Genomic DNA, 574,121 nt, shown 5'->3' with positions numbered 1-574,121 from the left:
ACTGCCGTGTATTACTGGGACACTCTAACAATGAGCCATTGTTAATGAAATTATTTTCATGTGTTTTTCCTACTATGACAAGCCAAAACGTCTCCTGTGAAAAAAGTTGGAGGTAACTTTGGACAACCACTGTTTGATAATACATTTTGGGTGGAGTATCTCTTTAATTACCCAGCAGCTTTGGGTTAATTAGACTGACTAATTGGCCTCGCCACCAGACAAGCTGTGCAGAAAATAAAAAAATAAAAAACGTGATTTCCACAATGTTGATGAAAAATGTGTCAAGAATGGCCTCCTCCACAATCTCAGGTATTCTCCACCTCTAATCTATTTCTGTCCCACGTATACATTATTCAGTGGCAGTGAATCTAATTAAGTATTGAACATGCACAGATGGTGCTCTTGACCTCCTGTGAGTGCAGTGTGTTGTATGTACTGTATATGCAGCAACAACTGACACACGTGTTTCCGATTGCATGTGAGCATACAGTACTCGGTGTGTCTACGTGTGACTGCACAGACTCAAAGAATGGCATTGACTCTGGATGGCAAGGACGTACTGTAATGTATGGTATACGTTTATTTTCTTTGCTGTAAATGTACATTCTTGTGTTTGTGTTTCATGGAATGTAATCATCGTATGATTCATACGCTGAGACATGAAGAGAACCTGTTCATTTGCTGTCCCCCTCGGTTAGATAGACCAAGTTAATAAGCCATCATGCCGGCGACTTTCTGACATTTCCGCTGCCTGCTGTGTGTGTATCACGCACATGATTTTGTGGTTGTGTATGTGTGTGTCTTTCCCACTGTGTTACGGTGCCCACTGAACAGGACAAACAGTACATTGACACAAATAGCATGTGGGGAGAGGGGGAGAAAGAGACCAAACTAATGGATGAAAGAGAACAGATTGATTGAATAGGAGATATATAAAGAGCCCATGTAGTGGAGGCACACAGCGTTCACAGCGAGCTCACGCTCACCAAGGTTGTTTTGATATTTCCAAGCCACTTCCTTCAGCCCGGTCACTCCTGTATAGTAGAGCTATATGGATTTATACACATTTATTTATTGTCTGTGTGCGTGTTTGTATACAGTACAGAGTTTGTGAGTCACTTTTATTTTAAATGGTGCACTGGTCATGTATGTCCCACATCAATGTCCTTGTCTTTCTTTCTGTCTCTCTCTCACTCTCTTGTTGAGCCCTCAGTCAGGTCATAGGTGGGTCTCACCAGCTGTGAGTGAACTGGGTAACAGTGGAGACGCTGGGAAAACTGAGAGCACACGTATCTGCATACTTTATGTTGCAGTGTTAAAGGACGGGCTCATTATTTTTTTGTTTTTTGAGGGTTTTTTTTACCTATACACTTAGTAATTTAGCAGAAGCTTATAGTGACTTACAGACAAAGGGAAACACTTAAGCTATAGTGCGATAAGAGCCTTTAGTGCAGCAATAAATGCTAGTGACGATTCTTTAAGAGAAGAATTGTCGTTTGGTGCTAGGAGAGAAGGTTCTTTTGAATATTGTAGTAATTTTGCTTTGTAAGTACATATATTTTAGGGTCAGAATGCTTTTTCTAGTTGAGCTGGCGAGCTTTTTGCCCTCCAACTTCATTTATTGTCATTGATTGTTAGCAGACAAGCTAGCTAGCAAGCTAGCACAGCAAATTTGTACCATTCTTACCATCACTGGCAACAAATTGCGGCTAATCTGAGTGAGGCTGAGATTCTGTAACATTACCCCATCTCTTCAAGGGTTACTCCAGGTTTTCTTTATGGTATATTAGGTGCTGGTCAGCAGGCTGCCAGTTTGAAGATGCAGGCAAGAGTACTAACACAAATGCTTTAGTGTGGATGCCATTAGCTCAAATCCAAAAGTCACACTGTACCACAAAGAAATTAACTTGTCAAGGTAGCAGCAGAACTTCTGTATTCTGCGGGGTAAAATCCTTTATTTGTCAGAGGAGTCTTGCTTTGAAGAGATCTTAGATAATGGCTTGGCAATTTTCATGACCTTATTGATTATCTTACTGTGTTAACCTTCGTCAATGCTCTTTTCCATTTGAAACCCCCAAAGGCCAATGGAGTTGGCCTTTAAGAAAAAAATCCTTTGAAAATGTATCGTGCTTTAATTTTCCATGCTTAGTTAAACCTTTAAATGTATTCTCTGGTTTTTATACTTGAAAATGTTTGGCCTTGTTCACGTTATACGCACTTGAAGGCAACATTTCCTGCCTGCCGCCAGCTCCTACCTCTTTTATTGCCATCCATCACTCTCTCCATCTCTCTCCCTGTCGGCCTCAGCCTCTACTCTTCTCATTTAATGTCTGCTGTGGGCTGACCAGATCAATAGTCTAAGACAAACATGCACAGACATAAACACATAAACGCATACACACATGCACACTGATGTGCACACAGGGAAAAGAACAAATCGCACACACATTAAAGAAAACTATCTGGGCCCTTCAACTATAATCACAGGCTCTTACTGTAGGGATAAAATGGTTTCTCACCAATGTTTGATACAATTACAGCACCTGAAAAATACACAGAGAGGGGGAAAGTGATCGGAATAGACGGTGAAAAGCAAAAAAAAACCTGGTAGACTAAAAACCATCAATGCAACCAACCAGCTGCACCGATTCACACAGACGGCATAAGCCAGAGAGCGCAGGGCACGATTACCATCCTGTGAATGTGCATGACCGGAGTCGAGCTGAGGTGAAATGACTTGTGTCAGGTCTGCAGGACCACTAGTGGCTGACGGCCTCATCACACACAGCCCCGAGCAGCCCGCGTGCAAACCCAGCTCGCCAGCTTGCATAAAAAACCTGATTATGACTTTTTAGCTTTTCAGATTTCCCCTTCTCCTCGCTCGGCAGCGGATGCACCCAGTCACAGTTACTCAATCCCGGCCTCTGGACGATTAGGCACCATCTCACTCCAAGCATGACCGATTTTTCTGCTCCTCTCTCACACACTCGTCGCTCCCTGGCGAGGTCAGGGGACAGACGAGCCGAGGACTTCATTCCTTACGCTTCTGTCATTTAAATCAGGTCGGATGAGTGTCATCCTCCCCTCCCCTTTAAGAGCATGGTAATCTGATTCTTTCTACTCATGCCTCTATCCGCTCTGCCTCTAACTCTCTCGATTTATCCCTCAACTCTGTGTCCATGCCTTCATCACGGTTGTGTTATTATTGAATTATGGCCTCTGGAGTAGCTCTATAGGCCCCTGTGTGGCTGCTGTGCTGTCACCAACAGACCTACATCTTCCCTCCGTTCTTCCCAGGCTGCTCTCTCTGCCTTTACACTATATGCTTGCTCGCCCTATTCACCCCAGCGCTGCCCTGTCACCTTAGATCACAAGGGAAGAATGAAGAGAAGGACAAGGAAAGAAAACAAACACTGACCTCATGGCAGCTTCTTTGCCCGCAACAGTTTTGTGTGTGTGTGTAGATCTATGGGATGTGGCAGGAATGGAGAAGTGGTCTGGTTGTTGTTATCAGGGATGTAAAACAGTAGAGCAATGTCCTTTGAAGCTTTTACACCAATGCTGACCTTTCCCTCTTACTCTGTGTCATGTTCTTTCTGTGTCTCGTATCGTCTTTCTTGCCCTAAATATCCACAATGCCACCTAGCATGACTTTGGCTCATATTTAAATGATGCGTGGCTTCAACAAGTTCTAAAAATCCTTCTAATTCTTTTATCAGTTAGATGGCAGAAAATAACAAATGGAGTATTTCCTGCCATCTGTTGCCTTTGCTTACTCCAACTCCAAGACTAATTGCATCCCAATGATGGAAAAAGTATTCAGATCTGTTTCTTAAGTAAAATTAATCAACTACAAGTAAAAGTCCTGCATTTAAATCTTTTAGAGTAGTATCAGCGTCAAAATGTACTTAAAGTATCAAAAGTAAAAGTACTCGTTATGCATCGTTATTTCCCACTCAGATTGTTTTATATATTCCAAATATGTTATTGGATTATTAATATTGATGCATTTATGAAAGCAGTATTTTGCTGTCGTCCAGGTAGGGACGACTTAAACTGTTTTGAGGTCTAATATATAAAAATCATTTTAAATTGATTGTGTTTTTCATGTTAAATCTCAATCTGAAAAGTAACTAAAGCTAAATGTAAACGTATGTGGAATAAAAAGATAAAATGCCTCTACTATGTATTGGAGTAGAAGTATAAAGTTACATTAAATGGAAACATCCAAGAAAAGTATGCATACCTCAAAGTTGTACTAAAGTACAGTACTTGAGTAAGTAGTTACATTCCACCACTGCTGCATCCTAATTGGGATAATTTCAAACTTAAACTTAACTTTTAAAGAGAGGGATCAGTCAAGTAGCCAGGAATGATTTGGTGCTTCTTTTTTTATGGGGTTTCACTGTGTTTTATCTTTTCAGGGTTCCCGCACATACCTGAAAAACCTGGAAATTTAGGGACACGTTTTCCAGTCATGGCAACACCTGAAAATTGATTAAAACATCTAGATATCCTGGAAAATAATCTACACGGTCCTTGAAAGTGTGAACTGTATTTTATCCCCATAGTTGCTACCCTTTGTTTGAAACTCGACTGTTGGTAACGACCTGTCGCGTTTTGTGCACTCAATGCATCTACCTTTTCTTGAGTTTGTGTTTTGTATTGTTTCTTGCATATTTGTTGTTTAGTTTATGCATTCTAAAGGTCCATCTAGGGTCTGGAATTGCAAATATCTTATTTAACATGCTGTGGCGTGTGTGTGTGTGTGTGTGTGCATTGGCTCATGCTGCGTACATGTCCCTATACAAATAAACATTAAATCAGATAAATCATACATTGCTTACATCTCTGCATACATATTCTCAGTGAGACATACAAAGCACAGACAAAGAGATTCACATGCACAAATGCACAGACAGACGTACGCAGCATTAAATTGAGGCAGAGATAGTGTGAGGGGGGGGCAGGGAGGCAGAGGCTATCCAAACAGGCTGGTTAGAAGCATGTTGTCTTAATTAGGCCTGACAGCTTCCTCACAGAACATGAATAAAAGGCGTAGAGCCCCAGACCTGGACTCATGCATAATGGTTCGGTGCAAGGGGGGGAAAACTGTGGCTCACACTTCAGACACATGTAATTAATGCACAGATTAAGCACTAATAGTGAAAGGGGCTAAGAGAATGTGTGTATGCAAATGCAGCCAATCACACAGTGCAACATCTTTTGAGTAATTGTACGTAAGAAAAAGAAATCCATCCTCTATTTTCCCTATTGATTCCTTCACTTTATAAGACACGCTCTGAAAGCAACACAATATTTGCACCATTGTCCTCAACTCTTTTCAGAAGCCTTTCAGAAAAGAAGCAACTTATTTTTCTCTCTCTTGAATCACAGGCGCCACAGAGTCATGGCCTTTGATTTTCATCGCACATTATCAGGTTGGCCAGAGGGTCCTTGTGTGACTTACCTTTACTACGCTCGCTTCCTCGCTCCCGTCCTCGCTCTCAGAATAGTCATATGCTCGTTTCCAAGGCAACCAACCAGGACCTGTGTCCAGGGAGGGTTGACAGACGTTGAATGGAAGAACATGAAACAGTGGCTGCTCTCACAAAACACCAGTACCCTTTATTAAAATGTTGCAACATTACCTGTAAGCAGTGGTGAAATGTAACTGAGTACATTTACTCAAGTGCAATTTTGATGTACTTTACCTGAGCATTTCCATTTTATGTAATTATATACTTCTACTCCACTTCCATTTCAGGAAAATATTGTACTTCTTACTACTATTAGCTGCCAGGCTTAGTTACTCTTCAGGTCGAGATTTAACATGAAAACATGATAAATGTAAAGTAATTAGACATTTAAAAAATGTTTTTAACCTCACAACAGTTTATTAAAAAGTTAAACTGAGCCCTATCTTTACACAATTTAAACACTGTGCAAATAAATGCATCATTACAAATAATCTGATATTACATTTAGAATATATAAAACAATTTGAGTGGATCTGTTCTGCATAACGACTACCTATGATACTTAAAATACATTTGGATGCTGATACTTTTGTAGGTTTTGAATGCAGAGCTTTTACTTGTAGTGGAGTACATTCACACTGTGCTATTAGTACTTTTACTTAAGTAAGGGAACTGCAAACTTTTTTCTTTTTTATTCAGGATCTATTTTTAATCATGTCTAACAAAAGTGCCTGGTATAATATTTTCCCTCGCCAAATACATGAAGCAAACTAGATTTTTTCGGGATAAGCAGCAGCACCCCCGGAGGACAAGAGACTTAATTTTCTTTCCCCCTGGGTCACTACACCAAGTAAGGCCCATTATTGTAAAGAGAGAAATTAGAGGCTTACAAGAAGTGAAAAAGAAACAGAAAACTCAGTGGGCCAGCACTAAGAGAGAACACTGCTATCAGTTGTCTAATTAATCTGTTGGCTCGGTGATGTCCAGGGAGTGGAGGGAGGGACGAGGAGCTGCAGCAACAACAAGAGACGAGAAGAACAATAGAAATCTCAGTCTCACACTTCTTCACCGGGGTGTTGTATAATCTGGTTATTTTGAGCAACAGAAGGGGACAATTAATAGCAGGGCTCTCAGTGTGAAGCGCTTCAAGGGTCAGAGATTTCTAAATTATTTTGTGTCTGTTCCCAAAAGGGTGACAGCACACTTGTGACTTAAATCTACAAAGGAAAAATTGCCACTTAATATTACAGGGGCTGATGTAGACTGTCAAACAGGCAGATTAAATCTTTTAAACTGCCCCTCAAAGAAATGCTGTTACTCTCCAACAGGGGGTGCTGTTTCCTGTCTCCTCTCCGGGGTGAACTGTGATCAGGCTGCTCAATTAGTGAGAGAGAGCACCAGAGCTGGCAGCTTTGGCGCAAGTGACCCTCACAAATTTATCCCAGCATCCCAGCTGACACCAGCCCTAAAAAGATAACATGAGTCATGCCTAAATTTCTGTTCTTTTCTTCTACTCATCCCATTAAATTGGACATTATATAGGGAGAATAATGGTGCTGCTATGGTGTCAGTGCAGGTGCAGGGTTTGGTATTCGTCTAATGAGCGAAGCCTCTTTTTAGTTTTCCTAAAATGGCTGCAGACTAGAATGGAAAGCTCAGTGCTCAATTATTTAGACGCATAAAACATAATGTGCTATAAAGACCAAAACTCAAAAAGGAATTTTCTCACACAAGGAAAAGTATCAGAAACAGTGACATTTGGTGCTGTGTTATGAGGGCAGCATTACTCACTTAAATTCAAGTGCTGGCTGAATCTCTTATGTGAAGCATCTTCCTGTTTTAAAGATAATAATCACTTAAAAATAATTCATATGTTTATGTCCCCTCTAATGTCTGACCTTGACTATACTGTCTTGTCACTAGAGATTTTACTATGGTCTAATGAAGGGGAGATGTCTGTGCACTTTCCTAAAATTTGGGATTAGATGTACAGAGCGGGCAAATTATATTAGGTATGTCACAACTTTGAAAAGCCAATTAAAAAGCTGCAGAAGAGACCTGAAACCTCGAGCACAGAGCGGACCTGTCAGTGCAGAGAGCTAAAACACAGTTTAACATCGTAGCAGATATTATTGCATGTTTCACAACCAAAGATGCTTACTACACTTACCATTCTGATAATTGTGCTAGTAGCTGATTTTGGTGCAAAACATCTGAGTCTGGGGGGTCGAGCATGTACGGCTGATTCTCTTTGATGGTTACTCTAATGTACTGTGATCAGACATCGCAGATTCAAACGGGTCTGGATAAATACCTGTAAAACACTTAAATGTAAAAAAATTTAACATTCACTACCTAATTGTACTGATTTTCACCACAATCAAAACAATAATTATAATATAAGACTGGTTTTCGAGGTTACCTTAAAGAATCCACTGCAGGTATGTTGTCAAAGTGGTTGATAGCCTATCATAAGTTGTGTTTCCATCAACACATTTCTATGCACATTTTGAAGATTCAACCATTCAACCAAGATTCAAACCATTAATTCTATAAAACTTTTAAAAAGTTTTTACGCTCGCTTGGGGTAGCTTTTGTCTTTTTCGGAAAGTGGTTAAACGGGACATGGAAACAATTTTTCCACACAAGTTCTGACGTAGCGAACATTTAACAAACATGACTGATCAGCTGTTTCCGTTCTGACGGTCAAGTCAAGCTGCCATGAAAGAACAATTATAAGTTGCCCAATTTAATCTAATTCCTGAAGACTTCTCTCCATTTTCTCTCGTGGGTGACCAAAGTTGTCTGATAAGCTGCCTTTTTTTGTTGTTGTTTTTTTCTCTCGCACAATCTCTTCTTCTTCTACTGCTACTGACAGATTAGCCTACAGTAATAAATTACACTGCCATCATTTGACCAAAGTACGTTTATGCAGTTTTGTTAATTTGCTTTAAACCAGTTGATGGAAATGTCCCTAATTCCCATTTTCTGTATTGTGACATTTCAAAATTTCACATCAGCTTTAATGGAAGCGTGGCTATAGGCTAAGATGTCACACTTAAGAGAAAGTCAGTCATTTCTATAAAACTCCAGGAGGTTTTCCTTCATAAAGTAGCCAGCTAAGAAAATGCTGCGTTCATGGCATCCATGGTGTTGAAAGGAACACTTGGTAGGTGAGTAAGTGCTAAGGTCCTGATTAAAAAACTCCCCTATGGTGCTTGTGCATGTGCATACACATGCAACGCATTTAAGAGTCACAGTTTGGGATTTTGGAAATATGGTCACCCTACTTGGCTTCCGGCTTGCACTGCTTTTTTCGCCTGTCACCTTAACACGAGCAGCGGTGGTGGACAGATTGAACATTTCTCAAAGAGGGAGAAAGAGATGTGCCTCAAGCCTCTTTTCATTTTATGTGGGAAAACCATGTTAAACAAAATATTAATCACAGCAGAGTATTTCAAAAACATGCCTGCAGGGTGACTTTAAGGACAACCAGGGAAGCCCGTCGGATCTACACTTAGTGAGGTCAAACCTGGCGCAGTTCAGTCTGTGATTAATGAGAGAGAGAGAGGGGGAGATGCTGGCGGCTCATTTGCTCTGCCGTTGTTGAACGACGGCTGATAGCTGATATCCAATCAGATTCAATTTGTGGGGGATGTTTTCATTATGCCTGCAACATCAGTCAATATGTCTGGCCCGGCTCCGGGAGGAAAGACGTTTGGTGCAGACTCAGGTTCAGCTTTCACTCTTCCAAACCCAGGAGCGTTTAACGTGAAGACGACCCACAGAACTGACCAGGAGTCAGTGCAAACGCTTGCTGAGACAGAGATCCTCTTACAGATCTCTAAAGAAAACTTTCCCCCGGTTTATGGGTCGTAATAATTACTGAAGCAATTACATTGTCTCACCAATTAATTGGATTCAGATTCATTTGAATGCCAAGTTATATTTACTTCCACTCAAACAAATGATACAATGCAGCCACTGTGAAGTGAGAGGGGCGAAATGATCAAGCACAGATGGACGAACCAAGTCTCGGTCAAGTCTCGGTTCATGGTTTTCTTCTTTTCATCCAAATTAAAACGCAAAAAGTTCTGATTAAGTGATGCTGCACCTTGACTTTGCCATCAATAAATAAAAACCAAATAGGAAAGATCAAAATTGTGAGCGAGAAAAAGAAGCTGCTGTAAAAAGGCGTTGTGTTCTCAAATTCAGGTCTTGTACGGTAGATTAGGAAGTCAGAGTCCTTCAGTTTTCTTAGAGTAACCCTGCATTTCCCTGTGATGAAGTCTTAAAGATCTGAAGAGCATCAAGAGACATATCTAAGAGAAGTGCCTTCAGTTTTTATTCATGTTCCTTCCCCTTTCTTTTTCAAGTGATCTGCAGCTTCAGAGAGAGGAGGGTGAGAGACAGAGAGAGAGAAGGAGGGAGAGGGAGAAAGAGAAGTGTTTTCCAATAGAAATGAGGCGAGTCGAAGTGGAGTCTTCAGTCGGGCTGAGGCTGTCACCGCTCAGTTCAAAACATTCTGCCATGCAAAACAGCCAAAAAAGCCCCCCGAAACCTGTTATATGACTTCTCTTTGAACATCAGGGAAACTCATTCACAAGCAGGTCAGACTGTTTCCAACTTTGAGAAATATTAAAAATTCCTGCTCAAAGAATCAGTTAACGGTTGTTAAATTTCTGCTTTTAAATAATAAAATTACTTTTATTTGCTGGTCCAAGATTTTGTTTGGGGGTTTTATTTCTCTTTGTCAATGAAAATCATTGTCTTGCTTATTGGCAAGCAACGAGGAGTGAATTTGTCATAACCGCAAGCATGCACTGCAAACACACACACACACACACACACACACACACACACACACACACACACACATGGTTCTCATATTCTGGAGGACAGCTGCAGGGGTGTGGAAGCCTTGGGAAAATGGATCATGGAATCGGGCCAATCAACTTCCTCCATAGCCGGCACCTGTTTGTCTGTATCTGCTGCTGACAATTTCACAATAGAAAGTGATTATGAAAATATACAGAGATTAATACAAATTTTCTGTAAGTAAACACAATAGATTACTGTCACAAACATGCCTTTCTTCATGTTTTTTTATTTATTTAAATCACGCCATACAGTAAGTATGTATGATTTTCTGCTTGCATGTTTGTCACTGAGGTTTATTCAACAGAGATTATGCAAATTTGAGTCTATTACACATCCTGCCCTAATTCACTAAACCCTGTTATAATTAAGACACACATCCTCCACGGAGAAAACCACACACACACACACACACACACACACACACACACACACACACACACACACACACACACACACACACACACAAACACACACACACACACACACACATACACACCACAATATAAAGTGTTACCTTGAAATATTCCCTCGACCAAAAAGAGAGACGAAGAGATGCAGAGATGATGACAGTAATACGCCTTGATGTTTTTTGTCACTCACAAAGGCTGAAGAATGTGTGTGTGTGTGAGTGTGTGTGTGCACATGTGTAAGTGTGTGTCATGAGAGAGGCTGTGCACGTGTGTGCATGCGTGTAAGAGCCGAGGGGGGGGTAGACGATCTTCTCTGAAGCGGCCCAGGCAGGCATCAACACTCAATCATCCCAGATCTGCCAGACGACACCAGCAGAGAAAACACATTACCCGTGTCGTGTCGCCTCGTCTTCTTCTGTTGTCTTCTCTTTATTATATTTAGGGCTGCCTTGCCTCAGGGTCAGGTGACAATCTGCATTCTCTTTCTACAAGTTTTCTCAAAACTGTCTGGAGTTTTTTTTTATTTTTATTTTCTTGTATTTCATTTTTCACCGTTCTTTTTTTTTTTTTCTACCTCTCTGTTAAAGGGGATCTGTTGATGGTTTTTAATCCCTACATGAGTCCCTTTGCAGATGACTCTGCTGGCATGGTGTCAGAAAGAAACTAACAGAGAGCAGCGCTATGCATTAGACAAAAGATGAATACCCTCAGAAGGGAGGGAGGGAATAGAGAGAAGAGGCAAAGAGCCCATTTGAAGTGCCTGTCTAAGTTTTAGTAAAAAATGAGTTCTTTTTAACGGCATATAAATATATAAATGAAACACTTAAAGACATTATCAGGCACTTTCATTCCCCCTGCCTTTTGTGTGCTGGTTGACGTGGGAAACAGAAGGGAAGTAAACACATCTGCATATCTGAGTCATTGGTTCCAAGGGAGCTGTTATGGGCTGTCTCTGCAAATCTCTTCTCTGTGTTGCTTACAGCCCACCAGCAACAAAATCAACCCCCTGCACTGCTGATGCCGGGTCAGATACTTCAGCAGCCTTCTTACTGATAAGCATAGATTTGAGTGTGGAAAATCTGATTTCAAATGGCTGTGTGCTCCCTTTCAGTTGATCTTTTCTCAGGTTTGCACACGTGTACCAGCGGTCCACAGCGGAGGAAGGCGTGGCATGTGTCGCTGCTGTTTAGCGTCCAATTGACGGTAACTTGGCACAGTTGGTGTAACAGAGTGGGCCAAGACCGGTCAGGCCCTCTGTCTCCACGGTAGACATCACCTGGACAAGAAAGCATGCCAAGCCTGTGGCCACATCCGAGGGATCAGAGCAACGGCATCAACTGGCAGCAAGTACGAGGCTGGGGACGTTTTTTCTATCCACCTGCTTCATTGCATGCTCTTATAAACAAAAATATATGCTTAAAGGGATAGTTTGTTTGTTTTTTTAAAGTGCGGTTGTATGAGATACTTGTCCATCGTCAGTGTATTACCTACAGCAGATGGCGCTCAGCACATCTCCAGTTTGGAGAAACAGGCAGGAGTATCGGCATGGAAGCAAAACGATGCTGTGCTGTGGATGGGGGCAGCAGCTAAATGTATGTTACGCTCCTAAAAAATGACCCAATAAATGTAATAATCAGTAACAGTTCAAGTGGAAGCAATTTTTTTCTTTTGTGAGTGTGGGTCTTAATATCATACTTGAAAACATATATTTTTTTATTTTACTGAGAAAAAAAATCTATTTAAAAGAACACAAAAATGTTTGTTTACTGGCAGGATTACTCACCAAACTGAATTTGTCAGTTTTATACATACAGCTGAGATATACATATATTCTCTGTTGTAATTCAGTATAATGATAATAATAATTATTATTGTTAATAATAATAATAATAATAATAATAATTTAAACAACCAAAAATTAATACATTTAAAAAGTATATGTTCAATTAATAATTATATTATTTTCACATTATGTTTGGCCTAAGACAGCCCTTTCCAACAGGGAACTGAATCGCTATGCTCTTCAAAGCCACCAGACTTCTTTCACAAATTTGTAGAATTGGTCAACTGCTGCCCCGTTAGTTTGTCTGTGTTATTTTGTGACTTTGGTGAATCAGAACTTAACCTTTATAATATCAGAGTCACATAATAACTCAAACAACCTGACTGACCAGTAGACCAGCAACTCCTGTTCTACGAGGTAAAATAACAATATAATAATACTATACAATCGGCCTAACTCTTTAAGATTACAGCCCACAACGTAGAGCGTCGTTTTTCCCAGTTTACCTCTTTCATCTCTTTCATTCTAATATTGGAATAGGTACCTGTGAATGCGATCCACCAGGGGGCGCCAGGGGAGGAGAGGTTTCAGCCAACTGCAGGGAAGATGATAAGAAGAAGAATGTGCTTTTTAAAAGAAAAAATACAATTATTTTTATTGCGAATATTATTATTGTTGTTGTTATGTGTATTTAAAAAAAAAAATAATGTATAACAATACATATGTTACCTGCTAACCTGGCTCATGGTTAATCCTAATATGCTAAAGCTAGCAAGCCCGTAGCTGAATGCCTCCCCCTTCCTGTTGCATGAAATGTGAATAGGGATACTAACTCCCCTGAAGCCTTACATTTTTGGGTCTCGACTAGCTCTCTCTGCTAAACTCCTCTCAGGCGCAGTCATTTGGGAACCCCTGACCTACAGGTTAATTCCTGTTCCCAGTTCACATCTCGTCCTACATGCATGTATTGTTAAATACCGTACTGTTGCACCATTTAGTGCAAAAATAAACATTCCTCTGTTCAAAAAAATAAAAATACAAACAGAAAAAACCTACCCTCTGATTGATGACTACCAGCGCTGTTCAAAACAAGATGTCAGAGGAAGTGAAAGCACTTTACGTGTTTCTATGTTCATGGCTGAATTTCTTCTAACCTTGAGATCCTTTCTCATATCTCTAGAACACTGTTTTTGTATGTGTGTGTGTGTGTGTGTGTGTGTGTGTGTGTGTGTATTCCTTCTGGTCAGTGAGAGGACTCTTTCAGTATGGCTGTCACCCCCAGGACCAGGCTCATACAACAGGAATAATGAGCAACTATTCTGTTCTGTCGCAGCGAACCAAACAAGGTTTACAAAGGAGAAGGACTCCGGGGGTCAAGGCTCAGCGCTGGCTTTCTCTCTCCCTATCTCACATAAGCCACACACACAGACGCACACTTCTTTATGACTTCCATTTTTTTCCTTATGTCCCCAGTGTGTAGGGGTCACCATGGTAACCTTGTGTTCTGCAGCAAAAGGCTGGGATGTTGTGATGGGGTCTCGACCAAAGTTTATTGATCCACAAGATTTGGTGCCTGTTTCAAAGAAAAATCTTGCTCTGCGTTGTTGAGACTCGCAATCGATAAGAAGAAATCCCTGGAAACAAACTTGATGAATTTATACTCTTGAGATATTTACAGTTTATGGGCTGTGTTTATGTGTTATTTCTAGCCTGTTTTGTGTTCCAGTAGATCATACTGAGTCTTTTTGGTTATGCCTCTGTTTACTGGGTGTGTACATGTGTGTGTGTGTGTGTGTGTGTGTGTGTGTGTGTGTGTGTGTGTGTGTGTGTGTGTTCCATGGGTACTTCCTGTGGTTATGTCTATGCAGCAGAGATGATTCATGACTTTCGATGTTGTTTGAGAGAGAAAATTCACACTATAAATTTGTCTTTTTCCAACACTATGTCACACACACACACACACACACACACACACACACACACTCTGGCGCAGTTACGTTACAGTGTTCCAACTCCCACACAAATAGACAAAAATGAGTGCATCTCCGTTTATGCTTTTTGGGGTAACTGACACAAATGAACCAAATATATCTTTAACATGCACTCGCTTCTCACTTCCTCTGACTAGCAGCTCATGATTGTTGTTATAAATATCATAATCACATAACAGTAGGCAAGATTTACTCAGTGGTGTCTTATAAATTCATTCACATAAATAAGCAGTTTATGTAACAGATTACTTTAAGAAATCTGTCTCTTAATGCGATGCTCTGCTGTGCTTTATCAGGAAACGCTGCAGCACATTTGTGACTACAGTACAAAGGATAAAGTCCTTTTTTCTGTGTTCTGCTGCTCACCGTGTGCTTAGCGGAGGTCACAGTAAACAATAGCCCGCAGGAAATGAGAGCAGCTACAAAAGGACGAGAGCTGGAGGATATAAAAGGATATATGAGTGTGTGCATGCTTGTTGAAATCGATTTGGGTGTCGAACATTTTGTGCAACAAAGCACAGAAATAATTCCCGTTAGTCAAAGACGCAGCAATAATAATAGCAGCAGTATTCAGTCTGTTGCTCACCTTATCACCACAGCCTATGGTGTTATCTGAAAGGGGAAAGTCCGCACAGGAAACTTCACAGTTCACTTACAGTATCCAGTTACAGTTCAGTCAACAATTTTTCCTTTTTCAAATGAAGCCACAACTTCCTCATTGCTGATTTTCCACGCCTCTCTGTTGCTCTCTTTCTCTTTTTTCCGAGTGTCGCGTCACTGGGTTGTGGTTTTCTCACTACTCACAGTGCACAGGAAGTGTGTTGTGGCAAAACAGGTCCCTGTCACTGTTTCCACTCCTCACTGAGGACCACAGAGCTAAAATTAACACCAATAACAAGATCACAGGTGCCCAAAATACTCACTTCCACATACATGGAGGTTTAATTTAACTACACCGAGCTATTTATACTTAACCATGTTAATATACTTATGTCTGGGCTGAGGTTAAGTTTACTGTGTGACGCAGTCTGCCACAAGGGAAACAAACCAATCCACTTAGCAAGCCTTGGGGTTAGAGAGGAGCTAGTCGAGTCAGGACAGTTAGCTGCTAAAGCTTAACTGCCCATGATGATCACATGAAGTCTGGTCAGAAAATAGTTGCATTGGTGTCGACATGCGTGCCAATCTGACACCTGACTGAGTGCGAGTGCATAGTTTTGACGCAGATGTGGTCGTCATCGATTAGTTTATTGGATTAGTCTTTTACTTCAGCGAAGAGTTTCCAACTGATTGTGTTGCACAAAACACTTGTGCATCATTACAGAGGTCACCTCAGTTCTCCGTCAAATTTAAGGAACTGAAACCTCAAAACCTGTAAGAGTGGTGTCACATATCGGTGTAAAAATAGAATCTGATCAGCTATTTCAGTCACATGTAATGGTTCATTGCTTTCATACCACAGAAAAAGGAAAGGGGAAGAAGATATTTGCTTTTGACAGTGAATGGAAAATGCAAAAATGAAAGAGGAATGGAAAAAGAAATATGTGGAAGAAATAATATCCAACACGCTTGGTAGAGTCCACGGATCAATCACATGGAGAGGAGACATGAGTGAAGCTCTGTAACATTGTTCAGATCAAGCCCGGGAATATATCTGTAAAGGACCGGCAGTATCAATATCAGCCCCTTTATCTGTAGCAGCTCCTCTCTCCACTCTGTCTTTGTGTCGAGGGTATTGTGAGGTCTCGGCTGAACCCACCTCTGTGTGCTGCCAACGTATGCTCAATATCAGTGCAGTCGAGATGGGTGTGTGTGTGTGTGTGTGTGTGGGGGGGGGGGGGGGGGGGGGGGGGGGGGTTTGAGAAAGAGGCCGGTGGACTTGGACTGCAGCCAGAGCCCGAGTGGGTTTAACTCTGGCTAAAGTTACGCACTGCTCACTGTGACTGGCTCCACTAACTCAGTCTGGCTGGGAGCAGAAGCCAACAGCGGGACAATTACCCTGCGCACTGCCGAGTCACGTTGGCCAAAGTCTGGTCTGTGGCCATGTGGGTGTAAGTTCAGCCACACACACACACAGACATATACACTCTCCACAGATTCGCTGATTAGTAAAAATCTGAAAATCTGTTTTAACCCCTTAATCTTTTCACACTTTGTTCCCCCTTAGGTTAATTTAAAATGGGAATAATCTTCTTATTCTACACTGTGACAATCAGCCACAGATACAGTGACATGAAACGTTTTTGGCAGTGTTAGCGTCTGTGTGAGCCCAGGTTGTAGAAATGGTATAATGAGTGTCACAGTCTGCAATGAGAGTCTATATATTAACATCCATAGGTTAATATGTCACATTCTATGTCACCTACATAACTACGTCCAGTAGATTGTTATTGTTATTATCCTTATGGAAACTACAGTTATATTCAGAAACAGTTGGGTTTGTTTTTTTAAAACCCTAAGCTTATTTTTTTCCCCTAACCTTAACAAAGTACTTTTGGTGCCTAAACATAACAAAGTAGTTTTCTGTTTGAATTCACAATATGAACCATGTGTTTAAAACTGCAACCCAGTGTGTCACGAGCAGAGGTGGAAGAAGTATTCAGATCCCTAAGTAAAAGTACCAATACCATTCTGTGGAATCCCTACATACAAAACTTTACTTAAGTAAAAGTACAAAGTATCAGCATCAAAATCTACTTAAACTATCAAAAGTAAAAGTACTTGTTATGCAGAATGTGATGAAAGAAATGAAAGAAAGTAGCTAAAGCTGCTAGTGGAGTAAAAAGTACAGTATTTGCATCTAAAAGCAATATAAATGGAAATACGCAAGTACAGTACAAGTACCTCAAAATTGCACTTAAGTACAGTACCTGAGTAAACGTACTTAGTTATATTTTACCTTTTTTTTTTATTGGTTGCGAGAAGGGGGTGAGAACGGGTTGCAGCAGTTCAGAAACCTATGTGGTTTTATCAGGAACCTACAATACCAACATTTATTCTGCCGACTGGGTTGGTGACCTCATGTACATTGTAGATTCATTGAAACTTTACAATGTGAAATATTCCAACATTTCTGTCCTGCATGATTAAATTAATTTAAATATAAATATATTCCCAGAATTCAGCCCGACATACATGATATCTTTGCTTACTTTGGGATCTTCGAGAGAATCTAAAAAAAGTTTTTGGTGTTTGAATAATGTTTGGCTACACAACACACATTTGAAAAAGTTAAGCTTCATTTAAACAGGAAGTTTCATTGAGATCATGATCTCTTTCATATGAGAGACCTGGGAACAAAATAAGAGGCAGCAAAGCGTCCGTCTCTTTTTCTCTCTGTAACTCCCTCCCTCCTACTCATTCCCGCTCATTTATTCCCAGCTCCATCTCTCTCTCCATCCCTAACACATACCATCCCTGTCCTCCTGCTGGTGTGTGTCTTTAGATAGGCTGATGTAAGGTAGATGTTGTGGGGCTTTGGAGAAAGCAGATTAGCTCTTGTTGTCACTGGTAGAAAACGAGCCAAAGGGCCTTCTATAAATAGGCAGATTTAGTCCACCCCACTACTCAGAGCTCGGCAGGAGATCAGACTCAACTTTAAGGCCAGGGTCAGTGTGTTACTATGGCGACACAGCCACAGCAGTGTGTGTGTCAGGGGGTGAGGGTGTACATGAGATCATGTGTGTGTGTGTGTGTGTGTGTGTGTGTGTACGTGCCCCCCTCCCTGTTCTCCGGCAGCAGCGGCGGCAGCAGCAGCAGTCAGTCTCCCAGCCCCTGTTGAGAGAGAGCATGTTGGGTAACAGCAGTCTGGAGTTCCCCTGGACTCACTCCAGACCTCCTCTCCCTTCCCTCCTGCCTCTCTCCCACAGTCTTCCCCTCCTTCCCCCCTCTCACCCACCCGCTTCCCTTCTCCCCGCCGGCTTTTTCACCGAGGAGAGATATGCTTTTATGCATGTGTGTGTGTGTGGACACGCTCGGCCATTCCTAACAGCCCATACAGTACAACCGCTGGTTTATTTGTCCTGTTCACAGCGGGTCGTCTCTTTTTGACATTTTCAGTGTTTTTCACACCGCCCTTCCTCTAAACACTGCTGTTGAACCGTCTTTCCATTAATCCCTGTAGGCTCAATCCCACTATTAATCCATTACGTAGAAGTGATCTGGAGTCAGTGTCAGCTTCTCATCACATCTGCTCTGACTCATTTTCTCTAGTTCCTCATTCTGAAAATGAGAAATGAGCCTGCTTTCAAAACAATTTGTGCCTATTTGTGGCTCTGGCCAAGCCCAGTCAGAACACCATCATCAACATAATCGTCATCATCATAGCAACAAATGTTGTGCAATGTGTGATGAAACACCTCAGCTCAAAGTGTGTATCTCCTGGGGGGATTGTTCAGGTGGGCAGACATTCAAAAAACCTCTTCAAAGAGACTTACAGTAACTAACATGATTCAAGTACTGAGAGGGAAGTTACCTGTTTGTCATCCGAGTTGATTCAAAGTTAAACTCTCAGTATTCAACATATACATTTATGGTCAGATCCAAATTTAGCTCTATTTTTTGCTGATTTTTCTCTCTAAAATGCTGAAGCATGAATCCTCTAACCGCCAGATCCCAAACACAGAACAGTCAGAGATGAGTGTGACGTCAGATGTTGAGAAAAAGTAGGTGTATGAACGTGAAACATGTCAACATGGCAGCACAATTACGGCGAGGGCCTGTTTTAGCATGTTTACCTGCACCCACTCCATTCAGAGTTTGGCCTCGGTGCCAGAGGAACAAGCTGCCGCACGCTTCTGCCACAATAGCACACAACAGTAACTCACCCTGCTCTGCACCCAGAGCTGACAAAGCACAGCGTCACAGTTTCCGAAACCTCTCCTTCCACTTTTGCATCACCTTGCATGCAAAAAAAAACAGAAATGCAAGTGTATCCGTGTGAACTGGCGGTTTATACACATGCCGGATCTCTGAAGGCAGAATGAGTTTTAAAGCTACAGACAGTCAGCGTTTAGAAGGCTACTTTTAAAATGTGATAGATTTAAAATGTGATAGATTACAGATTCCCTGTGTTAATGTATCATGTAACTTTTTAAAAATATTTCATGTAACTTATAACATTTGATTACTTTTCTGTTTAACCTGGGCAAAAAATATCCAAACTCCTCAAAGAAAGTGCCCACTGGTGAACAAGCTTCATGCTGTATAGTAAAGCCATTTTCTCATTTTCAAAAGGAGAATATTATTGAATTTCCAGCACTGAAAGGTGATTTTTTTTTTTTGGACAGCATGGCCACTCATCTAAAAATGGCAGACTCAGGTTGCTTGGAGCAAATGTGATTTGGTTTGATTGGTGGATGAGAATCGGTGCAAAATTCAAAATCGAACAACAATCAAAAAAATGTTCAAAGTATGAGCGCATACCTCAAAATGAATGGAACCATCTGGTACAGACAGATCCTTATAATCTGTCCCTTCCATAATACTGTTGCACTTGAATTTGTCCCAGCTGCCTTGCTGACCCATGTTGTCGACAAATATGCCAAAAATATGCATTCCTACATGGTGATAAGATGCAAAGCAACAAAATGAATGTTGTATTCTATATTGAAGCGTTTCACCAAAAATAATTCTGCTGTAACTATAAAAAAAAAAACATTTTTATGAGTAACTTTAATTATTAGCATTGTTTCTCCAGTAATAAATAGCTAACATTTATTTAGTAATTTAACCATGTAACACTGTTAAATGTAGCTAGTAAAAGTACATTCAAGCACTGTACAGAGTGTATGGTATGGCTAACATGCATATTCTCTTTGAGTTCCTAATTCCACTTACTAAAAATGTACACAAGTGAAACTGAATCAATTGGCAGCTATTTAGAAGAAGTGCAAGAAACAAGAGGCGGATATAAGAATTAACTGAGCAAATGTCTAGCAACTGCTGACGTCAGCAAAGTCTAGCCCAAAAATATTTATATGTCATTATAAAGTTTCCAAAAAAAACCTTTATTTGCGGTTATTTAAGACAGCCAACTAAGAGAAAAGCAGAAGATGAAGACAGTGTGTTTGCAGCCCCTCTGATTAAGTAGATAAGTGACTTAAATTGGATGAGTTTATTTGTCTGGCTGGCCTTAAACAAGACCACAGAGTCTGGGACGTCTGAGCCAAAGCCACTGAATGAGAACGAAACACAGACAGCTTCCTCTTTCCATCCATCAGCCACTCTTTGTCTCTGTGTCTTTTTTCTTCCTTTCACTCTATCGTTTTTCTCCGACTCAGCCTGGTGATATCACGGAGCAACGGATGTGATGTCACTTCCTGTTTGGTTTTCAGTCGTGCTGCCAGCGGCTACAGAAGTAGCAGCTTGCTGACAGCTGTGAGCGGAGCTGGAAACATGCAAATAAACGGGGTCAAAGGTTATAGAGTGTGCTGATTGTAAGTGTTTGTAAGCCCTCACAGCTGCTTTTTAAAGCCACATTAGAGTCGCCGAATATTTTTTCTTTGTTGTTTGGTATGTGGCTCACCTTCGGTTGTGAGTGCACCGCTCTTATACACGTGTCAACTTATCCAACAAGGAGTTTCTGCTTCACACAACAAGCAAGGCCACATAGCTGGAGGACAATACTCTTATTTACTGTATATTTTTATATATATCCTGTATTATCTATTCTGCCAAAGAAGAGCTGCAGCGAAAAAATTGCAACTGCTTTTCCTCATCATGTGTCGCTAGTTGAGAGTCTCCTGGTGACAGACAGGCTGTGACACCCAGCCCTGGTAATAGAAGGCAATTATAAGCCCTGGCGAGAGCTGTGGCAATGGGGAAAACTTTTATACAGCCCCCCTCCTGGGGCGCTGACATGCAGACACACTGAAATTAATTGCTACAAAACATCAGGCGAGCTTGACGCACACATGCGCATAGTCAAACTCCTGGAAAGGAGAAGAATGAAACAATACACATCATGCGATGCTGCATTGATGCTCGTGAGGAGGAAGAAGAAGAAGAAAGAAAAGGCAGCAAAGAGAAGCAGCGAAAAAACAAGTAGATCTCTTCCAACAAATCATGTTTTCATCTAAATAAAGAAGCCAAAGACAATAGACTTGGGTACCTTGGAGACCAGGAGGACTATTTCTCCATGGCAACCAGTGTGGTGTGTGACAATGCCGCAGTGCGAGGGTTTGAACTGCTAAAGCTGTCTGGGAATGCAGAGATAGATGAGGAGAGAGAGAGACCCATGGAGGGCTGTATGTGTGCTCGTAATGAGAACACACACTGTCACAATCCCACTGCGAGAAAAATGGAAGTTCATGACTTTCCAACTCAACGTTATTCTCTTTCTTTGACTCTTTAAGTCAATACAGAGAGAAAACCTGCTCCTAACTAAATTATGACACTAAGCCTGTTTATGTTTCCGACAGTGCATATCCAAATATTCTCACACGTAAACATTTCTCCTGTGTTGCTATGGAGTTGTTCCCCTGTTTGGCTGTTAGAAAAAAGCAGCACCATGTGGCCTTCATAGGAGATTTATTTTAATTGTGTGGTGTATTGCGGCCAAGAGTGTCAGGCTATATGCTGGGTGTGTGCCGTCAGCACACTTGTGGATACATGTACTCGCGTCGGCCCTTGGACATGATCATGTGTGGGAGTTTGTGTTCAATACGCCATGTGCACGCTGTGTTTGGATAGCAAGACAAACACAAATAATGGAGCACGTTGGTGTGTGTTTTTGTATCAACCTGTGGGTGTGTTCTTATTGAAAAGTGGGCGATAAAGATAATATAAAAGCTTTTAACTTCCTGTTTGATCAGTCCTCCTCGCACATGTCCGGGATTTAATTGAGATTCTTCTGTAATCTCGACTTTGGCAGCTTTTTTTAGGCTACTGGATGTCTCTCACAAACTGTAAACTACTGCAAGTCTCAACGCTGTCCTCACCCATTTCTCCTTGTCAGCATCACCCGACAACTATCAACATGCAATCTCCTTTGTGTGTCTTTATTTTTATTTGCAGTGCGCTTTATAGAAATTCATTACGCTGTCTGCCGCCAGCGTAGGCAGAAAAATATTCCCTCGGCTCAGCTGAACTCTCACCCTCCTTTAATGTAAACACTGCTCCTCAGTCACGTTTCTCCCATTAAGGTAAATGCCTGCATTATGTATGAATCTAGTCTCCTTAATCCAGTTGCACAATTAACCTGCACACCCAGTCCTTTCCAAGTCCTGAAGAGAGAGAAAGAGAGACAACTCTCTGACCCTGGTCATTTATAAAATATAATTTAAATTTAAAGCATTAGAGAAAATTAGATTACTCATAATTACTTATCACTTTAGATGCTTTACCGTGTGGCTGCTGCAGAGTTTACAGAATCTGTAGCCGGATCTTCTGTCCAAGTGACCGAAAGTGACATTTGGCCCCCAAGCCTGAACTCTTTAAAAACCCATTGTCCCATAAGGCAAATGCTTCTGACAGTTATTCATTTATTCATTCCTCCCTCCTTCCATTCCTTGTTTTTTTTTGTCTCTTTTCCTCAGAAGCATACAACGGGTGTTACTGTTGTTTGTCGTCTTGTCTGTCTGCCTCGTCAGCCGTCATGCCTGTTGACGTGTGGCACTCGGAGTTAAATGATTATCGTATGATTGTAAAGGGTTGCGGGGCTTTCTGATGGAGACCTGTCTCCTCAGCCCTGTAGGCTATCCCACGTCGGCAGTCTCCAGCTGGGGTGGAGGGGAGGGTTGGAGGGTGGTGGGAGAGGAGGGGGAGTAGGGAGAGGGGCTTACCTGAATCAACCTGTCGTACCTGCCCTGAGGCCCACCTGTCAACAACCCGGCGACAGTCGCTTTCTCTTTCGCTCTCTGTCTCAGTCACTTTCTGGCTCTACCTTTCCATCACTTCCTCTGCCTCTGTATCTCTCCCCACCCATTTATCTCTCTGCCTCTCACCCTCTCTACTCCTTCACTTTACTTCAGCTCAGACACTACAAAACAAATAACTCTCACCTGAGCAGATGTGCCTCTCACCGACTGTCATTTTCACTTCACAGCAAGTTATTGGGAAAAGCTTTGGCCATTGGACCCAAGGAGCCTATTTGTCTTGGCAACTTCGGATCTGACTCAAAACTCAAATAAACTCTGGAGAACAACTTAAAGCTTTGTGTGTGTGTGTGTGTGTGTGTGTGTGTGTATGTGTGTGTGTGTGTGTGTGTGTGTGTGTGTGTGTGTTTGTATAACACCAGGTTTAGACAGGTCATCCTCTGAGAGACAGGGTGATTTCAGGGTAAGTTTACCAAATTTTCAGTAGCTCAGCCTTTGTGTTTATAGCTTTTGGTTCAGAAAGGAAAAGATAAAAACCAAACTATCTCCCCTTTCTTGCCATTCTCTAAGAAAGCGTCAAGGGCCAAGGAGTGATGGCGTGACTGTCTGATGCAATAATAAACCCACGCTGCATAAAGCTCCTCCACATAAACAGATGTGGACTGGCAGAGGTCCACGTGACTGTGGACTAAAGCAAAGTTTAAATTCCCCGACAAAAAAATCTGAAGACCGTATTAGAATAAAAACAGGTCTGTGAGTTTTGGATGTTTTCTGTCTGCTCCGGGTACGTATGCACATGAGTCACACCCAAACGTGTTCGCTAAAGACAACAAACCAGTTGCTGCTCAGTCTGGACGCTGAGGCCACATCTTTCTGCCTCCCTCGCTCCTCGTCTCTTCCTGTCTGTCTCTCGGTCCACATGAAGACGTCAGCAGAGTGGAGAGCAGTTGGTCTTAGTCAGCTCAGTCAATCAGCCAATAAGGAGCTTTGTCCCGGTGCAACAGGGCGCAACAATCAGGCAGCTTTGTAGTAAACTTAGAATGAATCTAGTCAGGTCTGCGGCGAAAAGATTCTTACAGCTGAGGGTTTAAGTAAAAGTACCAACACCACAGTGTCAAATATATACATTATAATTATTCAAAATCTAACTTAAGCAACAGGACAAAAGTTTATCATTTCTCAAAGCATATAAAACAAAAGAAAGGAGAACTATAGCTTCAGTGATTATTGAGTTGATCTGTTAAGCTAACGGGCTGGCTTTGAATTAAATGTAAACTTACTTATTGATTAATTATACATACATAGTATATGCAATATAAAACAAATTACCCCCAATTCCAGTGTGTTGTTATGTAAATAAATAAGTTAATAAAAAAAATAACATTTAATAAAGAATTTAATTTACTGAGACTTTCAAACTTAATAAAACAAAACAAAAAAGTAAAAAAATAAAGAAAAATACTGTTAATACTCTTTGAAGCATAATGGATGTTTTATGTTTGTTTTGTTTTTATAGTTTTATATTGTTTAATTGTATTTGCTCTTATTCTACTTGTTTTAATTAGAATAATTATTTTAAAACTCATATGCCTGTGTTTGTGTAAAATTATGTTGAGTACATGTCTGCAATGTTTGTATATTTGATTGCTTGTTCAAAAAAGACTCATCCACTGGCTCTCATACACCAAACAAAAACTTTAAAATGACTGTAACTGAATATATGATACACACAGCTGACCTACATCAGTTCTGTCAACATGTTGAGGTCGTGCCGACCACAGATGATGGTATACACAGCTCAGACAAACACCGAAAAGTGTTTTATAATAACCTTTAAATGTTACTGTGCCAACTACATGGTGCAGGGAAGCCCCCTCTGTCAGCCTGCTACCGGTGACTCATCGGGAGCTGAAAGGTCAGAGGTCAGATCCTTTGTCACAAGCATCAAACAAACAGGCTGAGGGCACAGTGACTCACACATCCCCTGGGACGTGGCGGGGTGGGCTTTGTGCTGTGTTTGGTAATTGTCTCTCTGTCACCTACCACCTTCGGGAGGCAACAACAGGCAGATAAGCAGATCGAGTGGCTATTCGATGCCGGGGCCTTGCCTCCGTGTGATACGCTAACACCTATCCTGCTTCACAGCCTGGGGGGTAGTACAACACGGAGGGAGCGCCTGCAGTGACTGTGAAGTGCGAGCAGATTGTTTTTCAAACGCCGTCAAAGAGGCCTAAAGGTTTAGTAGGTCAGCTCCCACAGTTTAAAGCAAAGTTACCCTCATAATCATGTGCCACTAACACAGGGCCAGCACTCCTGGCCTCCTGAACAGAGGAAAAACTGTCTGGCTGCTTCAGCGCAGCAACAGGTGGTGTGCTGTAATCTTCTGCATTGTATTGTAATGGGCTGTCTTGGATTTCAACAAGTGAGCCAAGGTTTATGATGACTGGAGCGTTGAGTTGAGGTGTCAAGTATTTAAACAGACGTACAGTAATGGATGTCTTCATCGACGGTGGTTTCCAGAATCCCATTAGATCCATTTGGCTTTTCATGCATGTCAATTAGGCCGGAGACTTTCCGCGACCCCTTAACACCGACAGTTTCCTCGACGTTTTCGACAGATTTTATCCCTCTCACGCCAGTTTGTCTTTTCCCAGGCGTGTCTCACTCTGCGTGTAAAAGGTCAGGCCACACACTCCTGCTGGCGTCACTTTAAAAGCTGGGAGAAAAATGACATTTATCAAATACCCTCCTATCATGTTCTGTGCTCCTCTCCCCATCACTCTAAGGCTATGGGCTAATATCCAGCCTGTCACTCTGCCCGAGACGATCAGGCCTCCGCTCTTCTCCCATTTAATTATCAACTCTCCCTGTGTGTTATAGGCCAACACATCAATGCCACATTTTCATTTTTTATCATCTTAAAATCCACCACTCTCTCCCCAAGTGCAAGCTTGGCAAAATAAAACTGCATTCTGTGCTCCAAAATAACCAGGTCCTCTCTCTTTCTCTCGCTCCGTCATTTCATTATTCCATCCTCCCCATCCTCTCTGCTACATTATGTAACATGCAGGCTTTGGTAACTGTCATCGTCCACCGTCTAATCTTGGTCCGCCCATCATGGGAGCACACAAGGCTGAACACACCTGTATGCTAATGGGGAGGGATTGCACCACTGGTCGGTGTGGGAGGCCCGGGAGGAGAGGAGGTGTGACGGAGAAGCAGGAGTGTCTGTCTGTCTGTCTGTCTGTGCTGTCTCCCTGACTGACTGCCTGGCATTGGCTGCTGACAAATGCCAGCACAAAGCTTGGTATTTGCTCCCACATACAGTATGTGGGTGTGAGGATTCTCTCTCGGTCTCTCGATTTTCTATTTTTCTATCGCCCTCGCCCTTCCTGCCCACCTTCTCCATCTCTTTTTCTCAACCTGCCTCCATCTCTTCTAAATCTATACATCTCTATTTCTTCACTCTCAGTCTCTCCCCTCTTTCTTTTTTTTATGTTCCAACTCCTCTCCTCTCATCCACCTCCACTCTCTTTTTTTTGGCTTCTCTATATCTACTTCCTTGTCTTTTCTCCGTGGCAGATTGGGGCATGATTAAATATCAACCAGTGCTCACGCTGGGTGTGTTTGTGTGTGTGTGTGAACAGGGGTGTGGTGACTGCGTAGGTAAAGGGAGAGCCTCTCTTTCTCACCGGCTGGCAGAGCGTTGGAGTTTCATCAGGCGAGGACTCCTCTGGCTGGTTTGTGTGGGCAGCAATGGGGAACACACTGAGGAGAATGAACCAGCTGACCCAAACACACACACACACACACACACACACACACACACACACACACACACACACACAAACATGCAACACATCATGCACATCCTACATCCACACACACACATACACACACACACACACACACACACAGACTAATTCTCCTTCCCCTGCCCTTACAGCATCTGGCTTCCACCCCCTCCATGCATCAGAGTGAAGGGAGGCCCAAACAGCCACTGTGAACTGTTTATCATCTTTATTACTTTATTACTTTTCCGACAGTTTTCCCTAACCTGATTTTATTACATTGTCATCAGATGATGAGTTCTCTCATCTGCTCTCTCTGCTCTTTCTTCTTTGCTTTGCCACAAATTTATCGACCTTGGTAACTGAAAGCAGCGGCGGAAGCAGACAGGATTTTAGATTTGGTATCATCACCTTGCCACACAGTTAAAGTCTCTTTATGCAACTCACCATCATTCTGTCCTCAGCTTCTGGTCTTTGTCCCCTCAGGTGTGGAGGCACACTGGCATCTCCCTTGCTGAAAAACAAAATGTAAACTCAGGTTTTTGGAGTGTGTGTGTGCACAGGGAGCATCATTTTCCTCCTAAAATACATCACCCCCGTGCACTGCCACATACCTTCAAAAGTGATTAGATTTGAGCGTTTATACTTATCTGACTGTATGAATAAACAGCATTACACATTCTCCAGCTGCGCCCTCTACTTCAGGCTTATTTGGATTTTGTGAAGGAGCCTCTGCTCCAGATCATCCATAATAAATGACAGAATTTTGCTATCAGTCTAATGGGGGTAAACAGAGATATTTGCCAGAGGCTGAATGGGAAACGCCTGGGAGAGAATGCAATCCAGTAAAGACCAAAAACCTACTGTGTGCACCTGAATTGTGTTTTGTTTCCACATCTATTTATCCATCCATCCATCTATCTATCTGGTGCAGTGAAATGTCATTTTATCCTGGATTAAGCTGATTGTGATTATATCATTGTGTCACTAAGATGTAGGGCAGTTGAACATGGTTTAAGAGCTCTGCAATCAGTATTTTGAGTCTAAATCAGATGATATTTGAATCTCACCTGCGCTTCCCTCTCCAACGCATCAGCAGCATCTCTCTCCTTTCTCTCTCTCGGGCCACCTCAAAGTGTCCTGCCCACGATGTTTCCCAATGAGCTTTGCTCGCATATAGATCCAGTCAGCAGCAAGGGAAACACATTGATTTCCCGTCAGCATCCACCGAGGAGTGCTGGCGCGCCAGCCGAAGCTGGAGCAGCCGGGGGGAACATCGGTATCCCGCAGGCGTCCTGGCAGCTGTGCGCAGCGTTGTTAATGCGGCCCATTAGGCCGCTGAGTGGCAGAGAGATTCCCCGAATATTGAGCCGGGGACACCCCTCAATTAGACGGATCGCCCCGCACCTCGTCAGCATCCGCGGCTATCTGTTCTCATTAATCAATGACACAGGCGAGAGAGATGGAAAGTTAATTTGGAGGAAGTTTGCCACCAGGCAGCAGAGTTTGCACAGTCTTAGAAACCGGCCTTCACTCCTATCAAATGCCAAAATCAATCTAACATGTAGGGTAATTATTCATTATCAATAAGCCTATAGATCCATAGTTTACAACCATAACACTGTGCGAAAATTATTCTCCAGCCTAACAAAAGAAGTAAAATCATCTTTCAATCTACAAAGAGGTTATTTTGCGTGTTTTGGTTGAAAATGTATGCGCTTCTTTAAATACACAGACTTGTTTTATTTGTGGTTAAAGCATTTTCCTTCTGAGCGCACAAGCAAACAGCCTTTCACTTTCAGACGTGAACAAATTAAATGTGAAGCGTCTGTTGCACAAAGTCTTTCACTGAAAGTCTCATAGTGGAGCCGGAGCTGTGCTTTAAAAGCGGAGAAGAAGCAGGATTCTGCTGCTGACATTAGTTATTGTGAGCGCTGGACATGATTTGCACTCCAGCCTCTCATTCACTGCCAAGCAGCGATCAGCGCTGCCTCAGGAAGTTCCAAATAAGGACAGGGGAAAAGGAAACCCACCGGAATAGGTCCTTATGTAGTCACGACCTTATAAGGCACGGCGGAGCCGGGCTTTCCGGCAGCAGCGCAGCCTGCTGCACAGATGGGAAATCCAAATCAAATCTATGGGGCGACGGGGAGAGAGCGAGAATTATGCTGCTGTCTCACGGAGCTGTTCTGCTATGAAGACACATTGATTCGGGACAGAGGAAGAGCCGCGTTGTCTTCGCAATTTACTGCGAGAGCTTAATATAAAGTCTCTCCTCTCTGCTTTCCCCCCAGGCCAGCGTCATGTGTCCTCCACTGCAGTGCCTAAATATGGGCTTCCTCCGCTCCATATATGGACATCTACGTCACGGCAAGAGTGTATAAAAGGAGCGGGGAAACCTCTCAGCTCAGAGAGAGCCCTGAGAGTCCACAAGAGCAACTGTTAGAGCAGAGATAGATAGACAAACACATAGAACTCCCTTACTGAGAAATATCACAACAAAAGTACAAAGTCAACTCAAAACAACATCCATCCAAGAGGGTTAAAACCTGATTGGATAAGCAATTTTATACATAGATTCAAATCAAGGTTGATCTGTTGATTCATTTCGATGGATCATAGGGAATGAGTATAAAGGACACTTTTGATTTTTTCTGAAAAGACAAGTGGATCTTTACTCATCTCTGAGAGAAAAAAGGAAAACAACAGGACAGCTGGAGAACACGGAGCAAGACTGAAAACATCGTCTTCCTCGACATCAGCAGAAGTGTGCAGCTCTCAGAGCTGGACTAAGTGATTCCCTCCACCTGCGAGGCACCGCTTTGTCAGCGTGCACCCAGCCTCCTGCACTTCTCACCAGCCACCAGCGCAGCTCCAGCACCAGTAGAGGATGGCTGCAGCCAAGACCGAGATGATCCTCCCAGCCCTGCAGATCTCAGAGCCTCTGAGCTTCCCTCACTCCCCCATGGATAACTACCCCAAGCTGGAGGAGGTGATGATGCTCAGCTCTGCAGGGACCCCCTTCCTCACCGCCTCCGCACCCGAAGGTGCAGGCTTTGGCTCCGGGGAGCCTGGAGAACAGTACGACCACCTTGCTGGAGGTAAGATTTGGAGATTTGCCTCTTTTGCTTCTGGTTCTCTGTGCTGCATTTAAAACTGAACTAAATGTTATAGCACATCTGTTCAGAGTTTAGAGAATTAAACAGCTGCATAACTTAAATGATAATTTATGTTTTGTTGTATATTATTAATGCACATCATTATTTGATCATGTAATTACAGCTGACATAAGATTTTTAGTTACATGTCTATATTAATTTGTTTCATGATGGCTTGTAATGAGAAATTTTATATTTAAAGTAAAATTGCAGGATACAAATAAATAAAAAAATTAGCAAACCAGACATAATATATTTATACAATAAAAATCAACTAATGAACAGAAAAGTAAAAACATCAGACTTTATATCAATTTATTGACAGCTCTGAATCCCTGTCGACTCTCGGAGGACTCACACTCTGCTCAGTCACCGCATGCCTCTAGACACTCCTACAGCTCAATTCAAATTGCATTCCTAAAACCAGCTGAACTGCAGTTTCGGTAATCAATTGCCTCGGGCTCTGTGATGGGCTTCAAGAATGTGCGCGTTTGTGCGTGTGTGTGTGCAAGACAGGAAGAGAGGAAGAATGAAAGAGAGATCGAGAGTGTGAGCAGAGGAAAATGCGAGCATAGAAAGCTTGCATAGCAGCTCTTGTTGAGGCTTGGAAGAGACAGTTTGAGAGTTTAGGGGGAAAGAGTTTAGTAGGAGAGGGTTTCTCTGCGTGAGCACCTAACTGATTTGTCTCGGAAGGAAGGGGTGACACACTGTCCACCGCTCTGGCAGGGTCCTCCGCTCCCTTCCTCTGGATATTGACAGTTTGATTAATGTGTCCTCTCTCTCTGTGCTCCCTGCAGATACGTTACCTGATATCCCCTTCAACTGTGAGAAGTCAGTGGGAGAGCAGACCTACCCCACCCAGAGGCTGCCCCCCATCTCTTACACAGGCCGTTTCACCCTGGAGCCCGCCACCACCTGCAGCAACAGCCTCTGGGCGGAGCCCATCTTGGGCCTGTTCACCGGTCTGATGGGCAACATTGCCCCCAGCTCTTCCTCTGCTGCCTCACAGACCACCTCGTCCTCCTCTTCATCAATCCCATCCTCCACTTCCTCTTCTTCTACCGCCTCCTCATCTCAAAGCCTCAGTTCCTCCATTCACCACAGCGAGCCCAACCCCATCTACTCAGCCGCCCCAACTTACTCCAGCCCCAACTCTGACATCTTCCCGGACCAGGGCCAGGCTTTTCCCAGCTCGGCTGGAGCAGTGCAGTACCCGCCTCCGGCCTACCCGAATGGCAAGACCTGCAACACTAGCTTCCCTGTGCCCATGATCCCTGACTACCTCTTCCCTCAGCAGCAGGGAGAGATCAGTCTGGTGCCCCCAGACCAAAAGCCCTTCCAGAGTCAGTCAAGCCAGCCCTCCCTGACTCCACTGTCCACAATCAAGGCCTTTGCCACCCAGACTGGTTCCCAGGACTTAAAGAGTGTCTACCAGTCCCAGCTGATCAAACCCAGCCGCATGCGCAAGTACCCCACCCGGCCGAGCAAGACGCCTCCTCATGAGAGGCCCTACGCCTGCCCCGTGGAGACCTGCGATCGCCGATTCTCCCGCTCTGATGAGCTGACGCGTCACATCCGCATCCACACGGGCCAGAAACCCTTCCAGTGCCGCATCTGCATGCGCAACTTCAGCCGCAGTGACCACCTGACAACACACATCCGCACTCACACTGGCGAGAAGCCCTTCGCCTGCGAGATCTGCGGACGCAAGTTTGCCCGCAGTGACGAGAGGAAGAGGCACACAAAGATCCACCTACGGCAGAAGGACAAGAAAGCAGAGAAGGCAGGAGCAGTAGTAGTGACAGCAGCGCCGGTTTCAGCTGCCTCACCTGCCTCCAGCTACCCTTCTCCCATCACCTCCTACCCCTCTCCAGTGTCTTCTTACCCCTCTCCCGTCACCTCCTGCTACTCCTCTCCCGTCCACACTTCCTATCCATCTCCTTCCATCGCCACCACCTACCCGTCGGTGTCCATGTCCAGCACCTTTCAGTCCCAGCTCGCCTCCTCCTTTCCCTCCTCAGTCGCCTCCAACATCTACAGCTCCCCTGTCCCCACCCCACTATCAGACATGCAGACCACTCTCTCCCCAAGGACAATCGAGATCTGCTAAGAAAGAGCAAAGAGAAAAAAACTTTTTATAGTCTCTCCGCACCTCTCCTTCCTTAAGGTTCAAGAAATCAGCATCAAAAGACTTTGTTTCCCCCTCCGAAAAGCACTTTTCTGTCTGCTCCCTGTGCAGTGTTAGGTGAATCTTGAGATTTACCTGAAAGAGAGAAAAAGACACATGTCAAGGACTGGGCAAAGACAGTAGAAGATGAAAAGGGATGTCTTTCTGTCTTTGTAAAACAAATGCAGCACTTCAAATGCATAAGGGACTCAACAGAGAGAGCGTAAAAACCGGCACTGACGGCTCTCTACTATTAGGTACACAAAAACAAAGAGACAAGCGGATTGCCAGCAGTTGTGGTGCTAAGGCACGTTCGCCCTTGCAGGCACTCATACAGTACAAAAGACATTGAATGATATACATAAGCTACCATATATGTATATTGTACATGTGCCATGTTTCGTTTTTATCATTCTTTGGTACCATTGATGTGAAAAATTATTTGCATATTTGCATTGTATTATTTGAAGTGAGCAGGGCCATATTTTCTACATACATTCTCTATTATGTAGTGATGATGCTGTGATACGTTTTGACATTGTTTGAAAAAAAGCACTTAAGTATTCAAGCATGAGTAAGAGTGATGTTAGTTTCTGTTTGTAAATATCATCCACTGGTACTATCTCTTTCTCTCTTTCTCACATGTGACATATCGCTCGGTTATATGGAAAAATAGAGAAATGAAAAAGAAAAAACATTTTAAAAAAACAACAACTAAACAAGACAAACGCTCCTGTTATTTGGTGCCTTTTTGTGAAGCCTTGCTGATGTTGTGATTCGGCTGTGCGCGAGAGAGGATGCACTGCATCTCGCCTTAAGGGTTGAGGGAATATTTTTGTTACAGAATGTAAGTCATACTCAGAGGGAGGAAAAAGGGACGAGCTATGAGGGCACCGCTTCATTTCATTAGAATGTAAGCAAAAAAGGAGAAAAACTATAAAGTATATTTTTGTAAAACTTAAGTGTAAATATCCACATCTTCAAGAGCTGGAATGTTGAAGTTACCTACTGAGTAGGCATTGGGATTCTTTTGTATGTTATATACATGCAGTTCATTATTTTGTGGTTATCTTTATTTTGTATTTGTGTTTGTTAAAACAAGTGACTGTTTCTGGCTTCTAAACACATTGAATGCGCTTAACTGCCAATGGGATATTTGGTGTACAAGATATCCTCCCAGAAATGAAATATAAATAAAAATATGAATATATATGTATATTTGCTCTCATACTTTATTGTCCGACTTGCAAAAATTTCCATTGGTGCTTCAAACCAAGTCATTACATTAGATCCCACCTTTCATTTCATCATCCCTCATACATGAACATCACATATTCCATCATCTTAAATGTTAATTTTGTTCAGATTATAAGTGGCTTTGTAACACAACTTCACATCACAGAGAGCCATCCTTTCGTTTGAGGAAAATCGGCACAGCATGATCTTATAGAGGCTCTCCATTTCTATCACTGTTCTCACATTGAACCCTGTATTAATGATAACACTAACGCATGACTCCCATGCCTATAAACACTGAAGATGAGGAATTCTTATCTAGATCCAGCGTGCACTTGAAGATATTAAGCTTATCTAAATTTCCATTTCATTTTAGATTTTATGATACACACTGGCCCTTACTGTTGAGCACACAGACTTCCAGCAATTTGATCTTTAGGCAAAAAAAAAAGAATTTTCCCTCTTCTGTGTGCTGTTAGAAAAATGTTTTTTTTTTTTTGAGAAGGGTATTTTAAACCGACTGTGCTTAGACATGCACGGGGGTTATTTTCACTGTGCAGGTGAAATCCATCACATGATAATTACCTTCTTTTCTGCAAATGTGCTTGGCGAGATGCTGTCACCCTGTAGCGAATGAGCTGTTACACTCAATTGGGCAATATCCGTGTAGGTTAGGCTGAATTGTTGCACGGGTGCAGCTGAACAGACTGGCCCTGAAGGTTTAACCACTGTTTCTTTTGGTTTTTCAAGTAGAATATAATAACAGCCTCCTCACACCGTCATTATTCACCCGCCACTGTTCCCTAGGCAAGAAATTCTTGCTACATGTTTGAGTATGAAAATAAAACAGCTTTGGGTTTTTAAGCTATGTAGAGACAAGAACCCTCCTTAAGTTTTTCTCTCAGAGCTTTGGAGTAATTTAGTGTTGTGAAATGCACTAACCAAAATACTCACAAATGCAAACACAGCTGAAATAGAACACAGGAAAACAAGTGGAAGAAAGTGATGCAGGGAAAAGGAAAATAATTAAGATAATTGGTCTCCTGATCCCAAATTGACTTTCTAAATTGGGTCTGATGAGGTGTGTGTGTGTGTGTGTGTGTGTGTGTGTGTGTGTGTGTGTGTGTGTGTGTGTGTGTGTGCGCGCGCGCACATGTGTACAGGCATTTGTGTGCGTTATACACAGTGACTGTCTATAGACTAATGCATTTGTTTCCTGCTGTGTGTCTGCATGCTGCTGCGGTGATGTGTGTGTAAATGTGTGAAATTCACCGTGTTAGCAGCCGTTGTTCTGCTCTGTGTTTCCTTGGTTAAAACTCAGCGTCCCCATGAAACACATCTACCTGGACACCACCTTCTCATCTGCTGACACAGATTGCAGGTGTGTCACTGTGTGTGTATGTGTGTATGCCACACATTAAAAAAATGCTCTGTTATAAGTAAAAGTCCTGCATTGAAAAAGCTATTTAAGTTCAAGGAAGTCAGTAAAATCATGAAAATGTACTCACAACATTCAGTTAAAAGTACTCAAAGCAGAAAAATGTCCCCAGTGGCTGTTAAACTGTTATGTATTATATCATTACATTTTTATTACACATGCATTAATGTAAACACAGGGTTTTAGTGTTGTTAGCTTTAGTAGGTAGGTAGCTTTAGAGCTCATTTAATGACTATTTTTGTTATGGATTAATGTAATGATTATTTTTTCCATTAAGCAGTTGATGATTAGATTTTTAAAAATAGTGAAAGTAGTGAGAAATGTCTTCACAAAGAGCCAGAAGTGAAACCGTCACCTTCTGTTTGTTTTGCCCAAACAACAGGCCAAATCTCACTATTATCACCTAAATAAATACTTAAATAAATAAATAAAAGCAGCAAATGTTCACATTTGTGAATCTTGAAGCAATACTTTTCTTTTCCTTTTTTTTTCACATTAAACAAAAACTTTCCATTTCTTTTCTGACAATTAATTGTATTTCATTTATATTTTTTTAGGTGCAGCAGTTTAATCGATAACAAAGAATCATATTTTATAAGCTTATCATGTTTGTTTTTTTTTAGCAAAAATCTTCATTTGCAATATAACTAGTGACTAAAGTTGTCAGATCAATGTACAGTAGTGTATGAGTAAAAAGTAAAATATCTGCCTCCAAATTGTAGTGGAGTGGAAGTATAAAGTAATATAAAATGGAAATACAGGACAACAAGACCAGGTACTGCACATGTGGACTTAGGTACAGTAATTGAGTAAATGTACTTAGTTACATTCCACCACTGTGTGCAAGGCAGCAAAGATAACAATGCAAGGTAACAATCTTCTATTTTCTCGGATGAATCCTGTATCACTGCTACAGTTTCATTAATAAATAGATAGATGTAAGAGGATATAGACTACAGAGAAACATCAGTTTCACTGCAGAATATCCTCATCAGAGTAAAATCACGACCTCTTCCAACTTCTGTGAGCAAATCTCAGGCCTCCTTGTGTGGCTTTAAAAATCCAGAAATCTGTCATTTCCTGTCATTGTTTACGACATAATTTTGGTCCCTGGCTGCAAATCAAGTCATTCAGCAGCTTTTGCATCAAAAACTTTCTCATACTGACTGCCATGCTTTTAGGAAACTATTTTACACAATGTGAAAACCACAGTCTGTGCTTTTCTCAGCCCTTTCTCATGTCAAGAGACAATATTTCAAAAATTATTGTCGCAGTCTGTATTCGAAAGGCTAGAAAGGCAGACGGCCGATATCCCTAAAAGTACGAGAGAACTGTGCAGCCCATCACATCGTCTTGCTCTGATTCAAGGCTCTTCCTCGTATATCAAAGCTCACGCGCTGAGCCTGTTCTGTTTAGGGAGGTTGGAGAGGAGCGCGAGAGGAGTTTGGGAGTGCATCGTGGCTTCACTCTGTTGTAACCCACAATGGAGCCACCTCATGCCCCCAACGGGCTTCCACTTCAAGAGCCCTGCCTTTGTTCAAAAATGTATTTGTTCTCTTATTCTTTTTGGGAACTGTGTAAAACAAAAAAAGGACGAATGGCGAAAAAGAACCGTTCTTTCTCCCTCAGCCCTCCAACCCCACCTCTCTCCCTCTCTCTCCCTGTCTGAGTCTACCTTACTCTCCATCTCTGCTAGTGCATATTTTGCTGGAGATGCTAATGATCTCCCCCCTCTGTATTCTGATGCAAGGTCTGTCTACACTTTTCCCTTTCATCCACATACAAATGTGCTCTTATTGCCTCTTCGCCCTCAGGCCTTTTAAGATGCCTTTTTGAAATATGCCGTTTGATAAGCACATCATTGGCCAAGTCCCCGCAGTGATTAGAGATCTCTTTAATGTGAGCAAGTTAGAGAGTGAATGAGGGGCTCCGGGGCCGGCAGCTATCCATTCCCCTCTGCCCTCACCCCTTGACATCTTCCAGTCCGCTGGGGAGAGAGCAGTGTCGGGTAGGACGACCCAGAGCCCGGCTTAGCTCGTAGGCACTGCTGGCCGTCCTCCATGCTTGATCCATGCTTGATTCCTCCGTGCTTCATCTCCATGTGGAGGAAAGACACTGGAGAATCGCCTTCATAGAGACACGGTACTGTATGCTGGAAGGCTAGATTCCTGTACTTTATCACAGGGATATGACAAGAGGACTGCTCTCTAATGTCTTTTAAATATGCTCCATTGATCTAATGTTCAGAGCCTCGCTTTGCCTCGCTGGGATGTCTTTTTTTGCCAATAGGGAACCGTCGTCAGGTGCTTTCTCCTGCTCTGCGTTTTGCACTCGACACCTGTTGAGCCTTTTGGGATAAGTAGGTTATATTTAAACTGCTTGATTTCCAGCCTCCTCACAGTTACATTTCAGGTAAATTGCAACATTTACACAGACGCGGCTTGCAGGAGACGTGCTCGGAATATCACAGTTCGAAACAAACATCAGTCAGAAAGTGTAAGTACGACAAACCTGGACAAAACGTAGCAGTCCATTTGTCTCCTCATGCTGTAAATGAAACAGAGACAGACCAAGCTCAAACAACAGATGATCAGCTTTGCACATGAAGACACACAAGCACATAAAAGATAATAAAGATGTCACAAATTTGCTCTCCATTTCTGGGTTGAATCTTTTGCATGTGTGTCAACTGTGCACCCTGTTCAAAGCACTCCAGATGTAAGAGCAGCACAACTCACAAGCATCTTTGAAATTATTTGTGGCACACAAAAGAGATTTTTGACGTATCACTTCCACAATAATCTACAGGTGTCCTGGCAACTTTAGCTCTACTTAATAAGCCATGCTTGTTTGAAGTACATGGCTTTGAACAGACAACAAAACAGTGCATGCTTAAGTACCTCCAAATATGACACCTCTTCAACTCAGCATCAAGCACACTACAGCTTCACAAAAGGCACCTGGGTGGCTCTGAAATGCAAACAGGCCCTCCTAAGTCTTTATGTGTTAAGGCTAGTAAGTGGGCTTGAGTTGTTTTCTTTTCTGTCTGTGAGTCTGACTATCATATGCAATCCCTGAGCAGGGTCTCTGAGGCTGGGTAAATAAATGCAGTCATGCCTCTCAGTGACTTGTCTGTTTTTATCAAAGGGGATGCATGTTCTGCAGCAGATAGCGTCCTACAGCAAATTAGAGGCTTCCGACGGCGCCGTGGAAGACATCAATTCCTAAATAACAACAATTCAAACTAAAAAATACAAATTTATAAACATATCATAGTAAATGTTTATAAATGATAGGAGATTTGCAGTTATTAGGGCCATTATTAGCGCTTCACTGCCCATCCTGCTTTTTACCTTCCTAAATCTGCCTGTTTTTATGACCCATTTTATTCCACATGAAGCAGCTGAGATGCATTTCAGGTTCACTGGTTTTGCCTGAACTGTAGTTCAAGAGTTCAGAACAACCACCCAGTTGTCACAACAGCCAAGATTAGAGGTGAGAACTACAGTGCTGTGAATATGTGTGTGTGCCTGTGTGAGTGGCTGTCTGCAGGCTTTGTGACTGAAAATAACTCAAACCAAATTCATTATAGATAGACCCTTTTACAGTTCGGAAACAATGATGCAATACCGAACCATGCATACTCTTTTTGGCAACATAAGTATGGCAGAATAGTTTGTCAAGCTATGCAAAGACCAAACCCATGTGCTATTAGTAAGAAGTTAGAATATATCAACAAGGGACTCAATATTTAATCAGCAAACATAACCACATCATATATATATATATATATATATATATATATATATATATATATATATATATATATATATATATATATATATATATATATATATATATATATATAATCTAGCATGTACAGCAGTGAGACATTCCAAGGATAAAAGTCACTAGATGTTGGGTTAAATGAGTGAACATGTTAACTGGTGACTCTCAGTCATAGAGAACATGTAGGTCCTCATAAAGTCATTAAAATTTACTCTATTAAATGTTAAATTAATACCCAACTGGGTTTTTTTTTTTTTTTATCTATGCCAGCCATTTATAGTAGTTAGAGAGATAGTTAAAGAGAGTTTAATCTCAGATACATTCATCTGAAAGCATCAGCTAACATGAGCACTCGTTAAACTGAAACACCTGTTGCACTGAAATGGTAATTTTGTTAAAATTAAATCCACTGTTAGAATACTGATTCTCACAACCAAACACGGAACAAGACAATTTGATGCTGGTTAGAGTTTTAATTGTGAAAAGTGTAAAAGTGTTTAAAAGTTGCTAAATCTTCCAGATGACTGAGGCAAAAAAGGACACTTTCGTTCATGTGCACATACTTTTGATGACACTGTGTGTAAAAAGGCTCTACAGTTTGCACGTTTCTGGCCATTGGTGCATGTGAAAATTTCAGGAAGAGCATTGCTATCACCGCTACAATAAGATTAGAATCTAGGTTGTTCCCGGTGGCACACCTGGTAGAGCGCGTACCACAAAGGCATTGTCCTCGTAACCGGTTCGAATCCGACTCGGAGCCCTTTCCCGCATGTCTTCCCCTCTGTCTCCCCCTTCACTCTGTCCTATCAATAAAGCCCAAAAATGGCCCAAAAAATATATATATTAAAAAAAAAAAAAAAAAAAAGATTAGAATCTAAAAGTTAATACAAATCCAACTAACTGTCTGTTGGGATCAAATCAGGGCGTCCTGTGTCTTACTCTGACACATCAAAAGCTGAGAGAGAGAGAGAGAGAGACACCAGAGACATAATAGAAAATATCGCCCTACACACACACACACACACACACACCCATCCTCCAGATGTGCCCTGCAGTGACTTCACCACCTGTCATTCAAAAGGCGCGGGCCAGGTGTTTGATCCGACACCACAGCCACCTGTTCTGAAACGCACCACACACATTTACACACACATACCATCGTGTAAGTGCACTGCTTTTCCACAGTACATTAGCACTGACCACAGCTTAATCTGCATTTTGTCCGTGTACTGCCAAATATAATCCATAACCCACTTATAAGGTAATACCTGTGGAATGAGTGGATAATAAATAATATAATCTGCCACAGAAATGAAGCTTTAGTCACACAACTGAAAGAGAAAAAAACAATCTCATTGGTTCAAGGCCAAAGATAATAGAATCAGTACTAACAGCGGTGGCAAGAGACATCCTTTGTCTTTGTGTTTCATAGTTTTGACTTACACTGACAATGGTGCTGTGTGCTGTCGCTGCTCTGCTTTCATAATGCAGCACCAGGTATTACAAAAGCAGCGCTTGTCATCCGGCTGCTGCTAAACCTCATTTAAAGGCTGAGCCATAATCACAGAGAAAAAATAGGAATTTCCTGTGTTGTACAGAATGTAGAATTAGGTAAACAGGTGTGTGTGTTTGCCTGTCGATGCCACATGTGCCTATATGGTGCAGCCATAAGGTGTTATCAGTCTCACGGGTGACAGCGTGATTGTGAGGGAGTGGGAGAAGTGAGATTTGAGAGGCGGAGGGATAGGGTGGTGAATGTGTATCATCATCTGGCCAGGTTTCCTTTCCCGCCCCCTCACTACAGCTGTCCTCCACGTCTGATGAAAGCCTTGCATTGCTATATTTGTCCCACAGTGATGAGGTGGAACTAATGGCCACTTTCACACCAGCTGATGTCATCACTGTGCTCCGCCTGGGGAGCAAAAGTGTGGGAGTGGCCGGTATACCTGCTGGGAGCCTCTGATGTCCACCAGCACATGTGCAAACTTGCACATGTATCAGTGGTTTACATCAACTGATGTTTTGTTATCTGATGTTGTCAGGGGAAAAACTTTAGCACTCTCCAAATCACTGTTTGAAGATGAGTTCAACAATTTGGGATTGAGAGGCTGCCTCACATATGCTCCGTCCAAAAACGGCCATCCATCTCATTTATGATGGCGCTGCTGTTACTTTTTCTGTCATGATCTCATAAAGCCAGCAGCCAGTCATGGACGATTCTGAGACAACAGGACCCTGGGAACAAACATGCAAAAGGCCTCATCATATTTGTGTGAATTTTGCGTGTGGTCATTTTGTATCTCTTTATTATGGTTGTTTTGTGGCTGTCTGCAGTTATTTTGTGCATTTTGTCTCTTTGTAGTCATCTTGTGTCTGTGGTTGTTTTATGCCTCTTTTGTAATTGTTTTGCGTCTCTGTGTGATCTCCTTGTTGCCATTTTGTGTCTCTTTTTGGTCAGTATATGACTCTATGAGTAACATTTTGCAAGTGACACTTGCCTTCAACAACCCATCCATGCAGCCGATAAGACTCGCTCATCATAAAGACTGGTATCCTGACTCTGTCAAGAGGTAATGTAATCGACCGTTTCATATTTACCATACAGACATGAGAGTAGTATCAATCTCCTTGAGAGATGAGTGTATTTCCTAAAATATCTACCTAGTCCTTTAATGTAATCTAGTTTACTGCTGATTTATATAGATATAAATCCAAGCAATCCATCCTCTTTTTCTCTTCCTCCCTCTGTCTGTCTCTCCTCGTCTGCCTCCCTAACAGCTAGTTAACAGTAAGCAGTGTGTGCTGTGGCGAGCCGAGCACAGCCATATCTCTGTCACATCCACACCGATAGGTCCTCATTTAGGGCCTGTGACTGCATGCAGGGGCATGTCAGCATCTGTCAGCTCTGTCAAGTGTATATGTAGGCTTTTACGCTTCCTAATGTGGAACAGTTGACAGGTTATTACTGCCAAAGTGAAGTCATGAGCCTTGACCACAGCTATAACCCAACTTTAACCCGGGAAATATTTGGCTCAGCACTGAAATGCTTTGACAAGGTGAGACAAGCAAAGTTTTCCAAATAGTAGACTCAAACATCCAGCCTAGTATACGCTGTGCATTACTGTATCCATCCAGGCTATCCTGTTTCCATTAGGATACATCTGTGATCAGATCATGAACTCGGTACGCTTTCATCGCTTCAATCGTTTGGCTATAAATACCTCAGATGCCCCCTCAGTGAAATTACCCCTTCAGCGGCCCTATCTCCTCCTGCCCTCCATCATGTTCATCCTCTAATGTACGTGAAGCCGCCAGTAATGGTGCTAGATTACAAAGAGTGTGCATAGCTTGTGTGTGTGTGTGTGTGTGTGTGTGTGTGTGTGTTTTTGCAACTCGGAAATATCCCTGCAGTTAAGTATAATTCACACACAGAGGGCCACATATTTGACCCATACACGTGCACGCACACACACACTTCAGTGTGCTCTCTCTGCACCTCAGGGTGTGTGTGTGCTTTCAGCTCTGTACGCTGACGCTTAATAGAGTCCTCCATTGTGAGTAATGACCCCAGCCCTATTCTGTTATTCTATCCAGACCAGCGGGCTAAAAGTTGCTTTGAGGATGAGAATGAGGGTCTTTCTCCTCCTCTAAAGCAGTAAAAATGAGCAGAAATTGCAGTTAAATGAATGGTTGTTTACTCGCTGTGCTGTTTCCAAATACACCCCATCCATCTTCCTGTGTGCACTTTTACATCCCTCTATTAGACTTTTACCTTTAACATACATTATTGGTCTCATTTGTCTGTGCTAACAAACACGTTCAGTGAGGTCCCGGACACATTTCTCTTTATGTGAATGTTTTACGTCTACAGACTCACACACACATTTTTCTCCAGCAGCCACATACACCTCCACCACCACTCACTCACTCACACCATGCCAGTGATGCTATGAAGCAGCAGGGCTCTTCTGCTGCTCAGCCGCTGTGTATTATGAGGTAATCACCCAGAGAGACATGACAGTAGGAAAAACATGAGTGTGTGTGCCTCAGGTTGAGGTGTGGATGTCAGTGTGTATGGACGTGTGTGTGGATCTGTGTTCATTTGTGATTGTTTGTGTCTAGGACTGCTGTATTTCACACCCTGCTGCCTGTCTACTGTCCATCCTCCTCGCTCTCTTTTAATTCCTTTTCCTCAGTCTGCTGCTTTTCCTTAGTGCCTTTGTGTGTGTGTGTGTGTGTGTGTGTGTGTGTGTTTGTTTGTTTGTGTGCGTGTGTAAGAGAGAGAGAGCAGGTGCAGGACTTAACTTGTCACTTTTCAGATTTATGTCTGATTGGAGCACTCAATGTTTACCAGGAAACATCTGTCTGTCTATCTGTCTGTCTGTTTGCCTGTCTGTCTGGGAGCAGTGGAAGTTTATTGTCAACACAAATGCACAGATGGCCGATCAATAAGCAATGAAGCATGAGCCCATAACAAGGTTTCAGCCACTGACGGAAAAGTGTCTGGGTCTGAGTTTTTGGCAGACATTTTCACAGCTTCAGAAAATGGCAAAGTGAGGAGGAGGGCGAACAGGTCACCAGCATCACCAAAGGCAGCTTCACTAAGAAGCTCTCAAACAAAAAGAACAAGCAGATGTCTTTCTGGACTTTGCTGCAAATTAAATGGAAGCAGGATGCACTTTGAATGTCAGGGCTCCAAATATAATACGGGAGCAAGCACTTAACAAGAAAATTTGGGTGATTTTCTGGAACTGTCATGTTTTCTCCATTGAACACATTATAGGAAAATAAGCATGCTTTTCCTATTAACTAATGAGTCAAAAATTTCTTAATGGCATTGCAGTTTTAAGTCAGGCAGCCAGAGTGCTGGTGTAAGCCTATACAGAGGTTCTTTTCCACTATAGTGGAATACCCGGAATGCCCCTAATTTAAATATGAGCCGTCCTAGCGGTCTTTTGACTGGCCGTTTTTTGGCCCTGTCGAAGAGCAGGGCCGTTTTTCTCCCCTGAAAAAGGCCTGGTTGCTGATTGGATAGAACGCTGAGCGGGAAGTGACATACTAAGCGGGATGTGACGTAGTACTCAACACCACAACAACATGCACCGTCGAAGTAGCGAGTAGTCACAAGCGACAATAAACATAAGCCCCTTTCATAATGTGGTCCCGCAAATCGCCGATATATTGCTGGAAAGATCTGTGCCAGCTTCATAGTAATCCCACGAAGGCGTGATTTTCTGCCCTTTCATGTTGCAGTCCTGCGTTGCGAAAGGAGGTGCACAGTAGCCATAGACCAGCACCTAAAGTGTACCTAAAGTGTACCTACCCGGATGTTGCCCTCATAACGGTCAAAACGTTGAGTGTGGAACGATGTACACTATACACACGCAACGGCGGCCATCTTGTCTACGTATCGGAAGAGACGGAGCCAGGCAGAGCCACTCAGCTCGAAAAAAATGTTTGTAATGGCGGCCGAAACAACAGCGGAGCTGTTTCTCCACATTTGCTGCGTTAATGGAGCCATATTGCCAGATTGTAGAAGTCAATATTAAACAACACAAAGGGTAATTTTTTCGCCGTTCAAAGCGGGAAGTTTTTTGCGGGTGACGAGCCGCGGTGGCTGTCGCAAGCGTAATTTCCGGTAAGTGCACCACGGAGTATTAGATTTGGAACAACACTGAAATCTGCGTACTTAGTAAGTGCGGATAGTGTATTGAGTTTAAGTGTAGTCATGGAAGTATGGGTATTGGAACACAGCGACGGGCATTGGGCGGCCCGCGGGCCACATCCGGCCCGTTGGCTGTCCTTGTCTGGCCCGAGTGAGGTTACCCAGAAATTAAAAATAAATACAACCGCAGTGCTTTTATTTTGAAGGCGATTTACGTATAACAGAGTTACCCGAGTTACCGAGATACCTTGTCAAAAACACCTATTGCTTTTTGCATTAAGTTAATAAATTAACAATTAACAAGTTAATAAATTCCTTGGTCACCTTGTGAATCCACCGTAAGAGCTACGAGGTGGAAAACAACAACAAACATGAGCATTCGCACTTGAGCAAACAAGCACTTTTACTATAGTTAAGACAACAAATATAGCCATTAATATGACAGAAGAAATAAACTTTAACAAACCTTGTGTCCCGTCAGCCAGCCACTATAGAAGCCTTTTCATATTTTACATCAACTTCATATGAATTACAACGCACTCGTTATTATTTACCGTTGGTTTTTCATTTTACCGTTCCACCTGTTATTTCCTGTCACTACCTTTCACAATTAAAGCCCCCGTTTCACATTGGACACCACCTTTTCAAAATAAAAGCAGCACAACATTGTAAAACACCTTGAAAATTTACAAACATGAAGAACAAGCTACATAATACAAAAATACTAATAGGAACCTCGCTAAATGTCATTTACAGTTGTGTTTAAAATAAATGGAAAAGTGATGAAGTGATTGGAGTATTTACTACTTTTTACTGCTAAATTTGATTTACTCCACATTAACAGTCTTATGATAACATGTATTGTTATCAGTAGCAGCTCAAAACCAGATAATTTACTGTATTTTATAAAGCGGTTAAATTAATACTGAGCAGATTTTGGTCCGGCCCCCGTAACCTTTGTGGTATTGGTCATGTGGCCCCTTGGGAAAATTAATTGCCCACCCCTGCCATAGACTGTATATAAATAATGTATAAAAAATGTATATATAAATAATGGACGTAGTCACCGTGACGTCACCCATTGGTTTGTGGAGTGCCCGTTGGAAGCGCCGAGTTTATCGTTACACTCTTGTTTCCGATACAAGGAGCAGACCATATTTGGACTGTTGAGGAGTGAGAGGGATCTGATCACTGACTACACGCCTCTCCACAGAGAAGCCGCTGCTAATTCATGTTAGCATTAACTGGAGCAATAACTGTTAGTTTTGGCTCGCAAAAAAAAAAAAAGTATGTTACTTACCTCAGAAAACTGAACATCGACTCTTTGGAGTGCCTGTTAGTCCAACCAAACTCTGAACAAGACATTTCTAATGAACAAAACGTTTAAATAAACTGTTATTAAGTGAAAATTCAGTGAAAGGGTCAAAGTTATGAGACCAAATCGGTAAACGTCCTTTTTTATATCTATATAACGTTATATATAACTTTATTGACACAGTGTCATGGATACGCATTGTTTGCATTGCATTGTTTGTCTCTCCTGATGACGGCTCGCCTTGTCAGTGACCTGTCAATCAAAGGTGGCCACGCCCCAAATCATATCATTCTTTATCTTCTATTTTCTTCTAAATGGGGTCATTATTAGAACTATTAACATCAAATTGTCTTGAAGAAGATTTTTTACTAGCGATTGAGACCATAGTGTTGTCCTAAAAAAATGTTTTTTGGGGTAATAAATCAAGTGAGAAGTTTTCTCATTTTGCACTGAAATGAATTGCCTCCATGCTCAGACATGGAGATTGCCGCCTGACAGTAGCACAGTACTAATAGGCTAACAGTTAGCTCTTTAGCAGTACAGTTTGTATGTGCTGGTGCTGCAGGAGGTGTTCACTTAGAGATCTCCATTTGTTTACAACAAGCACCGGACACTCTGTGCACAGTTAGCGATGCCTGTTAATTCACGATCAGCGGCGGACACTTTGTGTACAGTTAGCATGCCCATTTGTTTATGATGAGCAGCTGACGCTGTGCACAATTAGCCATGCTGGTTTGTTTATGATCAGCGGCAGACGTTTAAGCACAGTTAGCTACGGCGGCTACAGTTGTGTCTCCCATGTCTAATCCATGGCTTATGTGACATCATGGTAGAAACTGTCACTAAGCAATTATGTGATGATCACAAACCATACATCACCTCCGGAGTCTCATAAATCCCTCTGGGGCCTTTTTAGTAATGGAGACATGCAGCTATTTGAGAGGGCATGGCCTGAAACTTTCCCAACGCCCTCTCGGATGGTGGCGACACAGTATGGAGGTCCAGGTCATACACCCAGCTGACTCAACGGCACTTCAGGCTTAGCTGTCAACCATGACAGTGTTTTTGTGATGACTGTCACCAGACCAAAGTTTACATTTAGGCTGCAAACTGACATTTACTTTTGATCTGTTTTGTTTTTTTCTCAAAGATGGTCATTCTGACATTTTATGTAGCTCTAATCACACTGACATATGTTCAAGTGTTTTTCTAATAAGTTTGGTTTTATTAGTCATTTGATGCTGTGAATGGGGTGGTGACCTCTTGATTGACAGCAACATTTGAGTTAGACATCAGGATAAGAAGTAGAGGTGGTTTAAAAAATCGATACAGCATAGTATTGCAATATTTTGCGTGGCAACATTATATCGATTCATGGCCATGAAGTATTGATATTTAGCACTGACAAGCCGTCACTATTTTCACAGTTTTGTTTTTTCCAGAGGCTCATTTTTAGGAATATACTAGAGATACTGAAATCATATAAAAACTAGAATCTAAGAAATCTATAATCTATGTGCATCAGGATATCGTGTCGGGAAGTTGTCAAAATAACGCTGCAAAGTTAGGCTATTTTTAATTCATTCGTTTCATTCAAAAAAATTCAGAACAGTGAAGCTTAAAGTTGAAGAAAGTTTGAGAAAATTCTGCAGTTGTTGTCGTCCATACAAGTTTGATTTCAGTAAAGTTCAGTTTGACTTTGTTGGTCAGTCTGTGGGTTGGACTCTCATTGTGGAGATTAAAAAGACTGAACAAGTGAGATGAATAGACTGAGAGTGTTCTGTTATTTGACAAAACAATTCTGGTTTGAATTTAATTTTGTGGACTCAAAATGCAGTTAAACAGTTAAATCGCAACATATTGTATCGCAATATTCATCATATGGCAAAATGCTTAAAATCACAATAATATTGTATTGTGACTCAAGTATCGTGTATGAATCGTATCGTGAAGCCTCTAGTGATTCCCACATTTCGTAAGAAGTGTCCATATCTGGGATATTTTGGCTTCATTATTGTGCAGTGGTAAGTGGAGATGCGTTGTCCATCTTTATATACAGTTTATGTTACAAAGAGTGATTCTGTGAGTTAAAAGCAATGCCAGGTTGCTAACATTTTCACAGCAGGATGGTAACCATAGAGTAACATGCATAGAGGTAAAAATTAGCTAATTCACACAATACATTCAAGTACAAGTGACTCGGATGGGAATGTTATTAGTTCTGCAGACAGCCAGTTAGGTGATACACCAAAATATGGACATCATTTAAAAAAATATGAACATCTGTTTCAAATTTCAGGGAAATCCATAGTTGTTAAAATATTTCAGTTTGCTCTGACACACTTATCCCCAAAAAGTCTTTATCAGTCAAAGCAGACTAAACCTTGAATTTAAAGTTAAACACATGCATAACTGTGCAGATGCAATCCACATGTCCATCATGCTGTCACAGTGCCCTGATGATTTGTTCAGTAAACCACTCACTGTGCTACTGGAGCAACATGTGCCTTGTTACCTTACAGGCTGCACAGCAGTATGCTGTACGCCACTGGTGCAGAGAATAAATGCTGGCCTGTGAAGTGTCTGCTACAGCAATAAGCCACTAGCTTCAGGCTGTACAGAGAGCGGAGTAGAACAGAGGGAGGGAGCGCTGGAGCTGAAACCAGAGAACGGGCCCAGCCCAGCCCGACCGGCGGCCCACCACCACCTCTGCAGGCTCCCTCAAGCCTTCATGTGATCCCCTCTCCAGAAGCCAACCAGTAGAGGAAATGTCAGTCTTCTAAGCAGCCAGGAAACCTCCATGCCCAAACAAGGAGCTTCCTGCCCTGACACAGCTCTTCCTGTGGGCTATGTAAGGACTTTCCTGCCCTCTCTCCCTCTCTCTCTTCCCCCTTGTTCTCCGTGTGTGTGTTCTCTCTCTCTCTCTCTCTCTCTCTCTCTCTCTCTCTCTCTCTCCACTCTTTTGGCAGGCTGCCCTTCGGCAAGCTGCCTCAGTGCAATCCTTTTTTTCCCTTGCCCTCTTGCTAGGTGTGTATGTGTGTGTATGTGTGTGCAGTGTGTGTGTTTGTATTTATAAATGTTATTATGTTATTATGTTTTGCTGGTCCATCCACTTGCAAAATAATGCAGCATGTTGGAAGACAGTCAAGCAGTTAAACCCACCTCCAGCATATCATATGTAATGCATTAAGTTTCCATTTCTCTGCTTTATGCGTCTTTAGAGAATATCTCAGGAGGGCCTGTTGTGTCGATGGAGCAGTTAACTTCATCCTACTCTTTCCAGTTGTCTGCTGGCCTGTTTTTACAGACTAGTAAATATATTATAACACCACAGTTCAGGGTGGAACATGCATGTAAACTGTCTATAACTTAATCATTATACACAGAGGCACTTGTTTTGGCCAAGCTGCCACCTGTAGAGCTTTCTGACAAGGCTTGCTTCAAGATACACCTCAGTAGTCCATGTGACTATTATACTCTACATTGATTATCCTGAAAAGAAAAAAAGATTTATTTAATGAAATATATAGATGGGTCAGGCTTGAACCACTAACTCTTTCTAGTTTTCATAGGTCATAAAAAGCATTTCAAACTTCTATGTACAGTTAGAGGGCACTCTGTGTGAAATGTCTGTCCAAATATGACATCATGGTGCTCATATTATAGATAATTGCAGGTCCACTGTCGTCTTCCCTTATATACAGCTGATGTCACTTAGCGGCCCACACCAACACACAAGTTTTAGACATACTCCCAGCATGGCACTAGAGATGGCAATGTAATGGTCCCCAGAGGATTAAGCCTAATGACTTTAGTGATCCACTTACATTTCCTCAAGGACTGCCATGAGATCACCTGTTGCAGTTTTGAGTAAAAGGTCTCAACAACTATTGGGCATATTGCCATTGAATTTATTGTTATTCATGTCACCCTCAGAATGAGCTGAAATAACTTTTGTGCTCCTTTGACTTTTCTGCTAGTGCCATCATCAGGTCAACATTTTAAATTAATTCATTGCTTTTGGCTGACCACCAAATAACTGCAAAACCAATCGGTCATTATTTTCATATTTCTGCCTTCACAAGCATCTACAGAGGACTTACATCAATTACCATAGCACCATTATCAAAGAAAATTGACTGATAAAGTGTCTTTGATCATTCAAATAACGTACAGTACAACAGGTCCAAATAGTGTAAACAGGTGACAAGTGTAATGTGTGAACCACAGCGAGCAGCATGAAGATGTAAAACTTGTGTGCACTTGTTTTGGTTTCTCTGTTGAGATCTTAAAAAGGTCTTAAAAATAATTTTATTTGATTCTTAAATAGATAAACTTTTCACTGCGTAACATCAGGTGTGTTCATGTTGGCAACTCCATCCGTTCCATTGCACTTTTTGCATGGGATGTCTTTTTTTTAAAAAGTTCCAAATACAACAGATTGTAGTTTCACAAGCAATCATAGCATGCTAACATGCTAAACCAAAATGTGTTAGCATTTAGCTCAGTACAGTACAGTACAGTCTTACTGAGCAACCAGTATGGCTATAGCCTATTTGTCTTTTTTATTACGTGCAAGATTTCTCTCTTAAGTCCATGCATGCACACATTGTATATATCTCATGTGTTTACTTGTACATAACCGGGGAATGGTGTAGCACTGACCTACAGTACTGTACTGAAATTATTTTATTGCTACAAAGGACAAAAATAATTTTGGTAAAAAAGTTACAGGGTATTCTATCAGTTCCTCTGCCATGCCTAAATATGATGGTCCGCACACAAAGACATGCTGTTGTGTGTGTGTGTGTGTGTGTGTGTGTATGTGTGCATGTTTGTGTCAGTGTGTGTTTGAATGCGTTCACACTTATGTTCTATCACACAGAGACAAATCCCTGTCTGCCGCCACAGCAGTATGTGGCACAGTATTTATCTTACAGCTGTAGTTAGCCCCGAGTGGTACATTTCATCTGTACCACTTTCAATTGTATTCAGACGTGGGAGTGGGAGCACAGGGTTGCCTCGCTGTATCTGTATCTCTCATAAAGCACAGCGGCGTGCTACTGTTACATTATCTGATTTATGGCAAAGGGGGGCGAGTGAGAGGCTTTGCAGCTCGGAGCAGGATGGCAGAATATATCAGCTGGGTCTTTTGTACAGAACAGTGGGCATTTATCTTCTGAAATACATTACTGCAAACAGTATGGATAGATAGATAGATAGATAGATAGATAGATAGATAGATAGATAGATAGATAGATAGATAGATAGATAGATAGATAGATAGATAGATAGATAGATAGATAGATAGATAGATAGATAGATAGATAGATAGATAGATAGGCCACTGATTTAGCTTTCTTATCTGATGAGACACGGGCAGAAGGACAACTTAGAATATGGAAGAATGTTACAAATCCCCGATAAGATAAATTGCTGAAGTCCATGATGGCAGAGGAAAGCATTTTATTTGGTCATGATGTGATTGGGAGAGAGGGGAAGGCAATTCATCCACTTCTCTTCCACTAGTTCACTGTGCTGTATGTTCATGCACAATACTTCTAGCAGGCTGTTTACTGTTAAGCGCTCATACTTCCCTGCTGTATAGAGCGGGTCTGCTTTTAGGGCTGAGATTCTGATCGCAGCTATTACTTGACTTCCTCTCAGTCTCCTCTCCCTGGCCAAGTGATGCCTTGTAAAAGCATCTAAGCAGTGCTGAAAGCATGCAGCCTCTAACTTTGCCTGGATGGTGTGTAGAACAAGTCATGACAAAAAGGAAACTACAGCAAATTTGTTTTAGTTCACAGAGGCAAGGGATGAAGCCAATAAAAAGGGACTTTACGTGGCCTTTGAAGAGACACAACACTACCGCCACAGAGAATCACAAAGCTCCACTGACCTCAAAACATTTATAAGCAGAAGTGGAGGATGTAAACAGGCCATGGACGCCTCCTCTTAAAACCACAGCAATGGTGCTCTGCGAGGATAAACAGATTAATTGAATTCCAAAGGAGAAAATTTTCTTTTGATGCATGCAAATTGATTTGAACAAAGTGGTAAATAGGCATTTTTGCAAAAATGCAGCTGTCTGTAGCATCAAAGCTGTTAAGATTTTGTTCTGAAGGTGTTGTGGTTTGACAGGACGTTACTTGACATGCTGTTACAACACCTTGGAAGGCATCATCAGACTCTTTCTTTCCCTCTCTCTCTTTCACACACACACGGGCATGCATTGTCGACATGTACTCACACACCCCGACACACACATACAGTAACATGAGTTCTCTCATATGGCTGCCTGTCTTGCAGCAATTACATGATGTGCGGTAATTGCCAGTCTCTGAAGCGGGCTCTTCAGACACACTTCAAAGGGAGCGAAGCGCGTCCACGGACGCAATTAACAAGATCAACGGAGCCCAGATGAGCTGGCGGGCCCCGCGCTCCTCTCCCCATTGTTCTCATTTTCACTCTCATTAGCGAGAGCGCGGTGGGTGGGGGGCTGAGGGTCGGGTGGGTTGGACACCTGCGGAAAAGCAGGGTGCACCGTGTACGGCGTGGGGAGAGAGAGTGACACGGAGGAGCTAACACTAGCGCAGCGCAGGGACACTGGTGTTAATGATGGTTGTCTAAGCTACTGGAGGGAAGGGCACAAACAGCCAGCTGTGGGTGTCGAGGCATGTGAGGAAGTGGAGCCGGCTCCTGAGAGACAGAGGTGTGTGTGTGTGTGTGTGTGTGTGTGTGTGTGTGTGTCTGAGAGAAGGAGAGAGACAGTGTGTGTGTGTGTGTGTGTGTGTGTGTGTGAATGTGACTGATGCACCTGGGAGAGGATATCACCACGGCAACTGGATTGAGGCTGTCAGTGCACAGGAGAAGCTGCAGCTTCACTTTTCACACACGCGTGGACGCACACTTTGAACACACACACTCCAAGATAAGTCAGGTCCATGCACATCTCTAGTGACACCTAGAGGACACCAGGCGGAAACAGACAGACAGACAGAGAGACAGACAGACAGACAGGCACGTTGACAGATGGAGAGACATCTCTGGTTACTGTTGATTTACTGTCCAACACTAATGTCATTTCTGCACTGAAACCAGTGAGGAATTTCATATTTTTCCCACATTTCCCTGGTGAAATTTGTCACAGTCCCTGTTTGGGATAACTGGAGTTGATCCTGAGTGTTGGAGACAGTTAAAGTATGTGATGATACATCACCGTTCATCAAAAGCTCCACAAACTCTCCATCCTTCACTCATCTGTCTTTATGGCCAACCAGCCACTCTCCACCAGGCCCCTTAAGATCTCAATATTGCATCTCTGTGGCACCAATTCAATTTCTGCAAGCAATAAACCAAATGAGTATATATATGGTACACTACAATGCATTCACCACCGCCAAAGGGGAAAACATTTAACTTCAGTTGTTGTATTCTTTCAAAGTTGGATTTCCTGCTGTCTAGACCACTTTCGTCTTGGTTTTTTATTCGAATGCAGCCTAGTAGGCTTGTAAAAGCCTATTGGTTAGAGCTTTTAAGAGAGCCTTTCATTTGTTTCTACTGAATGTTTAATGCTACGAGGCCCAGTGGTGCATAGGAAGAAATGTGGGGGGATGAATACTGAAGTGTGGCACATGTAGCAGCAGCCAGTCAACTTTTATCATGTAGCGGTGCATTAAAATACATTACTGCTTCGGCGCACCTCTGAGATAAATGGACCAGAGAGATGAGGGGAAAGTAATCACACTAACGTGACGCTTTTCAGCAATTTCCATCCTTGCCCACTGCGGGGGAAACAATCCAACTCTCAGACGATCAGTGTGCAAGAATCCTGAAGCAAAGACAAACGTGTGAATAGGAGTGTGTGTCATTTTTCGCACAACAGCAAAACTGGACCAAGCATTGTATTCATATTGTACAGTGCAGACAAACAACATTAAAACATCTAACCCTGACCATGCTCTATCTATCCAGTCTTACCCTGCCCAGACCGCACGCTTCCTGTGCCAAACCACAAGAGGACAAAGAGGGTGGGGGAACAGGGACCATTGGCCTGCTGCAATAACACCAGCTTTAAGAAGACTTTAGTTTATACCAAAAAAAAAGGCTGGTTTTCTTGTACATGCTATTGTTATTGTCATTTGGCTTTTATAAGCTGGAGTGAAAAACTGCTTGTGTGAAAACAAGGTATTAAAACTGTTGGATGTGTTTCTTCTCTTGGCAGTTGGCCTGTTGATGGTAATAGACTGAGCTAGCTATAGTTGGCTGCCTGGCTGTGATTTGTACAGCAAGGCAAGTGCTTTGGAACAAATTGTACCATGCGGCTGAGAGTATAGAAATTGTAGCGTTATTCTGGCTGCTTAAAGCAGCTCCACTCCATGTGTAAGAAAGAAAATCTTGGCTGATGTATGAACACGTTCCTGCCCATGTGCACTCACACACATTCACACGCACGCAGGTGCACGTTCACACACGCATACACACACACCATTAAACCACTCTTGGCTGGTACAGATACGCGACATACAGCACAGTTTGGTAAATGTCTGTCTCTGCAGCTTAGCGAGAAAGAGAACACTGTGTGAATGTGTGTTTACATCTCAACTCCAATGCTGTGAACTTCATTTCACAGCGGCCAGATGGAGATTTAGCATGTGAACATGCGCGCCACAGAGATGAAAATACACATAGTGAAAAGGACTAAAAACAGAGAGTCTTGCCACTCTAATCAGGTCTGACTGAGTGCGGCTTTTGTATTGGGGGGAAAATGTAGTTCAATTACAAGGTTTTGGAAACTCTACAGTCATTGAGCAGTTGAGCCAACATGTCCACTCAAGACATAAAAACTAAATTTCTCCAACCAACGGATTACAAGCTAAATCAATAACTTCATGTTATTTAATCAATCAAGTATGACACATGAATTAGAAGTGGCTCTTTTGAGCTGTGCATCTTTAAAGACGAAAAAAATGTTGTTTGTTCAAATACTTAAGTTATGTAATAGACTGTCAGCAGTCACAATGTTTTAAAAGTCCAGACAGATGTAGAAAAACAAAACTTTTGACCCACATCCAATCTGAAAGGGTTTCTGTACTTGTGTAAATGTGTGTGTGTGTGTGTGTGTGTGTGTGTGTATGGGAGTGGCCATGACTGGTTAGGGAAGCAGCAGACAGACAAACAGAGAGCGCGCCTTGGCTTTAACAGGGCCTGTGTAATTATGGTCAACCACAGTCCCCACCGCCACCTTTATTTATAGGGTTGCAAACACACTGGGGCTTCAGAGTGCTTTTCCCTGCGCATTCCAGTACACTGGGACTTTTTGGTGGGGGGTGTAAACAAATGATAATGTTACCCTCATCCTACTGACTGGCGTACCCGCAGACCCCAGAAGTAAACTTTTTGTCATCACCAGTGCTTTATTCTGTCATTACAATTTTTCATGACTTTGTCCCACTTCGTAACATCAATTCCCGCATGGCGTCCTTCATAATAACTTCCACTAGGGGGCACAGCTAACTACAAATGCACATGTGAGTTATTTTAAGCTGCTATGCAAATGACTCATGGGGTCGGGTGGTCGGTTTGGTTAATTTCAAGGAAACAAAACTACATGGTTAGGCTTAGGAAAAGACTGTTGGGTTTAAAATAACAACAGCCAGATGGGAGCAGTGGTGGAATGTCACTCAGAAAATTTACTCAAGTACTGTACTTAAGTATTTTATGGTACTTGTACTTTACTTGAGCATTTCCATTTGATGTAACTTTATACTTCTACTTCATTACATTTTGAGGCAAATATTATACTTTTTACTCCACTACATTTAGCTGCCAGCTTTAGTTACTTTACAGGTTGAGATTTAACATGAAAAAACATGATCAATTTAAAGTGATTAGACTTTATTTTTTAATTAAGCCTCATAACAGAATATTAAGTAGTTAATTGAGCCCTATCTTTATAAGATTAAATGATGCTAACATAAATGCATCAATACAAATAATCTAATATATATAGATCGATATAGATATATACCAATCTGGGTAGATCCATTCTGCATAATGAGTACTAGTACTTTTGATTTGCAGTGTGGTATTAGTACTTTTACTTAAGAAAAGGATATTATTACTTTTTACACCACTGGGTGTGAGGTAGTTACTGTAGTTATGTACGTGACATAAAAGATGACAGGACATGATGTAGTTACACACTGAAGTTAAATTACGTACATAACTTAAAATTTTTGTGTTACTGGGGACACGAAGGCTGGCTCCTGGGTCAAAGTCATGTGTCTGTCGTTCTTTACACTCTGTGTCCATAGGGCTGTTTCCACTACTGCCCAATACCCGAAACGCCCCTAATTTGAATACAAACTTTTTTCGTCGACTTTTTTTCGGGACTTTTTTCGTCCCTGTCAAAGAGCAGGGCCTTTTTTCTCCCCTGAAAAAATCCCGGTTACTGATTGGATGGATCGCTAAGCGGGATGTGACGTACTAAGTGGGATGTGACGTAGTACTCTACACGACAACAACAAACGCTATTTGTAAAAGCCGGCGAAGCAGTGTTGCCAACTTAGCGACTTCTTCTGGTGTTATTGGAGACTCCTTCTTACTCTTCTTAAGAGTAAGAAGGAGTCGAAGCGGCACAGTTCTCCTGCAGCAGTCTCTCCCAGCTGCAGAGCCAGAGGAGATGTTTACCCCTTAGGCTAACAGTTAGCTCTGTAGCAGTAAAGTGTGTATGTGCTGCTGCTACAGGAGGTGTGCATAGTTAGCGATACCGGTTAATTCATGATCACTATGTTTATGATCAGCGGAGACACTGTGCATAATTAGACATGCTGCTTTCTATATGATCAGCTGCTGACGTTGTGCACAGTTAGCCACAGTTGAGTCTCTCGTGTTCGAAACTGTCGCTAAGCAATTATGCAACGGCTCCTCTCTCTCCGTTGCAGGACGGAGAGATTCAAAAGATCCTTCGCTCCTACAGCCATCAGGTTGTCTCATTCTTCAAGAGATTCTACCAGACTACCTGAATTTCCCCTCGGGGATGAATAAAGTAATTTTGATTGATTTTTTGATTGATTTGTTTACCGGTTTTGTCTCATAACTTTGACCCTTTCACACTGTATTTTCACTTAATGACAGTTTATTTGAACATTTTGTTCATTAAAAATGTCTTGTTCAGCGTTTGGTTGGACTAACAGACACTCCAAGGAGTCGCTGTTAATTTTTTTAAGGGAAGTAACGAACATTTTGTTTTTGGTTTTTGCTAGCCAAAATGAACATCCCAGTTAATGCTACAGTTAATGCTAACATGAATTAGCAGCGACTTCGGTCAGTCAGGTTTCCAGTGTAGAGGATGGCGACACACGTAAAGAAAGATGGCAGCTAGTGTAACAGCCAGTCCACAAACCAACGGGTGACGTCACGGTGACTACGTCCATTATATATATATACAGTCTATGGTCATAATTAGCTTCTGTACACACAACATATCTGGTTGTTTAATGGGGGAGGACAGTTTTGTATGTTGGAAGGATGACGGTTAGTAGAATGTAAGGGGAGCGGGATTGTGTGCGTGTTTATGGTTGGTGTTCAAAAATTTGTGACAAAATCTAAATTCATTAGGGTTTTCTAAACTTCCACAATATGTTGAGGAAAAACTTGGATTTCACTAGACGTAACACTTAAAAGTATGTTCAGTGGTAATCACAAGTGTGCCTCTTTATGTACCTCGGCTTTGGGGATAACTGTGATCGAGGCGGCGAGTAACTCACGCTAACTAATGTCGACAGAACTCATCAAAGAAACATGCCGTTGAGCTTTGGTCCAAACCATTGGGGAGGGACGGCCTCTGGCCACAAAGAACAGCAGGCCCATTCGCCCGTTCGCCTTTAGGCATGAGCCAAGGTAGCCCAAGCCAGCCGTCACCTTGGGGATGCAGCAGAGCGGAAGTGAACAGACATTCGAGTTAACATGAAGAGAAAAGAGGAAACACATGGATGTGAACTGGTAGCTGGATATTTTATCATTGGTCGACTGAGAGCGTTTCCAGCTCCCCCTCTCCTTCGCTTTGTGCCAGTCGAGCACATCTGCTGCACAACTGAAGGAAACGTAAAATGTTCAGGATATCCTGTTGTAATGAAACTCCAGGTTGAATGAAAGAAAACAAGGTGGGTGTAGGAGGGGTCGCTCATGTGTAATGCCTGTTGGTGGACACATGACACAGAGTGGTGACGAGGCTGAGGGCTGCACACGAGCAGGTCCTGCAAACTGTGTGTGTGTGTGTGTGTGTGTGTGTGTGTGTGTGTGTGTGTGATGTGGTGGGAAGGGCAGGGGGCTCATATTGAGTGCAGGTGCGCTGTGAGGGACTGAAATGGGGGTGGGGTTATAAGATGTGAACAGGGAAAATTAGGGGCTTTGATGAAAACCAAGGACATCTGTGATTATGGTGTATGTGTGTGATCATGCATGCCTGACATACAGTGTGCTCAGCAGTAGCAACCTCAGATGTTCCATCTATCCACCTATCCATCCCATCCATCTATCTATGATCAACTTGTCTAGGAGCAGTTGGGTTCTTCATAATCAGGAAAGTAGGATTTTTTTTTTATCCCAAAGGCAGCTCATATTCAGAGGGGAGTGAAAGAGATGGAGATGAGGCGTCATGAATAAATCACTTAGTATCAGTTCAGTCTCCTCAGCGAGGCTAAAACCTCGATGCTCAAGCTGGTGGCATCTCACCTCGGCCAATGAGCTGGATAATTGATAGAACTTGAAATGATTTCATGTAATATCAAACTCCTACGCTCACACGCGCAGTCGCCCCTTCCCGAGCCCTCTGAGGACCGGCGCTTTCATTCTTGCAATGGTGTAATTTTCTCTGTAATGCACTGACAGAGCAGCTGACCCAGCTGTAACAAACGCTTCTCTGGATTTAAACCTGTGTCTTGCTTGTCTCTGGGATGTAGGCTGCTGCTGCACAATGCTTACTCTGCTTTGTGCGGTAAAAGCATAAAAAGCATACACGCAGTCTCTATAGAACCCAGATGGCTGACAAATAGGGAATCATACAAGCCACAGATAAACAGAAGAGAGAAAGACAGAGAGGGAAGATACTCACAATAACAAGCGGAGTGTCGTGAGCCTTTTCTCAGCGGTTGTGTTTACCCTCGCTCAGTCCTCCAGGGGTAATTTGGGGAGAGGAAGAGAGACAGAAAGTTAGACAGAGCACAGAGAGACCAAAACTAGCAAATAACTGTCAGGAGGCAGCCTGTCTCCTTCAATGCTAGGTGTTTGTGCTGACAAACACACAAAAGCATGTACACAGCGGCACACTGATACATCACTGCACGCACGTACGTTACTTTTTTACTTTTGCTCTGTCTCTTTCCAGACACGCAAACTCTCAGAACTGAAGCTGAGCTTTAATACAGTACGCGAGCACGAGGATTGGCTTTGTAGTTGTCGTTTGGCAAAGAGGAGTTAACGATGCACCTTCAAACTAAAGCATCAGTGACAATATCTCACTCCCATCCATCACTCACTGCTGGCTCGCACAACTGAGAACAGATTCACACCCTCTGCTAGCCTGTTCTTAACCAGCAGGAGGATGAGAAAATACCCAGACCAGGGTCAGCGGTTGGGTCAAACCTCTGCCGGCAACTTGGGTCCTATCTGTGTGTGAGCGAGTCAAGGTGACATGGAGCGAGGGAGGGGTGGGGCTGGGGTTTATTCTTCGTTTCCACAGAGAGACATGGAGCCCAGGGTCAATATTGACCGTCAACCATCCGTGAGCTTGGCTGGACATCGCTTGACTTTTCAGACTTCAGTTCTCTCTAGTTGAACAGGGGGAGCGAAAGCCAGGGGAGGGGGACTCCAGCAGGGAATAAAACCAGGCTTAACAGCTCATGCGCACGCACTCGCACGAACACTCGTACATGCACATGCACCAGTCTCAATCTGCCATCTGGAGAAGACAGGCAGGTATGAGGAGGCTTCACGGTGAACTGTGTGGGAGTTGCAGCGGTTTGGGCAGAGTGACAGAAAAGGTGACAGAGAGAGGGAGAGAAAGTGAGAGGGAAAAAGAGAGAGTGTTGGAAGGGGAGGGGGGGAGGCAGTGAAATATAAAATGGGATTATAACAGCATCACTGAGGCCTCTTATATTTGTTTTAACTGGACACGGTCAAACCATCTTGGCTGCCCGTTTGTCTTTTAGAGCGCCTTTCAAGCCTGACCTGGCAAGCCCCTCACCCACCTTCCACACACACACACACACACACACACACACACACACACACACACACACACAGTATTGTGATCCCAATCCTCCCAAGCTGAATACTTTCACCACAGTGTTTCAGTCAGAGCGGAAACCTCTGTGATATGGCCCATAATGCTCTCTTCTTACTGGCAAAAAATAACAGAAGAAGCCATTCGGGGCCAACAACAATACTACATGAAAACACTAAAGACACCACCTCAAACCAACGCCACTCAGGGGGAACTATGCTATGGCTGTACCGGGACATAACAGTCCAGATTAAGGCTTTACTTTAAACATGAACAGCGTCTGAGCAGGCTTAGGGATTCAAAATAAAAACGGACACGCTGACTGGACATCCGCAGCTCTGATCTGTGGGCATTTCATAAAAGTTGTTGCAGCTCAGACTAAACAAGTGGTCTGCCTGCAGCCTGGTGGGAAGCCACTCACAATACATGACAGGACACAGATGAAGCACATAAAGATGAAACAGATGCTGCCAGTGTTTGTCATTCAAGAACATTTTGGAGTTGTTAAGAGGGCCACACTATCTAGCGTCGAGCAGGGTTCCCACTGCATGATAACGTCCTGCCAGTGGCCTCATGTCTTCATCGCTTCATGAAAGTTGTGTGTGAAGAAAAACAGGAAAAGAAAGATGGAGAGATGAGAGCAGGCAGAGAAGGAGGGAGAGTAAGTGGATGATGGAGGAAGAGGAGTTGCGATCATCTTGGAGAGACTGCTCCTTTGTTCTGTTGCATTAATCTGCTTTTTTCCCCGTTCCCCTGCTCGTTCTTTTGATCCGCTGTTGGATCATCCCCTTGATGATTCACTAACAGCAAAAGAAATTAAATACATCGGATTGACGACCCACTCCCCCCCACATCCCCTCCCCTCTCTTCGCCACCACTACCTCCCTCCTCATCTCCTTCCTCCCCTCTTCTCCCCGAGGCCCCCATTTCTTCAATAGATAAGCAGCGGATCCGTTCTTTATCGCTTCACTCTCCATCTCTATCCCTTTTCCCTTCTTCCCTCTTTTCTGTTTTTTCCTCTGCGCTGTGTTTAATCCCAGCCTTGCGGTGGATGCATGTCAGAGATGTAATTCCATTGTTTAACATACTCCTCTGAGCCCCCACCCCACCCCAAACTCAGTCACTCCCGGGGCCACATGCATATTCATCAGCTATCAAAAACAAAAGGCAGATCACACTGTTTGTCATGTACCGCAACCAGCACTATTCAGTTCTATCCCTTCTTTGCTGCTTCTGGTGGATTAGTGCATGTTAAACATATCTCAGACACACAAATCCTAAGTACTAACATATAGACATTCAATCAGAGAAAGAGAGTTTTCCTAACATGCAGGCGAAGGCTCTTATGTGGAGAAACTGGGAAGTCTGGGGAGAGTGTGGAGCTCAGTGATAGTTGGAGGCAGCAGATGACAAAAGCAGTAGAAGATTTAAGAGCAAAGGAGGAAAAAGGGGTCAGTTATGCAAAGGGACATGCATGGCTCTGTGAGACTGTGGGCCATTCATCAGGCGGTCCTGCACAGTCTGAGCCACAGTGAGAGTCGGTCCCCCCGGGTCCTGCTACAGTCTTCTGGGTGATGTCCAGGATGCACCGGCGCACAGCTCCAGGTTCCAGGCTCCAGGGCCAGACAGATGTAAACATGGCCTGACCGCACACAGAGGCGCAGTGCCAGCCTGCCCTCACCTCGCACATAAACAGCCAAGGAGGCCACACTGTGGGCCAGGGGACAGACAGCGCTGAACTTGGCTGCAGGGAGGAGAAGAGAGAGGGGGAGGGGGGTGGAGGAGGCAAGGCAAGATGCAATGATTTTCTGCTTGTTAGAGCAGTTCACATTTCTGAAGAAAAAAAACAAAACTGTGGCATCTAGGCTTACTTGCCTTAACATTGTATGTATTCTATTGTTCTTATTATTTGCAGTTCCTAATTGCGGTTCATGCCACCAGCGGTGTGTGCATTCGGGTGGATCTGCTTAGATATTTTTCTCCAACGCCCTGTCGTGACAGATGCGCTGGGCTCCTCAGCGCCTGTTTGATTTATGCGTCAGGACAAATATGGGTCAAAATGAAACATCCAACACGGTGGCTTCTACTTGCTTGTTCTTCTCTCTTCTTTTTCATTCCCTTTGCACTTTCTTCTTTTCAAAGCTCGGCTCAGCGGGACTGTGTGTCTCTGCTGCACCACAACCAGGTTGTGTGTGCCTAAGTGTGTGTGTGTGTGTGTGTGTGTGTGTGTGTGTGTGTGTGTGTGTGCGTTTGTGTGATGAGACGTGACAAGCGCCTTCATCCTCCCCTCAGACGCCGCATTCCACAACGCTGCGCCACTCGCTCCGTGTGGCGCGCTTTTCATCTTTCCCCTACCCGTTCCTTCCTTATTCTTCTTCTCCTCTTCTTCCCTTTCCTTGCTCTTCTTCTCCTCGCTCTCACAGGTGTAAGAAAGGCGCATGGAGGAATGAAAGGGACAAGATTCTAATTAGAGGAGGAGGCTGAGACAAAAGCAGGGGGATAACGAAGGGAAGCAACGATAACACATGTAAAACACAAAGCCTTAATCTTAGAGAGCGTTTGGAGGGATCTCTCATTTCTCTCCCTCTACAGTGAAGCGAGGCAGGGGGGTTGTGTGTACGGGAACACGAGGGGATAGGATGTGATTATGAGCACAGAGCTGACAGACAGAGAGATTGGCATGTGTGTGTCTGAGGATATGCGTGTGTGCGTGTGTGTGCGTGTGCGTGTGTGTATCCCCATAGGGCCTTTGGTTCCCTCTCTTCATAGGGACCAACTTAAAAAACACAGCCATGTAAAAACACGCTGGCAGTTGCACTTTTAGCATTGTTTACTTATTTGGAGAAAAGTGCAACAAAGCACCAATTTATTTAAGTAACTACAACTTAATTCAGCACCTGTGAAGAAGTTTCATGCAAAAGATAAGTTGCTCTGCTTTATCTACTCTAAAGAAAGAAAGAAAAAAGCAAAGACAAAACATCAAGTCCAAAATCCTGGATATATATATTTCAGTGCTGCCTCTCTGCTTGGCCGAAAGGAACGGCTGGCTGCTTCTAAAACTCCCTCCTTCCTTCCCTCCAGTTTTTTCTCACTTTGCATGTGGATTCTGCCTATTTACTTATTTGTGTCGCCTCTGAGCTACTCTGACATGCCGCTGCACCTCCAGGGTCCTCGGGTGATATGATAGGGCTCGGGGACTTTGGTTTCCTTGCCACTGCTGTGAAACTCCATTCAGATGATGAAACTGCGGTGCAGCTGTGTCTGCGGCTCACGGTGGGATGCTGGTGTCTTTGTGGCTTTCTGCGAGGCTGAGGCGAATTCTCACTGATGAAAGAGCCTGCAAATGTGCCTCTTTAGCCCGGGCACATACATCTTCTCACTGAGAAGCCATTGTGACTGTCATCTGTCTAGCCATGTGTGTGTGTGTGTGTTTGGATGTATGTGTGTGGCATTGTACAGACTAAAAAGTCCACATATTCTCTCATAACGCTCTTTAACTGCCTCACACACACAACAATGCGTGTATAAATGTGTACACAGTGATGAGAATGTTACTAAGTTCATTTACTTTAGTAGAAACTTGAGATACTTGTATTTTCTACTTCTACTCCACTACACTTCAGAAAGGAAATATTGTCCTTTTTACTCTGCTACAATTTTTTAATTACTTTAATTACTTTCCAAATTAATATTTTTGCATAAAAAACACATATATGTACAAATGCAGCTAAAATAATGAGTTGAAAATTAATTGGCAACTGTTTTGATAATTGTTAGTCAAGCATGTCATGTTTCTTTTCTATTAAATTATTTTTGACTGATTAAATTGATGTTAATATTTCTGTTTTAGCACTTTTACAAATACATGTTCCCGACTGCACTTACACAAATTTTTCTTAACCAATGTTTTCAATACAGGGCTTTTACTTACAACAGAGTATTCTCAGTGTGTGTGTACATTGTTAATTCATGTGTGTAGGCATTGGAGTGAAGAAACAGGTTCGACAGTTTGTCAAATTATGTTTCAGTGTACGTGGCACAAATGACAGACAGGTGTCGAAAATATCTTTTTCTTTTTTTTTAAACAAATCTTGCCATGAAGTTTGGATCCTGTGAGTCACAGGAAGACTGAAAATAACAGCGAAAGATAACCTGGCAGAGCACATTTCCACAGAGTCCTCCCTGAGGTGATGCAAGACTTTAGACAAATGTCTTGTTTGTTCACCACTGAATGGCCATCTTTCAAGGGGTGGCATGCCAGCACACACACACAGATTTGCACACGGGAGCAGATCATTTTTCTCCCTCATGAAGTAGGTACCGAGAATATTACAAACCAAAATCATAACGCATTGCCGTAGGCCAGAGGTCGGACGAGGAGAGGAGAGGCAGCTGTGTAATTGAATTATGTGACAGACAAGGAGTAGATAGATAGATAGATAGATAGATAGATAGATAGATAGATAGATAGATAGATAGATAGATAGATAGATAGATAGATAGATAGATAGATAGATAGATAGATAGATAGATAGATAGATAGATAGATGTGCATTTGTGAGAGAGTGACAGCAAAGAGCCTTATCCTCCATTAATAACAGCCACTAATCCCCTGATGTGATTACCTCTCCCTCCCTTCCTCCGCCACTTTTCCCCCTCTTCCTCCATCCCTCCACACTCTTTCTCCCATTCAGCAGCGCCAGCCACTTGTCTTCCATGGCAGAGCTCAGCTGGTCCAATCCCCTGAACAGATCCAAGACTTCCACTGTGTTCAGCTGCCAGGACGATGGAGGTCTTCCAATTTGACGCCTCTCCTTACTAGAACTCGCCTCTGGGCAGGTGTATAAAAAAAGCAAAAGTCAGTGGTGTTAGCGCGGAGAAGGAAGCACATTTAAACAGATTAAGACCCATGCCTCTGTTCAAAGCTCTGACACTTAATGCTGCCTGAATGAGAGGTGACGTGTGATATGAATCGTACAAGATATGGTTTTGGATGTTCAAACGTTTATGGAAATATCTGCAAGCATTAAGGATTATGGGTGTGCAAAGGGAGGCAACAAGCATGTCAGTATAGCTATTTCTGTCCTCAATGACTGGCTGCCAAATGCATTTTTTTCAGCATTTGATAAACTCGCTGCATCAATATAAAGTCTAGTGTGTTTCTATGGAAACTTAGACCTCCGAGAAGGTTGAAATTTGCCACTTAGCTCGAGATCCGCTCAATAGTAACATACTATAATAAATCTGCACAATGTGTTCAGTTTGCATCATAGAGACAAATACTATTCAACTGTATGCACACACACCTTGTTGAACATGTGCGTGTGTTAACAAAAACATGCAATTACATTTACAGATGTTTGAATCTGTATCACAAGAAAAAAAAAGTCAGTTGGATTTATTGAAATAACTTTAAAAAGTATTTTGTTCATAGATTTTAAAAATAATTTTCAAAGTTGCTTCATGCCATCATGGGCTAATAAAGCCCCTGGGCACAACATGCAAAAGGGCCCCCATCTCTCTGACATAAGAGCAGCACACAGACTTTGTGGTGGTTTTGCCTCATTTTTGTTGTTGTTCTGCATGTTTTTCGTCGTTATGCCTCCTTTTTTTGTGTCTTTGTGGTACTTTTGTGTGTGATCGCTGTATGTCTGTAGCTATCTAGTGCCTTTTTTGCTTATTCTGTGTCTCTTTTGAATCTGTGTGTGTGTGTGTGTGTGTGTGTGTGTGTGTGGTCGTTTCGTTGGTCTTTAAAGTAATTTTGTGACCTTATGACTGGTCGGTGTTTGTTTTTTGTGTCATTTTGTTGCCTTTTTTGTCATTTTTCACCTTTTGTGCCTCATGAATGTCATTTTGTGTGGTTTTTGCTGCTCTGTGTGTTTTTTTGTCAGTTTTTATGGGGGTTTTTCTGTTTTGAGTCTCTCTGTGGTACTTTTGTGTGTGATCGATTTGTGTCTATAACCATCTGGTGCTTCTTTTGGTTGCTGTGTCTCTCTCTAGTCCTTTTGTGTGTGTTTATTATGTCGTTTTGTGACTCATGGAAGTCATTTTGTGTCTTTTTGGCAATTCTGTGTTTGATTTTTTTTTTTTGGGCCGTTTTCTGGCTTTTTAAGTCATTTTGTGTCTCTGTTGTTTCTTCATGATTGTTACATGGGGCTCCTGATTCCTGGTTCCTGGGCCCAGTAGACCCGCATGCATGCTGTCATTTATTTAATTTAGCTTGTGAATAATTTGTCCATTTATAGGATTGAGGAGCAGTAAGAAATAATCTGAAAATGAATCTTAATGCCTTTTTTGATGCTCAATAGCGTAGCGTAGAGTGATGATTGAAGCCGCCAGACAAATGCTCTTATACTGTACACACATGCACAACCATGCAGGCACACACACACGGGCTGCTGCAGGTCCCTCGGGGGGAGAAGACAGTGCAGTATAACGTTGTACTTGGTTTACTTGGTCTACTTGGTGATGTCTCCATGGTAACTGTTATGTTTGACCTTCAAACATGTGCGCTTCTTTCCATCTGGCTCAGGTTGGCTAATCAGATCACATCAACACACACACAAATGCACTGTCAGATCTCATCATGAGTGAGGAGAATTTCTCTGGTGATTTTTGGATAGTTCTCAACAAGTTTGTTATCACTCACTGGAACATCAGATTTATTCTCCAGTTCACACAAAACTGCTAAAACTTGCTACTTGATTTATTTTGCAGGCTGATACGCATGCTAAAGCTCTAACAAGATGAAAAGTTCCCTTTGAGCGGTCGTAGTGTGCGGGGGGTTTGGATAAAGACTTGATTCAATTAGCGTGTTTTTCATCAGCACACAGGCCAGCGCTCCGCGTGCTTTAACAAAATGCCCCTTTCATTTCTGCTCTGTTCGATACTCTCATCTGCTCTGCTGTTCACCAATTCATAAGGAGCTCCAGAAGGGCCAACATCTGGCAGCTCCTTAGGCCCAGGGCCGTGCATCCGTTCTGGGGCAACGAGGCCTGGAGACCAGCCCCTCCTGTTGAGCTCAGCCTTTGGTGTGTGTGGTACCGTTCAGAGTCTCCACTTCCTGAGTGCTGGTGCCTTGATGTGGCCAGAACCAAAGTGCATGATTTATTACAGTACTAACTCTGTCCCCACTGCTAATACTGCCATTATTATGACCATACACTCCCCCCCCCTCCTCCCTCAATCCCCCACCTGCAGCCTCACACTGAAGCCTTTACCAGATACAGCCGCCACAGCTCCGGCTCATGGCTTACATTAGGAGCGTTGTGTTCTTCATGGATGTTTGGTCTCAGTAGATCGGGGGAGCCATGTTGTGAATGAGGTGACAAAACCGTTGGTGCGATGACACATATTGTTAAGCCAGATCAGCTGTTCCCATTTGTGTCCCAACTTGTCGTACTGACTACTGGCCTTGTGTGTTTAACGGGTGGCAGGCATGGTCCCCGGGGAACCAACAACGGTGGGGGTGGAGGTGACTGGGAGGTAAACTGGTTTTTGGATGTGTGGCCAATCAAAGCGACCTCATCAAAGTCATCCAACCAGTGCGCCCCACAAAACTTCCTTGCCTCTTTTCCTCTGTTTATGTAGCGGTGTAATCAGCAGGACTTGGACAGAGAAGGAGATGGATGAAAGCAGAAGAAGGTGGAGAGGTGTGGAGAGTAGTGTAAGCAAAGCCAGAGTGAGGAGGCAGAGGGTAGAGGGAGAATGTGGCGGAAGTGAGGGGTCTAGAGGAGAGAGGAAGTCCAGAGAGGAGGGATGTGGTGGAGTTGTGTTTACAGGCCATGGTCACACAGCACACTGTGGCTTTGTGTGTCAGCAGCTCTGACTTTATGATTGGTCACCACTGCAAAAGAATAATCAAGGTATATTTATACCACTGTAGACAATTTGTCAATTTCTCAGGAAGTGCCACACAACAAAAACAACGGTTCCTTCATCAGTAGCTTAGTCGTAGGCCTTCTCTAGAAGGAGACATAAACAAGCAGAGAAGGAAGTGGCAGCCTTTTTTAAACATTCATTCACATCAATTCATACACATCCCTATTGTGCCATGTAGTCCCCGCTGAGACTAGAGCTCGGGTATCCCCCCCTGTGATCCCCCATTAGTGAGAGACTCCCTTGCAGGCAGCTGCCTCACTGCTCCGCAGAGGTATCAGATCTCCTCCTCTTCCTCATCTCCTTAATTAGCACAATTAAGAGATTTACAGGACAGATGGATGGAAATCCAGCTGGCTGCGGTGCCTGTCCCCGAGGACTCTGCGGATGAGGAGGTGAGATCTGAGTGAGCGCTGGAGAGCAAGAGACCAACTCAGTGGTGGTACTATGGCTCCCTCTGGTGGTTTTAGTTGGATACTGGTGGTCAGTGGTTGTGAGAGTTGCAGAGGTGAAATGTCTTTTTTTCTTATTTTGTTCTCTTTCTTTTGAAGAAATTGTTTTTGTGAAATAATAAGGCACGTTAATGGTACAGGTTAATTGAAAAAACTGATGGTTAACATCTATTCCCTGGTTTTTATAACTTTGTACACCTATTAAATATTTGGCAATTTCTATTCATTCAAATTCATTCATTCATTTTAGTCAGGTTTTCCATTTGTAAATTTAGCTAAAATGCAATAGTCCCATACTGTGTAAAGTGAGATTTCCATGTCTTTTTGATTGTAAAGCAGGTTTAGGTGCAATATAAATATTGTGAAAGTATCAAAACACTTAATCCACGAAGAAAAGCTCACAGCTCATAATCAGAAATTGACTTTAAAGAAGCCGTCAGGATTTTTGTCGGACTGTGAATTCACAACTTATTATTATTGTTATTTTCCTTGCAGAGATGCTGAGAGTACACACACACACACACACACACACACACACACACACACACACATATATATTCAGTATACACACATGCATGCAGTTGGCCTATATCTAAGTACTTCGTTCATTTCTGTGAAGTAAACTGCATAAAATTAAGTTTAGATTCTTTTTCAGATATAAAAATGTCGACGAAGTGCACAGTGAATAACTGATCAACATTTTTATTCACAAAGCCTTCCGTCTGTTAAACAGCCTCATTCTTCATTAGAAATGTACAGAGTTAAAACAACCAAACAGCCACCAGAATAAGAGCAAAGAGTCAGAGAAAAGAAAATACTGAATTTTAAATTAAAAAAAAAAAAAAGCCTATAAACTCTTTATGATTATTAAAATGTAGCCAAATATATACATGAAACAGGTAATTTTATTAACAGTTTCTAAAAATTAGCAGGAAAACTAATCTCTGATGCAATATTCACAGTATTCTGCTCAAAAGTAATTCAAATCGCTCATTTTATATTGACTTCTTGCTAATACTTTGTTCTCTTTTCTGGTTCATTGAAAGTTTATCGAGCGTTTTGTACTATTTTGTCATTGAAATAAACAATAAAATGTGTCACTCGGTCAGTGGTCATCAGTTTTAATATTATTTCATTACACATAAAGTCACATTAAAATATTACAAGCAATGTATTGACCTGTTTATGGTTATAAAAGAGTAGTCTAATCAACAAATACATTGTTAAAGAGAAATGAACAAATAGAAAACGTGCTGCAGAAATAAAAAAGGAAGTAAAAGCAGATCTCAGCAGCCCTGCTCTGGTGTTGTGATTAGAGTTTATTTAAAGTAGTTACAGATAGAGTTAGTAGTTACACATTTAGCTAGTTTAAATCAGCTCAACACGCAGGAGAAGTTGCAGTAGGCTAGATACGGTTTCTTTCCTCAATAACAAAACAAACAGAATAATATGCACGCTTAATTTGCAAAAGTCTTTAAATGTTTTAGCCTCGTCATAGGCTAAAGTGTAGAGGGACTCAAAAGTTTTACAGCTCTTGTAGCGGCTCAGAGCCATTGTAACGTAGTGCTCCATTGCTCAGCCACCTGCACACAAATAAGTTATTGTTCAGTCAAGCAAATGTAGTTAGTTATTTTTACTGCTTAAATTCTGTATAGAAATGTGACAAATGCTCCAAACCACTCACATGTTCAGGCTGCCTTTTTTCTGTTTTATTCCTATACGAACAGAGAGCATTGGGATCAAATTAAAGAATTAAATCCCATCTGTGTCCTTGTTAGGTTTACACTGTTGGAAATACTCACGTCGAAGTTGCCATGCTGTTACCACGGCAACAGCCAACACCACGAGCACAACTGGCACCACGATGGCTGCTAGGTTACCACTCTGACTATCCTCTGTGCTCGCCTAGCAGACAAGAATCAGGACGCGGTTTACTCAACATCATCAGATTTAATGTAGGAACTATATTCTTTACAGTTCCTACATGAAACTGATCACAACAAGGTCTGAGATACCTCCAACATGAAACAAAACAATCAAGATTCACAAGTAACACATAAAAATAAAGAAGAAAAACATCCATTTTTGTTTATTTCGGGATGTCCCTTTACCCTGAAGTTACGCAGTTGATTCACATTGTACTTACAGCAGCATGAGTGTCAGTAGATACGGTGGTGAGGCGATCATCCCTCTGATGACCTGTCAGACACCAGCAAAGAAGAGTGACTAAGAAGAAGTTTTTTAAAACATGCAAAAACAATGCATCTATCAAAAGAACCAATGTGGGAGGACATCGGGTCATATACGGTGTGTTTCCTGTTCTTTTAGGAACTGTGATTGAGTAATAATAAAAGCGGAGGGCATTTGTATTTTTGGGCTCAGTCACAAGTGTGAATAAAGATCACAAGTTGAACTAATGAACTACATCATCATAGCAACACTAACAGGGAAACATGTCCTGTTCTGCTTTATGAAAGACAGCAACATACAGTGCTTAACAAATTTATTAGACCACCAGTTTTGCCACAGCTGTCCTAAATAAATAGCATTAGTAATTACAAAAATCATTTTTTATGTTTCTGTAATGGTTAATACACCAGTATGTAGCAGCTCTTTAACCAAAATGAATAATTTAATGCTTAAATATAATTATTGTTTTCCATGAACTTTCAATTTTACTGTTTTACAAAAAAAAACGTTATTATTTCTTGATTAAGATGTACATTTTTTTGTTATTAATGCATTCATGAACAGAAAAATGACTTTTAGTGGTTTAATATTAATTTCTGACTTCTCAGAGAAGACCAGTGAGCCGGCTCAAATTTGGGTATAAAAAGGTGAATTTATTTTGTTATTTGCCAAATAAATAACAATAACATTTTAGTTTTAAACAAGCTTTTAAAAGATTTCTAAAATATTTATGTTCTCTGGTTTTAATGATAAGTGGTGTAATGAATTTGTTCAGCACTGTATATTAAATAAAAAAATCAAGAAACACACCTCCTGCTTCTCCAGTGGTGATGGTGAGGACATTGGGTTGTATTATTTATATATTATATAGTTTCCTGTTCTCTGAGGAACTGTGATTGTGTAATAATAAAAGTTTATGGCGTTTATGTTTTTGGGCTCACTTGCGTGTTCACTTGAGTGTGAATAAAGATCATTACTTGAACTAATGAACCGCAGCACTGGAGCAGCACTAACAGTAAAAACGTGTCCTGTTGTGCTTTATGAACCACAGTAAAAAACAATAAAGACAGTAAGAATCAAGAAACACACCTCCTGCTTCTTCAGTGGTGATGGTGAGGACGTTGCTGGCTTTACTGGTGCCCGCGCTGCTCTTGGCAAACATGCGGATGTTGTACGTGGAGGGATTTATCTCTATTATTGTGGCCTCTGTCTGGTTGGGGCTAAAGTCAACAACTGTCTTTCTGTAACTCCACGAGGCTGCGGAGAAAATGAAAGAGAAACAAATTTAATACAATATCACCAAATGGCAGAGGGATTAACTGTGTGAATTTAGCTGTGGAAGTTGAATTACAGTTAAGAGGGAGCAATTTAGCTCCAACATTGAGAGCATTTCATACCATCAACTGCTTTAGACTCCAGGTAATAGCCAGTGATGGGGCTGTCACCTTCGTACCCAGGAGTCCATGAAAGGGAGATTGTACTGTCTTTGACCTCCTTTAACTCAACCACTGGGGGATCCGGGGGCACTAGGAGGCACACAGTGAAGACATTAAGCAAAGAAAGCGGTTTGTTTTAATACAGAGCGGTTTGATTTTGTGAATTTAATGTTTATTCTCTGCAGAAAGACTGTGAGGATCGTACACTTACAGACAAATGAGAATTTTGGATTGACTCCCATAACAGTGATCTAACTTGGATTAGGGCATATAAGACCCACATTTAAATGTACAGTCATGGAAAAAATTATTAGACCACCTTTTTTCTTCAATTTCTTGTTCATCTTAATGCCTGGTACAACTAAAGGTACATTTGGTTGGACAAATATAATGTTAACAACAAAAAGAGTTCAAAAGAGTTTAATTTAATATCTGATATCTAGACATTTTCCATTCTATTTTTGTTGCTATCATTATATTTGTCCAAACAAATGTACCTTTGGTTAGACCAGGCATTAAAATGAACAATACATTGAAGAAAACAAGGGTGGTCTAATATTTTTTTCCATGACTGTATGAATGGAAAGTTGAAAAACTCCTCATGAAATGCATTAAGTACCTGATGTGGGAACTGTGGAGCTTTCTGCCCAAACTGTCGCATCAGTAAAAGTCTCAATCTTTGAAGTTGTGTGAGCTTGGGACAGAGGAGAAAAACAGTAATATCCAGTTCTTGCAATGTAAAGAATAATTTAGGAATATCATCAACTCAATAACACACACCAGAAATGGAGCTTGAAGTGTCTTGTATCCGAATTGTGGAAGCAGTGGAAGTCGACTTAATAGTTGATGCTGTTGAAGTGGAAGTTGATGCTGTTGAAGTTTTAACTGAAAACAAAATAAAATTTGATGTCTGTGAATGACTTGATGTTAAGCTGTCAAAATCAATTAATTACATTTGTTTTGATATGTTTCCCTTCTTACCCTCATCCAGCGTGGAGCAGAGAGGTGCAGTAGAGGCGGGTCCTATTCCTGCATGTGTTTTGGCCTGTATAATCACGCCGTAATTGGCAGAAGGCTTCAGGTTGCTCAGGATGATGCTCTCTACTTCCCGTGTGGCCATCACATTCAAGTGCTGCCACCTTTTGAACTGTCTGCCAGCGGGGTCGTACTCTCTGTAGCTGATGCTGTAACTCCGAAGAACCCCGTTTCTGAGCTCAAGCTTCGGAGGCTGAAAAGCCGACAGAAAACACTCTTAGAGTAGTAATTATTTATTTACTTTTGTTTTTAGAGGTATAATTTATGATAAACTCCAAATACAAAGCCTGGGTAAAAGGTTGCCATGTGGAGTATTTTACATTTTATCAAAATAACATTTTTGAGAATGTTTTTGAATGTTTCTGCAGATAAATTGTGACTTTACCTTCCAAGTGACCTTGATACTGTGAGTAGTGAGAGCCTCCAGCTGCATGTCCAGGGGAGGGCCCTCTGGTGCTGCAGAGAAAACACGTCTTATTTAGTTTTTTATCCTTTTATTCTCACGCACAAGACTGCATAAAAATAAGATAATGAGGAATAAGAAATGTGTCAAGAAGCCACAGGCTTAAACAAAATACCTCTCCTCAAGGGAGAAAAAAAGGAGAAATGATAATAAAAGATACAACAAAAACTAAGGTTATATCATTCAGAAAACTAAATTAAAATCACAACAAAAAGACCAACAAGCCGTTAATCAAAAACTATTAATTAAGTTTTAATTTAAATTGAATTCTAAATATTTCTAAAACAATAACTAATGACACTACCTGCTTCTTTGGTCGTGACTGTCAGCACATTGCTGGTCTCGCTCATGCCCACACTGTTGATGGCAAACATGCGAAGGTTGTAGGTCTTCGCAGGACGCAAATCCACCAAAGTCAGCTGAGTCAGATCAGGATTATAGACTTCAGTCGTCACTGCAGTGTCCCAGGATGCTGTGCAATAAGGATGCATAGATAAGACCCAAACTGCAGCTGCCACATGTCCAAATTCTATTAAGATATTTGAAGATATTGATTGATTTGATTGAGATATTTTCTTAGTTCTTACCTTGTTTGTTTTTGAGATCGATCCTGTAGGCTGTAATGGGCCTGCCGCCATCGAACGCAGCAGCCCAGCGAACAGTGACGGTTCTTTCCTTCACCTCTCTTGTCTCCACCTTTAAGGGATTAGGGCGTACTAAGAAGAAATGAAAACAAAATTAATAGCTTCATATATTATTCTTAAACGCATATCCAAACTTGCAGGGGGGCCACCCTGGGCAGGTCGCCAGACTATCACCAGTCAGACACATAGGGAGACTTAATATTCATGCTCAGGCAACCAATTTAACCTAAGTCATGTTTTTGGACTGTGGGAGAAGCTTATGAATGTAAAAACCATTAGTAGATTAATTAATTAATTGACAGATAAAAAGAGAAAAATTGAAAACTGATATAGGTTTTATGTCATTTATCAGGTATGCGCATATTCCAGCTTCAGGCGTCACCTTCATCTCTGGGAAGATGTGAAAAACATTTTTCCAACAAGTAGGGAGTCACAGGGGAATTCCATTAACTACACTAACTGAATTTTGTCCCAAATAAGGATGCATTGATATTGATACTGATATCTAATATCGGGCCGATACTGACTCAAATAGCTGTTTCGGGTAAATGTGACGATGGGGTCAATCAACTTAATTTAATTATATGTTTATATATTATATACATTATATACTGGAATTCTAATTTCCTGTTTAAGTTTCGACCAATTTGTTGCTGCATTTAAAAGATTCACACTTGAACTTTAATTCCTGTTAATTCTGAAAATGTTTTACCAAGTTGCTGGTGCAAAATGTGTTATTTTAAATAATAAACAAAAATTGAGAAAATCCATATTTATGTATTTATTAGTTATACAGGTGCATCTCAATAAATTAGAATATCATAAAAAGTTTATTTATGTCAGTTATTCAATTCAAAAAGAGGAAATAACACATTATATAGATCCATTAAACACAGAATGAAACATTTCATGTCTTAATTTATTTAATTTCTTCTAATCATAATGATTATGTCTTACATTTAATGAGGACCTAAAATTCAGTGTCTCAAAAAATTGTAATATTACAATAGACCAATTTAACCCTTTACCGGGCGAAGAACTGTATTTGGTAACTTCAGCGGATATCCAAAAAAATAATAATAATATTTCGAGAAAAAAGTTGCAAATTTACTTGATTAAAGTTGCAATCGACAAGAAAAACGTTGCAGATCTAAGAGATTTAAAGTGGCAAATCTGTGTGGAAAAAAGTCACAGATTTACGAGAAAAAAAGCTTTTTTCTTGCAGATTCACCACTTTAAATCTCATAAATCCGCACATTTTTCTCCTCGATTTGCCACTTTAATCTCGTAAATTTATTTCTCAAAATATTATCCCCATCCATTTTTACACATTCTGGCAGTATGTAATATCGTCCAATACTCTCTAGGGTTGAAATTTGGAATTTGCAAGTATTTCAATGAGTGCCCTATGAAGGGTTAAAACGCATGTTTAATCTGGAAAGTATGTCCATCTATATGACTCAATACTTGGTTGGAGCTGTTTGACTTGAACTACTGGAAATGGACTTTTCCATCATATTCTAATGTATTGAGATGTATTTGTATTAGGAAACAAATGTATAGGAAAACAAAGTTTAAGTGTGTTGAGTAATCCCAATCACCTGCACACAGTAGGGCATAAAGTTTGTCACTTAAACACTGGTATCTGATCTGTACTCTGTATCGACCGATACCTGAAGCCCAGGTATTGTCAGATCGATACATTTCTTTTCTCCCCCTCTGACATTATGATTCAGCCCCATGAGTCTCACCTGCCACCACAGTCAGAGTCATCTCGGTCTTGTGATCATTGAACCAGCCCGGTATATCCACGCGGCAGCCGTACGTCCCGGAGTCGCCCTCCTCCACCTGCCTGATGGTCAGCGACACATCGCCCTTGCCAAGATCCCCCTTGAACAGGTAGCGCTCCGACAGCCTGCTGGTCGTCGTCGTCCCGTCTGACTTGATCACCTCGTTGGCACAGCCGCTGTTGGGGATGGCTCCTCGACCCCAGCACACAGAAAGCTTTCCGTAGTACTTAGAGTCATAGTTGCATATCAAAGTAACATCTTCTCCCACTGTGGCGATGATGCTTTCTGCAGACACACGACCTGGAAACACAGAAAGTCCCATTGACAACACGGAATATCAAATAAAAACTGAATTATCTTGAAATAAAAATGCAAATCAGTGTAAAGGCTGTCTTACCCAGGAGGAGACAAACGAGGAGGCTCAAACACGCAGACAGCCGTCTTCTGCCTAAAAAACACATTTTACTCTTTCGTCTCAGTATCAATCGAAGGATTTAGTCCACCTGCTGAGTGACACTGAACCAAACCACAGTGTGGTTTCAGCTTTGAAATCCTTCCAAATCACATGATGCTGTCCTTGATATGCTCACACAAACAACTTCTGCTGGCAGAAGTGGAATGTAGAAAAGCGCCGTTTCCTTTTCTGGGGTTTTGGTTCCTTATCCAAGAAGTGGAACACTGTTTCTTTTTGATGATTAGACAGACACACAATCAATGTTATCAATACGCTTCGGCTGTTTGTTATCGGTCTTTGTAGTGATTGAGACTGAAGGACATTTAGTTTGTTCTAAACATTCAAACTGATAATAAATAATAAAATCAAATAATAGTAAGTAATTTTCCATGCACTGATGAGATAAAATGCAGTTTTCAGACTCTCAAATATGGAGATTTCCTGCATTTCTTTTCTTTTCTTTTCTTTTTTCTTTATATTGAATTAACTGATTATCTGTGGGTTTTTGGAGCAACAAAACAAGATATTTAAAGACATCTCCATGGACTTTGAAAAATTGGAAGGACATTTTTTACTATTTTCTGACATTTTATAGACCGAACAATTAATCAAGAATAATTGGCAGATTAATCAGAAATGAAAACAGTGGTTGGTTGCAGCCCTGTGTGCTACTTTTTTAAACAAACACCTGCTGCCAAAATATGTTTTCTTCGGGGTGGTCCGTAGCGTAGTGGGTTACACAGGCGCACCATGTGCAGAGGCTACAGTCCTCGCTGCGGTGGAGCCGGGTTCGAATCCGGCCTGAGCTCCCTTTGCCGCAAGTCCTCCCCTCTGTCACCCCCTTTCTATCTGTCTCACTATCAATAAAGCCTTGAAAAATGGCCAAAAATATATATATATGTTTTTTTCAGTAAAATAACTTTCTTTAACTCTTAAGTTAACTTTTCCTTTCAGCATGTGAGCACAAACACAAAATGATTGTAGACATGTAATCTCTATCTTCATTTCCAAACACATTAACTCATTATGTCCTAAAATAAAACACTGATAAAAATAGAAAGTCTGGTTAACTAGAGGGCCATGGACTTTTGAGACTGCTGAGTAAACACTTGGGTCATCTGGATGTTTAGAAACTGAGCACACAACTTCCTCTTCAATCACTCCCACAAACATGTCGTTGTACAACTGACTACTACAATATAGAAAAATATAAAGCTGGAGGTATTTCCAGAACCAATCTTAACAGATCACTTTTTTTTTTTTTAAATGCCGCTACATCTGTTGAGTTTACCTCCACATCAAACCCAAAAGGATTTATGGGATATTTTTCCTTATTTGTTTATAATAAATAATAATAATAATAAACTTTATTTGTATAGCACTTTTCTTAACAAAGTTACAAAGTGCTTTACAGGCAAGAAATAAAAACATAGTGGAAGACAGAAAAAAAAATTACAATAAAACAACAAAGCAAAGTAAAGTGCAATGCAGACAAGTTGGAATCACAAATGACAAAACATAGAAAGTGGCACGAGCTGGGTGAGAAAACAACAACCAAGAGATTAAGTAGATAAAAAGGCTTTGCGATAAAAGAAAGTTTTCAGTAGGGATTTAAAAGAGGCTAGTGATGTAGCCTGTCTGACCTCAAGGGGTAGAGAGTTCCAGAGACGTGGGGCCCTAACAGCAAATACCCGGTCACCCTTTGTCACCAGCCGGGATCTAGGGACCACCAGTAGAGCCCCATCCACAGATCTTAATGTACGCATTGGGACATAGGGGACCAGAAGATCAGCGATATAAATAGGGGCAAGGCCATTTAGAGCTTTAAACGTGAGTAAAAGATTTTTAAAATCAATTCTGAATAAAATGGGTAGCCAGTGCAAAGCTGCTAAAACTGGAGTTATGTGGTGGTATTTTTTGGTTCCTGTTTAGCTTGACTGATACAGGAACGCTCTATTAAAGCACAAACTGTGAAAGTGACAGTGAGATAAAACTGCAACAAAAGGAAACATGCAGACTTGCCACAATTTAAATTTTTCTCACGTCAGTAGTGAAGTTCCTGTAAACAGAATCAAAATCACAGCAACATACTGACTAAGAAAAAATATCTTCCCTTTTTGATTTCCTGGATTTTGCTAACATTGCTAAACTAATTCATAGAAAATAATAAACAGCCAAAACAGGAACAAAATCAGTTTTTTTAGAGTGACTCTTATAAAAAAAAAATTAAAAAAAATCACATGAAACCAGAACTGGAACAGAAACAGAAAAAGAGCAACTTTTTTGCTGAAATGTAAGAATATGGAGAGTAATTCTGATTTAAAAGCTCAAAACAAGCTCAAAATGAAAGAAAAAAAACCCCTTTCTTTTTTTGTTTTGGATGTTTGAATTGAAAAATATAAAATTTAAATCAGTTTTGATCAGTGTTTGACTACAACAGCTCATTGTTCTCACAGATATATACACTAAACTGTGAACATTGATCGACTGTTTTGAGTGAATCTTCTTAAATATTTTGACAATAAAGTTTGAAATCCAGTAGGTGGCATTGTGTCCACAAGTATAAACCATCCATAAGCTTTGGTGGTGCTTGCTCATGCTGCAAGATTAAACCTGCCACTGAGAAACAGAAAGAAAAGCAAAAAAAGGGAATTAATTAATCCTCTGAATATTTTTTGCATCTTCTGAGCCTCACATGCCACATTTGCCCTTTCGGAGTAAAAGCAGGAGCAAGCTGCTGCTGAGAATTTGGTTCTTTCTACTTCACACTGATTAAATAATGAGAGTTCAAAAGGTTTCACTTTAAAGCTGAGAACACAAATAAAGTTAAAAAAAAACGTCACCACAGACACAGTTCCGTATTCAAGCTTTCAGACTTTCAGAGCTGTTCTCAGCAGGTTGAGATGAAGCCTTCGGCAGAAATCTTGTCACTGATATGAAAGATCAGACTCTTAAAGAGCAGCTGTGTCACCAGACAAAACATGCATATTGTGCTATTCTGCAAAACTGCGTTACATTCATTCAAGTTTCAATGTTCAATTACAACTGTTTTTTTTAGTCCATGGAGCCAAAGAATTGGCAAAAAAAGCTTGGAGTTCCCTTCTAACTGTTCTTTGTTTGCTTCAGGTGTAACATGTGATTGGGATTTGGAGTTCTGGGTCCAAGGAATGGATGGATATATTTGGGGTTGTGATTTTTAGTTACCATTTTTTTATTTTAGTTGTTTACCCACGTGCGATTTTATATAAGCATTTTTATAGGTATGTGAATGTTTGTTTTGTGATTTATTTTTGTAATCATGTGCACATATCTACCTTTTCTTTACAATAAAATACTTTTTTTATTAGAAAAAAAACAGTTTTTTCCTACAATGTCTTTGCACTGCTGTTAGTAAAAACCTTGAGACACTGTCCCTAAAATCCACAAACCAAGTCTGAAACCTTGGTGTGCTGATGGACTCGGAGCTTACCTTTAACAGACAAATCAAATCAATCACCAAAACAGCTTTCTATCAACTAAAGAACATCCAGAGTTAAGGGCTTCACAAACAGACCAGGAGAAGCTCATACATGCTTTCATCTCCAGTAGACTCGACTACTGTAATGGTGTTCGGGCTGGACTCCCCCAAAAGAGCAATAAAAAGCTCATTCAAAGACTTCAAAAGATCAAAGCACATTACTCCAGTTCTAAAGTCTTTCCACTGGCTCCCTGTCAGCTATAGGTGTGAATCAACAATATATCACAACCCCAAATACACCCTTTTATTTGTCTTTTTTACCTCTAACTCTGTTTTGGATTGAGTTTTTATTACTATTTTATGGTTTTACTGTTTTTAGTATTTTATTGTTTCCATTGTTTTTATTTATACCTATTTGAGTATGATTTTATTCTATTTTAATAACTGTACAGCACTTTGGTCAATTGAGGTTGTTTTTAAATGTGCTCTATAAATAAACTTTGACTTGACTTGACTTGACTCATGTGTGTGTGGATGTGTGTCATATGTGGCTTGAGCATGGCACAAAGGTCGGCATCCTCGATTTTGAAGATTTTTCAAAATATCATTATTTACGTAGGACATGTTGCGGCATTGCACTGTTTCTGATCTGGTCAGTAACCCAATTCGCTCTGGATTTCCACGCCTGACTCATCTCACCTGTAAGTCTATTTAGCAATGCTATCTTTCGGAGTTTTAACATGCGCTACAAGGTTCGATTTTCCAATAATATTCTAATAGTTTCCAATGAATATTAATGTTCAATGTTTATGTGCTGGATGGTGTGCGTACCTTATGAAAAGTAAGTGTTTTATGGAGTTGCAGACATTGTAGTGGTCTGCATGTAATGTGCAAATTCGGTATATTCTTGATTAGCATGCTAAGCGGAGATTTAGCTTTATTCACTTCTTATGTTGCATCTCCCACTACACGAATACATACTTCCTACAGGCACTGCACTAGTTTTAGCAAACACAAGGTTTCCAAAGTGCTGCACAACAATAAATAGATAACACAATAAAAGCACAATAAAAAGAGATGAAGGGGGCGTCCCGGTGGCTCACACTGGTAGAGCGCTTACCACATGGCCATGTGCTTGCTGCAGCGGACCTGGGTTCGAATCTGGCCTGAGGTCCCTTTGCTGCATGTCTTTCCCTCTGTCTCCCCCTTTCTATCTGTCTCTATCTAATAAAGCAATAAAAATGCCAAAAAAATAATCTTTAAAAAAAAAAAAAAAGAGATGAAGTAAACAATAGAACAGTAAAATAGAATAAGATGAAATAAAATAAAATAAGATAAAATAAAAATAAATAAAATGTACTGCCTGCATAAAATAAGATATGCATACACATGAAAAAACATAAAATCATAAATTCAACACTCTACGTTGTGTTAAAAGCCAAAGAGAAGAGGTGGGTTTTAAGAAGAGATTTAAAATGAGACAGTGAGGAGGCCTGTCGAATGTGCAGCGGCAATTCGTTCCAAAGTTTTGGAGCTGCGATGGCAAACGCTCGTTCCCCTCTGAGCTTCAGAACTACTACAACATAGAAATACAAATAGGTGAGTTTTTTGGAGAGAAGGATGAATCTGACTGAGAACGTACCATTAGCAAAGCAAGTTAACAGCTAACCAAGCGTTAGCTAACGAGTTTGGAAAGCAAGGTGCATTCGTACCTCACATGCACTGTGAGGGACACTAATTTTGTCAGGCTAAAGATAAGCTTCAAACTAAACATACTTACCTGAAAATCACTTCCAGCATCTTACAGTACTACCAAATGCTGAGCAAGACAAATTAGGTGACCGATGTTTTACAATTTACTTAAATGACGTGAAAGCACGCTATGGAAAAGCAAAATACCAATTTAACAGCTTTCTAAATGTAGTAAATGAAGTAAACAATAGAACAGTAAAATAGAATAAGATGAAATAAAATAAAATAGAAGAAGATAAAATAAAAATAAATAAAATGTACTGCCTGCATAAAATAAAATATGCATACACATATGTATACACATAAAAAACATAAAATCATGAAATCAACACTCTACGTGGTGTTAAAAGCCAAAGAGAAGAGGTGGGTTTGTCTAATGTGCAGCGGCAATTCCTTCCAAAGTTTTGGAGCTGCGATGGCAAACGCTCGTTCCCCTCTGAGCTTCAGCCGAGCTCTTGACCCTGTCAGGAGCAGCTGGTCAGCTGACCTGAGAGGCCGGTTGGGAGAGTACACTGTAATAAATTATTCTGTAGTCATTTCATTTTACTTAATATATTTGATAAAATGTATTAAATATAAATGCGTCCTTGATTTTGGCAGTTGTTTAAGTAACTTTAAAATAAAAATGTTTGAGAAAGAATGTACTTATTTTGATCACATTAAGTATAATCTTTAATTCTAAATCAAGAGGATTTTGAATGAATCCAACACAATAGAATTAGTCCATTTTTAATTGACAGGCACTTCCTGTTAAGTTGTTATTAACTCAACTTGTAACCTAGTTAGATTTAATAAATAATATTGCGTGCAATCTGTTGCCTCAATTTTATTGAGTAGCTATAGTTCATCTTTTTTACAGTGTAGGGGTGTAGCAGCTCAGAGAGGTATATAAGTAAAGCTGCCTTGCTTGTAGCTACTTTAGTCATGGCAAATAAACTAGTGTTATGTTATGGTTAAAGTTAGGTAACTGAAATGCTTGGTCAAGTTTAGGAAATGATCGTAGTTCTGCTAAAAAAAAAACATATTTAACTGGAATCAGATTGGGTAAAATCCTCCACATCCACTGTACTGAATGTTATTTATACTCTGCAAAATCATCCAGTAAGAACTGTATTCCTAAAATAAACAGAAGAAGGAAGGCCCACTCACTTTAATAATCCCTTGCGCATTTATAGAAAATAAAGTCGAGGATTATGTTTATGGCAAAGAAGAAATAGCTGCCACCCTGCCAATGTTCCCCACTCCCAGGAAGGCTTTGAATTTCTGCTGCAATGAAAATAAACCTTATCTTGATGAACTGGGTCAATTATAGCGCACAATCCTATGCATGGGTTATAAATATGTAGTATAATCAAATATATATTTTATGTTAAAAACTGCAGTACTGCTTTGCACTTTTTCTTTTTCTATTCCAGCTGTAACCCTGTCCCACATACGTGCACAATACACTAAGTTGATCACATATTTAAAAATTTGGGAAGTTAGTTGATTTATTTTATGTTATCAAAGCAAAACTCAGTGTTCTTTAAGAGAAAATGTTACTGAAGGAGGCCAGGAAACATATGTGCCATAAATATACACTATAATCTCCTACAGCCTTATCTTAATCCCAGATGTCTACATCATCAGTCAGTTAGAGAGTTAGAGCAGCTGTATTTCTCCGTCAACCAGCCAAGTCACAGGAGATCTCTGTCAAGACTCATATCTATTCATGACAGTAGAGAATGCTTCACATATGGATGTTGCGACAAAGAAACTTACATTTTTTTTAAATTGTATGTTTCACACACATCTGAAGCATCTCAGTTTTTAGCTGGGCACCCGAGATTAGTGTCACCAATTCAGTATCCAACCAAAAGTGAAATGTGTTTTTCCAATTCCTGAGTTATAGTGTTGAATAACGACCAAAAAAGGGTTTTCACAGAACATTCAGATGTCACAGTGATTTTGACCGTTGACCTTTTGGATATAAAATGACATCACTTCATCATTTTGTCAATGAGATAAATGTGAAATTTTGTCACAGTTGGCTTATGAATTAGAGTTATAGCCAGTAGTGTTTTTTATCGGGTCACAGTGAACTTTTGCCACCCATATCTAATCAGTTCAGCTTTTAGTCTCAGTGGATGTTTGCGCCAAGTTTCTTAAACAAAAACAAAACAAAAATACATATAATGGAATCTGCTTCTTTTTATGCCTTGATATGAAAACACTGCTGATTAAACAATTGACACACGATATTTAGAGTTGCCGAAAATCATTAAAAGCTGCCAGCCAGCCAGCCAGCCAGCAAGCCAGCCAGACAGACAGACAGACAGACAGACAGACAGACAGAGCATAGTGATAACGACACTGAAAGATCAACAGAATTGTGCTCTTACCAGCATTATAATGACATTATTTCATCAGATCAATGTATTTGAAGTCGGAGGTCACTAACATCTAACATCACTAATGTCCAAGACGAGAAGAGAAGAGATGTCAGTATTGTTATAAATATCCTCTGGGTGGGGAAAAATTGCCCTTTAAAGCCATTTGAGCAGGTCACATGCTAAAATCTCCACATAAAACCTATGAAGTACCTGAGGGAAAGCTTGTGGTGGCAGCAGCTGCAGTGAATTGATGGGATTGTTTTCGTTGCTTACCCAGTTTGTGCTCAAGATAAATCATGTTGGCTGTGATGGGCCTGCCACCATCAAACACAGGACTCCCTTCCTTCACCTCAGGTTTCCAGTATAAAGGGGTTTCAAGGTGCTTAAACAGAGAATGGATAAAAAACAATGGTTAAAATAAACAAAGATATCTCCAACAACTCCATCTAACATCAACAAATTCCAGTAAGATTTGCTCAAAGTTGCATTTTGAAGTATTTGCAGAACATACTGTGTCGTACTGTGCTTTTAATTATCATTTCTTCAGAGGTTACAGTTTGTGTGCCTCTCACCTGGCACCGCAGTCAGCTCGTGTGTGATCATTCAATCAGCGGGTATTTCTGCTCAACAGCTGCACATCCCTGAGTTGTTTTCTGTTGAAAAAGCTAATTGACGTAATAGGCTTTCTCATCTACTGATATAATCAGAAGCAGAGTCTCACAGGTGCAATGACTACACTCAGATTTCTTCGGCTTCTCCATACCTGTATTTGGAAATAAGAAGATTTTTTAAAAATACAGTAGCTTTAATTGTCATTGTTTGGTATCAGACACACAATAGGTTTACCAAAAATGTATCCATTATATCTTAATATTTTAATACAAGTTTTAAGCACTTTTAGTCAGATACTAATTGCACCAATGTGCTAATCAGAGAGATACAGGAGGTCTCTTATACTAGCTGCTATAAGGTTTTGTAATTCACAAAAATACCTTTGCACTTACGTCTGTCTTGATTTTTTAAAATTAATTTTCAAAATATCATTATTTACGCAGGACTATTGAGGCATTGCACTGTTTCCAATCGGACGCCTTTTAGGGGAGCTCCGCCCCATTGTGTGATAGGCCTACACCTGGTCAGTAACAAAATTCACTCTGGATTTCCACACCTGACTCATCTCATCTGTCTATTTAGCCTACCTATGTTTCGGAGTTTTAAAGTGCGCTTCAAGGTTCAATTTGGGTTCAAGGTGTGGTACCTTATTAAAAGTAAGTGTTTTATGGAGTTGCAGACGTTGTAGTGTTCTGCATGTAATGTGCAAATTCTGTTATTCGCGATTAGCTTGCTAAGCAGAGATTAAGTTTTATTCACTTATGTTGCATCTCCCACTATACGAATAAATACTTTTTACGGGCACTGCACTGCACTGGACACAACTTCCTCTTTGATCACTCCCACAAATGTGATTGGTACAACAAAGTACTACAACATAGAAATACAAATAGGTGAGTTTTTTGGAGAGAAGGATGAATCTGACTGAGAACGTACCATTAGCAAAGCAAGTTAACAGCTAACACTAGCCTTAGCTAACAAGTTTGGAAAGCAAGGTGCATTCGTACCTCACATGCACTGTGAGGGACACTAATTTTGTCAAGCTAAAGATAAGCTTCAAACTAAATATACTTACCTGAAAATCACTTCCAGCATCTTACAGTACTACCAAATGCTGAGCAAGACAAATTAGGTGACCGATGTTTTACAATTTACTTAAATGACGTGAAAGCACACTATGGAAAGCAAAATACCAATTTAACAGCTTTCTAAATGTAAACAGTGCCAATCATTGCCATGCTTCTATCCTGATTAATAGGTCGCCATAAAGCATACCCTGCTTTATCATCTATTTTACTTTAAATGGGACTGTAATTTAGATAATAAATAGCATGCTCTATTAGAGAAGACTCAAAATTAGCAAATTAGTCCACAAACCCATTGGGAAAATGTCTCAAGTAAATTAATCAAGTGAGGAGTAAGGTCTTTTGTCCGTACAATTTGGAACAGCTGGACTTCTCTTCTTATCAAGTGGAGTTGCCCCCTGCTGGCCATCAGAAAGAATGCAAGGTTAAGGCACTTGCATTTGCTTTACTTTTTTTTTAAACCAACCATGCCACCTTATTTTATACAGCCAATATAGTTCTACACCAGCTGAATGGAAATAAATAATAGAAAAAGAGGGAATAACATGTATTTTTGCTCATACAGTCTAATATTATGAACCTTTTTTTTCCATGCATCATTACAAAAAGTTGCATACAGCATCTGCAACTTAAAAACAAATGCAAAGTTGGCACAAGGTTCATCTCACAAGTCATGAAACAAAGTTGCTGCGAACACAGTCAGACTTTTATTTTGTTTACTTTGCCAATCAAATTCTAAGAAAAACTGTGTTTTAGTGTTTGAGTGACTCCTCATCATAATGTAAAAGAATTTGTATGAGAGATAAAAATAAACTGAAACAAAGACCAGATTTCTTTCACCTCACAGAGAATTTTAATCCAGTGTTTTATGTGATCATGAGCCATTCTTCTTATCCTTTCTGCATTTTCCTTATAGGGGTTGCCACAGGAGATTATCTTCTTCCAATACCCTGTCTCCTGTCTTCCTCACACCAATCACCTGCATGTCCTCCCTCAATGCATCCATAAACCTCCTCCTGATTTATTTAATCATACCATGGACATAAAAGTGCTCAAAATGTAATTTGTGTGGACCTGAGAGTTAAGATTGAGCACAGTGTGGATTGGGAATCAAGCACTTCAATAAAACAAACTTTTTTTTCTTTATTATATTTATTTATTATTGTATTACAGATAATACATCAGACTTTAAATCATATAAAGAAGAAACAAACATTTAAGTGTACAGCAGATTCATGATTGAATATTGAGATTTATTCACTTCTCTAACATTTTGATAGTTATGCATCAAGTCCAATAGGTGGCATTGTGTCCACAACTATAAACCATTCACAATCCTTTAAGGGCTGTGAGATACATTTTGCTATGAAAAACAGACAAATACCAAATTGATTAATCTGCCGGATGTTTTTGCAGCTGCTCAGCGACAGAAGACGCTAATTTGTCTTTTTTCAGAGCACTCTGAGAGTAGTGGGACCCCATAAGCTGCGGAATGGGTTCAAAGGGTTTCCCTGTAAAGCTGAGAAAGAGGAAAGCGCATGGCAAGCAGACACATTCAGCTAGCAGTTCCTTATAGAGTCCTTCATCCTCATAATATTGACCATCACTCTGGCACCAGGGTGCTTCATATCGCTTCATAAATGTTCTCAGCTGCTAAGGTGTTGAGACGTGGAAGTTCTCTCCGTTGAAGAAATCTTCTTCCTGGTTCGAAGACATGCAGACATTACATTCAGTTCTCACTCTATAAAAAGAAGACCTGCTTGGTGACTTCAACATCTCAAAAGACGCCCACATTTAATGTGTAAAATTAGCTTGAATGGCACATGAGTCACAAACTATAATCCATTCCACACTTACGGAAAACAAAGACGAGGATTATGATTATGGTGGAGGAGAAAACAGCCGCCACCCTGCCAACGTTCCCCACTTCCAGAAAGCCTTTGAATTTTTCCTGCAATGAAAATCAACCTTATCTTGAGGGACTGGGTCAATTATAATTGGCACATAGTTTGAAACATGTTCCATAAATAGACAGTATATTAAAAAATATGGTACATTATGCAAAGCGTCACACATGAAGTTAATTCTTTTTCACTAAACATACACTGGGAAAGACACACATTTACAATTTAGAAGTTATAAATAAATAAAAATGTAAGTATAGTGTTGTCTGGTTACATTCTGTATTGGGAATATTTTTTAAAACAATATAAAAAAATAAAAACAGTACCATACCTCGGTTGAAATTCCAATTATTTCCAATATGTCACCAACTGTGTCATTCTCAGACAGAGATGTCGTCAATATCTCTGGGCAAAATAAAGTTTATGCTTAAAATGAACTACATAAATTACATTATATTTTATCCGTGAATTCAAAACACTGTAAATTGTTTAACATTATTCATTTATTCACAGGTGACTGCTCACCTTGTCTGCCATCAGTAGTGAGCGTCCAGTCCGGGGTAACAGTTGGTTCCACAGGGGCTGGCGAAGACAAAATATGTTAAGGCTGCATAACAGAGCTCTCATAATCAACCTGGATGGTTTTCATGAGCATTACCTTCCTCCATGAAAAGACGTGTGTTGACCTTTTTGTCATTGAACCACCCCGGGACCTCGAGCCTGCAGCCGTACACACCGGCATCGCTCAGCTGAGCGTCCCGAATGGTCAGCGACACATCTCCGTCTGTCCCCCGGCCCAGCAGCTGGTACCTGGGGGACTCCTTGAAGAGAACAGCCCCATCCTGTGAGGAGAGGATGGTGTTGGAGCATTTGGATGCGGGAACCATCGCTCGTCCCCAACAGAAGCTGAGGACGCCGTGAGCTTTGGCGTCATACCTGCAGGGCAAAGTGACATTGTGCCCGAAGAAGCCAATGACTTTGAAGGTGCTGGAAGACGCTGTGGAGGACAGGAACTGATTTACAGGTGCATCTCAATGAATTAGAATAACATAGAACAGTTTATGTCAGTAATTCAATAAAAAAAAACAACACACAGAATGAAACATTTCATGTCTTAATTAATATAATTTCTTCTAATTAGAATGATTATGGCTTATATTTAATGAAGACTTAAAATATATTGTCTCAAAAAACTGAAAAGTATGTCCATCTACAGTCATGGAAAAAATTATCAGATCACCCTTTTTCTTCAATTTATTGTTAATTTTAATGTCTGGCACAACTAAAGGTTCATTTGTTTGTACAAATATAATGATAACAAAAACAAGAGCTTGATATCAGCTCTTAAATTAAACTCTTATGAGCTATTTTTGGTGTTATCATTATATTTGTCCAAACAAATGTACCTTTAGTTGTACCAGGCATTACAATGAACAAGAAAGTGAAGAAAACAAGGGTGGTATAATAATTTTTTCCATGACTGTATATGCGCTCAATACTTGGTTGGGCTATTTGACTTCAACGACTGGAAATCGACTTTTCCATGATATTCTAATGTATTGAGATGCACCTGTAAATGGACACAATGGGGACTGCCGCTGAAATAAATGTGAAGCCCACGAATGCTTCCACACATGCTCTAACACCCACAGACACACTACAAATACAAGAAAACAAAAAAGTGCAGAATATCGACTCACCTTGGGTCAGGACTGAGAGGAACAAATAACAAAGACCACGCATGTGTGTAGGCTATAGTACAATAATGTTCCGAAGAGAGGATGAGATGGATTTCTCTCCCCACACACACAAACACTGGGATGGATTTTACCATGCACTGAAGTTTCATCTTCCCGTTTTGAGAATAAGGAAGGAAACAGATACTAGTCACGTCTACATCTGAGCTTGGATCCTTGTGATATGCAAAGAGCTCACATCCTATCTGCTGTAAAACCACGATTGAATCATCGTTGTGCATATGAACTCTCACCTGTAGCAAGAAATGTGAACATATTCTATAAACACAATATGCAACTCTGCATTTTATTCAGTGTGGAAAGTTCGAAAGAAGCCAAAGGAAGATGACACACTTAAACAGGAAATATTGTGGCTGAGTAAGTGTCGTATACTGACACAAGCACTTCTCATAAGCCTACTTTTCTTGTCTGTTTATAGCTTGTGTGGTCTGCGAGCAAGTGGATTATGTCATTCTTTGGTTCTCTAATTCTTTTTGCACAGCTCAGCTTTTGGATTGAAGCCCCCCAATTGTCCTCAGGGGTCATTAAAGTTTCGTCAGCAGTAACTAGTGATAATCGAGGGAGCAAAGTGAAGATTGTTTTCATAATTTAGCTGTGATGAGTTGTTCTACGGATGATTCTCTTAGCTGGATTTGGAAGAGAGTTTATTTTAAGTTCTGTATCTCTGAGGATTTTCAGGTAAAAATTTCTTTAACATTTATTACAGTTCAGGGGTTTCATTGAACTTGTCGTTTAATGAGTGTTCCTTTTGACTACATCAAAATTAACGTCCACTGTAGCTAAGTTGTCTCTCGATTTAGTTTCACGTTCCACAAAAGAATCCAAAAGCAAATTGTTATATTATGACATGGCAGTTTTGGCCTTGCTAATATTAGCTTAGCATAAAAAAGAATAAATCCACTTGGGGCTAACCTTTACATTAAGTTAGTTAGCACTTTGTGATAGGAGCTCAATAATGTTCCCAAAATTTGTAACATTATTAACTGTAACAAGCAGTCCCAGCACGGTAACATCATTAATTCTATACAGGTGGAATTTGGAATGTATGCAAGCTAATGTTAGACTCCATGGAAACAATGCTAACATCTTATGTATTGTCACTTACAATTTTTTTAGCTAGGGCTTGCTAATTTAAAACATAAACACTCCCCAACTTTATATTTTTTCATTAAGGATGTTCTGATCAAGTTTTTTATTTTTATTTTAATCTGTTTATTGCTATTAAATCATAATTAAATCTGTTAATTTTGGGTAGAGACCATTGTAGTAGTGCCGTACCGTTACTGGAGAGTGCACCTCCGGATGATGTCATGAAACCACGCACAACACCGCTTGGTTTACTGATGTATCTGGGACTTCCACAACAAGTACATACAGGTGCATCTCAATAAATTAAATTATCATAGAAAGTTTATTTATGTCAGAAATGCAATTCAAAAAGTGGAAATAACACATTATATAGATACATAACACAGAATGAAACATTTCATGTCTAAATTTATTTAATATCTTCTAATTATAATAATTATGGCTTACATTTAATGAACACCTAAAATTCAGTGTCTCAAAAAAATTGAACATTACAAAAGACCAATTTTAAAAAAGTATGTTTAATCTGGAAATGTTGGCCTCTGAAAAGTATGTCCATCTATATGCACTCAATACTATTTGACTTGAACTACTGGAAATGTACTTTGCTTAACCCAGTATGTCTTAAGCAAGTATAAAGAAAATGTGATCCTGTTGTTTAACACACACGCGTAACGTAAGAAGAAAGTGAGAACACACCATAACTCAGGTGCAGCAGTTTTTTTTTGTTATTAGTTTTCCCTCTAGCTCAACGTCATCCTTCCAAACCCTGCCTGGCTTCTAACCATGCGTGCCTGATTTTCCTTTTAATCCCTTGTTTAAAATAATGGTCTCTACCATCTGCTATCCTTTATGAGTGAAAACAACACCCTTAGCCAAACCCTATTAGGTCTAAGAGACTCCTCAGAGTGACTAATAAACTTGAGGTTATCTAGTTTATTAGTTTAGACCCTTGCAATACTGTAGACCGCCTTGTTTGTTGTTGTTGTTTTTTTTGGTTATATTGTAGAATAAAGGTCTTTACTCGTAACTATCTTTGCAATTGTACCATTAGAATTAACAGGCATAGCTTCCTCCTCAGTTGTTGTGCAAGTTTAATTTCTGTCTTGTGCCATAACACTTTATTGCTGTCTCTAACATCACAAGCAGTCGAGTCACGAATCAGTCAGGTTTTGAAGGTACGGAAAGGTTAAAACACCATTAAGGGCTCCAGTTGTCTGCGAGTGCCTGTATGTAGATGCATGTGCGGACATATGCGTGTATGCTCAAAGGTCATAGTTATATGCCCATCACAAATGGTGCGTGTGTGTGTGTGTGTGTGTGTGTGTGTGTGTGTGTGTGTGTGTGTGAGAGAGCAGCCTAAGGAAAATATTTTGTCTGGGCCAGCCTTTATTTGCCCTCTGCTCACCTCTGACAGGCCCGTCTCCACCTCCACTTGTCAACCCTGTCAGCCACCATTGAGCTGCGACAGTGCTCCATAGATCACTGTCCTCCCACAACCACTTCTCTTTCTCATAGCGGTTTCTCCCTTATTCCCCAATAACAACAAACATAATGAAACACAAACCTTTTAATGGACATAAATGTGATAAGAGACCATTACTTAAAACGAGCTGAATCTTGCTCCAAGGTTTCCTTATACCGTTATGTAGAATTAAACAGTAGATATGAGAGAAAGCAGTGCGCTGACATGTAAATAAACATTATTAAATCAGGTTTTTTTGCTTTGGTAGCATGTTTTTAAGATATAAATCTCAATGTGTGACAGCAAGGACTAAAAGTTCACTGCTTCCTACATACAACTCGTAATTATTTGCTCAGACTTTTCAGGAGGGGTCTTGTTTACTTTTATTTCCTGTTTGGGTTTAAGAAGGAGCCATTGTCAATGTGCTATACAGATAAAAGTTAAAAATGGCCTTTAGAGCTGAATAACTAGTTGGTGCAAAGCCAAAGTGCCATCACTGAGAAATCTATGGCTGGGTTGACTTTTGCTGATGTCTGATAAAACCAGGAGCAAACAGAAAAGGAGAAGTGAGACTACCAAGGTCAGAGTCTGTGTCATTTTTAGAAATCGTGAAGAAGGCTGGTGGTTGCTTCATTTCTAGAGGAACTGAAGCACAAAGAGACTGAACTTGAGTTTAACCCCTTTGAAATGGGAGCAAGTGAAGAATGGATCAGTATATAATAAAATAATAAGATCACAGCTTGATTTTTTGTCAATTTGAGGTTTCCTTAAGTGATCCATCACAGCAAGCAGACAACAAAAAGCATCGATTTGCAATATTGCTGACACTAAAGGATCCATATTTACTTTCAGAGCAAACATGCTGAGCTATCAAACTGATCCTCAGTCCGTCGATGACCTCTACTCCCTAAATGTGTTTGCTTGTTTTGATAAACACCATCTGCTGGACATGATATGAGACAACTAATCTCACATATCTACATATGAAAGTAGAATCTAGAGGCCTGAGGACAAGAGTTCAGCATCAGAAGTGTTCTGGTTTCTGTCCGAGTAGTATTGATGTTTGAGCAAGCTTTGGTTGAATGTAGGTAAACAGTCCGTGTGAAGAGCAAAGGAGGCAGAATGCTTGGCCTGAAATACAATCTTGGGACCCAATAAAAGCAAAAAAAGCAATCTAAGTCAGTGCATCCACTGACTTAGATTTAGCTTTTTCTTGCTTTTCTTTCTTTTTTCTATGTGTATTCATATGCAGATATCTGTTTATTGATATTAGCCGTCTTTTGGCTCCAACTCCATTCTCGCGTCTCAAATTGCTAATTGGCCTGTAGAAGAAGAGGAGCAAATCTGTTATCCGGACATATGCTGGCTACACCGGACCCCTAAAAATATTGGTCTTTACTAGGGGTGCAACGGATCACAAAACTCACGGTTTCGGATCAGTGTCACGGTTTTGATTCACAGATCAGACCATATTTCGAATGAGAAAAAAAAAAAAAGGAAGAAAATAGAATATATATTTGCTTCAGTTTATTTGGTCAAATTAAATAAGCAAAACTCAAAACAAACTCAAGATGTCCATCCAATGTATGAATTAAAGTTTATAAAAATTTGGAAGGAAGGAAGGAAGGAAGGAAATCTTAAGGTATACATGTGTCCATGTGATGTCTGAACCACTTAGTAATGCCCATGAAAACAATAACATTTTTATGGGTATATACATGTGCACTAATGGAACTGAACATACTGTATTATGAGAATAATATTTTGACTTGGAATAATAGCAAGAGACAGGGTGCACTGCAGGATCATTGTGACGTCAGTGTGAAATGTATTTATTCATTTATTCAACATTTGATGCCCTGATGAAGACCTCGTAGCCGCCATGTTGAACAAATATTTTGGTTTTATCCGCCCTCCGCTCACCTCCGATGACAGCTTGTTTTTCTCTCCACTTGTCAACACTATCAGTAAGATAAGATAAAAAGGCCATAGAGACCACCAGCGAGCTGCCGGAGTAAATAATACCTTACTAAATACGGCAGTCACCTTTGGCGATATTGAGCTGAGCTCCTTCAGAACAGAAAGTGAATTTCTAGTTGTGCATTAAGTTACCGCTAATACACAAAGTGCAAAAATGACCCAAAATGTTTCACCTTCAAGTGAGAAAGCCTTTGACTGGGCTTGGTAATTATGACGGGAGCACAGAAGGCAGTCAGCTGACGGCATTATGGAGCAACAAAGTGTGTGCAGTGGTGTGTGGACGGATTCCTGTGGTGAGCCGTTTCATGTCGGAATTATAACTAGAAAGAAAATAATTCCTACATGAGATAATTCCTACTGCTCATAAGAAGGTCTGTCAATTATCCTGAGCAACCATGTCATGATTTCTGGAAAGAGACATTGCTGTAGAGTTTATTTAATACAGTTTTTGGCACTTTGAGAGCCACAAATGAAGTGCCGTATATATTTCCATTATATTTGAGAGAAGGCAGACATCTCTACAGTCGGTCTGTAGACACAACACTAAGAAACTCACACGGAAACAATCTTGATTGAAAAATAGCAATACAGCTTTGAGGAAAAAATATGTTTTGTTGTTTTGTGGGTGTACTGAATCAATCACAGTCATTTTAACCCAAATCGTGATCTTTCCCTTGAATAGCAAAGTCGTTTTTGTTTGCCTCAACATAACCAAACCTCAACCAGTTTCTGATGCTGATGAAGTCGACAATAAGCAAGTTGAAGAAAAGAAAATTCCTGCTGTCATTTGTATCAAAATGTGAGTGAAATTTATTCATTCATTCATTGAAGTGTTTATCTGAACTCAGGTCATTGGGGGCTGGAGCTGATCCCAGCTGACATTGGGTGAGAGGCGGGGTACATGCTGGACAGGTTTCCAGACTAGGGATCGACGATCAATTAATGGTTGTTAAGAATTTGGTCAATCTTGTGGAATTTTTATTGGATCTGTGTATCTTTTAATATTATCTCTGACTGCGTATCAGAACTCACTGAACTGAGACACGGCTGAGCGTTCAGTTCTGCGGCCGTACATCAATAAGCCAATGAGCTGAGAATTAAGTTGAATAAAGCTACAGTTTGCAAACTGAAAGTTGCAAAAACAAAAACACACAGAAATACAAGAGTATTCATTTTAGCAAAACAGGCTCACTGTACTTCTTCGGGGTCTAAAACATAAAACATTGAACTTGTTGACATTTTTTTTTTTACAGTATCACTTCACTTGAGTTAGATTGACGATCGACAATATCAAATCTCTTTTTGTCCTTTCAAAATAAAAGCATCCGTTATCAAAACAGGCTTTTGCATAGTACTGTGTATATATATTAGGGCCGGGACTCGATTAAAAAAATGTATCTAATTAATTAGAGGCTTTGTAATTAATTAATCAAAATTAATCGCATTTTAATAGCATATAAATATTTGACCTGAGAAAAGTGAGAAGTAATTTTTTCCACATGGATTTTTAGTATACCATTGAATAATGACTGAATACATAAGCTTAAGCAACAAAAATATTGTTTATTTCCACGCTAGCTGCTATATGTTTTGCATTGAGGTGATACTTGAGGCTCGATGTGCTGCGGTGATATGCGAATTCCTTGTTGCATAGCAACACAACCATGCTCTTATCGACGCCTCCATCCGTTCGTTTTTTGTAACAAAATTTCCCATCCACGGGGCCAACCAGAGCGGTCTCATCAGCTTCTTCGTTCATGTACACTGTGGTTTGTTATTGATATATATATATATATATATATACATATATATATACATACATACACATATATATATATACACATATATATATACACATATATATACACACACACACACACACATATATATATATATATATATATATACACATATACACAGTACTAAAACTTCCTCTTTAAAAAAAAAACTTTATTCATATGAATAGGGATAGGGTGTGGTTTGAAAATAAATATTATATTTATTTATTTTGCCCATGTATATGTATTTATTAATCGATTAATTGATTATTAATGTTATAGATAATTGAGTTGGCAGGTTTCTTCCAAATGCCCATCCCTACTCCAGACTATCGCAGGACATAGAGACAGACAACCATTCACGCTCTCATACACATCAAATGTATTTCTAAAGCACATTTAAAAACAACTCACGTTGACCAAAGTGCTGTACAAAGCGTATAAAATTGCAGTCAAGATGGTAAAAACACAGGAAATTCACATTGACAGTAGTAACATAAGTAAACAAACATCATTTAAGCAATGAAGTCTCGACAAATATCAGGCCCTGTCAGGAAACTAATGAATAAAAGTGAGTTTTTAGCCTGGACTTGAAAGACTCAATGGAGGGGGCGGATCTGATGGAGAGGGGGATGTTATTCCACAGTCTGAGGACTGCGACTGATAAGGCGCGGTCACCCCTGAGCTTCAGTTTAGATCTGGGAACAGCCAGCAGCCCCAGGTTAGATGACCTGAGAGACATGGAGGTGGAATGGGAGGTCATGAGGTCAGAGATATTCAGGGCTTTATACCTAAAAGCAAGACACTGCTTGATCACATTTAACATATCTGTCTAGTGTTGCAACAGTGCTTCCATCAGGCGAAATCCACAGTTAAACCATAACTCAAAACTTAACCCCATCTTAGGTGGAACTAACCTGCTGCGTTAAGTGTAAATCCAGATCTACAATATCTCTCTCTAAATCCATGAAGAAAATCAGTTTTACATGGTTTCACTTCATCTGTGTGAAAAAGAGTAAGCATATCAGAATATTATAATAATCTTGTCATTTTCTCAGCCATGAATAATACTCAAAGTGAGCATAAACAGTGTTTAGATGGAATATAGAGAAAGTTTCTCAGTAAATCTCTTTCCCATTTATTTCTTATTTCTGCTACAAGGACATACTCTGTGCGCATATGTGTGTGTGTGTGTGTGTGTGTGTGTGTGTGCACGCATAAACCGTGCATGATGGATTTATGGCCGCTGCTCCCGGCAACTGTGGAGCCCCGGCCCTTTCCCCACTTCTTACTTCCCACCCTCAGCCCTCCTGGGAGTGTGTCTCAATGCCCCCCTCCCTCCTCTCTCCTATTAATATCCCACTAGGGAGACCAGAGCTCATGGGGAGGTTGGGAGCGGAAACGCCTCCGAGCACTCCTGGAAGACTCCGAGTTGGGTGAGGGTGAGGAAAACAAAGCAGGACACAGATTAAGGCGAGTGAGGAGAGAATTTCAGTCTGAATGTGTGAAAGAGGATTAGACAGTGTGAGGGAAGAAAAGGAGACAGGATGGAAGTGAAAGAAGAAGAGATGAAGTAAGTGGCACAGGACAGGACGATGGAAATGCACCTTACGCTCCCCAGTAGAGACACCTTTTCAGGAAAATAAATATTATTCACATTGTCTTCTTAAAGAAACAGAGTGTGACTTTACCCTGAACATTCCCAGTGCTCGTTTTCTTCTCTTTTCCCTCCCACCCACAGTTATTTGGGCTGCTGCCATGTATCCCGTCACTGTTACTCATTGCAGCATCGTTATGGGAGATAAGGTTGCAAGCAGTGTTTTCCCACAAACAATCTTTTCTGGATCAATGACTTAGCACTTGACGATGCTTGTAGTCATCTGTGTTGTGTACTTCTCAGCAGATTGTGGCCTAAAAACTGGCATGAGAAAGGTAGGATGTCGTGACCGCGCCCCCGTGCCTACACAGCGTGAGGAAGAGAGCTACTGCAGGATATAGAGATACTTGGCCAACTGCAGTCTCATGAGTTCAGTCTCCTACGGCACAATCGAAGGGGGAAAAATGTGCAAACATAAACATGCCCTTAAAGGAAAGATGATTAGGGATGTACAGAAGAGAAGAAGTTCTCCTGACCCAAGCCTCCAACTCTTTCTCTCCGCTGGGAAACAAAGTCCTCTTTTCATTTATCACATGGCCCGGCCACCCCTGCTACTAACACAGGACAGAGAGATGCTGAGAAAACCATTCGAGGACATGAGCAGGGGACCAGTATGGGAAAGCACAAAGTCCCCTAGTGGCAGTGATCTAAATGTTTGGAATTTTTAGTTTTTACAGGTTTGGGATAGCTGAGCCTACAAAATTAAAGTTTTATAGGTTTTCGTTTATAGTTTTATGCCCACCCGTTCACATCAACTGTAAGCAGAAAAACAGGAAAACAGACTCAAAGAAGCTAAGCAAGTGCAGGTTAGAAGTTTAGGTCTGCGGTTTCTATCAGTGTTTTTTCCTGTCGGTGCGCCGAGCAGACAGAGCCTGACACGGTCACAATACTGTGAATCAACCCAAGGCCACGAGTCCTCGAAGGAAGAGTCAGCAAGAGTCAAGGTTCATGAGAAAATTTGTGTTCTATCTGTGCACAAGTGTTTACAAACCCACACATACAGACATTCTTCCTGCTGTTATAATGCATACGCTGCATATTTTAAAGTCTGCTAAAAAACAAAATATAAACAAGTCAGATGCACTGTACACCAATAAAAAAAAAATACATTTTTCCACCATGTGCAGGTATTAGACATTAGGCATAAGAATATCATGATATTTCAGGGAATTTTTGCAATAACGATATTTTCTTGAAAATAATAAAAAATAATAAAATTACTTTTGAGTCTGTATTAAGATTGTACAAAAAAATAAAAAATCAACCATGAATCTAAAATGTAGTGTAAAGTGTAAATCTCAACAGTTGTATACAAGAAATGTACTCTCAACTCTTTAGTGCAAAATGGAAGTATTAAAAAAAATAAAAATAAATACTGCAAGTGTCAGTGGTGGAAAGTTACTAAGAACATTTACTCAGATATTGTAATTAAGTACAATTTTGAGGTAGGTCTACTTAACTTGCGTTTTTGCATTTATGTAACTTTATACTTCTATTTCACAACATTTAAAAGGCAAATATTTGCTACATTTAGCTGCCAGCTTAAGTAACTTTTTTATTAACCCTTAATAGGGCACTCATTGAAATACTTGCAAATTACAAATTTCAAACCAAGAGAATATTGGAGGATGTTACATACTGCCAGAATGTGTAAAAAAAATTAAAAAAAAAACTAATATAATATTTAGAGAAAAAAGTTTGAGATTAAAGTGGCAAATCTACAAGAAAAAAGTTGTTTTTTACACTTTTTTCTTGTAAATCTGCAAGTTTTTATTCGCGCAGATTTGCCACTTTAAATCTCTTAAATCTACAACTTTTTTTCTTGTAGATTTGCAACTTTAATCTAGTAAATTTGCAACTAAATAAATTTCTCAAAATATTATTTTATTTATTACTCATTTATTACTAATTTTAGATACCCGCTGAAGTTACCAAATATAGTTATTTGCCTGATAAAGGGTTAAGATTTAACATAAAAAAACGTGATTAAGTATTTGTATGGATTAAACGACAAAAAACTATATTAAGTAGTTAAAATTAGCCCTACCTTGGTGACAGTAAAATGCTGCTTACATAAATTAATCAAAAGTAATCATCCAACAATATTTAAGGAATATATAACAATCTAAGTGGGGTCATTCTGCATAACGAGTACTTCTACTTTTGTTACCAAAAGTAAATTTCATTGCTGGTGCTTTGGTAAGTTTTAAATGCAGTGATTTGACCTGACACTACGTCAAGAAGTAGGAATATTTGTCAATATGCATTTCTTTTGTCATATAAAAAATATACCAGTATTATCAAGAACGATACGATAGAGCACAGTCCTAGCAGGTGCCACATAGAACTTGTGAGGGGAGATTCACTTTGTTGTTGTGTGAGTTGTACTATCAGTCACTCGGGAGACATGATAGGATGTGTCCAGGTATAATCACTGTGCCCTTTTCTGCCAAAGGAATAAACTATAAATTCAGTCCAATCAATAGATGCATGACTGAGAAAGATCGCTTCTATTTTTGCTGTTGTCCAGCCAGTTTTCAATCATTCACATCAGAGCAGTGGGTGTATAGGCCATTCTGTGTTTTTTTGACTGCGTCATTGCAAAAGACAAAGGGTGGGCTGATTTACAACTCTTTTCAGACATATGGACGGGAGGTTACTAAAAATACCTGGCTGAAAGATAAATCAGCAGGGTCAACTAACAAGTCCAACACTAAGGTGGGAGGTTTAAAAAGAGCAACAGGACACAATTTACTGCCCCTTCTTGTCAAAGGTTATATCCAGGCTGGTCCGGAAAAGTATATAAACACAAAGTGATGGGTTTCTGCTGGGTTTCAAGAGTAAATATTAGGATATGACACGTCACAGTGATTTAAAATGCCTCTCAAACATTGCCACTGTTTAATATTATGTCAATTCTCACATCACAGCTGGTGTTCCTGCGGAGGAGGAGGAATCGGGGTCACAGATGGAATCTGTGCTCAGACCCATTTACCTACTCGAGGCATTTCAGGAATTTTCACACACGCATTTATCCTTCCTAAAGTCGACTTGTCCATGGAGTAAATCATCCATCTTCTCCAAATGAACCCTGTTTATTGGATTCCAATGTGGAGCCGACACAAAGACGGGAAGGAAACACACACACACGCCTGCTGTCGGACACAATGAGGAGCTGAAGTTGACGGCACCGAGTCTGCTGAAAAAAACTCACCTGAGAGGTCAAAGGTGACATTCCAGACATCAAAGAGAAGAGATGACAAGACATTTATTTTGATTTCTATAAAGTGTTTGAAGTATATTTCGGGGTAAGTTATTATGAGTCTCCGAAAACATTTATTTCGCCCATTCATTTTGAGGAAATTTTGGGTACACAGCTTTACAATGTGGAGTCAGCGAGGCCAAGACAAACAAGCCATCAGATGATCAGACACACTTTAAACAATCCTCAGTTAATGCACTTACATAAGACACTTATTTGCAAGTGAAAACAGATATGAACATGTCAAAAGTGTCCATTAAAATGATGAACTGCTTCATAAAGCTGTGTGCAACAACATAAATGGTGCAGCTTAGCATGAACATTTACAGCTGACTCTATGGACAATTACTTTAACATTTATCTTTTTGACTTTTAAAGTTCATTCTTGACCTTTGAACCAAAGTTATCTTAACTTAAAGTTCAGCCGTTCTGAAGTTTTCAGTCAAAGCACATGATGCTGATCAGCACATGGAGTTTGACCACGGCCCTGTTACATAAAGTGAGTTTATGAAATAAGCCAGACTTTCCTCAGTTAGTCTGACTGCTGAATTTGCTTTATGGAACTGAACTCAACTTAGCCTCCTAGCATGAGTTGCCATCGAGCTTAAACTATGTCGAATTTGCTTTATGGGACCTAATCAACTGAAAATGAGTCAGACTAACTGAAATAAGCCTGACTTATTTGATAAACTCCCTCTATGGGAATCGTCTCGAATGGAAATGTTGATTTTCAAATTTCCATGTTGGCAACACGGACAAGAGAATGGACAAGAAGTCTCAGTATGAATGGAAATGTGCACCTATACTAGGGCTGGGCGATATAGACCAAAAGTCATATCCTGATATATTTAAGCTGAATATTGATATACGATAAATATCCCTGAGGTGAGGTGGTTTGGGCATCTGGTAAGGATGCCTCCCAGGTGGCTCCCGTTAGAGGTGTTCCGGGCACGTCCAACTGGTAGGAGGCCCCGGGGAAGACCCAGAACACGGTGGAGGGATTATATCTCTCTCCTGGCCTGGGAACGCCTCGGGGTCCCCCAGGAGGAGCTGGACGTTGTGGCTGGGGAGAGGGACGTCTGGAATGCCCTGCTTAACCTGCTGCCCCCGCGACCCGGCCCCAGATAAGCGGAGGAAGATGGATTGATATATATCCCGATATTTTTATCGCAAAGTGAGAGCAAATGTTCAGTCAAAGTCAAATATGACATGTCACAAGTAGTTTTATTGAAACCGTTTATTTAAGTACCTTTTTTTTTTTTTTTTTTTTAAATCAAAGCTCCATAAAGTGCACATTTAAATAAAAAATATATCTTGAATAAAAAAAGCCTATGGATCACAGCGCAAATTTGAACTATATCGATATATGCGATATGGTCTAATTCCATATCACATTTGAAAATATATCGATATATATTTTATATTGATATATCACCCAGCCCTAACCTGTATTGTACACCTTCATGTCAAATGGGCAAACTGCTGATTAGTTTGTTGTTTTATATTATTAGATAAGATAGTTAATGCATTGATTTCTTTAAATAAACCCCATCAAGTTTTCTTGTAAACAAATATTCTGTTTACCAACCATTCATAAGAAGAAATGTCTTCTTAAAAACCACTCAAGCTGTTTTTTTTCAAAGATTCACCAATGTTTTCTTTTCCGGATTTGTTCTTGCATCGTAACACAATCTCTGTACACTAGAGAGCACACTAATGCACATTTGAGTGCTGACATGTTCGTGCAGAATAACCGGTGATTACATTTCCTTCAATTATACAGTTGTATAATATTAGGATGTATTAGAACATTATGTCCTAATATCAGTGGGGGACTGTAACTAAGTACATTTAAGTATGGTTTTGAGCTACTTGTACTTTACTTTAGTATTTCCATTTTATGAAACTTTATACTTCTACTCCACTACATTTTGAGGCAAATATTATATTTTTTACTCCATTACATTTAGTGGACAGCTTCAGTTACTTTTCAGGTCGAGATTTAACATGAAAAATATGATAAATTTAAAGTTATTAGACTTTTTTTTTTAATCAAACCTCATAACAGTATATTAAGCATCAATACAAATAATTTTATATTTAGAATATATAAAATAACATGAGAGGGTCCATTCTTTTACTTTTGATATTTTAAGTACATTTTGATGTTGATACTTTCGTACTTTTACTTCAGTAAGTTTTGAATGCAGGACTTTTACTTGTCCTGCATTCAAGGCCTGTTTTTGCTTCCTACCTTGCAAAACTGATTTTTGAAAATCTTGAAACCTACATTATTCACGTTCATCTGTCCGATGCATTTCTCGGTGCATTACGGTATCCTGTAGATCAGTGGGATCATGTGAAACGACTTGCAGGAATGTGTCTCATTCTTGAGAGGAAAACACAAAACCCCAGATTAACTCTTTGCTCCATAGCACTAGTAAACTGTCTGACTGGTTTGTGTTGCTTGTGTCTGAGCCTGAAGTGACCCCCAGATCTCTGCAATGAAGTTTGAGGAATAAAATATAATGGAGATTTGGATTGACTGTCATATACGAATAAAGCATTTTTAGAAAATTACTTTATATGGTTACGTTTTTTGTTGTTTACTATAAAAATAGCATGCAACTACTATTAAAAATCCTGCAGACATGTCTGTATCTCTCTTAAAATAGTCCTTTAATATATTTAGTGATACCAAATGATTTAAAACTTGTCTTTCAGCCAAGAGGAAAGGCTACTTTGATGAGAGTTTCTAACAAACCATCTGTGCATGATGGGTCTCTCTCTCCGTCTCTCTCTCCCCTCTAGCTTTCAGCTCAGTGGGTTCCCAGTAAAGTGTATCAGCCGGGGCCAGGACATGAATGACCAAACTGTGAAATTACTCCGAGGTTATGCAATCGCCCTCACGTCTCTGCTGCATTGTGCTGCACCCTGTAGACAGGGTGAAAACATGGAGGCACTTCTTTATAACCACACTGCAATCTCCTTGGAGACACTGTAGCTGCAACTGTGCAGCTCACTTGGCACCGAGCCTGGAGGGAGGGCCTGAGTTTCTCACAGACGGCTGTGGCATTTCAATTAGCCAAAGAGAAATACTTCCACTTCAGACACACTAGCAACTACTTAAAAAACACAGCAACTGAGGATTTTGTTTGAAACAGGAAATCCAGATATTTTTGAATAGAGAGAGTATCTCCACACAAAGCAAATCTAAATGATGAAACCCCGTCATGAGTAGCATCCAGATTTACTCCAAGTCATTAGAAGGAAAGAGATTTTGACAAATTGCCGGCTGCACCCTCAGCAACTATTTCATTTGTCTTACAGACACAAATTCCCAGGAGACAACTTCTTACATCTGACAAAACTACACTTTGCTATGTTTTTTTCACCTCCTTTCTCATAATAAACACCGCTGCCAATAAGAGCAGAGGGGGAGCGACAGTGAATGAGGAATGATATTGAGCGAGCTTCCATTGTATCGCTGTTTATTCTGGCAGAAATCTGTGGATTTCAAAAGAGCTGTGTTTGTACTGAGAGGCTGCAGTAAGTCTTTCGTCAATAGGGACTATAAACTCGGCTCTTATGGTTACATGGTGTGTTTCTGCTCAGAACATTTAGGACTACAGAGTCCTTCTCATGAATAAAAGATTGTGCAAAATACTCCTTTCACTTAAACCAATGTGTTACCGACACCAAGTACCAGAAAGCCTGATAAAACGAGAAAGAAGAGGTGATGGTTTTTACAATTTAACTTCTCTTATTGTGGTAAGAGATGGTGTGGTGGAAACACTCGACCATAAACATCATGAAGGGAAACAGGAAGAATGCTGCATCATGAATACCATAAATGCAACCTGGAGAGCTACTGGAAGACAAAACATGATAATTATTGTGATAATTATAGTCGTGCTGATCTTGACATTTAAAATGTGTTGATTACCGCCCGATGCAAATTGCTTCATAACTATTACGGATGTTTAATTAATGCACTCATCTGTGCACATATTGAAATGATGTACAATTAAATTATTCATTTGTTCAGGGTTGTATTTGATTGAGTATTTAACATCATACTTCATCTATCATCAACAATAGATTCTATAATGTCTTAATAGTGAAAATAACACAATTCAAAAACAAAAAAAAAGATTTGTAAGCCTCTTTGTTTGCCGCCAAGCTTTAATAAAAGATAAATAATTATCAAACAGTGTCTACATGTTTCTCTAATAATTTGGTGGCACTCAGCACATTTTTTTTGGCTTTGGAATGGAAGTTAGTTTAGCACAAAACCTTATATACAAAATAAAATCACTATTTGGCCTCATCAGAGCTGAAAGTCACATTATCCTGGAGGGAACATCCAGGGTGTTAATGCTGAAAATGTTTTAAATATTTTTAAAGTTTTCTGTCACTCAGTGCTTCAAAGCCTCAAAATCTGCTGAGTTACCAAAGTACACAGCGATCTGAAGCGAGGCTCATAAATCACACTCTGCATGTGACGGACTGCATTTTACAGCTGAATAACTGTTATTTATATAAATATTTAAATCGTCATTTCAGGAGTTTCACAGCATGTAAAAAGAGAGAGACTCTTCATCGATGCTACAGCTACCATCAAGAAACAGGAAGTCAATATCATTTCTGACAATTTGGGATTATTTTAATTACATGTTTAGGAGATTATGTTCTCCAATTACTGACTATTTCCACATGGTGGACTTCCACAGGTTTATTCTGATATTCTTTAAATGGGACTGTTTATAGGAGAAAAATAATTATTATGTATCCACTAGAAATACTTTCCTTGCCTTGTGGAGCTAAAAATAACAGGAAATTGCAGTACAAATGATGTGTTTGAGGTAGGGCTGAATAATATGATGACATACAGTACTGTGCAAAGGTTTTAAGCAGGTGTGAAGAAACGCTCAAAATATAAATGTTTGTTTATTTGTATCAATAAACAAAATACAAAGTGAGTGAACAGGAGAAAAATCTAAATCAATATTTGGTGAGACCACCCTTTGCCTTCGAACCAGCATCAATTCTTCTAGGAATTTTTTCACACCTGCTTAAGACTTTTGCACAGTGCTGTAAGTCATCAAGATTATATAAATGTATATAGATGTATATTGGTTCTATCATAAAGTCAACAAACAGTGCACTGACTGAAGCAAATGAACATTAAATAAAGCTTTACACTGTTTGGATGACGCTTTACGTTCTGCATGTGTGTGAAGCTAGAGCAAAGCTTAGAGGTGCTTTTTTAACATGTGGTTATTTATTTTGGACTATTTATTCATTGAATTACCAGACAACATGCTATATTGTGATATATTTTAATACCGAGATATAAAATTACCTTTATTGGGAAAGAAGACTTGCCCAGCCGTAGTTATGGGTGGTTTAGAAACAGTGTCACCATTACAGAGTTTTTCCATTAGAGAGTACTGCCAAGTTTGTTTGTTTTTCATTGTTAAAATCTCCCACTCAGTACAATGGCTTCCGATACCAAATGGCACAAGCAGCTCGAGCCAAACCACTTTTCCAGACAACAATCAGACTATACGCTGCTGTATGTAAACGGGAATATTAGTGGAATATTAATTTTCATTAGTCATGTAAACAAGCTTAGTTGGAATACTTTTCATTATTTGTAATGAGGGATAAAACTGGAATATTTTGTGCACGTGAGTGTAGTCAGAGTTGTATGTCACACGCTGCTCCCTCCTCCTGTTGTTGAATGTCAAAAATGGCAACAATCTTAAAAGCATATCTTATGGGCAGTCTTAACTGTCCAGTAGATGTGCTTCTTAACAGCAGCTGTCATAATTACTGACGGCCGCACGAACACAAACGTACATGGATGTGAACCAGCTTCACTGCGTGACAAGCCAGTGTGTGGAGGAAACGCAGCTCCTCTGTTCTGAAAGCTCCATTTAATCTTTTTTCTAAGTGCGCTCACGTACACAACATTCTGGGAAATGACACAATGTAAAATGTTAAACATATTTGTCTTGCTGACGAGAGTTCATTTTTTAAAGCAGAAAATAATCTGACTGTGATAAGGTAATGCAGCAAATCTGTGGTCCTCTTGCTGTCAAGGCAACGCTCAACAGAGTTCAATGTGACTGATGATTTAGTGAGGCGCCCGGGCCTGGGAACAGCTCCCCTGAATGCTGTCTGGGTGAAAGAAGTGGGAGAAAACAACACAAACGCTTGTCTGCACTATTTCCTGTAATGACAGTAATTAAAACAGAGAGAAGATAGCAGCTCTGCTCCCAAATGGCATGCTGGCACATTTTAATGTCCATTGTGTGTGTGTGAGGAGTTAACTAATGCAAGGGCGAAAGTAATCGCCCTGAGGTGTTAATGGCTTTGGGATGCAGTGTGAGGACTGTCAGACGGATGGAGAGCAGCAGAAAATCTCAAACACAGAATTCTTTCACACGCACAATATTTAAAAAACATGGCTGCCAAATAAATGGGTTTAGAAATTTAAAATCTAATGAAGAACATGCAGCAGTTCAATGCCCACTAATGTTTTTATGACTACCGTGTATTTTCTTCTAATCTGTTCTACTAAGCACTTTCTTCATCGAGCTCGTCTTCTGCTGTGGACACGGAGATATTTTTATGATTTAAATCTGTTTGGATGCTGCATAAATTAAAACAATAAAAGCAAATGGATTTAATTGGGTCCATTGACTTCCTGCGAGTCTCACTTTTTGTACGGTGAGTGGGCACTTCAGTTATGAGAGATCTGGAAATGGCACAGCTCATAAAATATCAGTCGCTCCCATTGGAAATCTCCCATTTCTTGGCTTCCCACTTCACTATGAGTGTACACATTAGTTTTTTTGATTAAGACAAGAGCCCCTCACTACGCGTTAGAGTAATAAAATGCTGTTTTGTTTGATTTTAGGTTTATATGGGGCAGCGATCAGACACACACTGAGTGCCCTTGATGGCATCCTCCATCACTTTGACACTCATCTTCACAATGTGGAGCACATCATCATCTCAGTGGGATACCAGTCATTGTTATTATCACAGCAGAACTCTAACTCTAACCTTTTGTGTTCAATTGTGGTGCAATGACAATATTAATTCCCTAAAAGTATTACAATTTAAAGCTCAAGAAAACCATGAAACTGTTGCTTACAATGGATCTATGATTCTTTTCTACGTGAAATAGGCCTTAATGCTGAAGTGTTGCGACAGTGGCAACCAGGCATTACCTTCATATGGCTGCAACTTTTAGTCAACTTATATCTTGGGTAATTAAGATACTACGCAGTTGTACGTCAACTCTATAAAGAAAATGTGACATTAAAGACTAAAAGCTTTATTGCAGTAGTTATTACAGAGTGATACCTTGAACTAATGTTCTTTTAAAAACTTCTAAATATTTTCCTTTAACCAAGGAACTAAGGAAGTTTTGAATGGGGATTTGATAGGGATGCATGAATCAACCATGAATTTCACAGTTGTTGTATGCTTACTTGTAGCTGCAATGTTAGCTTCACTCACACTGTAATCAATCTTGTGCTGGTTGTCCTGGGGAGGGAATTTATTGTTCATTTATTGGTGTTGATTTTAGTTCCTGTTCCTTCAATCCTAGAATTATTAAGTCAAAAAGCACCTGATTTGCACAATTAAATGGGTATTTATTAATGCTTATCATTCCATAAGTATGGGCACGTAGGGGCCTTCTCTACACTGCAAAAAAAGAAAAGTTGAGTGAACTCAAAATTTCAAGGCAACAAACTTCGATAAAATTTTAAGTTGGACAATTAAACTAAATATTTTAAGTTTTGTTTTTGAGTTTGCTCAACTCTGAATTCAGATTTTTGTCAACTCAACTGTAAATTGTACAAACTGATAATTTTACATTGTAATAACTTTTAATCCTTACTTCTGCTAACTTCTGCAATGTGCTGAATTGGCACGATTGTAACGCCGCTATGAAATGTCAGCTAATGTTGCGACCACAATTTGGAGTTAGCATTGATACGCTAATGGCTACTCTTGTAGCTGTAACAAGCAGCGCCACTAGCATCAGTTAGCCGCTAGCTTTCGCTAATGACCAAATTTCACCGCTTTCCCGCATTTCACAACAAAGAAATAAGAGTTAGCAGAACTATTGTCCCTTGTTTTGAACCCGTACTTAAAGATATAAGTAACAACAACTCAAACAAGCTCAAACAAACTTGTTTTTGAGCAGACCACTGGCTTCCTTTGTTGTGCTAACTAACATTATTGCCCTAAATGTCAATAATTTATATTTCCAAGTTTTACCAACTTAAATCACTGTTTTAGGCCAAAAAACACAAGTTGGCTTTTTTGCAGTGTAGTAGGTTGTTATCATCCCATTCAATAGCCTGATGCCGTTTCAGTTCTGTCGGTCTAGGCACCGAAAGAGGCTTTTTCATTCAGATTATGCTACAAAACTACTTCTTAGGCAAAAAGTTCCTGGTTAGGAGTTATAAAAGACAGTTTAAAAAGTAATATTAATGCATGTTAATGCCAAAAGTAAAGTAGTTACAAAGAAAACATTAATCCGGAAGTGACATTATTATGGTAGTTATTTAAAAAGGTGCTCCGTTCACTTACTTCCCCCCCTTGGCATTCAGACTCCGTAACGTCACTTTAGCCGTGGCATTGTTCATAAATGCTACAGCCACTAGAGGGCACCGCCAACAATACACAAGCTGATAACAACCTGCTGAACCTACTAGAAGGTAGAGTAGGCCCCTACTTGCCCAAACATGGGATAACAGCTGATCAGCGCCCATTCATGTGTTGACGTGTTAACAACTGAATCGGCTGCAAAAAGGTGAAAGTGGAGAAAGAATCAATGGTGCAACTTATGGGGAGCAACAGCTTAAGTTTGTCCTGCAAAGAAAGCTAAGAAAACAGCAGGAAAATAAGTGCAGCTGCAATATCTCATAAGCAGAAACTGACAGAGTTCAGGCTTATAAAGACATTATCCACATTTGACATAAATACGGCTTTTACACACCACCACCCTTGTGTTATTATTAGTTTTCTAATAATAATATAACTTTCTTGGTCTGCTAATTGCATTTGTGCACCAGATAACTTTTAAAAGAGCTCAGACAATAGTGTTGACAACTGAACATCATTTGTCTATTTTAATTTAATTAGGCACAGCTCTGTGCCATTAGCTTGTACATTAGCATTAGTGTCACTGTAGGGTTTATGTGGGGCCAACCATGGAAATAAGAAAAATTAACTGTCAAACAGCAGCTTGTCATTTTGTTTATAAATGACTAAAGTCTTGTGTGGAATTTCCCTTTAACCGTTTGTCAACACTGTAGTGTATTTTTCAGTAAAGAGTTTATATGGTATATAGACGGCCTACATCTCTGAAGTTACACTGCCTGAACGCCAAATTAAACTTAGCCTCTGGAGACCTTGGACGACCCTCTGCACTTTGTAATCCAAGAAAACTATAAAGCTTCCATCTTTCTAACTTAAGAGCCCCCTTCAGCCCACTGAGTTACTGCTTTAAATGTTACTTCTTTCTCCAATATTGATGGGGTGCCTGTGACACTTGAAATAAAGCCATAATTCATTTTCTTAAGGTTATTTAAATGTCTTTACTGCATATAAAACAGTTATATCAATTGCAAATGTTGAAACCGCATTTAGTTTGCAACAATATCACTTTACATGTAATAAAAATCATAATCAATATATAAAAATCTGCTGGTTTGGAGTCTAGTGTCCTGTATAACTTCAGGCTCATCAGCAAAGAATGTACACATCAGACATGGAGCAATAAAATACGCCCCTACATGACTAACAAGAATTCATAAAAACTAAATATTACATAAGATGTTTGAATTACTGCTTTGAATAATTTTAAGCATATTGTCTAGAATATTTTTAGCACTCTGAAGCTGGTGATTTATTCCTCTCTCGGGACACTTTAACTTCTAAGAAGTATAGATTCAACCAGTCCACCATTTTTATACATAAAACTCAAAAATAATGGATGTTTTATGCAGTTTCTATTAAGTTTGGACTCATATTTATGGAACATTGTGTGGACTCTGGGATTGCTCTAACTTATCATTCCAGAGGAGACTGGGGTTGTTTGTATTATCTGGTCCTTTGAAAGTAACTCTTTTGGTGAGGCTAACATTTCAGTTTGATGGTTTTTTATTCTAAAACCATTTGATGGAGTTATTAAGAAGTGTATAAGAAGGAGAGGTTCCACGGGTCTTTTATCCCTGCAGCTGTCAGACTCTACAACACCTGCACCACCTGATCATGTTGAAGTTTTATATCATTCTTGATCTGTATTATATTTTTAATTTCATTCAAACAAAAGTGAATTTCCCAGTTGTGTCATCAATAAAGTATAATCTAATCAAATTTTATCTAATCTAATCTATTAGAAACGTGAGCAGGGTTAGTTGGCACATGTGCTGTTGTATGTTGACTTGCCAAAAATTAGCTATTTCTATGAAGAAGTGCTTAAAATGTTAGTTGGTTTTAAAAATGTATTAAAATCTATTACATTTTCATGTTATACGGTTCTTGTTTGAATGAAATGCTCAAATTGTTTCTATTGGTTGCTTTGTTTTTTCCCATGAAGGGGCTGGTTCGTGCAAATGCACAACATGACTTTGATCATGAATTGCCTAATTTAAAAGAAAAAACTTCATTAAAACATATGTATTTATTCCTGAGACCTTAACCTTTGTTTTGCTGCTGCTGAGAATATTATAACATCATTTATGCCAGAGATATAAGAGTGAAAAGTGCACCAACCAACCGATTTCCCAATGTTAAAGAATAAGCTTGAATTTGACTTGTACTTCTCGGATCATATTTTTTTAAATGATAAAAATTGATTGAAAGACTATTAACAAAATCCACAGATGAAGACTGTGTGATTGAAAGCTCAGAAAAACTTTATTCAAGGATTCAGTAAGCTACATAAATAGCATAAATAGTTTTTATATTCCTGTAAAAACAAAATGTTGAACTGTATCCACCATGCCAGTGTTGTCTGTTTATATAAATGATTGCTATGGATCATGGCAGCTGTACAAGTTGGTGGAGACAAATTGATTAAGACAGCTGTGGAAAAATACTGTTCACTGATTGCCAAAATCTAGAGGCACATTCTTGCTCAGAATATTTGGGAAGGCAAAGAGCAAATACAAACCTCTCCTGGGGAGGAGGGCAGGCCGTAACATGTTACATATGCATGTACAATCATCATCTCCTCCTTTTGAAGTGCAACATGACGAGCACAGTACAAGATCATACAGGATGAGAAAACACGCGTTTCCATTTCTGTGATTGCAGAAGTTTATTTCCAGGATAACAAGCTGCAGATTTGAAAAATGCATTCCGATGTAGAAAGTAAATATACACCAAATTACACCAAATTGTGTGAGGAATGTGCACTGCTTAGACACTGACTTACTGATCAGAAACATAACCACAACAAAATCTTCTGAAAAATGTTAATCTCTTCTGCACTGTTAGCGAGCAAACAGAACTGAGCGACGAAAGTTCTTAAAGTTTCAACATTTCATACTGACAAAAAAAAAGGGTGAAAGGAATTTATGAGCATCAATACCTGATATACCAAATTACTCTTCCTGCAGATAGAATTAACTTTTAAATTAATCTATTAAAGAATATATATTTATATTTTGGATAATAAATACTAATGCATGAATGTGCAAGTTTCACTTTATTGCTGGTAAAGTTGTCATTGTTATGATACCCAGGATCATACTTAGAAACTTTCGATACGAGAATTAAAAAAAAATAATAAAAAAAAACTTAAGAAAAAAAATCTTTGTTTACGAATGTGAGTATTGTGTTGTTTTAAACAGCTGGTATTGAAAAAAAATGTCTTAGTATCAATCCTTTTGAGGACCTTAGTGGCTGGTTAATGTGGGGATGATTTTAACTACTTTATATACTTCTGGTTGAACCTGCAAAATAAATAGTAACTAAAGCTGTCAAAGAATTCTAGAGGAGTAAAATGTACAATAGTTGTCTCTCACAAATAGTGGAGTACAAATATAAAGTAGCATAAAATGTGCAAGTAACTAAAGCGCAGAACCTGAGCAGTACTTTCAAACACTGTAAGTAAATTTTCACTAGGTAAGTGCAAGTTATCCCAAACACATATGCCACACAAATAGACACAAAAAGACACACAAACTGCGTCAATTCAGAACTTCATAGCTGTGAATCTTGCTGTGACATCTTCCTAGAATAACCCAAACTGGGCCCACAGACAAAAACACAGGGATCTTATATATTCAGAAAAAAAACAGGTATGAGCGGTAGCTATTTCCACGGCTCATTTTCAGACACCTTTCTTTTGTTTCCAGGGACATGATTTCAAGTTCTTAAAAAACTGATCTTAATCTTTAAAAAGTGGTCACTAAGCTCATGTGCTAATTCTTCACAGTGTGTCTGCTGTGTAGATTCCTGTATTTGTTGTTGGCCAGTTTTCAGTGTAAGAACAGGCGGGCTGGCATCTTGTTCCAAAACAAGTGCAACTTCCTTTGTGCCAGTACAAGCTGAAATAGAATTACTTTATTGGCCAAATATATTTTACACACACCAAGGGATTTATTCTCTGCAATCCATTTAGTTAGTGGTTGTCGGCCCTTCTTTCAGATTGAAGCCTTGGCAAATGGTGAGGTCTGTCAACACAGTGTCTGTCAGAGATCCAACTTAAAAGGAGCCTCCAAAATTATTATTAAAACATTTCCACACTTATAGTGGTATTCAACCATGCAGATATTTCTGTTTCTTAGTTGTTTCCACACCTGCACTTTTCAGTCTGGTCAAAGCAAGATTATTTCCTTTTTGTGATAAAGGGTCCCTCCAATTTCAGACTGCAAGTTACTTAAACACAGCTGTCATGAATATGAAGAGCTCTACATAAACATTTGTTATGATGACATTACTCTGATCAAAAACTTGTGAGTCAGTCAACATTTTTTCTAATGCTGCCAGACATCTAGGAAGTGCAACAACACAGGAGACAACAAGGCAGCTAATATTACTAACTAGTAAGGAACAGGAAGGAACAGGAAGAAATCCAGCTTGGTGTCGGTGCAGCCTTTGGTCCAGCCTGTTCTCCCCTCAAAGACGTCAATATAGGTTGTGTGTACAGGCCGGGAAATACAAGCTATATTTACGTATTTCACCGTCCGCCGGTTGGATGATGGGGTGGTGGATGGGGTGCACAAATGACGGACTTTCACCCAGGAGAGCGAGGTTTGAGTCCTGTGTGAAAACAAAAGTAAATTATTTTTGACTTAAGTTACGTTGTTTATGTAAGTTACATGAATCACGGTTTTGAATGTAACTTACAGGGTTTTTTATGTAAATCATGGTAGTCACATGACCCTTGTAACTACCTCACTTATGGCATTTATTTTCTGTTTAAACTGTCTTTTATAACACCTCAGCAGGAAGTTGTTTGCCCTAAACCTAGGTGGTTTTGTAACATAAATCCACAGAAACGGTGAACCATACGTGTATGTATAAAGTTGTGTGTGCCATTTTTCCAACTCGCCACTATACCGCGACCCACGATACATACATACATGTCGTAATGGTACTGACACACCACCTCTTCTGTCGTTTAGATTGGAGAAGCCAGTCTGTTTGTCAGCCACTCTCTTCTTTTCTTATTTATTTTCCTCTTCAGACGCTTGTCTTTCCAGCTCTAGTATCCCTGTTAATTCAACCTCATCGTGAACAGATCACATGTCACTTAGTCCTTATGACAGCTGTTGAGTGTTTAGACTAACTGGGACACTGGTTCTGGTTGCTTGTTATTTTTTTGTAGATGTAATTTGTCAATGCTGTGTATACCACAAATTAAACTTTGCTTACCTCTGTTGAAGTGGAGAAACAAATGGTAAAAATATACATGTAAATATTACCGACAGGTATCCTAAAACCTGGGCAAATAAAACCAACTATAAAACCTTTAATAACCTATAAAAAGTTTCCGCATGGTAGATACCATTAAAGGTAAAATATCCAGTCAGGTCCAAGGCAGCAGGTGATTTATTACTCTCTCTTAAGGTATGTAAATGGGGCTATGGTGCATTTCCTTTGAATAGCTGCATCATGTTGTAAACAGATACATTAAGACAGATAACAACCTCAACAGTGGAGCCATATACAGCACCACCTATATGGCTGTACACATCCTTATAAGGATAGTTTTGTTCAATTTGTACACAAAGTCACTTAAATAGGACAAACATATCGTGGGTTGTTGTTAAACTTTAAGCCAATAATATTATCTTGCTGAGAAATTTATTGTATCCAACAAAAAAATCAACTGCATATCCTGTTTCTTCTGTTTGGCGAATAAGAGGGCTGGCTCTGGATTTACAAAACTCTCCTCCAGGCATCGTTACAATATTTTTGATGATATTTTCTCTACTCCACCACCAGCTTGATGAAATGAAGGCTTGTCTACAAACGATTTATGTAGCAATGATGTGAAAGACTTCCTCTCAGACTCTCAAGAAGTCAGAGTTCGAATTCAAGTGGTAGCAGTTTTAAAGGCAAAGCTGTCAACACATGAGTTATTATCGAAGATTCTTCTCTTTATGGGAGAGTAGGGTCTGATATGAATTCCAGCTCAGATTTATGGATGCACTGGTTGTCTCCTCTGGACAATAAACTGTGAGAATTTAAAAAAATATATATGAATGGAGCTCAAGTGTTTATTATAATGTCACTCACTCAGCCAAACCCCTGAGATTAACTAGATTTTGTTGTATATTAATGCAATTATCATTAAATCATGTTTTACATTTCCTGCTGTCTGTTTCTGAAACATGACAGGCAATTTCTCTGAGGCTTAGCTACTCAACACAAAGCACTTAACTCTCATCTCCATTAGTTAAACAACAACACAGTAAAGTTGTGTACAGCAAGTGGAAGAGATGAGTGATATATGGCTTACTTTATGTTGTGGTCTTCCAAACTGAAACAGTTTTCCTTCCTGACTGCTGCTACAAGGAACTCGAAGAGTCAGTGCTGCATTCACAAGCAGGCTGTTTACACAGGCCTGCATGTTAGTTTGGTTTTATGGCCCACATTCATCACTCCTTATGTATGTCCAGGGCCCACTGTGACCTTACATTGTTGCTCTAAATGAGAAGAGTACAGGCAAGAAAACAATAAAAGGCCTCCTGCTGTACTTTGTCCTGATTTCACACAGCCTGTGTCCTGCTCAAAGGGTAATTCCAGTTGGGAGTCGGTGATGGTCAACTCTGAACGGCCTAGTTCACTTCGGACCGCAAAACAACACTGAAGGGGATTCTGTGGAGAATAAAATCCCTGTTGTTCTGCCACCTTTGCTATGATTAACGGTCAAATGAAGAGTCATGGGTTAACCCTTTTGTTACCATCTTCAAATAAGCCATTTCTCATTAAAAGATTGCTTTATAAATAGTTCATGAGGCAGTTTGTAATGCTTTACATAAATAAGAAAGCAGTTGTGGTTTCTCTCTGAACTATTTGTCAAGCATGATACTTTGTCTTATGATTTGTCTCTTTATTGTAACTAAGAATTTACTATTTCACCATCCAAAAAAGACACCATCCTCCAAACTATTTACATGTTGAATATTGCTCTTACTGCAGCTCCATGCAGACTGTACTTTAAAGACCTGCTAAGCTATGATTGGACAATTGCTGTTCAGGGGTGAGTTTAACAAATGGTCATTTAAAGAGCAAAGACAAATAAAGTGGAATGCAGAAAGACATAAAACAGCCAACGAGATTATTTAATCTGGCAACCCAAAAATTATGAAATTCAACATCTGATATTTCAATATGACTGATATAAAAAGCATGAATAAATATTTATCAAACATTTAAAAAGATTTATAAAGCCTTTATTAAAGTACCAAGTGGCCTGAGCGTGGGAAAACAACAATATGCACGCTCTAAGCATTTGGCAATGAAAGCTCATGGCACAAATTTGATGCCACGTGGGGCCATTGCTTGTTGCTTCGCTGCAATTTGATTGGCTATTTGCCAAGCAATGCTGTCCTCATTGGCTTGTTGTTGGCAGAAGTTAGAGTTTCTTTTAAGTGGACAGTCACTGTGCTCACCATGAATGATGTGGATAATCCGTTAAAGCACACATTTGACCATCTGCATTTCGAAGGAAAACTTCACCTCGGTGCTTACCAGCTGCTGGATTTTGTTCTAAATCAAACCCCTAAAAAAAGCAATCAAATTAGAGTGATTCAGTGGGGAAATTAACTAGTAGAAAAAATTAACTGTTAAAAATGAACTCTTAGCTTGTCAGATAACTTTAATTTGCTTCCTTTGTCTGTTCTCAAGCAACAAGGTACAAGGACTTCCAAGATTGACAGCATACAGACTGGGGGTTTAAGTTAGAATCTGGGATTCTGTTGATATTTAAACTCAACAGCCTAACAAATACGCCGTGCTCCTTCAGAACAATAGCATGTGCCAGATTTAACTTTCGACATATATGATGTATCATACCTTCAAAAGAGAATGCTTTGAACGTTTCATTAACCCCAAAACATGACCATTTTTTGGTGAGCGACAGTTCTTCTATTGCGTTTAACCATAGTTGTTTTCATCTTCTTTGACTGTCAGCAGCAGCATGAGATACATTTTTAAGTTGGAGCTATTACTTCTTTAAATCTGGCACAGAACAACACAGCAAGACGATGTTTTCAGTAAGTTACGTGGCCCTCTGCTGTGAACTGTGTTTGCCTCCACTTTTCTTTTTGTTTTGCCTCCAGCTAACACTGTGACATAATTATGACGTCGGCACTAAAAGGGTCTATAGATCCATGGCCTTTCCCCTGTCCTGTGCACAAGCAGGAATGGAAAAGTGTTTTGTGGCTCAGCCAGGGCTAAAATATTGTTTTTTCAGTGTTCACACAGAACGAACAGCTAGCCGACCATGAGGGGAAAATTGTCAAATTTGACAAAAAGTGTATTGGATTACAATCGCAGATTTAACGCAGTTAAATGTGAAATAGCACATTATTGCAAATTACAAAATGGTGTAATTTTCTGGTTTTGCATCTGTCCAAATCAGTTTTTGCCCCCACTATTTTTTCCACCTAAACCACTGAGTAGAGCCATGGCCTTTTTGGCAAGCCCCGTCAGTTTTCACATGGGAAGCTTTCCACAACAGCCTGAAGTTGGGACTCACAAGGAAGACAGGGAGAGACAGGAAGCCACAAATGAGAACAGAAGCTGTTTATATGGCCTTGTGCATACCAGACTGTCCATGTATGTGCTTGGTTTACCCTCAGGGCAGGCGGTCAGATGCCCCAGGGCCATGGACCACTGTTGTGCATGTAAACACTTATCCAAGTAATGTAATGTGAGTGCCTCTGTGCATACACTCTCTCTGCAGGTGAAATCAAACTTCAGGGCCTCACAGAACAATTTTACCCCAGGGCCTGTGTAGTTGTGAAGAAGTAATTGCTCCAGAGTGACTTAGATGAAATGTTTGTGGGTTCAGGGTCGAACAGGCTCGTGCAGTGGAGAGCTTATCTCCTCAGCATCACGCCCGAGGAAACATTGGAGTGAGGCAGAGAGCATCTGAGGGCAACCGTTTATTCACAGGGTAAGATGGTAATCTTCCCACCCTAAGGCAACATTTTTACATGGACTGATCGATTCTAGAGACAGATCAGTCAGAGTCAAAGAGCATCTTTTTCAGCTTGACATATTATTCCTCTGTGATGTGAAGCTGTGCATGTAGTAGAGCAAAAGGAACACAGTGCTTGTTGTGCTCACTGCAGTTTTTTTTCGACAGAAGGATGCATGTCTTATTTCTCAGCCTTGTCGAGTTGTTAAAAAAGTCACTTTCATAAACATGAACACAGATGCTTAACAAGCTTAAGAATTTCCGTAGTTTGGGGCCGGATGCTATTCCAGTATCTCTTGCTCCTAAGGGGAACCAAGCTAATATATCCCTTGGGGTTGAGGTTTTTTTTTTATCATCTAAGCAGCAGGCAGAGAGGTTTAAAGGGTGTTGTAAAGTAAATCTGTAAACTATACGTCTTGGTGTGAACAGCATCAGATAAAACGAACCAAAAAATGTTTATGATTGTCTTAAATCTGTTGAAATTTGAGGGTGGTAAGATAAGAGCCTCCTCTGGAGGATCGAGGCCAAAGACATGGGCTGAGATTATGATCGAGTTGGCGAATAGTTAGCGGACTTCGCTAACACAAGGAGAGGAGGAGAAACCCAAACAACGAGCCGCAGTGCAGCAGCTGCAATGAGTTCAGTCAACCTCAGTGGCTGTGGTCTGGAAGCAATTACTGTTGGCTCACAATGACACTGAAATTGCAACCGTTACTACACTTTAGTCAGGAATAGGAGATCTCAGTAGATGTTAACGGCATCAATTAAGTTTGCCTGCTCCGATTAATTTTGACCAATTTCAGGAGGGCAAATGAGTTACAATCATACAGTCCTTGTTATTTAGAGTATTTATGTTTTGAATACACTTGTAAGGCCTTGTGTGTTAGAAATCACTCAAAATACCCACTAATGATATTCAGCAATGTGGAAGCCATTAAGGGGCCAACTGTGTTATCCAGTCCCAGTTCATTCACAGTGCAGATGGGTGACAAATTACAAAGAAAGCAAAATTAAGTGTCCACTAACAGCAGCCAGCACAGCTTCAATGCTCCTTGTCATAGACACTGTGACCAATACAGTTTCCATTTTCATGCACAGCGTCCACGTTCTGCAACTAGTAAATCTACTTCTGCCCATGAATGAGGTGTGGTCAAGGTTCATGTCCACAGCACCAGTAGGCCTGTCATGATAATTACTATATCGACTTATCATATATAAAATGGACACAATAGTTTTTTTCTGGACTCGATATATTGTTGTTTACATGCGTGTTTGTTTACATAAACCATCAACATTTTTTGCCAGTCGTGCTGCTTCTTTCCCTCTCATGTGACTCAGCCTGCAGTCTATGGGAGGCGGGGCTCTCACACACACACACACACAGTGTGGACACTAGCCAGCTGAAGGATAGTGAGTGTGTTACTGGAAGTTAGTTGAAGCTATTTGCTGTTCCCCGACGGCTGCACAATTCCAGAAAGTTTGGTGGAATAAATGGAATTGATGCCAAAACCAGTGTGTTGTGGGAACATTTTTCGGATTTCAGCCGAATGAGCGAGGAGTTACGTCACAGTTACGTCAATCTGCCGGTATGAGAACAGTGGCAACGCAAACTGGCAATTCAACAAACCTGGAAGTGCTTTTTAAACATCACCATCCCTCCCAGAAATCACCCGCTCGCTCTTTCACACACACACACACACACACACACACACACGTCTGTAAAGGAGCCATCTCACTTGAAAAGTTGATGCGTTGTGGTTGTAATGCAGACATTTTGTGCTTTTTTTGTGTTGTGTTTAAAGTAATACTGCAAATGTGTGACAGGCAGCAGGAATTGCTGGAAAAAATAACTCTATTTCCCAAGCAGCAAGTCCAGCGGTTTATTGGTTATTGGAGCCTGAGATACTATTTTATTTGGTTTGATTGTAGTTGATTTATTTATTTTTTATCTATCTAGGATGTTTTAATATTTATTTACCACAATTCAATTCCAATGTTAAATATTTTTGAGATTTAAAAATGAATTGCAGTTGAAAAGGTTATACTTGGATTATTATGCTCTTATATCATATCAGTGGCATAAAATGGTCCAAAAACGGCATCAACAGTGCTATCGTTTTATTGTGACAGTTACTGGGATAATATATCGTCTTAAAAAATGTGTTATTGTGAGAGGCCTAAATACCAGCAGGTAATGCCAGTTGTACCTAATCTCTCCTGGCTACTGTCAAAGTCTCTGCTCGCTGCACCTTTACTTTGTGCACAAGCAGATTCGCCATATAGGTACACCTGGATTTTAAAGGGAATGGAGGAAGACACTGATTGGTCTAATTATTTTTACATCCAAAACACACCTATATGATTACTAGAGGTGGGGGGGGAAAATTGATACAGCATATAGTATCACAATATTTTGTGTGCCGATATTATATCGATTCATGGCCACCAAGTTATTTAATGTCAGTATTTTCGCTGTTTTTGTTTTACAGGCTCACTTTTAAGTAGATACTGGAGACACTGGTAACATATGAAACTAGAAGATCTCAGGAATCTATGGGCACCATGTGTGTCCGGCTATCGTGTCGGGTAGTTGTCAAAATAACGCTGCAAAGTTACAATTGTTTTAGCTACATGCTAAAGACACTGCAATTGTTTTCAATTGTTGTCGTCCATACGTGTCAGTAAAAAAAAAATCAGTTAAAATGAGTTTGACTGAATATTTTGTTGGTCAGTCTGTGGGTTCGACTCTCATTGTGGAATTTTCACTTATTTGACAAAACAATTCTTAATTGAATTTAATTTTGTGGACACAAAATCCAGTTAAACAGTTAAATTGCAATACATTGTATTGCAATACCCAGCATATCGCAAAATGCTTAAAATCGCAATAACATCGTATCCTGACTCAACTATCGGGATAAATTCATATCATTGGGCCTCTGGGGATTCTCACCTCTAACAATTACTTAAAATAGTAAATACAACCCCTTCTCCCCTCCAACTTCCTTTGCGTGAGTGGAGTTGGAAATGCCTTAAATGCCACGATAGGCCATGTGCTAAACATTGTTTAAAAAGGGCCTAAACTCTACTGAAAAATGACCGTATTTACCAAAAAAATTCTCTCATTTTGCTGATGGTGGTGGAGAGCACCTTCTAACACCGAACTTCACCAAACAGGTGGTGAGGGAGAACTTGATCACTTCAGCACTTGATTAACATCACTTTAAACCCTCCATTGAGCCCTTGTGTCCAGTATGGAGCCCTCCGCCCTCACTCTGTTGTCATTTTTCCAGGTTTTAATTTGTCACCTGTCTGCAGTAGCAAGTTATTTATGGTGTTGAATAACAGCTAGTCAATACTAGTCCTTGAGAGCAGGTGGTCTCTATTGATAAATTAAAATGAACTAAATGTGAAGCTGGTGTCAAGTGTTCACAGTGAGTGCGAGATTGACAGTGAGTCAACATGCGCAAAACCAGCACCCTGAAACAAGAAGCAGCTAAATGGAATTGTGCTACGATTCATTTTATTATGTGTACACCTGTGTTTTGACATGTCAGATTGTCTTTCATGAAAAACGCCTGTTCTGTCATGCTGTGACCAAATTAAAGGTGTTTTTGGAAATGTGCCAAAGGAAACCAATTACAAAGGAGTGAAGAACACAGGCAAAGAGGCTGATGATGAGGGGACTGGGGGCAGGTAAGCAGGGTGTTGAGGTCAGGTGACTGGGAAAGGTGGGCACACTACTGCTGGGGAGAGAGATACTGTGTAGTTTTGTCGGAGATTAGCGTTACAGTCTATGCATTACTCTAATCTCAGTAAAGGTTTCCATCTGGAAACAAAGTTGTCTTGGTTTCCAACTACAAGACTAAAATGAAGAGAGGTCTTGAGGAATTTGTTTCATTTGACCGATTTCTATCTGTTCCTTCATGTCTGCAAGTATTGGCCATGTTTTTATGCCAGTGATGAAAACGATTCATATATTATGAAGACGCAGAAGCTGTGAAAGCTGATCAGTCATGCGAGTTAAATAGTCAGTAAGTCAGAACTTATTTGGCTTTTTTTATTTTACATCTTGCATATTGACTTTTTTCGACGAAGGCAAAAACCACCTCAAGCGTGTAAGAACCTTTCTGTGCAGTTGTGGAATTGTTATAGAATTTTGCCATTTCCACTCAGCTTTTCCAATCATTGAGAAAAACTATCCAAGTATGCTTTTTCTCCTTGACTTGCATCCAAAAGGAGTTGGTAGGTCAAAGAACAGTAACCTTCTTCAGTGAATCAAATATATTTGTCTTCGTCTCGTGGGTCAACTTGAGACAGCGCCAGTTTTATTTCCTGTAGTATCAATCATTCGGACAGGCTCGCCAGTGAACGTCATTACAATATTTCAAGACTTTTCACAAAGTTTAACGGGAGCAATGTGTGATTAATCCTTTTTTTGGTCAAAAACTCATCACTAACGTGCTGTTAATGAAAATGAATTTTCAGTTATTCAAGCTCACGCTGCCAGCTTTCCAAAAACCATTGTTCCTTGAAATTAGCTGTTTCTCATCGCTATCATCTAGGGCATTGATCCATTACCTGAGCTCAAATTGAACGGCACCTTTTTACTCTAATTAAGAAAATAGCTTCATAAGCACACGTCTGTGGCAGAAACAGAGTATAGGAAAAAGAAGAAGGTGTGATACAACTTATAGAGAGGGAACAGCATGACAAAGATGGAGGAATGGAAATAAAAATGTCTAAAAGCGGTGTTGTACTCCTTGTTACGTGCCAGTCAAGCGTATGGTGTTAATTGTTTTTCTGCATCAGTGCCCCAAAGGTCCTTTAAAAGGTATAACAGACAAGCTGTCAATCAATGTGCCCAATATGAGGACTCAACGGAGGTAAGGGAAAAAAAATTGGTTTGGAAATTGTCATTGAACCAAACCAAATCAATTTCTATGCTGAACATACAGCAGAGAGTAAATTGATTAACGTAGATGCTGGAAGGCATAACAAACTGCTTTACAATATTAATTAAATGATTAAAAGAGTAGTTCCATATTCTATATCCACTTATTTACATGCCAAGGTTTAATAGCCGGTATCACGTGTAGTGATTATGTCGGTCGAGGCATATGCCCAATAAACAAATAAATTATTTAAATGCATAAGGTGTAAAAAATGTCCAACATTTAAAGTTGGTCCCTCCCCCCCGCCGGCTGTGGAGGTAGAGAGAGCAAGCAAGCAGAGCAGGTCGAGAGAGGTAGATGGTGAATGTGGAGAGCAAGCAGCGTTTGTCAGAACAAAGCAGTAGGTCAGAGGAATAAAATGTTATACTTCATAGTTTCACAGCTGCTACGTTCGAAAGCACAAATCCTTTTGCAATCTTTCACAAATTCCTTCATCCCGTGTGTCAGTCGGTCAAACGGACACAAACACATCAGATCAAATCAAATCATCAAATTTTTGCTTTGTATCATAAACCCTGTTCGAACCTGCATTAACATTAGATCCAATCAGAAGTGGAGCTCTAATAACGTCTGTTCACACCTGCATCTCCACCTGCATCTTAAGTGACCACTTGTGGTCAGATCTCCCTTCCCGACTCTATTAACACTGAGGTAACACATGTAACACAAGTGATTGCAGGAATGTCAGTAGTACATAAAACATAAAAATGAATCCTGGTACATTTTATCAACAACACCGACAGTATGATAATAACATCTAAAACACAAGATTAACAGTTCGATAGGGCTGGGCGATATGGCAACAAAAAAAAAGATCACAATATATTTTTTTCATTTTGATTATTATCATGATTTCTCGATAACTTGGGTGGTACTTATTCAAATGATTAAACATATTTTTTGTTGTTCAAAAGCCCATGCTGTTAATGTTTTGTTCCATTCAGTAATAACTTGTTTCTCTGTAGGTTTTCATATGTCCCACGCTGGTGAACACATCATAGCCGTTCCGATGCTATTGAATGCACCATACCCGTGTGTGAATTGCCATGCTGTTAATGTTAGTTTTCTCTGAATACAGCGGCGGATAGATTGTCATTTCCTTTGTTCTTTCCCAACATTCACCTATACCTCCCGGGTTTATTGCTCCAAGTCATGGCTGACATCTATTTCGCTTCCCTCAGCTCCACGTTTAGCTCCATGTTCGGTCTTTCTGTTTACTTTTCTGGCAACTTACAAACAGTAGTGGCGACATGTTTGATCGAGTAAATATGCTCACAGCTGATCATCGTAATCGATCTGAAATTTATCGCAATCATTCATTGAGATCATATAATTGCCCAGGCCTACTTTGCAACATGAAAAATGCAGCAGCACTTACAGATGGTCTTAGTAGGTTTTCAAATATCTCTACATAAGATGCAGACCTTTAAATGTAGACTATGATATGGCTTTATGAAAATAATTTTCCCATTTGGCTGGAATTCTGGTTAATTAATGGCCACATTGGCCGTCAAAAAGAAAGTCTGGCCTAAACTCTGCTTGCACATTTGTACATGCATGTGAAGCCTCCAACAGCCAGTTAGCTTAGCACAAAGATAGGAAACGGGGTGAAACAGCTTCTCAATACTGACCCCATTCACAGACTACAAACATGTAGCAGATGCACTCAGGCTTATAAATGCACACATTTGTCATTGTGCATGCCTGATGTCTCCCCCAGCACTAACTGCAACCATATGTTTCCCAACATGGAAGAATCTGAGTGTTACTAAATATTTATGTTCTACGCTCACAGTTTCACGTCCACAAGCCCAGCTGATGTTTGTTTTCATTGGGTTACACTGCTGATCATGTCCTCAAAGGGAAAACGCATTGATTTATATGAGCAGATATTATTGTCTGAAATTCTCCTGAAGGGGGGATAAAGAATAACTTAATCACGGCCTGAGCACTCCTCCTCACCCCTCACTCCAGGGGATGAGGCATGAATCACCAAAGTGATGAATGACACTAAACAGAAGTGGTTTAGATATCGGAGTTTGATCACTGGCAAGGAGAAGCACCTGAAATTAGTTTCCAGTGGGAGCTGAGTTTGAAAACTTTGCCGCACGTCTTACGATTTGGAATTCAGCAGACGCTGGTCATCCATCTCTCAGCTCTCAGTGGCTTTGAACGAGTCCAGACCTATTTTTCGATCATCAACAGAAATACTCTAAGTCCCTGGTCCTCCTCGCTGCCCGAGGATCTCATGGTCCACAACAATTCTCAGGATGAAAATATCCCCCTCCTCACAGAGGTTTGGCCATGGTCAATGTCAAGAGAGCTATCTGTTAGGCATTATTTTGGGACTTATTTACAAATTTCCACGAAAAGTTTATTTTGACTCGTGTACTTTTTCCCTTTTGGCAAGACCTCCGAAAAGATTCTGACATTATCACAATGCCTCACACAAACTTTTGTGCTGCTCATGTTGCGTGTCCACATGATTCTTTGCATATTATGTAAACTTTGCGAACTGCAACACAGGAGTGAAATTTTCCACAGTTTGTAGGAACGGCTAGAAATAACTCACATCATCATCTCAGCTCATGATTACTCTCAGCAGCAAATCCACATTATCTATTGCCAGTTATCGACTCAGCTGTGAGGATGCACTTGATGCTGGGAGCTGAGATTTATAATAGCTGCAACATATGACCCTATAAATATACTGTCTACCTTTGGGAATGATAACTCTTTCCAGCCAGGAAAGCATCTCTCTTCTTAGATTCGATGAGATGAGTCCTTCCAGCTGGCAGTCCGGGAAGATCACAACACAGCGCAGCCTCTTTGCAGCAATCTGAACCGCAGATAGTACTTCCAAAAGGTGAACCAATGGCAGCATTGTCTGATATAATTTAGTAATCTGACAAACAGAAAAAAACTTTGAAATATACAGGTTGTCTAAGGGTTATTTAATCAACATCTGATCACACTTTACAAACCAGATAATCAATTAAAAGGAGGATTCAAGCTAAAATGTCAATGTATAACGTGAAAAGTTCTGCTTGTAGAGACAAATCCATGGATAATCATGTTTTTAAGGTAGGAGGTTCTATTTCAGGCGTCCTGATCGTGCAGGTAAAAGTGTTTCCCGTAGACAATTGGAGCACCTGTACAGATTGGATGAGCATGAATTTCCAGTTGGCCAAGCCTCATGGATATTGTGGTATCCATGAGGCTTGAGGGGTGCTGTAGAGCCCTGAGTCACTCACCCTGGCCGTGGCCTTTCCAAGCTGGCCCTGCAGAACAATGTCAATGTCATGACTCTCGGACAGAATGTGCAGATTTTCGGTTCATAACGAGGCTGTTGAGGCAGCCACTCTGGATCATAAGAGCACAGCGTGTGGCTGCCAACTTATCAATCAAATCATTTCCATTCCCTAAGGACCCCTTCTTACATAAATAAAAGATAATAAAAATAAACTTTTTATAAAAATAAATAAAAAATAACCGGAACCTGCTCGTAGCATTTTGACTTTCTTACGCTTGAAGCAGTGAAGCCTGCAGCTGAGGGAAAAATTTCCACTGCACACTATGTCCAGAGAGATATAAATATATTGGACATCAACAGATTTTCCCAGACAAAAATTGGGAATCACCGAATAGCAGAAACACATCATTACAAGAAGCTCTGTTCTCCTTCTTTCTGAACTGAAGGCACGCTTTAGACCATTTCTTATTCTTTTGCCATGACTCCTTGATGAAAGTTTCTAGCAGCTTAGAGACACATCAATAAAAATTAATTGATAAGCTTGGAAGTATAGACTTTTGATACATCAGACAATTTGGAAATGGTTCTGAACCAGACCTGGTTCTTGATTCCCATCCCTAGCCACAGACGAAATACTCTAAAAACTCACTGTCCAATACCTGACCAGCGCCAAACAGCAGACGGACACACTTAGAAACTAGCTGGTGAACATAATGGAGCATTTAGTAGATAAATAGTCCGATATTTCCCTCTGGAGCTGATGACCAAAAATTAGTTAAAAATGAATATTGGAATTAAAATCATAGAAGACCTGAATACCGAAGGACAGAACTACTACTCCAGATTAGGGATGGGTACCTTTCACATTTGAACCGATACGGTACCGATACCCGGTACCTGGGAATCAGTATCGGTACTCAACGGTACCAATTTTCGGTACTTTTGCGTTCGTTTCTGTGGTAATACATGTTAATTTGTTTAATAATAAAATCTCAAATTTTTCATTCAACATATTTATTTCTCAAAATATAAACTTATATCAAAATAACTCATAACTTATTTATATCAAAACAATATAACATCCAGGATGAGCAGTGCTTTATTGTTGAGTGAACGTGCATTTTGTAACATGAAGGTTGCAGTGTTATCAAAGGATGCCGGAACAGAGGATGGGAGGTGGCAAGTGCACGGAGAAAAAAAAAAAAAAAAAAAAAGTTGCAAGTGCACGTGTGATTTGTTGTGATGACGTCGTAGGTGTGCGGCGGAGCACCGGTCAGACAGTATTGTGGGCATGGCATGGTTGGAATAAACAAAGTTGAGTCGGGCTGCTCGGTGCACTAGTGAGGGTGACACAGGAGTCCGAGGGATTTAATTTCAGCGAGGCAGTTTGGAGCAAATTGGCAGGTAATATTCCTGAGTTGAAGAGCGGAGTATTAGCGGAGGAACAGAGATGCAGCAGCTAGCTGCTAGCTGTTAATGACTGGTCTACAGAAGAATGGAGAGAGCAAACGGAGTAAGGAAGGTCCAATCTGGAGGCAAACTAAGGCCACGCCCGGATAAAGACATTGGAGAGATAGCAGCTGGTGGCTAGCAGGCCTAGAGCCAGCTGTTCGTCTCTGCGCCGGGGTGGAAGAGGGCAGCAGCTAGTGGCCGCGGTGAGCAGACAGGACCAGACGAGGAGGTAAATAAAAAAATAAAAAATATTGCGATCGTCAGCACGCTTGTTAATCAAAGACGTCAAATGAAAACAGGTTGAAATCAATGATCAGTTTAAAGTTAACGCCGTTTAAGTACCGAAACATGGTACCGTTTGATTTTACATGAATTGGTACTCTGTAGTACCGACGGAATTCGGTCGGTACCTATAAAAGTACCGAATTCGGTACCCATCTCTACTCCAGATTAACTCTCATGTTTGGCATTCCAACTTAAAAGGAAGAATCAATGTCAATGTTGTGTTTGCAGCCAGGAAATAAACATATGAACATATTGCAGTATAAATTGTACATGGATCATTTCAAATGCGTATTCAAATTATAGTGAAAAAAATTTTTTTTTCAAACTGCGTGTTGATTAACTTACACAGGTGAAACAATCTAGTTGTTCATCTGCAGTAGTTAACATTTATTACTCACTTCTTGGAGTAAAGAGAATTTACAGTATGGCTTGTGCATTGCATTATTCCGGACCGTCACAAATGCTGGCCCATTCAAAAGGGCGGCCAGGAGGCAACATGTGGCCCAGGAGCAACCCTCCCAAATGTCCCAGGCTGAGGTCCCTTCAGAGAAAAAAACGAGAAAACCCACATTTCGAGAGCCTTCATAAATTCCTACAGTAGTACAGACCGTGTACTACAACACTCTGTATAGCCTTGCGACATTCAACCATACAGTCTATGCATTCAACCCACAATACAGTGCATAGCTGTGAAACTGTGTTGAACTAGTAGTAACCTAGTCCCATTAACATCCAACCTCCAAAATGTTTATTTTATTTTAGCAGGGAAAAAAATGGTATTGCCACTGTACACCTTTTTGTTTTGAGATGTGCCTAGGTCAGATGTGACCAATATGTTTATTTTTTTTATCTCAAAATATAGTAAAAAGTATTGCTGCTAACTACTAACTAACTGTTCAATTGCATCTCTTTTGTAGTTTCGTTATGCAATTTTAGATGTGCCTGTGTCAAACGTGACCCCATTTAAAAGGGGAACAATGAATAAACATCACTTGTTTTTCATTACATTAATTGGTGTAAGTTTAAAATTTGTCATTGCCTGCTGCTTACTGGCTGCTGTAAATGTCTGGCCCAGCTAAAATTCTCGCTTATAAAATCTGGTCCAATTAAATGTATAATTGAATAGCCCTACACTAATGTAACAGCATGCTGTTAGGCCTGAAGACGTACAGTATATTTATGCTTTGGGGATGTGATGGAAAACTGCTGCTGGGGCAACGACCTTCAACTCAAGCTGAACCACAGCTGTGTTGTACATCTTTTTTTTTAATACAGTGAAAGCAGCAGGGGCTTCGAAGAGAATCATGTTTGATGAGGAAAAGCAACTTTCATATACTGACAGCTTTTCTTTCTATTCAGGGGGCCTGGTGTGACCTCAGAGAGCCCGAGGTCACGGTCGTATCATTAGAAACTTCTTGCTGCTTTCAAAGACCCCTCCGATGTCAGATGTCTAGGCTAACCAAACAAGCCTATACTATGAGAAATAGTCTCTCTTCCCACAGAAGATGTTTCATTATCCACTATAAATATGTTTCCGTGCAGGAAAGGCCTCCTGTAGATTCCAGAGTGTCTTGTTTTGCTTTAATTTAAATGTGTACATTCCTCTTAAATATATATAAAACATTTCTCATAGACCAGGAAGCCTTTGATGGGTTTTCGCAGCCCAAAACGAACCAATTCTCCTGAGAAAAAAAAATGAGTGTGGGATGAGCAGAGTGCACCTGGACCCAGATGAGAACAACATGTTCCTTCTTTTGAGTGAAGAAAATCGATTTGAATAGACAGCTTCAGCAGGTCATTGCTCATCTGCTTTAACCTCTGTGCCTGCTTCTTGAGGAGCAGTTCTTACACTTGTTTGTTTGCCGTTGTATAACACCTCGGGCCCAGGGATGCATTTACTGGATGTTCTTAGAAACTGACCGCCATTGACGCAGGCAGACTCACCATCACTTTACTCAAACTCGATAGGTTTTCATTAAGGTTTCAGAGCTGAGCTCGGGTCGTCTTGGCTCCGTTTTCTTCTGGATCAATGAACAGAAATGAGTCTGCTCACTTCACTCTGCTAAACAAGCAATTATTCACAGCAACTGATGTGCTGTGTACAGATCGTCTATACTGACAATTAAGATGCCGTTTCCCACTTTTGTTTGTGTAAATAAACAAACCTTCCTGAAGAGATTAAGGAGTAGCCTGTGTCATTCTGGGGAAAACAAATGATGAAGGAAGTTCAAGGGTCATCATACTATACACCTATTACCTTTTTTTGCAGCAAGATATGATAAACTTTGCTGATCACACATTGGCAGGATTCACAAAGACCATCCCCATTCATCATCAGTCATTTGAAACAGTAGAACAGATAAGAAAATGAATTTATTGGAAAGTATGACAGCGGTCTGTTGCAAAATTGTCACCAAATCCAGCAAAGTCTGCCAAATTCTATAAATATTCATGGCATACACTCAAAGCAGATTACTCTGAAAATGTTGGCAAACTAATCAACCACAGTCCAAAGCAAAACAATTATCCTGAAACGAAAACGGATAGTCAGATGAAGACCTACTGCAATCCTGATCTTTAGTCAAAAGTCCTTTTTATCAGTGCAGTTATATTAACCCTGAGTGTTTTTTTTTTTTTATTATAAAGAGAGAAATGGACGTCCTCCTGTCCATGTAAGCCTCTAAAGCAATCAAAGGACAAGACTACATGACGGTTTGTCCATTCCACCGTTGCTAACGCTTTCAGTAAGTAGTAGCTGGGCGGGAGTACTTGACAAACAAACTCATTCAGCCAGTCAGCATACCAAAACATGACGCCATCAGGGTGCACTGTTCAGTGGATACACAAGATAACATCAGCATAGTTGATAGATCAGACTTTTGCCAATTCTAGCCGGTAGAACTGTGAAATCTGCCTCTGACAAACTCTGTAAGTAGCTTGTTATTGCATTTATTTCAGCAATAACTGCACCAATAGAGCCTCAATTACTGTTTGGAAAGCTGCAGCCGGTATTGTACGTCATAATCTACAACGCAGTCTCTGATTGGCCTGATTGGGAATGGGGGAAAGGCCTGACTATCACGTAGAGCAAACAGAAATGTTGAGCTGTCTCAAAATGGTCTTACCAGGCAAAGTCACAGCTGAAGTCACAGCAGCAAAGAAACCAGAGGACTCCTTTTTAAAAAGACAGGTCAAAATTGGATTCCAATCCTCTTAAGTGGTGCTAGATAACAAATAAAGGATTTGCCAAAGTTATTACAATTCATCCTAAAAACAACATGAATGCATTTACTAAATGTCTGACAATTCATCCAAAAGTTCTGGCGAAATATTACTCAAAACCACAAATTTCAACCTCATGGTTGCGCTAAAGGTCAGGTCAGTAGGATTCATCTGAACGCCATGAATCTTTACACACTTTGTAACTGATCTAACAGTTGTTAAAATATTTCAGTCTTTGGTGGAAAGATCAACCAACCAACTGACATTGCTATCCCTAAAGCCATGTTGGTAGTGTGGCTAAAAATGCTAAAGAAGCATATTGTTTCAAGATAAGCAATCCATGATGCAGTACGATTATTCATCACCAAGACTCTTCTACTTATACTTAGTCTTTCTTCCTACCTCAACCTCGAGCCTTTTCTTGCTTCTTTGTCCAAACAAAACCAGCAGGACAACACAAACGTTTCCTTGAAATATTGTGAGTGCATAATTTAAATGAGTGGCTTTTACTGACAGCAATTCATTTAACCCGGAAAGGCCCAGCGCCAAGTTTAAATTTAGTTTGTGGGACAATATTGATTAACATACAGAAACGTCCTTATCGTTTGCCCGTTGATACAAAAGCTCCTTTCCCCGATTCTCCATTCTCGGTTTGCCCCTTTTAGTTCCCTTGATGGGCTGAGACACAGGCTGAAGCCAAATATAGGCAGCAGAAAAGAATGTAATAATGATGAACTGTTAGTCATAGACAAGATCTAAATTTGTGATTGTCATAACTTTGATTTTCAATTGCATCCACTAAAGGTTTGGTGTCAAAGAAAGCTGAACAAAGAAAGCTGGAACACTATAATTTATCTGATCTGTTCTTATTGTCAAATCAAGATTAGTTTGTCAGCTCCGTTTGTTCCATCAAGTACCTCTGACAAAAAGTACACACACACACACACACACACACACTTGGTGCCAAAGTGACAATCAATCTGAAGTAATTATGACACATGGAGGTGCACACAAACACAAACACAAATACACACACACACACACACACACACACACACACACACATTCCTTTGAATATGGCAAAACATTTCCCCGGGCACAAATTGCTAGTTACCTCCAGGTAGAATATGATGACATTCAAACAAATTGCTGGTATTCAAATGAAATGATGATGTGCAGCTCAGTGGTTTATCAGTGCAGCGAAATCACTACGATATACATCGTTTTGATGATGGAGCGCCTGAGGTCGCTAATAACATGCTCTGTAATAGAGCCAATCATTACATCTCTGCAGAGCTAATGTCCTGTCACTGGAGGTATTTTTTCAGACTGGAAATGCTTTTCTCCGATGTCATAGGGAAATAATGTGTCAATTTCGTCTACGTGCCATAAACCAAACAATAACCTGAAGGCTTCCTCCATCTGAGACGGCAGCATAATATCTTGGTATTTTGTCCTCATTGGTCAGAAAACGTGTCGAGGACAGTTTTATGAAGTTCCAAGGTTGTTGGTGCATCAAAAACCTCATCATCATAATCCTGCAGGGGAAACATTTAACATAACAAGTCTCACTCTGCTCACAAAACCTCAGAGGCAATCATCTAATGGTTGGGCCTCACCGCAGTGCTAAAGTGTCCACTCAGCAGCACTCTGGACTTCTGCCAGGCCATTTCCAGTCTCAGGCATCATCGGCCAAGAATCCCTTCTGATGAACGCACCTTCCTACCCTACTACGATACGGCCCATCAGCCTTGCGCACACACCCCTGACCTCGTCCTGCTTTTGTCTTTGTCAAACAACCAGCGTTAACACACAGATTTTAGCAGGCAGGAGCACTTCCGTTTGGGTCAGCCAAGAATCATACCAGAGCTTTATCAAATTTAAGTGATGCGGCCATACCTTGGCTGCTTCCGATTCCCTTTTGTCGAATATAAATAGTGCTTAAGAAAGTGCTGGACTTGCAGGTTTCCCTCTGAGGGAGGAAATCACCTCTTTGCCAGCTGTGCAGTTTCAGCAGAGCAGGTACCATATCGGTGTGCAGCGGTAAATGTCACATTGCATGGTGTATATAACTGTACGAGCAGCCATTGTGACTGTGTGGGCAGGTGTGATAACTTATCCTGGATGGCAAGTAATGTCGACAGAAAGATGGCGGGAGGGAGGGAGAGCGGACAGAGTGAAGCTGAGCTAAAAGATAGTGTTTTAAGGCATCTTCCAACAGATAAGCTCAATCACGCCCTGGGCTCTTTGCAAGTAGGAGAAAGGCTATTCATCTGCTCTTTTGTGCAGCCAAAACTGTTTGGTCTCATCTGGCACGCTCGCAGCTGAGCAGCATTGATGAAATCCATTTTGTTCTCTTTTCATTACTCTTTACTGACTGATGCCTGCTGCTGAGCTGCCCTGAAGCTGTGATGTAACCACCAGGATCTGGTTGTCCTTAAATTATAGTACTGCTCTGGTCCAAGATCCACAAGTACCAGTTTCAAATTGTTTTAACTACTCCAGTTAACATTAGACAGAAACAAATGAACAGATTTGATCAGAGCGATAACAGTCATTGTGTAAACAATACTGTTGCTGGGGATCTCAAGGTTCTAGCTTATTGCCAAGCATAGGCAAGGCATTTGCAGAGGAAGTTTACATTACAATGTAATCAACACATAACAATAAACAGCAACGGCCAGAAATAACAGCACAATCTGCGCTGACAGAACTACAAGACAGATTTTTTTTTTTTTAAATGGTAGAAAAATGGAAAATAAGAGAAGCATATGTAGGATACATGTCCTACTGAGGTTTAGAGCAGTTAATGTAAAAAACACTTGGCTCTGATGTGAATATAGTTCATTTGCCAGCTCACTAAAAGACAGCTGACACTATTCAAGTCATTATTATGACAAGAAAACTGACCTCCATCCCACTCTCACGTTTTAAATCAAATCCATTCTTATCCTCACCATTACCTTTGTCAGAGACTTTAACTCCGCTGTGATGCGGCTGATGAAACCCAGAAACTGGATAAGGAGTGTGAAATGTAAGAAGATTGTCTGGGTGCTGCTTACACACAAATTCCAATATGACACGGGATAAAGTGAGCTGGGGAGGTAATGTGCAATGCACGCATTAAGTATATTAAATGATCGCTAGTCACGGCTGTGTAGACAGTATCCACCGTCTCTGCAGGTATTTCCATTTGCTCTTTTGCAGAAGCACATCTGCATTCGTAAAACATTAGCAAACCACTGAAATCAGCAGTTTGACTTATGAGGAGGAGAGGGAAATGGTTTCTATTCATCTCCTCGACATTTGAGCTGGAAAGCTTTAGGCTTCTTCCACAGCAATTTAGCACTGCAATAATGAGTCCAATGCTACATTGCTCTGGACAGTCAGGAAGAATCTCTTTAGCAGCTGTTAGATTAAAACAAGTATGTCTGCAAGAATCAAAATAATAGGGTCAATAAAGCAATGTGTAAGACATTGCCAGATTTTAGTTTATTAAAATTCTATAAATAAACAAACATAGGAATGTGAAGCAGCAACATATTGATAATTTGTCAAAGAAGTCCCTGCGTTAGCATTTTAGCGCCATGGGCTCCAACCTCTCAAACTTGTATATAACTTGGGTTTTGGATTAGTTGCCTGAAATAAGGACTGCTACACAAGCTACAACATAAAATACGTAAGTAAATAGTCCCACTTTTGAATGTTTAAGTTTTTACGTGTCCTTAAAAAGACAGTTGCTAACAAGTGACTAAATGAGACTACAGTAGTTGTCAGGGACATTAAACGTCATCACGCCGGACACAGACAGGAACTCTCTCCCTAGTCCGCCTCAGAGCCTCTAGTCATGTTTTTCAGTGCTCTTGCAAACTCTAATAAACATTAATTAATAAACAATTTATTAGGCTAAAGTTTCACTGGCTTGTCAAAACTGCTGGTTAGCTTGTCAGAGATTGTCTGAAGCATAACGTGAAGTAGTTCACTATAGCATAACATTAGCTTTTTACTTCTGTCAGCTGCATTAACACTTCAAACTTAATAAAAGCGGTGGTCAGTTGTGAAGATTGCCCTAAAGAACAAAATGTGTAAGCATCAAATATGTGTTTGCCACAGAGTTTATTTTCTGCAATGATCCAAATCCAATGCAAAAATCCCATTGGATCATTCTCAGTAGACCCCATGGCTCTGCTACTTCAGAGTTAGCCTTCAAAAATACTACATTTCGTTTCTACTGTATTACACATTATTACACACTGCCCCTTTAAAGTTTTCATTTAGTACAAAAAGTTGGGGTTTTTCAATTCAGTAACTGCTGAGTTTTTCTCAATAGTTTCCTGAGATGTTGCCATTATTATCCTTCACTGCCTTTCAAAAAAAATTCCCAGCAAAGTCCCAAAGGACAGTTTAACTTCACTTCCCATTTCAAGTGACAATCTTTGGAGACTTGGACAGATATGTGGATTTCTTATCCAAAATATTTCATGTTGTTCCAAAAAAGAAACATTGAGCACCAGCTCCAGATGTCTGTTGTCAGGGAAACAGAAATATGAACTCAGCTTCTGCTGACCCGGCTCTGGTTTCCGTGTTGTGGTTGAAATGTGCTACCAGGTGGTTATGCCTGTCACATTGCTGAGCTGAGGTGTGAATCCTCTGCCGCTTTGATGAGAACCAGATGGGACCACTCTTGTTTTTCCGAAGGAGGATAAGATGTTGAAAGACAGCAGAGAATCGCATCTATTTTTTTTACATTTTTATCTCTGGTTTGGCCACCTCTAAATGCTGCACTATGACCACCAGCTAACTATGGTCACTGTGTTTGTCTGCCTTTTGGTGTTGGGCAGGTTGTGTACAGTGGGTCTATCAGAGCTTTTATGATCATTACTAAGTGATACTAACTACAACAAAGCTATTTATTAGCTCCAGCACAGCCCTCACCTTGTCATGCTTCAGAGATAGCACTCCCTTTTTTATTTGCTCTCCGTCCAGAGAGTCGACCAGATGAAAGATAAAAGAGAGCGCTTTAACCATGGTCTTCATGGTGGGGTGAGATGTTCTTTATGCTTCTTTAGTGAGTGACTTATTTTAATGTTTTCATCTAATGGGGTCTTCTTTGAAACCAAGTCTTAGCCCTGTCTTCTGCTTTTCTGTTCTTTTCTCTATGCTCAGTGTCAGGCCCAATTCAGCCCTAACATTAACGTGCATCCTGGGTAATCCAATCACAGTGGACTTCTCTACTGCTAAACTACCCTGAGTACGCTCCCCCCCCCCATATGCAAATAAACACTTCATTTCTGTTACCGACCAGACTTGGTGCCCAGTCTGCCAGAGGATATTAGTAATAATCATGTCTTTTGTTAAGAAATTTGTTTTGAAGATGATGGTCACCAAAACGTATGTGATGTTACAAAACCCTTCCGGTTCAGTTAATAATTGACTGCAGTGTTTTAAGGAATGGGTGAAAGGAACTGCAGCAAGAAGGTATTAATGTTGCTGATAAAAGATTTGCTCTTACATAATTGCAGGTACACGCATAAAGATTATTTTTTACAGACATTACTCTAAACTTGCTGTAATAAAACTTGAGTGATGGATACAGAATTTACAACAAAAGCCTCAGTCTTTTCATGATAGAACATGACTCAGTGTTTCCTGTTATTTATGACTTTGAAGCGCCAAAATTTCACTCCGAGACTAGTCCTTGAAAAAAAAAAAAAGAGGAAGAGGAAGAGCTAATCGTGTTCTCTCTCTTTGTAGCTTGGCTCCTTGAGACTATTTATGGGCCTTCCAAAATCACATTACTAATACCAAAAAACAGTTATACAACAAAAAGTAGTTTCTAGGTCTCGGCATATTACACAACATCATCCATATATGGTGTGGGACTACACGAGCAGGCAGCAGGAGCCCACTCATTCAGGTGGGCCGCTATAGATTCGGACTGCGTGTGGGCTTCACTACCAGCTGGCATCTATCTGCCTATTGATGGGATAAAAACATCAGAACAACTATAGGAGGAGTTTTGCCCTAAAATGAGAAACTTTGTGTTATATAAATGCTGATGGTGAACCACTTCTAGACTTATTCGCCTCCAGCATTTGCTGTCAGTTAATGTCCTCCAGTCAGGTCAAAAGCCAAAAAAAGTGACTATACGTATTATTTACTGTCATTTATTGCAAATAAAGTCTCCATACCTCCTTTGGGTCTGTCACAGTGTTACTTAAGCAATATTGAGGTATTCCATTTTATGCAAACAAAGGGTCTTTTAACCTTTTTGAACATTTTCACTTAAATCACTTTTTTTCTGTCCAAAAAGTGAATTATACAATATTTCCCAAAAAGGCAATGTCTAAAATATGAATATAAACTTACTAGCAGAAGTTTCCTTTTATTCTTTCCTTCACCATTTTCACCAATTAACTAATTAATTAAGAAGCTCCATAATTCACAAAGATGTAATAAAAATGTCAGATAAAAATCATTTCTATCGCAATGTCAAATAAAACATCAGGTGACCTGTATTATGGCAATATTTACGTAATTTGGATGATGCTTGATGTTCTGACCCTTGCACTAGCACAGCTGGTGTGATCCATAGAGTATGGACTATACAAAAAATATATAACATAAATATAATATGAACAGCTCCACACATCCATATGCATACTAGTGAGTCAAAAACTTCATCAGCCTAGCATTGCCTAGACCAGACTGGTTTGAACTAAACAAAGTGACTTTTGTGACCTTCAACCTTTTAATTATTTACAGAAGGAAAAACATCCAACAATGACCATACAATCAACATAGCTTAATGCAGAAGATGTGGACATTATCCAGGAATGAAAGGAACTATTGTTTTATACTAAAATGAGCCATGCCAAACCTTCTTTAGCCGCCCAACTTTGACAGAAACACTTAAAATATAATAAGCCAGCAGAATAAATAAATCTCTGACATAGCAAAACAAACTATTTTAACCGTGGAAATGTCTTTATCTGCAGTCTAGAAAAAACATCTCCTTTCTTAATCTTTTTTGATTAATGTTAAAAAGATTGAAATAATGACAAATTACTGCATATTACTAGGAGCCATGTCTTTAAAAAGAAATCAAATTGCCCTATGTCCTATGTAATTCAAGATTTATATCGTTTGCACTGCCAACAAGAAAAGTTGATCCTCTCCTACTTAAAGGCAAATCCTCATCACTAAGGCACACAGAGAGATGGAGGACGCTCCTGTTGCAGTCCAGTGAAAGATGTGAAACTTTTCTCCCACCCGCAGCATTTGGCAGCACGCTAAGCAGCAGAAGCCTTTATGTTATGTGAAAGCTCAGAGTACTCAATCAAGTGAAATGGGCAGTGAAATCCACTTCATTCCAGTACTAAAATCTGGTCTTAAATATGAAATGATATAATTTGAGGCGACTTATCTTTTAAGAAAGATGCTCATAATACCCAACTCCTCTGGTGTCTGTGAAAGGGTTGAAAGACTGTAAGTGCATCTAATGCCTGATCCTCTCAAAAGGAATGCTGACCCACTATAAAATGTTGGGATCTCTTAAGGACAGGGTCATATGTATAATAGACGACCATGTTTGTATTATCAACTCATAACCACCTTCACCTTGAGCTGAGACCAGGAAGAACTACTAAAAGTGAACTGACATTACTTCATGTTTTGACTAAGTAAAAGATTCTTTCATTGCAGATAGGATTCCTTATGGTGTAATTAGGGTCAAGGGGCAATTACACAGAGCACTGTAGGGACAGTATTGTTATACTGTGGATTTTTTCTTTTTCCTCTTCCGGACACAATTTCGTCCCACTACTAGGCGATCAAACCGCACTAGCCGATCAAAACGTGCGGTTTGATCGGGATTGGTGTGCTATTACTTTTCTCTACGTAATATGAATTTTTCGCAATTTTTCGCATAAGTTGCGAAAAACTGCGCAAAATTTTGCATTGAAGTGAATGGGACGGCCAAAAAAAAGAGCGAAAAAGAACAATAATTGGAGATTTTCAAACATCTACTTCTCCGGCATGATTTCACCTAGAGACTCCATTTAAACTTTAAACAGTAGACACAAGTCTTGTGTATTGGTGTATTAATCCACGTTTTGATAGGTAATATAGTTTTTTATCAATCCCTGTTCAATGACCATGATCATTTTTGGAGAAATTCTGAAATTATAATGGGTGTGTATTGCACGGAATGTTCCTGTCACAGTGTGTGACATCATCGCGCAGAGTGTAGAGGGAGAGAAAAAAATAAATTTGAAAACTGCGCTCCAGGCCGCAAATTCCACTCTACAGAAATAATTTATACATAGAAACGTAGGAAAATTTGTCTTCTTACTACTAATCCTCTGGTAAAGCTGTCAGTTATAGTTTGGGTGTAGGATGCACAGATGCGCCACCAACATGCACCAACAGTCTCATTGACTCCCATATTAAAAACGCAGGAAGATTTCTGTAGAAAAGCATATTTAACAGTTTTTCAGATTGTTCTTACAAAGCTTTTTCTTCATTTTTCTTCACAAAAAACATATGTAGCTGTTCAGGAAGAACTCAGGACGCTCAAAGTGAAGTCGGATCAATGATAGGTATTATGGTTTTGCCAAAAATGCTTTCTATTTGAGGCCAGAAATTCCAGTCTGTCCACCTCTGGCTGCTGTCACTGTGCCGGAACATTCAGGTGGCAGTTAATTCTGTTGATTGCTCTGCTCTGATTGCCTTTGATGTGCTTACAGTTACAGATACACGCATGCACGCACACACACACATATGCGCACACAAGCGCACACACTCCTCCAGATACACATGCTTCACACACACGTGTAACTTACTCCTCCAGATACACATGTTTCACACACACACACACATTTTGAGGTTAAAGGGCATAGGTTGCTGTACAAATAAATACTTGAAAAGGAATGCTTATTGTAGGTGTGCTCCTTGTATATAATATAGTATCATAACATTACTAGTATTGATTGTTTGAAATCTCTGAAGAATGTCATCATAGTGTACACACACCGGCAGTAGCCCCCGTGGCCCTTTCAGAATTTCCCCAGAGTTAATTTTCTAGTTATTATTCTTATACTGAAAATACAGCTGATAAATAGAAACAATACCGTTGGTAGCATTATGCACCTTTAAAGTGGGTTTGCAACCTGTCATAAAATCCTGAGAAGAAGAAGAAGAAGAAGAAGACCTGAAAAATTGCCATCACAATGAAGATGTATATATGAAGCCACAGCAGCTATTGTTAGTGACAAAATCACAGAATAAATAGTCAGCCTTTTTTCATGGTCAAAGACATAGGATTTCACCAGCTAAGGTCAGCATCTGGAACACCAGTATGCTCTCCCAAGCTGACACACATTTATAACAAGTATGAATGATTCTAACATAAGCCAATAAAGCCACTACCTACTATCTGCCTTTTGCCATTGAGTTTTATCTACAGACTAAGCAGCCATGGACTTTGGATTTTATCAAAGCCTTTATTTTTTTTCTTGAGTACTTACATTAACATGTCTGACTTGTAAGATTATGTCAAAGCATCAAAATTAGGTAAAAATTAAAGAATATTAAATTACCCATCTGAGCCTTTCTTACCCACAAACTACAGATTATGAACTTCAATTTAAGAAAAAGAAAAAAAGGAAAATTATATCATTATATTTCATGTCAATGGCCTTCAGACACAGGTAATTATCAGTTCAGTATTAGCCGAAAAAAAAAATCAATATTGTGCATCCCTATCAACAGCCAACTCAGACAATACTTTCATTGCTACCTCTCTCGCCTTGGGAGTATCTTGTGAAAATACTCAAACACTTATATTTCCTTGCTTTTCAAATGTACAATGTCCATGCACACGATTATGACATTATATTTGGACTATAACTCAATTTAAAGTTTAAAAGTATTTATTTGTTACTGTGCATTTTATATCTAATCAGCGAAATGCAGCTGTGGTTTAGCATTCTACATTCTAGGATTAAAAGGGTATAATTTTGACTCCAAAGATAAATCTGGACTTTTTAATGAAAAGCTAAACAGAGAGGGCAGCTACCAAAACTAAATCTCTTCCCTTTTTTCATCAGCTGTGAACAATCACAGGCCCATTCGGCTAAAAGTCACCAGTTAACAGGGTAGCTTGCTGATCCATAAAATCTTAAGCTTTTCCTGCCAGTATGGCGTTGTTTTTATTTCGATTGCTTGCGTGACGTTAACACCCGGAGCTCTCCGTGAAACGGTAAAACGCTGCAAGCCTGATTAACACTGAATAAAACATCACCAAAAGCAAACAACACTGAGTAAAACACTACAAACCAGCAGCTACAGCAACAAACACACATTTAAGAGCATCTGCGTTAAATGCGTTTCTACGTAGCGCAGTGATTATTTAGATTATTTTAGTTACAAGAAGTGATAGTTTGCTTTTGCACTCACCTCTTGACGGCCAATCTTCGCCTCTTGTGCACGGCGAAGTCCTCCGCAATTTGCTCCTGGTTCAAACTCTTAGTTCATTAATTCCCGGTGTAAAATAACCAGTCCTCTCGGTCTGTAGCTCTGCAGGTTATTGTCACAGACAGCAGAAAAAACCTGCACCTCACTGAAGGTAAAAGTCACAGGGTAAATGTAGAAATCTCCTAGCCTGGGTATACCCATACTGCCTTGCGCGCTCTAATTTCATTTCGAACCTCCAGACGGTCTGGCAACCAAGCCAGTTTCTTAGCCCTGTTTTAGGGATCCAATCACAGAGCGGGGAGGAACGGCAAGACGATGACGCGTACTACTCGGCACTTGGAAGCTTGTAGTTTTCCGGATCCAACATGGCTGCTGCAGATGCGAAACTCTCTTTAGCTGTAGATGGTGTTTTAAATAGTTTAGAGCGAAAGTTGAAAAGCAAAAGGTCTCTCAGCAGCTCCACTGTCCCCCGGCTCGTAGCCAGATCACCGGTAGCGCCTGCGGTCTCGCCGGCTCGTAGCGCCGACACACACAACAACCACCCATTTCTGTTGCTCTACTACGTCATCTGGTATAACTGATACGATTGGCTAAGAGCTACCTACAGATGCTTTTGATGGACATTCTAAGCGCCCAATAAACGGCTCTGGAGGATCGTAAACCACACCTCTTCTACGGAGAAATGAACGGCAGGTGTCCAGACCAAATCTCATTTGAGATTTGGTCTGGTGTTAGCCAGGCTAGAAATCTCCACCGGAGGATCCACTGATGAGCATGTTAGCATCTAGCTAGTGTTTTTAGAGACATACAGCATGCACCTGTGGGACGCGATATCCTGGGTGTGTCTGATTTGTGTCACATGCTCGCTGTGCAGGTGCATTAGCCCAAATCAGTGGACTGCCCGTTTTTTGGTCTGAAAAGGGCACTTATCAGAGCCCAGTGCTTAACTCATGCATGACTCATGATGATTTCATGAGTGACTTAATACAGGATGTACTTGACTTCATGATGCCATAGATTATCGAAAATTGAAATAAAAATATCACAATGTAGTAATACTATGTTACAGATGAAAGCAATGTATTTAAAATGCTTCTAAAATAGTACAAAAGTATTAGCTTCAAAATATACTTAACTACCTAAATTAAAAGTAGTCATTATGCAGAATGGCACATTTTAGAATAATTTATTGGATTATATTTATTAATGTTGCAGCTGGAAAAGGTGGAGTTTACAAAAATATGCATAATTCATTTGTATATAGGCTGGTATTGTACTATTTTGGATTACTAGTATTGATCTGCAAAGTAACTAATGTTTTCAAGTAAATTAGTCACACAAAAGTACAATATTTGTATTAAAGTAGGCTACACTAGTTGAGTAAATGTAGCCTACTTAGTTACTTTCCACAATTACCTGTGGTTTTCAATCTTCATATTTATTTGAGACAACAGTACAGAATAGTGAACTAAAACTAAAATCATCTAGCAGGTGCCAATTGACAAATTAGAGGAAAATGGGCTTGAGTGGAGTGGGAAAGATAGCTTCATATTCCTATGAGAGTAGGGACTGAAGGATGCTGTTAAGTCTTCTGAATATGCATGAGCTTGAAGCTGTCAATTTACAGTTTAGCTGTGAAGACGCTGTTTATGATATTTCAACTTTTATTAGGCAAGTCGTCAATCATCAGCCGCAATCTCAGAGAACAGAAGTCTTCGTATTTACATGTTTTTTGTTTCACCATAATTTATGGTACACCTACAGGTATAAGCATTAAACTGAGAAACATGTGAACACTTAAAGGGATTATGTTTTTCTGAAAGAATAGAAAAGTAAAGAAAATAGAGAGAAAGAATTAGAGAGTAAAGACCAATTTTTTCATTGGATAAAAAGAAAAATCTTCCACCTAACAAGAGTGCCTTTTATAGCCTAATATTATAACAATTGAACAATGAGAATAAACATGGTGAACATGCTGATTCCTAATAAATTCATTCAAATGCTAACAACATCCCAGACAGCTTGGATAACCTGGTTCAAAAGAAAACCTGAAATTCCTGGAAAAAAGACATTAAAGTCCATTTCAATAAGGCAATAAAGTGCAATCTGTTGAGTGAATAAAAAACACCTGCACAGAGCTTTAAACATTTTATAAAAGAGGGATTTTTTTTACATTCAATGATAAAAGTTGCAATAACAGTCAAATAGACTGTTTTTCAGAAGAAACTTTTTGTCCTCCACGAGTGTTTCATCATGAGTAGTGAAAAAGCTCTTAGACAGGAGGAAGCTCAGTTTTAGGAATGTGCTTGTCTCTGAACTCAGCCCATTAAATCAGTCTCTCCTTACTAACTGAAGTCAGCTCCAGAGTGAGGTTACTTTGAGGGACTCCTGCATTTGACCAAAATAGGAAACTATTTCAAGAGAAATACCTGTTTTAAGCAGAGCGGATATGTGATTTTATTATCTACTTTTGAGCTTAATTATTTTGACCTTTTAGGCTTAACTTTTAAATGTGCCTGTCTGTACATATAATTAATTCAAGGACCACACATGGAAACTAAACAGATCTTATTTCAGTGGTTATTTATACTGAGCTATAAGCCACACACCTGAGCCACGTTTTTGGTTTATGAATGATCTTATTGTCTATCTCCATGAAAGCACAGTGCCCTTTTTAGGGACTTCAAATTTAAAGCTGACAGAACATTTAAGGTGGTTTGTCACCAAATTATTTCCTTTACAATTGTCCAGTTAAGCACCCTCCCACTGTGAGGAAAACAAATACAAGGAACCAAAGAGGTGCATTTCATCCCCCACAGTTGCGTAAAATTATGCAAATTTCAAGTGTTTTGGGCTCGTGTTTATGTATGTTTGGTCAGTATGGGAGAGCTGTGTGTGGTGCAGAGGAGGCAGGAGAGGACTGCTGCCCCCCTCACTTCTCCACTGAGCCCTCAGGAGAGTGGAGGGAGGACTGCATGGGGACTGGCAGGCTGCACAGTGATCGGTCTTCTCTGAGGAAGCATCTCAGCAGTGATTTGGTGACGAAACTGCAAACACGCAGTTAAACCATGCAGACTTGGGACATATAGATCGATATTTATGTTTAGTTAAGCTCTTTCGTGAGTTGCAGTTACAAGTGATCTGAAGCTTGCTATGGAGGACCTCTTGAGTCAAAATGAGTCTGAGCACTGACAATGTCACAAACTTGTGGAAAAATGGTTCCTCGGAACTCGGCGGGACTCCGGGCGCGTCCTCCCCGGTCAACTTCGCCAACAGCTCCGGGGGGAACCACACGGAGGTGGACCTCACCCGAGCCATCCCGCTCGGCTTGGTGCTGGGGGCTTTCATCGTGTTCGCCATCGCGGGCAACATCCTCGTCATCCTCTCGGTGGTGTGCAACAGGCACCTGCGGACACCGACAAACTACTTCATCATCAACCTGGCCATCGCCGACCTGCTGCTGGGCACCACGGTGCTGCCGGTGTCCGCCACTCTGGAGATCTTAGACTACTGGGTGTTCGGCAGGATCTTCTGTGACATCTGGGCGGCCGTGGATGTGCTGTGCTGCACCGCGTCCATCATGAGCCTGTGCGTAATATCCATCGACCGCTACATCGGGGTGAGCCACCCGCTTCAGTACCCGGGCATCGTGACAGAGAAGCGGGCTCTGCTGGCCATGCTCGGGGTGTGGGTGCTGTCGGTGGTCATCTCCATCGGTCCTTTGTTCGGGTGGAAGCAGCCGCCGTCGCCGGACGACACGGAGTGCCCCATCACCGAGGAGCCGTTTTACGCGCTCTTCTCCTCCCTCGGCTCCTTCTATATCCCTCTCATCGTCATCCTGGCCATGTACTGCCGGGTCTATATCGTCGCCAAACGGACCACTAAGAACCTGGAAGCCGGTGTGATGCGCGAGAGGATGAACTCCGGTGAGCTGACCCTCAGGATCCACAAGGGATCTCAGGTGAACGAGGAGCCCGGCAGTTCAGGCACGGGCAAGGGCCGCGCGCACCAGTCCAGAAGTTCCCTCACGGTGAAACTTCTGAAATTTTCCCGGGAGAAGAAAGCGGCAAAAACTTTGGGAGTTGTGGTCGGCATGTTTACGCTTTGTTGGCTGCCCTTCTTCCTTGCCTTGCCCATCGGTAGGTTCATACTCTCATAAATTAAACATTTACAAAAAATACACTTAACCTTTTTCAATTCAAAAACTTATTTCAATTAGCTAATGAGGCCTGCAGAAAATATGTTCCAGTCATCTAAGTGTCTGTAGGAAGTTAAACTGAGGCGGTTAAAGCTGCAGGCCTTGTAAATCACATCTATAGCTGGCACTGGAAAAGTCCCCTGGGTACCATTTGCTGTTCTGAATTGCCACCAAACTTATGAGTGGGCTTTAATATACTGGAGTGGTCATTTTATACTGCAGGAGTAAAAAATAACATCTCCAATATATTATTGTAGCATTTAATGTATAGAGCGCAGTAAGACCGGTTCTACATGTATATCATTTGGGACTTCACAGACTGTGTAATTAAGTTAGATGGCACCTTATTTTATGATACAGACTTTGGCTCTGTAGAGTTGGAAATTTTTAAAGTTGGTACAAAATCAAAACCAACGCTAACATTGTGATCCCCAAACTCAGGGCCTGTAATATGGGATATTAAACATGTTTTTCGGAGACTGAGAAGAAATTCTTCACAAGCTTATCCAAACATTATTAGTGTTGTCTTTGCATTAGTCCCTGAGTCTCAGTTAAGCCTTTGGTTCAACAAATAGTCCTCCTCCGAGTGTGCCAAGTGGAGAGTAGGTGGCCTCCATCTGCTCTTGTCGGTTTATAGGGAGGCCTGTGGGGCCTGCCGGGGCTCCCTGATGCCACTGTGACTGGCCAGCATTCAACACCCTGCTGTCATGACTGTTTGAAAATCTGCAGAGGAAATTAAACAATGTATTCTGCAGTGAAATGCTCGTGCCGCAAGCTGTGTTGTAGTGAAGTGGTTAAGAAAACATTAAAGGTATGAAGTCCAGACAAAAAGGGCTCACTGAACTACAAGCATGGCCGCTGATTGTCAGGATGTTGATTCTTCATGGCGCTGTAGGCTATGGCTGTTTGTGAGTATGTGTTTGTGCGTGTGCCTGCATGTGTAGACATTTGCTGTGGTCATGGGGACGTGTTTATGCCACTGGCCTCTTGCTGCAGCTCATCACATGGACACACACATCATTACCTAGGGCGGGATCTCCACGCAGTGTCACATAGCAGGGATTATTTTGACTCAAGGCAAAGTGAGATGACAAAATCACATAGCAAATACAATTTTCCTAAAGTTCTCATTTTCAGATCCGAGAGGCTTCAGTGATTCAGGGGGTGAGGTTCATGAGGGGCCTGTTTATGTAACACTAACCAACAAACTGCCAGGAAATCCCCCGGGTTTCTCTGCACAATCTCTGGTGCAGCACACTGATACATTGTGACACCACACAACCTTATTTCATGCTAACATGTAACTGACCTCAAAGATACATAAAAGACAGGCATAAAAACAAGTCCCCCAATCTTGAAGTAGGGAATTCCACAAAATGCAGCCAGCGGACTGATATATAGATCCACTATGTCAAAGCAGGACACTGAAACTGCCTTTAACACAGGAGTCACCTCTTAAAAGGGGCTTTCTAGCTCAGTTTCAGTTTGTTCTCCTGCTGCCTTCTGCATTGGAACAATTAGTCAACAAACCAATACGTTGATAAATAGAAAATATCCAACTTTTTGATAATCAATTAAGTTAAATTAATCAGTTAAGGTAATTTATCATGTAAAAAAAACCCTGAAAATACAGTTTTCATTCGCTTAAACAGGGAGATTTCCTTCTTATCCTTCGTATCATATTAAAATGAATATATTTGTATCTTTGGCAAAAAAAAATACATTTAAGGACATCATCTTACACTTTGAGAAATTGGCCTGGACATTTTTCTCTATTTTCTGACATTTGATTGGCCAAAGTGTTCATCAAGAAAAATAATTGTTAGTTGCAGCCCTGTTGTGTGGCTCTCGCCTCGACTTATACTCCTTAAATACCAAAAGTGTGATAGGGCAGCGGCTCTCTTCATTCTGCTCACTGAGTATTCATTAGCCTCCACCCACAGAGTGGGATTTCCTGTCTCACACTTGTTATTACCCTGCTCTTTCCTCTGCATACTGTCACTGATATGTAACATAGCTGGGGATTTTCTACACGTGTAGAGTGTGTGTGTGTGTGTGTGTGTGTGTGTGTGTGTGTGTGTGTGTGTGTGCTGCTGGCAGCGGATGTCGTGTTTTATTTTTGTGTGTGGTTGACATGTATGTTTATGTTCATGTGTGCAAGTATGTTTATGTATTTTTTATTCATATTGTGTCAATGTGGCTTCAGATTTTTTAAAGAATTTAAAGGCCAGCAAAGGTGAAACTGAGGCTGAATGCTGCCAGCAAGAGCCACTGCTACCTCTGACCCCTGAAGTGTCAACCTCAGAACAACAGCTTAAAGAAATATGTGAACTCTGCCCTTCACAACTGATCTGACCCATCTGATCCAACACCTTGTTTTTGTTTTTGCACATAAATGGCAAGCAAGCAGCCACCATTCCCAGAGTCCCTGTGTCCTTTTACGCCTTAAACTTGGAGCAAAGTAAGGTATACAGACTTCAAGATTATAAACATAACATCAGAGTTTTTAAGTTAGTGTTACTCCAGGCAAGCTTCCTTGGACAAAAAGCAGCCCAAGACTTCACACTCACTCACTGAGTGCTGTCTAACTTCGCTTGTTTGTCAGTGAGGGTGACAAATCTATTTCAGAACACATTCACATTATGAAAAATTACACCGTAGTATTTTAATTTCAGAGCAATAATCAGAGACTTGTGCAGAAAGTGACCTAAAAAGGCTTTCGGAGGGGCCAGATGTAATGGAAGCTGCCAACAAAAATACTTATAGAGTTTCTATTTAAAGGCTCAATGAGCAGGATTTGTCCCCCGTGGTTTGGAAGCATGATCGTCAAAGTCGGTCCCTCCTCACCAGCTTAACGACATCTAATTAGTTTAGTGATCTTTAGTCTAGCTAGCTAATGGGCATAATATTTATGTCCAGACGAGATCATTTAGCAGAGCTTCCAACTCACACAACTATGATTACATTGTCAGAAAGGACACATCAAGAAACACAGCAAAATTAACATGAAGAGAGAAAATACAGGCAGAGTGCAAGGTCTCCCTGGACACTTCTCGTGGGTCCATGAAATGCATTTAATGCTGTTTGTGTATGGGAGTTATGCACAACTAATTTAACTAATTTAACTATTTGTTACAGAGCCATGAAAAAAAAATATGTAGAAATTCAACTTTTTTAAGTACAAGCAAAACAAAAATAATTATTTGATAAATAAAAAGTAGATTTGTTTAAGTAAGTAATGATAAGTAAATAAAAACAGATTCAACTTGACGCACTGAGCTGAAAAAAAATGTACAGACAGTTGCATGAATAAGGTAAACATACAGCTGCAGCTGCAATTAACTCGCTTTCATTATTGATCAGTCTGCCAGTTGTTTACTCTAATAAGTATTTCCGCCAAGGAGGTTATGTTTGCAGTTCAGTTCGTTTGTCTGTTTGTTAACAGGATTAGAGAAAAACCACTGACCCGTTATCATGAAAGTTGTTTGAAGGGTGTAGCATGGGCCAAGGAAGAACTCATTAAATTTTGGAGCGGATCCGAATCACGGGCAGATGCACAAATTATATTTCACTTTATTGCATGATGGGGCGTGGCCATGGCGAAGGTCTGCACTCTTCAAGTGCCCTTCTAGTTAATTAAAGATTTGATGTATAAATGTGAGGAAATGTTGTAAACCATCCAAGGTGATGTCTTCATGATGCTTCTTTTAGTCTCATGTAAGAAAAGGAACAGCAGCAAACTCTCACATTTAAGAAAATGAAACCAGTACAATATATTCCCAATTAGTTTCCTTTCTGTTGACTAATCAGTTGACTGCATACAAGCAAACAAAGACAACACTAAACCAACATAAGAGAAAACACAACTACTATAAGCATCAAGTGTAGAAAAATGTTATGTTTTTGCTTCTAAAACATGAAGACTCTGTGGAAGGAAAAGTCTAGATTAACGGTTGCTGTCATCTCCTAACTCAGATGAGAAAAAAAAATCACCATTCCTCAGCGGATACGCGTCTTATTTCATTGCACACATTGTCCCGCGGCTCTTTAACACCCGGCACAGGCACTAATGTCCTGTGAAGGCCTCGCATTTAGCAACATGGTGCACGCAGTGTGCCCATGTGTGAGAGAAACCAACACTTTGAGGTGTTAACCAATTGTTTCCATGTAGACGTGTTTCTGAGAGAGATACTGTGCATGTGTGCATCTCTTTTTTTTGGTGCATGAGTTGGCCAGCCCCAGGGGGTTGTGGGGGTAATTGAAATGGTTTGTGAAGGGGAAAAATAATGAGAGTGCTAAGTGTCAAAGCAATGGAGAAGAAAGGAGGTGGCAGATATGAGCTGAAGGGGCCACAGGGCAGTGGGGGTGAAAGTGAGGGTCCCTGGGATGTCAACACAATTTTCCAAAAATAGCCTCATGATGGCTTTCATTGAAAGCAATCTGCGAGGGCAATAACTTTTGTCCTTTCAGATCAAGACAAATTAATCATATTTATGGGCGTGTTATGAAACAGGATGTGTGAGTTTTGGGAGAGCAGATTGTGTGTGTGTGTGTGTGTGTGTGTGTGTGTGTGTGTGCGTGTGCGCATGTTTTACATGGCACAGAATAGGCATCGCCGCTTCAAATTAGCGAGAATAACAGGATGCCTTGTTTTGTTAAGATGTTCCTGTGTTTCATAGTGAGATGTGTGTGCGTGTGCCTCTTCTCAGGAAGGAGGTGCAAACATTTCTCTTAACAGAAGGGCCAAGACCACCAACAAAAACCCTCCCATGGTTATCTGTATACCATTGTCTCGCATCCTCTGCTGTTTATGCTATAGCCTTTCAACATAAACACTCTTCAAGGGACAAAAATGGACCACGTTCACACAAAACTTAAACATATAAACATGATCCACCTCTGGCTTCAGGAAAGTCTCTTGACAGCTAGATTTATTTCAGTGTTTCCTACACTTTAATTCTGCGCTTGCGTAGAAAGGAGGCGCGGTGTCCAACCTGTTGGTCTCTGTTGGGCCTCTAGGTGTTTTGAGGGTCCTTCCTGGGAGGCAGGCAGAGCCACACAGCTGTGTTCGCCTGTTGAAGCCTGAGAGGCTTAGAAATTAATTGGAGATTTGCAGGACATATAATATATTTTAGTTAACAATACTCTATTAATGGTTAAATCAAGAGAGAACTAATGCTACAGTTCTGCCATTGGATAGACCTTACCCAACATGTTCACTAGGTTGTTATGAAAAAAGAAAAGAAATAATTAGATCTGCAAATTGGAATTGGAATAAAGCTGAAATAATTATTCATGTGTATCAATTCGACAGAAACTTAATCCACTATGTTGATAACTGATTCATCATTAAAGTTAAAAGGCTAAATCATTTTCTGGTTCTGACTCTTAACAAACTTGTTTTAACAATTAAAAAAACTAATTTAAGAAAAATATTTGAAATGTATATTATTTCTCAGATTAAAATGGCATTACATTTGGTGAAGAGCACATAATGATTTGTTTGGGACTCAACGTTTAGGACTTGGGACTTGAGTGCAAAGACTAACTTGTGGCAAAACAATGACTTGGTCCCACCTCTGAGTCATACAATTAGTTTGAGGGAAAAATAGTTCCATTAGATGTTCAGTCTGCAAAGAAAATGTAATAATTCACTGATTAATATCATTTAAGACATTTATCTTGTAAAAACACTTAATCATCCATCATGTAAAAATGTGATGGTTGGAGCCTTGCTGGGTTTTCTGGATTCGTGATCTGCTAGCACGAATAATCTACTAATAAAATAAAACTTGCCAGTTTGAATTCCGCCCCGCCTTACTCTGAATCCCTATCACAGGCTTAACTCACAGTTATGTAATCACATTTAAGAGGCCGTCCAGACAAGAAAATAACATGTGAAAATACCAGCCACTAAGAAGAGACTCATTCATCTAAAGTACAGGAGGCCAAGACACATTCAGACAGCCCTCTCTAGTTTCATCTCACAGTCTGGCAACTGAGACAGACACACACACACACACACACACACACACGCACACACATTGTAGTGCTGTCATTTCGGACCCACAAAATGAAATTTGGAAGTGGCATTTCCTCATGTTGTTGCACAGTTTCCTCCAGATTAGAAAAGATGACTGCCACAGTGTGTGTGCGTGTGCGCATGTGTGTGTGTGTGTGTGTGTGTGTGTGTGTGTGTGTGTGTGTGTGTGTGTGTGTGTGCGTGTGTGTGTGTGTGTCTGGATAGTTGCAGATTTATGTGCAGGTTTTTGAGGCATCAAACCAAAACAACATGGAACATTTCTTACTCATAAAGTGGACACAATTCTCTTCAGGCTGATATTACTCCGACAGTATATTTAACCCTCTAGCTATATGTTATGTTGTGTAATGCATGTTGTACCACTTAAAGTAATTGTTAAAGCTATTGATGTGATATTTGTGAAAAAGCAGGCTGAGGTGTTCTTTCTTACCCGAGGTAATTTCACAGTTGAAAGCCACAGATTATAGTGCATCCTCAGTCTCTCCAGGAATGTGATATTAATTTAAGAATGTGGGTTGGTGTAAAGAAACAGTTTTACTCACGTCTCCCCCCACACAGACACAAACACACAAAGTCTTTCTTTCTTTCATTTTGTTCTCGCACTTGCTGTGTTTTTTTTTTTATCTCCAGGCTTCCCCCTCTCACCTCATTAGCTTGCAAGCTTTTCTTTCTCTGTGTAAGCTTGGCCACAGGAGGAGGAAAGGCACCACAAGGCTGGATTAATGCAGTTTAACACAGGCCCAACTCATTAGCATACTGCTTCAGAATCGCCCGAATGTTGTCGCTTCTGTTATTAGGATCGCCTCTAATTGCGGAACAAAGTCTTGTCAAGTTTTACTGACGGTGTTAGTTCCCCTAATGCACGTACAACTTCAGCTCTACAAATACTTATATACTGCACTTAAATATACTTATATATACTTAAATACTGCACTGACTACACCACAGGTGTGAGTAATAGAAAGTAGTGGCAGTGAGACCTCTGTAAACTCTCAGAGAAAAACTGTTATTTCATTTCAACGGTCACCCTTTCCTCTAAATAAAGCCTGTCTCTCACTATTGATCTTAAAAGGAATTCAGGGTCATCCCACTCTCTCTCTATTCCTATGAAAGTACTACACATGAACTGTGACAGAGGGGCAGCACTGGTTTTTGAAAAGGGAGCACTTTACTTCTCCTGGCCTTCCTGTATACAAGGTCTTTCTTTAATGATAAATAACGTGTCGAATTGGCTGTCTAATCTTTTGTGCTTCACATCCTGTCTGCTCACAGTCTGACTGTACTGTTATTCTTAATCAACGCTGCCACCTACTGGGCCAAACATAAACTGCAATTCAATGTTTCCAGAATAGGTTACATTCATTCTGTCACAAAAGGCAGATAACTCAGTTTTTACTGCAATTCTTCACCATGTTATCTCATATACAACTTTTCAATAACTTGTAAGGGATACAAAGTTAAGCGCTAGTATTGCATCGATACTCAGATATTGTGATAAAGAAAGTTGGATCCCAGCTGGCATTGGGCGAGAGGCGGGGTACACCTTGGACAGGTCGCCAGACTATCACGGGGCAGACACATAGAGACAGACATTCACACTCTCACTCACCCAGTGACGACCCACGCTGACACAGGGAGAACATGCAAACTCCACACAGAAGAGCCGCAGATGAACCAGCGACCCTCTTGCTGTGAGGCAAGAGTGCTAACCACTGTAATGACTACAGTGGTCTACCAACAGATTCGGGGTTGATCAATATTAGATGGACTTTTTAGGAAATATTCACTTTCTTACCAAGAGATGGATGAGGTAGAGGTGATTAGCTTGGCTTATCATAGGCTAAGAGCAGGGAAGGAGAGTCTGCTGTTCACAGCCATAGGCCTTTTTATGACATTATCTCCATTTCCTCTCTCTATTCTATTTTTTCCAGGGTCTTTTAATGTGAACTTGCGGGTCCCTGATGTGCTCTTCAAAGTGATCTTCTGGCTGGGCTACTTCAACAGCTGCCTGAACCCCATCATCTACCCCTGCTACAACCGTGAGTTCAAGATTGCCTTCATCCGCATCCTACGATGCCAGTGTCACCAGCGTAAACGTCCCGGCTGGAGGGCCTACAACTACCGCTCCTCCAACTTCAGCTCCTCTGGAAACTCACGCAAAGGCTCAACGGATCACAACTCCAGTTGCCTGAACGGCAGCCAGCGTACCCTGCCCTCCTCAGCCAGCCCGAGCCCCAGCTACCTGAGCAAGGGTCTCCCACCCTGCCCTGAAGGGGAAACGTTATACATCTGGGGGGGCTCCACACCAACTCCCTCCACACCCAGCCTGCTGCCTGGCAGCCCTGCAGACTGCCAGCAGGGAGCTCTGAGAGGGGAGGGAAGAGGGGGGAAACCAGCTGAGGAGACTACTGGTGGTATTTTCTCTTTCTCCTTTGGGAAAAATAGAGACAAGGGAGGGACCAACAAAGACAGCATGGTGCCTGATGACAAAGTGTGACTGCTGAGAGAAGTGACTTGTTCATTCCATACAGGGATTCAAGTCAGAGAGTGGATGTAGGATTTCACAGGTTTGCTGCGATCACTGTACATGGTCCCATGATCATTCATCAGTCAGTGGATTGTAGTTGTCATTCGTGCTCATGTAAGGTGAAGGTAACTGAGTATTGACTATGCTGCTGTATCAGAGGTATTTTGTCCCATGTTACTGTATCTGTGGTTCACTTAGATAGGAAGGGGTTTTTCAATGAACAGTAAGGGGCTCAAGCCAATTAATCAAAATGACTCTTCACGCTCTCTTTGGGATCGGACAGACGCGAGTGCATGCATTTTGATTAAACAAAAAAGACAAGATTGAAGGATAAAAGGACACATTTTCAGGCCTTTTTTTCTTTAAAACAAAAAAATCCATGTCTGCCCTGTAAAAAGACTTACAAAGACTTGTGTAAAATGTGTGATAAAACAAATGATCACCTTTCTGTTGCAGTCACTTGATATCTTCATGGTATGCTGTGGAAATAAAGTATAACCTGGTTTATCTGCTGTGCGCACAATCATCAGATATCATCTTGTTTGTATGTTTGATGTTCAAAAGGTTTGGAATATCAATATTAGAAATGTGATCGATACGTGAATAAACATAGAACGTTGCTGAAATGCTGCTTGGAGGCAAAGTCTCTCTCTGTAACTCTGCTTTCTCGATCACCATCATGTATTTGATCTTAAGACGACATTAACGGACGAGCCCCTAATAACCAGCTTGTGGGATACAACAAAGGTTAGAAATGCACGCCAAGTTCAGCAATTAAAGTGAAATTTAATAAATTACATTTTTGTGTTGTAAGTATGATAGAGTAATCCCTTCAAGTAATCTAGTTTTAAGACGACTGCATTCAGATTAGCACTTTAAACTGTAGCTCTCCTTGAATAGTTTGTCATATTTTGTATTTCAAATACCTAAGTTACTTCCTTTACTCCCTAACCATGTGACACGCTGGCATCTGCCAAAGATCTGCAAACACTCACACACAATACACAGACTCTTGGGCCATAATGATGTTATATCAATCTGATGATAAAAGAGCAGCAATGGATGTTTGTTTTAAACGGTGATGTGTCCTGAGTGAAGGGAAGGGCACAGTTTGAATGACTGAGGTAAAGAGCAAACATCAGGCAGTTATTTAGAGGAACAGAGATAAATAGGAAGGTTTATTGCTAGACAGAGACCTTAAATCACAGCTCAGCTATAGGGCATCTAACTGTATATACCTGCCTGTTCACTCTCCTAATGGCCCATTGACTCCTGGTACAGTACATGCCAGTTAATCATTTACCCCTGATGGGCTTTGTTTTGACAATGGATCAATACTGGACATATGCACACACACATACGAATGAAAGAGTCGGTTAGACACGACAGGACACGCATCTCTTTTTGCTGAAGGTTTATATGAACCAGTGAGACATCAGGTGCGTTCATAATAGTAAGTTGGAATGGACTCTTCAGATATTCAGAGCTTCAGGACCCCCGTGGATTGATACTGAGTGGCTGATGTTCTCGCTGCATCATGATTTCCATTCCCGGGACTAACACCTCAGATAACCACAGCCTGACTACTGACGGAAGTGATTCTGCTTTATTTCACAGCACCACTGTTAAAGTCTCTGTCCTGTTCCTGCTCCTACCCATCCCCATCTTTGCCATCATGGGAAATCTTGTCATCATGGCTGCAGTGGCTCGTTTCCAAAGCCTCCAGACGCGCACCAATGCTTTTGTTGTTTCCCTGGCTGTGGCGGACCTCCTGGTTGCCGTGCTGGTGATGCCTTTCAGTCTGGTGCGTTCCATCGACAGCTGGCACTTCGGCCGCTGCTTCTGCCGAGCACACTTCCTGCTGGACGTCACCTTCTGTACCTGCTCCATCTTCAATCTCAGCTGCGTGGCGTTGGACCGATACATAGCAGTGTGCGATCCACTGCATTACCCTGCCCGAATGTCTCCCAGACGTGTGGCCGGGCTGCTGCTGCTCTGCTGGGTTCTGCCTCTGGTCTTCTCCTCCTTTTGTGTCTCACTTGGCATGTACACGCAGTCGCCTCCTGCTGTAGTAAGCAGCAGCACACAGGATGCTCAGACCTGTCTGGCCATGTTTCATGTCCCCTATGCCTTTGCTTCCTCAGCTATCTCCTTCTTCATTCCCATGGGTTTCATGCTGTTTGCCTACTGGAAAATCTTTAAGGCTGCACAGAGACAAGCGAGGTGGATCCATGCAAGCGATCACCAAACTGGCCCCACCAGACGAGTCCAGGCTTATACAGAAACATATTCTCTGAAGAAGGAGAGGAAGGCTGCTAAAACTCTGGGTCTGATTATCGGGGTCTTCCTGATCTGTTGGCTTCCTTTCTTCTGTGTGAATGTGGTCCATCCTCTGAAGGGCTTCAGCGTCAGCCCCCTGGTGCTGGAGGCCTCCATGTGGCTCGGATACGCCAACTCTTCTCTCAACCCTTTCCTCTATGCCTTATTCAACAAGAACTACCGCCATGTGTTTGTAGCCATGTTAGACTGTGGGATTTTTGGCAGGCAGTTAAGAGCACGTTTGGATTCCTCAGTCTTTGGTAGGCAAGCACACACCGTCGTTAGCTTGGAGACAATTTCAAGGTGATCATTGCGTATTAGCTTGATAAAGTTTGCCAATTTCTTGTTGGGGAAGAGTTTAATCTTATGTTTTGCCATAACCAATCTGTCCCACTAAGGAGCAGTGGTGCAGCAGATACAGATATCTCTAGACTTTTAGTCTCGATTGTGGGTTAAACTAAAAAAAAAAAACTATATTTCCTACAATGCAATTTGAAAGTAGCTTTCAGAAGATGTTTCCATCCTGGTAAATTCACGTCTTTGAAACTCAACACCACGTTTGTCATGTGGGTTTTATGTTATAAGTGTGTATTTAAAAGAGCACAGATAATCCTTGTGACATTGCCAGGGTACTTTTTTCAGTCTTTGGAAAGCTCCCGCCAGAATCACAGATGATTTTAAACAGCTGTTTCACAGGCTGAGTAGTGCTATTATAGGATATAGTGCTATTCGATCAATCAAGCTGCCTAGTGATACAGGAAGATGGTCTTATTCTTCAATTTGAAGTGTGGAAAATGTTGTCCCTCAGACGCTTAGCGAGAGGAATTTATTTCAGGTATGGCACATAGAAAGTCAATGGAAAAATTCAAAGACTGGAAACCTGCCGACAAGCTTGAATTGATGCAAAGAAGCATAGAAGCTCACTCTTTAAACATGAACAATAACCCCTTCTTTTTCTCTTTAGCTTGTAAGTAGGGATCACATTAATATGAGAAACAACATGGATCACCTTCTCCTTCATATTTTTCCACAGGTTATAAAGACTGTCCCATTAGTGGCTTTTTTTCCCTTCTTTTTTTAAATCTGTTTTTTCACCCTCATTTTAAAAAAATTTCAAATTTCGACCCCTTTCTTGAATGAGTTGAGGAATTTCATTTAACTTTCTGTCTGTGTTTAGTTTTTTTTGCAAATCAAACAGAAACTCAATATATTTGTGTTCATTCTGTAGCATTAACCTGTGTACTGTTTTATGAGATAATGTAACAACATTAAGTTAAAATGTCTGGAATATCAGGGTTCTACCAGAGGATATTAAAAGATATTATCAAGCACAACAATTTAATAAAAAATAATTTATTTAAATCTGATTACAAAATCATGTTTATGCAAACAAAGGTAATTAAAGCAAGCAATAGTGCAGATATGTAAGGGGTGGAAATAATGATATTTGAAGAAATCTTGCAGATTTTATAAACAAAAACAAACAAAATAAATACATTCATTAGATTCCTATTGGAAGGTTTTTTTTGTGGTATCGTCTACATTTAGACATCCAGTTCTTCATATTCTCCTGATTTGTAGCTCTTTAGCTGCTTAATACTCCATGCTGATGACATCATGATGGAGTCTCCTTTTTCATGTATGTGGTCCTGGAGACTCCCACTGCAGCAGCAACTAAACCAGATGGGCTTTTTAACACTTTTCCAGGTTTTTATATGTTTTATTCTATTAGAAGTAGGTGAGGGAAGGGGCCACCGGCCTGATTTGGCGTTGTGGTTGGTGACGGCGTCTAGTCTTTATTGTGCCAGTTAATAATTTTTCACGGTAGAGCTGTTGTGTTTTGCAAACAGGAGCAGCTGCAAACTGTGGGTAAGTCAAGTGACCTCTTTCACATTGTTTTATGGATTAATAATAAAAATAAAAAAATAAAAAATAAATAAAATAAATGAGACAACAAATTCATTAGACCACCTGTCATAAAAACAAGAAAACAAATATTTTAGAAATCTTTCAAACGCTTGTTTAAAACTAAAATGTTATTGTTATTTATCTGGCAACAAACTGAATGCACCTTTTTATAGCAAGATTTAAGCTGGCACATTGAAGAAGTCAGAAATTAATCAAGCAGAACATTCAACCACTAAAACTAATTTTTCTGTTCAGGAATTCAAGTAAATAACTATAATTTGACATCTTAAACAAGAAATAATAATGTGCTTGACTATATTTACAGATTTTTTAGTAAAACAGTAAATTTGAAGGTTCATGGATAACAATAATTATATTTTAGCATTAAAAATATAATTTCTGTTAAAGAGCTTCTACATACTGCTGTATTAACCATTACAGAAACATTAAAAAAAACGGTAACTACTAATGATGTTGATAAAGGACAGCTGTGGCATAAACTAGGGGCAACTTCTTTGTTCATTTCCTCTCCTGCTCTGCTTGAACACTGCAGGAACAACAAAATACAAATAACAGATTACTATTCAAAATTATATTTAACTTTTCACTTAACCTCAAACATTTGACGTCAAACAAAAAGGTAGTAAAGATCCCTCTAGCTTGGGCACTTTTCAGGGACTAATAGACTGAGATCTAGATAAGATGAAGGTCTCCCTAGTTCATTAATGTTGGTTAACTCTGCGGAGACAGACCTTACCTGGCTAAACAGGGAGGCCACAGGACAGCCCCAGCTCAGCACAGAGTGTAGGGTCTCTGCTCTGAAGGTGAGTAAAAAGCTTCCTGCTGGCTTCGCGTCCTTTCTTCTTCACCACGTCGACGACGCAGCGCACCCTGTCTGCACAGGTGTTGTTCTCGTCAAGTATCGAGTCTTTCTCCTCGTCATTTAAGACTTGATCCTTTAAAAGGTCATCCAGCAGCTGATTAATCACTTCTCTTGAAACTCTCTTCACAAGTTGAGATCTCACTTTGGTAAGCTCCTCTTCTAGAAGTATTAAGCAGGAAAAAATTCATGATCTGCTGTATTATGACATTTCATGTTTGTTTTATTTAAATCGTCATCGTTTAGTGTCTTACCATACTTCCCCTGAAAATCTCCAGTGTATTTATAATCATCTGAAATAAAATGAGAAAACAAAATAAGTATATTTGATTGATTAACTGGTTTATGTATTGCATGACAGTATTTCTATATAACGTAAATACACTATCATAATACCTGACCTTGTCGAATTACAGAGGTCCATACTGGTACAGATCCGTGTCCGAGTGTGAGCAAGAACTGCTTGTCTGGATTTTCAATGAACACTTCGAAGAAGTTTGGGTCACAGCCGTCATATCTGAGCTTTAAATTCTGAGAGGGAAATACATAAAAAGCAAAAAGGAGTTAAGACTTTACACTGAGTTTAAGATGTTTAAATTCTTTCAAATGATCATTACATACCACACAATATTTCAAATAATATAAAACAATATTTCAGGTAAGAAATGTGTTAATATTGTAAATTTTAAATCAACTATATTTGAAGCCCAAGGGATATACAGGAGCTGTAAGACAAAATGCAATTACTGGACATGGCATTTCAAAGGACTAGTTAGATATTTTGCAGATCTGTCCAGTAAGTCAGAAGACAGCTAGCTTAGCTTAGCATGAACACTGGAAGCAGGGGGAAACAGCTAGCATAGCTCTGTTGATCCTTATTTTCATCAATATGTGCAAGCAAGTTGTAGTTTTACACAAGGTTATATGGTGGACTATTAGTCAGAGAGAGCCAGGCAAATTGTTTCCCAGTTTATGTTCAGCTGAGATAACATTATCCTGGCGGTAGCTTTGATTTACTCTATATAACTTTTTTTTAGACCACAGTTCACTCATACCCCTTTTTGACCAAAGCAGTTTCAGGGCCGGTTCGGAGCCGGAGCTAGAACTGGTTTGCAGTTGGTTCAACTCGCGAACCAGCTCTGAACCTGTTTGCTTTTCCACAGAGGGGTACATCATTACATCACACTGCTAAGGTCTGTGTAAGTCTCCGCCTTCTCTGCAAGTATAAACAACGGCAGACTACATGTCTCTACAACACATCAGTGCTGTTCATTCTGATCACTACAGATGCCGAATACATTGTTATTAACACTGAATGTAAGATGTTAATGTTGGGCTTTGTTGTATGCTAATGCTAGCCCACTAACATTAGCACGCTAGCAATCACCGGTTAACATTAGCTAGTGATCGCCCGCTAACATTAGCAAGCTAGCTCACCCCTATCAATCACATTGCAGTTAACAAAATGAATGATACACATTTTAGTTTGTCTCTTTTAAGTTGGCCTTGTTGGTCAGATAGCCCCGCCCCCAGCCCCTGAAGTAAGCAGTTCAAGACCAGCACAGACATGGAGCCACTGTGGAACCAGTTTTACTGGCCAGAAGCCAGCTCTTTAGGGGGGAAAACCAAAGAAAAGTTTGCAATTGGGCACCAGCCAGGAACCGGCTCTGGTCAAAAAGCCCCATCAGTAGCTGAATGACAGTTGAAACATACTTCAGGGTAAATTTCTGCGGCGTCCACGTCGGCTGAGAGGACGAAGCGATCACGCATCTTCAGGGACTTCTGTGGGTATGGCTTTGGGATCATTTTGCTTCCACTGGGTAACTCAATATTTTTTATTGTCTGTGGGGGGAAAAGACATTGTTGGAACAAAGATGCTTAAATGTTACAGTAGCCAACATTGTTCTGAAGTATAAATCAACATGATGACAGCAATAACCTGTTGTAGAGCAGGATCTCGAGGGATCAGGTAGACGTGTAGAGTGAGGAACGATTTGTTGGTCTTGTATATTAACACTTTACAGTTAATTTTCACTGGAAAGCCGGCTCTCATCAAGACTCCTCTGGGAGAGAAAATTGGCTGAGACAGCTTGACATGTGATGGAGTGACCTCAGACACTTGTTCCACATAGTCACCACAGGTATCTATGTGTAGGACTCTAATCTGGTCTAAAATCCCAGGGCTGTCTTCTGCACAAAAGACAAAAGTGCATCAAGGTTTTTACAGACAAACTATCAAACAACACAGCTTTTGTTATATGGTGTTTGCTTACCTGTGCAGATCCAGTGTGGCAGATAAGCTTCATCAAACTTTCCACTATCGACTGTGATGTTTATTAGGGGACCTCCGGGGTTGTACTGCATGGTTTCCATTCTTCCTATGTGCTCCTCCCAGGAGCCAAAGTGGTACCTGAAGCTCACCTTCTTCTTACAAACCCAGCGAAAGCCAGAGACACTGCATTCAAAGTGACCTGCTTCGGACTGGAGGCTAATTTGTAAAAGGGAAAACAAATTCTTGTAAGTTTGTTAGTAAAAATGAATTTCAGACCAACAGAAACATTGCTAAATTTGCTGTAAAATGTAACATTACCACAATAAATGTATTGGTATTATTAAAACACAGAAAAACATCTTAATTTTCCTTGATTTTTTACCTGTAAATTGGAGCATCCTCCACATCCACATTCACTTCAGGCTCCACTTTAATCCAGTAAGCCTCAGGGGATCTTTGACTACTTTTAAAAGGCCACTTGGTAACAGAATCAACAAGATTAATTTACAATAGATTCAGTGTGTATCTTTAACAGGAGTAAAGTTAGTGTTTTTGTAGCCAGAGATGAAAGAGTATTTAAGGATTTTACATATTTCTTCAAAAAACAAGCTGGATTTTGTCAGATTACCTGTTGGAATATTAAAGCTTGAGCTGTAAACTTTTTTTAATAATCATGTTTTAAATATTGTCTCTGTGTAATCATGAAACCACAAGTCTCAAGAATAAAAGAGGATCAGATGAGAGGCACCGAATACCCAATAATCAATGAGGATCCTTCAGACAACTAATGATTTACTCACAGCCATTAATTCATCATCAAAATGCATCAAAAACATGCTCTGGTATCCATGTCTGCTAGCACTCCCCTGACGTTCAATTCTGAAAAGGTAAAATAACAACTGTTTACTCATTGTCTTTCCAGTCTGTTTTGTTTGTCAAGTTTTGTTGATTAATTTACTAATTTTTAGTATTTAAATAAGTATCAAGGTAGACATGGCAGTGCAACACATTTTTACACATCGGCGTGAGTGCAATCCTGTATATATATTGACAACAAAGCTGAACAAACCTTGGACCTTGCTCATGTTCCGCCACCGCCGGCAACATATCTTTTTCCTCAAGGATGCTGCAGAAGATGTCTTTGTCTTCATCACATTTCAGAAAACCAAGGAGCTGCCTCATCTTGTCCTTCGAGGTCAGGAGAGCGCTGATCTCATCATAATTGTCCTGGTCAATAACCCCTCTGGAAAGGAGCTCGTCCAAAATTGGTTCAACATGTCTCACTCTGTAGATCAGCACTTTTCTGTAATCATCCACATAGTGACCTAAAGAAAAAACACTCTTTGGTGATAAACTGGATCATTAAAAAAACAAAAAACAAAAAACAAAAAAATATTCCTTTCCATATTCAAATTGTATCTGATGGACATTGGTCACATATTACACTAGGTCATTTTGTCTGTTAAATGTTTTATCATGTTCGAGCACTTTACAAAGCACAGGGACACAAGAAGAGACACTGAAAATAAACAACACCAATATGTCTCTGACACAGTGATTTGAGGGGTCCAGAGGCCCTTCAAGTGCTGATTTTGATACCAGTAATACTTTGAACAATAAGTTCTACTTTTAAGTTTTACTTTCAAACTGTGGATTTCTAATGTTGGAATGATAAAACAGCATCTATAAACATACGCCTAATGTAAAATTTAAAAATAGTGCAAGTCATTTTCCACAATTGTTCATCAATACAATGGAGTCTAAAAAAACAAAGAACTTACTCATGGTGCATATGGTCATATCCATGGACAACTCTACATGTCTTACCCAGATACAGTTACTTCTGAGTCCTGACTTTCTAAAGTTGTACTTTAATTTGAGACAGTTAGTACTCACACTAACTCTGGTATAACATGTCAGTAAGAGAGTCAACAGAAATCAGGAGCCCTGAAAAATCAATGGGTGCCTTCATTTCTAGGCTATTGACATTGATAAAAAAAATATTGTATTTTTTTTTTTTTATTTAATTATTGTTATTCTGTCTCTTTGTCTGTCTCTTTGTCTGTCTCTGTGCGTGACGCAGGTCACTATCGGGTCACTATCAAATACACGTGTAATTCACTGTGTGTGCCCTCTCTCTATGCATTAATATATTAATCATGTAAGATGCTTGTGATACAATGATAATGTGCTAATATTGTTTTAAAACTATGATTACTTTAAATACATGTATCCCAACTGTTTAAACTTAGTAAGATTCTATAATCCCAAAAATATATTGTGTTTCATATTTTATAGTTTGTGTGGACATTGCAACATCTGTGTCTCCAAGGCATATCTCTGTAAGACATAACAAGGCAGGAGGTTTTGTTGAATGTTTTGGGGAACAGGCCAGGTCAAGGACACAGTGTGCTGAGGAGAGGAGGTAACTATCTTCTCTGCCCGGTGACCTGACGTGTCCCGATATTGATTAAAACTGACAAATCAGCGGATCAAGAAGGCGGCACTTCCTGGAAGAAATCTACCTTCATGTCTTAGTAAACCATTGTCAGGATAAAAAAAGGGTTCGAGGGACAGAAGGGGGGTCAGACCTCATGAACTGATCCGCCTTAATCATGTAAATCAGGGAAGTGAGTTTTGAACCCAGGGATCTCTGTAAAATGCACATTTCTTGACGTATTGTGATAAAATACTGAGAACTTGTACGTCTCCTGCTCATCATTCCCCATCAAACGATCTGCACAGAGAAATAGGTGAGGATTTTCTGTTGGTGTCAGATAATTCAATTTTAAGGGTTTCCTCAATGCATTTCTCTAACAACATATATCTAGTGTTTTTGTTTATGATGGCCACATACAGTAGCCATCATAGGCTAACTGTTGTCATACTGCCTCAGAGGGTAAGTGTGAACACTTTACTTTTTGTTTTGCGTGCCTTGTAGTCGGATTCAGTCTGCTTCAGCATTTCTTCAGTCATTTTCAGAGCACCATCCTCGGTGAAGGTTGTAACCAGGATGTCTGCCAACTTTCTGCGGTCGCTTATCCCAGATCTCAAAACATCCCGCGACACTTTTCGGTCCAGCAGCAGCCTCAGGTAGAAACTTCTGAACTCTCTCTCACTCAGCTTCGACAGCCGGTCTGCTAAATAGTCTTTTGCGAGTGTGGAGGCCATTTATCACAAATATAAACGTCTCGGGCTACAGTTGTACTTGTCGAAAGCTATTTTCCACCCACACAGACTTGAATAACGAAACCGGAAGACACTCATGGTGCCTTCAAATGCTGTAGGAAATATCATAACGATTTTCCCGTCATGTTTATTTGTTTTAGTTAGCCAGGCTATTATACGGTATGTGTTCATGACTGAGGTGTTTGGAACATCATTCATCAAGCACTAAGAGGACAGACTGTTCATTGCACTCTGTGTTAGAGAAACTTAGGCTAATAAACTGAGGAAGATAAAGGGGGTCAGAAGGTGAATGCAGGAGCTGATAAGCACAGCAGCTCATACTTGAATAAGAGAGAAATAGAGAGCTGGCTCTCCTGAAAAAGTCCAAATCTTAATTTAGCTGCACTATGTCGTTTCATCCTGAGAGCCCTTTCAGGCACATGGTCTTCCTAGGTATTTGTCCCTTCCACTTGAACATTTTATTTTACATTAATGGATCAGCCACGGCCCAGTGCAAGGTGAAAGACCTAGGAGCACCCGATAATGTAATAACTTCTGAAAAAATTAACAGTGACTTTAAATGTAATAAAATCTGCACTTCACCTGATCGCAAATGTAAAACCCAATAATGTGATCAAAAGCCCTGAGGAAATAAATCACCAGAGGTGTACAAAGTACCAAGAAATAATACTTAACTTAAACAGTGGTTTAACCATCATTCATGGAGGTGCAACTGAGTAAAAGCCCAAAATGTTCTACTTTCAAATCCACTCTGGTTTAATAGATCCTAGCACAACGACCAATCAGCATGGCTATGGGCAGGTTAATTTCCCCCTGATAGGGATTTAATTTAAATAGATCATAATAATGAACCACTTGCCATCTGTTGTAAATTTCAAATTCTACATAAAGCCTATTAACACACATGAAATCAGTGTCAAATGTTTCTGTTTTTCAGTAGACTAACATGACAATAAAAGTTAAATCTACTTTTTCAAGAAAAAAGCATTATTTTTTGTATTAACACATTAGTCTTGGTTGGTTAAAAAAAAAAAAAAAGACCCACCTGAAAGGTAAAACATTATCTGTAAAAATGTTCTTACAATATAAGTCAGAACATTTTATTATATTAATAATCTAGTTTTTAGGTTATTAATTTGTTTCACGTTTCCGATCAGGTTGTTAAGTGCTATTTTTTTCCCATTTTTGAGAAAATTGTAAAATTATCAGGTGCTACAGACCTTCCAGTCTACAAGTGTAAGGAAATACATTTTTGAATAAAAAATTACGTTTCTACGTCTTCTATGTATATAATTATTCAACTGAATAAATATTATATGATTTATTTTTTTTAATTACAGCAGCCTTAACAGCCCTGTGAAATTGTAGTTTTTCCTTTTTCCCTCTGACATTTCACAGATTTAGCAACTAAACAATTAATTAAGAAGAAGAATAACCAACAATAAAATGTAATCAGTTGCAACACTGACAGCTCATTATTCAACCACATACCAATATTTTATCTCATTGTTCTGTTCACTGTGAGCAAGGTGGTGGAGGTTTATTTGTTATTTGAGTTGTTTTTGGTCTTGTTCTTGAATCCTCAAATGCCTTAACTAAGTGCTAACTTCGTCTCCCTCTAAGCTGAAATCACGTGTGACCTCTATTTAAAGGTTGTTGATAGCACGTACAAAGTCATACTGTATTTTATGTTGTAAGCCTTTTACTTGCTACATGCTCAAACTTGCAGAGTGCTGGAAAAACCGGGGGCACAGGCAGGAAACCGTTTGCATTCTTGCAAAGTTACAACATCGTAGTATTGAACAGTCAAAATGTCTTTGATAAACACAGCTGACATTTATCACACAAGTGTGGGGCTGACACATGCTGAGGTAGATATGAGAGGAGAGGAAGGGGCAGGTATAGCAGCAGTTCAAAAAGAACAGAAAGAATCTGTAGCAAGCCACTCCTTTTTTTTTATTTGTCTCATAAACTCCTTCCTCACCTCGTCTCCTCTCTTTCATCGTCATGGCTTTCGCTGGGAAGTATGAGCTGGAGAGTCAAGACAACTATGAGGAGTTTCTGGAAGTAATAGGTATTGGGATTTTTTTTTATAAACACATAAGTCATAAATGGGTATATGTGAATCTTTGTTCATTCAAACGTCTGTATTTCAGGGCTTCTCAATGCCAAGACGGACCACAAAGTGGTAACTGAGGTGGTTCAGGATGGGAACGACTTCACCTGGACACAAACCATTCCCAACTGGAAATGGTCCAATAAGTTCACTGTTGGTCAGGAATGTGAGCTGGTGACGATGACGGGCGCCACATTCACGGTGAGTTTATAAATGAGCATAAAGATTTATCATTTAGGTGCAAGTCTACCACATATTCACAACTTTCATGTAATTGAGCTCACTGGATTTTGCCCTTTGTGACCTTTTGTGACCTTTAGGCTCCTGTCACTATGGAAGGCGGGAAGATTTTGATACAGTTTCCTCAGTACCGCCTCGTAGCAGAGATCATTGACGATAAGCTAGTGATGGTAAGAGAAGTCCCCTTCACATGTGCTACAGCATGAAGCTGCATGACCCCGTAATACTCACTGAGACAAATTCTCTCAGATCGTTTCAAAAATCTGAATAGAGGTTTCATCGTCTCCTAATCGTTTCTGTGTTCTCTGTCCTCTAGAATTGCACAACTACAGGAGAGAAGGGTGTGACTTTCAAAAGGATCAGCAAGAGGATCTAAATCTGCGAGACTCAACATGCTCCAATGGAAACAAGCCTGCACGCTGGAGGTAAAACATCCTGAAAACGCTCCGATTACTGAAGCAAGAGGAATAAAGTAGTGAGACGAAAGTGGAACATCTCTGGACTTCACAGCACTGTATGTTGTTGTTTTACCTTCAGATAAAACTGAATAGAAGCAATGAAACTATGTACTGTATTTCTCCAAGGATTAATGATTTACTTGTACTGGTGTCCATGTCTGACACAATATAAATTGATGATTAAATATAGCATGTTTTGCCAAGCAATAATGATTTTTGTTTTCTCACACTTTTTTAACACCACTGATGTTAATGGTCTCTGACATTCTGAAAACATATAGTACACATATTGTATTCAGTGTGAGCTTCCTGTGTGTGAGGAGCTTCCCAAACCCTGCAGCACTGTGGTCCCAGGAGGCCATCATTATATCATCAACAGAGCGACAATAAAGATACATAAAGCTTGTGTCTTGTGTCATTATCATTATGATACTTGTTTTTCTTTTTCCTTATTGTATTTAATCGTCACTTGAACTCAACCAAGCTCTCTTTAAGTTTGTATCTGGTCATACTCAGAATCTTCCTCTGTTTCCTTCTTCTTGTTGCTGCCACGTCTTGTTCTTTCAGATGCAAATTAACTAAATTAAAGTGAATCACTCAGTACAAATGAGAACGCTTCAGGCTCAGGAGCCGAGCAGGGTCGGGCCTCGACTCGGCTCAGGTGGTAGAATACAGTTTCATAAATATTTGGTTAATGTGACCTGTGCCTCAGGAGGTGTCTGGAGTCATGAATGCTCACTGGTGCAGTGCTGCACCTCAAGATGCAGGAAAAGTTTACTCAACTTCTTGGAGTATTTGTTGAGGTTTGTTGTGTTGTTGTACTGAACTGCCTGGCTCCAGACCACTGAATCGGCAAAAATAGTTCTGTGCGATTTGAAGACACAAAATTATATGAAGTGAAATAAAATGACAGTTCAGAAACCCACATAGGACCAAAGTACTTAGTAGATAAAAATGTTGATTTAAGCTTAATTAATATCTATATTTCTCAATTGTTTGAAATCAGAGATGAAACAGAAATGATACAAAGAAAAACATCAAATATTTTTAGTTCACACTAGATACCTTTCACAACTGTTTTTCTTCTTTTAGAAATAAAGTTTTGAATTCTACAGTTTGCATAAGTCTACATCCACAAAAACTTCATCATTAAAATCTTTCTGTCAAATAGAAAATCCTAAACACCGATTGTATCTCTTCTCCTCTGACCCAACAAAGAGGAAATCCTCTGTTCTGTTGTCACAAATATATACAGCTGCCAATACTGACACAAAAGAGTGTCCCAATCAACTATATTCACAAATGTTACAAGTAAATTTAAGTTTGAGCATGTTAAAACTCAAAGCAAATGTAAGATTAAAAATGATTAAGGATTAAGTGCACTCAAAGAGTTTGGAACATTGTTAAGAAAAGGATTGGAGCCCCCCTGGAGATTTCAAGAGCAATGAAAATGTCAAAGGTCTAGTGAACTTTGAACCAAACAAACTGGACGTTGGGTTTAAAGAATGGGGGGAAAGGGGCTTACAATGATACACCAGATCTTTGAAGGGGAAATCCTGCGGTCTTTTAAACAACTGCAAGATAGATTTGATCTGAAAAGTACTTACCCACTCCTTTGTTCATAAATATTATAAAATAAAAGAAAGGTACTAAGATTGTTTCACAAATTTACAAATGTTTAAATTTGTGGATGTCGGGGAGCACTCTTGATATAAAAGGGAAATGGGAGTTAGAAATGAATGTTGTTATTGAAGATATATGCTGGGAAGATGTATGTGAAGAGGGACATAAAATAACCAGTAGCCCAATGTGGAAAGAATTTGATTGGAAATTAAAGGATAAAACAAATTTGTGCTGGAGGGACTGTCAACAGATAGATGACCACACACACATATTTTGGGACTGTCCAAAGTTAAAAAGAATTATTGGGAAGGGATTCAGAAATAATTATTTTCTATATTAAACATTGATTTACCTCTGACCCCACAATTTTATATCATAGGGGAAAAAGGAAGCTGTATCTATTACATGTCCTATTATTAATAGCTAGGAAGATGATAACTGTCTTGTGGTTAAAACCACTCCCTCCTACTATACCCCAGTGGCAGGAGAGTGAAAAAGGTATATGTGATGGAGAAGAAGATAACGGCTCACCTTCATCTTAGGATGGACATTTTCACAACAAGATGGGGCCCTGTAAGCAAATACTTAAATCTACCAATGTGAAACGTTGTCAAACTATGCTACCACAGAACTGTCCAAGTGTATGTGTGATGTAGAAGTAAATCAGAAACAGACCATTGAGCCTAAGTTGTTTGCCAAACTGTAATTTGGCAAAGACATAATGGGTGGGCCATGGGTATTTGTAATGCCATTATTAACACTTATATAAGCTTATAATCACACAATAATGTTAACAAGCATCTTGTAAAGACTTATAAGGGCCTTATTACTTGTTAATTAATGGTTATTACAAGGACCTTAATATAAAGCGTTACCGAAAAATCTGATGTAAACTAAAAGATGTGTAAATACATATGAACACCAATAAATACTTGGTTCAAAAGAGAAGTTTGAGCATGTTTGACGTAGATTCTGCTCCTGTGGAGAACGCCACACAAAAAAACTGCACTTCTCCATTATTGCCACTAAGAGGCGCCCTCGTTCCTCAATAAAACACCAGAGGCCTCAATACAGCAACCTCTATTAATCTTCTTCAAGGCATTAAGACAATGAGGTTGTACTTTTTTGCAAAAGTAATATAAAATGTTCTTGGAGTATATCTAGATTCAGAAAGCTGTCATTTATATTGACTGTGGTAATAATAATATCAAATTATTCTGTTTATTCATCTATTATGGCAGAATTGTCAACATTGTAAAAGGAATACCTCCAGGGCCAATGCTCACTCTGTGGTCATTTGATTAATCACTTTTTTTTAATGAATTTACAGCATATGAGGACAACAAAAAGACAGAGGAGAAGACTGCAGACTAACTCTAGTAGAACAAAGAACTCTTACACACTGTCTTCTACACTTGCATTAGATTGCATATAGATAACTATTCAAAGTTATAATTTGATCAAGGTATCTATATTAAAATGTTGTCCCCAATTTCTCTATATGAAGACAAAATAATAATAATTAAAGTCCCCTCAGACCAATTTTAAGGTATTTAAAGTCTATAACAATTCATAATTTATTTAAAATTGTTTTACCACATAAAAAAATGTGTTTTGTTTTTTTAATCTGGATCAGGTTGACTAGTGAAGGCTCCACAGATCAAAGTTTCAAGTTTCTTTTTACGACTTTTGATCATATCTAATGTAACTTTGAATCTCAGCTTGTACGGAAGTGCACAGTAGAGGAATGTGAAAACATCTCTCTAGTGACAAGCCTTGCACAGATACAAGTAAGTATTGTCAAGGTCAGACATTTGAGGAGCTATAAACATAAGAAAAACACATTTTTGAGCGGAGGGGGATTTTAAATTAGCACAAACCAGCTGACAAACTGTGTTAAACTAATTATTAAGTATGCGTGACAGCTTGCTTCTTGCACTGACAAACTGCCCAAGTGTTGGTAATGCTGATTAAATGTTGTAAGTTTGAAGCAGATGTAGTGAGACCTCCACCACAAACATCAGCCCTCTCTGCACCCCCAACCAGCCCTTTTCCAAATTCTTCCTGAAGGACACATAAAAGGAGGCTGGCAGCTTTTTCCGCCCCCCGAAAGCTTACAGGAGACTGTGAGAATGATCCATTATCACACTGACGGCCACGAGCAGTGCACTGCTGGCCCGTCTCCACCCCCACCCTTTCCTCTTAACACTGGAGATCTTCCCTTTAATCTAAACATAAACACACTTTTTACCAACTGTTGTTAAAAATACACACATGATGTAAACAGTGTGAAAAATACTGATTGGCATTTAATCTGTATGCCAAGTTAATTACATTTTGATCAGGCTTACGTGAAGGAACATTGTGCTTTATTTTTTTAAATCTTTGTTATTTAACTTATCGGTAATGCTAATTAAAGATCTGAGAGCTGATATGATTAAGCATTTGCACATGTTCCAGATTTGTGACTCTGGGGGGAAAAATACCAAACAACTCATCAGTTTCTTGTTAAAATAAATATTCGGCTGTGTTTGAGAGCACAGAAATGTTCACAGTCCACTGTAATGTGTCCAAATCGAGAGGGGCAGTCAATTTGCAAGCATTATGTTGGAGTATAATGTCTGGTGTGTGAGAGGACGTGCCATCACTGAATAGATTTCTATATATCAAAATGCCATAAAACATAGAAAGCTCTGACTGAGCTGTGGAGGCGGAGTGAAGAAGCAGAAGAGAGACTCAACTTGTTTCTCATAGACTGAATAATAACTTTGTCTGCAGTTGGAAAAGTAGTAGAACTGCTCATGTAAATACTATTCAACACATGGCTACCAGTGTGGGAGTGAGGAATTAAATTATTTGCTTTTGATTTGACTGCAGTAAAAGTCGCACCACCACACAACAACACTATGGTATGTAAATGCATTCAAAACCTAAATAAAAGCAGTCAAGTATTGTTGGAAAAATACTCAAGTATAAAAAGTAAAAGAAGTTATTAAGAATATACTTATGTATAAATTCTTAACGGAACCATTACACTTCATATGTTAAAGCTAAAGAAGAGAAGGAAGCAAACATCACCCGAACACAGTGGTTTACTTTGTAAATTACAATCCAACTCCACTTCTGGCCAATGGAGAGACTTTTCATGGAAGAATATTATTAGGTTTTTTATTATTTCAAGAAGAAAATATTTATAGAATCGTAGAGCAGAAACTGGCCACTTCTAAAAATGATTTGTCAATCAAACCAATCCTTTTGGCTGGAGATAGAATGGGGAAATTAAATCAATACTGGCACTTTTTCTAAGGCTTGCGGGATTAGTGACATATTTTAAATCATTTCTCAAAACCTGTCTTTTCTAATATATATATGCAAAAATATATAATTAAAAAATACACTTATTTTTGTTTTTATCTCATATAATTTGGCATTTTATTATTATAGCTTTGTACTATTTAACTGATTTTATCTGCCTCTGTACAGTTGTTGTTTAAATATATGTATTTATTTGTTATGGGTTGTTGCTGTGTTTAAAGTAAAAGTACTCACTATACAGCAGAATGGGGCATATTTATTTATTTGTTAGAAATATTTTTGGAAGGTGCAGGTTACAACCTTAGTTTAAACAGCATTTTAACCTCCGATCACATTTTATAAGCTCCGCAGATGATTAGCATGTCAAATTTAATCTGCAAAGTGACATTTAACTAGAGTAAATGTAGGGGAATAAAAGGTATATTGATATCTCTGAAATGTAGCATGTAGAGAATAGGTATAAGGCAGGAGAAAAGGGAAATACTCATGTTATTGTAGAAAATATATTTAAGTGCGGAGTTTTAATGTGACACTGTTTAAATGAATGATGTTTTGCATTGACAGCATGTGGTCACAACTGGATGACTGTGTGTAAAGCCTGCTGGGCTCATCAATGGAGCTGCTGCATTGTCTTCTCTTTGAACCAATCGGAGCAACGCAGTGGAAACAGTCATTTCCCTAAAAGCTGCAGGCACTTCAGGCATGCTTTCTCAGAAGAAACACAGCTCTCAGAAACTCAGTTCACTTGTGTGTTTATTTTCTGTGGCACATTATGATAAAAAGAACTCCTTCCATCATTCAGCATCACATAAACCAAGACTACAAATTGGTACAAAATAATACAAAAATATAAATTGGAAGTTTGTGGTGTTTGTGGTTTCATCACTATCACATTAGACACGTGTTGTTTGGTGTGAGTGACAGCAGCACCTTTCACAGGAGGGAAAAATGCATCTCTAGCTAACAGACAGAAGCATTCAGTAACATCTATCACTCAAAAGAAGGGGGCTGCAATATGCAACATATTCATTGTGTTCAGAGCCCACTGCCCTCTACAGGAGGAGATCAAGCTACAGCAAGTCAAGTCACACAATTATCAAAAATAAGTTACAAAAGATGAACCAGTGGTGTACACGAGACAGTGATGGCTGTGGTCAGTTTTAACAGAAAAACAACATATTGCACCTTTGACACCTCAGTGAGAAGTTGCTCATGAATTATGAGAAAAACAGCAAGCTGAACTCTAAAAAAAAATCTAGTTCATCAGGAGAATCACAAAAAGCTTTAACTAAAATACACTGAAAAGGAATGTAAAAAAAATAAAACTGTACATAAAATGGTCAAACAAAAGGCATAGTATCATAGATCATATCACAGAAAAGCACATCAACATGCCCTTTTCACTGGTGAGGAAACAAATAGATGTCTAGTTGTAAAGGACGATGAGTCGTGATTATGACAGTTTCAGAAGACTTCATGTAGTGAAATGCACGTCTCACTGTGAATTTAAGGTTCACAGCTCAAGCATGCAGCTGCTGAGGACAAGGCACGACAGGGTAAGATGTCAAATGTCCACAGAAAAACAGTTTGAATTTGATGACGTTTGTGTCCAAAACAGAGCTGCATGGATTAGTGGATTAACTGATTAGTAGATTGACAAAGATTTTCTCAGTTCTCTTTTTTTTTTTCCCCAAGCGAAATTGCCCCAAATTGTCTGGTCTCAGCTTCTCAGATGAAAGTCTGATAATTTTCTTTTTAAGTGATACTGAAATGAATATTTTTAGATTTGGATGCTGGTGGATTAAAACGAGACATTTGAATATCTCACATTAAGCTTTGGGAAATTATTTCTGTCATTTTTTAGACAGAACGATTAATCAAGGAAACAATCAACAGACTAAAGTTGGAGGCTGTGATTCTGGAGAAAGATAGTATTTTTTGGTTGTTTTATTAAAACGTAAGACCCAAACAAAGACAACCCTCCTGTCAGTGCTCATTAGAACGTTACCATGTTCCAGGGTTACGCTCCCTCTCGCTGACTTTCTCTTAATACATCCATGGCCATTTCCCCCTCCTGTGCACGAGCACAAACAGAATAGTGTTGTGTGGTCTGACCCGCTCTGTTTGTTTTCAGTTCACGAAGCCAGGACTCTGTATGAACACAAAGTTTTTTTAGCTCACACACAGGACCAACAGCTAGCGGACCGTGAGGAGATTTATACTGAATTTGACAAAAAGTGTAATAAATTACAACCCCAGCCTCCACCTTTAACCATTTATGAAAATAATCATCCGTGTTACCTCTAATTCATACAGTCACAGTCCAGTCAACAACATCCCAGAACTTGGGGTCCGCAGACATTTAAGGTATCACCATGGTAACCAGTGGGCAACCCTTGTGACCGACGCTGGGAATCTGGATGTGTTTATACGTTAACAGGAAGTGGAAGATTGGGGATTGCAGCTTTAGAAGTCTGGGAAGCAATTACCGTCGACTGCCCACAGATGTTATGTGAAACCAGTGACCACGAGGTTGTTCCAGTACCAGGACTGTTTCATGCATTCAGTTACTGACTTGTCAGCAGAGTATGGTCCAGTGATGAAGGAGGGGAATATTCCAGCCCCCACAGATGCTGCAATAGCATCCACTTTAAAGCATAATAGCACAGAGTAATGGGAAGGCTGCTCGATTCAGCCTTGAAACCTGAGCCTGAATAAACAGTTTCTATGAACAGGTACAAAGAAAACTATAATTGTGACTTAGAAAAGTTGGTATAAAAAGCTATACTATATCAAACAAAAAATGAAATAAATGAGTCATAAATAAAAGCTATGGCATGTTTCAATGGCATCATATTCAAGTAATCTTGTTCAAGTCCCTGATAATTAGTGGTTCATGTAAACATTGGAGTCATTAACACAGACACAGAACCGACAGTTCATTAGAAGGCAGCAGCAATTCATATGTACAATACACTAAAAACATCCACGTCTCCTTCACCATGCTGGTCCAGTCACATCAGTTTGTGTTAAATTCTTTGAGTGGTGCCGGAGACACTGAAATTAAAACTTTAGTACGACAAAGCCACCAGAGAGACACATTTTCACCCGAGTGTGTAACGGCTCTGCCACGAGGCTCGACTTTGGAGATGGGAGGGAAGAGATGACAAGGACAGAGAGAGGAGGAAAGAAAAAAAAAATCACTGCTGGCGTGTTCCAGCTGCGGACTTAACCTGCTGTGCTCAAAACAGTGAATTCTTCGTCCCCTCGGAGAGCTTGTGTGATGAGGAATTCCCAGAGGGGCCCTTTAGCTTCAACAGAGACTACAGGAGTTAGATCAATGTCCGCTGACAGTCAGAAGATACAAACGCAGTCAGCAACAAGCCTCCATTTTTTTCTTTGTCTCTCAAATGGTGGCTCAAGAAAAAGACACCTGACAATTTGTGTTCAATATTTGGGATTAGAAATTAGAAAAAAAAAATTATGTCAAGCAGCGAGATATCCTTGTTACAGATATTTTATGTTCTGTGCACTTCTAAAATTGGCTCAGCTATCACACGACTGAGAACAGGCACTGAATGAGGTGGGTGTTAGATCACACTGCTGCTTTCATCTCATTCACAGTGATGACAGTCTCATAATAACGCAGATTTATAAAAACCAGTTCAGAATATGGCATTAACATTTTTGCTATGCCTCAGTATTTCAAGGTGGTGGAGCATTTGTCACGTCAGTGTGATGACTTCCACCGGGTCCGTCTTGCCTTTGGCCCTCTGCTTGCGTTTGAGGCGTCTTTGTGTGAAGGACGGGGGAGTCGGACAAGCTGAAGGTGTTGCAGAGCTGACGGAGAGAGAGAGGAGGTCTGTGAAAGGATATTTTGGGGTAGGGAATTGGGTCGGAAGCATAGTAGTGCACTCCCGCAGGGGTTTGTGCTCCCTCTCCGTCTCCTGGCGTCACCTATCAAAGCAGCCCGCTGTAAAAGTGTGATGAGCCCCCAGGTAGCCCCCGCTGTAGGCCATACTCAGACAGTGGCGAGGCTCTCCAGCGAGGGCCATCTGCACAGAAATTGGGCCCTGCAGCGGCAGTGCGCGTGCCCCAGGCTGGAGACCAGAGGTCAGGCTTGGATATGAGGGGAACCCACCCCCAGCAGTCATGGAAGAAGCCCCAGTAAGGAGACCCATCCTGTGGCTCTGAAGGAAGTCCTGAGACATGTTCACCACAGGCCCCAAAGCCTGGGAGTCAGCTAGCGCCTGCAGCTGGGAGAGGGACGGGGAATGCTGAGAAAGGTGTGGGAAGCTGTCCGCCTGAAAGAGCAGCTGTGGTGTGGAGGAAGTGGAGGAGGAGGAGGAGGCTGGTCTCTGGATGGCTGACACTGGAGAGAGGTGGGAGGTCTGGGGCTGGGACTGCAAAGAGGAGGGCCGGTGAGGCGGAGTGGATTTGGTCTTGTTGGCCTCCTTAACATCATTGTCATGAGCACTGTGGAAAGGAGACGTACACAATGAGAAATCAATCAACAAACAGGTAGGCCAATTAATTAGAACCAAGCAGCAACCTCAGCTAATCAAGTTAAGGTACTGCTATAATGACGACAGCCACCACACAGAGCTGCACAATGTCTCTTTCGAAACCTATCGCTGACATTAAGGAGACTACGTCCATGTCTATACAGTCTATACTTAGAACTAAAACCAACTGGTTAAAGCAACGTGCCTCTTATAATCCAGAACCATGGCAACCAAAAATACAGAGCTACAGCAGCCTTGATGTCTTCTATCTTGAGTTGCCCACTACACTTCAAGAGGCTCATCTGCCAGCCCGGCTTTCTGTTAGACCTTTTTTTCTATTCAACTGTGCGTGTGTGTGTGTGTGTGTGTGTGTCTCTTACAGCAGCATGAGCTCAATGCACTGGGTGAGGTGGTCCCAGGTGTAGCCTGTAAGTAGATGCAGAGCGGTCGTCCAGCTTGGAGAAATCTGAAGGCAAATACGAGACGCTGCCACACATGCAGCAGCAACCTGGGATGGTCGGAAACTCAGGAAGGCGTGGTCTAGAAGAACCCAAAGACAACAGATTCATTAAATATTGGATCAGCCTTACACCACAAGCTATTACATTTACATCCAACACCTCTGTACCAAACAAAGAAGCAAAGACCAGTTCACCGTCTTCCTTTAAACCCACCTTGCAGTGAGACTTCCAGAAAGTAGTGAGTGTATTTGTCCATGAAAGCCTTGGTCTTGGAGAGGGAGGAGAGGGGCCAGCCATTGTATAGGTCGCCCTCCTGCACTGAGGCATGGAGGTAGTAGTCAATAAAGTGGGCGGGTGTGGGCATGCACAGATTCCAGCCAAAGGTCTCAAGCAGCAAAAGCTCCATTTTGATCAGATCCTTCTTGTTGAGAACCAGGTTCAAGCTGCACATAAAGCCCAGAGAGTTCAGCTGCTCTAGTTTGGGCACACGGTCCTCCTTTTCCTCAAATTTACCTGGAAAGAAAGGAAGAGGCTGTATTTAGAACGAGTCTCTACAGTTAAACTGACAGTATCAGGTGGAAAGATATGTCCCCTGTTTAAAAAAATATTTTTTGCAGCGCTCTGCTCAAATGTGAAAACAGAAAGAAGGGGGGGGGAAAGGGAAACTGTGACAGGCATTTTTTTTTTATGATTTGATGTTGTATAGACAATTAATGGATTAACCAAAAAATAAATAGATAGTTAAGTGATAATAAAAATATTTGTTGCAATTACTGGAAAGACGCTTGATGCCTGATGATGCCACTAGAATTTAATCTTTTTCAAAGGTCATGGAAAAAATTATTAGACCTTTTTTTTTTCAATTTCTTGGTCATTTTAATGCCTGGTACAACTAAAGATACATTTATTTGGAAAAGTATAGTAATTACAAAAATAGCTCATAAGAGTTTAATTTAAGAGCTAATATCTAGCCATTTTCCATGGATTTCTTGATAACCAAAATCATTCTCAAGAAAACTGGCTAGATATCAGCTATTAAATTAAAATCTTATGAGCTATTTTTGTAATTACTATATTTTTCCAATTAAATGTATCTTTAGTTGTAGCAGGCATTAAATGAACAAGAAAGCAAGGAGAAAAAAGGGTGGTCTAATAATTTTTAATATGACTATCTTCATCAAAAAATTTTTTTTTAAAGCACAAGGACCATTTAAACAAAAACGTGGTGTTCCGAGCAAAAGTTAAAACTGGCCTTCTTGATATGCGGTGATGATGATAGATATTTGCTTTCTTTCAGTATTGCAATGACTAATAACCTCATCTGACGCCATGTGAAGCAGGTTTATGGTTAGTCCTAAAGAGCCTTACTCCATCTTCCACAAAAATCTAACAAGTGCCTGCTAAGCATCAGCAATTAAGCTGACTATTACTGAACATCTGGTTGTAAAGCTAAGCTGTGACACTAACAGCCCAACATCACTATAGGCTTAAAGAGTGTGGGGCATTTACTGTGGATTAAACAAGCTCAACACTTTCTATGAAAAACACAATCAGCTCGAGTCATGATATTTCTGTCCCTCTCACTCACTCCATGCCCTTGAAAACATTACAGTGGTGCTGTTACATTGAGCCTCCTCCCAATCCCAAGACATTCTCATTTCCATGGCAACAGCCTGAGCCTCAGGGGTCCATGTGGCCAATGAAGAGGGGTGACTGCCTTTAATCCAAGGGTCCAACAGTCTCTGCTTAAACTTAAAAGAATGAGGCCGAGGAGGTGTCAGGTTACTCTGCAACAGTCTTCCCTCTGATGCATGTAGCTTAGCTGCACACAGTTTTAGGTAGGACAACGTCAGGACTATCTATAGACTTGTAATGAACTACAGTGTGGTTGTTTCAGGATTTTTGACGCCAATATCAATATTTGAGACCACAATAATGATATAAAGACAGATGGTGTTTGTTTATTTGTTTCTTGTTGTTGTTGATAAAACACTAGACAACTAGAGCTAATCCTATGGGCACCCATAAGTGGAGTCTAGCCTATAAACTGATGATGTAGTAAAATAACAGTATAACAAAATTCAATTTCTGATAATAAAAAAATAGGATAGGACAAATAAATTATTGCAAACAAATAATGTACATTAATAAACCCTAATTAATGTCTGCTTACAACTACATTGTTGTGTGTTAGAAAACATTTATTAAAATGTTTATATACGGTTTGCTAATTGGGGAACATAAAGTAAAGTGTTACCTTTGATAAAGATCCATGTTTTATTGATATGTATTGAGGTGAACTTTATGCCTGATGGACAATCTTTGTAATGGCAGCATATTTTGAATTATATATTATAATATATATTATTAAAAATCTTGTAATTTTTAACATATATGCTTATACTGATACATCTAGAATAAGATAATATTGATCCATATATTGGATCAACTGATTTATCCAACTCTAGCTGTACGATTTGTCTAGCTCTACAGAGAATCATTTGTGGAAAGTGTGGAAAGCATGAGTCCAAGTACAAAATACTAAAACAATTACTTCTGAAAGAATGTAATCCTGATAACAAAAATACATTTGTAACAGCAAAGTAAGGTCTTCACAATTCATGCAAACACACCAACAATCACACGCATATATGAACTACTGCGTGCTGACAAAGTGTTGCAGAATTACTTGCCATTATACCTACTGGGTATGATTATGTATGTAAGTTATGTATCAGTTTTGTCAAAAGATACATCCAGTTTGGTTTTACAACAACCCTTCTGTAAATATTGGCCTCTAATCTGAAACTATAGCAACCAAACATTAAAAATAGGGGCATTATTGGCTTTTTCTGAGTGGTAGCTAGAAGTGGTTCTCCAGGCAACAATGTCTGCAGTGTCTTCATGGACCTCGTTTACCTCTTCATGCGCACGTCTCAATGAGTTGGGCGTCCTCCTACCAAGTGCGAGTTTTACCACTGATGTTGCGACTCATCATTAAGCAGGACAGGAGAGAGGAAGAGAGAGAATGGTTGAGAGAGCATGAGGGGAGGGGTGTGAGGGGTCTGCATTACAACAGGCCAGAGGGGTAATTAGCAGAGAGGCAATAATGTGATCCCTCCACCAGAACAGGAAGCAGTGTGAAACAGGTCTGATTCCACAGCCCAGTCCACACTTGCCCCCATTCTCTCACCCTCCTATCCCCTGGATCAGTCCGTCTGCTGCTAGACTGTTATGTCCACACAGACGCTGCCATAAAACGCCATCAATGCCCCCAATCGCCACACAATCTCAGCCTCTTTGATCTTAAGAGAGACACCGTGCAAGTCAATCTCTTTATTGTGCTCTGTGATTACTCCTCTAGTTTACTACTGTGGGTGACTGGGCACATGAGAGACATGCAATGCCCAAAAGCTTTGAAAACAACAAAACAAAGCAACTTCAGAGGGACCTAAAGAAGTAGAGTATGATTAGGACCGCAAACCGGTTTGACTTACTGTAAAAAGAACTGACTCCAGTGTGTATCACAGCCTGTATGACAAAACAGTGCCTCATTCATTTCAATGGGCTAGCACAGCAGGGGTGCAGCCTCAGAGGGCTCCAGCTAAAAAACACAGGGGAGTCGTGCAGAAAAGTTAATTCTGGTTCCACTTCATCACAGCAGCACAACCAAACGTTAAATTAAAGTGCTAATTAGGGCTGAAACTAACTATTATACTACATTATTATGCCTTGATCTGTCATTTATTGGCCTCCGCCATCAAGGTCATGCCACTCTGGTGCCGTCTGTCAGCAGGATTCTGGAAGGTCTACCGGCCAGATTTTCATGAAACTTGTTGGAAAGGTGTAGCATTGAGTTTGGAGTGGATACAAGTCAAAAGGCAGGATCAGCATGTATTTTTCAATTTCAATAGCATAAAGCATAGAGCATGGCCTTGGTGGAGGTCTGTTCTTCAGTGCACTTCTAGTTATTTTATCGTTTCATTGTTTGATCTCAATTGTACAGAAATTGTGAAAATTACTCATCACATTGTCAAAGGCGACGTCTTCAAATTGCTTGTTTTGTCAGACAAACACTTCTAAACACCAGCACATTAAATTGACGGTCGTAGAGGACCAAGAAAACAAAAAAATATTCACATCTGAGACGCTGAAAGACTATATTTTTGCACAAATTATAAAACTGTATGCCAATTAGTTGTCTGTAGATAAAGTAGTATTTTTCTTTGCCAAAAAGCAAAGCGCTCCAAAATGATCCATTAATTCATAAACAAGATTAAGAATCTAAATTAAAAACAAATTATTTATAATCATTCTTTATATTAATAATAATTTATGTTACAGATATATTTCAGTAGATCCAGTCCAACCCACCAATCAAAAACATGAATACTGACATATAATTTTGGAATGTAGTATGCTGCTATTTCACTGTAAGCCTACCAACTTGTACAATCCTATCTCAAACCAAATTTAAACTTGTTGAAGCATTTAACTAGACTTCCTGATTGCAGGCCATCTTCCCACTGACACCTTGTAGCAACAACATCAATGCAGCCCCTTGTACTTCATTACTGTTGTCAGTGTGAATGTGGCCTCAGTGAGAGACCTGGTGCATTCCTCTCCTGTGAGTTAGCCTACCTGGAATGCAGGCGGCTAGATGATCCTATCTTAAGTCTGTGAGCAGGGAAGAGGCAGTGATGAAGAAGGAAAAAAAACAACAGATTTCCTTTTCATCTACACCCACTACCTTTCTATACACTGCAACTACAGGACACCGATCCTTTCTCATAGCACCCGCAGGTGATGGTGATGATGAGAAAAGGTGAACAGAGAGAAGTTAAAGGTCAGGGGTTAGGCAGAGGTAAGGCCAGGATGCAGGTCCTCCTCCCAGGTGTGCTGTTTGGAGAGAGGTGGGGGTGGTGGGAAGGGCTTAAGAGTGATAGGGGCCGTTAGGAAACCTGAGAGCTGTATTCTGACACAGACAAAGGCCTCTGTTTCTGTTGCTCTTTATTTAGCAGACATCATGTAATTCTAGTCCATTCCAATCAGTCCTCAAAATACTTTGGTTCAAAAAGAAATGTAAGGGGACAACAATCAATTTAATGCCTTCATAACGTTTGATAAGCATCCCCAGCACAGGACCATTGGCCAGAAATTGTTGAAGAAATCTTATTGGAAAAATTGGCATCATACAAGACTCAAAATATGGATATTGTTGTTAAACAATACGTCCATAATCCAATATGTGAAAATAAAACATGTGAATGCATGTTTCAATCGGTTTTATCTGAACTCGTGTTATTATTTAATACAGATAACATTTTACTTATAAAGAGTTAAGTGGGGGGAAAAAAACACTTCAATTTCAATCTTCATTTTCTCCCTTATTTTCAACTTCTTTTTGTGATCGACTTGACAGCCATGGAGGAATTTCCTCTGCCATTGAAAATTCTTTTATTTGCTGGTTCATCTTTCATTGGGAGTGTGAAATTGGTCACAGCTCCATCATAGAATCTCCGTGTTGCCACCCCTAATCCCAGCAACTCTCACAATGTCAGCCCGGACTGACCCTTGACCCCTGATGCTAATGCCTCGGTGACCAAGGAGAATCTTAGAACCCTGGCCCTGTGTATTTGTGAGTGTGCATGTGTGTGTGTGAGTATGTGTGGTGCGTTTGGGGGTACGCACCGAGGGGTGTAATGTGCCTTGCCGTGTGGGTGATGAGGACTGACACAGGGAGTGTGTGGGCAAACAGAGCCTCAGGCATTACAAAACAAAACACGAAATATGACTTCATTCTAACATTTGTGTTGTTCGAATGCATTATAGTTTTATGGATTACAATTAAACATGAGCTCTCATGTGAAAGAAAGGTGATCTGGTGGTTCGGTAGCATCTGATGGTAATGAATAATATTAACTTTTTCAAACCCATCTGTACATCTTTACATAATTTCTTTAATTATAAGAGCCCCACATGACAACAGTTCAATCAGAATTATTGTCAAACGTCTGAGAAGGGGATAAAGGGGGAAGTGGGTTCCCTATTAATCTACATTTCAGGGCACCCTGCTGGGTGGTTCAGTTCTAACATGTCCCATTTTGCAGGCCACCACCTCTCCCTCCCTTTCTACCCTGTTTAACATCAGGAGCCGACCTGCCTTTGAAGTACCGCTCCACTCATTTCCCAACCCCCCAGGGATGTGGTGCTGCTTTTACTGGCCGCCCTGTCCCAGGACTGGCTGTCCCTGACAAGGTGAGAGAACGTAGAGGAAACAGAGCCAGCAGCGAAAGGTAAAAGGACACCACGAGAGCCCAGCCTGAAATGGTTTTGTGGCAGTAAAGCAGTGTCCTTTCAATGGGAAATGTTCTAATGTGAATCTTAATTAGCTGACAAAAAACCACATAGGTCTATCACAAGGTTGCCACGGCGACCATCTCCTCATTTAACAGTTTTAGCTTACAGCAAATTTCTACAACACACACACACACAAGGCTGCACGCACACACAACAACCTCCACCCCTCAGCCTCTGCTCCCCTCCCCCTCTCTGGGAAGGGTCTGGCTGCCTGTCCTGCTTGCATGACGGGCTTTTGTTTGAGGCCTGACTCGGAGAGCATATGGCAGGTGCCCCTCAGCACACAGTTCCTCCCCACCCCCGAGCTCCGAGGCCTATGTAAGTGCAGTGTGTAGTCAATATGACTGAGCTTCTTGTGCGTTTCACAGGATGCTCTTTTTTTGTGTCGAAACCGTTCACTGAATCAGGTTCACTGAACAAAATAGATTAAATGCCGTTTCAGCATTAACTTGCTGCAGAAATGCACCTAGCATCCTATGACTATAATGAGCCAAACTTAACAAAATATATAAATAGAGATTAAAACATTGTGACAACATAATAGCTGGCAGCAGAGGCATGTCCATGATGTCATTTACCATAACAAATAGCTGCAGTATGCAGAGCTCTGACTTCAGGGACCAAGACCTGCCAGGAAGACTGATGTGATCACTGCAGGACTTCATGGAATTTAACACAATAGAAACTTTTGGTGATGTGGGCTGGTTTTTAAATGGAAATACGCATTGTATACACAAATAGTCTTTACTGAAATTTACAATAAATTATCCAGGATTTGGGTTTCTTGGTAATTGGATTCTCTGGAATGAGGTGAGGTCTCTAAATAAGCTCCCAACAGTCTATAACACTGAAAAACTGACCATAATCTCACTCCTGCAAATGAAGAAGAGCTCATCCATGAACAAACACATGCACACACAAGTACCCACAAAACACACACACAATAGAATAACAGGATTAAGCATTGACTGCTGAGAGGCACAAAGGAGGTAGCGATTAATTAACCGAGTGCGGAAGCCAGAAAAATTTAAAGAAAGACAATGTATGTGTCTGTCAAAGGCAGGCAGTGGGACTTTGGGAGGCTGTTCAATAACTAGGCCAGATTCCAAAGCACCTCAGGACAGATAAAAACCCAAGACAACTTTGAATCAAACGCCCTTTCAAGCCTTCATCAATCATGGCTGGGGCTCCCTAGAGTCCTGGAGGAGTCACAGGCAGGAGAGCAGAAAGAAGAGAGCCTGACTAACTGAGAGTTAGTCAAAAGATTCAATAGCAAACCAGATTAATCTATTATAGAAGAAGAACCTCTGTCCAGGTTGGCTTGATAATATTTATATCATTCCATGAGCAAACTCTCAAAGCTATTCTTGGATTCTCTTGAGATTGCTTTTAAATAAAACCTCTTTCAAGTCTCATATTCAAATTTATCCCACCACAGAGACTACTCTGATTGCAAAGATGGCCTGTGCGCGACAACACGCACGCACACACTCATACACAGAACCCTCCCAAGTGAGCAAGCCCTGTTCCAGACTCCCACTTTGACGGCATCATTAGTCTAATTACCCATGATGCCAAGGGCTGCACTAATGTACAGAAAACCTCACAGTCTGTTAATCACAAGACAGACACAGAGACACTAATAACTACCACACAACCTGCACCCAGCATCAGCAGGGGAAGAATAATGATTAACATACCTGCTTTACAGAAAACACACAGACACAATTTTATATTTCACTACAGAGAAGCATGCATACTAGCTATCATCACTTCTGCAGAAACACTGACTGCTTGAGACAGCAACTACAAGCAAAAAACAACCAGTCATCAGTCTGAATAAGAAATATTAAGAAAATTTCAAGCTTTAACTTGGTTGTTTTAAATCTGCACAATGCAATCACATAGTAAGTTTTAAGTCACAATTTAAAGGATGAGGCTGGTGTTATTTAGATTGTTGTTTATCAATATTTTATGTAAAAATGTTTTTAAAAATTATAACAGATTCATAGTTGTTTTTCTATTCAAAAGGGTCAGTAATTTCCTGAAACAGTCAGCCACTGTAGTTTTTAATAAGCATCACTTAAACAGGAGGAAATGTTGCATGTGTCTGGGACTATTTTCAGACAAAGACTAATATGCAATTGATCCTCTCAGTTCAGTATTTATGGCAACAAGACAAGACAGTGTATTTGCGATTGAGTAATAATAAACCACAGAGCCCATGTTCATCATATTGATCAAACATGTCATCCAGTAACACATTCATGTGTTTTCATAGTTTTTGGACAACACTGCTACAGGATTTGGCTACACAGGGAATAGTTGTTTGGATCCATTAATTATTGGCAAGAAAGATCTGAAAAACTATAAATATATTTTTCTTATGGCAAACAATGTGTGAATACATAGGTTGATCGCAAATAAAAGTGCCATTAAAGAATAAGCCTGATGACAAAATGGATTTCTATGGGCTGTGGGTAAGCTGTCCTCTGCAATAAATCATGTTCAAAAAAGAAAAAACAAATCACACCTTTGATTAGAGGGCATTTTGACCTTAGCAGGTGTGATACTAATTCATCTCAAACTCAAACTGACTGCATGGGACTAAAGAAACAGCAGCCCCAGACATGTTATTGCAGCTAGGATCAAAGACAAGAAGTTCTGCACACACGAGCATAACCCCCAACCGTTCCTCCTAAAACAATGGCACACTCATCCTACCACAATGGAAACCTTGTTTTTTTCTTTCAAACCAACATTCAGCTACAGTAAATTGTAGATAGGCTATCAGATCAGTCTGAAAAGTGGAGCTGGAAGGAAAAAAAAATATCATGGTCTCCTGAGCGCAACTTAAATTAGCCTTGTTGCAGGAAGTGTTTCACCTTGGGCCATCTGTGCATTAACCACAGTCAATCTCTCAACATAGAAGATTTACAATGTAACTCTTCTGCCTTTACAGAAAAGGTCAAAATACAATACTTTAAGATGAAACACAGCTTTCTCTGGTTAACTTCGTAGTAAGTTTACTTGAAAGCAATAAAGTCTGAAAGATATCAATTAAAACAACTCTGATTTTTAGGAGCATGTATGTAACGACAAACTTGTTTTACTCATTATCAAGCTAAAAAAAACGATGTAAATAGATTCATAGATTGAGGAGGAAAGTTGAAAATGGACTTACTAGCTAGGAGCAGACAGGAGAGGGCGATGACATAGAGCTGCTTGACTGCAACATCGTAGTGGTCCATGAACAAGTCCAGCAGGTAGACGGCGAGGTGACGGGCTGTAGGACATAGCTGGTAGCGATTACTCAGGATGGCCAACAAGTCTGCAAAGTACCTCCTCATGCCAATCTGTGGAGAGTGGGCTCGGTAGACCGGTAGCTTCAGCTCCTGGAGAGGGAGAAGAAAAAAGGGATGAAGGATAGGCAAACGACGGGGTGTGAGAGGAGTAGGGTGGGCAGGAAGAAGCAGTGGAGAGACACAGAGGTTGTAAAAAAATAAAAAAAGAAGCATAATAGTGAGCCATGCATGTCTCCTGCTGCCTGGGTTAAACTGCTGTCAGGAGAACGGCTGCGTCGAAAATACTCAAAGAATAAAACTCCATTTACTGTCAGAAATTCTTGATTATGCTTCAGCCTCATTTCAATTTCATTTAATTCACCATTGCTGCAGAGAAGAGAAACTAATTTGGGTCATTGCAGGGGTCTACGAGGCGAGCAATGGGCTATGGGTTTTTTTTGGGGGGGGGGGGCCTGGATCCTCCAGTAGAGGTTGAGTAGTAGATAGGATTAGGTTTCACCCCTAGCACATCTCCTATTCATGTTCAATTAGCTGCATGTGTTTCAGAGTGGAAGGAAGATACTCGGGGGCATTAGCATTGAATCAGCCTCGGGTAACTTTACAATCAGCCACAGATAACAGGAGAGAAAAGGCCTCCGGTTTCAAATTCTAAAAAACAAAAAAAACATTTAAAACTGGATGTACAAACACAGCCCATACTTTCTCTGTTATTTAAGCTGCTTATATCAAAATGTTTTTGTGTTCAAAAATGATTTTTCTCTTTGTGAATCTCAGTAAAAAAACAAGGGCTTTTGATTTGGATTTAATATGAGATTGAGGATTGGTAGATTAATCTCCTTAGGATCACAGTGAGGGGTCCTGACATGAGAGGAGAAATACAGAAAACATCTACATCATGTCAAGACTGTCGTTTAGGAACATTCCTGACTTAAGGTTGGCTTAAACTGTCCCAATGTGGCTTGAAAGCTTCATATTTCAAAAGGAATTCATAGAAACACATGCTACAGTCAATACTTTAAAAATAATATGATTACTTTCAGGTTTACGCACAATGTCAACTATTTATTTTGAGCTGAACTAAAACAACAATGATGCTCTGACTGACACTTCAATGAAATCTAAATATAAACAGTTCCCCCCACTCAAACCCACATATAGCCACTCCACCCCCGGTGCCACAACCAACCATACCACCCAATCCTCCCCAACCTCTCCTCTCCTCCCACTGCTTCAGCCCCTGCCTCTGGTCCATCTGTCTGTCTGGGGGTACAAGGGCAGCAGGAGAATGGGGGTGGATGTGAAGGCTAGTGCAGCAGGGGGGGGACTGCTGGAGTCTGGAGGGGCTCCGGGGGGCTCTGTGTAGGGTGGAGAAGGTGCCTTTGTGGGGGACCCGCACCATAATTAAGGATTCCACAGCTGCCTCCGCCTGATTTGCATGTCTGATAATTTGCCACATGCTACACACCACAGCTATCTCCCACATCAGGGCATTACCGCTGCAGCAAACGTCATTAAGGCTGGATGAGACTGTGGGGGAGCAGGCGCCATGCAGGAAATCTGAACACTGTGTGAAGGCCTTTTTACACACAGCTCTGATACTCATTTCACCATTCCTTTCCATTACAAATTTAACTATGCTTTCAGCTTACCCGCATCTGAAGACATCCAGCCATCAAAGGTATTTGAACACTTTGAGCATTATTATTAAAATGAAAAGCAATTCCAATTTAGATATAGCACAATAGAAAATATTAGGGCTGCATATTTTAAATTAAATCAATTAATCTGCTGACTGTCAAGATTTAGATTAATTGTTCACTCCATTAAATCCAGAGTTAACCCTTAAGAATGCCTTTTTACAACGCTGCAACAACAGTCGATTGAAATAAATTAATTATAAACTATTCTAACACTCAATCATTAAAGTTGTTTTTCAAGCTAAAATAAAATATACACATATGATGATTCCCAGTGTCAGTTTTTTATACTGATTTTCTGATGTTTTATTGACCAAATGATAATCTGAATAATTCAGATAACAATAAGGTGCGTGCCAACTATTGACTGTCATGTACATGAGGGAAATTGAGCAAATTTTACCAATCGAAAAGCAGAAACAAGCAAATGTTGGGTATTTTGTACTCAAAAATGACAAATAATTATCAAAATTGTTTGTGAAATAATAAGGCTATGGTCTAGTCTAGACAGATTTCAAATTTAAAGATCTTAAACAGAAATACTTAAATCTTAAGTGAAACCCTGCCTTATAACTGCCGTTACAATGACAAGTAAATGTAAACTCATAGCAGAGAGAAAATATGCCTTTATTCCTTTGATGAATGAGGAAATAACTGGCAGATTAATTGATAATGAAAATTGTTAGTTGCAGCTCTGATTGTGAGCTATGCAATCAGAAGATATGGAGAGGCTGTAAAAACAAAAAAAACTGTTCTTAAATGGTTTGACAAACCTACTGCGGGGTCAAACACAGACAAATATACAGAATGTAGTCTGCTACAGGTGCAATGAAGGAATCAACTCTAATCTGTTAAAGTCTCAAGAATTTCTTAATTCGGCATACGCAACTTTGCAGCATTTACAATGAGGGCGTTGCATTATACAGTATGTACCGTGTGGGGAGCCTGTTGTTTGGGAATTCACTAAAATGCTGATATAGGGCAATCAAACCTAACATTAGACTGACTATCTCTCTCATTATAGTATATAAGAAGAGTGGGTGTGTTGTTTCGTTTCCAGCTCTTAGAGCACATTTTCAGTCTAATGATGTCTCACTGTGAGTCAGACACTGTCCAGCATGAGTAAACTGTGTGTAAATGGATGAATCACATTTACAGGGCTAGCAAACGTCTGATACACAATCTGACTGCAGTCCTCGCTCTACACACAAATACAATCTCTGGTACATTGAGGCACCTGATATCTAAAACCTGATCTGTATTCATGTCCCTCAGCGTGAAGCTGGCAGCAGAGTCCCAGCCAGAAGATGCCAGTCGAGTGACAGATGTCTCCATTAAAGTGACACATGGGAAGAAATATGATCACGCTTCGAGGTTAATTAAGACATTTTCCATTAATGAGCCTTAACTCCTCCATGTAATCTAATTTAGATCATGTTTAAATAGACAACAGGACCATGTAATTATATTTTGTTCCCAACTTTCAATGCATTGTGTGGTGTGAAATATTCTCAGATGCTGCTGTAGAATATCAATACAGGCCTGCTCGTTCAGGCTGACATATTTGTAGGGCCACAAATAATTTATAATTTGCATTATTGATTATATCCTCAATTAATCTATTCATTACTAAATGTCTGAAAATACACATTCTCTCCGTTTTTCTGTCAATCAATAATAGGGTGCAACTCATTATCTTCATTAATTGAGACATCAACAGATTATACTCTTGATTAATCATTTAGACTTTTAAATGCTAAAATAAATACACAAATGCAAAAGATGCCCATCACAGATTTCATTGTGATTCTTGTTTTGTCTGACCAAAATAAAAAAATAAAAAACCAAAGACATTAGATTTATCGTAATAGGACAAAAAGGGGAAAAATAGGAGTGCACAATTGAGAAGACACACGAAGTGAATGTTTTGCTAAAAATATACGATTCATCTATTCTAATTGCAGATTAATTATCTTTTGGTTGACTAAGTGATTAATCATCTAACCATTTTAGCCTTAATTATTAATCTATTGTTTTACTCATAAAATATAGTGCCACACTGTTATTCTCAGGTCGTTTGAGGATGAATAACCTAGACAGGCTTAATGGTGTTACTGTTTTTCAATTTTAATGCCAGGCTTTAATAAACAGTCACAATCAAAACAGGTTTTGCTCATATTGTCATCAAACCCGTAATTCCCGTAAAAATAAAGGAGTAATCAATTATAAAAGACTCACCTTGATACGGAGCGATTGATGGATATCTGCAGCTAGCTGTCCTTTCCACCATTGCAACTCCCTCTCCATCTTTCCCATCCAGAGGAGACTTCAAGAATCAAGTTTTACCTGCTGAGACACACGTGTCCAAAATAAGCAAATGCTTTGAGAAGTGGCATACTGGAAAATATATAGTCTTCAAACTGGATATTTACCGAGAACCCCATCTGATTCGAGTGGGTAAAGTTTAATTCAAGTTATTCTACTAATTTGCTCATTAAATCGATAGGATTCAATCAATTGGATGCCTGTTTGTACTGACAACTAAAACAACACGATTACAGGAAACAGTCATTTGTAGAGAAATACAGTGGTTTTGATAAAGTTTTTGAACACCTTGCTAATCCTACAGCAGAGGTCTCTTCCCTGCATAGGCCATTTTCTTTGCTCGGGAATTTAAATGGCTCAGTTAAATGCCCGCTCGACCACGCTTTGGGTCAAATGAATCAAGGTAGCCTTTCACAAATGCCATGTCTCACATGGTTGTTGACTTCCGACGATTAAAACAATAACCAACACATCTCACACGATGGTTATCATTCAAAACGCGTCTGTACCACGAGTCAGCGGCCAAACAGTGAGAAGGCTGCACAAGTTAACTACTGGCCACCGAGCATACAGACACTCGCCTCGTTTAAAAAACAAAAACAACACACTGCGATGAAACCAAATATCTCCACACAAACACGGCTCATTCTCCAACACTGCAGCGACCTGGTAAACTTTTAATGTCGGTAGTTATTGTATGTGCCACTCACCGCTCCGACGGGAATGCCCCCCAGACCCCTTTGTCTCAGCCCGACATCCTCAACTCCTCTTCGGCTCAACTTTCAGAAAGACCTCTTTTTTTCGCCGGAAAGACAACGTTCAAATCCGATAGTAAGTTCACACAAGAGCTGCCACCGCCAAATCCCGGCAACAGGCGACTGGTTACGCCGTTTTCTCCGAACTGTTTACACTTTCCGAGAGGTTTTGCTCCTCCGTTTTCTCCCGGTAGCTCCGCTGTAACAAAGTAACGTCCAACGGCTGCACCAGCTGCTGCTGTTGCGGTGCGAGGCTCGTGCGCCCGACGTGAAGGGCCCTCCTCCAGCCTGGGAGTTGTAGTCCTTTAGAGGTCAGTGTCAGAACTACAAACGCCCACACATATTCAAAAAACGTTTGTTTTTATTGTTATACTATATATACAGTCATTTAAAAAATATTAGACCATTGTTTTCTTCAATTTCTTGTTCATTTAAATACCTGGTACAACTAAAGGTGCATTTGTTTGCTCAAATATGATAACAACAAAAATAGCTCATAAGAGTTTATGTAATAGCTGATATCTAGTCATTTTCCATGTTTTTCTTGATAATAATCAAAATGAGTATCAACATAACCATGGAAAATGGCTAGATATCAGCTCTTAAATTAATTACAGTGTTATCTGAATACTGTTGCATTACTTCAAAATCAAATATTAAAAGTATTAAAAGTATACATCTTATAGGTACTAAAAACACATGCAGCCACAAACATTTGAGTGCAACAAATATGCTTTCCCTTAAAACATTTCAATTTGAATAAAAAGCATTTTTATATCATCTTCCATTTCCAATGTATTTTTTTTTAAAGGAACACAAACTTCATTATCCAATAGTCATCAGGCTATATGAGGTAATGGTAACAGCAGACATTAAGGTAACAACAATGCGTAGAAGCAAAAATTATAAACAATTTTTTTTACTAATGATAAAAGAACAAATATTACAATTCTTGTTTCACTTACTTTTTATCAGTCTCATACAATACTTATATAGTCTAGCATCATTTGCAGTAAATAAGACAAGCAAAAATTTGCTCAGTCTAACGAGATTGCTAATTTAAAGTCCCCCTGACTTGACTTTAACTGCGCAGAACGGTGAATCTGCTGGATTTGACACTAGAATGCTGTTTTCACATTAATCTGTTAAAAGAGGAACGTTTCTCTGTGCGCACCTTAAATCAGAGCTTAAAAGGATGACTTTGTGGCATCTCAACTAGTTTGGAAGCTAATCATGGTTCACTATGACAAGTTTCATGTAGAATGTATCCAAAATGAAGAAATAAATCAGGTTACACAAACAGAACAATGATACAAGATACAGCAGGGGAGACCGAGGATGGTTGTAGTAACAGCACCACTTTCACCAAGAAGAGATGAACTGAGAGTCATGAGATCAATTTCATGTATGACCACTTCATTCTTGACCATGCATGTGAAATTTCATAACTGAAGAAGTGTGCAGATGTAGCAGCCTTACACTGATTTTCAGAAGTGACAGAATGTTTTTAGATCAAGTCTATATTTTGATTAGCTCTGATACTGATACTTTTGAAGTTAGATTTATGTAGCTTGTCGTAGAACAGAGACAAGTCTCTTAGGTAAAATGTGAGGCATTTAATCTATGCTCATTTCAAACCACCATGCTGCTACAGCTAAATAAACAATGGCTCACAGAAGAGGGAATGTTTGTAATACCTATCCATAAAGTATTAAAACTAACACGTAATGACATGGTTCAGTGACAAATAAGGATTGGCAAGATGTCAAATGGTGTAACCACAAAAGAATGATAAATATAAAATACTTTATCCACCTACAGTGTGTTTAAGCAGACTTATTCATATAATTACTTCATTTTAAAAAAAACATATTTCTGAGTATTTCTACATTTACACATTTCATTAATATTGAGCAGAACATATTCTTAAAACAACCATTTTTTTCCTAAAGTTTTGACAAATTATGTAATATATTTGTTTTATACCATAATATACCATACACCGTTATATACCATAATGTTGTAATTTAAACATGGATTGTATTTTTTTCTCATTTAAGTTCACATTTATTTTCCTGTATATAATCAGATTTTTATGGAAAAAAATTACTGGTTACACCAACTGACACTGCGTTAGATCACGTCATTGACCCACATACAGTATGCATATACATATAGACAGGCTACACAATATGATTGTGTTCTAGAAGGAAGCTTTTAGCAACAGATAATTGTCATAGATAACAGTCATTCCTAAAGTGATTTAAGTCAGTGGGGAGTTCTTTTTGTTCTGTGAGAACCACTTGATGAAGTGGTGGTGTGGTCTGACCTCATTTTTAATCCTTAGACTTCTTAATTCAAGGTTTGAAACATTTCAATTTGTAGTAGACACACTAGACACAATGAAGACACAATGATTCAGTGAGCTATAGGTGCTGAGTGTTACAACCATCCTGTGTCTCCCACACAGTTATATACAGTCATGGAAAAAAATATTAGACCACCCTTGTTGTCTCCTTGCTTTCTTGTTCATTTTAATGCCTGGTACAACTAAAGGTACATTTGTTAGGACAAATATAAAGATAACAACAAAAATAGCTCATAGGAGTTTAATTTAGGAGCTGATATCGAGACATTTTCCATGGTTTTCTTGATAATGATTTTGGTTATTATCAAGAAAACCATGGAAAATGGCTAGACATCAGCTCTTAAATTAAACTCTTATGAGCTATTTTTGTTATCATTATATTTTTCCAAACAAATGTACTTGTAGTTGTATCAGACATTAAAATGAACAAGAAATTTAAGAAAACAATGGTCTAATATTTTTTTCCATGACTGTATCTCCCTTTTCTGTCTCATCCCCCTATCCTTCCCTCTTTGTCTCCTAGCCATTTAAATAAAAAAAAAAAAAATGAAATTAATCTTTTTTTAAATTTGCCGGAAATCAAGGAAACCCTCTCAAACGTGTGTTATCCAGACCACACTTTGGGAATATTATATGTGGTAATGCATTATCACATACAATACTAGGTGTGTCAAGCCAAGTTATAATATGTCACTGTATGTTAAACATGTAGAAAAAATAGTATTCAGAATGCTACTGTACCACAATACTTTGATTTTCGGTTGTCAAAGACCCAAATTCTTTTTTTTTTTTACTGAATTTAGGGCATCAAATGGCACACACACACACACACACACACACACACACACACACACACACAAACACACACACACACACACACACACAGATAAGATACATCTAAACAAGCCAAAGGAATGTAAAATGTAAAAAATGTAAAAATGAATGTAAAAATATTTTGTCAGAATCATAGCACCATGAAGGATACTGCAGGATAATGCAGCTAAAACTCAAGGCTGTTTAATAACAGTTACCTAACTGTGGTTGACTTTTCTGTCCTCATGTGCCCCCTGGTGTCAGAACTTGTTAATTAACCGACGGATATTCACAGAGGCCTGCTGTTGTGGAGCTATATTTTTCAAATGTTCAGAACATTGTGATATGAAATTAAGCTAAATATTAAAATACAACAAAGACATCTCATCATTGACTGTCATCCTGACCATTAGCTTTTCTATCAGCCTCGTTGAGATAGTCCTGGTCAGCATAGATAAGGAAGCCAGTGAAGGTGCTGTCTGTCCAGAAAGGGTCAAAGAAGAGTCCGTTCTGCTCAGAGTAGAAGATCTGCAGCCACACCTGGTCCGCCTGCTGCAGACGGAGAACAGTGGACCCAGACGCCACATCATGGTTTCCTGTGTTTGCATCAAATGTCTTGATCTTGTACTGTCCGTTGTGGACCAGCCCGATGGCCAGGTGCTTGTTTGCCAGAGTTATATCATAAGTGAAATAATAGACCCCGGGGACAGCACACACAAACTTCCCACTGCTGGCGTTGTAGTGATCCCCCTCGTTCAGCAGGATCCGGCTGAAGCGGATGGGCAGTCGTTCCTTAGGGTAGCTCTTTGTCACCGCCACAGAGAAGGCTGATCGGGCCGCACTGCCACAGTTACATTTCCCTGGAGCTCCCTGCTCGCCCACATCCCCGTGCTCCCCTTTAACTCCTCTTTTTCCAGCCACCCCTGGTATTCCTCGTAGCCCCTTCAGTCCTCGAGGTCCAGCTTTGCCGATGATACCTTCACGTCCCTGCACACCTGGCTTGCCTTGGTTCCCTGTCCTTCCTGGATCACCTGAACCAGAATGTTTTTGACAACAAAAAACAACAACAAAGCTCAGAAGAGACCAAGAGAGCCCCCCTCTTTGACTTTATACCTCACAATTTATCATATGCCCTGAAGGAACCTGTTCTCTCTAATTATACTAACCTTTGTTTTGGTGACACTGACTGCATTTCCTTAACAATGGGGTCCCAAAAAACTCACTGTTGTATATGAAAAATTATAGTATACAGTATAAGAGGCAAGCCCAATCAGTATATTGAAAATTAATTGACCATTAAGTATTTTTATTATTAATTTGTGGAGTATGTGTATTTATCATACAGTATATTTGTCTTATTCTCCAGTACAGTGCTACACACTGTGTGTGTATAACAGTTATTCAGTGCAACAATCCATCGCAGACATATCTGTATAAGTGAATGGTGTATAAGTGCATTGTAAACAAATGTTTCAATATAGTTTTGCTGTTGTTAATTGAGCCCCCCATTTACTTCAATTCATTCTGTTTTTGGATTCCTGGCTCAACAAGAAAAATGTTTTCTTCACATTAAAGTTAACACAAGTGATTGATTGATCTACAGATGGTCATTTTGAGGGTCAAGTATTCCTTTAGATCTGTTGTTTGAGCTGTTAAAGACCCATCAGAACACCAGTAGAACATTAGGGTTGGCATTACAACAGAAGAGAGTCAATAACTACCTCCATTTCCCTTTTCTCCCTTCTCTCCATCCTTCCCGTCGGGGCCATCCTTCCCCGGGGGCCCCATGGGGCCCATCACCCCTGGTGATCCAGGGGCTCCAGGGGTCCCGGCTAGCCCTGCTGGGCCAGGCAGACTGCAGACCAGCTGGGAGGAGTGGATGGTAATGTTGCGACCTTTCTTGGGCAACAAAGATGTTGCCTGGGAGAAGACAACGGACAGGAAACACAACATCGCACACATCTGGAGCATGATGGTCACTGTGGAGCCACGGGAAGATGAAGGAAAGTCATTGTTTACACCATTAAATGTGTTTTAGTTTTGTGAGTTAGTCGCAATCAGTTGATTCAAATGTCTTTTAACAAGAAAACCTTAAATCTGCCAAAAAGACTGAAATGGAGAGTGCATGCAAACGATTTCCAGCAATAATCTGATGTAAAAGCAGTTATTATCTTAATGGTGTAGTCAGTTTCATGCTATGACTCAGCACTTGATGAGAAATATGATATCTCAATTATGCACGAGTTAAATCAAAGCAGAGAAAGCAGCTTACAGCATGTTCTTGCAAAGGGAGTGTATCCAACGTTTCAAAAGCACAAAGAACTCACCAGTGAAGAAATTATGACCCATGGGCATTTTTCAGCTCTGTCCAAGTCCTTTTTCTGCACGTAAGTTCACTAACTTTCCTACATGATTTTCCAATAATCGAGTGAGATAGCATTCTTCAAGAGAAGAGCTGCAGAGAAATGTGCAGCCCAGTGAATCATAGTCCATAACATCCGCCCTGTTTAGCAAGTACACGGCCAGCAAATACTTTCACTGTGATGTCATTGAATTCAAGTCAGTGCAGAAGCAGTGCACAGCTGAAGTGGTGACGCATCACTTCACAAACTTAAACTGTGGGAAAATAGGATATTATATAACAGACATGATCAAATGCACAGAACATAACCATCTAAAGTTACAACTTTTTAAATAATACTCACAAAATAGATTTTTGAAGCGCAGACAGAAGGTGGTCCGCAGTATAAAAGTGTATAAATTGCACTATGAATATTACCAGATGTGTTTGTATTTATGGTTGTGATGCAGAGCCAAGAGCTGAGAGACCAATAAAAATGTTCCAGCTGCTGCGTGAGGCAGTGCCTTGTGTTTAGAGATCTACTGTATTCACCTTTAACTCAAACCATGTGGGCAGAACTTACATAACTGGATGTTGTGTTGCAGGTTTCTATGAGAAACTATTAGCAACAACAACAAAAAAGACACAATCACACAAAAATCAGTTCATAATAAACCTGCATATACTGTATTGTAGACTTGTGTTTAGCCATAACTGTTAAAGAATGAAAACATGCTGGAATACTTTGTAAAAAGTGAGATTTCCATGTGCTTCTGATTATAAAGCAGATGTAGGTGTTACATAAATACTGTTTAAAAGTAATTCCCTGGCTCAAATGACTGGACAGGGACACAGAGAGTGCAGATGTGAAGATCCAGAAATGATGGTTCAGAACTGCTTTTAGTGAGGCCAGACCTGTTCTATTCAACCTCTGATTGGCTAGCACTTATTAGGCGTGTTTCCATTAAGTACTTTTTGGAAAGCAGTGTTTTGGCTCCGCCCACTAGTTAGTTCCCCTCAGCCTCTGTTCCCATACAGGCACTTTTGTAGCGGCTAACCAACGGAGTTCGAATGTGACGTAAATAGTTCTGCAACACTTACGTGATTATTCAGAGACAACTTTGACCGTGACATCAAGAATTGTATCACCAAGAAAAATGTTTTTCTCAGTGACGTGACGCTGACTACAGACCGACGCGTCAAGTCCAAACAGTTGAGACATCAATATTGTCTTCTCTTCTTCGGTTTCTTGTTCTCGATTCTCTCGTTTCAAGTCTGCTCTGCTTATTTCTTTTTAAAATGAGGCTGGTATGTTATGGTTGTGTCGAGTTCTACTCATGTCCCGCCTCAACTGTATCCAATCAGCATTGACTAGGTAGTAGCCTAGTGCCTGAGCCGCTGACTGGTGAAGTTGGGCGAATCTTGGGCGGATCCTCTCTCCCAAGCCACACCCATAGCGACTCACGAGAGGGAAAAGTACCTAATGAAAAAACAAGCCTATGGTCTTTGTTAATTTGGTTGGTTCGGTTCAGGCATGAGGAGCGAGGTTGGTTAAGGTAAGGGTAAAAATATCAGTGTAGTTAAGGGCAGAAAAGGTGGGATTTGCCTTTATCCTCAGAAAAAAAATCTTTTGGCAGGCACTAAAAAGGCGCGTTTCAGTGTAAACAGAGCCATATACAGACAGTATGAGAAAAATTATGTTTTGAACAGAAAAGAAGGTAAACTTGTTCAAAGAGAATCCCAAAAATAGTATGAATCTGAAAATGAGCACGTCCACTTTAAGTTGGCATGAGAGCCATAACTTGATCTATATCCAATGTAATTTATGCAGCAATAAAGAAAGCACAGAATGCACATTTATCCACTCTAGCTAACAAAATCTACTCTAATTTGTAGTAAAAGACAACTTGTTGGAATTTGTAAGAAAAAAGTTTCATTTGATCAATGTCATACAATACTTGCCCGTCCATCATAAGATGAGCAAAATTTCATAAGGCTGATTTAACACTGACAATGATGAACCTTTAAACTTAAAGTCTTCAGACAAATACATATTTTATTATAAAAATTATGCATTAATCCCACTAAAAGTAGCTGTGTTCCTCAAATTACTGTTGAGACTGAGGGAGGTTCACAAATCTAACTGTAATTTTCACTTTTTTCCATGTGGAACTCTTTAAGTATAAAAACAAGCAATTATTATACTCCTACGTAGCATTCGGAACAAAACTTTTTCAAAATAAAATTAACAAAACATTGCATCATGTCCACCACCATGTTTGTAACAAAACAGAAGCCTCCTGCTGCAAGTTTACAAGATAAAGCTGAGTTTTATGAGTCTGAGCCTTTTTTTCAATCAGCGCACTATGGCTCTGGTTAGAGTCCTCGAGGAGATTCAGGGGGGGTCAGCAGGTCACTGTCCGAGGAAGGAAGCCATGGGATCATCTGGCCGGCAGCGTTTCATGCGGAAGGCCTCCATCTCCTCCTCAGTGGGCGCCTTTATTTCCTGCAAGCTGTTGTACGGCCGCTTCCTCTCATCTATCTGCATTATTGTCTCGAAGTGCTTTGCCCGCTTGTCCTCCGCCTCTAGCGCCTGAGAGGAAGAAACAGGTTGGAGGTCAGTCACAGAGAACTCAGACAAATAAACACAGAAACACTTTTTGCCATCTAAAAACACAAAAATAACTTTACCTTCTTCAGCTTTTCCTTCTTCTTCTCTTCATCCTCTGAATCGCTGCTGTCAGAGCCATGCTTCTTGTTCTTCTTGCTCTTCTTTTTCTTCTTCTTCTCTTTCGTCATCTTATCTCGATGCATCTGTGGATTAAATAAACATAAAATTAGAGCCATGTATACACCAACAATAAAAAACACCCCTACGATCAATGTCCAAAATTAGCAGTCATTGTTAATTAACCTATTCACCTTAACACTTATTCACCTTATGCATTAATAAAGTGCCTTTTTTGCAATCCACAATTGGGGACATATTTTCTGTAATTAAAAAATGTATGCATGAGGTGAATAAGTAATTTAACCACAACATAACAAATGTTAGTAAAAATCTACACTTAAAAAAATGTTTTTAATAAAAATAAATGAGGCCAGCCAGTTAGTGGGTTGCTAAAATAAGCCCACTTCACTACAAACTGTCAGAGCAACAAGACCAGTTAGATCAACGATGTTTTGCTTGCATCAGCTCTACACACTGTGAGCTGCATGCAGTGTATGACCTTCAATAATTGTATTGCACTTTTTTAAAATTAACCTTGCTGTCTGTCACTATAATTTAAGTTGCTTTATTGACAACGTAGCTCACAACTTGGCTCATTTACCAGGAGTATTGTTCCTAACACAGAGGAGAATTTTGCAGTCTGCATGCATGTGGAAGCACATTGCCGGAGTAGATTAGCATGGTGGATGTACTGTAAAAACTGCAGGGCACTCTATAATGGACATAATGATATTGCTCCTTTAAAACTGAAAAAATCCACTAGCAAGCAGAAGGCTCCATGGACAAACAACCCGTCAGTTGCAACTGCAAAAGAAAGAATGCAGGAGAACAGAAAGGATATGACGCAAATCCAAACTTAACTCAGACTATCTGATCCATAAAAAGACACTTTGCAAATACAACTCCATAATTAGTAAAGCCAGACAATCCTATTTCTCCACAATCATCAACAGAAATGCAAATAACACTTGTGCACTTTTCTCTACTATTGAGAAGCTAACAAACCCCTCTCCTCATCTGGCACCTGAGCTACTCTCAGTTGACAAATGCAATGAATTTGCCTCTTTTTTTAAGAACAAAATAGAGAATATTAGACCGCATATAGCATCTACATCGCTTGGCATCCCCCACTGTGAACCACCAACTATTCTGAGAAATGAGCTCAGCACTCTTGAGAAGACTGTACAAAGTCTTAGCTCCTCTACCTCTGAGCTGGACATTTTGCCCACCAGCTTCTTCAAATCTGTGCTCCATCTAATAGCAACTGATGTGCTCTTGATAATTAACACGTCTTTACTGACTGGCACGTTTCCCAAGTCCCTTAAAATGGCTGTTGTAAAGCCTCTGCTTAAAAAGAACTATAGACCCATATCGAATCTACCTTTCATCGGCAAAACGATTGAAAAAATTGTTTTTAATCAAGTGTCTGCTTTCTTGACTTCCACTTCCTGTCTTGATCTTTACCAGTCAGGCTTTAGAAAATACCATAGCACTGAAACAGCCCTGGTAAAAGTAGTCAATGACATTCGGCTAAATAACGACACAGGAAAAACCACTGTTCTTATGCTGCTGGACCTCAGTGCGCTGTTCAACACTGTTGACCACAGCATACTATTAGAAAGGCTTGAATGCTGTGTGGGTCTCTCTGGCTGTCATCTGCTGGCTAAGGTCCTATTTAGAACACAGGAGTTTTTGTGTGTCTATTGGTCATCATACCTCAGCACTTCCCTCACCTGCAGTGTCCCTCAGGGCTCAATTCTTTGCTATCTTTTGTTTACTCTGTACATGCTCCCGCTTGGCCAAATCATAAAGAACCACTCCATCAGTTACCATAGTTACGCAGACGACACACAGTTATACCTAGCCCTGTCTCCAAATGAGTTTGCTCCCCTTGAATCAAGACTGGATGTCTAAAAACCTTCTCCAACTAAACACAGACAAAACTGAAGTTATTATTTTTAGAAAAAGGATCAGAGACTAAAGACTGCCACACTATTGTGAAAGAAAGGTTTTGAGGTGGCAGAAACTGAAGAACCTTGGGGTCATTATTGACAGCGACCTAAGCTTTAATAGCCACATCAAGGCAGTTTCAAAATCGGCCTTTTATCACTTATAAAACATTGAGAAAGTTAAAAACTTCATTTCACCGGTAGACCTGGAAAAACTTATTCACGCTTTCATCACCAGCAGGGTGGATTACTGTAATGGTCTCTTCACTGGTCTCCCTAAAAAAAACTATAAAACCCCTTCAAATGATACAAAATGCAGCAGCAAGGCTCTTGACCAGAACCAAAGGAAAAGACCATATCACACCAATATTAAAATCCCTACACTGGCTACCGGTGACCTACAGAATTGAATTTAAAGTCCTTTTACTTGCTTTTAAATCACTAAATGGCCAAGGCCCTCTATATAACAGAGATGTTTGAAACATATAGCCCCTCAAGATCACTCAGATCAGTAGGAAAACTTCAACTGGTACAACCCAGCGCCCGCACCAAGCAGGGAGAGGCAGCCTTTAGTTGCTATGCGGTCCGTCTCTGGAACAGCCTTCCTATAGACATCAAGACCTCTCCCACCATCCCCATAAATCCAGACTAAAAACCAAACTTTTCCATGATGCCTTCCACTAACCCACTCTGTTAGCCGTTATGTTTTTATCTGTGCTGTTTTTTACCTTTTGCTTTTATTAATTTGTTTTGTAATTATTTATTTCTGTGTAATATGTTCCCTGTGAATTCCCATGTCTTTCCAATGTAATCGATTTGACCTCTTATGACATGACATTTTAGATATTTTTTTATGTGATTGTTTTGATTATGTGAAGCACATTGGGTAACCATTCTGTGTATGAAATGGGCTATATCAATAAACATGACTTGACTTGACTCTCCAGATAAGTGGGTGAGTAAGGACAATATATTTAATGTTCAAACTGTCTCTGATTGGGGATTCCCTTTGTCAAGTCAGCTCACACAAGAAGCACCTTGCTCTGTTGAAAACCTCTGCTCATTTGTTTGGGTTCAAAAAGTAAATTTTGTACCGTGCATATGATTATTAACGGGAACTGTAAGAATTTTAAAACTCTTCAACATCACTTACTTCCAGCAGGGACTTGGGCTGTTCTTCCTCCTGTTGCTCCACGAGTCCCTCTTCAAATGGAACACAGTCTGTGGTGTTCTTTAGGTCATGAGGAGAACGAAAACAGAAAGTTTAAGTTACAAAACTTAAGTGTATCAAACAGAAAACTTTTAGTACATCTACTTACGACTCCAATTCCAGTCTCTCCTGTGCAGTAACTCTGTTTGACCATGGAGTGACAACACTTGTATCCCCAGAAGCCGTCTATCCAGTAGGAGCCCCAAATACACTAAAATCAGGAGAATGTTTTTAGAATACAAACAAATGTAACAATATAAAGAGAGGAGCTTTTTTAAAAGGTGTGTTCTGCCATCCTTACAGTGTGGTTATTGATGAGCACGTCCTCCTCGTACTTGGAGCGAGCCACAGCCTTCTCAAGCCCTTTCAACACAGCACCGTGACGAGAGTACTCCACATAGTCTTCTGTCTGAGCCAACAGCAGTTCCCGCGGCGGTGCATCCAAGTGCTCTTCACCTCCATACTGATTATCACACACAAAAGCACAAACATCATCAATGAAGTATTCAGACAGGATGAATACTCTGCTGCTGCTGCTGCTGCTAAAAAGAAAAGATGTGTACCCTCTCTAGAATGCCGTCCCTCTGTTTCTCTTTAAAGTCCTCCTTCTTGACCTTAAAGGACCGGTGCAGCAGCTCCAGCTTGGTGGGGTCAGCCTGCAGATGCACCTCAGAGCCTCTCTCATAGGCCTCCCAGGCAAACACTGTGACAAGATGAAGCATGGATTTATCATTTGGTGGACAATGTGGAGGGAAGTCAAACACTGTTCATTTGCATATTCTGCAAGCACTGAAATGACATAAACCTGGTTGAAAAGATGTAAAACATCTGTCACTTACACTGCGTTTGAGCCATGGTGATGGTGTCCCCACTATACCGGGCAAAGTTGTCTCCAGCATACCCCACCCTGTCAGACAAAACAGATTAGTATTATCTCATTATGAACCAGTGAGAATTTTTGAACTAACAGGAATAACAACTTACTCGTCGGGGTTCATGCCAGTGTTGGAGTACGGGTTCTCTCTCATAGCTCGAGTTTTTGGATCATAATATGCTGAATTTGGATCCAAATTCCTCAGGTACTGTGAGAAACAGAGACGTTCAGATTATTGGGCGTCTCTGACTCAGTAAGGAGGAACCCAAACATGGTCTGAGTATCATCTCTGTTTGACAGTCACGTTGTAGTTAATCCAATAATAGATCTGTTTTCCTAGATGCATCTCTTACTTTAGCTGTGTCTTCTCTGATACGCAGGTTCCTAACAGTGATTCGTCTCTTGGAGTCAAAGTTCTGACCAGGCATGTCGATGTCATCTGCATATTTATCTTCATCCTCATCCTCACTGTCGTGTTCCCGCTCCTGCAGAGAAACAATTCAAAGAATAAGAGGTTAGTCTTCAACACAAATTGACTGCCTTTTAATCTACTGAATTCAACAACAATGCAATACACTTGTTATGATGACCGAACACTTACGGTTTGGTCCAGTTTTCCAGAGGCCAACTCATCCTGAAGCTTCTGTGCCTTCAGTGTCCTTTTAGCCTGAGAGGCAGAAACAAATATAAAGGCTAATTAATAGAATAAAATATATCTTTATTCTCCACCAGGGGTGCAAATTTGTCTTTGGTTAACTGAACACAAGAAACCTGAACAAAAAAGCATACAAGCAGTAAAAACAGGCAAACAGACAGGGTCATACACATATTGAAAACAGTTGATTTGAATTTTTTTGTTTGTGGCCTGCATCTCATCAATCACCTTGTTGAACTAAGAATATGATTGGCACTTGGGATGAAGGACTGCTTAAATACATTTTATTTGCCAGGGCGACTCTATAGCACCGCCCAGAGCTCAAGACCTCAAACTGGCTGTAATGAGGATGGGAAATATGGATAACTGGAAGTAGACAGCACCCTTGCAGGTTTTTTTAATGGCAGAGGTCATATAGTGTCAACAAAGGTTGTTTTCCTTTTTCTAATGAAGCCAATGAAACACTCCATGTACAGTATATTTCCTATAACAACAAAATTGCCATAGTACACCATTTATCACTATGATCTGACTATCAGAAACTGTAAAAAGATAGATTGTCATCAGATTTTCAAATTCCAAACACTCCTTAAACACACTCACTAACCAGCTCCTCAGTGCAACAGGGAAGCTGTGGATAACTTCAAGAGCCATGTGACAAATAAAGACTGAACCGCAGGATGTTTACACAGAGCAGAGGAGAGAACAAGAGAGGTTAAATGTAAATAGTTCCGTATGTTTAGCACAGGGAGCCCCATTTTTGCCGATATTGGTAACACTTGTGGGAACTTGTAAGTTGTATAGATTTTCTCTTTAAAAAATAAATAAATAAAGATATTTATAAATAAATAATTCAGCCTGCACTTAATTTATTAGATTATTAATGGCATTATAATTGTGTTTGTCATGATTGTGCGGTTTCCATAGAGGTGCAGGACTTCTGTATATATAGTAGTGAAAATGAAGGTGGGTAAAGTCCAGCAGTATAGAAGGTTAAACCAAGCTTACTTTTCCAATGGAGTGCTTACCAGATCTACTTTGGCGTACTCTTCCACAATGCGCTGGTGTTCCTCAGGGTCATACCCGTTCCAACGATCCCGTTTCCCATCGTAGTCCATGAGAAGCTGTATTTGACTGTGTTCATCTGGAGCTATGCCAGTGCCGGTGAATTTAGCCCCAACTTTTCTGGGTCGCTGATTTGACAAAAGTGAAGGTCAGGTTTACATCATGTGTGACACATTTTTTTATGTACAGGATTAGAAACAGTGAACGTTATCCATTTACCTCCAAGCAGTCCTTCTTCTTGTGCGTTAAGGCACCGCAGTTTTCACAAGCTCCCTTACGAAATTTAGTGGCAACAGCAGTCTGTTCGGAGAGGGGGAAAATTTGCTCGTTATTTTTGAAGTTAATTTGTAGTGTCTACATGAAAGTAACTCATTGATCGCCCTCACCTCTTGCACTCCTCTCTTGTACCACTCGCCAACAGCTGAGAACTGTGGCTCAGTTTCAATCTGTGGCCTCTGATGTTTTAGTGTGGGCCTTTTGGATGGGTCGATGTACCATGGCACTGATGAAATATACTGTGGGATGTGAGGGTTTATGTCTCTGGAAAAGAAAAGAAGCAACACATGAAGATCATATTAAAATTTCAACTGTATCTTCATTGTAAATATATCAATAACAGGGGCATGGTTGTTTAATGTCGCAATGGAGGATCATTGGAGTTGAATGATGTTGTTGTATTATCTTAAACTACAAAGACTTTTAATAGTTTTCATTTTTTAAGATCCAAATGGGGGTCTTGTGGCTGTTCACACCAACTCAAGATGGCTGTTTGATGGTTGAGCTTACTGCAAAGGGGGTCAATACAAATTAAAAAAGCATTGAAAGTATTTAAACAACATCCAAAAATAAGTGGGTTTAATTTCCTTTATTAATAGACTTTGGTAGTTTGTTTTGTTTTCAAGCACTTTCATGTTATTAAGGCCAGTCACTCCATTAAGTCACTCCAAATCTGAATTTCTCAGTCATAACTATCACTTGGATGTTGATGTGAACACTTTTAATAGAAGCCGGAGGGTGTAATTATGTTAAATCTAATATAATACAAGTATGTAATTTACAAGGTAGGGGGATCTAATGCAGTAAGATTTCAAATGTCTAGTGTTTTAGGAGTTTGCATAACATAACATAATATATGACTGTATTACCCCGCCATGGGGAAATTTAGTTGTCATATCAGCTCAAGGTGCAGACACATACATATAAAGACAGAATAAAGAATATATAAAAACATAAACATACATTCTATACACATTATATTCAAACATTTATGCTATTTGACATTTACTATTAATATATATTCTTTTTGTGTTTGTTTTCCTGAAAGTACTTTGCATTTTACAGATATTGCACATTGGAGAAAACATCATTAGGTTGTTGCATGTAGTAGTATGAACATCAACAATTAATTAATATAATTAAATACATGGAGAGATATACAAAGTACTGTATAAGTGGTACATATAATAGAGAAATAATACAGAAGGCCTAATATAGGCCTAATGTGGTCGGATGTAAACAGAATCTCTGGATCTGCTATAGTGATTATTGTTTCACTGAGTCACTGTACTGTTTGAAGATTTCAGTTTTTGACCCTCTTCCAGTAGTGAAATCCATGTATCTCCAGATGTATTGGTTTTTTAATCTTTGTTACCTCAAGTGGAGCATTTCTTTAGATACTCTGAGAACATATTCTCTGTGCGGACATAAACTTACTTCCCCTCCTCGTCCACCTCAGCTGGAGCGTTTCCCAGCTTCCGCTGCTCCTCCAGCTCCTTCTTCTTCCTCCAGTCCTCCCTGGTCATCTTCTTGGGCTCATCCAGGCCCACAATGCCCTCCGAGTTCACTTTGGTCTGCTCGGTCATGGCTGGGTCTGCTATCGCACAGTCCGCCATCACGACTAGTGTGACAGAGAGCAGAAACACAACGTTATATATCGTGAATATACTCCGAAATACTTCCCATTGACGTCTTCCTACTACTCAACCAGCTGTAAGTGCTTTTTGTTCAGTTTCAAAAGTTAAATCAGAAGAAACCGTCACTCTTATGTTAGCTACCTGACTATGTTTACCAGCTGAGTGACTTGAACGCAAATTATCTATTTGATCTCTTAGTAAAACATGAAATAACTTGTTTACCTTGATAAGATGCAACAAATGACACAGAGGCTGATATTTCTATAGTTTTCTCTGTATCTTGTTCGGATTTTGAGCTCGTCCGTTATGTTTTGACTAGCACACGATCGTCGCCATTTTAGATCAACTGCGACTACGTCACGTCCTTTCCTTTCTTCGTCTTCTTCTGTGGTGTAGAAATCACCAGCGTTACGTCACTAACGGACAGAGCGACACGTAGTGGATGCTGTTGCCTCATTTGAGTAATAAAGAATAAAAATATAAAGAAAGTACGGCGGGAAATAAATACTTTTATGTTTTTAAAATGAATATATACTTTATAAAAAATATTTTTAAAAATGAATAAATACATTATAAGAGTTTAAAATAAGTGTGAAAAAGCAAAAATAAACCTAAAAATACATATTTAAAAAATGTGTTTCATGATATGAAATAAATGTTTGTTTTAAATTGAATAAATAAATTATAAAAAAAGTTTTAAATAACTTTGAAAAAGCCAAAAGAAACCTAAAAATATTTGTTTCATTATATGAAATGTTTGTTTAAAATTAATAAATACATGTTTAAATAGTTTGAAAAAGATTTAAAAAAACAAAATAAACCTTAAAAATAATTACAAATATTTGTTTATTATATGAAATAAATACTTTTGTTTAAATTGGATAAATACATTATAAAATAGTTTAAATGGTAAATAAATGGTAAAAAGCAAAAAATAAACCTAAAAAATAATTTAAAATATGTTTCATAATATGAAATAAATGTTTGCATTTATAAAATAGTTTTGAAATATTTTTTTGAAAGAATAAATCTAAAAAATAATCTAAAAAAATAAAAAAAATAGGCTAATTAGTACAAAGGCAAATAACTAAAGAAGCACATTTAAGAAAAAATATCAGTTTGTCAAATTTTATAAATGTATTAACACTAAATTTAATGGTATATTAATTCAGTTATCGAGTCATTCGTTTTTTGATTTTGGCAGATTCTGTGTCTATACACTATTGTTTAAATGACTGTGTAATCTAATCAGTGTATGGCACACGGGAGATATTATTATATATATATACACCTGTTCATGCCACCTCTGAAATTATACTCTATTCACACTAGTACGTTTATACTCTTACACACTTTGCCTTACTGGATTATTAACAACATTGCAAAATGGGGAATTACCCAAGGCAAATAAATAAACAAATATATTCAGTTCTTAACTAAATTCTTGCAGTTGTTTTTCTCCCCATCTGCTGGTGCTGCTTGCTTATTATAAAATCACAACTTGTATACTTAAAATCTGTCAGGCTGCAGCAGATAAATTAAATATAGCCTTGAGATTTATTGTCAAGATTTATTACGCCAGATATGACCGTAGGTGAACAAAATACTGGATACCAAGTGAATAAGTACTTTGATTTTATTTTCTAACTTAATGAATGGGACAGAACTGAATGCAAAACACGTGTCAGTTATATCTGTGAGAGAACGTAGAACGTCATGATATTATTTCACTGTGCATCGGATCCTGAGCTCTGAACCACCTGCCAACAGAAACTGTAAATCACAAAGAGAACAGGCTGTTTTGTAGTGAGAAGAACTGATGACTCCAGTGGGTTTATTTTTGCATTCCTCGGAAGCACCAAGCAGGTATTGTCGTGCCTAACGGTAACATGGACCAGTGAGAACACTATTTTGATCACTCTTGTAAATAGAAAGAGAACTTTAAGACAGTAACAACAACATAAGATGCCCTTATGATGACAGTTTGGTCAGGTGAAACTTTTCACCTTTTTCTTATATTCCAAACATTAAAAAAAGGCCAAAAATGTAAACAATGTTGAGAGAACGAACAAAAGAAAATAACAGCACCAGACACAAATAAACATATCGACAGAAGTATAAAGAGACGGACTGAGTCGGTCCTCGAGCCTTAGCACCAGTACACATCCCAATCGTCAGTCCAGCAGTCTGGGGATGAGAAGGCAACGCGGTACCAAAGTGAAGGCAGTGTTGCGTTCAAGTAGGTACCAAAATATCAAACTCTCAGTCTTTTACTAACTCTTTTGTCCTTTCAATGTATGTTGACAGTTTTTGCCGAGTTGTTATGAATGAATGGGAGAGCTGACTCACTTGTCATCGTCCTCCACCCTCCCCCACTCCTCCAAGTCCTCCCCCTCCACCTCTCCATCATCTTCATCAGCATCTTCGTCCACATAACCGCCCCAGCTGTCGTACACATCCCCTCCTTCCTCCTCCTCCTCCTCATCATCGCCTTCCTCCAGCAAATCCTCTCCATACAGAGGCTCATCCTCCTCATCTTCTACTATCTCCATCTCTTCCATGTCATCATCATCGTCCTCCTCCTCATCCTCCTCCTCCGCTTCTTCTTCATCATCATCATCATCATCTTCAACCTCCTCCATCTCTAACCCACACACCTCTCCGTCCTCCACCTCACCGTCCTCTCTCTCGTCCTTGGAGGAGGTCGGAGTGGAAAACCCTTTCCCTTGAGTCCTGTCCGTGCGGTAAGACCTGCTGGAGGGGACAAAGCTCGAGGTAGCAGTCTTTGTGTTGATGTAGAGACGAGGAGGAGGCCCCTGGCCGTCCGACGCGGCTTGGTCGGCAGGGGAAGTGACAGGAGCAGAGCTGGCTCCTATGGAGTCCGAGTCCAGCGAGAGAGCGCCAGGCACAGCCATGACCCCGGACCTCATGGAGGTCATGTTGGGCACGTATTCACGAATCTCCCCTGGCTCAAGTGGGTCAGGCCCACAGGGGTCGTGTTCACTGCAGGACAGCTTGCCGTCCAGTTTGGAAATGAAGAGCATGCCTTCACGATGCTCCTTACAGTAAGAGCTGGGGCACATCTCACAGAACGAAGCTGCCTCTTTACCACAGACGTCACACTGGTGCCACGGACACTCCCACCGCCCTGCAGACAAGATCACATCATTACTTAGTTAAGGAAATATAGCTCGACAGGCTGAAAGTTTCATCAGTTAGACCGAAATTAGGAATAATACATGACTTAGCTAAGTGTTATAAAGCTCATAGAAGTCAAGATCTCCTTAAAACAGAGATGATAAAACCATGAAAATCAAAGGGCAGCCACTAAACGGGCCGTGAGTTTGAAAATGCAGAATAAACATGTTGATAAATCTGAGGCCTGTACCATGAAGTTCCACATACCCAGGGTATCATTTTTGTTTTCTGGCTTCACTAAACCAAACAACCGGAATCAGTGTAAGCAGTCCTATGATGGTGGTTATCAGCGCGGTAAGTTAATGCACAATCAATTTCACAATCAAGCCATGAGGGCATTTACATGAAAGGTACAATGTTCGCAGCATATGACCAAAGCATGAAGAGAAAAATATATTAGTTAAACACATAATCCAGACTAAATGCAACACATTTGCAGCTACTAAAAGCAGGAAGGACAGCCGACGAAACTGTGTGGATGTGTAAATTAATAGGCTTAAATATCACTTCTCCATCAAGGGGAACAAGTAGAAAGGACCAAAATTACATTTGTGTATTCCATTAAATTAATCTGTCGGTTAAATGTATCCAAATTTAGCCTGATATTCTTTCAGGTGCAACCTCAGCAGTGTCAGGGAACACCGGAAAAGACTTTCTGATCTCTGAAATAAAAGGTTTAATACCTTTTGTTAAGAGAACTGACTGGTCAGTTGACTGTGCTTTTATTCTTGTATCTTGAACATAAGATAAGACTCAGTAACTTCTTTTAAATTACTTCTTAAAACTCACTTTTATGGATTTGCTTTTATGTAAGGTTTCCACATTATTCTTTCTTTATTTCTTTATATAGTCATCCTTTTACCTTTTATTCTGCTGTTCATACTTAATTACTTTTCCTTGGTATCTGAGATTGTCTTGTAATTGATCCTATGCTGCCTTTTATCATTTTTTATGTAAGAAATTTACAATTTACAAAAAATAAGACATTTTTTATTATCTCTGCTCTGTTGGCCTTATGGCATCATTATCCTTTGTGATTAACTGCTCTCTATCAAAGCACTTTGTAAGCTGTTGGTTTTAAAAAAGTGCTATAGAAATAAAGTTTTTTTATAACCTGGTCCAGAGTAATAGTTATCATGGCTTTGGACCCCTGGAGGAACTTAACCACCATCAAAATACTGAAAACTCTTTGTAAGGAAACGCGCCAACATCAAATCCTGCTTCCTAGTACTAACCTCTGGTCTATCTGTGATCATTTACCCAAAACATAATCACTAAAACGTTGCCGTTTAGTACTAAAACTGTTAATAATTCCTTTAGAATATTAGTTTATTTCCAAACTAAAAGGACATTTTTGTATTTTTAGTCTGGTTACACAAGGACACAGTGTCCCTGTAGTAGTAATATGAGCTCATTCCTTATAAACAGTAATAGCCCTCTCTCTGTACTTGCCTGCAGGCCTCTTGGCCAGGTTGAGACAGTCAGCGTGATAGACCTTTGGACAACCCGGCTTCTTACAGGACACTATCTGCCCCCCGTCACCACAGCTGAAGCACTCGTCTTCCCTCTCCTTTGTCACTTCTTGCTTGGTCTTCTTCTTCATGGGCACCCTCCTCTTACCTTCCTTCAGTTTCAGTTTCTCAGCCGATGGCTGATTCTTAACAAGGGAAAGAGAGGCAAAGTCAGCTCTTCTTTGAAGTCATAAATCAGGGTCTCTGCAGTGTTCAATATGTCAAATTTTAGACGTTTGTAAGACAATAATGAATACAATTTAAGACCCATTTCACATCCATACTGGCAAAATAGTACAAAAGACATGAAGGAAAATCTGCTTTATTCACAGCTCAAATTCTGACCGGGCTGCACAGGTACTTAGTTCTGTTGTTATAGCATCCTCAAAAATAAAAACATCTAAAAGAGAGCCCGGTGGCACACCTGGTAGAGCGCATACCATAGAGGCACCGTCCTTGTGAGCGGGCGGCCCAGGTTCGAATCCGTTTCGGAGCCCTTTCCCGCATGTCTTCCCCTCTGTCTCCCCCCTTCACTATGTCTCTCACTATCAATAAAGCCTTGAAAACGGCCAAAAAATATCTTTAAAAAAAAAAGAGAGCCTGAAGTTTATGCATTTGTTTGAAAAAAATAATAATGTTAATACATTTTTAAGACCTTACAAAATTTGAATTAAAGACATTTTATGGGAATTTTCGACATTTTAAAGCCTTAAATACAAATTATTGGATTTTAGATGTTTTAAGACTTTTTAGAACCCTGAGGATACCCTGTAAATGGGGGCAGGAGTGGTGAAAGTGTTCTCTAGAGCTTTTACCTTTGGCCGGACACCCAGGAAACCACTGCAGTTGGGCGCTCCACATTTACAGACAGTTTTCCCGTTGCCAAGACACTCCAGGTTGTAGTTGAAATTCAGCTCCACACCTAAAATACATGTTGAGTTAGAACTGTGAACAATAAAGAAATTATCTGCATTCCTAATCCTACACAACACCAACATGAGAAGTGTGCTGCCATTCAAACCTTTTGGGATGTCTTGCAGAGCAAAAAGTCCCACCCTAGTGTCCCCATTCACAGTCCACTTCTGAGTCTCACAGTTTGGCTGGCAGCAGTGATTCATGAAGCGAGCATGGTTCCCTTTGGGTCCGGCATCAATGATCCGGTCCTGGAATAACAAAATGCAAACTAGTTTGCACCAAGCATCTGTCCTACATTATGAATCAAGTGTGTAGCTGAGCTGCATCCTGTTTAGAGTGTGGTTGTTTTAGGAATCAGCGGGCTCAGAATCACCTTGTCCAGTGTAAGCATGTAGAAGTTAGAGATGTCGTTCTCCTGGGCGTGTTTGATCCGGGCTCGGCATTCTTCCTCATCGATCACCTCTCCTACATATTCACACACAAAGGCTCCCTGAGAAGCAACAGGAAAACAACGAGAGAGAGCGAGAGAATTAATTTTGGAGGGAGATAAATGTATCACAGTCGTCTGATTTCTTCTAACTTACCTTCTTGATGTCCGACAAACCGACCAAACCCCATCCGCAGGACAGCGACCTCAAAATCTCCACAGGTGTGTACTGTCGCTTTGTGAAAGCCTGGTTCTGACATCGCTCTCCTGCCGCGCACACCTGAGGGTGGCACTCGTACATCAGCATGCGGTTAATGCACTCTGAGTCGACGCCGCACGGGTTCTCGTCGGACGCCTTACAGTTGCATCGTGGGATCTCTGATAGGTCGGCAGTAATGATCTGCACCTTCCCAATGGGCCGGTTCACCTAAGACACAGACACAGGGGTGTGATTTATTTTTTACCGTACATCTCAATGAGCTGCTCTTTAGTCACAGTAGAAAAGTACAGATGAGAGTGTGGTGACATGCAGTACCCTAATGTGCCTGTAGGGAGGAGGCTTCTTGTCGTTCTTTCTTTCCTCCTGAAGCTGCTTCATCTCTTTTTCTGCCTGCAGCTCTCTGAACCGCTCTGCTGCTTCAGTCAAGGCTATAAGGACAAAACATGATCTTTATTATAACAATTAAAACCCAATTTCATGAGGAAACACAACAGGCAATAGATGTTATATAAAATACAACACTGGACACAGGTACTTACCCTTTTTGTAGACTGCATCTGCACCCTTTCCCATTTTCTCTATGTTGTGTGTGTCGCCCTCCATGTAGGGGAAGACTCTGGCTTGGTACGTCCACACAAAATCTTTGGAGCCAAAGAATTGCACTGGAAACTCTCCCACCTCATGTTTCATCCTCAGAATGTTGTTTGGGACATCTTTGGCCAGACAGACTTCAGCAGGCCACCACCTGAAGAGTCAGAAATACAAATTCGGGTTAATTTAGCTGTTGCTTTGAGCCCCTGTGTGTACGGTGAAGACAGTGTTGTGAACTTACCTGTAACGTCCCCATTTGACCCAAAGTATGTCCTTAATACGAGGCCTCTTTCCAGCTTTGCAGTCATTGCAGAACCAGCTGCCCTGAGGCATCTCCATATTCAAACATTCCCGATGGAAAGCAGCAGGACAGGCCTCACAGCACAGCAGACTGCCCCCTACAAAAGAGATTAATTAGGTTATTAGTAGTTAATTCCTGTTTTTTGTATCATATACCAGTCTATAGTCCACTCTAACATGTAGCTCAAACCAATGCCAAAAACTCTACAGTCATGGAAAAAAATGATTAGACCACCCTTGTTTTCTTCAATTTATTGTTAATTTTAATCCCTGATACAACTAAAATTACATTTGTTTGGACAAATATAATGATAACAACAAAAATAGCTCATAAGAGTTTAATTTAAGAGCTGATATCTAGACATTTTCCATGGTTTTCTAGATACAATTGTGGTTATTATCAAGAAAACCATGGAAAATGGCTAGATATCAGCTCTTAAATTAAACTCTTATGAGCTATTTTTGTTGTTATCATTATATTTGTCCAAACAAATGAACCTTTAGTTGTACCAGGCATTAAAATAAAGAAATTGAAGAAACCAATGGTCTAATAATTTTGTCCATGGCTCTATATCAATGGGAAGACAGGTTAATAAAAATCAGTAAAATTTCATATATAGGCATGTATTTAAACCAATGGACTCATGTAATTACTTATTTCAGATTAGTAGTGTAATAAGGTGCTCTGATTTTATTGATTTTAAATTTGCCCAAACCAAAATCTGTTTCTTTTAAGGTATTTTATTAATTATGTATTTATTTGAGACTCCTCTCTATGTGGATTCACATGATGGCATGATTTATATTGGGTTGATGGTTTGATGAACACTGAATAGTTTATTTCGGATTGCATTTTTAGCATTTTGTTTAAAACCCAAATGCATTAAACTCGCAAAAATATGAAATAAACATCAAAATCAAGCAACTGTATGCATTTGTGAGGCGTAACCACTAAATAAATACCACACAATATATCTATTATGATAAGTGATAAGGCAGTGAAATCAAATGGACTAAACTGTGACTGTGCCAATTTCCATTAATCTGTGTTAGTTTAGTTGGTGCTAAACTCAAAATGTGTGGAAATGCAAAGACGTGTTCCTTTAGGCCTGCATGGCTCTTTAAGTTTCAGAGGCAGATCTGAAAGCAGCACTTTGCCAAGAGGGAGCATTTAATTGGAAAATTGGATGGGGCATAAAAATTAATTTACAACACATTATGCTCTCCTCAAGAATAAATCACCTCACATTTTCAAAATCAGCCACTTTTATGGTTTTTATTAACATTCGAAACCTGGAGACAGTTTAGAAAAAGTGCATCCAGATCCAAGTTAACAACAGTTTCACATCAGAACGCACATCATAATTTATTCATCAAAGTGGTAAAGCTGTTCTGATGAGAGGTTGGTAAAATAAGAACAGACTTACCCTCAGAGCACACAAAGCACCAGCTAACGTTGATGTGTTCGTGGTTCTTGCATCCCTTGCGGGGAGTAAAGTGGTTTGGACAGAGGAAACTGTTGTTTGCCAGCACCAAGCTGCCTGCTGCCATGCAGTTGTCATTGGCGTGATAGGCCACAGGGCAGCGAACACATCGAGCCAACCGACCTATGATAATAACAGAAGAGCAAAGACAGCTTAATCCATGCACTACTGGATATTTAATGGAAGTTTTGTGACAGTAACAGAGCTTTCAGTCTACTGAAGTGAGCCAATGATGCAGTGCCAAAATCCTGCGCAGCAAGTGTTTTAAAGAGCCAAAATCCTGGACGACGCACACTGTTTGTACCGCAGTATCGATGCTTTTTCAAGGCTGTGTATGAGCAAACTGTCTCAGGCTACTGGCACCTTTTCTAATGACACATGAGCAAATATGCCAAAGAGTTTCACTTGCAGACACTGTATTAGCGCTCCAACAGCTCACTCATGAGGAAAAAAAATGAATTCTCAAAACAAGTCCTGGTATCATCGGTCACAAAGCTGAAAGCGCTTTAATAATGAGTTTAGAAGAGATGCTTATCCAAACTAACAGGTGACATGGAGGTAAGTCAAGATTTTGTGCCGATATCAGAAAATTAAACTCTTACAACATCAAGCAACAAAAGTTATCAATAAGCTCCAGGTATTTCAGCGAGAACAAAGAGACGAAAATAACAGGCACATAACCAAAAACTGTTGTGTGTTTGCAGATTTGTCTGTATAATTAAGCAAAGGAAGTCATGTTATCGGCTGTTTGTCAATTTGTCTTTGTTTATCTGTCAGCAGGATTACAGAAAAAAAACTCCTGGCCCAATTTTCGTTAAACTTGGTGAAAGGGTAAAGCATCGTCCAAGGAAAAACAACAACATTTTGGAGTGGATCCAAGTAAATTTTCACTTTCATTAACATTGCAAGATAGGGCATTTGTGCTGCATTCACGTGGTGTCAGAATTACCAGGAAAATTCATGTGAACGCTCCCTCAGGTCTGAAAGGTCTGAAACACTGCGTACAGCCTTCTAGTTTTCGGAGGGAGACTGTTGTGATGTTGTATATAAATAGATGTTTTTGGTACCTGTGATGTTTTGATAACAGGTCAAACAGAATGCTCATGGACTTATTACCCTCTAAAATATAAAAATCAGTATATATATACACATATGATGCTGTGAAAATAAGATATCATGAGGTTCGTAAACAGACACCTTATATGCAAAGCTCTCTTTTTCAGAGGGTGTCGAGCTGTGGTCCTGCTCGGCACTCACTCCTGCTGGTGTCACTGCCGGGGATCTTGGTCGGCCCCAGATGGGAATGCTCCTCTCTTGCGGCCCACTCTACACTAACTGCATCACTGCTGGCCAATGGTGGCACTTCATCACCTGCTGCTGTGCCTTTCCCAGAACTCCTGCTCTTCTCTGTCTCTCCCCCTTCAACCTCTATCTACTCTGTTGATCTGCGATGTACAACGACATCTATTGCATGTTTGTCCGTCCTGGGAGGGGGATCCCTTCTCTGTCGCTCTTCCTGAGGTTTCTTCTTCTTTTTCCCCTGTTAACCCATTAAAGCCAGGAAAGCGGATACGTAGTTTCATAGTATTTGTAGTTTTTTCCACCTTTTTTCGGTCTCTTGGCCAATGAAATGCATCAGAATACATGTGGGAGTGTTGCAATGCAACATGGGACTTTTCCAGAACTTTGAAATTATCACCAAAAAAAGACACAAAATTACCAAAAAGGACACAGAATTACCAAAAAAGACACTTTTTTTCTTTTAAAAGACACAATATTACCCGAAAAAGACAGAATTGCCAAAAAAACACACAAAATTACCCCAAAAAAGACACAAAATTACCCCAAAAAAAGACACATAATTACAGAAAAAGAGACATAAAATTACTTAAAGGGGGTTATTTTAAAATTGCCCATAGATTTTCCAGGCATTTTTCCCAGGCATTTTAGGCCTACATGGGTTAAAAGGGTTTTTTGAGGAGTTTTTCCCTGGCCGATGTGAGGGTCTAAGGACAGAGGGTGTCGTGCCATGTACAGTCTGTAAAGCCCTTTGAGGCAAATCTGTGATTTGTGATTTTGGGCTACATAAATGAAATTGACTTGACCTTACCTTTAGAGCTACAGATGTTGAGAGGGTTAGTGATGTGGCAGGACAGACACACGTGGAGAGGGCAGCGGACGCCTTTGTTATGTGGCTGGGTGGCGGAGTACGCCAGAATGCAGTCGCTGTGGTAGAACTTCCCACACAATGGTATAATGCAGCGCTTTACCCCATTACCAGACTTCTTACACACATAGCACATGTGGACACCTGGAAGCAACAGAGAAATAATACATGTAGGGACATATTTTTGTGATTTTGAGATTCAGGCCCATCTCAAAAGGTGTACCCACCAGCTTTGCATTCACGACAGAGGAATTTCCCCTTGGGAGCCACTGACAGGCCGATACACTGCAGGTGAAAGGCCCCATAACAGTGGCCGTCACACACCAGCAGGTCTCCTGTCCTCTCACACACCTGCATAAACATACACACAGATACACAATAAGAAACATGTCAAGACATACAAAGCAATAAATATACTTTATGGGGGTTGTCTCACCTGACAGACGTTCTCCTTTAGGGATGTAGCTCCTATTTTCCCTTTTACATCCACTGGAGAAGACAGACTGTCATTTAAACTTAAAGACTGCACCTACAGGGATTAAAAAGAGATACTGTTACAGTCACGGATGCAAGGCTACAGGTTATTATCCTCTCTGATGGAGGACCAATGTGTGGAAGCCTTTTTCTACCAAACCTTGATTTGTGATGAAAAAAAAAAAAAAAAAATGTGGTAAGTCATTAGAATGACTTGGTATAGTAAAATAGTGAGACGATTTACCACAATTAATGACTTCATAACCTATAATAATGAGAAAATGTCTCATAAAAATACCATATCTAAAAATAGTGACAATCTTTCTACACATTAATGACTGCAATGCATTTTTAGAATCTCAAAAATAAGACATTTTGTCAAAAGTCTCTCAAAATGATTAAAAAAAAGAGAGAGAAACCACTTCTATACTTAGACTTAAGCCTACGATACTATTTTGAGATACCAAGTCGAAATTTTGAATATTTTTTCGTTAGTTTCGGTTCCTCAATCTCATTTACGATACTAATTAATTTTTTTCATCACACTGGCAGAATCAATGCACTGCTGTCTAATTGGCTGAACAGTACAAAATGCACACCTCGGGTTTGGGAGTTAGTGTTCCAGTGTTTACATGTTGTTTCTCCTCATTGCTGCAGGCCTCCACCTCGGCCTCCTGCTTGGGGGTTTTGGATCCTCGAGGGCTGGGAGGCCTGTTTGGAGTGAGGACCACGGGGAGATCTTTGCTCTCCGAGCGCTGTGGGGCAGCAGCAGACGCAGAAGATGTGCCTGGTAAAGGCTTCTCTTTCCTCACAGATCCAACCTATTCAATGGGAGATTTAACTGTGCTTAGGATGGTTAAATGTATTTATAGCATCATACTGTTAGGTGGTAGATGAGGATAGTGATTGCTTTGAGTTTGTGCTTTTTTTTACCTGAGTTTTCTTGACTAACACTTTCACCTCTGAGGTAACTCCACTGTGTCGCTTTGGCTCCTAGAAAATAAACACATTGTGAAATACAACACTCACAAACAAACTTTCCCACTGCCATCGAAACCCCAACATACCTTCTTCTTTGTATGAGCAACAGACACTTCTTCTATGGTACAATCCAGCACCCTGTGTGACAGCTTCCTTGGCCTCTTTCTCTCTTGGGCCAATAACCCTGTGTCTGAAGTAAAAAAAACAACAACTCAATAATGCAATTATCCAACTGTTAAAATAACCTCCCTGGAACAAAAATATTTATTTACATACATTTTGTCCAGTAATGCCTTTCTATTTCAAATCATACAGTGATACAGAGTACAAACGGAGATAGTTGATAACGGATTAAAAATAATATTGAGTAAAAAAAAGACGCATGTAAATTTATTTACCAGATTCAGGAGGTAGATCAGTTTCTTCTGCTGTCTCTGCATCAAGGGAGGGTTGAGTTGGGGCTGGGGATACTGAGGATGCTACAGGAGAAAGTTCATCCGGAGATGGACTCTGCTCCAGCTCAGTCGTAGCCTCGCCGTGCTCAACAGAAGATGAGGCTGAGGTATTTATTCCCGATGTTGGGCTGAGATCATAGAGTGCCGTCATACCTGATATCTGCTGCGTACAAACATTCAAATGAAGCATCAAGTTTATGATTTTCAGAGAAGAAAAGTGGCTATTAAGTTGATATTTGTTTCTAAAATGATATCTATACATCACTCCATGTATATTTGTACAAATATGTATATATTTTTATCAATTTGGGCCACTAACATAAAATAAAATTCAAATCAAATCAACTTTATTTATAGAGCCCTTTAAGACAGCGTTAGGTGATACAAAGTGCTGTACATGGCAGGACAGACCAACAATAAAAACAGAAGTGGGTTTTAAAATGAATCTCAATTTTAAAATTAGTCTTAATTTTAAAATTAAACTTAAAAATTAATTATTTGTTTCTAAAGAGAGATCCTTTTCTGCTCCTAATTTATTTTGTTCGAACATGAGATGTGATGCTTTCTTATTTATTTTATTTTCAAATGGGTTACTTTTTTACAAACAAAAATGTTTTTCCTTAGTTACCGAGAAAAGTGCAATTAATATGGTGTTTTTGTATCAGTTATTCCGTTAAAAATAAATATTTCAGAGCAATTTACTTCACACACAACTGTATTTATGTAGTAAAAGTACAAGGAGGTTTGTTTTAGGTTTAAAGAGGAAAATGCTGTAACAGCATATTTGGATTTTTATTATTTTTCTTTAACACAGAATCTGAAAAAAATCCATCAGTTGTTGCTTTGTACGTTAATTTGTATTGTAACTAAACTCGATAAAAGGATTATCTTACCATTTTGGAAGATTCTGAGGCGTGTCTCTTTGATTTCTTTTTAGGGGCAAATATTTGTTCATACTCCTCAGTTGACTCCAGGAGCCTTTTAGTTGGTTTCCGGAGACGTTTGTTTTCCGAATTCCCTGTGCAAACACACACAAAATACATTTACATTCACACGTTATTCATTTGGCAGGTGCTTTTGTCCAAAGAGACGTATAAATGAGGTCCAATCCAAGCCACAGTAGATCAAAGAGTCTCCAAATAAAAGTGACTTAGCATGAATAAACAGGTAGAACACTTTCTTACTCATTTTACCATCCAAGTGGTTAAAATTAAACAGCAGCAGTTTGTGTCTTACCGCCCGCGCTGCCGTTCTCTGAGAAGAGGGAGTCATTCTCTGCCTGCTTGTCAACCCCCAGATCAAGATCTGGTGATTCTCTCATGGTGTAGGACCCATTCATCTCAGCAGACGCTTCACTTATAACTTCACTCTTATTCTCAGCAGTCCCCTCAACCATCTGCCAGCGCTTCTTTGGAGCCACTGTTGATCCTGAGTTCTTATCGAGGTAGCTGGCCGAGGGATCTGCAGCGCTGGGAGGACGAGACCCAGGATGAGCCAAGTCAGCGTGGCCACTAACAAACTCCCTGCCGTAAGCCAAGTCAGCCAGGTCCGAAGAAAGGCCAGGTATGCTGAGTTTAAGTTTGGCAGGTAATCTTTGTTTTCTACGCTGCTTGTCTGCGCTCCCGATCTGAGAGCGACCGGGAAAGCCTTCGCAATGGTACGTGTCAGCTGTCATGATAGCTTTAGTCCTATTCTTGTTTTTCACTGATGTGTTTTGAGATGTTGTGGATTTCCCTGACCTCCCATTCTCCGTTTTGATCCCTTGGGTAAAACCATCACAAGAACCCTTCAGCGGGCTCCCTCCTGAAGAAGTAGGGATGACCAGGGGTTCCTCCTTAATCAGGACTGGCGATGGCGGTAGAGCCAGGGGTTTACCTTCTTGTTCCCTGGTATCATGCATGTCTTTCAGGAGCATCAGGAAGGTACTGAATTTATAATTGGAATCAGGCCGGAATGCAGTCAACTCAGAGTCACTGCTGTCCTCCTTCACAAGAGATTTAAACGTTAGTTCCTTGACATCCTGGAAAGCATCCATTGGAGACAAAGATGAGGATGGGGAAGTAGAAGATGATAGATCTGGGTTTTCTGTTTTGACTTTGACCGGTTGCGCAGTGGGTATACTTGAGTCCACACACTTAGACTTTATCAATGAGCCATTACGAATATGTTTCTTATCAGGCTTTCTGGCACGCCTTTTTGGAGAGCTGTGATTTGTAGAGGATGATGCATTGCCTGGTGATTCCCAGTTAGGAGACCTTTCAGTTTTGGGTGCATCAGTAGGTGTATTGCCAAGACAATCATCAGCGTGGGCATCCGATGAGATTTGGCTTGTAGCCAGTGCATCTTTAAGATCTGTCTCTTCTTCTGCTTTCAGAGCCCTCGTTATCAGACGACTGCTGGCAGGAAGATTCATAGAGTGCTTTTCAGTTGAACTGTATTCACTACAGTTCCCCAAACTCCGGTCAGAATTTGTGTCTTTAGATGTCAATGTCTTTGTTAAAATGCTCGAGGAATCATATAGATCTGTAGAATGGCTCACTTTTTCAGTAGACTTTGTTTTAGCTTTTGTTGAACTCTGTGCTTTACTGACCGATCTGTCTCTATCCTGTAATGGAGACACTGCTGTGCGTTTAGGACGATGCAGTATTGGAACCGAATCCAGGTCTGCATAAGGTGAGTCCTTTGGCTCATCTTTCAGTGCACGAGTTGTTGTATGAAACTGATCTGCCATGTTGTTGATGGTTGATGACTCCTTTGATCCACCAACTATATGGCCAAATATGTCTGACAAACATTTCTTTTTCTTCTTACAAGATTTGCTCTTAGTGAACTGGACTGCAGCAGAGTTTTTGATGAGATCGTGCTCATTTCCATTGGGGGCCATATTGGGTGATAGGGGTGGACCAGAATCCACAGAGACAGAAGGGGCCTCCTGTGGCTTTTCAGCGGGTAGTGGGCTGGGCACACGCTCCTCTCCGTTGACAGATATTGAAGGCATACTTTCAGTCTTCCTTTGTCGCCCCGGCAGAAGACCCTCAGCTTCTGCCACACTGACTTTCCATGCAGTCAGTAAACTTTTGGGTATCTGCCAAGAACAGACATTACATTCAAAACAATGTTCACAATCACATAATATGATATTTTTCAAGTAATTTGGTGTTTTTACCGTATACTTGTAGTCTTTCTCCTTTTGCTTTCCTCTCCGCCTCAGTACAGGTAGTTCTCCAAACTGATGGCCTCCTTCAAAAGGAAGAACGACATTCCCGGGAACCCAGGCACTTTCTACGATCTCCCCAATAGTCTCCAGGAAATACATCCGACAAGGGCGAGGACTGGGGACTAAAACAAAATAAAAACTTAAAAATAAAACTCATGTTCAAATCAAATTTCTCCTCATTCACTACTTTTCATGAATGAAAGCTCACCTTTCATCTTAGTGTAGATCCCCTGGTCTGGGTCACAGGTGATGTGGCAGGGCCACCAGGGCCGTCGGTTGAATTTAGCCCACACCAAGTCCCCTTCTATATATTTCACAGCAGGAAGAGGCTTTTTCTTTGGGCTGTTGGACTAACCAGGACAAGAAAAACACTTTAATATCCAATACAAAAACATCCTATCTTTGGTGTCAAATTAAAATTAATTCAGATATTTTTCAGCAATAACAGATTAAGGAATAAGATCATCGTTTGCATTATTTATCTTTGATTCACAATATTTTTAGGAACCTGTATTGTCTATTGCAGTGGTTCCTAACCTTTTTTTTAAGACGTACCACTGTGCTCCTCTCAGATGAACCCATCATCAACACCACCTATCAGGTTCCAATTGCAGATATATGTTCATTTTCAGTTTATAACCAAGCACATTTTACTAACTGTTTAGACTTTAGATTACAGACACTTTCATTGGCAACACCTTGCTTTTTTAGCTTCAGTTGTCTTATTATATGGATTATCTCTCTTTCTCATATATATAAATATTTCCAGATCAAATTGATACACATTATTTCTATCTGCATCACATATCTATTGTTTTTTAACCGATTTTCAACGGTTCTCTGCTGTTTTCTGTTAATATTTTAAATCTGAACACTAAAATTATTTTTTCTGCCTTCAAATTGAACAGTTCATTTCTATAAGATCAATAAAATTATACTCAGCACAGTATTGCTACTGGTAGCGGGTAGGTGGTCCGGCTACAATAAAATTATACATAATAATCACTTCGAGGCGTGTGCCTTCTCATAGCGTATCTCAGTGGAAATATATAATCCAAGATAAACTTAAACAGCATCATGTAGCCTTATTTGAACAGAGACGAAGATAAGGAAAGTATCCCAGGTGTTTCAGACTCACATTAGAGTTGGTGCCAGCTGGTGAAAGAAGTCCAGGGTCAACAGGAGAGGTAAGTTCACCATCACTGTCTGATTCCTCACCCAAGCTCCACCCATCTCTCATAGTGATTTCTGGCAGTGCACTGGGGCTTAGTGTAGGGTTGAGTTCAGATATAGTTTTGGACATCAGGTTAAATACAGTAGGCTTGTATGTTCTTTTATCCACCTCTGAGCTGCTGGTGGTTTTACGGTCCATCACAGTTCTGTCCTGACTCAACTTTTGGGAATGGTGAAATGACACCATGTCCTCACTACAACTGTCCTCCCCCTCCTCATCCTCCTCCTTGATGTCACTGCTGTCAAACAGCGTGGACTCAAAATGCAGGTAACCATTGGGGATGGGAGAGCAGCGCTCCATGCTGTCAGGACTGTGAGGTGAGAAGCCATTTCTGCTCACGTCCTGCAGAGTCTCAAAGGGCTCCATATCATCATTGCCTGGAGAAGGAGGCAGCTGGACTGAAGGTGCTTCAAACTCATCATCATCACTGATTGGGCTTGCACAGCGCAAGTGGTTCCTTGGATGGAGGTCTCTCTCTAGGTCCGGCCTGTTGACCTGAGTGTTCAGGTCCTGCAGCCTCTTCAGTGGGCTGTAGCAGTGAGATCGGTCTGGCTGATTGTACCCCAGTAAAGCTGGCTGTTTGAGGCTGGAGGATGGCAGTTGCACGGCTGACGGTTGGTCTGACCCACGTCTCACAATGCCACATTGGTTTCCATAGGAAGTGCCCACAAGACCATTGCGGGGCCTCAGCTCTGGCTGGCCTGAGCCAAACACTGAGCCTACCCTATGAGCCGGCCTGTATGACTGATTCATGTTGTCATGGCTATATCCTGTCAAATAAAAGAAGAGGCAGGTTAGACGAGGGAAGTGTGTCATTTAAGTTTCTCACCAACTGTAATCCGTGAACGTTAATGGCACTTGAATACTGTAAACACAGTAAAGCATGCTGACAGACCCAAAACATTACGGAAATAAAGCGACAATAATATCGAGTACACAGAAATATTGGAGCATACCAGCCATGAACTGTGCGCGCACACACACACACACTCACACACACACACTAATAAGCCGACATTGCATGGCCTCCATACTGGAGGCCGGTCGGACTGCACAAGACAAAACACAGAATACAACCTGACTCGCTCCTTTCTCGAATTTCATTCACAAACTATCAAAAAAAATCTACCGCTTTGTCTGATGGCTGTGGGTCATGGCGATCGCTGACTAGTACAGTCAATGGAGGAGCGCAGAGGCTGTAGTAGAGGTGGTGACACTGAGCCATCACAGAAACAGTGAGTGGCTCACACAAACAAGCTAGAGCCGCACACCGACATAGGAAGCTACTATTAACTCACAAAAAGGGCTGATCGGCACTAAGTTCACAACACTATCAACTCGTGGAAAAACGAGAAAAACTCACCATTTGGAGATCGGTCAGCGTGAAACAAACAGCGGATGTTTGATAATGTTGCACAAAGCGAGTATTTTTCTCGGTTTGTGAAAGCGGATCTGCACAATCCCAGCTGCAGCAGCACTAGCAGTAGGCCAAGGCACAGCTCTCATTCTCTGCACTTCATCGCCTCATCAGCGGCGGCCCCCTAAAAACTGTCACCTTAAACACTAAATAACAAGTAAATCTCCATTACGCTGCAACAGCACACAGCGGCGAAATTCAGTGTGCCATAACCGGTCCCCTAACAGCCACAGCAGCTTATTTACTACATGATTTTGCCTGCTGTCGAAGTGCCCCCGGTTATGTTAAAACAAGCCCAGACTGACTGTGTTGGTGAGCAGCAACCAATCGGCACTGCTACCCAACCCCCCGTCTGCATAGGGCCGTGACACTCACCCTCCTAACACACACGCGCACACACTTATAGGCACGCACGCACACATACATGCGCGCGTGTGTGCGCGCACATCCAGGTGAAGTTTCTAAAAATCTCTGGTATATATTAAAACGCCTGTATGAAATAATGACCGCAAAATGAATGAATGACCCGTTTTAGAAATTTGCCCCATTTCTGTCTGTCCCATTGTTTCTGAGCTTAACTCTACTGTCAGGCCCGTGTTGTGTTTGTGTGTGTGTCTGTGTGTGTGTGTGTGTCTGTGTGTGGCGCAGGGAGATCGAGGCTGCAAAATGATTGCAATGAGCAAACAGCCACACAGCCTCTCCGCTCAAACCAAACTCCGTGCGCCATGTTGCCTTTCCACAGAGTCATCTGACATGAGGAAACAGGCCGCTAGGCGCTCAGGAAAAGAAAATAAAGAGAGTGAGTGTGTCTCTAAGCGTGCATATAAAACGTGTTTTGCGCCGATTAAAAACTCAATTGATCGTCTTCCAGCTTGCCCTCACATAACACTCATACAGATTTGGTGCGCCTACTGTAGATTACACATCACGCAAAGAGCACAATAGGCTCGCTGCGGTGGGCCAGTCCTTGAAGATCAAACAAAGACCATACAATTACATGTCGACTTGACAGCAGAGGAACTTACCTCTCTGTGCAGATTTTTAAATATACTATCAGTGTTGTCGGGTCAGATGTTTAGGTGGTTTATTTCCCTAACCTTTTAGTTGAATGATCCGGTAGAAACACCAGATATTCGATAAGGAACCTATCCACTCATCTTAATACATCAGCTGGCTGACGTTTACATTAAAATGCGGTCTTTTATAGTCTTTTTAGCCAATTTTGCTATCACACTGTGTAACAACACGTCCAAAAATTAAGATCATGCGTGTCAGCACGTCGCAATTTAATTTAATAGGGGGGAAATAAAGGTATTATTACAAGGTGATTACTATTGTATACACGGGCCCTCTTGTGTCTACAGGGAGAATTACATGCTTGCGATTTGACAGGAAATAGTTTTGTGGAAAACACAATTTATTTTTTTATTTTTGTTTCACATACAGCACATTAGCATTTATTACACATAGCACAAAGCATTTTTCTGTTTTATGAAGTAATTTTCCTAATAAACAGCATAACAACATACATGTAAATCTGAAAGTGCTTATCAAGTGAGTGTTTAGGACAAAAACAGGCTTCTACAATACATAATCAAAATCACAGAGTGAATAATAACAAATACTGTGCTCAAAAGGATATTATGCATTGACTTTTACCAGTTCAAGCTATTTAAAAGTGTATCTCAGTTTTCCTGCTTTAGGTATGATGCAGGTTATCACCAAAATAAAACACATATTGGACAACACAGAAAGGACAACCACATCCACATATTTATGCTAAAGAAATTGGTGATTTAATTTGCTGTTTGTACTAAAATGCAGTTTTTATAAATGTAGAAAATGTCACAAGAACCTGGCCATAGAAATCTTAAAGCAGAGAAACAAAACATGTCACAACTCAAGAGGAAACGAAATCCTTGATGGGGGGAAAAAACTCACTCTAGTGAGGTTTGAGCCACAAACTGATAAATACATTTTTTGCCTACACTGACTGGTGTGATTAATCCATACGCATGCATCTCTGCCAAACTGGAATAACATACTTCTAATTCAGTCATTTATTATGAGAGGATGAAGACAATGTCGAACACTGTACAAACACTCAGTCAGAGCCATGTCTAAATGGCAAAAAGTTCTTTCCTCCAACACTTGAGAAAAATGTTAGCATCTTCTTGTTCATGCATTCAAATGTTTTTTTCAAGCACTGGAGAGAAAGCTGTAGAACTGGTTTTCATTTCACTGGTTTCATCCACTTTTCCACTGGGCTCACAGAGGGGTCTTTTCTCCATCATGGCGTATGGAAAAGGTGGAACATCACAGCTTGTGAAGTCCAGTTTCTTGGGAATACTGCAGTTGCTAAAGTCAAGTTTCTTGAGCCGAGCTAGACTCTTGATGCTGCCGGGGGGCCTGCCGGGGCTGACCTTGTATCCTGCTGCTTTGGTGGTACCAAGAGGCCTCCCTGGGCTGGTTTTGAATCCCGCTGCTCTTGTTGTCCCAAGTGGACGTCCAGTACTTGTACGGTAACCGGCTGACTTTGTGGTCCCTGACGGCCTTCCTCTCCGCCCTGACTTCACTATGCCCTTCTTCTTCTTAGAGCCATCAGACCCTGCAGCCTCACTGCCCCTGATTCTCACTGTCTGAGGCTGGAAGTCGTTCTGGGTGTCTTGCATTTGACATACCATGGCTTTGTGCGCGCCCTGTTGCAAAGGGGCTAGGCTGGCGAGGGACAGCTGCAAGCCAGTGGTTGCTGGAGAGGCGTAGAATTTGTTTGATTGTGTGCTACATAAATCAAAGTGGCTGGCTGGATGACAGTCCTCTGCCAGTCCACTCATACAATAGTCACTGTTGCTGCTGGTCACTTGATGCATCATTTTCTGTTGAAGTGCAGAGAAATATAAACATTAAAAGCTACACATGCACATGTGCACCCAGGAAACCACAACCCCAAAGAAGCATTTCTAGCAGCTTACTTTTAGTGGAGCAAACAGGCCTTAAACGTTGCAACAAAAACATTAGTGATGTCAAGACAAAGCGAGGTAAACTACAGTTACAGTTTGCACACAGAAAAAGCAATAAATGCACAAAAAATGGTAATGTTTTCACACAAAAAAGGTTTATATAGTTTAAAGACGTAAAATAAATAGTTCGTACCTCATTTGTTGGTGGATGCTAGATGGAAAGGGTTAATTTCGGATCGCATACATTTCCCTTCTCTCGCAGCCACATCTTTGTTAAGACGCTCCACAAACTACGCCCTGGCGCCCATGAGCATTGTCTTGAAGCGAGACTGTGATTTATGCTGCCTATTTCATGCTCATTTAATCCTTTAAGCAGAGGTTTAGATGAGAGAGGCAGCCATTTTCGCCTGGAAAAAAAATTAATAAAACAGGATGCGCTGACCACGCATGCGCACAAAGGCTCCCAGGAAACAAGCAGATAATCAGCGTCACCCAATGTGGTCCTGCCAAATTAAACAAAGACTTATTGTCATAGCGTATAGTTACAATATTACCTAAATTAAAGATCGATGCCACTCCAGTAAATATGCAATTGCTACATTGTTCATAATATTATAAACTACGTGTCAATATCATCATCACTGGCTGTTGATAGGACATCTATATTTGGCACAATAAAAAAAAAACAAATACCATTTTCCATTTTTGTATGTTTTATTAACATCCATATGAACTTAAGTATAGACACTGGATTTGTGGAGCAACTGCAGTGCTAGAACAGATAGCAATATACATTTAGCATCATTTTCCTTTCAATGGTCTTCTCCGATCTTTTGCAAAATTAAGTCCATGGGACTTAAGTTTCCCTGATGATCTTGGTCAGCTTCTGAATCTTTGTTTTGGTGGACATGTCCACATACTTGTCTCCAATACTGACAATCATGCCACCCAGGATTGCAGGATCCGACTGTGGAGAGGAGACAACAGTTGAAATTACAGACTCATAAAAGTATGAGCAACAGACTGGTTTTTAATGGCTTTAATGATTTTATGAAAAAGCTGCACTAAGTGCAAAATGGTCTTTTATATGTCTCTGGGATCATGAATTGATACTGCACCTTTGTTTCCAGCTTGATGGTTTCACCCTTCTGAAGGAAGCCATTGAGAGCCACTTTCAGGTTAGCGAGATTAGCTTCATCCAAAGGCTAAAGTGGATACATATAAATGGGTTGGTTTTGATTATACATTTTCAGTATAAAGAATGCAATTAATTTCACATAATAGGGAATGTTGTACTGGAGGTGACCAGTTTAAGTGAAAATTCAATAAGGATGTACAGGAATATACATATGCATTTATTTCATACCTGAGCAGTGGTCACGGAGCAGATGACCTCTCCACGATGTGCGCTCATCATCTTGCCAAAAGCAGTGATGACATCACCAGTTATTGTAAGACGACCATTGTCAGACAAAACATCTGCAAAAGAAAAAGCAGAACATGTCTCAGTGAGGGGTTGTGGAGTACTTCTACTGTGTGGATGTATTGTGGAGCTTAAATTTGGCTCATTGAAAAGCCATTTAAATCTATATTATTCATATTTTACACATTTCTCCTACTTTGTTTGCATTGTTCATATTATGCCCCCAAAAAACCATTAACACACTTCCACAAAGTGTAAGACACTGAGTAAAATGTTTTCCAGCTGTATAATGTTGGTGTAGTCACTACGCCCCTGACCTCCATACAGGTCATGACATTGGAAACACTAAAAAGAGCTGCAGTTGATTTCAATTCGAGAACAGCCCACACATGATCAGCGGTAAAGCTGAGCTGTGGTGGCTGTGTGATTGTTTTCCTGTGGGTAAAGTGGTGGCACCAAAGTGCTATCCTCTGCTCGTTGCACTGCTCATAACTGCAGCTGTGATCAAACTTCAGGTTATTTCAACTTTGACCTTGGTTGCCGCCGACCTTTCAAAGCGCAACCAACGCGACTTGACCCGAAGCTACACATGCATGCAGGGGCAGTAGAGGGACGCAAAAGACACATTAACATTTACCTACACATTAAAAACATTTCTACCTATATATTGCCATGAAAAAAAATTGCATTGTGAAACATAAGCAGCCAGATGGGGCTACTTGGTTTGTGAATAGGCATTTAGTTTATGTGCTTTGCTAAATCCAATGCTAAAGTTAGCTAAGCCTGTTTATGTAGCATCTTTTAGATGATGCAACTGTTATAGGCTTTGCCTTTCTGACCACAGTAAGTGAAAAGAACATTTCTTATCATCTGAAGGCAACCTCAGCGACACTCTACAGTTGTCATAAAATTACACAGTCGGGATTAAAAAAATTCAAAGTCAAAATAGTTTTTTCTAAATAAAACGGTGCAAGACCATGTCAGGAAAGACAACAGAAAAGTGACTGTGTAAACCATTTTACCCAAGTCTGTATTACATTTCAATATGGTACCGACCATAAAATAAAGTCTGTTAGTGACAAAGAAACCAAACTGTTTCCATTTAGACTTTGCAGGGAAGAAAAAATGATGCATGTGTGTGCTTGTGATATTTCGGCACATTACATCGGAAAGTAAACTGAACTGTAAAATTATTGCACGTCAGTTCCTGTGAACAAATGTAATAAAGTAACAAAGTGTAAAACATGCCCTTTTCTTTGGCTTCTGAGTAGTGCAGCAATTAAGTACCCGAGTCCTTTCTGGTGTGTGCTTGGGCTCCTTTAAGTCATTGCTTTCATTCCTTTAACCTCTACTATCCTAACCCAATAGGCTCAACATAATGATACATGATCAACATACGATGTTATGCAAGATAATGCCATGTTACAAGGCATAGCAGCAGTCAGTGATCACTCACTGATGAGGTTGATAGTGATGGGTGAAACCTTGGCCTTTGTAAGACCGTCACTGAAAGTCTTCTGCTTGATGCTGCGTTTAACATGAGGATTCATTACAATGCTGGAAACTTTGGGGTCCTTGATCATGGCCTGAAAAACAAGATGGCACAGAAAAAAATGCATGGATAAGCAAACAGTGTTGATTAGCAAAATTTGACAGTGATCACTATCCCAAAACTTAACTTCTGATACTGACATTAATGAGACTACATAAATGAATAACCAACAAGTATATCTACATCATCTTGCAATACACTTTTGAGAAAAACACTACTTTATTCATCCATTTACCGTTAAACTGCAATTCTGCTCATTTTTACTTACGGACACTTTTCCCAGCTCCTGCTCCACTTGGTCCAGTTTGTTCTGCTTACTGGCAGCTGAGAACAGGGCAGTGGCATAGCGGCCCTCCACCCCATAGACCTGGATGGGAGGCTAGAAGGACATATAAACACACACATTAACCACGTATCTTGGTGAGCGGTTATGCTTCGTGCAGCCTGACGTTATTTACCTTGACCAGTTTTTGCCTGAGCACAGACGTGCTGAACTGGCGGGCCTAGAAAAGAAAAGAATACACAATGTAAACACAGAGAAACCAGAATTTGAGCTACCTGACTCTTGGTACGCTTTGTACCATTTACGTTAAAGACAGCTAGCTGGTAGGCTAACATGTTAGCAGTCATTCAAGTGCAATGCCTCATGTGGATCTTTTGGGACATTTAGCATTAACTGTTGGTCTCACGAGTGAACACAATAGACTAAGAAAATACTTTGGGCTATAAAAAATTCGGTCATAACCACAATAAAATGATCAAAACCATCAAATCATTGAATGTCTTACCTGCTGTCCTAGCATGTGTGCTGCCATTTTCTCCTACAGCTGTCTAGAGTAGAACAAACGACTGCGCATGTACACTTGAGAGAAAGGCGTGGAACTGTGGGTAATGTAGTCTTTTTTTACTGTGGCGTATTCTGACCCCCTATGATTCTGACAGGCGGGGTAAAGGGCTAATTGGACATCCACAAATTTCTAGAAATAAAATGCAATGCAATTTAAGTTTGACTATATTAATGTTTTATTTTTTAAAGCAAATTTTTAGTCCAATTCATTCTGATAGAAAGGATGGATCAATCAAAATCATGGAAATTGTTGTGGATTTGCAATGCAAAGTCAGAAATAAAAGCAAAGGTGCAAAAGCTACCTGTTCACAACTCCAGAGATGTAAACACATGATCAGTACCTGTTAATATAAATTGGTTAAAATCCAAAATCCAGTGTCAAAAACATAAGAGGTTAATGGTAAGAACCATGTATGAGAAGTGACATATGCTTATAACTGTAACAGTTAACACCGTAATTTCCTCAGAAACTGCTTTCTAGTTAGCATTAAAACTGCCGGTTAAAGGCCCCAATGATGACCTAATAATTGTTTCCAAACTACTGTCACAAATGGCAAATAATTTTAAATTATCTGAGCTAGTTAATTCACTCTTGGGATGTCCTGGCCACCTAAGCTAAATAATTAGCTAACGTTAACTAGTTAGTAACTAAGCTATAAAATTAGCTACTTTATTTTTTAGAGACGTTGCTGTGCAACCGTTGGTCCTGGCTGTTCCCGTGTCCGTCCAGCAGATGGCAGATCAATCAGAAATTTCACTTTTAAAATAACCGTCATCCCAAAAAAACACGATATATTTAAATCGGCTCGGAAAAATAACGCACACACACACACACACACACACAGACACACACACACACACACAGTTCCTTTTTTTTTTCTTAACCCTTGTGCCTCCCTCAAATTTACTAACCTCTCGCCACCCTCGTGGCTGCTATAAAATCACCATACATCAATATTTTTTTCAGATTTTTCCCCCCATAAATCTCTTGAACAACTTCAGACTTGTTGAAAACTACTAAACATTAAATAATTTTCAAAATGTTAACCCTTTACATGCCAGTTTATAAATTCAAAGTTTGCCATAATTTCTTCCAAAAAAACAACAACACAAAAAACGATTTTTTCCCCCCCCCCATAAAATAAATAGTAGGGAGCTCGGGTGTTGGTGGTGATTAGAGTCTTGGATATGTCAAAGATTAGAGACAAAATTGATTTGATTGCATTAGTGTTTTTTATTTAGTGCCAGATACTCCCTCTGGTGTCCCTCCTGGCCAAAAAAGGCCACGCACACTAAAACTGCTATTAAATCACCATACATCAATATTTTTTTTCAGATGTTTTTTCATAAATCTCTTGAACAACTTCAGCCTTGTTCAAACTATCAAACATTAAATCATTTTCAGAATTTTAACCCTTTATTTGCCAGGTTATATATTTGAAGTTTTCCATAATTTCTTCCAAAAAAACACAAAAAATTATATATTTTTTTCCCCATAAAATAAATGGTAGGGAGCTGGGGTTTTGGTGGTGATTAGAGTCTTGTATATGTCTCTAAGGTCCCGCTGGGGATGTAATGACGTAAATGTGATTTGTTGCTCAGCCTCGCTCTGGACCAGAGTTGGCAGGGTTGGGTCTACTATTTCTCCCAGCTAGTCTTATAGTCTTATAGCCTACTGAGAGGTGACTGCGTGACCTTCGTCGTTTCTCAAGGAGAAGCACATCATTTTTGTATCATGTGAGTTAAAGACTTTAGTCCCCACCAAACTGCAGGGACGCAGGGCAGTTGACGCATTCGTTTTCGCGGAGCACACACACACACATTCAGACTCACACACACACTGACATACACATACAAACTGCGAATGAGCAGAGAGCCTGCTAGGACGGAGCATAGCCGGGACATCAACACGTAACGAAACAGCGAGCGGTTTTCCTGAGCTATTTTAAAGCTGGTCGGCTCGCTAGCTGACAGCAAACCAGGCATGGACGACAAGTCTTTCACCAAGGAGTTGGACGGATGGATTGAACAACTGAACGAGTGCAAACAGCTGAGTGAGAACCAGGTCAAAGTCCTATGTGAAAAGGTAAGCCAGGCGAGCTATTAACACCTGTCATTAGCTTTCTACAATGCTGGGGGCTCATTAGCTTTTATGTCCTGCATCGTCGTGCTTAGAGGAAGTATTGCCTGGACTAACGTCAGATAATGCATGTGGCCTTGCTTTGGAGCACACCATTTGGCTGCAGCAGCATGCAGTACATTGCTATGGGAAGCAACTCGCCAAGAAGATGGAGGAGGATGCCTGCTCATATGTTTTCCCTAGCTACGCCCACTCCTGGTACCTCTTCCTCACTGGAGTGCACTAGCACTACCACAACAAACCAAAAATAATCTGCTGCATCCTTCACAATCTGAAATATGATACATATTTTGTGTATTAATAAGGCTTAATGTGTAAAACACATGCATGCCTAACCTGCACCACTCTCTGTTACCTGTTAATCAGCATCCTTCTGTGTTTTTTATGTGTTCTCATTTAAGGCCAAGGAGATCCTTACGAAGGAGTCCAACGTGCAGGAGGTGAGATGTCCAGTGACAGTCTGCGGAGATGTCCATGGTCAGTTTCATGACCTAATGGAGCTGTTTAAGATCGGGGGCAAGTCTCCAGACACTAATTATCTCTTCATGGGAGATTATGTTGACAGAGGCTACTATTCTGTGGAGACAGTTACTCTCCTGGTTTCTCTAAAGGTAATACCACTCTGCCACTGATGCTGTGATATATATTATAAGAAAGTCAGCTACAGCTGGGATATAAATTTGGACTTTTCTGCATGAATCATATTTATGGATGATTATTGATATTTATATATACACTTTTCTATGTAGGTAAGGTTCCGTGAACGAATCACAATTCTCAGAGGGAACCATGAGAGCAGACAGATCACACAGGTTTACGGCTTCTACGACGAGTGCTTAAGAAAATATGGGAATGCTAATGTTTGGAAGTACTTCACAGATCTGTTTGACTATCTGCCCCTTACTGCGCTGGTAGATAACCAGGTAAGGTTGTGTATTCAGATGTAGCATGTGCCATCAAGCAAAAACACAGGGACTGATCATTTGTCATTTATTTTCTCTTTCTTCTGTAAGATCTTCTGCCTCCATGGAGGATTGTCCCCTTCAATAGACACACTGGAACACATCAGAGCGCTGGATCGCCTGCAGGAGGTTCCTCATGAGGTAAATTCAGTCCATGTTAATTTTACACATTTGATAAATTTCTCTTGAAGGCCCTTTTAGATTATAGATTACTCTGTAGTTTAGGGTCTTCATTTATTATATATACAACAATGACATGAAGGCAGTTGTTGGCAATTAAAATCTTAATTTTCAGATTCCCTCCAACAATGCCAATACAATGTTTAAGAAAGAAAGGAAGAAGATCACACAAGTAAAAAACAAGAAAATATAGGCATAAAGTAGTGTGAGTTAAAATAAAAGGAATACAATAACAAAACTAAATGAGCTTAGTGCATATAAAATAAAGGAATAAATAATTAGACAAGTAATAGACAAGTATATATTATATACACTACAGTAGTATGCATATATATTATATGTAGTATAAATCTCTCTATATATATGTTTGTGTGGGTTATCATTTAAATTTTTTAGCAAAATGCCCCAAAAGATTGCTGGTTTTTGCTTTTCAACTGTGAATCTTTTTTTTTTTCTTGTTGTTTTTTAGTCCAAATTTGCTGGCTCAAGAAAATAACAGATAAATAACAGATATATTCCAGCAAATTGATCAATAATGAAACTATTTTTTTAGCTGCAGTCCTGATAAAACTCTGTAGTTCAACAGTATTGTATTGTGTGTTTGCATGTACAATAGACTAAACTGCATCAATGTTTCCTCCATGTTTCAGGGTCCAATGTGTGACTTGTTATGGTCAGACCCAGATGACCGTGGTGGCTGGGGCATCTCACCCCGTGGTGCTGGTTACACCTTCGGGCAAGACATTTCCGAGACCTTCAACCATGCAAACGGCCTAACTTTGGTTTCGAGAGCCCACCAGCTGGTGATGGAGGTACTTTGACTTTGTTTATCTGCTGAAAGTAATTCTCTTTTTTAATTGGAGACACTGTAAGATGCGGCTTTGACACGAAATTGTGAATTAAAAATAGCTGACATGTGGGTGATCTCTTGATGCAGGGTTATAATTGGTGCCACGACCGCAATGTAGTGACGATCTTCAGTGCACCAAACTATTGTTACCGCTGTGGAAACCAGGCGGCAATCATGGAACTTGATGACACATTGAAATACTCCTTGTAAGTATTTAAAAATGTATATAAATGTAAATTTTAGTGTGGACTTTTGGCACTTTTTCCCAAAATGAATTGAAAGCAAGTGTCCAAATGTGACCTGATGAGGAGTCTTGTCCTGTTTGCTTCAGCCTACAGTTTGACCCTGCACCACGCAGAGGGGAGCCTCATGTGACGCGGCGTACACCAGACTATTTCCTGTAAAGATCACTGGGGGGGATGGCAAGAGGCTACACACAGCATTCATAACCCTATGGACCAAAACATGTGTGCCATAATCACAATGAAATGGAAACTATCACATCTAGCTAAAGACCACATCCTTTCAACTTTTTCCTCTCTGTGCATGATGTTTTTATTGCTAGAAATGATTGCTACTATGAACAATACCATCACAATACCTGCTGGTTTGTCAGGAAACACGAATGCTGAGAATAACAACTAAATGTAAGTAATATTTGTGTTAGAGTGTTAATGATGAGTGTTTCCATATACAGTATGTAAGCTGCATCTTTCACTTGGCATGGCCTCAAACCAGAGGTTGCAGTAAATATAATGTAAACTCTTTTTCTTTTTGTAACTGAAGCGCAACAGTTTATTTTGTGAAGTGAGATGATAGCGTTAGACGTCGGAAATGAGTATGTTCTCTTTGCACTTTTGTATTTGATTTTTATCACATGGCACTGACAAACTATGTTCTTTTTTATACCCTGTTTAAGTGTAAGTAGCTCTCTTTCTGCTCTGCTGTCTCTTACGGGAGTTAATGTTATTCATTTAAGTAGGCAATATTGGTACAAATGACATCAGTTGTAAAAAAAAAACCCAAAACCTTAACATAATGTTTTGCAGCCACAGGTATACAAAATAAAGACTGAAGTTGCTTCGTCATTTACTTCATTTAGGCAGTTTGTGGCGTTATTCCCTCTCAACAATCACCACTAGATGGAAACAGACATCCAATAACTTCTGATGAGCAACTCTTAATAGGATAATCAGCACAGTGACTATCAGACTGACTATGAATGAATGCAGGAAACTGGATATGTTTATGTATATATTTATCTTAAATTTTATTACAGATATTTGGTATGTCATGATTATAAAACATGAGAAAGGTAAGACTGTTCTTTTGCTTTTTTTATTAAATCTATACATTGATTTCTTTATTTTATTTTCATGTATTTATTTTTCATTTAATTTCAGGAACTTGGTATATCATGATTGTGAAGTAAGACTGCTGGTTTGCCAAAGATGACCCATTTTTCTTTTTTGTTTAATGATTTCTCACTTATTTATTTAAACAATAGTCAAATCATGCTTTGCTTGTTTTAAGGGACATTTATGTTTTCACAAGGCGTTACTATTGCCCATTAATGTCGGGCTTTCGTGTGGAAATCCAAAGTTTTACCAGTTATTAATGATTTACTGCCTGTGAATCAATGTGTCACAAATGTCACAGCATTGCCGGATGTGTTGCTCAACTCGCTGTCAAAAATAAAAGCCTCTTTGAAAATACAAAGTGAAATGTAATTTAATTTGCCAGCTCCGGTGCTAATCCAAGATTTTATTTTCCTACAAAGGAGTAGAAAGTCATCATGCATTTTCCGGTATTTTTTCTATCAGTCATTTATCATTACAACTCCAATCTTTTCCAATGTGAGCTGCTGCTGTGAGGCGGGGCTTTTACTTTGTCAGTGAGGTTCCTGGGGCTGGGGGGATGTGCCTCTGTGTGCTCTGTAGCTGTGCTGACGCTACTGCATGTAAAATTAGCTGGCTGCAGCCTTTCAGGGACACCTCTTGCGGACCGCCGGAGCCCACAGTGCAGTAAGTAACCTGTCCATATCTTTTAAATGGGTCCATAAAGACGTCGACATATGAGAGTGCTGCGTGCACCTTGTGTCTGAGGTCGGGGAAAGTGTCATTAGACGCGAGGGGCTCCTGGAGAAGCCTGCTGGATGTGTGGATGTGGCAGGCTGATACTAGTTGAATCTGGGGCGCACCGCTGGACAATTATCTGGCTGGACAGATGTCGTGCCTAATTGCTCGTTTAAAAATCATAACACTTTTATTTGTATTTTATTTTTTTTAACTGGTGAGTGTCTGATCGCTTTGCTCTGATGCACCATCACCTTCAGTTACAGTCCAGATTTGACTGGTCTACGTCGGGTTGAACAATTAACCGTATCCAGTCACAGAGCTTGTTTACCCTGCGACCACTGACAGAAAGCAGATATTTCCAGTGCAATAGATGCCGGATACACAGGAAATCATTGTTAAAACATCTGGCAGGAAATGCTGTGTGTAGTATTGGGGTGATATATTTGATTGTGAGGAGTTGTTGTGAATTGCAGGTTAATGTGTAGCCACACAGGCCGCCTTTGATTGGTTAAGAGTGAGGGGGCAGAGGCAGCTCAGGGTTTATAGATCAAAGGCCGGTTCAGTCCAAAGTTCAGTCATCTGATTTTATCAATTAACCATCATTATATCAATGCTATTAACTGGAGGAATCAGTCTTTAACCATTATTCAAACCAACTCGTGCACTGATTTAGTGTTTCATTGGACAATCTCAGAGAAGGGGGGTGTTTTGTTGTCATCTCGTGAGAATCCCATGGAGTTTAATTCAATTTAAAGGGACAGCACGCCCCCTACACGCCAGCAAACAAGAGACTTTTCTGTTTTATTGTCAATCCAGCAGCCATCTTTGGTGCAATTTCAGGTAGAGTTTCATCATGCTGATGTAGGTCCTTGTATGGGCTTCCTGCACTTTGGTGTGCCCTTGGTCTGTCAGTAGTTCAGCTGGAGCATGGAACAAATGGTTAATAAAAACCAGATCAGACTGGGTTATCTGTACACATACACACTGGGAACAATGTTCCATGCACATCCACAGAGCTGTTGTTTTTCCTAGTGCAGTCTCTATTCAGTGCAGGCCAATCTTATCAGGTTTTGGATTATGAGATCATAAATGCATAAAACTGTAATGAAATAGTCACTATTAGTGGTGACAATAAATATTGCATAACCCACTGTGCTTTACTCACACAACCCTTATGCAATGTGTAGTTGATCGATAAAAATATGAAAAACTTTGTGCAGGCATTCACAATGCACATGCAGACGGTTTTGTCACTTTCCAAAAGCTGCTTTTCAGCCACAGTTTGGGGGTTGGTGTGCAGTGCGCCAATAATAGGGCTTTGCAATTTAGTGCTTCACAACCCTTGTGTCAGGTCAGCCATCACCATAGCAACATTATGCTGAATAAGCAGCATGGCAATCCAGACAGGAGGAGCATTATTTTCACGAATCCCCCTCACTGACTTGTATCTGCAAAAGAAAACAAGAAGCGAGGGACCGTAGCGGTGGGTGAGTGCTGGAGCAACCCTGGAACAATATCAGTCAGCATCAGCCTAATACATTGCAGTTAGGAAACTTATTCGAGATAACTAATCCTCAGACATTCAAGGCCGCTTTTTTATTCACTATAAAGCAGCTGTAGGTGCTATACAACAAAAAAATCAAACCATAGAGAAAAGCACAGTCTGTATTCAGAAACTGCGCCTTTTATTGAACAGCTGTACAGCTGGACCTCAAGATTGTGAAGTCACACCTCAGGTAAAAATACAGTGCTGTTACAATCATTTCCCAGCTGCCACATGGATGTATTATAGAGCTGGATATGATGCCCTGCTCTGCCTTGCAGCCATTTTTTTTCAGTGGTCACTGATAGCAAAAAGTCACCTGCAACTATGAGGCACGGTTGTGTTAGACCCGTAAACACTGACCAATCAGAGCAGACTCTGCTTTGTTAGAAGTGGGTCTTAAAGACGGACACCATCAGAGTGTTTCAGACAGATAGTGTACACAGGTATATTCAGACGGACAGTATGAGAAAAATAATGTGTGTTTTTAACATTAAAGATTGAAAACGACTAAATGTCCTTGAACCTTGTTGCATCACTCCAGCATACTTTTCTGCACTGACAAATAACTGATAAGAGTTTCCTAACGTTTTTCTCTCCCCAGATAAATATGGCAGCAGAGCTATCCACCTCCATAAACATCAAGGAGCCCCGGTGGGACCAGAGCACATTCGTAGGTCGGGCCAAACATTTCTTCACTGTCACAGACCCCAGGAACATTCTCCTCACCAACGATCAACTAGCACATGCACACAAAGTCATCACTGACTACAGGTAAACCGGTCTGTAACTGTAGCAGCAGCAACACACCACTTACAGGATGTCAGTTCAGTGCTCTTATGAGTGAGTTTAATTTAAATGTTATCTTTGCTGTCCCCTAGAAAGGGTGTAGTCTCCCCAGGACTGACAGAAGATGAACTGTGGAGAGCCAAATATATTTTTGATTCAGCCTTCCATCCTGATACTGGAGAGAAGATGATCCTGATTGGCCGCATGTCAGCTCAGGTGCCAATGAACATGACGATCACTGGATGCATGATGACATTTTACAAGTAAGAACATGAAGGATTTCATTGTAAGACTTGAATTGTTACACCCAAGCCCAAAGGTTTAACCCTATCACTGCCACTATTCCTACTTCTGCTGGTGAAACTGTAACATCCCAGGCTTTTTTCACTTGATCACAGTAAGAAAAGCACAGGAGTGAATTATAGAAGGGGTGATGGCTAAATTCCATTCAGCTGCTTAAGTTTAAGGGTCCTGGTATTGTGCATGCAGGCTCACTTTTATGGTTAACTGGGACAATTTGTCTTCTATCCGACAGAAGTTAGCATGAGCATCACATAATATTTCATAAAACTTGTAAAAACAAAAAATAATGTTATAATTAATGTCAGTAAACAACTGGGGAGGTTTCATGATGATATTTGTTGGTTAAATCTGATTCACCTGTAGTGAATAAGCCTAGTAATGGGTAGTTTGAATCAAACTCTTTCTAGTATAGTCTGTTTATATAATTTGAACAAAAAACAGCATTTTTCTTCTGCGGATTCTTCCGCTCTGTCCTTACTAACAACTCTGCCGTTTTCAATCTTGCAGGACAACTCCAGCTGTGTTGTTCTGGCAGTGGATCAACCAGTCTTTCAATGCAATAGTCAATTACACCAACCGGAGCGGTGATGCTCCCATCACGGTCAGGTAGGAGGCAGACGTTTCGGCACAGACACTGGCTCATATTAACCCTTTAATTTAACAGTTGTTTCTGTGTGTGGACAGTTTTGTGTGATATGACCGGTGACTCTTTTGTTTGCAGTCAGCTTGGCACAGCTTATGTGTCTGCCACCACAGGGGCGGTTGCCACCGCTCTAGGACTAAATGCACTAACAAAGGTATCAGTTCATCTAACCCCATTCTACATCTCATTTTAATGTATCGAACCTCGGCCGCATGGGCGCTCTGACATGAAGTTAGCCATGCACAAATAGTCTCTTTGTCATAGAAGAGCCGTATTATTTACAGGGTCATGCTCTGGTATCAGCATGCTGTCCTGCCAGCTCTTACAGTGACTTTATGTCCAACATCCTGATATATGTAGAAAAGACTACATGTACAACACCTGAAATATAACCTGCAATAACGTCCATTGTTCTGAAAGGTTAAATTGGCTGTGCTATCAGAGTACAGCAGAGCCAAAGGATTAATTTCTTCCCCCTTGTTTTCATGCCTCCTCTCTCCCGCTGCAGCACATCTCACCCCTGATTGGACGGTTTGTTCCATTTGCTGCTGTAGCTGCTGCTAACTGTATCAACATCCCTCTGATGAGACAAAGGTAAGGATGACATGCAACATGCAAAGTAAGTCATTGTTTTCAAGCATGTTGACAATTAAAATATATTACAGCTTTGACCTTGAAACCTTGGACACGACACCAATGGTAGAAATTTACAGAACATTCCTATTAGTAGATGTAATACAAGGTGTTTCTGATGTTTTTTTTATATATATATATTTTAAATGGATTTTTAAATTAAACAAACACAGACACACCCTTCAACATTAACAGAAGCCAAACCAAAAAGAAAGCAACAATACAAAAAATATGACGTCAGACGCTTTTAGTATATTAACATTAAGTTGAAAGAAGGAGATGAAAAAGATATACACATGCACAAACATATACATATACATACACATACACATACATTCAAAAGTAATGTGATCAACAATCAACCAATTTTCTTCCAGAACCAGCAAGAGTCAGAGTCTCTCTAGAGTTGGTTGGTTGGTTGAGATCATAAGTGAGTTTCTCCAGAGGGAAAAGAGTCGATATCTGTGACATACTCATGCTAAATGTGTGGACCTGCGAAGCCAGACGCACTTTTTTAGCCAGAAATAAAATATTTCTTAATAGTAATTTACTGTCTGTACCAAAACTATAGGAGTATGTCTAAGACTGACCTTCTGGATCACAGAAGAAACTCTTTCCAAAATGTCTGGATGCCGTCATGTGACCAAAACAAGTGGATGAATGTACTCTTTTGTGCCTTAGTTGATTTAATTTGCTTCTCGTCTTCAGAGAACTTCAACACGGCATTCCCATCACAGATGAGAATGACAACAGGTTAGGAGAGTCTACAAAAGCTGCACAGCAGGCCATCTCTCAGGTTGTGGTCTCCAGGATCCTCATGGCTTCTCCAGGAATGGGTATTGACATCAAAAGACTTGGTCATGTTTTTACACATGTGGTGAAAGTGCATTGTGCAGTGATATTTTATTTCTGTAATTTCAGCTATCCCTCCGTTTTTAATGAACCATTTGGAAAAGAAGGCCTTTCTGAGGGTAGGCATATTCTTCATAACCTCCTCAACAACACCACGACCATGAAGCTTTACGTTAAACTCTGGGAACCTCATGTTCCACGCTGTGTCTACCACTCAGGTTTTTTGTAATCACACATCAGAGGAATGAAAAGCACTGAGGACATGAGGCCGCTCTAGTATGTAGGAATTCACCACTGCTTTTGTGCCCCTCACTCGTGTTTCTGCCTGCTCTTTTCAGAAGTTCCCATGGATGAGTGCACCTATTCAAGTCGGCCTGGTGGGATTCTGGTGAGTCGTCAGAGATGGTCCACCTGATAAGCAGCCATGTCAGATCCCTTTAATCCACTTATTTTCTTATAGGGATGTGAATTTTATCAATCCTTAGATTTATTGTCACTTTAAATGTTGCTTCTCAGTTGTTCTTTGTAAACACATTAAAAGTTGGCCCCTCCTCCTCGCCTCAGCCACATCAGAAGTGGTCTTCAGTCTAGCTAGCTAACAGGCAAAGTATTTGTCTCCAGACAGGAGAATTTAATGGAGCCTCAGACTCAGAAGACACACATTACAGTGTCAGCCAGGGCAGAACAGAGCCCCGGGTGAGGAGAGGCCAAGGAGTGACAGCTGGAGGCAGAGAAACACATCCCCAACACAGCAAAATGAAAAGAAATGGAAAACAGAGGCAGAAAGCAGGGTATCTGCAGATACAGACACTGCCACACATTTCCAGTGGGTCATCAACTGAAGAATGAGAGGGATTACTTTTGTACATTTAAGGAAAATCATACTTATTCTGCCATTATTTTTTATTGTGAAGAGGAATGAGCTCATACGATTTTTTAGTTCCCTAGAAAAAACCTCTCTCAGCGCTTTTACCACATTTCTGAATTTTCAGTCATTTAAGCAAACGTGCCTCAGAGTCCTGTCCTTCACATATCCTCCCATGTGTTTCACTGGTGTTTTTCTGGCTTCATTTTACCACTCGTGACCTCTGAAGGACCAATTAAAATCATGTGCAAAATTCCTCCAGTTCAGCTCAGATAACGTGACAGTGGCTGTATCCCAAAGTCAAGGATTCTTCCTTGGTGGGATCCTTCCTTCGTAGTGGGGTCCTCCAGAGACGAGGCCAGAGTCCTTCATTTCACTGTAATAACACACAAATGGAGCAGCCTTCAGTGTGCAGCTGTGTGTCATGGCGTAATTGGTCGGTCCTGCTTGAATTCAACGCTGCAATTTTCAAAACCAGCTCACAACATGGATGTGTCTTTGGCATCAGCACTCTTCCACATATTTGTGGAAATCAAAGAAGATGCTTTAAGGTTGAATCTCCACAATTTAGCAAAAAAAAAAAGCCACAAGGTGTTTTAAGCCTGAATATTTCACTGACTCTGGACTGAATTTGGCCGCTACTTAGTTTCATAAAAGCAGCGGCGCATAACTCACCATGGAGATGTGTTCTGTGATTTTTTAAATTTTTTATTTTACAGTGCACTAACAGTGATTTTTAAATAAATAAATACCAATAACGGATAATAGAAGACTGTCGGTCTGTTGACACAATAAACAAATGTATAACATTCTGAATGGCATAGCTGCGTACACTTTGCATAGTCCATCATCATTCTGACGCATATATATGAATTAACAATAACTTTTGCGACTGAGACAGAATCAATTAACTTAACTGGCAATGTGTCAGATGATGTTTATTATCTTTTAGCTAAATACACTGGCATTAGTTTGTGCATTTGTTTTGCTTGACTTCGAACACATTTTTTGTAAGTTACCGGGACAGTCCTTCGACGGGTGTCGGAGCTGTTTGAGGATCTTCCTTGACACAGCCAGTGATTTGAGCAGTACATCCTGCCACTAGCACGCACGCGCGCACGCGCACACACACACACACACACACACACACACACACACACACACACACACCTTTTAGGTGCGTTTTAGGACCTTTTAGGTTCCTCTCGTTTATCGTTTTCATTTTGACAGACAGATGACATCAGAACAGGAAGCTCTTGACTGTACGTTTCACAGATCTGCGTTTCTTTTTCAGCCTGGTGTTTGCCACTCCACTGTGCTGTGCATTGTTCCCTCAGAAGAGGTGAGTGAAAGTTAAAACTTGACCCTGAGATAACAGTAACCAGTGTAGGAACCTTGTCCTCTCTCTGGTTGAATATATGCAGAGTTTGCATAATTCTTGCATAATCCGCCTACAGTGTGTGTTTGACCCATTAACCCCTGCGCTTCTCCCATTCCTCCGCCTGATCCAGTTCTATGTCAGTCAGCCGCCTGGAGCCTGAGCTGCAGGAGAAAATCCGGGCCAGCCACCCCGGGGTGGAGAGGGTCTACTTCAACAAAGGGCTATGAGTGTGTAGCCCCCTCATCCAAACACTGCCATAACACAGCTGCACCGACCGAGCGGTCCTCACCTCTCTGCCAGCCCTCCTCATTCAGTGTGCCAAAGTTAAGTTTGTGTCTCCTCATTTCCACCATTCAGATGGACACCTGAGGACTCTCCCTCTCTCAGTCTCTTTGTAATGAGATGTTCGCTTTTGTCAATGTGATTGTCGATTTTATTGTAACTGCTAGAGAAGTTTTTCTCCGACTGGGCCGGATGAAAAGTATGATGGCAGATACTGTATAGTGGCCAGTGTAAGGTTGTCTAAAGTGGACATTTTTCTGTGAAGTATTTTTTTTAAGTTGGTGACTCTGTCATCACCAAACCATTTTCATATCTGAGGTTGGCAGTCAGTTTATTTCTTACCTGCATTATTATTGATTATAATCAGATTTTAACATTGATTATACAAAGACCTCATGCATTTGCCAAATCTGTACACGTTTTTTAGACCTCATCACCGATTACAACCTCCTACTCTTGACCGTGTCGTTTCAAAGAATGGCATTCACTCTAACTCACTCTAATTCAGTTCATTTTGCCAAATGAGTGATATCCAGCGAGCCTCGAGGCCTCTTGACATCTAATCATGAATCTGAAAAACAACTCTCCAGGGATCCACCCTATAAAATGTGATGCTATGATGGTGGCAGCCATTGATGGGCCAACACGGTGCTATTTGATGTCTTAATAATCAGTGTTTATCATACTATTTATTCTGCTTGCCAAACATGCATGAACAAACCACTCCTCATATGATTTAATCTCTGTGAAAAATATTTTTTCTGTAAATTCAGTCACGCCGAGGCCACACTCAGGCGAGCTGAGCGGCGGAGACAAAACGTGTCATAAATGATCATTTTAGGGAAACACACTGGTTCTCACTTACTAATCCATAATCTGCGATAGTTAATCCAGGATTTTATGATCATAGCATTTATACCACCAGTATTCATTCATGCCTTACACAGACTTGTACGTTCAGCAACCTTAGGGGTCTGAATCATCGCACAAAGTGACATATTTTAGATTTTGTCATAAGAGGTATTATACAGGATTCCCACAGTAATTAACTATTTGTTTTGCCGCATTGTTTTCCAGACATGCATCCACTTGGTAATGTAAAATTTTTATATGAACAGTAACAGAAAAGTTAAACATTTTTCCATGAACTTCTGTGGGAACCATGAATATAATGAGATTATATATACATGCATTAGATATGGATGTCAGTATTGTATTACTGACATAGATATAGTATTTTATAAGGCTAGAAAGATACACAGAAGGATCCATTTAACTAATGTGTGGTTTAAATATGAACCGAACCTGCTCTGTGGACTCATCACAGAGATCTGACCTCCACCTGTGAATTCACAGTTAATATCCTGGATCATTGACAACCCCGCGCTCAGTTTTTCACTGTATGTTGCTGTTAAAGTGAGAATATGCACACATTAGTTATAACATCAGCACACTATCAGAGATAAAGCAGGTGCAGTCTTCAATATTCAGATGATAACGACCTGTCCGGTATATTTGGACGCAGTTGGTTGTGTGAGCCTGCTACTGTTTTTTTTACGGTACAAAGAAGAATAAAGAATTCTTTATTATTCGGCATTTAAATTCAGGGATCGCAGTGAAAAAAGATGGACCTGAAGCCAGAAAACAACAAGCAGTTTTAAGCAAACCTATCTTCATTCTGAAAGTTTAAAAATTATTTTAGTCTCCAGTGTGTGTTAAAGTCATTTGGTCCAAATGCTAATGTTTACATTTAAATTGCATAAAAATGCTTGTGAACAATGATTTGATTGCATCTTTTGCTCATCATGGTGTGTAATTTCTGTAAGGTGTTTAATGTTTAATATAATGTAAATCTACTTACATATATTGCTGTATAAGTAACTTTACTTTAGATCGTCAGTGTTTCATGAGAGATGTGTTGGAGTCGGAGCCGTTCCCTAGCTGGTTTGAAGTGAAGTTTGTTATTATTCTAGTGTTAAAAGGTTAACTGAATGTAGCATTTTGCAATTAACAGCTGTTTACGATGTGTTAGTCCAGAGAAGCACAATGTTGTAACAGATTTAAAATGCTGCACATTTTAAAAACTTGTTAAACCTGTTCAGTTTCCTGACCACAATGTTTTTGAGTACACTGATCTGTGAGGGAGGAAAGAAAGATAAATACGAAACTTTCCCTTTGGTTGACATTATTTCCGAGTGTCCCCTGACCTCTGACTGCATCCCATGAGAACTAACCCCCCCTTTAAAAATATATTGAATTAACTACCTAATAAATGTTAACAAGCTTCAATCTACCAAATGAGATGAAAGTCACTACAGCCAAAGCGATACAAACCGACTCAAGAGAAACAAGTCATTTGCAGGTTGCATTAACTGAAATGAATATTTTTTAAAAATATGACATAAGCCTAGTATTTGTTTTGCAGTACACTGGGGTGATTTGATGTTTAGACTAACTGGATGAAATAAAGTTGATGAAATCTTGTATCTGGTGTTCGTGGATTATGTTCAGCCCCACAGCGCCATCTTCTGGTTTAAACCGTTCACAACCAAGTGACATTACAAAAGCGTTTTATTCCAAGGCACATAATGTTCTGAAGAACTATGAAACGAGGACTTGCTTGACATGACTGCACACAGATCTGAAGCCCCACGGACGTCTTTACAAAGCAATGCACAAAAACAACAGATTGCCATAATTGCACTCAGCGGGCTGCGACAGCTACAGAACATACTGCATCATGGGAAGGTGGCAGGACAAACTGATATTCATTATCAAAAAGAAAAACTAGAGAATGCTCGGACACAGAAAGTCCAGAAAAAGCCAGACTGAAGTGATTATCTCCTGATCTGACACAGCTGAAAGAAATGCAGAAATCTTTGTAATACTTCAACAGGAGAAAAAAATAAAGCACTTAAAAAGCAGCTGTTCACGTTTGCGATCAAGTTGTGATCACAATTTTACAACTCTTACAGTGTGATTTTTAAGAAACAATCTACTTAGTTTATCAACATTTATCTCCTAGTAATTTGTTTGGGAGAACCACTGAGACGCAGCTGTGTTCAGTCCGCTGATCCTGCTGCTTTTTCTGATCCCCTGGGTTTAAAGAAGTTTCTTTGATCAAGTGAGAATGTGTGAATCACAACAAAAGCACAAAGAGTTGCACCACTGAAAGAAATTCCTGGAAACAGTAACGTCTTATCAAGTGTGATGACAGCAAGAACACAAATGCATTTACAATAGGCCTTTTTTTTTTTACAGCAGACATTTTGTCATAGTAGGAAAAGCGTTATGGTTAATGATGTCCTTAATGATGGCGCTGTTGTATTCATGTGTTCCATACAGCAACCTGAAACTAAAACAGCTAAATGACAGTTAACTTCGTTCATGTAATAATTTATATCTGATTTTCCCTACTGTGACAAGTTAAAATGTCTTCTTTGTTAAAGGCCTATTTGGCTTTTTCATTAAAAAAAATGCATCACAATGCAAAACCCCTCACTTTACAAGCAAATAAAGTACTTCAAGCACAAACAAGGTCATACAGGTAACAATTGTTGTTTGACTGGATAGTTTGAATTTTTTGAAGAGGGGTTGTATGAAGTATTTATTCATACTGAGAGTGTTGTCAACAGTAGTTGGCGGTCAGCACACCCCAGTTTGGAGAAATGGGCAGGAGTACAGACATGGAAGCTAAGCTATGTGTACTGTGGACGGAGACAGCAGCAAAATGTATTTTAGCCACCAACAAAAATATATATCATTTTAAGTGCACACTATGTTTTGATTATTCTTACTGATTTGCTTACCCAAATGCAGCCTTTTCTGATGGAGAATCTAAGCTGTTACATCTATTTTGGCTCTCTCCAAAGCCACCAGACTCCTTGGGCAAAACCAATCATTTTAACTTGCAAAAGATAGGAGTTGCTCACCCACCGCTGCCTCAATCAGTTAGTTTGTGTGTGTTATTGTGACGTGATTGTGTGACTTGTGTTTTAAAGGGCAAGTTTAGATTCACCAAAGCCACACGATAACACAAACAAACTAAACAAATGCAGCTGTAGACCAGCAACTCCTGTGTTCTGCAAAGAAAAATGGCTGTTTTTTCAAAGGAGTCTGGTGTCTGATGAGACCATAGAACGGCTTCATTTTCCCATCGGAAAGGGCTGTAGAATTTTCTACATTCAGCTTACGCTTTAACAGATGTATTTTATTTTTTAGGCTAAAATATGTTTTGCTGCTGCTGTCGTCCAGTTGCTTTTTCTTAGCTGCCGTACTGGTATTCCTGCCTGCTTCCACAACTGGGGGCGTGCTGCCCGCCATCTACTGTAGGTAAAACACTGGCTGTGAATAAATATCTCATGCAGCCCCACTTCAAAAAATCTGAACCATGCCTATAAGTTTAACAGTGAATAATGTTCACATTCATTGACAGAAAACTTGTATCATTAACCAAAGATGCAGAGGGTCGTTGCAACAGTAGAGACCTATGACCTATGAGTCTTGTTCAGTTTGAGCATTCACAGTCTCTGCAGTGAGTCGTTGACCTTATCTCTGTTCACACTTTGTGCACATCAAGTAAGTCCAAGGTAACTTCTGTACGGTGCTATCTTTGGAATGTGTTTGACTCTGCCAAGGTGGCACTTTAACTGGCACTTGGGTAACATTTACAACTCAATCCATTAGCACTCTGCACAAAAATCTGTTCTCAGCAAGTTACAAGACTTCTTTGATTGACAGAGTTTCTCCTCACATTACTGAGTTATTACACATTTTGGGAGATTGAAAACTAGAATTGGCATTTGGATTCAACAACTTCATTTTTCACAAAGGATATAATGAAAAAAGATAAATAAGGGTAATATAAATACTCTGGAATATAATTATACACACTGTGTTATTATAATTTTCCATTTATGGAATTGAGTTAAAATATAACTCAGTAGTGTCCACTCTTACATAGGGCACCACTGTTAAAATGTCTTTGGATCGGTGTTAAAGATTGTACTGGCAGATGGCCACAGTGGCAGAGATGCTCGTCACTCTGCTTCCTGGATGTGGACACCTGCTTCAAGACTCCGTAGATGCTCCATGCCCCTGCACACAGGAGTGTCAGAGGGTTGGTCAAAGAGTGTGCCCAGGGGCCGTGACCTCAACAAAAGATAGTCTGCAACTGAGGGAGAGAAACTCAGTCCCTTGTGCTCTGAAGTGCATGTGATCAGCTGGTTGAGCTAGAAAAAACAACAGTGCTGCCCTAAGGCACCTACAGCAGATGGATGGGCCATTATTCAACGTAACCCTTTCAGCTAAGCACTGCCTCGCCTTCAATAAATGCAGTTAGTGTCTACTTCAGCATATAAAAGTCGTTGTTGACCCATGTGAGCCTTCAGCAAAACTCCTCCTCACACAGCGCCTCCCCCACCAGCAGCGAGTGTTTGTCGGGCTCGCTGAGCACCAAGCTGTTGAGGGAGTGCTTGTCTGAGCGCAGGGAGTTGATGGAGGCACGACTGTAGTTGACAATGCGGTCCAGCAGGCTGAGTCTGGGGGAGGGACGACGCATCTCACCCATCCCGATGTGGACGCTGACGTCGGACAGGCTGCCCTGCCGCCTGCTGTTACCCAGTCTGGACTCCAACTTCTCAGCACTGGGTTTAACGTAACTACACACAGGAAGGAAGAGAGAGACACATATGGACAGTGATTAGAATAATCATTCAAATCCAAAGCAGACAGATAAAAAAAGACCTAGACAAAGCATTAAAAATCGAATTACCATTTGAGTAGGAGAGAGGACAAAACCACAGAGACCGATGACAGCGCCATCGCAGCAGAGCCCATCCATGGCTGTAACACAAGACCCACGGGCAGGAACACACCTGTGGACAGGCACGGTTAATATCAGCACTGTGGTGGTGATGATCACAATGATGACATGATTTCAAGAAAATCTTTTGCAGCCACATACCAGCAGCGATAGGAATGCCAACCAGGTTGTAGATGAGAGCAAATACAAAGTTGATCCTGATCCTCTTGACAGTCTTTTTAGAGAGGTCGATGCTGCCCACAACATCCAGGAGGTCATTCTGCAGAGAAGAAAAAAAACAAAAAAATGCTTAGTAATAAATTAAAACCACTTTCAAAGTAATATCACACATTTGCGATAATGATGCAACCTTATATTCATTATATTGTTTGTCTGTTCATCAGCAGCATTTTGTAACATTCATGTGTTCAATGTTTTCAAAATTTTTTTACTTTCGTCAACATTGTGAGATGAAACATGAGATGACATTTGTGCTGCATAAAAAAATATATTGTTTCCCGATCATATTTCATGGCTTACCTGCTCTGTTACCTTTGCTCTTTGTTGCCAAGCAAATACTTGAAACAGCTGTCAGTGTCTTTTAAACACTCACATAATAATGCACAATAAAATATAAAATACAAAACAACTCATTTGTTGTGTCCTTGGTGGAGGTGTGCATTCTCCCAGTGATATTGTTCATTGGTCAACATTAAAATATTTTAAAATTGTGGTACAGACAGGTGAATTTTAGCAGAGCTTCCTGAGCCTCCCACTAATACGACACCGATTTAAGCGTCCGTCAGGGCATGCACAGAAAGGTCTTGGCACAGTGAAAAGGAAAAGAGGAAATTCAGGTAGGGGGCAGGTTCTCTGCAGATAGACAACGCCACACATTTCCAGTAAATCTTAAATCAAGATTAAAAGGGATTATTTTGTTTAAGTCGATACATTGAAAATCACACTGCTTTTGAATTATATATTTTTTTAAAAATCTTATTTTCAATCTAAAAGTTTTATTCTGAAACTCTATATATAGTCATTTGTTGTCATTGCTGATCTTAAGACAAATAAATTCACTAAAATGTAAAGCTCTTTGCTATGCAGTAAATAAATAAATATAATAATTGCATCATAACTGATTTCTGTATCACTGTACTGTAACCTCAGTTCAGTGATAGAACTGTACTGTAACCTCAGTTCAGTGATAGATTACTGTATTAATGTAGTGCTGTCTTGTAAAATCTGCCATATTGCAGAATCACTTGCATGACTCGTTTGGGATCATGATGCAGTGTTGTATACTGTGTGTGTACTGTGACACTGTGTTGTGCCAGATCCTGTGTGTCACACTGCATCTACGCAAAAAGGGGCAGAAGTATCATGTTTGATTCATGTAATGAAACAGCCAATGTGCATGTCAGAGGTGTGAACTCATGACAGACTTAAAAATTGACCAGAGACAAATTCTCACCCTGATCAACACCACGTCTGCTGCTTCTATGGCCACATCTGTCCCAGTTCCTATTGCAATTCCTACGTCGGCCATAGCCAGAGCAGGTGAGTCGTTGACGCCGTCGCCCACCATGGCCACTCTCTTTCCTGCCTGCTGCAGCTGCTCCACTTTAGCCACTTTATGGGACGGCAGCACCTCGGCAAACACCTTCCTGATACCCACCTGTAGAGAGGCAGAGACAAAGACAGGCTCAGAAACACACTACATACAAAATTAAATATTTGTTTTTCTTATGTTTGTATTTTAAATGTAACATTGCAGTTTTATAGAAACATTACTAATGGTTTCTATACACAAATAATGGTCTTTACATTGCCTATCTCAAAATCTGCTCTCTGTCCATACCTGAGCAGCAATGGCTCGTGCCGTCTTGCTGTTGTCTCCGGTCATTAGCACAACTTCCAGGCCCATGCTGGTCAGAGTGTGAACTGCCAGCTCAGCCTCTGGTTTCACTGTGTCGGCTATGGCTATCATCGCACACAGCAGATCTATGCACAAATGAAAATGGAAAAACAATAAGAATCAAAGTTGTTTAAGACAAGTAGTCAGTCAGGAAATGATCGCAAAAAGATAAAATAATATTTATGTTTAAGTCGTTACACACTGGGAATGTGACTAATAAACAATTACACAAGTACTCACCTGCCAATATTTAGCATGAAAACTATTAATACGAAACAGACAGTTGCAAAATTTGTTCAATAAAAGATTTTTAAAAGATTTGCACAGGCACCACTAAAAGAGCAGCAACTTCCCTTATTGACCCAAAGCTGTGTCTGTCTGTCTGTCTGTCTGTCTGTCTGTCTGTCTGAGGTCAGTTGTTGTTAGCCTTAGCTACTGTAAACCATTTTATTGAAGATATTAATCAAAAATAAATTGGTTCAGAAACCAAAAAGTCTGTTCCCAGCTAAAAGCAAAAAATAAATGAACAGATTTTCCTTGACCTGAAGTGCAAACTGTGTTGACATCAGTGGTGTGTTATATTCATATATTTAAGAAACAACAACAGTTAGACAAAATAAATTAAAATGCAAATATCTAATCTGGTGTGTTGGTTGAAAAGGCCTCTAAACGGTGCTACTCACTGTCTACAGCCACTAGAACAGCTGTGCGTCCTCTGCGCTCATGCTCCGTCATGGCCTCATCTATATCTGGTCGCAGCTGCAGGCAGTTCCTCCTCATCCACTCTCTGTTGCCAATCAGGACCACATAGGTGGCTGTCTGGACAACACCTACACAAATTGATCATTCTCGTTAGACAACAGCAAGAAAACAAAGTTCAGCTATTTCAATACCTTAAATAAATGAAAGGACTACATTGAAACTTTTCAGTATTTCTGTTAAAAGCACAACTACAAACATGTGTTTCTCAGCATACTTAGTGGCTGTGGGTCCATGATGAGTGGATGGGAGCTGGTGGACATCCGTGTGTCGCTGATCTGAACGAGGACACTGTTGCGCTGGTTGTTGTCCTCGCTGTCGCTGTCCGCCTGTTTCAGCAAGGTCTCTGTGTTGCTGACCTGACATCGGATGCCACAGCCCGGCACCGCCTGAAAGTCAGAACATGAACCAAGAGACTCTGTGCCGAGCTCCTGCACACAGAGAGTAATGGATGTTTAATAACACATTCCTAGAATAATATAGAGGATCATGCAGAGGACCTGAGACCAGGGATGTAACAATTACAGATTTTGATTGTTCGATTATAGTCTATATTATATAGAGAAGAAATGTATGGTTTCGTGGTTATAACACATTCATTCATTTCACAACAGTATGAATGTTTAAAATCACATGAGCATTTTTAGTTAGTCTAATTTTACATGTGGCCTGAAAGAATCCTGTGCAGGTTTTTTGCCTTTGAGTGTTTTACATGTAGTTTTGGTGAAGATTCATTTATAAATGGTGCAATGCTCCATTTTCTGATTTTTTGCTGTTGAAAGCCCAAATCTTAAAATCACTTCTGCACCATTAATTATCAGTGACTCGTTTATATTTAATTCCCTAACAACTCTGTTTTATTAAATAACTTGCCACCAAGGTATGTTTTTAATTTAGTTATTACATGTGTAACTGGAAGATGATCTTCAAGACGTTGCAGTTGAGCAACTGAGAGTTGCTTGACCCTTTGGAAGAGAATGTTCTCTAGAACCTGTGTTCTTCAACAATTTTCTGCTCACTCTGTGTGGCGTTTTTTGATGGAAAAAACAACGGGTCCCTTTGCCATTGTTCATCTTTGCAGTTACAAGTGTGGTTAATAGTGAAATTGGTTAACTGCTGCATCCCTATCTGAAATTTCCCCAAAATGAAGCATGAGCATTACATTTGAGGTTGAGACCAACCTGTTTGCAGTATTTGGTGATAGCTGCTCCCAGAGGGTGTTCACTGTTGTTCTCAGCTGTGCCCACGATGGCCAGCAGTCGGGAACGAGGCATCTTATTTCCCTCCACAACTATCTTGACTTGGATAACCTTCGGAGCACCATATGTGATGGTCCCAGTCTTATCAAACACCACCGACTGGACCTGCCGAAGAAAGAACAAAAAAAACAAAAAAATTACTATCAAGGTGAATTTTACAGTATTTCAATCAGCAGGTTTTGTAACCCTTCAAAAGCAGAGCCATTTCATAATGTGCTTAAACTGACAGTTGGCTTGTTACATAATTGTCTGACTACACCAGGGTGTCAGAATAGCATCATTAACACACCTTATGTGCCATCTCGAGTGGCTCTCCTCCCTTTATCAGGATGCCATTTTGGGCTCCAACTCCTGTGCCCACCATGACAGCTGTTGGGGTTGCCAAGCCAAGAGAACAGGGACATGCGATGCATAACACCGTTATGGAGGCCTGGAAGGCGAAACGAATCACTGCCTCGGCCCTGGAAATGCTCTTGTCGTAACCCTGCAGGGCAGAAACAAGGCTGTTTGCATTTCCTTTCAAATCTATTTTTACCATCATTGAAGACAATAAAGTTATTAATAATCAGATGTCAAGACTGAAAAGGGGACTAACAGGAAAATACTTCTCCACAAGAGCAAAGTCTAAAAACCCAATGATGATCCAGGCGATCAGCGTGATGACAGATATGCCAACAATGAAGGGGACAAAGTAGCCACTGATCTTATCTGCATACTGCTGGATGGGAGCCTAAAAACAAAATGTCAGGAATGTAAGCATCTGAGTAATCACCATCAAAGCAGGTAGACACAGTGCAGATCTCAAAACACTTCATTCACCTTTGAAGTCTGAGCCTCCTCGACTAGTTTGACAATCTGAGACAGCGTGGTGTCCATGCCAACATGTGTAGCGCTGACGAGCAGAGAGCCATTCTGGTTAATAGAGCCTGCGATCACAGAGCTCCCGAGCTTCTTAGTCACTGGCATGGCCTCACCTGGAGTTACAGAACAGCAGCTGGTCAGAAAACGCAACAGGAGCAGGATGTCTGTAGCAAACACTACAGCTTTGGCAGAAACCACGACTCAAATAATAACCAAAGACTGATTTCTGAATGAATACTGACACTAACAATGTGAAAAATAAAGGCCAAGGATTGTTGTGCTATACTGTGTCAACACTGCAACAGTAGGTTACAAAATAAAGGATTAACAGCTGAGTCACACATTTCTAGGACCAGTTGGGCAGGAGTGTGTGTTCAAGTCAAATGTATTGCATTGGCTCACTTAATACCTCGATCAAATTGACACAACTTCAGCCCTTATTTTCCACTCACTGACAGATTTTGGTTAAAAAGACTTCGGAAGTTGTGTAGTGTGAATCTAGCTTAACCTGAATATTTACTTTTTTACATATTATTACCACCAATACTGGCAGTGAGCCCTCATTCAGAACTAATAGATATATTGTCCTTCAGTCACTGTGACCAACCTGTGATCAGAGACTCATCAGCCATGGAGTGTCCCTCGATGACCCTCCCATCGACTGGAAACTTCCCTCCAGGAACGACTTTCACCACATCGCCCCTCTGCACCAGCTCAACATCCACCTGCTCCTCACTGTAACACACATGAATGTCAAACAATGTAAATGCTGTCAATGATACATTGTTGATATGATGATACTAGTTATAACTTCACTCATTATTTTATTTTACAATAAGCAAATAACTATGCACAATTTAAGTGAGCCAGAATTCTCCTAACAGGATTTCTGAAATCTGTGATCAAAATGTCTTTCCCAGGTTTATTTAGAAATAAAGTTCAACGTGGTGCACATAAAAAAGTGAACTGTTTTATTTTATACATTAGGAATGGAAAATGCAGTAAGGGTTTGGCTACTGGTGTTTACAGACACCAGCAGGCTGCAAAGATTGGCTGACTAATTGATAGTTGATCGAGTTCCAAACATTTTGAGAGTTGATTCATTATTAAAGTCATTTATAAAAAATGTCTGTAATTGCTGTTTACAAACTCTATAATATGATAATTTCCTGCTTTTCGCTGATTTAAACATCATTCTTAAGTGAATATCTTTGGCTTTTCTTGAAATTTGAGAAACTGGGATGGACATTATTCACATTTTATACACTCAACGATTAATCTAGAATGAAAATAATTTGTTGCAAACCTTTTTTAGATCACACAAAAGGGGATTCAATCTGAATCCCAAAAATTGACAAAAGTATCATTGCTATTCCTACTTTGGAAAATGACTTTCAGCTTGTTTATGCAGTCTTTGTTGTGTCACGTTAGACCTTTTACTGACATTTCAACTGCAAACATTTAGATATGTTGTAATCTTGAATCAACTAAAGATATGAAAGGTTCAAGCAAGCACAGAGAATAGCAAGCACCTGAGAATGGACTTGTCGCTGCCGAGAGTGACCACTGTGGCCTCAGTTGCTTGTAGAGACATCAGCTTGGACAAAGCCTCAGATGTCTTGCTCTGGGTGGAAGAAGAAAATTTCCAAGTGACTAATACATTCAATTGGGGTCCTGCATTTCATGTCAGATATTGATATTGCTAATGATAATGAAATAAACCTTGGCTATCTGTTCCAGCCAGCGACCCAGGGAGATGAAGACAAACAGCATGGGTGGCGTGTCGAAGAAGGTGATGGGGTTGACTTTTGCCTTCTCCACCATGGCCACTATGAGGACCACCAGTGAGTAGGTGAAGGCTATGGTGGTAGCCAGGACTATTAGAACATCCATGTTGGCAGATTTGTGTTTGACTGCTTTGTATGCTTGAATGTAGAAGTAACGACCTCCAATAAACTAAAGAAAGGAGAAACAGAAAAAAGCTTGTATTCACTGAACCACAAACATTTTACTCAAGAGTCTCTCCTTTCTCCTGAATGAGTGCCTCTTTCAAAATCTAAATTTCTATATGCTGGTGAAATTTCCCTATCATGTTTCCTGGGAAAGCAATCAATCCCACTTACTTACCTGTACAGGCACACAGAAGAGGAAGGAGAGGAGGTTCATGATGGAGAGGCCTGGGAGCAGCTGTCTCTCCAAAAACATGGTGGCGTGGAAGTGATTGCGGTCCTCCACTGTGGCGTTGTGTTGGTGTGAAACATTCATCTGGTGGTCCATGATTATCATGTACATCATCATGCCCATCACAGGCACGCAGAAAAATAAGCTCACCAGGAAAGATTTCCTCCACCTTAGAGAGCAGAGACAGGTGTGTGATCCAAGTTTTAACTCTCCTTACAAACACTGCTTATACTGTACATAATGCTAAACAAACCCACATCCATACAGTATGCTACAGCCAGCATGCTTGTATAGTAAAAGTAGTATAAACAGTAGATAACAAAAATGAAATTTTAACCATGCCCGTCATGACCTTCTTTCTCATCCTATTCAATCATATATTTGCATAATTATGTTTCAAATCATTTTTCCGCAACTCAACAACTTCTCTAAGTTGACATGAAATTCTTCAAAAAAGGGAAACTTCCCCTTGTTTTTGTTTTCTAAGTGACGAATGTGGGACTTTTTTTTAAAATTTATTTATTTATTTTTTAAATTGGTCCAGTATTGACTGAAAGTGCTGCATCTGCAAAATGGGCTGAAATGTAATCCTTTGGTGTACTTGTGCATCGTCAATGCATGTCAACAAAAAGTGCTTGTTTTTTTTACCACTGACAGGCTCACATTATTATTAAGTGTCTGACAACATTATGGAAAAGAAAAAAGTTTTTCTTTAACCTTCCCTTGACTTATTGCCAGAAGACAACAGTGAGGAGAGAGTTGGAGAGAGAAGTATCTGGAAGAGTTGTGTTGGAGTAGAGAAAGTGTAGCTTAGTTCTATCTAAAAGATTGTAAATGCCATGGCTGAATATTTAGTTGATTTCGACGATTTGGAAGATTACAGAACAAGACTTCTCCGTGATTGGGACTTCATACTCTAGAATTCAAAATTTTTAAAAAACTGTTGCAGTCACTTTGCAGTCGAATTGTTGAAGACATGAAACAATGTAAAATCTGATCCAGCCTTAAAAACACCCAAGTTTCCCTTGAAACAAGGCTAAAGTTATACTCTCCCTGGCACTACTGCTCCCTGCTATATGCAGTTACAGAGAAACTGGGTGTTGTAATAACAGAATTTATTGAGTAATGTTAAGTGGGGGTGTTTCCACCTCTGTGCAGCCACTTTTAGCAGCGGCGTGACCTGAAAACAGAACTGTGGAGAAGAAGTATGATGACTTGTTGAGTCATCACAAAAAGAAATTACAAAATAAAATGTTACTTACTGTCGTATCTCTTTGCTGTGGTCAAGGTGACTGGCTGTGCGGTCTCTCTTCACCAGAGATGCTTCAAATCCCAAATTCTACAAAAAACAATCAAACTACTGATCAAACCTCCTAAAGTTGTGATTTAGCACTTCATATAGAAAAATGATCTGGTTTGCATAGATACAATTTGTTCTTAATATGCAAAACAGAGCAATGCTAAAATAACTGAACAAATGCTTAAATAACAAACAGGAATAATACCTCGATCAGCTTGATGATGTCTCGCGGCCCTATAATTTCCGAGTCGTACTTTATGTGTGCTTTGTTGGTTGCCAAGGCAACAGAGGCATATATAATCCCCTTTTCTCTCATGAGGCTGGATTCGATTTTGTGAACACAAGAGGCACACGTCATTCCTCTGACCTGAGAGAAGGTGAAGAGGAGCAGATAAGTAGAGAGAGGGACAAAAAAATATTAAAGAGGGTATGAAGTGAGGAACAGACATGATTCATTACATCGACTGAAAAGGAGGATTTTGTAGACAGTCTTTTCAACTAGTGATAGAAAAATATATGGAATATACATTGTGGGAATAAATGAATGTATCTGTGTGCTGAATGTATCTTGTTTTCTGAATGCAACACAAACAACATATGAACGCAACCTTACGATTACTCACCACTAATTCTAGGTTTCCATCTGAACCTTCATAGTTCTCCATGACGGAGGCTGTAAAGCCAAGCTCCATCACACACTCAGCGATCTTCACAGGTTCAATGACCTCAGGGTTGTAACGCACCTCAGCTTTACTGGCCATTAGTGCCACCAGAACAGAGTAGATCCCTGCAAAACATTTTCTTTTTAGCTCCTGGTGAGACACAATTAATCCTTGCTGACATTAAAACTTAAATTTGTTTGCCATTTTTACAGACCAGCTTCATTCTTGAGGTTTCTCTCTATGTTTGCCACACAGGAAGCGCAGGTCATCCCTCCGATCTGGATGTAACATTTAGAGTGCTTGTCTCCATTGCGACCCTGCAGGGTTTCTTTGTGTATGTCACTTTCCAGCTCCTTATCTTTCACATATGTTAGACTTGAAGACTTTGGGAGACTTGGATTTGGTGCAGGCAGCAAGGAATTGGTCTCTGTGGACAACAAATTATAGTTTTTAAAAGAAAATTTGTAGTTGGCTAAAACGTCTAAACCTTGCAGTTCAACAAACCCCACTAGATAAGTAGCAATCAGAAGCAACAAAGTTAAAAGGGATAGTTCAGATTTTTTGAAGTTGGGTAGTATGAGATACTTATCTAAATTGAGTGTATTATCTACAGTAGATGACTCCAGGACTACTTTGACAAAAACAGTCATTTTAACTTGCAGAGCATAGGAGTTGCTGGTCTACCACTGCCTCGATATGTTGTCATGTTAATGTTTGACTTTAGTGAATCAGAACTAACTCTTAATTAAAACACCAAAGTCACTCAATAACACAAACTCACCAATTTAGGCAGCGATAAATCAGCAAATACCATGTTCTGAAAAGTAAAATTACTGTTTTTGCCAATGGAGTCTGGTAATTTGGAAGTGAGCGCAAACAATGGCTTCAGTTCCCTGTCAGAAAAGGGCTGTCTGACAGCAAAGTAAAGTGGTAAAAATATTTAAAACGGATATTGTTGGGTTTTTTTTTCGGTAGCTAAAATATGTTTAGTTGCAGCCCCGTCCCCAACAGTACATCAATTGTTTGCTTCCGCCACTGTACTGCCCGATTCTCAATCTGCAATCTACTGTAGGTAATACACCGACTATTGATAAGCACCTTGTGCAACCCCACATCGAAAAGACCTGGACTATCCCTTTAAGATTGTGACTATCTACAGGTAAACACTACAATTAAAACTGCTTTGATCATTTAACTATGTGAGAAGTTAGCTGCCTGAACAATCACACCATCTGTCCTCTCACCAGGCAGGAAGGCATCAAAGCCCATGTCCTCGATGGCCTCCCTGAGCTCTTCAGGTGTGGTCTGGAGGGGATCGTAGTCAAAGGTCCCCTGATGATCGGACAGAGAGACCTGGGCTGACATCACCCCCTTCCTTTGGGAGATCATGCCTTCGATGGACTGGACACAGGAGTTGCATGTCATGCCTTCGATGTGAATTTTAGCTACAGATGCCAGAGGCTGGGAGAAACAAGGCTGTGAGGCAGCAGGTTTGACCTGGGTTGCTCGTGCAGGCCGAGGTGGCGATAAGGCAGGCGTTGGCGATGTGGGAACCGGACTCAGAGGGCCAGTGGAATCCCAGAGTTGAGTCTTGAAGTTTCCTGGAGGCAGCGCCTCAATGGCCTGCTGTAACTGAGTCACAGTGACCTTTAGAGGATCATAGCAGATAGACGTCTTCTCTTTCTCCAGAGAGACCTCCACAGAGGAGACACCATGCAGCTTTGAAATATTGTCTTGGATATTGACCTCGCATGAATGGCAGTGCATTCCTTTAACCCTGAGCGCGATAAGAGTCGTGTCTATGAAGATTTCAGTCTCCTCCGAAGTCTCTGATGGCGAAGAGACTGTTGGTTTTTGAGAATCAACCAAACGTTCCATTTCGCTGGGGGACAGCTGCAGGGGACGGGGCTTGGACTTGATAAATGCCTTGAAACCAGCCACAGCAATCTGGTCGGTGATGGTTTGGACAGTGATGAGGTAAGGCAGGTACAGGATCGTAGCTTCCTGAGTCTCTAAAACAACTGTGGAGAATGAAGGCATGACAAAGTTAAAAATACCAATGTGAAATATAAAAGACTTTCAAATGCATGAAAAAATGATGCATATGTTTGCAACTGATGAGGCAAACAAAATATCACTTAATTTTCAAAATGCATATGAAGCGTTTAATCACCGTCAACAATCAGTCAGTACCATACAAGGCTGCTTGTTTGGGATGCTTGGGCAGAAGACTTTTAAAGCTTAAAACTAGAGAGGACAGAGCAGTCAGGGCTCTATGGCTCTGGAACAACCAGAAGAAATCAGTGTGATTTAGTCGATATTCTCTTTTAAATCTCTTCCTTAAACTTTGTGTTCATTGGAGATAATTCAAGTGTTGATTGTCTTTTCATTTCTACTTTAATAAGGTGATTAACATCAGCAGATTATGTAATTCATTCATATTCATTTGCTGCCTTGTGTGAAGCACTTTGTAACTTGGGCTTTGAAAAGATTATCATCATCATTATAAACTGTCATGAGAATATGGTTTGTCTAATGTATGTAACGTATGTAAGGAAATTGTACATTCTATTCAGGATAACGCATCTGGAATATGCAGCATACAGCTGACAGCATATACAACAAAGTTCATACACCACAACAATTCTGTCGTCAGCTAACATAATCCTGTCTGTCTACATGTCATTCCTCACAACAATACCAGTGGAAAGATTTCATGAGTCAAAGTCAAATCTCACTGAGAAACCTGTCAGTGGTGAACATACAAAGAGCATGCGTTCTTGTGTTGTGCAGCGATTGTGTTCACACAGCCTGTTCAAGGAGGGAACATTATTCTGGTTTTGTATAAAAGGTACGAACACAGAATGGGGGGACAGAATTGTTCCAACATTTAGCCGGCAACAGAGGCAAAAGGAACAGTCGATATGGCAAAACTACACACGCACACACGTTAGATGTTGCTGCTGTTCTGTAATGTGTCCTCTTTTACTCCCAGAATGCTGGAATGCTACATAACAATTACACAATGGAACGTCATTTTGTAACTATTTTAGGGCTGCAACCAACAATTCTTTTCATTTTTCACTGATTGGTCGATTACTTTCTCGATTAATTGTTTGGCTTATAGAATGTAAAATAAGATTGTAAGAAATGTTGATCACATTTTTTCAGAATCTTAAGGGATGTCTTTGAATTTATTGTTTTGTCAGTCCAAAATTCAGAGATATTCAGTTTAATACAAAAACAAACAGAACATCAGGAAATCTCCATATTTGAGAAATTTCAGAATTAATGACGTAATTTTTTAATAATTATTTGATCAAAGAATGGATTTGTTGAATGATCATTGAAGCTCTACACTTTTGTTTGGTTCACTGTAAAAGCAAAGCCAGTGTAATGGTGGCTCTTCTTTACAGCCATATTGTGGAATATCTGTGTGAAAGGGGCAAGTGAGGCAAGACGTGACTACAAGCTTGTGAACAGTTCAAGTGCATCACCTTTGATCTTTTCAATCCCTTTCAGTTTTCCAATCTTCCCTTCAATAGTGGTGGTGCAAGAGTGACATGTCATTCCTTCAATGCTCAACTTAAGCAATGTCACCCCGCCTGCCATGGTGTGAGATGGGGACAAGGTTGGGCCTTTCTGCACTGGGCTGCTGGGTGTGGGGATCTCCAGAGGGGTTATGCTGGCCACCACCTCACTCAGCTGCTGCGCAGACGTCAGGGAAGAAACAAAGGTAACATTCAGACCCGTCTGGGCTGGACCCTCTCTGACATCCAACACTCCCCGAATCTGGGATAGCTTCTCCACAGCTTCCTGTTGTGATGCAGGTGTCAGGCCTGAGGTGGGAATCAGCTGGGTTTCTGTAGAGACGGGTGTGGCTGTGCTAGAGTCTGATAGAGTTGATTCAAAGCCCATGTCCTCGATGGCCTCTGACAGAGACTCTGGGCTCTGTTGGCTGTGGTCAAATATGACAGTGGCATTCTTCTGCTCTAAAGACACCTGAAAAAACAAAAGTCAAGGTATGGGTTAAATAAGTAAATATATATTCATAAAAGTGAAAAAATCTGGCTAAGCCAAATTAGTTTATCCATCACTATCTGCATTTGATTACTTGAATTTTCAGGTTAACAACTCTTTCAATTTTAGGATTAATAACAGCATATGTAGAATTTTCTGACAAAACTGTTGAGGGCACATTAGTAAGCTGATAATACTGTTAAGTGCTTAACCCATGTCTGTTTGCCTTTGACAAAGTGCTAGATTAAGTATGTTAATGTCAGAATACTTATTTCAATAACTTATTATAGAGTCATTAAATTTAACAATTTATGTAAACCATTTTACAGAGAAAATTCTCGCTCAATGCTACTGTACCCACATCCTTCAATTCCTTATATGTTTAGTGAATTGTTACAGCCATGCTGTGAATCTACCTTATCTCAACAATAGAGTCTAAATAAAAATAGAAGTAAAATGAGTCCATGGCCTTGGTAAACTCAGTGTGTTCGGTCAGCATAATAACTCTTCCTCTTAAGCAACAAGGAAACATGTGACACACTGAAGGGATCACTTGACTGAGCCATAAGTTACAAACCACAGTGGGGGTTCAGTTGTAAGTGAATGTGCCTGCCTGTGGGATTAACTTTTTTTTCCTCTGAAAATGAGAGATGGGGGAAGGCAAGGGATAAGACTATGTGCCAAGAAAATCTATTCACTCCTTCCAGATCACGTCTATATAAATTAACTTAAAATGACCCAGGACCTAAATTCTCTTAAGACATAAGTGACATTTCCTGTGGGTACAGGCTGTATATCGACCTGCTGTCACAGTCCTGCAAAGGGCAGAGCTCTATCAGGAACACACTATTACGTTATCTTCTCATTTAGCCCCAGCCTGAGGGGTAAACACACAATAAACAAAACAGCAGACCACAACTATCGCAAATTAGCTTTATCCCATGGCTACATTGATGCTGGTTGTTTGTCTTTCAGACCAGCTTTTCCTGAGGGAGTAAGAGTGCAGGATTAATCTAACTGCATTACACTAAAGGGGCAGGAACCTTTAGTTAACAATATAATGTATACATATCTGCCTTTTTATTAAAGTTCTAAAACTTCAGTTTAAAATACAGATTACATGGTACAACATCCATGGTAGTAATTTCATATTCGGTTTTAAAACTAAAAGTGCCAGCAAGACATTTTAAGAACTGCACCTCAACATGGAATGTTGATTGACACTTAATGTCAAGTGTTATCATATCTTTGCAAAGACTGCTTTTACCTTTATGTGCATCACTCCAGGCAGCAACCCGATGCGCTGCTCTATGGACTGCACACAGGAGCCACAAGTCATACCCTCCACTCTGAGGGAAACTGAACATGGATTGACTTTCTGCGCCATGACTGCTTTGACTAAAAGGACACAAAAATGACAGAATTTATTGTTAAATATGAAACTGCAAGTCATTGGCTTTAAAACAAGAACATAGACTGACTGATCACAAAATCAAGGTAAATGATAAGAGACAGATAAGCTCCTCTGACAAAATGCAAAACAAAACAAACAAATTTTTTTGGAGGTGCTTCAATGCTGCAAAATTAGACCAACTTATATAACATGTGAGCAGTATTTTTCACTTCAGGCACCTTCACTCCACAAAACAAAAAGCAAAACAAATATTCTTTGTAAGATGTAAAATAATTTACATACATGTAAAACCACATTGGAATGTTATCGTTGTCCTATTCCCTGGATGGATGTTATTATTGGGTTATCAAGCAACAGCAGATTAAAGCTTGAGTCACTTTAATGAAAACTACAATCAACTCCATTTCAATGAAGTTCTAACAGACAATGACGGGAAGTGTGACAAGAAGGTAACACTACTGTCCTACGAGAATCCTGGTGCCAACTCAGCATTACTGACAACAAGTCAATGTTTACCTAAAATGTGACAACTTTCATCTTCTCATGAGCTATGAAAGCTGCCTGCCACATCAGTACAAGGCCATGTCAGTTCTTGAGCTTGATCATACCAGATCATATCTAATCACAAACTGATTAGTCTAATAAGCACTTGTCAGATTTGGGACATGTTTAAATCTGACACCCCTGATGAAAACAACGGACGGACTGACAGGACAAAAAGCCAGCAAACTGCTCGGTTTAGATTACTATAAAACCTCTTTCTGAGGATTATATCACTGAGAAGACACTCAATTATTCAAACACTCAAAAACAGGTAAACATAAATGTACTTATGATGCTCCTTAAGAATGGGATAGCTGCCTATCTGATATAACTAGCTACACATTTGTAACTTTTGGTGTCGGGGCGGCTGAGTTAGATGCTCCTAATTAATTCAGCTGCGTTGGAAGCAGCTAACAGCTAACGTTGAATAAGTTACACTAACATTAGCTGTCGCCTACTTGTTTCTAAATCCACAAGACAATGCATAACTTCTGGTATATTTACAGTCAGCTAAGGTCTGAGATCTTTCCTCAGTGCTAAGGACGGAATATTTTCCAAAAAAATAGCTATTTAAGCATTAAAAGACAGAATCAACACTCTTACCTTCACGTTACTCAAAGGGAACTAACTAGTTAGCTACAGGCTAATGACGTCGGCTGTCAGACTGTGTGGCTAAGCTAGCTGGCTAGCTGGTTTCCTCTCGTCGTCCTACGTTACAAGCAACACCGCGGGCACGCCGTGGCATCGTGCTGCCTGTGAGGAATAACAAAGAGAGCTGGAATAATTGTTCTCTTCCCCTGTTACCACAGAAAGCTCTGGGAAGCTGTTTGTCTTTCTTCCTCTCATGCCGACGTAACTCACGTCTCCAACTGCTGCGTCACTGCCAAGGGGCGGGGCTAAAATCATTACAATCAATGGCAACAAGCTCATTAGATGTTGCCCTGTACTTACCCTGACAGGATGCATTTACTCCCATATAGTGCACAGCTGTTACCATTCCAGTAAGAACTAGCTTTTATGTTCACTGTGCTTAGACTTTTTGATTGGACTTCATGATTTCTCGGTGGGTTTACAGCATTGTGTTTGCCAAGAAGAAGCAAACGGCCTACGGTGAAGTGTGAACCTATCAGGCTTGGTTTAGGGCACATGATACATTATTTGTGGGATTTGTTTCTTAAGCGACCTCGTCTCCTTGACTCTTTTCTCCATTATCTAATCAGACCATCCAAATGCTTAGATATTAAAAACAGAAAATACTTTTGCAATTATTGCAATTTTCTGCCGATTTATGCATTCATTCTATACTGCCAAGTAGGTTTTCACATACAACAAATTATCTATGGTATATTGGTGCAACAAACAAAGTATTAAAAATATATATTTTTTTCATTTTCATTTTTTATTGTAATATTTATGTAATGAATCTAATAAAAATTGTCAAACTAAAAACAAAAAAGCAATAAAACTACTTAAGAAGAATATTGTTTGTTTGTTTTTAAATATTTTTGTCTTATACTTGAATATATATTATTTTCTTTTGGAAGTGTATTTATCCCATCCAAATTCTTTATTATTATTTATTTTATTTAAGAAACTCATATTCTTGTTTCTCTATACATCGTTGCGTGCATGTCTGCAATGTTTGGATATTGGAATGTTTTTTTGTTGGTTTTTTAGCAAAAACGTCTGTCCATGGTCAGGAATCTGAAATATAATGCATGCCTTGTCACGGGTCACACTGTAGTTTGAGGTAACCTGGGTACCTTACACTGTGTTGCAGCATTGGAAAATTACACTGGTAGAACTCATGGGGGCGCTTCAAACACAGGACAAACTAAGACTGCAAGCAGTACTGAACGGGCCCTCGCAGTACGGCATGCTGCCGTCGGGGTGTGTGCGTTACAGGGGCCAGTCTATTAAAGTCTATATACTAAAGCCAGTCTATATACTAAAGTTTATTAGGTAGTTAAAATGAGCGGAGTGGAGTCATTTCACAGTGTGGTATTAGTACTTTTACTGAAGTAAAGGATCTGAACACTTCTTCCACCACTTTCTTTTTTACTTCTTTACTTTCTTTACATTTATTTATTTTTACATTTTCTTTACATTTATTTTTTTGAATTTTTGTATTTTTTTTGTATTTTTTTTATTTTATTATTATTATTATTATTTTAAATTAATTATTATTTGTCTCTGCGTTTCTGCGCATGCGCGGCGTTTCCGGCTTCTTTTTCTTTATTTGTATTTTTTTTATGTATTTTTTTTTATTTATTTATTTTTTTAATTATTATTATTATTTCTGCGTTTCTGCGCATGCGCGGCCTTTCCGGCTTCTGCGCATGCGCGTCTTTTTCCGCTTCTGCGCATGCACGGCGTTTCCCGCTTCTGCGCATGCGCGTTTTTCACATGCGCATGCGCTACTTTTCTGGCCAGTGCGCATGCGCAAAACCTGCGCATGCGCAGAAGCGCAGAAAAGACGCGCATGCGCAGAAGCGCAGAAAGCCGCGCATGCGCAGAAGCGAATAAAGACGCGCATGCGCAGAAGCCGGAAAGGCCGCGCATGCGCAGAAACGCAGAAATAATAATAATAATTAAAAAAATAAATAAATAAAAAAAAATACATAAAAAAAATACAAATAAAGAAAAAGTGTACTCTCATAAATACTTTTTGGTTTAAAATGATATGTGCTATATGTGTTCCAACACTAGAAGGTATTGACAGGGTCTAAATATTATATATGTTTGCAAATACATTGTCAGTTCATCTGTATAGTCGATTTAATGGGTTATTATGACTTGTGTGTGTTTAAGTGACTATTGCCCCCACCAAGAGGCCATTAGATGTAATGTAAGGCCGATACCCATATTAGTGGAATATTAAAATTCCATTATGAATTCGTGTATGTATATATTTGTGTTATATCTAAAGATGATGACAAGTGTATTTGAAGTATTCTGAGAGTTGTACATGTAAACAAATGTCTCCCCTATTTGATTCAGGATAATAGGCCTACATTGTGTAACCTTGCACTGCTTCTGCAACTTATAACGTTTTAAACTTTGTAATACTAATTATGCATTGTTTTCATTTGTGATTATTAATGGCCATTTGCACATCTCTCTCTCACACACGCACACACACTTTGACACACTGACCTACTTTTCCAGTACGCGTGCACACAGTATATCTTGTGCTTTGAGCTCATGGTCACTCACGACACACACGTACACACATACGCACGCACACTAGTATACACAAATTAGTCAAAACAAAGGTAAACTGTCTTAGATAAGGAAGCGCAGGAGCACGTCTCCCCCCTGTGGGCGCAGATAGTACCTCTCCCTCTCTGCATGCATGTTGGTGGTTGGAGATGCACCCGAGCCGGTCCATGTTTTCCCCGCTCACGTGTACCGGCTGCTCGGCAGTGCCAGTCAAGCTGTCGCTAAAGCCGAGAGGGGAGCTTATTATGGGAGCTGCTCCTGCTGTCGTATATCAGCAACAGCCAGCATTTCTCCATCTCCGGCCATGGCTCCAAGTGAACGCTGTCTCCTCCGCCTGCAGAGCACCAAACCAGGAGTGAAGTGTTGTTAAAAGCCGTTAATGTAAGTAGCATGATTTACTGGCGTTTGCTCTGTGTTTGACATGATGTGTGTCTTATCGTATGTTCATAAAGAGTACAGGTTTCTGTGAACACGTGGTGTTTTTTTATTCAGTTTGGCATCACAGCTTAATATAAGTTATTATAATATAGTTGTACAGTTAACATTAATCGTGCTTTATATAGAGAGACACCAGTCTACACAAGTCACCAGAGTATCAGGCTTCAAAACATGTTATGAATTGTTATTTATAGGCATGACCAGCATATCTGTAAAAAGCTCAGTGTTTACTGTTGTAACCTGCAACTGGAGCCTCAGGACAGCTCTGCTTAGTAAGAAGTGAGCATGCATATAATGAAGACTTTTAAGCAAGAAGTCAATAATGTTGCTTTAATTAAAAAAACAGCGTCAGCTCACATTCAGATGAAGACTCCAACACTGTGGAAAATATCTGTCCCCTGTTATGAACCTGATGAGTGGGTGCCATTTCACATGTGTGGTTTATGCAAGCGCTTTGATTACATCACTTTATATAATACTGGGACTGAGGGAAAGACTGCTTCACAACACTGCAGGGAAATCTGTGGGAAAAGGCTTCAGCATCCATTTGAATTTGTTTTGAAAAGTTGCTTTAAGGTGAGTTTGCTCTCCTTATACAGCATTTGACTATACATAGATGCTTCAGTGTAGGTTGTGTCAGCAGTGGCAGTTTTTATGTTCCTGCATACAGCTTGTCTGATATGAGTGATAGTTTTTTAATTCAGTAAACGACAGAAGAACACTAGCAGCTTTCTTTGCAATAGTATTATGAAGGATAAGCAGTGTTAGATAGCAGCCAGTGTGTTATAGACATCTATAAAAGTAAAAGATTTAAACATTTTCAGTAATCGTGCTGATTCAAGTGTTTTGTTGTGGTTATGTCTGCTAAAAACAAGGACAAAAGAGAGGTGGAGATGTTTAGTCTGTATTCTGTATTTGTATCTGTTCATGCATTCTTTGTAAAGCAACTTTGCATATTTTTAAAGGTGCTTTATAAATCTGATCAATTATTATTATTATTATTATTATTATTATTATTTATTCTAATAACCACTGTTGAAGAAAGGACAAGCTGTGTTAATAATATGCTTTTTGAAAGTAGGTCTACAACTAATGATTATCTGTCTGTATTAAATGGGAAAAAATGTTGAACTGAAGATGATATCTTGAAATGTCTTGTTTTGACCACAACTTAAAGATATTGAGTTTACTGTCATAGAGGAGCCTGAACATTTTTAACATTTTAGGAGCTGGAATTAACTTTTCCTTAAAAACAATTATCAAACTGATTAATTGGTTATCAAAATAGTTGCAAGTTAAATTTAATAGTTGATTAAAGTGAATTAAAATCTGTGCAGCTCTAATTTCTAACTTACATTGAGATCTAGTCATTAAATAACTACAGTATTTTACTTACTTTTTAATAACTTTGTTTTAGGTGAAATTGTCAATGCAACATTTAGCTGTTTTCAGTCACAACCCGAGTGTAACTACATATAACTGAGGTTGTAAGACACTATTAAAAATCAAAGAAAAGCACAGAAATGAAAGGATTTTTACAGTTTACATTTAAACTCCAAAAAATCTTAATGTCACGATCCCTGTGTGTGCTTATGTTTCAGAATGAAGCGAGGAAGGACGGGTCTCAAATCAAAGTGCCAGCGCCTCCCCTCCCGGGAGGAGAGGGCTAAACGACAGAAGCGGGAGGCGTCCAGCTTCGACCTGTCTCCAGCAGAGGACTGGGGTAATCTGCCCCACCACGTCGTCCTGCAGATCTTCCAGCATCTGTCCCTCGTAGACCGGGCCAGGGCGTCGTCTGTGTGCCGCCACTGGAATGACATCTTTCACACCCCTGACCTGTGGAGGAGGTTTGAGTTTGAGCTCAATCAGCCAGCTACGTCATACCTGCGCTCCACTCATCCTGACCTCATTCAGCAGATCATTAAGAAGCACGCCCAGCACCTACAGTACGTCAGCTTCAAGGTAAGAGCCTCCCCTGCTGTCACCTATTACTCCTCTCATTCACCTCCTCCTTTTTCACAACACAGCTGCCGTCAAAACAATTTGTGGCCTCCGTAATCCAAACCATCTGCTGCAGATTTGATCATGACACAATCAACTGCGTGGGCATTAGTGGTACATTGAGACTGTACACCTCCTTCCACTCCTCATTTTGATGTGTTTTTTTCTTATCTTAATCCAAATGGTGAATCACCGCTGTTAAATCAGGTGGACAGCTGCACAGAATCTGCAGAGGCGGCCTGTGACATTCTCTCCCAGCTGGTGAACTGTACCATTAAGACCCTGGGGCTGATTTCCACAGCACGGCCCAGCTTCATGGATGTGTCTCAGGTAAGAGAGACTCTCACTGCTGCCCTGTTTGTTATACACAAAGATCTGGATTAGTCACATCATGTGTCAGTCTGAAGACAGTCATCATCTCTGCATCATCCTTTATACTTGCTACAGTGATTTGAGTTCGGTAAAATCCCCCAGTTTTTGCACTTTTTGCAAATAAATTCTACACATCTATTTGCTGTAAGACATTCTGGTTTATTCGGCATTGTTTGCTCCTCCTCAGGACCACTTTGTGTCTGCACTGACAGTGGTGTTCGTCAGCTCCAAGTCCCTGTCCTCTATCAAGATCGACGACACGCCAGTGGACGACCCGTCCCTGAAGGTGCTAGTTGCCAACAACAGCGACACCCTGAAGTTGCTGAAGATGAGCAGCTGTCCTCATGTCTCACCAGCAGGTCACTGTACTTCTTTTTCTTCTTGGTTTATTTTTTGTCAGTCTGCATGGTCTGGATAGTAGGCCAGAAATGATCAGAGAGAGAGAAAAGGAGAATAATGCACAACAGATATCACTGGCTGGACTTTAACTAGCTGCAAGTACATGGTCAGTTTATTAAATTTGGGGCAGCAGACTCAATGCTGCTTTACTTTTTGAGTCTCTTACAGATAGAGATAGATAAAAGGCATTTCAGTCTTGATCAAAGTGGTGGACCAACCAACTGAATAATTGCCGTCCCCTCTATGAAATGGAAGAAAAACTATTGGCAGCTAATTACTTGGACATTGTTCTGTTATTAAAAACACAGATTTTTATTTATTTATTTATTTATTTACAGTTATTACAGTTTCTGTTGTTTTTTTACAATGGTGTACAAACAGTAAAAAAAACACTCATTTAGTGGTCTAAATCTTTGGTCAAAAATGAAATAAACAGGAGATGTTATATTATAGTCGTGTATGTGTTTTTAATAGTGGAAAAAATAGAATATTTTCTGTTATTTATTAGTGAAACTACAGTGGAAATAGAGGGATTATTTTATTATTTAATGGTATGCCTACAGTAAAAAAAAATTGCATTTGCATTGCATTGTAAAGTGTGTACTCACAGGTAATTTCGTTATCCTGCAATTAATAAAATTAAAAAACATTCTGTTAATTTATGGTTTACCAACATACAATAATAAAAACTAAAAAAACTAAAACAAACATCCTCTGTGATAAAATCTGAATTTCATTGAATAATATATTGTAATTCAGCTTTTAATGTCTATTTTAATGGCTGTTGTATTTTTCATGTATTTTTATGCCTCTGTAAAGAACTCTGAATGACCTTGTCTATGAATAGTGCCTTGCCTATAAGTGATCCACAATCTCAAGCTGATTATCAGTGTTTTTAAAGGATCTGTTCCCATTAAGATGTTCTGACTCGTCTTTCTGCCCTCAGGTATCCTGTGTGTTGCAGACCAGTGCCATGGCCTCAGGGAGCTGGCGTTGAACTACCACCTCCTGAGTGATGAGCTGCTGCTCGCCCTCTCCACTGAAAAGCACGTCCACCTGGAGCACCTGCGCATTGACGTGGTGAGTGAGAACCCCGGGCAGACAAACTTTCACACCATCAAAAGAAGCAGCTGGGAGGCTTTGGTCCGACACTCGCCCAAGGTCAACATCGTCATGTACTTCTTCCTCTATGAGGAGGAGTTTGAGCCCTTCTTCTGCGAGGAGACTCCCGTCACCCACCTGTACTTTGGCCGGGCAGTCAGCAAAGAGATGCTGGGACGCATCGGCCTGAACTGCCCTCGTCTGGTGGAGCTGGTGGTGTGCGCCAACGGCCTTCAGCCTCTGGATGAGGAGCTGATCCGTATCGCCGAACGCTGCAAAAGCCTGACTGCCATCGGGCTGGGCGAGTGTGAAGTGACCTGCAGTGGCTTCGTGGAGTTTGTAAAGATGTGCGGGGGCAGGCTGACTCAGCTGTCAATCATGGAGGAGGTGTTGATCCCCGACAGCAGCTACAACATGGAGCAGATCCACAGCGAGGTGTCCAAGCACCTTGGCCGCATGTGGTTCCCTGATATGATGCCCACCTGGTAGGTTGACATGACACCAGTGTGGAGGACATGATGCCTACTATAAGGCCTCTACACGACGAGTATCTACAGTTACACATTTGCCTGTTAAAATAACGTAAAGCTTCAGTTTCAGGCTGCAGTGTGATGTGCTCTTTCTGCACAATGTCAGTGGTCGTATGGTGTCAAAAGCATTGATACTGTTTCAATATAACATGTTTAAAACAATCTGTTCATTTTACATTCAATGGTATCATTGGTTGATGAAGTATTCTGGTCCCTTACTTAAGTAAAAGTACTAATACCACACTGTAAAATTACTCCACTACAAGTAAAAGTCCTGCATTCAAAACTTACTTAAGTAAAAGTACAAAAGTATCAGGATTAAAATGTACTTAAAGTATCAAAAGTAAAAGTACTTGTTATGCAGAATGGACCCACTCAGATTGTTTTCTAGATTCTAAATATATTATTAGATTTTTATTATTCATGCTTTTATGTAAGCAGTGTTTTATTTTATCAAGGTAAGGCTCATTATAACGGCTTAATATACTTTAATGAGGTTTAATTTAAAAACATGTCTAATCACTTTAAATTGATCATGTCTTTCATGTTAAATCTCATCCTGAAAAGTAACTAAATCTGGCAGCTAAATGTAGTGGAGTAACATGTAGAATATTTGCTTCTAAAATGTAGTGGAGTAGGAGTATAAAGTTACATAAAATAGAAATACTCAAGTAAAGTGCAAGTACCTCAAATTTGTACTTAAGTGCAGTACTTGAGTAAATGCAGTAAGTTACATTCCACCACTGAATAGTATCAAAAGTGCCCAAGCTAGAAAAAAAAGCAGATCTGCAATTGTATTTTCAATCCAAGGCCACATTGATGAATACAAACAAATACAAATATGTTGGTATGTGTTCCGTGACTTTCAGTGTACCAGCACAAGCTGTTCATTTCATTTTGGTATCTAAAGAGTAATGGAGTATCATTTTTTTATAGTAGCATGCCATCAGCATTTAAAATTCCTTACATCCGTGTTCTTGGGTCATTTCTAAAGCTGTAACTTGTATTTTTAACTGCCATAAATTTGATGTAAATGTTTTCTTACCTTTAAAAAACAACTGTAGTGTGAGCACTAAGCTTTCTCTATGCATAGATATTGAAATGTGAAATCTTGAATGTAGCAGGTTCTTTCAGTCGCTCACTGCAACCTTACAAGCATTGTGCATAAAGGATGTGGATCTGTCTTCTGCTGGCTACTTATATTAAATGCATCACACGTATCACTTATCCTGAACAGCATCTCCTGCACTATCATCAGTGTATGCTGTTCAGTGATTTACAGGCCTCGTCTACTCCTCCTTAAGTAAGTTTAAAAAAGTAAGTAAAGACTAATGCGAATGCAGAGAGAACAAGAGTTTCCAGTTGAGCCTGAGCAGGAGTCACACCTTCATGTAAAACACAATGGTTCTTTTATTTTCTTGTCTATTTCATTTTTTGTCAGTGGAGACCTTATAATCCCCCTTTTATTGCTGTTTTGAGGATCCTGGTTTCACACGAAACTAGATCTTGGTAATCCAGTAGCACCAACCATTTTGTTGGGAAGGAGGCTAAATAATGTTACATAGTTAGGCTGAAACTGACATGACCATTTTCAAAGAGGTACCATTTGAACCCTAGATATCTGAATGAAATTGGTTTGTATTTGTACCCACAAGTCTCTCCATTACAGACATGCCCACTTTATGCCAATACCATGCAGTTTGAGGCAAAAAAAATCATGTTTTTCCTCATGCACAAATCATTAATCAAATCATTAAATTGCATACATTTGGTATCACTGGAAAGATGAGACTTGTGTGGAGAAAAATAGGAGGCGTTAATATTTCATCCCTGGCAGTTAAAAATCATCAAGAATAAGATAAAACACACGCACACACCCCAAAATGTGCCCTTTAATATAAGGAACATCACCTATAGTGAGTCATATTAAAAGCAGTGTTGCAGGATTTTTTTCTTTTGAAGTTATGTTTTTGCATTTTTATCTGTGTTTGTGTTGGAGCACTTGCTAAAACAGATGAAGTTTTCCACACTGGATGTCTTTACAGTGTTAAAAATAGTTTTATTTTTTACCATGCTATTTTTTTTTTACCACGTTATAAATGTATTTTGTGCAAAAAGTTCTGGTGCATTAGAACAATAGTATGCAGGGCAACACTGTAACACGTGACACATTGAAGCAGTGGTGAAGATTTGCCTTGTATTTGTTAATTTGTCACTTCATATGTTTCAATGCTTTTTATGCGTGAAGTCTGCATCATTGTTATTGCTTCTTTGCTGTATTTAATTCTCAATAAACATTATGTTAAAAACATTATGTATTAAATTCAATGTTGCATGTTGTCGTGGCTATAACGTCAAGCCTCATCTTGAATGATTGGATGTGTTTTTCTGACTTTGTCCCGTTTGACCTTTCGGCAGCTTTTCATTTTCAACACTAGAGAGCAGCAATGATCTAACTGGAGGCAGTGGGACCTTATATAAGCAGAGCTGCTACTGTATAATGAAGCATGCCAATGATAACTCAGCCCTTTTTACAAGTGGATTCGGCTTGTGCACACTCCATTTCCATTAAAAAAAATAAAAAAAAGACTTTGTAGTTTAGAATCGTCTGATTTTTTCAGATTTTACGTTTTGGCTTGTTTGATCAAGATTTTGCATCTGAAATAGGATGACACGCACAAACACACTTGAGATGAACAAAATTTGATTGTTCTTATATTTATTTTCACAGCGAATGTGTAAAGACATACAAAAAAATACACACAGGCCCAGCCTACAGTACAAACACATTCATTTATAAATGGATAAATTAAATGGAGAATCTGTAAACCGCACACGTGTGTTTGCTTCAGTGATGGGATGCATTGTGACTGTTTAGGGTATCTAGGTGAGAGGAATATATTAAACCAGCTAAGCATTTTGTTCTGGAAAAGTGCCACGTTTTGGAGGGGTGGGTGGCATGACTAATTGGGTTACCACTGTGCTCTGAAAACCCATCAGGAAAGTAACAGGCTTATGTGTTTACTATGGCAGTTTGTTATGAGGAGAGTGTGGACGAGAGGGCCTACGTACTTTTGGTCACTCATCAGCATGATCAATGATTTGTCACAACTCAGAGAGGAAGAGGAAGCCAGTTCATAATAATATTTACAGTTTTCTGAATAAATAATCATGTTTCGCCATTGAGTCTCTGGTCCTCATGTTTGTAAGGGCCTCTGATAGTTTTCACTGATGACATTCAGTGTGAATTCATCACCCATTATATCAGAGATGGTGGGAGACTGCGGATAAATGTCCACAGGGCTCCCCAGGGAGGGAGAGGGTGGGGTGGACAGCCCGGAGCGTTTGACCTGCCCACTGCCCCTGAAACCCCGCCACTCCTTCATCCACTGGTCCCTCTCGGAGGGGTCCAGCCGGTCCAGATGCCTGGCTTGCACGAGCGGGGAGGGGGCGATAGAGTTCCTCAGCACGTGAAAGATGTACCTGGGGGAGAGAGTGTGGTGGTGAGAAAGTAGGCCAGTGAAAAATATGCAGCCCTTTGATGTAAATCAGAGCATTCCCTCTAAATATCAGCACTTTCAGACGCATCAGCAACCAGGAGGAAGACCGAGCCGCGATGCAGATCATTCCTGGACTTCACGATTAAAAACGATTTAATTACAAATCAGCCTCGACTGTCTATGCATCATAACAACCTCACAGTTACACACGATTTCAACTGTGATCCTTCATTACAGGTTATCTATGACTCGAGTGCGGAGCAAGTCTTACACCACATTGTAGACAATGCATACATTACTGTCAGTAAGAGTTAGCCATTCAAAAATGTACTTAAGTACAAAGCATTAAAATATACTTAAATTACAAAGGTAAAAGTACTCACGATTTTAGAAAGATGTGTATTATTATTATTTTTATATTATTATTATTATTGCAAGTTATTTTTTGGATGTATTACTGTGTGAGGATGGGGATAATGTTAAATACTTTATTACTTTTTTAAACGTCTGGGCAGCTTGTGTATTTCCCCAAAGGGATCACATCTTTTCTTATCTTAACCTGACAATTTTACATCATAATTATTTTATCGATTATATTTTGTCTCATTTACCATGAATCTCATGGAGTAAAAACTACATGTCCCTCTGAATTCTAGTGAAGTGTAAAGCAGCAAAAATGGAAATATTAAAGTGAAATACAAGCGCTTCACAAGGTTTTAAAGAGAAATTAGTCATGTAGTCTTGAATGATCTGCTGCCTCTTGTTTTGTGAGGCTTAATTGTTTTACTTAGTGTCTAACGGGGTGAAAGTATCCAGCATTTCACAACAAAAGTTGAAATTAGATAATTAGATTCAAGATTATATTAATGAGTAGCACATAAATAACTAAATTGAATTTTGTCAAATAAATGTTGTTGTTTCTGAATCTTTATTCATTTATTTTGATTATTTTAGATTTCTTTTGCGAAAACACTAAATTAACGTTAAAGAAACTTCCCTACCTTTAGCTAGATATAGAGCTGAATAAAAAAAATACATTTACTTATTAGATGATCAACAGAAAATGAATCTAAGTTTATTGACTGCTTTTTTTTCTATTTTAATCCATAGTACGGTTGTGAAGGAGTTTTGGGTTCTGGACAGCTGGTTGGACAAAATGGGACATTTAAAGACACTTCTTTCTTGGAAACTTTGATTTGACATATATTCTGACATATTAATTTTTAGTTAGCTGCGTGCCCTAGTTACATGAACTTATAAAAATAAAAAGGTGAATGTTTAAGGGTCAGTGAGGTATCCTGTAATAACAATATTTTGTTTATTATATGTTGTGTTTTGATGAAAAACATCTTCTTGACTGTAAATTCCCAGCACAGCTGCGTAGACTTTTCATTCTTGCCTTTCCAAAAGTAAAATGTGTGATTAAAATGTTCCTCAAGTATGTTTTTATTTCTTATTTAGTTCCTGTAGCTGTCAGTGTGAAAACTGTTCACAGCTCCTCCTTTTTCCTTTTAAAAATAATGTAATTGTACACATAAAAGGAGATAAAAGTAGGGATAAAACTAGGAACACGGGAGAAATGGCAACAATCTGCTGCTCACATGCTCTTCAGAGATATGCAACAGAGACAGAAAGTATTACAGGTTCATATAAAAAGCCACTCTGCAACAATGACGAGAGCACTTTAAATGACTCTCCCCCCTCTGAGTGACAGACACAGGGAGGATCACAGTGATGGTACCTGGGCAGCAGAGCCACCACAGTGGTGATGATGCAGATAAGGTAGAACATGGGGTCGGCCATCTGGCTCTGGAGGATCCAGTACGGGTTGGATGGAGGGTTACAGGTGACGCAGATGGCGCTGTAGACAAGCGTCACAACGAAGTACAGCGCCACGCTGCCCAGCATCACCACCCAGTGAACCACCGTCTGCAAGACAGATGCAGAAAGCTGCTATCAGACATAATAATAACAACCCCATTTGTCAAAAACTGCTGTTTAGCTGCATTATTTTTCAAATACAGTGGATTACGGTAAATAATGTGCACATGCATGCTTTTCACATTTGTGACCAGTAAAAATACCCCAAATGGCGTTCTTTTAGCCTGAAATGTGACAACCTTTTCAAAAGTGACCCAAAATATTTAAAAAAGAAAATCATTTTTATATTCTTGTGCAGGTGCTACACATACAGTCATGGAAAAATTATTAGACCACCCTTGTTTTCCCTAATATCTTATTTATTTGAATGCCTGGTACTACTAAAGGTACATTTGATTGGACATATATAATGATGACAACATAGCTCATAAAAGTTTTATTTAGTTGTACCAGGCATTAAAATGAACAAGAAATTGAAGAAAACAACAGTCTAATAATTTTTTCCATGACTGTATTTGACCATTGGTTTTAGATCCACCAGTGTGAATCAAATGTGTTGTTTTCCTGAATCTTGAACGCTGTGTCTGTGTGTACTTTTTATAGGACAGTTGTGGCAGAGATCAAGGGGGGCTTGAAACTGTCACAAGAACTGCGTGCGTTCCCACCACAGTTTCTCAGGTTCCCACAGGGACGGGCACCTGTTCGTCTTTGAAGTGTCATAGGGGAAATCTCAACACCGTGAATGAGTAACAGAGCGCAGGCATGATCATATACGGCGCACATAAGGAACAGAGGTCATAAAGTTTCTTGACAATGATGAAAAATCTGCACTTGCAATGTTATAAAATAAACAAATTAAAGTCCAAGTTCAATTTCAAGCCAACCAACAGATATGAAAAGAGGGGACTGTGGAGGTACCTGAGCTGCAACCTATTTACTTACTTACTGTGTTTGTTGGTTAAATGTTGTTAATGTTTAATGGATAATAAACAATATTAAATAAAGACATCATAAAGTCAAAGTTATGACTATGTTTTTCTTATAATATAGCTGTGAGGACAGTATTTAATGGTTGTAATACGTATTAATGGTTATAACAAACCTATTTTCAATCCATTTTCAGTTTCAATAGAATAAATCATTATGACTGTTGTGTTTTCATATATCAGGTAACATGGGCATGCTTTTGTGTGATAGTAGATTTTTTTTCTCAATAAACTAGTTAGCCCCAAAAACACCAATTTGTCAATGTCAGAAAGGTTATTTATATATTCTAAAAATAATTATTCGATACAAAATTTGGTATTGTCACTTGAGGAGATTTTTGGGCCGTGTCAAAATCCAGCACACTGTAAAGAGTAAGGGTAACATATCATTATTATTATATCAGTTTGTAACGCAGACCTGACTGAAACTATTTAATGATTAGAGTTTTTGGCTTGCTGGAAGTATAGAGGTGCATCTCAATAAATTATAATATCATAGAAAAGTTTATTTATGTCAGTAATTCAATTCAAAAAGAGGGAATAACACATTATATAGATCCATTACACACAGAAGGAAACATTTCATGTCTTTATTTATTCAATTTTTTCTAATCATAATGATTATGGCTTACATTTAATGAAGACCTAAAATTCAGTGTCTCAAAAAAATTGAATATGACAAAAGACCAATTTTAAGTTTAATATGGAAATGTTGGCCTCTGAAAAGTATGTCCATCTACAGTAAATGCACTCAATACTTTGTTGGAGCTGTTTGACTTGAACTACTGGAAATTGACTTTTCCACCTTCCATCCATATTCTAATTTATTGAGAGGCACCTGTATACCATGATTATATTTAGAAATACATGGTCGCCCATGAAGTTGGAATAAAATATTTTTTACCCCTTTCCATGAAATGATTGTGACAATGTGATTTATTATTGACAGTATTGTTTATCTTCTGAAAACTGTGTTAATCAATCTCTGCCAAACATATCACAATGAAAATGAAACCACAATTAACAAAGTTATTCCAACTTTATGGGCGACCCTGTAGATATCAATGGTTCAGCACTCACCCAGGCTTTGATTTCTATGGACAGATGCAGCAGGATGGTAAATAAAGCAATTGTGTTCAAAGGCGTTCCAAAGGTAAAAACATCGATGTCTGAATCCTGGTAAGCCTGGAGGGGAGAAAACACCTGTCGTCAGACTTTAGGCAGAAAGCAGTAAACCAGTAAAATAAATGATAACTCAGAGGACGCACCATGACCGGTGCAGCTTTGCACAATTAAAGACAGAAAAATGAAATGTTTCTCTTACCAAGTATGGCACAAAGAAGCACACCAGACTCTGATAGAAGGCATCGAGTATGGAAATCCAGAAAGTAAAAAAAGTGTATTCCTAAACAGGAAAAAAACAAGTTCAAAAACATATGAATATATAATATAATAAACATTTTCCGTGCATTTCACTCAATTAAAATTCTATCACTGACCCCTGCACCCTGTCCGGTCCTGTACAGTTCAGGAACTCCCAGCAGCATCTCTGCAGACACGTCTTTGTCCATTATCCCAAACATGATGGGTGGCACAGAGGTGAAGAACAGGTTGAAGAAAATCATCAGCCAGTAGTCGATCATGGTGGCGCCAGAGAAGCCGCAGAAGAACTGATACCAGAACAGCAGGTTGACGTAGGCCTGGGAAACACATGAGAGTGTAGACGACTAGAAGAGAAATCCAGGTGAGATGTTGATCCAGACAGCAGAGCGCTGCAATGCAGACACTTACCACATTCTTATAGAAGAAGTAAATGATCATGTTGGCCAGCCGAGTGTAGCACCAGTGTCCGTGAACCAGGAGAAGTTTTTTCAGGTGTTTGAAGCGAGATATGGCGAAATCGCTCGCCATGACCGCCTGCAGATGACAATGAGCTTAGACAGAGAGAGTAGAAGAAGAAACAAACAAGATTTTCAAAGACAGAGTTCAGACCTGCATGCCCTCCTGACCGGATATCCCGATGCCGATATCAGCTGCTTGGATCATGTTGACATCATTTGCACCATCACCTGAAACCAGAGAATACCAGTTTAACAACAGGAAGAAAAAGCAGCTGATTCTCTGGGTCTTAACAAATCACTGACTTAATAATGTGCTTAACCTCCTTCAAGTATTTATCAAATATACTGTACTTATTTCAACCCAAACCATTATAATTTCCTAAATCTAACCAAGTAGTTTTGTTTCTTACCAATAGCGAGTGTCATGACCTTGAGTTTCTCCCTGACCACCTTCACCACTCTGCTCTTCTGTAAGGGCGTGACTCTACAGCAGAGGACGGAGCGGCAGCACTTGGCCAGGGCTATGAAGCGGTCCTGCAGGTCTGGCGATAGAGCCATGGTCAGGGTGCGTCCGTCGATCACCAGGGAGATGTCTTGGGTTGTGTCCACATTACGAGGGTCTGCGTTGTACCTCCTCACCTCCTCCAGTGTGCAGTCCAAGATGGACGTGCATGTGAGCTGGAAAACAGCATTTGCTTTATTTTGTTGATCACAATGATGATTTCATTTTTGTGTAAAAAGATAATAGCAAACACTAAGATAAATTAAGTCATTTTCAATCAAAAATGATAATGTAAGTAAGTTCATTTAGAGAGCACTTTTCACAGATAAAATCACAAAGTGCTTTACAGAGGAAAAAAAGGGGAACATAAGACAATTAAACCACAATGAAACTACAATTAAAATGAAACATGAAATTACAAGTATGTACAATGAAGCTGGTCATCCAAACACCTTTCTAAAAAGATAGGTCCTAAAGTGATTTTGATTAAATCCACAGAAATAGCAGACCATAGGGGTAAGGGCAGAGAATTCCAAAGTTTGGGTGGCACATATTAATATGATCGATCAGCACGTGTTTTCAGACGGGTACATGGAAATGTGCTAGTTTCAGAATCTCAAATTTGAAGGTTTTCTGCCTTGTTTCTCTTTTGTGATAATAAACTGAATTACGTTAGGTGTGGATGGTTGAGTGAAAAAAAAGATTTGGCCAGATACACATTTTATAGACCAGATCATGAATGGATTGTTCAAATAATCATCCAATTAAACAATATTAAAACTAGGAGGGTGCTCAAGAAATCCTCCTTGCCTGCACCTGCAAACATTCTGACCATGCATATATCATATACCAACACAAGAGGGTTTTTATTGAAAATATGATTTTTATATTTTTATATTGGCTTTAGAGGTATTTGTGTTTTGGTAAAACAGCACCCCAACTAACAGCTCAGGCAGAGTGTGGTACTGCGGCTAGGGAGACAGCAAGACACAAAAAACCCACAAAATGATAATAAGTTCAGAGAAAGCTTTGTAAGAAGTTGATGAGGTAAAAACTGCTAAAATCGGAAAGACACCACAGTAAATGTACAAAGCACTGTGTTGTGTCAAAGTGGTGTGTGTTTGGTGGAATATGTGTTGGCCGAATTACAGGAGATGCATGGACGGATTCAGAAATTATGGTAAATCTAATTTTATCAGTAAATTTTATCCACAATTAGAGCTGTGCTGTAATTTTCCTTGTTTTTTTAATGAAGTTCTGCTCAGAGCAGTACTGTGAGCAGTGCATGACCTGCATAACCTTCAGGTAACTTCATTTGTTTACACTGTCCCTCTAGTTAGCACAACATAAATCTCAGTATCGACAGTTCACATTTTCGGCTGCCCCTCCCACCTGCAGCAAATTGTGGTGACTTAAAAAAACCCACAATATAAGGGAGGCTAAATTGTAATTTGGATGACTCTTATAATGCAACATAACATGATAAAGACACAACATTAAAGACAGGACTATTCCTCAGAGCTACAGATTATGGTATGTGCTGGTAAAATAAACATCACTCTGCTGTTGAGTCATGTTAATGTCAATGCAATTACGAGGCTCTGGTCCCATCAGACTCATCATTGTTGTCTGTAAATAACTCCAGCCTCTTAGCCAAAAGGAAAAGCAACATGATGAAAAAAAACAAAACTGGGTCACATCCTGTTTTTATATCATCTATCTAATGCTGGTTAAATTTCATTAGGTGTGGTAGACAGTGGGGATGCTTCCCTCAGGTGGTCATCGAGTTACAGCAGTTTAAAAAAAAGTTCATTACCAATATGAGCAAAGGGGTATTTCCCCTGAGGGCTGGATATTAGACTGGTAATTAGATATGAAAGCAGGAGATATTGTATTGGGGGTATCTCTCTCCATTCATCATCAATGACTAGTCCCGTCTGAGAGCAAGGCGGCAGTCCCTTTGTTCCAGAAAGCTTCCCATGTATCCGTTGGAGCTGACGGGTAATTTCAGTCTATTTGAGGCTGGAGATGATTCAACATGGTCAGGTTGTTATGAAGGGCTCGTTCCTGTGCTACCAGATCTTTAATGACCTCAGAGAAGCAGGGCCCACACCTGACACCTTATCTCCCTCAGATGAAAATGTGAGGGTTTGACCTTTAGTTAAAGTGGTCAAAAAGGTTTGGCTATTTAAATTAGAGAGAAAAGCTCACGGGTAAAACCTCCTGAACTTACTGCTTGAAAAAACACATAACTCGTCCTGAATGGCAGTCTAACGAAGTCACTGCTGCCCTCAGAAACACATATGTGTTATGTGGAATATAAATTACATGAAAGGCTCATACTGAATAGGATTTTGTGGTGCTTTTAAGCCTCTAATGCTCCTTTTCTCTTTCAGTTCATTAATTTGAAAACTTAAATCATCTCCTACCAAGAGGCTAAAATATTCAGACATATATTTGTAAGTGAAAGATAACTGAACATTTACAGTATTAACTCCACAGAAGGTAATTTCAACATAATGTAGCAGTAATATTTTGTCATTGACATCCCTATTGTTGTTAAGGTCAATGAGAGCAATAGTCTCACTGGTATATGGTAAATATGAAGATACTTCCAGCAACCGATTAGCTTAGCTTAGCATAAAGCCTGGAAACAGCTGGCCTCGGTGCCTCCAAAGCTAACAAAATATTACTACAAACACTTCTGAAGCTCAATAATTAATTGAATTGCTATTGTTAAACATAGAAAATGTAAAAATGTATGTTGCCATACCATTAAGCTTAGTTCTTGTATTGAAAAGCAGGTGAAATAGGTTCGAGTCCAGAGCCTTTCCTGCATGCCCCCCTTCACTCTCTGCCACTATCAAATAAAGCTAAAAAATGCCAAGAAAATAACAAAGTTTACAAACAAACAGTGTAGCAATTTTTCTATTCCATTTTATAAGAGATTATGTGGCTGACTGCAGACTAAATTGTGACTTTGCACTATCCCTTTCAGGTAGACAACTGGCAATTTTTTGCTAATGTCGTTGATAAACAAAATATAGTGACAACCAACAGAAACAACTCAATACCTGTTGGACTAACTAGCTAAATTTTGGGTAAACTCAAAATGTCATTTTCTTTAATCTGTGGCTCAACAGGGTCTCTAACCCAACAATAGTGAATGTCATTGTTATTAATTGAGATATGAGAGCTTTAAATTGCATTTTGGATGAATGAAATGTATCCATTTTTACTTATTTACATACTTTAAATACTTAGCACTTTTGAATTGTATGTGTATGATGCAGGGATTTTCTATCTGGAAGTTATTTTAAGCAAACATTGTGATTGGTTCTATATTTCTTCTGTGTCGTCAGATTTTGTTTCGTATGGACGGAGCCATAGATGTTTAGCTGTTTCCCCTCTTTTACAGTCTGTATGCTAACCTATGCTAAGTGGCTTAATAAACATATTTCCCAAGATGTTGCTTTAAGTGCATTAACATTAACATTTGAATTTTCTGTTTCATTTACTGTAAAACTAATTCTAACAGTGGTGTAAGAAATGAATCAGACATGTTCCACCATTTATTATTTCACATAAGCAGTAAAGAAAAGCAGCTCTGAGTCAAACAGCCAACCTTCAGCGAGGCAGACAGCGGCCTCCTCACCTTGTTTTTGCAGCTCATGTTAATCACCAGGTCTTCCTCTTCCAGTAGCCTGCAGGCATAGCCGATGTTGACAGCTGTCTCCGGCTTGTCACCAGTCAGCACCCACACCTGGATCCCTGCCTCCCGCAGTGCCATGATGGTGTCTGGGACATTCTCCTGCAGACGGTCCTCAATGCCTGTCGCCCCTGCAGGAGCATATATATTCAATGTCAGGCACAATTCAAACACGGAGCTCATCAAAGTATGTTTTTCAAGTGTTTATTACGAATGACGTGTGCTGGGCTGATGTATGTTACCTAGCAGGGAGAGGTCCGTCTCCAGCTGCACAGCACTGTCCATAACGAGCTCCTCTCTGTTTTCTATGGCAGCAAGAGCTCTCCGTCTGTTTACTGACCAGCTTTCATACGCCTTGTCACTCACAACCTGCAGCACATGCAGAGAAAAGATGAGACGGCGCTCATCTAGGAGTGTAAATTATTCTGGTGAATGCTTATATATCTGATTTTCACCTTCTTTGTAAAGCAAAGTGTACGCAGCCCCTCTTTAGCATAGCAGTCGAGGTGATGCTGAGTATCTGCTGCTATATTCTTCTGCTTCCCACTGAGATGTTCTGTAATTTGACATGTTTTGAATTATGAGATTACTCAGGTTATTTTAGTGTTGATTGATGAAGAAAAATCAATCAATCAAAATCAATATCCTTTATTTAACCAAGTGAAAAAACTCATTGAGATTTAACACCTCTTTTCCAAGAGTGACCTGGCCAAGACGGCAGCACAAAAGCAAAATGGTTACGCTAAACACACAGGACACAAATAAAATACAGTCACACACTTCAAGAAAAACAAGAGTTGTATTACATGATTACACAGTGCAATCACAAGATCCAATTGAGCTTATTTCTCTGTCTTTTAAAATTGACTTGAATTCCCCCAGAGTTACAAGATGTGTCAATTTCAAGTCCCTCTGCACATTGTTCCAGGTAGACGGGGCAGAAAATTTAAAAGCCTTTTTGCCAAGTTCAGTTCTGACTCTCAAGTCCTGAGAACGCAGGCAATATTGGCTGAGATTTCAACAATTGTGTAAACACAAGCATGTTGGCAGAAGTCCAAGAATGTATTTATAAATAAATGTCATTGTCATTTTAAAAAAGTGCAATAAATGTTACTTTCACATGCACATACCTGCATACGGAGTACCGAGCAGCTCCATGATGGCGTAGTCTGCCCCTTTAGTGTACAACACACACTCTTTGGTGTTTGGGTGTCGCACCAGGACAGACATTCTCTTCCTGTTGGAGTCAAAGGCCAAGGTGTCCAGCACCTCAAACACCAGGTCCTCCCCGGACGGGAGCCTCACTGTCACGCTGTTAGGAGTGCGGGCCAGCAGGATGAAGCCATATGCCTTGGCTGCGTACACCAGGGCTGCCTCATCTGGACTCTCTGCCTCATAGCTCAGATTATCTAAGGTCGTTGCAGGCTTGTCACCCTGGGATGCAGCATGGAGCGAACATGTCTGGAGTCCGTTGGTGTCTCCAGACTCCTCCGTTTTTACAGGGGGGTTAAAGCAGTCTTCCTCTACAACCGAGTCCTCTGAGATGGTACGATTTCTCTTGGGCTTGAGCTGCCAGGAGGAGAAAAGATGGCGAAGAGAGCCTGGCTTTTTCACCAGGCCGGACAGAGTATCCAGTGGGTTGTTTGTCTGATCGCAGCGTGAAAACCCACTCACCTGAAAAAGTGAAGCAAAGAAAACTGTAGTTCACATCGTGTTTCTATATGCCCAAACACCCATATGGTGATAACACAAAAACACTCTGAAACCTTGTCATTCATTTCCACCCTGTTTCTTTTTGTGCTTTCACGTTTAATTACAAACTCAAGGGAAACCCACATATTTTTCCCATCTGCCAGACCTGAGAACTGCACAGTCAAGAGCAGCGAGTACTAAAATTAATAAAGGCAACCCTAATTGCCCCTGCAAATCTCCCTTTACTATGTGGCTAATTTAGTTCAGTTTACAACTGGGGCTTTAAAGATAAAAGAAAATTAGTACTGACCACTGATAAAAGAACAGAAACTTGAAGCTAAACAATTGAAGAGAACTTTCAAAATTAAACCAAATCTTTGAGGTTAATAAGAAGAATTTAAAATTAATTGTTGTGTGCCTTACTGATTAAATTATGGAGATTTTGCTGCAGTACTGCAGCCAAATGCCTGGACGCCAGGTTTGTAATGAGAGAGACATTTAAGTAGATTCTGCACAGTGTCTTCTAGAAGAAAAGTATGGCATTTTTTTAATATAAGTTTGCGTTCCGGAGGATTTCCAGGAGAACAAATCCTTCGTCCATCTTTTCTCCCCTGACTGTGCCCTCCATCTCAACTTCCCATCCACAGTGGCAGTAAACAGAGCGCTCACCCTCTGTCTCTGTGCTGTTGCCATGGAAACCACCACCGTGTTGCAAATGGCGAGACCCAGAAAAAAGTCCAGGTAAGGATCTGTCTTCCGGCTGCTGCTGCTGCTGCTGCTGGTCTCTGCCCTGCTAATCTGCTGAAGCAGCTTCCTGTCTGGAATCACCTCGGTTTCCTGTTGGAGTAAAAGTTAATCAGTTTTTTAATTAAAAGCTCATGTTGATTAACTGTTTCTTGCTTACACTTTTTTGACATGCTGGGATTGGAAAAAGTTTTGAGCTTTTTTGTCCTTTTTTTGTACGGTTTCGTTTGCTCGTGTAGGAGGAAATATTACAGGAAGGACAAAAGGACAGAAGGAAGGGAGGAAGCTTTCATTCATTCTGCTCTGTTAGAGACACGGCATGAGGAAACCCAAAGATGGGCTCAGTGCTGCCTTTCTGGAATAAAGACAAGACTGTTTCTGTCTCAGCCTGTATCTCCAGGCTTCTGCTCTTTGCCCTGTGGACCAAAATAGACACAGAGCTACTGTACTGTATACCAAGACAACGGTGACTAATCTATAGTGCACGTTTACAGTTTACGTGACATCGGTGGTCTGTGCCAAATGGTGCCCAGCATGACCATATGTCCTGTCACAGACACAGGGGCAACTTTGAGCCAAAATGGATGTGCTTATCACTGACACCTAGCAGCTCCGCCATCTGCAGCAGGGACTGGGACCGTGAGGCCCTTTGACACAAGGATGGGTGAAATTAAGGTAAACAAATGACAATCTGAGGTCTTTTGAGGTGTATATTTAACACTGAACAGAATATTAAATAAATTTGTTTTAAGTTCAAATGTCTTACATTTATGCAGATATGCTAATTACCCAATTAGAAAGCAAACACATTGCAAAGAAACACTTTGGTGTTAATGCACAGGGTAAAATTTATTATCCATAACTGTTTATCCTAACTAGTGCATAGGGGGGGCTGGAGATGATCCCATCTGACACTGGGGTACACCTCGGACAGGTCACCAGACTATAACAGGGCTGACACATAGAGACAGACAACTATTCACCCTCTCATTCACTCCTATGGACAATTTAGAGTCACCGATTAAACCTATGCTGCATGTTTTTGGACTCGGAGGACTCGGAGAGAACATGCAAAATCAAGACAAGAGCAAGAGCCTAAAACTTTATATTTGGATTATAAATGTGGCAGAATCTGTTGCTTTTGCTTTGCTACTTTTCCACTGGTCTGAAAGAAGACATGCTATGGAAGCTTAACGGCCCAAAATCTCAAAATTGACCAGTGCGTTTTTGCCTTGTGTCTCGTCTTAATAATAAATAAATGTACACTTAAATAAAAATAACTGAGTCTGCCACATTGCTATTGCTATTTTTTTTATCATAATAATCTGGTGATAAACCGGCATTCTCCCGGATGTATCCTAGCCACACACAGGATAACTAGTTTAAAAAATAGATGGACAGATAAAGTTACATTTTCATACTGATAAATGCATTTTTAATATTGTTTTTTGGCTAAGACATCAGCATAAACTCAATAAGGACATTCTAATTCATTTCCCTTTACATTAGTACAGAGTGGTGAGTCAAGACGTCTCAGCAGCTCTTTGTTGTTGTGGGCCAGTTCATAGATAAATGCACCGTCATGTTTGATTTTGGGCCATTTATTTGTGTGACACAGTCATGATTATGAACTGAAAGGACACTTTTTAATCAAGAAGAATGCGTCTAATTTCTGGGCCCCTCCAGATGGACTCGAGTCAACTACCTGACAGCGACACTTCCTGCACGAGCAAACCAAAATATCATTTTGCCCACAGAGGCTTCCTGTGACCCTGCATAGTAACATCACAACAGAGAAAGAACCCATAACCCGACCCCACTCTGAATTAAATATCTGATTTTTTCTTCACGACTGAGCGATCATCTTACCAGCGGACTGCTGAAGGCCACATTGCTCTGGGCATTTCCCGTGACCGTGCTCTTGAGTCGGTTGTGTTTGTAATGTTGCGTGTCTTCGGGGTTGGTGTCCTCGCTCTGCAGGGACCAACCAGTCTGTGGGGGTCGTGGCCGCTGGTTAAAGATGACCTCCTCCTCTGACTCTGGTTCATCAAGGACAGCGAGACGGATGGCTGCAAATCCCAGAAAAAATGTTATACATACACTATGTACTGTATATAGGTGCATCTCAATACATTAGAATATCAATTAATAGTCAATTTCCAGTCGTATATAGATGGACAGACTTTTCAGAGGCCAACATTTCCATATTAAACATACTTTTTAAAATTGGTCTTTTGTATTATTATTTTTTTGAGACACTGGATTTTAGGTCTTCACTAAATATAAGCCATAAACATTATAATTATAAGAAATTAAATAAATTAAGACATGAAATGTTTCATTCTGTGTGTAATGGATCTATATAATGTGTTATTTCCAATGTTTGAATTGAATTACTGACATAAATAAACTTTTCTATGATATTCTAATTTATTGAGATGCACCTGTATTATATGCATGAATATAATAAGGTCAAGTCATGTTCAAATGCAGAGTCCTTAACCACAATTACAGTGTTTAAGGGCTAAAAAGATCTGGAGACAGCCACACCCAAGTGGACTCCCAAACACAATTCAGTTTGGCAAAATAAATGACCGTTGAGAATAATTATATATAAGGGAACCAAGGTTAAAAGGAGCAGTTATACAATTAGACAGTATAACAAATCAGACTGAAGCTCTGCAGCAGAAATATGGAAGCAAAAAACGTATGTGTGTCTGATCAGGACACAACACGATATACAGGGGGAAAAGGGGATAAAACATAATGATGGGAGTCTCATAGTAGCATATCCAATTAACACCACCCCTTTATATCTTAATACAAATATAAAGTATCTCAGCTGGGGTTCACACATGCAGGACAGAGTAAAAAATGCAAATCAACATCGTAATATCATGACACAGTGTAACTGGAAGAAGAAAAGGCAACTTTAGGTAACTTTTATTTTGTGTTGATTTTGGTGCCCTCTGTGGACAAAACCGGTAGTGTCACCATGACCACATGTAGATGTGCCTTATGTGCAATTATTTAGAACCTTTTCCTTGTTTAAACTCAGCTGTTTGCAGCATGATAAGCTATGAGGTAATGCACATATTTGTGGCTATGTAAGATGAATCACTTTAATATGACGATGGTGAAACAGACTCCCTGACGGTTTTGTTTCCATATGTAGGTCATAGAGAGGATCAATGTTTTATAACCAGTTAAAAACTCCTTGTAGCTGCTTTAAGTTTCACATGCAGTGCCAACCAGGAAGTGCATTCCAACCGAGCAGGTGACAAACAGCTCAGGATCAAAACATATTATGTAAATTCACTAATTCTACAACAAGGTGAGCGGCCCCATAAGACAGATCGGTGAATACACAAGGCAACTATTTTTAGACTCTTAGCTCCAGCGGGACAAGTTTTGTCAGGAGAAATGTAGCGTTGTTGGGAAAATTATACCAGCTTTATTTTGAGCTAGTTCTAAAATTAGCATACTAATGTCAGCCTGTTACGTGCAATGGTGTGCTTATAATGTTATACACAGAGTTGGAGAAAGTAGGTATGTTCATCTGGACTTTCTGTCCAGTAATGAGGGTAAGAATTCATACTGCTGTAGTGACTTCTGGGATTATGCTTTGACTGAAAATTGTCCTATTTTTCATGTTTTAAGCACTCTTTTTAGTCACATTAAATGTCTCAATATGAAGGTTTACCGTTCTCTTTGTGCGGGTACTCGGTGCCCATGATGGAGCATCTGCGAAACACCATCTTGTTCTCAGTGAGGGTGCCAGTCTTGTCTGAGAAGATGTATTCAATCTGTCCCAGGTCCTCTGTGATGTTCAGGGACTTACACTGCATGCGGCTATCCGTCTCCTCATCATACAGGTCGATGTCATTAGTGATTAAGAAGATCTGACCGATCTTCACCAGCTCAATGGACACGTAGAGGGAGATAGGAATCAGGATCTGAGAGAGACAGAGGAGAGGAGAGGAGAGGAGAGGAGAGGAGAGGAGAGGAGAGGAGAGGAGAGGAGAGGAGAGGAGACAGAAGAAGGAAAGTAAATAAAAGGAGACAGAAGAAGGAAGGGAGGTAAGAGGAGAGAAGACAAAAGAAGAAAAAGGAAATAGTGGAGACAGAAGAAGGAGAGGAGGTAAAAGGAGAGGAAACAAAGGAAAGGAAATAGAGGAGATAGAAAAAGGAAAGGAAATAAAAGGAGAGGAAACAAAAGAAGGAAAGGAAATATAGGAGAGGAGACAGAAGAAGGAAAGGAAATAGAGGAGACAGAAGAAAGAAAGGAAATAAGAGGAGAGGAGACAGACAAAGAAAAATGAAGTAACAGGAGACAGAAGAAGGAAAGGAAATCAGAAAGGACAGGAAAGAGAAGGAAATGAGAATAATAGAAAGTAAAGAGAAGGCAAAAGAAGGAAAAGATAGCATGAGAGGAGAGATAGGAAAGAAGAGGAGGGAAGGAAAGGAAAGGAAAGGAAAGGAAACAGAATAGGGTGAGGCGAGGAGAGGAGAAAGGCGGGGTAGGGAGAAGATTGAAATAAAGTGATCAGAGAACGGAAAGAAAAGGAAGTGGTGGGATGACAAGTGATAAGAGGAGTGATTAAAAAATGAAAAGATGAGAGTAAAGTGGACAACAGACGTTCGAAAGAGAAGTATTAAAGGAGAATAAGGAGAAAGGAATAAAAAGGAGGCGATGGGATGATAAGAGGAGTGATGGAAATAGATATAATGGAGAGGAGATGAGAGCAGAGTTAAAGAAAGTTAAGAAAAACACTCAATGTTACACTCAAAAATTCACACAGTTTTTCTCCTCCACCTGCAGCAGGATGATCATGGTGAAGAACATGTAGAAGCTAGACAGACTGGGTCCGTCCAGGTGACCGTTGCTCTGGGGGACCAGGTAAGGGGGCACGCCGGGTAACGCCTGCAGCCATACGTAGTGACCTGCGTGTGTAAGGACAGAGGAATTAATCACAGCCACTGTCGAGAGAGGGGAGCTATTTTTGGCACCACACCTTCCCCTGTCTCCTCCCTCTTCTCCTGGTATGTCTCTTTGGGCCTGTGGCCAAAGTGAGTACGCTTTTTTTTTTTATTGGAAATTAAACGTCTCCTCATAAATGTGAAATCATTAATCATGAACCAGTCTGTGTAGTGATTTTATAGGGGAAGTTATGTAATTCCTTACTGACCTACTGCTCCGACGAGACACATGGCGAAGAGGAGAATGACGCAGAAGATGACGTCTATGTTCAGCTTCCGCTCTAGTTTGCTGCGCTTGTATCTTGGCCCGTTGTTGTTGAGCATGGACTTGGTTTCATGGCCTTAGAGGGGGGGATCACAAGGCGTTAATTTATTTAACAACAGGCACTCCATATGGCTAAAGGAAATTAATTACTTTATCTTAAAGCATGCCCATTCTGGATCAGCTGTTGCAAGGACATAAAAACCAACCAGGGCACTGGGACACTGAGGTTACAGCCTCTGTGATATTTCGGGAAATTTGAAGCTTTATTATTAGACACATCAAACACATGTTTCTAAGACTGATTCTGACATGTTGTAAGCATGCTAGCAGCGTCGATCTAGGCATTCCCATGTCAGCACCATTTTGATCCAGACTGAAATATCCCAACAGTTATAGGATGAATTGCCATAAAACTCTGCTCAGACATCCGTGACGCTCGAGGGTGAATCCTACTGACTTTGATACATTTAAACACCTTCTTATGGATTGACACAAGATTTTCAAAGATGGTGCATTGTTAGTTAAAAGTAATGCACTCTAATTTGTAAATAATTGTGAACCAACATCGATCACTGTAATAACTTTAGTTATCCTTTTCATATAGTGTCATTATCAGATAAAAAACACTGAAAAGTTGTCTTTGCTTTATGCCCAAATATTTGAAAACTAATGACTTTCCCATCAGCCTCAACTGTCATTTGTGTTTATTGCTTGCAAATCGGCAAATGTAAGCATGCTAATATGCTAAATTTTCACAATTTACACAATTAAGTGTGCCTATTTACAGCCTCAAAGATCTTGACAACATTTTACAGACATTTTTTAGATAATTAAATACATTTCAAAAGCTCACTTTAAAATGAAAGGAATTTACTGTTCTGTACCATAATTATACATCGGTAGCAGATTAAATAGAGGGCGACAAAATGAAGGCTACAGTAGAGCTGTACAGAGACGTAATAATCTGTATCTGTTCAACCAATAAAATGATCTGTTTCTGTGTCTGTATAGTCACGTCAAATCTGGCAAATGTTGCATTTTTGTAACCTTATTTATTGGCAATGCAATTTCAGTGACTTCAAGGCATCAAATTGATTAAATATATATTTTAAACTAGCTTGTTGATTGAATATTTCCACATATAGTATATTTTGTTTTTATGTTGCTATTGTCTTTTTTATTTTGTGTGTATAAATACTAAATATTTGTAATAATAATAATAACATATCCACTATTCTCGATATATTAATTATTTTGTTTTTGTTTCTATTTAATGTTGAGTTTTTTTTATTTTTTATATATTTATATTTTTACTTATTTATTTATTTTTTGCTGAGGATGTTGTTTTATTGGGAGGGATTGTTTTTGAATGTTTATAAATGTTTGTTAAAAATGAGCAAAACTTCAATAAATATACCTTTGAAAAGAAATTACAGAATATAGTTCCACATCTTCATTCTATACTGTTCATTATTTCAAGAAACATGATGCATCATTTGCAACTTCTTGTAGAAGAATTATCTTTTTTTCCTCACATTATATGCTGTCGTTTTTGGATTCAGGTAGATCCCTCATGTACAGACAGTAAACATTCATGCGTCTAAATATGCAAAAATACTTTATATTATCATTTGGTTTGTTGTCTAAAATTAAAAGTGGAAATCTGGAGTCATGACCTCAGTACTTCTGAAGCCCTGGCTTCGGCCCTGGACAAAAACACGAAAAGCTCAAGGTCAAAATAGTGCAGCAGCTGAGAAAATGGAGATTATACCTGCATACACCACGAAGCCAACAGCGTGGTCCGTGTTCCTCACTGTGCAGCCTCGCAGCAGCAGACTCTCTATTCCAGCGCCCACCTTCTCCTTATCAGGTTTCTCTCTGCAGCAGGAGAAAGTGAGAAACCTCCTTTATACTGTCAGATCTTGTTAGATATTCATTACTGCTTATATATTCCCCATTAGCAATTCCATAGCTGGACGGCATGGGCAGACCAGCTGTAAGAGCCGCGGTGCCCGAGGAAATCGATTATAGTCTATTACAGCCCCAATAATGCCTCTGGTGGCATCAGAAAGTGCAGCGAGTGGGTTGAAATTAGTTTTGCTCGACTGCTCTGAAATGCTCGAAGGAACTGTTTGGGGAATCCATGTGATCTGTGTATTTGATACTCACACGTAACACTTGAAATGATTCAGATTGTTGTTGGGCTTTTCACACACCACAACGCTGTTGAAGCTCTCAGGATCAAACTGAGGATCCTGGGAAAGGAGAGGAGGTATAAGGTCACCACGGTATGAATGGGACGCGCCTCTGCTGCCAGAGTTACATAATAATTCTTCTGAGAAAAGACAACCAGTCCAAAAATAGGCATTTAAGGTATGTAATCCAACAGGTTAGTCATTGCAGACTTACTATAATGATCTATAGTTACCAGAAGTGTTCAGGAAGTGTTACAGTTTTTCTGTTTATGTACCAGTAAGTTTTAATTACATGTCAATCACAAGGGCATGGGGAAATCTTTATGATATACAGGTGCATCTCAATAAATTAGAATATCATAGAAAAGTTTATTTATGTCAGTAATTCAATTCAAAAAGTGGAAATAACACATTATATAGATCCATTAAACACAGAATGAAACATTTCATGTCTTTATTTATTATTTTTTTTCTAATCATAATGATTATGGCTTACATTTAAGACCTAAAATTCAGTGTCTCAAAAAAAATAATATTACGAAAGTATGTTTAATATGGAAATGTTGGCCTCTGAAAAGTATGTCCATCTATATGCACTCAATACTTGTTGGGGCTGTTTGACTTGAACTACTGGAAATTGACTTTTCCATCATATTATTGTATGTATGTATTGTATTGTATGTATTGAGATGTCTCTATAAGATCTCTATGATGATGTATTTTTAAAACTGATATCTGAGTAATTGCCCTTTTCCTTTTATTTCTATCCATAGTTTCTTGCAGTAATGTCACCATTTAAGATAGTAGCCTGAAATAAATCTCAAATTTCAGAATTTAAATGGCAACAGAACACTGTAAAGAAACAAAGAAACCAAAACTGAAACCCAGCAGTAGTGAATCCTCACCGATATGCCGAGAGACACCGCCCTCCTCTGCTTCAGGTTGGTCTCTCCGTCCAGGTTGGACGTCTCTATGTGACACACGTCGTTGGGGTCTGACGTATGCAGCAGCAGGAGGTCTGCAGGGACGATCTCATTGCAAACCACCCTCACAAAATCTCCCACTCGCACATCCTTCCAACGCCTCTCTGTAAACTGTTTCTCTTTCCTGAAATCAGACATGTCAAGACACCAACATTACAGATTATTTCATAAAGATTCACAAGTCCCTGGGTGGCTTTTGTATTGATTCATGCAACATTTATTAACAATATTGGCGTAGTGGGTGTGATTTCTCTATGTTTATGCAATCAAATGAAATATTGACTCACTCCTTATGGATATAAAATCACAGCAGCTGCTTAAGTAAGGGACTAAACAATACAACTAAATGAAAAATCAATGCTGTTGTTTTTGGAGAGCGGCCCAGATGTGTTTTGTAAAATACTTTTAGAGGAATACACACTGCAGTAGGTTATTAGCTGAGGCTGTTCACAGGGTTGGAGTCTTCCCAGAGAGCCACATGCTTTATGGTTTAAACCTGCACTTCAAGCTGCCTAACCACCAGTGACAGAGAGCTGCAGGCATGCAGCCCTGCATGTAGGACCTGATCGGGTGGCTGCCACATAACGCCACACCTCGCTTCAAACAAAGCCAGGAGGAGGGGGGGTTATGTATTTTTAGTATGTTGTGTTTAGATTATACTTACCAGGTTGCACAAATAATTCCTCTCCTGTCAGAAAGCTTCACATAAGATTTCTGTATGTCAGGCAGCTAATAAACAGATTCCAGGAAGTCCATTTCTTAAAAGTGTAAATTGTGTTCTCATGTTGCACAGAGGACATTTCATCCCAGATGTGATCAGAAAGTATGTAAAATGTAGGTCAGAAATGCTAACTCAATATATTTAGACAATTTGGGAATTGCACTTATTTGCTTTCTTGGGGAGATAGATGAAAAGTTTAATACCACTCTTGGTAAATATACAACTAAAGCCAATGGACGGTTTGCTTAGAAGGGGTCATTCCTTTACTATTTAAATACTTTCTGCAGCTTTATAAAGCACAAAATGGGACCATTAGGAGATGTTCCCCAGCACTGTATTCACCAATTATGATATGGTTCAGGGTTAGGGTGAACTGGATAATATTTCTGAAATATTTTTAGCTTAAGATGGATCAAATTTGACCAGAACACAAGAGGAAGGTTAATGCATGACCTGAGGAACTTAGGACCCTGGAAACATTGATAACAGCCTAACTGTCAAATGGTAACACAATTCCGCTACCAACATTTCAAAAGCTCACTATTGAGCTTGTTATCCCACTAATTAATATAATATTGATTAATAAAAGCAAAAGTGTAACAAGGGTAAGTTTTAAATGAAACTATACGTTGGATTTTTTTTTCTTGCCTCTGAGCCATGAAGTAGTCTAGTACAAAAACCTTTTACACTATATGGATAAAACAAAAAAGTTTGTGGATTTTGTCACCATCTGACAGATTCTAGGTGAGATTCTAGGTGTTTCCAGTCTTTATGCTAAGCTAGGCTAACTTTCTGCTGGCTTCAGTTTTTTATGCAACGTGGCATTCATTTCAACATAGCTCTCTGCTAGTAATAAATACATCTGCATAAAATGTCTCACATGCATGCACTGTTATTGTCTGTCTTATCATCCAATTTTGCTGCTCTTGTAAATTTGGCTACCTGGTGTGATTTTGAGATAAAGCCTCTTGAATATTGGAGAGAAAACAAGATAATATAACCTGTTTGGTTTGATAGTAGGTGTGATATGAGTCACATTCAAACATGTTTTATTATTGAAATGAACAGTCGGGGAGGTGTGGTGACTGGTATAAATGCTCTGCAGACAATAAAATTAGACATGATTAACAACACAATAACATGTGTTAGGAGTAAATCATCATGATTAGCAGCCGGCGTGTTTTGCTGTCAGTGCGTTTGAGTGCAGGCAGATTGACAAGAGTTTGAGATGGAAACAAGATAGATAGGATGACCCTGAAGATAAGTCATGCTCAGACACACGACTTCACGCCTCTGTGAGAATAACATACAGGTGAAAGGTGATGGGAAATAAAGACGTGCATCTGAGAAGGTCTGATGATTTAAAGTTAAGTCCTTCTCATCTGACAGCCTTCAGCGTGGCCATTTAAACACGCTGAAAGGATGTGTGTTCCTCGTGCTGTCAGATGGATAAACTTCAGCTAGATAGAGAGAACTAGGGAGTGTGTGAAAGCCTGAAATTTATTCTCAAGCTTCTTCTGGAAACATTTGTATACTTCAAAGAAATCCCAGCGAATCGATTCTGTTCTAATCTTTACAAGCCCAAAATGGAGCTTTAGCATCCCCACCCAACGAGCAATAAGGGACCCACAAGAGCCTGCTCGCCATAACTCAACTGCTGTTTATCTGATTGTGTGAGGCCGAGACGGCTAGTTTCCGCTAACAGGCCCAGAGGGACAGAAAAGCTCAGTGTCTGAAAAGCTGCATCTGGGGTCTGCACTTAGGCCACCTGGACCCTGCCACCACACACGTACACGGTAGGCTATATATAAATACACACACATAATGCAGGCCTTTCCCTCAGCTGAGGCTGCACTTCTTATCACATCTGCTGTCTCTTCTTTAAAGCAAACTACTGCTGGTTAATGATAAACCCTTCCAGAGGTTGAATGTGAGAGGATTCATCATGGAGTTGCCTCCAGTCTCACATCACATCCTCAGGAAATCCACATCCCCTCCTCCTCCCACTGTACTCCAGAATCACAGCAGCAAAAGGGTGGAAAATGACAGTGTTTATCCTCCTTTGTGAATTATTTATTTTTCACCAGTAATTCAAAAATAGATAACCGCTAACCTTACTGTCTTTGCTGACGCAACACCCAGATGAGGATTTCATCAAATGTGCACAATGCGATGGTGAGAGATATTGTTGTGAGGCTCTTCAAAAGAGGAATAATCTCCCACACATTTTCTATTTCTAAGTCAAAAATTCTCACGGGGTGCTGAAACGCAGAGGAGGTAAAACACACACGCCACACTATCACAATGATCTACACACTCATACAGACATCAACATGCTGATAAGAATCATAAACACAGATGTGGAGGAGGTTGTTAATGCACCAGGAGTGTTTTCCATTAGCCACATCATGCATGAACGGCACAACTGTACTGTTTCTATATTCAGGACGGATGATTGTCTTTGAGTTGGTTACCTGCTGTAGATGAAGCACGGCGTGTTGTTGAGCTTCCGGTCCGACTGGTACCTCCTGAAGTCCTCCCAGGCATCCTTCAGGGCGGTCAGAGCCAGGATGATACAGATGGGGATCACAGCTACCTCTGGCTGGAAGGCGTTCACTACGGGGATAAAGTTCAGGATAGCCAGGCCCACGAAGTAAATGTTTGCCAGACGGTGAAACTGCTCAAAGAGGTTCATGGGGATGAAGAGGAGGAAGGTGTATTTGGTGGTCTTGATGGCATTGCGAGGAAAGTAGCGGTTAGGTTGCTTCAGCTTCTCCAAGCCTTCATAGGGCAGATTGGACGACAAGTTGCGGAGGTCCTTCTCCCGCGCCCTCTGACCTCTCAGAGCATCCCTCACCAGGGCCAGAGGGCTCCTCCATGTCATGGCTACTCCGTCTGTTTTACTTTTCCTCTTCTCACCAACTTTTCCTTCTCATCCTCTCAGTACTTACAGCTCAGATGAGTTAAAGAGACTCTCCTCAGGCTCATCCTCTCTCTGTGAATCTCTTTCTCTGTGTGTGTGAGGCCTAATGCCAGGTTAAAACACATGATAGCACACCTAGTCCTCCTCTGAGTCCGCCCTTTTGGATTGACAGGTGTGTTTGCATTCCTTGCTCTGGAGCACTTCAAGTCTCACAGAGAGGGGAATTAACTCAGACTGCTCCAGTGACTCAGCTGATTTAAAATATTGTTGTCAATAATGTCATTGCAGCAAAATCATTGAACCATTTTTTAAAAACTAAAAGACTGCATGAGTCTCTGCAGAGTAAAGTACAGTGGTTCCCAACATTTTTGGCCTGGTGTGCCCACAGGTAGGAGCCTACACCTTTATTTATTAAACTAAAAATCATACAAGTGAACCGTCAATATTAAGGTTGCTTTCGTTAATAATACTACCAACATCACGACTACCACAAGTGTGGCTGAATGTTTCAACCATCTATCCATTGTACCTCATTTTAGCTATTTCAACCATTTATCCATTAATTCTAGCTATTTAAACTCCTTATCCATTACCTTTAGCCAACTATTTCAATCATTTATTTAAGCTAATAAGTTAAACTAGTCAGGAGGCTAACAAACTTTTGCTAACCAGTTAACCATTACGTTGAGCTAATTATTTCACTTATTTATTTTTGGTAATTATTTGAACTGGTTCGTCATTACTTTAGGTTTATAGCTGTTTGTTCTGTACGATTTCAACCATTTTATCAATTTCTTTAAGCTAACAATAACATTAGCCTACCTGTTTAAAGTTCTGTGCTCACTTGCTAACTAGTTTTCTGCAACATGTCAGCCCCCTAGTGTATCTTCCTGCTACGGATGAGGATTAGGGGCACACAATAAAAAATATTTCGTTTTGACTTAATTCTCAGAATTCTGACTTTAAAGTCACTTTAAAGTCAGAACTATGGGTACCCATGAGGACCAACTTCGGCGGGAGAGTCCCTTTCAATGCAGTTGGGAGGAACACGGAGTGGCCGAAGATGATAAAATGTAATATTTTACTGTACAGTCTTTATCCAAAGGGGTTTTATTTATTTATTTTAAAATCTACAGTGAACAGTTCTGCGAATATCATGCAATTGAATAATCTTATTTCCATATTTATCTGGTATTTGGGCCTGGTTGTTTAACACTTCATTCTGAAAACTGAAAACCGCACATAGACACAACAAATACATTTTCGGCTCGATGCAATTAGATTATTTCACGTGGTGTGTTCATGTAAAGTTAATACTTCATCTTCTCTCTGCGGGTAAGAGTTTTATACTGGAAAAAAGTGAGAAAGAATGACAGTAAAGTGTTTATCCTTCATATCAGCTCGCATGGAGCAGTTTCAATGGCTTTACCATAAATATCACAATACGAATACGGGCGCACTTCATTTTATAGGGACGGCTGGTTTGACTACAGAGATGTCATTAATACTTGACACATAAATTAATCAAGCATTAAAAAACAATGCCAATAAAAGAGAAACACTGATACAGTATGCACAGCTGACAATCGAATATTTACAGAGCAGAAAATTGGTGCAGTGGGTCATAAAGAGATCTGAACTGACAACACAACACCAAGCAGAGCACAACCACTGCTCGGGGCAAACATATATATGAAGCGTCTGCAGAGTGTGAATGAACGCAGCAGAGGGAACTTACATATCCTGCTCAGGAGTATGCACATAGAGACCACAGTGTTTAAAGATACTGAGAACCTCTTTAGAGCTCTCTGAGGAAAATACTTAGCATGATTCTTTATTGGTGCATGTAAGAAAATGTCACAGGTCAGAGGTTAAACACAGAGGATATTTTGCCATTAGAGGACACTTAAGCAACAAAGAAAAAAGCACTAAAAGTTTGATCATGATTACACAGGGTGAAGGAATCTGTTTACATGTATGGGTGTGAGACTCACGTATGATGGACTACAGGAAAGCAGCTTTTTGCACAGATGGCATGCATGTAGGATGCCTTCCACTTCCTCATGTTGACATATGTTGTCTTTTCCAGAGCAGGCTGCAGAACCTGTTTAAACAGGCCAAATTTCCACTGGCTCGCATATTTATAGCACTTAGATTTTAGACACAGTGATGAAACTATATGTACCTGTCTAGTGTTTGATACACAGCATATAGAGGCATTATTGGGAAATTGGCTCCAAATGGAGATATATGGACCCTTATCGGATGCCACGCTCGACCTTGGAGGTGATTTATTATCAATCAAGACATTTAAATGATCTCCCGTTTTGTCCTTGAACAGCTGACACAGGCGGGTTCATCTCTGCTGGGTAGCTCGGCGTGTTTTTCCATGCAGTCCGTGTAAAGCAGGGGAGTGGCGTGACGCGAGTGTGCCAGACTCACCCTCTCACCCATCACAGTCAGCTCTGGCTGGGTTTGGCTTGGCTGGCACGCCGACTGCACAGTGGCGCAGCTGTGAGTCCACAAAGCACACACACACACACACACACACACACACACACACACACATACACAGAAACAAAACACAGTCTTTGAAACAAAAAACACACACACACACAGATCTACAGAGCAGAGGTCTGTGCATTCCTAATTACTCCGGTGACATGGAAACACTACAAAGTAGAAAGCATCTGCCTTTTCCCCCCTCTCTTACATGTCAACACTAATTCCCTTTTTGAAAAGAGGAAAGGAGAGAGAGAGGGAGAGAAAGGGAGAGAGAGAGAGGGCCAATTTAGCACAAACCATCTGTCTACTGTAGTGAGATAATACATCTGTTATAGTGAGGGGGAACAGTAATGTGGAGCTGATTTTTACCGATGCATGGAGAAACCTGGAACAAGTTTACATGTCACGTTACATCAGTTTTTACACCACTTTGCCTTTTTAGGTAGTTTTGCACTTAGAGATTTTACACCCAGCAGCATCAGACACACACACACACACACACACACAAACACAAACACAAACACTTACACATACACACACACACACACACACACACACACACACACACACTCGCTAACCCTGCCAGACAGGTCATGTGCAGTACTATTTGTGTCTCTTCTGTTAACTCAAATAAAGTGGACATGTTATGAAAAACTCACCTTTTCATTGCTTGTGTACATGTATCTGGGTATCTAGAGTATTCCTGACCCACAAACTGGGCTTTTTCAGGGAGGGGGGCTTAAAGAGACAGGCGCTAAAACGGAGCGTTTCAGACAGAGGATGAATACAGGTATATTCAGACAGACATTATGAGACAGTGATGTGTTTGTTTGTTTTTACATTAAAGCAGTAAACTTGTTCTACTAGGAAATGAAAATGAGCATAATATGTCCACTGAAGTGGCATTGAACACTTGAAAAATCTGAATCCTACTGTTGATCAGATATTTCCTCAGTTAAAACATCCTCATATCTCATTGTGTTCTTCTGGTCTTCTATGTTCAAAATCAAACATTAGCTGCACATTAGTCCCTGCTAGAACAAAATCCCTTTTTAAATATTAAATATTCAGTGTTTGGCACCATCAAATATTCAATAGCATCCATTTAAGGGCTGTAACAGTGGTCAGGTCAGGAAGAAAGTGCAGTTCAGTGCAGTGCAGAGTGCAGTCAGTTTGCTGAGGATGCAGCAGGAGGTCGAGGCATGGATGGATGGCTCTCTTTCTTGCCCTTTATTTTCTTTCTCTTCCTGTCTTTTTCTGTAGCAGGCGCTCTGGCCCCTGCAGCCAGCGGGCCACAGTTGAGTCCACAGAGTGCCTCCATATCTATGGCTCTCTGCGTTAATGTCCCCTGAGGCCTGGGGCCGGCGCTCAGCCCCGCTCAGACCCCAGCCGAGCCCATCTCAGCCCAGACCACCGCCGCGGCCTCTCGCTCCGACTCCTCTGCCTCTCCATCCATTATGCAGCCAGTAGTCCCCAGCTGCAGCCCTCACATCTCTCTATTCACCCCCACATTCGCTTCTCTCGCTTGCCCACTCACTCCCTGTGTCGGGTTTAGTTGTTCACTCACTCATTCAGACGCTCCATCAGCCATGAGCTAGTCATCACGAGCAGCCGCACATTCATCCGGGACACATAAAACCGCCAGCCGTGTACTCTGTTATTGAAGTGATAGACTGAATTGAGTTTTAATTGAATTTAGATACATCTTCATAATTGCTGACAATCATTACACAAGATATTTACAGTCATTATGAAATATTACAATTGGAATTTACAGAAACTTTGTACAAAATATGCCTGACTTCAATGCCTGGATAGTGGGGTCCTTGTTTAGTCATTTCTGGAGAACAAAACATTGACCCAAAAGTCACTGGTGTCTGGAAGTGCTTTAGTTTCAGCAAGTAGATGCTTTTAGAGTCCATTAAAAAGAAAGAAAAGAGAGAAAAGTCCCAAAAGTACAGAGTCAGCAAAGTTGTGAATTGTGTTTTTCTTTTTTCCTCAGTTAAATTGCTCTTTTCTCTTTTTTTTTGACTGAATGGAACATTTGATCTGTAATTCAACTGCAAAAACAACAACAGAGACCCATTTAAATAGAATAAATCCATAATATTTACACAATAATGTGAGTATTGATTTATAAAAATGAATCATCTCTTTTTCTTTAAACATGATTTATGTTTATCTACAGTTTTTCAAAACAGAAACCTAATCACAATGAAACGCATCATACTTCTATCATTCAATTCTACTGATAATGATGATTGTGGATTGCCATATTTATGCAGCAACTCTGGTTGCAATGAAACTCAGCTCATCTATCAGCAAAGTTCTTACACCAGCTTAAGTCGTGTTAAAGCCATTCTGAAGCTCCTCACACAATGGCAGAAAGTACGGAGGAGTCAAATGTTCTCTTTAAAAAAATAACACGTGGTGAAATGGACTCTGTCAACACAGCAAAAGCAAAAAAAAAACTTGGCAAAAGCGTCAGTGTCCAACAGTCTCGCTCTTTCACCGGATTGCATGAGACGTTCAACAACCGAGGAAGCTTTTTCTGTTCAGCATTGGCACCATTAAAGCCCCACAGGGATGTCCAGAGAAAAGAGCGCCCCCTGCTGTCCATCTGTTGTCATCCAGCAACGCTCAAACCGTCCGCCCAGGTGGGCCAAGCTAAGCCAAAGCTGCAAAATGGTAACTGACAGACTATCCTCAACTAGTGAAACTAAAATGCTTTGCGCTCCATAATCACCATGACTGAAATGCAAATGAAATCAAACATAAGCATGCTTTTAAAGGATGTTTTTGATATACAGTAATTATAGGAAAATAGACTATCAAGGATGACTCCTTTAAAATCATTTATAAAGCTTTCCTGGATGCAGACAGCTCGGCTACGAAGTAAATAGATACTAAACAAAACAAATCCTTAAAGTATATGCAAACACAAGCATAAATATTTGATCCACAGAGAGTAAGCTACGAATGACAAATATTAGTGATATATTGAAATTCTGGAACAGGCACCGTTTCTGTCTTTTTAAAACTCGCTCTTCATTTTCGAGTGTTTGTCAGTCGTTTTAAGGTGTTTCCCAAAATCCTAAAAGAGTCACTGCTGACTGAAGTGTTGGGTGCTGCTGCAGTCCGTCCAAAAGTCTTTGCAATCTCTTCACTTTTTCTAAAATGAACCAGCTAAAAAAAGTTGGTGCACTGTTTATCTCTCATTCTCTCTCTCTCTCTTTTTATCTCTCTCATGTCATCTCTCTCTCTCTCTCTCTCTCTCTCTCTCATCTTCCCTAAATCCCTCCCTCCCCCCCTCCCTCCTTCTTTGCACGCCCGCCACAAGCCGGCCACCGGGTTTAATGGACATAGTAGAGCCAGTAGACGACGTTGAAGAAGGAGAAGACGGTGGGGAAGATCATCCTGGACCACTTGTCGATAGAGTTCACGTCGGACAGGTCTGGGATATTCACCTTGAGCTGGGAGGCCCGTCTCCGTAGGCGCGACTTCTTCTGGGCGTGGCGCTCCAAGGCGCTATGGCCATAGTTCTGGCGGGCCATGGCTGCCCTGCGGTACTGCAGCGTCGAGCTATCGTAAGCCAGCATGGTGTTGCGGGGGTCTCCGGGCGCTCCCAGGCCCCGGGACAGATCCCCGCCACCACCCATCTCATTCTTCATCTCCAGGGTGCTGAACAGGATGTTGTCGTCAGGAGTCATCTGTGTGAGGGTGTAAAAACAGGTGGAGCCATGAGAAGTTACTGCCACGGGGAAATCTACAAGTGTTTTTAAGTTCAAACCAAGTCCAGTAAAATTACTATGAGCTACAATGATCATTAACTGTGTAAAAATACTGATGAGGTGCTAGAATGGGTAATGCAAATGAGTCAAAACTTGTGTTACTTACAGTGAAGAAAAACTTTAAGCACTTAAAATTATTACTATTGATCATCTGTTAATCAATATCTGAGTGATAATACGACCACAAGACTATGAGATAACATTCCTGGAAGAGCACAACGCACTCCACAAACTAATTCTCATGGAGAAATCTTCATTGTCATCTCAGAATTTCAACCAGAGTGTGGTTAAAATTCTGTCGATTCACAAGACAAACTGAATAAAAAAAGAGAAAAGCAAAGGAAAAAAATGTGACAGGAGAAGGTTGAGAGAAATAGTAAGGACTTTGCAAAGATGAAGGAGAGGCTAAAAAGGTTCGGGGGCAGGTCAGGAAAGACGTTGTGGGAAGTGAATTCGGATCAACATTTTCTTCATCCATAGCCTGACTTCTGAGGAAAAACGTCCCTATAATCCAATCCTGTCCCGCTGTAAATGGAGCTTGTTGTGTTTTGTTGTTTTTGTTTGAAAGCGAAGCCACTTAGTTGGCACTATTCATCAAACTGCAAATGATCTCTTTCTCTTACATGACGATCCATTTTTTTTTCAATTGCTTCACTTAGTCTTAAGAGAGTTATCAATTGCCTTTGAGATTGTACAGTATTAGTATCTGAATGATGTTATCTTAAGAGAAGCTACTGATGTATTCTTCTCTCTTTTCCATCAATTTAGATGTAGAGCCCAAGTTAAAGTTAAATTAATGCCTGCAGAAATCAAACTGCTAAGCCATGTTTGTCAGGAAAATGCATGAAGAGCAAACCAAGAGAGGGAAAAACACAATGGTGGGAGTGATGATCAAAGTTGCCTTAAAAATCTATAGAAATCAAAGAAATGCACAAAAACTACAGCATTTTCCTCTGATCTGGGTTGATTCAGATTGATGACATTGTTAGTTTTGACTTTCAAAACCTCCAGTACCTTATTTCTTTGCTCGCCTAGTCCTAATGCGGCATCGTCCACAAAGATGGGATCCCACATCGAGTCATATGCGTCAATTTCCCTCTGTTTCATTCTGGCATACAGAGCATCATCTCTCTGAACTACATTTCCCACCAGCCACTGCAAGCATACAAAATCAGCACTGTTACTTAGGGGAAATCGTAGCTTGCCACACTGAGAAGGAAAGGGTGTTTTATTTTTTATGTTGCTGTTGTTCCTGCTAACTTTAGCAGCTGAATAAAATTTGAAGGGAAGGCTTTGGCACCACAGCCAGTGATTTTTCCAAGGCGCCTTGCCCTTTGAGAGACACAGAAATATGGAGATAAAGAGTATAAGCCAATCATTGCTTCTGCATTCACTCTTTCAGATCCTAGTCTGAGTCATAAAGTTGATACACAAGGCTAAACCAGTGAGAAACGGAGAGCTAGAGCAGGAGTAAAGAGTGCTGGTAAAGGACATCAAGCATTGATCACAGCATCACATTGACCTTGAGAGGAGAAGAAGTCATTTGCTCCCACAGAAACAAACACACACATTAACTGACAGCACAGAGAGCTCTGGAGGAAGTTTGCCTGCACACGTACCTTGTTGGGGTCTGGTCTCAGCTTCTCGTTATTGGCCGTGGCTGCTTTCTCAGCCGCCTTCTTCTGCCGCTGGGGGCCCTGGCCGAAGAAGATGTAGTTGACGAAGGCGTACTCCAGCAGGGCCAGGAAGACAAACACAAAGCAGCCCATCAGGTACATGTCAATAGCCTTGACGTAGGGGATCTTTGGGAGCGTCTCTCGTAAGTGGGTGTTGATGGTGGTCATGGTCAGCACCGTGGTGATCCCTAGATACCACAGGTCACACGTTTAGAAAGAAAGTGAAGTCTTTGAGACTGTAATACAGTTTTATCATCATCTGCACAATAAAAAAACAAGGATGTCATTTTGACTAAAGGTTAAATTAGATTATTAACCATGCTAGCTGCATAGCTCTAGGCAATGTCAACTTGTTTGTCCAACACTCAGATTTCAACATTCAGACAATCGTTGTTTCAAGAGGATGAATCCTACTGATTTTAGAGATCCCCTGACTTTTCCTCTAGCACCACCAGCAGGTTGACATTTGTGGTTTTGGTTGTTGGTCGTATGGCCATGAAATTTAGTTGAAAAATGTGCACTGCCAGGTACGACTTTTGTCAACTTCTCTCTCTATCAGAGTTTTAACTCTACCTTTATGTATCGGCTCAGCTTCTTTGTACCACCTTGACTAAGGCGGCACAAAAAAAAACCTACCAGATACCAGGTACAATCAACAACTTTTTCCAATGTAAAACCAAACAAAAAACGGCTACAAGCGAGTCAGGTTGTGCCGTATCATGCAGTGGAAACATGTTTTGTCCCTCTCAGGATGAATCATAATCATAATTGTTAATAATCTTTTTTATCAAGTAGCATGCTAACACACTAAACTACAATGGTGAACATGGTAAACATCATACCAGCTGCAGACATCATGTAAGCATTGCCATTTTGAGCATGTTAGCATGCGAACATTAGCATTTCTGATGACACAAAATGTCTGAGATCAGGTGCTCCTCTTCAAAGGATCTGAATATGTGCTTGCGAGCATAAACATTCTTGTTTACCACGTACATTATATAGCATGTATTTATAGCAAACAGACAGGCATGAAATTATGTGAACCCATATGGATAAAAAGGTCCCTGGAAACCTCCTGAGAGTGAAACTGCGTGTTGCATAAGGTTTATATCCAATCATGGATTCAAATGGCCACAGAACAAACTGTAGGCTAAATAAAAGCACACTGTAAACATCTGCTATTAGTCACAGCACAATTCACCTGTTTTTTAGACATACACACACTGTGTTTGATACATTAGTCATCTGCATGCACAATCTGCATTTGGTCAGATTCACACGTATTATAAATAACCCAGCAGCCAGCAGTGTCACTGTAGCATGGAGCCTCATCTCTCATTGGCTGTGCTCGGGCGCTGCACGTTCTCAGGACGCTGAGCGGAGGCAGATCTTTAAATCACGTTACCCTCTGAACGCACCGTCTGGGGCTCCAAACCGTGTGTGTCCCACTCCAGAAAACAAATGGTGTGTGACAAGAACAACACACAGAAAGGCTCAAAGCCATTTCCTCTGCTGCTCTGACCTGTCTCACCCAAGTTTAACACTGAAGGGAGCTTTCGTTTCAGCATTAGAGGTAGATTGGCATTCATGTAAAAACATTAAAATGTGTAAGATGCATTTCGGCAATTGTTGCCACCTTTTGTTCGGCTGTAATTTAGCCATGATCTGGCTGTGATAAGCTGGGATCTCCAGCCAATGAGGGGCTCCGATAGACAGACAGGCAGAGAGAAAGACAGCACGCTTCAAGGTCGAGCTGCAGTGCATCTCGCTCTGCATGAGTCATGCATACAGTCATCTCTGAACAACAGACATTTAGCCAGGCAGCCTATCACACACTGCTATCACTCACATGCTTAAAGCTAATGAGAAACAAAGTAAATGCTTGGAAAATAAAGAGTCAAAACAGAGATCAGGCAATATTGTATAGATCTAAAGGTAAATGTAAAAGGGTCAATGCAGGCTCTGTTTTTGCTCTGTTATCATTTAGCTTTGGGTTATTTCCCAGGGTCATTGTTCAGCGGTGGAGAGGCGATCCTACCCAGGGCCACTCTGGCAGCCGAAGCATCGTAGTTGATCCAGAAGGAGACCCAGGAGAGGATGGTAATCAGGATGGAAGGCATGTATGTCTGCAGGATGAAGTAACCAATGTTCCTCTTCAGTTTGAAGCTGAGGGACAGGCGGGGGTAGGAACCTGAAGGAGGCAAAGGAAGAGAGGAAGTGGGATAGAAATAGATTTTCCTCAATGACGCTCAATAAAAGCTATACTTTCCTCGACACCAGGGAGCGTACCATGTCTGACTTTTTTTGTGCACCTGTGGATTTTAATCTTAAAAATAAAACTAAATGTTTTTCATTTACAGTAAATGTCCTTTTTTCAAGTCAAGGGACCAAAGGCAAAGTTTTGTACCGGTAGAGAAGACCACGTTCTTAGAGATGAGTTTATAGTCGACAATAGAGAACTGTGGCAGCTCTATTCTGTCGACCCCGGACACGGCGCCGTCTCCACCTCGCCAGTAAAACTCAATATCATCTGTGGTGTAGCCATCTGCAGAGGAGAAACCAAAGAGAAACATTATTATTACCCACTAATGGTCTGTAATACATCACAATGTTAAATATCAGTGATTTTTTTTGTGTGTTTGTTCAAACTACAAACGCCACTCGACATTTTCTAGAGCATTAGTTCCCAACCTGAGAGGGTCACAGATAATTAACAAGTCTGGAACAAAGGACAAGGAAAACATTTGCCAAAATGAAAAAAATCCATCCGATCCTTCATCTGGTTAAAAACGACCAAGAATTAAGAAGTGTATCATTAAAATGTGGCTTAAAACTGGATAGAAAGTCAATTTATGACAACTTCTAATAGGGAACCACAACATTAATGTTTAAAGGGAATATGGCGCCATTGACTGGCAACCAAATGACAAGGACTTGATTAAAATTACAGAATTTTTGGGTTTTGGAAATTTTTGGAAACATTTTGGAAAATGTAAGCACACAGCCCAATAAAATATATAACATAGGTCTGAAATGTTAATTATTATACCTTAAAACTAAAAGACAGTGTAAAACAGTGACATTTCTACAGAACTGCATATATATCAGGATCTGCTTTTGGATTAAATGACTGTAATGCATTTTAAAGACTACAGACTAATGTTATGCAAAACACTTTGCAGTAGCAACTGGCTACATAACACAGCAGAGATTTGGACGTGTTTGTTGCACATGGATGCAAACCATTGCAGTAGCAGTCGGGGGACTCCAGTGTAGCAGACTGTCTCTGACAGGAACAGCGAGGCAGGCGAACAGGGAGCAGCCATCTCTATTCTCCCTCACATCCCTCCGAGTTCTACTTTGTCTGCCTCACACTCAAAATAGAGTCAGTGACCTATTCAGATGTGATGAATAATTAAACTGCAAGGCTTTGATTTTTTAAAAATTAACACACAATTCTTTGTTGCTGTGGCCCTGACATTCAAGGTGAAGTTAGTCATGGTGCTTGTGTTGGGTTGTTATTGGTCAGACAGGCAGCTAACTTCACCCACAGGCCTTTTTCACAGCAGACATTTTGACTTGTCATAGTATAAAAAAAAACAGGTGTTACTAACAATATCAACAATGGCTGCGTTTTACATAAACCTGCTTACAAAACACTAGGAGGACCAAACTAAAGACCAAAAACAAATTATAAAAATATATATAAAAAGATAAGATTGGCATCATTCTGTAATTCTAACAAGTCCCAAGAAAAAAGAAATGCTACCTAAATTATGCTAGCCTGTCTCTCAAATGTATCTGCTACTAAAACAGTAGTATATTCTGCATGTGTTGAGAACTTTTTTTCAGGTGTGGATTAATCCACATGTGCTGTAGTGAGTATTTGCAGCATCAGGAGTGTGTGTGTTCATGGTAGTGAAGGAACATGTTAGAGATTGCACTGGTGTGGCTCACTGAATAGTTTTTGCACAATGCAACAATGGAGGTCCACACTACCTTAGCTCAACAAACAGCACTTGTTAGTATAAATTAACTGTAAGTTTTGGTGTTTTCATTTGTTGAAGACAAGAATAAATAATCTGTAAGGTACAGATAATAGCCAACCTCGTTATTTAAGGGGCAATGGGTTGCAGTCCCCCATTAGCAGTATAGTCACATTGATGGCAAGTAGCTGTTTGTTACCATCCCAACCACCCGCCCCGCCATGAAACCACGTTGGGTGGCAAAGAAAAGAAGTGATAAAACAGAAGTACAACGAGAGAGAGAGAGAGAGAGTGAGAGAGAATATTGGTGTGAATTTCCAGAGTGGGAGACAGCTCTTGGTGAGTAAAGAGATGAGTTTTAATGGGAAGAAACATCTTAGATTAGCTATTTAGTGTATTAGCATATATTTAATGTATCTTTAGTGCAACTAATGACAACTCAAACTGTTTTGAAAAAAACCCTCCTTCAATATGGTTTTGACCTGGCTGCTTTCTTGCTAAAGCTGTGCTAAGCAAGCTTTAATGTATGCACACGTTGATGATGATGATGATGATGATGATGATTATTATTATTATTATTATTATTGTCCTGCTGTTAGTTAGTATTACATTTATGTAACTGCTGACTATAAATCAGGCTGTTGTCGTTAACGGTATGTAGATATTTCTAAGGAAAGTAATGCACCAAATTTTATAGCTATCCCACAAAATTTTGTCCATAAATGCTGCATACAAACTGCAGAGGCATTAAGTGTCGGTAGGAGAGTAGGTGGATGGCTCAAAACTGAGGGCTCGGACCCAGGAGATCGGCATTCGTGTCATATTGGAAATTTTTAACTGGTGTTTTAGGTCCAACAGTGATGTGAAGTCTAAGTTTTTATCCAGATCCTAAACAAGTGGATTGGGCCATAAACTTCAATAGTTTGGTATTACAGCATCACCAACGTATTGAAAATACAGATTGTTACATGTTAAGAACACATACCATCAGCTGATTAGCAGCAATTGTTATTTCATAGGCTATTATACCGCGCTGAAAAGGTTTTCTTTGCTGTAAATTTTGATTGCATGAAGACAGTAGTTAATTGACTGAAAAAATGTTATTCACAATATTGTAACCACTTACCATTACTGTTAGAGATGAGGCAAGATTGTATGTTTGGAGAATATGTTATTCGAGGGGAGGTGAAATTCTGCAGCCCATGCTTTGACCCATGTGGCCAGGAATTTCAAATCACACCTTTAATTGTTGCCAGAGTGAAATAAAACAGACAAGAAATACACCCCACCCTTTGGTGCAGCTGTGGAGCATAATGTGGCTGATGCTGGGACTGTACAGCAGCAGATACAGTAAGATTTCCCTCCATGCCTGCATTATCATCATCCCAGCCTTATGCAACCCTGCATCACCCCAATTAGGTCCAAGTCCGCCGTGCTGCTGTTTTGATGTGTAGCTCAGTTCAGTTCTGATCAGCCATGACGGGCTGCGATCAGGAGCGTGCTGAGCAGTTTGGGAATGGGAGGTTTTGGCCAGAAGAGCGTCGTAAGGGAGCATTTTATGGCGTGTACATAACTGGTCAGTCAGTTTGTAGCTCCATTAGTTCTGGACCATTGTCTCTGTTCGGAAAGATGTCAATGCATTACATCACTGTGTTTATGCTGGAATGTCATGTGAGGGACACAATGCAGCATGAGATCTAAGATATGCATACATATGTGGGTGTGTATTTGCATCTGTATGCATGAATTTCTATAGATTTGTATTGTTGGAGGAGTGGAAATCAATTATTGCTCAGTGCAGTCCGGCATGTGAGACCAGTGGTCTGAGCCACAGTTTGAGCTGCTGATGTATATGTGGATCTGGGGTTTTAAGACTTGTGTCTGTTAAAAATGCATCAAGTTTATCAAGGGAAGTGAGGGTTCTCTGGGCTCATTAGTCTGAATAAAATAGCATGCTCTGGCATGAAGCGATTCCAACGTTAAAACCATTGCCAGTTAATCCATATGAGAGCAGATACTGCCTGGTGATCAAAACTGGAGCTGTGTGTGTGAGGGAAGGGAGGGAGTCTGTGTGTGTGCGCGCGTGTGTGTGTGTGTGTGTGTGTGTGTGTGTGTGTGTGTGTGTGTGTGCATTTTGTGTTGGGCTTCCTGAGAGAGAAGGAGGAGGAGAAAAAAGAGAGAGCATGAGTGATGGAGAGAGAGATAAAAAGGCTAGGAGAAAAAAAGACGAGGATGAGACTGTGCAAAGAAAGGAGATGAGAAACGGAAAGAGAGAGTGATGAGGAGAGAGATGGCGAGCATAATGGGAGAGGAGCAGCGAGAGGCGGTTCTGACCCGCGCTGTTTTTGTGCTGCTTAACGCTGTTGGCAATAGCGTGATCAAACCCGGAAAGACTGAGCCCTACACCACATCCCAGCCCCATAATCCTTTTCTCCGGGGACCCAGATAAAACACGCAGAGGACCTCATCTTTCCCTCTCATGTTCCTCCTCGCTCGCTCCCTCCCTCGACTCGAGAACGCCGGATCACGTACAATTACAAACTCCATGTGAAATGAGCTCTTTGTACTGTACAAACATGGAGGCAGTTTCGGGAGGAAGCTACACATAACATCCACTATCAGCACACCCCTGAAACACTGGACCTAATCAGGCTCCTCCACGCCTTGGGAAGCCACTGCAGTTGGAGTTGAATTAATTAAGCTGGATGTTATCAGTCAGTGAGCCATTAGTGATGTTCCTCTTCTTGATGCGTATCTCTTGATATCTCATCAGCCTTTCTCAGCAATTTACATGCAGCCTTATCAACCTTCCTTCTACCTTGCCGCCACCGGGCCCAGCAGACTGTTTTCAAACCAGATTTCAGAGCTGCATGTGTACGTGGGATCTGTTTGATTCTACGTCTACGTGTGGGTGTGAGAGCTGGTTGTCAGGGACAACGGTACTTACAGCTTTCAATCTCCAGGGTGCAGTTTTGCTCATCGAGAGGGTAGCGGCGCAGGTCCATCATGCAGGCTGCAGTTGTGGTGATCCTACACACAGAGTGGGATGGAAATATATAGGTTCATTTGACCTTCAACACAGAGTACGATGTAAGCGTCGGAGCAGGATGATGACAAATCTGTATCACTGATGCAGAAGCTTTCCTCCAAACAACAGTTTCAATGGGAAATGCGAGTCGAGATTAACTCAAAAATCTAATTTGCCAAATCTGAGAAAGGCATCATAGTACAAGGTTTTTGAAAAACGAGCACAAACTGGCAATAACTGCAACCACATACGCTTTTGCAACCAAGCGTTCAATCATTTACACATACAGCCTCACAAACTCCTGACCTCCATGCAAAATATCAGCCTGCAGTTTTTTCTTAAAGCCATTGGATAGTGTCTATGTATTTGACTTGACACCGTACTGACCTAAGCATCTGCACTTTATATGACGTGATAATTGTGCTGTTTCTTTCTCCGTACTGCTGCTATGTCTTGTTATGTGTTGTTTTGTATACAGTTTTAATCCTGTGATTTGTTTTATGACATGCAACTACCTTTCTTGGCCAGGTCACCCTTGTGAAAGAAAGCTCTGATCTCAATGGTTAATACCTGGTTAAATAGAAAAATAAAAAAAAAATAAAAAGAAAGTTGCTTAAGGGTGGGCACAACTTTGTGGACCATTGAACAGATAGATTTTTGCGGAATAAATGAACTGATAGACCAACAGGAACAGATATAGAGCTGTTTGGCGCTAAAGTGTAAAAGTGAAGGGGCGGGACACATTCTTCAAAGCCCAGTGATGCCTCCGACAAGTATCTATGATACTGTGTGTGTGGCTTTCTTCAAAGTTTGGTCAGGTTATGTGAATCCATTTAGAATTTATACGCCTACTCCAATTTTAATGACGTTTACCTGATAAATTCTCAAACTGACCACCATTATATTATGCTGGATATATGTACAACCTAAAAAGTGCTAAAATATGTAAACATTGAGGTGGACTTGATTATGTCCAAGACACAGGGAATTCTGATATCAATGTAAAGTTTGTATCTCCATCAATAGTTGCCCAAACATGCTTTCAAGGCAGACAATCAATTTCCATGTTAAATATTGTGTAATATTATAGTGTAATATTCCGTATGCCTTCATACTTGACATACATCAGATAAACTGATCTCGTAATGTGTGTATGTATTATTCAGTCCTCGTTTGCCCTATTTTACAAGCTGTAAGAATAAAACTTGCCCATACTTTGCCACTTAGTCCAACTTTTTGTTTTTATCAAACCAAAGTAATTCAAATCTTTGTTCTGCACTCTTACTAAGGTGCATGCAGTCAGAACACTGGCCGAGATGTCACGAAGCGCCCCAATGCGTGCACTGCTACTTCCTGCAAAACCAGGTGAAATACACAGTTTTAAGGGGGTTGCTGGCATTTTAAAGCAGAGTTGAGCTATATCCCAAGTCCTCACTACAAACTAATTATAAGTAGGGACTAAGTATACAGAGTGTACAAAAAAAGTGTACAAAAAAGCATGCACAAAATAGGGCTTAATTTTTTCCAGGGTACTGTTGATGCACACCATGCAATGCAAAAAGAAACCAGACTAGGTAATCAGAACTGTTGCTTTTCATTGTTAAATGTTATTAATATCAGTGTACATATTGCATCCTTCCCTGATTCCCCTACAAAAATTACATTTATTTCTTTATACTATTGGCATACAGTATACTATTATAATGAGTACATACTGTAGCACTGTGTGTAGTAGAATTGGGACACAACACTGGTTATACTTTTAAGTAGATGAAACAAGAACAGGGTTCAAACTCTGGTCACACAATCCTGTAATAAAGAGCCACTGAAAGTGAGCCAGCTGCGTCCGACAGGTTCACTCAGAGCGACGTACTTCCTGTTTCACTCACGACAAGTTGGCCGGAGCTCAGACGGGCTGGCACCCGGCCGTGCCAAACCCCCCGAGGCTGTCTGAGAGAGACTGGACACACAAATTAACTACAGGGACTCAATTTAGCATCCCGGACTAGTAAGACAAACCCACAAACCCACAAACACACACACACACACACACACACACACACTGATTGATATAACATGATAGCATCATGGGACCATTAACAATAATAGCAGCCCGTGGGAGAATTCCCAGTATAGGTTGAAGTATTTGTCGTGACCTTGGGTTTCCCTTGTCATAGCTGGTTACATCAACTCATCAATTTATTGCATTAGAGGTCCATTCATTCATAGTTGACAATGGAAACAGTCTGTGAGAGTAGTGAGGAGGTTACACTTAAGAAAATCTCATTTAAATAAGTAACTTTTTTGTATAATTAAACCCTAAAAGTCAAATTTTCTTAGTTTGAGTAAAATAAATCAGCCAGCGTTAGCACAATTCTCATAAAAAACAACTTTAAATAATCTTTATTATGGGAGTCTGTGTTATTCTGTCTCAGGTGTCTGTAATGGTGGTTTGTCATGAGAACAGTTTAAAATGATCACATTGGACTGGTGGATTTTTTTCACTTGTTTTAAGAGGAAACAATACAGGCAAAATTGATTTTTTTTTGCCTATTTTGCTTCCATAACATGTCTTCTTTCAGACCAGTGGAAAGAAACCATCCATATTAGACATTTTCACTACACTTTGTCTATTTGTGTCTGTTGATTTCTCCTAAACTCCAAATGTATTATTATTTTAACGCATATGGGTAAGTTCTATGGTGATATATTTTAGTTAAAATGTTTCAGCACTTACATACACCAACTGTCCATATTTCAATATTCGGAGGGGTTTGTTCATATATCATTTATAGCCTGATTAATATAAAATTCTATTGCTAAAATCATAGCATTTAAATAAATCTATACCACAGTATTTAAAAACAGATATCCAAAATTGTATCTATCCATGCATGTACCTATCTAATATATAATTTTTGACCTGGCGTTATCCAATGTTCAGTTTCTTCTGAAAGTGTATGCAAATGAACACATATTTAATAAGCTAAAGCGTCATATGTATATTTAAACATATTACATTTTTGTAATAAAAAATAATTAAAATTAATCAACTGCTGAGGTTTCATGGTTTCATCTATTAATTGAAATGTTTTACCCTATTCGCAATAAAATACTTCACAGTATATTTATTCAGAATATTTAATTTTTATTAAAAAAAATATGTAAATGGAGTCTTGAATTTGCTTAATTCAGTAAATCAAATATGCCATAGGTGTCATTACTGAACAGAGTTAACAGATGTCTCTAATGGTTTTATCTGAGCTGAAAACATTTAGTTGTTCTATGCATGGGAAATACAATACATAATATTGTTGCAAATCGTATATATAACATCCTATTGCTATAAATCAGTAGGGGGGGGGATCAGTGAGACTAGACTGTATTTATATTGTGTGATCCATATAAATTGTCTGATTCTCTGATCATCCTATTGCCAAACCACACTTAGTACTATTGAGGAGCAGACATTTTATTTCTATGTATGAACAGCAAAAAATACATTAAACAAATAAATAAATAATAATAATAATAATAATAATAATAATAATAATAATGTTTTTGTTTTTATCTTACAGATGAAGTGTTGTGCCTACTTTTGAGCCAGTCTAAGAAACATTATTGGAGCTGCACACATTTTAGAAACATTTCAAAGGTCTACCCTGCTTAGCATCTAGCAAGAATAAACTGTTTTGCCGTGGAGCAGAGGGATACTGTAGCAGTAAAAACTAAATCACAATATCTTCCCTCTCTTAACTTCATCATAACCACAAACTTATCTCGAAGAGTGCTTTGTCTTTAATAATTAAGAGCCAAAGTTTATTTGAAATCCGTCTACATAAGACTTGCAGCTCCCCTGGGCCCAGCCTGGCAAGTTTAGGATTTCATTTTTTGAGATGCAGAGACGCTCAGTCTTTCTCTCTCACACACTTGGGCTCTCTGTCTCGCTCTCTCTGCCTCCGTTTTCTTGCTCTCTGGGCTCTTATGTAAGAGCCAGTTAGCAGGGCCATGGTGCACTGGGGGATTAACACAGGAGTCTTATATCTGTCCTAGTTTACCCCTTTTATGGCCACAACTTACTGGGATGTTGTGCTCACCAGCAAGCCACTCACCATCATCACCATCACCACCACTAAATCATCACGGTGGCAAAGGAAGCACAGGGGAAAAGCGGAAATGAGGCCAAAATGGCAGAGGTAAAAATAACAGCCTATTTATAGCCCACCTACATCATCAGCAGAAGTCTCGAAGCTTTTTTGTCTGAGACTCTGCATCACTGATCAAGAGCTGCTTCTGCATCCTCTGGCCTAGCTAGCACGTCCGATACCCACGCTAACAATGAATAAACAGCTAATAATGAGAGAGGAGGAGAGACGGATGAGGATTTCTCTGCAGGATTTCCTCCCCGTCTTTGCCTCTCCTCCTCCTCCTCCTCCTCCTCCTCCTCCTCGTCATCTCCGCTGCAGCGAGAGTCTGCCGTGGACCTCTGCAGCAGCAGCAGCAGCAATGATCATGAAGCACAGGCTTGTTTGCTCTTCATCAACATCAGGGCCAGTCCCTCTCTATCATTCCAACCTGCCGGAGGAGAGGCCACGCTCTAACAGATCACGCAGATTCAAACACGCTACATTTGCTCTGCGTCGGAGCTAATAGGACATGGAGCGCTAAAAAAAGGCTGTTTTGTTTTTTTCTTTTTTTCTTCTGTGCATGTTCCCTCACAGTTCAGCCTGTGTGTGTGTGTGTGCGTGTGTGTGGACCCCCCCTGAGGCAGCCTGTGCACCTTTATTCCAAATGACCTTGTTTACGGACATAACACAACCACCACGAATTCCCAGACAGAATCTCATTTCGAGGGAGCGTCACAGCAGAGGCCGAGTGCAGAGAGACATTTTTGCAAGCAGGTTACAAACTTGCCTTTAATTAAACCGACATATTATTACATTGGACGTTGTAATGGAGTTAGAAGTTAAATTAAGATGGAGAAGCTTCCTCCATTTTGGATAGAGAGCCCGTGTTGAGCTGAGGAAACATGGCATGCAGGATTGTCTCTCCCTGCTCAGGCACTGTTGCCAAATTTGAAAATAAAATGTCTGCAGTGGCAACAAAAAGAGTCCAGCGTGTGCCAGAGCATGCCAAATCAAAGCAGAGGTTTCTTAATTTCAACATTACAACATGCAGACCACAGTGCCTGATCAATAGTGTGAGAGAGAGATGGATAACTTTGAAGCCGATGAACCCATATTGATGGTATTGACAAAAAAAGGCTTATTTAAATCCCTCTCTTCCACCACTCAGCAGCTTTCTCCTCCTGGCCATGCGATGTCATCTATTGAGCTGCAGAGTGGAACACTCCTCGCCCAGACAAAAGAGGACGTCAGTCTCCATAGCACAAGGATATGTCCTCTCACAAAAGGAGTTACAATATTCACAGAGAGAGAGAGAGAGACAGAGAGAGAGAGGAAAGGGAGGGAGGAGGGAGAATCCTTATAATTTCTCCATTTTGAATGAAGTCTGACCTTCATGTCTCTTTCTTTCTCTCTTTTTCTCAATCCCTCTCGGTGAATTTTGAGCGACATGCATCAGGAGTCATGCACCGAATGCCTCCTTTCCTGCATAAAATGAAAAGCTAATAGGGAGTTTGTGTTTTTTTTCCTGTTTCTGTGTGTGTGTGTGTGTGTGTGTGTGTGTGTGTGTGTGTGTGTGTGTGTGTGTGTGTGTGTTTCCTTTCTCGCAGCCTGGGCGGTATCTGTGTTATTGGCTGAGCCTTTTCAGGGGTTGGGTAATTAGATCAGACCGCCTCTCCCCGAGAGTCAAACCGGGCTCTAAAGTGACAGTTGGGAGCACTGTTGTAATTTTCTGCTCCTCCTGGTAATTGAAGACCAGGATTTGGCAGGATTGGGATGCACTATATATCCAGGGAATAAGGAGTAAACAACACCCTCACCCTTCTTCCTCCGCATGCACCCCAAAAATAACACTCGCCCACTCGCACACACCCACTTACAGACACAGATCCTACACACACACACACACACACACACATACACATTTAATGCCTCCTGCAAACTAAACAACACTCTAATCTATTGGTGTTCCCCAGGTGCAGTGTTTGCTCATTTCAGTTAGTTTAGCACAAATACATGTTCACCTTTGAGGCCGATAATATGTTTACTTCTACCGCTTATTATAAAAGGATTTGTTGAGACAACATTGGATCTTATAGCGTGACATATTTACTAGTGTTTAAAAGAAAGCAAATTAGCCATTAAAAGATGCAGGAGAATTGTTTTTGATTTTGTGTTACCAACCGTTTGTACATTGTTAATAGAGTTTGACAGAATAGATTTTGGGGTGCACATGGCGATTAATTAGTATTTACTGTATTTTTCAGCATGTATGAAAGTCTCTACTCTTTGTAGATTTAAGGTGTACACCAGTTATTTGATATGACACTCCCATAAAGATAAAGGAACTCAAAAGAGCCTCACTTAATGGAAAAAATGTCAAAATCGAAGCAGTGGAGGCTGATATCCTGACATTTAGTCTCTAATATGAAGCCAAGCTCCCAAAACACTGGCTCCTACATTTCCCATGATGCAACTGGATACCATCTTTTCATTAGTCCTACAGAAAACCCTCTATGTTTCCAACGTTAATACTCCAAATTTGTAATGCAGACTTTATTCAAGGTTCAAGGTTTCAAGGTTGACAAATACATCTAGGCTCGATTCACACATAAGTAGGTTTATTTTTATTTTTTTAATTGCTTCTGCTTTTGTTTTTCTTCTTATGACCTTTCGTCCACATGCAAACTGTGTTTGTAAAACTCCTTCCAGAGTGAAGATGGTCAGAAACTCCGGGAAAATTAAATTTTTGGCTTGTAACTATAGAGTGCTCCCTGTTATCTCCACAAATAAGGCTACATTTCATGCAAAGGCAGATGTAGCCCAAATAGTGCTGGTTCTAACCTCACAGGACTTTTTACATGTTTACACATAAATGTACAGCTTCTCTTCCACTTTATGAAAAAACAGAGGTGTCAGGGTGCCATTGCAGCCAGTTAAGCTTGTTTTAGGGTTTCAGACTGGCCAACATCTTCTTCTTCTCCTTCTGTGTGATCGACCAACATGGCTTTAGGGTTTGATCGCCTGCTGCTGGTTTGGCATGCTCTAGACAGCCCTTCTATTGTGTTTGTGTGAGTTTTCATTTGTTCAGAGCAAAAATGAATCGTTTAAATTGAGATATTTTAATACTTCAAATAGTAGTACATGGATAGTGGCAATTTTAATATAAACTGACCTTTAGCAGTGGAAAGTAACATTTACTAAAGTAATATAATTTATTACAATTTTGAGGTACAACTCCACTTATGTACTTGTATTTTGTGATACGTTACACTCCACTACATTTTAGAGTGAACTATGGTGCTTTTTACTCCACAACAACCAACCATCGATGTAAGTTACTACAAGGAACCATGGATCCATTTAGATGAAAGTCATTCATTAAACTGAAACACCAAAAACGCCTTTTGCTTTGTGATTTTGTGAGTATCATTTTTTTCCAAAAAATTGTGAATCACCACAACCACGAGAGGCCTTGAGCTTACAGTCATGAATGTGTATTAGGCTGATTGGTCAAGTAGTGTGTGAGATTAGCTGCAGACAGTCAGATAGACGCACACGATCCTCAAAATGTTTTGCATCTTTATAAGATACAGCATTACATTAGCGGCACAATGACCACACGTTTATGCATCAGTCATGCACAAATTATATAATATACAATAATATATTTCTCACAGAGGTCAGTCTGCAGCATGATGACAACTTTTAAAGAATGTGTTATTGCTGCTTTTACTTAACTAAAGGATCTAAATACTTCTCCCCCCGCTGTTGACCTTTACACTAAAGATAAAGACTAAAATGAACAAAAAGCCAAACAGATAATGACACAGTCATGCCCTCAGACACCCTGGCAGGACGTGTTTTCACATACAACCTGTTTTTACGTCGAGGACTCAGAATCTCCTCTCAGTTAGCCATCCTCTCCACATCCACTAAAGCCCTGCTGTTGCAACCAGCCGGCCCGTCTCTACAGGTATGTGTCAGCGTGCTCACAGCACAAAGGCATCTGGCCGGGCTGACTCTGACAGAAGCTTGTGTCTGGACTTGCTAGCATCAAATAAAACCTGGACCAAACCCACGAACCAAATAATGGAGAAGCCGGGAGGCACCGGCACTGACAAGGACAACGTATCTGAGGTAACAACCACATCTCTCTGCTGCACGCACACCCTCAAATTCACAACAATCCTCTCCTAGCCTCCATTGCTTTTTGACTGTTATGCAAAAATATGTTTGGGCTTATATAATTGAGTCAGAGCGTTATAAATTACATTTCTTGACTGTTGAAACAAAATGTAGCGATGAATAATCTGGTGCAGTGCAGATACTTAAATTTTTTAAGCAGTCTTTGCGCAAGAAGGGCATCTCAGTCTAGAGAGAGAATGACTGAATGCTGCAACATCTTGAATTAGCAACAATAATCTCATTTTTTATACACGGACACTAATCTGAGATCGTCTGCACACACACACACACACACACACATATATGAAGAGGAGGCGACAGATCAGAGGAGGCAGCAGCACAGTGATGGACGGGCTGTGCTAGCCTGTGAAGTCAAATACGCAGCATCAGTACAAATACAGATTCAGTGTTTGTATTGAACTGCTACATTATTGATTATGAGTTATCAATTATGGATGACAGTCTCCTCAGAGGCATCACAGTCCAACACCACAAAGAGACGTCTTGTAGACGGGTTGAACCATCCTGCACAATCAGACTCAGTTCGGCTGTTTGCACCACCCTGCTTTATTATTGATCACAACCGATCAATTATTGATACTGATGATCATCAGGGGACGTAAAAGGCTAAAACTTGAAGGCATGTACCTCCTCCTACACACTGCTGTTAAAAGAGGATTCTGCTTTACTTTAATTTAGGTCTCATTTCCATAGTGGTGGTCATGATTTCTATCAGATATAAAAACATTGCTCAATGCTGAAATCTGGAAACATATTGACAATCAAACAAGATATTATTTAGTTTAACCAGATTATCTAAACTGCTGTTTCCCATGCTTATTTATGGAGGGTCAAAATTATGTTCCCATACAACTAAACTGCATTCTCAATTACATTTTGAGGGAAACATATTTTCTCATATATTTTTGGTTGACATTGTGAATTTCAACGAGTTGGTTAGTTTTAGGGGGAAAACCCTACTTGGTTAAGTATAGTGAAAGGCTTGGATTAAAAAAGAAAAATTTCTAATGTAATGCTCTGTACCAAATGTATTTGTGTTGTGGGAAGGGAACATCATTTTTAGGAGACAGCAAAAAAAGTATCCAGAAGAAAACTAAAAAGTCTAAATATTGACACAGATTTGTTTATTTTCTATTGTGTTTCTTTTATACCTTGTCTTGATGTTGAAAGGTGCTGCACAAATAAACCTGCCTTGACTTGTGGTATCTTCTTTCCAATCTTGTTCATCATGTCACAATGCCATTGGAACCCCCTGGATGTAAAACCCAGATCTTAAACTACTTTTATTTTTGAGCTGAGCTCAGCAACAATGTTTAAATTTGTTTATCATAGTGTGGGAAATCTGTGTGCCCTAATAACAATTGGCCAGTCATTTAAAGGAGCAGTGTGTAGGATTTAGGGGGATCTATTGGCAGACATGGAATATAATATTATTCATTATATTTCTATGAGTATATAATAAGGATTATTGTGTTTTGGTTAGTTTAGAATGAGCCCTTCATATCTACAAGAGGAGCAGGATCTCATCAACAGAGCCTGCTCTACAGTAGCCCAGAACGGACAAACCAAGCACCGACTCTAGAGAGAGCCTTTCATGTTTTTATGTAGAGTATTGCAACCTGTAGCCTCACGTCTAAATGCCACACACAGCTCCTTTACATTAAATGGATATTCATTTCAAGAAAAAAAAATGTTTGGGTGATAATTTAGTGGTTGATTTGTTTTATCTTTATTTGACTGCTTGTGTTTCTTTCCCCCTCTATTTTCACCAATGATGCTGCATTCTCAGCTATTATCTTAGTGAGTAGATATAATAATAATAATAATAATAATAATAAAAATAATAATAATAATAATAATGGCAAAACCACAAAGTAAGACCCAAGTTGTACTGTTTTTTTCTTAAACTGTATGTTTTATATTGCTGAGGAGGAAATAAAAGAACCAAAGAGAACCACAATGGTTTAAATTGAATGTTAGAGTTCATAAAAATGCTCAGTGCATCTGATAAAATCACATTACTTCATTATGCATCATGATCACATGACACAATAGGAAGGGCAGTTTTAAAAGGCTTACCTGAGTCCATAAAGCACCGTGCCGTCAGGGTGCAGACGGATCATCCTGTTCTTGACGGTGACACCGTGAACGAAGGACTTCTTGTCGTTGAGGAAGTAGGTGTCTGGGACCCACAGCTGATCCGCCACTCGGTTATCCAGAGTCAGGTTGTAGGCGATCTCGGAGTAGGACAGACGCTTGTCCCGCCATGCTTGCTGGAAGTACATCGTCAAGGTGTAGTCCTGGACGAGAGAGAGGGGAGTCCATTTAATGAAGCTAGTGCAGCTTTTCAAAGACAAACTCATGGTGAGAATCAATAACACTGACTTAAAGTCCACTATATGGAGCCAAAAAACACATTCCACAAAATCTACTGACTTAATCATTTTGGAATATGTTTCCTTTCCTCTGTCATCTCAGCAAACATGTCAAGCATCGACAGCATGTCACCCAACGCTTACATCTGAATATAGATGTGTCAGAGCACGTTGTATAGACTCTGCATAGTGAGAAGGTCAGCCAAAAGGTCAGTGGTGGTGTGAAAGGCCACGGCCTGTACTAGGGGCCATTGCGGCTGGGGTTGGGGGGTTAATATTCAGCTATCCTAACTTAATTTTGAGACCATGTCCAGAGGGGTAACTTTCTCAGCTGGCTGACTATTGTCTTACCCCAAAAATATCTGCTTCCACACAAAACAAGTGACGCCACTTCCTACTTTGTGGAGACAACACTCAAATGCCCAGAAGGTTTCTGCAGCTGGGGTTTCATCCCTGTCACATTTTTTTGTTTTTTTGTTCTGCTTCTAATGCTTAATAAATGACCAAACTACTGAGATTTAGGTGAGAGTTTTCCAGATTGAAAAAGCTGCATTTATACTGTACAGTTTGTTTTTACACATGCTCAGAGATGTAGCAGTAAACTGTATCTCCTCCTCCTCCTCTCTCTATCTCTTTCTCTCTTCTCTGCTTCTCACTCTTAAAAAAGACTTACACCCACACAGCACACAGTAAAACACAGCACTGCAGTTGGATCTGCTCTGTTGCAGTGTATTGCAGTGCAATCGATGAGTAGGAAAACAAATTAAAAAATACGGTCCGTGAAACGAGGCCCTTGAGCTTTTACTCCAAGCAGCCATCATCATTACTTGTCGCCGTGTTTCTGTGTTTCAGAGCCCTTTTTTTTTTTCTATCACCACACATTGGTGTGACACTGCGAAGCAATTGCCACTTTCGCTCTTAAACTCTTATCATTCATTGCATGCAGTGTGTGCGACCAAAGCACTGCTTAAAAAGGGCATCTAAAAATACATGAGCTGCTGCCATGTTGATTTTTTCAGGAGTGAAAAGTCAAGCGAGGACGACCGCATCCTTATCCTGTTTTACAAGAGTTCCCACTGAACCCTCCTCTCACACTCGCTCCCTCTCTGTCTCATTATCAGCCTGTCGATCGGATATCTCTATCACCTTTGGGATCGTTAGCCGCTGCCTGCAGGCTCAGTGTACATCGCCCACTGAGGCAGCATCTCCTGCAATACGTCCCTGTCTTGACTACCATCCTACCAGCCATATTGATGGAGAAACACAGAAACACAAGCAGCGAGGAGCCTCTGAGAGGAGTTGCTAGCAGAAGCTAAGCCTCTCTGACTAAATTAGAAAACTGAAGCTAATAATATCAACCGGAGCCCCTTGGTAACAATCTGGGCAACATGAATCATTCATCGATAAGGTGTCACAGACTTTCAGCAGCAATCTTTCTGCTCTGTTCTTTTAGGTCAGCACTGCCTATATATATATATATATACATATATATATATATATGGTGAACATGATAACAAGAGAGCACAAGTGTGTCTCACACGTTTGCATTCAAAGCTCAAAATGTACATTAACAGAGGGCTGCGTCTAGTGACAATTATCACTACTAAGTAAATATGTTCATTATTTCCCTTTTTTTTTGTTTTTTGGTTATTTATTGACAAATATTTTAGTCTTAAGATCAAAGCAACATAACAACAATAATTAGTTTGTCAAAATCATGTTTTGTCCAACAAACAATTGAAAATATATCATTTACAATGATATGAAAAAAAGAAAAGTACCAAATCATCATATTTGAGTAGCTGAGAACAGAAAATGTTTCAAATTGATAAATGACTTCTCCTAATGATTAACTGTCAAAATAGTATGATGCTAATTATCTTTCAGTCGACAAATTGATTATTGGACTAATGATTTCACCAACAGCAGGATTTAAAAATAATATTTAAATAATTTCCTTGTTCACTCACACAATACTCAAGTCAGTTTTATATAGCCCAATTTCACAAGCCTAAATATCACAAATTAACCTTAAATTGCTGACAAATCTGTACAGCACAGGACATCTGCTATACTAAAAACCTAAAAAAAACTCCTTAAATGCACAGTATGAAATATCTGTATATACAGCTTGGGATCTCTCAGTCACCTAAATAACCAAAGATAGACTCTGTCACGAAGCAGTGAGGGATCATTCCCACATTTAAGTAGAGAAAAATGTTCACATATTTAAGTTTTATTCACATTTTCGCTTCAACTTAATGAAACTAGTGCAGTGCCCATAGGAAGTATGTATTCGTACATTACATGCCACACTACAATGGCACCAGCACTTACACATTGAACATTGGTATTCGCTGGAAACTATTCAAATATTATTGGAAAATCGAACCTTGTAGCGCACTTTAAAATTTCGATAGATAGGTAGGCTAAATAGACTTACAGATGAGATGAGTCAGGCGTGGAAATCTAGAGTGAATTGTGTTACTGACCAGGTGTAGGCCTATTACACAATGGGGCGGAGCTCCCCTAAAAGGCGTTCGATCAGAAACAGTGCAATGCCGCAACACGTCCTACCTAAATAATGATATTATAAAATATATTTTGAAAAATGGATTAAAAAATCTTCAAAATCGAGGATGCACAAGTTCGTGCCATGCTCAAGCCACATACGAAATATTAGGTCAGACATGCCCTCGACACACACACACGGACGCTTCTTGCTTCATAGATAGATAGCCGAAAGTAGAGTTAACTAATGTAGCATCAGCTTGCTAACTTATGAGCTGACTATCCATAGAACTCCATATATATCAAAAGATATATGGCAGTTTAATTGTGAAACCAATCTGTGGTCTAAACAATTGTACTAAAAATAACTTTGTGAGCGCGTTGAATGTCGTTGTAACATTACTGCAAATATTAGCTTGGTGGCTGCATGAGCCACTTCTCATAGTAGCACATTGTTGTAAGCTGGATCAATATTGAAATATCGAATCAATAAATTAGGGCTCTACTGGATCCCTGTTTTACAAATAACAGCAATTAATAAAAAAAGGATGCTGTGTGGCAGAAAAAATGCTGCATTGCTGTTAATGAGTATAATTCTGTGACGGATGGTTTGATTAACAATTACTGTATTATCTGGTGTTTCCCCAGGAGTTAGTTCAACTAGAGGGGTTAAATTAAATGACACCTTTTATATGCACCCTAGTGGCCGTAACCACTGATAAAATTACAGATTTCTCTCTTAAATATAACTGGAAAGTGCACAACCCAACAAAGTATACATACGTCTTGTTGTATTTAGACATTTTCATGTCCAATTGTTACATATGATATCTTACACAGGGATCAAACAACAGAGACGGAATACATGTGTACTGAATAGATCAACAGAGCAAAATTACAAATTATAGTATGGAAAATCACCCAATATAATAGACATTCAGTGTTTTACACTATAGTGGGAAGTAAAATTAAGATTCCCTTATTATTCTCACGATGGGGAGCTTCAAACTCTGCATTTAACCCATCCTTTTTACACCAGTGAACACACCATGCTTAGGAGCAGCAGGCAGCACATTTCTCCTCGCCCAGGGAGCTGTGTGGGGGGGTTAGGTGCTTTGCTCAAGGGCTCTTCAGTCCTTGACCGGTCAGTCCTGGGATTTAAAGGGACGACCCGCTGGTCACAAGCCCTAATAGCTTTTTGACACTTATGAGTCATTGTCGTTGGTCGGTTTTGCACATTTTTTTTGAGGCCGTTCACATGCACTGTTCGTACTTATACTTATAAAAAGCAATGCACTACAAGTCATATATAGCCGTGAGCCATGGGCCGTGAGCCAGGACAGGCAGGGCTGCGAGATAATGCAGTATAAAGAGCAACAAAGTCTGTATGGCAGGAGGTCGAATGAATGGACGGGTCAAACAATACAGGACTAACAGGAGGCCGCTGTTCATGTCCCATGTAATGTAACTCACATGTTTAACCAGCATAAGTTACATAACAAACATATTTATCTTAACCAAACAACAGTCTTTTCCAAAACCCGACTAAGTAATTTTGCTACCTAAACAGGTGTCGCACTTCAGGGACTTAAGCAGGTACAGTGACATGCTTGTGTTGCTGGAAGATTTGTAGGATAACACCAAAAAAATGGTGAATCGGTTTTCGTAAGACATCACAAAAACCATTATACGAAGCTGGGTTGAGTTTTTTCACTCCGCTGTGGGAATGTTAGAGATCAAGACAAAGTGAATAATATTTAGAGACCTAAATAAAATGGTGGGGAGTAAATATAGTATACTATGCAGTAAAAAAATGAGTAATTTTGGATACAGCCATGGGTCTCTTTCACAACAGACACTTTGACTTGTCATAGTCAGAAAAGGACGTTATTAATAACACTAACAATGGCCCTGTTCTACTCAAGTGTCCCAGCAAGTCATGACAGTGTGACAGTGAGCCAGCATGCACAATACCAGGACCCCGAAACTGAAGCAGTGAAATGAAATTCAGCCATCATTATTTTATTTTATTTTTTTATCAACCTGTGCTTCTCCTACTGTGACATGTCAAAATTCCTGCTGCGGCAAAGGCCTTTTGAATACTAAACCTTTCCAAATGTGTCTCTTGTCAAGATAACTGAGGTTGGATTCAAGGTGCCAAATTTTGAAAATTCTCAATTTTTTTTCATGTGTGCAGCGCCCTGTTGAGTACGTTTGGGGCATTAACAGTATAGAGATGCACAGCTCCAGCACAGAGAACACCTGGGCCTTCACGCTGCCTCCTGGCTGTGCTGTAAAATGGCAGCGTAATTACGTACTCACAGATGGTGCTGTTTACCTTCTTTCGGACATCACATGAGCTCAGAGAGGGACACAAAATAGAGCTGCGTCCCCTTTCCTTCTCTCTCGGTACTGTCAAAGTTATTGTTCAGAGAAAATCTGCAGCATAAACTACTGTACTGCCAGGGAGTACATTTTGTTCTGTGACGGGGAAAAGGGTTGTACTATTCTGGTGCCGCGCAGAAACACAGTGCAGGAAAATCATGCAAACAAACAAATCCTATTTACATGTTAAGGGGAGAGACTACAAATAAATAAGGTAAAATATATAAAAAATAAATAATAGATATATAGAATGAAGCTGGCCCAGTTGATTACTTGCATTAACATAATTATTTATCGTATTATTAGTTTTCTGAAATTGTATATTTAAACACACAAATTAGATATTATATGATTAAAGATTCGCTAATTTGCATACATTTCCAGGACAGAAATTCTCCCACTGGATAACAGCAAAGTAAAAAATCCGTGTTTCATTTTGTTGAAAGATAAGAGTCAAAGGTTATTACAGAGAGCATCTATTTTCATCACTCCATCAGAAAATACTGTCAACAGCCATCAAAAATGTTTAAAATCAGGTTATTAATGATGTATGATCCCCTCTGTAAAAACCTTTAGAATATAGATAAAAATGAAAGTGGAGTGTTGGTGTTACTGAAGCGGAAATTTCTGTCCCAGAGAAAAAATATGAAGAAACAGCCTATAAAGATCTGCATTGTTAAATTACATGCATTTTGCAAGACTGAATAGGGTAAAAAAAAAAAAAAAAGAGGAAAAGAATAGGTACACAGTAGAGACGTCCGCAGACGTGAAACTTCCTTCATTGTTTACTTTCATTGAGAAAAATATTTTTTGTTTTTAGAAATGTTGTGTTTAAATATGCATATGTGGCACAATCTAATGCTACATTTCTGTGAATTTAAGAGGACTCTACAGACTCAATGATTTGATGTTTTCTTTTACCTAGGCTGAAAGAAGACAGCAAAACAGCCCGAAATTGACCAGTAAATGAAAAACAACAACAGGTTCTTCCTCCATTTATCGTTTTGTCTCCTTGACTACAGATTATTTCTGAGTAATAAAGACATTTAATGTGCAAAGAGTCTCTTCACTCCACACACAAAAGACAGAGAAGCAGGTGAGGAGGATTTTGAAGCATGCTGTGTCCAAAAAAAGCCACGGCGAAGTGAGAGACAGACCATCCCATGCTGGAGTGCAGGTCTCCAAAGCGACCTTCAGTCTCCTTGTCACAAGCACTCCTCAGAAACTCCATTAACATCACACAGTGAGCATCAGTGAGGGAGACATCTTGTGGAGAGCATCAACATTAAAAAAAAAATTCACTGACAGCAGTGAATATATAAAGACGATGAAGATACAAACAAGGCCCGGCTAACTTAAAAAACATCAAGGCTGGTTGCACAGTGACAGTGTCTCACTACAGATATGTTTCTGGGCTAACAAACCCCCATTAAGAATCTGACAGAGTGACAACGAGTACATTTGTGTTTCCCCGAGAAAACTGACAGGCTACAGTTGTTACAAGACCTCCATTACAACTACATCAGCTGTCACAACCGACATGGGAGGGAGCTGCCAATAGACAAGCTTCACACAATACATACATACTGCTCCGTTTGTAGATTCAGATTCAAAGAAACAACGTCACATTCTCTCTATAATGAAACCACCTTGCCTGTTTGATTTATGTATGGTAGTCCAAGATCTGTTTGTTTATGAAAGGACGTGTCCAACAATACAGTCACTCTCATGTTCAGTTGTACTCAGTTTTCCTGAACCTGATTTTTTTTGGGATGTGCATGCTTTGTCTTCTCCCGTCACCTGTAACTCTAAAATAGTACTAAATATTGTTTAATCTGTTGTTTGTTGGTCTGTTTAGCAGCCCAATAACAAAAAACTACTGGCTTGCTTTTCATAAAAGTTTTTGGATAGACCCAAGGACAACAAGTGCTCCAACCCATACGACCACATAGGTGGATTGTTCTGACCCTCTACTATGACCCACAGGAGTGTTTCTTAAATTAGAACAATTTTTCAGATATCTGCTGCAGAAAATCAAGCTTCACATCTGTTTTTCATATAAGAAATTGCATCTGTAAAACATCCGTAAATTTATTTTACATGATTTTCATGATCTGTGGTTGATGTTGACAGTATTTTTTACCACTCTTAAATCTCAGAAAGAGATTTCTATAATTGTAGTTTTATAAAACTGTGTTTATAAGAAGAACGGGGATCACATTAACCCCGAACATATGAAGATGTCAACATAGAGTACATTGCCCATACAAATCCTAAGCGGTAACATGTTAAATATGTAGCATTTTAAATGGCTAAAAAAGAACTTCTGTTAAAACATATCCATATATTATATTCATATTATTAAATATATATATTCAAAATAAAATATTTCCTTATTTGGTGTGAGAACAATGCAGCATGACCATTTGTGTCATTAAATAGTTGCAATACTTCAAAGGAAAGAATAATATATTTAATTGAAAAAAATATACCATATACTATATATTTTGTAATTATTATCACAGCCTTGAAGTAATTAAAGCCAAATTAACCAAAAGTTAGGAGTTAAAAAGACACAGTCTACTCGTGAACTGCTGGTATGACAGCTGGCATTTGTGCTCCTCTCTCTCCTTTACGGGACCAGACAGACGTCCACCATATTGCTTAATGCTTTCATCTGCTGCGTCCTGCTGCAGAGCGCTCCGGCAGAAGCAGAGAAGAATCTGCTGATAATAACAATGCCTACTGTGCACAGCTACGATGAGACGATTGGACGTTTGGGCAATAACAAGCTCGTCTGCAGACGTCTTGGCCTCTTGTCTGTTTGCATCTACAAGCTGGAGGAGACGCCACAGCACATCAACTGGTCGAGCCTGTTTTTTTCATTTGTTGTGCTCTCTGTGTCCTGTTAAGTACGGGCTTCAAATTAAATATTAGGGGTCAAGGAGGAAGTTAGTGCATTCTGCCATACACGTCCTGAGGGAAGTGACAACATGGACGCCTTTATGACTCTCTTTCCAATGGGTCATTTTTCAGCTACTTAGCTTCAGTGGAGAAATGGCCTGACAGAATCATTAAGGGAGTCATCAGCACATTAAAGGCTTTTAATGGAGCTGGATAACTTACTCCCTGTTTTAAGACACGCAGCTTTTTTGTTCCCTGTACCGGCTATTATCAAAGAATATCACGACCAATTTCAACTTGACGTTACTTTGCTCTTGCAGTGGGACTCTGCAAGGGTAAATGCTGATGAATGAGAAAACAAACTCTCATTATTTTAAATAATCGGATTGATAAAAGCAATTCAAACCCATGTGTAATATACACAATATACTGCCTTAACTGCAGTCAAACACATACATACAATATGCAGTATACAGTATATAATATCAATATTTAATGTATATATTTTTCAATTTTGTATACATTCATAGTTTCCTCAACATAATTTTGTACTATTTTCATTTCTTTTGTATTTCTTAAATTTCTTATATAGCTCTTATATTTCATTATTATATTGAATTCATCCTTTTTTACATTTAGTATTAACTGCTTTCTCTAATGCAGCATCCTGGCAAAATCATTTAACATGTTTGTACAACTGGAGTGACAATAAAACATCTTATCGTGTTCATTTTTATGTTTAAAATCTACATATTTTACAATAGGCATTGATACATTATATGAATTAAAATCCTTTCTTTTCCAGGTTTTATTTTCATATGCTCATGGTCTCTTGTGATTTCTTTAAATGAACCCAGCCTCCATGGACAAAAAATTAAAGAGAGAACCCAGCATGCACGTAATACAGCTGCAGGATTAAGTGTTGTTCTTGTGCTGTAATTATGCTGCTGACCATATTAATCTGTTACTCTGTGTGTCCACTCAGCATAACTAATGATATTGTTCTGGACAACCTGCATCCTTGTCTTAAGCTTTTTGGAAAGCTCAGTAGAGCAAAGAGAGCAGGCAGAATGAAAGCTGCACGAGACGGACAAAGAGACAGAATCTGTCTAGTATTAAAATGTAAATATATCTATATTATAATGTGCATGTGTCTTAGTTTTGATTAACATATTTTTGCAGCACCGTGACAGAATTAAGTTTCTATAATATTGCTCTACTGGTTAGTTGATCAACAGAGAATTAAGCAGCAGTAATTGTGATAATCGACTATTTCAGCTTAATTCAGCTTCTCAAATCTGAGAAATTTTCTGCTTCACTCTGTTTTATATCTTTGGAAACTGAATATCTTTGGGTTTCAGACGGTCAGTTGAACAAAACAATTAATGTGGCTCCTCTGATATCTCCTTCAGAGTAAAAAATAGGCCTAAATGATTTGGAAACAATAGCAAATTGGGATTATTTTGACTGCTATTGCGATTGCAATATAATTCACAATATTTAAGGAATTGTTGCATTATTCTCATTTTCATTGAAAAATAAGCGTTTCTTAATTTTCTAAAGGTTGTAGAATACGTTTTTTAGGCTGGGACATCTCTGCAGCACCTCAATACTAAATTTAGAAGGTATTCTGATACATATTTTGCTTTCGATCAATATTGCACATTGTTGGATTTGCACTAGTCCCTTAGTCCCTATTGCGATTTCAATAAAATTCAGATTCTGGTTCAGCCCAGTAAAAGATGTTTCAGTTTAAACCTTTAGTTCAAGAAACTGTAACAATGAACATTGTGAGAAATATCCAGTATCATCAGCGTTTATAAAAAAAAAATCAAAATATCAACAAAACACAAAACTAAGAAACATCTGTCATCTTCAAAAAAAGAACAACCTTCACCTGGATTCTAACTGTTAAAAACCTTGCAAAACTCCCTAGAAAAAGAGGCTTTATTTGCTTTTCCTTGACTTCCCTAGATCCACCAACAAAAAAAAGAAAGGAGGCTGCGTTGTCATGGCAACACTGAGTAAAAATAACACAAGCTTATTTTCCACAAGCTGAAAATAAAATGGAACAGGATCAGTTTGGACAAACAAGATCAAAATGGTTGCTAATTCACAGACACAAGAAGCTGCATCCTTGACACGGATGCGGTGCAGCGGCGAGGCCTGCGTCGTGTTCCCTCTGGTCATCGGCTCCCCCGTTATCTGACGGCCAGATCCCCTTACTCATGTAAAGAAACCAGCGCTTGTCAGGATAATGATCGTAATAAAGGGAACGCTCACGCCCCACTAATTCCTCCATCCCAGAAGCCACCACAGCTGGTTTGTTTAAATCTTTTAATTCACAGCCAGCTAATTAACATTCAGAGAACAGTATTATAGTACAGGCAGTGCCTCTTAACAACCACCAACCTCAGGTATTTTACATGTAATTAACAAGCGGGATGGAGAAAAGATGAGGAGTGAAAATACTCATTTACCTCCCTCCTTATTCCAGCCTCGGAGTGCATATTGAAGCTATACTCAACATATGGATGGCATGCTGAAGACGTTATTATGCAGCGCTGATGCATTGCTGAGACAACAGACTCGACTTGTATTTAATCAGCTGCACTGGCTGTGTGCAGAACACTTTTTAATGCACCGTAACCAGGGTTCGGTTCCTGGATCTGTGATTTCAGCAAAAACAAACAGCATTATGCAAATGCAATTTCAGCTGCTAAGTGAGGGAGATGAGTGATGGAGCGGGATGCCAGCGTTGAACAGACAGACAGACAGAGATAAACGGGGGTGGAGGGTGAGGGTGGGGGGGTCTCTGCCATGATATCATATCTGTGCCATATTCTGCACTAACCCCAGTGAGTCAGCACAGCCCACCCAGCAAGGATGTGTGGTCACACCTCGGACTCGGAGGACACTTCCCTCTCAAAATAGCACATTTGTAATGTCATGCAGGCGAGGCTGCTACCACGGCACTGACTGACCTGCACATTTTTATTGCCCGACAACATGGCTGACCTTTGAGCCTCAACGGGCCATCGTTGTGGCTCACAAGAGAATGCACAAAAAAAGTGACTGCACTATGGCACGTACACATGTAAACCAACCTCTTACATGTGCAAAGAGGAGCAGCTAGACTACAAATCCCATCAAAAACTCAAAACACCACCTCAACGACCACCCTGCCCTTCATGTCAGCATAGAAGGAAAATGCCACAATGGCTTCAATCAGCCCCGACCAAAATGCAGAGTTCATTCTCCACCAGAGGCAGTTTTATCTTTAATTAGAGGAGCGAGCAGCTGTCTACAACCTAAACCTGCTCACCACCATGATGGCAGGCCTGCTCACAAACACTGACTTCAAACCCAAACACATTATTTCATTTCTGATGGCAAATTATTGTATTTTCCTTCAGTTTTATATACTGTATGCAAAATTCAGCAGTAAGTGCCACAGTGCAATCATATACAATGCATGTTATTTTAAGAAACCAGTCGACATTTTAAACAATGTGTCAAACTAAATGAAGCCTTTTAATACAACTTTTATTTTCTTGCTCAGCCCGAAGAGTATTTTTATTTATGTGACCAGTTTTTTCTATCTTCAAGAGCACCTTAGGGTTTCCTGGACATATTACATATGAAACTGAGGTAGCTTTATATTCTTCTTTTTCATTCTGAAATAATATTTCAAGAAAAGAAAATTGTCGTTACAGCTTTTTGAGTAGTATTAGTTTTTTCTGGTTTTCTCTGGGGTTTCTTTTATGACAGTACAACATGCCCTCATACCTGAACAACAGAATAGGTAATTTGCCAATGACTTCCAAACAACATAGTATGACCGTTCAATTCAACGTATTGAACATTGAACATGATTGTGAGACTGTTGTAGTTTCAAACAAATGGTTGTGGTTATGAAACAGAACTACCTAATTAGTTAAAAGATCATGGTTTGGACAAGAATAGCTGTCTCCTGGGTCAAAGTCCTCTTTATACTATTTTCATGAAGATATGATATCCTGCAAAATAATGATCGCTTTTAAAAACGCTGGAATTGTTCTCACACAACTACTTGGTTAAACTAAGGCAACAAAACCTATTATTAGAGGTTAGGAAAAAGAACATGGTTAGGCTTAAAATAATTACAAAAGTACGGAAATACTGGAAGCAGTACATCAGTGACTGTAAGTGAACAGGGTGGGACACAAACACTGACACTTTTCACAGGTTGCTATGAAATTTAGTGCCTGCATTTCGTGGGATAGCTATCAGCCATTCATGGGAACAGCTTCTTCCTGACTTCCTCCTTTGGTTCTGCCATGATAAAAACAGCCCCCATAGGACACCACCTAACAACAAACGTAAATATGGGTCATAATAAGCTTCTTAGACGGTCTGAAAAATCAGCGTTCAACATGGGCTCTGGGAACGTATAACGGATAATGCTGACTTTTTGATGATGTGATGTCAAAACAATCAACTCACTAATTCATAGGCTACTTGCATCCATAGATTGTCATTGCCTGTCAATTTAATTTGACCGAAACACTATAGGACCAGTCATTACAAACGCATGCTGTGCAGACAAATACTTCAGGCTAAAATTAGAGGAAAATGTATATAAAATGGAGCATAAAAGATCTAGAACATCCAACACACCCTCCAACCCACACAACCTATAAAAATAAAATTTAACTGAAATGAATACCTAAACGTAATGGTCGCAGTTTTAAACACATGGTTGTAAAATGGCTTCAATTTGGTTAGATTAAGGCAACAAAACGTGTTGTTTAGATTTAGAATCATATCATGGTTTGGCTTGAAATTAATATGTTAGTCACACAACTTATGTATATTAACCAAGGTAATATATATAACATTGCAAGCATACGTTTAAATAACTCAACATTGACTTTTGGTTTCACACACAGTCTCCTTGGGTCAAAGTCCTGTGTTTGTTTGACCCATCCACCCCGACCTCTTCCCTACACATTCTTTCTTTATCTACATCACCTACCTTCTTCCATTATCACAATCATAATTACTGCGGCCACTAGAGGCATGGGAATATCCATATGAAATTGTATAGTAATAAACAATTATTGGGTCTTGGTGTTTGAATACTTCCCCATAGCTTAAGGAGCTAAAACAAGCTGCTAAGGAATCAATCTGCGATGAGTCAGACTGTGTGGAATAAGATGGTTTTTCCACTTAGTAGAAAAGGGAAACTATATGTTGAGGGTTAATGAACCACTGGCTGCAGCTCTCTTGTGGTAACACAGGGTTTGCTTTAACTTTTCCTCCGCCTCCACCAGGATGTAGATATCATTAGAAGAACCGGTGAAACTGATCACAGTAACCTTCACCCCTCTCCCACCCTGTTCTTCGCTGCCTTCACTGGTTTCATCCTCGCCTCTCTGTGTTGTTTTCCCTCTCAGCACTTTAATCTTAAAAGCGGCTGCCCCTGATGAGGAAGATCAAAGCAGCCAAGCGCTGAGTACAGGTCACCAACTCCATCCTCGTGATCAGGGTGATATTATTGATTTCTCTGAGATCAATCTCGTCAGCTGCTGTTATCCTCTATTGTACCAAAGAGAGCTGGACATGAAGAATGGAGGAGGAGAATCCGACTTGTTATGTAAGTCGCAGGGAGGATTTTTCACAAGGTGACAACAACGTGTGGAACACAAGTCTTGGATGTTTTTTATTTGAACTTTTCGTCTAAATTTGTCCGTCGTGTCAGAGGGACGCCTGTTCTGATCTGGCAGGGAGAGCTTTTCTGAGAAATGAGCGAGATGAACGCTCTCTCATAGCCACAGGGAGTTGCATGACGTCAGCCGCCATTCACTGTTTGTGCAGTTTTGTGTTTTGTTACACACTCACACGGATGTATGAAGCAGTGTTTTTTTCCAGATGAACGCTCGCATAGATGCCTAGTTCTTAAAGAAGATAACCCTTTGGAGCAAGGCAGAGGTGGATTACATGGCTGCTGAGCCCAGAGTCACAGCCAGGGATCCAGTCAAAGTGGTGGGAGGGGAAGGATGGAGGAGGGAGAGGGAGAAAGAGGGAGGCCAAACTGAGTGAGGGGTTTCTATTTCAAATCTCCCCGGACCCCCAAGGCACTTCCGTTCTGGCTGCATCTTCCACCAAAATAAATCATTTCCATCAAAGGAAAAGCTCTGTCCTCATCCAAGGCAAACTCACACACGCTGCTGTATTTCTGTGCTAAAAACTCATTCAGTGCAGTTTAAAATGGCCACACACATTTGACAGGCTGCCAAATCAAACTTAAAAATGGCTCAATTAATAATAGAAAACACATCTCTTCCCATTCCTACTGGCAAACTTGTTTTTCATGCTCTTATATAACGTCTCTATTATGTTGCTCCATGGAGAGGCTGCTTTGTAAATGATCTTTTCTTACACTTTGAATTCTCTGCAAAGGCTGCCCTTAATATTTTTCTCAATGCATCAAAAATCCCATGAGCGAATCCAGTTATTTTACACTAGGAATAGAGTATATTTAATGCAGCAGAGCTACACTTTAAAATTGCTGTCAGTTTCCTGTGGGTTGCGGTCTGTCTGTCTGTCTGTCTGTCTGTCACACGGATCAATAGGTGGTGCTCTTGCATGGGCTGCTGAACTTTTCCCCCTGTCCTCTCCCAAGTCACACATGGCGTTCATCTTCATAGCTGTAATTTTTTTTTTTTTTTTGGGGGGGGGGGGGGTGTTGCAATGCTCTGTGACCAGACATTTATTAACAAATTGCTTACGTCATCTGACAAGTAAGGGGGAAGATCATTTACGTAGACTGCCATGATGTGATTGGTCGGCCAAATTAAAAGCATTCAATAACACAAAAAACACCAAAATGATGGCGGTTTGAAGAAGAAAAGGGTGTTTTTATTCATTTTGTAGGTAACTGCACGAAGAAGAAGAGAGAGGAGAGGAGGGGGACTGCGTGTCAACAAAATTACACCACCGAGGCTTGACAACGTGAAGGAGCACACACATACACAAACATACATACATATACACACGCACACGCACACACACACACGCGCGCGCGCGCGCAGAAAGTGAGAGAGCGAGAGAGATAGATAGAGAGGGAGAGAGCTCTCCGCGCGCGCAGCCGGGGCTGTGCGTCCGAGTGCGCCAGTGAGTGTGTGTTTTGAATTCAAATGCAGCAACACACCAGAGCTGCAAATGCGGAGACTGAGAGGAGGATGGCGATGATGTGTTCGGGAACGGAAGCCTTCATACATACATAAATATATATATATATATATTTATACAGGCCTATCGTTTTTCCACCCAAGTCGAAAATGTATTCACAAGATGCCTCCGCCTGGCTCATATTATCCCGACACAATCACACACATTGACCCGTGATAAGCAGCCCACTTCAGGGGTAATCCAGCCGTGCCAGCAGGCACAATTGGCAACAATAAGCGGGGTAATAATCATAAAGATGCACCTACCATATTGACTTCAGAGACCATGTCTATGCTGGCTATGTCTATATTCATTCCCACAGCCACCGGCGCACCTGTGAAGGAAAACAGGCATTAATACGAGATATATGAATAATTCTCTCATCATGTAAATTTAACAAATTCGTGACGCGCGCTCAGGTTCCTCCACCTACAGGAGACTTGTGCATCATCAGCCTGAGCATAGAAAAAAACCCTCATGTTTAACACGCAGATGAGCTTAAATGCGGTTAATTTAATCTTTTTTAGTGGGATAATCAAACATTGATGAGCGGGATCGATCACGTTAAAAAGCCTGTCTTATCTCCTCCATCAAATGAAATATGCACATCATTTCTCATAGCCTAATTGGAAAGGCCTATTTGGGCTGTGAAGGGATGATTACGTAAATTAAAGCAGATTTGTCGATTCATTAAACATGTATTGCACGTCAGGAGGGCGTGAAAACATGGCATTCCGTTTTCAATTTTGCTCGTTACCTCCGAAATCTGGCCTCAATCGAATGTCGTATCCTTTCATCAGTCTGTCCACTGTTTCTTTTACCAGAGGCATATTGCTCGGATCTTTGATATCCTTGACGCTGTGGGAGAAAAATGTGGTGTAATGCAAAACAGCTTATTAATATCACACGCCAGACACGCTTTAAGACTACATGACATGCATGACAGAGGAGCGAAAAATAGACATTACCTTTGAGTCCAGACAAAAGTGACTAGTAAAGAAAAAGTCAAAATCCCAAAGTGGTTTTTCCTGATCCTCCCCATCGCAACAGTTTTTGAGGCGGTTTCGGGATGCGAGTGAGGAGAGCGCACATCCAACTTACTCCACACAGTGCAGAGGAGCCAATGAGAGGCGCATGCGTGCAGCCAGCCCAAGATCAAAGAGTGGAGACTGATGATGGTGGATGAGCAGTTTCCATTGCAGAGAAAAATATTAAAGGGACAAGTGGTTGTGCGTAATGAAGAAACAAGCACTGATGCCAAGAGTGAAATGAACAACAGCGGTGTTAATTTCAAGTTTTATTTGATTTATTCTTATGTTTACTACATGGCAGATGTCTAAATCCTGACAAGGTCAAACAATAGCATGCAGTGAAGGGTTAAAGTGGTCAAAATGTCAACATTTTATTTTTACAGTTTATCCCTACAGTTTTCATGTTACTGGACATGTTAAGTGGCAAAAAAAAACCCAGTCCATCCACTGCAGATAGACACTTTACTTGCGAACATCAGTGCCCAACAATCATGCAGCCTTCGTACAAAAATAGAAAATTAATGTTATCAACACCCATGGGTATTATATCCTACTCTTCACTGCAATGTTTTCAGGGGACCTGCAGTAGATCTGAAAATTCAGAGGGAGCACCAGAGTGCCAGAGCAGAAAGGTGGGATGGAAAACACAATCCCACAATTCATTTTCTCAGGTTTGAGTACATTTTTGAAGCCGCGGGGAGGGATGCGAGCCTCCTCTAAATTGCCTTTGATCTTGCTGTAGTGGGAGCTGTGCTTCTGTAGAGGGCAGGCTTCTGAAAGCATTGGTTCACTGTTGCATCACCACCAGTTACAGCCATCATAGATTATATCATCCACTTCTTTTTGATGTGTTTCTTGGTTTGTGTGTCTAAAGTGTGTGTCGGAGCGTCATGCGTGCTTGTATGTGAGTGGTGTTCGTCTCGGTCCGGGGGCCCCGAGAAGTTGTTGTGTGTACGTGTGGCGGGCTTTAAAGTGATTGAGGCCCGTGAAGGGCAGCTCTTCAGCTACTGATCAGAACACAAGTGGGCAGTGGTCACAGCCTGTGAAATGAATAGATGTGCGGCAGGAAAATAAATGAGTTTCTGATTCATTTCCTCTGTCAGATGAGAGCAGAGTGACTGCTGAGAGCTTGTTCACACACACAGAGAGAGAGAGAGAGAGAGAGAGAGAGAGAGAGAGAGAGAGAGAGAGAGGAGGGTGAGGTGAGACTGGCTGGATGCTGAAGGTCTCTCCAGCTGCACGTGCCCTTTTTCAGGTCCTCCTAGTTTACAACCACGTCCCTGCAAGACCAGAATACAGCAGAGCACAAATGTGAGAGAAGCATACAGAAACCTCTCTCTTCCCACATTCAGAGACACTCTATCTGCAGTATACTGCACAGCCCAAACTGTTACTGTGCTCCCTGTCCTCTCAGTGCCTTCTTCAAAAGTATAGAGTGAGGGACGTGGAGAAAATATGTAAAGGGAATAGATGTGATGCAGCTGTTCTCATGCTCTCCATCTTGTCTCTCTCATTATTCTGCAGAGCGTTATAAACAAAACAACCATAAAAATTCTCTGACAGGAACATGAGAAGCATGATGAGCAGATTTGCACTCCCCAGCGTTGCATAACACTTCTCTCTCTCCCCCGTCTCCCTCTCTCTCGCTCCCTCTCTGTCTTTTTGCACTGTATCTCTCTTTCTTTCTTGGACATGGAGCTTTGTGTTCTATAAGTGGCTCACTTATAAGCGGGAAAGTGAATAGTCGCTTTTTCATGTGCTTAATGTACAAAGTAAGCTCTGGTTTCTCTAGCCTGTGAGACCTGCTCCCCATGGAGAAACAGTGTTGTCATTAAAATGGCTGGGGTTTTGCCAGCCCTCAGGTAAACCTTATATAAAAGAGGAGAGTGCTTGATGCATATTTTTCTTCTCAAATTAACTGAGCGCCCAGCCCTTTTTGTATTGTAAATCTATGATGATGATAAAAGCCTCAGTGCTGGAGTCAATGCAGCAACAACGCCACCTAACATCATTCTCCTCTCTTTTTTCCCCCTCTACAACTCCCGGGGCTGTTTCAGCATTAGAAATTATTGATGTCTTTACTGCCTAGATAAAAGTCTTTGACAAAAACTGTGGGTAGTTTTTGTTCCACTGAAGCTATCATAATTAGAGCAGAGTGAGACAGGTTTGTAGCTCTTTGAGATACAAAGTAAGTATGCATAAATATCCTTTGTCCATTGTCTGATCACCCCCCCCCCCCCCCCCCCCCCCCCCGCCTTTTTTTTTTTTTACCTCATTTGTACAAGAAAGTTGTATATCCTACAAGTATGTATCTGCTATTTTTACTACTTGGCAGGAAAAGCTTTCTGGATTTGCTGCCTTGTCACGCAAGACTCCAAAAGTTTAAAGGTTAAACTCCAAAAGAGAAGTCTTGTTGTAAGATGTAGGCACGGGTAAATGCACTAGTAGTGTGTGTGTGTGTGTGTGTGTGTGTGTGTTTATGTCAGTGGTTTTAAATCGTGGGGCTGGCTTTGCCACGTTTTATCTTCATGTCCAATCAGTGTTGATCATAAAAGTAGTCAATTGAAGCAATAAATACCCCTCTGCGTGCTATAATGACTGAGAAACCTGAGTTTCTGCTGGCTGTGCCTTCATGTATCAGGATGCATTGTGCGTGAGCTACTGACACCCAGCCAAAATATAGTGTAGCTGAAGTATTAAAAAAAATACACAGAGGCTACATAGTCCAAACCAGCATGAATCAAGATGGCAACAACTCTTTTACATTTTTCACATTATAGGTTCACTCCTTCCATTCTACCTTTCAAATAAAAGCAACACTTCAATTCACTTAGAATTTTGCTAAGAGGCAACTCAAAAAAATAGCTTACAATAGCATTATGTAACAAAAATACTCACTTGTCATTTGCCCTCTCTGCCCTAATGCTCTTGGTTGTCTTTTCCAGTTTATCTTTGGGATCCTGAAGAACTTCTCCAGCACACCTCTGTCCAAGTGAGTAAAACATTCATGCCCATAATGCACACAAGGGCTCTCTTGGGGTTGTTGTTGCAAACAGCATCCAATGAAAAAACTGCCCACGCTGTCACTCATTGCAGTTGAATGATTCTGTTTCTGTTTTGAGGCCCTGAACTACAAATTTTGCGGCAGGAGTCAATATAGCATACACTATGGAATTAAAAGTTTCAATCAACTACTTTTCCCATCAACACTGACTGGATCCACAAAGGCTGGGATAATCAACCTTTGGGTTGTCCAATTTTCCTTTTAAGGATTTGCAATAATGTAATGTTTTCTGTTACACAAAGTTAATGGTCTTTTTTTGGTACTTTTTATGTAAATACCAAACATTATTTTCCCTCGTCATTTCTTTAAGTATTATACCTATTCAGTAAAGATAGTCACTATTCCATAACACATTCAGCATATTATATAAGGTTGTAGCAAAATATTGCTTTGTGTTAGTAGATCACAAGCCAAAACAGTTGGGACTAATTTCTTGCAATCTCAACTGCTTATGATATTCTATGATATTTTTATGTTGTTTTGATGTTTTTCAAGTCCAACTAAAATCTTAAAACAGATGGGTAATTCATTTCTCCGTATTATTATTAGTATTAGTATTTCGCCGTTTATTGGGCGCTACATATGTCTATCAAAAGAGTCTGTGCTTAGCTCTTAGCCAATCGTATCAGTTATACCAGATGACGTATGTAGAGCCACAGAAATAGATGTTTACATAGCCAGACTAGCCCATCTCTACTTTGAGACTAAAATGCTCAATTCTGCTTCTGCAACGTTTTTCTGCAACATGTTCTGACTCTGGCTGCTCACAGTCTATGTATGTGTGTGTGTGTGTGTGTGTGTGTGTGTGTGTGTGTGTGTGTGTGTGTGTGTGTGTGAGTGTGTGTGTGAGAGAGAGTGTTGCTTGCTGGCAGTATGGGTATACCCAGGCTACCTAACAGGAGTATTTTGTGCATTTGTTGGGGACTATTTTTTCAGGTGCAGATTTATATGCATTTGGTGCTCAACTGAGTATTTATAGCCCCAGGACAGTGTAGGGTATGTGTGATTGGTTCAAAAGAAATTAAGAAGGTTACTTCAGATCTGTGTGGAGCTATGAGGAAATGTTTTAAACTGTAATTATTTTTTGAGAGACATATGCTGAAATCACATGCTTCATGTATTTGCCTAATCTATTTACATTGCACTTTGTTGCATTTAGCCTTTATCAATACGCCAACTTGTACGTGTAAAAAGAAACGTTTTATTCAGTTTTTTATTAATTAGAATAATCAGCTTTTCCACTCTGGGTTTTTTTAAGGCACAAATTGATGATGTGCATTAAAACAGGTGGATGGAGACCCATTTACTGTTGGATTTAGATTTTTTTCATAATAAAGTAAGATCTAGAAAATCACCAGACCCTTAAAACAGTAACAAGAAAGATGGATCAAGAGAGATTAACCTTATCTGAAGTAAATTTTACTCGTGTACCTGGCTCTCTCCATTGTGTCCTTGGCCAGGTAGATGTACCAGTAGACTAGGTTGAAGAGAGCGAAGGCCAGAGGGAACAAGATGCGGGCGTACTTGTCGATGGGACTGGTGCCGGCCAGCTGTGGGATTTGAGGAAAAGCAGAGCCCTGCTGGAGGAAAATCGGCACTGGTGGAGCATCTCCTAGCTCACTCCGACACACTGAGTGGTTTCTCCTCTTCAGGCCTTCCTGAGGGCTGCTGTCCATCTAGTGAGAATGGGGTGGGGGTGATTTTGAGGAAAAGCAGGAGGAGATGGAGATGAATGTGGGGTTTTGTGGGTAGGAAGTGTAAAAAAAACCCTGAATTTTTAGCCAGCAAGTACATGTGTGGTGATTCTAACATACTGGAGTCATGTATATGAGGCTGGAAGTTATGTTGGTTCCCACAGGAGCTTTCTCTCAATGGCATGCCAACATCCCTATAGAACGCAGCAGGTAGTTTGCTGGATGCCCATAGGATGGTTAGGAGATTATGCAGGGAGGAGTGCTGGAGTTGTTCTCTGTTCTCACACTGAGGCTATTTTTAAAGCATCTAACCATGAGCCCTACACGTGAGACAGATCCCAGGAGGACGCTGTGGTGGCTTACTGTATTAGCATAAAGCATATAGCTAGAGATGAGAGCACTACAACAGCACATATTACTATTTAATGTGTGGTGTGCCCTGAATGAGGAGAATCGAAGAGGCAGGGTGACTACTTGGAAATGCATAGAAAAAGGCCTCCTATCTGTGGCATGATTTCTTTTTCTCCGAGTCTGGAGCTGCTAGCTTTATTATCAACATCACTGCATCAAACTCTGCAACAGTGAGGAGAGACTCTGTACCTCCACTCACCATTATTAGATATGTAAATGCATTTGAGATGCCACGTGATATGAATCACACCCCTTCTTCAAGTGATAACATGAGCTGATGTTGCTGAGCAGGTTGCTTTCATGCCAGGTTCAGGAACAAAACCTACTATCCTGTAATCAGTTCTTGTGGTAGAGAAGCTGGATGTAAAAATGTATATTATCCCAGTTCCAACAGGAACCCACCCAAATCATTTTTTTTACTGAACTTCAGACTCTCACAGAAAAACCTGGACTATATGGATAAGAAATCAATTTCTAACATTTATTTCCTGTATTTTGTAGTTCTAGTTCCACATTTGGGAAATAGGCTTTGCATTCTTGCTAAGTATTGCACAATAAACTTGGTAACACTTGTGTCTGTACACTAAATATCTTATTAAACAGCCAGTTAGCTTAGCTTAGCATTCAAACTGTAAACAGGTCAACAGCTAAAGTAAGCTAACCGTCTGCTGCCTGGTAGTAACTTAATATCTAACAGACATCTCTCAAAAATATTAAAACTATTACTCTAATCCATAACATCTATTTAGTATTTAGTAATAGCTTTTTATGTCTTCGTTTTACTTAAATATCCCAGTCTTACCTGAAAACATGACATTATTTGGACACTATGGACACTGGTATGAAGAGGGTGGGACTTTCTAGGAAAAAAAGGACACCACATATTTCTGTGCCCCAATCAGAGTTTTGCTACATTCAAATGAACAGTTTCTTTCTAATATTGCGAGCAATGTCAGTTAAATGTGATCAAACCACATCCACACAGTCTGAAGAAGGAAAATTGCTGACATTTTGACTGTTTAACTCCAAACTTTTGCTCTAGTTGCTTATTACTTACTTAGTTTTGAATATGCAATGTTATGGAGCCCTACTACAGATTTAAAAGCATGTTTTCAGGTTCTTTGAAATCTAAATGATCCATTTATCCACAGCTATGTTCTCGGTATGATTTGTTTTTTTGTATGTTTGTCAGCAGGATTATGCAAAACCTACTGGCCTGATATACTGGGTGTAGCTTGGGCCAAGGATCCAAATCATGGGGTGGATTCACAAATTGTTAACATTGTAAAATAAGGCATTTGGGCTGCGTTCATGTGATATCGCAATAATTCGTTACTGACTGAAATATCTTTAAGCCAGTACGTTAGGTATGTGCTCTCTGACTAAACTTTTGACATTGTTTAATATGTAATATACGGATTGAAAATTTTAAAAAAGAAATAAAAGTATTTAGTATGTGCAAATAGAACAAGTAAAACTATTTTACTTGTTATTGTGGATCTGGCATTTTTAGTGTTGTGGTAAAGTCAGCTTCTTACCGAAACTGCATCATCTTCGCTGCCAGTAGCCAACACTTCGAGCTTGTCTTGTCTAGCTTTCTTCTTCTTTAGACGGTTGGCCTGAAGGGTGGCGAAGTAGTTCACTGCTGCAAACTCGACAAGAGCCGACGCCACAAAGGCAAAACACACAGCAATGAACCAATCCATGGCAGTGGCATAGGCTACTTTGGGAAGTGACTCGCGAGCGCTGATGCTTAAGGTGGTCATTGTCAGCACTGTGGTAATGCCTGGAGGAAGATAAGCATTTATGAAACACACATGGAGAAGTAATAGAATATTAAATGTGATTAGTACAGATAATTGGTGAGAAGAGGGGAGTACCAGCAACTGTGCGTGCAGGAACAGACTCTTTGTTGATCCAAAAGGAGACTTGTGACAACACAACAACCATTATAAGAGGGATGTAAGTCTGTATGAGGTAGTAGCCCAGCTTCCTCTGGAGGAAGAAATGGACCACCTGCACAGAGTAGTGACCTGCAAGATAAACAGCACGTGTGAAGAGAGCAACCCCCGAGGGACAGAGCAGGGTAACACAGAACGGATGTCCTTGCCTGCCCTTGAAACAGAATAGCTGCTGATAGAAACATATAGATATATTGCTGCTGTTAGGACTGGAATAACTCGCTAACTGTAAGACAGCATGCAAGAGACAATAGGAAGGAATAGTGGAAGGACAAAAAAGAGGAGGGAAGGAGGAGCCAGACATTTGGAAATAGGATAAAGCCAAGAGGAAGGAACGCGTGAGGAGGGGGCAGGAGGAGAGCATGCAGTGTCACTATGCGTAACACTGCCCTGCTCTGTCTGAACACATGCATGCAGACATCCACAGACCAAAAACACGCTGCATCATGCACACATACAGAGGTTTTCTCTCTCTCTCTGTTTTCCAAATGGGTATCATCTCCACGTTTTTGGAGCCTGCCTCATCCTTTTCCTCTCTATTCCAGGAATCTGCTGGGTTCACAGCAGGGGAGCACTTCTCTTTCTTCTGGTGAAAAGAGAAAAGGCACTCTCACTCACACACATGCACAGAAACATACACACACACAAACACACACACTACTCCATCCTTCCTCCTCTCTGTCAGTGCATTCAGTTGGCTTTAAACCCCACAGTTCTTTTTTGAAGGCACACCGTACGCATTAGGCCTGACCACTTAAGCATCTTACACTAGATGGCTGCTCAAGGAAGTCTTTTCTTTCATTTTGGTTCTACTGCGGGGGAGTAATGGACACTAGTGAAGAGTTTGAAGAGACTCATCTGACCTCCTTCTGCTCTCAGATTCATCAGCTCATGAGATTGAAAAAACCCATTAAACTTGTAAGTGCGGGTACAACAGCAACAGTGTACTATGTGATAGCTTACAGTGAGCGTTACCTGTGTTTGATTTGAAAACCTCAGTGGACAATTTCTGTCCCACCAGATCATACTGCAAAAGACTCATGGACTCAGCAGGACAATCGACAGATGCTATTAGCCCCTTCCTCCAAGTGAAAAGGATTTCACTGCTCGTGTAGGCATCTAAAAATGCAATGGAAATATAAACAAATCAAAAGAAAATCTAAGGATTATTAATCTGAACATTCCTTCTGCTTATAAACTCATGAACAACTTACAGCTTCCAAACCTGAGAGGACAGGCGTGGCCATCCATGGGGAAGTCCATCAGGCTCATTGGACACTCTGTGCAGATTGTCAGTCTAACAGCAAGAGAACATAGAGACAGTTGTCTTTTCCTATAAACCTAGTGTCCACAAAAAATCGTATTTACAAAACAATGTGTGTAAAATGTAAGATGACCTCATGGTGTAGAGGACAGTCCCGTTCTGCATGATGCGGAAGAGTTTGTTTGGTGAAGTCGTGTTATGAGAAATGGCCTTCTTGGAGTTTCTGAAGAAAGTGTCTGGCGTCCAGATCTTGTCCACCATACGGTTGTTCAGCCGCAGGATTTCAGTGGGGCCTTCGAATTTTAGCCGCTCATCAACCCACATCTGACGGAAGAACATGTCCACGGTGTACTCCTGATGCATGAACATAGCATGTTAATGGATGCAAAACAAACAACAGTACTCTAAATTGTAGCTTTAAATGTCCCATATTGTAAAAAGTGAGATTTTCGTGTCTTTCTTATTATAAAGCAGGTCTAGGTGCTACATAAATACTGTTAAAGTATCACAATTCTTAATCTACGGAGAAATGGACACAGTAGTAGGTGGATAGAGTATATTCACACAGACAATACAGCCTGCAGTGTGAACGTAGCCGAGGAGAAATGTGTAAACATCTTGCACTTGTTCTAGTTGAATCCTAAAATACAAACATGCACATAAAAATAAGTATAATATGTCCCCTTTAAATTTTAATCATATTCCCCATCATATATCAGTATGCATTATACTGGAGAGTCATTTCAACTTGCAGTGGAAGGTGTGGAGAGATGACGAGGCAATGATGGATGCCACTCATCCCAGATAATCATTAATCAATCCATTCAGCCATTCCCTCTGTCTGACATGTTGTCATATTGATTTAGAGGCCATCAATAATGGAGTTATAGGGCTGGTCAAACAGATTAAAGCTCATTAGATGGTCTCATGGCAGATTGCCCATAAGGCAGGAATTCAGTGGTCACTGAAGCGCTGTTATCTGCCACAGTCAGCACATATACATCTTCTTACAGCAGGAGTATCTTACCATTTCAACATCCGAAACAGGTCCAAAGCTGGTAACAAAGATGTCTGTTTTCACCTCTGTAACACCACCTGAAACAGTAATTAGCATCCATAAAATGCATACAATAATGCAAGCTGCACAAAAAGCTTCAACATAGCACAATCTACTTTATATATCACTGAATATGTAATACTATAGAAAGGTTAAAAGCCTGAATAACCTCCAGATCCAGGTCGCAGTCTGTTGTCATAACCATCCAAAAGTCGATCCAAAATGAGAGTTATGTTGTCAGAGTTAATCTTCTCATTTCCATGTACACTGCCAAAACTGCAGAGAAATAAAACATTACACTCCCAGGTAATGGTACTCTGATGCCTTTCCAAGCAAAGAGGGAAGACTTACCTTATCCAGCAGATAAAAGTAACTAAAGTTAATGTCAGGACAGCCATCCTGGTCAGCATTTATCATGAAATTTGGAGTCAGCTAGAGTTCTTGTTGGTGTTGTTAAAGTGACTGGTATGTATGCATATGGACACCGGAGGCACTAAGTCAAGAGCAGTAATCTAATTAACAGATTAGTAAATCCACTCTACTTTTAGACAAACAGTGCACTCAAATGGTTTAAATTTAAAGCCAGTAAAACATAAAACAAAAATTAACACTGAAGTCATTGCAACTTGCACCCATTTTTAACTTTACACTAAATTAATGACAATAAAGCACTGTCATGCAGGTCATAACAGTAAATCCCAGGCAGGGCAGGGGTACTTGTACCTCAGAGGATATTTCTGCTGATGCCAGAAGATACTTGGAAAGACTGTGGAACAGCTTAAATATACAAAAAAAGAAAAGAAAGTTAAAAACAAGAAAAAGAAAAATGAATAAAAGGATATATCAAAATATCTAGTGCTGTGACTAACAAATGAACCCTACATGTTGCAGTAATGTTATAGTATGAAAACTATGACCAAACGAATCCATAAGCTTAAACAGGTTATGTTATCTAAAAGAAATGAATAAATGCCAGAAATAAATAGGCAAATGTAATGACTTAAGTTAACGTAACTGTTCAAATGATTGGCTAAAAGTAACGTTAATGGATACACGGTTGAAATAACTTACATTAACTTAGCTCAAGGTAATGAGTTGAAATAGTTAAAGTTAGCTTAAAATAATATTAATTAATGGATAAACTGTTGCAATTGTTAGCTAAACGTAACGTTAATGGACTGAAATAGCGTACCTTAGATAAAGATGAACAGTTGTAATAGTTAGCGTTGGCTGAATGTAAAGTTAATAGACACCGTACACGTTGAAATAGTTATATAAAAGTAGTTAATGTTAACGCTAATGGCTAAACAACTGAAATAACATTTGTCAGCAAAAAGTATGTTACCGTTAACGGATAAAGGGTTGAATTTGTTAGCTTAAAGTAACTTTAAAGTTAGTTTAAATGATTAAATAGTTAGCTAAAAGTTAGATAGCATTCGCTAAGAGAAAATTAACTTTAATGTATTAGCGGTTGTTTGCTAAAAGTACTAATTCAACGGTTGAAACATTCAGTTTCACTCTTAACATTAACTATTAGTATTAGTTAACTAGTCTGTATTACCATTGCTGACCAAAGAAATCTAAATATTTACAGTTCAAATGTATAAGTAAAAATATGTATTTTTTAATGATAAAGAAATTGGAACATACATTGGAAATCGACGAAATGGTACTTGACTTCATGTGACAGGGCTTTGGAGAAGAAAACCATAGATATATATAAGAAAGGCTCATGTTAATATATCTATGTTAAACACCACCGGGCTGTGGTTCACTCCATCAGACAGCAGGTGGTGCTGCGGCCGTCATGTTTTCCACAACCGGAACTGACATTTCATTCAGAGAGAAGAAGAAGAAGTTTCGAGAAAGTGAGGGGCAAAACAACATGGTGAGATATAACATAACTACAAAATACTGTAACTAATATAAACTGAGATGTTAACGGCATTGGTCCTGTAAAGCAGTCGTTAAGTATAGAGTGGTGCAGGTTAACCGCGGAGCAAACTTCTCCGTCAGTCAGATAGAGTGTACGCCGACGTTTGCCGAGCTGTGAGCCGGTGTCAAGCCGCAGCATGTCGGTGCACTTCGAGGAGAGGAGCGGCGTCGTCCCCTGCAAAACACCCTGGGGCTCTTGGTACCAGACCATGGAGGAGGTTTTTATTGAAGTCGACGTGCCTCATGGGACGTCCGGTAAAGAGGTCAAGTGCCATTTGGGATCCAGAGACATCGAGCTGCATGTCAAAGGGAAGGAAGTCTTCAAGGTAAACCACCAATCGACATCATTTTAACTTGGAGTAATAGGGGTAACTCACTTTTAATGGAGATGTTATATCCTATAAGTTACTTTACTTTATATTGGTGAATGTCATTTTGTGACCTGTAGTAATCAGTACTGTTTTTACTGCTAAGTACATATTGTATATTAACCTCATACTCTCTCATAATCATCGTGTCAATCTTTAGATCTTCATCCTCCAAGATTTCTTACATGCAGAGGTCAATTTGTTGTTAAATTTAGAGGCACCAAATCATGGAATACCTTTTCCCATCTGGCAAAGAATTCCATCTCTATAAAATGTTTCTAAAGATGTCTAAAAGCCCATTTAACTGCTGTTATAAAATTTAAATTCACACACAAATACACTTTTATATCATGTTCATATTTTTTATACTGTTATTCTTATTGTCATTATAACTTGTTGCTGATGTCATTCATATGTTTTTTCTAGCATCAGTTTGTTATTACTTTCTTATAACTATGAATATTTAGGTGGAGGCTTTAAATAAGCCCATCTGGGTTTTCTGCCTCTCCCTGCACTTTACATTATTTGTTATATTTGTCATTTTATGTAATTCTAACTGTGCAAAATAAATAAACCTAATCTCTTCATTTTACATTCCGTCAGGGAAAGTTATTTGACACAACAGTGTCTGACGAGGCTACATGGACATTGGGTAGGTGGCATACCTTGATGTAACACTCATACTCTTTAACCTGAACTTTAATGCACAAAGCCATCCTTAAAACACTTCTGTTGCCTCTTTTCCTGTGTAGAGGACAAGTGTCTCATCCGGATTATTTTGATGAAGACTAACAGGCAGGCAGGGAACTGCTGGTCCTCCCTGCTGGAGGGGGAGTACTGTGCGAATGCCTGGGTACAGGACCAGATGCAGAGAAAGCTTACCCTGGAGAGGTTCCAGCGGGAGGTGAGTTTAATCAAGCCCCACTTGAAGGGGCAAGGTTTATGATGCTGAGACACTATTACATGTTCTCTGATGTACACCTGCCTCCCTTTATACATGGTCACATAAGTTTAATTTTGTTCGCCAGATGTATACGTCATTCTAATAACTAACTAAAAAATAAACTTACAGAAACCCTGTAAATTTAGTGAGGATTCAAATAAAGTATGATGTATGCTTGTCGTGCTCCTGCTTTTAAATTAATTGCACTCTTTTCTAGAATCCTGGATTTGACTTCAGCGGGGCAGAGATCTCTGGGAACTTTGCTGGTGGTGGTCCAGACTTCTCAAGTTTACAGAAGTGACCAGTGTCATGATGCCAAAAACCTGTTACATGCTGGAGATTTCACCTCTGCCTAATGAACACTACTGAGGACATCCAAGGCATGGAGATAAACAGTGGATTAATCAGTTCCTGTGATAAGTCAAAAATATTTGCCTTTCAGAACTCAAATACTGGACTGTCTGGACAGAGACTTTTAGCAGCAGCACATTCATCTTTTTTGGGCCTAATATAGCAATTTGCAAGGCTCATTATGATGGAAACTGTTCTTTTCATTCTGAGAAGCCTGTGCGATGTCTGTGTTGCTTTTTAATAATGAAAACGATCCACAAGCAATAACTTTTCAATAAAGTTTTATTGAAAGGTACAAGTACATTGGTTAACAAGATGGTGTATTCAATTAGCCATTTTGAATTTGGGAGAACACATTTTATTTCTGCCTCTAAAAGAAACTTCTACTAGACAGGGAAACTGGCAAAGAAAATTCAAAACAAATTCCAATACACATTTCCACTGCAACAACCTTTTTTTTAGTGTTCTCTGTATAATTGACAACTGAAATCAATTCATACATGTAGTACTTCACTCTGTGTACACAAATTAGGAATTGGTGAAAACAACTCATCTGTAACCACTTATGACAATTCAGCTCAAACAGTATGGTCAGCCATACATGACAGGATCGTCAGTAGCCTCACTTCACTGGAGAAAACCAGAGCTCCCTCGTCGTATCAAAATAAAAACAAAAAATCTTCACCTTGGGTAGGAGTGTGCATTCAGGACAGTTTAGCAACCTAGGGTGAGAGTTAAGGATTTTGGGCCCGATTTCTTGGTTCCATTTTTGCTGTTCACAAAATCCTTCTCCCTCCTCTTCCACATGGTGGACTGAGGACCTAGGTGGTTCTATACTTATTTGCTTAAAACCAGCAACCCGTTCCAGGAAATACCAAACATCGTGGTACGGATTTTTTTACAAGAACATACTGTACACTTGTGCAAGCAACTCAACCAGGAAAGTAAAACTTAGCAGGATGGCAGTAGATAAACCTTTCTGACGAAGCATTACTCCTTGTCATTGGGGCTGATAAAAGATAGTGTGCTTGATAAATGTATGATGACAAACAAAGTTGAGGAAAACCATAACATATTTAGCTTTTCCTTAAAGAAATTCATCATCAGCGATGAAGATCTGTAAGGAAAATAACTGGGGTTGTGTGTGGGTGACCATACTGCAAGAAAGTCGCCCAAAAGTTACATCCAATCATAGAACACAAATCAGTTGGGGACAGTTGTAATTTTACTCTGCATGTAAGGTCACCCACTCGCACCCCCAGGTTTTAACAAGCTGACTCAGGTATGGTGGGAAGATGAGTGATCTTGTAGTAGCTGTGCTTCAGCTGACGTGCAGTTCTTCCCGAAATAGTCCAGCGAAGCCTCTGGCTGTTAGGCTTGGAGCACCTGGTGGTGGCATATTCAGCCAGGCATTTTCCAACCAACTCCCGCACACAAACCAGGTCCCCGTCTCTGATCTGCACAATACAAACAGACAGGAAAAGAACAGATTGTTCATCATCCACTTGCTACACCAAGCAATCTTTGGATTCTAATGAAAGCTACTTGAAGCAAAAATTGAATTTCTGAGTTATTTGCAGAAAAGATACTATTTAAGATTATAACAGTTTGTACTTACATTAAGCTGCTGCTGCAGACTTGTCAGGGCCTCAGATAGTTTGTCAATGCACTCAGGGTCATGTTCTTCCTGGGCTTCATAACACAGGAGAGCCATGGCAAGCAGAGATGGCTGCAGAGATATAGAATGTAAAGTATTTATTAGAAAAACAAACAAAACTGAAATCACAGTAAGTTTGTCCAAGAAAACTGGCACAGAAAACAAGAGAAGACATTACATTTTTAAAATGAATGACATACTACCTTATAACTGAACTATCTCTACAAACCTGAAAGCTTTCTGATTTTCAATCATGCTACTCTGACATTATGAAATAATCTTATACAATACAATTCCAATTAGAAATAGATTGCCTTTAAAATGTTGCCAGAGTGGTTATTTTGGCCCTACCTTTATTTTGGAGAAGACAAATGAGCAGTGGCAGGCTTTCAGCTGAGCCTCCAGTCTCTCAAGGCTCAGTATCTTCTTGCTGTAAAAAGAAAATGCTTTTAGTGTCAAGATGGAAACGTATGGATAAGATGGATGTGAAGCAGCGCTCACTAAATTAGACATCAATCTGCCTGTGTCAATTAAGGGACGAAAAATGAGAAAGTGGATACATACAGTCTACCTCAAGTACAACAACATAATATCACTGGAAATGTTTTGAACAGATTTTCATATTTGTTTTCCAACACATCACCTCTAAAAATTTATGATTTCACATTAGGCATAAAAACATTTTTGGCTATTATTCTCTTCAAAGACAAATATGAGAAGACACATTTTAGTAGAGTAAATATAATCTTGTTGAGTCATGGTTCAGCCCTGCAGGTTCATGTGACCGTCTGTCCTTACCTCTCAGCGTCGAGCTGCTCCTGGATGTGGCTGTGTAAGAGGCGGAGAAAGCGGAGAGCTGTGGGGGCCTTCACCTTCCAGAAGAGCTTCTCCATGATGATCTTCTCCATCCTCATCATGTCAGACACTGTAAAGCGATTCTGACTGATGCGGATCAGTTCGTTGGCTAGAGGCACGTTCTTCTCCTCTTCCGCAGACTTCACTGCAATGTAGAAGCAGCACAGGCCCACACAGGACAGGTGCTTTGGTTGAATCTGGAAGACGGGGAAAGGAAATCAGATTACAAAACAACCTAATTAATTCTGGACAGACAATAATATGTACTTTCAGGCATTAATTGATTTACAAACCTTCATTACTGAGAGGAATCGATCCAACAAGCTGATAGCCAGTGAGAAGGTCTCCGAGCTGAAACCAAAAAACCTGGTCAGAGAGAGCAGGTCCTTCACCTCCAGCTCCCGCAGTTTGGTGGTCATTCTGAGGCCATTGTCCTGGGAGCTCTCGATGAGCCTCAAGCCGCTCAGTTTTGGTTGATAGCGGGCCTCCAGATCCATCATGGCCTTCAGCTGAACTGCAAAGGGCTGAGCTCGTGGTGCTGTTACTGTGTCGATCATCTGTGCAGATCGACAAATAGAGCTTAAAATTACTGACTAAGTCAAACTGAATAGTTTTAACTCAGTGCTCTCAGTACTCTTGATTTGACAGGATGGTCTGTATGAATTAGAAATACATGCAATACTTTGAAGCCATTTATATTGCTTTATCTTTTCTATACATATTAGAACGGAAATGACTAGTTGATTATTCGTCTATTAGCCCTTCTTTTTACAGCTATGAGTTTGTCCAATACAAGTCTATGGATGCTTTAATAAGACTTTGTGCTGGGCAGTGCGGTGTTTGGGAGGAAAAATTAAGCATACACTGGCCAAGCAAGAAGACATGAACTGTTTCATTCAGCTGTAAAATTCAAATAAGTTACAAATTTGCATCAGAGAATTAAAAGCGGAAAAAGACAGCAGTTACATCATTTTAAGATAACCAATTTTTTAATGATATATCAATAATTGTCCTTCTACACAAAATGTAAATCATCCAATGTAATTAGTAGAATTGCCCAAATGGTTGAAAGAACATATAAATGAAATATAAATGAAATCTAATGGTTGGTTCAATTTAGGAAAACTGTACTTCAATAAGAAAATAGTTAAACACAGTCCAGCGTATATACTATGAATGTAGTTTACTAACAGATCTGGAGTAGGGTTATGTATTGCTCGGGAGTAACTGAGATATGGGAGTGTTTCCAAATTTGTAAGTTATCCAGTAACATGCCTTCCCCTAACAGCTGTCATTGAACTGGAGTCAACTGGACAAGATATGGGGTGGTGCTAACTTACATGATAAGTGACAGAGGCATGTCAAACAAAGTTTCTCATATTAATAGTACTTTTGCATATTAGGGTTAATACACGTTTCTTAATATATAAATATATATATATAGATGGACTCCGTTAGAAACATGTTTAAGATGAAACCCTAGTCATGTGCCCAGACTGTGGAAGGAGCAGGCCGAGTGTGAAGGACAGGACCGCGTCATGTCGGGACATGTCCCTGCCATACAGGCTAACGGAGGGCTAACACAGCCTGGTGACAATAACAAACCAAACCGAGAAGATGGTATAACTTAACTTGGGCTATATAAGACACATTATTACTCGCATTAAACAATTTGACGTTGTTTCATGACGGTAAAGAGGAAACGACAAACTAATCTGACGTTAACGACGTAACGTTACCCGCTAGCTGACGCTACAGCAGCTAACGCTAACATACATTCCCCATGTTAACAGCGTTAGTTTAGTCTCTTTTCAGCTACAAACAGCCACATAACGACGTCCACTAAGGGTTTAAATCGCCAATCATACTTTAACTTAAACATATAGTCAGTTACATTTACATAGAAGTAGGATTGGTCAACTTACCTTGGTTGAAGTTACGTTTCCTTTAATATAATGAAAAAGAGGCGATATGGGGAAAAAGCCTCCACACGCTTTAAATAAGCGAGTGAAAAGAAGTTTAAAACACAAAAAGGTGTAAGTATGAACTTTGACTAAAGAAAGTTTTAAGCATAGGTTAATTTCTGCCTATGCACACCCCCCTACCCTTGGTGTAAGGCGACGGGGAAAAGGGTAGTCTGGGTATTAATGCAGGCATAAAACCAAGCCCATGCCCAAACACGGTGAGCTCTCATTGGCCAATGATGGGAGACATTCCTCGTTCTTAAATCCAATTGGATATATATCCAGCCATTTACCATTAGATCCCGCCCTATACATGATAAGAGGCCAATCACAGACGAGAAGGCGGGACAGGACCAAAAACTGCGACTCAACGTGGGCTCGTCGACTTTTATTCCGTTCAAAATAAAATATTTCACACATATTACAACCCTTTCCACAATAAAATAGAACAATTGACCCACTACTTACATGAATTAACACAGCTCAATAAAATAGAGGCCAATAAAACATTTCAGTAGGTGGGAATAACAAACAAGCCGTTGGAGAATCTTCTGGAAAACTGAACAGGATTTCTCAAAATGTCTTGTACCGATTGTTTTTATAGGACAGTTGTTATCACACTGTATTGTACGTTATTCGTTTTCATTGGGCGCATACTGAGAAGTTTCTGGAAAAGTCTGGAGGGAACCTGAACCTGCTGAGAGGACAGCTTACTACCACCTGTCGTTTTCTGTCGACTTTACTGTAGAAAAGTGCAATTATGGAGACAAGGCACATTTTCAGTAAAGTAAGTCTTTATTACATGAGGGTATACAAATCTGCAAGCAGGCCCACACAGACCCACTATAGATGTACTGACATAAAGAGATTTCATCCTGAATTTATATAAATCCAGGCTTTTATAACGTAACAACAGTATATATAATGTATATATGTAGGTCTTTGCAGTTTGAAACTATGAAATATTTCTAGATCTAGATCTGTTTAACACAACATACGGGCTGACATGTTAGCATGATAGGACACCTTGGTTAATGATTAAAGATAGTATTTGTACTATGACTGGTTTAAAGTGCTTCTAAATCATAATATAATGTACAATCCTTACAACATTCAACAGCAATATAATATCACTTTATAATATATATTTCACAGTGTAAATCGTCATCAGTCAAAAAGCTACAAGCATAACATGATGGCAGATCGATGAGGGTAGCACATTTAGTACAAAAACTGAGATTTTGGCAATGACCTTTAACACTTTCAGGAATGAAGGTTAGGAGCCATGCAGAGACCATGCTACAGAGCTGCTTAGAAGCTTAAAGGAGAGTTTAGTAGACATGGAGGACTTCAGGCTGAATCACTTCCAGGGATGTTAAGTGCATTTCTATAAAACAGTTATTTCACATTGTAAAAATAATACACTTGATTGTTAGTCTGTGATCTTTTGATGTAGTAGAAAGTCTTCTAATTCAAATTCCTTCCTGAGGTTAAGGAGCACGCAGATGGAAGACTAAAGAAGCTATGAAAAGGAAAGAAAAATCATGTCATTTATCTGATATTCATTAGTCAAACCTTAACAAGTTATGAAATACTGATGTTTAGTGCAAATGATAAGTTTAATGAGCATTTTATTTGTCCTGTTTGCTGCCAAAAATTGAATTAAATGGATAATGAATTGACAGAAACACTGCTCACCAGTCAAAATCAGAAAACCATGTGTTGGTACATCATGATAATGAATCATACAAATGACTGACCTGATGTGATGTGATGTGATGAGAGAGTTTAAGGGGAATGGGTTCAACTGACCAACAGATGAACTGATGCACTGTTTTCTTTTCCATTGACATCATTTATTTGAATAAAAAAATATGGCAACATATTTACTCCTTTTCAGATTTACTGTAAATAAAATTATTTTCTTAATAACTTTGCACAGAATGTTATAGACAATTATTTTTTTCTTACCTTAAACTACAAACAATAAAAAATTATGAATACTTTTATGTACATTATTAGAAATTATTTTTTAAAAACACTATTGGAGACCATTCAATTCATGAATAATTGCATGTATAAAAACACACAAATGCTCCATGTTAATACATAAATCACAGCCATCGGTTCTATTCAGTCAGTAACCACAAGTCTGCTGTTCTACAACAGGACATGAGCACACATTCATGGCAAGAACATAAAACAACACGAGCTACATGTTATGAAAACAGTCCATGGTCTGTGTGTCTAGCAGAGTCAGCATTGGGGACAAATTAAATACACTGAGCAAAGCTACGTTTTTGATCCATAAGTACACAGTGGCTTCTAGCCATCACATTGTTCAGGCTGACATACGTGCACTGTCCACACATACAGTGTCAGTTAGTAATGTCAGATATGACAGGCTCTGTTCCCATGCTGATGGCAGACACATTCCTCGTTTCCGTGGATGTTTGATCCATAAATCAACTGAAAGGGGAACAGAAATAAGACAGAATATGGAAAAAAGGAAAAAAAATGAAAAGCTTGAGGAATGGTAGAAATCAAAGGAATAAATGAATGAAATGGGAATGCAATGCCATGTGTTTGGGTTGGAATCTCTTTTAGCATCCACACCCTTAGTCTTACCTTTCAGGGTATGTTTAAATCAGATTAAAAATAACCTCAAAGAAGCCAATTTTTCAAATTTCACCTGGATTTCGGCCACATTTATAGATGGACTGAAATTAAATTAGATTTAATTTGTAGAGATTTTTCTCTTTAAAAGGAAACTTTGATATTTTTCAACCAGGATCCAATTTTACTATGATTTATTATATTACTAAAATTGGTCTAGAATTGAACAAAAGCCCACCATAAAGGGTGCACTGTCATTGTGCAAGAGTTTTACAACAGTGTGGATAGGATCCAAAAAAAAGGGGTTTAACTGGATGTAGCCTTACATTTATAGTGTGCAATTGCCCTTGCAGCCAATTGGGCAGCTACAGCGATCCCGCTCAATACCACTTTCAAAAATTGTTGTTCCCTTTAGGGTCATATCCAATAAGACACATGACACTAACAGCACGTCGAGAGCACAGCTAACGAGTCATGACTGTACCATCACAAATTGTTGCATATAAAAATCAGCTTTTTCTGCCACTTAGGCTGCCCATTTAAACAGAGAAGAGGACTTCAGCTAACTGTTTTGTTTGCTTCCTGGATAAACATACTACTACTATTTTTAGCCACAGCAACCAAAGCATAACAATTAATCCAAATTAATCCACTTGCAATTTGAGTCTTGCCCTGGCCTAAACGTTTAACTTACCCAGATGTATTTTCAAGACCTGAAAGATTTTTTATCATACATTCCTCATGCTCCCCCTTTGCATGACAAATCTAAAGCAATATCTTATAAATTCTTGTGCATAGGGCGGTACCTAAAAATACGAACATTGACACTCAAATCAACAATCATTAGCATTTGACTACTGCATAGCTATTTTTTTTTGCATGTCAGTACATTTTATTAAAACCTAGTATTTCTTCAAAGTTGCAGATAAAGATTAGGTTACACTAAAAATATTAGTAATATTCTGTTTGTAGCATTATATTCCAGCTGTGTAGGATTGTTTCCCAATCGTGTAATCCAAACATTAAAAAATAATCCAGAGTAGTGAAGTCCAAAACCAAAATGTATTTAAAAAAAGAGAGATGTAATCATTTCTAAAATTGCAATCGCAGTATGTTTTTATCTAATTAAATATTTAGCTTCAATACATATTTATTGGCTTTTAGCCTTTTAATACTGTAATAACAAAGCATTCAAACTTGTTTTTGTGTTGACAGTACTTCTATTAAAGAAAGTTGATTTATAAAAACAGAAAATCTTGAAAACATTTAAAAAATAATAATTTAATGATGATTCAATTTATTCAATCTTTGTTATTTAATTGTTTTATAGGCTGATAAAATATGATGTTTAATACTCCAGTTAGTACAATCTTTGAATAAAAAAAAAGAATTTGGTACAGTCCAACTAGTCCTACAGTAGAAACTAGCTGAAATCACATCTTCATCGTCTTTATGCGTTGGGTGGACACTTAACATTTTCACATTTGTTTTATTTTACTTATCATTAAGGCAGAATGGTGATTGTGGATTTTCAAGGCGATCTTGAGCTTCAAGCTGTGTATGTAACTTTTGAGCGTAAATAATTTATCCTGGCAAGTAACATGTCCACCTGCGGAAATTATTACGGCTCTTTGTGTGATGTCTGAGTATCAACTGCGTTGCACATTGCGTGAGCATCGGTGAGACCAGTCGAATGTAAACAGAAGTGCCCCTGCCTGAGATACAGTCTGGCAGGTCAGCCTGCAGAGACATAAGCATCAGGCTGTGTCATGCAAGCTGTGACCCTTCCCACTATGTCTGGGCACACAGTGTCAGTCTGAATCCGTCCCGGTATCAGTTTCTGAGCCAACATGGCTTCTGGGAAAATAACACTATCTCATTAATCACATTGTACGCCTCCCCCTCTCTCCGATCAACTCTACATAGACTGGCTCAGAGAATATGTGTCCATGGCTTGTGAATATTATGTATGTGTGACATTTAACCAATTACCCTTGAATTGCCTGAAAGATTTTAGAGTTATTACTACTGAGTGGCATTAATTCTTGCTCTGACAACCATGGTGCTAAAGGAACCACTCCAGCAGCAATACAGATCAAATACGCACAGAAAGGCAGACTTACTTCTTCTTGTCCTTGTCCTTCTTGAATGGTTGTGAGCATCCTTGGAGTGCCTGTCCCATCAGTGTCTCAGCTGCAACCTTTCTTCTATTGAAGGCATTCATCTCCTCCTCCAGTTCTCTTCTTTTCTCCTCCAGATTCTTCTTTTCATCCTGGTGCATCCGCTTTAGCTGCTCAAACCTCTCATGAAGCTAGAGATGATGATGGTGATGATGATGATGATGATGGGACAGGGTACAATATGAGACAAAGCAAATACACAATATTACAGTGGAAACTGCTTGTAGTGATCAAGTCTGTCTGGGTCAAATTGATCACTACGTGGATGGTTATTATAAGCATTTTCTTTTTTCTCATGCAGATTACCATGTTGTTGAATTTTGTATGTTTTACAAAGTATATAAAGTAATGAAACAGACACCTTCTCTATTTAGTCTTAGAAAGATTCTGTCCCAAGCTTTTTCATTTATATAAGCAGCTGATCACTGTAGCTGTGCTCCTTGCAATCTCTTTATATTACTTTATTATGTCAATCCTCACCTCTTTTTCCTTTTCTTTCAGCTCTGCCTCCGTCTCCTTCACTTTGTTGACAAACATCTGTCTCATTTCTTCCTCTTTGCGCTGCAGATCCACAAGGAACTCCTTCCTTTTGGCTTCGTAAGTCTCCTGAAGGCTGAAGATCAGAGTAAAAACAACATCAAGATCAGTTATTGGACGGGATTAGTATTCAGGAGCTGGTTGCTGCAGCTGGTTAGAAGTGCAAGGATAGGTAGGTAGGATCTTGTTGTAACTTAAATGTTTACTAGGGGAGATTAATTCATCACAAAACTAAAATGTGTTGTACCACATGTAGCATAATATGCCTCGGGTAGGCTACATTAAATACAACAATTTTGTTTTAATTTATCAGTAATTTGACCTTTATTTGATAGTTGTAAGGTCTACGTGTTATTTTCAAAGAGTAACTTGCGAAGGCACCAAAAGCTTTAGATGAGTCAAAAATAAAACACATACACAATATTTAAATTAGAGTCCAAATAGACACAAGCTCTATTGTTGGGTAAAAAGGAGAACCTCTTATCCACATAGACATAGACTTTAACGCTCTAATAATTACGTCATGAATCAGTACACTTCACTACATCATCGTAAGAGAGCAGGGTTGTTTTTGGCTGTTCCACTGAAGCTGCCCAGATGCATTACATCAGTGCTATCCCTAATTTCACCTGAACGACTGGCTGTCCGGGTCTGTGTCCTTGAAGCCCATCTCTTCTAGCTTGCAGCGACGGTAGAGCTCATAGTGTCGAGCGTGTGTTTGCTCTCTGAGATCCTCCATGTTCACACGCAGTAGCATCTCCCTCAGCTTCACAAAATCACAATGGTTTTCATTTTCCACTGGAAGAAAAGAAGCCCGGTCATTTTGCACTTACTGAAAATCTTCAATGAAAACCCTGTGCTTACTGTGCTCATAAAAAATGAGAGAAATATGATGTCATGTTTATATCTCAGCTGAAAACCTAATAATACTTTGGCAACAGGCATCTGACTTAACAGCTGCTACTGTTTGGAGGACTTATGATGCTTATTAAACCCATTCAGCAGACCTACCCTGTACTGATCCCCAGGGGTACAGTCTTGCTTTCACCATCTTATTTCCGACTTTTACGTCTTCGACACTTCCAACCACAGCGAAGGGAAGATGAGTCTGTAACGAACAGTACACATATTGTTTCACTCTGGTTAAAATAATACTACTGTTGTCATGACAGGCCTCTAAATAGGACCGTAGCATATAGGTTGAAGCTTGGAAGCTACATTTATAATGATGACATTCACATCAACATCAAGATAGATTTTTTTTTTCTTTGAATGTCTAATCATTCTGTTTAAACCCGGTAACTCTGAAAATGCTAAGATGTTCATTCTCTTGATTTATTGAAGTGTCACCGTAGGAAGGAAGGCTGTGTTAAATTGCACTAAATTGCCTTTTCTGTAAGTTTATATTTGGGCCACCAAAAAAGAACTTTGGCTACCAAATTAAGGAGAAAGAGACAATGCATATTATCTTGTAAAATACATACAGTATTGAATCATGTATGTGTTTTTATAACTCACATTCATGGAGGTGTTGATCTCTGCAACGGCTTCATCCTCTGTAGGAAACTGATAGATCTGCACTCCATTACTGACCAGCTCACTCATAATCTTGATCTTCAATTTGTCCAGTTCGCTCTTGGATACGGTGTCTGACTTTGCAATAACAGGGATGATGTTCACCTGCATTGAACAAAAGAAATATGAGTGATGACTGAGGAACACTAACTGCTGAAATACACCGTGCCAGATTCTGTGTTCACCTTGCTGTCCAGCTTCTTCATTGTGACGAGATCCAGGGACTTGAGGGAGTGTCCAGTGGGAGCGATGAAATACAGGCAGATGTGGATTCTTGTGTCATGGCAGTTAAACAAGGAGCGTTTTATTTTTAACTCCTCCTCAAGATACCTTTCAAACTGGGTATCAATATATTCAAGAATGGGTTTATAGCTGCACAGGAAGATAGAACAAACATAAAACAAGAATGTGAGTATTTTATGAACATTAGACTAGTTAGCATCCTAGTTAACAACTCTGTATCTACAGTCTTGCAGCCAAGAATGTCTGCTGCTTTTCTTACTCCCTGTTGTTGGAGCACTCAAATGTCTATTGAGATTGCATTAGTTCTAGCAGTCATTCCCATATTCTTCCCTCCCAGTTCACATGCCAGAAACAGGCCAGACCTCTTTCTCAATTCTATACTGTGTAACTGTGTTGGCTGCAGTACCAGAGTAGGACATGGGCATGATTAATAGCTGGTGCTGATCTAACCAAGAGAAATTACTATGCATTTTTAAAGATAAGGTTGAAAAAAACAGTGAAAGAAGTTTTTGCAGAACATTGCATATTTTCTTCCTTTGTGCAGGACAGTTTGTGAGTACACTTAAACTCAAATAGACATCTACAAGAATTGCTACCTTTCTTCTTTGTTGATCTGGTCTCCAAACCCAACAGTGTGCACAACGGTCAGCTTGAGGTTGACATTGCTCTCCTGCAGATCATAGGTTTGTGGGCGTAGCTGTACCTCACTCTGATAGTGGCTGGCCTCCTCATTTTCAAATGATGTGTTGAAAAGAGTGTTCATTAATGTTGACTTGCCTATCCCGGTCTCACCTTTAAAAGAAAAGAGAATATGACACGTAGTGAACAGAGATGAGGCGAAGACCATGTGATGTATTAGTGCTCCAAATTTAAAATTGATGCATGTTATATTTATAGCACTAGCTCCGGATTATGAACTCCTCCCAGGTTCAGACGTACCTACACAGAGGATGTTGAAGCAGAATCCCTGGGCAACTGATTTGCTGACCAACTGATCTGGAAGACTGTCAAACCCCACGTGACCTCCGAGCTCCAGGTTTCGCTTTTCCTCATTCTGAGGTATGCAGGAAACAGACAGGACATGGAATATATTAAATAAATGACTTGCATTTCAGAAATATTTAATCATATTCACTTCATAACCATGGAAGCAACAACATAAATCTATAAAATGGCGAGGTTAAAGCAGTTCTTCTGTCAGGTCCCATCCCCAAATTCTGCTTTCAAGCTTAAAAGCATTCTTTGCAAATGAGGTCATCTCTCTCTTCCACATAACACACTGAGTAGTCCATCCTATAAAAGGTTCTGTCTCAATATCCCAAAACAAATTCTTCTTTACAGACATGAAAATCTGGAAAGAAAACACAAATATTTGAGTTGTGCATTTGAGCTGTGCAGCACAGATGTCATACTTAACTTTGTGTATCTACTGTCTGTATATAAAGCTTAAGTATAGCCTTAGTTTGTTGCTGTCAACAGTAATGGTTTGCAATCATAAGCATGCCAATATTGAGTGCTGTATGATTTGTTAAAAAAAAGAAATTTAATTGCGATTATTTTGACTGATATTGCAATTGCTATATGATTCACAAAAATGGAGGTAATTATAATTGTTGCATTATTATTCTAATTTTATTGAAATATATATAAAAATGATCATGGTGCGATTCTAATGCAAGAATCTGTACTAAACCAAGTCTGTAGAATATGATTTGTATGCCAGGACATCACTACAGCACCACAATGTGGTATTTTGACACATATTTTGTCTTTAACAAAAAATGTGCTTCCTGTGATTTGGATAATGCACAAACAAACATATATTTCCACCCTTGATTGGTCTGTCAATTACTTTTTCGATTCATAGATTTATCATTTACTCTATTCAATGGCAAAAAACAGCCAAAAAAGCGACCTCTTCATCTTGCTTATTAAAAAAATACTACTACCACTACAAATACTATACTGGCTGTGTAACTATGACACAGTTCATCATCTCTCCTACACCAGAGACACCCTGGGATACTGGCATCTTGCAAAAGGCTCACCATGAGGATCAGGATGTGCTTAATGCAACAATCATCCGTTTCTGTGCCTCACTCTTCTCTCTCTCTCACACACACACAAACTCACAAAGAGCTCTTTATCTTGATGTTGTTTCACAGGGTGGGAGGACATCCAAGCTGCTGGCTGCCCTGGTACCCATAACTCCCCTCCATAGTTAGACAAACACACACACATACACACACACACATACACTGCCTTAACTTCAAGTCCCACATCATTTGCAATACTACCTGTAAACAGGAGACAAGTGCCAGGCAAGCTATGATGGCCTTTTAATGAACACATTTCCTGGAATAACACGTTCGGCTAATACATATTTAATTTTTAGCTGAGCAATCGTAAAGAGCTAGCTTCCCCTTGAGGAGGCTGCTACTTATGTTTATCCTCTTAACTTAGTCTTTGCTGCCTGCTGTCCTGTGCTTCATTCAACCGCTAGGTCTTGTCATTTCAGGACCCGTGTGCACCTGTCACACTGTTGACATGGTAAACAGCAAAGTGTTGTCGTGCGGTTTCATGCTGAGCAGTTGGATGCTGAAGTGCGCTTGTTCTACACGTCTCCATGGATTGCACACATCAAAACGGGGCGACGACGCGTCATTTCTATTGAATCAACCATAGCTGAAAATCCGCCTTTATCCCGTTTCATTAGTGAGAACAGGCTTTTTTTTTTTTAACACCGCAGCGACCCTGCTGCATTTTCTCCATACATCTCATTACCATCACTTTGTTCCTCACATACACCTGAACGCTAGTTTAATTCCTATTTCTACTTTGACGACAACAAATCATGAGTCACTGCAGGCCCGCAGACAGTAGATCATCATACTTACTGCGAAAACATCTACCTCATTGGCCGCCATCGTCAGAAGTGGCTGTGTGCAGGAATTATCCGTCTTCAGCCAGACCTGCTCTGCACATTGAACACGGACAGACTCACACTGCTTTCAATATGGCCACTTGGAGGCAACACCCCCTCGGTGCTGGAGGGCGACACTACAACTGCTCTACAAAGGCTGTTTCAGCCCTAATTCTCACTCTGAATGAGTTTACTGCAAGCCTCTTTTTAATGTTTTAACTCAGGAATGATTCAGATAAGTGCTTCAACAGACTAAAGCTTTTAGATCAGTTTATTTGGCACACTTTTCACCCTGACCTGATTTCTCTGGCACAGTTGATGTTAGAACATTGTTACCAGCAGCAAATTAGGTTAACAAACCAGTTATTAATTTTTATTTTTATTTCATATGCATTGCACTATAGAATTGTACCAACCAGCCCTGCATCAAATGCACAACATGGCTTTAAACAACTAATTTTGGAAAATATTTGTGAATATTAAAACATATGTTTGTAAATAAATATATAAATATTTGTGAATATTAAAACATATGTTTTAATATTCACAAATATTTTCCAAAATTAGTTAATTAAAGCCATGTTGTGCATTTGATGCAGGGCTGGTTGGTACAATTCTATAGTGCAATGCATATGAAACAAAAATAAAAATAAATAACTAATAGAAACAATATCATATTAAAGTTTAATTCAAACAGGAATCAGACAACGTGGTTATTGTGGGAGTGGGGCACTCAGCATTGCCTGAGACTTAAAATTATGACCTGAACTGGGCCATACACTGACAGGACTGGTCATTTACGGTTAGGAGAGGTCAGAGTTCAGGAAAGGTATGTATGGGGGAGCAGAGGATAGGATGTGGAGCTTCAGCAGACAACAACACACACACATAAAGTTTGATCAGTGAGATGTTCAATCCCCAGATGCTTGGTTAATGGGTGGTAACCAGTGCATATCATTTCCAAATTGACCAATTGCGTTAAAGAGCCCACCCATTGTACGGGATTTCGCCAAAATCCAAGAAGCTATATGTAAAATCAGAGTTGCTTGTAAGCACTTTGTCCTGTGATGCCATTGGGGTCACTTGGCAGAGTCCAGCGCTGAGCATTGCATTTGGCTATGATTCTTTCAATAAATGGTTGACTTTATTCATTTGTCCTGAGTGTTTTGTAAACCAAGTTTAGGAAAAAGAACCCGGGTGAGAGGTAGAAGCTGTAAAAGCTTTACGCTCTAACATTATCTATCAATTAAAAAAACAACAAGACAAGAACATCAGCAATTCTTAAATAAGGATGTATAATTACATTTCCATTGGCAATTAAAAATAATAACTAAATACAATTATTAGCACTGTTCATCTGTTTCATCTTTCAAAAGAGTTTTTACTCTCAAAATCCACCAATAAAATTAAACATTAAACCACAAAATCAATGTGCCAACTTTGTGAGACAGCTACCATGTCTCATTACAGACTTTGAAATCTTATATAACAATGTATCATATTCCAATGTGTATTCCAATATATCTAACACTGTTTTTAAATACATTTAGTCCACAGACCACTTATTTACCTTTGAGACCATAAAAGGTAATTGTTACTCCAACCAAAACACTATGTCTTTCGGATGTTTTAACACAGTAGATGAATGCAGGTCAACATTTTGATGTTACGCTTTGGTTTCTGTGACCTCCAAACACCAGAAAATGAAGCCAACCCCTTCTCTTCCTTTTTTCTTTTTTTATCAATTTTGAAACTTAATGTCCGTGTCACACAGTTTTCACATAATAATACTGAAGTGTCTTGTTGTTTTTATATTTAATTCCACATTTTGAACAGAGTCCAAGTTCATTCAACAGTTACACACTTGGCCACCAGCTGTCTCCAAGCAACGCAAAACCAATGACAAAGAACTCAAGTCTGGCTGTGGTGGAATTCTATTTCTATGGTAACTCTACTAAAGTGAATACATCTATTTTACAATATTACTCCCATTAAATGTAAATGAATTGCTACTTTTAATAGTATATCTTCTCCTATAGATTATGGTGGAAATCATACTTCAATACTTGTATATATACTTGTAATACTTTTAATATATATTGTATAATGCATCATTTTAATATTGTAACATTGAGGTTCTATGTAAAAGGTTAAATTTTAAGTAGAAAATCTCATTTATTCTCAATATTTTTGCACAACTTGGGAACCTTATTTTGTCATTTACATCATGTATATAAAGCATTCTGTTACATCAATCTTAATTGCTTTGCATTTGCACTTGGCACCATCATACTACTGTGTTATTGTTTACAATTTGCAGTCTGACTTATAGCCATCGTATGTATAGGTAAACGATTTACTAATAAACAACACTTAACAATTAATAGCCAAATGTTTGCTGATGTTCAGCTTTTTTGCCCTTGTTTTTTTATTTTTTTTGCCTTATATTGCTTCTGTAATATACTGGAGCAACAAAAATTTGAGTCATATTCCCTATTGTGTACACATACTTGATTTTGATTTAATGTCATTTGCTAGGATTTATAGTAAGATAATATACATTTGACACAATATTCATTAAATAATGAAATATGAAAATAAGTGGCTGTATGCCTTATAGAAAAATTAGGTTTTTCAAATTAGGTTATAACAAACAAACAAATATAGTTCTGCTCTTGTAAAATTCTATAATATTGGACTCATATTTTTATATTTAATCTCTATATGTAAAACACACAATAAATTACGTATGTAAATAAACATTTCCTCCTGTATTATAGCAGCTTTGATATTGAGTGTGTATTTATCAGGCAGCTGAGCCTTTAACGGGGAGAGACAAAAGGAAAAAAACGGATGAATTTATTTGGCGAGGCGCCGGAAGCAGCAGGTTGGTGGAGGACAGCAGGGAGGGGAGCACGGACAGCGAAGAGATAATCCCTCAGGCTTTATATCGGCCATACCTTTTTTCAAATCTCTACCCCTTGAGGACAAAATGTCTTTGACGCAAGAATCTCTTTTGTCTTTTTTACTGGAGCACGGAGGCAAAGTGAAGAACTCGGAGCTGCTGAACAACTTCAGGACTCAAATCAACTGCTGCGATCCCGCGGAAAAGCAGCACAATAGGGACCTTTTCAAGAAGCTGGTGAACAGCATCGCTGTGGTCAAACAGCTCGACGGGGCCAAGTTTGTTTGTGTCAAGAAAAGGTACCAGGACTTTGTTAAAGATGTGGCGCATGATGCCACGCAGAAAATACCGATGGATGACAGTTTTTCAAGCCAGAATACGAGCTTTTCGTACACATCTCCTCATCGAGCCGAGCCAGCCAGGATGATTTATTCTGATATCGAGAACAATAATGTTTGCTATCCCTCACACATGAATGGCAACTATTGTAGTGATGCCAAACATGCGTCTGTGGGGCGCATGCAGGAAAAGAGGCCGTTATTAAGAAGCATTAGTAGTACGGACGCAGCCACTGTTAAAGTCCTGAATATCTCAGGAGATCAGGCGATCAGAGCGGGGAAATCTGGAGCTGTGTTTGCTGTCATAGCCGTAAAATCCCCTTCGAGAGCACCAGCAACACAGGATGGATTACATTCTCAAATGCATCCGCATACAAATGCAGACAAACTTATCACGTTGTCAGACAACACGACCAAAGTTTCTACACCGTCCGTGCCAACTCTCAAACCAAACATTCCAGCTTGCAAGAAGGGTGCACTTCATGAATCGCAGTGTTGGAAAAACAAACAGACAGAGGACATGCAACCCCCAAGCTTCCCCCTGGTGAGGCCCCAAAACAAGAGAGATGATGCAAAGGACTCAGAGTCTGTGCCTCTGGAGCCACTAGCTCATGAGTGGTTGGTCAAGTGTGCTGCAGGACTGTGGGGACAAATCCACGGTTTGCTGCTGCAGGACACACGGTTAGCACAGAAGAAAGACTTCATGTCAGGTTTCACAGCACTGCACTGGGCTGCCAAGGACGGCAACAGCGAAATGATACACACACTCGTGGATATCTCCAGGAAAAGAGGCACTTGTGTTAACATCAACAGCAAAGCACACGGAGGATACACACCTTTACACATTGCAGCTATACACGGCCACACCGAAGTGATGGTTTTGCTTGTGCAAACTTATGGAGCTAATGTAAATGAAAGAGATAATGATGGCAAGAAGGCCGTCCACTACCTGGGAAAAGGTGTGTCAGCCGAGGTGAGAGCACTTATGGGAGGACTGCAGCAGAGCAAATACAGGGAGAAGACAGAAGATGAAGAGTACAGGGAGCACCATAAAGGCTTCAACACAATAAGTAAACTGTTCCAGCCTCACATTGGGAAGAAACAAAAGACTGCAACTAAGTTTGCTCATGACTGGTGAGAATGACAGATTCACAAAAGAAGTCATGTTAAAATCACATTAGATAATACAGTAACACTTTATATTAAGGTACACATATTCACCATTAAGTTGGTTATTAGCATGCATATTAGTAACATTTTGGCTCTTTCTTAGTGACTATAAAGCACTTAATAATGCATTATTCTGCAACATCTAAAAGTTTTCCCACAATAAAATTAAGTTGTAAATTAACTATGATCTTAATATGCTTTGTTCAGTATGAGCCTTATCAAGTCTTTCTAACTCAGAATATGTTTCCCATTGTAAAGTGAGGAAGTAATCACTAGTAGTTTGTTTGAAAACCTCTGAAGTGGTCCATTAATAACGGAGATACTTGTGCCGACTCTGTTCTCCTCCCACTGAATGAGAATAGAACCAGTGCATCTCAATAGACCTATATTTTTTTCAAGGTGTAACCCATCAAAAAAAGTGTCAGTTAATTGCAATAGTTGTGTGCTATAATTGATAAACTAAGTGTGAAAAGGAGGACACTTTAGAATAGGGATCCTGTATGAGTTAAGTGCCAATTACTAGTGAATTACTTGTAAGCTCACTTTATAATGGGAAATATATTATTTTATTATTCATATTCTATTCTTCTTAATAAGTGCTTTATTGTGACTAATGAAGAGCTATATGCCCCTGATGTGCATGCAAATATGCAACTATTTAGTGGTTAATAGGCATGCCTTAAAATAAAGGTGTACTCATAATACTTATCTTAGTTTGTATGTTAATATAAAATAACTTAAATCCTTGTCTATCCTTTAGATCACTTAAAGTCTATAACTGAATTACAATGTTTATCTCTCAGTACTTATTGCAGCTCTCTTGTACAGTGTATCACTGCTGGATGTACTATTTATGAATTTTAATTTAATCATCTTTTTTCTTAAGCCGAATTCCATGTTTTTATAATGAACATATAATTTTAAATGCATATAATTTATGTTTTTCTGACTTATTGTGCAAGTATTCACACTTTTTTATAGCCTGATGTGTATCAAATCTTTAGATGTTACTTCTTGATTTGTGACTTCAAAGTATGAGGAAATATTAAAACAGACCACACCTAAGAAACCGTTGCTATCAACACTAGTGTAAAACACGTCACTGTGTTGTTGAAATGCTTATTGCTTTTGTGCACAGCAGCTCATGTATTTATCATCAACATTAAAGTCCTTCAAAGCAAACCGAGTGAAGTGAAAACATTGGTTGTTGTAGAAAGAAAATACTGGTAGGTTTTAAAAGCTTCAGTAAAAGCAAAAGGGACCTTTGTGGGGGCCAGTTATGCAAATCAAGCAACCACACTGGGTGGTGGAATGTCTCCTTTATTAATCTCTTTGTGAACTTGAGCTGAATGGAGGAGAAATGCCTCCCTTTGTGGGCTCCATTTTGCTCAACTGCAATAAAAGAAGCCAAAGATTAAATTGTAGGGTGGTGTCTAACTAAAATGAAGAATAAATACAATTACAGTGAAAAAACTAACAATCTCTACAAAAACATTTTAATGGTCACGTTGTCATTAATGAGTAAATGACCTTTTCCCAGATAAGACATGCTTGGAAACAGTAATTTGCCTTGTTTTGATCCATCATGTGTCCTTAACTGACCCAGAGGAAAAACAATCCCAGATGACATGAAAGAGTTGGAGCTCAGACAATGAAGCCATAAGCAAAACTGTGCCAGAACAATGTCCTTTGTCTTATTATCTGAAAAAAAGAAGTGGCCTGCTGCATAATGATCCCAACAAAGGACAGCTGCACTCACAGCAACTATTCAACATAGTAGACTTCACTATTTTGCAAATCCCACCTCAAAACCACCTTTTGTATGCAACGCTACTGAAAGATCATAAAACTTTAGTCTGCAACAGAGAGGCTTCCTATGTCTGGTCTTCAACACAAACATCAAAGATTGTCTAACAATACCTGGTGTGTTCCAGGCCTTGTGTCATTTCCTGTCGGTACAAAATGGAAAAGTACATCTTATTTTCCAGAATACCAATAGCTAGTACAGTATAATACACAAAGTACCTTTTAGTACTAGTCTATGATGTGGAACCTAACTTTAAAGGCAAGCTAGTGGTCCATAGAGTCAACAATTACCCTTCATAATATGAAAGAGTTGGGTTATATAAAAACATAATTTTTCTATTTCTAAAACCTTGCTAACAGTGGGGCTCAACATTTTTAAACTTGTCCTGTGGATGGTATTACAGGATAAAAACAACAAAGTGGAGCCTCTCCTCAAATCAATGATCATTTTATCCATTATCCATATCCTTTCCTGACAAACACAAAGATATGCTAAAAGCATGATAATGGACATTTACCAGTGGGGTATTTTTAAAACAAAGTATGGCAGCAAAAGTCATAATAGTAAAAACAAACTATTTGTGGGGATACAGTCTAACATTGATTTAACTGACAAGATTTAGTTGTACTTTATTGGTTGTTTTCTATGGTTGACTTCTGCTGCACAGACAACTGGCCACCTTCAATGTGAGTCAGTATCTCTAAATAAATATTGTTGTTTTTTTTAGTTTCTCTTACATGATTTTAACAGATGCTTGGGGTAATGTTGTGTCCTTGTTACTTGCTCTCCTTATTTCAAGCCAGTAGAGGGCAGATCATGCTAACATCAGTTAAAATGGTCACTAAAGTAGTTAGGTGAAAATGTTTATAAATGGTTTAACTCAAACAGGTCCATGTTGATATGTTTAAAGAGTAAAAAGTTGAAGTAACATCATGTGTAATTTGAGTTTATACATGCAGAAAATTACACTTTTCCACACATCTCAATACATTTAGTGAAAACTGCCAAAGATAAGCAAAACCTCCAGTGTACAATAACACTGTTTAGTCAAGCTCAAGTATAAGTCTATTTGTAACTACCTGTACATTTGGCAGGACAATTAGTTCTACAAAGTGCTGTCTGGCATATAATTGCAAACATGCTCAACAGCACACATCAAACCACAATGTTGCTGGTGTTTGCAAAAAGAAATACTGCAGGCACAGTCACTTTGACCTGTTGCCTCTTTAGTGTCAAGCTAACACACTTTATTAACACACAAGGCAAGATGACAGATAACAGCTTCAAAACATTAACTTTAAGCTATTTGATATAGAACAAAGCTCTTGTAATTCTGAAAGTCCCCTTCAGAGGCTCAGTTCTTCTTTCTTAACATTGAACATACAGTAAATTCAACTATAAGTAGAGAAGAGCACAACTGACCTAAATTAGTTGAAACTTAAGTATCATTCGGATCACAGACAAAACAGAAATCACACTTTCAGTTGTCAATGAAAATGTCCAATTTTATCTTTAATAAATATAGACAATACCCCACATCACGTGATGTAATATTCACTTCTAGCTCACAGGGTCACAATCTGATTGTGGCCCTCCAGACATTCCAGAGACACTAAAATAATTAAGAAGGGATGACCATGAAAAGATATCGGCCTTGTTGCTTTCTGTGTTCTGGGTATGCAGCTAAATTCAGCTATAAAGCATAATCATACAAGATAAATTGATACAGTATTTATCTAAACTTTGACATGGTGTGTATTGGTTTTGAAGGTCATTTCTGCCCTCTAGTGGTCAGTAGCCTTTTAAGTAGCTTCACCTTTATTTTGTCATTTTCCAGAAGTTAAAATGGCACATTTATGTGTTGTACTTTTATATTATTTTATATACATTTAGAACTAAAACATTATTGTTTACTTTACCTGTGAACCAGACGTGCACATGTTGTTGGAGATCCTTACCCTAGGACAAACAATAGCACATTTTATAGTACAGTAGATTAAATTAGAGAATTACATAGCAACATCAGTAAATGCTTTTGGCAAAGTCTAGCTAGTCACTCAGACCCATTTTTTTATTAGCTAACGTTGTTTGCATTAGCATAACTAAATGTTGAGTAACTCAAAATAAAATAAAATAACTTGGCTACATTATAGATAGTATATACTTTATATACAACTAATGGTCTGTACCGTTTATATTAGCATTCGTATATAGCATTAACGCTAACAAATATGTATAAAGCTAATTAGCATTAGCATATTATACCACTAACGTAACGTTAACGTTGCGTCGGTAGCTAGCTAATGTACTCCAGCATTCAGCAGTGTTACTTTTCTTTTACAGCATCAAATTGTCAGTTGATATTTGTAAACATTTTCTCAAAAGTAGCCAATAAGGTTAATTTAATAGCAAACAAAATGAGTGAAATTTTGTCTTAAATATAATGGTCCATTTATTGTAATTACTTTACTTAACGTTACTTCTTTAGCGGTGTAAAGTAAAACTGTGATTTCGGGAAAAAAATCACCGGACGTTCGGAGGATACGTCTTCACAATAAAGGCGCAGAACATATCTTCATAAAAGTATTTTTTAAGGACATTATGCAAAATCTTACAATTTGTGCATCTTAGCTAGGGACATTTTTTTGCTAAAGATTAACTTCAATTTTGTGTTTTGCAATTTTTATTTTTAAAGTTTTATTTGAATCTTACTTTGAATATGGCCGGAAATCACGTGTATTATTACAAGTTTTACATTAAAGAGTTGAAAATACTCCCATAACTGATGAGAATAGTCATGGATGCAGGATAAAGCACTGTTTAATTCAACTTAATAATGATATCATATGAAAGACTAGGCTCTTGCTGTGTTGCTGACTGACTGTGATATGCTATCATGACTGAAACTCAACAAGTCATAAGCTCTCTGGTCTCTTTACCTGAGAAAGTAATGAGTGAAATCGTTGATTGCCAACACCTGCGCATGTTGAGCAGCCGCAGCACGTGCTTGGTCCTGTTTACCTTGAGCTCTCAAGGTTTCTCTAAGTTTTTCTGGTTACGTTATTTATAAATGAAAAAACAAATGCTGATGTCAGCAGTCCTTCGTTATTTTCGCATGGTTTTCTTACTGCTGCTGGTCACCTGCGGCTGCCCGCTGGTTGAATCTTCTCTGGCTGCCTCCAATGCGCTGCACAACCCGGTCGACTTCACCTTCCCTTACGGCAGCATCTTCTCCCCGCTGCTCAAAGCCTTGTCAGAGCACGGAGGGTCGAGGTGGAACCCAGGACTGAAGAGAAAGATTAAGCCCGAGCACAGGTACATGAAATATCTGACGGAGGTTTACAAAAAGTCCGCCAGAGTGCAGAGGAGCGTGGACGGGAATAATATCTACAACACGGTCCGACTGATCAAGCCACAAGATGAATGTCTTGAACACAGTAATAAAGGTGAGAAACTGCCCGACCGTACATTGACCCATAAGAATATTTAAGGGAAATTGTCCTTCCTCTAAAAAATGTATCATAATATTAAACCCGGAGACAAAATGTTAGAAATTATTAAAGGTAAAGAATAGATCAAAAAGTCACTTTGTCAAAGCTGTAAAAGCACTATTACTAACTGCTCCAGTTTATTCACTGTGATCTGAGTGGTTTTGGTGATATTAACTGCATATTTGCAGTATTTGCATTTATCCTCTAGGCCTTAACTTGAGTAACAAAAAACTGGGATAGTTATGACTATTTCAGTGTAGGTATATATATACATACATACATACATATGTGTGTGTATATATATATATACATACATATGTATATGTATGTACAGTTGAAACCAGAAGTGTACATACACTATATAAAAAGACACATATGCTTTTTTTCTCACTGTCTGACATGAAATCAGACAATCACTTTTCCTGTTTTAGGTCCGTTAGGATTACCAAAATTATTTCTATTTACTAAATGCCAGAATAATGAGAGAAGGATTTTTTTAGACAAATTTTTATTACTTTCTTCAAAGTCAGAAGACATACACTAACATTATTATGCCTTGAAACAATTTGGGAAAGCCCAGATGATGCTGTCATGTCTTTGGAAGCTTCTAATAGGTTCATTGACAACATTAGAGTTAATTCAAGACACACCTGTGGATGTATTTTAAGCCACACCTGAAACACACTGCTTCTTTGTGTAACATCATGGGAAAGTCAAAATAAATTAACCAAGATGTCAGGAAGAGAATTGTGGACTTGCACTAGTCTGGTTCATCCTTGGGTGCAATTTCCAGATGCCTGAAGGTTCCACATTCATCTGTTCAAATAATTATACCCAAGTATTAACACCATGGGAATGTCCAGCCATCATCGCGCTCAGGAAGGAGACGGGTTCTGTGTCCCAGAGATGAACGTGCTTTGGTCCAAAATGTGCATATCAACCCAAGAACAAAAGCAAAAGACCTTGTGAAGATGCTGGCTGAAGCTGGTAAGAGTGTCATTATCCACAGTGAAACGAGTCCTGAGACATGGGCTGAAAGGCCACTCTGCCAGGAAGAAGCCATTACTCCAAAAGAAACATAAAAATTACAGATTAATGTTTGCAAATGCACACAGGGACAAAGACCTTAATTTTTGGTCTAACAAAACTGTAATCTGTCTTTTTTATGTTTCTTTTGGAGTAATGGCTTCTTCCTGGCAGAGTGGCCTTTCAGCCCATGTCAGTACAGTACTCGTTTCACTCTGGATAATGACACTCTTACCAGCTTCAGCCAGCATCTTCACAAGGTCTTTTGCTTTTATTCTTGGGTTGATATGCACATTTTGGACCAAAGCACATTCATCTCTGGGACACAGAACCCGTCTCCTTCCTGAGCGCGATGATGGCTGGACATTCCTATGGTGTTAATACTTGGGTATAATTTTTTGAACAGATGAATGTGGAACCTTCAGGCATCTGGAAATTGCACCCAAGGATGAACCAGACTTGTGCAAGTCCACAATTCTCTTCCTGATATCTTGGTTGATTTCTTTTGACTTTCCCATGATGTTACACAAAGAAGCAGTGTGTTTCAGGTGTGCCTTAAAATACATCCACAGGTGTGTCTTGAATTAACTCTAATGTTGTCAATGAACCTATCAGAAGCTTCCAAAGACATGACAGCATCATCTGGGCTTTCCCAAATTGTTTCAAGGCATAATAATGTTAGTGTATGTCAACTTCTGACTTTGAAGAAAGTAATAAAAAATTGTCTAAAAAAAATCCTTCTCTCATTATTTTGGCATTTAGCAAATAGAAATAATTTTGGTAATCCTAACGGACCTAAAACAGGAAAAGTGATTGTCTGATTTCACACACACACACACACACACACACACACACACACACACACGTATATGTATTACATCTTACCAGTAGTGCTTCCTGATTAGCTTCAAGTCATTGAAGTTGTCAGCCTTCTCTCAAATGTAATGGAAAAATACAGCACTTGAATTGTGGTGCTGAAAACAGCAGGGGGAAAAAATCCACAGGTCCTTTGGTAAACATTTTCATGTAAATAGTGCCTCACAGTTTTTCCAGATTTTGTTTTTCTAAAATTAGTGTTTAGTGTTCCAGCCAAAAAACTCAAGTTTGTAAAGGCATCAGTGAGGTGCTGCACTTAAATAGGATACAAGATAGACATGTCTATTCTGGCTAATGAAAATGTAGTGTAATCATTGTACAACGTGAGACTAGCATGTAATGGTGACACGGTGCATTATTTTTTGTCATTTTCGCCCTCAGAGAGCTTTATGCAGGATCTTTCCTACAGCCTTGATCAAGTAAGAAGAAAAGAACAGCTTCAGAAGTCGACCCTGCTGTACAATTTTGACCCGGACCATGCTGCACCTGTCAACTCTGTATGCTACCTGCGTCTCAAGGAGCAGGAGCACTCAAACCAGTGTCCGCTGTGTCCCGGGTTCCACCACGCAGTGAACTTCACAGTCAGCAGGGATGGGAGGAGAGGGAGGAATTGGGTGGAGGTTGACATCACGTTGTTTCTCCGGCCTCTCTTAAAGTTTGAGAAGAAGAACATACACCTGCTCATCAACGTCACCTGCCCAGAGGAACAAACGGCACTGAAGTTCCACATGAGGTCCCCTCCTCTGCTTCTTTATCTCAATGATGCAAACAAAATTGCCCATCAGAAGTTCATGAGTCCAGCCACTGCAGCAAACAAATTTCACAAGCAGATGGTTTTCGAACCAGAGCACAGGATTAGGCGAAAGAGGAGACGGAAGAGAGAATCTCCAAAGAGCAAACGGGGCGATAAAAGTCTGGATATCCACCTGCCTGAGCTTCTTCCAAGCTCTGAATTCCAGACAAGCGACTGTGCCTTGTATGATTTCAGGGTGCGATTCAGCCAGCTCAAACTGGATCACTGGATTGTTTTTCCACCAAAGTACAACCCCAGGTACTGCAGAGGCATCTGCCCGAGGACCGTGGGCTTCATCTACGGCTCACCTGTCCACACCATGGTGCAAAACATCATCTATGAGAAGCTTGACTCCTCTGTGCCCAGGCCCTCGTGCGTTCCCTCCCATTACAGCCCCCTGAGTGTCATGATCTTTGAAGAGGACGGCTCCTACGTCTACAAGGAGTTTGAGGACATGGTTGCCACCCGGTGCACGTGTCGCTAAGCCTACTACCAGCACATCTTGTTCTTTTTGTCCCTCCTTTATATAGGCTGAATAAACCATCACCACAAACCTCCTCAACAGTTGTCTCAGGTGGATTCTATCCAAGTATTGGATATTCTGACCAGGCTCAGTGATTTCATTAATTCAGAAAATCGTTGTGCATTAAGTTTGATCTGGAGCAGGTGTGTTTACTAAACAAAAAGTATTTTATCCTTGTGAAAAATGTGGAAAGGTGAAATTGATTTCCTTTTTTGTTGAGGTGTGAAAAAGGGTTTCGATGTATCCTGTTCTTCAACCTTCTATTTGCAACATATTATTGAATCCAACACACTTAAAGAAGAAAATGAGTGTTGTATGATTTTGTATATTCTTTTAAGTTAGTTTTGGTTAACTTATTTTGGGTGGGTGGTCTGTCATTATCCTGTGATGTAACACAATTGCCCTGTTCTGGACAAAATATGAAAAAGCAGTCACAAACTCTTATCAAACCTTTTACATATCGTTTTATTCCTGGGGGTTAGAGACGGCTGTCTGAATAGCAGCAGCCCTCAAAATGTCCAGAATGAAAGCTGTCGAGGTTTCAGTGTGTATTTATTACTTCTGGTCACTGCGTGACTGCTAAGGTATGAATTTGTACTAGTTGAATGTGACTACATGCATGTCATGTCTATTTATGCAAATTGAATGATTTCACTGTGTGTTTGTGTTCAGCTTAGGGATATTCAAAAGAGTGAAAATATGTTGACTGTTTGAGAAGTTGGAAAATATATAACATGAATAAATGTTGTTGGCATACAGCTAGCTGTAAATGTTCATTCAACATAGAGAACTTGTGCAGCAGAGAAACAGGAAAAAGATTTTTAATCTTGCAACCGAGTGATTCCTCTGTCTAAATGTATTACGGTGGACCTGAGAGCTCACAGCGCTGCAACTTAAGAAAACACTTGCAAATACACAACACAAGCAAATTGAAAAACATCAATTTGACAACACAAATGCAGCATTTAGAAAACGGACTGCAAAGACCACAACACAATAAGAAAACGCGCTGCAAATAGACCACAACACAATAAGAAAAAAGATGCAAAGACCACAACACAACAGAAGTGTTTCCAGAGGACATTTGAAAGTGATACACACGTCCGGACACGTTTGTGATATTATCGGGTAATTTCAAGATGTGTATTTTTGCTCTCAGTGCCCCTGCTAAACACATATTAGGCCTTAATGATTAGGGCATGCACTGACCTTTTAATAAGATTGTGTATGAGGGACTCCATTAGAGAAGATAATGCTTAAAGAGTTCTCTGATAACTGGCGATACCTCCCTCTTCACATTCTATAGGGGGAGCAGGTCGAGAGTCCTCCCTTGTTCATTGACTCCAGACCGCCAGGTGGCGCTAGCGCAGTCAGTGTTAACAGCCCACCAAGGCCTGGATCAGTCTATGGCCTGTATAAGAAGGAAGGACACCGGAACATTATTAGGGAAACGGTTGCGAAATAGCACGGTAAGTCTCAATGTCGCGATTTTAACTGTACTTTTGTTTCTGTCAGCTTTTTATCACCGACTTCTGTGAGGTATATTTAATTTATTGTAGCGGGAGAGACCTTTGTGTTGGCCTCTTTCGATTAAACGGCCACATTAACTCTCCAGTTAACGAAACGTTTCAAGGACCTTAGCAGCTAACGTTAGCCTACTGGAGCTAGTCCATCATGCTAGCACTTAGCCATCACGGCTAATTGTTTGCTGGTTTCACAATCATGCAGTTGTGTTTATTCTGGTGTCTGGGTCGTGCTTTTGCCTTACACTTTATGCCTGGAAACTTCCACGAGCAAGGTCATTACGCTTTGAGTAACGTTACACATACTATGGCTACTTTGAAGCTGTACAATGCTACAACTGTAACCGAAGATTTGTTGATTTAAAATGTCTGCCATTAACTACACCTTTTCTGATTGATACAGCAACATATCAATAGTAGATTACCTGATATCCAGAAAGTCATGTAAATAGCAGTACGAACTTCAAGGAATATCTAAATTCAATGTCAAAGGAAGTCGAAATAAGGTGGTAGAGATATTGGCTCATGAGTCAATGTTCTTAAATATTAAAACAACAAATTAATTATACAGTTAATAATAAACTGAGCAACACGTAAAAGCAAAGTCGCTCAAATAAATGTACAATAATAAAATGTATTATCGGGACTTAACAGGGAATCACATATGTTTTGTCTGTACTTGATTATTTGCCCTTATAGTTCAGCTGGAAATTAACACTAAATTCCAAGGTGCTTGAATTGCTTTTTGCTAACATACATTGAAAATAAGTTTGCCTCTTCACCAACATGCACAAAGCTGTGTTGGTGTCACAAGCCATTTTCCATTATTTGGACTACTTGCATTTCGTGCAAACCATGAAAACATTTTCTATGCTAGTGGCTGCCCATTGATTTACCTGCTATAAATGTGTCCTTGTCATTTCAGATCAGCTCTCAAGTGAACATGGGTGGCGGTCACTTTGGAGACTTGGCCAAGATCAGGCATGTGATCACATACAGCCTGTCCCCATTTGAGCAGAGGGCTTTCCCCAACTACTTCTCAAAGGGGATCCCCAATGTGTGGAGACGATTCACAGCCTCTTTCTTCAAAGTTGCTCCACGTGAGTTTCGTATAGCCAGAGCAGATAATTCTCTGAAGGATCATATGTTTATTTATTTTGGCAGTATCTCATGACATCTACATTTAAATAACAAAGAAACCAAAAGTATAAATGACAAAAACATTTATGCTGGAGATATATATAGGTTCAGATACATGGGAAGGGCTACACACAATGTTTGGTCTGTAGATGGCATTGCATGTTTTTTTTAAATGTCTCAATGTTGTTTTTTCACTTCACATATTAAATTGGTAGTTCAGTTTTATCTCAACTCTTGAGTTGTATACCTAGAGGAGCAAAGGTAATTTTTCTCAGGTTGTACAAGTAGTGTGTATAGAATTTATATTGTGATACGTTTATCATGTTCAGAAGAAAAATCATTAAACATGTAGGTTCATCGTTGGAAGTGCCTGGGTGTTGAGTCGGACTTTGACTAGGGACAAGTCATATGATGGGTCTGTTATCTGCTTTGGCCCCTGCCTCTGTTGTAGTTTAGAGGTGCTGTATGTAGGATTTAGTGACATCTAGTGGTGAGGTTTGATATTGCAATCAACTGAATACCCCTTCCCAGTGTATCCAACATTCAGTGGCATTCAAGTAATGTTGAAATGCGAAAAGGCCCTCACCAGAGCCGATGTTTGGTTTGGCTCAATCTACAGCAGCCCTGTCTGAGCTACTGTTGAAAGAGATAGATGGGCTACTGTAGAAACAAGACCCTATCTTATCAGTTTATTTCAAATCAAGATTTTAAACAATTTAGTCACAATACATAATTACATATTGTATTTATTTCTGTGTAAACACTTTTTTTTAATTTACATAAAATGTTTGCTTTGAAAGCAAGATTATGCTAGGAGAGTGGGACTGCTGACTTGATGCAACAAAAAATATATATTTTTACCTGAGACCATTTTTTTGTTTTTTATTTATTTTTTCAAGTAGATAATGTGTTGAGTTGCACTATTTCTGCTTTGCATTGTGTTCGGTATATAAAAGGGTTAGAATTTAGGTGGAAATTTGTGGTTATTTCCTTTTTTTTTCAGGATCTCTGCACTGATAATATAATCAATAATTGGTTTCAGATTCACACAAAGATTCACTCATGGCCTTAATTGCACAGCAATGCATGGCTTAATACAAATGCATAATTGTCATGGTGCTAATCTGTATTCTAATCTTGCTTTTGCAGCAATGGCCCTCATGTACGTGACATACACCTGGGGCAACAGTGTCCACAAGCAGAGCAAGAGGAAGAATCCAGCTGACTTTGAGAATGACGAATAAACAGCTGCCACCTTTCTGAAAGCTGTCCTCTTATTATTAGTTTCAATCTGTATGTTTCACCAATAAAGATGACAAATATTTATGTGAAATCAGTCTGATTCCATATTTTTGTTACTAGGATATCATTTGGTTTTGGGCTGGTGAGGAAGATACCATTCAAGATTTTCTTGATAATGATTTTGGTTATCAAGTTGGTTATTATATTTGTCCAAACAAATGTACATTTAGTTGTACCAGGCATTACAATGAACAAGAAATGGAAGAAAACAAAGGTGGTCTAATATTTTTTTCCATGACTGTACATGTTACAGATCAGGGATGGGCAACTGGAGGCCCGGGGGCCGCATACGACCCGCACCCTCACCTGAAGTGGCCCTCAGTACAACTACATGCATTTGAGCATGAAATCTTAAAAGTGCAGTGTAAAAATGCCCAAAATTACTTCTTGCAATTAATGTTGGTCTGCTGTTCTTGCGCTGAAAAAAAAAAATCACAGTAAGAGGTTATTTTTTATTTGCTTCAAACCTTTATACTGTCGTACATGCATTTGAGCATGAAATATGTTAAGTAACTGCACTGTAAACATTTAAAATCGCAATTTCATCATATCTGATTAAGTCCACGATCCACACTTAAAATAATCGCCTAAGTCATTTTTTTTGTTAAAATTGTTATTTTTGCCTAAATCATCTCATGACACCGGCCACCTATGGTAAAATCGCTTACATCCTCAGTTGATCAGATCATGTGATTTTACCCCTTTAGGATAATGGCCTATGTCAAGTGTGTGACTTAAGCGGATTTATTATGCCTCAGTCAAAATAAAATGTGACTTAGGCAATTTTTTTTAACATGCCTTTGTGACTTAAGCAAGATATAGTAACACTTTATTTTGAAGGTGTCTACATAAGAGTGACATGAGCGTGTCATAAACATAACATGGGATGTGTCATGAACATTAATGACACTTTGAAGTAACATTAATGCTCATGATACTTGTCATGTCATGTTTCTGACAGGCTTGTGTGACTCTTATGTAGACACCTCCAAAATAAAGTGTTACCATATCTTGCTTAAGTCACAGAGGCATGTTCAAAAAATTGCCCAAGTCATTTGTTTGTCTTAAGTTACATAATTTACAAACAGTGTTATTACTATGCCAACAGCCATCCTTTGTTACATCCTTTTTGAGTGAAATGATCAATAAATGTCACATGGTACACTTTTGGTGAAGTTTTTTGTGTTTCCTGCAAAACTTGAAAAAAATGAGTCAGGCGATTATTTTAACAGTGTGCCGATATGTGGCCCTGTGGTAGTGTCGATGAAAAATTGTGGGGCCCTACAGCATTTGAGTTGCCCATCCCTGTTACAGATGAATCGCTGCTGCTGTAGTTACTTCCCCAGCCTGAAGGGGGCGCGTGACATCAGCGTCTCGTGCTCTGCAGTCGGATGTGATTGGTCTGCGGACAGAGAAGATTCCTGAAGGCTTCACGCATCAGCCGGCGCACCGCATGCTGCTACCAGCTTCATGGAACAAGAACAAGGGTGTATCACCGTCCGCTGACTGAAACCCCCTGGAGCTGCTGCTGCTGCTGTCACTTTTAGCACTGAATCATAACTCTGTTCTTCCCTGTAATCACTGTAATCTACACTGTTCAGTTAGCTCGCGAAGATGTCAGTCGTGGGATTTGATGTGGGGTTCATGAGCTGCTATGTAGCGGTAGCCAGAGCCGGAGGGATTGAAACTGTCGCTAATGAATACAGCGATCGAAGTACACCGTAAGTACCACTATTCAGTGTGTTTTGTGTTGTTTCATCTGTCTTGATAGCAGTTACAGAGTGTGAACGAGTCCACTTTTTGGTTCATCATTGTAGTAACTGAAGCTAGCATGGCTGCGTAGCTAGTTAGCATGCTAACGGATTTCACAACAGGAAACTGCATGTGATTGCTAAAGCTAATGCTAGTTGCGGCGGAACCATTATGAGCATAAAGAAACCCCGGTGCCGCTTCACATAGAGAAATTCTTCTTATGGTGACTTACTGTGATAAAATCTTAGAGGTTATCTAAAGATTAATAAATGACCTGCTCAGTCAGGTGATGTTTTTTTTTTTACTGCAGGCATGAATGAGCGCATGATGGGAGGAGGCCGGATCGTGGCTGTCAAACGGCTTGATCAATCCATTGTGCCTCAATTTTAGACCAGTTATCCTAGAAAAAACGGCAAATGCATTTTATGTGCATCTTTATAAGCATTACAAAATACTAATACATGAGATCGCCATGATAGCAATTATTTAACGTATTGTTGCTGGCGGAAACAAGCCCATACGAAGCTTAATCACTGAAAATAAATGTAAAAGAGATGACTGATTTGTGTTTTCTGTTTTTAGAGCATGTGTTTCCTTTGGACCCCGGAATCGATCGATTGGTGCTGCTGCTAAAAGTCAGGTATGTTTACATGAGAGGTGTTGGGACGCTCGATACTTGATCACTGACTGGACAAAAGAGGATCCTCTGTTTCCATATTGTATTCAGTGTGAGCATGAACAGCACTAGGCTTGGGAACAGGATAAGGTTGTCAAAATATCAATACTGCTTCATGTTTAAAAAAATAATTAAATGGTATCAAAAGTAACAAAGTTATAATAAACAGATCTACTTTTAAATGTTCAACCCAAGGCTGCACAAATGAAACAACGGGGTAGAAACTGTGTCTGATGTGTCCAGTGACTTTTCCTGTACCAGCACTATGTGTTGACTGTTTATTAAAAAATAAGGGGGGAAATTATTATATTTTCTTTTGCCATGGTAACGAAAGAGGGATTAAGTATTGTTTTTTTTTTTAAATACTAGTATTGTATTAATGTTTAAAATGATGATATCATGATAACCTAAATGCAGCACACATCAAATTCAGCACCAACATCAAGCAAGTTTTCAAGTCTTGATTGCATAACTTACTTAGGTATGCATATATTTAATAGAAATGTGTTTGTATTTTTTTTTTGCTTTTTACAGGTCGTCACAAACTGCAAGAACACAATCCAAGGGTTCAAGAGGTTTCATGGCAGGGCGTTTTCGGATCCCTATGTGCAACGCCTCAAAAACAGTTTGGTCTATGATATTGCACAAATGCCCACAGGAACAACTGGCATCAAGGTAAGGAAATAACAAGGAACATTCACAGTTAAAGTGATATAATAAATTGTGCAGTAATAGCCCAGACACACTGGTTAAACTTCCTAATTATCCTTGGAAAACTCAATATTTACTCAGAAGACCTGTTATGATACCCATATCTGGTTATTGTTTGGCCAGCCAACCCAGGAAAAATATTGACCTGCTAAATAAATTTGTGGTCGGAGAAAAGACGCACTCTTTAGGCGATCTATATCTGAGTCTATTCAATCAGGGATATTTGTGGTTTAAAACGGTTACTGGTTTCAACTTCACAGTGACTCATCAGGGCAGAGATAATAGAGAGACTGATAACGCCTGGTAATTATTTTTACAGTACACTGGGAGTAGATGCAGGAAGTAGTAGAAAAAAAATATTTTAACAATAAAATCAAAATGTTAAAATAGTATATCTAACAATATACTTTCAAGTCCTATCACACAGCATGATACAGTCCCATAAATAGATGCAATGACAGAAATAGGTTATTAAAGTCTTTTACAGTAAAAAAAAAAGTACATTTTTAATTACATAATTTTTAAGTCTTTTGTGTTTAGAAGACTAAAATTAGTTTCCCTCTGTCTGAAAATTCAATTAATGATCACCAAACGGAGTTTTAATGGTGACAAGCACTAAAAGCTTTTACACAGACAACACTTTATTGCACCCATAACGCATTACATGTGCAGTCTTAAAGTTGTGAAATGTGTGTCTGTGTCATCGCTAGCCTTGCTGATTCAGTGGAAGTATAACGGATACTGTTAGGAGTGACCGAGAGCCGTTACTACATGAAAACATTAGTTACAGCCATCTTAAATGAAGTGTGCATGTTTAAAACTGTGATTTATTTGTCCCAAGGTTGAGGTAGTTATGTTTAATCAATCTATTATTGTTTGAGTTGACATAGCAGGACCAGACCATTTAGATCAGTTAATTAATCTTCTTATGTTGGATTTTAAAGGTGATGTACATGGAGGAAGAGAAGGTGTTCAGCATTGAACAGGTCACCGCCATGCTGCTGACCAAGCTGAAGGAGACTGCTGAGCATGCACTCAAGAAGCCTGTGGCTGACTGTGTTGTGTCTGTAAGTATTGGATAGAACTGCACACTTGATGCCGTCCTGATAAATGGAGAAGCAAAATATGCAGTCCTCGCCACCATAAAAAAGCTTAAATGCTCCACCCACACAGGTGTTTTCACATGTGTTGCCTGGTTACACCTGCTGCCAGTATTATCAGTCCACAGAGTTTAGTGTCTTCATGTCGTTTCAAGCATTGTAACTCCACCAAACTCAAGCCTGACTAATGGTCAAATCATGCATGGAAAGTTTATTTATATAGCACACTCCAGCTTAACTGAAACAGATTATAAAAGGACATTTAATAAGATTCATTAAGTTATTAAAGGGCTAACAGAATACAAGATTAAAATCAAGCTAAAATAGAATTGGAAGTGTAAAATTCAAGAATAAAAGTTACAAGGCAGTGTCAGAAATACATCAGTATTTGGTTTAATAAAAGACGGCTGCAAACAGAATTGAAAAAGAACAGAGAGCTGCAGCGTACCCGCAGTTTTCTGGGAGTTCATTCCAGATAGATGGATAGATCCTTTATTAATCCTTTACAGGTAATTATAGCGTCACATCAGCTTCAAGACGGACATACATGCAAAGTTATTTTTATGCGGTATAAAACATTAAAGCAGTTGGTATAAAATACCTCCTGTATCACTCCGATTTGCACATCGGTGCAATTAGTCTCTGGCTGAAGGTGCTGCTATTGATCACCTTCAGGGCGTGGAGTGGGTGTGCGGTGTTGGTCATGATTGTAGCCGGTTTGTTGAAGGTTCTGGCCTCTGCCACCTGCTGGACCGTCTGTTGTTTAGCCCCGATCGCAGAGCCAGCCTTCCGGATCAGCTTGTCAAGGCTGTTTCTGTCTGTCGGACGCCTTCACCCCAGCAGGTCACAGCAAAAAAGCAGAGCACTGGCCACCATTGTATGGTAGACAGTGCACAGCAAGTGTTGGCAGATGTTGTAAGACCTTGGCCTCCTTTGGAAATACAGTCGGCTTTGTCCCTTTTTGTTAACTGTCTCTATATGGGCACTCCAGTCCAACCTGCTATCAAGCTGCACACCAAGGTACCTGTGGTTGTCCACCACCTCCACCTCAGTGCCCCTGATGGTAGAGTTAGTTGGGTCCTCCTCCTGCCCCTCCTGAAGTCCACAACTATTTCTTTGGTTTTGTTGTGTTGAGATGGAGGTGGTTATGTGCACTCCATGTCACAAAGCTGTTGATTGTCCGTCTGTACTCCACCTCATCTCCCCCTTTGATGAGGCCGACAACAGCAGTGTTGTCAGAGAACTTCGGCAGAAAAGCAGCTCCCTGCATTTTTTGTGCAAAGCAGAACACTGCTGACAACCAGACATCCTGAGAGGTTATCAAAACCAAGCACAAGATCAGAAATGTATTTTGGTCCTGAACTATTCAGTGCTTTATAAACCAACAGTAGTATCTTAGAAACATTTTTTGACAGAAGGGAAGCCGGTCTTAAGACAACAGAACTGGAGTGATGTGATCCACTCTCCTGGTTTATCTCAGGTTGTCTCCCTTTGACTGGAGGCTGGTTATTGAAAACAATAAATAGTGAATCTATTTCCAAATGCTCTTCTTCTGCCACCAGGTCCCCTGCTACTACACTGATGCTGAGAGGAGATCAGTGGTAGATGCTGCTCAGATTGCCGGTCTCAACTGCCTGAGGCTCATGAATGAAACAACTGCAGGTCTGTACTGGAGTGTTTGGTGCAGGGCCTGGGCAAGGATGTGCATGTTACTAATTGTTGACTGCGGCTGCTAAAATGCACACATTGACATTGATTCCAGTAGATGTTTTCTGTCATTAATAATTTAACAATTTTCCTTCCAGTTGCTTTGGCGTATGGAATCTATAAACAGGATCTCCCTGCTCCTGAGGAGAAGGCCAGGAATGTGGTGTTTGTGGATCTGGGCCATTCTGGATACCAGACATCAGTGTGTGCCTTTAATAAGGGCAAAGTCAAGGTGTGTAGCTAAATCAGTATCCTGAACAATCATTATCTATCTACGCTCTGTTTTATACCTTTTAACTCTCTGTTGGCCTTGTGTTTTAGGTTCTTTCCACGGCTTGTGATCCAGAGTTGGGAGGGAAGGACTTTGACGAGGCATTGGTGATGCACTTCTATGAGGAATTTGGCAAGAAGTACAAGCTTGATGTCAAGTCAAAGCCCAGGGCTATGGTCAGGCTTTACCAGGAGTGTGAAAAACTGAAAAAGACCATGAGCGCCAACTCCTCTGACCTGCCGCTGAACATTGAGTGCTTCATGAATGACGTTGATGTCTCTGGAAAACTGAACAGGTAGACCAACAGGAAATGAGTTATCTCTTTAAGTATCCATAATTCTTCACTACTGTCACTTATATTAAATTACGGTTTTAAAGCTGAAATCATGTTCATCTTTTTATTTGCACAAGGGGTCAGTTTGAAGAGATGTGTGCTGACATTCTTGCTCGAGTTGAGGCTCCACTGCAGAGTCTGCTAGATCAAACCAGTGAGTATCATTTCCCCCCCATTGTTTTTTACTGTCTCTCTTATTCATTAAGTTAAAGAAATGTACATATGCACATTTCTCGATTTTGTCTGTTTTTGTTCCATAAGAACTGAAAAAGGAAGACATCTATGCAGTGGAGATTGTGGGGGGAGCTTCCAGGATCCCGGCCGTCAAAGAGAGAATCAGCAAATTCTTTGGGAAGGAGTTGAGCACCACGCTGAATGCTGACGAGGCTGTGGCCAGAGGATGTGCCCTGCAGGTATATGATGACACTTTGGTTTCAAAGCTGGTCCCCACCTCTCACATTGCTCTCCAGAAACTTGTCACATCAGCGCTTGCATAAGCATCTGTTGGTGTGGAAGGGTTGTTTTTAGGTCAAATATTTTTATTATGGCCGCAGCTCTAATTAAATCCATGGTTGTGTCTCCATAGTGCGCAATACTGTCCCCTGCCTTCAAAGTGCGTGAATTCTCCATCACAGACGTTGTTTCCTATCCCATCTCCTTGAAGTGGCATTCTGCTGCAGAGGAAGGTCTAAGGTAAGCAAAAATTAAAATATTTTTTATAATTTCTTGATGTCTTTCTCTTGATTATTGAATAATAATTACAAAAAATTAATTTGTTACAGTGATTGTGAGGTATTTCCTGTGAACCACGCAGCACCTTTCTCCAAAGTGCTGACCTTCTACCGGAAAGAGCCCTTTTCTTTGGAGGCCTACTACAACAGCCCCAATGAGCTTCCCTACCCTGATCCCACTATTGGTAAGCAGCTAAAACCACCTTAGTGATGTCGGACCAGCAGGGGAATGAGACTCCAAAACAAACACTCTGCCATGTTTCTCTCTTAAAATCTTTAATCTTGTTTGGTCCACAAACTCCTGTGAAAAATATCTGGTTTGATAAATGTGACCAAATTGATGAGCCAAAGCAAATTACTGACCTCACCTCCCAAGACTAGCATCAGGAGAGCTGTTTCTCTCTGCTTAACTTTTATTACTCTGTCTTTTTTTCATTCCTTCCAGGTCAATTCGTGATCCAGAAGGTCGTCCCACAGGCGTCCGGGGAGAGCTCCAAGGTGAAAGTCAAGGTGCGGGTGAACATCCATGGCATCTTCAGTGTGTCCAGCGCCTCCCTGGTTGAAGTGCAGAAGTGTGATGAGACAGAGGAACCCATGGAGACAGAGCAGGCCAATGACAAAGATGGAGAGGTACTTCAGCCACACAAGTGTCTTTTTTTTCTTTTTTTCATCATAAACAGCCTCCTGGAATACCTGGACATTTAGGGACTAGTTTTCCAACCATGGAAACACATGGAAATCAGTGAAAATGACTAAATGTCCTGAAAAAAATGTATGTTGTCCTGGAAAACTTTAATTGTATTTTATCCCTGATTCCCCTCATGGGATTAGCTGCTGGGCATAGTAGATCTTAGTACTCTGTAACAAACCTGAGATCTTCAACTTTCACCATGAACCCTGCACCATTTAAAAAGGAGGAATGGAACTGGGGTTGAATGTTGTTCATACTAGACCTAAATTATAAGACTGTTTGTGAGCAAGTGTTGCATTGTCAAGAAACATTCCTGGAACAAAATGTCCTGGAAAGTTCTGGGTAAATGATTTCTTAGAAGAAAAGGATCCCTGGATAAAGTGTCCTTTTAGACAGAGTATAAGATCAGTATGTGTAATACTATTCGTACCTCTGTTTTAAGGTTAATTTTTTTTATTTCTCCTCTGCAGAACAAGATGCAGACCGATCAGGATGAGCAGCAGGGTCAGGGAGATGGTCAGAAAGAAGCAGAAGAGAAGACGCCCCGTGAGAATGAGGAGATGGAGGTAAGATTTTTTTCTGTAGATCGTTTTGTGAGATACAATAGCCCACAATAAATTATGTTTTTGAGAAGTTTATAATGTTCAGTCCTTGTGTATGTAATTGGGATTGGACATTTGAAACATAATATGGAACAACATAACACAGTACCAATAACAACGGCCTAAAAAGATGGAAATTGTAAACAAAAAATGAACTTTAGTTTAATGTAGAGCTAATGCACTGGAATTACCTGCTTGGCCATTCATGTCTTTATTCATTTTGAGTGACATTCCGATGGCTAATCTCTCTTTTTTAGACTACCACAGAGGAGGGCAAAGGCGAGAAGAAGTCCGACCAGCCCCCACAAGCCAAGAAGCCCAAAGTCAAAACAAAAGTGCTTGAGCTTCCGATTGAAAACAGTCCACAGTGGCAGCTAGCTGATGACATGCTCAATCTTTTTGTAGAAAATGAGGTAACTACACTTTCAGCCATCACATACTGTACACACATTACAAAACCAACCCATCCTTAATGACTTGATCTATTTTGAAGTGTTTGGCAGTTACAGTTGCTGTTTGGATTCTCCTCAGGGTAAGATGATCATGCAGGACAAGCTGGAGAAAGAGAGGAATGATGCAAAGAACTTTGTGGAGGAGTACGTGTACGACATGAGGGACAAACTACACGGGCTGCTGGAGAAGTTTGTCAGTGAAACTGTGAGTAAACTGTCACTACAAAGAGATTAAAGCACGGTTCCCTCCAGTCATTGAAAGGTTTTTAAAATATACATGAATAGATATGGTATATTGAAAGTGATTTATTGATATACCATTACTTTGTGAAATAACAGAAATTGAGGTTCTTTTGATATATTTTTTTACATAACTTAAGTAAAAAGGCTGTATTCCCCTTAATGCATCTGTGTCTCTTGCAGTTGCATCATTTTTTGTCTGCCACCTGCCTGAGAAAGTTGTCACACTCAAGTTTGCATGAATGATTGATTGAAGTTGAATGATGTACTTTAACCTTGATCCATGTCTTGAACCATGCCACATTGGGTCCTTGAATTTAATGGTGTTGGGTCTGTAAAAAGGGCCTGAATTTGATTTTTTAAAGGGTGTGGGAACACTGTCAAAGTTTCCATCTTTTTAATCACTGTCCAACAGATTTAGTATTCCTTTTCATATGACATATGACTTACTAATGTGTTTATTTTCAGGACCGAGACGCCCTGTCGTTAAAGTTGGAGGATACTGAAAACTGGCTGTATGAAGATGGAGAGGACCAACCCAAACAGGTGTACATTGACAAACTGGCAGAGTTAAAGGTAACTATTGTTATAGTAAAAGCTTACGCTCCCTGTCACATTTTTGGATATTTGATTGCTCTAACTGATAAATGTACTATTTTGCCGTAGAAACTTGGCCAGCCCATCCAGGAGAGGTATACAGAGGCTGAGGAGAGACCAAAAGCATTTGAGGAGTTGGGAAAACAAATCCAGCAGTACATGAAATTTGTGGACGCATACAAAATGAAGGTAAATTTAAATGCTTTTTTTTTTTTTTTTAAAAAGAAGGAAATTCAGGCATTTAGAAAAAGATGCAAGTAACAATACCTGTGGTAATTATTAACACTAGTTTTGTTATTTCCCTTTGATTTCCAGGAAGAGCAGTATGACCATTTAGATGAGGCTGATGTCAACAAAGTGGACAAAGTGGCCAGTGAGGCAATGATGTGGATGAACAGCGCCATGAACCAGCAAAGCAAACAGAGCTCAACGTTGGATCCTTCCATCAAAGTAAAAGACATTCAAGCAAAAACAAGGGTGAGTGTCCATTAGAACATCATAACACCAAAGTACTGAGGAAAGCCAGTAGAATGCAGAACATTTAAAATGGAAAACCCCCTTCTTATTAAAATTAAATTGCTTATGGCAGCTAGATTTACTCACATAAGAGTTATACCATCATGATCTCATTGCTGCTCATCCTGATCGGTCTGTATCTTGTTCTGCCTATAAATAGTATTCCACTTTTGGGGGACATTTGGATGTCATGTGTACACATTTTAAGCTTTTCTTGCATTGTTCAAGGCCTTGCTCTTAGTCCCAACTCTTCACATTTGGATGCTTGGTCCTGATCCCTTGGCGTCACTTTGTAACACACTCTGTCGCCCTATGAGACTCCACTATGGTCACAGTTTTAAGCACATGGTTACTGCTTGTGAATTTTAACAAAACCACTCAGTTATGTTTAGGAAAAGATCATTGATTGGGTTAACATGAGAATATTTGTTCTGTTAATTAAATTACATTGTATTCAATTAGTCAACATTGACTTTTGGTTTCACATGACCAAAGAGCAGCAGCCTCCTGGGGGAGAGTGGAAAATGTGTAGTTCTAACACTTAAAATTACTGCAGAAATTGGCATGTTAAGTACCGGTACACACCATTAGGTGACACCAGGCTGTTCATGCAGCTGTTATAACTCCTTTTTTTTATAACCACTTTTTCATCACATGTAAGTGATGCAACATGAGACTGAGATCAACTATCAATCTCTGCCTTTATTTATTGGGCCAAGAGGAATTTGTAGATCTTCCACACACTGTATGTCTCTTAACAGAACCATTTTATCGTGTTGTCCTTAATCTTCCAGGAGTTGTTCTCCGCTTGTAACTCTGTTGTGACCAAGCCCAAGCCCAAGGTGGAGCTGCCCAAGGAGGACACTCCTGCAGAACAGAACGGGCCTGTCAACGGACAGGAGAAACCCCAGGAGGAAACTGCAGACAAGGGAACGACCGAGAACCCCACCTCACAAACCACAGAAAATAAGCCTGAAATGGACCTTGATTAAAGCAGTCTAACGTCCCCTCCCCCAAAACAAAGCTGAATGGGAGCTGGTTGTTTCAGATTGAGATGCAGCCTGGGTGTATATCAGAGCAGGTAAAGTGTTTCAGGAACTGCACTACACAGTCAAAGCAGGCAGGGTGATTAGCACACTGAGCCCAGCTCCTGGTGGTATCTCTGTCTGATGACATAGCATGCCCTCTCTCTTTCTGGATGACATAAATCAAAAGCCAGCCGCAATAAGCCTGTTTGACATTGAGCGCTGTACACATAATGGTATTTATTTCTGTTGTGTGCCCTGTAAGTGTTCTGGTCTGTGTCACAATATGGTTTTAATAAAGTTATTGAAAATCATTTGTACTGAATCACTAAAAGATGCCCAAGGCTTCACAAAGGCTTTGCTCCTGTCCAGCTACCATTAAAGATGAAGGTCATGTCCCTGGTCATACCTAACGTCTTGGTTTTTGATGACATGAGCAGGAGTTTACATTCAACATATGGATTGTTTTTTAAAATGAGTTTTTTTTTTTTTAACTCAACATTGTGTAGGCAAACAAATAAGCCCCTTCTAATTTTAATAGGTATTAGTAATTTTGCCCCAACTTACATTATGTGAATGTTTTTTCTGAGTATTAAAATTTAACAGTGAAGTTGAACTTTTTGTAAATCAATATTTATTTAGAGTTAGAGGTAGGGTAAGAGATTTATGAGCTCTGTATTTCTAAAAACCCTGTTATGGAAATGAGAGCTAACTTGTTGGGTTAAACTTGTATGGACCTTGGAATAATTAAATGTAGCAAATAAAATAATTAGCACAAGAAAATGCAATGACTGCAAGTAACACTTCATCACAACATAAAACCAAGAGAAAGGGGCTAGTTTGAAGTTCATTTCAGAACATGCATCAAATATTAATTTATGAATTATTTCGCTTTCATTTAATGTATACATAGGCTAAATAAAATGCTGATTCTGAAAAAACAATAAAATAAAAAATAAAAAAGTGAACTTTTAGAATCCCAGAGAATAAATAATTTCCCTTAATAACTCATGAAATAACTAGCTAGCTTGTACAAATACCATCTGTTTATGATCTAAAAATATATATAAACAGATGGGATTTTTACAATATGTATCTTTATGGGAAAAATATTAACCTGAAAAGGTGAGAAAATTGAGTTAGATTCAATAATTGTTGAAACAGAAACCGAGACATTTTACTAAACATGTAGCTAGCTACTATTTATCTTTTGTTGCGAGGCAGCCACTTTTAAACCTCTGAAGTCCAGGAGATTTTGGTTCAAATTTGTCAACTTCCTATGCATTTATTTCTGTCTCTGTTTAGCATCTTTCAGTCTGTCCTTACATCATATGCATGGCTCCTTTTTCTCGACACAAACTTGGCTATTAGTCAGATTTTTCATTTTATTTTAATTAAAGTATAATCAAAAATCAAGCAATCAAAAGTACTTTATTCATCCCCAAGGAGAAATTCAGTTAGTCTGGTAGAATCTCTTGAAGAATGAGAACTTAGCAAATTTATGCAAAAACAGAGAGCTACCAAACTTTTGCTGCTGCTCCATTAAGCGCATTCTGGAACATAAAGCTGCCAGGAACCGAAAATACAAACAAAAGACACAGGTGTCTTTGAAAATGTACCTTTTTTTAAAAACCATTTATACACACAAAAACAGCAGAAAAAAAATAAAAATAATAATAAAACTACAAAACAGTCTATTTGCATGTAAATTAAAAACAGTAATAGTTTTCATTGTAGAAAGAAAATTCACATTTTAAAAATGGTCTAGAAACATAAATGGCACACTGTGGAAAGCTCCTATGATTGTACTTTCAACTGGCTTTCTCAGCTTGTCTACATATCATATATAAATAAAGTTATTACTGTAAATAAAACGTGTATTTTCAATAAATAGATGGACTCCAGAGGGTTAATGTTCTGCTGATTTCCAGTGAACGGTAATATTAATATCAAATGCTTGCTTTCTTCACATTTAGCTACATAACAGTTACGTAGATTAAACATAGGACTGCAAAAGCTGTAAACCACTCGATAGAGCTCCTTTATTTCATTTAAGGACGCTTACGCTCAGTCGGGCGGTATATTATGATTAGTTCTCTGGCAGCTAGCTCGCTGGCTAACATTAGCTGATGTTCAGTAAACGTCACCTCCGCGCGGAGCGCAGTTTGATCCTACATCAGAAATCACATGATCCATCCAGATCCTGTCTGCTGCGAGTAAAAGCTACAGATACTCCAAGGTAACACTGTGTACAATAACTATTTTCTTTGTGTTTTGTTAGGATACAAACAGCACAGGGAAAGTTTTCCTCACAGTGCGCGGTTGCGTCAAAGTTGATTTTTTTGTGTGGCTTGTTTGTTGAGCAATCCTCATGCATTAACAGTTATCTCATTTTACTGTCGCTGGATGATACAAAGTTAGTTACCCTAATGAGTCTAAAGTCTGATTGAGGTGTGTGTTGCCCTGAATTACTTCGAGTCTGAGCTTTTTTCAGACAAGCAACCCGTTCCTCTTTTCTTGCGTGTTTTCTCCAGGACGATGAAGCTGATCATCCTCAATGACTACGACCAGGCGAGCGAGTGGGCTGCGAAGTACATCAGAAACAAGATTTTACAGTTCAAATCTGGCCCGGACAGATACTTCACCCTGGGGCTTCCCACAGGTGAGTGTGAGCTGACAACTCTGCACAACTGTGTTTAATTGTTTAAAAATGTAGTGCTGGGGATCCTGTAACAGATGCAGTTAACGTGAACAATAGTTTCTCCACGTCTGCTGATTCAGTGTCAGTGGCGGAAATGCCCATCACGCGCTTTACTCAAAACATGAATGGAAAAGTGCTCAAATTATACATAAATATGAACAGGTATTATTATCGTTATCTTATATGACAGTATAAAAGCTCTGATATTCTAAATGTTTTAGCTTGCCCATGTACGTTGTGAGTTTAAAATTAAACACTACTTAAAGTGTTTGTGAAATTATATGTTTTGCATGTAAATTCTGTATTGCAAAGAGCCAGTACAACCATCATATAAATCTAGTGGAGTAAAATATACATAATCTATTCCAAAACAAAGAAGAGTAAGGAAAGGAAATTGAAACAAAATGTCTTGTATTACTGTTCTGTACTGTATGTACAGTACTTTCCCACTGTTACTTTCGCTTTGTAAGTTGTTATCTCTCTTCAGGAAGCACCCCCCTGGGTTGTTACAAGAAACTGATTGAGTTCTACAAGAAGGGACAAATCTCATTCCAGTATGTAAAAACATTCAACATGGATGAATATGTAGGTAAGTCTTTTTTTTATTTTTTAATCTCCCCACATAAAATGCTTACACATTGAGGAAAGCTGTAATCTTGACTAATAAACTGTCATAAAATCCTGTGCAGGTCTGCCCAGAGATCACCCAGAGAGCTACCACTCCTTCATGTGGAATAACTTCTTCAAGCACATAGACATTAAAGCAGAGAACACCCACATCCTCGATGGCAACGCTGCTGACCTGCAAGCAGAGTGTGCAGCCTTTGAGGAAAAGATAACAGCTGCTGGGGGGATCGAGTTATTTGTCGGAGGTCAGGAGGTCACAGTGCTGATATTGAATACTTCATAACCAACCACACATTGCAGTTTTGTCCTCAGTCCCTTTCTGGTATCAGTCAGTGTTATAGTAATATTTAGACTTCTCCTCCCGTCCTGTCAGGTATTGGACCAGATGGACACATCGCCTTCAATGAGCCTGGTTCAAGTCTGGTTTCCAGGACTCGGGTGAAGACCCTGGCAAAGGACACTATCATGGCTAATGCCAGATTCTTTGATGGGGATCTCTCAAAGGTGCCCACCATGGCACTGACTGTGGGAGTGGGAACTGTCATGGATGCAAAAGAGGTTAGAACCTAGATGAATGTTTGCCATTTGTCCTGTTTTGTGGGGTTTTTTTGCTTCTACTTTATGTTTCTTCAAAATTTCAAACATGCCATATGTTAGGAATGATCATTTTTCAGAACTTTTAATTGCAGAAGAGGGTATTGCTAAACTATCTTGTCATCTTCCTGATGCACCAAAAAAAACCCAGATTTCAAGTTGCTCAGCCACACAGGCCAAAGGTCACATTTTCAATTTCTTCACAGGTCATGATTCTCATCACTGGGGCACACAAGGCTTTTGCTTTATACAAAGCTATAGAGGATGGTGTGAATCACATGTGGACAGTGTCTGCGTTCCAGCAGCACCCACAGACTGTTTTTGTATGTGATGAAGACGCCACTCTGGAGCTGCGGGTCAAAACTGTAAAGTACTTCAAGGGTGAGATGAAATCACAAAGCTACAGTGCCTAAACTACTATATTTCACTGATATTGCATTCAAACAAAAACATTTGAATATTTGCAAACCAGGCATGAATCACAAATGCCTGAAAACATGTTGAATCTTGCTGACTCTTGCTTTTTCTTTAGGGATGATGCATGTGCACAACAAGCTGGTGGAGGCACCTCCCTCAATATCAGAGAAGAACTGAAGAGATCTTGTCCAAGCTTTGTGGATTCATGAGGCATTTTTCAAAACTTAACACTCCAATGATTCCCTTTTCTTCTGGTGGAGGTGCATTGTTGAACATCAAGCAGTGCTTGGAGTTAACCTCAACTAATCATAGAAATCAGGTGATGGTATTGTGCAGGCCAATCAGGTTTTCTCACGATTGTTCATACAGCTTTGCTTGTCATTTGTTCTTTTTAAAATAAAGTGCATTTAATTTGTAATATCTGTGTCTCTGCATGTGATTGGGAATAGTTGAGGTTGTGGTAATCAGTTTGTTCCTCCTGTCACATGACAATGCGGAACAACTAGTGTGGCCTTTAAGTGCTCCTTGTAAGTGTCTATTTCAGAGTTGTTTATTCCAGCAGTGGAATATAACTAGGTACATTTAATCAGAGACATGCACTTAATTAGGCTTCAGCACACAGTAACTATATTTATATATAATACATTTCAGAGACAAATGTTACTCAACTACATTTATCTTATTGCTATAGTTAGTGGTTACGTTACTGTTGATGACTATAAACAAACAATATGATCATATCGAAATATGATGCATTGTTAATTAATTAATTAGCCAATGATACAAAGTTATTTTCCACACTTTGATGAAGTACAGTAAGTTCTTGTTATTTTACTGTTCAAACTTTTAAGTACAATAAGTGAATAATAAAGTTTTGATTACAGTGCTTTTATTTGTTTCAGACTATATTTGACATTTTGGTATTTCTGCCTTTGCCTGTTCATACTAGGTGTGTTGAGATATTATGGTATTGACAATAATTGATTTAAAAAAAATAGTTTATATAATTTTAATGAAACATGATAATATTGTGTTAATCATTCAGCAGTTAGGGTTCTATGTTTATCATTAAACTTCACTAGCAATACAGTGTTACTATATATATATATATATATATATATATATATATATATATATATATAGATCCCTTTTGGAGGTTTTTATACAGTTATTTTTGCTGACTCCATCTCCCTAAATTAGTATTTTAGTATTAATATTTCGACAAAACTTACAATAAGCCAAGTTTAAGATTAATTTGACAGTTAGCTTTATCATTATTTTTTTTTTTTTTTTTTTTACATGTTCTACAATCATCAGGATAATATCGTTGTCGTGTATTATTTTGACCAATGTGATCGTGTAGTAAATGTGATACCGTGACAGCCCCTTCAGTATCATACGCGAACCACACGTTGCCGGATTGTCCGACAGCCCCTGAAGGCAGCACGGAGCTGCTGTACGGTCCGGGCGTCAGTGGAAGAAGGAAGGAGATGGCCGACTAGGAGGCAGCGGAACCTTTGCTACTTCACCGGGAGATTCCTTTTACACAACACATCTTCAACGCTGAAGTGGGAAGAGGACGTTTTCAAAACACTTCGCTCCTCTTTCACAATGGCAGAACAAAACAGCAACGTCAGATATCAGGAGGTATGAGCAGTTTGCTGCACGGTAACGTCAGTTAGCTAGCAGCTAGCGTTAGCTGAGAGCTAACAGTCAACATGAGCCTGTCACTGAGGAAAACAACCAGCTCCATTTGGTTACGGACGGGCCTGAGTTGGCGTTAAATATCTTAACCAAATAATCAAACCAAGCATCTCACATTAATATTAAGCGAATTTTTATGATTTCGTCGTCTATGATTCTAAGTCTGTCTGACCTATTTTCATCCAGCAGCTTAGTAAGTTACTCATGGCCTGACCAGGAAAGCTTCTGCTGTCACTTTGTCGATCCCTAAACCCGAGCCGTCACACTACCTGACGGGGCTGGATCAGTAATTGAAATCCCAGCGACAAAACGGGATCAAAACACTAACGCGAAGCCTGCCTATTTATTGACATATATTGACATGCAGTTGATGTGATGTGTCAGATCTTGAGTGCATAGTTCATAGTTTAATTGGGGCTATGTAGTTTTGATGATTTATCAGATGTTATTGTGTAAATACTGATAGGACAGTGCAGCTAATCAATGATATTTAAAGAAAAATAATGGTTGCCAATATATATTTCATAACCACTTGTTGCACTTCACAGTTTATGTCATACAATTGTGACATCAGTAATCCTGTGTACGTTGTTACTCTTTGAGTTGGCAAAATTTTAGGATGTTTTCCCTTAAGCATCTGTGTGAGAAATGCATGTAGATGTGGGGTTTGCACACTCGATCTGCAACAATAAATCGACTAATTGATTAGTCAGAAAACTAATCCCCATCTATTTTAATAATCAGTATATTGTTAAATACATTTTGAATGCAAAATATGCATCAAGTGATTTTTTAAGCCTCTCAGATGTGGAGATTTGTTGATTTTCTGTGTTTCATATAATATTAAACGATGTGGTTGTAATAGATCTGACTTTTTCTCTATTTTCTGACACTCTATAGACTAAACTATTAATCAAGGAAAATAATCTTAGCTTAGATTAATCAATAATAAAAACAATCGTAAGTGGCAGGCCGGGTGCAAACCAAAAGGTAATTTGAGGTAGAGTTTGGCAACATGGATACAATTTTCTTCTTATTTACATTGCAAATTAGAATGTTTATAGATTAAACAACCGATGGTTTTTTATATTTTTTGCAGAATACATTTTTTACAAACTAAGAAACTAAAAATCCAATCCTCTCCTGCTCAATGACAACATTGTCTGTAACACCTAATACAATCAGAAAGCTTGGAGATACCTGCCACCATATGAACAGCATGGCAACAGTTGACACATATTTTTCATCATGATTTATACTGTATATATTAAATATTGTCATATTGCCAAGTTCCATGTACTTTGATAGTTTTATTTCATCGTCATAACCATAATAATCTTAACAACTGCAGTTTTCTTAGATGTTGTAATTTAAGTTTGGCTCAAGTTTTGTTGTCATGTATTGACATTTCCTCAGCTGGTGAATGAGGAGGAACCAGCCCAGCCATCCCAGGAGGGTCCTGCCCAGGACGCACCACCACCCTACAGCAGCGTTGCTGCAGCAAATGCAGGTAAGAAACCTTCACAGCTTCATCACACACAGCCACAATACTCTGAACAAACACAGTTTAGAAGTGTAGGAGTAGTATTGAAATGAATTTATACCAGTGCCACTAGATACCAAGTCCTGTATCCAAAAACAGTGATAGCGTTGAAGTACTCGCAGTGAAATGTGTCTAATCATCATAAGACTAGCTCGTTCAACAGTGCTACATCATTCTTATAAACTGTGAAGCAGAACAAAGTTGTGCCCTGTATGATGTCAGCCTCAACATGTATGGAATATTTTAATGCTGACTGCTTTAAACCGTAACATTCCTTTTCATGTTTATGGGATCGTCATGCTTTTTTCTTCTGCAACCTTATTGTGCAAAGTAAATAAAGCCATCAGATAAACAAGACAAGGAAATAGTGAAATATTTCCTACTGAAACCTTATAAATGAAGCACCGATGACTCATAACCCGCGTGCTGAAGTACAGCATTGTATAAACTTATGGTTATTTCAATTCTCTGCTCTAGCTTGCTCTGCGCTATTAGCTTTGGAATGAATAATGCAGAGGGGAGAAGCTTGTGTGCGAGGCCTTTTAGAGAGGTCTGATGTTTGTCTTCTCACTTCTTAAGAGGGCATAGGTCAACACGTTGCATAAGTGGGAGTATCTTTGAGCTATGCCTGGGTGAGTATATTGATCTGGTCCAGTGCTGTTTGTGTTTGAACAACACAAAGGAGCATTCTGGATATCTGCCAAGTGACCCAGATAGAAGTCTTTGCTGTATGGGATAGGACATAGAAAGTAATGGACACAGATACTACTAATGTCTTTCTTCCTGATGCAACTCGTCCCTCCCTGGTCTGGTTTTATATTTCTCTGCTGCTGCTTTTGTTTTTGAAGGAAGTGGAAGTAGTCCAATACAGTATGATATTATAATAAAAAGAGCAATTTATCTTATTTTCCTTTTTGGAATATTTTTGAGTTTTTATATTATATAAAATAGTTTTATAGTAAAACTTATTCCTAAATTCCTACTAAAATGTAATAATAGGAGACATGGAACAGAAAACAGGGAGGTAACTTACTGCTGCTATTACTACTACTACCACTACTACCGCTACTACTGCTAATAATAATCATAATACAAATAAATAAATAAACAAATATAATGAAAATGATAACAATATTAAACAAACAATACTTATGTCATGACATGGAGAGCAACTTTGTGCTTAACTTGGTGCACAAACTACATAGAAAAGTTCTATTTTCATTCCAGCTTATAATTTCTTGATAAATGCTGCCATATCAGTACATTTTTCACATACTGCTCATGCCCTATCCGTAATATTTGCTTAGGATTTAAAGTGTAGAAAGGTAGTGTCACTTACATATTAGTCCAAACTGCTTATATGATAAATCAACACTAAAGACCCTGAGGAGGATTTTTCTGTTCACTGCCAGCTATGCACATGAGTTTATTTATCATGTTGAAGAGTTTTTTCTGAGACACAACCTCTGTAGCTGGACGAATAATCATTTGCTCTTCACCTCCACAGCTTTCTTTGAATACAAGGAAGATGGAGGAAGATTTCCAAACCCCCCGTCCTACAGTGTTGCCACCACTTTGCCCTCCTATGATGAAGCTGAGAGAAGCAAAGAAGAGGCAGCCATCCCCCTGGTCACTGGAAGAGTCACGGTACATTGATCTTGTTTATATGTAGACATGTTCCTTGTCTTGTAGAAATACAAAACATCAAAATACATTATTGTACTATATCTCCATGTTGGTGCAGGAGGACGACTTTGTGGCCAGGGATGACTTTGAAGACGCCGACCAGCTGCGAATAGGAAACGATGGCATCTTCATGCTCACTTTCTTCAGTAAGAGCTCGTCATTACGCTTCACCTGCATACAGCCAGCTTCTAATTAGATGATTATTAGTTATTTATATATCTGTAGAAATCTTGTCACCAAACATGAAAAAGATGCACTCTCTTTCTATTTAAAATTTGTTTTCTTGTTGCTCTTGAATGAGGACTCCGGTAAAATCTTTACTAAAATCGAATTTTGGCATGTTCACAATCACTGTTATATAACATACTGGGTGCAAATGCCAGAACACTCACTGCACATGTTTCTTTTCCACCAAAAGATTTATGAGGAGGAGAATGTGTACAAGCCAGTTTGATGACATCAAAAGCTGCCAACATCTTTAGGCCTTTACACCCCTGGGGTGTCGTTCCCATCAAAACTGTTCATAACAGCAGCGATGCAAACACTTGTTCAATAAAATATTTGTATAGATTTGTACAGCAAGAGGACCAGGAGAGTCTGGCAGTTGGTCTGAGGTCAGTGGTTGTATAACCTAAGCTACTGTAAGCTGTTATTTAGCGAAATACTGGTATGAGCCGAAGAAGTAGATCTGCGCTGCCTCTGCCTCTGTTGAGGTTGAGAGGAGTAATAAAGTTTGCTGCCTATGTTGCCTTCTTGTTTTATCATCCCCATGAGTTCCTCATCCGTTGCTTTGTCTGGAAGCTCAGAAAAACTTAGCTTCGTTTTGAAAAAAATGCTTCTTTTGCCATGTAACGTTCACATTCTATGTGAAAGTACCCTTGACACAAAAAAAACAAAACATAAATGTGTAAATTGATCGCAAGAAAAAAACCTTCACAATCTTTCACCTTTTGGTCATGCTATAACAAATGTCATTCTCTTCTTGTCACCAGTGGCATTCCTCTTCAACTGGATCGGCTTCTTCTTGTCGTTCTGTTTGACAACATCAGCTGCAGGCCGATACGGCGCCATCTCTGGCTTCGGCCTGTCCCTCATCAAATGGGTTCTTATTGTCAGGGTAAGAGATATTCAGCAAATATTCACATACAAAATTCCTCCTGAATTGTCTCTTGAATGACTCTTGTAAAGGTGCAGGATTACTAGTTCTTATCTGTATTACTATATAGGGAATGGTGGAAAAAGTATTCAGATCCCTTATTTAAGTAAAAGTAGTAATACCACACTGTGAAATGACTCCACGACAAGTAGAAGTCCTGCATTCAAAACTTTGTGAAGTAAAAGTACAAAAGTTCCAGCATCAAAATGTACTTAAACTATCAAAAGTAAAAGTACTCGTTATGCAGAATCAACCCACTCAGATTGTTTTATATATTCCAAATATATTATTAGATTATTAGTTTTGATGTTCTGATACAAGCAGTGATTACTTTTTAACTACTTAATATACTGTTATGAGGTTTAATTTTTAAAAAAATGTCCCATCACTTTAAATTAATCATGTTTTTCATGTTAAATCTGACCTAAAAAAAGTAATTAAAGCTGGCAGCTAAATGTAGTGGAGTGAAAAGTACAATATTTGGCTCAAAATGTAGTGAAGTTGAAGTTTAAAGTTGCATCAAATGGAAATACTCAAGTAAAGTATAAGTACCTAAGAATGGTACTTGAGGAATTGTACTTTCATTCCACCACTGAATACAGGAATACTTTAACTTTCTAAGATCGTGTCTTATGTGTTGATTTAAATCAGTCGTCAGCTCCTCACAGGTCCTTCTTTTATTTCTTTCAGTTTTCAACCTACTTCCCTGGTTACTTTGATGGACAGTACTGGTTGTGGTGGGTGTTCCTGGCCCTGGGTAAGTGCAACATTATTTTCTAAACAAATCCTGTTATTTTTTCATGATTACATTTAGGAAATTGTGCTGCATTATATCTGTTCTCTGCCCTGCAGGCTTCATGCTGTTCATCAGAGGCTTCGTTAACTACTCCAGAGTGCGTAAACTGGCTGATCCCACCTACGCCACTCTCCCCCGAACAAGGGTACTCTTCATCTATTAGAGGTGAGGTTTATTAATCTGGTGACACGCATCGTGGTTTGTCACTGGAGACATTTACATGCACGCAGGACTCCAATTACAGTGAGTGATGAGATAAAGGCAATGATAGGACTGTTAAAACTGTTAAAAAAGAAATATCTGGAATTAATTAGTTGCCTGAAAATTCCTGAATATCTTTAGTAAATAAACCAGTCAGGGAATATCTCTGAACTTTGAGGCAGTTGAATTGCATTGTTGGTAATGTATGTACCATGTACGATTTTTTTTCTTTTTATTCAAATAGAAAATCCCATACCTTTAATACATTTAGCACATCGTTATTTCGTACTCTGGTACAGCAATACAAGTGGTAAATAAAATCTTATGTGTGCATATGTATTAATGCTGCTACCAAATATAGTCTCTCAGCCTCATTTTGTGTAATTTCAGTCAGTTGTAGCTCTATTTCCCTCATTTTCAGGAAATGAGCAAGTTAACTTAACTATGTTCATTCAAAGAGAACAATAACAATAAATAATAATAAAAATATAATTTAAAAAAAAGCAGTAGCAGATTATCGTTACTTAAGCACCTTTAAAAAATGTTATCAAATATTTTTTTTATTGAAGAATAAATACTATTTTTATTAACAAACCTTTTTATGACAAATTACATGTTAAGTGGGTGTACATGTGACATCCTGGTGGTGACAGGAAGTTAACTGTGGCTGATGGTAATTGTCCTTATCTCGTCAGCCCGAGTTATGAATGTGCATGTAAACAAAGCCACTGACAAACCACAGACATCACAACACATGTCCTTGAATATTAAACCATTTCTTGTGCAGTCCATCTCTAGACTTGATTTGTTTATCTTCCTTTGACCTAAATCCAGGATGCTGGATGTGGCAGAACTGTGCGTGTGACCAACACAAGCAGTAACTCTGTGAAGAGTTTCAAATTAAAAGTGAAGACCCTTCACCAAGACAGCCAGAAGAGTTATAGATGAAGACAACTGTCAATAAAATATTCAGGAATTATATCACTGGTTTTATTTTTTGTTTTGAAACTTTATTAATGGATAATGGTTAACAGTAATAGTCCCTCGATGTACTCATTAGTGGCGAATGTTAAGTGCTATTTACATCTCTGTCTGTAATGTATAAGTAATGCCTTATATCATTTGATGGTAGCGTACGAGCATGCATCTGCCCTTGACGTGAATAAATGCGGAGCGTGTCATGTTGGTGACACTTGAAGCCAACAGGTACCGCATGCCACAGCATGTCACACACTTTGTAATCTGCACTAATCATGGTTTTATTGTGACTATTATAGGCTGTTAGATCCCACATACACGTAAAAAGCAAGCTTTCATTAGGCTGTAAATGCTGAGAAACCACATATTCCACTCACCTGTTGGCTTTAAGTAGTGTTGCCCTTTTTTAGCCAGGAGGGGGCAGTGTTGTCCGCTGCTTTTTTTTTTAGAAACTCTTCATTCAGGGCATTGTCATAATAAAAACATACATGCTTGTGGTTCAAACGCAGTGACAGTAGAGCATATTAAAATTACACCCATGTGTCCGAAGTTATGATTCTGCCTGTTAAATATTACGTTAAATCAGGTGAAACATCCGCCCTGGAAATAGAATCGAGTTGATTTTTAGATCCAATTTGAGTTTTCAAACATGAACAAGCCAGAAACCAGATGGTCACAAATGTCAAGTGACGAACCCCGGAGCAGCTCGGGCTGACAGCGGAGGGATGTAGAGTTTTTGGATAGTGACAGCAAACCGAGATGATTTTTTATGGGCGTGCGAGCACATTTTCTGGTTCACGTCCCTAAAAAGCTTGTGTGCATGCAACGGCGTGACCTTTCCGTGACTCGTCAGTGAGTCAGCGGAGTCTGCATCTCCTTCATTGTCGGTGGAAAAGCTGTGTGATTATAGAGAAGAGTCTTGGCTGGCTGGATTTCAGCTGTTAATGATCTCACTCAGACATTTGGATCAAATTATCTAAAAAGCATAAAAATAACTCGAATTCCATTTTCAGCAGGGTTTTTGCCTTAAGATTTAATTGACAGACGGGGAAGGGATATCTTTTGTTTTCTTATTTTCTTTAATGATTAATAAGGTGTATGATGTTAGCTATCTTGTGGGTATCTAAACTATATCAAAGAATGTTGTATGCAGGTGCACTTTTAGACACATAACCAATAAAACCCAGAGGACGTTCCCATCATTATTTTAAGCCACAGACTTATAAAACAAGTAATGACTGACAAGGTGGTTTCTGTTTTATATTCTGGAGGAAACTGTGTGTCAGGATGATGCAGTTTTTTCACGATCTAACTGTTCTCAACACAAGGAAATCATATGGATTTTAGTCTGGTCCCGGAAACTAAAATCAGTTCACTTCAAACTTCTGCCATGGCTTTGATACAGACCCATTACGCTTCTTTCTATGTGATGTAGAGCTGCAGCCTTGGGGTTTTGTTGTTATGAAACTGTACAGAAAAAGTTTAGTGTTAAATAAATGTCACTTTTAATGCATCTTTTTGAGTCGTCTGGATTGTGTTATATACAAGGTTATGTATTATTTACAGGTCAGTGTTATGGTGGTAAAAAAAAAAGGCATGAAAGTTCAAATGTGTTGCAACAGAATGACAGCGTTTATGCCTGTTTAATGGTGCTCTGGGTGATTTCACACATTGATGGCACTAAGTGGCAGAAAACTGTAACTGTTAACTCTTATAACACCTTTTTACACCAGAGATTCCCAACCAGGAGAACTTGTACTCTAGGGTTAACTTCTGCAGTTACCAGGGGGCATGTGGCAATATTGTGGTGCAGCTAAATTAATTTGAAACAACAAAAAAAAACTACTTGATTAAAAGTAGAATAACAAATATATATTGTAAATATATTGAGTCACTTGTAACTTTAATATGTTGCACTTGAGAGTGTGTAAAAAGCAGTGGTGGAAAAGTGTTCAGATCCCTTACTTTAGTAAAAGTACTAATACCACCCAGTGAAATTACTCCTTAAAGTAAAGTAAGTAGTATGTCCTGCATTCAAAACTTTCCTAAATAAAAATACAAAAGTATCAGCATTAAAATGTTCTTAAAGTATCAAAAGTAAAAGTATTTGTTATGCAGAATGATCCCACTTATACATATTATAAAAATATTATTGGATTATTATTTTTGATGCATTTATGTGAGCAGCATTTGACAGTTGTCCGGATAGGGATCATTTTAACTACTTAATACCCTGTTATGAGCTATAACTAAAAAAAATAATTTTAAAAAGTCTTATCACTTTACATTTATCATGTTTTTTTATGATGAATCTTGACCTGAAAAGTAGATAATGCTGGCAGCTAGATATAGTGGATTAAAAGTACAATATTTGCCTCAAAATGTAGTTGAGTAGAAGCATAAAGTTACATGAAATAGAAATATGCAAGTAAAGTACATGTAACAGTAAATTTGTACTTAAGTACTTGAATAAATATACTTTCCATTCCACCACTAGCAAAAAAATAATTCAGCAGATGAGCAGAGAGATCGAAACACAATTAAAAATAATTAAAATACAGTTCAAATGTTGCCTATTTTAATAAAGTGATGAATATTGCAATAGTTAGCTAAAAGTAATGGTTAAATAGTTGAAAGAGCTAAATGTTCAGCTTCTGCCACTGGTAGTACAAATGCAAACTTGACCAAATTACAGTTTTACTGAATTGGATGTATGTAAAACAGTATGAATAAACATTGAGAATAGTGGTAAATAATACCCAGTTAATGATAAATTGAAATGAACACATTATGAACCTGATGTGTGGTGTTGATGAAGGGGTGCTTGAGTTTATCTGATCAGGGAGCGTATTAAGGAAAACCACTGATATACAGAGAAGAACCAGTGGTTCAATGGCTGTTTTAAAGCTGTTAATTGACATTTTCTCTTCTAATCTACCAAATGCAAGATTACATTAAATAAAAGTTCCAAACAAAATGATTCAGAGCACACCAACATTTTCCATCCATGATGTAATTTTTCATTCAAGTAAGTGCAGTGAGGAAATGGGACGTTTTAATGAAACATGAGTTGCCCGTTTCTGCCTCGGGAGACAATTTTTAACATAATTAACAATTTATGTAACTAAAAATGTTCTACCTTATTAGGGCAAGGCAATATAGCTAAAATAATGTATATCATGATCTAGCATGTATTCTGGTTATTCAATAAATATAGAGTACATGAAATAACCATATTAAAGCCTAGTTTTGTATACTCCATAAATGCAACCTCCCAGAAGGATCAAATCATAAAGAGTTATACAAATGATGTTAATATTGCTGTAAAGCAGTTTGGTTACTGACATAGAAGCTATATAGAAAAATAAATATAGACATATAGACATTTTATATATTTTTGATATACTGTGATGTCACCCAGTCTTACAATAATACTATACTATTTTTTTAAATATTAAAATAATATACACTACCTCTCAAAAGTTTGGGGACACTTAAAATGTCCTTATTTTCAACTTTTTAAAATTAAATTAATAGACATACAGTCTGTTAATGTGGTAAATGACTATTAAAGCTGGAAACGGCTTTTCTTATGAAATATCTATCATATTGTCAGCTACCATCACTCCTGTGTTCCAGTGGCACATTTTTTAATCCACATTTATCATGTTGAAAGACTGATTGATCATTAAAACACCTGAGCAAGATGTTAACACAGAAGTTTTGCGCTGATCTGAGAAGCAATAAAATGATCCTTCCTCAGGCTAGTTGAGTATCTAGAGGTAAAGTTGGAGATTTGTAGAGGTTAAAATTATTATTTCTATCCTTATCAATGTCTTTACTATATTTTCGATTCAATTTTAAACTAATTTCATGAATAAAACGTTAGTTTTTTATGGAAAACAACAGACATTGTCTAAGTGACCCCAAACTTTTGAGTGGTCGTGTACATTATAGAATATTTTCTTCTCATCACTCAGTCAGTCTAATATCCACTTATTCAGAGTAAATCAGTAACACAGTGCTGCTTGATCCTCACTTAATGATATTGTTTTGTTGTTTTGCAGTAAGAAGACCTGCGACCAAATAAAACTGGATGTTGTGTTAGTGGACAGAGAGATGATGACATGCACAGTGTTTCAGCTCTGATACAAGCTGGTCTTTGCCCTAATATTTATGCTTTAGATACACATTAAAACACTTTGCACCCCGCCTACTTTTTTATCTTCACCGAGCCAGAACCTCATCCACCAGTTCATAAACTAAACTGGTGTGTTAGAAGAAACAGTGTATCGTGTCTTCATTCCGCGGGGTCGCTCAGCTGTCGGGGCAGAAAGAAGATGGCCTTCTGTCCGATGTGAGTTCTTGGACCCGGTTTAGGTTTTCCGTTCTTTTTCAGTGCTACGTACCAGTTCCTCTCCTGATATTTCTGAGGCATGTACGTGTTGTAGTGATTCTCCTCCAACTTCTCCAGGAAGTTACATTCATCTGTCACTGTAGGCTGAGAGAGCAACACACAAAAGCACCAACAGCTGACAGCACTTCTGGGGGATTTAAGTTTCAGATTAAAAGTTTGAATTGAAATCATTAATTCACAAGAGACATCATGGAATAATACTCTATATATATCATTAAGACTAATGCACTGATCTACTATCATCAGGTGTGCTGCAGGTACTCACTGAACTGTACAATCGCCCCTCGTCGCTCATGGCCAAATATCGCCCTGCTTCTGTTCCCTGGATGACCACGACACCTCTGTCCACAGCTTTGAGCTTCAAAACAGCTGAAAGGACAAGAAGTTTAAAATAATGTGAAATAAATGAAAAGGCAACAACTCAAATCTATACACAAACACACAGGGCACTGTTTTTAATGGCACAGACAAATCAGAGGTTTCAGTTTTAACTTTCTGGTAGTTCCTTCTTAGTTTTAGTCTGCTGAAGATGAGCAAGAAGAACACTTTTAAACTGTAGAAAATCCTTGTTCTGGAGGTGGAAAGCTAAATGAATGGTAGCTGTCATACGTGGTGCAAAAATACATTTTAGAGCATCCTTGTTCCTCTTGTGACTAAATCACTGTTTTCTGGCATTTGAAACGAATAAACTCCAGTATAAAACACAGAGGGGGGAAAAAGGAATACATTATAAATAACAATATTTATACTATTTTATTATCTTATTTGACAAATGATCGACAGAGAAAAGAACTGCAAATGAGCCTAAAAACCTAATTTTCATCTATTGTTCCTGACCAGATGATATAAAATATAAACATAAATGACATATCTCACAGAATTCATATACTCAAAACAAACTAGCAAAGTATATATGATATTTTCTATGGAAGAGGCTTCAGATTTTTCTGAAACCCTTATACATTTTACATGCATACTTTTTACAAAAAAGTCTGTTTTGCATTTAATCCATCATGCAGTTTAGTTAATTTAATACACTTAAAAGACAAATATACCTGTGCATAACAGAAATACTGGGATTCTCTATATTCTCAAAGCCTAAAATGAAAGGCACTCGAAACTCTCACTAAATTGTCCTTAATTGCCTTCCATATTTTCCCATTAAAGTAATGTATGCACGTGTCTTGTCCTGCATCTGTCAGTAAAGGAAGTGGGGGCATCATGTTGCAGGTCTGACCTGGATGAAAAATGCGCAGTTTTGTGCTGCAGTCTTACTGTGAACGTCCTCTTCATCCCTCTGGCCCTGCACCGTCCCATCGGGGAGGATCTGGAGGTGATGTCCGCCATTCATGCAGTACAGCCGAGTCAGTCGCCTGAAGTCCCGCAGCGGGCCGCGCTGCTCCGCCTGCTCCTCTGAGACAAACAGCTCCTCATCCGCCATCCTGCTCAGAGGAAACACAGTTGTACAATCAGCTGCGAGTTTTTTTTTTTTTACGGGAGTTTGGTTTTCTGTGAGGAAAATCAGCGGGATCAGTGCCCTGCAGTGGTCAGGTGTTTACATGCTCATGAACGAGCGCAGAGATCACAGAGGCAGATGGATGCGCGTCCCCGAGTCCTGGCCTCAACCTCCAGCTGGGATGAGACAGTATGAAGTGCGATCACTGACACACTAACTTATAAAAAGTGTAGTAGGGCCTTATGTTGCTTTATTTTGTTTGTTAACTAGCTATTAAATAATTGGATGATTCGTCTTTAAGAAACAGCACAGCGAGAACACCAGCAGGCCTGCACGATCATGTATATTACAACATTATAATTTAGGCAGCAGTGGAACAAGTATTCTGGTCTTTTACTTAAGTAAAGGATACATACACAACAACAAAAAATATTGTAAACAGTCCTATTAAAAGTCCTGTATTCAAATATACTTAAGTAAAAAATATTTATGAATCTAAGCAGGAAATTGTACTTACAATATCAAAAGTAAGAGTAGTCATTATGCAAAATAGCTCCATTCAAACCATTACATTTATTATATGTTAATGATTCACTATCATCTTAGCTATGGGAAGCAAGTCAATATTATCTAAAGATAAAAAGCGTATTAAAATAAGAGAAATAAACAAGATAAATATGTACCATTCAATATAAAAATGGAAATTAAAATAGCTTCGAAATAAATGTGGCATTACGAAATAAAAGTCCCCTGAAATAGTTTTTATTGCCTCATTCATTTATTTCAGGATTTATTTCATTGCTACATTTATTTGTTTCATATATTTTTATGTATTTTTTAAACACTGACTTAAATCATCAGTACATCATACTCATCCAAGTAAAATCTTTCCTTTTTGCCTAAAGATGGCTGAAAAGTGTCAGCAAACAGGCAGTAAGGTGTTGGATGATTTATTGGACAGTATAATACATTGTATGTACAATGCATAATAATGCATTAAATTGGTAAAATATTCTTGGAGAAGGTCCTATCTGAGCAGTCTGTGCACAAGCCACATAGAAGCCATTTCATTTTTTTTAAAAATCACTCTATCGGCCAATATTTTGGTAGTTAAATTTTTCTGCTCTGGTATTAATTTTGTCTCAAAAATCCCTTATCAGTCAATAAACCAGGTGTCTGAATGGAAAAGCAGATTTTATTGAATGAAGTGCTTGCTGCGATACTGAGAAGTGTCTTACAATGAGCTCATCATATCATTTAGTTAATAATCAGCAAAGAGCTCCTCGTTCTGAGAAGAACCACACAAAGACTTACAGTTCGACCTTTAATCAATGGAGGAAAAGATCAACAGGAGTCACACTACAGAGGAGAAATAATACAGAGGGGAGGTATAGAAAAACTATTATTTAGAGACAAATACACCACATTTTCTTTACAATGGATTATATGTACATATTCAAATTTTTAAGCAAAACCAATGTGTTTTTTTTGTTTAGAGAAAGCATATACCAGTGAAACATGATCTGCCCTTGATAATTCTGAAAAGTTAATGTCTGCATATGCATTATACAAAATAGATTTTCAAACAATATTTGGGTAGTGCAAATCTTTTTTTTTTTTTTTTTTAAGATTCAAGCTGGTTGATTACTTTCACAAACAGTTTGTGTGTGAAACAAGACTGACTCCTATCCTATTCACAGTATTACACAATTTGACCAAAGCCGTCACGTTAGAGTAAAAAAATTGTGTTTTTAAAAAAAACAAAGCAAAACAAAGAACTGTACATTTGTCTTCTAGGAGCTACGTAGTTTACACTGACATGTGTTGAATTTGTCTGTGCTTGCTTTGGTCACCTTGTAGTCAAACATCAAATAGGTTTTTTGTGTGTGCAGTCTGTATCGACTGATGACTGACTGAGTGTGTGTGTATGGAAGTCTGGCCTGCAGAGATAATGTTTAATGTTAATCTCCTGTATGCAAATAGCTTATACTGGAAAAAAGACTGAAAACAAAACAACAAAACAAGAAGCGAACCACATCTTGTTGTGTGATGGTGACAGATTACCTGTCGTTTCAATTGCATATTCAGTTGTCCTCAAAAATGTGCAACAATGTAAGCAAGGGTACATTTTTGAGTGAGAAGAGGCAAGTGTGCGGTTTCTTATATATATATCTATATATATACCTGTTAAATGAACAGCAGCAGCAGAGATTTGAATACACTGAATGTGAAAGTAACCCATGAGTAACCCCTATGCAGTTAATGAAGATGGTTATTCTGAATAAAACTCAGCAAGAAAAATCATTTTTTTTCTGAGCCTATGTATGAATGACGGCGGTGGCAGCACATTGCTAACACTTTCCTAATTCTGAAATAAAAGAAAAATACACCATAAATCACAGAAGCAGACACATTTTGGGAATCCAAACTGACTGTTTTTGGTCAGGACATAAAACCACTGAACGTGAACGACCACATACTGTGTGAAACAAACATTGAATTTCAACAACCTGAGCATGGGAAGCAGTTCAAAATGTCTAATGAGTGCTTTTACGTTTGTTGTTAGGATAGTTAAGCAACAGCAAAACAATTTGACATTTTCCATATTCAAATCAGCGCTTTGAAGTCGCTTACTTGACATTTTTATCCAATTATTTTTTTTAACTGACAGGGTATCGTCTTTAATCCTTCAACAGCTCTTTTTTTCTTTTAAATTTAATTCACATTCATGTCAGAACCTGGATTATTTTGTGCTTTAAACGCACACAATATGAAAAACTGAGCCGGCAAATTGATGAAAATGTTGCAGCACATTTCAAATTTCACTTAGTTACACAGTACACAAATAAAAGGGATACTGACAGACCTACATTATTCTGTGAGATTACACAACACGTCTGTGAGTGTTACAAATACAGCTCAGTTATCACTCGTTAATAACGGCCTCGATCCAGTGGACAGAAGCTCAGATAAATCAGGATTCTTCTATTTGTGGACAAATTTAAAAGCTTCAATACTGGGACTAGTTTCCGTCTTCTGATGCAAACACTAACCAACTTTCAGCATCACTGAAAACAGACAAAACAGGAGTTTGGCACTGAAATAGTTCCCAGAGAATAAAGGATCAATTTTGCCTGCCTCCCCGGTCAGTGACGCTACACTTTCACTGTGAATCCATGAGATGACGGGTGCTAAGTGCTCTCAAACATTGGGGCCGGACTACCTAACAGACTGACGAATAAATGTGTAAATGTACTAAAGACGAACATTAAGACAAGGTGCCTACGGGGCATTTAAAGGAGCGGAAGGGTTCAACAGGAAAGGTCAAAGGTTATCAGCAGCTGTGGGAAGTTTACAGGAAGAGGAATCTGCCAACGCCTGATCCATAAAGCTGTCGATCATACAAACCGTTCATTTTATTCGTTCCACATTTTGGGAAATGCAATTATTCACTTTCTTCAAATCAACAAATACCAGCAGTGCTGCCAGATGTACGATAATTATCATACTTGTATAATTAATAATGCCTAAAGAGGCATAATGTACGATTAATTTGACTTTTTTTGTTACACCCTACACAGGGTTCTTATAAAGTCTTGAAAGTTTGAAAAATGCTTAATTTTAACCGTTATATTTTCAAGGTCAGGGATATGCTTGATTTCAAATATATATATTCCTTGAAAAATGATTTATTTTCAATATAATGTGGTGTTCACATTTACACAATCACTATTATTCTTATTATTCTTATCCTTATTAATATTATTATTATTGTTCCCTGTTAAATAATAATCAAAACATACAATTAAAGTTAATCCAAACATCTGGTAAGATAAAGAAAGTGCCATTATATATTGATTAGCTGTTGATATAAATTATTCACATTCTTCTAATGAATTCTATTCTATAAATGAACATTTTTTGGAGATGCATTTATAGTAACAATTTAGATGTGATGATTAAGGCTTTCAGAGTCTGCACATTTTTGTTTTAGAAACCTGGAAAGTGCTTGAAAAGTGCTTGAATTTTACGCTTAAAGAGCTGAATGAACCTTGCTTAAAGTCGTTTCAATACACATTTGTAAAATTACATATTTACTCCCATCTGCTCTCATGGTCAAGACTCCCGAATGGTAGATTTTTTTTTCAAAAGAATATATTTTAAAGCCTTTTCTTATTTGGCAGCTCTGAATAAAGCTGACTCCATATTTACTGTATTAGAGATTGTCATCTTTATCTCTCAGCGAGAAAACCAATAAATGTACTTCCCAGAATGTTGAACTACTCCTTGAACGAAAATAGCAAAGCAACAAAGAAAGAGCTTCCAACAATAAAATATCCAAAGTCAGACACTTTTGGATATACAGTCAAAAACAGATCATCAGTGGCAGAATTATGACGCTGTGTCCGTTTTAACACACAGACTGTAAAAAGAGCTTTAAAAAAATCCAGGACGGTTATTTTCCAAAAGGTTTGAGCAATAATAGAACCCCAGAAATTAGTTTTCCTGATTAATTAAAAATGATATAATCTTGCAAACAAAGAAAAAAAAAACATGCCCTCTCTTCTCTGATTGGTAGACGCAGGTATCTAACACATTCCATGATTAGATGATTGGGACAGGAGTGGGGGCTTAAATTAACATCAAAGCCGGCTATTTCCTATAGAAACTATTTATAACTTCCATCAAAAGTAGCAAGATAAAGACTGGTACAGCATAACAGTCTTTCTTCACAGTCTTTTAAAGCCTTTAGCAGGGTACAAAGTGCTCGAATCGCACTTAAGGAGTTGAGTATGCCGGACATCGCATCTGTGAGAGTTAGCAGGCTTTGAATATTTTCTCTTAAAGAGGAGGATCATTTCTACACACACAAAAGGAGGATGGGCCGAGCTGCCACTTCTAAAGATAAACACAGCCATCGAAAGAAAAGGAAAACTTGCAACTGCATGTAACATAAAAAGTACAATCAACATACGATGAAGGTATACCATGGTGGGTTTAAAGAACACGCCTTGAACAGGAAGGAAGAAATAGCTAAGATGATATCTGAAGCAAAAAAGGCACATATTTTTCCCTTTTATAATAGACGTGTGTAAACCTGGAAGAGGTCGGCTTGTGGGAGAAATCATCATTTTAAACGATGCGCGACGATTAACAATCCGACAGAATTGTTTCTTATGTCCATCAAAGCAATGAAATATGCTTTTTAAATGACTGGAAAACATTTTTTTCCCCATATGACTGATAAACATTTTGTTACAGCCTCCTATAAAAACTAAATGAGGAACCTTACAGTCTAAAAGCCTACTTAAGAGCATGTTATTAATCAAGCTTGGTTACCTTTCCAGGTAACAGCGACCTGGAAAACTGTATAAACTGTTACAATTTGAAAATGTAGAAAATACTATCAGAACCTGTACATAGATATTTGTTTTTATCTATCTTAGATATCGTTCTGTATTTGAAGGTAAGAAACCTGAGACGACATGGATGTTAGCCTATATCTCTTTGTGATTATCTTTTATCTGACAAACATTTCCTACTTGTTATACACAACAACAAATCAAAAACCTGTGTGCTCGCTGTCTGCTCTCTCCACAAACGTCTCCAGTCTCTTCGCTCTCTCCGTCCAGACGCCTGAGTCACCACACAAAGTTGCATACTCGTTCCCACAAACATCATTCACTCCTCGCCTCGGATCCTTTCATCGTCGATCTTCAGGGTGGGGTGGGGGCGGGTTTGGTAGGGGTCGGTGAGGTTATGTGGTGGGATTTTAAGGCATTGTGTCTGTTACGGGGCACAGTCATCTCTGGTGGAAGAGGAGAGGTTTGACGCTCCCGGCCTTGAATTTTGGTAACTGGTTGCTGATGATCTCTGCGAGCATCTCTGGGAACTCCACACTCAGGGATTTATTCACAAAGGTGTAGAAGCAGAAGCTGAGCAGTCCACCGACCATCTGCACACAATCACACGGAGGAGATCGGATTAGTGGATAATTAACACAAAAACACACATTCCTTCAGCATTTGGTTATATGAGAAAAGATGTCTTGATATTGGCATAAAATATATCTGATGCATTGGTGAAAAGGCTCAATAGCTGGCAGCGATCATAAGGTGTGTTTCCATTAGGTACTTTTCCCTCTAGTGAGCAGCTATGGGTGTGGCTTGGGAGAGAGGATCCGCCCAACTTCACCGGTTGGCTTTTGAGGACTAACTAGTCGACACTGATTGGATACGGTTGAGGCGGGATATGACGCGAGTAGAACTCAACACAACCACAACATAACAGCGCCATTTTAAAAGAAATAAGCAGAGCAAACTGAGACGAGAGAATCAGGAGAAAAAAACACTCAGCCGCTTTCCAAAACGTACTCAGTAGAAACACGCCTATAGAACACCTTGGTTCATTCAGGCCCAGCGCACCCAAAGAACATCAACCCTTTTATTTCTCACACCATCCACTGTAACCCTTCACAGCTCCAGTTGCCCATGTGTCATACCCTACAGTTCCCATGGGGTCAGAAACTGTATCTCAGCCTTCATTTAACATGAAATGAAATTAACTTCTACCTTTCCTGTTTGCCTGGGTTTGAACATTGTTGGAAACGTTTGATTTGAGATTTGAAGAAATGTACACAACTCTGCAAAACATATAAATAAGTTAAATCCTATTTTAATGCTAAAATGTTACATAATATGGCTTTAATAAGTATGCAGAAGGCAGAGTTACAATCCAATTTGTTGATTACTTATTAAATACTGCAATTGAAGGATACTTTGATTTATAGGAGAAAATAAACCTTTCCTTTGAACCATGTACATGGTTTAAATTAACAAATTAACAGATTAATCTCAGATGATGAATCACTGTTTGCGGATTAAGAGCGCTGCAGAAGGCAAGGTGGTCAATAACCACCTGCTGATAACATGTACTGCTGATGTCAGAGGACACATTTGGTCTCTGTGTGCTGCGTCTCTCTACCTCATGCATGGAGTCGAGCAGCTTGGTGAGCTGATAGAAACGCTGCCAGTTCTGGCTGGAGTTCTCCTCGCGCTTCACGATGGCTTTCCCCAGCTCCTTAATGTACGACATCCGAATGTCGTCGAACACCGCCTGGCTCTTCAGGCCGTCCTTTGGCACTGTGGGGGAGAGAGAGAGAGGGGGGGAAACTAAAGGTCAACATCTGGAACAGAGATAAGGATAATGTACGGTAAATTGCATGGATGGAGGGACATCCTTTACATTTTTAATTATCACATCGAGGCAGTGAAGGGCGAGAAAAGGGCAACTGATTAATATAACGAGTCGTTTTCAGGGTACACTCCCAGTAATATTTAGCAGCACGGAGCACTTAAAGCAGCACAGCCTCAGGGAGAAGTGTGCAAACTGTAAGCCGTGTTAAAGCTACCTGCAATTATCGCTTTAAATAGGTTTTTAATCTGTTTAATTATTGAGTCTTTGTTTACATCTTTAATTCTCCTGCACTAGATTACCTCAGAGATAACATGAAGCAGAATTTGTGTACTTGTGCTGAAATTGTGAGCATTTCTCTGCACACCCACAGCAGCCCTTTGAAGATCCAGTTCTTATTTACAATAATTGCATATCAGTTAATGAGCAGGTAAAGCGCTGTGATGTTTTGTCCTGTGCATACATCAACATTATCTTTCAGCCACTGTGGACTGTATTGGATTGTAGTAATAGCTTTTGCAATGATTGCATCAGCGCAGCACCACGATCGACACGTGATGGTGGTTCAGCTCCGAGTTAAAAAGACTGACCTGTGCTGAGCAGCAGCAGCACCTTCATGCACAAATACTCGTCGTGGGAAACCTGCAGCCGGACAAACTCGCTGGAGATCTTCAGCATCTGCTCGCACTGGTCGGCCATGTAGGGCAGCTTCATCCGCTCCCTGCAGGAATTAGAGAGAAGCGGTTAAACAGCACAGCTCTTTAAGTCATAGTTGATTTATAATGGCTGCTGGAGCAGGCTCAATCAGGGAGATGAAGCAGCTCCCTGTAATATTTCTGCAGATTCAAGGTCTTGCTGCAAACAATTTGTGGATCCTATTTTAAATCATTCTTCCAGAAGGTTGGGAATGCATATTTTTAGATGAGCGAGTGTCATCTTAGTGATGAAGTAATATTGTGGGGGAAATTGAAAGTGGTAAACTTCAGCAAAAAGTCTTGAAATGTATGCTTAAGGTGGGCATCAAAAACTGGTAGTTAGTCTATATTTAACAAGGGAAATGCAGAAAAATCAATACACACCAGAGCAGGTTCTTGTTAATATTCATGAAACCACTTTTGCTTTTATAAAATTGGCAAAAGGCTTTTTATCAAACTGTGAAAGATTGTTTTAAGGCTGCCATAACCAAAGCCAAAAAAACAAGTCTGACACGCAGAAATAAAAACAGACTTTAGTTGAGTTTTGTTTGGAGGCTGACGGACAAATAGAGAACAAAACATCATCAGATAGTAATTATGATCGTATTAACGTTCAGCTTGTGATTATGGAAAAAAAGGGAAACAAATCAAAAGGCCTATTAGAGCCCTGAGCGTGGTCGCTGTGCAGACTGCTCACTAAGCTCAGAGCGCTGTTTACAAACGGAGTCATCAAGTCTCTAAGAGGGATGAAACACTGATGACTGATGACAGCTGACAGACACGGTTTGATTCTCGGGAGATACGGCACAAACACACACAGACACACACAGACACACACAGACACAGAGCAGAGAGCTGCACTGATACACATAAACAAACAGATGTGTGCATTCGCTCACTGAAATCAAAATCATGGGCTAGAAATAATTACTTCAGAGACTACATTTACCAGAACATGGTATTAAATATTCTAACTTTCACCATTAATTAAAAAAAAATACTGGTTATACTGACAGGTTTAAGGATTTAACACTCATGACTGTGGCACTACGCTTTATATCAAATTAAACAACCAGGGTTAGACTTATAAATAGACTGAAAGCGGGCTGATACGTACTCGTTGATGACGAGGTCTGGAGCGAAGCAGAGCATGTTGCCGTTGCATTGCTGGTAAGATCTCCAGCCCAGACCGAAAGACATGAGGAAGAGCCAGGAGCACTGCAGCAGAGTCATCTGGTCGTCCAGGTGCAGGTTCCTGAAACCTGATAGGGGAGACATGGAAATAATTCAAACGACTCCCAATACAGTCACAGTCTGTGAGAGGGCGAGGTGGTGAAATCATCAAATATGTATATCACATACAGAATCTGGTTGGCACAACTACATTTTAAAAAATTACAAGTGAGCATCTTAATCAGACTTCAGCGTTTACAGAATGTGCCAGCGTGTCAAGTTAGCCCCAGATGAAGCAAATCCAGATGCAGTGCCAGCGTGTTTGTTTACACAAACCGACACAGAGAAAACATCTGTTTTGCGCTGCACCAATACATTACAACATCTCCTGTTTTAAACTAACACTTGTTAAATATTCATTCTCCAACGTGTTGTGCGTTGTTAAAATAAAATGTGTTCACCAGGACTCTTATTTAACTATTCCCATCACAAGCTGTCCTGAATAAATGCTGGCCGTTCCAATTATAAAATAAAAAGTTTATTGTTTTTCTGCAATCCAATTATTTGTATAATTAAAAGTGATGGTGTGGCATAAATGAAAAACCATCACCACATGGAAATGATAAGTTAGCTCACATGTGGTTTATTACATATATTCGTAGAATTCGTCATATCGCATGCATTCAATTAATAAATAAATTGTTTTTTATTTTCATGCCTACAAACTTGGTCTTATTATTTTGTTTTTTACCATTTGTAAACAAAAAGAGACTGATGTAGAGAGAGACTTAAAGCATGGTTGGAGACTTTTTGACTTTTCAGTGGTACGTTTTTTTGATACCAAAACACATAAAATTCCACTGCTTGGGGACCCCATTGTAACTGCCCATCTAACTTTCGTCCCCAATTAAAAAAAATCTTTGCCAAACAGTGCACATCACATGCCTGTCTTTGTGCAAGTCTGATTTTTTCTCTGATACATTGAATGCAACATTTTAATACTGGAGTTCACATGTACATGGATGTCTTTACTAACCTGGCAGAGCCTTGGCCCACTTGACAGCAGAGATGACCTGCCGGCCGCCCAGCCTGTTGAGGGTGGTCATGAGGCGGGTGGAGGTGTCGGGCAGGGTGCTGTCGTATCCGGCGTAGATGGTGTCCGGCTCGATGGCCTTTAGCAAGGACAGCATTGTGGGAATAAGTTGAGGCATGCACTTGGGTAAAAGAGAGCGAGCCTCGACCGGCGGCGGAGTAGTCAGCTCGGGTGGGTTGCTCGGCTGGACGCCCTTTAAGCGGTTCAACTTCTTGGTTTTGCGCGCTGCAGAGGAGAAAACAGCGATGAACAAGCAGGGAAAAGTTAAGTGTAATAAAGAGAAAAGGTGATAAGGAGACAGGAGCAATTTATTCAACTCAATGGCACACAGTTTGGCGTTATCGGTGTGGTTAATATGTACCTTCCAGGTTCATGCCTGCCATCAGACACTTGCGGAATCGGCAGGCCGGGCAGTTCTTCCTCCTGATCTTGTCTATTATGCAGTCGTTCCTCCCAGCACACAGGTAATTATGCTGCCCTGAGGCACACAGAAGAAGAAGATTAATCTGTTATTTACCTTCACTGCCGTGGCAAACACTCCAGGGGGCAAAACTAATTAGCTGTATCACGGTCCTTCAGTTTGTAATGATCATGCCTCCAACTTAAAATCATAATGACTCCTGCATTTGAGCAAACTTATGTGACACAGGTTAGTGATGAATGCGTTTATTACAGCCCATGAATAAATCAGTGAGAAAATAACGATGTCTTATGGCTTTGTACCTTCCACTGCTCTCTTGAAGAAGACCTTGCAGCTGCCACAGGTGAGAACCCCATAGTGGCAGCCCGAAGCCTCGTCAGAGCACACCAGGCAGATTTTATGAGTCCCACTCTTCCCTTGTGTCGTGGTTGGAGCGGCGATCACCTCCTGTCTGTTGATAGAACTGGAGGATGGAGAAAGAGCAGAGAAATGCGAGTGACATATCAGTCAAAGGATGGGAATTAATGAGATTTTTATTGATACCAGTCCCATTATCTATTCCCTTATTGATTCCAGATTAATTGTCTGTGTGGTAAAAAGTAGGCCTACACATCATCTCTGAGTGTGAACATGCTTAGGTTATTACAACAAATTTACCCTGATGTTTCAGTGTATTGGTGGTGTTTCCACCCTAATGTAAAATGATAATTTTACAGTGAACTCAGTCCATCTCAACGGTTCCCTATGGAGTTTTTGACCTCTAGTAGTGCTGTGGAGTTGTTTTCTGTCAGTAGGTCCCCATTTTGTCTTGTGCACAAGGACACTCACATACATGCATGTGTATGTGTTGACACGTACACTGTCCTTCCTATTCTGCTGATCTACAGGTGACGGTAATGCACAGACATGCATCGATGTCCTGCCAAATGCAGGAAAGAAGAAAAAAGATGGACATTGATGAAAACAATGCAAACTTTTTGCATGTTTTATAAGTAGGCAAACACATTCATCGTGTAAATTTTTGGGCAGAAAATAGGTCATGACTTAGTTGACTAACTGTAGCAGTCTACCACTCCAAGGATAAACACAAGTGAGCTTTGATGAGTGCTGCATGTAAACATCACTTTGTTGGCTTAAAGGAAAACTCCACCCTTTAACCATAAGGAATACACTATACATTTTACCCACAAGGACAAACCACTGACTACAATCTTGACTTCTACTGTCTTGAAAAAAGTTTTGCATTAAAGCATTCTTAAGTATCACAAAATAGCTGCACAGACATTATAGTTATATCCATATCTGCCAAATAGTGTATGTCTACAGTGTGCCATTTATTCAGCATGTGCCTTCTCCTGAAAGCATCCTCTCAGTTTTGAGAGTTCAGCTGTAGTTCATATTTACAAGTCTGCACCCAAACTTTAAATAAATAAACTACACAGATATACTACACATTCTAGCATCATGCTCAATGTGCTCCTTGTGGTTGTTTTTCCTCAACTTTGCCTTCGTTCCCAACATCACGAGTAAAGAAAAGTGAGTCTCACTGTGCCCGTTTGGGCCTTTAAAGCCTAAATTATCGGACTATCTGTGGTTACATTCTAAATCCAGTGGTTGTCATGAAACAGCCCTTCCTCCTTTGATGGAACCACAAGCGTTTCCAGACCCAGTCAACAGTGGTTAGAGATGCACTTTTTCAAAGCTACCACTAGAGGACGTCAGGTTTTGCAGCATCCATGCGCCAGAGGTCCACACCCCCCTTTCTAACCTACTGGTACTGGCCACAGCAACAACAACGCCCACACTGACAGGATTTTGAGCCTGAGACGTGTAACTGGGTCTGACTGTCCATGTGTCCACAAGGCTGCCACTGCAATGACAATAAACTGGTTTATTTGATAAGAGCTGCTCTCTGAACACTAACAAATGCAAATTTGAGGCGGGGAGCCAAGTTCACTCTTACTGATACAACTTGAGGGTATTAGTATGAAACCAGGGCAGGCCCCAGCAGTCAGTGGGCGCAGCAGGATGGGAAAACCTGAGTAAAACATCAAAGTATCATGTCCAGAAGCATTCAGCAGCCGGATAAAAAAAAAAAATAGTAGGGAGACCTCAGAGGAGGCTGTCTAGCCATGACGAGCTGAGAGCTTTTTGAGCACCACTGAAAACACACTGTGGTCAATAAGTCTGTCCATTTATCTCTTATGACTTTTATTCAATAAAACTACTTCTATTTCCTGAGTGCCTTTGACTGCACTCTGCATTGTTTCGTACAGCTGAAATTCAACCCCCAAATCTTTGGGTTGGTTTCACAAGGCGTTAATGCCACTAAGTGGGGGTCCAGCTGTGGGAGGTTAAACTTGGGGCAGATTTAATTGAGAACATACAGCAACTAAATCTATGGAAAACCAGCAAACCAGCATTTTCATATACATCCGACAGCCTACTGTTCTCTTCTTTTTTTAAATCACAGTCTGTGAGGACACTTTACAAAAAGTATTAATGAAAAAAAAAGGTGTTATGCAGCAGAACTAAACAAATAACACTCCATATTGTGTGCACAGTTTATCATTGTTTGTGTGGACAACATGAGCAGAAGGAACATTATTATAAATATTTATAGCTACACTGAAAATATTAGAGCCATTTTTTAGACTTGAAAATTGGACTCATCACTCTAACTGTAAAAGAAACCCTAACCTGCGTACAGATAGACAAAGCATTAATCAGACATTCGCAAAAGTAAAAATAGGAAACTAATAAGTCAGTCATAAGATTTTATTTAGTTGAAGGATCTGTAAAAGTTTTTTTCCCAAGAAGAATGATGCACAAGCACAACTTTAAATCTCTGTTAACCAGAGATGCGCCCATAAGTGAAACATTTGGCTCCCTTTAGTGTCTCTGAGAAGCACCACACTTCAGATTCTGCTAATTGACATACATAATTTATTTCATTGTCTGTATGGACATATGATGTTTTCACATCTTAGTAGCTCTGCATGTGCGTTTGTTTGACAGCAAGAGGGCGGAGCCCATAAATAATATATTTCTCATAATTGTAGTTCCTTTGTTCTGTCTTCTTGTGTGGTGTTGTAGTCAAAAATGTGTATGTATAAATTGTATAACAGCATGTGGATGAGAATGTGAAAGTGCCTAGTATTTATATTTCTCCAGTGTGTTTAGTGACTTGACCTGCTGATAATTGGCTTCATGCGTGTCCAATCAAGTCCTAGATGATTGACCAGGTGCACCTGGAGAGTAACCCAACATGTAGGGTGCCTTATCGTGCATGTCTCATCTTGTACAGAGGGAAGTCAAACATGGACCGAAATGTTTGCACTCTATGCACATTTTTTCCACTGTCTGTAAAGCCCTGAATGTTTCAAATAAAAACATTAAAACTAAGACTCTCCTCCCTTTCTGCAATATACTTATTGTATAATTGTAGGTGAAAAATGAGCCTATTTTGCCTAACCTTTGAACTGTGGGAGGAAATGGACCACAGGGAGAACATTGCACTCCACACAGGCCAGATAATATGAATATAAATAATGTTTTCACTGCACAATAAGCAGGCAACTGGCAAGCAGGCTAAAACGTTTGCCAAAACAGCTTTATAAGGTGATAATAATGTCAATGTTGTGTTTACAGCTTCACCCACTGCCCTCAAGTTGCCAAAACAAGACAATTCATGCAATTCAATTCAATCTATTATTAAAACACACCTTAAAATAATGCTTAATTGTAGTCATTTAAGGATGGGCAATAATTAATATCGCCACCAAGGAGGTTATGTTTTCAGTGTGGGTTGTTTGTTTGTTGGTTGGTTTGTGTGCTTGTTTGTCAGCAGGATTGTGGAAAACTACCAGCCTTATTTGATGAAACGTGGTGGAAGGTTGTAGCATGGGCCAATGAAGCACCCAGTAAATTCTGAAGTAGATCTGAATCCAAGGTGGATTTATTTTATTATTTCTCACTCTTGTTAACACTGCAAGATAGGGCTTTAGAAGAGGTGTCCTTCTAGTTCAATATTCATTTTATTATCTTATACTCCATGTATTATGACTATGCATATATTTAACCAGGAAAAGCTCCTAAAATTCACTCAGGTTTTTATCTATTTTATAGACCCTGTTTATGCAACATTTATGAACTTTTCTTAATATGTTTATATATGCTGCTAAAGTTGACTGAATTGCTGCAAAACCAAATTGTTTTTTACATGCAATTCCAATAAAGCATCTTATATGTGTTGTCTATGTATGATCTTGGCAGATGATTGTGGTAAGACAAACCTCTCACATCGAGGCATTGTGGTTCAGTTTTCTTTTATTTCCAGCACTTCTGAAAACTGCTGTTTGGATCGCAGCCAGCAGTTCACCAGAAAGCACAGTCGGGGTATGGGGTCATACGATATATACAATTCAAAGTGAAGCTGTGCTGCTGCGATGATGTAACCAGAGTGCCATCTGTCTCTCACACAGATTTATGTGGGGTTTCCTTAACACACTGCTATGAGAGCACACACATATACAGCATGTGCACACGCGCAAACAAAAGCCCTCCGAGATCTAAAAGTAGGTTGTTGTAATCAACAGGGTGGGTGGAGGAGCCTAATGAGCCCAGAGTGATTATGACGATGATGTCAGAGGGTGTGGACGGGTTACCAGTTTGTCCTTCATTGGCCCACCGGGATTGTGTCAGCAGGACAGCTTTACTAGACAGCTGTAGGCTACTGGTTCAAATCCAATTACTGCGACTGCTATATGTTTCAAACACCAAAGCAAGCCTGAGGTGATGTCACTGCTTTTCAGTGTTTTCTCAATTAAGACTCATGACATGACATTCAACTAAACCATAAAACAAGTTACTAATCTGTGTTGGTTGATCACCAGATACAAACCAATCAAGGCTGCACGGCAGTGTGGGGAGACTGAATTTCCCCTTTCTGAAACCATCTGTTGAAGTGAGTGTTTGCAGTCGACAGGAAGTTCTCGCATTCCCTCAGAGTTAACTATCGGTCAGAGCGCAGCCACAGCACAAAGGCAGAGACACCCAGAGATGGGCCTTGACTTCAACAAAAGCAGAGCTGAGAAATTTAAACATGTACGTCGGCAGGAGTGTGATCAATCAGCCTTGGTCTTAATGAGGCAAGCCACTTCACGCACTTACGATAATGCTGGTGGCCCAGTGCCCTGCTTAACAATTCATAATCCCCTTTTAGCTGTGAGTGTCACGAGTAGCTCAGCAAGCCTCTGCTCTATATACTGCAGCCCTTTCGTCAATGCAGACGAGAAGCCGTTAGACCTATATTATTACCATGCCCACCCATTTCTTTTTAGGTTAGGTAGATCACGTTGTACTTGTGCACATCAGCCTACTTGACCGACTTCAGCCACTTTTAATGAGTCATCTTAAGAGAGAAAACCCCCCCCCAAGGACTATGAATGCTCCTGAATGAGCACACAAAGAAATTTAGCAAGACTATCTATAAACTAAAACATTAAATATAGATATCCTCCCTCCACCAGTTACAAAGAACCTTGAAGTGAAGACGGGAGTCATGATATAGTTTTGTTAATGTTTTCAGCCATTACTAGCAAACATGTAGACGTTAACACCAATCACCTCAGTTAATGCAAAGTCTTGTAAGTTGAACCTTGCGTATCCCTGTCGCCAGATTCCTCTTCATTTTTTTAGCAGCGTCTGAATGTAACTTATGACCTATTGTACGGGGGTGGGGTTAGTAAAATCTTTAATTTTTGCAAATCGAACCCTATTTTTCGGGGCGTGAAACACTCACACTTTAGAGCCCTGATCATTTTGCTGTATTGTTTGTCTCTGGCTCACATGTGGTGAGGTCAAGCTGCTAAGTAAAACTGTAAATAACAGAATAAGGATCTGCACACAAAATCTGGCTGGGCAGCTGTGTTCCTGTGAAGATTTTTATGGTTACTGATATGGATGACCATTGCACAATCATATTATCATCTCCATCAAAACTATGAGCGTGAGGAGTGCAGAAGGAAGTGCTCCTTCCCCGAGGTAAGGGCCACCAAAATAGAAAGGGGAACTGGTCTGCACGCTCTGAATCATTCTTGCATGCACAACAACAAAACCGCTTCTATGAGGGAGTGGAGAGACTGGGTTTGTTTAGCCAAAGACTGGGCGAAACTTCTCTTAAATATCTGTCTCTTGGGCCCTCCAATGAAAACAGACAGTATGTCTTTATAAGTACTTAACATTAGTGCAACATAGTCACTAAACATACACCATGCTGCCTCAGAAAATGAATATAATAGAGATATAGTGCCTTTTGGAGCCATTACACTTTGACATCAAGTGTTTTTATGGTCATAATAGTTCATGAAACAAGCCATTAATGACACACTTGTACATGTGACTCTGCATGATCCCTCAGTGTCACTGCCTGCAAGGAGCCATTGTCTCCTTCTCTATGCTGTATTGACAAACCAGCTTCAATAACACCTACATTTTGTAGCCAAAAGCACCAACTACTATCTGCCTTCAAAACATCACAGGAAAAGACTGAGCACAAGAAATATTACCCCAAAGGATTTGAGTTTCCATATTAGTTTCTATAATAGGAGCCGTTAGTTACCGTTTGTAGGTGGGAGGTGCCTTCCTGGCCTATAAAATGAATTGGAGGCTTGCTCCTGCTACTGTGTGCATAATACCTTTAGTTGGATACCGCTGCATGTGGGAGGAACCCACTCCCAAAGTTTGACTTTGCTGACTTGACAACACTGCACACAAAAGTAAGAAAGAAGGGCACAAACAACTCACAGACTTAGCTACATCCTCTTAACCTCAATATGGGGAATTTCTATAAGCCCTATTCAGTGTCAAACACAACAAAAACTAAATACAGAAACTGTGGTTACAGGAGAATGCGGTAATAACTGAATATGGACTGGAATGGCTGGCATCTGATCTGGTGCGTTAACTCGGCGCCAGCTGTGGGCAGGCGGGAGGGAAAGTAGGTCAGGAGAGTGAGAGCTTCACGGCAGCCCTCTGTGGTCGGCCTGCCTGCCACAGCACTCATGACACACCCACACGCACACACATCTACACACTCATGCATAATACACAAAGCTAGCAGACACGCATGTCACAAACACACAAGCAGAATCATAAAAGGTGATTTACAGCTGCTGAAAGCTTCTGCTGACAGTCAAAGTCTTTGCCCTTGGTTGCAGGAAGCAAAGACGGGGAAGAGAGCGAGAGAGAGAGCGAGAGAGAGAGAAAACAGGCAAGTGAGGCAGAGGTGAGGGGGGTATGTCAGATCAACAGTGCACTAAATAGCGACTCTGACCAAAGATTACTCTCAAAACACAGAGCAAAGACTGAGAGACTATGAGGCTTTGTATAAATACATATAGCTCTCTCTCTCTCTCTATATATATATATATGAACCAAAGACCATATACTACTCATGTATCAAACCAGGCACCAAACTACAGCTGATACAGCTGACAGCTGTGAGCTTCACCAGCTGAATCTATGGTCCGACTTCAGCCAAATCAGGACGGATCACTAAGGTCACTGCCATGGTATATTAATAACTACTACTACGGGATAATTACATGATAAATACCAACCTCTGAGCTTCCCTTGTCATGAAATACTTTAACAAGTTGCTGCAAAGTCCTGCAGGCACCGCAGTTGTCAAACACAGAGGGAAGGATCCATACCTACACTTCATCAATAAGAGGCATTACAAAGAATATTGCCAAAGGTATGGGGCTGTACCAAATAGCTTGAAGCTTCATTCATAAAGTTGACATTCAAATTCTAAATCAACATTGAAATTCTATGCAGCTTTTTTTGTCTTTTCATTGTTTAAACTTCAGCACAGTTGCAGATAAAGATTTGACTAAACTAATAGCACTGTTGTATTAGATGCAGTGGTGGCTGCACAGGATGGGTTCGGACAAACATTTCCAATAACTTTTACAAGTCAAAATTTATTGGAAAAAGATTGATATAGTTTTGCAACATGTTTTTATTTAATGAAATATTTTGCACATATTTAGGTAGTTGTTAGTTGCATCTTAAGTATGTTAGTTGTTTATCGTATGCAGGATGTGAGGAGACCGACGAGGGGAGAGATAGTTGAAGCGTTTGCTTTGATAAAGGAGTCAGAAAACTGCTCCAACACACGTCTATTTTCAAGTGGTTTTCTTCCTGAGCTTTATTCACCAGTGAGTCATACTTATTTTCCAAAGTTGACTCAATATTCCCACATGAGAAATTCTCTTGAGTTTTACCACCTTAGAGAAGACGCTGACGGATGTGCTCTCCAAGTTCCTCAGGCGTTGCTTCATTCAGCCTATACTATAAATCGACCAATGCATTACCATCAACCCTGATTCCAGCAAAGTTGAGACGCTGTGTAAAATGTGTAAAAAAAAACATAATGCATCAAATTCAGAATGTATATTTATATATAAAAACAAACTTTACAAAATGCTTTTTATATACTTCTGTTTATACGCAAAGGATTAGCAGATTACCTTTTTTTGGGACAATGCCCCAACTTTTTCAGGTACAATAAGGGCTTCAATTAAAACTATATTAATATAGTATTAATTTATCTGCTCGGTTATTTTCCAAATAAATCAAGACATTGTTTGGTACCTAAAATGTCAGGAAACAGTAAAAAAACGCACATCACAACTTCTTAAAGCCCCATGTGACATCTTCAAATTGCTTGTTTTGACCTAATAACAGTCTAAAAACCAAAGATATGTTGATTTTTCTATTGGATAAGACAAAGAAAAGCAACGAACTCTCACATTTACAAACCTACAACTATGTAATGCTTAGTCTTAGTTTTACCTGAAAAAACATTTAAATTATTCACAACTTTCTGTTGATCTATTAATCAACTTTTTTCAGTTGTGGTTAATATTCAGCAGACAGAAAATGGTTACATTTGATTAATTAATTAAACAAACCCTGATCCATCACCATGAATTACTTCAGTGAAGGCCTGAATGAATGACCTTTTATATGTGTGAAAACCTCGACCATACATTACTCGAACATGCATATAAAGGACAGGCTGGACGCTGAAGCTACACAACACTGCTTTGTCTACATGTGAGATGGAAAAACAGCTCTATTCAGTGAGCTCGTTTTATTTCTCCTGCAAGCAACGTTCCTCCATTATGAGTCAAAAGCCCTCTAAGAACTTTCAATAACCTACAATGTGCTTTAGAAATAACGTTTTTTTTTCATCATATGGTCCAAAACATTTCTCATTTAGTCAACAAGCCTGTAAAATAAAAATGTGGACCAGGCTAAAGTCAGGAGCAGGACATATATTTAGGACACAAGTCATTACATCTAACCCACAAATCGAACTCCCCTCTGCGAGCTGGGCCAATCACAGGCAGAGGAGGAAATGCCATTCTAAAAACAAAAGTTACATAACACAAGCCCACTAAATTAGCTGTGTGATTATCTGTCAGAGGAGTTATGTTTCAGCATTATGTTCTCCATTCAATGCAGGTATTTCCTTTGAGTGCAGCTCAGTGTTAATCAGGTCATGCCACATCAACACCGGTTAACGTTTGTTGAGGGCGTGTATTTCCCAAAATAGGAACAAAGCAGAGCACTTGTCAAGGTAAAGCATTCTTCATTGTGAATAACCTGTTATTTGTGAGTTGGACTGAGACTCAGAACTGAGTCAGATCATAAAAATGTGATGCATAAAATTAACAGCTGAGGTATGGAATATTGAACCACTGGTAAACTGGTTATGTGGAAGACAACTGGTAGTGCTGCCAGCCAGCTGGACACGTGCAAGAAGACCGGCACAGTGCAAAGCAGCAAACTGAGGGGCTACAGCAGGTCAGGTACCCAGTGCCATGCAAGGTCCTCTGAGCCTCAGCAGCGAGCAGCAGCACCATTGCGTGAGAAGCTGAAAGAGATGGTGACCTGATGCCAACCGCCTGACAACCAAAGTGGCACCGCAGCCCAGTGCTCAGCTAATTTCAAGCCGCTAAATGTCACACAGGTTGAGGTGAACAGGCACCACATAAAAACAAACTCCCACTTACTAGAGACACACACGCACACAGAATTCTAAGCTCACGTACACAGATAAGCCAATACACAAACAGCCACACACCCACGCAAAATTATCTGGGCTCACACTTGCATGCACAGACATAATCCTATGCTTAAATACAGACACTCGCACACACAGTTCACAAAGACGGGGCAATTAAAACCACATGTGAAATGAAGATTATGTGCATCTCGTGTCACTCCCCATCTGCTCCTGGTCACCAGACATGAGGATGACTGTCAGGCAGTCGTGAAGATCTTACCAAATATGATTTCACAAACAATAAAAACAAAACCACATCTGTGCCCTTGTTGATGTGACGCACTTCTGCGTGCCAATCTTAGAGCTGATCACTCCCTGTCAGATACTGTGAATCAGAGAGGCGTGAATGTAGAGGAAGACACAAAGAAAAAAAGATTGTAAGTCGCCTGACTCTGCCACAACACTGTTAGACAGGAATTTCTATTCAGAAGCTTCACAACTGGATCCCAAAGCAACGTTAACAGCTGAACCCATTAAACTTTACAGGGCAGCAGAGTAGTAACTCCACAAAAGACACTTTGTGGGGCCATATGGAGTCCAAATACTGTGGCTCTATACATTTATCTAAATGGGAACTCGCTGGGAAAAAAACGAGAAAAAAAAGCAGAAATTAAGATCAGCAAAATCACATGAGTAAGTCAGTGGAACATGCAGAGCTTTTCACTTTTCTCTAATACAAAGGTCCCTTCTGACTGTACATGCCGGGGCTACATTATTATAAGATCATAGTGTGGATAAGCTCTGACGTTACCAGTTCCTTTATCAGTATTTTTTTTAAAGTTTTGCTGTAATATGTTATCAGGCTGCAGCATCTCCTCTGCTCTATGTGCTGAAATCTGACCAGCCGCTCCTCCCTCTACCAGCGATACCTGCAGGCAGTGATTCACATCAGCAGAGAGAGGACAGCATGAATGACTGATACTGACTGATGTCTGTGTTCTTCATTCTCTCTTAACTTCAGTATTGTGATGTTGGGAATATTATTTTTTTAATTGACATTTTAGGTTTGTCTCTAGTGAGATAATATTGAGTATACATAGTGACTTTGTTGTTGTAAACATTACTGTTGCTGCTGTAGAAAACAACACAAATACATTTGAATCCTGGATTTTTTTAAAAAGTAATAACTTAGATGGTAAGGGCTATTGATAAAAATCCTAAAGATACCCGTCCCTAAAGGCCACAATTCTTTCATTGTTATTGCTGAATGAAGTGCCTGTGCTGCTCCTTGGGGACAGAGCTGCTTCAAGTGAAGACAGTGACTCTCAGATTTATTTTTGGCATATTGTAACTGGACGATCGAAAAGATCTGCCCCGTACAACCCTATGAAGCCCCATTGAGTGGACAGGCAGAGCCAACAGGCTGTTAAACTGAAAAGTAAAAGACTTTCAGGTTAGGTAGGGAAACTCTCGATCCCACATTGCATTTGGGACGTACCATGAACAACATATTGATGTGTAGGCTTGTCCAGTCTGAGAGAAAACAAAAAGTTTGACTTGGATAAAAGTGGAAATCCCCACAGCACATCCTTTCACCACATCTTAGTGCTTATAGCTGCAGCCACATCCTGTAGATCCCACGAGCCTGTCTCACAGAGCAGGACGAGTGGGTTAAATAACTATTACCCAGGCATTTTTGTGTCAGGACGATGTCTTGATTTTAAATCGAGCTCGGTTGCTATGGTAACCAACACCGCAAACCAAACCTGCAAGGAGCAGTATTTGTTCAAGCTTATCAAAACGTATAAAATGTCCACCTCCTCATCCATCAACTGTGAGGGAAAAATACAGTCAGAAAGACAGAAGAAGTCTGTTTCGCTGTGGCTTCAAATCAGGACGTCTAACAGTAATATATTCAATTTGCTGCTAGTGTTATATATTAATTGTGCCAAAATTACTGCATAATGTAACTGACAGTGCAGACACACGAGAGGTTCCTTGATGACATCTATAACTGCATCTGACATTATACTATCCCGGAAATTAGAAGATTTCCCACTGTGCTCTAACAAAGTCCAAAAATCTGCCAAGAATCTGCCATAATGAAGTGAATTTTCACACTGACAAGTAGCTAATTTATGTGCCCTACAGTTGAGTAAGGCATATCCCTTATTTTCTTCAAGACTCCATATTTACACATCTACTGTTTCCTGTACCCTGTTCTAAACCAAATCCTGACTTACCATTAGAAAAATGCCATTATTTTCAACTATTCCTATAATGTTTATCTTCTATTCTATTCTATTAGAATGTATATATTTTACTTTGTTTACTTTATGAATCTGCAAAGTCCTGACTTTTCCACAGGGATCAATATTTTCAACATGTGTTATATACTCTGTTTATCTGATGACGCCGCACGTGGGTGGCTGTTTGTTACAAAGCCTAACTCCTTCATGTGTATAAACTCATAAATTGGAAAATCCTGGAATAACACCAGCAGCTGATAACCACCTTTGTGAAAGCCGTTATCCACAATCACCAATGTTTCATGTGTGAAACAAGATAACGGAGCCTGCCTAAGTTGAATGACAAACAACACAAGTAGAGCTGAGCCAACAATCATTTTCAGCACTGATTAATACTTCTGTCATGTAAAAAATAATGCAGTTACAGAAGTAATGTCTTTAAATTAGAGGCTGACAGAGACACTTTATAAATAGATAAGTTTAGAGTTTTGAAGCCCTCTCTCCTTCTGATCTTTTGTTTACTGCACTCAGGTTACATGAGCTGTCAAAGACTCCTCAATTATAACACTGACACCATTTCCTAACACACACAAGGTTAAAAAACAGGTGAACCGTAAAGTGCTGTAAACAAATAATCAGCAGCCAGCTGTTTTAATTAAAAGATATCCTACCAGTCAGTGAGCCAGAACCCTATTCGAGTTGACATTTAACACTGACATTTCTCAGGTGAGCTTTGGCTCTAAAGGCAGGTGGCTCAAAAACTGCATTTAAACATCAGTATTTTGTTCATGTCGAGGATAAAGTAGGGTTTTCCAAACTTGTTGGCCATACAGTAGCACTCACACTCTTATTACACGAGACCATATAAGAATTATAAAAAAATACACAAAAAAACGAAATACAAATTAAATCAATCAATTATGAAAGGGAAAAGGTGCACATTTTCTTTCCTTTATATGTTGCTTTTTTGCCGTCCATCACATGACAAGCAAATTGGATTTAGTTGTGTCAATTTGCAATATTAGTCAATCAGTTAATTGTCCATTGTGCAGCTGTAACATAAATATCAGAAAACACAAAGATTCCACATCAAAGAACAAAAACATTGCATCAAGGTTGATTAGGGTATGCCCACTTTAAATTGCTTTTGTTGTCTGACCAATACTCCGTTTTTACCTGAATTGAAATGAGTGAACAAATAATTACATTTTAGGAGCAGGAAACAGCAACTATAATATAATATCCTGATAAACAACCTGCTTCCCTACATTTTCAATAATTCATATTCTGCTGATCACCTAATTGATAAAATAATTAAATATTTCAACACAAGGATTTAAGAGGTTAAGGGCGTGAAGTTCATCACCAGTATTATTCCAGATATTTAAGACTACGGCTCTAATGCAAAGATGAACTCCTCTGGTTTAATACATTTGATGTGTGATATGAAGGATAAAATAAGACGAAGAAGTGGGACAACCACATAAATATTTTAGCTGAAGTTAGTCAGACTAACATGCAAGGTCGGGTCAGACCACACACTGTCTACATGTCTTACCTGACAAAACTGTTGGGGTAAGAGGGAGAGCTTGCGAAAGCCTCACTGATCCTGATCACTGCAGAGTTGTCCCCGGTGGCCTGGATTCTGCTCCAGGCCCCACCGATGGTAGACACTGGGAGAAACACTGGCTTCTGATCCTTCTGCTGCTGAGCTTCATTGCTGCTGGTGTTGATTCCAAAGTGGTAGCTCGGTCCTCCTGAAGTGCTGACCCCACAGATGGAGATGGGGTTAGAGCTGGGCATGTCTGCGGAGGACGTGCCGCTCATTTGGCAATAACTCTGGCCTACGGACTTCTTTTCCTGTTTGATTACACCTTGTGTGCAGAGCTGAATGAAGCCAACATCTTTTTCTTTCTTCACCAATGCAGACAAAGAGGTTGTAGGGGATAAGGAGGCAGTTGTGGATATGCTAGGGCTGGACTGATCTGAACTTGTCATAATGCTGCCATTGAGAGCAAGAGAGACTGGCCCGCTGCCGTTAACGCTCTCTACCGCAGCAGTCTTTATGTCCTTATCTGAGCTGACATCCCCGAGCAGAGAATCATCTGCCAGCGTGGACAGGAAGGCATCATCCCCTACATAAAAATCTGAGGGGGACCCAGTGAGCTCAAAGTCTTGGAGCAGGTCCAGAGTGTTGTCACTGAAAAATTTCTGGTTCATGTCCACATCTTTCCCAATGTGATCAAAAGCATGATCAAGGTCAATTGGATCCTGGTCTCCTTTATCCATGGAGAAATCTTCTGTTTTCATGTGGAAGAAATTGGGATCTGACCCCCCAATAAGGGAATCCATGCAGGACTGGGTAATGTCTGTTATACTGGCCTCCAACTGGGGCAAATTGTCTCTCAAGGTTTGACGTCCAGATGTAGTGGAAATCTGTGTCTGCAACTGCTGAAGCTTCTGATCTTTGGTCAGGCCCCTGGGCTCTGGGTCTTCTAACAATGTGCCTACGGTGGCAGTGACAGAGGTATAGGTGAGCTCCTCTGGAAGGGGGCTGTTGCTGAGGCCGTTAGGCACCTGTCCTGGCTGCATCAACGGGCTGGATGGAAGAACGACAGAGGTGGCGGAGGCGATGGACATGGCACTGTGAGGAGCCACTTTCAACAAACCTCCCTCCTCAGGGCTTTCAGTGTAGACCAATTTGCTTAAATGGTCATCTCTTCTATATGTTATCTTCTTCACTCCACCTTTATCCATCTTTTCAATTTGTGGGGGAAACAGACAGTGTGTTAACAGACAGGGCTTAGTAGAGTGCATAGCAACAACATTAAAACACATTAAAAGGGCATAAGACGCTCATTGCGCCACCTCACTGTAATTTAATTAAAAATGGTTTAATATTGTGCGCATGCAGGGAAACTCTACCGGACGTTTAAGACTGGGGAAAGTTGCCAAACATGCCCCCCTGCGCGCCCTTCACTGCCAGCGAGGCTAAAGATAGCTAACTGCGTTAGCTGTTCCCTTTAGCAAAATGTTAACTGACATAAGCGCACAGACAACAGTGTCCAGGTTGAGTAAACTGTACATAAAGTAAAAAGACATAGCACGGATCGAACAACAAGGCATACTCAAAGTTTAGCCAAGTCTAAGATAAGCTAATGTTAGCTTTTTGCTAACTGTTGGCATGCTAGTTAGCAACCAGGCTAACAGTTTACAGCGAGCCTACATTTCAACGTCTTTGACAGCAGCGTTAGCCTGCTAGCCAACACAGCCCTTATTATGGTGTTTTTAGCGATACATTTACGGGCGTTGCTGTATTTGTCTTAGCTAACACATATTTCAACTCAAGTCCGAATAAAAGCTCATATTTACCTTTGAAAGGACTGATTATTGGTACGTGTCCACAGGTCGTCTGTCAACATTGTTTTGGTTGAAAGTGTCAGTCCACAACACGCAACACTGACTCAATGTTTGCTAACGTTACTCCTCACTCGCCGTGTTGTAGCTACATGACTTGATAAAACGACAAAAAAAAACACCCCCAGCCGAGTGTGCTTTGTGAGTTTCCAATCTTCCAGTCCGATCTAGCTGTAAATTGTCATGCAAACTGCGTTAAACTAGCTGAGCTTTGCAGAGTCGCAGCTAGCCATTAGGAAAGTAGGCGCTAACCTCCAGGAAAAACATACAAAATGGAGAAGTGACCGAGCCAGACCTGTTTACAACACGCAGCGCCGCCTGCCGGCCTGCAGCCACACTGCAGCTTGTTGTGTGCTGAGTTCAGGCTCCAACCCCTAGGACCACCGGTTAAGGAATGCCATTTAAATCCATTTTAAATAAATCAATACATAACTATGCATATGAAATAGATAAATATGGCTAATGAATACATCCTGAAATAAATAAAAGAGGCCATTATTTTACAAATGAATGTCTTCTTTCCCCCCCCCTAAAAACTAAATTTATTTATTTTTAGGGACTTTTTTTTTTCATAATGTCAGATTAAATTATTTCAGGGGACTTTTTTATTATTTCAAATGAATTGGGTATAATAAATGTGGAATTATGAAATAAAAGTTATAATAAAGTTAAATAAATACATGTGGAAATAAAGTCCCCTAAAATAAATACAAATAATTATTTAATAAAATACATTTATAAATGTATTGCCACATTTATTAATTTCAGGGTACTTTTTTATTCTTTCAAATGAACTGGACGTAATAAATGTGGAATTATGAAATAAAATTCCCCTGAAATGAATAAATGTGAAAATAACAAAGTCAGTTAAAGTCAATTAAAAATGTATTTTAAAATGTATTGCCTAATTTATTTATTTCAGACTTTATTTTATAGCCATATTGCTTTATTTAATGTTAACTTAAATGGCATTCCATGAAGGATTTAAAATATAAAAGGACAATTCATAAATTAGGCAAATTAACCAACCACTGCAATAACAGGACAATGCATTTGCACATTCATGTGTCAAAAATGAATTCCAGTGCAATTTCACAATGCTATCTTACACAGAGGTGCCTGTAGGACCCAACAGCAGAGTGTGAAGAGCGAAGGCAATCCAAGCCAAGTGTGCATGAGCACTGAACAAATGGTGCTCATCGGAATGGCAGCATTTTCTCCTCTTACATGATTGTTCAAACAGCTGCCCACTGTGGAGGCTCCACTGTCTTGCAGCTGTTAATGGAGCCTGAAGACACAGATAAGCAGACGGACATCTGTGGTAGAGGACAGTGAAAGAAATTATGAATGGACATTGATGCAGTGATTATGATCCGATGATAAACTGAGTGGGGCATTATTATTGTTTCTACCTGTGAAAAGTACCAAAGAAGTAGCCGACAGACTATAGATCCTCATAAATTATGAGGTCTGAGCACACTGCTGGTTTTACTACCATATACACCACATCACTATGAGATGATTAGAATTTCAAATCACAAGATTATTGCTCAAATCGGATAGGTGGATCTTAGAACCTTTAAGCTCACTATTTTTTATCTAGTGTTGTATGCATGTTAGGTTTTTTTTTATCCTGAAGGAAACTGAAAAATCTCACTCCTGTGGCACAGTTGGTGTAGAAGTATAATACAGTAGTATGCAATAATATGATACTGCCCTCTAGGCTGCAGTGCCATGTTTAAAGCTACTCTTGACTACCAATTCCCTGTTTGTCTACTAATTGAGCTGTCTCTCAAGGCTCAAGAGGACACTCAGTGTCACATGAATGATTGCATCAGTATATGACAAAACTATTATTAGGTCATTATTAGTAATGGGTGACTTCTCACCTTCCTTTTAGAAAGGAAACAATCTATATTTGCATTTCCAAAGATAGCATGAAGCAAAAATATTCCAACAGAAGGGAGCTGACTTGTGACTAAACATGCAATTTAAATTATGATTTTGTCCAGATAACAGCAAAATACATTGTGGTTTTTAAGACATGCCAACTCACACTTCTGCTTCTTTCTTTCAGAAATATGAGTGGTTGGAAAGTGCCTGGGAGAAGAGGAAATAGGGTAAGGCAGGCTATTACTGCATGCATAGGGATAATAACTCTGCAAAAAGGTTTGGGCCTGTATTAGTTGCAGCTTTCAAGGCTGCATTGAAAGATTTTCTATGGCAGCAAATTCACTGGCTTGTTTACAAAATTACACACCGCAGGAACAATGGACACCAAAGGTGAAGAACAGTCTGTCTGTCTGAAATTAGAAATTCATTTTTAAACCATTTCTTTCTCAGCAGATGTATTTTGTACACATCCTGACCTGCCCGAAAACTGTTTAAGTTGTTGGTACATTAGCCTGGGCCACACTGTAGAAAACAATGCATGAGCTTGCAAAATCCACAATTTAATGTTACAGCACATACAGATTTTCTTACTTCACGCTCAGCTGGGACCCATATTGTCTTACATTATTCATGCTGAAGTTGCATGAAATTCAACCCTTTCCAAAAGATAGAATCTAACCAGAGAGTAGCGCACGAACAGGAAATAAAGTGAAGACAGGAGGCTGGGAAATTGGCTCTAATAGGAGGATGAGTGAGATGAATAAGAAACAGGGTTTATAGCACATATGGGAAGAGAATCATCCCTAAGCAAGGGAACGCAAATGAGCTCCAAATCTTTTGCTACACAAGTCCAATACCAGAGATACTCACATCTATAAATATGAATTTAAGCAAGCAAAATTTGCACTGAATGATCTATATTGTCACTTTCTAATGATATTAAATAGTTTTTCTCTCTACACTCCACTGTTGGGGTCACGTAATCCACAAAACATTACAAAATTAAGCATAATGTAAGCAGCGAAAGCTCACATCATAGAAAAAGAGATCAGTGGTATGCTCACTGTAGCTCTAAATCCCCACTGTTTGAATCCCACTCAGTCCCCTGTGGCTGCTTAGCAACCCCTCTCCAGCACAATATACTCTGAATTAACAGGGTAAAGCGTGACCGCTGCCTCCTCAAAACCACGAGTCAAGGGTGCGCTCCCATCATCAACGCCTTCTCTCAGCACTGCAGCAATAAAAAGTCTCTGATTTATTACAACATGGCTTCAAAACAGAAAAAAATAAACAAGCTGAAAAGCAAACATGAGACAGTCTCAGATCAGTGAACATGCTGCATGTGATGCCCTGGAGGACATAAGGAACCTTATGCTTCATATATAAAACAAACAGGCCTCCAAGCCTCACAGATCCAGGTGATCATGCACCTTTGAATGCACATTTTCAGGTAAACATCCGCATAAATCCTTTGCTACATAGCTCACATGCCACTCTAGCTTGTGACCTACATATAACTGCGTATATAGATGATGACATGCATTGTCAAGCCTTAAACTCAGCCTTGCATTTCACTTCTTCCAAACTGGATTTTCCGCCCTACAGTACTTGGCGTCACTGTTGAGTATACTGATGGCTCTATGACAAATTCACTGAACAGGCCCTGAGCAATAATACACAGACCCCTGTCCTCCTGCTACTATAATCCAAAAAAAAAAAAATATGACTCAGTAATGAGGGTTGTGAGTTTTTCCCCACAAGCATAGCTGGGAAAACTGCATGGAAGATGCACTTTGTTGGGTAAAATGTGCCTCATATTTAAGCTCATTAAGCACTCATGATTATGTAAAAATAAGATATATTAATGAGTGCACAGTTTTCCTGCAATATCAGTTTATGTGAGAGAAGCATGAAGCAGCTGAGACTTGGAGCAGGCTGAGATCTGTCCGTGGTCCTGAAATAGGAATTCACTCGGTCAAATCGATGAGGAAGAGATCAATTTTCATATTCAGCCACAGTGTTCTGGCTGTGAGAAGTGATACTACTGACTGAAGGTTCAGTCTGATGCAGAACTGCCATTAAGTTTATTTCATTTCATGAAAGAGGAGTTAAAGAAGTGTCCTGTAGATCAGCAGCTCGCGCAGCTGTCACTGCCGATGAGTCTCTGAGCAAGACACTGCATGGGACCTAACCCCTCACCCGTCTCTCTCGGGATAAGCGCGTCAGCTAAAAGCGTTAAATGTAAATGCGAAAGCCTCTGTGAAGACTCAGAAGAAGGGATTAAAATCCGCAACGCTGGATGTTAAAACTGCATTAGACCTGAATCCTCTCCGCCAGCTGCACGCCGCCCGTGGCTACATCACAATTTCATGAAAAACTGCACAGATGCACCCACATCAGCCCGCTTTATGTCGATCGTCTGCAAATGTCATTTTCCTTTAAGATGATGTAAGACATTACTTCATGGGACGATTCTCTCTCTCTCTTTCTCTCTCTCTCTTGCACTGCTTGGAGCAACATTATCTGAAAGCTTCTGCCGGACCAAACGTTTCCGCACTCAGCAGTTTGGAGAGATGGGTGCGCACTGGAGTCCCACTTCCATCCTCCTCTCAGTGAGCAACCTCGGAGCACGTTTCAGCATCCCAGTTGTCAGGAGCGACGCTTAGGAGCAGGATGATGGGACGCACGCATATTCTTCACTTGATATTGCACTGACTGAACCAGAAGCCAAGACGAAGCAGTTTTATCACAGAAAACTTAAATACAAGAGAGAAAAAGGGTTTTACTTTTTAAAATTTTTGATGGTGGGAAATATTAGAGTGAAGATTGTATTTCTTTGAAGTCACAGTGATGAGCCATCGCACTGGATGTGTGTAACATGATGCCCTCACTGGTTAATAATCAATTCTATTCAGAAAAAGGATGCACCGTGGCAGGCACATTTACGCATGGGGTTAAAGGATATACTGTAGGCACACCTTGGGATTGTTTGTCATGAGACACTGGATGCAAGGACTGCAGCTTGATTCAAGACTATGCTTTGGGTCTGAGGGCATCAGCACCATGCAGCTACACCCCACACCCTGAACTTCTGGGACGTTTGCGCTCCGTGATCGAGACTCATTTCGTGCTCTGAAAACAATGGCACTGAGCGAAAACTGCAAAACGCAACCTGCAAAAGAGCAAGGTTCGGTGCAAAATCCTCCATCGGATGTTATTGAGCTGAACGTGGGTGGACAGGTGTATTACACTCGCCACGCCACCTTGACAAGCTTTCCAAATTCCTTACTTGGGAAGCTTTTCTCTAACAAGAAGGGGTCCTCAAATGACTTGTCCCGGGACCTCAGAGGACGTTATTTTATTGACAGAGATGGCTTTCTGTTCCGGTATGTGTTGGATTACCTTAGAGACAAGCAAGTTGTCCTCCCTGACCACTTCCCGGAGAGAGGAAGGTTGAAAAGAGAGGCGGAATACTTCCAGCTGCCAGATTTAGCCAAACTTTTGTCTTCCGAGGATTCCAAACTCTTTCCAGACGACTTGTGTTACAGTGATTTTGATGACGCGTCGCAGGGCAGCGACCAGAGGTTTTACCCCTCTTACTCTCTGGACAGGAGGTACGGCTACATCACGGTCGCTTTCAGAGGCGCTTGCGCTGGGGGAGGCAGGGAAAGTCAAATCGATGTCAAGGCCAAAAAGTTACCGAGGATCTTCATCAGCAGCAGGATCGGCTTGGCGAAAGAGGTGTTTGGAGACGCCCTGAATGAGAACAGGGACTTGGACAGACCACCGGACCGTTACACCTGCAGGTTTTACCTCAAGTTCAGGCACCTGGAGCGAGCTTTTGACATGCTGTCAGAGAGCGGCTTTCACATTGTGGCCTGCAATTCGTCCCTGACTGCGTCCTCCGTCGGTCATTACGCGGATGACAGGGTCTGGTCCAATTACGCACAGTACATCTTCTACCGTGAGTGAAGATTTATTCTTACTCAGTACTTCACAGGTGATGTGACATAAACTGGTGGCTTCGCCCTCCACATAAATCAATAACAAGAGCAACGTTAAGCACAGACAACACCAAAGTACCCCTCCCTCTCCTGTATAACCACATCCATGCTGTTGGTAAATGATGTTGCATGATGTCTAATAGAAAGAGCGTTTTCTCATTAAATTGTGTCAAAAGTTTCCATGCAATGTGTCTCTAATGTTCTAGATTTAGATGCGAGCTGCAGGAACTGGTGTGTGTTAGCTCACACCACCAGGAGGCATGGTCGGGTAACAGCACATCCTTCTTAAATCTTTGCATCCCTTGCAGTGGCTGACTCTTAACTTGAGTTTTGGGGCCGAGATATGAAGCAAACTTGCCCACAGGCCTCAGGGGAGTTGAGTCACAAATGCTGCTACACTTCAAGTACACATGCGTCATGCGTAAACACGAGTTATGGCTCAGATTCAGATGGGTTATGAATAATATAGCACCAGTGGGCAGCAAAAAAAAATTCACATTCACTTTTTCTTGAATCAGCTCTGCTTTTCACTTGAAGACAAAGTTTGTTCATCAGCAAATGCCTTAATTAGCTGCAAATATGGTTCATTCCACTCTCTGCAGTGGGAGGGGTTGGACCATATGGCCAGTTAAAAGGCACTTTGTTCATTATTCTGAATGGCTCCCTTTGGAAGTGCTGAAGAAAACCCAGTTGGTGGGTCGAGGTTGGAGGTGCAGGAGGGTGGGCAGAGGAAGACAAGACATATGGTTTGCTAATGAGTCACCAATATTGTTGATAATACAGGCTAATTATAACAGAGGGGTCTGCCTTGACCCGCACAAACATGCAAGCCAATATGGATTTTCCTGAGTCATTCAACTTTCTGGAGCACAGCAACATCTGGTGTAGGTGTTCACCCCATCCCCATTAACAGACACTGCCCCAGGACAAAGACATGGGACAGTGAGAGGAGGTAAGGAGACAAGGGGAGAAACTGCATGGAAGCAAAGAAGATGCAGAGTAAAAAAGGGACAGACAGGAAGAGAGGGAATAAGTGAAGGAGAGAGAGGCGAGCAGATGGAGGGGAGAGCGGTTGAGCAGGCGGGATGAGGGAGTAAAAGTTGCATGAGACCTGGCCATGGGGAGAAAGAACTGAGGCAGAAAGAAGGGAGAGAGAGGGAGGGAGCGAGGAGCAAAAATAGATTAAAGTAAGTATCAGACAGGAAAGTTCATCGGGTCTGAGGGAGCGGAGAGGAGAAAAAAAGTGTTTGGTGGCAAGACACGGAAGAAGAGGGAGCGAGTGGGTTTTCATTAAAAGAGAGAAGACAAGGTGAGGGTGGAAGGAAATACACACATATAGTTGGGAGACAGAGGCCCAGTCAGGATGATGGATAGACACATCAGAGGCAGACATGCGTGAGAGCCCTTGCTTCACAGCAGCACAGCGGCCCGCACTTTCAGAACTAATACTGTAACCTGATTCTGAATGTGGGACAGTGGCTGGCCTAGGGCAGGTAGTCCTAAACTAAGAATGCATGTAGACAAGTGCACCTTTGGGGTGGGCACGGAACAGATGTGCTTTATTGTTGTTTGCTGTTTTCAGCAGAACGTTTCACTGCTCTCTTTTTACCCCCCCTCCCATCCAATCACAGGCTCATATGGAGTGAAACGGAGAGGCTGAGCGTTTGCTCAGAGTGTAAAAAGAGCAATCCGGCGCAGTAAATAAATTGAGAGACTTTCTTCCAGCCTGTCAGTTCCTTAGCATCATCCATGTTGCTCTTCTTGTTAAATGCGTCAGTTGTTTTCTACAGGCTCCACTGACTCTCGGTAGCCTAATAGTGTGGACTCCAGTTTCCAAACTGCCAACAGTGGATATTCATCATTTTACTCCGTGGTATCATCTGTATAAACAGTCAGAGGACTCGTTCCCTCATGAAGTTAAGACACTCTGCTCTCAATTATTGTCACCCACTCCTGCTCAGTAGGATATATGCTGTTGGTTTCTCCTCAGACTAAAACAAATGATTCTTTCAGGCAAAGGGCACTCTCTGCAGGAGGCCACAGTGTCCGAGCATCCATCACGAACAAGAGTTTTTGCTCCTGATGGCCATGATGAATAATTCACATTTGACCTAGTATGACTTGTTCACCCTTTGAATAAACAACTGAACCGGAGAGAAATATTTCAAAAAATTATAACCAGCAAACAAGAGAGTGAACGGGACAGAGAACTGTTTGTTTGTGAGATAAATAGTAAATGAATTGGGATCTTATATAAACATAAAGAGTCAAAGGTATGAAATAGTATAAAATAATGAGATAAAAACTCAAAATGACAGCGTAAAAAGTCAAAACTATGAGGGAGCAAGTAAAAATGATGAGATAAAATGTCATAATTATGAGTATGAGTAAATTCTTAGTTAAAATATAATAATTTGAGATGTTATAAAAAGATCAAGGGTCAAGGGGATGAGTTCAAAATTATGGAAATAAGTCAAAATTATGATATAAAAAGTCAAAATTATGATATAAAATGTCACAGCGATTATATAAAATGTCAAAATTATGAGATTCATTTAAAAATTATGACATAAAATGTCTAAATTGTAAGTCAAAATATCAAAAATGATTTGTTGTGTTATAAAAAGACAAAAAGGCAAGGGTTTAAGTTCAAAAGTATGACATAAAGGGTCAAAATTCTACTATAAGATGTAAAAATTGTAAGACAAAAAGTCCAAATTTTAAGACAAAAAATACAATTATAATGGAGAAAATAAAATAATGACTTAATAAAAATTGTAACTTTTTTTTTCATCATGACTAAGCAGTATCCTCCAGGGCTGAAAAATGAAGCCAAAAACTGCAGTCCCTCAAACGGCCACTTGAGGCTGGCTCCAAAAGCATGTTTCACGTTCAGGTTTCATTTAGCAGCCTCAGCTCGCCACACTCCACCACTTTGCTTATTTTTTGGATAAACTGGAAGATAAACAATGCTACGACGTTCATATATTTCACAGCCTAAGATAATGACTAACTTTTCATAATTTTTTCTCTTTTATTGGCAGCTTCTGTAGCCACTGATCCTGTTATATTATTTGTCATGTAGGTCGATTAGCATGATAGGAACATTTAGGGTTTTTTTCCGATTGGCAGTGACAACATTATTGCTGTAGTGATTAATAACTCTAACCTCCCAATTGGCGTTTGGGACGAGTCTCCTTATTGCTTATTATCTCAGGGGAAAGAGGGGAGTGTTGGCTAATTAAAAAGCAATCTGTGATCCCAAAATATTTCCAGTGTCTCCAGCCATGCATGAGGGAGATGCAATTTAGAAAGATAAATGCTAACCTATCTTTAAGGCAACTTTAAAGCATAAGTCATGTTTCAAAACAGATGAAAATTAGCCGTTGTCGTTGACACAATAATACCATAACCTGCTTTGACATGGCTGCTTCCACATCACAGAGGCAGAGCAAATCATCATTGAACAGTGGGACCGGTAACATCAGAGGCAGTTTCATCTTTCCACATCTGAGAGGGCTGTGCAGAAATGCCTTGTCAAAATGGGAGACACGTACAGTAAAGATGGAGAATGATTATACTTGCCAGGTGTGCGCTGTTAATATAAGTGTGCAGTCTTCATTTGGGCTGCGAATGAGATGATGTGTGGCCATAATGGCCCCTGAACAATGGCCACAAGGCGGCAGGGAGAGTCGAGGGGGAAAGTAATCAATTGCTCGGGTGTAATAGAGGCAAAGATTGGGCCGTCCCCGAGCTCTCGGAGAGGCTGCATGGAGTCTGGATGGATCGGCAGTGCCTACAAGAGATGGATGGTGCTCCCATGAATAACTCATATACGTCTTAAAGAGCACCTGGGCAGAAAGATGGTCAGAAGTGAGGTGCGGGTGGGAGCTTGTGCCATTATTTCTCACAATAGTTGCTGCACCTTGTGCACTCCATCAGTTCAAGTAGACAATCTCACCTTGGGAGTAAATCTGAGCTTATTGAAAAGCTGCAGATGCAGAAGCAAAATATATTTTTTGAAATCAATCATTCTTTGAGGCCTCATGCACTGAATTCTGAATGACCATGCTGGTGGTTTTTCCATGTTTTAGATCATTGACTACGAATAGTATTCTTCACCTCACTGCTGTATGTTTTCTAAATCTTGCTGCTACATCTTAATACTACAAGCCATTGGCGTAGATTTCAGGGGGGGAATGGGACTCCTAGAAGAAACAACACCTCCTCATCCCGACTCGTCCCATACCGGCATTTTGTCACAGCCCTGCACATCTGATACCTATGCACTACTCTTATTTTGTCATTTATGCTGTGGATGGGTTTACATTACAGTTAATGGAAAGCCTGGTGTGTGTTACACAGGCTAAAGGGTGCCTTGTACATTGTGACACAGTGTTGCTATGTAGTGAGTTAAGAGTGAGACCGCGCTGGCATAATAATGTCTCTGGTAAAACAGAAGTTGTGGTAAAATCTGAAACCTTTAAAGCAAAGATTGTAATCGCTACAAAACAGAAATAAGTAATGTTGAGGCTCTGCTTCAACAGATTTAGAATTTTGTGTTTTCCTTTACATAAATGAATATATTTCTACCATAAATTGCTACATAAAAATTCACCAGAATGCCAAAAATGGGTTAGAAAAAGCATTTGACGCTCCAAAAAATCCCAGGAGAGCATCCACAGATCCCCATCTTATTATATTTCCAAGCAAATGTTAAAGCCCCCTCACTACAAGCTCTTATATTGATTTCTCTGCAGCAGTCAGTTTCCATATCATCTCACGGATATTTAAATGAACTTGCACTGAACTGACTGCTGACTCACAAATCACAGATGTTGGGAATGCCCTTGAACGCACCAACAAGGAGAGTTTTCAAAATAGTCCCTGCTAGTAACTTTATTACCAAGTGATGATAATGTAATTTTGACAAATAAAAAGACTAAATATAGACTTTGATGGATTGCCCACATTAAGCAATTTGCATTTGCCATATTGAAAAGAGTCGAAGCAACGGCTGCATTAACTGTACGCCATCAATCTAAACATAAAACGCTTAAAACCTCCAGTGTGGTCCTTCAAAACAAAGCTTTGCTTCTTTACTCAGTCAATTGAAATAATTTGAGGTAGCTTTTTTTTCATAGTTCTATATTCTAAGTTATGTGGGGGAAAAATGCAAAAAAGTAACATAAATCATTCACTTCTGGTGGTAATGTCACATCTTTGTTCAGGTTTGGTGAATTTTGACTGATGAAGTCGCAACTTCGACCAAGAAGTGTGTGTTTGACCCCATTTGGTGCTGCCCACATTCACCTGAATACTGACTGTGCCCTTGGAAAGATATCAGACATGCATTTAACATATCTGCAGATTCAAAGAGCTATAAAGCTGTTAGACTGGAACATAATCCATGAACTATTATATATTTTAAAATAAAAATATTATTTGTTAAACCATGAAATAAAATTAAATTAATTTGTATCATGATCATTTAAATGATGAATGAATATGAAAGCCTTTCACAGACCCCCTGGGTTTCCCTAGACCTCACTGCTTTAAAAGAACAGATACAGTTAAATTAGTTTCAATATTTCAGACCCAATTTGAATATTATCTTTTTTTCATTCCTGGTTCTGCTACCTCTGCACTCTGTAGCTGTTGGAGAACAGGTATAACAGCTCTTACCGTCTGACATCCAACACCTTAATGATCCCTTCAGAGACCCTTAATGGCTACTTGGATGGTGGAGCTCACATTGTGGGCGGGACCGAGAGTTTTCTGAAGACAGGATATCCCTTGCGTTGGTAAGGTTTTGGCAAACAGGCCAGAGAAAGGCGTGTTTGTGAGTCTACTGTATGTATATGTTAAAGTGTGTCGTCATTAATTTAAGCATTTTGAGTCAGTGATGGAGAAATTAAAAGAGGATCTGACGCTTGCCGCTTTCTTTTTCTGATATGTCACACCTTGAATATCATCCACCTGACAGGACCAGAATCGGCCCATGTCTTTCCTACAGCCTCTCGAGGCTTCATTTTGGTGCATGACAAGAGCTCTGTGAATACTCAGGACACCTTCTTTGCTTTCTCCGGGTCTCATCTTCCTTTGTCAGTGCTTGTGCAGCGGAGGGGTGCAGCTCTAGGTCAGGGGACAGGCCCACAGGGACAGGCTGATATAGACATTTCAATCTGTCTGAGTTACTTGTTCATCTCTCTGTCAGGGAGACACTCAGCGGGGCAGCCACCCTCTGACTCTGGGAGGGGACAGCACCCCCTTGTCATTAACAATCCGCCAACGAAGCTGTCACTCTCCTCGTGGAACGCAGGATCATTTGGGCCAGGGCAGTAATGGGACTATGAGAGCGTAAGAGCGTCCTTGAATTATCATGTAAAGCTTGTTCGGTCACCCCGACTATTCCTTTCCAGCTTTTTCCCATCACTGCTGCTGATGAGGGTTGTCTCAGCAGAGTAGAGCTGGCTGGCTGGAGCTAATTAATATTGACAAATTCAATTCAATGCAGATATCACAGACATTATTATAGAGCATGTCTGTAGCCATCAGTTAGGCTGCACACAAACTGCTGAAGTGATACTTTTGCAGCATATAGGCATACTTGGTGAAATGGATTTCCCTCGCCCTGTAAGGACGGTCACTGCCTTTGCAAGACAAGCCTTTTTTCTGCTGCAAGGACACGCTGGCCTAATTTGTGAGCTAACAAGCATGTAAACTACCCTCCTCCTGAGGCAGTGGCAGAGTAAAAAATATTTGTGTAACTGGATAGGGGAGAAAATGAGAGTGTGTCTAAGATCAGAGCGTCTCTACTCATAGAAGCTTAACTCCCTGGCTGGCTGCATGAATATGCATATTGAACCTGCCAGAGAAACACGGGCGGATTATACGACAACGGGCCCCTGGGCAAAGCCATGCAGAGGCCCCCACAGCCTCTTCTACATACGGAGGAGCAAGACTCACACTTTGTGGTGGTCTTGCCTCTTTATTGTTAACTTCTTGTGTTGCTTTGTAGTCCTTATGCATATTTTTTGTGGTTTTGTGTCTTATTGTGATAATTTTGTGCTTTTTTTGTGGTAATTTCTTTGTTTATTCCGCATCATTTTGTGGTTGGTTTGCATGTCTTTGTATTCACTGAGCATCTTTTTATGGTTTTGTCTCACCTTGTGGTCATACCATGTCTTTAATGCTCATTATTTGGTCATTCTGTCTCTCTTTGTAGTTGTTTTGTCTCTTTTTGTAGTCATTTTGCATCTTTTTTTGGAAATTTTTCCTTGTGTATCATTGTAACCATTTTGTGTATTATTTGGTCCTTTTGTGTCTCTTTGTAGATGGGTTTGTATTGCTTTATTGTCATTGTGTGTCCTTTTAGGTTGCTTTGTGCCTCTTTGTAGCTGTTTTATCTGTTTTATGTTTGTCTCGTTGTGGTCATTTTCCATTTCTTCATCCTTGATACATGCCTCTTTGAGTGACAATTTTCTAGGTGAAGGACAGGGGCCCCTGATTCTTTGGGCCCCTGGACCAAACCGTGTCTGTAATACCTCCAGTATACCTTTTTTCACCAAACTAATCAGGACTGAGTCTCTGAAATATTTTCTCCCTGTTTTGTTTGTGCAACGCCGAAAGTCTTGGCCAGAGAATATTATTGCAAAGCAGCAAGTGAAGCATTTGAAGATGATTCACACCACTCAGCCTCACAGGGTTTTGTTGTGTTTGGTCAAAGAAAGCAAATATGTCTATTCCAGAAATTCTAAAGTTAATTTGTTTTTTGTGTCTGACTCTGACAGCTTGGATGTAAAGTGCCCTGTTGTGTTCAAAACTTATTTTCATTTATTTAGATTGAGGGCACAGTTCACATCACTGCTGAGATTCGAATTTGAAAAGCAGACAGCTTTGGGTCACCCGAGTGCAAATCTGAAATAAATTGCGTTATGGCCTCCTGGTTATGTGCAATAACAACATGAAATTGCTGAGTGATGAGTCTTTCTTGTTCCTCTCTATTTATTTATTTTTGCCTCTCAGATTACATGAGTGAAGCACAGCGCTGCTCTGCCGTTAAAGAAATAATCATCACACACCCTTGATGAGTCAGTTTAGAGGCACAGATCAAAACAAACACACTGTCTGGCAAGAAAGCCACTGACATTTGAATTTGAGTTTGTCAGAGCCCTCTGCCTTCAGCCCCCACCGTGTCCTACTTTTATGCCGTTTAAAACCTCTTAATGGGTAAAAACTTGTAATTTTAATCCAATTTCCAGACAGTTTGAATTTCCATAAACCTCTGACCTCTCTCAGGCACGAGGACAAATATCCCTGCTTTCATTAGAGATGGAGAGGAGTTTGAGGATAGCCTGTGTGACACGCCTGCATGCCTCTGTGCCGAACTCAACTCCCTCTCTCTGTGTTATTTATGAGAAGTGCAGACACAGCCTGACTCTGAGGACCAGCCCCAGTCTTTTAATGTGCTCGGAATATGATCTGTTAGACTGGCTATATAGATCTGAGAAAAAACACAATGCAATCAATGGCTTCCCTGAAAAGATACCGGAGAGTATTACAAACACCCACTTGTTTAAATGTACCCGTGATGTGAATGACTGTGTTTCCTGTCAAGGCTCTTAGTCGTTTCCGGTCTTGGCTCTGAAGGGGGCAACAAGCTTCACCACTTCACCCAAAACACACTTTTGAATAATAGGCATGATGTACACGTTTAGACAAATGATTGTATAAATGCAGGTGCACCTCAGCCTGTCAGTAGCTTGAATACAATTCATTCTCCTGCATGGCTTGAAAATTGTATGATGCTATTATTGGGTGTTGGCTAGTTTCCTAAATGGGTTGCCCCTCTGGACCACAGCATCCATCCATCCATTTAGGAACAATGCTCAGCCTCCCTCCTCTTGATCCTCCTCGCTAAAGCGCCTGCATCCATTTGCCTGGTGCTGCTCGTCTGCTGGATTCAGCTAGATTCATTTTCTGTGGGGGGAAATTGGTGCGCTGATTGGCCCCTTTACTCATGGATTAGCCATTAAAAAGCTGTTAGTGACTCTCTCACTATCAGCTCAATGCAATCATCGCACTAGAGATAAGGTCATTATTACAGTGTGTGCAGAGAGGTTAAAATCCCCCTTGAACTCTGTTCCGTATAAATTGGTGCATGCACTGGAAAGAGGTAATGGACAAATTATTGCTCCCTGTGAGATATCATTGCTATAGAGTCTGTATCATCACATTGGAAAAAGCCATTAAGAGGTTTTTAAGAGTCTGTGTGCATTAGTTTATTCCTCATACACTCTTGTTTATATTACACAGAGCACAGCAGCTTTCAACACTGCACATTTCTACCTGTTAGTACATCTAAATGAGAGCATAGTTCAAGGATATTTTTGGAAAATAAAGGCAGCTACAGTGTTTACTGTCTTTACTTGAACACTTCACAAGCCAGCGGGCAGTACAGCACAGTATTTCTGGCTCATAATTAGCAGTGTAGGAGGCTGTGAGACGATATAAGAAATAGGTACAAGTGGGAGAGTGAAGACTGCTAAAATCCTCCGATAGGAACAGGTTCACTACCTGTCCACACTTCATGACAGGAGGTCAGGACATCTGCAGGCACATCTATTCATTCACTGACCCAGTTCTGTTACCACCCAAGATGAATTATACCTGGTGTTTTCCTGCTTTTTCTACTTTGTTGCCTCCCTCAAGCACCTTGTGGAGTTATTTAACAAAGTGATCTGAAAGCCCAAAAATAATACACCACCTACTTAATACACGGCAGCCAGGTTACAGTTCTAATAAGAAACTGCGACGGCGAAGCAGATTGTGTTGGCTTTGAGACAAGCTTTGCCTTGGGAAATGGGAAAGGTCTTTTAGGGAGCCGTACTGAACCGTGCGAAGCTTTGGGGCCTCTCCTTATCAGAGGAAGCAATATGCACAGCCCACAAGCTCTTTGAAATCCAGCAATTAAATGTCAAAGCCAATAACTTGCATGTTCTCACATCTGTACCCCCTTAAATACCCCCCCACACACTCATCTGATATTCGTTTAAAGATATTTGTATGACATTGAAACTGCTGTGTAGGCATTTGTCAGCATTTGCTTGATCAGTGCAACTGTTTCTTTTGATTACAGCTTGAATCTGTCACCACACAGACAGCTGGGACATAGTTTACATGAGTTTCTGCATGAGAGAGGGTCTCGCCGCAACAGAGAATTGACTGCGAGTTTGCAAAACAAATGACAAATGTGTTTGTGTGTGTGTGTTTTCTAGGTGGACCTTCAAGGTGGATGTCCTCCCACTGTGACTGCTGCTGCAAAAGCCACAAAAGCGAGCGTGAAGGAGAGAGCGGCACCTCCTTCAATGACCTCTCCACCTCCTGTTCCGAGACCCAGTCCGAAGCCAACTCCCCTCAAGAGACCGTGATCCGTGGCCCCGTGAGCCGGCATCCCAACATCCAGACGCTGGACCGTCCTATGCCCAAAGGACCAGTTCACATGCTGCAGCAGGCCGAGATGCGCCGCAAGACGGACATGCTCCGCGTGAGAACCTTCGGCGTCCGAGAACGAGAGGCCGCAAAGAGGAAAGCCAACAAGGAAAAGATGACTCCAGAGCAGGAGCTGGAGAAATGTATCCAGGACTTCCGGCGCATCAGGATTCCCGATCACTTTCCAGAGAGGAAGTACATGTGGCAATCAGAGCTCCTGAGGAAGTACCGTCTCTAAATAAGAGTGTGAAGAAGAGGAAGAGAGAGATGGTAGTATCATGTCACCATCTATGAAGAGTATTAACTGCGTAGGCAATAGACTGCACCCTCTAAGGCACATACTGTATTAGAAAAAAATAAAACTATGGCCACTTTCCCGCCAGCATGACTAGCTGAGCACATAAAGTACAAGGCAGTGTGAGTCGTTGATTTGTAACGTATGCACAGTGTTGTGTATGATATGCACATGTGTAAATCAGGTTTCTCCTGTTGGGGCTTACATCACAAACCCTGTTCTCGCTCCAGAGAGCCGGGAGTGTATGAACAGCTACTATATCACTAGTTGAAGCAACAAAGCAACCTCAGGGGCAACATCATCTCAAGTCATCAACCTATCACATACTGTATGTGCAATTGCCCACATGAGCTGGTTTTTAAAAATGGATGTACCCATATGGTGCTGTGAGTTAGCAATGGAATATCACTATACTCCACTGATAACACATATACTTATAGTAGGCTTTAATATTGGCACTGCATGTCATTTCACCCTTAGCATCAATATGCAATATCAAACAAACTTTAAATTCACTGTTTTGTGTGATGGGTAAAAACGGTGTGTTACGACTGGGGCTATTTTAAATGAGGAAAGCACTGCCTAGATCTGTTTGCCATTGTAAAACTTTATGTCCAATGTTGTCATTATGTGTTGGATAGATGATGTTGTGTAGGTAGAGTATATAATGCCAATGGATATTTGACTAATCCTTGATTGTAAGTGTGCAAAAAAGATAATAAATGGGTTCAAATTGTATTTATTTTTAGTTGACCTTCTTGATCTTCAGTACATTGAGATTTACATGGAAAATCTAATTTCAAATGGAACTTGTGAGCTCGTGGTTATGACAATCTTGGGCATGATATAGGATAGGATATTGGCAACAGTAACATGGAACCACAAAGCTAACAATGACAGCCTACAGTAAAATTTCACCAGGGAGGAACAGGCATGTTGATTTTGAAAGTGGTCCCTTAACCTTATATGATTGGCACCCCATAAATTGCATGTAGCCCCTTCATTTCAATTGGTATACAGAACCTCTACTGGGAGCTGAAGGGATTTTTACCATTCATACAGCATTTAAAAAACGTCAATTTCCCTTCGTTCTTTTGCAAATTGAACTGCAAAGATAGCCTTTACCAATCTCTCTAGACCTCGGAAACCTATAGTTGACCCCATTCAGAGTACCTTCTGTGTTTATTTTCATTTGGATTGTGAGATAAAGCTTTGAAATGGTTTCTGTGAAGTTGAAGCTTATTTGATGCTAGAATAGCCGATATGTTGTTTTCGCTAGAGTTGCATCTTCAAGAATCTCTACAACGGAGGCGGCACGTTCAAAAATAGCACGTCCAATTAGTCATATGGCTACAATTATGAGAGAAGCGAAAAACTTCTATTATAAGTTATAATATATAACTCTATTTTTCTATGTTTCTCTGGTCAGAGGTGACTTTGCATGTTAGTGCAATAACTGGTTTTGAGATTTACTGTATTTTTTCCAGATACAGATTTTGCTTCACTGAAAACAAACGTATCTTTCTTTGTGTTGCACCCACCACCACCACCACCAGCAGCCAACCAACCATCCAACCCCGCACAAATCTGGCTTCAATGAAGAAGTGAAATAGATCCCTCCTTGTTGACATTTCAATGTGTGCCTCATCCTCCTGGGAGGATCTCAAGGAAACAGGAAGAGAACCATAGCCATGCATCACAAGCACCGTTTATAGAGAGCACTATTTTTAGCGAGCAGTTTTCTGCAGTGTCGCCACATTGCATCCACAAGGAGCGCGGCTTTGGGACTGTATCGCTCTAACCCCAAATACAGCCTGTGTGATGATAGATGAAGAACTGCTTCTCTCTTGGGACAGTGAGTGTCCTCTAACTAGAGTTCAAAGGAAAAAAGCTTTGTTAAGGCTCTGTGATACATTTTGCTCCATGTGCAGAAATGCATATGACAATAACCAGATTATAGGTACAATACATGTACCCCCAAAAGCCCTTCTACCTTTGTCAGCGAAGGCATAAATGCAAACTGAAACCTATAATCCTGGTCAGAAAAGACAGCAGCCTACACCCATATGTTACAAGAAAGTATAAAAAGTGTCTCTTTAGCGGCTATTTAACTAAGAGGAGATATGGGTTAGGGTGTGAATAGTCTTCCAGAAACTCATAAAAAAGGGCATTAGATTCTTAATACTCCAGCAGAGAATAAAATAGCAAAAATCCGGAAGGGGACTGTAACATAATGAATTTGTCAGGGATATAGTGGCCTCTCCTCCACTCTGCACCCAGACCCATATCTCCTCCGCTCAGCCTCCATTCAATAGGAACACAGCATGAAATCTCTCAGTTTGAAATCCAATGCCCCTTTCCCCGTCTTTGAAAACCAGATCCGCTTTGGATGGCGTTTCGCCTCGCACTTAGCACGATCTGAATCCTAATACCCCCAATGAAAAATCAATACATCTGTTTTTGCATATCAAATGTACACAGCGTCACGGCTCTGGCCTGGCCCGGCCTGGCCCAGGTGACCTTGCTGGCCTATCCCACAGTAGCACCTAAACGCAGCCGTTGCCATTCTGCTTTCCTGACGGATCAATACATCCTGGCCCTGGCCTTACAGTCTTTATAGACGGTCGATAACCAACATCCTCCTCTAGGATGCAAAGTAACATTAAATCTTCAATCAAAAAACATCACTGCCACCGCTAACCGCCCTCAATTATCCGGCAGGGTTGCCTGCAGGCCTTGCATTTCCCACAACAGCTTTCTTTAGCATGAGACAGGTCTGACAGCATGATTATAGCCCTTGTATTAGAAAATTACTGCAAAGCCTGCGAGTGGGAGAATTACTCTGCTTATCAGATATTAGGCGACCAGAAAAGACTGTTATTCACACATGGAATAATGGAGGCATGATGTAAAACTAAGCAAACAGGATTTAATTTTTCATACAGTGAATATAAGGATTAGACTCTGCATTCTACAAGCTTTGGAAGAGACTGTAATTCACTTTTGTTGTAAGGTTATAAATCCGAGGTGATAACTGGTGTTATTGTAACAATGTGGAAGATGTCAGGAGCTATAGATCAAGCCAGGCATCGGATAATTTCTGCTAAGCTTGACATCTGGAATAGAATGATGAAACATGCAATTTATCTCTTTCCTCTGAAAACATAGTCTTACTGCGAGAGGTCTTGTTGCTTGCAGCACATCTCAATAATATCCAAGACCAACATGTTTTTCTGCCTACTCATCTAATTTTAGATGACTGGCGTCTTAGGAATTGAATGGGAATGTGGCTGACTAACTGGAAGACGTAAGATCTTTCTCCTGAGGTTCACATCTTTGGAATTTACATGTGTTCATCATGAATCATGAACTTTGCTAATATGTTAATGGAAAAGGACAGTACTTTGATTCTAATACCACACAGACTTGTATATGTGACTTGAGTTGCTCCTCCAGCCCCACTGACAGTGCCACTGGATACAGGCCATGTTTTGGCCTTTGTCGTGGCTCAGAATCTGAAAAAAAATTCAAATTACACTTGAGCAACTGCAGATTAATTTCGATACCTGATATGTTAAGATCCACTGTGGCCGGGTGGGATAACGAAGTAAGATTCAACCTGTTTTTTAGTTTGGAACAGGAGAAGGAGACACACCTGGTGGAGATTTGCACTCTGCAATTTTCTTGGTTAATAATGAGAAGATTCCTTAGTCACAGCAACACACTTACATTCTTGCATCACAGCTCCTGGGCTCAGACTTCCCATTAGTGTCACTTCACTTATTTGTTTGTTAAAAACGCATTGCACATACTTTTGTGACCGTTAACAGGGTCGATCTCTCCTTTTTTAAGCCACATTGTGCTCTAAGCTGTGGTTATACTAAACCTACATACTGTGTGCTCTTTCTTGAGTAGCCTGCAGGGACGTAGTTAGAGAAATGGGAGCCAATTTACAGCCTCAGAATACATTTGGGGTCTAACTCTGGCCTGATTCTGCCAAGTCCAATGTGTGGAAATACCAATGGACCACATTACAAATGAGTCCAGGGGAATAGATGACAAAATCATGGTGAATGTCATCACCATCACCCCCTGTAGAAAACCAGCAGTGATATCCTGCAGGGTGCGACTTCCTTGACGCAAATAGAGAGAGAGGAAGATGCAACACAGGCTTACAGGGAGGTTCAAACATGCACCTGAAGTCTGTGACGCCTCATCCTCCATCTTTTTTTCACTTTTTCTGCTGATTTTCATCACAGGCATTTATCTATTGGACATATTGCTTTATGAAATTGTGACTTTTAAACACTTAGTTTGACAGTGTAATAATCACACTGTACCCTACTTTAAAGTCATCACTCGGTAGGAAAAAAAAAAAAAAAACTTAAGGAGACACTTCCTCGAAACCACACACACACTGCTCTGGTGTTTTCTCAATGTGTGAGTTTTAGTTTTATCCTGTCCTGGTTTTGAGATTTTGTTGTTTTGAGATATCTTCTGCTGCCAGCCCAACACAATGGAGGCGAATACACTTTTGTTTGTGTTGCTTAAATCGCTGAAAGAATACGTTTAAAATGCAACAGAAACATCTATTCCCCAAAAAAACAGTGTCCTAGTTACTCTGGAAAATCTGCCGCGAACAGGTTTCTTAAAGACAACTTTCTACTGAAGAAATAGTCTTCGACTTAAAAACTTTTGACAGTCAGGTTGGTGAATTATTCAGGATAATGAGGGACTGACTTCTGAAAAGAGATGCGAGTTATTGATTTATAGTTCTGTGAGCAACACAAACTACACTCGATTCCTCTCCATTGTCGGCAGGTGGGTGCTAAAATCTCAGAGATCTCAAAACCTGCATGTGAAATCGAAATGAAAATAAGTTTACTTGGAATCTGGGTCAACTGACCCCTTAAAAGGAGGTATATTATGAAAAATACACTTAACATCGTTGCTTGTGCACATACATTTTGGTATCTGGAGTGTCTATCAACACAAAAACTGTGAGACAAAATAACCCAGTCCGTTTTTTGTGGGCTGTCTAGACCAGAAAAGATTAAATTTAACAAGCTATTTGGATATCTTTGTCACGAGAAGGCTCATTAGAATATAATGCTCTACATCTGAGTATCTCCACCTGAGGATTGTTTGTTTTGCAAAGGGGCACCATATTTGTCTTCCAGGCCAATAAGAGCAGAATCGGCTTTTTCAGGAGGGGAGCTTAAAGAGACAGGTGCTAAAACAGAGCATTTGAGTCAGAGGGTAAATACAGGTATATTCAGACAGACACAAATTAGGAAGAAGGCCTGCTCTCATCACTAAGGGCACACACACACACACACACCTAGATTTACAACGTATAAATAGTGCAATGACAGCTGTCAGTCAATAGTGCTGACTTCAGCAGGCATCGAGTCCACAGTGAGTCTACTTCTGCGCTCCTTCGGCGCCCTATCTCAGCTATCAGCTCCGTGCTCTGGCGCCAGCGCTGAGGTACAACAACGTACACACAGTCATTCATCTCCTCAGACAAACTCTGTCAGCATTACAGTTAGTTACATGTATTATCTGTCCAGCTCCACACATTCGTGGATCCTCTGGGATCCGTCCACAAATGCGCACTGCACAAAAACAAGGTTCTGGATCCGGGTGCAAAGCTCCTAATTAGGCAAAAAATATCCAGAGGTCCTGAGTGGAGAGGACAGCGAGCCGGGTCTCTACTCACCTGTACTCCCCCTGGGACAGAGTCCACCGGTGGGAGAAAAATTAGGGAGGCCACTCCACTGCCTTGTTATGAGGTCAGTTAAGTGAACTTGAAGCTCCACAGGGTTTGTGCAGGTGTACTTAATGTTTTTTTAAAAAAACGTTTCCTCTTGGCAGCTGTAAAGAGTCTGATTTACAGCCAAAGTGTCTTCCACTCGTCATTTTCCACCTCATTACCTTATCCCTTTCTCAAGGACTGCTCTGGAGAATATACAGGCTCAATTAAGCTGTTCTGACCGGAAATCCCATTGCTCATAAATCACCTCCAAGGGCTACTGATCAGCACAGCTACACCACAGCGTAAAGGAGCTCACAGCGGTGTGTGCTGCTGAGCGGGGCAGAAGCTATTATAAATCAAAGGAAGAGTACAGAGTATATTGCAGAGGATAAAATACTGTGGGACACTGTACCGTAAATCTGTTAAAAAAATCACTGATTGTCTGTGAGCTGTGATATCCGACAATGAATATAGCACGACAGGTAAACAGTTATGATGTTATGGGACAATGGACAAGGACTTACTCACCTTCTTATGTCCGTTAGGAGGCTGGACTTACAGCAAGAAGCTTTTATACTTTAAGCTTTATGACAGAGTTTGTTATACAGGAGGGAAAACGGAAGATTTCACTTTTCTGTTGAGCCAAAATGTGCTGAGCTCAGCTAATGTGTCGGCCTATTAAATAATCAGTAGGGGAACATTGTCTTAATTCCTCCCAACATTTTCCCAGCGCTCTGCAATTAGAATTGCATGCCCGAACCATACCTTGAGGTGTTGTTGCTTTATAAAACATCCTCAAATAGCTCCGGAGCACTTTTCCTTGTATGTGTAACCCTTTTTAGCATATAAGCGAGATAAAGACTCTGTTCGCTGTTAATTTATTTCATGCCTTTTAACGAGGGCCTTGGGAGAAACGCTGCTCTGAATGCATTACTGAGCTATTACTGTATAAGCAAATAATCTCACTATTAAATTTGAGCATTCAATTTGACTCCGAGGAGATAGAGGGGCTTCAGGTTTTAATCAAACAAATCTGAGTTGAAAACTGATAGAACAAAAATCACTGCAGGAGATTCGGTGTAATTGAAATTAGTTTCATATTGGAGCGAATCAGTCATCTCGAATGGGAGGTGACTATCATGTGGCACATGGCGAGGAAGACTCTCTCCCGCTGTCACAATTCTTTGACTGTAATCCAATCTATTTTCAGTGGTAATCTGTTGTTTTTAAAGAGTGGGGGGTACAGCGCTACACAACAGAAGCTGCATATTAATGCCAAGCACATTTATTTCCCAGCTACACTCATTAAACAAACATTCTTTTCTCTGGAGAAGTAATTATCTCATTGACACCTTCCAGTGCAGGAATGCAGGATGTATTTTTAAGGGGTATCGTTGAGGACTTTTACAAAACTGAGTGCATTCTGCATTCAAGAAACCCCCCACATGTTACCCATGGAGTACCAGATTAATCCTCCCAGAGATTAAATGTAGCACACAGATGGTGGGCATGTTGCATCCACATCGGCTGACCTGCTACCATTGCTCTGTGATTATCAACAGTGCACTAAACATATCTGCACGGATTACTTAAAAGCATATCAGGGCTTGAAAACATGAAATTCGGGGAATGAATGCTGCACACAAATATTCTAGTGTTTTCCGTGGAGTGAAAGAACATGGTCAAATAAAAATATGGTGTGTAAACAAAAAACAGCCTGGGGGAACAAAACAATGTAACTCTTCCTCCAGACATATTTTGAAGTTTGCAAAAATACTCTATTATCAATAATTTGTTTGGATATGGGGAAAAACACTCTGGAAAAAGGCCTGAAGGCACATCTACTCTTACTCCCTCAATCCCCCAAATTCTGTCTGTGACCTCTGTGAACTTAGACAAACGAAACTTCAGTTCAGTTCTTTCATCCTCTTTTCACTTGTTGATATATGGTGACTCCTGCAGTCCTCACAGAGAGTAAATAGGTAAGTCCCAGGAATTAGTTTGATGTGATTGGCTGCCAGGGGGAGTGAGGTGATATGAGAGCCTTTTCTACAGTTTCAAAAACTACTTGGTCAGGTAGAGTTTGATGTTCGGTGTTTAACATTTACTTATGTCAGTTAATTTAGAATCAGAATGATCTTAATTGGCCAAGTATGTGAGCAACATACAAGGGATGTGACTCCGGTTTTACATTGCTCTCAGAGGTACTAATATAGAAAAAATACAAGCATTTACAGGTTAACTTTAAAATAGAATTAGTAAAGTAACTTAAAATTTATTTTGGTTTCTCACAGATACACCAGTCTCCTGAGTGAAAGTCTTCTGTCTGTTTAAACCATCCCACCAGCCCAACCATCCGCAGACTGTGACGCTCATCATGTTGAGTCACCAACTCTGTGCTAAAGCTGAAGGGTGCCAAAAATGTTTCACGTCCACACATCTGTGCTTTGCAGAAACGTACAATGCAAAAAAAAATTTCTGCCAACTGGACTTGGCCTGGTCAGCCAGCCAACTCTCTTAGTTTTATTAAGTTGAGGTCAAATTTTGCAATGATTTGCATGAAAGTAAAGATTAGAGGAACACCTAAAACCCTGACCTGTTTGGCGACCCCTCAGTTATCTTATGTTGATGCTAATACAGTGCATTGCAGGGCGGGTAAATGGCTGTTTGTGAATGTAAAAGTGTCAACAACACAGAGCCGAGCAGACGCTGGTTCTCTCGTAGCAGTGAAAGTGTTAAGACCCCGGCGCTCTCATTAATCTCTATTGGCCTATGTCACCGCTCAGAAAGAAAGGCGAGATTACTCCCATCCCCGGCCTCAGACTCTCATTTGGCCACATGCTTGAAGCCATTATTCAGCCATCATAGGAAAGCCACAAAACAAATGGTATTTACCTCAAAGGCCATATTACCTCAGGGGGAGGGAGGGATAGGAAGCGAGGAAGCCAAGAGGCGGGGAAGGAAGTGTGGTTTAAACAAGAGTTTGAAACTCATCATGGAGCTGCAGTTCGCTCACTCCCTCCGCCAGTGTCAGGCTGTCATCTGTCATCTGAGAACATGACAAATGGCTGAAATGAGCTGGAGAAGGATTTGACACAGATGTCTGACATCACCATCTAATCCTTCACTACGCACTGGAAACACCACGATGGGATGGATTTGATCACCATGGCAACAAACTCAAAAATAATCCCGCAGACCCTGAAAGCCTGGGTGATTGGGTTTGATTTTGATTGTGGTATTAAATCACGGCCTGCTTCTGCACCAAAGAATGACTGATTTCCAAATTAGGGCACTGTTAATTAGTCACCCTCACGAAGACGCGGTCTATCATACAATGAAAGAGCTTACTCGTGCGGTTTTAACCTACAAGCTTCTTACAAAGCTGAACCAAAGCCTCAAAAGTAACGCTGATTAAATCTGCACTACAGCTATCGTTTGTTTTAAGGGCTCGAGTCTCATTCTGCTGGGTGAGATATCAACATCTGGACAGTCAGGGTTTTTTTGAAGTTACAAGAGGTCGGGTTCAAGAAAGTGAAGTCAAGGTGAGAGAGGAGGAAAGTCGAGGCCGGGGTGCAGGCGCTGAGTGATACTGTGTGTGCATGTGTTAGTGTGTGTGTGTGTGTGTGTGTGTGTGTGTGTGTGTGTGTGTGTGTGTGTGTGTGTGTGTGTGTGTGAGATAAATCCACAGTTTGGGTGCCAGCCATGAGTCAGGGATAGGTCTGCTGAGTGATTAACTTTAGATAAAGGAGACTACAGACCTGGCCAAGCAGGATCAGAGATCCTCGAGGAAACAGAGACGAGACCTACATACAGGATGAGGAGCACCTCACTCTGCTTCGGAGCCTCTCCAGGAGAATAACATACATAGATAAGACCTCATGCAGGATATATTATTTGGCTTTGGATTAATAATCGCAATTAAACACATTATTCATAGTTAAATGCAAATTAATTTCTTACCCGTTACAAACCGAAACACTTCCTCCTTGCAGCAGATCCACAGACTCCAAAATCACCTCAGTTAAAGACGCACTGGTACAAAGTGAGGAATTCAATTACTGATTTAAATGATATCCTGAACTACCTAACCTGACCTTGGATATAGGAGACTAGATTCTTTTCAGTCAAATCTATTGAAAACAAGCAAAATATTAAAATAAAGTATGACACCAGTGTGGAGAATACCAAAACACTCAACTCAATCTGAACACGTTAAGATGGTTTATTGTCATATGATGCACATGTCACAGACACATAACTTACTTCTTAGCATCTATAATATATACAGTACAAAGCTCAGAGATACAGATCAGGACAGACTACTTCAAAGATTGAAGACAGAAAGCAGATTTAAAGTTACGTCCACATCAACAACGTTCAGCTCATGCATCAAACACATGGTCTTATAACAGCTAATGATGTTGTAGAAAATCACAACTGAAGACCAGGTAGATTCGAATGGTAGCCTTGTGCGGGATTTTATTTAGCAAGTATCAAAAACAGATACAAATGTCAAAGGACAGATTCAAATGGTTGAACAACACTGAGCGAGACAACACTCAGTGTCTCTTTTTTATCTTGCAAGTTCGTATGCAATGTCTCTAGGTAACTAAGGTTTTAATGTCCTATTATTTTCTGTTATGTCCTACTTTTGATATCAGAACACAATTGGGATTTCTTGAATCAGAGCTGCTCTGATCTTAATCAAGCAGAAGTTTCCTGTAAAGAGACTGTGACTGTTGGTCAGATTTCTGTGTGTTTATCAAAACATGTTTGATGCATATTTAAACTGCTATATGTCAGATATTTTAATACATCTTCAAATTAATTCCACGACAATGACAGAACAACTTCACTTTAATTCATGAAGCTACCAGCAGACCTGCACAAACTCATTCAGCTCACACAAATCAACTGGGGACTGAACAAACATGAAATGCAAAAAGGAAGAAAAACAACTTCATTGTTCAGGTAAAAGAAGAGCAGCACATGATAACATCACCCACTGAGTTAACTCTTCACAGGTAGCGTCACTGTTAGCAGAAGCAGCGGCAGTCAGGACCGATATTATGTCGCACAAAATGGGACTTTAAGGTGACACTGCGTAACGTTAAGAGTATAAATGAAACGTGATAATCAGTAACATAACTCACCATCTAAACGTTTCCGCTGTGTCTGCAACGTCACAGGTGCACGTTAGCGAAACGGAGGTCACATCACGTGATGACCTTTCACCTGCCGCAGGTCGTCATGTGACGTCAACAAACTGACGGACAAATTTAAAATAAATAGATGGGTGATTTCAGAATTGCGGGTACATTTCGCGTCTCCCAGAAAAACCTTTGATTATTTCCCCCTAAAACAGTATTTACTGGATCTGTTTTAAATAATATTGCTAATTATATTGAATGATCACCAATAATAATGTTTGGTGTGTATTTTAGGCACAACGTATATGTAAAATATTGATTAAATGATTCCCACCCACCAATTATTGGCTGTCTTCAGCTTGTGATTCACATGTTCATATTGAATTAACATAAAATAATTCATTAAAATTAGCAGTTTTTTGTACAAAATGTTGAGAAAACACCAACAGTAGATTAATTATATGTCAATTCTGTTACTATGATATTCTAGTGAATCTGTCATTTAAAAAAAATTCATAAAAGTATGGTTTTATTCATGACATGTGGTATCTGGTTTTAAGCTAGCACGTGGAGTTAAAGCACAAAATGGTGGAAAATGTCAACTCTGTTATCGTCAACTCTGTTACATGTTTCAAAATTTTAATGATAACAGAGTTACTGTTTTTGGCCTTTTATACATAGTTTGTCAACTCTGTTATTCATGTCAACTCTGTTCACATAGGCGTCAACTCTGTTTCACACAGTTTTGTTAAAAAAAAAAATTAAATTAATTAAATTAATTAAATATGTTTTATTGTTGACAAACTAGCCAGAAGCTGTGTCATAATTAACATTCTCACTATACATGAAATTTCAAAGCGTTTCATTCATTTTTGGAGCAATATTTAGAGAAAATCCAAACTTTCTTGGTAACTTTCCAATTAAATGTGTCAATGTTTTTACTCCTGAAAAAAGAGTCTTTATCTTAGAAAATGTAAAGTTGAATTAGTGGATGTAAAGACAAAAGTTCTCTTAGGAAAGACATGGTTTTAAAATGTATCACATTTGAGTACTATACATATTTACCCTAATTTGTCTGCAACAGAGTTGACTGATTTTACTATTACTAAGATGATTTTCAGATTAAATATTTTAAATCTTACATGCTTAAGCTTGGCAAATGCTGGAAGTGTTAAATTTAAAGTATTCTCTATGTGAATTAAAAAGGTTTTATGGAAAAAAATAAAATGAAATTCTTATTTTGTCTAAACTTCAAATGTACCCGCAATTCTGAAATGGGCCAGATAAAAGAGCAGTTTTGATACATTTTGGGGCAAAAGGACTAGTGTTCAAGCACCTTCAGCCACCCTCTGCACGTGCCTGATGGCGAATGGGAGACTAATTTGGTTTAGGGAACCAAATAAACAGATGAGTCTGACTAACTAATATACAGTCACGGAAAAAATTATTAGACCACCCTTTTTCTTCAATGTCTTGTTCATTTTAATGCCTGGTACAACTAAAGGTATTTGTTTGGACAAATATAATGATAACGACAAAAATAGCTCATAAGAGTTTAATGATATCTAGCCATCATTGATAATACCTAAAACCATTATTAAGAAAACCATGAAAATAGCTAGATATCAGCTCTTAAATAAAACTTTAATGAGCTAAAAAGGTTTTTGTCATTACATTTGTCCAAACAAATGTACCTTTAGTTGTACCAGGAATTAAAATGAACAAGAAATTGAAGACAACATGGGTGGTTTAATATTTTTTTTCCATGACTGTAAGCTAGGCTTAGTTGGTAAACTTGGAGGTGTTTAGCGTTTAGAGTACAGCTGGTAGTTTGAACAGATCAAGGTCAGATAACTTTCTCACCATAATCATACCGTACTCAAGCGTACCAGATTTAATTTGAAACCAGATGTTTTGGTCCACACCAACTGCACCAAGAGGGAAAATAATCCAGGGTTTCATTCAACAGAACTAAAAAAGGCATTTTTGAGTTCTTCTTTTTCTTCTTACAGCCTTTTTTTGTGGCATCTCTCCAGTTCTTGGGCATGTGCCAGCGTCTCTGCACACGGCTCCACACCTGTCCTTGCATTCTGTTTAGGGGGTGTTATAAACAATTATGATCAGGTAGAATTCATCCTTCAGCACAATGGGTAAGAGCAGATTAGGATGGTTAAGAACATTTGGTGCATCTGGAGTTGACTTAAGAGAAAATTAAGAGAAAATATAGAAGAAATTTAAGAGAATGTTGCTGCACGAGATGTTTAAAAATCCACTTTTTAATGTTTTGTTGACTACCTTGCAGAACTTTTGCTAAGACACTCAAACCATGACAGAAAGGGAGTTTGACAAGACAGCATTCAGTTACTGCCGTTGTGTGAATGTGAATGTGTGTGTGCGTTTGTGTGTGTGTGTGTGTGTGTGTGTGTGTGTGTGTGTGTGTGTGTGAGAGAGAGAGAGAGAGAGAGAGCGAGAGGGAGAGAGTGAGAGCCTAGAGCGTGTACGTAAACCCCTCCAAGGGACTGGTGACATTTCTCGGTTTTGTGCACCATACAGATTATATCCACGGTTTAACAGGAGTCGTGATCTGGCGTCTAGATGGCATTCACCTTAATCACTTCTGACACTTTTCATCACTGCCATGACCACATCCACCATCTATCGAAGAATGTCACAGGATAGTGAGGCTTGATTTGGCAGAGGAGCTTTCCTAGTATTTTAATATTATCTCTTGAATTTCCACATTTAAATTTTACAAATTTTTACACAAATTATTATTTTTTTCTTGTATCTTTAACCATGTTTCCAATCATCCACTGCAGGTTGTCCCAACAGGTAATTTCCTGAACAACAATTTAGTTGGAGCCCTGTATGGCAGAGCGTTTTTGTAATGGACGTGCATGAATAACGATGAGGCAGGGAGAGAAAGGAAGAGGTTGCATAACCTATTTTGAAGGCTCCGAGTCTTTCTCCAAAATTGATACCAAGCAAACAGTGTGACACATGTATCTGCCTACTGAATGGGAATTAGACACACACAAAAGCACATCAAAGGGTGATTGAGGGGGTTTGTTCCACAGGAGATGAGTGAAAGAAACTCGGCCAGTCATTTCAGATGTGAATTACTTTCATCATCCGCACACATACGGCAGGCCATAATAATCATGTTACTGCGTTTACTTTGTGAAAGAGAATTTTCCTGTTCGCAGAGTCTGGAGGGACGATAAATAGAGGCCACTTTCTTATTCATAGGCCATGCAGCATACATGAGTACAGGCCTGCTTGGTTTCCGTCCTTCATGGAAAAGAGCCAAATGTCTTTGTCTGCAATGCTGCTTCACCTTTGAATTGATGCTCTGCAGGGTTACAAAAGCCTCTTTATGAGTTGCTAAACTTAGAAGACAAAACCAACAAAAACCAACGCTCCATTAGTCCTCCTTTTAATCATTTCATGACTTCTCTAACATGTCGTTGGTGCTCAGTCCAAAGCCCATTTGTTCCTCCTGATATAAATCTTTAAAAATGGGTCACAAATGGAGAATTAAAAAAAGCAATTTGCTAACAGCTGGGTTTTGTAGGTTTTAGCAAACAAACAAAACCCCCCCCCACAAAGTACAAGTAAGTACAAATAATGCAATTTAAAAAGATATTTCCTCTGCAGAAAGTCGCTCGTTATTATTCCCAGGAAGTAGTGTGGCCTTTATGTAGCGAGGTGGAAGGAAGAGTCTGGACGTCATGAAGGAGAATTTAGAGTTTAATCACAAATTTGATCTTTCTCTCACCTTAAATATATCATCTCTAAGATTTTCATTTAAGTAAATGTCTGTTAAATCACTATTTATCACTAAGGAGGTACACTGATGTAAGCTCCACGTCACCTTCTATGTCACTTATGTAACTGTGTCCAGTTGTTATGTAGGGGAACAGCTATTTTAACCCAAACACTGTTCTTTTCTCTAAAACGTGACCAAATCCATTTCACATCAGTAACTGCATGTTAACAGTGTACATCATGCGTTTAAAACAGCGATGATGCAACTGTGATATTTTATAAATCATATGAACCCGTTCATGATGAAAGGTGGAGTCATTTTAAAAAGGTTTATATTGCACATAATCTTTTGCAGAATTGTATGTACTTTACTTGAGTATTTCCATTTTATGTAACGTTATACTTCTACTCTACTACATTTTGAGGCCAATATTGTCCTATTTTTTTTACTACATTTAGCTGCCAGCTTTAGTTACTTTTCAGGTCAAGATTTAACATGAGAAACATGATGAATTTAAAGTGATTAGACTTTTTTTTTTTTAATCTCATAGTGTATTAAGTAGTTAAAATGATCCCCATTTTTACACAAATAAAAAACTGATTACATTAATATATCAATACAAATAATCAAATAATATATTTGGCAATATATAAAACAATCTGAGTGGGTCGATTCTGCATAACGAGTGCTTCTACTTTTGATACTTTAAGGACATTTTCTTACTGCTCCTTGGTATCTTTATTGGGAACGCAGGACTTTTACTTGTAGTGGAGTAATTTCACAGTGTGGTATTAGTACTTTTACTTAAGTAAGAGATCTGAATACTTCTTCCACCACTGGAAGGGACATGTCTCCAATTCCAGCTGCTGCTTTGGGTCTTTTCATGGGATTGGCTGACAATAGAAATAAAAAAAAGAAGTAGAGTTGCATTTTTCTTTTTCCCTGCAGTGCCAAAACAATATATATGGAGAATGCCAAAGTGACCGCTGTCAGAAGTCAGATGAAAAGTTTGTCTGTTTGATGGATGGAAAGATACCGGAACGAAACTTTTTTTATTGTTCAGCAAGAAAAGAGTACAGAGATGTAGCTCCAACTGCACCAAGGCATGCTTGATGTCCCGCCAACCTTGGAACACGAAAACGTTTGGCATTTTCTAGGATCCTTTTCAAACGCACATTTTTAGATATTAATATCCTTTTTAACCAACATTTTTTTTATATTTGGGATGAATATAAACTTCTGTGTGCTTCTCAAATAATTGGATCCAAGACTCTTGGGACAGCGACCTCACATTTTCAGTACTGCACCACAGTGTTCTAGTTTCCCATCAGGTTGGATAATGGACCATAGTGAGGGGAAGCGGTGTCCCGTTTCAGGTCTTTCATGCCAGCTCAGGACCGGCCAGACACACAAGGCCTGATTCAGGGACGAAGAACAGTAGCAAAATAGAGAGAGTGGGGTAACAACAGCCACTCTGCGAGAAGGAGGAGAGCAAGAGGCCTGAAAGAGGAGAGAGGGGAGACGCAAAGGCAGTCCCAAAGGCAGTGAAGAGGCAGCTGGCTCAGAGGTGTGCACGTCCTATTTTTAGTTTCCCTCATGCACATCTCCAACTCAAACAGCTGCTGGAACATTTGCACACCAAAAGACTTCAGCACCATCGTTCCTGCAGACAAAAAAACCCACGCAGCGAATAAGCTTAAACTTTACTCAGGCTCAGGTGTTTCAGCTCAAAGCTGAGGGCCCGCCCCTCAGCACCACTTCCCTCAGGTTGTGTTTTTATTTAGGTTGAGTTACTCTCACACACAAACACAAAGGTGAGGTCTAGCGTAAAGTCACATGTCCCAGAGTGCTACTGATGCACACTGCCTGCAGTCTGACAAGTAAGACAGCTGTAAATAGCATAGGTCCCATGTGAGTAATGTATGGAGGGACCCAACAGACAGGCATGCATTAATGACATGATGGGCTAAGAAGTCGCTCTCGTGTCTTCTGGAAAAAGCATAAATGCATGTTTCTTTTGTAGGCTGCAGAAAATGAGAGAATCGCATATTTATTATTTTCATGAAGAAACACTGAGGTGCCTTGACACTCTTACGGTGGTGAAATATTTAATTCATGAAATGCTTTAGGAAATCTTAGAATATACCATAATGGCTCCAAACTGAACAGGAACACCTACTATTGAAGAAAGCATTTTGTTGTCACCAGCAGAACGGATGTATTTGATGCCTTCTTGAAGTAATAAGAGGAAATATCCCTGAGCCAAACCTCATTTAGGCAATGACTGAAACAGCGTCAGAACTGCAATAATAAGCTCCAGCATACGTAGGTAGGGGAGCAACTTAGTGCGCTACCCAGAAGTAAGAAAAGAGGTTGTTTCATTTATTTATCAAATATGAAATATTTATAGGTTTCAATCTGCTGGCAGACGAGGCCCAGGCAGAACAAACTGTGGGTGGAAGAATCACAAAGTTGCTTTATGGATGGATGTTAATGTCAGCATCTGGTGGAGGCTGCCTACCGCTCTGCTTATACATTTTAGTCCTAAATTACATTACGAGGCTTTCAGCTCGCCATGAGTGACAACACACTGCAGGCAATTAACATGCCACTCTTTTGTCAGCTGGACTTTCTCTGTCTGACTAGGGAGTGGACACCTTAGCTGCATAAAAGGTAGTATCTGCATACACACACATGCTGACACACGGTTATCCAAAAAACTGCAGATGTTCCGGTTGAGCCAGTTTGACGAGCACTGTGTTTTCCATCCAAACACATCCTGCAGCTCCACCTCACATGTTTGCTTTGTGTGAGAAAGCTGGCTTTTATTGAAGCAAGTCAATACATCTTTCAGAAAAGGAAGAGAAACAACAATAAGGTGCCACCTAATCAACACCTGCTGCCACTATGACGGCGACTAAGTTTTTGGGTTGCGGATTAGTTCCCTCTGAAAGAGAGAAGTTAATTACGCAGCTTTGATGCACCTAAAGTGCTGTTCGATTTGTGGTTAATCCTCACCAAACTGCTGCACAAGGATTATGCATTTTGACTGACACCTTGTTCAAATTAAACTGCTGAAACACATCCTTGTGCACTTTGAAGCACATCTGCACATATAACACAGTCAAATGATCAAACACAGCCGCAAACAGAGGGGGAGAAAGAGACCCAAAAAGAGAGAGGGAATAGCAATGCTGAGACAGATCACATTCAATGAGTTAGCAGCACCCTCTGAGTAAGACAGCATTTTAAATAAAACATGAAAGCTGGAGAAGAAGGCACTCCTCCTCATACAGCAACTTGTGACAAGCCATGATATTCTGAGAGACAGCACACCGAGCTCAGAGCCATCCCTGGGGAGGCCTTTCCCTCTCCATCAGACGGACTATGTATCAGAACCATGAAACGGGCCCTCGTCCCACAACATCCCAGGCTCCTCAGTGGAGCCCAGACTGACCGTCTGGCTGTAAGAAGCTCATAATGCACTGACTTCCTCTGCGCACTCCCTCCTCTGTATCTTTGACTGCATGACAGAAGATCCATCACTCACAGATGGGAGCACTTTAACTTCCAATCCAGAGAAAACATTACCCAGACATAAACTAAAATCAAGTCCTGTTTAGGCTTCCCTTTTCTGTGCCAGGGCCATTCAATTCTGCAAGGCTTGAGAGGAAGGGCCTGTATCCACATTGATATGAACATGTAAATAAGTCATGGCTAATCTCTCTTTTTCTCTCACCCCCCCGCCCCCCCCCTGTAAAAGCCGTATGCACATTTTTAGAATTCCCCGAGTTCTGCTGACGTGAAGAAAGAGATGAAAGATTCATGCTTGTTTAAAAAATTCAAACAGATGTCCTGAACTTTCTGTACATAGCCAATATGGATTAATTATTTAGTCTTGGGATGCCAGAAAGGGAATCTGGGGTTTGGATTGTGCAAATGAAATCCAAACAATAATAGAACAAATAGATAATCAGGACTTGAGTGCATCATCATCATCATCATCACCAGCAATAACTGTGACTGCTTTGCATAATCCAATAAAAGCTTATATGATGGCTGTTTAGAAGAGTTTAGAAGCAGTGGCGGTTCTTCACAGGGGCCTACAGGAGCCACTGCCCCTGTGAAGAAGCCCTTGGCCCCTGCTTAGGCCCCTGTGTCAAATTAATAATAAAATGATCAATTTATAACGATTAACGACGGAACAATTCTTACCTACTTTTTGTTCAAACAATATCTCATTGTACACAAAAGGAAACCATAATGTGTACATTGTATAATAGTTTAATTGTGCAATAAAAGCTAAATATGAAGATCATTCTCACTGTACTGCACTTTCAAAATTTAAAAAATAAGTAATTGTGCACAAAAATGACAAATGTCATTGTCGTACAAAAGTCTCATTGCCTCAATCAATGTAGTTCTTCCAAATATGAGACTTTTAGTTAAAATGAAGGTTTTGAATGCTTAAATATCATTTTTGACGATTTTCAATGTGCCCCTCTGATTAAACACTGGCCCCTCCTTGGGCCCCACAGTAAAATTGGTCTAGAACCGCCACTGTTTAGAAGAGTTTAGAAGTTCAGGCTTATTTAATTTTCTTTTGCTCAGCAGTGGGACTGATGATGCTGAAACTTGCAAGTGAAGCTGCAGAGCTGGTCAGTGAATGCACCAGCAGAGGGAGACCATGTCACATGACAGTGCTGTAAACACAGCTCTGCTTCTATTTCCCCTTTTTCTACATTTAAATCAATAAAAGTGTGGGTACTCAGAGAACTGTTATTGAAAGAGGAATTTGTAAATATCCCTAAACCATTATGAGACTATATTGGGGAGCAGAATGTATTAATTTAAGTTTTTATTTAACGTAAAATAGCCTGTAAAATCGTTTTTAATTAATCCTTATTTAAAAACACAGATTAGCAATTCCCAAAAAGCTGTCTTAACATATATAGCATTTTTATAATTATTTCACGTGTGTGTGTTTTTTTAATTACATTGTCAATATTTGCTGTCATTAAAGTTAATGACGTTGTAAATTTAAGAGGTGATCAGCTGTTAAGGGTTAAACTGAGTCGGACATGACACTGAAATCTGATCCAGTTCCTGATGAATTAGCCTGGTTGTTGTGGTTGAGAGCTCGTTGTTGCCAGTTTGCTTTAAGTCTAGTTTTCACAGGTGGGTTTCGTGTCGTCATAAACGTTGGCAAGAGTTGCTCGGCGAAGCTCACGCGCCTGCTGTCCTGCGTCGCACCGTCCCGTCCTCAGTCGGCGCACTGCGTCATGGCGACAGCGGAGAAAAAGTTACGCATTTACTAACCGGAGAGTGGGGAATATATCACCGTGGCAGCCAGCAGAGACACGTAAGTACTTCATTTATCATCTTATTTTCTGTACTCTGTGTTGTTGAGGCGGCTAAATTGATATTTCCTCTTCGGCGGATATTTCCTGTTGCTGTGTTACCTGTGCAGCCAGGTGAGCTAACACCTGTAAGCAAGCGGCGTTTACTACAAAGCGTCTTATCCGAGTTACTCCACCTTATCAAACTATATGAAGTTATGGTACTATGGTACTACTTCGAGAATTATTGGCCGAATAGTGGAGGACTTTGCTCAGCAATGTTGTAACTGATTCATTGTGTGATATAAACTTCTGCCATTCAAGAAGCTCCTCTTTCTTTTCTTTCTCAGCATGGTGGATTACAGTGTGTCAGATGGAGCTGGAGCCCTTGTTTTAAAGAGAGGCGGCTCTTTTAAAATGGAGGAGCTGGCTCTTAGTGACTTACTGGAATGTCCTCTGTGTTTTGAGCCTCTGGATGCGTCAGCCAAGGTCCTGCCCTGCCAGCACACTTTCTGTATGTCCTGCCTGCAGAGGCAAGGTGCAGCCCACTCCCAGATGCTGCACTGCCCCGAGTGTCGTACTCCCGTCCCGTTCAGGACTGTGGAGGAGCTTCCACAAAATCTCCTGCTAGTGCGGCTGCTGGAGGGGCTCCAGGGTTCACAGGGGCCAAGCAGGGACAGACAGACTGCCCGCTACACAGTGCCCTTGGACAGGGGCGGCTTGACAGCCAGGGAGGGTCAGCAGCAGCCAGAGAGTCAACACAGAGAGAAGCAAGGGCACAATGAGGTCAGTGCACGACCCTGGCCTAATCCTCTGCATATCTATGAGAAATATAACCTACAACAACTTTGTGTCTAATGTCTAATTCTCTTTGTCCTAATTGTTTCACTATTAAAAAAAAAGGCCATACATACATACATAAAACACAATGTATTGCTGCTAAGATTGTTTTCTTTGATACTACATGTTCAAAATTATACAATGCCCATTAATCATAAATTTGATTGTATTGAAAAAAAACAAAATATAAAAAAGACAGATTTTCAACCGATGGATGAAACAAACAGAGATGAAAAAACAGGGAAGAAACTAAGCAATGCATTGCTGAGGACCAGAGCTGCAGCAGATGTTTTTTTAGCCACCTAAAAAAGGCCCTCCTAAAACAAATCTAAATCAGTGTAAGTGTATGCTATATTTAGAATATTTTCACTGCTCTACCTTGCTGTCAGACAGCCCTTTCCAACAAAGAATTGAAGGCGTTCTTTCCATCTGTACTCTCTTCAAAGTCACCAGACTCCTTTGACAAAAACAGTAATTTTACCTCACAGAACACAGGAACTACTGGTCTACTGCTGCCTCCATCAGTTAGTTAGTTTTTGTGTTACTGGGCGACTTTGGTAAATCGAAACTTACAACAAAGTCACAAAATAACACAAACAAACTAACTTGCTTGAGGCAACGGTAGACCAGTAGTTCTTGTGTTCTGTGAGTTGAAATGAGCATTTTTGTCAAAGGAGTCTGGTGGCTTGGAAGAGAGCTTTTCAATGAGAGGAAAGGTCAGTTAACAGTTAACACGATTACCTGTCAGAAAGGGCTGTTTTACGGCAATGTGAAGATGGTGAAAATATCCTAGAAACACTTTAAGTGATATAGAATTGTTTTAGGTGGCTAAAATGCGTTTTGCTGCTGCCCCTGTCCACAGCAGGACTTTGCTTTACTTCCATGCCGGTACTCCTGCCTTTTAACTGGGTGTGTGTCAGTCATGCAATCATCTCCTGTAGGTAAAACAATGACTATGTATAAGGACCTCATACAACTGCACTTAAAAAAAATCCATACTCTCCCTTTAAAAAACTGACAAATCCACCTTTTTTATCACATTGATGCAAAAATGCAACACTGCCTTAAAGGAATCCTGCATATTGATTTGGAACATTGCTCATCATGTCCTAATACGCCCACACATGTTAAAGGTAGAGCTAGCTCAGTATAGACATGGTGAAATCTCTGGATGAGAAATGTTTATGTCCTCATGGTATTTAATGTCTTCTCGCCCAAACCTATGAGCTATTCCTTTGCACTTTGTGGAATCTGACCTTGTGTCTCATCTCTGAACTACTGAATTACTTTCTCACCACTGTGTGTTCACCCAATTTAAATGGGATTTTTCACTGGATGAGATTACGTTGCGCATAAGCGAGTGAGTCACTGTTCCTCCGGGCCTAAAGGTACTAGGTCCCCTCAAACCTGTATGAATGGTATCTGTCATTTCTCTACATCTGCATGTAAGAAAGTAGATCATTTCCTTCTCACACCATAGAGAACATTGGAAACCAAAAGACTCCTGCATCTTTTTCTTGTCCTCAGACACAACCCAAGTGAGGAAAACTCTGGTATAACTCCAAACACCTGTTGCACAGGGAATTATCTGAAAGAAGACCATACAGTAGGAATTTTCCAAACATATTGATTGGAATGGGAGAAACAAGTGTGTTACATAGCATTAAAGATTAAAGTTTGACCAAAGGAAACCAAACTATCACATGCAGGGTCCACTGAATTTTTGCTCAATGCTCACAGGCTCATAGATTTGAACTTTTTCTGATTTGATAACTTAAACTGAATCTTACCGTGCCTTATGCTTATAAGTATTATTGTTTTACAAGTCTATATTTTGTCAGAAAAACAATAGTGAAATGTCTGCATGGCTAATAATAAATTAAGACTATTTGGTGCATGTTTAAAAATAATTTACCGGCATAAAGCAGCTCTGTGCAACACATCTTGCACCGTCACCGGATTTTAACCCAACAGAGATGTGAGAATAATAACTGACTTCAGTCAGTACATCCTTGTGCAGTTTTTCATTTGGTGCTGCTGTTTTATTCTCTGAGGTGATGAGAAACACAGAAACCTGCCGGTGCACAAACTGCTTAGAGCGTTTAACAGTTTTCTTGTAATTTGTAGCTCGAGTTCAGCCAGAGTTCAAAAAGCACAGCCAAGTTCATGAGGGTGAGTTTGAGATCATTCTGTCTGCTGTTCAAACACATACAGAAACCTCTGGTGCAAAACGATGTAATGTACTGTAATTTCCTCCACAATCATCCTAAAGCCAGGTACCACAGCTGTCAAGCAACATTTCAGCATAGTGTAATTCAAGTGGTCTGAAAGAAAACTAGATTCTATACCTCCTCTTTTTTTATGTTTTCAGGCTTTAGAAAATGTAGTCTGTGACAGCAGACTGTGGCCAAACACAGGTCCTTCATTCTGTCAGACTGAGAGTGGAGAGCTGCAGGATGAGGCTTTGAAGCCAGTTTGACGTTGTGGCCAGTCCTTCCAGGTCCATGACACAAAAATACTTTTTCCCCCCCCATACATTTACGTTGTGAAAGACACTTCTGTTAATCAGTGGATACATTTTTAAGCATCACAATCCACATCAGAATTGCATCTGATAACGGTTGGAAAGTCAAGAGGGGCAAGATCCATTTGTTTTATCGCTGTTCAAGTTAGCGGAGGGCTAAGCTAAAGTTTAGCTCGGCCACAGAAGATCCTTGCAATTTCATCTACAGGAGTTAAACATTTTTTGGCTTCATGCGCCACTGAGCAACTTTCATAGAATACACTGGACTTGCCTCTAATGCTGTATCCAGTTCTCCTTAGACATTCATGCAGGAGTCCTGTGTTTTCAAATTCTGCCTACCCCTGCTTTACGAGGAGGAACCTGATAAAAAAAGTAAGCTCGGGCTGCAATAAGAAGAAAAAATAATTTGATGTGGGAGGTTTATAAGAATCTGTATTATTTGCAGATTTATTTAAATTCCTCAAAAATGTCCTGAAATGATTGAAATAAATTATACAGAAAGCTGTTATTTGGGATTCTCTGCATTGTCAGTAAACAATGTTAAGTTAATGTTCTGAAAATCTATATTAAATATATATGATATATAATAAATTTGCAGATAATAATTTAGTGTCTTCGGGCGTTCCTATGCTGTTTTTCCATCCAGTAAAGCTTGAGTCAAAACTTGATATCATCTTAAAAAGACAAAAAGAATGTGTCACATTAAAGACATCTGCATATCTAGTGAAGAACTCACACATCTGTGTCTGCTCAGCACAAGATCTGATAAGAAGATAGAGGTTTGTCCTACTTTCTTGTTAAAACATGTCCTGAAAACTAAAACCAGAGTGTGTTGAGCTGTATGAGACACACTGACTCAGAACCTCTTACATTTAGCAGATATATCAGCCTGTGATCTTTTTAAAATAATGATCCTGGAAAGTCCCGGGTCGCTGTTTGTCACAGTCACGGACAAAATAAAAACTGTCATGACAATGCAGTGGTATTGTGAAGAATTAAATAAATATGTTAAATATGTTTTTATCTTTAATAGAGGGCCTTTACATCCCCAAATCATTAAATATGTTTATTTCGCCTCCTTCAGAAATGTATATCATATTAAATAAATTCACCACTTGATTTGAACATACAGTTGTTGATTTGTGATTTTTTTTCTGTCTGTTTTTCAGCTTGGTCTCAGAGCTTTGATGCGTAACCAACGTGGCGATTCATCTGGAGAGCTGGTCCTCATGCCTGCTAACAGTATCACCCCGAAACACAAAGTGGATGAGAACTGGCACCACGGAAACGCTGGTGACGGTAGCGGTGGCTCTGTCACCGGCAGCGCTCTGCAGGCCGTCAGCCAGATGCCCCAGCTGCAGCCCCTCCAGCAGTCCCAACCTCCGGCACTCTGCAGGGCGCTGCTCGACTTCAACCCTGAAGAGAGGAATCTGGAAGACAGTAAATATTATCTCAGCTTCCTCAAGGTCTGACTCTCAAACTACTGACTTAACACAGCAGGGAACATACTCTCATAACATTCAGTCTTTTATATGTGATCTTTTGAAATACTTTTTATTAAAGCACAATGAAAATTTTTACCTCCAGGTAATAATGAAGCAATAACCCTCAGGAGACAAGAGCAAATGTGCTAGTTCTCCTGTGTATATACAGTATGTGATAGTGTTTTTTTGGTTCAGACATCATCTACTGACTAAACTGACCCTGAGATGAGATGCATCAGTTTTCTGGTAACCACCTCTGAAAATCAATTAGCTGGGGGAAACCCCACTGCTTAAATGTCATTGCATAGATAATTTCAGTCATGTATTGAGTCATATATTTTTTTTATTCTACTGATTATTTTTCTTGATTTATGATTTGATGTATGAGCAATTGTTAATGTTTAGTCATGTTTTCCTCTGACAAACAGTCAAAAACCAAAGAATATATGTTCAATCAATTTACTGTAATGGAAGAGTAAGGAATCTAATGTGCGAAACTGGGACCGGCAAAGTTTTGCCGTTTTCGACAAAAAAATTAAATAAAGAATTAATGAAATAACTATATAACACCATTTCTAAGTCACCTTAATCATTGTTTTCTGCATTATGTATTCTGTAAAATTGGGAAACATATACAGTACCAGTTAAGTAAAGTTTGGACACACCTTCTCATTCAATGGTTTTTCTTAACTATTTTCAATATCAAAATTATGAAAGAACAGACATAGAATTATGTAGTTATGAAAACTGTTAACCAAACCAGAATATGTTATATGGCAAAAGTCGGTTACTTTGAAGAATGTAAAATATGAAACATATTCTGGTTTATTTAACATTTTTCCGGTTACTACATAAGACCACATGTGTTCCATCATAGTTTTGATGTCTTTAATATTAACTTACAATGTAAAACATTTTATAAAAATAAAGAAAAACCGTTGAGTGAGAAGGTGTGTTCAAACTTGACTGGTACTGAAAACGAAAACCGACCGATACTATCAGATATGACTGTGATAGGGCAATATTGATAAATCAGTCAGGCTCTACTTTTTACAGCTTCATGAATTCTAAAATTGACCTGATTTCCCTGGTGAATATCATTGCTTTTTGTTCTTTTCGCTGCTTTGAGAGACGTGTGGAACTGGAGGCTCAGACTTCTGCTGCAGTGGTTGTTACCAGCCCTGGAGGATTTCTGAGGCGGTTATATAAGGGCCTCAGCACTTGTGCGCTCTCCATTAAAGCACACTTGGGCTCTGCTTTTTTTATTCAGTTTTAATGCAGATGGTCAAATGGTTTTCAGAGTGAGGCTGGCCACAGAAAGGACTGGGCCTGCAGACACAAAGGCAGTTGATGTCACATGCTGCAGGAGAGATGTAGAGCTCCGAGAGTTTCTGAGCTGAGTGCTCAGTCTCCAGGGCGAGCACACTCTGTTATAAGCACCTGGCATCCTGTTTTTTTTTCCAGTGCTTTCTCTTCCTCTCACCTTTTCGCCACTTCTTCTAAGTTCAGTTGTCTGCTACTTTTTTTCTGGTTTACAGGGAGACATCCTTACTGTCATCAGACGGGTGGATGAACACTGGATTGAAGCCAAGCTCGGGGAGAAAGTTGGAATTTGCCCTTTGCAGTTTACAGAGGTGAGTTCTTCTCAGTACACTCTCTTTCTTCTTTCGTTGTTTGAATGTGGGTCATGACCTTTTCAGCGTGATCAAGGATGACACCTGCCGTTTGGCACTGTGGTTTGATGGTGCAGCTCTTGTAATGAATTGAACCATAGATGTCGTCGCTGGATGTCATTAATTCCAGGTCACTTGCAGGGCGCTACCTTGATTTTCATTCACATCTTTGATTCATCCGTAAATGTCAGTCCTGTGCTGCAAAGTGCTGAGGCAGAGAGCTAATCTGTGAAGCCATGCTGTGTCTGCAGCTGCTCATTAGCGTGTGACTATGTGGCTTACTCAGGTTGGCAGCGCTTGCTTAGCTACCTGACTGTCATTTGTTTTCCTCTGTACTTTCTGCCTCCAGGAATTAACTTCATCTGTGCCGGGGAAAACTGTATTTGTCCCTGCTGTGGGGTTAATGTGGTACCTCAGTCAGTTCTTGTTTACTTCCCTCACTTGTCATCTGTTTTTCCTAATATTTAGTTTCCCTCAATTTAAGTCTCATTTCATCTCCTGTCCGCCCATGTCTTCTCCCAAAGCCCCGCCTCAGCGATGCTCTTCATCTTTTTTCTACCTCTTATTCTTTCATCCTCCTCTTTTCTCCTCTCTGAGCCTGCCTCTCCTCGTGTCGTGCAGCCAGGCGTGAAGACACAGTAATGCTTTCTCTGCTTGGGTGGCATAACAGCACATCACTGTGGGGAGTGAAAGCATTAACCCTGGCATGCCTGTCTGTCTGTCTGGCTGTCTGTGCAGCGCCTAGCTCAGCACCAGTCAACCCGTCCCGGCTTATTGGCTAGTACTTATTCTCCTGCCTGCCTGCCTGGCTGTCCAACAAGTTGTAGGGGTGAGTGGAGAAGTGATAAGTGGGTGTATTTAGACAGCCGTTTCGCTGATCAGCAGGAGCAGAGGGTGACAGGCGTTAGTAGCAGGTAGGAGCGAGTTGGAGAGAATTCTCTTGAGTGACGATTCTCTGTGTTGGGATTTATCCTGATTTCTCTTTATGTGTTCATCTCTTTCAGCCAAACTCAGTGGCTGCCAAACTGCTAGAGGGAAAGACTCGGAGGGGGAGTGACTCAGCAGAATTTCACCACCGGACTGGGAGTGGGGGAAAAGACAAGGCCACTGACGTATCCGGTAGGACCACCCATTACGGAGTCCCAGCAACGACCATCAATGCTTTTCCCGTCTCCAACCAGCGGAAAGAGCCAGCACCCAGCAGCATCAACTTTTATCCGTCTACAAAAGGAGAAACAACCAACATCAGCACCTCCAACAACTTTAGCCGCCAGGGTCAGCCTCACCACCTCTCTGTGTCTCTTGGTGCCCGGGGCCACTCTCATTCCTCGAGAGTGAACTCTCAGCGAGTAAGACGCCACTCTGACACCACACACAGGCACCTGTTACAGGTGAGTCAACACGTTACAGTGATGTGATTAACTTTCTGTCTCTTTCTCATAATCTTTGAGCTAAACTGTGTTAGTCTTTGTTTTGTTTGGCGTGATTTGTTTTAACAGAAAACATGTGGTTGGCAAAAGGTATGATTTTTCTGTGATATAATGTCTGTTTTTATTTGAGTCACTGAGGGATCAAGTTGTCCTCAGGGATGCAGGGAGGGAACCATGACACTAAGCTTAAGGAATGAATGAGAGAGAGGCGTTGCCCATATGTTGGCGGATGCATGATTAAGTGACTCTCATTAAGACAGCACAGATGTGGAAAAGGGCTAGATATGAAAGGGGTGAGGACTGGAGGTGAGTGGACCGAAACTTTAAAAGGTCTTTAATCAAGAGTCCTGGGACATAAGCCAGGTTTTCTCCTCCTAGATGACTAAGACGTGAGTCCTTTGTCTTTCTTCAGCTCAGGGAGATGTCGTACTCGAGGGAAGTTCTGTTATTGTCTTATTGTATTATTGCATTGTCTTAAAGCTGCTTTGACTTCAACATTTGAAATAATTATGAGTGTTAAAGTGTAAAACATTGAGGCCCAATTCAAGTGCTTCCATTAACTACCAGGAAGCACAATGCCACTGAAAGACTGAATCACCTTTTCTGCTCTCATGTTGTCTAAATTACTCACAATAAGAGTGTGTTTGACAAAGTCTCTGAGGCTTTGAAACTGACACTTAATGCTGATCATTTTATTAAAACTGAGCTAGTGAATTGATGAGTTGATCAACAGGAAAAGAATTACTATTAATTAATTCATAGTTAAAATAATGTCATCATGCAACATAGCAGAAAATGTTTTATTCAGCCTCTAAAACATGGAGATTATCCATCATATCAAATTTAACTGAATATTTTGGGGTTTTGAACTGATAAAACAAGACTCATGAAGAAGGCAAAAATAATTAATCAACATTAGGGATGCCCCGTTTTAGTTAATTAATCAACTAATCAGTCATTTTGGTTTTAGTCAATTAGTCATTTTTTATGTTTTCTTTATGCTGAATGGCTTACTTTTAAGGAACGTATGAGCAAATCTTCCCTGATAATCTGAAGTGGTGGTTTTGCACAATTCTCTGTGGAGAATCTGTCAATTTAATCAAGTAACCTATTAGTCCACAAAATCCTATGAGTGCTAACTCTGCTAATCCAACCAATATTCGACTTATTAAGTTAGTTGCAGCCCTAAATTAAACATCTGATTACAATTTAGGAGCATTTCATTCTCAAGTTATCAGGATGAATTGCTATACCACTCTTTTCATGTGACCAACAAGATACCTGCTGCATATTTTATACAGGCAGTATCACATGGCGGGATAATGGATGGATGAGGATGAACCATGAGATAGTCCTGTTGGAATTGTATTTATTTATTTAGATATATTAAGATGAACTTCAGAGGCGACATGATAAAAACACAGTAAAAGAACATTGTGAAAATGCTTATAAGTTAATTCCATATCAGCAGTGTTATGTATGCAGCCAGACACACTCTCTTTCTGTCACATTAGAAACAATGTAATAAGATCCTGGGAATACTGCATAAAGTCATAGCCAGCCAGTGTCTGAGTGCAGTGCCAGCATAAAAGCCTCTGCAAGGCTTAATAATGTAACCTGCTGCCAAGTGCCCTGCCCCCTGAGATAATGACTTCCTTTGATTCAGTTTAAATTTCACAGCTCTACCCTGCAATTATACATGTCAGAGCATAAAAATGTGAAACCTCATGCAGGTCGGAGAAAAGCTTGAAAGAGGAAGGGAGGTGGAGGAGACTTGAGAACAGGATAAAAAGCAGGAAATTGGAGTGATAAGACAGGAAAAGGAAAAGGTGAGAGGAAATACAGGGGAAAAAAGATGGCATAGAGCCGGGAAGCAAAACAGAAAACAAACTGCAAAAAGGCAAAACATGAGAAGTAGGAAGAAGGAGGAGGAAAAATGAGAGATAGATGTAGAGAGTGGGAGGCTTGGAGAGTCCCTCAGTGTGTCTGCTTATCTCTCTCATGCTGATGATGATGAGTCACTGGTGAAGTTGGTTACATAACAGACCCCTCTCTCCCCTGTCTTCAAACTCCTTCCTCTTCACTAAGCAGGTAACACTCACTCTCACATCAGTGGGCCAGTAATAGCAGACAAGCCACGCACCCTTTTTTTTAAAGGAGTGGAGGGGCTCTGTCCCCAGCGACGAGGCTCAGCTCCCCACTGACCAAGCCAGCATGTGAGCTATTCTTAGCGCTGCATCCCATCAGCTCTCACCTCTGGCTCCACTGTTTCACAGAGAAAAGCTTCTTCCCACCAACTGTGGATGAAAAGATGTGTATTAGTGTGAATATTGGCATGGTTATGTAAGAGCAGAATTTAGGATGGAAATGAGCCAAAAGCAAAAACATCTTCAAATGCAGCACAGAAGTGATCATACTTCACTGGTAGACCAAAACCACCTGATATCTTTGTTTCCACCATGGAGGATGTGTTTTCTGTTTGTTTGTGTTTCTGTTTGTGTCTTAGCTATTATCTTGCTATTCGATTGGTAGGTAAAGTAGGTTTATTTTTAGCCTTTCACAAGTGCAGAATGCCACAAAGTACTTCACAATACAAAAATAAGCTAACAGATGTTCAAAAAGTGACTGAAGAAGAGTTTAAGCAACAGAAATAGAAATAACAAAAAAGCACGTCTAAACGTAGATCTTGAGCAGATTCCTAAAGGTGTCAAAAGATATTAAAGGGATAAGGGTACTGTGGCGTTTTAAAGTGTTAGTTCGGATTCACCAAAGTCAAACAACACCACAATCAAACTAACCAATTAGGGCAGAGAAGACCAGAAACTCCCATGTTCTGCAAGGGAAAAACAAATGTTATGTATCTGTCTTCTGTTCCTTGAACTAGAGGAACAAGGTACAACACAGTATAGTATAGAATGGGATATCATGTGGAGTGTAATCGGAAACAATGAATTGATTATTGAAGAAAAAGTAAATTAATCGATAGTAAATATGAATCCTTAGTTTCAGCCCTACCTTTGTGCAAAAAACCCATGATCAAAGTAGTTAAAGTTTGCAAATCAGACAGTTTCCATTAGACTGCTGAGAATATATTGCAAAATATACATTGGAGAAAATTGTTTATTTGTTTCCAATTAGATCAGATCATGGTCCCAAGTGTATCTCTGATACTGACATGAAATCTCAGTATTTAATAACTTATTTTGACTCTCTCCACCTTACTTCTGCTTCTCTTGGCTCATAAAAGTGATAAGTCATCAATCAAAATATTTAAAATAATTGTGAATAAAGATTTTTTTTTCCTTAAGTGATTAGTAAGGAACCAAGTTATCAGCTGACACACTGAAAGATATTGGCATGATCAGATCTATTGTGTGTTTAAAAGATATATACATAAATTAGACATAACAAACTATGGATTCTTATTAACATTTTGTGCAGTGAAAGGTTGCTTACTGACAGGAGGACACAAAAAAGGTGAATATTAATCTTCAGCTTATGGGTTTATTTATGGCAGCAGCAATACTGGCTGCAGGAGATTTTACACCAAGTAAGACTTTATTCACTGTATGACCAATAGTAGAATTGCTCTCTCCATGTAAATATAGCCACTGCCACTGCTGGGTCACTGCACCTGGCCATTGCGTGACTGCAGCATAACTGAAGCAGCATCTGATGAAACAAAAACCAAGAATAGAAAAAGGACACAGAGTAATGAAAAGAAGTAAATAATTTAATGCAGGAAAAAGGAGTATCGAAAGTAGTATAGCATCAGAAACAGTCTAAGAAGATGCTTTACTGTTAAAATATAGTGATTAGTTGCACATATAGATGTCTGCAGCTTTGTGTCCATCCTGCTGCTTCTTTCCTTTCCCCTTAACGAAAAGTGACAGAAGGACAGAAAGTTGTTGTTTTTTCAAGAAGTTGCTTTTAGTGTTAAAGTCATATAAATTACACACAAGATATAGACTTCAGATGAAAGTGATGCCCATCCCCTCTCCTATATGTTGGAAGGCTGGCATTTCTTTAGCACATTATATCATAACTTTCTCTTGCTTTACTTCTGCCTCGCTGCACTGCCTTTGAGAAGTGACGCTGTGCTGTATTTATAGCAGTGGCTGCCTCTTAATTAGGATTTCTTTTGTGCTTCTTTGAGGTACTGTGTGAATGCATTGCAGCTTAATGGTGGCAAAGCTGCAGGATCCAGGCACATGCTGTACAGAGGAAACCCCGGGCGCACAGGGAATCATGAATGGTTATAAGTGTATAGTTGAGTGGTGGTGCTGTAAATAGTAGCAACACTGTGTAGACGTCACTTTGGAGATGATGGGCACTGGGAAAGTAATTAAATTGTTTGGAGGAGAAAATAAAAAACATATAACTGGAAGAGAGTAGACCTCTGCTGAGGCCATGTCCTATCACAGAGTATTCATTTATCAGCTACATGATTCTGATCCAAAGAATATAATGAGTTCTTCCTTGGCCCATGCTACACCCTTACACCAAGTTTCATAAAATCTGGCAAGTAGTTTTTTTTTCTGTAATCCTGCTCAAAACAAAACAAACAAATCAAACGTACTGAAGCCAAAACTTCCTTGGCGGAGGTCATAGATTTCACTAAAAGGCCCTTTTCAGTTAAGCAATTAAGTAATTAAAGATTAAGTATGATAATGTTTGGTAACGGTTGTGAGACACACCTCAGTGTCACTCCCTTCTCGTCATCGGCTGTGTCAGGCTTGAGTCACAGCCTGCTGACTTTGAGCCTGTCTGAGTTTCTCAGCTTTGCAAAGAGTGGCTCGGATCTATGAGGTTAATATGCAAAAGAAGCCTGCCAAGGCCATCTTACGTATTTTTTAGCAGTTTAGTAGCATTAGTAGCAAAATATCTTGAAACTATTGGAAGGATGACATTTTGAAACATGCATGAATGCCCCACAGGTTAAAGGTATACAATGTATAGATTCATACAGACGTAATGCCTTTCAACCATCTTATGACCCATTAGAAGCGTGTGTTGTTGTCTGTATCTGCAGAGACCCTGACCTCTGCCTGTAATTTCTCTTTTCTTTTCATTTTACTGCGATTATTTTCCAATAACATGAAAGTCAATCAAACAAAAATTACACAATGAATAAAACTTGGCAATCCTAACAATAAATTAATGGATGTACATTAAAGTAAGTGATGGTGTTTGTTGCAGAATGTTTTAAAAGGCAGCATTGTGCTTATTTTCAGGGTTCATTTTTTTCTACTAAAACATGCTTTAATTTTCCAAAAACAATTATTTATCTCATACTGTCCGTCTGAATAAACCTGTATTCACCCTCTCTTTGAAACGCTCTGTCTTTGCGTCTATTACTATTATTCCCCATCCCCTGATTCGTCAGTGCTTTTGTGACATATATTCAGGCAGGTTTCACAGAGAGGAAGCTTTTCTTTTGTAGGAACACCCTGATCACACAGTTACACAAATTCAAACCTTGACACCTAGCCTTGCTCAAAGGCACTTCAGTGGTGGTAATGATGGAGGGGCACTTTCCCCACCCAGATTTATCCTGCTGGTCTGGGGAGTTGACTGAAAACCTCCCGGTCACAATCTTGCTTTCTCCATTAATATCATAACAATATATAAATAGCACCTCAACCTGCTTTATAATAAATTTAATAATTATAAAAGATAATATAAAATATGGGACCTTTTATGGGGCAATTTGAGGAAAGCCACTTTGAAATTTTTAAACACAAGAAGTTCCTTATAATGTGTCATGCATCACCATTTACATTCAAAATGATGCTAAATTTGAATCAATCCCTTTACAGAGTGAGAAGAAGATGAACAGTGAGACTCCACCCACCATCTCTATGGCTCTGGTGAACCCCCAAATGTCCTCTGCCTCTGCAGACAGCAAAAACTCCTCCACACAGCAGCTCTCCATCAGTGTGTGAGTCACTGTTTTAAACATTATATTAATGATATGTTAATGTCAGATCACAGGTGGAAGATATGAATTGTAATGAAAAACTGAAATTGCCATACAGCCTAATATGTACTGTAGAAAGTGTGGCTGTAACATTTTCTTGTAACTCCATGTGTGACTCCTCAGGTGTGCCGTCCTGTACTCCTACAAACCACGGCGGCCTGAGGAGCTGGAGCTGAGGAAAGGAGAGATGGTGGGAGTGTACGGAAAGTTCAAAGAAGGCTGGCTGCGTGGGTTATCGCTCAGAACGGGCAAAGTTGGCATTCTGCCCAGCAACTACATCACGCCTGTGCTCAGGTGAGAGGCTGTGATCCCTGACTGCAGAAAGTGGGAGCTGAATGACTTTTGGATTTAGACAGTAATTTATTGTGGGCAGGATGACATGTCATGCACGCATTCCAATGAATAATGAATCAGAAATAAAACACTGAGGCTGGTGCTTGGCTCAAAGAAGCATTAACTGCAGTATAACAATTCATATTCACTGGGTGCTTATGTGCTAAAGTGTCTCTTTGCCTCACTGCAGAACCTCTGCCAGACTCCTGGAGACAAAAGCAGCTAATACGTCCTCACAGTACAACACAGTAGCTGGAAAGAAGCCCACAGCTGCCAAGAATCCTGCTGTGGTCCTTGCTCTTGATAGGGTAAACTCTGATGGAGGGATTTACTCAACAGGACAGGTCCCATCTGCGCCAAATGGTAAACCGTCCCTCTATGGGGGTTCCCAAGGTTGGGACACTGTGAGGCGCATCTTTAACCCTCATAGAGGTGAGTGATAAACAACCACATTTACCTTCTAATTTCTTGATTAAATTGGAGATCTTGGCTAGATTGTCAATTACTGTCAATGTTTTTTTAATTTCTTTCAGGCTCAAACCATTTCTCCCATACGTCCAATCTGAATGTCCCGTCCAACTCACAGCACTTTGCACAGGTTCAGGCATCTGGTTATTCACCTGCCCTGCAAAGGAAGAAAATCAGCAGCATCCTGCCCAACTCTGGAAGGCCACGAGGCTGGATGACTGAGTCAGCAGCACCCTCTGCTGCTGCAGTTTATAAGGACAGGGACTTCACTGCTTCACATGAGGCAACATTTCAGAATGACAGACATCCTCCCAATGGGCCTCACTCAATTCTTGTCAGACCTGACTCACACAAGAATAATACAGACAAGGTATGAGCATGCATTTGTCTAAAGTTAAACATTTATTTTATCTGGATGTCTAATCAGCTTTGATGGCGATGTAGTCAAATGCAGAAATAAATTCCTTAGTGCAGGCTATATTGAACAAGAAAGTTGATTTCTCCTGCTCGCGGAGCTGTGTCGGAAGTGCCTACATGTACCAGGAGACATTTCACACGGGTTTCTGTCCAGTGTCCAGTTTATCTTTGGGATCTTTGGGGTCGTGCGTCACACCTCTGTCCAAGACAGGAGTAAAAGTTTTTACGTAGTTACACACACATGAGCTTTCTGGGTTTGCCTACATGACATTTATTGCAGCAGCTCAGTTACTGGAGGGTCCATGCCTGCTATATCCTCCCTACTGCAGCTGCGGCCTCGCTATGCTGCATTTCTTTGGCCCTATGACTGAATATCCGAGTCAGTCAACTCACTACATCCATAACATCCATGGCACTCATATTTACAGTACAAGCAAATAGAACAAAAACGTTTTTGAGTGACATCTAGAGCACTTTGTAGTTTTTCCTTGCCTCCAACTATGTCACCGTCACATCCAATGAAGGCTCTGGATACAGGAACAACACATTTTGAATCTGAAAACTCAGCTTTCTATGTCTATATAGCACTCACTGAGGAATGAATGAATGCTTCAAACAACTACATTTACCATCAACACTACTTGGTCATCCACATAAAAGGTGGTGAATTCTCTTTTAAGCACTCTGTTAATTGTTCTTGAACTGTGTCTATGATCGCTGTTTCTACATGTGCCTTACTGTAAATATTTTACTCCAATAGCCAGCCAAGTCAGTGAGGTTCTTTACAGATGAAGACTCCCCTCCTCCAAGACAACGGACCTATTCCTGGTCGTCAGAAAATCATGCCCCCTCAAACTCCCGTCCTGGCCCCCCTCCATTAGAAGTATGGGCCCCATCACTCACGCTGGGAAGAGATGGACCAGGGATCATTCTCAAAGAAGGAAAAGCTCCTATTCTCAGGAAAGGCCTTGAAACTGCCGTCTCAGATCTAAATTCTAACCATCAGAAACCAATACTGTCACAGCCTTCACTATCAGCTGTGTCAGCTCAGTTCAGCCCCAGCAGGTACGTTGGGTTTGTATGTTTGTCCTTGAAAATAAAAAGCACATTGATTATCAGACAGACAAGGTAGACTTGAAAGCATTTCATTGATTTGACAAAAACCTCTGGTATCCTTGTCTTTTTCTTTTTTTTCAGACACAGAGTGAAAACAACACATTTAGCCCAGATGGACTCAGAGCTAAGTCTGCTTCAAGGAGAGCTCGTCCTCGTCCACAGACCTCGACCTGATGGACGAGTCCTGGTTACTCAGGAGAGCAGTGGGCAGACAGGCTTATTCCACAGCAGTGTTCTTCAAGCCCTTGAGAGGCTAAGCTGACTGTGTAGTACTACTCTAGTAGTGTATATTTCTATATTCTATGTGATTAAACTGCCAAATGACTTGACTGACCTGCTGAACAACAAGATGTGTGTTGAGGTCCAAAGGTTGATACTGCCATTGACAATCCTTTGAAGGAAGTGTTTATTTTTTGTCCTGAGTGCATATGAGAGTGTGGTTAAATTCCCCAGAGATATATTATGTGTTCTTCAACCTATGTGCATGTTTGTTACACATGTACTATTATAACATTTTGCACAAAATCCCACCTAATGACTGTTCCTTGTTTCCATGTTACACGCATTGGTCAGTGCCTTTGTCAAAACCCACAAAGAAACAAACTATATTTAAATATATTTAGAGAAATTATGAGGTAAAATATATGTACTGCTTATGTGGTAATAAACTATACTTCCAGAATGTTTGCAGTTTGGTGTCTTACTTAAGGTGTAAATTATAAGTTAATTTACAATGGAGAAATCATTGCTTAAATGCAAAACTTCCTGTTTTTTTAGCATGTTAAAAATACCCATGCAAAATAATAAAAGAAAAAGGATTTTTACTATTGCAACCAACTTAACCACACCATATTGCGTTTTGGGAGTTGCCCTGTGGTCTACAAGTTCAAACTTATTCTGTGGCTAGCAAAACTGGATTACCTGAAACTTGAATGGACACATGTGTCAACTAGTTTGTGGTTATTCAAATACAGTTTACATAAAAGTTGGTTAAAACAGGCTGACACTGATATTAAGTATTTCGTTATTGAAAGAAAATTCAGAATATTGTATTTCAAAATTAAAAATGTTTTCACTAACACATTTTTGATAAGGATCCCCTAAATTTATCAGCAGTTGTATAATTAAAAATGCCAGTTTAGGGTCTAGATGTTGACGTTGTGCTAAATAGGACAGATGAAAAAGAACTTGTAATTTGTCCCCCTTGGGCTATGTAATGACAGTGTTCCTACATTACCCTAAGCATTTATTTTGGGTGTCTTTACTGCAATGTGTCAATACTTGTAGCATCTCCTGACATAAACCAGTATATCTGCAATTAGCTCATATCAGCCTGACCGATTTTATTTGCTTATTTATCAGCCTAGCAGGAGCGTAGAGTGGGAGGAATTTTGGGTTAAAGGGGCCCAGCAGCCAATGTTGAGTTGTTTAAAAAAAAAAACCTTGGTTCTTTTATTGCATTGCACTTAATAACCTACTGTAGGTGATAATTCCAAACTTTGCCAACGCAACCTATATCATATATTTATTAATATTTATAAATATTACTAAACATCATTAGAAGGCCTACACTGCAGCAATTACTGTAACCAGCAGACCATGACTAGCGCATGCGCAGTCTCTCACAGACCTGACAACAAGCTATCGGATGTGAGCCTTCGATGATATGGGCACTGCGCTGGCATTTAAATTCTCCGGATAACCTAGAATTAAACCCTTACAAATATTCCATTGACGTTACTGTAATCATCTTCCAGTAGTGTCACTATGCCGGTAAGTCGGACAAGCCTGTTTGCATTTTTTGTTGTGTTTGCAAAAAGGGTTCCTCCCTTCCTCCGACCTCACTGTGATGCTAACCGGTTAGCATTGTTAGCTTACCAGTTTCCGTTCTTGTAAGATAAGGTTACAAGGAAACGGTGCGCTAACTCAACGTTTGGTATTTTTCCGTCATCAAAAATATATGAGCGTTAAGTGTAAAACACTATGGGAGTCTTACGTAAAGTATTTTTTTTATTTGCTGTTGCCCATTTACTGTGCTATTCAGCTAGTTAGCCAACGTTATCTTCACCGTTACTAACGGTAGCGTTTGCCTGCCTAGCAACCCAAACGGCCAAGCAGAGAGCGTCCACGCGACAAGATTCATTTTGACCGAGTCACTGAAGCGAGCTGCACACTGAGTCCGAAGTGTTATTTACTGTAAAGAGCTCGAAACGTATGCTCTTATTTCCATCTTTGTTTACTGAAATTGGACGTTTACTAGTTAATTATTAAGTAGCTAATACGTTTTCTTCCCGCAGGCCATCACTCTGAACAGTTCACATCAGTGCATAGTGCCAGCAATGATCCTATAACACTAAGCATTCACTTTACCAGTGAATTATATATTTATTAGTTACAATTTGAATTTTACTTTAATATAATAATAATAATAATATAATTATTATCATATAAGCATCGTCTATCGTTGTATTCACCGAATGTTCTGACATATCCACTTACCCCATGCAACGAATAAACTAATTATACCATACTTATGCTAGCACCCTTTGCACTCTGTATATTTTACATACAATATATATATATATATATATATATATATATATATATATATAAAATGCCTGGTAGAACTAAAGGTACATTTGTTTGGACAAATATAATGATAAAAAAAAAAGCATTAAAGTGTGTGTGTGTGTGTGTGTGTCTGTCTGTCTGTCTGTCTGTCTGTCTGTCTGTCTGTTTGTTCATTAGGTCTACTTATATAAACTAATGTGATTTACAGTAATAAGAATGTTCAGTTTTGATCAGCACTGTCAGAAAATTATTAATTTAACTATATCTTCATTATGGAGGTTGTACCTTGCAGTAGTGTTCAACTCGACTTAATTATTTTTAACTCTAACTCTAATTTCTAACCCATAATCACTGCAATACACTACCACCATCCACTGTGACCTGTAGTGGGATAATAAACATACAGTACAATTATTATCTTCCTGACCGTTGAAACAAAACCTGAAAAAAACTGTCATCTTAGTAAAAGAAGAATTCATGGCAGAGGAAGTTGGATTAGATTGTATTACATTGTACTGGTGTACCTAATGAAGTGGCTGGGCGGTATATATATATATATATGTGTGTGTGTGTGTGTGTGTGTGTGTAATATATTTACACACACACAATATATTTACACACACATTTATGTTTGTTAAAGAACATTTTGATACTGTTAGCTTGACTTCAATACCGGTACCTAAACAATCCTTTTTTTACATACCAGTTTTATAATCTTAACAAACATAAATTACAACATTATACATTATAATCCAAATCTTTCTTTTTGTCACTGTAGTCAAGCCCCTCAAAATACAACCACACACATGTGAGCATCATCTCTGTACATAACAAAGGATTTTTTCCTGCACGCCTCTACGACATGTAACGTTAGACAGCTAATGACCAGCATGATTAAATCTTAGTACAAGCATGCTACATGCCTATTGGCTAACTGACACTGATTTAGATTTACGCTGTTAACATTGAAATTTGCTATAGAACGACAAGGCATTTTTCAATGCTTCATGGTAATGAAGTAATTTGGTCGTTCGCTCAAAGTTCGTTACCCCGCACTAGCCATAACTATCTCTCATTACTGTAATTTTTTTTCACAGAGCAATAAACTTGAGAAACCTGACAAGCAGGAGGTCAATGACAATGTCAAGGTGGTGGTGAGATGTCGTCCCTTCAACCAGAAAGAGAAGATGATGAGCCACAAACAGGCTGTCAGTGTGGACGAGATCCGCGGGACCATAACAGTGAACAAACTGGAAACTCCCCATGAGCCTCCTAAGACCTTTACATTTGACACCGTGTTTGGACCAGACAGCAAGCAGCTGGATGTCTACAATCTCACTGCCCGGCCCATCATTGACTCCGTATTAGAGGGATACAATGGTAAAATAAATGTAGCATAGCCTTTCAGTTGTATTAATAAACCAGTGCTGTAAAATGTGCATCATCAGTGTAATGATATATTGTAATGGCATTTTAACATGTTTTTTAGGCACTAAAACATGCACGTTGTTTCCTCTAATACATTTAGTCCTTACATTTGTGTTTGCATTGTGAACTGTAATATAATATAATAAATACTTATTAATTATTATTATTAATTATTAATTTTAACTTCAATTTTAATATTTTTTTCCTGCACTGGCACTGTGATTTTATGTTCTGCTGTCCATTTCAGGAACCATTTTTGCATATGGGCAAACTGGCACGGGAAAAACATTCACCATGGAGGGTGTGAGAGCAGTGCCAGAACTCAGAGGGATAATCCCAAACTCCTTTGCTCATATTTTTGGTCACATTGCCAAGGCAGAGGGTGACACAAGGTAAGAAAGCAGTCAATCAGCAAACATTCAATGAAATCAGCAAAAAACTATTTTGTCTACGAAGTTGGGAAGTTGTCTAAAATCTAAATAAAACAGAATGGAATAATTTCCCAATGCTCTGTGATATATATATTCAGTTTAAAAATGTACAAAGAGAGTGTATTTAATGTTCAAACTGAAGTAAAAGTAAGCCTTTTGTTAACAGGCCGGCAAGTAAAAACATCACCTAATCGAAAGTGGTTTCTTTTTTTTTTAAATATGACAAACTTGTAAATAACAAATAGTGGTGTAGAGGGTTGTGCATTTCAAATTTTACTCAATTGAGGGAGCTCATGCACATTCAAACAAAGTTTTTGTACTGAGCATCTAAACACATTTTATCTGTAAAACTGATATATGATCGTTATAATATCATAGTTTAGCCCACTCCTTTTCAAAGGAACTGAATTTCTTTTTTTTTCTTTCTGACTAGACTGCTGCTTATGAGAGGCTTGTGCCTTCTTAGCAGAATAAAGTAAAACATGTTCTTCTCAAGGGACACAAGTGTTATTTGTAAAAGATGTATTTATGCATCTACTCATTAAACTTAAAGCCCTACATGGCCTTGCATCAACCTACATTTCTGATTCATTATCCTTGTATAGGCTTAGTTGCTGCCTGCACTCCTCAGGTAGAAGCATACTAAATTTTGCCTCAGCCCGTCTCGCCACAAAAGGTGACCAGGCTTTTTCTGTTAAAGCCCCACAGCTGTGGAATTCCCTACCTGACAAAAGTTAGCAAACTCAGTGTACTCCTTTAAATTGCTTCTCAAAACATACTTTTACAGGAAGGCTTTATTATAGAGTCTATGGTCATATTTTAACAATGTCCATGTGATTTTATGCTGACTATTTCCTGCCCTGTCCTGTAAACAGCTCTGTATATGCTAAATGTTTTATCATGTTTGTTGTTTTGTTTTATTTTTGACTGTGTATTTTATCTATTATCTATCTATTTTTATCATTGCCCTTGTTTCTAAATTCTTAATTATTTTTTAATGACATAAAGCACTGTGTTTTGCAAGGTGCTACATAAATAAAATATATTATTATTATTATGATTATTTACAAGACATGTTACCCTTTTGCAGCTTCACATTTCAGAATTTATCGGACTTTAAATAGCCATTAAAATTCCACAGGTTTTTGGTTCGTGTTTCCTACCTGGAGATTTACAATGAAGAAGTGCGAGACTTGTTGGGCAAGGACCAGATGCAGAGGCTAGAGGTAAATTATATATATGAAAAAAACAGTAAAGTTGTTTTGTTTTTTCAAACTTGCCAAAGATGGCTGAAAATATTTGCTGGTATTAACTGTTTGATGAAGATAACATTTTTTCATTTTTCATCACAGGTAAAAGAAAGGCCAGATGTTGGCGTGTACATCAAAGACCTGTCTGGTTACGTTGTGAACAATGCCGATGATATGGACAGGATTATGACGCTGGGCCACAAGAACCGTAAGCAGACTAACTAGCATGAAAACGGAAATAGGTACCCACAAAACCAAATATAATCTCACTGATTAAAAGTAAAACCACATATATCAGACAATAAGGAGCCTTTGCTTCCAAGAATTGTAAGTATAGATAACAATTAAAGATGCTTAAGTAATCTTTCAGTCTCATATACAATATTGTGTATTATTGTATTTAGCAAGTTAAATACAATCTCTAATTATTTATTTATTTAAAAAGCAATGCATTAAATAAATTATTAAGCAACGGGACTGCATAATTCACATCCTGTTAGTCATCAAAATGCTTGAATAAAATTTTAAAGAGATAATTATTTAAAAAAAAAAATCTAATTTCAACTCAACTCATTTTAAAGTTCATAATAATACTAATGAGTCACGTTTTATGATCAAACTATATTTCACTGTGTTCAGGGTCTGTCGGTGCCACTAACATGAATGAGCACAGCTCCCGTTCTCATGCTATCTTCACCATCACCATCGAGTGCAGTGAGAAAGGTGTGGATGGAAACCAGCATGTTCGCATGGGAAAGCTGCATCTGGTGGATCTTGCAGTATGTATCCGTGACCACAAATTTCTCAGTAAAAATAAATTACTCCCAAGAGAATGAGACAATACAGATGTAGCTAGTAACTATCCTCATTGCCTACAATCCATTTGATCACCTTAATCTGCCACCTTACCCCTACAGGGCTCGGAGAGACAGGGAAAAACTGGAGCCACAGGTCAGCGTTTAAAGGAAGCAACAAAGATTAATCTCTCTCTCTCCACACTGGGTAACGTCATCTCTGCCCTGGTGGATGGCAAGAGCACACACGTGCCCTACAGGAACTCTAAACTAACCCGTCTGCTGCAGGATTCACTAGGAGGAAACTCCAAGACTATGATGGTAGAGTGAACGTTTGTAAACCTTGCTAGAAGCATGAGTGTTAGACAAATTCTCTTTTTTAAACTGAAGTATTCCAAGCAACTGCTTCTTTTCAGAGAGCAAAAAATGTGCACGTCGACACATTGTAAGCATTTTGCCATACTTGCCATGTTTCATGTTTCTACCGTATGTTAAGTTCTGCTTGACACGACTAGACTTATTTTTGGTACCAGGTCCTTTTCTCTTTTTTTGTTTTCCACTGTGTACAGTGCCCCCATCTGTGTTGGCAGGATTATGAGCTGATTGCCAAATCAACACCCAGTAAACATTTGCTGAATCCTTTCATTGGCAACCAAACAGACAAATGTCTCCACTTTATCAATTATATAGAATTGTGTTGTGAACAAAGTAGTTTTGAGGGCAGCTATTTCTTTAAATTTGGGTTGAGTGATTAGATTAATTGCTGCTGACAGTAGCTAGCTATTTAAAATCACCCTGTGTCTTGCTAATGAATAACCCAAAAAAAAAGTGATTGGAGACCCCCACTGTACCATGCAGTGGGGGAAAAAAGTATATGATATTACAGTTTTTGCCTCACTTTGACATATCTCTCTTCACCAGTGTGCAAATATAGGCCCTGCAGACTATAACTATGATGAGACCATCAGTACCCTTCGCTACGCTAATAGAGCTAAAAACATCAAGAACAAAGCCAGGATCAATGAGGATCCAAAAGATGCCCTATTGCGCCAATTTCAGAAGGAGATTGAGGAGCTAAAGAAGAAACTGGTGGAAGGTAATGAGCCAGACAATAAAAAAGTAATCATGCTGTTTGGATTAAGTATTTTTCAAGACTGACTTATGTCTTTTTAAAATGCTGTTTTGTCCGATTGAAGGTGAAGAGATTTCTGGCTCAGAGGGCAGTGGATCAGAAGAGATGGATGAAGGAGATGATGAAGGAGGCGAGGCAGGAGAAGGCCGCAGGAGAAGAAGAGGTAAGAATGTGTAATTTATGCTCACATAGTGTGCATTAGAGCGAATGACTGTCTCCAGATACAATCTTCATAACTGTGTGGGGAGTGTTTTTTTTCATACAGTGGTTTTAATAATTGCTTGGGTACACATCTGTTTAATTTGTCTAGTTTACTATCTTGTCAGCATGTTGATTGTATTATGAGTCAGCATTCAGTTACTCAGATAGTTATCAAGCTGAACTTTTTTTTAAATCAGTAGTTAGGCTGTCCTCTAACAGACTTCTATAAACAACACTTTTCTCATGTTGGAGTTTCCCTTGTATTCTCACCTTCTACTCGTCTCTGTTTTTAAGTGGAAATCTTAGTTAAGTACAGATGAACAACCATAATTAGGTCATCACAGAATGTTGCAATGCTGACACTTCAGTTCCGGTGAGGCCATCTACCACAACGTGTTTATACTGATATCCCTTTTCTATCTTCCAGTTGCCATTATTAGTCTTTCCATTGCTGTAGTATTAGGTTACTCTGAATTAATAGTAAGCAAATCATTTTGCTTTTTTGTGTATGTGGCTGTGCTGAATCTGCCATTTGCATGTGTGCACCTGCAGGAGTGATTTGTTGGACCTACATAAAGCAGCTACAATTGGCTTTAAGTTCTGCAAACATATGGCTGTCTACCTCTACATGTTTCTCACTGTGGGCTCTGGTGGGAGGGGTGCTTCTTCTGCTTCTTTTCCAGACAGTGGCAGCAGCAGCAGTATTAACTCAGAATTTGCCTGCTCCTCCTCAGTGCCACCGCCCACTGAGGATAGATCTCGGAATAGTGAGTTAGAGCAGCACTCTGCTCTACCAACCCACCTGCCCACAAACTTAAGCCCTTTTCACACATGGAACCCGTATAATTGCTGGTTTTTGGTGTTCACACTGAGCTTCTCTTTACAGAAAGATTCCATGCTTAGTCTGTCACTTGTGATCAGTCCAGATTTTCTTCAGACCATGTTAGTGTTAAAATCACTGCTGGAGGATATCAAGTTGCAAAAAAAAGGCACTAAGCATTTGGAGTGTATCAGTTTTCAAACCGTACTGGCTGTCTAAATAATTAGGAAGCAGATTTTGCAGCTGATTGGCTGTTTATCTCCATGACTTGATGGCTGACCACAGGCAGTGCTTGCCCCCACTTAAGCATCCTCAGTAGTTGTCAAATCAGCCTAGAGCGCCTTTCGAGTTGTGTTCCTTATCAATTTTACCATCAATTAAATATGACAGAGAATTATGCAGTCTGTCAGCAGCCAGAATGCAATATTTTAAGAAATTGAAAGTTTCTATCTTTTTTTTTTGTCTTCAGTTCCTTACTAGCTGTTTTAAGCTTTAATGCATTTTCTGTTTATATTTTGTAAACAGTTGACATGAGTGAAAGTTCAAAATGGAAAGCAACTTGACTGATGTGTTTGAACTTGGTTAATTTTTTTTAACTGTTTGTGCTGTGTATGCAGGTGGTTTTTAGGGGGGGTTTCCTGATGCCTTGATGTCTGAACTTAAGCTTTAGTCATTGTAGTATTTCTCTTTAAAGTGGTTGGCTCGGTTAATTTGTGCTTCCTTGTGCGTATAATGTAATGTGAAATGTCATAGCTGTCTGTATAATACAAGAGAAATAAAGGCAAAAAGTGAATTTTGTAGTATTTAGAAGAAAATATGACCTGGTGTGACCTCTATGACGTCCACACCCTCATGGAACTTTACAACCACAAACTAGGGCATTCAGAGAATAACAGCTTTTCTAAGGATATTGACAGCATGGTGGTTTCTGAGTTTTCTTGACTCACAGAAAAATGTAATTCTTGCAGAAATTTGCAAAGGTGTGAAGTTTGTATCACAAAATCACACCATGGGGTTTTCTATGGGATTCCTCCAGGTCTTGGTGTCTTAATGTGTGACTTTGGAAGTTTTTTTTTGACAATTTTTTACACTCCCATCATAATGTTCTAAGCCCTTTAACACTTGTAACAATGCATTTTAATTAATTAGTAATAAATACTTTTTATTACAAATTTATGACTAGAATAACTTAATAATAACTTAATAACCTAACACGCATCTCAAATTATTCTTCAGGTTTTCAGCTTTCAGATGATGTACACCACTTCAATGTGGCATCTACTGTTGACATGCTGTATTTCCCTTAAACCCCCTGTCAACTGCAAAAATGGCTCTATTGTGGGTTTCAAGGGTTAATTTGGTTGTTTAATTGACACTTGAGTTAATTAAGGTCCCGCATTTGCAAATTGCAAGAGTGAATTTACCAGAACATTTATGGATTACAGTGCATGTGTGAAAGGGGCTTTAGGCTTTCCCTGTGTCTGTGCCACTCCTGTAGGCTCACAGCCCAAACCCCCACTGCTTCTGACCATGTACCAAATGTGTTTATATGAAATAGACAGCAGAGGTTCCTGCTGTGCATGTGTTGATAATGATGCCTTTGGACAGATTCGTGAATCTAAATGGGACTGTTGCACTGTTTAACCAGTCCTTCCAAAGAATTGAAAGCCAAATAATTTTTACATTAAAACTGGATCTGCACAATGATTTCATATCCTCAGTTACATCTTACACTTACACTCTGAACTCTGCAAGGTTTTAATGTGTAATCTGTAACTCTTGTCCCTCAAAGATGTAGTTCACCCACGTCATGATTCATTATGTGAATAGATTTTTTTTCTCTCTCATGTCTATCCTCTGTCACTTCCGCATTGGCATTATGTTTTTACTATAACTTGTCTGTCCTCCTACTCCTTGCCCCATATTTGTTGTTCCACTCTGTAGAGTCATAAGACCTTTGAGATCACTCTGTAATGTGCTGCTCTTTGTCTCTCTCTCTCTCTTTCTCTCTCTCTCCCTCTCTCCCTCTCTCTCTCTCTCGCTCTCTGTCTCTCCTCTTCCTGGTGCAAATGCCGCCTGTCTGACTTGCTATACCTCTTAATTCAAGAAGAAAGAGGTTGGTGTAAGAATCTCCGTAGACCTAATGTCTCTACTCACACAGCTTATCCAGATGGCTGCCGTGTGTTTCACTTGCTATTTCACTAACTCTGGCTAATCGTATAACCAAGGTTTACTGTGTAATTACTGTTATCATTTCTCATCTGTCCATATATGACTACCACTCATATGTCTCATACTCTCCATGTCCATAGCCACCATATCATAGAGAGTATCTTGCACTTTATATAGTTTCTCTTCATTTTAAATTTGTTCACTCAGTCATGTTTGTTTAACAGTCATTTAATGATTTTCAATTAGCAAGTTATAATTTTGTGCAGATTTATCTCACTGGCACTCCCTCTCAGCACTAAGGTTCCTGAAAAAACAACAAAATAAATTTGACTTCCGTAGTGCAAATTTATGATTTAAAACTGCACATATTAAACAATACTAATGCAGATTAAAAACCACTGTGCAAAATGTTCTGCGTTTATATACACTAGGGCTGCACTATATGAGGAAAAAATGCTATATGCAATGTTGAATATCACGACAACGCTATATTACTTGCAGTAAATAAACAGATATTAAAGTGTACTCAGTACTTGATTCAGACTACTGTCTCTCTTGTTTGACCAAACCCCCACTACCCACAGCGATTTTCCCCGAAAGAGCTTCACTTTTCCTGTAACACGAGTCATCATTCTCAACCCAGTTGTATCTCTGTTTCCAAGATGCAATACTGTCTGATTGGCTAGAGAGTTAACAGCATGCCACATATCAAATTAAAGAAGCTTACAAACAGAATGTAATATAATATGTTGTTCCTATATTCAAAGTGCAACATTGTAGTCTTTCACGTTCGGTTTATCATTCAAGTTCACATTGTGATGACTAAAAATACCTATATATTGTGCAGCCCTACACGATACACTGACAAGTAACTTGGTATAGAAAAAGACATCTAAAACAACCTGTCCCTCAAGGATGCTCTGTTTCCCTGTGTCTCTCACTGAAGGGAGGAAGAAGGTTTCCCCGGACAAGATGGTGGAGATGCAGGCAAAGATTGAAGAGGAAAGAAAAGCCTTGGAGGCCAAGCTGGACATGGAGGAGGAGGAGAGAAACAAGGCAAGAGCAGAGCTGGAGAAGAGGGAGAAGGACCTTCTAAAAGCTCAGTGAGTCCTTATCTTTGTGGGATACAAATCAAATAATCCATAATTCCTGTTTAATTGTTAGTGGATGTTTTTTATTGTGATAACTGCTCATTTGATTCCTGATCCACCTCTAAACCCTCAGGCAGGAGCATCACCTTCTGCTGGATAAATTGTCTGCCTTAGAGAAGAAGGTGATTGTGGGTGGGGTGGATCTACTGGCAAAGGCTGAGGAGCAGGAGAAGCTTTTGCAGGAGTCCAACAATGAACTGGAAGAACGTCGCAGGAGAGCGGAGCAGCTGCGGAAGGAACTAGAGGAAAAAGAGGTAAGGAAAGTTGACTAAAGTACTTCACTAAGAGGATCAGCTGATGACAGTTACTTAGTCATTGATGCTGTTGTCAGCAGAACTCAAATTATTACATGAATGTGTGCATTTGTTTCACCATATTGGAAACTAACAACTTTCATGCTGTAACTGTTTGTTAAAGTTTAATATAAACTAGGACTGCGCGCAGTACTGAACGGGCCCTCGCAGTACACGCGTGTCGGGGCATGCTGCCGTCAGGGTTTGTGCGTTACAGGGGCCAGTCTATACCACCCCTATGAATTTCATTGCCTTAAGTCTTATGGTCTGGGCACAGTGGCACTTATTAAATTAAACTGCCGCCAGAGCGCCACCTAGGGGCCGATCAATAAAATCTTCAAGGGTTATCCTCAGGAGGGCATTGACAATAAGTATACCAAGTTTGGTGTTAATCCGACCAACCGATTCGGAGATATAAAATACTTCATTTTATAGAGCGCCACCTAGTGTTCTTCGGCCAAAATTTTGCACAGAGCCTCAGGGGCTCATGGGGAAGTAGTAACCTGAGTTTCATGTCATTCAGACACACCAATGTGGAGATATGCAACACTTTGTGTTTTGTGTTGAAAATAGCGCCACCTGCAGGAAGTTGTTATTTAATAACTTGAGTATTATTTGGGTAATCAAAATTCTTTTAATAACTTTTTGTCATGAGGGTCCATAGATCCTGTGTGCAAAGTTTGGTGCAAAACGATGAAATTGCCTAGGAGGAGTTCGAAAAAGTAGGTTTGCAACATTTCGCGAATTTGCGAAAAAAAACGGTAGGCGAAAATGGGAGTGGCTTATATCACGAGATTCAGCACAACTCAGTGAACGTGTGGATATAAGTTTTTTGAATGTGTGATAAAGTATGTGGAAGTTATTAGCCTAAACGCACTTTTCTTTATTATAGCGCCACCTAGTGGTGGAAATTCAGGATGACAATAGATTATAAAATTTTTCACCATGTTTGACTTATATTTAAAGTTTCATGAGTTTTGGGGTATGTTCAGGCAGTGAAAAATGCAATCATTTGGGAAGAAGAATAAAAAAAAAATAATAAAATAATCATTCGAAATACAATAGGGACCTCGCAGGTCGTTGCCTGCTCGGGCCCTAATAATATTTCTGCTGGTCCTCCCGGAGTTAAATGCTAGAGTAGTTGTTTGCTAAGATGTCTGTAATATACAACTGAATCAAACAAATTAATATACAGAAGGATGTGGCTTTATGGGCATGAACAGTTTCACTTCCAAAATAAAAGTAGTACTAAACTAAGAACTCACAGACGCAGTGGGTGGCAAGATGTGACGTCAGATACCAGTAATTCTATGTAAAAAGTTCGGTTGACCTAAAGTGAAATGCCTCCATCATTGTGGTTGGAAAATATGAAACGAATTTTCTCACTTTATTTCTGTAGATGTAAAAATCAAGAACAGTTCAGAGGAATGCCCAGGGCCCTTTTAGTTTGAAGTGATGCAAACACCAGGATTTGAAAAAATAATTTCTCACATGCACAAAAACTGTTTTAACACTTCTGCCCTTAATCTAAGTATGTTCTTTGCAGTCATGACAACACTCCAGCTTGCATCTGCATTATCACTGATCCCTCTCCCTCTTAACACAGCAAGAACGTCTGGACATTGAAGAGAAGTACACTAGTCTGCAGGAGGAGGCTCAAGGAAAGACAAAGAAGCTAAAGAAAGTATGGACCATGCTGATGGCTGCCAAATCAGAAGTAAGCATAACATAACATTAAAGCTAGTCTCAACAGGGGCACAAAATGGATTGATCCAGCGGGAATTGTGTTTTGTCTTTCTAGATGGCAGATCTGCAGCAGGAGCATCACAGAGAGATTGAGGGCCTGTTGGAGAACATCCGCCAGCTGAGTCGAGAGCTGCGGCTCCAGATGCTCATCATAGACAACTTTATTCCCCAGGAATATCAGGTGTGTATATGCTTGTGTACTTACATTTGTAGCACTATGACTCTGATTTTCAGTATTTTGCCTTGTTAAATGCCTAGTATTTGTATCACTTCAGTAAACACAAAGAAGAGGCATAAATATATTTTTATCTTTATGCCTCTTCTTTGTGTTTACTTTAATAAAATCACTTTATTTCTGTGGGGTCTGAACAGTTAATTTTTATCCATATAGCTGTTTTTTCTCTTCTGTGTATAATAACCTGACACAATCTCCTGAGGGGTTTGGATATGACCAACTCATTGGTATAAAAACTTTTAAAAATGTAAAAATATCAAACGCTTTATAGACATGTGATTTCCTGGTCACTCCTGAAGTTACTTTCTTCTTTGTTGCAAGTAATAAATATGCAACATTCTTCTTTCCCCGTCACCCTTGCAACCCTTGACTGCTTCAGGTGCAGCCTATTGAGCTCTCATTACGTTACGAGGTGGAAGTCAGGATGGCTGCTGACAAACCTTCCTTGGGCACATTCAAGTCAGCAGTGATGCATTTCGAAAATAAAAAATTCCATTGACGACGACACTTGAATATGTTGATTAGCATAATGAGACAAAACCAGACCGGTAGGGGAGACATTCTCCGTACATGGTACAGACAGATAACAACTGCAGATTGCTAAAGTAATAACTATTTCTGTGGAGTGTTTATGGCCATATATGTTCCACCACACTTGTATAAATTGTAACTTTATGTTGCAGAGAGTACTACATTAAAGTGTTAAAATCCTCTCTATAATGTACCTTAATCCCTGGCGCGTGTCTGCTAAACTGTTGGGGGAGAACGCTATGGATCATGGATCAACTATGGTCCATTACACCACTGGAAGGCACACAATGACACAGAAAATGCTTCAGTTAACAATATTTTTTAGAATTTGCGGGTGTTATAATCAGCAGTTGCATTTATAACACTCATTGCCTGCAGGTGACACTTTGCCTTTTCAATGTGTGTCCTTGGTTCAGGTTTTTATATTTTCTCATGTTTTCCTGTGTAGGAGATGATAGAGAATTACGTGCACTGGAATGAAGACATTGGTGAATGGCAGCTGGTGAGCTCACTTTGCATAACCCATATGCACACAGTTTGATTGCCATCAACTTCAGAGTGCAAAGTCTGACTTAAGGACTACTTCTCAGTAATGTGTGTCTTTGTACCATTATGTCTTTCAGAAATGTGTGGCATACACTGGCAACAACATGAGAAAACAAACCCCTGCTCCGGACAAAAAAGAAAAAGATGTGAGTTCTTTTCAAGGTTTCTTTTACCTTCCTAACATAGACTCTGTGTAATGACTTATTTTTCCTGATATTTTTCTCTTTTCCCACCTTGACAATGTATTTATGACCTCTCTCTTCTGTCCCTGCCTCCTGTAGCCATTTGAGGTGGATCTGTCCCATGTGTATCTGGCCTACACAGAGGAGAGCATGCGGCAGTCACTGATGAAACTAGAGAGACCCAGAACCTCTAAAAGTGGCAAGAGTGGCAGACCCAAGACGGGACGCAGGTAATCTGTCTTCTACACAGACCACAGACATCCTGAAGCACCACATCCTGTCAAGCAATACTAATATACTTTCTCATAGCCTGTATTACAACCGACTCAAAGGCCTTTACAAAGAATGGAGATGCATGCTACATTTAATGAAGTAGATTTACAAAACATACTTACAATGAGGTGTTTCAGTCAGAATCAGTAGTGTATGAAGGTGCATGAATTGTAGCATGTTGTAGGTGTAAAACAAAACGACAACAAAGCAACAAAACAATGGATCCATTTTGGTTTCGCTGGCTACATGCTGGATTGAGGTCTGCCCTTCTCCAGTCCATGTGTGCATGTTTATGCACTAGTAGCTGTTTTGTAACGATGTAAGATCAATAATTTAAACAGTTGCGCAATCTATCTAATAACTATCTGTCCAACTAGCACATACATGAGGGTGACTTGCATGGATTTGCTATTAGCAAGTCTTCACAGGCTCTCGTTTACATCACTCCTTCACCCATATAGATCATTCAGTAGTTGTGCTGCTGAGAAATGCTACAACAGCACTTTAACACCTTCTGTTTGACCATGCTAATAAAGTTGTCAGCCATTTTTTTTATAATTATCATGTGATGGGAAGAGAGATGGTTGATTTCAGTGTAATTTCAGTGTCACTTCAGCTACCATTATCAGATGGGAAATCTTATTAATGTCCTCTTTCGCCGACTGTTGACAGACACAGTAACACTTGGGGGGAGTAAAAAACACTAAGGCTTTACACCTTTTCGACATCTAGCTAGAGTGCGTCACAAACCATCTTCGGATGTGGTTCAGACAATCAGATTCCAGTCCCTCCCAAAAGCTTCATGGGTTGCATTTTCACCCGGCTTTTTTCCGATATTTATCTCATACCCCTTATTCTGTGGTAATTTGTTCACACTCTAAACTGGTTATCTACAACTTAATCTGCTCAAAAACGATTGGCCCCTTTTGCCATTTTAAAACATGGTTTAACAAAATGTTGCATCTTTACTTCGGTTACAATAAAGCAAATATTCCTTTGAGTAAACAAGAGTTATTGGTTGTGGATGTTTGAGCTCTGTATATTTAGTGTATTTATAGGATGTCGTTCTGAAGTGTTAGCATTATGGTATTTGCCGTTATCGTGATCGACTGTTATTCTGAGAAATGAGAACGCTAAAAAGTTGTTGATAACACTTATCATGTGTTATCACTTATCTCCACACAGGAAAAGATCTGCAAAGCCAGACGCAGTGATCGAATCCCTTCTGCAGTGAAGACAGCATAGAAGAGAGTTTGTTTTCACTGCAACTTTCATGTTACTTAAAAAAAAGAAATCATTAGCGTGAAAAATGTGTTGTTGAACATTATTTAAAAGATTATCTGAATACACTGTATAGCTGTATGGTTTTAATGTGAAAGAGCTGCACCTATGATTGGATTAAGACCTCTTGGCCAAGAGGATCTGCTATTTGTATTATAGTGTAATATTTCTTTTGTGGATGTAATGTTGAATCAGCAGCTTCCGTTTTAATTTAGCTCTTTTACTGAAACACCTGTGACATTGAGGAGGAATTTCACTTGCAACATCACTGATTTTGAAAATGACAAACACTCTGAAAGAAGTTGCTGAAAATAGAATTGTGAACATGATCTATAAACTGTATTCATATCCTGTGTAGTTAATTCCAATACAATAACTGTTTAGCGATGAACACCTCACTAATTAAGCTGTAACTTCTGTATTACTGATTTCCTACTATGTGAGAAACCGACTCATTAAATGGCCCGTGTTGATATGAGTACATCATAATTAAAGCAAAGGATTCTACTCTGAGCACAAGCTGTAGCTTTAGCGCTTTTTCACATTGAATACAAAATGAACACTACTGTGGAGGGAACAAGGAGAGGATGGTATGTAATATCAACTATGTAACTGAAAAGTGCATTTTATACTTTTCCCTTTAGGTCAGAGGCATAGGGGCATGCATGCCAGCTCATATGTTAGTGCCATTTGCTTATCTAAGCAAGTCATCTTTTTTTATTGTCAAATGTCAGAACCTTTTGCGTTATATTGAAATACACCACACATACTGTATGCCTTAGTCTAATGCACTAGTTTGAGATTTTGTGGCGATGATTTCATTCGCTGATGTTCTGTAGTGGAGGAAAACTGACTTTTATTTTGTATCATAATGTATGTAAAATGTTTACATCCACCAAACCCCTGGATATTTAATTTATTAAATTATTTTACACGTTTTATCTCCCATTCTTGTTGCTCTTTCTCTGTATTTCATTGTTAAGTTTGCTATTAACCTTATAGTTTATGGGTGCTTTTGAAGAGGGTTGTATTGGCACATAACAGCCATAAATGTATTATTTTCATCTGTATTTTCTACTCAGAAACCCAGGAAATGATTAATGTCTTAAGAACCAGCTTTGTATTTAAAAGTCTTGTTCTTCAGTGTGAAACAGCTTTTACTGGTGACTGCACCGTTTTACTTGAATAAGGAACGCTGATACCTAAAACATTATAAGCAGGCATGCTGTGAAAATATAGACTTCAACCAAGAAAACACTGCCATTATAATTTATTGATGTATACATAAAAATAATACAAAAATAAGATGTGTAGGAAATAAATATTACATTTGCCATAAATAGAAATAACTTACAATATATATTATAATACAACTGAGGAATCCTCATAAGGGATGCAATCGAATCCTTTTCCTTTGCTTTGCACACTCCATGGTGTCATTCAGAAATCGTTGTAGTTCATATTTGGTGGTGGAGTTAAGGGTACAGTGCTGAAAAGAAATCATGACAATTTTAGTTTTAAGTGCACAAACAAGCTGAACACAGAACTAAAGTGATAGACAACATTTGACATTAAAAAGCATATTCATTGCCAGCACAGAGTCATTATGAGCCATTTAAAGTTTCCAATAATAAGCATGTTCAAACACATTTAATTCCTCTTTACCTTTTTCTTGTTGTACGCCTTCAACGCACGTATGAGATTCTCCATATTCGTACTATCAAACGGAAGTGTGACCTTCTCCAGAGCCTTCTCAGCCAAACAGAAGAACTCTGTCTGTGAAGAACAAAGGAACAATTAGTGTTAAACAAGCTGGACTGAATCTGTATAAAGAAACCAGCTAAACTTCTTCTTGAGGAGTTCACAAATTCCATGCAACATGTTTAAAATAAATCTATGTCAGGAACATGTCATGTACAGTCATTTCAATAACTAGAAAAGGTTTCCAACATACCCCACATCTGCCGCGTTCATCCGTTATCTTTGTAACTATTATTGTTTTATTCTCTGGCTGCAATGACATAATAGGACACAAGTCAGTATATTAGTATATATATATATATAAAACAAACAAACAAACAAACCACATGTTGCTTTGTAGTTTTCTTACCAGTTCATTGTACAGTTCTTTTGCATAGTCGTGGATCTGTTTCAGCAGCTCATTTTTCATATTTTCTGTGTAGACCATCACAACCATCGCCATGAGTACGACACTCCGAATGTTCTTCATTTCTTTGAAAGAGATCGTGAGCCAGCACTGTCAGGTTGAGCAGAGAAAGTTGAATATCTCTCATACTCTCACTGTTGCTTCTTATATCTTGTCATCATGCTGACACTCTGACACTCTGAGACCACAGTATACAGACACGTCAGAGGAGGAAAACACCAAATTAGGACCGTGGTTGATGTGTATCTGTTTTACTATCAAATGTTCCACTAGTTGCTTGGAGTTTTCTGACTATTAATAAGCAATTACCTGCTAATCTGTCATCAGCAAAGCTCTCACCAAGACTTGCAGGTCATCACCTTGAGTTAACATCCTATGAAGGTGGTCCTAATGTGTCAGGATAGAAAATGAACAAATACTATTATTTCAACTCAAAGTTTTTCACCCCATACATTCCAACTTGACCAACAGGTGCACTACGTATGGGAGAAATGTGTTATCTGTTAGGGGGGGGGCGACGACATTTGGAACAGTCTTCCCTCCACAATAAGGGAATGTCCCACTTACTCTTCTTTCAACCCTTAATAGGGCACTCATTGAAATACTTGCAAATTCTAAATCCAATCCTAGAGAATATTGGAGGATATTACATACTGCCAGAATGTGTAAAAAAACATATGGACCAGGAGGAGGGGGGTCATATTTTGAGAAAAAGTTTACGAGATTAAAGTGGCAAATCTAGGAGAAAAAAATGTGCAAATTTATGTGATTTAAAGTGGTGAATCTGCAAGAAAAAAGTTGTTCTTTTCCCCAATTTTTTCTCGTAAATATGCAACTTTTTTTTTTGGAGATTTGCCACTTTACATCTCTTAAATCTGCTACTTTTTTCTTGTAGATTTGCCACTTTAATCTAGTAAATTTGCAACTTTTTTCTTGAAATATTAAGTTACCAAATACAGTTATTCGCCCGATAAAGGGTTAAAGGAAATCTAAAACAATGGCTCAAATCACATCAAAAGTGTGACCACTAACTGGTCTTGAGACGACTTGAACATTACTTTTTATTGCATAGTTATATCCTGTCTGGGTCTGGTATGTGTTGTGTTGTGTGTGTGTGTGTGTGTGTGTTGTGTCCTCTATTTGTATCTTACTTACGTACTTGCTGTCTTTTATATTTGTATTTATTTTTATTTTTTTTAGGGACTACGGATGCAAACTAGCAGCTTTGCTATAATCCGGCATATTTACAAAGATGTTTTTCAATGTTCATTAATGTGCACTGTCCCTATCCAAAAATAAAGTATAAAAAAAAAAAAAGTTGAACTGATGAAATAAATGATGACCTGGTTTCATTAAAGTGTGTGACAGTGAGGTACCAGGCAACCATTATCACTTACATTATTACAAATACCTTATTTTCCTTTTGTGTTATATTAAAATACACCACACATATTGTATGCCTAAGTCTAATGCACTAGTTTGATATTTTGTGGCAATAATTTGATTCATCTGATGGTCTGTAGTGGAGGCACACTGACTTTTATTTTACATCATCATTTATGTAAAATGTTTACATCCACCAAAACCCTGGATATTTAATTTATTAAATTATTTTACCTGTTTATCTCACATTGTTGTTGCTCTTTCTCTGTATTTCATTATTAAGTGTGATATTAACCTAATTGTTTTTTTCTTCTTCAAGAGAGTTATAATGGCACATAACAGCCATATATGTACTCTTTTTATTTGCATTTCCTACTGTTGGAGAAACCCAGAAACCCGGTAAATGATTAATGTCTTAAGAACCAGCTTTGTATTTAAAAGTCTTGTTCTTCAGTGTGAAACAGCTTTTACTGGTGACTGCACCGTTTTACTTGAATAAGGAACGCTGATACCTAAAACATTATAAGCAGGCATGTTGTGAAAATATAGACTTCAACCAAGAAAACACTGTGCCATTATAATTTATTGATGTATACATAAAAATAATACAAAAATAAGATGTGTAGGAAATAAATATTACATTTGCAATAAATAGAAATAACTTACAATATATATTATAATACAACTGAGGAATCCTCATAAGTGATGCAATCAAATCCTTTTCCTTTCCTTTGCACACTCCATGGTGTCATTCAGAAATGGTTGTAGTTCATATTTGGTGGTGGAGTTAAGGGTACAGTGCTGAAAAGAAATCATGACAATTTTAGTTTTAAGTGCACAAACATCAAGCTGAACACAGAACTAAAGTGATAGACAACATTTGACATTAAAGAGCATATTCATTGCCAGCACACAGTCATTATGAGCCATTTTAAGTTTCCAATAATAAGCATGTTCAAACACATTTAATTCCTCTTTACCTTTTCCTTGTTGTACGCCGCCAATGAACGTATGAGTTTCTCCATATTCGTACTGTCAAACGGAAGTGTGACATTCTTCAGAGCCTTCTCAGCCAAACAGAAGAACTCTGTCTGTGAAGAACAAAGGAACAATTAGTGTTAAACAAGCTGGACTGAATCTGTATAAAGAAACCAGCTAAACTTCTTCTTGAGGAGTTCACAAATTCCATGCAACATGTTTAAAATAAATCTATGTCAGGAGCATGTCATGTACAGTCATTTCAATAACTAGAAAAGGTTTCCAACATACCCCACGTCTGCCGAGGTCATCCGTTATCTTTGTAACCATTATTGGTTCATTATTTGGCTGCATAATTAGCTGCAATGACATAATAGGACACAAGTCAGTATATTATAAAACAAACAAACAAACAAACCACATGTTGCTTTGTAGTTTTCTTACCAGTTCTTTTAACAGATGTTCTGAATTGTAGTAGATCTGATTCAGCAGCCTATTATTCATATTTTGTGTAGTGTAGACCATCACAACCATCGCCATGAGTACGACACTCTGAATGTTCTTCATTTCTTTGAAAGAGATCGTGAGCCAGCACTGTCAGGTTGAGCAGAGAAAGTTGAATATCTCTCATACTCTCACTGTTGCTTCTTATATCTTGTCATCATGCTGACACTCTGACACTCTGAGTCCACAGTATACAGACACGTCAGAGGAGGAAAACACCAAATTAGGACCGTGGTTGATGTGTATCTGTTTTACTATCAAATGTTCCACTAGTTGCTTGGAGTTTTCTGACTATTAATAAGCAATTACCTGCTAATCTGTCATCAGCAAAGCTCTCACCAAGACTTGCAGGTCATCACCTTGAGTTAACATCCTATGAAGGTGGTCCTAATGTGTCAGGATAGAAAATGAACAAATACTATTATTTCAACTCAAACTTTTTCACCCCAGACATTCCAACTTGACCAACAGGTGCACTACGTATGGGAGAAATGTGTTATCTGTTAGGGGGGGGGGGGGGGGACGACATTGGGAACAGTCTTCCCTCCACAATAAGGGAATGTCCCACTTACTCTTCTTTCAACCCTTAATAGGGCACTCATTGAAATACTTGCAAATTCTAAATCCAATCCTAGAGAATATTGGAGGATATTACATACTGCCAGAATGTGTAAAAGAACATATGGACCAGGAGGAGGGGGGTCATATTTTGAGAAAAAGTTTACGAGATTAAAGTGGCAAATCTAGGAGAAAAAAATGTGCAAATTTATGAGATTTAAAGTGGTGAATCTGCAAGAAAAAAGTTGTTTTCCCCCCAATTTTTTCTCGTAAATATGCAACTTTTTTTTTGCAGATTTGCCACTTTACATCTCTTAAATCTGCTACTTTTTTCTTGTAGATTTGCCACTTTAATCTAGTAAATTTGCAACTTTTTTCTTGAAATATTAAGTTACCAAATACAGTTATTCGCCCGATAAAGGGTTAAAGGAAATCTAAAACAATGGCTCAAATCACATCAAAAGTGTGACCACTAACTGGTCTTGAGACGACTTGAACATTACTTTTTATTGCATAGTTATATCCTGTCTGGGTCTGGTATGTGTTGTGTTGTGTGTGTGTGTGTGTGTGTGTTGTGTCCTCTATTTGTATCTTACCTACGTACTTGCTGTCTTTTATATTTGTATTTATTTTTATTTTTTTAGGGACTACGGATGCAAACTAGCAGCTTTGCTATAATCCGGCATATTTACAAAGATGTTTTTCAATGTTCATTAATGTGCACTGTCCCTATCCAAAAATAAAGTATAAAAAAAAAAAAAAAGTTGAACTGATGAAATAAACGAAGACCTGGTTTCATTAAAGTGTGTGACAGTGAGGTACCAGGCAACCATTATCACTTACATTATTACAAATACCTTATTTTCCTTTTGTGTTATATTAAAATACACCACACATATTGTATGCCTAAGTCTAATGCACTAGTTTGATATTTTGTGGCAATAATTTGATTCATCTGATGGTCTGTAGTGGAGGCACACTGACTTTTATTTTGCATCATCATTTATGTAAAATGTTTACATCCACCAAAACCCTGGATATTTAATTTATTAAATTATTTTACCTGTTTATCTCACATTCTTGTTGCTCTTTCTCTGTATTTCATTATTATGTGTGAGATTAACCTAATTGTTTTTTTTTCTTCAAGAGAGTTATAATGGCACATAACAGCCATATATGTACTCTTTTTATTTGCATTTCCTACTGTTGGAGAAACCCAGAAACCCGGTAAATGATTAATGTCTTAAGAACCAGCTTTGTATTTAAAAGTCTTGTTCTTCAGTGTGAAACAGCTTTTACTGGTGACTGCACCGTTTTACTTGAATAAGGAACGCTGATACCTAAAACATTATAAGCAGGCATGCTGTGAAAATATAGACTTCAACCAAGAAAACACTGTGCCATTATAATTTATTGATGTATACATAAAAATAATACAAAAATAAGATGTGTAGGAAATAAATATTACATCTGCAATAAATAGAAATAACTTACAATATATATTATAATACAACTGAGGAATCCTCATAAGTGATGCAATCAAATCCTTTTCCTTTCCTTTGCACACCTCATGGTGTCATTCAGAAATGGTTGTAGTTCATATTTGGTGGTGGAGTTAAGGGTACAGTGCTGAAAAGAAATCATGACAATTTTAGTTTTAAGTGCACAAACATCAAGCTGAACAGAGAACTAAAGTGATAGACAACATTTGACATTAAAGAGCATATTCATTGCCAGCACAGAGTCATTATGAGCCATTTTAGGTTTCCAATAATAAGCATGTTCAAACACATTTAATTCCTCTTTACCTTTTTCTTGTTGTACGCCTTCAACGAACGTATGAGTATCGTCGTCATATTTTTACTGTAAAACTTAGGTTTGACCTTCTCCAGAGCCTTCTCAGCCAAACAGAAGAACTCTGTCTGTGAAGAACAAAGGAACAATTAGTGTTAAACAAGCTGGACTGAATCTGTATAAAGAAACCAGCTAAACTTCTTCTTGAGGAGTTCACAAATTCTATGCAACATGTTTAAAATAAATCTATGTCAGGAACATGTCGTGTACAGTCATTTCAATAACTAGAAAAGGTTTCCAACATACCCCACATCTGTCGAGGTCATCTGTTATCTTTGTAACCATTATTGTTTTATTCTTTGGCTGCAATGACATAATAGGACACAAGTCAGTATATTAGTATATATATATATATAAAACAAACAAACAAACAAACCACATGTTGCTTTGTAGTTTTCTTACCAGTTTGTTGTACAGTTCATTTGCATCGTCGTGGATCTGTTTCAGCTGCTCATTATTCATATTTTCTGTGTAGACCATCACAACCATCGCCATGAGTACGACACTCCGAATGTTCTTCATTTCTTTGAAAGAGATCGTGAGCCAGCACTGTCAGGTTGAGCAGAGAAAGTTGAATATCTCTCATACTCTCACTGTTGCTTCTTATATCTTGTCATCATGCTGACACTCTGACACTCTGAGACCACAGTATACAGACACGTCAGAGGAGGAAAACACCAAATTAGGACCGTGGTTGATGTGTATCTGTTTTACTATCAAATGTTCCACTAGTTGCTTGGAGTTTTCTGACTATTAATAAGCAATTACCTGCTAATCTGTCATCAGCAAAGCTCTCACCAAGACTTGCAGGTCATCACCTTGAGTTAACATCCTATGAAGGTGGTCCTAATGTGTCAGGATAGAAAATGAACAAATACTATTATTTCAACTCAAATGTTATTAAATGTGTTTTTATAAAGGCTGTGTCCACACAGCTGGATTTAACAGCGAGCTGTGAAACAAAGATGCTCACAGACCCTTTTGACGCCTGACATTTTGACTTGACCAACAAGTGGAACTGATGATCTGGTTTCATTAAAGTGTGTGTCAGTGAGGCACCAGGCAGCCATTATCACTTACATTATTATAAACGCCTTATCTTCCATATCATTTTTGCTATGACATCTCAAAATAATGAGTGATGAGTAGGCACATGGGAATTATTTTGAGTCAAGTGATTAGTGTCCCACACACAAAGAAGAGGAAAATGTGACAGATGGAAAAAAGATCCTATCAGCTTTAGTTTCTTTTTCACAATAGGACGATGAAATAGGACGAAATACAAACGATTAAGTTGTTTTCATTTAATTATAACAAAAAAAATATTACTTTACTCAAAATAATGTCATGAATAAAATAAAATAAATTGTAGTAAAATATTACTGATGATGGCTGCCAGCAATCATTTCTTTTCTTTTTTTAACTTCTTTTTATTTCCTTTTTTCCAGGTGCAGTCATACATTCACAAATTCAAAGAAACAACACAGGTGTACATGGGGTAGAGGTATTCCATGGAGTTTGGCATCCCAACAATATCCAGACAGAGTCCGTATTTGAAAGCGGGCAGTGGTGCTCATTAAGCGAGAAGATTAATATACAGTGTACAGACATTCATTATTCATATTTGAATGGCGAGGGAGGAAAAAATAAAATAGTTAAAGAATAATAAATAAATCAAACAAAAGCAAAATACACACATATAGAACACATCAAGCAGATCAAAAGTCATATCAGTTAATAAAATGTGAAATAATTGGGGACCATTTAGTCAGGAATACATCAGTTTTCAAGTGTAACCTTGCGGTTATATTTTCCATATAGTAAACATCCTTAACTTTCTCTCTCCATTGTGCTACTGTGGGGGGCTGCAGTCTCAGCCAGGAGATTGTAATCATCTTCTTAGCAATTAGAAGAAGGATTCTCAGCAATACCCTCTGATTATTGTTATCTAGATCTTCTGGCAATGTTCCTCCAGCAATCATTTCAATTACAGACCAGATGAATACTTAAGCAGTTGAGGACTTGTAACACATTTACTTAAATTTTCTGATAAAAACCTGCTATTAGACAATTGCCTAAACACATTAAGAATTACATCATTAAGGCTTTAACTCGTATTCATCTCCACATTTTACATCCACTGACAACCTTTGAAGTATAGCCCCATCTTCAGGTGATATTAGTAATTAATAAGCTTCACAATATTCTCACCAATGCAATTTATGTAAAGAATTATGGGAGACCATGGATGTTTGTAATGGCACCAATTTACCAAGAAGGGATATTCATGTGATACATGTCTTGTATGACCTTTTTGACCTTGCATGCGAAATTGTATATCTTTGTGAAAATATGCATGTTTTACAGCCAAAGCACACTAGTTATCAGATTTGAAATTCATTTTTAAGACCAAGTCTATATTTTACTGATACTTTTGAACTATTTTGTAATTATTGCTACAACCTTCCCCAGGTAGTGTTATAACTATAACCCAGTAAGGCAGATTGTAATAATGGAAATACTTGTATTTGACATCAATTAACACATTTTGTGATATAGTTGGAGATGTTGCTATTGGTAGTAGTTCCCAATGTTTTTATGCTTCTGAATTTATTTTCTAAGCAGTCCCAAAATATGATACATTTTACCTCCAAACTTCTCACATGGTTTTGATAAAATTACTGTTTGAGGTACAAAAAAGCCAATTAAACAATGTGAATTAGCAAGAATTAACAATTACATTTTTTTTTTAAATATTAACATATAAAAGCAAAGATTCAATACAAGTTGTACAGCAGAACTTCCCCACTTCCTTACCCCATTAATTATCTCATGCAACATGTTTAAAATAAATCTATGTCAGGAACATGTCATGTACAGTCATTTCAATAACTAGAAAAGGTTTCCAACATACCCCACATCTGCCGCGATCATCCATTATCTTTGTAACCATTATTCTTCTATTTTTTGGCTGCAATGACATAATAGGACACAAGTCAGTATATTATAAAACAAACAAACAAACAAACAAACCACATGTTGTTTTGTAGTTTTCTTACCAGTTCTTTGTACAGATTATTTGCATAGTCGTGGATCTGTTTCAGCAGCGTATTATTCATATTTTCTGTGTAGACCATCTTCTGAATTTATTTTCTAAGCAGTCCCAAAATATGATACATTTTACCTCCAAACTTCTCACATGGTTTTGATAAAATTACTGTTTGAGGTACAAAAAAGCCAATTAAACAATGTAAATTAGCAAGAATTAACAATTAAAAAATTGTTAAATATTAACATATAAAAGCAAAGATTCAATACAATTTGTACAGCAGAACTTTCCCACTTCCTTACCCCATTAATCATCTCATAACATGTCAACCACAATGCAGAAATACCTTAAATACCTTAACCTTAAAATTAATCTTAACAGGTAAATGACAACACGCAATAACATACGAATATACAAAAAGATTACAAGACAACATGATAAAGATGAATATATGAGTAATGGAATTGTATGTTTATTAAGATACATACAGTCATGGGGGAAAAATTAGACCACCCTTTTTCTTTAGTTTATTGTTCATTTTAATGATTGGTACAACTAAAGGTGCATTTGTTTGGACAAATATAATGATAATAACAAAAATAGCTCAATAGAGTTTAATTTAAGAGCTGATATCTAGCCATTTTCCATGGTTTTCTTGATTATGATTTTGGTTATTATCAAGAAACAAGGGTGGTCTAATAATTTTTTCCATGATTGTATAATAAATTTATATTTTCATAAGACTGAGATAAAAGATAGTAACTTTTATTGTTACACAAATTAAGGAAAATTAATTAGTGTCTAAGTTGTTATAAATCACTTAAAAACGGATGGAGAAGGGGTGAGATTTAATACATGTTTACTTCTTATCTTTTCAAACATGTAAACCGAGGTTGGCAATTACGCTTTATACTTTTCATTTTCTGTATTATAGCATTTTAGTAATATTAGCCTACCTGTGTGTGTGTGTGTGTGTGTGAGAGATGATTTCTCTTTTTTTATATGTTATAATAAATTTCCAAACAAACAATCAAGCAAAACATTACATGTCACTGTGCTATAAACAACCAAAAATGATGTTTCACTTCAGCATTTAGGTAACCAGTTACAACACAACAAAGTTTCATGTTTCAAAATGTGTCACCTGTTTGTAGGACATAACATCTTATATAACCTAAATGTTTCAAAATCCAAGCACTTGTGAAATTACACTCATATGAACACTATATATACAGATGCATCTCAACACATTAGAATTTAATGGAAAAGTCCATTTCCAGTATTTCAAGTCAAATTGCCCCGACCAAGTATTGAGTTCATATGGACCTACTTTTCAGAGGCCAACATTTCCAAATTAAACATACTATATATAGATATACATATATATTTTTTCGAGACACTGAATTTTAAGTATTCATTAAATGTAAGCCATAATCATTATAATTAGAAGAAATTGAATAAATTAAGAGATGAAATGTTTCATTCTGTGAGTAATGGCAATGTGTTATTTCCACTTTTTGAATTGAATTACTGACATAATAAACTTTTCTATGACATTCTAATTCTTCTAATTCTATGACATTCTAATTCTTCTAATTCTATGACATTCTAATTCTTCTAATTCTATGACATTCTAATTCTTCTAATTCTATGACATTCTGACATTCTTGAGATGCACCTGTATTCAATATCAGTCATTGAGCATTTTTTTCTGCACAATGAGTCGTCTACTTCTACTTTTGACACTTTGCATTTGTTGGCAATGCTAATGTAGATTTACTCGAGTGTCACTTTGAGTGCAGGCCTTTAAAACAGCGCGCCTTTCACTGGATCAACAAATGAATGGATTGAAGATACAGCCAGCAGCATTTTACTTCCCAGAGAAAATCATTCCCTCGTCGCCTCCTAAACGAATCAATAAGCTGTGGTGAGGCCGGGCCACTCAGAGCCGGGGAGCATTTGAGGCGCTCCGCCAATAGGAAAGCGCACAGGATTTAGGCTAGATGCGCCATTTTGCTGCGTCCACTGCCATCCGGCAAGATGGTCCCCTTGCTTTGTCTCCCCTGACCGGAGTTGTTTCTGTGTTCACTGACTATTCTTGCTTCCGCACCATCAAAAATCTGCGAATTGGATTGAACTGGCTCACCCGAACCAAAAACTACGCGTGTCTCCGTCAACCGAGGAATGACGACGGCGAAAAGCAGGTAGGAACACTGCTTTAGCTTGTTTGTTTAGACAAGTCAATTGTGCATTGATTACAGTGCTACCTCTGCTAACAGCGAGCGCGCGTTAAGTGCATACTGCTAGTTAGCCTGGAAGGCTAGCTTAGCTGCAGCTGCGCAGCCGGCAATGTTTAAATTCACGCACACGCAGATTCAGGCGAGCATATGTGTGTTACATAGTGTTAGCTAAAGTCATTAAAATTTAAAAAACGCGCTTGTTTGTAATAATGCCATTAGTTGGTTTGTAGTGTAGCTCGGGAAACGTAACGGTGCTACTTGGGATGCTACCTGGTAGCACCAGGCTTCATGCCATGGTGCCGTCAGAGGCAGGCAGGGCCCTGCGTGCATTTTTCGGTGCATGCCAATGCATTGGACCTCCATGCACCGCCGAGATTGCAATGTTGCCAGGGCAACGTGGGGCAGTGGAAAGAAGTAGTCCTGCTTTAACGGCGACAGCTCAGCCTGCTGATGTCAGCCAGCACAAACTTAGCATCTCAGGAGTTCCCGTGTTGTCAAAACATGGAAAGGCTGCTTTGAGAGAAGAAAGAAACAGCGCCGAGCTACAAATGCACAAGTAGCGCTGCTTGTAACGGGAGTGGGCTCTGTTTTTTCGACTGGCACGGGATATTTTGGTAGATATTTTAGGCCTGGCATTTGCTGAAAGTACTGAGTGATAGATCAACACAGCTCATAGCGATGTAATCAGCACATTGTGATGACGCAAAACGTCACAATAAACTGCGGAGCCTCTGTGTCAGGAGAGACATGCTCCACTACACATGCACGGTAAATCATAGGTAACAAGTCTACTGGGTACCTGTGGGTGCTGGAATGCTTGGAAAACACTTGAATTTTAATGTGGTGTTTTCAAGGATTGAGAGGTGCTTGAGACTGCTTGCAGGCAGGTAACACATTTTAAAACATGAAACTTTGTCGTGTTTACACGTTTCACCCTTTTGTAGAAGGCTGTCACCAAACTATTTTGGTTGTTTATAGCAAAATAACTAATTTAAGCCGATGAAGTGATCAGTATGTCAACAATTAGTATACCCTATGTGTTGTATAAAATATGTGAAAACACTTGAATTTTATTTTGGTGTTTTCAACGTTTGAATAGTGCTTGAAACATACGTCAGATAAGATGCCAAGTCTACTTCCTAGCAAGCAGGTGACACATTTTAAAACTTTGTTGTGCCGTCATTGTTCACTTTTTTTAGAATGCGGTCACCAAATATAATTTGGGTTGTTTATAGCAAAATAACAAATTTAATATCAGTATACCCTCTGTATTGTATATAAATCTGTCGTTTGCCACAGCTGTAAGTTGCTGGAAAAGCTTGAAAATGCACATTGAAAACACCTGAAAGAGCTTACACTTGAACATAATATATCAATATTATGACCAAGGCTGTGTTTTGCTAATTTAATTGTCAGCTTCTTAATCTATTTGTATGTCCACTGTGAAACAAATCTTCAAATGTCTCTCCAGATAAAATGAGCCTGCCTTCTTCTGAATCAAACTTAGACCAAATGTCAGAAAAAGCAGAGGAAGTAAGTATGCAACCTCTTGGGAAGTCAAATAATGTGTTAATATGATACTCAAAGCAAAAGCAAAAGCAAATGTTCACTTTTTGTTTTAAATTGTCAAGCTATTAATTTAAACCTTGTTTTCTCTGGTAGCCTGGTAGCTCAACAGAAACTATGAAGCCCTCCTCTTCTCGCAACAAGAGGTGAGGAGCAGTTTTCCTTTAATGTGGTTGTTTTTGTTTTGTGTACATTTCCAGCTTGAAATGTTAAAACCATGTGCTTACTCATTTTAGGAAGACCACTGCTGTAGCTAAGCACACTGGACAAAATGAATCTGACGCCTCAGAGAGTGAAAATGAAGGGGCCACCTCTGACAACCCTTCAGACAATAACACAAGCAGTGCAAGTAAAGGTTAGAGCTGAAGAGATACTTGTTGGTCTTGATCAAGAAATTGTTGATGCTGAATATGAAGCTGATGTAAGACTTTCTGCTTTTGGTCTTATTAGGTACTTTAGTGATGAGGCCATCTGGGAATGAAAATAAAGGTGCAATGAAGCTCAGAGTGGATTTCAAACAGAAACATACAGGTAATTGTATTGCATTATTTGGACACGATATATCTTTTATATGGGATTCGAAAGTAAACGGCTGAATAGCCTGGAAGTTATGCTAAATTGAATGTGTAAAGTAAGGGGAAAAATTGACAATGACTGATTTCTTTTCACATGATCACAGATGACACCCTGCAGAAGAAAGTAAACTGTACTGCCTGTGGAAAGCAAGTAAACCAGTTTCAGCGCAACTCTGTTTACGAGCATCCCGCGCTCAAAGTACTTATTTGCAAGGTAGGGGAGTGTGTGAAATGTACATTTCACATATTTCATACCCATTATACATTGTTCCAACGCTTATATTCTTCCTAAATTCCATCATTGATGTATGACCACATTGTTTCCTTTTCCTCAAGTCATGCTACAAGTATTACACAAGTGATGACATCAACAGAGACTCTGATGGAATGGATGAGCAGTGCAGGTAAGGCCAAGAAAACTTGTAAATTGTTTTTTTTTTTTTAAAAAAGTGACAAGAAGATTCACAATAGAAGTAATGGATATAAAGTCTAACATTGTGTGGACGATGGTCCAGAAGATGGCTGCTAATATTGTTAAACACTGGCCACAAAGCCCCTGAAGTTGGTGGCCAAAGTACATTTTTGGTGGCCCAAATGTAAAAGCAAACACAGCCTTCCTCCACTGTGACATTCCTTGACATTTTCTCTCAGTCTTTTAGTTCAGTCTATATTTTTTGTTGTGTTTGTATATTCAAAATGGCTTTTCTTAACATTGTTTTTCATGTCTTTGGTATGTGTTTTAGGTTTTAGACATTTTGACCCTGTCCTTATCCAAGTATAAATAATTTTGGAAACCTCTATAAAGGCCCTTAAACTCAGTTTAATTTTTCCTCCACAGGTGGTGTGCTGAAGGTGGCAAGCTCATCTGCTGTGACTACTGCAACAACGCTTTCTGCAAGAAGTGCATTCTGCGTAACCTGGGCAGGAAGGAGCTGTCAACCATTACTGATGAGAACTCAAAGTGGCACTGCTATGTCTGCAGGTCCGAGCCCCTCCAGGATCTGGTCTCCAAATGCCACCGTATCATGGAAAAACAAGAACACCTGCTACTTAAGCAACGAAAACAAGATAAAAGCGAGGAACGTGAGAGCAGGAGACACAAGAACAAAGACGTTAAAGAGCACAAAGCTGTTGTCAATGGGAAAGAACACTCTGAAGGCTCAGGGACCATGACATTCTCCTACAAAAAACTGCAGGTACCCAAAGAACTTATAAAGAAAACAAAAAAACTTGTTGAAACGACAACCGGTCTCAACAATACCTTCATCCAGTTCATCCAGCAGACAGCAGAGGAACATGGAGATAAGTCTATCAGGTATCGGCATTTGAAAGCCTTTAAGGCCGTGCTTGCTGATTTGAAACAAGCCCACAGTGCTTTGGAGGCAGCGCTGGAGCCTGAATTTAAAAACATGGAGTTGCAGAATGGCAATGAAGGACAACATATTGTGAAAAAAAGCGCTATTGTTACGGCTGCTGTGGAGAACGACCATGTGGATAACGTGGTGAATGCAGTTCAGAAAGCTGACATAGCGGAGGATGATGACGTAGCGGAGGATGATGACGTAGCGGAGGATGATGACGTAGCGGAAGATGATGACGTAGCGGAGGATGATGACGTAGAGGAGGAAGTGGCTGGCGTAGCAGAGGATGAGGCTGACGTAGCAGAGAACGCTAACGTAGAAGAGGACAATGACGTAGCAGAGGAGTCGGAGCTTAACGAGCAGGACAAGGACAACGATCAAGTTTCAAATGATACTGAAATGAAAGACAGCCAAACGGAAACTGATGTGACCAAAAAGACAATTAAAACTGAACCATGCGCTGATGGGCTAATGTCAACTGGTGAAATGTCCCTAGATCACGACATTATGTCCGTGCCGCCTTCAGTTCCCGAAGAGCTTTTTCAGATGGTGGAGAGTCTGGCAGATTCCACAATGCTCGCACAGACTGACACGGATTTGGTCACAGACGTAGATGCAAAGTCAAATGGAAAGTCAACAGACTCTCAACTCTCCCAGCCCAAGGTAAAGAACCTCATAGTCAAATTGACTCCTGTGCCAGTCGTGACGACACGTGGGTCCAGGTCCTCCAGGTCACAAAAAAGAGAAAAAGATGGTGAGACACAAAAAAAGCGTGAGGAAAAATCTGAGGCGGAAGACAATGCTGCTGATGCAGTAGATGGGACAGAGAGTCCACCATCCAGCCGCCGCTCCAGCAGACTGAAGACCACTCCCTTGAGGAAGCAGTCTGAGAATAAGGACAAAGAGTCCTCTGATTCAGAGTCAGAGGGAGATCGCAAGAGCAAGGCTAAATCCTCCAAGAAATCCAGAAACATCAAAAAAGAGGATGGGGAGGACATCAAGGATTCAGAGAAAAAGACGGTGAAAAAAAGCAACAGCGACTCCGACTCAGACGAAATTCCCAACGTACTGCTCGAGAAAGCTGCAGCGGGCCGCAGCACAGATGATGAACAGGGAAGCACAAGTGCAAAAAAGTGTCTATTCAAACTAAACAACACTTCCACAAAGGATACAGACAAAGCGTCCAAACGCAAAAGGAAGTCTGAAAGTTCAGATTCAGACTTAGAGAAAAAAAGTAAAAAGACGTCCAAGAAGAAGAAGCAGAAGGGCTCAGACTCCAGCAACTCCGACTCTGACCAGGAGAAGGAGACAAAGAGTAAAGGCGCCACAGCAAAGAGGAGATCGAGCCGCGTGAAAAAACAAGATGAAGCAAAAGAGGAAGACAGAAACTCACTTGAGAGGAAGGCTGCCAAACGGAAAAGGTCTTACGAAAAGAAACGTAAGGGACTTAGCCCCAAAGCATCCACTAAGCTGCAGTCGTCCTCCAGTGAGGATGAGGTGGAGGAGGAGGAGCAACAAGCTGAAGGTGACTCTGGAGAGGACAGTGATGTGCAGAAAATCAAACCCATTATGGATGATGGCATCGTGGGAGGTGGTGGACCTTTTCATCAGTCCTCAGGTAATTTGGGCGTTCTGGGAAATACACTTATTTGCTTTGTCTGCAGGGGGTTAGTTAAGAAGATTCATAGCACTCATGTCTGTACAGTAAATACATAGCTGGAGTCAGCAGGCAGTTGGCTTAGCTTAAAGCTAAAGCTCACTGACCATCTTATCTTATTTGTTGAAGCTGCAAAAAACTGTAAAAAGTAAGAAGTGAAGTAACAAGTGCTGCCAGTCAATTCTTGGCAAGAAAGCAAATAGTTTGCAAAATATCAAACTATTCCTTCATGGGCTTGAATGCTTTCCATAAACAGTGTGTGCTATTTTATTGTACAGGAGATGAAGAAGACAATAAAGAAAAAGTCTCTCAGGTTTGTGAAGATGATGACGATGATGATCCTGAAAACAGGTAATTACGATCAATCAAAAGTTATGTCTAGATGATTCAAGGTCCATAATGAAAGCGTTTTTTTTTATTGTGTTGTTGCTGTGAGTAGAGTTGTTTAACCTAAAATATTAGCTGGACTCAGGCAGCATACTGCAATACTTGACTCATAAATCCCAGTGTGAAGACTCACTGCCTGTTACTCACTGAAGACTTTTGTGTTTTCATTTAAGTACTTCATAACATGTCCTTAGGGTGGCATTTGTATCTGCTTTATCCCTGTGAGTCTGTATTTTTGCCCATAGCAATGTCATAGTGTCATGATTTTTCTATTGGCTGCCTGTGTTTCCATCAGTTTTCCTAAACAAGCTTCATGGAGCAACTGATTTGTCATTCCTGTAATATTACAGTTAATTATTTTGTTTATAAATGCATTCTTTGTAAGCAGATTTCAAATTGAAGTGGTAATATGACCCATTTGGCCTGTGTCTTGTTTTCCTTTTCTCCTGAAGGATTGCAAAGAAAATGCTTCTCGCCCAAATAAAATCCAACTACTCTTCTGGAGCAGAGAGCTCCTCTGACAATGAAGGAGCTGATAAGGATGAAAAGTCCTCAAAGAAAGCTAAAAAAGAGGATGATGACGACGATGATGATGATGATGAAGAGCAAGGTAGCATGCATGTGCCAAATATATACCTAGTTGCTTTCAAGTAAAAATTGTGTATCTCCTCAAACTTTTCATTTTTCTCTCTTTTGAAGACGAGGATTCAGAAGACTCGAGCTCTGATGTTGAAGTGAAGAAGCGTGGCAGACGCCACAAACTGCTCCGTCATAAACTGTCACTGAGCGAAGGTGAATCAGGAGAGGAGCAAGCTGCCAGTAAAGAGAAGAAGAACAAGGGGGGCAAGAAGAAGAAAGGTTCATTCTGAATTTTTAATTTGCTCTGTGTGTCGTCAAAACAAAATAAATGCAAATATTATGAATTCTGATACCAGTAAGTGATTTTTGTTTCTTTGTCTTTTGTTTGACTGTCAGACGACAGCGATGACTCTTCAGACTCAGACTCAGACTTTGAGAAGTCCGAGTCCAGTCCAGAGTCGGGGATAAGCGAGGAGCTCAGTGAATCAGAGGACGATGGAAAGCGTCGAAAGACCAGGTGAGAAGAGAGAACTTTAACCAATCGATCGTAATTTATCACTGCCACTGGATCTGGATTGATCTCCTGCTGCTCTTGCTTAGATGAATTGTGTTTTGTGTCTCTAGATCCTCAAAGAGGAAGGACGAGGAGAAACAGAGAAGTTACAAGCAGAAGAAGAAGCGTCGCAGGATCAAAGTTCAGGATTCCTCTTCCAGCAATGAGAAGGTGTTTAAAATGCAGAGAACATGGTTGTAGTCTGAAAGTAGTTTTTTCTTCTGTGACAGGATTTGCCAGGTGGAGGAGATGGACCCGCATAACTAGTCAAGTCATGCATGACACATAAAATGTTATTTGAACTTACCCCTGGAGTGTGTTGTGAGGATTATTGAAGGCCCACATTAATCATTGGGTTGCCCGGCGACTGATCATAGGAAGTGAATTTTTTTCCTCAGGGCTGAAGATCAGAGGGCTCAACTTAATGTTCATTTCCACAGAGTGGAGAGGAAGGTGAGGGCGACGCAGATGGAGACGAGGACCGCAAAGGACGCAAAAAGATCCGCAAAATCCTGAAGGACGACAAGCTGCGGATGGAGACGAGAGACGCACTGAAAGAAGAGGAGGACAGGAGGAAGCGTATAGCTGAAAGAGAGGCGCTCAGGAAGAAGCTTCGAGAGGTAAAAATTAGATGTTCTGTTCTGAGACTCGTGTGTCAGGTGAAATGTTCAAGACCTCATTCGATGCTGTGATACAATCTGAGGATTTTCCCCAATTGTTAGAAGAGGTAATAACTCCCCGAGCAGCACAGTATCATGTAGATACTAAAGCAAATAATGGACGAGTCTTAACCGCTGCTAACCACTAAGATGGAGTTAAAGCTTGCATTAATTAAAGAGTTGGACTGCTTGATGTACTGTGTGCAGTCAGACATTTGCAAACAGAAAGTGACCATGTTTACTACAACACAAAGGTCAACACAGTCAGTAGTGGAATGTATGCTTTATGTAACTTCATATTTCTACTCCACTACACTTTGAGGCAAATATTGTACTTTTTTCCCCACTACATTTAGCTGACAGCTTTAGTTACTTTTCAGGTTGAGATTTAACATAAAAAAACTTTAACATTTTTTAAGTGAATAGACATTTTTCTTTTAAATTAAACCTCATGGGGAGTTAAAATAAGCCCCATCTTTACTAAATTAAAAACATTGCTCACATAAATGCATACAAATAATCCAATAAAATATTTAGAATATATACAATTATATATAAAATGGAGTGGGTCCATTCTGCATTACAATGACTTTCTACTTTTGATACTTTAAGTACATTTTGATGCTGATACTTTTGTACTGTTACTTAAATAAGTTTTGAATGCAGGACTTTTACTTATAGTGGAGTAATTTTGCAGGGCCTTCATCGCATGATTGTATGATATTACAATGTTGCATTAGTGGAAAACAGTATGAGAGACAAAAGTTGTGGAAGATATTTCTTGGGTATTATTTGTTTGACTCTTCTTTCTCAATTTGTGATCTTTCTTCAGACGCTTGAGTTGACAGAGACTTCCCTGATGGCCTGTCCCATCACCACCAAGCTGGTGCTGGATGAAGATGAAGAGACCAAGGAGCCGTTGGTGCAGGTGCACAGGAACCTTGTCACAAAGCTCAAACCTCACCAGGTTGACGGTAGGGACAAAGTCAATTCAAATGTCATGGCTGAACTGCAGTTCTGCCAAACAAAAGCCTGCCTGTGAAATAACAAGATACTCTGTACTAATGTTGGCCCCTCTGTTTTCGTGTTTTGTTTCAGGGGTGCAGTTCATGTGGGACTGTACCTGTGAATCTGTGAAGAAGATCGAGAAGTCTTCTGGCTCCGGTTGCATCCTTGCCCATTGTATGGGTCTGGGGAAAACCCTGCAGGTATGGAGGAAACATGTTTAGGGTCATAATTAGACTAAAGCAGTGCAATAATGGGGGAAAAAAGCAAAACACACATTGTTAATGTGGGGGAAAAAGTGACAACACCAGGGATGTGCATCTATCCCTCTGAACAATTTGATACCCTAAAACCCCTTTTCGACCAAGGCAGTTCAGGGGCCGGTTTGGAGCCAGTGCCTAATCAACCAGTTCAACCAGTTCTTCGCTTTTCGACTGCCAAAGAACTGCCTCTTGGCCAGGAAAACTGCTTCCAGAGTGGCACCAACTCTTTGCTGGTCTCAAACCACGAACCACTTATGTCAGGAACTTGGGACGGGATTATCTGACCAACAAGACCAACTAAAACATGGATCATTAATTTTATTTAATTTGTTTAACTGCAATGTGATTGATAGCAGGCTAGTGTTAGCCGGCTACCATTGGCTTACAACAAAGGCTAACACCAACATCTTGCGTTCGGTGTTAATAAGAACTTAATCGCCGTCTATATCGATCAAGATGAGCAGCACAAATGTGTTGTACCTGTCCTGTTTGGATGGTAATGTAGGCTTGTAAAGCCAGGAGCACCATTTGTAAAGAGACAATGTAGTCCAACATTGTTATTATAATTGCTGAGAGAGCGTAGACATATATAGTGATGTAATGACGTGGCTCTCTAACCTGTTGAAAAGCAAACAGGTTCTCAGAAGGTTCCCAAGTTGAACCAACTGCGAACCAGCACCATAACTAGGTTAACTTGGTCGAAAAGGGCTTTAAGAGGGTGTAAACCGGTGTATTCAGACAGACAGCATGAGAAAAAACATGTTTGTTGAACATAAAAGCATGTAAACATGACATGTCTTGTACAACATCTTTTAGGTGTCACAAACCTGCAATAGTGCATGTAAAAGCGGAGCATTTCATATGCAAACTGCCACCTTAAGCCTGTTAAACCCTGGTGAGTTAATAGGTGTCTGCTGACCTGTGTCGTAGTACACTGTCAGCCACATTTTAAATGTACTTCTGTTTTTGCCCTGTAGGTGGTGACATTACTTCACACTTTGCTGCTTTGTGAGAAACTCGACTTCTCCACAGCTCTGGTGGTTTGTCCCCTGAACACTGTCCTTAATTGGCTCAACGAGTTTGAGAAGTGGCAAGAAGGAATGAAGGATGAAGAGAGTTTAGAGGTAAAGAGTTGCTGTTGTAAACTTGACAGTTGTTCTTAATCAACAGTGGTGATTAGTATGTTTATTTTCTATGTATTTATCACACCCCAGAGTTATGGCTTCGGCTTTTGATGGATGTCTGTCATGTGTTTAACAGGTGACTGAGCTGGCCACAGTAAAGAGGCCACAAGAGCGAGCGTACGCCCTTCAGCGATGGCAAGACATGGGTGGTGTAATGATCATAGGCTACGAGATGTACCGAAACCTGACACAGGGCAGGAACATCAAGAGCAAGAAGCTCAAAGAGACCTTTCAGAAGACACTGGTAGATCCAGGTACAGTGCTGTGTAATTCCTCAATGTTTAACCCTCCAAACCCCAGGGACCCACATTTTACTCACTGCGGCCTCGTTTTTTTACTTCAATATATAAGATTTGCACCTCAATGGTATCAGCACAATCATGGCTGGATGTGGGGAGTACTGTCTGTTGTGCCGTATAAGATATAGTGGCATAAATCATGCAAAAAAAAAAGATAAAAACGACATACTTTTTTCAATTACCAGTATTGGAATAACATGATCCAGTAAGTGCAAATGACTTATTCTTACACAAGATTTGTTATGGACCATTGGAGTAAAGCTCTGTTTTTTTGTTTTTTTAACAGTTTCTAACTAAGATAAACAATGTAAATTTAAGCCTTTTTGTGTTTTAAATAAGACATGCCTTAAGCGCCTAACTAAAATGATAGTTTGTAGCCAAGTCTTTCTTTAATTAGTTAATACAAGCTTTAATCATTCCACAGTTACGTTTATTACGGCTCCTTGCTTGTTGGTTAAGCGTATAAATTTTGGTTTTGCTAGTAGACAAGATGAAGGACAGCTGTGAAAGTTTTTCAAGTGATGCTTCATTAAAGCTTGACCAGTCAATGTTCAAAAGCATTTTGTTAGAATTTTATTGTAAATTCACAGCTGGCAGCCATTATGCATTCATGTGGCATTGGTGAAATTAGTCTCCATTTTATGTGTTTGCATCTGCTTGAGCTTGGTAGTAGTAATCACTTTGATATTGGTGTTTGTGTATTCGTGTCAGTTTAGGAGTTTGAGCTGTGATCAGAAATTGGCCACAATATAATTTGCCTAAAGTCTTGGCAATAAAGCTCAGATCATTTAAAGTTTGAAAGAGTGTAAAAGTTCAGATGACATCCCTATGTTGTTTCACCAGTTGCCAGCTCATAATGAGCACTTATCTTTTAAAAGAAAAAACCTCCTCCAGCTGTACTTACACCTGTGATGAGCTTTTTCTGCCTTCTCCTTTACTTTCTCCAGGTCCAGACTTGGTGATCTGTGATGAAGGTCACATCTTGAAGAACGAGCAGTCCGCTGTGTCCAAAGCGATGAATTCTATCAGGTCGAGAAGGAGGATTGTGCTGACTGGAACGCCTCTGCAAAACAACCTTATTGAATGTGAGACTGGCTGGTTTTTATATATATATATATATATATATATATATATATATATATATATATATATATATATATATATATATATATATATATATATATATATATATATATATATATATATATATATATATATATATATATATATATATAAAGATGTGGTGTAGTTGTGGATGTATGTAAAATCTGTGATTCTTGTCTTCCAGACCACTGCATGGTGAACTTCATCAAGGAGAACCTGCTCGGCTCAGTTAAGGAGTTCAGGAACCGCTTCATTAACCCCATTCAGAATGGTCAGTGTGCCGACTCGACACTACATGATGTCCGAATCATGAAGAAGAGGGCTCACATCCTCTATGAGATGCTGGCCGGCTGTGTCCAGGTAAAAACAAAACTGACCTTTGTTGCCTTTCACCTGCTTCTCTCAGCCTCCTGAAAATAATTATTTTCTTCTCCTTCCAACAGAGGAAAGATTACACAGCACTCACTAAGTTCCTGCCTCCTAAACATGAGTATGTGTTGTCTGTCAGAGTGACTCCAATCCAGTGTAAACTCTACAGATACTACCTGGAGAACTTCACAGGTGAGAATCGTGCTCTAATGAACAGGATGTTGAGAGTGGTACCGCCACTTGCTTGCCTGCTTCAAAATTTTCTGATCTTTTTGGGTGTCAGGAGCAGCAGAGCCTCCAGGGGCTGCTAGCAGGACGTTTTACTATGTCAGGTCTTACTGCCCAGACAGGGATTTAGCCTAGTCTTAGACTAAAACAAAATTCAATTGAGAATTCCACTGGAAAACATGCGTAGTCTGGGACTAGGCTAAATCCTTCACCAGGAGTCTTGTTTCTCTTTAAAGTGCTCTTTTGACTGGATGTCTTTGACTCAGACGAGGTTTTAGATAAATGGAAGGCCTTTCTGGTCTCTCACTTTTTTGTGCTGCATTGTTAAGTCGTTTAGTGGACTTTCCCCTCAGAATGTGGCCCAGGACGTGTGTGTGTGTGTGTGTGTGTGTGTGTATAAGAGTGGCAGCTGGCAGAGTGCCGCAGGCAGGGTTTAAGCCCAGTTTCCCACGTCTCCCTAATGAAGAGCTCTGGGAGAGAGGGAACAGAGGGTGGGGGGTAAAAGGGGGAAATGTGGGGGCATAAAGGAAAGGGAAAGAAATTTAGAGTGAGGAGGGGCCAGAGGTTTTACACCAAAAGCGAAAACAAAGAACAGGAGAGCTGGTATGTAAGAAGAGGAGTGATGGGGGGTGGGGGGTGGAGGTTGGTGGTATGTGCTGTGGCTCATTAGGCCAGGTTGTCCACAGGGCACAGTGCCGAAGTTGTGACTGTGGCTCTGGACCTCCAGAGTAGTGTTTTGGACCCAATACCACCAGTCAGATCACAGGAGGGGGCCGACCACGAATTAGGGCTGTAACGGTTTGTGTATTGGTACCGAACTGTCACAGTATGGGTGACTCAGTCCAGAATACATGTTCTGTAGATTGATTCACAAGCACAAGCGCTGCCCAGAAATGTTAAGCTGTATAACAACATTAGCCAACATATGCTAAGGTTGACTCAACAATTGGATTGCCGTGCGAGTTGGTCACACGATGGCGACTGCAATTAAAACGCCAGAGCTGGACGACCCGTCTATGGGTTCTCGGTCAGCTACAACAGCAACAGAGCGAATGAATGAATGTTTAAATTCAGTCAAATAGGGACTATTCATAACAGTCCCCAGAATACACATTATTCTATGTATTTTGGTATTTTCAATTTGAAAGCATAAGAAAAGCGTTTCAGTATAATAGCCTATTGTGACTAAGTGTTCAGTGTTCCTAGAGGTACAGAGCAATACAGAAGTGTTTGAAATGTTCCTTATTGTTATCATGAAAATAGTTTACTATAGTTTCCAGCAGACAAATTGTCACCTCAGTCCTTGGCAACAGGATCAACTTATTGCATTTGTAGGGGTTTTTCCACTGTCCCAAACTTAAACTGAACCTTGCATCCTAAATGTGACTTCTGTTTATCATCATCACGCTTTGTACTGTGATTTGTTTTGTGTATATATTGACTTTACTCCAGTTTGTCCACATTCAGATGGTTAGCCGCAGACAGTGTTGGAGTTTTGTTGCACTACATTTTCCAGATTTATCTGTATGTATGAAGAGATTGAGGGCACGCTGTCAAGTTCATAATGCAAACACACATCCATCTTCCTCCTCACACTTTTTCCCTTGTGTGCAGGTATCGGGAATGCTATGGAGGGGGGCCGAGGCCGCGCAGGGACTAAACTCTTCCAGGATTTCCAGATGCTCAGCAGAATCTGGACCCATCCCTGGTGCCTTCAGCTGGACTACATCAGCAAAGAAAACAGGGTAGGGCTGAGGAAGACGAGACTAAACCGCACTAAACACAAACCCAAACCCAAAAACTGGGAATACATCAGCCCAAATCACACATACTGCAGGAAAACAATAGAAACGTAGTACTGACAGGTCATGCACCAGGAGAGATCAACACACATATTGCCACTGCAGCAAAATGTATTCCCTTATGCATCATTTTTGCTACCCACGATCCAGCTTTCAGTGTTTGGTTGACCTATATCATCTCACAGACTCATGCAAGTGCACTCTCTCACAGGGTTTCTTTGACGAAGACAGCATGGACGAGTTCATCGCTTCGGAAACAGAAGAATCCTCAATGAGTATGACCTCTGAGGATGAGAAAAAGAAAAAGTAAAATAATATTTTACTTCCATTTCCCCTTGTTGTACATTTATGTAGACATGACCTAATTTAACTGCCCCTCACTTGCATCTGTTACTGTCGCTGACCCTGTCTCCTCCACCATTCCTCCTTACTAATAGGAAAAAGAAGCAAGGGAAGGGAAAAAAGAAAGGATCTGATGACTCGGACAGTGATGACGTGGAGGTCATCAAGGAGTGGAACACCAGCTCTCGGGGAAGAAACGGAGAGGGTCGGAACAGAGCGGAGCCTGTAGAAGAACGTAAGTTTGTTTTACATATGGGGCATTATGGGTAGTCAGCTCGGTAATGGAGGTATAGGAATATTTGGGAGGCCAATATTCATTAAAGAAAGTTGATTTAATAAAAAAAAGACTAACTTGTTTAATATGATGAATTGCTTTGAATTGAATTGAGGATGTTCTTTGAATTAAAGTTGATCCAGTCAATTGTGAAGCAACTTATTTGATTGTGACCTGCAGAAAAAGTATGTTAAAACAAAGAAATTAAGCTCAAAATTAAAGGTCACTATAGAATACACATAATTGTATTATTACACCCATAATGTCATTTGTCATGCAGGAATAAGTTAGCCAAAAAATTGACAGCAACCATTAGTGGAATTTTAATTAATTACATCTGCAGCTGTAGCATAGCAAGGGAACATAGTATAGTAAAACTCTGTATGTCTTTTTCTTTTTATGTCTTCTTTACTGCTCGTTGTTGTGAAACTTTACCGACTGCACGAAGACTAATCTGTATCTTTGTGTCTCAAAAAGCTCGGTCCACTAGCTCAGCACCAGGGAGTCCCACAAGGGCTCCTGACTGGCATAAGGAGTTTGTAACTGACCCCGACGCTGAGATCCTGGAGCACTCTGGAAAGATGGTGCTACTCTTTGAGATCCTGCGAATGGCAGAGGAAGTAGAAGACAAAGTGTAAGTGTGCCTCCATTTGCAAATATAATCTGTTTGGCTTTTTCTGTAATGCTGTTGGCTTGCTGTGTTACTGGAGTGTTTGGATTAATCACATGGCAACATGCAGCTGAGGTAAAATGACGCTGGTGTATCTTCTATCCTCATCCGTCCTCAGGTTGGTGTTCAGTCAGTCTCTGATCTCTCTGGATCTGATCGAGGATTTCCTGGAGCTGTCTTGCAGAGCTAAAGATGAAGATAAAGTCTCTCCATACAAAGGTAAATGTAGTCATCTTTATTGTCATCTGACAGGGCCTCAAGAAGTCTCATTTGCACATGCTCACTACTTCCCAAACATGTATTTTTGCTAAATTTATTTAATTCACTTCAGCCACTACCGTCTCACGATTGCACAGACACACTACTCTAATCTGAACACAGAGTTTATGGAAAATGCACGTGTTTGGGAAGTTGGGAGCATACGACTGGATAAACGAGTCTTGGATTTTATGGCACGAGTTGTGTGAGAGTTTGTAAAGTGATATTTGATATTCTTTTGCCTTTGTTAAACCTGGCCCACATTTACTTCAATTCATCAAGGACTTTGTGTTTTTGGATTCTTGGTTCACCATGGAAAAATGCGAGAAAAACAAAGTTTTCGTCAAGAATTCAAGTTGACATGGGGTGATTAAGTGACTTACATATGAGTATTTTAAGGGTGAAGGATTCCTCTAACCTAACTTCACTAAATGATTCTACAGTTGCCTATTAATAGCTTCCTTCTTCATGTTGTGATTTAAAAAGCTGCTTTTGGTTTCATGATGTGCTAAAATCACAGAGTAATGTTTAATATCATAAGCCAGCTACTGGCTTATGGAGCTTGAGGAGCCCAGTTTTTGGTCTCATGGTTCATTTTTGTGGTTTTACACTGTAGTCTGTCGTCTGAAGTGACAAAACTGTCTGTGAGATATAAAAAGTTAGAACTTTAGCTTTGGAGAATGGCTGAACTATTTTCATATGGAGATGCAGGTTTCACACTTGTAAGACAGCCTGCATGCAACATGTATTCTTCTACATGCCGGTGTGCTTATTACCCTTAAACACACACACACACACACACACCCTGCCGCTGGTGTAAGGTCATGTTCCTAATTAAACTTCAGCAGCTGTTTTTACTTTCATTTTGAAAATGATTAGACCTTGACTTTTTATTCCACAAAAAAATGTTTGCTCAAGGGTTTGTAATTTGTAATGAAAAGATCACAGTGCCGTAATTGGAAACATACTGAAATGTTGGTTATGAAGGCTGGTAGGGGGTTGGCCATGTTGAAGGCTAAACACGCCTGGCCTCCAACCAACACAACCATCTATCTGCTGTCTGCTAATACCCAAACTAAGTCCTTCTGTAAAGGAAAAGGCCCATTTGATGGAAGCGTGTGTGTTTTTGTAAGTTTTGTGGAGCATAGATGTTGATTTGGAATAGCCATAGCATATTTCTTAACCTTAACCTGTCTGTGAAGGTGACGGCAAGTGGTTCAGGAACATTGACTACTATCGCCTGGATGGCTCCACCAACGCCACCACCAGGAAGAAGTGGGCTGAAGAGTTTAATGACACCAGTAACACAAGGTAATATATATTTTATTTAACAACAAAGAATAGTAACAATAAAAAGACACATTTTCTAAACTTTTGAAGATTCACTCTAGCTTAAAATGTAAATGACTCCATAGTGCATTTAAAAGCATTAAGTGCCCCCTCTCTTCCCCACTCTCTTTTTCCAGAGGTCGTTTGTTCCTCATTTCCACGCGAGCTGGCTCTCTCGGCATCAACCTGGTGGCAGCCAACAGGGTCATCATCTTTGACGCCTCCTGGAACCCCTCCTACGACGTCCAGAGTATCTTCAGGGTGTACCGCTTTGGTCAAATTAAGACCGTGTTTGTGTACAGATTCCTGGCCCAGGTGAGCTTATCCTGCTGTTTCGGTACTTTCTGTAATTGAAGCGGTCATTTTTCTTTAGGGTTGTACAGTAGTGGAAAATTTGTTTTTCAGATTGGTCACTCTTTTTAGGGCAAAAGTAACAGGTTGGAGCTATGAAAAACGTTGTCTCATAACAATTTAATTAGAATCATTCGTTGTATTGATATGAATGGTGATGATTAATTCACTCATTCATCTAGAACCTCATAGTTCATTTGTGATTTCCAAAGCCAGCGTTATCGATGAGTGCAGACCAAAATACCCCTGGACAAACCTACAACCAGCAACGAAACATGGACCCCCAATACCCAACAGAGCAGTTGATGTTCGCATGCTTTAAGTGACACATGCATGTTGTGGTGATGTTTGGTCTATTTTCAAGCAGGACTACATAGCACTGCCTAGTTTGACAATTTGAGTTTTGGCAGTCACTCATCCCAACAAACCCACCTTAGAGGAGATGAATGGCTGTGATTGGTTCTGTGATTGCCAGATGCATCTGTCAGGGCAAATAAAACATTGGATGGATTGATTCGAATGCATCAAGGTCTGGGTGAAGGATGCTGCAAGACTTGCAGCCAGATCCCGGAGCCCCCTTCACCTCTGCATTTTTTAAGCCAATCTAGAGCTGGTTGCAATACAATGGAGGAAATGTGCCCGGCAAGGGCCAGCCAGCATTGGGGAGAGATCCAACAAGGGGATCCTTTCTCACCAAGCGGCCTAACCAACTGAGTTGAATTCCCCCAGGCAGTCTGCATGGACCCCACTTGTTAAGTGTAAAAATATTTTCAGTTCATTATGAAGCTGTGGTAGGCCTACCTAGACTGTAGGTAATTAATCATGGAAAATCATGGAAGAACCGTGTGAGTCCTTTTTGTATCAATTAACACACAAGTTAATTTTCCTTACTTGGTGTTGCACATCCTGCGATGTGACTGTTGATGGTGAAACAATGTATATCGCGCCTACTTATTATTCTTTATTGGCTGTCTTCTCATTTCATTTTCTTTTTTCAGGGTACAATGGAGGAGAAGATTTATGACCGGCAGGTAACCAAACAATCGCTGTCATTCCGGGTGGTGGACCAGCAGCAGATTGAGCGGCACTTCACAACCAACGAGCTTGCAGAGCTCTACAGCTTTGACCCAGACCTGCTGGATGATCCTTCAGAGAAGAAGAGCAAGAAAGCCACGCCCATGCTTCCTAAGGTAAACATGCACAAATGTATGTCATGTATCCACCTAGACTGTTCAAATATGCTTCTTTGATGGACGAGGCATAATTTCATAAATTACATTTGGATAAATCCTACATCTTATTTGGCTTTGACGAACCATTGACTTCAGATTTCATGGTTTTCTTTTAACTTATCCCCAAAGGAAATGCAGCAAAGCAGGCTGCAACCTATTAACAGTAGTAAAAAAGTATTTTTTTCCTTCAACAAACATGGCACAGAATGCCAGTTTAAATGCCAAGCTTGTTTTTCCAAACTTGTACCAAGTAGTATGTTCTTCCTTTTGAAGTTTAGCACTTCAGTGATAAACTGTTCTTTAGACACAATGCCAGCTTGTATCCTGCTTGGCCTTTCCGGGATCTTTCTATTTCTTCTCGTTTCCTTTCATAATCCTGCGCTTGCCTTTTCTCCTCTTAATGCAGGTGCTGTGTCACAATTTAGGACCCCTGCGGTTTAATAAGAACACACAGCCCTTACATGGGCTATCCAACCCCGCACAGCTGCACAGATTTGTGTGTTTACTGCTATTTACTAAATAGTCTTCTCATTGCAACACTGCTTCTGCCCAGCTATAAACCTGCACTCCTCTTTTTTTCATTAATTCCTTGCTGTCTTTTACTTCTCTGTTGATCTTTGAATTACTCCCATCCTTTCCCACTCCTTCCCTTTCTGCAGGTTTATTCAGATCACCCTAAGTGGCTTTACCTCTTTGTTTTGGTTCGACCTGGGTAACTCCGCAGAAATCTGTAAACAAAATGGATAAAAGAAACACTGTATATCCAACTCGCTTTCTGTTTCACTGGACAGTCGAGAGGCCTTTCAGTGCACCTTAATGGAAAATCTGTTTTCCATTAACACTGTCAAAAGATCTTTATCCCTATTCCCTTCATGGGTATTAACAGGTAGGAGCGCTGCATGAATCCACTCAGCCGGCAGCTGATATCATTGCTCTCACCTTCCATATTCCTCTAAAGCAGGAGCAGCCTTCTCACAGTGCAGCGGAGCACAGTTGGAGATTTGAAGAGGAAAGATGTGTTCATTGAGCCGCAGCCTGTTAGATGTGTATGATCTTTAATGAGCCCGGTGACATTTATGTGACACAGTATTAAAGACGGAGAGGCTGACAAGCTCTTTAACAAGCTGACCTGTTTTGGCCAGGGGGTTAACTATGATGTGGCAGCAGGACTGCAGTATTACGGAAGGAATTTGCCGTCTGGAATGATGTGAAGATGAGTCAGACGCCCTCCATCACTTTCAGCCAACAACGCTCTGCGCAGAAGGAGAGAATGATGTGAGCCACGGCAGAGCCAGTGTTGTACGTCTTCCTCTAAACTCACACTGGGAAGTGCTGATTCTCACATTGCTTAAACACCCAGGTCACACAGGCCACAGGGGCAATGTTGGGTATTTGTACCAAAGAAATTGAATTAGACTTTTTTTTTTTCATTCTCATCTTTTGCTTGTGTAAAATGTTTATAGTCGGGAACAACTCACTGAAGAGTTGTTTTTCCGCTGCTATCTCTCCGACCTTTCTTCACTCCCTTTATGGCTGCTACCTGCCAGTATCCTGCCATCATTATTTCTGCACTGCCCTCACCTCATCCTACCTTTATCTCCACTTTCCTCCCCCTTGTCCTTACTCATTTCCTCACTCTCTTTCATACCCATCATTTCCCCCCACCCCTCTCGTCTTTTCCCTGCCATCTTTGCGACCACCTGTTGGCCTAACTCGCCACTCTGCCTCCAAATGTTCAAAGCGAGCTCCGTAAAGTTTTTTCTTTTTCTCCCTCTGGCCTACCCTGCATGATGAAGGGTCATTATTTAAACCCCACTCTTAAAGATGTCTCTGCACTCTTCAGAGAAACTTAATTGGAGACAAAGGAAGCTGGAGCACTTCCTCCTAATGACAAAGAAGGTCCTCTTAGCCCAGACATGAGATTTTGACTCCCCACCCATCCTGAGACACCCTCCCCTATTTCCTGTCCATCTCACTTGTCTTCTCCATCCAACAAAAACTTCCGACTCTTCATTTAACTGCGTTCTCTGAAAATGTTGCTGCATTGTGGACTGTCAGTCAAGCTGGCAGGCTGTGGGCGTACCTCACTGTATGTGCTCTCAGCAGGTGATAGCTGCAATGGTCATTAGACTCTGTCAGGTACACTGAAAGGCTGTGGGGAGGCTGCACTCAAACCACAGCATAGACAGGAGCAGACTGGAGCAATAAGCCACACCATGCTTGTCTCATTAGGGGTAGGAAGTCACTTTGACCTTAAAGGAAAATCCCCCCCTTGAAGTCTCGTAAGCATTATATATCACCAGTCAGTGATGTTCAGTGGAAATTTTGTAGTTAGTTTACCCACCCTCATCTAGCTGTGGCTCAGTTGGTAGAGCAGTCACCCTCTGATCGGATGGTTGGTGGATTGATCCCTGACCATGGCAGCCTAAGTGTCGAAGTATCCTGCAAGATACTGAACCCCAAATTGCTCCCGATGCTGCGTTCATCGGTGTGTGAATGAATTCCCAATGGTGGCAGGTGGCACCGTTAAGGGTAGCCTCGGCCACCAGTATGAATGTGTGTGTGAATGGGTGAATGAGCGCAGTCTGTAGTGTAAAGCGCTTTGGATAAAAGCGCTATATAAGTGCAGTCCATTTACCATATATCTTGGTGAGTCTATATCGACTTGGGTAAGTGGTTTCTCCTACGTCCCAGAATGCTTTTTGCCAGTTTAAAAAAAAAAAACGTGCCTGAGCTTGTTGCATTGCAGGTGGAGAGAATACTGATGATAGTAACAGCAAGAGACTGTGCTGTTGCAGGTTAGCAAAAAGCGAGAGCCATGTCCCTCGTTTGCTGCTGTCTCTGCCTCTTATAAGATTAATCTCTGTATGGTTGTTGAGATTTTTATTACAAAGAGATGGTTGTTTTTTTTACTGTTTGCTACTGATTTCATTTGGCTTTTTTTTTTTTGTCACTGCGTGGAAAGGCACAGTCAAAATACATAGTTTTCTCTTACCTGTAGTGCTATTTATCAATATGTTTTGGTGTGAGTTAAAGTGCTGGAGATATGGGCCATAGAGATGTTGGTCTTCTATTCAATATAATGGAACTAGATGGCACTTGGCTTGTGGTGCTGACAGTGCTACAAAAAATAATTTGAGAAACTCAACAGGAATGTGTCTTTACAAGAATTATGATTTTACTCAAGATAATCCAGACTTTGTTTTGAGCAGTTTGATGTCGGAACTACTTTCTTTCCACCAAACTACACCCAAGTGCAACACTATGAATACTTTCCAGAAGAGACTGTCTGAAACTGAGCAGCACTATCCCCACATTTGAGCAATATCGCATCTCCCCCTCCTCATGACGGCAGGCTTTTTAGCCCGCCTTCCAGTGTGGACATTCGGAACAGCTATAAACACTTGTGATTTCCGACATGGTTGGATAACACTTCTTATGAACCACTTCTTTTCTAGCAGAACCTGGCCTTTAGTCTGTAGAACACTCCATGAGAAACAGCCGAGCCTGGCAACTATAAGCCCCATCAGTCAGCGAACTGTGGAGAACAGCTCTTTACATCGTATATGAACTGGGCAACACCTCTCCACTCCCACACTTGGTGAGCAACTTCTACAACTAGTGCATTGCCCGCTTCTCACATACCGTACGATTTTTTCAGAAACCGATTTCCATTCTCTCAGTACAGTTACTCTAATTGACTCCTTGTGAATCCCTCCTGACCTGCCTGTCCGGCTCCAGCTGGCTGGTCTTTGTAGCGAGCTCTTGTAGAAATACACCCCCCTACTGCTGCTAGCTGAGGCTTGTTTTTATAGGAATGTGGTATGTTTATTGTCTTTGTTTAGCCCTTTGTGACATGCATGATTTTGTTTCTTTGTTAATTGACTGACAGCTAGATAAACCTTCTGACTTGTGCATAAGCCCTGCAGGGTGTAAAGACAACGTGGTCTTGAGGGCAGTGGTGGCCTTCTGATGTCAGGCACAGCGCCCGTAGTTAAGTGCAGTTCTGCTGAGAAGCTGTTTAGAGCAGACCAGTAGGGTTATGTGTATCATTTGTGTGCAGCTGGGGGAGAAAGAGTTTTGACTGGCTATGTTTAGGTATTACAAATATCTCAGCCACTCACATTCCTGCTGTCGGGATCCTGTCTTGGCCCCCTCTGTTGCTATGCTTAATGCACCTGTGCATCAGAAGTAGTTCTCTGCAGAAACAGCCACTAGACAAAATTTGACTGTTTGACTAACTAGTTCCTATTGTCTAACAAATCTGGATCTCTGTCACTGTGCCACTTTCAGGCCCATTTTCCTCTTCATTAATGTCTCTTTTTCTTTCCCTTATCCTTCTGAGACCCAGATAATGCCATTTTTGTCTTTTTTTTAAAACTTTTGTAGGGGGACATGGTGGGTTAACGGTATACATCACATAGATGTGGTGTACATCATCTGAAAGCTGAGAACCTGAAGATTAGTTCAGATGCAGTGAAGCATTCTATGTCAAGTTTTTCTAGTCACGTAGTGTAAGAGGCCTAGAACATTATAATGGAAGTATGATGGCCATTCCTGTGCTTACTGATGTATCATAAGTTGTTGCAACCATTTCTGGGTTGATGCTATTTGTTACACAGATTTGGTGCTACATTTAACCAGTTTTCACTACTGTAATATTAACAAAAGTGATCAAAAATCCTTCAAAAATATCAAATGTAAACACTAAGAACTTGAGGGACTCCATAGAAAAATGTATGCTGTGATTTGGTATGTAAAACTTTGATATTAGGAGATTTGATGGATGGCTTCAGTCTCTGAGACTGCTACAGCTTCCGAAAGACAAAGTCAGTTGTGGGTCCCATAGGTTTAACTCTCTTTATGTTGGAAACCAATCAAAGGTCTGTTCCCACAGTCCAATATCTTCAATGCTCATTTTGCACATTTAATTCCTCCTGTGAAGTGTTTTTCCCTGTTAAGTAGAGGTTAATTGTTGTGGCAATGACAGAAATAAAATAAAACCGGGACTGTACAATCGTCGTTATAGCAGTCTCTACACAATAAGCAGCCGTTTAGGTGCAGGAAATTGGGTTAACATGGTGGAGAATGTTCTCATTTTGGGAAAATATCTGATAACGCGGCCAAAAATCCTGCCTGCCTAGAACCCAGAGCTATTAATGCAGGCGGGTGTTTAGTTGCATCAGACCTTTTACAGTTCAACGTCACCTAAAGTCTATTGGTAAAGTACGCATTGGTGCCTGTGCCAAGTTGTAAAGTCTACATGAGGCCCGCTTATGTCGACTCCCAAACTTTCATCTTTCTGATGTGAGAGCTGCTGAGTTTGAAAACTGCTTTACATCATTTATGGACTGCTGGCAGTATAACCATTTTCATAATATATACATGTACAAGAATTTGGCTTATGGAGGGCATAAATTGTTCTCTGACTGGAAGGTTTTTGTACAGTGGTAAATGTCATGCATGTTGGATTCCTTGTATGATTAGTACACTAATTTTCACGCAATTCTTTTGCTCTGCTTTGTGTAGCAGAGCAGCTGAAGCAAAGACTTCCAGCTTTTAGCTTGTTTCACATTAACAGCACATTTGCAGACCTTTTGTTTTTTGCGCAAAAGTACTGCTTAGAATCAAGAAAGCAGATTACCAGGCCCACATTCAGACTCAAGTCTTGAGCTTGCAAACACTCTGCAAAGCCACATACCAAAAATAATTCCCAAATTTCACCTCCCAGAAATACTCATCCTGCTCCCCATATTTTTTTTCTTTGAGGGGAAAAAAATATAAGTCAAGAGGTAATTTACCTCTTTCTGTCTGAGCATCTGCCCACCCAGCGTCTCCGACTCTCACTCCTCCCCTGCAGTAAAGTGATAGGCTTTACCACGCAGGTCCTTATGGATGACAATACCCCAGGTCAGTTTACCTACAATCATTAGTGCTGGCTCGGGACACACACATTGAACGCACTGGGATTGGAGATGGACCGGACCACCCCAGAGCGATTGCTGGTGGAGTTTACTCGGGCATCCCAGAATGCACTGGGTTCCAGTGGGAGCATCTGTACTGTCATTTGGCCTACAGCTCCAATGACCCGTTACCTGGTGCCCTCCTTTCATGCTTTTGAATAAAACCTGCACACATTTTCTACAGACTCAACAGTTTGCAGCTTTCTCTCCATTCATAGTTTAAACTGCAGTAACAAAATTAACAGAAAAATCTTTGTCTTTAGCAAGGCTATGACTTTTTCAGATGCGGTGAGTGACCGGGGTGTTTTTCACAGTTTGTGTTGATGCCAGCAAAAAGGCAAGTAGCTGCCAACTCGTGATGTGGACTTGTGCTTGTTGGGTGTAATTGTCACTGATTTAAAAAATAATCCAGCTCAATCTGTTTGATTAGGAATAAACTGCAAGCAGTGCAAAGTATTGCAGGAATGGAATTGGCTTATGATTTTCAAACTTTCTAATTCCAGGACTTTGCTTGTTGGAACATTGTCTAAAACATCACTAAAACAGGATGTGGTAATTTGCCAGTTGTTTGTGACACAAATTCAATTGAAAAATGCAAAACGGCAATATATTGTACGTTCAAACTGAAACTTCTGAATATGATGGATTCTGTTTTAATTCATGTTTTACACTGCAGCCCAACATTTTTAGAATCTGGAGGAAAAACGAATTATGCTAACATACGTACCTTAGGGGAACACATAAACACAAGATTTCTCAGATGAAATAAAACAGATTAAAATAAAATATTTCATAACAAACAAAATGCATGTTCTGCCTTATAACATCAAATCATTGAAATAAAATAATTTTAATTTGCTTTGGACCTTTTTCGGATTCAAAGAAAAAATAAAATAACCATAACCTATTTTAAAACAAAATTATGATTACCAGATTAAGAAAACCCTGATCTTTTATGGTGAATTTGCCTATTCAAACCTGAGTGGCTTCCTGACAATCCTTATTGCCCCCACTCAGTCAGATTTGTAGTCTGTCATAGTGTAAGCATTACAATATGTTGTATCTACACATTGCCCCCTTATGTGCCTGTGTTGGCATCTGCTGTGGTCTTTTTTTGACCTTGTGCCCACCTGTGTGGGCAGAAAAAACATGATGGATGCCTTTTATTGGAGTCAGGCCAACAGGCACTTTTATGTCCTAATTAGAGAGCAAAACAGCAGTTGAATCGCTGGCTGTGCTGCTGCTCCAAAATGTCTGGTTGTTCAGGGGTGGGCTGGTTTTGTCCTGATTGAGTGCGATGGCTGGGAAACGTAAACATGTGTCAATGAGGGGCACAATCAGGTTCAAGACCCAAGTGTTGGAGGTGGATGAATATAAGGGTGTGAAGTTCTGTGTCCCTGTCTGCTCCTATCTGTCTCAGCCACCTTATCTGTCACTCTCCAGAGTTGTGAGGCCTTAAAATAGGTTATTGTGTAGTTTTCCTGCAGCTCACTTCTCCCCCTTTTGAGCGATCCGATTTCACTCCGTCTGGTCTGGTGTTTATTTTCTATTTATTCAATACAGGTCTGCAATCACTGCTTAATTTTATAGTTTGGTGTTTCTTTTTTTACTCAATACCAGTGACATCTATGATTAATTTTGTTTGCAACTTCACACTCATTGTCACAGTTCAAAGCGAGAAAGAGCATGTCACAAGAAGAAAGCATAGCCCCTCTGTGAATATTGGCCCGCGTAGAGGTTAATGATGCAACTTCTGAATGACGTTGTTTCCAGATTGCAAAGTTCCAGCTTAATGTAAAGCTAAGTCGAGACAAAGAAAAGCAAACGTGCTGCAGAGAGAGTAATTTAAACCATGTTTGTGTGAGCAGAGCCTGGCCCAGCTTTCTTAATTTTACTCAGGTATTGTTTTCAATAACAGTGTAGTCATGGAAACCAGAGCCCCCAAAAGACCTTCATTCATTTATTTATTTATTTATTTAGAGTGTGTGTGTGTTTTTTTTTTTTTTTTTTTTTTTAATACATGTCCTTTTAATCCTTCTCACACGCAAGTCCAAGTTTTTTAATTCTGAAATCCAAGGGTTAGAACTTGGATGAGGCTGGATTTGTGTATTCAGGTCTTGCTGACCTATTTCTATTGTTTGCCACAGTAACAAGTTCTGAACTCAGCAGCACACGTTCAGTTCTCACCTGCAGCCCTTTGCTGCATTTTCGGCTGTGTATGCAAAAAAACAAACCAAAAACAATCTTCATTAATATCTCATGGGGCAGGTGAATTGAAAAACATGCCAACTCAACAAGATATCTATAATTTTTTATTTAAAACAAACAAACATTGTTTTGATCCAGCAAAGACTTACCTCAGTTCACTAGTGTTCTTGCTGCATGCTTCCTGATGGACTTTTCGGTCAAAGTGATGCAAGACAAAATCCATTTTTTTTCTGCTTTGAGGCATCATCAGTGTGAAACAGGTGTGTATCTTCCAAAGTTAGCCTTTGAATTGAAAATAATTCCCTTTATGCTTCCCTGGCATTAAAAAAAGGGAAGATAGACCTGGTTGGCCTAGTATGGATGGCCGAAGCCTCATTAACTTCTGATGAACTTTTGAACAAATGTCTGCATGAGAGGATAACTGTAGATCTTATCCCTCTGTCACTGACATGGAAAGCACATTGAAAGTGGGTCTTTTAATGGTCCGTATGAACGGGAGGAATGATGCAGCAAGCCAAATGGACACCTGACTTTAATTTCATGACTGCCAGCCTAAATTACCAGTCCATGGCCTTCTTCACCTCCAGTGATGACTTTAAACCCAACATGACTCTTTCTATCTTTTTGTCCTCTTTGTTACTGTAGGATCCCTTCCTGGCTGAGATGCTGCAGAACAATAAGGACCAGATCATGTGTTACCATGAGCATGACTCTCTACTGGACCACAAGGAGGAGGAAGCCCTGAGTGAGGAGGATCGCAAGGCTGCCTGGGCCGAGTATGAAGCAGAGAAAAAGGTAGGCAAGGAGAAAAACACACATGCAGACAAACAGGCTGCACACTGGCATATCCACCAGTGCTAGACTCAAAGGCACACACATGCCACACTTTGTGTCCGTCATTCTCCTTAAATCTTTGACATCAAAGGTGAGTTAAGCGAGGCTGTTGCTTGTCAAGATGTGTGAGTTAGTGTTGGGTCTGTACAATGCTTTCATCACCGAGCGGCTGTCCAAGAAGTGTCAGTACTACTCCAAGTACGTAGGACCACCTGCGCTAACCCTCCGTTAGGGAATCCTCTTCTGTCTGTGTCACACTCTTGCTTTTTCTCCCTTTTCCTCTTGCATCTCCCCCATCATCCCCTCCTCTTCCTTCTCCTTTCTTGTGGGACAAATCAATGGGCAATTAGTGGGGTTTATTTGGAGAAGTGCACGGGAGGGGAGGGGGGCATTATGTTGTAAGAGAGCAGGAGCAGGACTCCTCTCCCCCCCTGTGTAATCCTAGATTCTAATTCACCCTAATGATTATTTTTCCAACACAGTCTCCCTCCTCTGCCCTCTGTGTGCCTTAAGCGGCTTTTCCCTCAGAGCTCCTCTGCTTTTCAAGAGAACAGAGGGTTCCCAGTCACCACAAAAAAAACACAGTGGCACTGAGGTCGAATGTGAGGATTTCAATCGCGTTCGCATCACTGCAATCTGTCATACACTAAAGATGCACAAGTAATAACTATCATCCGCGAGAGGCTGTTCAGTATCACGTTGTATACGGTGAGCTTTGTAGGAGAAACAATTGGAACGTATCCCGACCCTCTGCTAATGTCTTCACAACTTAAGGGTTGGCTGGCGGTGGCCAGGAAAAGCTATGTGTATGAATATCAGATTTGCAACTCAGGAAATGGGAAAAACTGTGAGAACATGATCAGGCGCCCAAAACTGAACTGATCCCAGGAGCCCTCGGTCTCACTGGGATGACTTCAGCTCGGTACAGAGCTTAGAGAGAGGCTCATGTCATAAATTTTTGGTTTTGGAAATGAAGTCAGGTCTAGATTTTGTGTCCGTCTGTCTGAAGATGTATGAAGTCTGCAGAGCATCTGAGAACGCAGCTGAAGGCCAAGAGTGGCTGCTTGTTAATAGCAAAAGTGAAGCGTGTGTGTTTGTGTTGTGGTTTTGTGGTTGTTTTGAGGATTTGTACTGTTTAGGCACCTGTCTCTCTGACCAGGTCCAAAGATCCCCCACTGGCCCCCCCATCTCTCTCTCTCTCTCACACACACACACACACACACACACACACACACACACACACACACACACACCCTTACATACCGGATGGCCAGATTACAGGGCACAGGGAAAACCATCTGCAGCAGAGGCTCAATTACACACAAACATCGGCATCCTGCTGGCCTTTACTGGGACAAGACTGTTTACTTCAGGTCACTTCTCTCTCTCTCGCTCTCTCTCTCTCTCGTTTAATAGAATAGGAGTGGGCCGATTCCAGGAAGCTTGTTACACACTCAGGGTGAAAAAAAGTTGTGTGAAGAGTTAAAAGCTTTGTTGTTACTGACTGAACATAAAGTGAAGAGCTCGATGTGTGAATGAGGCTGACAAGCGGAGTGAACCGTCATCTCTGCTCAACCACAGTGGTGGCATACCATCTCTCCCATCATGCACTTGGTGGCTCTTATCACCTGCCAGGTAGAAGTGTACTAATCCTGCTTGGATGCCCTCTTTTGTCTTTCATCTCACAGGGTTTGTCCATGAGGACCAACTACCAGTCAGCATACGCCCAGATGGACATGGGCACATCCAACTACTTCAACTTCAACATGGCGGCTTTGGCCTCCATGACCAACCAGCAGCTGGAGGTAAGTAATGAGCTCCACATGCTCCCTCCCTCTCCTTCCCCCACGGCATGGCGCCCCACATTCCTCAGACCCCACTGCTAATTGTGACAACAGTCTAGTAGCCCCGCTCCTCCACCCAACAGTTCGCAATACTCCATGTCTGGGGCAGCAGCTATTTATATATGGTGGCACATCCGAATGAGGGGAGAGGACAAAACGTGCAAGAGGAACTCGTGTTTTGTCAATGAGCAGATGGAACAAAATGTAATTTAAGTGTATACTAAACTTATTATTTCAAAACCTTAGTAAACTTTAGTTTGGAGACCTATTGTTACCTGTTGGGCCACTGACTAAAGAACATGACAGCTGGATTAAAACTAAAACAACACAATGCATTAAGATAAGCACATGAAATAAAAACAGCAGAAATGTCATACAGTTAAACACGGTGGTCCAATCCGTTTATCTTTAAATGTTCGTTACGGCTGAAAATTCAGAAAAGTTTGGCAATTTCAAATCAGCACAAACCAAGTCAGTTGCCCATTATCTACCGGGAAGTGACTGTTGTTAGTGCAATGCCACAGTTGTTTGGTCTTTAAGTCAATGAGTGATGCATCCTCTTTATTCTCTAATTATAAAAAAACATACTGATGCAGCTAAAACTACCATCATATTCACATTCACATCCAGCACACACCATCAGTTGACCCTTAGTAGTAAATATTTGCCATGTTTGTCATTTCATGTTTTCCATCAGGACCTCATAAACCAGGGACGACAGAAAGTCATTGAAGCAACAAATGCGTTGAAGACATTAGCACGGGAGCCACTGGAAGACACCATCGCCAGAGTGGTGAGTTTGTACATCAGCCTTCAGTCAATGAAGATAAACCTAACAACTTGAGAAATTAGTCTATATTTGTCCAGAGAATTGTTTTTTAATGAAGTCACATTTCTGTGATATTCTCTGGTTGAGGTTAACGTGTGAGCTGTCCTCTCTCCCCACAGTGGAAGGAAAACCCATCCTTCAACGAGAGTCAGGTCCAGGCCATGTCTCTGGGGCGACAGGCCAGTGTGGAGCTGGAGGTCAAACGCAGAGAAGCCGTTTACAGGGACACACTCACCAGACAGCAGTCGGTAAGAACCGCTCCTTGGATGAACCTCAGAAGCTGAGGACTGAAAGAAAATGTCTGTGTTCAAGAACACAAAAAAGTTGTCTAGCCTATCAGATTGAAGGCATCAATTGTATACATATTATAAAAATGTATATATATAAAAATATCTCAATGATATTTAGTTGTATATCACATGAACTATGTATTGTCCAGTCCTAGCTGGAGTTAACTGACCCTGCAGATTGGACTGCAGTAGCAATATTTGCTTTCTGTCTTCAGGTTTGAAAGCATGATGCTCAGTTTTAAATCTTTACAAGCTTTTGTAAACCTTTTTCTTGGACGTGGGGTTGTTCATTTTGTCGTTATTTTAACTGTCCCTCTCTGTTTGTTTCTGTCCAGCTGATGATGTTTGTGCAGAAGCTGATCACCAACAGGAAGGTGCAGGAGCAGCAGCTGGCCATGGCGAACCAGGCCAACTACCTGAACCAGCTGGCCCTGCAGAACGGCATGATGGGAGGCGGCGGGCTCAGCCAGATGGACCTGCTGGGGCTCTACCAGCAGCTCCACGGCCTGGGCTCCCATCAAGGCATGGGCAAGAATCCTGGGCCCTCCAAGGGCCTGTAGGTTAGAGGGACTCTTCCTCAACCCCCGCCCACTCAACTAGCCGGCTCCCAGTAGGCCAGTCTGAGCGAGGCCCAGTTCTCTGTAACAAACACACTGTGACACCACCGCTTAGAGCGCGAAGCAAACTGGTGCACCACGCAGAGGGTGGAGTAGTTTTGAGACTAGGCTGCTGTCCACTGGGGCCTCAAGTGGGATAGACTCTCAGTTCTTTAATATGTAGTTCACTGAGAGAAGGTGGAATATAATGTATAAATGACTGTGTGAAAGGGGTCAGTTAGGAAACTGAAAAAAAATGTATATACCGCCTTAATGTTATTCAAGTTCTATATCTTCATTTTTCATGTATTTAAAGACAAACAAATTTTACCCCCAATGCTTTTAAGCATTGTATTGCTTTTTTTCTCGTAAAAGAGGGTTTCCTTATTTAAACTCAGTTTTTTATACTGTTTAAATGCAAAACTAAACCTGAGTGGGACCAGTGTTGGTGACAGGACTCTGATGTAAAGCTCCACATGATTATTAGACCCAGTAGATTCCTTCACCAAAATCTAGCAAAGCAGACAGCTGAGGGTGTTGCTACATCCTGCTCTTTTTGGGAGATAGATTGAATTGATAAGTTAACAAAAACTGAAAAAAAAACTGAAAAAAAAATATGGCCTTATATTCATTTCCTAAAAAAAGCTCTGTAAAGTTCTGAGATTTGTTGAGAATCTTTTCTATTATGCTTTTAAGTGTTTACATTAGTTGTCGCTGAACATGGTAATGGAATGCTTGTGTTGTTCAAAACTGCCTGCCGGTTCCTATGACCTTTTTGTAACATCATCCTCATTGTCACGTGTTGTCTAGCATAGCACTGTGCGTCCTGTCATTGTTTATGTTCCACTTGTGTTGATCCCGAGCTCGGGTGAGTAACTGGGTCTCACAAAGCACAACCAGTTCAGCCGGATATCACAGGGCCCAAAACTTTCTCCCTTTACCTGTCTGTCAAAGTTTGAATTCTGTGTTACACGTGATTTGATAGAATGAGTAAAGAATGAAATCTTACTATAACTCTGGCTGATCTGTGTTGTATGCTTTGTGAGAAACGCCTTCTGGACACTAGTCTCACCAGGCAGGCCCCCCAGACTACCTGTATTCTACTTTGGCACATTTTTGCTTCTAAATGCTTCTAGCTGTTATTCAAGACGAAAATGTACATTTCACATGAAGAGATGTTGTCTCTCGTAAGCTCCTGTGTTTGCACAAGGTGTATTTCATAAATGTAGAGAAACTTTTTTGCCCTCCTCTAAGAATGTTCTTATTTTAGCAAATACACCAACATGTTTTGCCATTAATTCTGATCTGCTATTATCTTGATAAGTATTTAATATAACATTTAATAAAGTGACCAAAAGGATGAGCAACTCCTGTGTTTGAGTGATTTGTTTTTGAAGGTCCCATGGTGTTGACCCCATCAAGACTGGACATTTCAGAATAATTTGGTTTTTTTCAAAGGTTGTAACTGACTCGGTTTTTAGACTGCAGAGAAGGCCCTCTGATCTCAAGATATCTGAATGAAAATGTGCTCTATGAGTACCCACAAGTCTCCTCTTTACATATCTGCTTCATGATGATAACATGCCATATAAGGCAAGAACCACATAGTTTTTTCTCATGCATTAAAGTCTGTGAATTGCATACATTGGATATCACTGGAAAGCTGAGACTTGTAGATTCAATGAGCCTAGTTTAGATTTTTATATTCATGTGTGATGTTAGTCCCCATAGTAGCCATTTCAATGCAGCGAAGTTGGTACTTGACCTCACTGTAATAAATTACCTGTTGTGACCTCTTGGATAATCAAAGCCTCATGAAACTTTACAACCAAAAAACTAGAGACCTAGAGCATTCATATGTATGTCTTTCCTATATATAATGACAATAAGCAGGTTTCTCAACAGTGTACAGAACGGAACCGCTCGCTATACAATCGATGAAAATGCAGAAATCGCCATTAATTAAGTTTTAAGTTTTTTTAAACCAAATCACAGCACATTTTTTTCCCCAGTGTATTGATGATTTTTATTTTCGATATAAAAAAAGATGCATCATTCAGCACTAAATGTGTTGAACAAAACATATCAACCCCCAAATTTCTGCAACAACCTATAGGACGTAATTGAGTATGAAATTGACTTCATAAAGCCGTAAATCAATGTTGTGAACCCTTATACACCTTAATAGGTTTAATTATTGATTGAGTCATTTTATTAGAGTTGTGACTACAACTTGATACAGAGCTGAGCTGCATTTCAAATTCATTTTCAGGTTCACAGCTTTCAGATGATGAACACCACATACTGTATATGAGGTAACTGTGTACGCTGTTGCTTATATTTATATTAGTGGTGATGATATATGTTTTAACTGAATTTCATCATTTTCCAGTAAAGTAGATGCTTGGTGTTATTGGACAGGGCTTGTTTGTCTGATTGTTTTTTTTGGTGTACAGTATTCTGTATTGCCTACTAGAGGGGACGAGTTTGAAAAGATTGGGTCCAAGTTAATCTTACCTTACATTACTTTTCTAGCAGTAAGACTACATTAATTCCAAGGTAAGTCTCTCACAATATCCTCATGCTGAAATCAACTGTGAAGCTACATTTACAAGCTGATATTTAAAAAAAAAATTTCGGGCGTAAAGATCTTTGTCACCTTTCCTCCCAGATGAGTTTGCTGACCTGAGGTTATACAAATACTGGGAAAGTATCAAAACGCTCAGTCCACAGAGAAATTTACATAGCTCATATTCAGGAATCGTGCATTTAAATGAGTCATCAGGAATTGTGATGTCACAACTGTTATATGTGTATAATGTGCAGTTTTTCCCTTTCTGAATGACAAATACAAACCAGCGCAACCTGCTGGTAAAAAGACAAATTTTCTCTCACGCAGGCGCATAGCTTGCATTCCAATTGGCGATGGTTGTCATCACTGTAGAGTGTTCGAGTGCAACTTTTTGGCCCACAGGTGAAGTTAAGCTACTTAAAAGTCAGTCTTCGTCGCTGTTGGTTCTTTGATGTCTGGGCCTTAAAACAGAGTGTTAAAGAGTGTTTTTTTAAACAAAGAATGTAAATATGTTTAGTAGAAACCCAAAATACAACAAGCAGTACTGAACGGGCCCTCGCAGTACACGCGTGTCGGGGCATGCTGCCATCGGGGTGTGTGCATTACAGGGGCCAGTCTATACCACCCCTATGAATTTCATTGCCTTTAGTGTTATAGTGTGGCCACGGTACCAAATATGAAATTAGACTGCCACCACAGTGCCACCTAGGGGCCGATCAATAAAACCTTAAAGGGTTATCCTCAGGAGGGCATTGACAATAATTTTACCAAGTTTTGTAAAATAATGCACAAATTATCCCTTTAATCCTCATACAGTTTCTGAAGGAGGACTCTTAACTGATATGTATTTAGTTAGAAGAGGCAGGTAGCAATGGTGGAAAGTAACTATGTACATTTACTCAAGTACTGGACTTAAAGTAAAATTTTGAGCTACTTTTATGTACATTTTATGTAACTTTATACTTCTACTCCACTACATTTCGAGACATATATTGTACTTTTTATTCCTCTACATTTAGCTGACAGCTTTAGTTACTTTTCAGGTCAAGATTTAAAAATCAAGAAATGAAAAGCATGATACATTTAAAATGATTACCCATTTTTTTATAAATTAAACCACTTAAAAGTTTATTAGGTAGTTAAAATGAGCGGTATTAGTACTTTTACTGAAGTAAAGGATCTGAACACTTCTTTATTTTATTTTATTTTTTGATATATTTTTATTTGTATTTTATTTTTAATTTTTTTTTTATTTTTAATTTTAATTTTAATTTTTAATTTTTATAATTTTTATAATTTTTTATATATTTTTATATTTTTTTATATTTTTTTATATTTTTTATATTTTTTTTATATTTTTTTATATTTTTTTATATTTTTTTATCATTTTAATTTTTTTTGGCTTATGCGCATGCGCGGCCTTTTTCGCTTCTGCGCATTCGCGGCTTATCCGACTCTTCTGCGCATGCGCGACCGGTTTCGCTTCTGCGCATGCGCGGCTTTTTGTCGCTTCTGCGCATGCGCGGCTTATCAGGCTATTCTGCGCATGTGCGGCCATTTTTCGCTTCTGCGCATGTGCAAAAAGCCACGCATGCGCAGTAGCGAAAACGGTCGCGCATGCGCAGAAACGAAAAAGCCGCGCATGCGCAGTAGCACAGAAAAATTTATAAAAAATATTATTAAAAAAATAATAATAATAATAATAATAAAAAATAATAGAAATAATAATTATATATATATATATATATATATATATATATATATATATATATATATATATATATATATATATATATAAAAATAAAGAAAAAAAATGTAAAAAAAAGTTTTAAAAAAAGTAAAGAAGTAAAAAAGACAGTGGTGGAAGAAGTGTTCAGGTCCTTTACTTCAGTAAAAGTACTAATAACACACTGTGAAATGACTCCACTCCGCTCATTTAAACTACCTAATAAACTTTTAAGTGGTTTAATTTATAAAAATGGGTAATCATTTTAAATGTATCATATTTTTCATTTTAAATCTTGATCTGAAAAGTAACTAAAGCTGTCAGCTAAATGTAGAGGAATAAAAAGTACAATATATGTCTCAAAATGTAGTGGAGTAGAAATATAAAGTTACATAAAATGTACATAAAAGTAGCTCAAAATTTTACTTTAAGTCCAGTACTTGAGTAAATGTACATAGTTACTTTCCACCATTGCTACCTGCCTCTTCTAACTTATACATATCAGTTAAGAGTCCTCCTTCAGACACTGTATGAGGATTAAAGGGATAGTTTGTGCATTATTATGCAAAACTTGGTACAATTATTGTCAATGCCCTCCTGAGGATAACCCTTTAAGGTTTTATGATCGGCCCCTAGGTGGCACTGTGGTTTCAGTCTAATTTCATATTTGGTACCGTGGCCACACTATTACACTTAAGGCAATGAAATTCATAGGGGTGGTATAGACTGGCCCCTGTAACGTAGACACCCCTAACCCTAACACACCCTGACGGCAACCTCTCATTGAAAAATAAAACCTCAGTCAACCAAATAGTAAAGTGGTCTAGCAGACTGATTGGTGAGCCACAGCTCAACGTGGAGACCTTGTACACAAAACAATTACAGCGCATTACTGGTTCAATTTTAAATGACAGTTCCCATCCATTGCACACAGAGTTTTCAGCTCCTCCCCTCTGGGCGTAGGTTTACAATCCCTAGGTGTAGAACAAAAAGACACAAAAACAGTTTTGTCACTGCTATGCTTTGCACAGGTGTTTATTTATTGTTGCTTCTATGTATGTTTTTACTATTTCTATATATACATTTTAACCTTTATCTACGTTTTTTACAGCCAAAACAAGTTTTACTTTATTTTGCTGTTTTATTTTGTTTATTTTTCTGTCTTCTTTTTTTTTTTTTGCTATTCGTATTTTAGTTCACATCAATATCTAAGTATAGTCTGGACCTCTAAGAACTTTTAATAATTTTTTTTTTAATTTTTTAATTTTTTATTTAACTTGCCATTTCTTAACTCCCACTGTCTTAAGTGTGTGTGTGTGTGTGTGTGTGTGTGTGTGAATGATGTGTGATATGTGCCTCTTTTGTGTGTGTGTATGAGGACTCTATTTGTACCCAGAGGTAGATTTTGTTTGCAGTATGAAGTAAATAGCATAGATAAAAAGATAAAAAACATGATGATGATAATGAATTTCATTGCCTTAAGTCTTATGGTCTGGGCACAGTGCCAAATATTAAATTAGACTGCCACCAGAGCGCCACCTAGGGGCCGATCAATAAAACCTTCAAGGGTTATCCTCAGGAGGGCATTGACAATAAGTATACCAAGTTTGGTGTTAATCCGACCAACCGATTTGGAGATATAAATTACTTCAATTTAAAGAGCGCCACCTAGTGGTCATCGGCCAATTTTGTACAGAGCCTCAGGGGCTTAAGGGGAAATAGGATCTTGAGTTTCATGTCATTCAGACACACCAATGTGGAGATATGCAACACTTTGTGTTTTGTGTTTAAAACAGCGCCACCTGCAGGAAGTTGTTATTTAATAACTTGAGTATTCTTTGGGTTATCAAAATTATTTTAATAACTTTTTGTTATGAGGGTCCATAGATGCTGTGTGAAAAGTTTGGTGCAAAACGATGAAATTGCCTAGGAGGAGTTCGAAAAAGTATGTTTACGACATTTTGCAAATTTGCAAAAAAACTCTAGGCGAAAATGGGCGTGACCTATATCACGGGATTCAGCACAACTCTTTTTGAATGTGCGATAACGTATGTGGGAGTTATTAGCCAAAACACACTTTCCTTTATTATAGCGCCACCTAGTGGCCAGGTGTGACTTATATTTAAAGTTTCATGAGTTTTGGGGTATGTTCAGGCAGTGAAAAATGCGATCATTTGGGAAGAAGAACAAAAAAATAATTCGAAATACAATAGGGACCTCACAGGTCGTTGCCTGCTCGGGCCCTAAATATGAATTGAAAATGAGCATAATATGTCCTGTTAAAGGACAATAAATACTGGCCAATAACTGTATTTAGGTGAGTGTTTGTAGATGTGGTCATTGTTGTTAGCAGCACAAACTTTTTATAAATTTGCATGATAAAAGCCTGACCAATATTGATATTTGAGGGTCTAATGATAAAATATTGATCAGCAATGAGTGGAGAGAGCTGTGGAATGATATGCAGCAAAGGTCCCTGGCCAGACTTGAAGCAGGGACAATCGTAGTTTATGGTAAGTGTCTGAAACCCCCAGGTCACCAGAACATGGACACAAAGGACATTTTTTTTAATATGGGTCCTATAAATTTGGTTATTTAAGAATTGTGAGCATGATTTGTCTTTTTTTGTGAGCAGGAAATTTGGACAGTAAAGTAAAATTTTCAGTGCTCTCTGGAGAACTAACTATATAACACAGACAGATTTATTTTACCTACGAACAGAGTTGTTTCCCACCACTTCCAGCCTTTATACTAAGCTAACGTCTCCCGGCTCCCGCTTCATATTTACCTTACAGATATTGAGAGTGGATTTAATCTTCTTATCTTATTCTTGGCAAGAAAGCAAAGCACATTTCACAACATTTAGAGCCATTCCATTAACAAGTGGAAAGCAGCTGATCCATCCTGATGCAGTGTCCCTGTATTTCACACCCACAGCACTTAGTGCCTTTTGTCCCACTCTCTTCTCCCTTCCATCTTTCATCTATATTTCCCTCTCCCGGTATTGTTTTCATTTCTCAGTCTGCCAGGGTTTTCCCCTGCATGTCTTTGACTTTTCCATTCCCTCCCCCCCAGGGGAGCTTGCTCTCACAGCTTACAGATATCTGCCAGTGGAGAAACATTACAACTATTGCAGATGTTGAAATGTTGATCCCATCCCCTCTCAGCCCCAGATTACCACCGCACCAGGTTTGCGGCACATCCCTGCTGGTTCTGTGTGCAGCAGGCAGCTGTTTCTGTCCATTGAACAGGCTGCAAACTACACTATAGTGGAGTCTGTGAGGCCCCTGCAATGAACAACCAATCACTGCTCTAAATCCATGCTGATGTGTAAAGCCAATTAGGAGCCGGGATCCAGTTGCATAAGGAATCTGATTTTGTACGGTGGATGTAGGCTGACTAAGACCTTATGGAGACAGAGAGGGCCTGTGCACATTACTTGGTAGAGGGTTTATGAGGGCAAATTGGCATGGGATTGTATCGTGTTCTCCTCTAGGAAAAAAAATCTGCTGTATCTTTTTACCTCCATCTTTGGGACAGCAGGACAAAATGCCATGCTGTAGTTAGTTATTGCTTTGAAAGACATTATATCTGAGGTGCTTTAAAGCTGGAGTGCTGGACTTTTACATATCAATGAACATCCATTAGACTCAAGCCATGTCAAAGAGTTCACACAATGCTGACTGGGCCTATTGCTCTGTAATTTTTTAAGTATACCTGGGTTGTGGTTTCTGTGTTGGCTTTTTCACACTGGTGCACCAGAAGTGATGCACTTTACATTCACCAACCAGAGCTAAATGGGGCGGGAAGGGAGGAAAATCAATAGGGATGGAGCAGCAGCTAGAGGTATGGTGTAGGCTATTGCGGAGAATCCTTCAAGAAAGTTCCTGAATTGAATGCTCCAGTGGAGACAAAAGTTTGACATTGCAGGTTTAAAGGTGCAGGACTGTATAGAAATTCTAAAGAAAGATAGTTGATTGTTGAGTTCCATTCCTAGGTCATCAAATACTGATGCTTTGGGTTCGTAGATGGACAATATCAACAACACAAAGCTTGAAAGTTAACAACCCAATCCATTTAGCTTCTACTTACTTACTTTTGCTGATGGATCTTTTCATTATCAGGTGAAAGTCTTTTTGTGTTTCTTTGTGGTTGTTGCGTGTCTCTTTGAGTTACATTTTGTAGGTGAAGACCACTAGGCCCATTCATTAAACATTCATGAACAAAAGAAAAGAAATGCGACATTCACATAGATTCTATATCTGGTTTTAATTGGTACATCAGATTTTTTTCCAAGCAAAAATAGTTTCTCACAATGACTTCTCGATAGCAGGACAATTTTATTGTCATGTTCATTGCAGTTTTTTTTGTTATTGTGTAATTTCAGTAGAATCTACAGTCCAGATAACTTCAAGTTCATTACAAAATAAAGTCTTTGCAATAAATAAATATATAGATTTATATTTATACTTTATATGTAGAAAATAAATATATTGTACATCTCATAAATAGGATCACCCATATGTACACCTCAGCTGCTTGCATTTTTAGTAACGTTCCTGACACTCTGAACGTTACAAGTCACCATCCTTTAAAAAAAAAAAAAAAGCCCATCACGATTCTTTACAACCACAGTCAGAGAAGTGCTTTTGTCCAGAGCTTAATTGCTTGTTTGGCACACAAGTCCTACAAGACGCTGCTTGATATTTTATTTAAATGTGATGAATGAAATCACTAGACTCTGATGGTTACATGGGAGACCACAGCTGGGACTTGGGGGTGTGCAGTAAGTGCTCTTTCATCTATCACACATTCATCTTAGAGATTGTATTCCACCTCTTTCATCTTTGAGTCTGAAGAAGACTTAATAAAACCCCAGTTCACCTTGCAACAGTTTGTTCTCTGCCTCACAGACATTCTTCTTCTTTAGTACCTGACTGTCACAACCTGTCACTTAACATGCATGCAGCACATAGTTTCTTCATCTCCTATCTATCGTTGTGGAATGTGCCCTTTCTTACATTTAACTGAGTATAGTGCATGACAAATGCACAATCTGCAGTGCTTCTTGTCATTTGTAGCCCTTAAAAGTCTCTTCTTGGTGTTCTCATAGTCAACCATTCCTTTTCCTCCCCACCAACTTAGTGCTGCTCTTTGTTGCAGCATGTCGCTTCAATATCTGCACATTCACCTTTAAAAAGTGGTTATTGAGAAATCATGGCACCTGATTTGATCACCCCACAGCTGGGCAGTCATGCGGGCCTCCTCCGTCCATGCAGTGGTTTTACAACAATTTTTCTGCCGACATCCAGGAACATGCACAATGTTTATGTCAGTGCTTGGCAGTGGGCCGAGGTGCAAACACAGTGACCTCAGGGGGAGCTGAGGGTAAACAGTTCTGTACCAGGTCCAAAATATCCACAACACCCCCTCTTTCCTCTTCTGGTATTTCTGTTCCTGCGGCTGTAACCAGTTCTCCAGGTGTAAGCTCTGGTCACCTGTACTGGAATAAGTCCCTGTACGCCTGCGGGATCTTTTCAATCTCCACTGGCCGGGGTAAGAAGTGGGTGAGTTTCTGATGTTTTTTAGTCCTGTTGCCCTCCCTGGGCGAGCCGTCTTTGTTTAAGGCCACGTAGTAGAAGCGTCCTGTGTCCGTGTGCTTGTACAGAGTTGAAGCGTACGTGTTGTACCAGTTCTCCTCAAACTGCTCCCTGAACACACATTCTGCTGTCAGCTTCTTCTGCGGGAGAGAAAGCAACACGTCAGTCACATGCAGCTAAAGTCCTGCTTGCATGTCACTCGGGGAGAAGACTTGCAACAGAAACATAATGTAACAGACTTAAAAATGCAGCTCAGATTGAGATGGATGATGCCACTTTGCATGCAGGTTCTTCCTTCCCTAATGTGTTTATGTGTTCATGAGAGCCTGACTGATTTTTAGCTGAAAAATTGGCCAATATCTAAGGCATATCTGTTTCTATCTGTAACATAGTATATTTTGTCCAATATGTGCTGATTTGAAAACTGTTTTTTAGAGAATGTATAGGGCAGAAAATAATGTTTGCTGTGATTTTTTTTTTTTTTTAAATGTTCAGCATGTTCAGCACTGATACTGAGCTGTTTATTTGAGTTTTATTGATTCTTTTCTCCTCGGTTTTCATTCCTAGAATTGGTTCACAAATAATACATTGTATGTACGTATAATGTATATAGTGTTAATAATATTCTTGAATTAAGTTATTTGTATAAGACAGCAGTCTTCATAGTACCTTTTCATAATCATGTTGGTGCACAATCCACATAGAAAAGTTCTAAGCTCAAAAATTTAATTTATGGATTTATTGACAGGTAATCTGTGCATTTTCCCCATCTAAAATCAGTATCAAAAGTCTTATATCGGTCGGGCTCTAATTTGTATTACCTATCCTGGACTGCACTTAAATGCTGAAATGAAGTACAAGCTCATTAAGGCAGGTGCTCATTATGACAAAAGAGGGCAAGTCATTATGAGTTGGTTTCCACTTTACTCCCCACTCTCATTCCTCAGACCTGTTCACCTCTCCTTGTGCAGGGAGAATTATTTCCCTCCCTGTGATGCAAGAACAGCGAGCAGGCGCACAATCTTCCCTCGCTCTCTCACGTTGCTACACACACACACACACACACACACATACACTTGCACACAGCGGCTCTCAAAGCCTTGCTCTACACTGACAGCGCAGCATGAGCGATGGCTGCGGGTTCAGCAGGTGAGAGTGTGCTGGCTGAGTGAGTGTGTGAGAACAATAAGAGACATCAGGGCTCGAGCTGCTCTCCTGCCAAGACCAGTCAGTCATGCAGCAAGAGGGTCGAACCACAGTAGAGTCAGGGGGTACCGCCGAGGGCCAAATGTGAACCCTTTTAGAGGGTGTCACTACCCCCCACTCTCCCTTCCTCCACTCTGTTAGGACTAACTTTTTTGACTTAGCGCTTTAACACACGTTACAGTTCTAAGTGTTTGTGCAAGAGTCTCGGTTTTTATTCCAGCAGCAGTTTTGTTGATTGGCTGTCAGGCTCTGCTTGGCTGCGGCTATGTGGTGAAGCTGTTGTCTGTAAACACAGCCCCTAGGGCACATGACTGGGCCAGCTCCATCCTAATACACACACACACACACACACACACACACACACACACATCATCAGATCAAAAGCTTGTCAAGGTCTGCCGGTCGTGGGACGGAAGCACCCTTCTACCTGTTCCCCTCCCCCTTCCACCTCCTGGCCTCTCAGCTCCAGACAGACGTGTCTACATCGCTCCCTCTGTCAGTCAGGTGACTCAGTCAGGTGTGCAATTACCCCCCTCCCACCCCCACCAATCACTGCCTCCCACCATCACCCGCTCCCCCTCCCCCCAGGGTCAAAGCTCCAGGATGCCAGACTCTGATAGCACGCAGTAACAATATCTGCACTTTCAACATAATGGCCGTGCTTAAAAGTAGCCTCTGTTCGAAACGTTCAGAGCCAGGGGGGGAGTGGGAGCCCCGAGAGGCCCTCAGGTAATGCCCTGGGACACCTGATACAGGTAACCCTCACATACTTCCCCTTCATTGTCTTTATCTCTTCCCTTTCCTCTCCTCCTGTCTCCAGATACCAAAGTCAGCCAGGATGAAAGGAAAAGCTAACTGTTCCCTACATTTACTGCGGAGAAGCACAACATATTTCTTCTATATTTTTAACACTGCACTCTAAACTTGAGTCCAGCTGTGCACAGAGAGGTAACCTCCACCAAATTCACCCGCAGCAACACATCCAAAATAACTCCAAACATCCCTGTCTCCACTTTGGGAAAATATGTAAATATTTCTGCATATCTCAAAGCTAAATGAAGAGGTTAGTTTGCTCTAGTCTGCTTTTTCTTGAATCCCTTCACATGGAAAACAAGTATGACAAGTTACTTTCTTTTTTTCTACTGCCAGTGTTGCTTTTGATCATTGTTCATTGGATCTATTGTCTTTATTCAAGCAACTACAAGGTACTTTTAATTGATGTTGTTCTGGCGGCCCCTGTGGACAAAAGTGGTAGTGTTTTCATGAGCGTCATGTCCCCGCGTCGTAAAGATCTCGATCTGGCTAGTGCGTGCATTTTTTTTCAAAAGTGAGTGAAAAAAGACGCAACTTAGTGTTATTTTCTGCTTTTTTTGCAGGCTGCATAGCGATTAAGTTATGCATGTATTTGTGGCTATGTGATAGTGAAACCAATTAAACTTTGTTTTAGCCACCAACACAAATTCATATCTTAAAACTATGTCTTGCAATATATTTCATAAATGAAACAGACATATAACATTACATCTCTTGGAGATTCAGGATTGATTTTGAATCATTTCAAATCCGATGATTCTGTCCCAATTAGTTGTTTTTTTGTTCTTTGTTTTTTTGTTTGTTTTCTGATCCTGCACAAATATCAGCCATAACTATAGAATATAAGGTAAAAAATAAAATCCTCTAAAGAAAAATATAATCCTGCTTCCCTTTAACTTGCTAATGTACTGCACACTTTCAAATTTTGCCTGGGAAAATGTAAAGCTAGACTCCTCTGGTCTGCATGCTTAAAATTGTTTCTCTTAATTTTGCAGGAAATTGGATCAAAGGACAGGCATTAAGAATGACTGACTACTTAAAAAAAAAAAAAAAAAACAGCCAATCTTTTCTCTCATAATCTTGTTTGCTTATGTAGATCACATAGAGGCATCAGTATTACATTGGGAATGTTTCATAAACAGTTACAAAGTCCCTGCAGTGGCTTTAATTTCACTGGTCCCCACACTGCAGAAAAACAGCAGAGGGAAGATGTGACGAAGATGTGTGAAGAGTGTGGGACTCTGTAGAAGAAACACACACTTTGTTTTGTCTCACTGTGGTTTTCCCATCTGCCACGTACAGGAACCTTGATAACAAACTGTCTCTCAGAGTGCTCCTGAAAATTTCTTTCTGATAGCTCACTGTACTGACTTATACACGGAAAAAAAAATTTCATTTATTGAGAGTAAAATGGTGCATTCTGTAAAACCAGTCACGTGTGTCGAGTGCCAGACTTGTTGTGAATGTGATTGTTGCTCCGTGGCGAGGGCGGGCTTGTTAATGAAAGGAGAAGGGTTTTTTTGACTCACCGACCCATAGAGCTCTCCTTTCTCATTCATGCCGAGGTAGAGTCCAGCGTCCACCCCTCTGATGCTGACCAGACCCACTGCCAGACTGATGAACTCCAGGATACCTGGGGTCAAACAATGCACACAAAAAAACAGTCAGGAAAGCCCACAAAGAGGCACCACTCCCCAGAAACAAGTGGCCCCCATTTATGTGACAGCAGACTGGCCAAAATATGCATCAGTTTACTGGTTTTGGGAGCTTTATTTCTACTTTACAGCTCATTGTACATAGTGTCCTTAATCACTATCATTCTTGTGTGTTCAAAGAAAAGCTCCATTCTGTGATTAAAAATAATGCTATTTTAAGGCCACTTCATCACTTATTTTGTCACTGATTACAGCAGAGAGACACGTGTGGACCGGATGCACCAGATAAAGATCTCTTTGATTTTCTAGCTTCTTTTTAAAGCCTGGTCTAAAGAACATAAATCACTGCTTTAACTATAAAGGTTGTGGTGTCTATAAATGTGTGCATCCTGTCTTTGGGACTTCCCAGTGGCTACTAATACAGAGCGAGAAGTCACTTTTATGAAGCTGAGATGTGGGTAAGTTGTTTAGAGGGCTGCTGACTCACTGGAAGTTACAGTAAAGTGTACTTCAAAGACGAGGAAACAAGCGGTGAAATTAAAAGCTATTGGCTGTTGTGATGCAGGGGTTAGTCAGAGAGGATCCAGCTGGCTGTGCTGACTGGCAGAGGCCAGCTTACAGCCACCTGGTCCCCATCTCAGCGACCTCATCTGATGCCAGAGGATGACAGAGAAGATCCCTCTAATTTTTATTTTTTTTGTGGGGTGAAGAGTGTGTTTCATATCCCTCTAATCAAAGCCATGTCTCGCAGCTCTGACAAAGACCTTGCATTTGAAAAAACTAAGTGAAGCCAGAAACAAACACGCGGACCACCCATCCCTGTAAACCGGCTTGCTTTGGCTCAAGTCTGAACATTAAACCTTCCCTGAATTCCGCAGTGGTCATGCTTTAATTTAGGGTTATTCCGCTCTTTCCGCAGCGGCCTGCACCTGTGAGATGACTGCATGGATATGAGGCGCGAGACATGTGCGTATCTGCCCTCTGACCTCATTTGTTTATCGTTCTCCCGCGAGCCGCACCTCGCTCCATTTACATTAATGGTAGCAAATCTTCTGCGGGCGCGGGCGCGCAACTTGGAGACGCGCACGCGCTTGCTTGTTTGCGGCTTTGAGGAGAGACACCTGCCCCCCACGCGCAGCGGGGATTGCCAGAGAAAGGTGTGTGGCGCTGCTTTCCTGCGCGCCAGGTGACAGTGACGCACGAATGCGTATTCACTGGGGATGTGCTGCAGGAAACAGCCGCTTAATTAAACTCAGTTCAACAAGTTTGATAGTAGCCTACAAGATATATGATATGTGCAAAACTGGTATTAAATGTGGTTATATTGATGAATACCGGAAGCTACATGTTTAATTTAATCCTCAGACAATAATAGCCTATAATAAGTCGTTGATGGTTAAAATAAACTAAAGGCTTTTTATGTTGCTTGAGACATTCGCATTATATAATATAATCTTCAATATCTTTCTCATAATTTAAGAAAATGTTAATAAATAGGCTCACCAAATCTGCTGTGATCCTGTCGTGTCCCATACACTGTCCCATTGGGGAATATCTCCAGCTGGAAGCCGGTCCTGCAGTAGAGCTGCCGCCGCCTCAGGATCCCTTTGAGGTGCCCGAAATCCGTCGGCGACCCCCGCTGCAGCCTCCCTTCAATCTGCCCCAGCCGCTCATTCAAGCCCACTGGGCTCTCCGGTAAGGGCATATTCCCGAGAGCAGGAAAGCTTTGTAAATCCAAGTCGATTGTCCCCAGAAAACTCCCGACCTCTGCCATTGTGTGCACAGCTGTCAAATTAAGCGACGGCATTTAAAAATGTTCGGTGACTCAAGCAGGGAGAAAAAAGTTTACACAAGTCCAAAGCGTACCCAGCGCGCCGCGCAGATCCTCTCACTTTATTGATCGTC

The 574,121-nt window shown here is 39.9% G+C and overlaps 36 protein-coding genes across 54 annotated transcripts; 18 read left to right on the top strand and 18 right to left on the bottom strand.

The window, feature by feature from the left end:
- The first annotated feature begins 29,550 nt into the window (after positions 1–29,550).
- egr1 (early growth response 1) lies at positions 29,551–33,693 on the top strand. The gene is made up of 2 exons (XM_059346925.1): positions 29,551–30,253; positions 31,108–33,693. The coding sequence occupies exons 1-2, from the start codon at positions 30,043–30,045 to the stop codon at positions 32,418–32,420; spliced, it is 1,524 nt and encodes a 507-aa protein (XP_059202908.1). The 5' UTR covers positions 29,551–30,042; the 3' UTR covers positions 32,421–33,693.
- A 35,530-nt stretch (positions 33,694–69,223) lies between these two features.
- On the bottom strand, positions 69,224–76,665 carry LOC131981735 (cell adhesion molecule DSCAM-like). Its single transcript, XM_059346166.1, has 14 exons — positions 76,493–76,665; positions 76,057–76,395; positions 74,249–74,377; positions 73,966–74,133; positions 73,584–73,654; positions 73,145–73,391; positions 72,944–73,048; positions 72,783–72,857; positions 72,125–72,253; positions 71,817–71,984; positions 70,684–70,736; positions 70,340–70,442; positions 70,222–70,252; positions 69,224–70,120 (listed from the first exon to the last, which is right to left on the bottom strand). The coding sequence occupies exons 1-14, from the start codon at positions 76,554–76,556 to the stop codon at positions 70,063–70,065; spliced, it is 1,740 nt and encodes a 579-aa protein (XP_059202149.1). The 5' UTR covers positions 76,557–76,665; the 3' UTR covers positions 69,224–70,062.
- A 10,621-nt stretch (positions 76,666–87,286) lies between these two features.
- Positions 87,287–89,783, bottom strand: LOC131981966 (hepatitis A virus cellular receptor 1 homolog). Of its 2 annotated transcripts, XM_059346509.1 has the most exons (6): positions 89,432–89,780; positions 88,390–88,728; positions 88,257–88,313; positions 88,063–88,136; positions 87,685–87,778; positions 87,287–87,528 (listed from the first exon to the last, which is right to left on the bottom strand). In XM_059346509.1, exons 1-6 carry the CDS (start codon positions 89,472–89,474, stop codon positions 87,452–87,454), a joined length of 684 nt encoding a protein of 227 aa, XP_059202492.1. In that variant the 5' UTR covers positions 89,475–89,780; the 3' UTR covers positions 87,287–87,451. The 2 variants fall into 2 exon arrangements, with proteins under 2 accessions (XP_059202492.1, XP_059202494.1); XM_059346511.1 differs by lacking the exon at positions 87,685–87,778 and having other exon boundaries at positions 89,432–89,783.
- Positions 89,784–144,973: 55,190 nt separating this feature from the next.
- On the top strand, positions 144,974–155,333 carry LOC131982287 (alpha-1A adrenergic receptor-like). The gene is made up of 2 exons (XM_059346898.1): positions 144,974–146,199; positions 154,233–155,333. Exons 1-2 carry the CDS (start codon positions 145,236–145,238, stop codon positions 154,796–154,798), a joined length of 1,530 nt encoding a protein of 509 aa, XP_059202881.1. The 5' UTR covers positions 144,974–145,235; the 3' UTR covers positions 154,799–155,333.
- A 157-nt stretch (positions 155,334–155,490) lies between these two features.
- LOC131981409 (trace amine-associated receptor 1-like) lies at positions 155,491–158,151 on the top strand. The gene has a single exon (XM_059345682.1). The coding sequence runs from the start codon at positions 156,366–156,368 to the stop codon at positions 157,452–157,454; it is 1,089 nt and encodes a 362-aa protein (XP_059201665.1). The 5' UTR covers positions 155,491–156,365; the 3' UTR covers positions 157,455–158,151.
- A 106-nt stretch (positions 158,152–158,257) lies between these two features.
- LOC131981830 (NACHT, LRR and PYD domains-containing protein 1 homolog) lies at positions 158,258–165,634 on the bottom strand. Its single transcript, XM_059346319.1, has 11 exons — positions 165,126–165,634; positions 163,277–163,532; positions 163,008–163,086; positions 162,590–162,684; positions 162,209–162,423; positions 161,875–162,125; positions 161,649–161,777; positions 160,337–160,466; positions 160,190–160,228; positions 159,813–160,097; positions 158,258–159,602 (listed from the first exon to the last, which is right to left on the bottom strand). The coding sequence occupies exons 1-10, from the start codon at positions 165,376–165,378 to the stop codon at positions 159,817–159,819; spliced, it is 1,728 nt and encodes a 575-aa protein (XP_059202302.1). The 5' UTR covers positions 165,379–165,634; the 3' UTR covers positions 158,258–159,602; positions 159,813–159,816.
- Positions 165,635–167,403: 1,769 nt separating this feature from the next.
- On the top strand, positions 167,404–168,514 carry LOC131982157 (gastrotropin-like). The gene is made up of 4 exons (XM_059346741.1): positions 167,404–167,470; positions 167,553–167,713; positions 167,833–167,922; positions 168,069–168,514. Exons 1-4 carry the CDS (start codon positions 167,404–167,406, stop codon positions 168,126–168,128), a joined length of 378 nt encoding a protein of 125 aa, XP_059202724.1. The 3' UTR covers positions 168,129–168,514.
- A 5,369-nt stretch (positions 168,515–173,883) lies between these two features.
- Positions 173,884–192,778, bottom strand: ccnjl (cyclin J-like). 2 transcript variants are annotated; one of them, XM_059346727.1, is made up of 6 exons: positions 192,512–192,778; positions 191,715–191,825; positions 187,659–187,869; positions 178,328–178,627; positions 178,034–178,193; positions 173,884–177,624 (listed from the first exon to the last, which is right to left on the bottom strand). In XM_059346727.1, the coding sequence occupies exons 2-6, from the start codon at positions 191,790–191,792 to the stop codon at positions 177,102–177,104; spliced, it is 1,272 nt and encodes a 423-aa protein (XP_059202710.1). In that variant the 5' UTR covers positions 191,793–191,825; positions 192,512–192,778; the 3' UTR covers positions 173,884–177,101. The 2 variants fall into 2 exon arrangements, with proteins under 2 accessions (XP_059202710.1, XP_059202711.1); XM_059346728.1 differs by having other exon boundaries at positions 191,715–191,822.
- A 3,025-nt stretch (positions 192,779–195,803) lies between these two features.
- On the bottom strand, positions 195,804–198,858 carry c1qtnf2 (C1q and TNF related 2). 2 transcript variants are annotated; one of them, XM_059346920.1, is made up of 4 exons: positions 198,443–198,858; positions 198,065–198,192; positions 197,459–197,716; positions 195,804–196,768 (listed from the first exon to the last, which is right to left on the bottom strand). In XM_059346920.1, the coding sequence occupies exons 2-4, from the start codon at positions 198,090–198,092 to the stop codon at positions 196,125–196,127; spliced, it is 930 nt and encodes a 309-aa protein (XP_059202903.1). In that variant the 5' UTR covers positions 198,093–198,192; positions 198,443–198,858; the 3' UTR covers positions 195,804–196,124. The 2 variants fall into 2 exon arrangements, with proteins under 2 accessions (XP_059202903.1, XP_059202902.1); XM_059346919.1 differs by lacking the exon at positions 198,443–198,858 and having other exon boundaries at positions 198,065–198,429.
- Positions 198,859–199,586: 728 nt separating this feature from the next.
- slu7 (SLU7 homolog, splicing factor) lies at positions 199,587–208,877 on the bottom strand. Its single transcript, XM_059346918.1, has 15 exons — positions 208,698–208,877; positions 208,276–208,459; positions 206,949–207,102; positions 206,782–206,862; positions 206,526–206,690; positions 205,444–205,509; positions 205,196–205,327; positions 204,953–205,050; positions 204,808–204,875; positions 204,532–204,671; positions 204,270–204,431; positions 204,078–204,179; positions 203,912–203,989; positions 200,770–200,892; positions 199,587–200,671 (listed from the first exon to the last, which is right to left on the bottom strand). Exons 2-15 carry the CDS (start codon positions 208,452–208,454, stop codon positions 200,492–200,494), a joined length of 1,728 nt encoding a protein of 575 aa, XP_059202901.1. The 5' UTR covers positions 208,455–208,459; positions 208,698–208,877; the 3' UTR covers positions 199,587–200,491.
- A 1,201-nt stretch (positions 208,878–210,078) lies between these two features.
- On the bottom strand, positions 210,079–227,467 carry nsd1a (nuclear receptor binding SET domain protein 1a). Of its 2 annotated transcripts, XM_059346014.1 has the most exons (23): positions 227,013–227,418; positions 225,554–226,419; positions 224,624–224,765; positions 224,365–224,537; positions 222,435–224,283; positions 222,092–222,216; positions 221,142–221,361; positions 220,830–220,933; positions 220,696–220,755; positions 220,362–220,583; positions 219,725–219,817; positions 219,516–219,639; positions 219,232–219,432; positions 217,065–217,244; positions 215,579–215,735; positions 215,286–215,491; positions 215,062–215,174; positions 214,684–214,953; positions 214,473–214,589; positions 214,206–214,347; positions 214,000–214,106; positions 213,126–213,330; positions 210,079–211,623 (listed from the first exon to the last, which is right to left on the bottom strand). In XM_059346014.1, exons 2-23 carry the CDS (start codon positions 226,400–226,402, stop codon positions 210,821–210,823), a joined length of 6,462 nt encoding a protein of 2,153 aa, XP_059201997.1. In that variant the 5' UTR covers positions 226,403–226,419; positions 227,013–227,418; the 3' UTR covers positions 210,079–210,820. The 2 variants fall into 2 exon arrangements, with proteins under 2 accessions (XP_059201997.1, XP_059201998.1); XM_059346015.1 differs by lacking the exon at positions 210,079–211,623 and having other exon boundaries at positions 213,163–213,330; positions 214,000–214,016; positions 214,255–214,347; positions 227,013–227,467.
- Positions 227,468–228,462: 995 nt separating this feature from the next.
- On the bottom strand, positions 228,463–230,425 carry si:ch1073-44g3.1 (uncharacterized protein LOC797133 homolog). The gene is made up of 2 exons (XM_059346016.1): positions 230,220–230,425; positions 228,463–229,942 (listed from the first exon to the last, which is right to left on the bottom strand). The coding sequence occupies exon 2, from the start codon at positions 229,937–229,939 to the stop codon at positions 229,253–229,255; it is 687 nt and encodes a 228-aa protein (XP_059201999.1). The 5' UTR covers positions 229,940–229,942; positions 230,220–230,425; the 3' UTR covers positions 228,463–229,252.
- Positions 230,426–230,721: 296 nt separating this feature from the next.
- atp5po (ATP synthase peripheral stalk subunit OSCP) lies at positions 230,722–233,882 on the bottom strand. The gene is made up of 7 exons (XM_059346054.1): positions 233,790–233,882; positions 233,460–233,504; positions 233,270–233,380; positions 232,906–233,035; positions 231,393–231,505; positions 231,145–231,231; positions 230,722–230,993 (listed from the first exon to the last, which is right to left on the bottom strand). The coding sequence occupies exons 1-7, from the start codon at positions 233,814–233,816 to the stop codon at positions 230,883–230,885; spliced, it is 624 nt and encodes a 207-aa protein (XP_059202037.1). The 5' UTR covers positions 233,817–233,882; the 3' UTR covers positions 230,722–230,882.
- A 1,557-nt stretch (positions 233,883–235,439) lies between these two features.
- On the top strand, positions 235,440–239,699 carry LOC131981661 (serine/threonine-protein phosphatase 2A catalytic subunit alpha isoform-like). Its single transcript, XM_059346053.1, has 7 exons — positions 235,440–235,934; positions 236,390–236,599; positions 236,738–236,911; positions 237,002–237,091; positions 237,781–237,942; positions 238,068–238,186; positions 238,312–239,699. Exons 1-7 carry the CDS (start codon positions 235,833–235,835, stop codon positions 238,382–238,384), a joined length of 930 nt encoding a protein of 309 aa, XP_059202036.1. The 5' UTR covers positions 235,440–235,832; the 3' UTR covers positions 238,385–239,699.
- Positions 239,700–239,880: 181 nt separating this feature from the next.
- Positions 239,881–249,583, top strand: sfxn1 (sideroflexin 1). The gene is made up of 11 exons (XM_059346381.1): positions 239,881–240,004; positions 242,206–242,375; positions 242,483–242,653; positions 243,201–243,299; positions 243,415–243,490; positions 243,845–243,930; positions 244,678–244,805; positions 244,891–244,940; positions 245,160–245,209; positions 246,981–247,028; positions 247,198–249,583. Exons 2-11 carry the CDS (start codon positions 242,212–242,214, stop codon positions 247,292–247,294), a joined length of 969 nt encoding a protein of 322 aa, XP_059202364.1. The 5' UTR covers positions 239,881–240,004; positions 242,206–242,211; the 3' UTR covers positions 247,295–249,583.
- Positions 249,584–249,902: 319 nt separating this feature from the next.
- On the bottom strand, positions 249,903–268,928 carry atp7a (ATPase copper transporting alpha). Its single transcript, XM_059345735.1, has 23 exons — positions 268,673–268,928; positions 267,380–267,510; positions 265,590–266,094; positions 263,337–264,113; positions 262,307–262,519; positions 262,054–262,217; positions 261,636–261,797; positions 261,393–261,469; positions 260,077–260,299; positions 259,672–259,905; positions 259,482–259,573; positions 258,557–258,684; positions 257,908–258,062; positions 257,684–257,818; positions 257,378–257,572; positions 257,011–257,193; positions 256,047–256,260; positions 255,754–255,900; positions 255,014–255,156; positions 254,627–254,830; positions 253,315–253,432; positions 253,123–253,225; positions 249,903–253,009 (listed from the first exon to the last, which is right to left on the bottom strand). Exons 2-23 carry the CDS (start codon positions 267,497–267,499, stop codon positions 252,736–252,738), a joined length of 4,566 nt encoding a protein of 1,521 aa, XP_059201718.1. The 5' UTR covers positions 267,500–267,510; positions 268,673–268,928; the 3' UTR covers positions 249,903–252,735.
- A 2,474-nt stretch (positions 268,929–271,402) lies between these two features.
- On the top strand, positions 271,403–278,443 carry fbxl3l (F-box and leucine-rich repeat protein 3, like). 2 transcript variants are annotated; one of them, XM_059345736.1, is made up of 5 exons: positions 271,403–271,672; positions 273,331–273,691; positions 273,938–274,060; positions 274,290–274,461; positions 275,448–278,443. In XM_059345736.1, exons 2-5 carry the CDS (start codon positions 273,332–273,334, stop codon positions 276,089–276,091), a joined length of 1,299 nt encoding a protein of 432 aa, XP_059201719.1. In that variant the 5' UTR covers positions 271,403–271,672; position 273,331; the 3' UTR covers positions 276,092–278,443. The 2 variants fall into 2 exon arrangements, with proteins under 2 accessions (XP_059201719.1, XP_059201720.1); XM_059345737.1 differs by lacking the exon at positions 271,403–271,672 and adding an exon at positions 272,256–272,305.
- A 422-nt stretch (positions 278,444–278,865) lies between these two features.
- Positions 278,866–303,015, bottom strand: atp10b (ATPase phospholipid transporting 10B). Its single transcript, XM_059345681.1, has 21 exons — positions 302,606–303,015; positions 299,333–299,534; positions 298,402–298,487; positions 298,004–298,110; positions 296,177–296,308; positions 295,804–295,931; positions 294,691–294,943; positions 292,857–293,056; positions 290,913–291,080; positions 289,682–290,225; positions 289,007–289,107; positions 288,794–288,920; positions 288,498–288,682; positions 284,751–285,018; positions 284,492–284,568; positions 284,291–284,416; positions 283,999–284,199; positions 283,824–283,904; positions 283,580–283,684; positions 281,374–281,561; positions 278,866–279,615 (listed from the first exon to the last, which is right to left on the bottom strand). The coding sequence occupies exons 1-21, from the start codon at positions 303,013–303,015 to the stop codon at positions 279,330–279,332; spliced, it is 3,975 nt and encodes a 1,324-aa protein (XP_059201664.1). The 3' UTR covers positions 278,866–279,329.
- Positions 303,016–307,209: 4,194 nt separating this feature from the next.
- gabrb2a (gamma-aminobutyric acid type A receptor subunit beta2a) lies at positions 307,210–344,901 on the bottom strand. Of its 2 annotated transcripts, XM_059346289.1 has the most exons (10): positions 344,735–344,901; positions 344,524–344,624; positions 344,033–344,100; positions 328,456–328,676; positions 317,963–318,045; positions 313,437–313,574; positions 313,068–313,220; positions 310,970–311,214; positions 310,365–310,505; positions 307,210–309,269 (listed from the first exon to the last, which is right to left on the bottom strand). In XM_059346289.1, the coding sequence occupies exons 1-10, from the start codon at positions 344,806–344,808 to the stop codon at positions 308,913–308,915; spliced, it is 1,581 nt and encodes a 526-aa protein (XP_059202272.1). In that variant the 5' UTR covers positions 344,809–344,901; the 3' UTR covers positions 307,210–308,912. The 2 variants fall into 2 exon arrangements, with proteins under 2 accessions (XP_059202272.1, XP_059202273.1); XM_059346290.1 differs by lacking the exon at positions 310,365–310,505 and having other exon boundaries at positions 344,735–344,900.
- A 149-nt stretch (positions 344,902–345,050) lies between these two features.
- gabra6a (gamma-aminobutyric acid type A receptor subunit alpha6a) lies at positions 345,051–355,993 on the bottom strand. 7 transcript variants are annotated; one of them, XM_059346293.1, is made up of 10 exons: positions 354,600–354,937; positions 354,418–354,524; positions 354,219–354,286; positions 353,325–353,545; positions 353,142–353,224; positions 352,903–353,046; positions 351,847–351,999; positions 351,505–351,752; positions 349,293–349,537; positions 345,051–346,077 (listed from the first exon to the last, which is right to left on the bottom strand). In XM_059346293.1, the coding sequence occupies exons 1-10, from the start codon at positions 354,656–354,658 to the stop codon at positions 346,059–346,061; spliced, it is 1,347 nt and encodes a 448-aa protein (XP_059202276.1). In that variant the 5' UTR covers positions 354,659–354,937; the 3' UTR covers positions 345,051–346,058. The 7 variants fall into 7 exon arrangements, with proteins under 7 accessions (XP_059202276.1, XP_059202280.1, XP_059202278.1 ...); XM_059346297.1 differs by lacking the exons at positions 345,051–346,077; positions 354,600–354,937 and adding exons at positions 354,972–355,025; positions 355,899–355,982 and having other exon boundaries at positions 349,086–349,537; XM_059346295.1 differs by lacking the exons at positions 345,051–346,077; positions 354,600–354,937 and adding exons at positions 354,972–355,025; positions 355,441–355,696 and having other exon boundaries at positions 349,086–349,537.
- An 89-nt stretch (positions 355,994–356,082) lies between these two features.
- On the top strand, positions 356,083–358,485 carry nudcd2 (NudC domain containing 2). The gene is made up of 4 exons (XM_059346306.1): positions 356,083–356,509; positions 357,155–357,203; positions 357,304–357,455; positions 357,712–358,485. Exons 1-4 carry the CDS (start codon positions 356,321–356,323, stop codon positions 357,793–357,795), a joined length of 474 nt encoding a protein of 157 aa, XP_059202289.1. The 5' UTR covers positions 356,083–356,320; the 3' UTR covers positions 357,796–358,485.
- On the bottom strand, positions 358,335–362,457 carry ccng1 (cyclin G1). Its single transcript, XM_059346305.1, has 6 exons — positions 362,283–362,457; positions 360,651–360,914; positions 360,301–360,554; positions 359,854–359,932; positions 359,464–359,574; positions 358,335–359,302 (listed from the first exon to the last, which is right to left on the bottom strand). The coding sequence occupies exons 2-6, from the start codon at positions 360,912–360,914 to the stop codon at positions 359,111–359,113; spliced, it is 900 nt and encodes a 299-aa protein (XP_059202288.1). The 5' UTR covers positions 362,283–362,457; the 3' UTR covers positions 358,335–359,110.
- Positions 362,458–363,097: 640 nt separating this feature from the next.
- LOC131981814 (septin-8-A-like) lies at positions 363,098–380,570 on the bottom strand. Of its 4 annotated transcripts, none has more exons than XM_059346301.1 (10): positions 380,535–380,570; positions 370,412–370,526; positions 370,069–370,264; positions 369,415–369,601; positions 369,173–369,334; positions 368,666–368,762; positions 368,284–368,452; positions 367,598–367,730; positions 367,061–367,248; positions 363,098–363,843 (listed from the first exon to the last, which is right to left on the bottom strand). In XM_059346301.1, the coding sequence occupies exons 1-10, from the start codon at positions 380,553–380,555 to the stop codon at positions 363,789–363,791; spliced, it is 1,323 nt and encodes a 440-aa protein (XP_059202284.1). In that variant the 5' UTR covers positions 380,556–380,570; the 3' UTR covers positions 363,098–363,788. The 4 variants fall into 4 exon arrangements, with proteins under 4 accessions (XP_059202284.1, XP_059202285.1, XP_059202286.1 ...); XM_059346302.1 differs by lacking the exon at positions 380,535–380,570 and adding an exon at positions 372,385–372,467; XM_059346303.1 differs by lacking the exon at positions 380,535–380,570 and adding an exon at positions 372,370–372,457 and having other exon boundaries at positions 363,098–364,790.
- On the top strand, positions 375,323–377,986 carry sowahab (sosondowah ankyrin repeat domain family member Ab). Its single transcript, XM_059346291.1, has one exon. The coding sequence runs from the start codon at positions 375,388–375,390 to the stop codon at positions 376,774–376,776; it is 1,389 nt and encodes a 462-aa protein (XP_059202274.1). The 5' UTR covers positions 375,323–375,387; the 3' UTR covers positions 376,777–377,986.
- A 782-nt stretch (positions 380,571–381,352) lies between the features above and the next one.
- gdf9 (growth differentiation factor 9) lies at positions 381,353–386,080 on the top strand. The gene is made up of 2 exons (XM_059346304.1): positions 381,353–382,061; positions 384,390–386,080. The coding sequence occupies exons 1-2, from the start codon at positions 381,686–381,688 to the stop codon at positions 385,283–385,285; spliced, it is 1,272 nt and encodes a 423-aa protein (XP_059202287.1). The 5' UTR covers positions 381,353–381,685; the 3' UTR covers positions 385,286–386,080.
- A 555-nt stretch (positions 386,081–386,635) lies between these two features.
- On the top strand, positions 386,636–389,320 carry LOC131981796 (cytochrome b-c1 complex subunit 8). Of its 2 annotated transcripts, none has more exons than XM_059346272.1 (3): positions 386,636–386,793; positions 387,773–387,947; positions 389,137–389,320. In XM_059346272.1, the coding sequence occupies exons 1-3, from the start codon at positions 386,731–386,733 to the stop codon at positions 389,229–389,231; spliced, it is 333 nt and encodes a 110-aa protein (XP_059202255.1). In that variant the 5' UTR covers positions 386,636–386,730; the 3' UTR covers positions 389,232–389,320. The 2 variants fall into 2 exon arrangements, with proteins under 2 accessions (XP_059202255.1, XP_059202257.1); XM_059346274.1 differs by lacking the exon at positions 386,636–386,793 and adding an exon at positions 386,921–387,122.
- A 1,376-nt stretch (positions 389,321–390,696) lies between these two features.
- On the top strand, positions 390,697–401,008 carry hspa4b (heat shock protein 4b). Its single transcript, XM_059346678.1, has 19 exons — positions 390,697–391,010; positions 391,624–391,681; positions 392,252–392,392; positions 393,373–393,495; positions 395,091–395,190; positions 395,334–395,467; positions 395,557–395,801; positions 395,918–395,994; positions 396,102–396,253; positions 396,427–396,533; positions 396,623–396,756; positions 397,017–397,201; positions 397,733–397,828; positions 398,122–398,277; positions 398,396–398,521; positions 399,025–399,132; positions 399,223–399,342; positions 399,469–399,630; positions 400,464–401,008. Exons 1-19 carry the CDS (start codon positions 390,904–390,906, stop codon positions 400,659–400,661), a joined length of 2,529 nt encoding a protein of 842 aa, XP_059202661.1. The 5' UTR covers positions 390,697–390,903; the 3' UTR covers positions 400,662–401,008.
- Positions 401,009–402,662: 1,654 nt separating this feature from the next.
- gnpda1 (glucosamine-6-phosphate deaminase 1) lies at positions 402,663–405,451 on the top strand. 2 transcript variants are annotated; one of them, XM_059346205.1, is made up of 7 exons: positions 402,663–402,933; positions 403,229–403,356; positions 403,883–403,984; positions 404,085–404,267; positions 404,396–404,580; positions 404,823–404,997; positions 405,149–405,451. In XM_059346205.1, the coding sequence occupies exons 1-7, from the start codon at positions 402,824–402,826 to the stop codon at positions 405,208–405,210; spliced, it is 945 nt and encodes a 314-aa protein (XP_059202188.1). In that variant the 5' UTR covers positions 402,663–402,823; the 3' UTR covers positions 405,211–405,451. The 2 variants fall into 2 exon arrangements, with proteins under 2 accessions (XP_059202188.1, XP_059202189.1); XM_059346206.1 differs by lacking the exon at positions 402,663–402,933 and adding an exon at positions 402,961–403,145.
- Positions 405,452–406,507: 1,056 nt separating this feature from the next.
- On the top strand, positions 406,508–414,610 carry LOC131981633 (NEDD4 family-interacting protein 1-like). The gene is made up of 8 exons (XM_059346019.1): positions 406,508–406,680; positions 408,154–408,247; positions 409,788–409,927; positions 410,025–410,112; positions 410,959–411,083; positions 411,813–411,879; positions 411,975–412,083; positions 412,954–414,610. The coding sequence occupies exons 1-7, from the start codon at positions 406,645–406,647 to the stop codon at positions 412,079–412,081; spliced, it is 657 nt and encodes a 218-aa protein (XP_059202002.1). The 5' UTR covers positions 406,508–406,644; the 3' UTR covers positions 412,082–412,083; positions 412,954–414,610.
- On the bottom strand, positions 414,460–419,099 carry fgf1a (fibroblast growth factor 1a). Its single transcript, XM_059346020.1, has 3 exons — positions 418,790–419,099; positions 417,780–417,883; positions 414,460–417,598 (listed from the first exon to the last, which is right to left on the bottom strand). The coding sequence occupies exons 1-3, from the start codon at positions 418,953–418,955 to the stop codon at positions 417,398–417,400; spliced, it is 471 nt and encodes a 156-aa protein (XP_059202003.1). The 5' UTR covers positions 418,956–419,099; the 3' UTR covers positions 414,460–417,397.
- A 1,048-nt stretch (positions 419,100–420,147) lies between these two features.
- nr3c1 (nuclear receptor subfamily 3, group C, member 1 (glucocorticoid receptor)) lies at positions 420,148–445,560 on the bottom strand. Its single transcript, XM_059345582.1, has 9 exons — positions 445,249–445,560; positions 443,435–444,633; positions 429,849–430,009; positions 429,487–429,603; positions 429,069–429,350; positions 427,977–428,121; positions 426,755–426,885; positions 425,955–426,112; positions 420,148–424,926 (listed from the first exon to the last, which is right to left on the bottom strand). The coding sequence occupies exons 2-9, from the start codon at positions 444,631–444,633 to the stop codon at positions 424,774–424,776; spliced, it is 2,346 nt and encodes a 781-aa protein (XP_059201565.1). The 5' UTR covers positions 445,249–445,560; the 3' UTR covers positions 420,148–424,773.
- A 4,728-nt stretch (positions 445,561–450,288) lies between these two features.
- LOC131981865 (BTB/POZ domain-containing protein KCTD16-like) lies at positions 450,289–462,716 on the top strand. Its single transcript, XM_059346367.1, has 2 exons — positions 450,289–451,150; positions 461,471–462,716. The coding sequence occupies exons 1-2, from the start codon at positions 450,328–450,330 to the stop codon at positions 461,920–461,922; spliced, it is 1,275 nt and encodes a 424-aa protein (XP_059202350.1). The 5' UTR covers positions 450,289–450,327; the 3' UTR covers positions 461,923–462,716.
- Positions 462,717–481,800: 19,084 nt separating this feature from the next.
- sh3rf2 (SH3 domain containing ring finger 2) lies at positions 481,801–498,945 on the top strand. The gene is made up of 11 exons (XM_059346856.1): positions 481,801–482,021; positions 482,349–482,784; positions 486,532–486,828; positions 488,385–488,480; positions 489,524–489,910; positions 495,769–495,890; positions 496,053–496,223; positions 496,453–496,694; positions 496,796–497,100; positions 497,908–498,212; positions 498,345–498,945. The coding sequence occupies exons 2-11, from the start codon at positions 482,350–482,352 to the stop codon at positions 498,523–498,525; spliced, it is 2,541 nt and encodes an 846-aa protein (XP_059202839.1). The 5' UTR covers positions 481,801–482,021; position 482,349; the 3' UTR covers positions 498,526–498,945.
- A 915-nt stretch (positions 498,946–499,860) lies between these two features.
- Positions 499,861–516,248, top strand: kif3a (kinesin family member 3A). Of its 2 annotated transcripts, XM_059346129.1 has the most exons (19): positions 499,861–500,036; positions 501,932–502,214; positions 502,510–502,654; positions 503,835–503,919; positions 504,046–504,151; positions 504,583–504,722; positions 504,861–505,058; positions 505,659–505,833; positions 505,934–506,032; positions 506,754–506,837; positions 508,998–509,006; positions 510,009–510,165; positions 510,287–510,467; positions 512,113–512,223; positions 512,308–512,433; positions 513,467–513,520; positions 513,642–513,710; positions 513,846–513,976; positions 515,205–516,248. In XM_059346129.1, the coding sequence occupies exons 1-19, from the start codon at positions 500,031–500,033 to the stop codon at positions 515,251–515,253; spliced, it is 2,208 nt and encodes a 735-aa protein (XP_059202112.1). In that variant the 5' UTR covers positions 499,861–500,030; the 3' UTR covers positions 515,254–516,248. The 2 variants fall into 2 exon arrangements, with proteins under 2 accessions (XP_059202112.1, XP_059202111.1); XM_059346128.1 differs by lacking the exons at positions 506,754–506,837; positions 508,998–509,006.
- Positions 516,249–527,772: 11,524 nt separating this feature from the next.
- On the top strand, positions 527,773–560,007 carry atrx (ATRX chromatin remodeler). The gene is made up of 34 exons (XM_059345634.1): positions 527,773–527,997; positions 529,505–529,566; positions 529,696–529,745; positions 529,836–529,954; positions 530,050–530,130; positions 530,279–530,388; positions 530,511–530,578; positions 531,013–533,153; positions 533,471–533,543; positions 534,032–534,189; positions 534,279–534,437; positions 534,555–534,675; positions 534,783–534,882; positions 535,152–535,331; positions 536,203–536,344; positions 536,469–536,578; positions 537,616–537,762; positions 537,899–538,076; positions 539,069–539,206; positions 539,410–539,585; positions 539,669–539,786; positions 541,437–541,567; positions 541,836–541,930; positions 542,062–542,201; positions 542,718–542,874; positions 543,029–543,129; positions 544,371–544,479; positions 544,635–544,812; positions 545,847–546,038; positions 554,897–555,046; positions 556,774–556,890; positions 557,627–557,722; positions 557,878–558,006; positions 558,384–560,007. The coding sequence occupies exons 2-34, from the start codon at positions 529,510–529,512 to the stop codon at positions 558,606–558,608; spliced, it is 6,246 nt and encodes a 2,081-aa protein (XP_059201617.1). The 5' UTR covers positions 527,773–527,997; positions 529,505–529,509; the 3' UTR covers positions 558,609–560,007.
- Positions 560,008–568,193: 8,186 nt separating this feature from the next.
- On the bottom strand, positions 568,194–574,023 carry fgf16 (fibroblast growth factor 16). Its single transcript, XM_059346660.1, has 3 exons — positions 573,720–574,023; positions 572,091–572,194; positions 568,194–568,682 (listed from the first exon to the last, which is right to left on the bottom strand). Exons 1-3 carry the CDS (start codon positions 574,021–574,023, stop codon positions 568,437–568,439), a joined length of 654 nt encoding a protein of 217 aa, XP_059202643.1. The 3' UTR covers positions 568,194–568,436.
- Positions 574,024–574,121: the final 98 nt, after the last annotated feature.

The sequence above is a fragment of the Centropristis striata genome, chromosome 12, assembly GCF_030273125.1.
Source record: "Centropristis striata isolate RG_2023a ecotype Rhode Island chromosome 12, C.striata_1.0, whole genome shotgun sequence".
Lineage (NCBI taxonomy): Eukaryota > Metazoa > Chordata > Actinopteri > Perciformes > Serranidae > Centropristis > Centropristis striata.
Note: the sequence above shows the minus strand (reverse complement) of the source record. Positions and strands in the feature narration are given on the sequence as shown.

What these genes read in the sequence shown, in the direction of transcription:
- nsd1a (XM_059346014.1), bottom strand. Translation starts at nt 226,402, where the DNA reads ATGAATCAGTCATACAGGCCGGCTCATAGGGTAGGCTCAGTGTTTGGC. An exon ending in TGTTAGTCAAGAAAACTCAG is followed by an intron (nt 220,584 to 220,695) that starts GTAAAAAAAAGC and finishes CCCATTGAATAG; the next exon opens with GTTGGATCTGTGAGGAAAGA. An exon ending in CACTAACTCCCAAACCCGAG is followed by an intron (nt 219,818 to 220,361) that starts GTGTGCATTTTG and finishes TAATCCCTGTAG; the next exon opens with GTGCAGTCTTTAAGTTTAAA.
- gabrb2a (XM_059346289.1), bottom strand. Translation starts at nt 344,808, where the DNA reads ATGGGGAGGATCAGGAAAAACCACTTTGGGATTTTGACTTTTTCTTTA. An exon ending in TGGTCTCTGAAGTCAATATG is followed by an intron (nt 328,677 to 344,032) that starts GTAGGTGCATCT and finishes TCTCTCGTCCAG; the next exon opens with GACTACACCTTGACGATGTA. An exon ending in ACGGTGCTTTATGGACTCAG is followed by an intron (nt 318,046 to 328,455) that starts GTAAGCCTTTTA and finishes CTCTGTGTGTAG; the next exon opens with GATCACCACAACTGCAGCCT.
- hspa4b (XM_059346678.1), top strand. Translation starts at nt 390,904, where the DNA reads ATGTCAGTCGTGGGATTTGATGTGGGGTTCATGAGCTGCTATGTAGCG. An exon ending in GCTGCAGAGGAAGGTCTAAG is followed by an intron (nt 396,534 to 396,622) that starts GTAAGCAAAAAT and finishes AATTTGTTACAG; the next exon opens with TGATTGTGAGGTATTTCCTG. An exon ending in TGGACGCATACAAAATGAAG is followed by an intron (nt 399,343 to 399,468) that starts GTAAATTTAAAT and finishes TTTGATTTCCAG; the next exon opens with GAAGAGCAGTATGACCATTT.
- LOC131981966 (XM_059346509.1), bottom strand. Translation starts at nt 89,474, where the DNA reads ATGCGTGGTCTTTGTTATTTGTTCCTCTCAGTCCTGACCCAAG. An exon ending in CCTCTCAGTCCTGACCCAAG is followed by an intron (nt 88,729 to 89,431) that starts GTGAGTCGATAT and finishes TGTCCTCCACAG; the next exon opens with CGTCTTCCAGCACCTTCAAA. An exon ending in TAATTGGAATTTCAACCGAG is followed by an intron (nt 87,779 to 88,062) that starts GTATGGTACTGT and finishes TTTTCATTGCAG; the next exon opens with GAAAAATTCAAAGGCTTTCT.
- sowahab (XM_059346291.1), top strand. Translation starts at nt 375,388, where the DNA reads ATGTCTTTGACGCAAGAATCTCTTTTGTCTTTTTTACTGGAGCACGGA.
- atp5po (XM_059346054.1), bottom strand. Translation starts at nt 233,816, where the DNA reads ATGGCAGCACACATGCTAGGACAGCAG. An exon ending in GCTCCGTGACCACTGCTCAG is followed by an intron (nt 231,232 to 231,392) that starts GTATGAAATAAA and finishes TATCCACTTTAG; the next exon opens with CCTTTGGATGAAGCTAATCT. An exon ending in CCATCAAGCTGGAAACAAAG is followed by an intron (nt 230,994 to 231,144) that starts GTGCAGTATCAA and finishes TCCTCTCCACAG; the next exon opens with TCGGATCCTGCAATCCTGGG.
- LOC131981409 (XM_059345682.1), top strand. Translation starts at nt 156,366, where the DNA reads ATGATTTCCATTCCCGGGACTAACACCTCAGATAACCACAGCCTGACT.
- atp7a (XM_059345735.1), bottom strand. Translation starts at nt 267,499, where the DNA reads ATGGCGCAGAAAGTCAATCCATGTTCAGTTTCCCTCAGAGTGGAGGGT. An exon ending in CTTTGATGCCTTCCTGCCTG is followed by an intron (nt 262,520 to 263,336) that starts GTGAGAGGACAG and finishes TGTTGTCCACAG; the next exon opens with AGACCAATTCCTTGCTGCCT. An exon ending in TCCTCTCTCCTACTCAAATG is followed by an intron (nt 253,010 to 253,122) that starts GTAATTCGATTT and finishes TCCTGTGTGTAG; the next exon opens with TTACGTTAAACCCAGTGCTG.
- sh3rf2 (XM_059346856.1), top strand. Translation starts at nt 482,350, where the DNA reads ATGGTGGATTACAGTGTGTCAGATGGAGCTGGAGCCCTTGTTTTAAAG. An exon ending in ATTATCTCAGCTTCCTCAAG is followed by an intron (nt 486,829 to 488,384) that starts GTCTGACTCTCA and finishes TCTGGTTTACAG; the next exon opens with GGAGACATCCTTACTGTCAT. An exon ending in CAGCAGCTCTCCATCAGTGT is followed by an intron (nt 495,891 to 496,052) that starts GTGAGTCACTGT and finishes GTGACTCCTCAG; the next exon opens with GTGTGCCGTCCTGTACTCCT.
- nudcd2 (XM_059346306.1), top strand. Translation starts at nt 356,321, where the DNA reads ATGTCGGTGCACTTCGAGGAGAGGAGCGGCGTCGTCCCCTGCAAAACA. An exon ending in AAGGGAAGGAAGTCTTCAAG is followed by an intron (nt 356,510 to 357,154) that starts GTAAACCACCAA and finishes ACATTCCGTCAG; the next exon opens with GGAAAGTTATTTGACACAAC. An exon ending in TGGAGAGGTTCCAGCGGGAG is followed by an intron (nt 357,456 to 357,711) that starts GTGAGTTTAATC and finishes ACTCTTTTCTAG; the next exon opens with AATCCTGGATTTGACTTCAG.
- gabra6a (XM_059346292.1), bottom strand. Translation starts at nt 354,658, where the DNA reads ATGCTGACCAGGATGGCTGTCCTGACATTAACTTTAGTTACTTTTATC. An exon ending in ACTGTCCTCTACACCATGAG is followed by an intron (nt 353,225 to 353,324) that starts GTCATCTTACAT and finishes TCTTGCTGTTAG; the next exon opens with ACTGACAATCTGCACAGAGT. An exon ending in GGTTTTCAAATCAAACACAG is followed by an intron (nt 352,000 to 352,902) that starts GTAACGCTCACT and finishes TTTATCTTGCAG; the next exon opens with GTCACTACTCTGTGCAGGTG.
- ccng1 (XM_059346305.1), bottom strand. Translation starts at nt 360,914, where the DNA reads ATGATCGACACAGTAACAGCACCACGAGCTCAGCCCTTTGCAGTTCAG. An exon ending in GAGCAGCTCGACGCTGAGAG is followed by an intron (nt 359,933 to 360,300) that starts GTAAGGACAGAC and finishes TTCTTTTTACAG; the next exon opens with CAAGAAGATACTGAGCCTTG. An exon ending in TTGTCTTCTCCAAAATAAAG is followed by an intron (nt 359,575 to 359,853) that starts GTAGGGCCAAAA and finishes ATATCTCTGCAG; the next exon opens with CCATCTCTGCTTGCCATGGC.
- LOC131981661 (XM_059346053.1), top strand. Translation starts at nt 235,833, where the DNA reads ATGGACGACAAGTCTTTCACCAAGGAGTTGGACGGATGGATTGAACAA. An exon ending in CTCTCCTGGTTTCTCTAAAG is followed by an intron (nt 236,600 to 236,737) that starts GTAATACCACTC and finishes TTTTCTATGTAG; the next exon opens with GTAAGGTTCCGTGAACGAAT. An exon ending in CTGCGCTGGTAGATAACCAG is followed by an intron (nt 236,912 to 237,001) that starts GTAAGGTTGTGT and finishes TTCTTCTGTAAG; the next exon opens with ATCTTCTGCCTCCATGGAGG.
- c1qtnf2 (XM_059346920.1), bottom strand. Translation starts at nt 198,092, where the DNA reads ATGCCCATGGGTCATAATTTCTTCACTG. An exon ending in GGGTCATAATTTCTTCACTG is followed by an intron (nt 197,717 to 198,064) that starts GTGAGTTCTTTG and finishes GTGGCTCCACAG; the next exon opens with TGACCATCATGCTCCAGATG. An exon ending in GGGAGAAAAGGGAAATGGAG is followed by an intron (nt 196,769 to 197,458) that starts GTAGTTATTGAC and finishes ATTCTGGTTCAG; the next exon opens with GTGATCCAGGAAGGACAGGG.
- kif3a (XM_059346129.1), top strand. An exon ending in GACGCTGGGCCACAAGAACC is followed by an intron (nt 504,152 to 504,582) that starts GTAAGCAGACTA and finishes CACTGTGTTCAG; the next exon opens with GGTCTGTCGGTGCCACTAAC. An exon ending in AGGAACTAGAGGAAAAAGAG is followed by an intron (nt 510,468 to 512,112) that starts GTAAGGAAAGTT and finishes CTCTTAACACAG; the next exon opens with CAAGAACGTCTGGACATTGA.
- LOC131982287 (XM_059346898.1), top strand. Translation starts at nt 145,236, where the DNA reads ATGAGTCTGAGCACTGACAATGTCACAAACTTGTGGAAAAATGGTTCC. An exon ending in CTTCCTTGCCTTGCCCATCG is followed by an intron (nt 146,200 to 154,232) that starts GTAGGTTCATAC and finishes TATTTTTTCCAG; the next exon opens with GGTCTTTTAATGTGAACTTG.
- gdf9 (XM_059346304.1), top strand. Translation starts at nt 381,686, where the DNA reads ATGAAAAAACAAATGCTGATGTCAGCAGTCCTTCGTTATTTTCGCATG. An exon ending in TCTTGAACACAGTAATAAAG is followed by an intron (nt 382,062 to 384,389) that starts GTGAGAAACTGC and finishes TTTCGCCCTCAG; the next exon opens with AGAGCTTTATGCAGGATCTT.
- fbxl3l (XM_059345736.1), top strand. Translation starts at nt 273,332, where the DNA reads ATGAAGCGAGGAAGGACGGGTCTCAAATCAAAGTGCCAGCGCCTCCCC. An exon ending in GCTTCATGGATGTGTCTCAG is followed by an intron (nt 274,061 to 274,289) that starts GTAAGAGAGACT and finishes GCTCCTCCTCAG; the next exon opens with GACCACTTTGTGTCTGCACT. An exon ending in TCCTCATGTCTCACCAGCAG is followed by an intron (nt 274,462 to 275,447) that starts GTCACTGTACTT and finishes TTCTGCCCTCAG; the next exon opens with GTATCCTGTGTGTTGCAGAC.
- slu7 (XM_059346918.1), bottom strand. Translation starts at nt 208,454, where the DNA reads ATGGCGGACTGTGCGATAGCAGACCCAGCCATGACCGAGCAGACCAAA. An exon ending in GAGGTGGACGAGGAGGGGAA is followed by an intron (nt 207,103 to 208,275) that starts GTAAGTTTATGT and finishes TTTCTTTTCCAG; the next exon opens with AGACATAAACCCTCACATCC. An exon ending in GAGAGACTGGAATTGGAGTC is followed by an intron (nt 203,990 to 204,077) that starts GTAAGTAGATGT and finishes CATGACCTAAAG; the next exon opens with AACACCACAGACTGTGTTCC.
- LOC131981633 (XM_059346019.1), top strand. Translation starts at nt 406,645, where the DNA reads ATGGCAGAACAAAACAGCAACGTCAGATATCAGGAG. An exon ending in CGTTGCTGCAGCAAATGCAG is followed by an intron (nt 408,248 to 409,787) that starts GTAAGAAACCTT and finishes TCACCTCCACAG; the next exon opens with CTTTCTTTGAATACAAGGAA. An exon ending in TGGTCACTGGAAGAGTCACG is followed by an intron (nt 409,928 to 410,024) that starts GTACATTGATCT and finishes ATGTTGGTGCAG; the next exon opens with GAGGACGACTTTGTGGCCAG.
- fgf1a (XM_059346020.1), bottom strand. Translation starts at nt 418,955, where the DNA reads ATGGCGGATGAGGAGCTGTTTGTCTCAGAGGAGCAGGCGGAGCAGCGC. An exon ending in GGATGAAGAGGACGTTCACA is followed by an intron (nt 417,884 to 418,789) that starts GTAAGACTGCAG and finishes TTGTCCTTTCAG; the next exon opens with CTGTTTTGAAGCTCAAAGCT. An exon ending in AGGGGCGATTGTACAGTTCA is followed by an intron (nt 417,599 to 417,779) that starts GTGAGTACCTGC and finishes TTGCTCTCTCAG; the next exon opens with CCTACAGTGACAGATGAATG.
- nr3c1 (XM_059345582.1), bottom strand. Translation starts at nt 444,633, where the DNA reads ATGGATAAAGGTGGAGTGAAGAAGATAACATATAGAAGAGATGACCAT. An exon ending in TACCCCAACAGTTTTGTCAG is followed by an intron (nt 430,010 to 443,434) that starts GTAAGACATGTA and finishes TCCATCCTCCAG; the next exon opens with TTCTATCAACAGACAGGAGG. An exon ending in GTGGGCCAAGGCTCTGCCAG is followed by an intron (nt 428,122 to 429,068) that starts GTTAGTAAAGAC and finishes CTCCCCTATCAG; the next exon opens with GTTTCAGGAACCTGCACCTG.
- fgf16 (XM_059346660.1), bottom strand. Translation starts at nt 574,023, where the DNA reads ATGCCGTCGCTTAATTTGACAGCTGTGCACACAATGGCAGAGGTCGGG. An exon ending in ACAGGATCACAGCAGATTTG is followed by an intron (nt 572,195 to 573,719) that starts GTGAGCCTATTT and finishes GTTTGACCCCAG; the next exon opens with GTATCCTGGAGTTCATCAGT. An exon ending in AAGGAGAGCTCTATGGGTCG is followed by an intron (nt 568,683 to 572,090) that starts GTGAGTCAAAAA and finishes TCTCTCCCGCAG; the next exon opens with AAGAAGCTGACAGCAGAATG.
- LOC131982157 (XM_059346741.1), top strand. Translation starts at nt 167,404, where the DNA reads ATGGCTTTCGCTGGGAAGTATGAGCTGGAGAGTCAAGACAACTATGAG. An exon ending in GGAGTTTCTGGAAGTAATAG is followed by an intron (nt 167,471 to 167,552) that starts GTATTGGGATTT and finishes TCTGTATTTCAG; the next exon opens with GGCTTCTCAATGCCAAGACG. An exon ending in TGACGGGCGCCACATTCACG is followed by an intron (nt 167,714 to 167,832) that starts GTGAGTTTATAA and finishes TGTGACCTTTAG; the next exon opens with GCTCCTGTCACTATGGAAGG.
- si:ch1073-44g3.1 (XM_059346016.1), bottom strand. Translation starts at nt 229,939, where the DNA reads ATGATGCATCAAGTGACCAGCAGCAACAGTGACTATTGTATGAGTGGA.
- gnpda1 (XM_059346205.1), top strand. Translation starts at nt 402,824, where the DNA reads ATGTTCAGTAAACGTCACCTCCGCGCGGAGCGCAGTTTGATCCTACAT. An exon ending in CAACATGGATGAATATGTAG is followed by an intron (nt 403,985 to 404,084) that starts GTAAGTCTTTTT and finishes AATCCTGTGCAG; the next exon opens with GTCTGCCCAGAGATCACCCA. An exon ending in CTGTCATGGATGCAAAAGAG is followed by an intron (nt 404,581 to 404,822) that starts GTTAGAACCTAG and finishes ATTTCTTCACAG; the next exon opens with GTCATGATTCTCATCACTGG.
- sfxn1 (XM_059346381.1), top strand. Translation starts at nt 242,212, where the DNA reads ATGGCAGCAGAGCTATCCACCTCCATAAACATCAAGGAGCCCCGGTGG. An exon ending in GATGCTCCCATCACGGTCAG is followed by an intron (nt 243,300 to 243,414) that starts GTAGGAGGCAGA and finishes TTTTGTTTGCAG; the next exon opens with TCAGCTTGGCACAGCTTATG. An exon ending in ATCCCTCTGATGAGACAAAG is followed by an intron (nt 243,931 to 244,677) that starts GTAAGGATGACA and finishes TCTCGTCTTCAG; the next exon opens with AGAACTTCAACACGGCATTC.
- LOC131981814 (XM_059346300.1), bottom strand. Translation starts at nt 372,399, where the DNA reads ATGGCGGCCAATGAGGTAGATGTTTTCGCA. An exon ending in CAGATCAACAAAGAAGAAAG is followed by an intron (nt 369,602 to 370,068) that starts GTAGCAATTCTT and finishes CTTCCTGTGCAG; the next exon opens with CTATAAACCCATTCTTGAAT. An exon ending in CCCCTGGGGATCAGTACAGG is followed by an intron (nt 368,453 to 368,665) that starts GTAGGTCTGCTG and finishes CTTTTCTTCCAG; the next exon opens with TGGAAAATGAAAACCATTGT.
- ccnjl (XM_059346727.1), bottom strand. Translation starts at nt 191,792, where the DNA reads ATGGGAAAGATGGAGAGGGAGTTGCAATGGTGGAAAGGACAGCTAGCT. An exon ending in TCTGGAAGTCTCACTGCAAG is followed by an intron (nt 178,194 to 178,327) that starts GTGGGTTTAAAG and finishes GGGTTCTTCTAG; the next exon opens with ACCACGCCTTCCTGAGTTTC. An exon ending in TGCATTGAGCTCATGCTGCT is followed by an intron (nt 177,625 to 178,033) that starts GTAAGAGACACA and finishes TCCTTTCCACAG; the next exon opens with TGCTCATGACAATGATGTTA.
- atp10b (XM_059345681.1), bottom strand. Translation starts at nt 303,015, where the DNA reads ATGACATGGAGGAGCCCTCTGGCCCTGGTGAGGGATGCTCTGAGAGGT. An exon ending in GTACCCGCACAAAGAGAACG is followed by an intron (nt 293,057 to 294,690) that starts GTAAACCTTCAT and finishes TGGGATTTGCAG; the next exon opens with CCATCCGTCTCGCTGTCCTT. An exon ending in GGACCGGACAGGGTGCAGGG is followed by an intron (nt 283,905 to 283,998) that starts GTCAGTGATAGA and finishes TTTCCTGTTTAG; the next exon opens with GAATACACTTTTTTTACTTT.
- LOC131981735 (XM_059346166.1), bottom strand. Translation starts at nt 76,556, where the DNA reads ATGTGTTTTTTAGGCAGAAGACGGCTGTCTGCGTGTTTGAGCCTCCTC. An exon ending in CTCCACAGTTCCCACATCAG is followed by an intron (nt 72,254 to 72,782) that starts GTACTTAATGCA and finishes TGTGCCTCCTAG; the next exon opens with TGCCCCCGGATCCCCCAGTG. An exon ending in CTACTGACACTCATGCTGCT is followed by an intron (nt 70,443 to 70,683) that starts GTAAGTACAATG and finishes CTTGTCTGCTAG; the next exon opens with GCGAGCACAGAGGATAGTCA.
- atrx (XM_059345634.1), top strand. Translation starts at nt 529,510, where the DNA reads ATGAGCCTGCCTTCTTCTGAATCAAACTTAGACCAAATGTCAGAAAAA. An exon ending in GATGATGATCCTGAAAACAG is followed by an intron (nt 533,544 to 534,031) that starts GTAATTACGATC and finishes TTTCTCCTGAAG; the next exon opens with GATTGCAAAGAAAATGCTTC. An exon ending in GCAAAACAACCTTATTGAAT is followed by an intron (nt 539,207 to 539,409) that starts GTGAGACTGGCT and finishes CTTGTCTTCCAG; the next exon opens with ACCACTGCATGGTGAACTTC.
- LOC131981830 (XM_059346319.1), bottom strand. Translation starts at nt 165,378, where the DNA reads ATGGCCTCCACACTCGCAAAAGACTATTTAGCAGACCGGCTGTCGAAG. An exon ending in TTGATGATGAATTAATGGCT is followed by an intron (nt 162,685 to 163,007) that starts GTGAGTAAATCA and finishes TCTGTTACCAAG; the next exon opens with TGGCCTTTTAAAAGTAGTCA. An exon ending in GCCACACTGGATCTGCACAG is followed by an intron (nt 162,126 to 162,208) that starts GTAAGCAAACAC and finishes TCTTTTGTGCAG; the next exon opens with AAGACAGCCCTGGGATTTTA.
- egr1 (XM_059346925.1), top strand. Translation starts at nt 30,043, where the DNA reads ATGGCTGCAGCCAAGACCGAGATGATCCTCCCAGCCCTGCAGATCTCA. An exon ending in GTACGACCACCTTGCTGGAG is followed by an intron (nt 30,254 to 31,107) that starts GTAAGATTTGGA and finishes TGCTCCCTGCAG; the next exon opens with ATACGTTACCTGATATCCCC.
- LOC131981796 (XM_059346272.1), top strand. Translation starts at nt 386,731, where the DNA reads ATGGCCTGTATAAGAAGGAAGGACACCGGAACATTATTAGGGAAACGG. An exon ending in AACGGTTGCGAAATAGCACG is followed by an intron (nt 386,794 to 387,772) that starts GTAAGTCTCAAT and finishes TTGTCATTTCAG; the next exon opens with ATCAGCTCTCAAGTGAACAT. An exon ending in TTTCTTCAAAGTTGCTCCAC is followed by an intron (nt 387,948 to 389,136) that starts GTGAGTTTCGTA and finishes TTGCTTTTGCAG; the next exon opens with CAATGGCCCTCATGTACGTG.
- LOC131981865 (XM_059346367.1), top strand. Translation starts at nt 450,328, where the DNA reads ATGGCACTGAGCGAAAACTGCAAAACGCAACCTGCAAAAGAGCAAGGT. An exon ending in CGCACAGTACATCTTCTACC is followed by an intron (nt 451,151 to 461,470) that starts GTGAGTGAAGAT and finishes TGTGTTTTCTAG; the next exon opens with GTGGACCTTCAAGGTGGATG.